Source organism: Coloeus monedula (genome assembly GCF_965178545.1).
Source record: "Coloeus monedula genome assembly, chromosome: 5".
Lineage (NCBI taxonomy): Eukaryota > Metazoa > Chordata > Aves > Passeriformes > Corvidae > Coloeus > Coloeus monedula.
In genome coordinates, this window is record NC_138785.1 from 10728350 (window position 1) to 11274685 (window position 546336).

Sequence of the window (546336 nt, forward strand, 5' to 3'; positions counted from 1 at the left end):
TAAAGGCATCAGGTAAGGCTGAACATGAGCATGTGTTTCCTAAGCACAGCTGATTTACACAAAGATGAAATTAAACTTTTGTTTGGATGAAAAGCCTACCTCGAGCCGAAGCGGTTCACCAATTAAAATAACTGTTTGTCCAAGGTTAGGAAGGCAAAAACCAGCAAGTATTATGTTATCACAAATCTACTAGGTGTTGTGAAGAGAGACAAGAGGTGTACAGCCAATATGTCTTCAAATCTCTTGCTGAATCTTCATTAATTTCCCGCATTTTAAATATCAGAGCGGTTACGTTGGCCTGGGGGATCTGCTTCCACTTGGTCAATACCAGCAGGAAAATCTTTAAACCTCCTTTTGATCCAGACATAAGTTGTGCAGGATACACAACTGGCAGCCCAGCCTTTGTTTCTCCCAAGACTCTCTGCTGCAAATGGGAGACACTACATGCAGGGCCAGTGGAACTGTGCGAGGCAGGAAGTATTTTGACATCTGGCAGCACCACTCTTTCCCAGCTCCCATCACTTATTGATGAGTTGTTTCTCATTGCTGAAATGCTGCCAATTTGTGATATACAGGCAAGATGATCATGTTGGTCCTCAGCAGCTTTAGCCTGGGAGCTGTGGAGTGTAAGCCACAGTGATTTCTATGGGGTAGAGAGTGGCTTCTAATCTTCAGGCATCATCACAAGCATTGACTAAAGAAATATGACTTTGCCTAACTCCCTCCTCACACGTGACTGCAAGGCCCATCACATACTGTCTCCAGGTTTGTAGGTTTTGCAGCACACATTAAATCCCTCACAAGGAAAGTCAAAGGAAAGAGCAGTTTGTTTACTGCATTTCCTCCTCCTCTGCTGCTAAACAAGAGAGGCAGAGTTTGCAGAGTTCACTTCTTGGTTTAGGCTGTACCTCTTCTCTGTTGATTTACTGCTTGTTCCAGAAACATTCAAATTAGGAGGAGGAGAAGGTCTGAGGCATGGGAAATGAGGAATATTCAGCCTCTACCCAGTTTTCTGCCCCAGCTGCTCCCTGATTACCACATGCACACAGCTTTTGTACAGCAGTGCAGGTTTTCTTGTGTGTGCACCATTTTCCTAAAGGAATTCTTCCAAGCCTTTGCACTTTTGAGTTCCTCAGAGCTAAAAACAGGTGGAGATATTTTTTTAAAGAACCATTTTTGTAGCAGAATAGCAGTGTTTTAACAAAAGACAACCCCACATTGTAATTACATAAGGTACTTCTTGTAATAACCTAAACTCCTCTTTTTGCTGCTACTTTGAAAGCCTGTTGTGATTACAATGGGATATCATGCAAGATTGTCACAGTTTATGTTTTATACACATCTATTAAAATATGTTATTCTCTACTGCAGTCCAGAATTGCATCCCAGATATGTTCTTGCAATGACCAAAGTAAAAAATGTAATGATCCTCAAAGGCCATAAGAAAATCCAAGAGGCCTGTGGGCATGCAAGAATTATTATTATTAAATGCTTAAAGCACATCAATGTTTTGTACACCTGGATGAGAACATTATGAACCAATTCTTTCTTGATTTATATCCAATATTGATGGAGGTGACACAAGGCTGCAGAAGGTGCAGTTCAGGGAAGAATCCAAACCTCTGTTTACTGCTCTATTTAATCCTTCTAAATATGTTCTGCTGCTGCCATCATGCATGAGCTCATGCCACAAGTGTGAGGATGGGGATGGCAAATGAGGATCAGTTGTGGTAACACTGCCACAAAGCGGGGACTCTGAACAGCCAGACCTTAAACTGAACTGGATAAAATGGACTATTCATCCTTCTTCTGAAACCCCACACAAAGTATATATGAAATGACACCAGACATGGGTTACAACTGGTATTTAGGAGGCAGAAAGAGGAACAATTAAAGGAATAAGCATATTTTCTTCCTCTTTCACTTGTCTCATAGTTCCGATAAATTTAAAGCCTGAGTATGACCCTGTGCCACACAGGCCCATGTTCTTTGTAATATATTGTTGAAAAGCAGAGTAAATTAATAAGCAGCAGAGCCCACTACTGTTACTACTGTAGCTAAACTGCTTTTGAGACACCTGTCAGAGACTGAAATATTATAGTCTCTGACTTAAACATTTTCTTAAAGCACTTTTAAAACTGTATTACAAAAGTTGCAGAGAAGACTACTGCATCCTGAATGGGGCCCTGACTGAGGCCTTACACCGCTCGCTGGTGAAAATAAGATAAAGTAACAATTCAGGGCTGGGGACATTCACGGAGAACAAGCTTAACACCTCCGAGGTGGGGACCACAGCCCCAGGGCTATCAGCTGCCAGGCTCGCACAGACCCTCCCACCAACCGGTGGAGGGAGGAGAGGCTTTGGGTGTCTTCAAAAAGCCTCTGGTCAAAGGCCCAGTGACTGCCCATCCTCCACTGTGCAGAGGAGCCCAGCTGAGGGGTCCTCACTGGGGGGAGGGGGGGAAGCTTATCCACAGCAGAAGGGGTGACATGGTCCATCAAAGGGGCCCCCTCAAAGGGGTCCCCAGACCCTGCACCAAAGCAGCAGAGATGATGCAACAGATGCTCAGTGTTGCAAGGGACAGTGTGTCAAGCCAGCCCCTGCAAGGGGAGATGCATGGGCATTCCCACCTAGCCCAAAGCATATATTAATCCATGAGATTCTGTACTTTGGTGTGTGGTGTAGTGTGGCAGTGTGTGGTAGCATGTGGCGGTGTGGCCCCACACGGGGGACCCTCACCACCAGCGGACCAGATGGAGGGGAGCAACGAGACGTCATTGGGACCCTCAGATGGGTGATATGCTTCCATCTAACCCCTGTCACCTCTCCCTGTGCCCCCAACCCCCCCACACACTTTTTTCTTTCTTTCTTTCTTTCTCTCTTTCTCTCTTTCTCTCTTTCTCTCTTTCTCTCTTTCTCTCTTTCTCTCTTTCTCTCTTTCTCTCTTTCTCTCTTTCTCTCTTTCTTTTCTCTCTTTCTTTCTTTCTTTCTCTCTTTCTTTCTCTCTTTCTTTCTTTCTTTCTTTCTTTCTTTCTTTCTTTCTTTCTTTCTTTCTTTCTTTCTTTCTTTCTTTCTTTCTTTCTTTCTTTCTTTCTTTCTTTCTTTCTTTCTTTCTCTCTTTCTCTCTTTCTCTCTTTCTCTCTTTCTCTCTTTCTCTCTTTCTTTTTCTGCCTGCCCCTTCCCTTCCCTTCCCTTCCCTTCCCTTCCCTTCCCTTCCCTTCCCTTCCCTTCCCTTCCCTTCCCTTCCCTTCCCTTCCCTTCCCTTCCCTTCCCTTCCCTTCCCTTCCCTTCCCTTCCCTTCCCTTCCCTTCCCTTCCCTTCCCTTCCCTTCCCTTTGCCTCTCTACTATTAAATAAAATACATCAATTTTTTGGGCATGAACATTTAATCTCGTTTGGTTTTAATCTCATTTCTGGGAATATTTTGAACCTTCTAAGTTCTTTCTGGTTTATGCACAGAGACTTACCTTTCTTTCCTTTTCTGGGTTTAAACTGGATCATAACAATGAGCCAGCCTCATACATTGTAATAGCATTGATTTACCCTATAAACATTTCCAGTGAAATATATGAGAGTTCAGGTATGTTTTCCCTTCCACTCAGGGGAGCCTCTCTGTTCTTCAGAGCCTGTCTTCTAGGAGGTGTTCAAGAATAAAAGATGCTGCGCTGCCATTTGTGACTGGTCTTCAAGAAGTTGCACCCCAGCACAGGCTGAGCGTTGCCCTATGCAAAGCTCTTTTCAGCTCTTCCAGAGTCAAAACCTGAACAGCTCTGGTAATGTAATTCCATTAAAAGTGCTTATTTGATCAGTCTGGTTTCATGCTTAAAATGCTTTTGGTCTCACTAGCCCAGCCATCTGCTCTCTTGTGACAGCAGTTCTGGTCAACAGCAGCTTCTCCTGAGAGAGGAGCCAGCCTCTTTGGGAACATCACTAAGAGGCAATAAAATACCACTCTTTCCAAACAGGAGAGACCTATGTCTAGTAAGACACCACCAGTGTCTCTGAATTACATGACATTTCACTGCTCAGAACCTCTGATCCTGCCTCCTTTTATGTCAATCTTTGCTGGATTTTGCATGTCAATCACCATTTTGAAATTCGCATCTTCTGAAAAAAAGTCAGAAAAACCATATAACTTAAATGACATCTGGCCTTAAAATGTTTAGCCCTTTTGGTTTTAACTTTTCAAGTGACCAGCTCTGTCAGAGTTTTCCTTCACATTCATCTGTCAGCAAGGTGACAATGCTTTGAACACTTCAGAGCCAGCTCCTAAAAACACAGAGACTGTGTGGTCAGAAAGTCAACCCATACTATACCAAGAACTGCAATTAAAGGGCCTAAATCAGCAATTAAAGAGTTACTAAGCACAAATGTCAAACTACTATTATTACAGTATATCTACTCTTCCAATCTTTAGAAAGAACAATATTAACACTCAAGAAAGTAAAATTTGGCAAGGTAAAATAACCTCTTTAAAGTCTTTTTTTATGTTAGCCCTTAAAATTAGCAAGTTTGATGAAAGGTAATGAAATATCCCACTTTAACATCAGCTATAGGAAAAGTGGATCGATAAACCTGGAGTCTAAACAAACATTACATTAGTTTTGTTCCAGTTCTCTTATGGGATTGTAAAGGCTAATGACATTAAGCTTCCTGTTAGTTAGGTGATGAAAAAATGTCCCTTGAGAGACTCCTTCCCAGTTTTAAGACTAGGCATAAGCTACAAGAAATGTGTTCCTGGCAGTATGATGAGGAGAGATATTCCTTTCTCTCTTCGTCAGTTGTTTTACCCTTTGAACTATCCTGAACAGTTCCTTTCTACAGGCTGACTGCCATGTCAGAGCCTATGTTGTGCATGTGAAGCAAAACCTGTAAATCAAGAGCAGGGACAGCACAAAGCTCTGCTCCTCCCTCACATGTCTCATACCTGCTGCTTCTGAGGGGCACTGCTGGTGATGGACATAGACCGTTTACAAAAACAGAAAAAGACTTTGCCCCCAAAGAGGCTGCAACTGAAATCTAAGGATAAAGGAACAGCTGAATCCACAGAGGCAAGAAAGGCTGGTTTTGTTCTTTCTGCGCTTTCACACAGGCAAGAAGAAGACAGGGCTGAATGTTTTCAGGAACAAAACCTGGCCATAATTTTGCACTCTTGTTTTAAAAAGCTAGTCTGTTTTATTTCCGGGGCAGGCCTTTGTTGCAATGCTGAAAAGCACTGTAAGTCTCCCACCTGTTGTTTTTCATTATCGCTCACTGAAGAGCTCTCTCCCATATACACATCCTGTTGGCACACAGAAGCTGCTGGGAACATGGCTGGTGATTTAATTTTGCTTGTGGCTGGCAGCTGTCTCTCTTCTTTCTGCTTTCCAGCAGTGTAAGAAAGAGCTGTGGGCTGCATGGTTGGGGTTTGGGGAGGTTTCCACTGGTTCTGAACCACTGGGAATTATTTTATGATAAATTGGTTGCTCTGCAACTTTAATTTCTGAGAAGTCCTAAAATTTTTCTCACCAGAGCATTGTTTACCCTCTCTGCAGCCAGAGGGAGTTGGCTCAGTGGGACAGATTACTTTTCCCTGTGGGAGAAACTAATTTGATCTCAATTCTCTTTTGTTTGTTGACTTCTTGAAATCATAACATTATCAGAGCTTCTAACTAGCTGTAAAGTTACCCCAAAGCTATGTTGTGTCTTGATTTGAATCTTATAAGGCACCTACACAAGTGAAAACCTCAAAAATGAAAGTAAATTTGTGAAATCAAATACACCAATACTGGACTGAAAGTGCTGTAAAAAGATGTTTCCAGTACCAGAGATACATACTCAGTATCTGAAATGAAATGAGAAAGCAAATCTTTACATCAGACAACAAAGTTATGAGATATTACATCTTATGTTCTCATCATTAAATTTCTTTAAGAGGCTTCAGAGAATCAAGAAATAGGCTGCCCAGTGAAGTGGTGGGATCACCATCCCTGGAAGTGTTCAAAAAGCATGTGGATGTGGCTCTTGGGGGCATGGCTTAGTGGTGACCATGACAGTGCTGGGTTAAGGGTTGGACTCAAGGATATTGGAGGTCTTTTCCTACTTTAATGATTCTATTCTATGATTTGAAGGGGGCAAGGCTGAGAAGCTCTTTTTGCTGTGCATCAGTCTAAAACTGCAGTATAATTTTTACTGCTTGTCATTATTTTCTTTGAAATATGTTGATTCATATAGTTGTGTTTACACCAGGGAACAAGACGCATTTTGAAGGCATTTGTGCTATACTAGGATGAGCTTTAGAGCAGGTTAAAAATAATTACTCTGCCTTTTTTTCCAAATATGTATCGAACTGCCAACTTATCTAGTAACTCATTGATGTGGCTTGATTATTTGTTTATTTGTTCTCAGAGCCTCAGCTACTGAAACATTTATACCCAGCAGAAAGAAAAAGCTTGAGAATGTGACCCTTCCAGTTAAAAAAACCCCAACACAACAGAAGGCAAATAAAAAGGACTGAAAATTTACATCCTCTTTTTCTGTCATCAGATCAGCTCCAATATACCTTGTGATTTCAATGTTTCTATCTAGTGGCAGTGCTTATCATCAACTTCTGAGAAAGTTCAGCTTGCCTGCCTTGATTTTTAACCTAGAAGTGTGAAGTATTAAAAACAACCGATCAAAACCCCAGACATTATTCGGAAAAGTATCTTGAAAACTCAAGGAATTCTACAGATCCTGAGACTTTGAAGGGAGGTGAAAAATACCTATGTTCCTCCTTATGATAACCTATATTAGTTAATCTTAGTTAAAATCACAGAAAAGATTATATAAGGTGGAGTTTCATTTATATTGGCAATCTGACATCAAGCCCAAAGAGAAACTCGTGCAAGAATCTGACCAGCTGACCTGATTTAACTATTGCAGCTTTCTAGCATGGGCAACCCAACACAGACTAATTCATGGGAGTTCAGATGAATGTTGTGAAACCAGAACTGCAAGCATGTGTTATAACCAGTTTATGTAAAAGGAGAAGCCCAGCCTGTTACCTTTTCCTGTGAACTAAATACAACACGCAGAGCACTCAGTGCTCTGTTTGCTCTTCTGTTTATTCTGCTGAGCCTCCAGTCCTGACTTAGTGTAGTGGTTTGGTCCAAGATACTCATTACTGTTTATCTGCTGTGAGATAAGAATTAGGAGAAATGCAAAGCAGGCACCAAACTTGAAAGAATATAGAGAAGTTTATTAACAGACCTAAAAGAAGGGAAAAAAATTATAACACCTTCAGAACTCTCCTCCTCCCCCCCACCTTCCTCCCTTCTCCCACTGACAATGTAAAAAGACAACCCTTAAGATGTTCAGTCTGTTTACCACTTCCATAATAACCTTGTTCAGTCCATTTAGAAAGAGAAGTCTCTTCTTGCTCGTGCTATGAAAACAGTATCACAACGAGCCAGCCGCCCACTTCCAAATATTGTTCAGTCCATTCAGGAAGAGGAGTCTCTCTGCTCACGATGTGAGTCCCTTCCCCCGACTTGCAGCTTTTCCCGCAAATGCTTTCGAGGGTCCACTCTTGAAGTTTTTTGGGTACAATTTTAAGGTTGAGCCGTTCAGAAACAAAAACAGAGGCCCTTCTCCTTCCCTGGGAGCAAAGGGTCTTCATCATCTTCATCGTTAGGACTATCTCTGGGAGCATCTCTAGGGACTGAGGTTTTCTCCTTTCCCATTTGGAGCAAAAGTCCTCATTGCTTCCATCTCTCCCTGTCCAGACTTCTCATGAAATTACAGCTGCGTCAGCATCTGCCTATCTCAGCGCAGGTGCTTTTGCTTACGAGCTGAACACTCCACCCCCCATATCTTCATGGAATTACAATGGGATACTCTGATATATCATAGCTTCACAATAGAATTTCAGCTTTAAGCATCTCCTCTCTCTTCCCTCAGGTTTTGAGCTCTTCACAGCAATAAAAGGGTTAATCTCACCTCAGCCTTGCAGCTGGAATTTTTCTTATCACAGTGGAGAGGTGGGGAGAGACAAGCCGATCTGGCTGCCCACGGCAAGGCAGTGGGGGGGGTTCCACAGATGGTACAGGTCCATGGCTTCAGGATGGCTGTGGCCTGGCCCGGCCTGGCCTGAGCAGGGCCTGGGCCAGGCCCACTGGGCCCTGCTGCTCCAGCCCCGCAGCCACCTGTCCCAGCACCGGAAAGGAGAGAGAGAGAGCTGGGGGGGGTTTGTCAATTCTTAAGTGTGTATCACAGAGGCGGTCACAACTTTAAGTGGCTTAGAGAATTGTCCATATTCAAACTGGCCAGCTGATAGGTTCCATCAGGTCACAGAGGAAGCTGTAAGCACCCCTTAGCAAGGACATCCCTTCCGGGACTATGCTTGCTAACCTATGACACTTAGAAAGGTGATAATGGGCAATACAACCTCCCTGGAGCAATGATGGAAGTCCCGCTTCACTTAGCAGCCATCAGAGGTACAAGATTTAGTGTCTCAGAACCAGGAGTTTTTCAAAGAATCAGGTCAGTTGAAGATTAAGTTGTGCAAGAAATGCTCGAGGGTAGAAAGAAGGAGCAGAAACAATGCAGGAACTGGTTTCCAGTTATGAATCTAGTTTTAAGCATTTGAGATTTGATGAGAGATTAGTGTTTTATAGACTGATGGGAAAACAAGAGAATTCAAAAAAAGAGCAGAGTCAATCCCACTCATTGATGCAGAAAAGAGCAGGGCAGGGACACAGGAGTCCCGCTACTCCTCTAATTTGAAGGATGTCTCTGAACTAGACACTTTAAAATTAATTTTTACTAATTCCAGGACCTAGGAAGACATTATTAAAAAGTAATTGGTTTGGTTGGATTGATTGGTTTTTTACAGGTTGTTAGGCCAGGCCATGCAAATTAATATGCACTATTGGAAGGAATGAGGGACTTGTCTTTACAAACTGTGGGCCTGCTGGAAGATGAAACTAGTACTGAGAGATAAAAGAAACAATGGGAAAGATTCCACTGACTGATGAATGGAAAGAAAGAGATTTGTCTTTACAAATAAACTATAGGTCTGCTGATAAATGAAATTGGATATTGAGAGATGAAAGAAACAATGAGAAGAACCATAAATTCCATAAGAATTAAAATAAAGAGGGGGTTATACATTAGAAGGGAGTCTTAGGTATTAGGGGTTTCAGGGAGTCTGTACCTCTCAAGTACCTCAGCCAATGGGGAAAAAGAGAGGGAAATGCGGTTGGGAAATTAGGATAGAAAAGAAGGCTGCGTCCTCCAAAAATTTGAGGGACCCCAGGGGAAATGCCCCATGGCCTCTCCCTTTCTTCAAATAAAGTTACAGGACTCCTTTGTCTCCTTTTTGGACATAAACCTCTGACATTCTGGATTAATTTTCCTGACACTATCATACACTGTGATACAGGTAGCAGCTTCTCTACAGGCTTTTTAAACATATAAAATATTTGAGAGTAATATTCCTTGAAAGCCTGCTTTGTCCCCTGTTTTCAGAGTAAAGGCATTGGCTCAGTAACCATAAATGCCACCTGAAGATGAAAGCAAAAAAAAAGGCATGCAAAGACTAGTCAAGCATACTTTGTAACTACCTCAGTCATTTTTAATTTAGCCTGTTAGAATTTAACAACTTGATACGGGGATAAGAAAAGCTATGAAAATCTTTACTTACTCCTGCTTCACTGCTTTATTTACTCTAGCTCTTGTTAAACCATCAGCACAAAATGTAAATTTGGAGTTACACTGCTACTTCCCATTCACCAGGGGGAAACTAAAAGGCAACTCCTATGCAGTTAACAAAACCCACAGTGATTATTCCTCTCCTGAGTGGTTTTCACATCCCTGGTTGGCATCTGTCTTGTTCTGCACACCAGGCTCACCTGTGGATGACAATGTGGATAATCAGAGTCTTCTGTGTCCCTCAAACCAGAGCCTTGCTGCCTAACCAGTAGCGAGGGCAAATGGCGCTACAGCTGATAAACCATAGCCTTGATGATTTGCTTTGGTTAATTGTACTGAACAAACAAAGATGATTTGGTCCTACAGTGCCTTAATCTTCTCATCTCCCTCAGTAAGTTTATTTTGTCCAGCATCCATTGAAGGTTTTTTTTTTAAAAAACTGCTTTGGATGCAGTGAGCTGCCTTGGCTTGCCTTAGTTCCTCAGTAGAAAAACCTGCTCCCAGACTGATTGTATGCCTTGAATGGCTCTGTGCAGTCAGAAAATGAGGAACACATTGCTGGCTAAAAATGCCATTGCACAGAACTCTACAGATCACCTACCACTTTGACCAATCAGGTCAGACCTGTGGGAGTGGAGGGGGTCTTGCTGGATACAAATACAAAGAAAGGTCCTGTTAACCGGCCTTATAGAGAGATAGCTGAGCTGCCCTGACTGCTCTCTGGAGAGAAAGGTTAAGAGGTCACTTGAACATGGCTTGTGATTACTTATGTGGGGAGAAGACAGCTTGGAAAATGTTTTTTTGGGGTAAAGGCAAACAAGGTCCAAGCCACAAGGCTAAGACATCAGAGATGCACAGGGCATCATCACTAATATCTCTAGCTGTATTTTACTGCCACTGATCCCACAAGGCAATACGGAAGGTATGTCCTAGGCTCCCCCCTTAGACAAGTGTTTTTAGTGGGCTCAGGTGGGTGCCTGGTTTCTGGATCCAGGTAGATTAGGTACAAGGTAGGCAGTGAGCTTCTCATACAGGGTGGCTACGACATGGCCAGGAAAATATCTTGGCGATAATAATAATACTAACTCCAGGTACCCAGGGAATTGAAAAGATGAACAGGATGTTTCCCAATAGCTCTGCTGCATATAGCAAATTGCTGTGTATTTCCTTTTGTCCCTGTGACAGCCTCTGTTCAGCTTTCAGGGGGAGACTTCTGCAATGAGGGCATCAGTAAAATGAGGTGTGCATATATATGTGAGATGTAATCTTAAAATGTTGGTCAGAATTGTAGGGGGAGTGTGTGATTGGTTTGGCGGTTTTTGGTAAATGACTGGAATTTAGTCACTGTACAGTGAATAATCTCTTCTTTTCATGGCACTACCTCTGTTCTAAAAAGTGCTTTTCACAAGACAGGAAAGTACTATCAACTCCAGTCAGTAGAGGGAAAACAGCATAGGTTTTCCAACAGATAACTCTCAGAGCTCTCCAGCAGATCAGTTGGAGAGCAAGGAACAGGCTACAGCCTCCCCGGTTGCAACTCTCTTTGCTCTTTTCAACAGACTGAATTTTGAGAGTCCAAGACAGATGAAAAATCATGCACTATAAGTTATGGCTAAAAAACTTTAAAAAGGCAGCTACCAGATTTTTGTTTCCAAAGACTGTAATGCTGCCCCATACTTCAAAACCTCATAGCTTTTAGTGTCACTAAACAAAAATGACCATATGTCATTCAAGCCAGTGGGGCAGTGACCTCCACCAGTGCAGTTTGGTTACTGAGGCACCACTGGGGCCACTATAGTATGATTAAGCAGCACCCCAGGGTGGTATGGTTCTAGGATCCAGATGAGGCACAAGGATATTTAAGCCATAGCTAGTGCAGCAAATGCAAAAAAAAAAAAAAAAAAAAGAATATATTTCTAAAGTAACAATTTTCCCCCTTCCCCATGCATCACAGAAAGTGCTGAGTTGGAAGGGATCCAGAAGGATCAATCATCAAGTCCAACTCGAATGTCACTCTTGAAGATAAAGTCTAAACTTCAGTAAGGAAAAACTAGTTTGTGTAATACTGGTCTTTCTCTGGAAAAAGTTGAAGAACAATGACCTCCAAAAAAAAAAAAAAAAAAAGTGTCAGAGATGCAACCGAACCAAAGAACTCTGTGCAGGGCTCATGTGTGAGCCCTAATTTTGGCTTGCAGGTCATTTTGCTTGGCTGGTGGGGAAATTAAGAATGAAGCACAAGGTCATACCCCTGGCTGTCACTGGAGCTCCAGAATTTCACAGAACAATTAATGCACACTAAATCTGGAGATCATTAAGGTGGTGGCAGTGAATAACAATTCAGTCCTGAAAAGAAGCAAAAGCTTTCTCTTAAAAAGTCACCTTTTCTTTGCATCTTTTGCTTAAAAAAAAAAAAAAAAAAAAAAAAAAAAGAACTGATAGAACAGATGTTCAAATGGTTCAGCTATTATTTTAATAATAATAGGGTAAGTCCAGCTCATTTCAAAGTCACTGCTCAAATTCTGATCAAACTAGGCAATCAGATTACCCACACTTAACTGGGGTCTCAGATCCAACTGATTGTAACCTAGGGAATTCAGATGTTCTGGATCTAGCAAGCTGTGCTGTCAGTTCTTGGGCTGTGGCTAACACCACAGATGAAGATGAGCAAAGAAAACCTACGTCTGCAGTGGATAATGGTAGAATATCCTATCTAAGAAGATTGTTTTCCTAAAGGGCTTCAGTTGGTGATTAACTAATGACCCTGTCCAAAATTATTTATATTTATTTCAAACAATCTCATCTGCTGTAACTGTAGTTGTAGTGGATAACAAATAATGAGACATAATATGCATTAGACAACTTGTTAGATAACATGATTCATTAGACACAGAATTTTGCCTAATTCCTTAAAAAGAAATTAATTCAGAGCAACTGAGAAAAGATACCCCAACAATATATTGGTGGGAAAACTGATGTCCACAAATAAAGGTGTTGTGGTCTTTGCCATAAGAAAATCTATGATGTGCTGTCTGTACCTTCATAAAGGCAGCTGACCTCAGCAGAGTAATCCAAATTCCTCTGGCAGTCCCAGTAATGCTGACCCACAAAACTTGCATACCAAGTGTGAAGATAAGTGATTAACATCACATCAATGAACTGGAATTTCAGCCTATCTCTGCTGCACAGGGACTTGGTTGAGGATTATTTGTCCTATTTATTTCCATGTAGCTGGGATCCAAATCTTTGCCTAAGTTTAAATGCCAGGAAAATATTTTAAACAGTTTATATCAGAGATTTCAAAAATGAGAAATTTTAAGAGTACCTAATGCTGGCTTGACTGTACTCCCACTGGATATGACAGCATTAACTTCAGTGGCAACAAAACAAGGCCAAAGCTGACTCTTCTTGAAAATCCCACCCATATAGTTCTTTTCCTTTCGGGACCAATGTTCTTTCAAATTTATTCTGCAGACAAAACTGTGTGGAGTTTTACCCATTATTCCTGACTGACCTCTGGACTGCAGGATGTTTTTCAGTCAAGGTAAACACTTTCTGCTTTTATCTTGGACTGAGAAGTTTTACATAACTTTTTAAAATGTTAGCATTATCAGGAACTAATTGACTGTAGACATCTTTTTCCCTTCTTTTAATTGCATTACCTTAACACAGCCTTCCTAGAAGAACGCTCAGTGACACCGAAGTCCCCATGGCATTTCATAGAGCCCCAACAGCTTTCCCTTCTCTCTGCAAACCAAGGAGTTCTCATAGAGCTAGAACTTGTGACAGCCTAACCTTTGCATTCTCCTTTATTAACCATTTCCCAGGTAATGTTTTAGAAGCATGAAGTGTGTGTGCTGGGGAAAGGATAACTAGCTCATGTCCATCACTCCTTCCTAAACAACTTCTTCATTTTCTCTTTGCTCCAAATCAGTAATTTTTTTTTTGGGGCTCTCTTACAGTCCCATCTCCACTATAAATCCACTGTAAATCCAAAGAAGCACCACTTAAATCAGCAAATTTGATAGGAAATAATACATGTGCTCGTAGACAGACACTTGAATCAGGGAAGATCACAGCTGCTAGCCAGCAACACAGGTGCTGTCACATGAAAGAAATGAAAGATTATTATAACCTCCCCTTGAAGTAATGTTTCAGCTATGTCCCACAGGTATGTTTACAGGAGTTAATCCAGCACACAGTGAAAGCTGTCCTCTATAATATACGCACAGGGTGTAAAACCACAAAATTAACAAGTGCTGCTTAGTCCTGGGTAATACAACTGATCTCCATACACTACTCCATCTATCAAGTGGAGCTGACTTTTTACTCTTCCCTCAGGGAGGTCAAAAAGCTAACTTCACTACAGCTTCCTTCCATGTCCTTGGATAAAAGCTGCTATAGAAATGCAAAGCAGGTTATTAACAACATAAATAGGATTCTCTTCCCAAAACAAACACTCCCCCTTAGCACAAACTGCCATAACAATACAAAATGACAGAGCTGGGTCAAGCCACAGTGCTCCAACCCACTATCCTGTTTGTGGGATAATCACCAGACTGGGGGGGATTAGGATTCCTGTCAGTTCCTGAGATGTCCTTTTGAAGGAATGCTTTTGGATATTTTTGGACAGTCCTATATCCACCCCTATCTGTAAACCCATATGAAGAGCCTCCCTCAGTGACTGTGTAAGAATACATACATCACTTTTGAATGATTCTTTTCCAAGATAACTTCCCAAGTTATGGGTAGCTGTAAAAATTCCCAAAGCAATATAACTAGAAAACATAACTAGAGTGGTTAACTATGTGCAATCCTCATTTTTTAGTTTTCTAACTGTTTTTCCCTCCATATTAATATTTTCTTTCTTAGAATTAGCTTCCTTTCTGGGTGTGTTGTATGTTTTTGCCTGCTTCAAGTACTTCCGTGGTTACATCAGTCTGTGAAAGGAAGGTAAGAAGTTACCGACTGGATACAGGTTAACTGCTCCAGGCTGCGCTCTGAAGCTGGGCTGAGAGCCAAGGACTGGCAGTGAAAAGTGATTATAATTGAATGCAACATGTGTAAAGTGTCAGCAATGGGTCTGGAAACCCTCAGAGAAGAGGGCTGGGTGTTACAGCATAAGCCTAAATTAGGATGTGCATGTGCTGCAGGCCAGGAGAAAGAAGAGTTTTGATGCTCACGTTATGGGCACCTGCTTTGTACTGGGTGTAATTTACAGCTACACTCAGAGAGATCTGGAAACAGAAGCAGTTTTGCATCTCAGGACTGCTGTAACATGGGAGGCTGTCAGCGATTGAATCACTGACTCAGACCAGCAGGGAATCTGAATTGTTTATTCAAAGGAAGGAGCTGGTTTTATACACTTTTCTAAGGCACAGTATTTCCTTATATGGCGTGACCTTTCCTGTGTTGCCACATCAGCAACACATTTTCTCAATGTCCTTCTATGGGGTGATCACTCGCTGTTCATCCGTCTGTCAGCTCCCGGCGGGCTCCTCTCTGTAGGGCTCTGCCGTGTGACACCTCCTCCCCCCAGGGTCCAGCAGAGACAAGCCTCTGTGTGCTGCCATGTGCTCCTTTGTGCTGCCATGTGCCTCTGCAGGCAGGTTTTACAGCTCACAACCAATTCTACCTTATAATTCCTCATAGGAGGCTGCTCATGCAAGGCTTGCACCATGTCTGCCTGTCTGCTATCTGCATTTTCCCTCTGTCACATTAAGACCTTTTCTCTAACCACACAAGTTTCACTAAAGGAAGCAAGCAAATCTGGCTTTGTAGGCTGATGAACCTTTACCAAGCAGGTAAGAGAACGGGTCTCCAGATAAGTATACATTAATGAATGTTGAGTTCACAGCATCTCCTGTTATGAATTCTGCTTCGACAAACATTGGTGGTTGTCCTGGGTTGCAGTGTATTTTATTACCATCCCCATGAGTTGTTGAAATCAGGTGGGGCAGTGTTTCCTTGCCTCCTACCCCCAGACTACCTTCCTGTTAATTGCCCATCATTGTCCTGCCACATGACTCAGAGATAACTCCCTCTGGACTATCATCTGTTAATGAGCCTAATCAACACTTGGCCTCATGACTCATTACCCCATTGTGAGATGCTCCACCCAGAGGGAGGAACCGAGCATCCCATCGTGGATATAATCTGAGACTGAACACTAGAGATAACCCTTTCCACTGGATTTCCAGAGGACAGGAGCTACACAGCCACCACTGGACCTTCTGAGGAAGAGCAGACCCTTTTTCTACAGGATCACCGCTTCAGAGGACTGCAGCCACCATTCTACCAGACTGCTACCACCACCCTGCCTAATAGGGACTCAGGTTGTATCCTGACTCTGTCAGTTTGAACCAGTGTTTTCTTTTAGATTTTTTCCCCTTTCTTTAATTTCCCCATTAAATTGTTATTCTGACTTGGTGCCTCCCACTGGTTTGTTTTCAAACTAGTACAGCAGTATACACTGTTGGAGAGGATGAAAGTTTGGTAAGAAAGTTTCACAGCTATGTGGGCTTGGCAGAAAGATCTCTGAATGTAGAAACTTAGCATGAGGTAGAAATGAAAGCAAGTTTTGATATAGAGTAAAAGATGTTTTGCTGAAACAGTGATCGCTGAGTAACTGAGAAGGCAAAGGTTGGAGATGAGTTGGAAGGAGATTCTTAGGAATAGGACAAAGGTATGTGACTACAAACAAGCACCTGTTTTTCACCAAGTAAATAAGTCTCAAGAAGAGCATATGTAAATAGAAAACGTTTTTACCAGAAAGAGCTATCGCAGGCAAACAAGAAATGTTGATGTAGCAAGAAGAAGAAGAGAGGTCTGAGGCATCTCCATGGTAAGCTTAAATTGTAACTTACTTACTCTCATGATTAGATAAGAATGACTATAAGATGGTAATGGTAGTAGTTATGATAGGCTATAGGCAAATGTAAAGGTATTGTGTATGGTGCTTATTGGTTGTTATGTATTAAGATACTCAGCAAAGAAAACGATAGAATGCTTTGTAACTTGAACAGAAAGCGGCTCCCGGTATGCCTCCGAGCTGTAGCTGACAGCTGTAGGGCTGGCTCTGCATACCCACTCCCTGAAATGCTGTAACTTCGCCGATGCAAGAAACAGCTTTCAAGAGAGCCGCCTGAAGTGCAGACATCCTTCGTGAAACTTTCTCCTATAACCCTCCACTATAAACACTGAAATACATGGTTTGTTTCGTTTCACTGAAGGCACTGCACTGTCTTCTGTGTCCAGATCTAAGGCTCTCTTCCACCACCCATTATCAGTCCTAAGAAGAAAATAGCACAATATATGCTTGTCATAAAATTAAAAACTTGCAATGTCTTCTAGAGGAAGATACGAAACAATCAGACTATTTTGTAGTGAACAATCCTGCAGCGGCAGGAAGACTGTCCTACAGGGCTATTTTCCATGGCTTGTGTACTAATGTTCCTGTTCTCCTTCACTACAGCTCCACCAATCCTTTACCCTCTTTGGAAGAGCTGCTGCTGGAGAGAAGGGAGAGGCTGTTTTCCAGAGCAAATATATGGAGCTACTTTTATATCTCCCAGTAAGAGATGCAGTAATTCAAATAGTGCTATGAACACCAGCTAGAAGACTTGCAACTGCTAAGGAAGTTTAGGGAGCAGAAACATAAATAAACAAACAAGCAGAGCATAATGGACTTTTCTTTAATCAACAAATGAAAAAGTCCTTTGTTCAAGAAATATTTCCCATGCTTTACTTAAACCAATAGATTCAGCCTCTCAAGGAAATTGTAGAAGAGTGGCTGGCTTCATTATTAGACAGAGCATCACACTTCGATGAGACTGATTTTAAACCAAACAGAAGGTGTTGAGAGCCAGCCTGGCAGCCCTGGGAAATGGTTTTCCTCCAAGGCCTGCTAGTTATAAAGACAAACCCGATCTGCATCCTCAAAGAAGGGCTAAGCGAAAGACTCTTTTCATGCTCTCTTGAAACTGAGAAAATACTTCACTATTTTCATCTAGACATGGCATGCCCTGAAAGGCTATTTATATCAAGTCTTTAGGCACCAGTGAGATTCTCAGGCTCTTCCTTTCTGGTCCAGAAATCCATCTCCAAGTCAAAGTGATGACTGGTAGCAGATCTCCCAGCTCAGCAGAGGGTACCTGCCCAATAGATATGGATGTAAGAGACATGCACACCTCTCCGTCAGTTCCTTAAGGCTTCTTTCCCACACTCCTACACCTGGAGTTGCAATCAGGTGCTCAAGATTTTCTGTGGCTTTACCTACTGGTCTTCATGTCACAGGATGAGGTAGCCTCATCCTGGAGCAAGTTCTTAACTTCCACATGAAAATTTAGAAACACTGGGGGAAAGTTTTCCCTTAGAGAGGGTACTTGGAATCTCTTGTCTCTAGCAAAAGTCATGCATGTGAATGGTTTATTACTAAAACACTCCAAGGCAGTGTTCCAGCCATGTCCTTTCTGATTCCATAGACTTCAACTGTTTTGGACCAGCAGTTTCACTGTAACATACTGTTGGGGCCTTCCCCCCTGCCATGTAGTCCTGGGACAGGGGCCCTGGGGGGGGAGACATGGGGTTTCCCTGGCCCCTGGTCAGCCTCGTTCCCCATTGGTTGTTTTGTGTTCCGCTGTGCGGGGAAGGACCTTCGGGTCCCGTGATTGCCACAGCTCCTCAGCAGAGCTCTGGCCATGTGGCTGGAGAAATAAACATCTCTCTGAAACATCTATCAAGAATCAGTCCATATATATTTATTTTCCACGGGCCTTGTTTGATATGTGTGTTACAGTATCTGCACTGTAACAGCATACCATGGACAGCTCATAACAGCTCATAACTTCCTGCATTCCACTTCAAGGTTAACAGGGTTTTATTTGAGTGTGATAATTCTGATTTGCTTGATAACCCTGGGTGAAGCTGGGACTGTCAGCAGCTTTCTGGATGAATACTTGGACTTCAGCATAATGGAGAAAGTCCATAAATTGCTCTGAAGACTGTTTTTTTTTTAAATAAATAAATGACATGGATGCTTTGCCTGAACCCCAAAAAGATGATAAGCTATATGTTGGGGAAGATGAAACAGGAAAGCCATATAAATATGATTGCCTGACAAAAGATTTTGGGAATATGAAAACTACAGGCGACATTGAAATGAAAGCCATTTTTGAAATACCAAGTCTTAGTTACTGAACAACTGGAAAACAATGGTATGGCTGACTGAAGGTAATCCCCTCTTGATTGAACAATACCCTCTGCTTGCAGGCAGGTCCAAGGGTCAGAGCAGACCCTACTAGCTCAGCAGAAGGGGTCCAAAGAGTAGTTTTTAGAAGTTAAGATGTAACACTCTATGGTAATATAAGAACTCTTATAGGCTGTATGTAAATGCTATAGGATTTGTATCTTGTATTAGATTGGTTAGTGACAATTAGAATATTCAGTACAGAAGATGATTTATTGTATTGTAACCAGGACTTCAGACACTCTCACTACTACTTCTTCTTCACTCTCATTCCTCTCGCTCTCTCTCTCTCTTTACTTACCCGCTTACTCTCTTGCTCTCTTGGGCCTGCTCCGAGCTGCAGCTGGCAGCTCTAAGCAGTGCCCCTGTACCCACGCCCTTTGCAATAAACCGCATGTTCCAAGATCTGACTTCAGAGATCTCTCGTCTCTGTCCGAACCCGCACCGAGCACCCCCCAAAGTTCCCACACTATATGTGAATAAAACATCAGGGCTCTTTCCTAACAGCTCATTGCAATGTAAAATGCATGTTTTTCCTGAACTGTTTACACTTGCTCCTTTCCCTACACTCTAGGAAAAGTCAGTGAGACAGAATGTCATGTCACATCTACATTTGCTCTCTCAAATGTTCTCTTTCCCTCTATGGTATTGCAACCCCACAAATAAATCACATAAAAACAAACCCATTAATTCACTAAGTAATTTAGTTGCAACTGGCACTGCAAGCATCAGCCCATCTTACCCCTTTGTCCTTCAGTGTTGCCAATGCTTCTGTATCTTCCTGCACTGCTCTTCGTTTCCCCCAGCTGTGCCTTCTGTTTTGTGCAAATGTAAAAACACTTCCATGCAATATGCTGCTGCAAGATCCCCATATTACAGGTATATCCAATGCCACTGCTGTATAAGCATATATGGAAACACTGCTTACTTCAGAAAAATGTTTAAAGCTTCACTTGGCCCCAAGTTTCTGCAAAGGACTTTTGGATTTTATATTTTGGAATGTGCTTATAGTTCAACACATATAGTTCAAACACTCTTCCTTGTAGAAGTGAGGCCGTCCTGTGGGCATATCCCAGTCCTCACGGGAAGCCTCCTGAAGACAGGCTGTGCCCAAAACACACCACTTGTGGAGACCAGCCCAGAAAAAAAGAAGGCACAGGTGCTCGTGTAGCAATTGGACCCACTGCACTACCTCCCACCAAGGCACAAGACGGCTGGGGAGTGAGAAAGACTACACAAACATTCCCAGATTCCCAGAGTGTGACCACAGCTCTGGCAATCATAAAGTCATGGTGAAAAGTAAACGGACTTTAAAAACAGTTTTCTGCCAGAAGAAGGGAAAAGTCATGGCTTACCACTGTGAGCTCAAAGTATGCCAATGACCAATTTAAACTATGTAGAATAACAGAGATGCAAGGCCATGCCTGTTCTGGCAGCTCCTGATAATTCAAATTATTTAGGCAATGCTGAATATACTCATGCGAGAGCCAGCAAGAAGAAACTTTCCTTGTCATGCCTCTGAAGACATGATTTGGCCCAAACCACTGCACATTCATAGTGGCGTTCAGTCAAATTTATATAGTGAACATGCTTATTGTTGTTCCGTAGTGCACTGAGGTTGATAACCAGACCACAAGATAACTGAGAGGTGGATCAGGTTCATAATAACCTTTCATATTAAAAAGGTGGACATGTATGGACACATGGTAGTGGGGCTGGACAAGATAATCTTTAAGGTTCCTTCCAACCCAAGCCATCCTGTGATTTTATTAAGTTAGCTCATGATAAAAAGACATAACTTAGTGCCTGCAGGTAGGAAAGGTTGAAATGGCATTGGAAACCATAAGATGAAACAAGTAGAAAGATGCAAGATCTGAGTCCAACAGTGTTTGCTGAGGGGAAAAGGATAGATCATGATGGTGAACAGGCTGGAGTTGACACAGCTGCAGAAAGGGCAGCTCTCCATCACTTACCTTCACGGAGAAAGTATATCAGGGCCAGATTTAACAACCACAGAAATCCTTAGGAATTCTTCCACTAATTTTCCTTCCATGGGCTAAAATATGAAAAATCCACATACGAACCTGCCAGTGATGCCTTCAGTCAGCCAGTGTTGGAGGTTAGGATTTTTCCTATTTTTTCCTTTGTCTCAGGGAATTTTCTCCCATTTGTTGCCTAAGAGATCATAATGACAATAATAAAGAGACAAAAGATGTGTCTGGAAGGAGGAGGAGGGGGAAGGGTGAAGTTTGCTACCATCTCCTAGCTGGGGCACTTTCCCTTGGGAAGTGCAGAGATACCTTGAGATTTTGGCTGGGGGTGAGGGGCTGGGCTCGGCTGTTGTGTCGCTTGGTTTGGTTTAGCAAGCCAAGCAGACTTCCAAGAGAGCGCAGCAGGGCTGCTTTGGGGAGGGCAGCTGTTCCGCTCTCCTGTAGCCCTTTCAGGAGGCTCCGCACTCCTGCTCTGGTTAGCTGTCAGCTCTGCAACACGGTGATGGTAAAGGAGGCAGAAGGGTCCCTGCATAGCAACCTCAGAGGAACTTTTATTTTACATGATGACAAGCCAGTTCCCAGAGGCAGAAAGACCATGTGGTCAGAGAGCTTGGGGTCTTATCTGGGGAGGAGGGGGCTGGAGAGAGCACATGAATGAATGATCTCAGGGCGTAGGGGTGGTACATGGGCGGAGTTGGGGTACTGGAACCAATAGGGAGAATCCAAGGATGTGGCCAGGACTAGGGGCAGGGGAAGGGGGAACGATGTGGAAGGCAGACAATTTAATAAGAAAAGCAGTGGGGAAATACAACACTGCACTTGGCCCTCGCTTGGTCTCTTGCTCTCCGGACTGGAGGGAGGACAGTCGTGGTCTTGGTGCTGGGCTGCTGCTGCAGGGAATTCGCTGCCACGGCAGAGTTCTGTCCTTCACTGCTTCTCCTACCTTGGGTGAGCCTTTGCTTGTAAGAGCGGCCATTGTACTGGGACCTTTTCAACACCTGACCTCACTGGGAAGGACCCTCACCATCTGCTTGGGTGCCTCAGGGGAAAATCCAGGACCCCGACCCCCTGCAGAGGGAATGTCTCCTGGTCACTTGCAGGAGCCTGGCTGCAGCTGCCCAGCCCTGCTGTTTCTGCTGCTGCTTCGGGCTTTTTGCTACACTTTAACCTGACATCCCATGTCCCCCTGACCCCCGTGGCTCCTGACATGGCTTTGGTGTTTTCCCTACACTGTGTTTGCCATTCCAGCCTGCTGCTCTGAAGTTCCTGCTACAGTCCATTTCATGACCCAGAGGGGCACTGAGACTGGCTGCTTCCTGTGAGTTTGCAAAGGAAAGCCCCTTCTCTCTCTCTCTGTCTCTCCCCTCCCACCGGCGGAGCCGCCATTGCCATGTGGAGAGAGACGGCCGAAACTCGCGCCACAGCGCCCCCTGCAGGCGCGGGGGAATCATCGCAGCCGCCCTGCCCGGCCGGGAGCCACCAGCGCCCCTGCCGGCTGTGAGCGGAACTGCACCCGAGGGGAAAGGGCCCGCGGCCGAGAGAGGCTGGCACTGGCTTCTGGTTCTGCTTGCTGCTGCTGCTGCTGTTGTTGTTGTTGTTTGCCTTGTTTTATATATGTATATGTATATGTATGTGTCTATGTATATTCCAGTAAAGAAGTGTTATTCCTTTTCCCATATCTTTGCCTGAAAGCCCCGTAATTTCAAAGTTATAATAATCTGGAGGGTAGGGGGTTAAATTTTCCATTCCAAGGGAGGTTCCTGCGTTCCTTGGCAGGCACCTGTCTTTCAAACCAAGACACACAGGCAGCAGGAAGTACTGCTGCCAGAACCAAAATCAAGACAAAGCTCCAAACTATGTAACAGACTTGAAATACAGATTAGAGGAGGTCCAAAGGTCACCTACTGGTTCAAATCAGTCTTTCTTTGCCCCTGAAATGATTCCATTCCAAGCTTACCTGTTGTAGTGCTTTGGTGTGTTTCCTCCCCTGCCCTGCCCTGCCCTGCCCTCCCCTCCCCTCCCCTCCCCTCCCCTTCCCTCCAAGAAATTAACAATTTCACATGCCAGAAAAGGCAGGTGTGAGAATGCAAAGCATCATCCAGCAACACAAAGCAAGGGGATAAACATAAACAGAACATTTTAGAAGCTCCACCAGCTAATGAGAGGGCAAAAGTCGGCCTGGAGTTAAGGATGCCACCTGTTTACTGCATCACTGCTTTGTCCCCAGTAAGCCAGAGCAGAATGTCTGGGATGGAAAAGTGTTAAAGACTGACTCAACCATAATTAAAAACAAAATACACCTATAACAGATGGATGCTGGCAGTGTCAGTATTTAATATGGCTATGGTGAGAAGCACGTCACTTCCTGGCACATCACTTCCTGCCTGCTGATGGAGGAGTCAGTACCAGGCTACCAGGCTGCACATTCAACATGCAAATGTTCATCTGTTGCAAACGTTCATCTGTCAGTCACGACCAGAAATGATGATGGTCCAGAAATGAGGATGCGGCCTCAAAGCCAGTTGATATCCAGGGGTCTCTTGCTGAAAGCATCTTTTCCCAGTAAAGCTGCTCTGATGTGGGCCAGTCTTCTTCTTTGTGCCTCCTTACCCACATCTAGAACCTTAAGGAACTGGCTGTTACGATCCAATTTAAACACAGAAGAGCAGAGGAAACTAAGTCTCTGCGAATAAAGCAGATAAATCTAGAAAGGTTCAAAATATACCCAAAACCATTATTAAAACCAAATGATGTTAGAAGTTGTTGCCAAAAAATTGATATATTTTATTTAATAGCAAAAGAGGCAAAGAGAAAGAAAGAGAAAAGAAAGAAAGAAATAGAAAAATAAGTGTGTATGGGGGGTGGGGGGACAGGGAGAGAATGACAGGGGTTAGGTGGAAGCATATCACCCATCCGAGGGTCCCAATGACATCTCGTTGCGCCCCTCCATCTGGTCTGCTGGTGGTGAGGGTCCCCCGCTGCTGCGCCATGCCACCCCATGCCATGCCACACCAAAAAGTATAGAATCCAGTGGATTAATATATGTTTTGGGCAGGTGGGAATGCCCACATTGCCTCCCTTGCAGGCGGCCAGTTTGGCACTGTCCCTTGCAACATTGTGGATCTGTTGCTTCATGTTGTAGTGCTCTGGTGCAGGGTCTGGGGACTCCTTGGGCCCCCATGGTCTTTGATGGGCGATGACACTCCCTTCTGCTGTGGATGCACCTTCTCCCAGGGTGAAGGACCCCACAGCTGAGCTGGTCTGCACATTGGAGGACGGGCACTCACTGCCTGTCACCAGAGGCTTCTTCACCACACGCCCAAAGCCTCTTTCCCCCACCCTTTGGTGCGAGGGCCTGTTCGAACATGGCTGGCTGAAGGTGTTAAGCTTGTGCTATTCTTCTCCCCCAGCCTTGAGTTGTTAATTTATCTTATCTTCATCAGCGAGCAGTGTAGGGCCTCAGTCAAGACCCCATTCAGGGTGTGGTGGTCTTCTCTGCAGCCTTTGTAATACAGTTTTTGCTACAATAGGCAAAAGTCCTTCATGAATATGTTTAAGTCATAAACTATAGTATTTCAGTCTGGCATTGAGAAGGGGAATCTCACCTTAGAGGCTGTGTGTGGAGCCAAACCACACCTGACATCCCGAACAGCCAGCTGAGTGAACAGAGATCCAGTGTCTGATCCTCCATGACTCCCTGGTAGGCTGGGAACAGACAGGAAGTAGTGTCAAGCCTTGAAGGCTGCATGGCATTTTTACCTTGGACCATACATGTCCAATATGTCCATGTGCACATTCCAAAAGGCTTCTGACAACACAATTCTCACCCTGTTGTAGCAGTAGGTGATAGGGAATAACTCTAAGCATGTGTCTTTATCCTTTCCCAGTTTTCCCATTTTCTCCAACTTCTATGTCCAGCTATGCATTTCCCTTCTTCCACCCCACCTCATCTCCATCTTGTCTCCTCCCCTGAAAGCACCTCCCTACTCCCTACTTTTGCTCCCAGCACAGAATAAACACAAAAGGTTGGAGCTGCCACCTCTAACAGGCCAAATTAAGGACCAACTTCCCTGTAGCATCTGCCTGAGCACAGGCCTCTCCTCAGACCACAGGAAGCTTTGGTGGCCCACCTTGCTGGAGAAAGCAGCAACATGGCAGAAGGTGGTGAAGCATGTCCCATCCAGCAGCTCATTACAGCAGTCTGGGCTCTGCTGCACCAGGACAGCTGCTGGGGCTGCCTGGGATGCAGCGATTCACTTGTTGGGGTGACCCAGCCCACTGCAGGGCTGGGGCAGCGTGCCAATCAATCCCAGCCCATCCCCTGGATCGAGTTCCCCGAAGAGTCAGACTCAGAGGGCGGCTCAGAAGCCTAAGCTGCACCCCCTAGGCGGACCCCGGGTCCAAGCCACCTCCCCCGGTTCGGGAAAATTCTCGGTTACTCAGCCATTCATTGGTTCTGTTATAACTCCCGCCTCTGGGTTTACCCCCAGTGGCTCTTGTTACATTGTATCCTCTCCCTGGCTTGTAACTCATTGGTTGTTTTCCCCTTTCACCGGGGTTTTCAAATTCTCTATAAAACTGAGGACAAGGCTCCAAGGAGCCATCCCATCCCATCTCAGCAATCCCACTTCATCATGATCCCATCGCATTAAACCTGTCGGAAGCCAGACCAGAACAGCCTCTCTCTTCCTTTGTCTCTGAGCTAACGTGAGCCGATCCCATCGGCTCCTGCCATGTTTCCTTTGCCAAGAAGCCAGCTAGCTAGCCCAGCAAGCAGCTCTTTTCCTGATCCCGAAGTCGCTTCTGTCTCTGACCTGGAGCACGCCAGAGCTCGTGCCTCGAGCACCAAACCCTGCGTTATTCACTGGCTGCTGAACCTGCTGGAGCAAGAGGGGCATCCTGGGATGTGCCATACCCAGCCTGTAACTGCTGAGGTGTAACACCTGTAACTCCACCAGGTGCTGTGATGCAGCCACACAGAAACCCCAGGGCTGATTCAGACCTGCCTGCATACAGCTTCCCTCTCCTCCATGGAAGATTGCTCACTGAGGTGCAGGAGTGGGGCAAGACATGATCCATATACACCAGGTATATGACTCAGATAACCATCTTTTATTTAGGTTTCTTTTTTTTGTTTGTTCTTGTTTTGGTTTTTTTTCTTTAAAAGAGGTGTGTTAACATCAGTTATTTTTCTACATTTTTAGACTCTGTACAGGTCTTAGGAAATACAGGAAATAAGCAATACTTAATGTACAAAGTAAAACCAGAAAACTAGAAAAATCTGAATAAAATGGAGCAAGTTGCTGTCAGGGATACAGTACAAATTAGACGTCATCTGAAGTGCAATACCACTGCAGTAAGGATGAGTCAAGGAATGAAATAAAAATACTCTATTTTAAACAAACAGTATATATATATATATATATATATATATTTTCATATGTATATATTTTACAGATAGTAGACCCAGTGATATCTGTAGAATTGTAAAAACATATTTACAAATGACTTTTTTTTTACCATTACATATACATCAGCACCATAGTAAGAAAGAAAAAAAAAACCCAAACAACCCCAAATCTAGTAAAATCTATTCTCTAGTACTTGATCCCAGTATGGAGTATTTGGAGGAAGCTTTACAAAGACAACAGAGACTCGTCTTCACCATTTATTACCAAGGCCTGTATCTCCCTGATGCACACCGACTTGCATTGGCTGCTGTGTGGTGGATGTGTGTTTCTAAGTCCTCCTTTCCCAGCTCTGTGTTGAGAGGTGAGCCCTGATTGCTCTCACCCGAGGCACAGGTGCTGTGTTGTCCCCAGCGCTGTCCTCTGCCCAGGAGGGTGGCTGCCTCTTCACCCTGTCACAGCTCTGTCACACAGGTTTGTGCCCCATGCTCACGCTGACACACACAGAGCCACAGCACCCTGGTCCCTTCAGGGTGCTGCTTCTCCCAACGTTTGCCTATCTGTTCCATTCTGACCAAGAGATGCTGACCCACAGGATGAACCAAAAACTTTGGCTGGTGCTCCCTTTCACTGAATTAGGGCCCAACCTGGCTGCTGCTGAAGCAGCAGGCAGGCAAACCATGCTCATCCTCAGGAGGAGCTGCAATTGGCCCTTGTGCTGTATTTTAAAAAGGGGTCAGCTAAAAGAGATGTAATTAAAGCCATTTTTTAAAATGTAGCAGTCAGAGCAGGCTGGATTGATGGCTCACCTTGAGCCCATTAAAAATGCAGCTTGTACTGCTGCATCGCAGCATTTAGAACAGGTAATTCCCCCCACTAGGCAAGCGCAGCAAGGGAAACTGTTCAAAAGAGAGTCTCAGTGGGGCAGTGAGATGGTTCCAGGCTCATTTGCTCCTGGTCTTTAATGTGATGCATATCTGTGCTCCACAGGAAAAGGCAGGACATGAAAGTGTCAAGTGCCAAGGCCCTCAGCCTCCATGGAATTCAGGGCTCAGCACTTGGCATAGCTGGGCCCAGGGAGAGCAGCACAAAAAGAGGTGATCAGGAGCTGGGGAACGGGGACTGGCACTTGTGCACTTCTGCTGCAGAGCAAGACTCATGGCTCACAGAGGCCAGCACTAGGCCAGGGGGTGCTAAAGCTCTGGACTGTGGGTCATGTTAACATTTTTTATGCACAACTATGTAACCTGATAAGCAGCTCTCAGCTGAAAACACTAAAGAGGTGATAGGTTACAGAAAACAGCCTCCAACTGCAGCTTGGGTACACACTCAGAATGGATGGTGACTCAACATTGTGTGAGATCTATCACAACTTCATCACAGGGCTGCTCAGCACTGGTCCAAATAGTGGAGATAGTGATACATCCCTATTAATTACAACCTTATTTGGGCGGACCCCATGTTTGTAATATCAATTATTTTACCCACTCATGAATGTTCTTTACAGTCATCCTTCACTGACTCCTGTTCTTCAAATATTGCAGTGAATTTTATTCCAGCAAACCAGAGGGATTAGACCAAAACCATCTGTTTAAAACTGAACATATCACATAGAGAGCCCAGACACCTTGGGGTAATACTACCTGCCAAACCTGCACTTTTCAAGAGGGGAGGAGAAAGTCTTCCTGTCTGCCAAACCCTCACTGTACTCATGCCTATTTTCTCCTCCCCTGCCTGCCCCTTTGTGGCTTGCCTGAAAAAAAAGTGCAGCCAGCTCAGCTTGCTTTACACTGAAAGAACAGGAGGGGAAGGGAGTGAACTGAGAACAACCTGGGGAGGAAGGAGAGGGAGGGTCCCACTGAGGACCTCTGCTAATGTCTCTTGGTACCTCTCAGCCCTTCAACACCCCAGGCAGCAGGGCCATGCCAAGTGCTCTGACTTGGGAAGCACTACTGCAAGTCCCAAGGGGACTGAGCAGTTCATTAAGTTTACCCACCACTAGGCTGTCTCCAGCAGCAGTCACAGAGTCAATCTGCCCTCACAACACTGCCAAATTTATGTTCTCCTGCACTTGTAGTGGGGTTTATCACTCTACAGTGAAAATGGTCACCTCCCTGTGATTGTTTAGGTTTGTCATGTGAGTGTTGCATGTTCCCTTAGGACAGCTCAGAGCCAGCCCCATGGGCCTGGCCATGGCTCTCCGAGACCTGCTTGCCCCCGGGGTTAAGCCCCTTTCTGACCAGGGCCTGTGCAATTGCCCCTGGATATCTCTAGGCTTTGCTCCCAGCTCTTCCATCTGCTTCCCTGGAAGCTGCAATGTGCACAGTCATATAAGGTGGGAGATATGGGACCACCCCACACTACTGTGCAATGAAGCTTTGTTTTAAGTGGGGAGAGAACAAATTTTCCCAGCCAGAGGCATCAGCTGGCTTTTCCAGTTTCCCCATTCTGCTTCACACACACACAGAGTGGGTGCCCCCACACAACAAAGATTGCTAGGTGGAAGTTTTGGGATGCTGATGTTTTCATCGTCCCCTCAATCTTCCAAAGCTGGCTACAAGATCAGCTCAGTTTACATAATTAAAAACAAAAGAAAACAAAATAACCCCTAACCAAACCAATACAAACAAAACCCAACAATCCAGGGATGGGGAGAACATCCGATTCCCTCTTTGCTTGTTCAAACATAACAACCAAAGCTCCAGACTATACAAGCACATTCACTGGGGGTTTCCAAACAACTCATCAAGTTCTTGAATCCACTCATCCCCTGGTCCGCTCTTAATAATGGAGTCCACAAGGTCTGTGCCCTCTGCTAAACTGGAGAATGATGCCCCTGCTCCTTCGTTACTGTAGTTGTAAGATATGTCCTGAGTGGGATTCCTCTCGTAGGCCTGGCCTTGGACACTCTGAGCAAAGGTACCGCCTGGCATTTGCTGCGTTGGGGGCTGACTGAAGCCTGACATGGCAGGGACCCCTTGGGTTATTGTTGGCATCACCATCGTCCTGGCCTGGCTGGCTGCCTGTTGCCCAGGTAGTGGTTGCAGCAACTGTCTCCCCAGCGTTGGGTTCAGGGCTCTCACTGTCCCACTTGTGTCCACAACTGTCTGATTGAGCCCCTGTGGGAAATGCTGCTTGGATAGCCGTGGCTGCCCGGATGGCATCGCATATGTGGTGATGCCATTGTTGAAGGGCCCCATTTCACCACTAGTCCTTCCAGGTATGCCTTGCAAGCCTCGCTGCTGCCAGTTTTGTGTTCCTTGAGGGACAGACCCCATCAGGTTTTGAAGTTGTGGTGCTTGTGGCCTTGGCAAGACCTGGCCCACAAGTCCTTTCATCTGCTGCTGATGCTGGGGAAGAGCAGAGTTTACCAGCATGGTCTGACCAAAACTGCCAACCATTCCCACTGCTTGTCCAGAGGCAGGCTGCCTTGTTCCCTGGCCTGCGCTGTGTGCCACGTTCATGCCACTTTGGTTTGGGTGCTGCAACATTTGGCTCATCCCTGTGCTCATACTGTACATTCCTGGCTGGCTGGAAGAGCTATAAGGAGCCATGCCCATATCCGACTGGCCTGCAGTGGTGGGCAGTGTGCTTGGGGTCTGGGAGGGACCCATGGCCATCATGTTCACGTTCTGGGCAATCATTCGGGATGTTCTCATGCTCTGGAGCGCTACTTGGTTTCTCACAGCCACTATATCCTGGGGTGAACCTGCACCAAAAAGGGAGGAAGGTAAGAAAGAGCCCACAACCCTGTAAAGCTTAATTAACACATCTTTGCATAAGAGAGAATCTGTAGGAGCCTCCTCAGAAGCACTTATCTACTTCAGCTACACCTAATTCAGCTTCTAGCAAGCAAATGGGAAAACTTCCACTGGTTTTCTTCTGTCTGCAAGACAGCTGAACTTCAGTTTACCATTTGAAGTTCTCTTTTAAATATCTCCATTGTCTTTGGAAAGTAAGCCTTTAAAATGGAAATGTCAGGCCCAGAAGGCCAATCAATGTTTTTAATAGCTCAGGAGGCATAAATGAATGGATTTTCTATAGCATTGCTACTGATTAATTCTAGGAAAGAAGAAAAAATGGGCTTTTGTGGACATTTAAAGCAGGGAGAGTGTATTAGTGAATCAATACTATAAGCACATTTTATTTCACCTTAGGCCAGTGATGGGAAACCAGAAAAACCTAGCCTTGTTAAATTCCACACTGTGGCAGATAACTTAACCATGCTTGCATCTTACTTTCAGGGGTAGGGGGGAGCTATTGATTTCTGGGAAGCCAATATGCTTCTGTATATACTATCTTTATTTAAAGACAATTACCTGGAGCCCAGATTATGCCATAGGTTCATTGTGGATTTGAGTCACTACCAAATACAACAGTCATATTTGAGTCACTAACTAAATAGTCACATTCTTCAGATTTGAGTGACTAACTAAATACAACACAAGGCAGGTGAAGCTCAGAGTGTATGAGGTGCACAATTGCTCCAGGCTCAAATGTTATTAAATGCCAGGTGTAAATATAAAATCATTGCTTAAGAATTCAGAACTGTACAACAGAATCTGAATGTTTTTAAATCAGCCCCTATTTGTTGTCCCTCAGTGGCAGATAACATCCCTGAACACTGGTCCCTGTTATTGATGTTGGCTTGGTTTCCATGAGAAATGGGTCTGGATAAAGGAAGCATCATGTCTATACATGTCATTCTATTACATAATGCAGAGGATGGCTACAACTCCATTTTCTGCAGCACCACAAGCTTCTGGTGGGTGCTTTTAGCTCCAGCACACAGCTAAATGAAACATTTTGTAGCATGAAGAGAGACCATCTGGATCTCACTGGAACAGGCCACATGTTGTGGCAGCTTTTATTTTATTCATGCTATCAAACTGCTTTCTTAATGACTGGATACTGGGGTTCCCTTGATTTCTCTTAATTTGGATCAGCTCCTTCCATGATTAGAAACAGTCTTTTTATGATGACTCCAGCAAGTGCGTAAGATACAGAGATCTGTTAAAATCTTAATGCATCTTCAGCTATTTTTTAATTGGAAATGGCAGCTGAAAAGCTACAAAGGAGTCAATAACAGCAAGTGGTTCACATACTGCTTTTGTTAACTACTGTCCTTGGCATAAGTGACAGGAGATTAGACAAGGAATAGTTAAATGAGAGATGCAACAGATTTTAAGATTTTAGGCCACCTTCTGGTCTCATTTACACATAACCTACTGCACTGGATTACATTCACGTGACTAAAAAGGAAAAAATGGTGAACTATTTAAATTAGTTAATTTATGAAAATTAATTCCTTGCTCTGTCAGATTAGCCTGAACTCTCTTCTCTGTTTCTTTTAAATAACACATACAAAGGCAATGTTTCAAAGAAGCATGAATGCAGAGAGATTGTATGTGTGCATCTCAGTGGATGACCGTGCACACACTTCTTAATTTTGGAAAATCAGTTATTGGGGAAAAAAAGTAATTTCATACAGAACTTAAGGAGCCAAAGATAAAAATGAAGAGGTGATTAGAAGAAGTCACCCTGATATATGCCAGTAGAAGATGTGGCTGCCTGTTCATATCCTGGGAACCAGAATGGCAATGTGAACTGTCCAGAATTGTCTCCCTTGTTTTCTGTTGCAGCTACAGGACATTACCATGAAAATACAGCACAGGTGTGTGTTCATTTCATGTCTATATAGAAATCATGGTTAGTGAAGACATTCAGCTGATGCTTTGCACCTAAAATCTCAGAATTAACTTATTTTCCTAAGTTAAAATGAGTACACTTACATTCTTCAGTTACCTGGGAGCACATCAAAATAATACTTGTGCTTTTTTTGAGATCATTAAAAAAATCTCTATTTACATCTCAGATATTTCACTGTGTTTCCCACACCTGAGATTTATCAGTCCTTCTCCAGGTAAGCATGACCTCTCTGAAATTCTCTGCTCATCAAATTAGATACAGTGGGGAATGAAGGAGGGGAAAAACCAAGATACAGTCAGAAATGCTATCAGGAAAAAAAACTCGTAAGAGTAGAGGCAAACAAGATAAACCCGTGAATGAATCCATAATGTCTGGATGTCAAAGAGGCAAAACAAATGTCAAAAAAAAAAAAAAAAAAAAAAAAAAAAGCAGCTTTCACTGGAAGCAGAAAGGAAAACATAAACTTAATATGCAAATATGCAAACTTGGGAATTCCCCTTTGGTAAAATATGTGGTGTGTGCAACAGCCTGTGTTCCTCTTCTTGTACACTGCTCAAACCCTGGTATTCAGAAACTGCACAAGCTTTCACTTGCTACCTTGAGGGGCACTGACTTCAAAACAGGAAAAATAATTTGACTTTTACCTTGGAATTGATTGACCTGTTGCACTGGATATGGGCTTCGCTGTTGATGCACATGCTGCCGAGGCAAATGTGACTGTTGCTGCAACTGCTGCAAATGAAGGAGGGAAAAAAAAAAGCAGAAGAGACAGAAGACAGAGGTGATTAATTAATTAATGGACTGATTGCAAAACTGCAGAAGTGCACTGGTTCTTATCTGGCGAGGTGTTCTGGACAGACAGGTCGAGTCATCTGGAGAGTCCTCCTCAGAGCACTTGGGCTACTCAGCACTCAGACTCTTTTTGGCTCAAAAAGGAACAAGCACTGAGGCCAACATCATCACATCTTACCTACAGCCATTTCATCCTGACCTCTACAGCATGAGCTTAACTGTCTTCATGCAGAAAGGAGAAGGACGGATGTGAACTAACTTTGCTCACCTAGGTTTAAGGGCAACTGTATCCACACACACTTTCCTTCCCTTAGTCCTACCAAGGTCCAGAGGTTTGTGTTCCTGGTGCAAGACTTTGCTCCATGTCTGCACTCTTAACACTCAGCTGCAAGGATTTCTGCATCCTGACCCAAGCACTGCAGCCTAGGAACATTCCTCAGCCAAAACAGAAATGGATACTAAGGCACATTTCCTCTTGTGCTTCAGTGAATGATATTTGGGAAGTGGTGATTGCAAAATGCATTGCTCCCTTGATCCAGACCACATTGCTCCTCTCTGGTTGTTTTCTACAAATACTTGTGAATATTTTAAAACAGAATCAAGGGCTGATTATAAAAACAGAGCTTTCAGATGCTAAGGTGTACTCAACTAAGCACTTACTGAAAGGACATGTCTTGTAGCATCATCTGCAGCCGTACAAATACTGTGTCCAAAACCAAGGATGTGTAACAAAGGTACAAGAATGGCAGAGATGGGAAAGAAGGAAGCATTGATCCCTGCATTCATAAGTATCTGTTACAAATTATCAAAAAGAAAGAGGGACTCTTGTTGGGCACAAACTACCCCAAAGCTAGGAACCTGAGGACTGTGACTTTGCCACTTTTCATCTCTGCCAGCACAATTGACAGCCTCAGCTTGGTGGCTTTTTAATACTTTTAGGCTTGCCCCCAGCAGCCAAGTCACTGACTGGCCCTTGGCTTTATGCATGTGAATTGGCCCAATCCATGGGATGCATTACCGCATCCTCACTCTCATGCACTTGTTCACATTTGAATCAGTTCAGGCATCTTTATCCTAAATATTTCTAGGAGCATCCTTCCTGTTCACTGAGAGTAAATTTTTCTGTTTCTCAGAAGCAACAAGAGAAAGGGGGGGAGGCAATCTGTATTTCTGTGGTTACACAGCATGCATGTTTTCTAACACAAATTTAAGCAGACGGTCTTAAGCTGTTTTTCCTTAGCAAGAGAGGAGAAGCCAAGCTTAAAGCAACTGCTGACCTACCAGAGCATTATCTAAGTAACATTACGGGGCTGGAACTTTAAACTTGGATCAAGTTTAGTCAATCAACAGTGTGACTTTCCAGTGGTTTTCTCTTGGGCTGCTTTGAAACTACAGCTGAATTAAGCACACACCGCCATTCAGACTGTGTAGTTTAACATCCATATTGCAAAGCCCGGGCTGCCTTAAAAGTGGGCAGGTGAGGCTGCAGGGGCAGGAGGGTTCCCGGGAAGCTGAACCAGGGCCAGCCTGTGTTTGAACTCACTCTGTGGCACAGCTGAGGAAGCCAGGTGATAGCTCCAATGCAGCTCTTCCACATTGCCACTGCCAGAGGTAGTTTCACTGTTGTCCCACTTCAGTCTCTGGTTCTCCCCTTGCTGCTGTCTCTCCCTTGTATAACCTATTTGCTCCTACTGGCACTCAATAAACCAGATTAAGGAATTGGTCTGGGTAAATAGTAACATTTTTCTTTGCTAAGGCTTCTTTTAACCCATATCCATTCTTTGTCCCAGATTCCTGTGCAGCTGTGCACAGATTTTGCCAGTGCAAGACCATAATCAGAGCTAGGGGAGAGGACCTATGACTGTAACTGCAGCTGAGTCTGCTTCTGCTGGAGTAAATGCACCATTAGATGCCAGGTTAAGAGCTAACTTTTCCAGTGCCTAAAATCCAAGGTGACTGTCAAGCCAACTACTGGAAACATGGGTAATATTTGCCAAGATAATGGTAGGACTGATACAGTTGCCTCTTCTTTGACAACTATTGCTGAAACACCCAGACAGGAGCCACAGAGAGGGAATTCCCAAATCTAGGAGGAAGAGCTGGTGCTGCATTGTCTGTAGTGCTCATGCTCATCCCAGCATGCGTTGGAGACAGATGGATACTGTACCTGCTCCGCTAAGATCTGCTGCTGCTGCTGCTGCTGCTGCTGCTGCTGCCTCTGCTCTTGGAGAAACTGCTGTTTCTGCTGCTCCATCACATGCAGCTGTGCTCTCTGCTCGATCAGCATCTGCTTCATGATGGCCACCTGGGGCTGGCTCCCAAGGAAGGGCCCCCCAGAGCTGGTGCCTGTGACTACACTGCTGGAGCCTGCTGGGACAGAAGGCTGCATGGGCCCTGTGGGTCGCGACAATCCCACCTGGTGCTCCTGTGCAAAGAGAGAGGGAAGACCTTGTTACCGGGGTGCTCCACAGGCAAGGGAAATCACAGATCACCAAGCTGAGGAGGCACAGAGTCTGTGGGTGAAGCCTAGAGCTTGGAGAAAGTGAGTCCTTGGAAAGATGCTCATGGCAGAGAATAGGTTCCTCTTTTCTCCTGGAATCCAAAGCCCCTCAGGTAAAGCAGGAGTACTTTATAATTCATTAATAATGAAACAGTGAAGTTGTGTGCTAAGTTTTTTCATGCTTCAGAGTCATGTTTTTCTAAACTTTTTCTTCCTTCTCAAGGAGACAAGTACATTTTCTCTTCTATTCTGTTTCCCTCTCTTCATAACAGCAATTTAACAAAGCCCTCTGGATTGAGAAGCCAAGCTGTTAGGTGCCCACAACGAATAGTGGGAGCTGGCAGCACTAATTCTTCTCCAGATCCTCAGGATTTAACTCCAGTTAGTGTTTATTCAAGATTGCCATCCTGCAGCACAGAACCAGTGTGTGTGGCTGGAAGGACTCAGTGCAAGCACCTTCCCTGCACACACCTCACTCTCTCTTCATGTTCTAAATCCAATTCGTTGCCTTTTAGTGCTAGGAAAAGCACCAACGAAAGCCCGGGGTAAATCCCAGCCCGCGTCCCGGCGGAGGGTCGGGATCAGGGTCGGGATTAGCGGAGCTCTCCCGGCGCTGCCGCCGCCGGCAGGTGGCGCTGCCCGCCCGCGGCCCTGCCCGTGCGGGGCCGGCGTCTTGCCGGCGCCTCCAGGGAGCATTCCCAGGAGTCGGCTGCGGTCTCCCAAGCCGCGCCCGCCCAGCCCGAGGCTGTCCCGCGGCCAGGGCAAACGGGGCTCACGACACCTCCAGAGCTCCCGAGGGGCCCGGCCCGGCACCACGCCGCCCCTGATGCCGTATTTGAAAACCAGCGACTGCGTGCCCGGTCCCTGTCTCGGGTGTTAAGAGCCCGTAGAACCTCTTTAATTGCTGAACAGAGACGACAGGGACTTACTCAAAACCACCAACTTGATGGAAAGGACCTGTGTCACTTTAGCATCCTTTGTGCAAAACCTGCCAGGGTGAGGTTCAGGTTCACCTGCTTCACTGCGGGTTTGAGTTACGTCAGTCACTGTGTGATGTGGACGTACAGAAAGGTGATCTTGCAGCACCCACCCCAACCCAGTCAAGGAAAGGGTTAAGTTCAATGCTGAAGTGTAGCTTGGGAAATGAAGATCAGCCTTTCTGCATGAAGGTCAGGTTTTCATGACCCTTCTGAGGAAATAACAAAATACAATTTGTCCACATTTCTACTTGCACTGATACTCCCTTAAGGGCTCTCTGCTGAAAGGCAGCTCTCTGGTATTTAGGTTCTTTCCCCTTTTAACATCTGTCTTGGTTTGAAAGTTCTCTCCCTGTTCCTCTTTCCACTTTCTCCCCCAGTACCATCCCCCACTGCACTTTGCACTTTACAGCCCGGTCAAGCACGGTCCCTGAAGCATCCTAAGGACCAGGGCTGCAGCAGTGGCTGCGTCTCCCCTAAGCTAGAGTCCAGGAATTGCTAAGGATCCCTCAGCTGCTCCTGCACCAAACCCTTCATCCACACCTGTCGCTAAGCTCCTGCTTTCTTTACTTTGGGGGGACACACACATTCATTGGCTGTCTCCAGCAGAGCTGATGGCAAAGGCTTTTTCCTACCACCCCCTGGCCCTCCCCCAGCTTCAGATGAAGTCATCAAGCTACCAATTGCATAACTGACGCACAGGACTATCCTGTGTTATACTGGGAGACAGGCCAACTGCTTCCATTTATAGACAAAAGCAGTGCCATGCTGCCAAATAATGGAGCCTTTGCTGCAGCCACTACAAGGCAGAGAAAAAGGAGGGGAAAAAACCCAGGAGCCGAAGGGCATGCTGTGAAGTGACATCCCTTGGAACTTCCTCTGCGAGCTTCAGTGCACAGTTGCCTTTGGGGCTCCAGCCCAAGTTGTCACTGAATTGCCTTCAAAAAAATCTTCCTACAGAACTCCTGTACTGGCTCCTAATGCACACATGGGTTTAGCTGAGGGACACACTCACCCCAAGCAAAAAGCACTCCATTCTCTTTTGGATTATATTATAAATTAATTCTGGAGTTTAAAAGGGAGAAAGTTTTGAAAGGACCCCCACCAGCTGACGTGAGCCTGGTGCACTGTGCAGCAGCTGAAGAAAATACAAAGATTAGCACAAAGGTATCATTTCCAGTATTGTGTGCTTAGTCATTTTGAGGTACATCATGAAAACTTCCTGTTTCTGGTTTTAACAGGTTTAAAGCCAGACCTTCTTCATCTAGACCACCCTCCTGCCCAGAATATTTCTTCTCCTTTCCTTTTTTTTCTTGGCAAGAGCTCTTCCCAACTGATGATGAAAGGCCCTTATGAGATCACTGGGAGCAGCCTTGGGTTGAGTGTCCTGAAAATAACAATACAGCCCAGGCAAAAGTTCTCTGCAGGTGGGAAAATGCTCCCTAGCACCTGGGAGCAGAGCTCTTTCCCCAGTGCTCTGCAGCCCAGCACTGCTGCTGTTATCCTCTGAGGGGAGTGAGTGGAGATGACACCTGGCAATGGGCTGTGTGGCAGGGAACTGGGGATGAAGGAAGCAACGCTGGACTCTATAGGGCTGCCTCTTACAAGCCATGGCAGCTCCAGACCCAGATGCAGTCTCACCACAGGAGCCGAACACCAAGTCAAGCAGCACTTCCACACTTAGCATAAAAACAAAACTAATCCAAGCTTCACTGACAACCTTCTTTGCTCCTGCTTTGCCTGACAGCTCCCTCTTTGTCCTACTGCACCCTGAGCCTTCCTGCCCCTAGACTTCCTGCTCCTCCTCCTCATTCCCTGCTACCCCTTTCTCCTTCCTACACCCTCTGCCCAGCCTTTGCATTTTCCCTTCTCCACCAGCTGGCACTGCTGCCTCTTGCTTCACTCTCCAAACATCCCCATCAGCACACAGCCTGTGGCTGCATATCACCCTTGCAGCTGCCCATGCTGGTCTCCCCAGTGGCCCATGCTCACAGCTTGGCTCACCCTGTAACTCCCAGAGACCTGCAGCAGCAAGGGGATTGCCCAACTCCTTCCCCCAGGGCCCTGTGCTTGTGTGCATGTGGGCATGTGTGTACGGGGATGCCCTGTGGGCAGGTAGTCCCTGAAGAGAGTGACAAGATGCCCTAGAAGGGGAAACACAAGTTGTATTCTCAGGCTGTGATATCTGGGAAAATGGTACAATGTGATTTCTCATTTTTCACTCTGGCTCTTTTTAACACCACCCAAAGCCACTGTGTGCTGCTCTCAGGCTGCAAACAGCTCTCTCTTGCTAACAGTGGCTCAAGCAGAGTCACAGGCATTCCAGTCAGGAACAGTGGTGCTGCAGCTCCGCTGCAGGGTCCTTGCCAAGGGACAGGTGAAGCCAAGAGCTGGTTACATAAAGGAAGGATGGTGCCAAGGCCCCTCAGCTGTGCCACAGAGTGAGTTTAGACACAGGCTGGCCCTGGCTCAGCCTCCCAGGAGCCCTCCTGCCCCTGCAGCCTCTGCTGCCCACTTTTAAGGCAGCCTGGGGACAGAATCGAGAGCTTGGCCCCTGGGAGCAAAACCAGGTATTGAAGGAGCCAAAGAGCGGCCTGTTCACAGAGCCAAAAAGCAGCCACTGTTTACAAATGGTCAGCATAACACACCTGGGCAGGTTTGTAGAGCTGCAGGGCACCTGGTAAGATGAACTTGTGCAAGGATCTGGCTGCTTACTTAATGCCTCCACGGGAGTTGCCCCTGTGGATAAACTGATCATTAGTGAAGCAACAGAAAGATAAATCCTGTGTCTTCCCAGTGTATTTCTGGGGCTGTACTGGAGTGATGGGATACTCTGCAGGATCTCGGAGTAACATGTGTGATATGTACAGTTATGCACAGTAAAAAGATAACAAAGGGGAGTGGAAATGAGATTTTCCTCTTTGTCTCAAATCTTATGTGCCTCTTCCTTATCATGCAGCAATTTATTCCTTCCACATGTCATTCAATCCCTCAACTGCAGCTAAAAGCAGTCACACAATTTCCTTTCAGAACAAGCAGAACAACCACCAGCTGAAGCCCCAAGAACCAGGCAGGGACAGCCAAGCCTGCCCATTATCCCTCTGTGCACAGCCTGATATCAGAGCCTTGGATGTGGAGGAGCCAGCTATGCTTCCGCTGAAGGTCAGGGGGCAAAGTGGCATCTCAGGGAAAAGGGGGCTGTTCCAGGCAACCACTGGCAGAAATCAACAGAGGATGGGTATTCCACGTCTGGGAACAACTTGTTGCCCAAAAAGCTGAGAGAAACATAGCCTGGAAAGCAGGGTGTGAATGTGCAAAACAGATGAACAGACATAATATTCTGTGGCATGTGAGTGAATGGATATTGAATATACAAAGCAAATAGAACCCAGGAGATAGCTTATCCTGCACACTGCATACGAAGAATGACACTAGAAAAATGCATACAATCAGACATCTACATTTTAGAGTCAGAGCAGAAAAAGAAGACAAAAAAATGATTTGTGGCAGAAAGTGCCTGCCAGTGAGTGACTTAAAGAGCTCAATCCATTTAGCTTACCACAAAAAGAACGGAGAGATGCTTTGACCATGGTGGATAAAAATACCTTCATGAGGGAAGAAATTCCTTAAAGAGCTCTTTTATCCAGCGAAGAAGGCAAAACCAGATACAAGGACTGGAAGCTGAAGACAGATTCAAATCAGAAAGAAGAATCACATTTTTACCCTCTGATTCCATTACGCATCAGAAACGGCAGATCTCCACAATTTGATGTCTTCAAGGATGAATGCCTTTCTGGATAAACAAAACCGTACTGCAATGGAATGGCTGTGATGTACAAGGTAGAACAGCCCTCACCTCTACACAGCCCTGAGCTGCTGCTGGGCACACAGGCACTGCGTGTGTGTGTGTGTGTGTGTGTGTGTGTTAAGAAGGGGGATCTTCAAGCTATTACTGGGATCAAAAATATTACTCCATTTCCATACACTAGGTCACAGTAAAACATCATCCCTACCCAGTGTTTTCAGGGCAACCTGAAAGCACATTCCTATACTCCCCCAGAAATATTTCTATTGAATTCCTTATAATGTTGTGACTTGTTGTGTCTTGCAGGGATCTTCATCCTCTCTCTAAATCAGTCTGCCCACAAGAAAACCACCTTTCTCAGAATGGTACCATCTGACAGACTAAGGGAATTACAAATCCATTCATTTCAGACTTCTGGGGATGTTTTTTGCCTCAGAAAAAACAGTATATAGGATGAAGGGATGGAATATGCTGGTTCACAACTCCAGCTCCAGCAGCAGGCTCAGCAGAGCAGATTGCTTCACCTATTTCCTCTGTCATCTAGCCTCAGGGAGGGGCTGCAAACCTCTCCTCTCCCCCCAGGCCCCCAGTTGCCATGGTCTTTCATACAGTTGGATTTGTGCACTGAGAAGTATTAATTTATCTCAAATAACTATTTTTCAAATAACTTGTAATTGCAATTTTTATTGGTCTTATTATTTTTAGGAGAGAAAAAAAAAAGTGGATCAGCCCAAATTCAAACCAAAATAGCCTCTTTACATCCATACCTTAAAAAAAAAAAGGGAGAAATAAGCACTGGCCCCCAGGCAAGGCTGGTGGCAGGGTGGGAAGGAGGGCAAGGATTTGAAGAAACACTGAAATGCCCAACCTTATAATTTAGGCGTATTATGAAGGCTGTAATTACTCCCTTCAAAGACTGCTGCGTGAAGCTGTGCCATCATGGCATTCCACAGTGTGCCCTACCACTCAGAAAGCAAGAGGGAACCTTCAGGGAGCAAAAGGCAGGAGGAGGGAGTTGAAAACCTGGCCCATGCCAGAACTTTTCCATGCCATATCCCTGCTGCCTTCTCCCACAGCTGAGGGCTTCCAAGGGTACAAATCAGTCCCTCAAGAGGAGCTGTGACCTGCCCTTTCAGTGCCAGCTCGGCTCTGTCTTGGTCGATTTCCTGGGACTTTGGAAACTGGTTCTGGAGAAAAACTAAGTGAGAGCTGAGCTCACGGAGGCCACTGGACCCTGAAGCTGGTGCCTGATAGAAATTCTCCTGCTGCAGGTTTTAGCTTTAATCAATGCCCCCTTCAAGCCCATCCTGGAACAGGAGGGAGGAAAGCTAATGTGAAGCATAAGGATAATCACGGCTAGAGAGCCCCTGGAAAGAGGGAAGAGAAGAAAAATGGAAGATGAAAGCAGGCAAATGGTTTAAACAAACACTCACACAGGGCCAATGAAAAGGGGGAACAGAGGAAAATGACACAATAAAAATAAATGCTGTAAGAGAAAGAAAAGCTTCTAAGCACACACAGGGAAAAATGTGGGGCTTGGAAAAAGCAAAAGTGTAAGAAAAAGATGCTCTAATGGAGCTCTCTAGCAGTTAACACTCCCCATTACCAGGCAGCCCCTTTCCTTCTAATGGCCTGAGCCTGTACCATATTATCACTTGGACCCCATGGAGCTCACTGGTTGTTGAGGTATTTTGCAGAGCCTGGCTCTAGCTCACGCTTAGCAGAAGCTGCCTGAAATCTCCTGTGGATGACTGCAGAGATTTTTTTTACTCTAGGTGGAATTTTGTTAAATTTCCCCTTGGTTGTTTTGTTTGAACATAAACAAAAGGTATTTTTTCACACTTAAGGGCGTTTTTCAGATCCTCTTCTCAGTGCTGTGATAAATGAAATATTTCATTTTTAGAAATTCCAACTTGGCACTTGTGTTGCTCCTCAGCAAGCAGTGTATAATTTGCCAAGCCTGAAAGAATCCTGGCTGAGAAATAAACACAGTGGGCCATATGCTCTCCTTCTCATATGCAGAAGGCACCTTTGCTCAAAAATTGGGAAGAAGCTGCGATCACCCCCATGGTGTTGCTTCTGCCAAGACAAAAAAATATCCACAGAAAGATGTATGGCAAAGGCTCTCACAAAGTAGCCCTTTTCCTGCATGGCTCCAGGGACCTCTCCTGCACTGTCCCTGACCCTGTGGCTGGTCTCTGGCCTGGTAGGAATGCAGGGAGGGGTCAGGGAGTGTGTTTGCCATGTCCCTGGTGCTCGAAGTAAAGCGGCACTGTCTTCCTGGGTATTTCCTGGCACAGCTTGGGAGCGATCTGCAGCTCACAACCGCTCCTTTCACACTGCTCTCTTCTCCCTCATTCACATTGTGCCCTCAGGAGAGCGAGATCACACACCAGCAGGATCAGGTGCAGTGAGGCCTTCCTTCTGCTCTGTGCCCATACAGGACACAGAGGGAGAGTGTACCTTGGATACCCAGTAACTCAGATCCCTGGTGGGCTTCAGCAGATTACGAGTGGGACTGATAAAAGCATTGGTGCTTACGAGGAATGGTCATCTGTATCTATTCATGCATAAATTCCATGATCTTCCTCTGCCTGACAGTGACTTCAAAGAGCTGGAATAACTCCCTTGCCTTGTTTGTATGTGCTTGTCTGTGCAGGACCTCTGGAGGTGGGACTTCCATCTCGAATCAAGAGCCAAATACTTCCATAAGGTAGCCGGCAGGCCCAAGGGAAGTGGTTGAGCTGCCTGGCAAAGCCACAGGATCTTTGTTGTGGTTTCACATAATTAGCTGCTGATAAACCAAGCTGGTTGGGACGGCACAACAGGTGTAGGATTTCATTAGCCAGTTCTTTTAACATCCTTGAATTCAAGCAACCCAGATCACCTAGTTGCAGCACTTGAAACTCATTTGACTTTTTCTTCCCTGTTGGATGTGGTCTTTGTATTTCCATCAGCCACCTGGCCTGTACTTTGACACTCAGTCATCTTAGTCCTACTGAAAACTGAGATAAGGTATTCTGATTTGGGCTATGCCTAGCTTGTCTTTAAGGTCTTTCACCTTGACATGTCCCATATGTATGGTTTCCTCTATTTGTATGAAAACCTCACAATTGAATTAATTTCCTTTGCAAGGCCTAACTCAGCTCAGGTTTTAGAAGAACTGACTTTATCCCTAGACTTCCAGGTCTCTAAGGTATAGCTTGCTTTGCTGATCAAGCCCTTATTTATGCTGTCTGAGGCTTTCGAGATAGCCTTGATACCGCTTAAGCTTTAAATTTCCTTCTTTTTTTTTTTTTTTTTTTTTACTTCCTCCACAATATGAATGCTTTTTTTGCCTCCTTCTATGCTGCCATCTTCCTAATGCCTACTTATCTTTGCCAGCTTAACTAGCCCTCCCAGCGCAATCCCAGCTGCCTTTTTGCAGCCTTTGACTCACCTCTGAAACCCTGCTTTCACTGGAGACAGGTCTTTGCACAGAACTGTGTTGATCTCTCCCATGAGAGACTTAAAGCAAGACATGATCTCCTTCTACCCCCACTTCCCATCCTGCCCAGCTCTCTGCTCCTGGCCACAGAGGAGGCGGCTTCATCCGTGGTTCCCAGCCCTTCTGCTTGTCCTGGCAGTCTCACTGGGTCCTCTCTTCTCATCTCTCTTGCCCCCATCTTCCTTCTCCTTTTTTATATCTCACTCTTCTCTCGCTCTTTCCCATTGCAGCACATGCATGCTTTATCTCTATGCTTAAAAAAAAAAGTCACTATGAGTCAACCCTTGACTCCTAGTGACTCTCCAGCTCTCACTCTATCTCTTCTCACTGTCAGCTTTAAGCTTATTGAGTGTGTTGCTGATGATTTATATGATTTAGACTGAATTTAGGCTCCATCTCCAACAGATTCTTTTCCAAACAGGCTTTCACATCTTTCCTGTCACAGAACCGGAATCACAGAGTTTCTAATTTCCTTTGTCTGGCTGCAGGTCTGCACTACACCAGGCTCTCTGTCATAGCCTGTCAACTCCTTCTGGAAATCTGGTCCTCCCTTTCCAGTGCTCCTACTTGACCCCAACACCTTCATGTGCTTGCTCAGGGTTACTCAGAGTAGTTCGTCACTGCTCACCCTTCTACCTGCTGCCATTCTGTGGCTCTGTGTCCTCATCCCTTGTCTCCTTTCCCTTTCCCTTGTGTCTCCAAGTGAGCTCTCCCTCTGTACACATTCAGGAACCTTCTCTGCACCAGTGACTCACCGACCTGCCTCTCTGTCCCTGGCCACTTCCCATTTGTTCTGACTAAATTCATGCTCTGCCTCTGGGATTGTCTTGTGGATATCTGTCAGATCAAGCTGGAAGAAGGCTCTCATCTTACTCCCTAGGCCTGCTCTCCTTCCTGTTCCTTCAGTCCCTGTGGGCAGCACCATGGCCTGGCTGTCACTCAGTCCATGGCCTGGTTATTATCTATGCCCCCATGCTCTGTGCAGTCCCACAGCCAGGTTCCCACTGCCTCACACCCTGACACTTGCAATCTTACCCTGCTTGTAGACAGCCCAAGTTCTGCTGTCCTGCTCATTTTCTTTGCCTGTCATCCCGCCTGTGCCATCTCTCTCCTTGCAGACCTCTCTTGGATTCCTTTTACTCTGGATTTCCACACCCTCCCTTGCTCTCAAATTCAGCTGCAGCATATGCCACCTCACACATCATCTCTCTCTCACTGCTGAGACTTTCTGTCACCCCATCACAACCCACTCTTTTCCACATGCTACATTTTAGCTAGAAGCGCCTTCATGCTTTCCTCCCTTCTGGATCTCATTCTTGGGAGGACAGCCTCCAAATCACAGAAATCTGACCCTGAATTCTGCCCCCAGTATAGTTACATTTGTAGAAGTTTCTGTCTCCATGATGTCCAGCTGTCTTCTGTTTCCTTGTACTCTCTGGTGTGTTTGTTTCCCTGCATTATCTCTTATCTTACTCTTAGGTTAGAAGTATTTGTAGGGAAAGAAACATATTTACATCCTGCATCTGCAGAGAGCCCAGAACAATGAGACTCCTAAACTGGGACCATGGCTCAGAGGTGCAATAAATAGTGTAACAAATAAAACTTCAATCTGCATACAGCTAAATACACTATTTTATATTCTGTAGGTATGAAAACACCGACATTTCACTGTGCCCTTGCTTCACTTCTCCTTCTTTTAAATAAGGATGAGCTATTGTGTGCTGAAAAAGCCAGGAAATAAGTTACAGTTCCCACGGCAATTGTAACTCAGCCCCCTCCAGTGCAGCACAAAGGTTATCATCATGTACAATAACAGGGGATGCTGAACACATGCAAAGTGACCAAATTACTGTCATGGCAGATAACCAGGTCTTTGAACTTCTGTGCAGGTAAAATCTTAGGCATTTACTGGGCTTTTAGCATTTAAGTCTGGAAATGTGAAGTCCAATACCCTATAAATGAAAGTCAGAATTATGTTGAATAGCAAGTAGCTGGTGCCGGCTTGGCGCCCTCCTTGAAGAGACACAGCTAATGGCAATAAGAAATATTTTCATTACTTTATGAGCTCTGGTAGCTGTCAACTGAGAGAGGGATCTACCGATCAGAGAAATCTGGGGAGACAGCAGTGTGTCAGAACAAATGAAAAGACTTGACACAGAGGGCACATTTTTGTTGAGCAATTTGCATTAGCACTTCTGGACAAATTCAACATTTCACATGCAATTCACAAACCAACAGCAGCATTGCTAATTGGTCCAGTTGCCACTCAACTGCGGTGCCTTGTTTGAGCTATCACTAACAGGAATGAAGACTACAGTCTTTCTTTAGAAAAAAATACAGCAATTATTTTCCAGACTTTAAGCTGGGTTCCCCCTGCCCCCACTTTCATCCTTGTAATTTCATTATCTCACTAACTTAAAAAGGACATGGAATAGAAAAAATGCAAATCTCAGAAAAGTCCTGCTGGAGTTATTAATTAAAAACACCACTGTTCGCAAAGAATGATGCCCTTCATTAATACACCCTGCCATCACTGTGAATTTGGCCATGTCTCAGGGTCCCAATGCACAGCTATATGTGTATCTGAAAAAAACAACAGTAAGTGGCAGAGCGCTGGTGACTCAAAATCCCAGCCACCAAACCAAGGCTGTGCTCTGCACAAATCTAAAATACTGATGGGATGACAGAATCTCTCTGCTTCCTCTTAGGTGATATTAGAAGTTATTTAACTGAAAAGAGGGCAGATCTCCCATCCATCATTCTTTATCTTTTGTAAAGTTGAGTCTCCTGAGAAAAGGAAAAAGCATCCGTACTGCAGCTTTCTATTACCACTGCTCAGAATGCTCAGACAGCTGCAGCTCCACTGAAGGAAAGTTTGGCTGACTCATTTTTGTAAGTTAGAGGGCTATTTTTAGGAAACATTTCCTTTAGGCCCCATACAGTGCAAAATCCAAAGAAGCTAATGGCATTAGCAGTTGCATAGATTATCGATGACCTCCTCTAGCCGAGCATTCACATTTCCTTACTACATTTTTTCATAATGTATAATGAAAAAGGGAACAACCTACAATTAAAGAACTTCCAAAACAGCTTTGATACCTTTTCTGTCATATGCTCAATGAGAAACCAATGTGCAATAGCAAAAAATGGAACAGCAGGAGAGAAACTATACAGATGCACCTAGAGCTAAATCTAATTCTGAAGAACTTGGTGCTAATGGCATATTTTGGTTGCATCTCTGTGGATGAATAAGTGTCTGTAATGCAGTTGCATTCTGACCCTGATCTTTTTGCAGCTGCAAGAATCCCATCCCCTTTCTTGCTTCCCTTGTAATCTCATTGGCCCCATTGTAAGGGTCCAGCTTCACTGTTGTAGAAGTCACTAGCAAAAGCCACATCTTATCCACATCTCCCAGCTGTGCTCTCCTTGGAAGGAATAAGAAAAGCTACAGTAAAGCCAGGAACTCCCAATCCTGATCACAAGGGACAGTCCTGGACACTGATGTTGCTTTATTTTCTGCGGTGAAGCACAAAGCAGGTTGTTGGGCAAACTCCTGCAGTACAACTTTCTGGTGTAAGTACCTCTGCTTAGGCTTCCTTCTGCTACACCCTGGCTTACTGGCACAGCAGTCACTTCCCAGTGACTAAATCCTGATTTGGAAGCCCAATAATTTTGAGTCTGACTGCACAGTCTTCTTGGCAATCAGTGCTATGCACACCCCCTGCTCCCCAGGCTGAAATCAGTTGGTATTTGTGGAAACAGGGGCTGGCTGGGTGCTCTGTGTGTGTCCTGTCCCAAACACAGGTCCCTCTCTGAGCATCCCACCAGTATTCACCTGGTGCACCATGGAAAAAGGGAGCCTCTGAAATCCCCAGTGATATGGGTTGCTTCCTTCCTTCCTTATCCTTTGTCTGTGTCCAAAAGACTTTGCCCAGAGAGCTGATATCTCAAACCCTTCACAAAGCAAAGCCAACAGTGGCTCTGTGAAACCATGGGCTGTACTTCCCAGTGATAGAGCCAGGTTCCAATTTACCAACACGTGGTGTGGCTGTCAGCTGTAAGTCTACAAAAACTGCAGAAGATAGCTTTGGATCTCTTAATACCTTATTTCTGATAGGTGGAGGGACTGGGGAGTATGCAGCTTCCCACTTGCTTAAATATAATTCACTACAAAATATCAAACAGATGCATTCAGCCCTTTGTAGACATATCATTACCTTATGTGTTCATGTTACACATATCTGTAGCATATTGGCAGTACACCTAGTTAATGTGTGGGAGACTCCTAGGTTCAAAGTCTCCAATGTTTCTTTTGTTCTCTAATGAATCCTTCTTTTGTTTAGTTCCACGTCCCCTTAGGTTGTAGCTGTAACTCTGTCATTAGCATCCTAAAAATTTTTTCCTCCAAAATTACCTACAACACTGCAATAGACTGGGAACCTAGTAGGAAACACCTAAATGAATCACAATTCTTACTTCAGACAGGTTTAACGGGTCTGGGTCATTTTTCAGCAGCACTGTTGCTTCATAAGCAAACTCGCTAATCAAATATTCCCTCTAACACCATGTGAGGCAATATTCCTGTGCCATATTCCAGCTGGTAAGCTGGGTTCATAATGTTTCAAATAAAAGATGCAGTCATCACTACTAGGAGTGTCACAATTTTTGTGAGTCTCTGCAGATTCTCATCTGCTTCTTAGTGTCCAAAAATCAAAGCACTCAGGCATCTCCACGGTAGCCCACTGAAAATGTTAGCTGTATCCTTTGGGTGCAAACATTTTGTTGAATTTTCACTGGATTTCAACCTAATTACCCCACACCTGATTTTCTAGATACTATGTATGAAAACACATATGTAAGACTGAGATATCTCTGACACACGGACTGGCAGCTGGCGTGTCCATCAGAATCACCATCCATCCTGGTGCTGGCATCTTTCTGGGCTTCACCAAAAGCAACCAACAAGTTCTGGGAAACAAGGAGCTGAAGATGCTGCTAAGGATCTGCTACCACAGATAGGCACAAAGACAGAAAGTCTTTACCCATTCGGCTGTGAATGAAATGCAGTGGGGGTTTTGCTTTTAGAAAAATGCCAAGTTTATATCGACTGAGTTACTGTGCTTTCAGTGTGCTGATTCCAGGTCTTTCCAAAGTTACCAGGCCTCTTCTCCAAGACATCCTAGGGACTGCCAGAGATAGCCAGTGGTCAGAGTGTGATCTGGGGCATTTCCTCTGTGAGAAACCCAGCGGTCAGGCAGGAAGGCCACACCACTGGCAGAAGTGTCAGGACTCTCCAGTGCTGTGCTGCTTTTACACCTCATGGACATCTCCAGCAACTCAACTGCAGTGCTCACGCTTCCTTGTCCTGCAGCCAGAATACCTGTGCACCCCAGTAAGGCAGTTCAGCTGTATAAAAAGGATTTGGATTCCCAGCATGGTGACACATGTCTAACTTTGTCAGACATCTCCAAATTGTAACAGAGTCAGACTTCAGTGTTCAGTTTGTCACTGTGAAAACACCAGCTCCTTAACAAGCATAGCATATTAGCAATGTACATTGTTGCCCTATACTCATCAACCAGCATTATTATTTTTGTTTAAATGTAAGTGGCATGTTTTCTTTGCTGGCTTCCTTCCAAATTAATCTGTTATTCCGAGCTGAGGTAGTAGTATGCGTTTTCACTGCTTACAATGAGACATTTCTCTCTTAAAAGATATGAACACACCATTGCCTGAAAAAGGCATGGTGACAATGCTCAGGAAAAAAACCCCAAGCATAAATAAACCACAGTCTTCCTCTCCCTGACATTTCAGAAACAATTCTGCAGCAAACTCCAGCTCCTTTGGCTCGCCACTAAAACCAGCAAAGATGCAAGCCAAGGCAGAGCCGCAAGCCTTCAAAAGCTGCTGGGGGAAGTGGTACAGGAAGCTTGTGGAATGGCCCTATCTTCCTGCTGCTCCTCCTCACAGCACACTGTGAACCTCTATCCTGTAGCTCTCTACAGTGACTGTAAGTGCAGTGAGAGCCATAGATGTCACCTGGAAGCACCCTTGCTTTGGAAAACCAAACAGCTCCACATTCACACCGGTCAACAACCAAATGCAGCTGCAGAGGAGGAAAGCTGCTGCATCTTCAGCAGGTGCTGGGCATGGACACAGCTGTTTGCAGGAGAAAATGACTGAAGATTTATAATGACAAAATCAAGGTGCACAGCCTGAAGGACTAATTAGCTTTATTTCATTCCCTCAAAATATTTCCTTATGGTCTAAAATGTGTGGCACCAGTTTGGCAGTTTGGTGATTTTATGCGAAACAAGCCAGTGTTGTGTGTCTAATTTCCAGGCTTTTACTGTTATTATCCCTCACTAAACTTGGACTGCTTCAAAATTTACTTTCTCATCTTTCTTAAGCGCTGTGGCCTTGCACAAGTGAAAACCTACAACACTTTTCTGCAGCCAAAGTCTGCCTGGAGGGTGAAAACCTTCCTCTGCAATGGCCCTGGTTGCCAAAGCTGAATGCAGTGCTGCAATGCAGGTCACATGGCATTTTCTAGGGATTTACAAACAAGATTAGCACAGAGAGGTCCAAAGATTGGTTAAATACCAAAACAAACTTACTACCTAATTAATTGAACTAGGCCTCACCTCCTCCAGAATCTCGACCTGTTCAGCACTGGAAAGGCTAGTGTTGCCCCTGTTTGCCTGGCTGCATGTCAGCCCAGAAAGAATATTTAGCTCCAGTGCACTTGCGGGATTGCATCTCGCAGCTCCACAGGAAATCTCTGGAGTCAGAGCTAAAGATATCACTGAACACTCGGAAATTCACAGCCAGCTGTAAAAGTGGGGTGGTCATAGTGCTCAACAGCCTCCTTTCAAATGAGCGAGGAGGCTGAATTAAACACTTCACTGTGCTGGGTTCATGGCAGGCAGGGTGCACCCACGGAACCCAAAATAGCAACAGAGGAGGCTCTTCTCTTGCTGGGGATAAGGCTGAATTGATACATCCCGTTCCCAATCCCACGCTTATGAGTAGACGGGAGGGGGAGAAGTCTGAGGAGGGAGAACTGGGCGCTACTGTGCTGAACGAGCACACAGAGATCTCCTCCTCCTCTGAAGCTTTCAGAAATTTTAAGAGTTGTCAGATCCATTTCAAGAGAGAGAAATCAAAAAAGAACACACATCTAACATAGGCTTTCTTTTCCATTAAAGAATATCTACACATGGGTTGTGGTACCAATTGCAGGGCAAGTGAACAGACAGAGAATCCTGTCAAATCTTTGTTCTTGATGTTTTTAAATGGCATTTTGCCTGATGCTCTCATGGCTCCTGAGCAATCTCTCCAGCACTGGGCAAGCATAGGGTACCTTGGCCACAACCTCACCTACTGCCTCTTGGAGGAGGATCAGGCCCCTTCACTTCACCACAGTTAAGGCATGAACATGACACAGAACCTTTCCCTACTGAGATAATGAAAAGGCAGGATGCAAAACCAGGTCCTGTTTTCTGTTAGTAGGTGCTTTCTTACTCTGTCTTATCATTTTCTCTCAAGTGATGGCTAGCTGACTGTTTGCATTTCATCTCAGCTTTGGGAATGCTCTGTACCATCCAAGCAATTCCAGTCAGCCAGAGTACACCTCTCTTTGCCCAGTGACAGGACAGCTCTGTGTGTTTATGAAGCAAGATCAAAAATGTGTAAATGTAAACAAGTTGTCCCTCTTTGAAGAGCTCCTTGGGATTCAGAGTGTTCTGTCAATAGCATTGTAAGGAAGTACTGTGGTCTTAGGGTCCTGCATGCTGTTCATAGAGGAAAAAAAGGAACTGATTTCAGAATCTTATTTAGATCAACCTGTTTTCTTTCAGGCAAAAAGCCTGTGGTGGTGCCACCTGGCTACAGCTGACTGGTCTCCCAAGAACAAATAAATTTCTTTGCTTCCAGACAGGTCATTAACTGGTGGAAAGGGGGCAGGTGGGTGTATGCAGCCTAGGAAGTGTGCAGGATATATTTTTATTAACCCTACACAGGAGAAGATGTTGTAAGACTGGTGTTTGGCAGCCTGATATATTCACAATCCACATTTTGGACAAATCACTGCTGTGCCTGATGCCTCAGCATCCCTACCCCTACAGACAGAACAGTGACAGTTCCTCTGATTCCAACAAACTGCCCCAACCCCAGAAAGGCAACAGGATCCAGGGAACTACAGTGCCAGCACGCTTTAGTTACATCCTCAGATAAAACATTTTCTCCAAATAAAAGCCCAGAATTTTATTTCTTGTCTGCATGCGCCTAAACAAATCAACTGACAAAAAACCCTTCCTCAAGACTGAAGAAAGAAAATAAATTTCTCTATCCTATGTGATTCCCACTTCCTTTGAGCAATGTCACTAAGAACATAGATTAAGGAGCAGGCAGGAAAAGGACAGCAGGATTCTTGGCTAAAACTGAGGGCTTTGCTGTGGCCCAGGCAGTGCCAGCTTCTGCGGATGCTGAGACAAGCATCTCCTCATTTCTGCCAGGGTGAGATGGAGCGGCAGAGCCCCATGAATCCATCATGGTTGTTGGGAGCTGACAGCCGTGTGTTCCCACTTCAGCAAACTGCTTCCCCTTTGTCATGTGTCACTTGAGTGTTGCAAACTACCAGGCACACACCTGGCCTCTCCTTACAGGCACCTCTGCCACACCAGAGCAATGCTCGGTTGCCATCAGAAGATTTAAGGGAGGATGTGGAGATGAGGGCCAAGGCTGGCCATGGTTGCTGCTCTGGGCTGCTTTTGGCAGCGCTGATGGCAATGCTGATGGCTGGTGATGGTGTCTCTCAGGCTGTGCTACACCACCAGCACTCACTCACTGCTGTGTCCACAGGAAGCAAAGTTCAGTGAACAGGAGACTCCCCAAGCAGGGAGCAACCCCACAGATTTCCCATGAGTGGAAGAACTGAGGAAGTTGTGGACCTCTTCTGCACCAAGGCTCTGGTCCAGCTGCAAGAGCATGTGCCAGGGTACGAGGCTGCTCAGCAGCCTGCTCTCCTGGGGGTGGCTCTTCAGCATGGTGACAGCTCTTCAGAGCAATGTGCCATACTCCCAAAAAGTTGCCGTGCCAAGTCATTACCTGATTGGCAGATAATGGGAGTCAAGCCACAGTCCCCTGAGTATGCACCAGATGCTTAGCCTGCAAAACCACTGCTTTGGTTAAGCTGTCTATACTTTCTATTATGTGATGTGCTTTGAGCTAAAAAGAGTCTCCTTGGATAATCCCAGCATTTTAGACCTGTATTGCCAGCAGTGCTCTCTAAGGGCACTGTTTAGAGAAGTGTCATGTACGAACAATGGAATCACAGAAGGCAGTGATGGAGAAGATCAGCTAGCCTGTCTCTCAGCTCCCATGAGGACTTTTCAGTCCAACGCACTGGAATTACTGTAATGAGAGAATCTTGCAGCACATCAATGCTCCTTAACAAACAATGAAAAGGGAAGAGGAGGTGATCAAGAACTTTGTGATACATATGCCCGTTAGCAGAGAGGTCCTTCTAGAGATGGCCTGGAGAGTGCTCTTGTTAAAAGCCAGTGGGATGAGTGACATTTAAAAAAAAAAAGGGATACATGTGTCACTTTTCCACAGCTCTTTCCTGGCTCAGTTCAGTCAATTATGACTTAACTACCAGGGTTAAGTTGAAGCTTTCCACTGTGTCAGAGAACAAGATAGAGAGGAACACCGTCAAGTTCTTTGGGTATTGAAATCTCATTTGCAGGAAGGGAAGGCATTCTCTGCCAGCTCTTTCTTTCACATCTAAAAGAAAAAAGTCAAACTAGGTACAAAGGAAGAATGTGGTGGATATTTTTCCCCAGTAGCCTTTACCTGTGGTCTTTTATTTGCATGGCTTCTGGGAGAGGAGCATCCTCAGAGGCTCTCTGGAGTAAAACTGCCTTTGCATTTCACAAAAGGGGAATGGTGCCTTCCCTACAAGCCTCCTCCTGATGAGCTCCATCAGAAGCTTTCCAAGTTAGTTTCTGTCAGAGCCACCAACATGCCACAAGCCTGCTAGGTCCCTGCCCCAGGAGGGGTGACATGCCAGTGGGTAAAGGCTACACTGGCAGTGAAACCACATCCCTGCATGTGCAGCAAGGTGCTACTTGACCACCCTCCTTGGATGCACTCCCTGAAGCTGCCACTTGGCACTGAGAGAGGAGATCTGGGAGCTTAACTTTAACCTGAGGTGCCTACTCAGACAGAAGATGCCTCTGAGTTTCACTCAGCTCCAAAGTGCTGCTGAGGCTTGGCAAACACCTCCCAATGGGAAGGAGAGAGATAGGCAAGAAAGTGATCTGCAAGCTTCCACAGCCTGGGAGTGAAATACCCTACTCACACTACTGAAGAGGATAAGAAAGTGGTCAGGCTTATAATGACTTGTGCCCTACAATCAACATCAAGCTGTAAATACCACTGGAAGATGCGTCTCCCTGACGATCACTGCTTCTGCAAGAAACTCGCAGAATGACAAGATGCTCCTGGTTTCTGGAGTGCTGCAAATCTCAGTGCTGCAGCTCTCTCATGTTTCAAAATCAGGAGCTCGTCTTGCCTTTGTTCACCAGAGTTAAGCACAGAAGATACACCTGCAGTTGGTTCTGTTCTGTTCCAGATGTAAAACTTTACATCCATGGAGTACAGAAACTTGCTTAAAAAATACAAGAGCTGTAGTGAGACATTCAGTCATCTCACTCCAGGAACCCAAGTCTTGGGACAAAAACCAACAGATAAAATCCCACGGTGTAACAACATTACCACATGGTCAGATTCCAAAAGGGATAAACAGAAGAGACACCGTTCTCCCTGAAGAGGTCTGGGAAGGCAGAAACTTAAGGCAAAATCATGTAGAAGTTGATTAAATTTAGTTATAGAGTTGCCAATGTAACAAAATGTTATGATGGCATTTAGTTATGTTTAGAATTGGAAGATAGGTTTTGCTTCTTGCTTAATACCCATTTCTTAAGACTTTTCCCCCAAAGTTTAAATGGAGCACTACAAGCCAAGAAATACAAGATGCAGCAGCCCTTTGCTTGCCCAGAATCCACTATGAGATCCTGAATGTATTATATAGTGAGGATAATATTTCCAGTGTGTTGTGACACACGTGCAGAATGTTATTGCTTCTTCCACACACGTCTCATTGCTTACAGAGCAAAATTTGTTCTTGGACGCTTGCACAAAGACCATGCCAAAAACAATGGAAGTGCTTGTACACCTTCAAACACCAACACCAGGTTTTGGCATCGTGGAGGGAAAGTTTTTGTTGTTGTTTGGTTTTCAGAAAAGGCCTCTTTCCAAAGGTACAGGGAACCACCCTTCTGCAAAACAACAAATTACAAGTGTTTTCCTCAACCACACATGCCCTCTGTGGAAACTTAAGAGGATTCATTTGGGAAAGCAGGAAGGGACTGCACCAAGGTCTGTAAGGAAGCGTTTATTTCTTTTTCTTATTTTTCTCATTGTTAAATGATCTGCCTCTCCTCTAGGCCATGGTACACATTGCATAGCTTTAGTTTTAATTGCTGACACATATATCTCTGCTTGTGAGGTTCACGATTGCCTCATTTCATGAAGCAAATCCCAGACTTCACATCATAGGAGATGTGGCAGGAAGCAGTTACCCTTCATGAAGAAACAACGCTCATGAGGAATTTTACTGCTGTGTCCACTTTTGATGCAAAGAAAGAGAAGGGACATCTGGCTGAGGGAAGGGGGAAGAACAAATTTTTACCTTCTGGGGCAGCAAAACTACGGTAACTTCTGTTCAAATCTTCTACATGATGCTTCTTTATGCTGACGTCTTTCCACCCATTCTCAACAGTTCTCTGTTTTAGTGCATGGCCCATCCTTGCTCTCTTCTACTTTTCCATATTAGTCTGCAGCAGCATGTAAAGTGCTCCAGGATTCTCAGCCTCAACATGTTTCTTTATCCAACAGAAGCATCTGTTTTCAGGGACTTAACAGGCAGGCACACATATGGCCCTCTCCTTCACACCAGCATCTTTTCTACTGACCTAAATGAAACTCGTATTGTACAAACCAGTCCCAACAAAAGTCAACAATTTTAGATTGCAGCGATCATAACCAACGTGAAGATGGTAAATGAGCCAGTTACACCCAACTATTGCTGTCACCAGAAAATCTTCACTTTCACCAAAAATGCCTCTCAGAGAATCTCTACCCACATAATTTCAACACTCTGTGTAAACTGCTTAGGTAGGTTTCTGATGCTTAGCATTTTTACATCTTCTATATCAACACCTAAAACCTTTTTCTGTAGAAAATGGGGTTTCCCAGATGAGGCCATTTCAGAATTTGGGGTGCCAGGAGGGGCAGGACAGCTCAAAGCCCTGTTGCAGTACTGGGCTCATCTGTGACCTGCCTGTTTTGAAATAATAAACTCACTCATAACTCATGTTTGTGAACATCCTTAATCACTGGGTACAGTGTTAAGCCTCTCAATAAGTACCTGTGTCAGAAGACAGAGATGCACTTGTGGTCAGGTCCAGGCTACTGAAAGTTTCAGCAGCCAGATGATTAGGGAAAAAAACCCACCAGCATCTATTTACAGACCCACATATCCACCAGTTGGATTTTATTTTCATCCACAGTGGGATCTTCCATCTATATAGCCTTTGAAATATGAATCTGAAACTTTATGCTGGAGGACAGAATTAAAAATCATTTGTTACACAGTGTCATGCTCTTGAGTTTATTTCAACTCTTTTTCCTTAACTGTGCTAAAATAATGAATATTAAGTACTGGTGGCAGCAGCAGCAAGAGCAGCAGCTGCAGAGAGACATCCAAACCCAATCCATGCTACAAAAGGAAAGGAGTAATAAAATTTCTCTCCTTCTCCTTTACTTTCTTTTCACATTTTTTTCCCAAGGATTCTACTGTCATTATTGTCTACTTAATCTTTTTCTTTCCCTGCTCTTTTCTACCAAGGGGTGTGGGGGACTGTAAGAGGTTGGAGGATTTCACATCAGTCCTCCACTTATTTTAGGTACTGACTGCTTCTGGAATATGTAATTAAATCCTAACAACTGGGTAAGAAGAAGGGGTCCCTACCAAACTTTGCTCTGAAATACTAAATACTAAATCTGTGAAATACTAAATCTATGACTTTCATACAAGGTGCAGGAAGTGTCCTGTGGCATCTCTGTGGCAGGCTGGTTAATGGATCTTTGTTCCCTAAAACAGCCACAGCAACAATTTATGAGTTGTATAAGTTGACCTGGTTAGTGTAATGTTTACTGCATAAATGTAATGATTTTTTTTCATTAAAGGCTACCAAGAATGAAATAAGTAGTCCTGGAAAGCCATCCATGAGTGATCATGGGTCTGCTGGGAAACAAAATGTGCCCTGTCAGCACTGCAGGTCTGACTACCTGCCTCTAGCCAGCTAACAAATGGTTTGGGAAGGACTCCACACAAATCAGGGGGGAGCAAGAACAAAAACTGAGGAAGTTCAGAGAGGGACTCTACAAAAAAGAAAAGCATTTGCTGAGGAAAGACAACTGAGAAGGACATCTACTGGGATGTCCTGAAAAATCTACTGGAGGTATCATCTGCTGGGCAGGCAGGTGTGCATGGGCACCACTGATTTAAAATATATTTAATCACGGGGACTGTCCCTACTGTTAATAAAGAAAACTTGGTTTGCCACTGGCCATATGCTCCTATGAGGAAGCCAAACAGAAGTCCAAACTCAGCCCAGTTGACCACAAGTTAGTACATACAGTGTAGAAGTAGGAAGACGTCAGATATGAGACTGGGGATAGGTAACAGCTTGATGCGCAAGCCTTGCAAGGCAGACTTGAGGGAGTCCAGGAAGGAAACAGAGAAGTTCCTAGTTCTGTCACTGTTGCAAGTCTCACTTGAGTTTTGGAAGCTTCAGAAAGTTAATTTTCATTACAGTCTTCCACTTAATAAATGTACAGAATTAGTTTGAAGGATCTGGAGGGAGACACCAGTTGACATCTGGGACACACCAGGGGGCCAGAGCCCTATCTTAGCCATCGTGTGTGGCTTTCTTTGCACATTAGGAAGGCTGATAGAGGAGCTTTACTGATGAGCTGTATTTTTTTACCATGACAGTAGTTTGGAATCAAGTTATGCTATTGATAATTTACCCTTTGAAGCTGACAAATACAGACAATGAAAATATATGTTCTGCTGCCCCTTGCTCTCTCACAAGTGCTTTTCTCTATAGACATACAGGCACATGTAAAAATTAAGTAAGAAAAATTGTCCTATATTTGAATTTTTTTTAATCATCAAGCTAGGGGACTTGTGCAAGGGCATTGTGTTTATCAGAACTAGACTCCTGTCAGGAAAATGCTGTAGCTGACTGGTTTCTTAAAAAAAAAAAAAGAAAACAAAACAAAAGAAAAAAGTAACATGCCTGTGCAGCCAAAATTATAGAAACAGTCTTTCAGAGCAGGCAGCAAGAGACTTGGCAGTTTTCTCTGGCTGTGTAGCTCAGTGTGACTAACATGACCAAATGTCAACACATGCTCCCTAAACCCTCAACCAGCCTAATCTAGCGGGACTGTCCTCAAAGATGAGTTCCTTAAATCAAGGATCCAAGCATCAGTGTGATAGATGCGCTGCTCCAAGCAGTGTGGAGCATGGCCACGCTGGGTGAGCTGATAAACAGCCACCCAGAGCTGATGAGATCTGCCTGCTCCTCTCCTGCACGGCCTCAGTGTTGTATCCAGGACACAGAAACGTGCTGCGGCGCCCAAGCCTGCACCATCCTGCCTGGAGGGAAGGGCTTAAGAACCACTTTGCCTCATTTGCAGTCAGGCTCTGCTTTCCCCTGCTGAACACCTATGTCCCTGCCTCTCAGCTCTCCATGATGGGACAGCCAAAACTGAGAGGTTGCTTTGCAAACAGCACAAAGGGGAGCAGCTCTCAGCTGCCACTCGCTGCAACAGCCAGGGGGTGTTTGTTGGGGTGGCTGGTGGCAGACCTCTATATAACTGGGAGTGAATGGGGCTTCTGTGTGTCTTTCATGCCTTTGTGTGCAACTGAAGTGTGGGACAATGAGAATGGAAACATTTTGCCTGTTGTTGACATCCAACTGCCTCCTGGAGGATACAGTCTCCACCAGACAGATGGCTAATTTCTTTACCCTAACCTCCGTCTCCAGCACTCCAATGTTAGTATGATGTTCTGCCCCTGGAGTGAAGCCCTAATTGCTGTCAAATGTTCAGAGACAAAAGTGGTTGTCTATATATCACTCATGCAAGTGTTGTTACGAGGGTGTGAATTAAACAGCAGAAGTCACTTGTCAATTGATTCCAACCTGAGCCATTTTGCTCAAACCCTGGCTTGCACTTTAAAGGATGAAGCTTGACGATTTCTATTTCAGTGCAGGCAGGGACTGCGTGCACAAGAAGATGCAGCATCATTCACTGAAGGACCCTCAGCCGCTCTGCCTTCATTAGGCTTACAAAGGACATGGGGTGCTCTTTCCCCTGATCATTCAGAAATCCTCCCATTTTCCTCCCATGAAGAAAAATGTTCATTTTCCTTTGTCCTCACCAGCTAAACACAAGTGGCTGTTCAGCCTGAAATGCGCACTGAGCACAAAGCCAAGACACAGAGTTCCTCATTTGTCTTTCTCGCGCATAAGACGTATTTTGGGACCAACGAAGTTCTTGTTTCCCAAAGATGCAGCTACCATTGAACAGGCAGGTAATACTAATGGCCAGACGGTGACAGTCAGCTATTGGGAGTCTGATTAGATGCACATTTATTGTCAAATTATGTTGTGTGACAGCACAGGCTGCTGAACACCATTTTAACATGCAGAGTAACACCTCAGGAGGCTCTTCATTATGCATTCAGTGGGCTATTTTCAGACTAAACAGCATGTCAGTGGCTGTGTTTATCCTTTTCCACCTGGGCAGAGGAAACAGTTCAATGTTCCTCCAGGGAATTAATGCATATTACAACCCATACGTCGATTCTCCTCAACAGACAGAAATGGCCAGACATATTACATGTCTCCAGAAAATATTGAGGTCCTGACAAAGAGGGATTGCTAGGGGAAAAAATGAGTTTGAGCAGAGATCCTGAGTTTAAAGGAAGCCAAATTCCCCAGGATCAGCATGAAACCCTGCCTGCTCTCCCCCCATGCTGAGGTGCACAGGCACAAGCGGCACATGGACATGCAGGGCCTCTTGTGCAACAGCTTCTGACAGCACTGTAAGAGGGGAATGCTTTTCCTGGGTCTGAAAGTGGTGGTGGGAGTCAGGCGAGCCAAACTGCATCAGCGTCTGCCCTGTGACGCTGCTGGGCTGAGAAGGCAGCATCTGCAATGGGGCTCATGGGGGCTTTCCCCCTCTCCCTGTCTCTTTCCCAGCATGATTTACTTCCACTTGCTGAGAATACTTCATCTCATAGCCTTTAACAAATTCTGCTGGTGGCTTCCTGGGAATGGATTCATTCCCGTGCCTGTGACTCCACAGCAGTGACTGAAAAATGTAAAAATCAGTATTCTTCCTCTTCTTTTTCTTCCCTTAACCCACACAGCTTTGATAAAAAATGGCACCCACAAGAAGCTATTCTCCCCAAATCTTGGATAACACCTGGGAGTTTTCCCAGACATAGCAAGGCCAACAAAGAGCAATAAAAATGTTACAGGATGCCCATGTGTTTTTGGCTCATAGAGGGGAGGGAACGGGATGGACATGGCCTATGTAGAGATGGTGAGGGTGGGGGACATCACTGCCAGTGATGGCAAGGGAGAAGGGGTGAGGGAAGGGAGGTGGGCAGTTGAAGCCTTATGGCAAGAGAGTGGTACCAAGGGCAGGTCTTCTGCTTTGAGAGCTCATGGCCTGGCACGGATCAGGAGGTGCAAAGAGGAACCTGAGCCCTGAAGGCAAGATCCAGGTCTCAGCCCATCATGTCAGGCTCCTAGAAGGGATTCAAGTCAAGATGCTGACTCTGCCATTTATTTATTCCCAGATTTTTAAGTGGCTGCTCTACAGTACTTACTAAGTTTGGCACAGTCTGGACTCAGAGCAGCTTGAGATCCAAACGGAGTCACTTTTAATTAAACACCTCTAATTAAACACAGAGACATAGTGGGTGGTTCTTGAAGTCCCTAAGATGAAGACCACTGAGAGCTCAGAGAGTCTCTTGGGGAAAGTTTCATAGTCCTCTCATGCCCTCACATTCCTCCTGAGGCATTGGCTCCGACCCACTGTCCAGGATGGGCTGCTAGGTTGGGATGCCAGGTCCATGGGCTCAGGCTGGTCACTGTCAGGTGCTTAATGTCCCCCCCGCCCCCAGCATTTTCAGGACAGGGAGGGCAGCAAGGGAGAAAGCAACATATATTCTGTGAGCAGCTCTGACATGGGAGATCGCAAGTTCAGCAGTCCCCCCTCTCCACCAGTAAAACCTAAACCCAACTTGAAATGAAAGAGTGTTTATTAATATTGACATTTCTATGGTGCCTGCCCAGCTGATTAGAGGTAACAGCTGTGAAGCCAGCAGTGAAGAGGCCTGATGTCCCAGAAGCTGCAAAAACACTTTATATTCTGTTTTATTACTGATTTAACAGCCACATGAAAAGATTTAGAGCCAAGTTTCTGCAGACTGAGAGGACCACACAGCTCCACATAAGCACCCGCAGTGCCTCTCTGGGGTTGGGGCACACACCAGGAATGGTCGTGTGAGCACCCATGGGACCTGGGAGGGTCTGCTGGTACCTGCAGAAGGTGGAGGTGATTCCCAGCTGTTCCAGGCTGGGCAGTGGAGGATGCAGGTGCTGCTGGCAGCTCCTCAGAGGCAGGTATGCTTCTCCTCAAAGTGATGGCAAAGCACATTTGGGAAGGTTTTCTGTGGCAGAGGAATATTGAATTCATTATGCTGCAGGTAAAAACTTGGAGGTTAAAATGAAATGGCAGCAGGTGCATCTAATAAGATTACTAGGTTCCCCTGGGATGCACTGGGAGAGCAGTTTCACTGTGTATTTCAAACCAGGCTATACTGTTGAAATCAACAGGATTTTAGTTGCAAAAGGCAAGCTAATTGGGAATTCAATTTGTGATTATTCAGGTATAAGGCATAACACAGCCAGAGATGTGCTCAAACCAAATCGGCTTGATCCAACTTAGGAAGAACGAAGTGGATATACCTCCGGAGTACAAATGTATGAGACCTGAGTATGGAGATACAGGTGGAAAGTACACCTTGCAGAGATTTCTGTACTGTCCTTAAAGAGACATTACAGTGAAAACAGAATGAAATATATAATGCTAAAATACCATTTAGATTCTGAGGCTCTCTGCTTTAATACTTTGCACAGCCTCAGAGGAGGGGCTAGATATACCACAGCCTGAACTAAGCAAACAGTTCCCAGATCTGTAGCTTACAGATAACCTTATGCAATGAACTGAAACAAACCTTTGACTTTATTTTTCTATATCTGTAAAAAAATTAGAACAAACTGTAATTCTGCCATGTTGCATCTAAACAGAACCTGTACAGCCACCTTTCAGATGTGCTTATAAGGCAGAACTGACAGCCTGAATGGAGGAGATGCTCTGAAGATCCTATACAACCCTTCAAATAAATCTCTGAATTTCTATTTGAGCCAATCAATCAGGCTTTCCAAGTGTCAGCTGGTAACACACACATCTGTCAGCATCCAAGTGCTGCAGTAATAGGGTAAGCTGTATTCACAGCTGGAAACTTAGTTTAGCCATTGCTTACACTTAAGTAAAAGATAACCCTGGATTATGCATTTCACACAGTAGAGGTTAAAAACAGGACTGGGGTTTGGGTTAATGCCAGTACAGTGCTTCTCTCTGATCCCAAGCACATATGAGGTTGCCTGTAGTAAAGTTTTCCCTCAGTTCCACCTTCTGTGCTGTCTAGGAAAAATAAGGGAGAGCTCCCACTGCAACTGGGACTCATCTGCACAGCTTGTAGATCCAAAAGGAGATAGCTTTAACTGTAAAAAAAATCCTATCCTATTCTCTGTGGGAAGCTTCCAGCTTTGTCCTGGGAGCATACACTTGCTTACCTTTATATCACTACATTGGCATGTTGACAACTGATATTAATATCAACACAAGGTGTCCAAGTACCCCTGGGATCCAACCAGCCCTTGTGAGACTGTATGGCTCTGGTTTAGAGAGCATCTCTGAATGTTCCACCTGAAGAGCTGGCAGTGAGATAGACATTTCAGTAGAAATAAATGTGTTCAAGTCACCTCCAGCAGAACCATGTGCAAACTAGAGCCCTAGTAAACTCTGAGGAAGATACAAAGAAGACTATTTTAAAATCAAGCAAGTAATGAAACAACTTTACCATGACTCAGAAGTGCTTCAAGAGGTCACAATCAATTAGTCAACAGAGATGAGCACACACCTAACTCTAAAAGAGACGCAGACTCTTCTACACTTTCAGTGAAGGTTTCCCAGAGCTTTGTTCACAAAGGAGCTCTCTGGGAGGTACCTGGAACACACCAACTTCAGCAGCCTGGGTCTCATGGGGGAATCTATCCCAATTTTCTGGACAGCCATCCTATGAAGCAGCATCCATGGATTCAGCAATGTAACAAATGAAACACCTGGCAGCTGGCCCTGCAATTGCTGTTTGGAACTGCTAGGAGAGAGAGACAGGCCCTTTCTTTGGACCATCCTCCTTTTCCCTCTGACTGGGAACTCCCATAGTCCCTCACACTGTCTCTCCCCCAGTGAAACTGGAACCACTCCCATGCCATCAGTGAGAGCTGGTGAGAGATGCCAGTGACTAACTGTGGCTCTCAGTGAGGCTATCCAGAGGCTGTAGCAAGGAGCAGGGACAGTTCACCTCTCTCTCCCATGCCAGCCTGCAGGATCAATGAACCCATCTGCAACGGTGGGAGAGTGGCTCTTGAGGTGACAGTCCTTGCTGAGTGACACAAGGGCTTCATCACCACTGTCACAAGAATTTCAGTGCAGGAAATCAGCCCTCCCATATCCACATGGGAACTGCGAGTTTTTCCACTCAGTCAGCAGCCTCCTTAGAACTGAGACTCACTGTGAGATAGAATGCAGATACAGATATTTTAACACCATTTTATGATTCCTAACAGCTTCACCTCAAAGGCAAGGTGCTTTTTAATTCTGGTTCATTTTTAAACAGCAGGAAATGTAGTTTAATATGTTTTACAAAAGTGGTAAGAACAGAAAGGGAAAAATGTAGGCAATTGAGAGAATAAATGAAACAGGAAACCGAAAGTTGTACCTCCAAGACAGTACACACGTTTCATGCAGAACTGATTAGAATGAACCAGAGGATTTAAGAAAGCAAGAAGTGTGGACTAGAGAAATAGTAGGATGCCACTGCTGACACAGAGGTCTTTATCCCAAACTACTTCTTCACCCTTGGCTCTTTACCTCTTTGTGTCCCAGTTTTCATAAAAGGGAAATCAACTGCTTCCTTTCTGATAATTAGGAGGTTAACCCCAGCACTAACTGTGCTGTTGGCACACCTACTGGTGATGACAGAGGGGTACTGGGCCAGGAGGGCTCCCCAAGCTTGGCCCACCATGTGTGGGAAGCAGGCTAAAATCCCTGCACTCCCCTGCAAGCATGCAAGCTCACTCACCTTCCATCTGTCAGCTCTGACAGATGAGACTGGAGCTGTGTCCATCCCACTGCTCTTCCACAGTGGGCTACCTGTGTGGTAGGGAGAGCTTCACTGCTGGAAAAGCCTCTCTTGCACAGCTGCAGTCCATTAAGGCAAACTGCAGTCTGTGTCAGTTCACCTTAATGTGCTGGGCTGTGAGCTATGGCTGTTCACGAGCTGATTCAAAAATGATTAAGCGTCTCTTGCTCCAAGGGCAGCTACTTTGGGATCAGGGATGGATGACAGCTGGGCACAGCAACTTCCTCCACTGCTGCATGTTAACTCACACATTCTTCAAGGCCAGGGCCCTCAGAAGGAGGGAGGGTGACTGAGGGACTTACCACAGTCTGGTTTAATATAGACCCTTGTCAGGTGTGCTACATACATGTGTAAGGCCATGTGCCATCCCTTTGCAGTTGTTCTCCCACACACCTTAACTCATTCCCACCCACAGACAAGCCCATAAACTATCTTTTCCTCTCTATTGCAAGTGCCCGTGTGCTTTTATGGAGAGAGGACTGCCTGAAGAGCATGGAAATGGCAACCCAAAAAGGGGAGGATGCTACTGGCTCTGCGAGCCATGCCCAGGGCCCGGCACTTGTGGAACCTGGGAGTGAGCAGCAGGAGAATGCACAGTGAGCACACATTTGTCCCCTCTTCTCAGCCCAGAGACTGTGCTGGAGACAGTAAAAGCAACTTGTCTGGGAGACTGACTCCAGCTGCCTGTCAGCCATGCTGGCTGCACTCCTTTGTTCCTTAGTCTTTCTCTTAGGGCCCTGCTCAGAGGGAGACTGCAGCTGGGCTCCATGCCCACAAAGAAGGAAGGGAATGAGATGTCTGACGCACTGGCAGAGCAGCTTGTTTGCAGCAAGGAAAAGAGGCCATGTCAGCTCTGGCGCTGCACTAGGAATGGCAGTGGGCTTCCCCTGGGGAGATCAGAAGAATAAGTGGGTACTACAGAACCAATTGGTGCAGGTTGTATCTCAAAGATAAATTGCTGAACAGCAATACTCACCTGCAAGGCAGCAGGCAGGGCTCACACAGAGAACCAGCAGCACACCTACGAAATGCTGAGAGCCAGCATGTTGGTCTTCCCACAGCAGTGGCTCTTGTGCCATCATGCAACTCTGCTGCCCAGCTTACATATCCCTCCCATAAGCCAGAGGCTGCTCCAGGTAGGTTCCAAGGGGTGGTGGGCTCAGGGGAGAGGAGTCTGGTCCAGTGTGGCCCAGTGGCAGAACGGGAACACAAGCCAGACCTCCAGGCTCCTACTCTGGTCCTCATGCCCGTCACCTTTAGCTTCCTTGCTTATATGCACTGACTCTATTTTATATAAATTTACATTTTTTTTCTTAGTCGCAGCTATGCCACCAAAACTACTCAGGCCATTTTGAAGCAGCAGTTGCAGATTTATACTAAATACAATAACAACTACACCCTGCTGCTTCTACTCAGAAAGCGAAGGATTGAATTGAGCAATGCCCTCTTCTTGGAGTTTGCAGCTGGTGGCCACTCCTGTAAGCACTGCTTCAGATCCCTGTTATTTTAGTATCCCCATCTTTATGAGTGCCCAGGGAAAGTGAAGTCACAGCTTTGCAGCTTCCTGGAGCAGCTGTCCCCCTGCACCGCTGCAGCCGGCAAAAGCTGACACCAGAGCCTGGCACTCTGCTTTTTATTGCCATTCCTCTCCTAATTGGAGTGACAAGGAGCATGCGGAGTCATGCACCAACCCAAGGAGATACTAGCTAATTGAAACTGTGCCTCACTGCACTAAATGCTAGTCACTTAAATCAATCTCTTCCTTCTTCCTCTCACCTCCATCTCATTCTCTCCACCATCCCTGTGCCTTCATTCTTCCCTCCCCCTCTCTTCCTTCTCAGCCCCTCCTTCCCTAAATCCCCCCCACTGTCTGACTTCTAATCCCTCTAGGGCAATTAAAAGCAGGACCAACAACAAAGGGAAGGCGACAGGAAACCCTATTATTCATCCTCTGCAGCACATTGTCCCCTCAGGTTTGCAGCACCCACCCCTGCTGCAGGTAGCTGGCCCCCGGGGCAGGGGTCTCCACAAGCTGGGGTACCTGGGGTGCTGTGCAGTGGCTGTGGGTGCCTTCCCCCCTCCCTGCACTTAAGAGGCACTCATCTTTCTCAGTGCAATTACCACAAATGATTTATGTGGCCAGTCAAGAGGGCCTGCCAGGGTTCTTATTTCATCTCTGAAAAAAGGAACTCTGCTGGAATTTTATCAGGGAGCTTGGATTAAATTGACAGCTGCCTTTTGTTTTGTTTTTAAAGACCTTCCCTTCAGAGCACAGCACTCTGCCTGGATTTTGGCAGGGGGTGGGAATCCAACACCATATGAGGGTACAAGCCCCTCCTGTAAGAGAAAAATCCATTTACTTCTCTCTATATATATTTTAAGTGAGGCCATTTTTAAGGAGCTGACATATGCAAGTGATCCCCACTCCCACCGACTTGAAGCGGCATTTTATTTCACTTCACTGAAGCCATGAAAGCAACAGCTTTTCCTCCCCAGTGCAAGTGTCTGTTAGGCTGACAGAGGGAAACGATGGAGTCTCCATCTCAACACGAGCACAGTCATCTTAAAATGCTGTCAGCCCTGCCGCACACAAAGCCTCCTGCATCCTGTTCCACAAATACGCCAAGGCACAGGGAGAGATGTGCACTGGAAGCCAGGGACATCCACATACACATATTCCACTCAGGAGCACAGGGAGGCAGATACTGGCATGTTTCAGAGAGACCCCATGCAGGCAGACATGCTGGGACACACCGGAGCAGACTGTGTAGAGCAGGCAGGCACACGCGCCGCAGCGCAGCGCACACGCGGGAGACATGCCAGCAGGCATGCAGCTACACACAAATCACCCAAAAATGTGCCCAAAAGGCACATGCATAGGCAGAAGGCATAGACAGACACACAGACAAAGCTGATTACAACTTCAGGCACTGCCAACAGCAAGAGGTATTAACAAGTATTTAACAAAGTCAGCTGTCTCTTGCCTTCCTTTGCTTTAGTGGCTGGTTCTTGCACACACTTTGAACAGATTTGAAAGCATTTGTTCTCTAGATAACATGATTTGGGCTTTGTATATATATTTGGGACGCGAAGTCTAACACAAGGACATAAAATTATTGAGGATGCCAGCAGAGATTACAGCATCAATGCTGAGAGGTCTAGATATATATTTATTGCCTTAAAAACAATTCTGGGTTTTATACAAAGCAGCAGTCTTTCTCTGTACTGCAGGGTGGTAGGGGGGAGGAGAAGAGCATGTTAATTCTGTATTTAAAAAAGTCAATAGGATTACAAAATAGAGATGAGCAGTCCAATAACAATGTTAAAAAGGTACAGAAAGAGGATGCAGGGTGGCATAGTTCACACAAGCAAGAGGCCTGTCTCATGGCAAAGGACTCTGTCAACCTGAAATCCAGGCATTTCCCAGACATAAGCTACAGTATTTTCAATAAATTCACCTACCCAGATGGCTGCTCTCACTTCTGTTTTTCTTCTATCGATGTTTTCATACTTTCAGATGATTCTCTGCCTGACATCACTTTGCAGAAGAGCTAAACATGCATTTGGGGTGATGAAAAAAGCTCGGACACCAATGACAGGTGTGCTGCTCAGTGCACCAAAACATTTGATAGGGGAAAAAATTAAAACACTGGTTTGCCTCATACTTTTTCCCCTTGGCACTTTAGGGTTTGCCATCATCAATAATAACCTTAACTGATTTCAGAAGCAGAAACAATTTAAAGCCAGCTAGCGTCCTTTTAAATGCAAAACCTTTAAGCTACATGTGTTTTTTGCTACTCTGTCCACAGAAACTGCACTCAAAAGATGTTACTTCATTTATTACAAAATGGCCACATTTTCTTATTCCTTCCTGCCTCCCATCACTACTTTTCCCCTAAGTGGGCATATTTACAGAGACTTAAGAACTTCCAGTTCCCATACCCCAGGAGAATGATCTCCTTGCTATAGGCTATAGCTGGTAGGAACGCTCTGCTCTCCTCCTCAAGCCAGGGGTGAGTGCTTTGGTGTTTAAAGACCAAGCTGGCAGCATCTTCACCCACAATCTCTTATAAAGATTGCACCAAGATCAGTCACTCCTCCCTGCCTCTAGTCATATCACTTGGATAAAGGAGGAGAGCTGAGTATTCTGTTAAACAAAGAGGGTTATGCTAATTTTATGCTAATTAGGTGTATCCATGCAGCCCTGCTATAGAATTACTTCCCCCTGCCCAGGCCTTCTTCAGCTGCAGAAAGGATGACAGGGGGAGGTGACAAGGCACAGTAAGGATGAATGCAATGCAGGGAGTCCAGCAGTACTCAGGAAAAGAAAAAAACCCTGTTACTTTAGGTGGGTTTACTCTCTTTTGGTGGCTCCATTCCCTTCCAGTGCAACCCTTGGCAAGGCTGCCAAGCTCTCAGCCCCAGAAATAGCATGTCAAGCAGCAGAAAAAACAGAGGGGAGGGGGAGATGCAGATAAAAATAGAGAGAAATGTTGATTGCATTGTTACTGCTTCAATTAAGCTCAGACACTTCAGCCTGATGAGTCAACAGCAATGACAAGAGGGCACAGAAAACAAGAGCAACTGCAATGCAAACCAGTTTACCAGTCCCACTAATATGGAAAGCACTGAACTCCCAAACCAGTCACTGTGATAGGGAAAGGAGGAAATGCTCTAACATTGTTCCTTCTGCACCAGTCTGACAACAGCAGCAGAAGCCACAAAAAAACAGTGAGTTAATAATGACTGGGCAGGAGAGCTGATGGCTTGGACCAGAACAGCCCTCCCCAGCCCAGCATGCAGCACTGGGCCAGTAAAAGTGGGGCACTGGAGGTCAGCTCGGCTTGTTCAAATGTAGCCATTGTATTCTCCAGGGTCTTAAATCATGCTTGTGATTCTTTGTGTGTTTCAGCGGTGGCGGCAGAGACAGGGAAGTAACAGATGGGTATAATTACAGGGACCAAGGCACAGTCTCTTCTCCACCACCCCATGTGATGCACATTTTCTCTACAAGAACAGACTGCCTTGCATCCCCCCATGAGTGGGGGTGATCCAACTTCCTCCCCACACCACCTCTGCTGCTGGGAGCTGACAGAGCAGGGATTTTGGTCAGGGCAGCAGTGCAAATATAACATATGCTGAGTGAGAGGGAGGACCAGTAGCACTACAGAATGAGAGGCTGGGTGGGAGCATCCACCAGCTGCCCCTGTCGGTCCCTCTCTGAGTGTCAGAGGACAGGCAAGGGGCTGAGGCAGGAGCCAGCAGGGTGGAAGGTGGGCAAAAACTCTCAAATAAGCTCTAGTTGGGGTTGTCTGTGGTTGTCTGTGTCACCCACTATGTAAAGTCACCTCTGAAAAGAAAGGAAGAGATGCAGTTGGTCATAACTTCAAATGGTCTGTCTCTCGGCCTCGCCACACCAATCCCTGGGAAATGTTCACCTCTCCCTGTGAAGTGGTTTACAACACATATAACATCAACATTTATTGCACCATCTGCCAGCACTCCTCCTTTTACCAACCCCATCAAAGGAATGCTGAGGAAGTCATGTATGGAACCACTTAAAATCAGCAGCAGTGCCATAAAGCTCTGCTCTGCAGCCTGGGCTGCCCAGGTTATCCCACCATGTCCCAATTCAGGCATTCATTCTATTCTTGTCCTGTCAGGGTAACATAATGTTCTTACACTTAGAGACTTTGTTAGCCCAGTGTCCCATCTCTGATAGTAGCCAGCCACAAATTCTTAAGGAAAGCGTAGAAGGAACAAGGACAGATGCACAGTGAGCCGGCCCCTGGGATCCCTCCCAGTGTCCATCAATTAGGATTAAGAGCATCCTGTGCTGTTGACTGTATAGATCTAACAGCCTTGTTCTCAACTGCAAAGCTCTCCTTGGTGCATTTAAATGATTCCTTTTACATACAATCTCTGCAGCAGCATGCAGGAGGGAATTCTGCATATTGAGTTGATGTTGTGCAGAAAAACAAACAAAACAAAATGAAAATGAAAACATGCTTCAGCTTTAAACCTACTACCCACTCCTGTGCTGCTGAAATGCTGCAGAGACACTACATTATCATGGGAAATCTCACATTTGGGGCAGTTCCCTGGGTACCCAGCTGCTTCCTGAAGTTCCACGTCTCCTTTACTGAACAGCTTTTCAAGTGATTCCCACCTGTCTGTCACTGACTAGGCAGCCATTGATTGTGGCAGGGATATACAACTTTAGGATGATGCTATGCCTAGGTTAAAAAAGTCCCATCAATCTGCATGGTTTGGGCTTGCTGTGCCTGCTGGTATTTGAGAAAGTAGAAGTGCCAAGCCTCTGCCTCCTTTGTCTAGGGGAGGAGGAGCCCAGTTAACGTGGGGTTCACTGGGGTGGCATTTGGCAGAGGTCTGGAAACAGGCTCCCAGGCATAGCCCAGCACAGCCTGTCACTCCACTACCAGTCCCTCCCACCCCTAAACTCACAGAGAATACAGTGTAACACCAGAGTTTGCTGAGCTGTGTTTAACGTCCCTGCAGGAGAAAGGAACTGCCATGGTGAGTCAGGATGCTCCATAATCGCGCCTGGGAATTGCTCTTTACCTTCCCAACTGCGGCGGCATCCAGTTGCTGAAAGGAAAATAAATACACCTGGAAACAATAGCACCTGAGGTGAAAACCTGCATACCCTGCTGCACAGGGGAAATACAGTTATCCACTCTCAAGACATGGATCTGTCAGAGAGGAAAGGGGCTGGCACAGGATTAGAGAGAGCAACATTTGAAAGTCCTCAGATCCCGTGTTTGCACACAGGCGGGGCCAGATCCAAGTTTCACAGTCTTGCTGGTAGCTATTCATCAAAATATTTCCTCTGCCAATTTGGACAACATTTGTTAAAAATCTATGTTCAGTTCACAAGGCTAGCACCAGACTGTCCAAATAAATGACCAGTTAATCTCTTTTCTTAATGTTATCTCCCAATATTTAGGATTACTTCATGCCAGATACCCTGCTGAAAGGAGGAGGGTTGGGATGCGGGAGGAGTGGAGAGGGGGCTGCTCAGGGGAAGAGCCCAGCCAATATTCATTCTGTTTTGTTCCCCTGTGAGATCCTTTCCATCACACTACTGAGCACAACACAATTAGTGAAAAGGGCCCATTTTTCCTCCAGGAGCCAAGGTCCCAAAAAGGTACAGCTTCAACATCATTAGCAGTTCATCTTCTTAAACCTCCGGGCAGCCCCTAGGCAGATCCCCTCATGCACACCCCTCCCCCCTTTTGGTCTCTGCTTATCAAACTAATGAAGCACATCTACACTGAAAGGTCTTGAGGTAGAAGACAGCAGCTTAACCATGATTCAGTACATGTCTTTTCCCCTCCTCCTCTTCATCAAATAAAGCAAGCAGAATTTCCTACATTTAAATGGAAGGGAGGAGGAAGGAAGGAGGGTAAGGGGAGGGAGACATTTGTCTAGTAATTCCCAGCAGAAGGAGATGTCTGTTTACTTTCTTTGACTGAGCACTTGCATATTAAAAAGGCTCAGCTCCTTAGTGGACTGGATTTATCAGTGCCACATTTTCTACTTAATAGGCCAGAGCTGGCAATGCCTGCTTCAGGTAGCTGGAGACTGAAACAACTTTACGTGACCTTCCCCTTGCCCTTCTCTGAGTCCCCTCTGTACAGGGGAGCCACCAGAGGACTCAGAGGGAGCTGAGAGCCAAGGGCCATGTGGTGAGGAAGGGATGCTTCGTGTGCTTTAGTACTAAAACAAGAAGACCACTGCAAAAACAATGAAAGCACAACAAGGCTCCATTAGCTTTTTTCCATTCAGTGATATCCGGAAAGGCAATTTCCAGCTTTAGATAAAAACACATAAACATCTTTCATCATGTCACTGACCTAAATATAGATGATTTCTTCAAGGCAAGAGAAAAAAAAAAAAAAGAGAAAAAAAACCCTATTCTTATACCTTCAAAAGCTATGAAGCCCTACAAGCAGACTGCAGTAAAGAGGAGCAATAGATAACCAGACGGATGTAAAAAGAGAGAGAAAGGAATACATATTCTTGAATGATTGTGCTGATGGATGATTATCCTGGGCCCAGCTTTCACCTGCCCTGTGACACAGGCTTTTTCCATGTCTTCCTGGACACTTGCCTGTCTCCTGGGCTATCTGCTCCTGGCACCCAGAGCTTTTTCCTGAAGCACAGCACAGCAAGCAGGACCTTTGCTTCACCATAAAGTCTCTGGAATTCAGATTCACATTAATCCCACCTTAGCCAGGCCACTACGCTGCCCTAAGGGGTCAGGCCATGTTTTTCAAAGGTACATGAAGTTGCCCTTGGACCTAGGGACACACTTTGAAACATGTCAAAGCTACACAGGAGCCCAAGTGGTGCCAGACTCCAGTAGCACTTGAGCACAAAACCAAGAGCGCTTGATTGTGTTTCCTTCAGGGTCACCCTCACATCACAGTAAAGTTGCACTGCTCTTGTGAAGGGTAAATGGTTTTGCTCTCAGTACCTGTGCTGGTTTGCAGCAGCAATCCCCAAAACCGTAGTGCCAGGGACCCACCACTAACTAACAAGCTAGAGGGTTCCTGTATGTGTAACACATACGCTGGAAGCACAGGGATGTGCAGGCAAGGTCTTTCCACTAATACAACCTAGCATTAAATATCAGTGACAAGTCATGATTCTCCACATTTAATGCATGTCCTACCATTCAGAACCACAGAATCACACTTTATTACCCTCACTGATATGTGCTGGGGACAGAATTGGGTACTTAATTGCTTCCTGCCTCAGTTTACCCCATCCATAAATGGTACATTGGCAGAGTATACAGAAAAATCTTGGGATGGCGTGAGAACTGTCATAGGTGTTTGCAAAGACAGATGCGCATATTGGTGATCACCTGCTGTTTTTTAAAATCAAGTAACATGCACTTAAATACTATATGCAGCCTTCCAGTACCTTATAGCACTTTTCAGTACCTAAGGGAGAGCCTACAAGAGAGCTGGAGTGGGACATTTTACAAGGGCATGTAGTGACAGGACAAGGGGGAATGGCTTCACACTGACAGAGGGTAAGTTTAGATTGGGTATTAGGAACAAATTCTTTTCTGTGAGGGTGGTGAGGCACTGGCACAGGTTGTCCAGAGAAGCTGTGGATGCCCCATCCCTGGGAGTGTTCAAGGCCAGGTTGGATGGGGCCCTGAGCAATTTGGTCTGGTGGAAGGTGTCCCTGCCCATGGCAGGGGTATTGGAATGAGATGATCTTTTAAGGTTCCTTCCAAGGCAAACTATTCTGTGGTTCTGTGAGAGCTGTTGTCACAGTTTCAACTCAGTCTTCCTTCTGCTGGGTCAGGGGGAGCTTTGCCTGAGAAAGGCCTTTGGGAGCATGAAAGTTATTGTTTACTCAGTAAAACAAAATCATTCTTGTCAAATAAACTGTATACTATTTTAAAAAGAGTTCAGTAGGGATAGTTCATTGTCATAAGCACTTCCTGCTGTACAGTCACTTCCTAAGTGTTGTGTAATTGTCACTGATGAGGGACTGACAAACCACTTTGAGTTTAATCTGCCAGAGACTGCCTTCCTTTAGACCCAAACAGAAACTCCCTCTTTCTCCCTAACGTGAGACCATCCTGCATTTGCAACAATAGGCTTGGTTCTTCTGAGACAAGGCAAAAGAAAAGCTCAACCACTGTACCTGCTTTGCAATTTTACTGTATTGCAAAGACAAAACAAACCTCAAGTTTTGTCTCTTGAAAGGCAGGGACCAGATGAAACTAGCCACAAATACCATGCAAGTATCAGCTTCATCACAGACCGACCTATACAGAGTACAATGTTGACTGAAACCCAAGGAAACCAGAGGACCATTTTTTTAAAAACAAGTTTGAAAAATCACAACAAATGACCATTTTTTTCTCTCCCATTAATGTGGGTTAAGAGTACTTTCCATCAATGCAGGTGAGATGAGTGTCAAAAGGAAAAAAACCAAACACAAAGGAAGGAGCTGGAAGCAGATAGCTCAGGGAAGTCCTCCTTGGGGGACATGAGGTTTGCAGAGAACCAGCATCGACAGCACTCCATGGAAGTGTGACTGCAGATGTGAATGGCTCTGCCAGAGCGAAACACCTGCACACTCAACCCCATAGGCAGATCTTTGGGTCGGTGGGTTTACTGAGGTTGTGGGCCTGGGCTGCACCCTTGTGCCTTGCTCTCGTCACTAGTTGCTAGGCAGAAATAAGACCTGGCCAGGAATAGCAGCATAACAAAACCATGTCAAAATTCCATATTCCTTGTCTCACAAAATACCTACTGCTTAAACTGTCAGAGGAAACTAAAAGCTCTCAACTACTCTCACCTCCATAGCATAATTTGCTTTATTTTTTTTCTTGTGGAAATGCACACTCTTGCACTAAAGGCTACTTCTCATGTCTCATAATATGGTCTTTGACTCAAAGGAATCTGCACAACAGTGTTTGTAAAAATTGCTGCTGATCTTATAAGACTCTGAAGACTTCTCCAGCACTGTCAATCCTGTGCACATACCCAGCTGACCTGAAAGACTACTGGAAAAGCTCTGGTGCCCTCCATGATGGGTACTTGCATGGCTGGTAGGTTCTGTGTTTCCTGATTTTCAGGCCAGCATGGGGATTGCTCAGTGCACGTGTCCACACAAGTGAAAAGACCTTTGTGGTAGGTTAGAGAAACCCACTGCATGATGATTTCCTTTCAAGGGCAGGCACCAGCTGGGTTACTATTTCTCTCGTGTTTCACTATGGCTATTCTGAGATGCACCCATGAAGCTGCAGCCCTATCCCAAATTCTTGTGTCCTTTAAAATATTTAATCAACCACTCCATGGGCTGAAGATGGCAGCAGGCCAATGCCTTATCCACAAAACAGCAGAGGATTATCCTGGGTTATGATACTGTTCTCTAGGTTCCACACATCCAGTGTATTTACACACATCACTGTGCTACCTTGCCTCTTTATCATTTTAGCTCGAGGTAAAAACTTAGTCCTATCTACACAAAGGACCTGCTTTTTGCCATCCTTAATGAATGTATCACACCACTGTTAACACTCAGAATATGTGCAATCTGAAGTTAAGCTTGTTGGGTGAAAGTCGGGGGAACTAACGGGGAACTTCTCATCACAACTGCCCTGGGGAAACTGTGTCTCTTCAGGAAATTTGTGTGAAAATAAACCATAACTACATGCAAGCACACACACAGAGAGACAGAAGGACTGCCTACATGATTTGACTATGAGCGTTCTGACAAACAATGACAATACCCAGAAGCATCAAGAACACAATCATGGGTTTTCTCCAAATCTCCTTCCTGTTTGTGTCACCATTAGGTTTCTGCCAATAGTAATTGATGCCTGGTAGTGGTGTTCAGCTCCTCTGTTTCCTGGCTGAGCTGTAAGTGGAGACAAATTCAGCGTTGGAGGCCAAGAGCTGGCCTGGCCCTGTGGGTCTCTTTGCCCCCTGCCCTGGTGTGGAGCACTGCTAGGAAACTCTCAGCAGGAGCAGCTAAAGCAGCACAGCTGGAGAGCTGCCAGTGTTAAGATGCACAAGGTTCAGGAGCTAAAGGAATGCAAAACCTGCATAGATATAGCCTGAAAGTACATATCAATAATATTAAGGGAGAAAATTCTTTGAACTGTAGAATCATAGAACGGTTTTGGGTTGGAGGAGACCTTAAATACCATCTCGTTCCAACCCTCCACATACAGGGACACCTTCCACTAGATTGAATTAAAGTTATCCATTTTCTGTACCTGACAGAGAAAAACATGCTCTACAAAATGAGCAGGTTCTGGTTTTGCCCCTTTTAAGTTTGTACTGGTGATTGGATAGCAGTTCCTATCTGAGTCAGATGGGCACCTTACTGAGAGTGCCTGTGTTTGTTGTCAGCTTGTGTGCATTATCACATTGTAATCAATCCAACAGCCCATCTCTTACCTAAAATATAAATACTAATTTGAGGGCTCAGGAAGAACAGCTATTTTATTTTCAGTTAAAGAAAGAAGAGAAAAAGAGACGACGAGGCTGGGCATCATAACAATAATTTATGATTTTACTGGTGTATTATCATTGGGTAATAAGAGCAACTTGAAACTGCCAATTATCTCATAAGAGGGGTATCACCTTTTCTATTTTGAATGACTCCATCGATAAATGCAGATTCTGCTTGCTAACAATCCATCACATTGTCAGTGGCCTTACAACAGGAGAGACTGCATGAGAAAGGGAGACAAACAAACCTGCAAACACACAAACACTTGATGTGAGCTGAGCCCTTGGCTGGGCAACAGAGCGAGGGGAGGGGGAGAGGGGGCCAGGAGGAATCGCCTGGAGCAGTCGGCAGGTCACACACACAGAGTGTGCAACAGCAAACTCAGTTTACAAAGAGACATCTGTTCCATTACTTCGATGCATTGTGGCTAATTACATCCTGGCCCATCTGTGAAATGACAGCCACTTATTCTCCAATGAACCATGAAATCTGTACATGTTCAATGTGGGCAGTGGGGAGTAAGAGGAGTGCAGGGGAGTAGGGGAGGGGGGAGGATGGAGAGGGGAGAACAGGAGAATGGCACCAAGGCGAAGCACCAAGAAAACACCGTAACTCTCATTCCTGTCTGGTGTCAGCCGGGAAAGAAGGAATTCTGGAAGAAAAGCCCTAACAAAGCACGGCCATTTTGATGCAGGGCTGCAAAACCTACTCTAACCCAAAGCTCCTCACTCCCCATTTTTGTGTGTGTAGGGGAGCGAGATGTGCCAGCAGCAGAAATTATACCAGACCTGCATCCTGTGCTTTACATGCAGATTTCTATGATGTTTCTGCCATTGCTGCTTATATCATCCCTACCTACTGGTCCCACAGCTTTGTCAGAGGTTATTCTCCTATACATAAACCTAAGTTTAGGCTCAGATGAATTAAAACCAAGGACTTAGCCCCCACCATCTCCAACAGATTTTTAGAAAAATGGAAGAAACTGCAAGAAAATGAATCTCACCTCAACTTTTCTACATGTAACAAAAAGAGCCTTGCATTCAGGCATGACTGCAAGCCCCTGAGTTACATAAGACAATGCATCTTATTTCTATACCTGGAGGAAATAAGCCAAAGTATGGCATTCAGCACCATACCAGCTAAGAAGGGTTAAATCCTGATCCTGGTAAGTCTGTCAGGAAACCTGCAAACTTTTCAGCAAACTTGCGTGAAATATCAGCCAAAGGCTGCAAAAATTTGACAGCAAGTTTTGTTAGGGGAATGGTGGCTTAGCTTGATGCTAGCGCAGAGCTCTTATAGCAGCAGCTTCACCAGCAGCTATCAACAATTAGTGACTTCTGATCCCACATCCAGCCACAATCCTGCTGCACAAATTTCTGCAAAATTCCCTTTTTTTGGTGGCTCTGGTGAATGGGGCTCGGTGGTGGTGGAAGTAACGAAACTATTATGAGGCAATTAAAAAATGGCTGTGGGGTTGAGAGCGAGGCACAGACTAGAAACAGGGCCTGGTTGCTCAATGCCAGCTGGTAACTGGAGGCACTGCTTTTGTTTCAGGATTTCTGGTGTAAAAACATCACTTTCCCATTAATGCAATCATTTTGTGTGGATTTGGGCAGAATTTGCTCAGTGTGATGAATTGCTCACTCCCAAAATATCAGCAAAACTAAGCGTACAAGGAAGGAGGGTAAGGAGGATTGCTCATATCATCTACAAGCCAAAGCTGTGGAAATCTGATGAAGTCTAAAATCAGTATTGCAACAGACAAACTAAAGCAAGCTAGGATGCTTTGGGATGGGATTTCTTGCATTTGGCCATGGGCTAAAGGAAGATGTTAATCCATTTGAATCCCTGACTGAACCATATCCTGCACGTGTTACAGACATTCAAGACAGTCAGGTCTAGAGGGGAAGAAAAATACAATTAATCTAGGTTCTCTTACGTGATACACCAACAGATGCAAAAAAAGGTAAGCATTATAGGGGGCTGGCTAGTGTTCATAGCCTAAAGCAAATACACCTGAGGCTGAAACATAAGGATAAATAGTGCAAGCTTGGTGGTTTTGCTCCAGCTTTAAAACTGGCCTCAGTAGCTGTTGACGAACCAATATAACAGGGATAAAAAGGAATTACGACCTAGTGTTGGGAGCAAAAGTAAATGGAAAATTTAATATTTTTTTTCATTAAAACGTTCACTACTTCCTCCAGCTTTTGGTCTGCGTTCTGTTGAGTCTCCTTTAATCATTCTTTTCTGATGAAGGCTTCAACACTTCTTAAGGCCAGAATGCACATTGAAAGTCACCTTGCTTATGACACACAGGTCACAGACCCAGGCAGTGAAGAAGCTTGAATCTTGTTGTGGTCAAGCAGGGATCCTACAACTCAGCCTTTTAGGGAGCCCTGTGGTCCAGCTGGGACATGAGGATGCTGGAAGAGTGGTGTCTCTAGGACAACCTACCCATCCCGCGTGAAAGCAGCAGCAGCAACTGAGCTCTGTGTGGTGTTTTTGTAGTGGGCAGGGTGGCGGCCAGGGTTTTACAGGGTTTCTCCATAGGTAGATGCAGAAACTCCTACACCCTTGAGCTCTGCTAGTGGTTAGCATATAGTTTGTGAATCTCAAAGGTAAAGCACATCTCTTCCGAAGCACCTGCTTTGTCTGACAGGTTTGAAGCAAGTGGCTCAGTCTCACTGTACTTGACAAAACCTGAAAACCTATTGAAAGGCAACTGAGTGGTGTCAGTCTAATTTAGAATGGATGATACATCCATTTTACCAATTTCACTGCACAACAGGCAATCGGAGAAGGCAAACCAAGGGGAAGGAGAGGGCTGACTGAGCTGAATTCACTCTTGCAGTGGGTTCTTCTGCTGGAACAGCTGGTGCTTAGTCTATGGATAAATAAAGGACTTCATTTTCCATGGACATCAGGCTGCCTTTCCTCACCAGCACTAAACTCAGCCTCACAAAAGAGGAGATTAACAGAAAAAGAAGTTCACAGTGTGACTCTGTACAAAGAGCTTACAGGAAGGATTTGTAGTAAATTAATATCACTAGCAAGCATACAGTTCCCAGAAGCTCACAAGCTTTTGGTGTAAACTGTGGTTTAGTTGGCTCACCCATTAGGTGTAGGATCCAGCAACCTCAGTTGCACAGAGGGACCTCCTTCCATCCTGCCTTAACGATGAGCTTGGTCTCAGCCATGGTTTTGTTGGATGTATTGACCCGTCACTTCTGATCATTCATCTGGGAGTGATGGCCAGCACAGCATCTTAGCCTGCTTTTGGCTCTGGAGCCTTAATGTTTTACACTAGGTTACCACAAGCTCAACTTAATGAGCATCAAGAAAGCGTATCAAGTGTGGGCCCAGGATTGATCCTGAGTTCATTCTGATCTGGAAAGATTAAAAGAGATTAAGAGAGATACTCGTCTATTTTCTTTTTCCCTTACCTTTCACATTGAATATGGACACCCAAGGTGAGTTTCTTCTCTCTTCTCTAGCAAAAGCGATGACAACTGGAGGAGAGCAAACGGGTGACATCACAGGAGTCACAAGTAAAAAATGAAGCAATGGCAGAAGGCAAGGTTTTTAATCATTCCATTTAAAATGCTGCTTCCCTCTGAGTTTGTGTGGTATGAATTTTTCCTCATATCTATTTCAATAAGGAATGAAGAATTTGTAACAAAGGACATCTGTTCTGTAAATGCAAAGCTTCCAGCTTTTCAATAAAGATGAAAAAAATGTCTTTGAGACTTTCAGGAGTTTCTCTGTCAGAAAGTAGAGATATCCTTGAGGCCTATACAGCAAAGTGAAAGCTACCTGCTCTCTTTCAGAATCCATCCCTTCTCCCCTGTTGCCTGATGTGAAACTCTTTTTAAGTCATTTTCTTCACCTGTAAAATAAAGGTGACCAGCACAGTATTTCAAAGATATGGCTCTGTGCTTGCTCTTAGGTAAATTCTTCTAAGGCAAGGGAGGTATGACTTTGCAAAAGCTGAAAGCATTCCCAACCAGCAGCTGGAAAGAACAAAGTGCTAAACTCCTCCCCTGAGAACTCTGCCTGTTCACAGAGAGATGCCACCTTTCCAAGCCCTCCTGGTTATACCACTACCCCCCCAGACTTCCTGAGCTGCTGATGCTTATCTCTAAGGTAGGGCAGATGCATGCACTGATTTTTCTTAGGGAAGAAGACAGCAAGCCAACTGCTACTTATTCCCCCATTACCTGGTTACAGTCCTGCTACCAAGGTGATTAGACAGCAATGCATAAAGAAACCAGCTGAAAATAACTAAAATATTATTTTGCCTTAAAAGAAAAGACTGGAGGGGGATATTTGTCTCTAAATTTGAAGGTTGACACAAGCAGCATTTTAACTGGCTTTAAAATATTAGTCGCTCACCTCTTAACCTGGCAGAAAGCTGGCTAGCTTGGGCCTTTGGAAGTTCAGTATAAAAGGGATAGAGGAGGAAAGAAAACTTTGGGAATATATATTAATTAACAAGTCAGCAGGGGAAGGGTTTTCAGTAAATGAATGCCATGCTAAGGAAAACAAAACCTGGAAGAGGCATTAAGAATATGTGCACATACACAAAAGATACAACAGGGCTGCTACGTGCATCAGTGCTTGGAACCCTGCAGTCAGCTGCTGGGTCCTCTGTTCACAAAGGCTACCCATAAGTAAATCTGGATAGGAACTGCTTCTGAAAACGTAGAGCAAGGCAAATTACACATACTTTACAGCTGCACACAAAAATGACAAGTTCCAGATGCTTCAGAAAAGCCATCCCAGGAAACAAATGAAATGCAGGCACACAAGCCCTAGTGGAAAAAACACTTCACATGTGAGCTTGCATGAGAGGGGAAGAGGGAAGGAGAGGGGCTATATTTTGGCAGAGGACAAGCTCAGTGTTCCTTTTTGTAAGTACACATAAACCCAAACTTCAAATAAAACACCTGTCATGCAGAGCTGACTTGTGCTCGCAACCACATAGCATGAAGTGATGCCACATACTCAGATTTATTTATCCAGCAGCAGGGGTGCAAAGTGGTCTAACAGGAAGAGCTTACCCATTGGGAAAGCCAATCCATAGAAAGCATAATTTCAAGGAATTCAGAGTGCTTGTTATTCAAATAAACCTACTGTGACTGTGGTAGCTTGGAGGGAAAGAGTGTGTTTAATTCTGATGTGCATACTGGGAAGTGATGGCACAGCTGGGCTACCCAAGATGGCTGAAAAAGAGCTCTGCCTCCCAGTCCTTGGCTACTGACCTTGGAGCTTCAGCTTCCAGAGTGTAACACTCAGTTACTGGAATGGTCATTGGCATAATGAAAATCACAAGTTTAAGTCCCTCTGTGAGCCTGCTTTACAGCAGCTGCAAGTTCTGATTCCTGGAGATGGAGAATATGCAGCTGGACCTTGAGTGCAAGGGGCTGCTGAGGACATGGGTCCCAGGACAGTGGCCCTCCCGGCCAGTCACAATTAGCAGTGCTTGCTAGTGAGAGACCCAAGTCATTAGCTGGCATGGAAAGCTAATCACCTGTCTGCTCTTACAAAAGGGATGGTCCCTAGAGGAGAAAGGTTGGTGGCTGGGACCACTCAGGGGACAATGTCTGTTCTCTAAATGGTGTCCTATGAATAAATCAATGTCCAAATCCCAGGGCTTCTAAACCTCTACAGACACAAACACTCAGAAAGTATATACATTAAAAAATTATTCTGAATAAAAATGCCTCCCCTTGAGCCCCAGCTTTCTAATGCCATCTCCCTGGTTGACCCTTCCCTGCCAAGACTGTCCTGTCTGTCTCTGTTTTGTTGTTCCCATAGTACATTATTTGTTGAAATAAATATGGAGATAAGGCTGAGCAAGACAGCCAAGACAGCCAGATTGAAATAAATTCATCACTCATGGGCCCTCAAGGGAAGAAAACCGTGCATTTTTTCTAAATGATTATTTCTGAAACACTGAAGGAATGGCTATATCACTAATGAGGCCAGTGCTCCATGACTGCTGATTATAAATGACCTAAAAAGAGACAAGGGGACGGTGTATGTGTGTACAGAGGGATGGGAAAAGAGATGAATTGTTCTTCCTTAGGATCTGGAATTGACTCCCTGGGCTTCTCAAAAGTCTGAGAGCATTTGTAGTTCACCACAAAGGCAGGCCTGGCATATTTACAGCTGCACAAGGAAGTTTGGACTGCAGTGCTGGGCTATTCTAAGAAGTAGACACACAATTCCTCTCCTCCCATGATAGGTCACCATCTACTCACTGCAATAATAATTAAAAAGGAAAATGAGCTCTCAGTCCCCCATGGGTCTAAATTATAGGGCCTGCAGGTTGATGCAGCCAGACTTGAGGCTAAAGCAAAGAATAAGATTCACTTATGTCTTCTCTCACTCACTAATTCCCATGGAAACAAGAAGCTCCTGACAAATTACTCAAATATGCTTGCAAAAATCTTACTCATATGTTTGGCTGGCTACCTTCCCCCATGCTTTCAGGTTGAATGATTACAGGTGCATTACACATGCAGCAATCCCAGGGCAGCTGATGGTGGAACAGAGCAGGATGGCCGCATGTAAAGGAGGGCCGGATGCCAGCTACAAGCAGGAAAATTAGTAATGTGAATTCAGAGAATAATATCACAATTTGGCCATAAAAAGCCGCAGTCTTCAGATTGCTAGCAGTATTATTTATATCACATGGTATGTTGAAGTGAGAGCATTTAGAAGTAAAAGACATCTAAGCAACAGCCCCGATACAAAATGTGATTTGAGGGTACTGAGAAGACGGGGTTTACTTATTTATTTAAGGCTTGGTTTGTGTACAGAAATTACTCAGGACACCTTGGAGAGCAGAGATCTGAAAATAAACTTCTGCAGAAACTCAGACAAAGGAGCCTTGACAGATGTTAAGTGGATTCTAGTCACACACCACTGCCAGAGGTTTCCTAGCACTTTGTAAAGACTGTCCCTTTTTTGCAGGTAGCAACATCCTCTTGCCTGACCTGACAGAATTTGAGAGATGCAGCTTTGCTTCCGTCAAAACTGTTCCAACTTGTGTGTGGATTTAGGGTAGTAAATGGGAGCATTCTCAGTGCAGAGGCTCAGATCAGGGCCCCTACAATTACCTATAGTCTCTATTTCAGCTGACTCAGGCAGCTCATCACTAATACTTACTGCAGTCTCAATGAGGAACTCCAGAAGGTTTTCTCCCCGTCTCAGGAGATACCCCTTCCTTGGAGCCTGGGATCACTCACTGATCTCCTCACAGGTACCCATCTTTACAATAATGGAAAGCCTGTGTAGACTTAGCATAGCTGCTAAATCTAGGGGTGGAGGCAGGGCAGAAAAGTTTAACTAAGTTTTCCTCCTTTGCAGAGGTCATTTGTCACAACCCTTTATAGCTAATAACCACTCTGTAAAATTTATAAGGCAATTATAGAACAGGGAAATAATTCACTAATAGCCTATATAAGGTGGTTTAGAAATCTTGTAGGAAAAAACTCCAATCTATTAAATGCCACAGGTTTCAGAAACAAATGCTGTAGGCGACACTCTTTAAGCCTTTTGAGTTCAGGAGGCCTAGATCTCTGCAAGATCTGTTTGAGCCTAGCCACTGCGACAGCTCTTCCCTCGGAAACATCACTGCTGGGAGCTGGGGCTACCAGCCAGCTGCACACAACCTATGCTGGAGCCCATTTCCTTTCCATCTCTCAATGGTTACAGACAGAGTTCCTTTCTCTATCCCTCATGTAAGTCAACCTACAGATAAATGAAGTACCTCATTTGCTTTTCCAAAAGCCACTACTTCACCACAGAAAGTAAATCTGACAAGCAAGTGAAGACCATCCACCGGGCTACACTGACTCTCTCCCTCTTGCTTGGAGCAGGGAGCATAAAGAAATCAGCCCAGATGCTGTACCACTATCATTTCAGAAGTTCTCTAATGAATCTGAACCCAGGTGGGAGCTTTAAAAGACTGCAGTGGTGTGTCAGCATAAATAGCCAAAACTAGTGTCGTGTCAAGTGGTAACAAGGCCACTGCTGTTTTTACAAGCATCATGCACTTAGCAGATAAAAATTAGCATCCTATCCAAGACACCACAAGTCGCCCTTATCACTGGCAAGGAGAAACAATGCCCGTGCATGATTGCTGGTACTCGGGGCCACTGATAGCAAGTTCAATTTCTTACAAGCTGTCCATTAGTATGATGAAGGGACTAATAACCACCACACATGGGGCTTTATCTTTTCTTTTTCCTCTTGTTGGTCCAATGGCAACTGCTAATAGCTTTCTGGGGCTCCTTTAAATAAACATAATTAATTACCCTGCACAATGATACTGTGGCTTACAGACAACTAATTATGTCATGGAGGGCTTTCTTAACATGTACGTTTATTTGCCGAGGGCCACGTCTAACATGAAGCAAATTTATTCAGTCTTTATGCTATCAGCTGGTACAAAAATGACACTGAATACGCAGCAGATCCAGATTGCACAGCTTTAGCAGGCAAGCTCTCCCAGGAGGCTGAAAAACAACACATGGAGTACCCATATTCCAGAACATGTGTAGCTGCGTGTCTGCGAGCCTCCTGCACACTGACTGTGGTGCCACAGCACAGACTGTGACTGTTGTGTAAATAAAGCTCTGCTTTTCTTCACTCATGTTTGCTATATGTTGAACAGACAATCACCACTTGCTACGCCTTATGCCCTGACTATATGCCTTGCTGGAGGAATAATGGAAATCCTGGGCCAAAAAAAAAACCAACCCAACAGGACAGAACTCAACAGATGGGCAACATGAAAAAAAAGATACATTGGGAAACTGTTGTAAGAGAAGAAGAAAAAGAGAAGTTAAGTGACTGACTCACTGTATGTTATGTGGCCAGCTGTGTTAGAGGCTGGAAACAAACTTAGGGTTCCCTGACACCTGCTCCCTTGCTTAGACAGAGATAGCACCAAACCAAAACGAATTTTTTAAAAATAGACTTTGCAGAGAGATATCTAACTGACAGGTTCACATCAAATTATTCAAAGTGGATGTGACTGAATGCCTTTTTGCACTCCTGCAAACCTAAAAAGACTTTATTCTTTAAAGTCAGATGCTGAGTAAGAGGATTTTTTAAGGTGTGCAGCCCCCTTCTCCCCACTCCCAGCATAAACAGCAAATGAAAGCATTTGATTTGTAAGCATTTCTGGACAGCCATGTTGTACAAAACAGTAACTCCTTCTCCTCAGGGACAATATCCTGAAAGGATGAAGCAAGGACACCTCTCAAACCACGTTCATAATGATCCTTAGCATTAACAAGAGTTATATGTGTAAGAAGCAGCATATATCTTGCTAAGCAAGTGAGAGTGGCACCTGAACTGATAGAAGAGAGCAGACTATCTTATTCACAGCTATTAGCTGACTGGTCAAAGTACCTGAGTAGAAATGTATGTTCAATTATACATGTATTCAACTCTTGGACATGTATCATGACCACCTACACCTCTACGAAGAACATGGTCCTTAACTTGCTGTTTGAGGCATTTGAGTCAATGGGCTTCATAAGAAAATTATAGCCTTTACAAAGGAGCTTCAAAAATCTCATTTAAGATGTTTTCTGCCACTTTCTAAGGCTCTACCTTTCCCTTCACACAAGAGGATGATTTTTACAGGGAGCAAACTGAACGATGAATTGCAGGCTCACTGTAGAACTGTAGCAGAAACAGGAGACAGAGAGATTTCTCAGGGACCAGACTGACCTCAATGAGCAACTTCCAGATAAAAACTACCGTGCTTGGTCTCCCAAGCACTATGATTTTCAGAGGTGGGTCACTTCAGTTATATCTCTCCTGGTAGCAACAGACAGCCCTAGCAGAGACGACACACTCTCAGAGGGCTCCCCTTTACAAAAGAAACCATTAGACGATGACAGGACAGGCACAGAGAATTCTGACATGGAAGTCAGATTAAAAAAAAAGGCATGAATGAGACAAAGAACAAGGGTGCACCATGTCCTGGGTTCCTCAGCATGCCCCTGCTGCATGATGCCATGGAGATGTGATCTCCTGCTGTAGGCCAGTGGAACAGCAGAAGACTTTAGGCAGAAAGTGGCCAAACCAACCTGTTGAGAACCGTGCAATGTTAGGCACAAAGAGGTCATGTGAAGTCCTTGTTACGGTTAGCATTACCCACCTCGGTTTTGTACTGCCCAACTCTGATAACTCAAGTGACAACAAAAGAAGAAAGGACTCTGGACAAGTTGATTAAAGGATGGAGAAACATGCCAATCCTAAAATAGAGCTTCTTCACAGAACCATCCTCTCTTCCTTTAAGCCTCTGATTTTCAGTACAATTTTAAGGAAACTATATGTACTTACACGGCAGCAATACCCACGATCTAGTTAGTGACTCCCAAAGGAAACCCTGAAGTTTCTTACAGCATTTTTGTTACTCTTATGCAAGGGAGATTAAAAGACCATCACACGGCAGCCAACCTTGAATTCTTAAAAATCAGGAAGTGAATCCCTAAAATCATAGAATAGAATATCTTGAGTTGGAACGGACCCACAAGGATCACAGAGTCCAACTCCTGGCCCTGCATAGGACATCCCAGGAATCACACTCTGTGCCTGAAAGCACTCTGCAAACACTCCTTGAACTCTGTCAGGTTTGATGCTGTGACTACTGCGCCGGGGAGTCTGTTCCAGGCTCAACCACCCTCAGGGTGAAAAGTTTCTTCTGATGTCCAACCTCCCTGACTCAGCTTCAGGCCATTCCCTCAGGTCCTGTCACTGGTCACCAGAGATAAGAGATCAGACCTCAATATTTCTTCTTAGTATAATGTTTTGTCTTTTTCTCCTTTGTCCATTTTTGCAGGCGCCAGGTTCAAGCTTTCCTTTCCTAGAAGATACCTTTTCCAAAACACAAAAATGAAGACTGTCAGAGTGTGAAACCTTTCAAAGAAGACACCAAATAACAACTCCAGGCTAAAATGTAAGCTGGAAAACACGGATTGTCTTCTGAAAGCATGGTTCTCACTCATCAACACTTCTGAGACACAGGAATAGGGAGAAGTCACATGTGTGTTTTGGTCTCTTCAAATGAAATCCCATTGCCTGAGTTCCCAAGACCAATGGCCACACATGGAAAAAAGGGGGGAATAAGCAATTTCATGCAGTCTGATACTATACTCCTGTGCTACTCGTCCTGTGTTAACCTACCCGTTGAGGTTGTTGAGGTAGCAAATCATGTAACATATTGATTTTTTAGCTATTTTAAGTGAATATAGGATCTATATGTGCATTTTTCCTTCAAAGAATGAAGCTGTAGAGGGCACAGCAAGACACATTTTGTTCTGTCAAAGCAGTCTGAGTGGAAAAGAAAACCTTTGCTTTCTGGTGTTACAGACAGAGGTATGAAAAGAGAACAGGCTCCTGGTGCCTCCACACATACAGGTGCCACTGAGTGAGTGCAGAGAACCATGCTCCGATCACAAGACAGCACTGAAGGATGTCAAAATTGCTGAAGAACCCCATGCCTGCAGGCAAGCAGTGATTTCCCTCTGCCTTTAAGACTCATATTTATAGCCCAAACAGGAGTCCAAAAATGGACAACACACTAAAACTTCCTTCCAGAAAGGGGAAAGCATCTGTTCCAGTTAGGTTGACTGTATCTGAACCCCAGGTCACCTTCTGTGTGCAGCTGCGCAGGGAAAACAAATTCCTCATAGGATGCAGTTCCACATGGGTGATTGACATAGATGGTCAGGCACCCTGACAGGCACTACTGACAGGCACCCTGAAACTTTGGCATTTGTTCCACATTTTAATTCCTCAAGCTTTAGTACTGTAGGATTCATACCTCAGAAGCTACGATTCTTGGGGACAGCATACAATTTACAGAGGGGCTCTGCACCTTTCCTTTCTTCTTCCCTTTCTCTTCTCGAGTTTTATACAGGACTTTAATTCATTTCCTTTCCCTGCCCCGTGCGCCCCCCCCCCCCCCCCCCCCACCTGCCTCCAGCTGCTTTCAATTGATACAGGAGAAAGTAGAGGTCACAGGAAGAGTGAAGACACATAATCTAATTTTCATTTTGTCCATTCATCATGCATTATTTCAGCCAGCCATTTAACAAGGTGGAACTCTAGAGTGATCACTCTCTAGGGTGATGGGGTAAAATTCACTCTAATTCCCATTGCTGCTCCACACTCCAGTTCATGCTGCACAGAGCAGCCTCTCCTTCTTACAGAGAAAAATTGATCTACATGTCCCAAAAAGCATATGCTGTCCTGGAAGTCTTCTCGAGAGCTTTTTACTAAATTTAAAAGTGTCAAGCTGAAGCTGTTGGTGCTTCATTTGTGGGTGGCTGGATTCTGGGGAGGTGTGACTCAAAGCAAGCCAAATAAGAAGCTCTGTATTTTAGAACATTTTGATATGAAGCTGTCACTATTGCTACACATTATTCTAGCTCACAAATCAGAAAGCCTAGAAGTACTTCTCTGTGTCTGCACCCTTTATATACTCTCTGCTATTTGCCAGACTCCGAGCTAGTCAGGATCAAATCTCCTAAAATGAGACAGTTCTGGAAATTACAGAGATGTGCACTAATCATAGGTAAGGTCAAGGAGACTGGATGTATTGGGCCTTGCACATCCACAGATGAGACAGAAAAAGGCACCTTCTTTCTCTGCTGGGGTTTGATGAGTACTGCAACATTTGCCATCTTGGAAGATGATGTCTCAGCCCCTCTCTCTATCTCACTTTTGTTTAATTGTTTGGCAAAGTGACCTTAGTGTGTGGAGGGGAAGAAATCTCCCTCTGATTTAAGAACAGTCCTTAGCAGCTGTGTTGGGAGTGAGGGCTGAGGAACCCAAGGAGAACTGCAGCAAGGGACACTTCTCAGTGATCACCTGTCTGCTCAATAGGAGTGACCAGGCCTCCTCTCTATGTCCATGGACGAACTCTGGACATCCCAGTTACTCTATATTGAAGGAAGCTCCTGTATTTCACAAGGTTTCTATGCCAGCTGTGAATGCCCCACTCTCCTTCCACTCACTGTGCTTTTGTCAGAGAAAGAGAGCAAAGGCTTATCCTGGACTTCAAGGCAAGAGACCCAAGGACACATACCTCCCCTGGAGGGGAAAAAACAGGTTTTCCAAACGAAAAAGGTGATAAACCTGAGAAGTGTTATCTCTCTCAGAGGCCACTCAAGAGCATAATTCATCGGAAAGTAAGAATTAGCAGTACATTCCTTTGCCCTTTCAAGGAACAGTGGGATTTTTAAAGGAACAGGAGTGCAGATGCAGGGAAGTAGGATAAGATTTGAGTAGGTCAAAGTCTGAGTTGCTGACAATCGCTGTTTTGGAGGGACCCTGAGCAGTTCAGCTTTGCGATGGAAAAGGCATTTGCCAAGACAGCATTGCCAGTCTGGAGCCTTTTGCTCTACTCTGATGACAGAGGTGCTCATTGGTTCTAGGGAAAAAACTGTGTCCTGCAGCTGGCTGTCCAACTTTCTCCAAAAATTTACAACTTTGTTTCCAGGACACTTCTCTAGTAAGATCACTGACTCAAGTAAAGGGGCCATGAGCCCAATCTTTAAGTCCCCAAAACTACAGGGATTTCCCCAAATGCCAGTACTGTATCATCCCTGACACAGGCTATGGAGAGGTGTCATGGGGAACAAAAGCCCCTTTAGTGCAACTCTGATAGGAACAGGGTGACAAACAGGTGAAATGAAAGATTTATTACATTTTATTTTCCAGTTCTTGAGGGCTAACAGCCAATGCCTGTGAAACCAGGAATATGGGAAGGGTAACAGGGATTATATTTATCTGTCAGTGTTACTAATAAAATTTACCAACTGTGGAAGATGTTTGGGCATTCTTGTCTAGTCAGATCAAAATAATAAAGATACAGAGAGAAATTTTTAAAAGAAGAAATGAGAATTAGAGACTCAACCTGCACTCACTTTCTGTGGGATTCAGGAGCATCACTGCCTTTTTGAAAACTTCCCTTTGCATGTGAAGAACAGAGTCATGTGAACTGAAATGCTAGACCTGCTGTCAAGAGTATGGAACAAGAACAGGCAGACTGTGTCTGCACCCCTCAGTTCTTATGATTCTATTAAATTAATTTTTAGTGCTCCAAAACGGAATTACCATAAAGTTCAGGATTGATTATGTGTAATAATTAAAAGAATTTTCGCAACACCATTACTGAGCAACCCCTCTGCATTACAAGCAACTTTATCAATTGCTGAGCCAAACCACATTTCACAAGGCAAAAACCTGATTAGGCCACATTTGCCAGGTGAGTATTATGTAGTGTCTCCTTTTCAGGTGCTTGATCTGAGAGTAGCAGCACAGACTTGAAATCTTAGCTGCTTGGTTTGATTTTTGCTACATGTGTGTTTTCAGTAAATTACATATTCCAAGCAACCCCTGGATGCACAATCCCACCTCTGCTAATAGACTTCTCTATTCTGACAGGGACAATCAGCATGAAATAATCCCCTTCAACTTACAAAAGAAGTTCCCAGTCTCTGAGTTTTAAACTATTAGTGATCCATCACTTGCAACAAAACCCAATACAGATCCTGTGTTAACAGCCTGGATTTTAAATATTCACTATTCATGGTGGCTGTTTGTCTGTGTGTGCAGGAATGACTAAATGTGCTCTGGCTTCCAGGGACACCACCAAAACCAAGAGGGGATTGCGTAAGTGGACTGTTTCCTGGTTTAAGGATTTAAATTAGTTTCCTCTTTTCCCCCATCATGCATTATTCTAAGCAAGAGGATGTAACTCTGCTTGCAGGACGGAAACAAGAAGCAGATGATGCAACAGGAAAGCATGGACAGATACGCACAGAGGCCAATTAAAAAAAATTATTTTAATAGCACCACCATTTGAATGCAAAATGCAAAGAGAAATGACAATAAACACCCAAGCTTGCTTCTAAAAGGAATGAATAAGCCCAAAAATCCTTCAAAAAGATTTTATTAAAAAAATCTGACATGTGCCTTTTAAATAGATAAAGCAGTTCAACTTTAGAGTGACTTAAATACAACACTTTGTCATAACCGTAGTTTTGTACTTGGATCCAGATACTGTGACAGAAACATTTGATAGCAAATAGAAAAAAAATATGACAGGTCCCCATTCCTGACCAATAATGGTACAAAACGTGCATAGGATTTGAAGAACAACATCAACAAATTCTTTAAACCCTTGTCTGCCTTCTGCAACTGAGCCAGGATATTTCCTTCCAAAATAAGCCTGAAAACACCTTTTTCTTTTTAATCATATGTTGCCTTTAGGCATTTTAGATTTGTGTTTTTCTCCTGTATCCAGATACTTCCTTTGTGGGAAAGCAAAAGTAAACATAAAAAAGAAATGCAATGAGTATGGTCAAAATATCTCAGTGATGATCATCTTTTTTGGTGATACTGGGATGATTTTGCCATCTTAAAAATCAAGCCTAACTGAATGCTGCTAAGGCATCCAAAACTGCACCAAAAAATTATGGTCCTACCCTATTAATTTCTGTTTTCCAAGGATTGCTACTGATATAACGACTGGAAGACATGACCTACTTTCTGTATTTTCAGAAAATACAAATAAGGAAGATCTCATTGCTAAATATATTTAAAAACCAGAAGAAAGAGAGGGGAGTCACAAGCAGTAGGGCAGAGAGGCGGGCTTGCGTGAGGTAGAGGTAGTTTGCCAGACAACACAAAACATTCCTGGTTTTCACTACTGACCACAACTTTTTTTTTTTAAGAAGGGCATTTATGCAAAAAGGAATTCACTCACTCAATACCAAGCCACTGCCAAATAAAATAATTGCATCGGATGTACTCCTCTGTCTTCTCTGGAAGAAGAATGTGCCTTTGTACAGTGCTTGACCACCTGAAGCTGCCCCAAAACTCTGCTGGCCGGGGGCTGCCTGTGCTGGGACTCAAGGGAACCACAGCTGCACTCCAAACCTTGGGACGTGGTTCTGTCATTAAAGGATAGCAAACTTCCATGCGCAGAGGTGGCTCTTGGACAAACCTGAGGCTTAGTTTGCTGTAGGTTACTTCCTGCGGTCCCCATGTGAAAAAGGCTCCAAAATATCCCTTGGGTACCAACTGCTGCTTATTCCCCAGCACTTATTTCCCAACTTAAAAGCCCCACAGCTTTGAAGCAGTGTACGACCTGTTTCTGCAGTAATAGATGTGAATTTCTCAGAACTAATTATCAGAAGGAGTATACACCTTCTCTACAAATCCATCTAAACACTGAAGCTTTACTAAATACACTCTGTTCCCTTCTCAAACTACATGGGTCTGATTTTCCTGCACAGGATGAGGTAGGATCTTGCTGCTACCAAAGCTGAAAGCCCAAATGCAACATGACTAAGAACTGAATTGCCCTGTTTCCAGAACTAAGGCAGGCTCCACATGCTAATTCTCTGCTAAGCCAAAGCATGGGGCTTTGATTTCCTAACCTCAGAATGTTATCTGGCTCTGGTGTAGGATTACCATTAGCTCTGTACATCTGTCTTTACAGTAGGGTCACTGTCACACCATATGTCACTTGGACAACCTTTATTTTTTCTAGATTTTTGTCTTTTTTAAAATCAGTGTTCATCTGGAAGAGCCTGGATTCCCCTGACTTTCGGAATCTGCTTTGCATTGCTAATGCATGAGGCTGTAGGCAAAGTTGAATTAGTAAGACAGAGAAAGACACAGAGAGAGACACTAAAAACCTGCTAAGACAAAATGTTTTCAGGTTGCTCTTCTCTTCAATACTAACAAAAAAACCCTCAACTGCCCAACATCAGAGAAGGTTTATTCAATTTCAATTTACCAAACAAATGACCTTTTTTTTTTCTAAAATGGCTTCTGCATAAGTTCATTATCTTCAACGAATATTCCTGACTTGCAGCAGTGTAACAAGAGAGAGTCTGACCTAGAAAGAGTAGGTCAGGCTCCACATGGAAGCCATGACAGGGTGGCAAGTCACAGCCTCAGTACACACAAGGTATCCCAATCTTTTGATACAGGACGAAAAAACTCCTGCAAAATTCATGGACAATTAATTCTCCCTCTCCCCCCTCTAGTACTGTAGTAAGAGAAAGGGTCATCAGTCTCCAGATTGTCACTCTCTCAGAGGAACAACAAAAGACAGAAATCAGGGGATCTGGAGGGAGAATTGAAATGGGTCTTTCAAGATCAGTGGCCAGCCTTCTGGGACATTATGAGGATTTTATACTTCTGTAGTACCTTTCATCCTGTCATAGGTTAGCAAGCATAGTCCCGGAAGGGATGTCCTTGCTAAGGGGTGCTTACAGCTTCCTCTGTGACCTGATAGAACCTATCAGCTGGCCAGTTTGAATATGGAAAATTCTTTAAGCCACTTAAAATTGTGACCGCCTCTGTGATGCACACTTAAGAATAGACAATCCCCCTCCCCCACATCTCTCTCTTGTTCCCGGCGCTGGGACAGGTGGCTGCAGGCCCCGTGTGGGGGCCAGTGGGCCCAGCCCAGGCCCTGCTCAGGCCAGGCCGGGCCAGGCCACGGCCATCCTGGAGCCGATGGACCTGTTCCACCCGCGGAACCCCCCCCATACAGCCTTGCTGTGGACAGCCGGAGCGGCTCAGCTCCCCCCACCTCTCCACTGTGATAAGCCACATTCCAGGTGCAAGGCCGAGGTGAGATTAACCCTTTTATTGCTGTGAAGAGCTGAAAACCTGAGGGAAGAGAAAGAGGAGATGCTTAAAGCTGAAATTCTGTTGTGAAGCTGTGATATATCAGAGTACCCATTGTAATCTCATGAAGATATGGGGGGTGGAGTGTTCAGCTCGTAAGCAAAAGCACCTGCACTGAGATAGGCAGATGCTGATGCAGCTGTAATTTCATGAGAAGTCTGGACAGGGAGAGATGGAAGCGATGAAGACTTTTGCTCCAAATGGAAAAGGAGAAAACCTCAGTTCCTAGAGATGCTCCCAGAGATAGTCCTAAAGATGAAGATGAGGAAGACCCTTTGCTCCCAGGGAAGGAGAAGGGCCTCTGTTCTTAAGAGATGAAATGCTCCCAGAGATGGGTGAAGAGAACTTTTGTTTCTGAATGGCTCAACCTTAAAATTGTACCCCAAAATCTTCAAGAGTGGACTCTCGAAAGCAGTTGCGGGAAAAGCTGCAAGTCGGGGGAAGGGACTCACATGTGAGCAGAGAGACTCCTCTTCCTAAAAGGACTGAACAAGGTTATTATGGAAGTGATAAACAGACTGAACATCTTAAGGGTTGTCTTTTTTCATTGTCAGTGGGAGAAGGGAGGAAGGTGGGGGGAGGAGAAGAGTTCTGAAGGTGTGGTACGATTTTTTTTTTTCTTCTTTTAGGTCTGTTAATAAACTTCTTTATATTCTTTCAAGGTTGGTGCCTGCTTTGCGTTTCTCCTTATCTCACGGAAGGTAAACAGTAGTGAGTATTTTGGACCAAACCACTACACTAAATTGGTGTTTCCACCCGGTTACAAACCCAACCTGCTACACATCCTGAAGGAACTCAAACACCTCCCTAAATGTGATCTCACATGAAGGCTGCATCCAGTGAAAGGGAGCAGAACAAACCATGTCCATGCAGGTGGTCATGTGACAGCTCCTGTGCCAGGGTGAGCACAGGAACACCTACAGGAGATGCAGGTCTCTGCCCCAGGGATTTAATAAGCCTGGGCCTGACTATGTAACACAGACTTGTGCAAGGGGACATAGGGGGAAAGAAGATGACCAAAACATAGGGAAGCCAGAAGAAAAGAGGAAAAAAACAGCCACAGCTTGCTTTAAAGGGCAAGGACAACAAGTCAAACCACATATATAAGAAGCAAATGGAAACACTCCACAGCCACTCAGAAACAAAAGCAAGACCTGGAGAATTGTATTGAAGCTGCAAGGGAGATCCAGGGCACGTTCCTGTTGTAGAAGAAGACAACGTGGCTGTTGCAGTGGTTGAGTCCACTGCAGGAATGACCAAGGAGCCGCAGAGCCCCAAAACAGTGGAGGTCTGCTGGTGGACAGGCTCAAAGGTCTAAGACCACCCCCCTTTACCCTTTTTAAGTCTATGTTCTAGTTAGTTCTCCTTTCCTTGATACCCCACTGGTTCCCAGGTCCCTTGTTCCACCCCTTGCCTTCCCCAGTGGTCACTGTTCTGTCACCCCATGTCTGCTCCACCCCCTGGCTGCCAAATGCCAGGTTCTGATGTTCTGCCCTCCCCTGGTGCTGATCTGGATAAAACCCCGGACCCCTCAGTGTTCTGTGTTCTTTGTCTCTGGATCCCTTCGAGCGGGGACCCCAATAAACCCCTTGGAACTCCATACAAAGGACCCTTCCCACCTCTTTATCCCCGGCGACGCTGCAGGAGCTATCCAGCTGTGTGTGTGAGTGGCTGCGAGTATTTACCAACTCTGGTGTGTCAGAGTGTGTCCGAGTGCGTTTGCGCGGCACCCCCAGAGCTGCTCCGACAGGGACGCAATCAGGATGGACTCTTTCCACCCCCCCCCACTCGCGCATCGCATCACAGGGCTTTTTCTACCAGTTTAAGAATGAGCAAGTCGCAGCAGAGTTCAGACTCAAGATGAGGACGCTGAAGAAAAGAGCCTGTCTCTCATTGAAAACCGCAAAGGTTCCTTGCCTCACTTCTATGCCTCATCTTCCACTGCTTTTCCCATGAAAAAGTCCACCATGGAATGCAGACAAAAGAGCAGCATAAGCTACATCCCTGCCAGGGTATCCAGCGGATTAAAGGTGCTCCTGTACCCCCGACTCAAACTGGTCAGCCCAAAAGTGTCATTAGAGAGCTCATGCAAACAGTTTTCAAACAAATTCAGCTACACTCAGACACAAAGATACATCAAATTTATAATCTGTTGTTGTTCCACTGAGAGTAAATCCTCACCTAAGCCTCAATTTTTAAAAATCAGTCTTAACAGCTCATCTTCCTGTGCCTTTTGTATTTCCCTATCCCCTTGAAGTCTGGGGCATCCGGGTATGACTGTGATCTTGCCCATGATGAGATGGTAAGATACAAATGACAGAGGAAGAGACTACAGGTTGACCTCATTGTCAGATAAAATCCATTATGTGTGATTAAAACTTAACAAAATGCAGTCACATTAAAAATTACTATCATGAAGTGCACCATGATTTACTGACTAAATGAATGAGAAATTTATCTGAATAAAATAGTCATAGCCCTCCTGCATTGGCAATGCATGATAAATTGCTGATTGTGCAAAGATCATTGTTTGCTGTTGGATGACTTACACACATTGATTTTTCCTAACAACACTAATTATCATAATAGCACCTCCACATATATTACATAAAGTTTCCTCGTAGCAAGCAAAAATTATTTCAGGCCTTCAGGTCCCAAACTGCAAAGAATGAAGATGAAAAGGAAGAATTTACAAGCTACCTCCTTGCCTTTTATTGTGCAGATCAAAGGTCCAACCCACTGGATCTTACTTAATCTTGAAGAGATGGGAACAACATTCAAGAAAATTCAGGCATTGTGCAATCACAGCTGTGATCACAGTGGGTTGTTTTTTGCACAGTAGTGATCTAATTTTGCGAGGCCAAAAAAAGTCTTTGAGAAAGAAGAATGTAATCCCAAAGAACAAGAAAAAAAACCCCATAATTTCTCCAATTTCATTAAGATGCACAGGGGCAGACTGTGCAGTCCTTACATAAGTGCTCCCACTGAGGTTGTGTAGGTGAGAAATCTCTCACTAAGTTGAAAAGGCAAAGCAGGGTCTATTAATAGGAAAATAAAAGTGGTGGAATAGATAAGAAAAATGGAGGAGAGAGAGAGACACCACGTATTCTCAATTAACTGAAAATCAATCACAATGACCCATGTTCTTTTCTTTGAGAAATCTGAGAGGTGATAAAAGACCACCTTAAAGAAAAAACAAACAACAATGCCCTGCCATTCAGTGTCCTCTCCAGTACCTGCATTTCAGACTTACCCATTAGGATTTTCCAAAAGTCCTTGCTTTTTACAGAGGAATGTGATGCTCAGGAGCATGAATAAACTACCCTATATACTGACATTAATGTTTTGGGGTTTTTGACCCAGTACATTGTATTATAGCAGAGAGCCTAGACAGAAGCAGAGCAAAGCAGACACATCAGCTGCCTTTGGGTGAAAGAGCCAAAGGTGCCGGAGTGCACCCAGGAGAGCTCCCAGTCTGTGCTGGCCACTCCACAGCTGCTGTCTGCTATAGGAAGCACAATGCTGGAAGTTCTGCTTAAGTTACAGCCCTGACATTTCCACTCTACTCTGACCTGTGCTGCCCAGAAGCCAAAGAGCGCGCACCCTCTCTGGCACAAGGCTTGCCAAGTAGTTGGGAAGCAGAGAAGGCAAGAAGGATGCTCCAGACAGGTGAGTGGATAATAAGGCATAAGGGTTCTGTTGGCCTTTATTCAGCTTTCCCTGGCCATCTGCAGTGGGAAACATCTTGCTGACAGCAATGCAGGATTGACATGCGTGGTGTGAGCAGTGCAGCTTTTACTGAAAGGCAGAAGTGCTTAGGGGCCCTGTTCTTTTCACAGTCTGCTTTCTCCTGAAGGGCTGCACTGGGACCCATGGTTTTCCCCCTCCCTGACCCCCAGTCATTGCCAAGCTGGGGCCTTTTCCACTGCTCCATTAGCACAAAAATCCCAGGTTTGCAGTGCATCTGACACGCTGTCCATCCCCAGCCAAAGCAGGCTTTGAGCAAGGGTGCCTGCAGGTGACACCCATGTCCCTTTCAGCAGGGCCCTTGGAAAACAGCCCACCCCTTATGTAACCTGGATTTTTTATTTTGATAGCAGTTTTCACTCCTGTCTGCACCTTGGGAAGGACTGGGGATGTAATCCCTGTGCTGTTTGCAAACCAGGTACAGGAATGGGTAAGCGGAAAGGGAAATTTCCAGAGCGGCACAGCTGGTGACTTCTCTTGTGTCATGGTGAGAGATCTCTGACATCTCCCACTGACATCCAGAGCTTTACCTGCTTCAGACACACAAAATTTTTGGTACATACAGTTTCCCCATTGTATTGTCTTTTACCTAGGGGATATGAGCAGGTGCTTGGACAAACACAGAAATGATTCTCCTTGATCCTGGACTAGCAACCCCCATGTAGTCAGATGAATAAGGTGAATCCATCTTCAGAGTGACCACATACACTAAATTCTACTGTACACCCATGCGCATTGTGTAGTTTGTGATACACATAGTAACTACTCCAGAAATGTCTTAAAAGGTTTTAAATATTTCTGTTCTATGCATGTGTCTGTGGGAACAATGAAGCTGTCTTCAAGTGATGGGACCAGTTTCACATGATATGAAGGGCTTAAAAGTCACTCTCCCAAAAAAATCACTTAAAATTGCTTTTCCATCTGTAAGTCTGCAAGGGTTTCTAACCCTAATTTACTGCATTTTCCTGCCATAGACAAATCCTCTAAGTGTGTATGTCCCTGGCCACTTAACAATAGAAAATTCCTACATTTTTAGTTTTGTTTTAGCCATTTGTGATAAGGGAAAACTACAAATAATCTTGATCCAGTGAAGCATTTCCATAGTTTGGAACACTAAAATTCTAGTTGAGATGGATTAGTGGTAAGACTGCAGGTGGGGAGGCCAAATTTATCTCATGGATGGTGCTACTACATGAGTAAGACTATAGCTGAGATTCCCCAGTCCTTCATCTGTCCCATGACTGGTTAAAAAACCATTTAATATGGCAACAAGTATTTAATACTATTTCCATCTTCCAGAGGTATACAGACCACAGAAAGCCGTGGTGTCAGCAGTAATTTCCTGTGAACTGTGGCAATACCAAAACAAGGTCCTGTGCTATTAAATGGGTAAGGAAGGGAAGCAGAGAGCTAAAAACTGGATGAGAGGAAACAGGAGGTACACTTGAGCAGGGAACTTAGAGGGAGAGAAAGAAAAATGGATCATGGAGTAGAGGGAGAGAGAAAAGGAGCAGACAAATAATATAGGACAGATTAAAACCGAAAAACAAGAGCGAAAAAAACCCCCAAACCTCCCCAACCTGCTGAATTCAGAGGGAAAGAAGTACACACTGGAAAAATAATTCCCTGGAAAGTGCATGTTGGGCAGTCTCAGGAATCTTCCTTTCTCTAGGCAATACCATGTACAAAAATGAATTTAAAATTCAGATTCCTTTGAGAATGTTTACTCTTGAAGGAATGTCATGTCACAAAAGGAGGAGTCATCTCAGGATGGACCTTACACACCCTCTAGGTAGACACTTTCAAATTATTTTTCTTTCTGTTTTTTAAAGACACTGACTTTTCTCTAGTTTCTCCAAACAACATAAGCAAACAAAAGGCATCTTATAGGTTTACCTGTTTTTCAAACCAGCAGATTTTAACCAGAAGTGAGGGACCTGGCAGAACAGATTCTACAGAAGGGTGCTAGCATGAGCAGCCAAAGACAAAGCTTCTGGAGTGAGTAATCGGCTTTAATACTGCCCAAATGTGAAACAGAAGTGAAAAGGAGACAGAGGAAACATGTTTTGCCAAACTCGGGTTTGCTTTCTTATGAGATACTTGACCCTCTCTAGGCAGCTCTTCTATTAACAGTAGAGGAAGAGCTGCTAACAAGCTCCCACCGGGTGTAAATCAGGAAGCACCTGTTTGGAAGAAGATGTGTTGCCACAGAATGGGTGGTTTTGTCCCAATGTGTAAGATATGCTTGCAGGCTAATGCATACAAAATGTTTCTCTCACACATGAAAAAGGGGCTGAGTACAGGATGGGAGGACTCCAGAAAGCAACAAGAGAACAAAGTACATAGAGACCAACAGACCAGTTCCTCTTCTTATTAACAAATTTGGCTGTCTCAGACAACACTAAGCTGGTGAACATTAACATCAAGAGGGCAAGTTCCCCACTGCCCATGAGGAATGAAATCTTTGCTGAGAGAGCAGAAGCCACGTTCTTTAGCAAATTAGACGCATCAGCTGGGATTTGGCAGAACCTCCTGAGCACAAGACTCCAAACCTGCACTTAACCACTTACTGGGACAGTCTTTCAAGAAGTATTAAGTGTTCCTATTAAGGACACATACATGTTGCAGCATTAGGAAATCTTTCTGGAGGGAACACACATGCTGATAACATACTGCTTCTAGGTAGCATTAGGCTTGAATATTTAGAAATTATTTGGAAAGCACCAGAAATAGGATCCACATAGATAAAATGAAAGACAAAATAGGAATTCAAAAGTGAAAGGTACACATTGCTGCTGAGCTGGAACATTCTAGCCATCCAAGGAGCACAGAGTGATTATCAGAGAGCACTCTTTCACACAGACACAGGTTAGGTAGAAGCTGAGCTCAAAGCTTTGAATGGATGCTGACACTGCTCCTGGTATTGCTGCTCTGGGATCAGGTGGTCAAGCCCTCTGCTGAGGCACAACCAGGCTGTAAGTCACATTGCTTTAGAGAAGGGACAGAAAAGCTCCTGGTATTATATGTCCAAAAAGCCAAAAAGCTATACTAGCCACAAAGGAGTATCTAAACACAAGTTTATAAAGGGCTGTTGGGCTCCACATGTAACTCCACAAAACACAATGACATTTGCTCACAAGTTCGGAACACTCCTGAGCTACACTCATGAACTGCAGTAAACAAAGGTAAACAAAAATGAGCCCCTAAAAATGGGACTATTACTTTTCCTTTGAAAATACGAGACTTACTTGGTCCTAAGTTCCTAGCTAAAACATTAGTCAGTACTTACTGATGTCCTCCTCAAGCAAAAGAGCTGAGATGTATTCATGCTTCTGGGACAAACAGCCTCTTTCAGTGCCATCAAAATGTTCCTGGGGCAGGGGAGTGGAGGGAGGATGTTTAAGGAACACAGGGATTACAACAGAGAGGGGATTTTCTCTTTTTGGCAGTGCTTAGTCTCCCAGACTTCTCTCTGTGTCTTTCTTTCTCTTCTGCCATTTCTTGCACCTTACAGAGCAGCACAGGTAATTGTGGACATTCCAGTTGTGGCATTTCTGATTTTCAGTGCTCTTCACAATGCTACCCAAAATGAAGCTGACACTGTGTGTAATCTTTAATTAGCTGCAACATCTCTGAGGTGGGCACTACCTCTTCTGACATGTGGCTCTGATACCCTCCACAAAGCTCCATCACAGCAGAAATACCTAGATTTTCTTCCCTTACAATGTTGGTTTTTTTAACAGCTTGATCAGGTCTATAGGACTGCCTGAAGGAGAAGTTGGGAAAGGATTGCCATGTATTCCCCCATTTGCAAAGGAACCCGTTTCCCGATTACACTGGTAACTGGTGATTGGTACATGGGAAGAGGAACTCTGCAGTTTCCCCTGTTCCCTAGGCTAGCTCTCTGTGTGCACCAGCCCTTCTGGCCTGCCCCCCACAAAAACCAATGCCATTCCTAGCTAGCCTACAAACAGGAAAGAGGAGGTGTTGCAGGAGACAGAAAAGGAGGATGTGTACAGCATGGGGAGTCAGCAAACAGTCCTGTGGGGGGAGGAGGACCCCATGCTGACTTTCATAATTTCCCCCCCCTTCCTCCCCCGAGGATGTCTCTTCTTCCACTTACCTAAGTATACAGCCATGGGCAGGGAAGGAGTCACCCACGTGTTTAAAAAAAAAAAAAAAAAGGGAGAAGATTGAGGAAAAATAAAGATAACAACAGGATGGAGGTTGCTTTTAAGATAATCACAATCTAGTTCAAAAATTAGAGGATCCCCTATATTCTTTACCCATATCAATTGATTATTTGATAGTGTTCTTTGCTGCAAGCTCCTTGACACAGAGAAAACAGAGCAGAGGGAGAATGCAGGGGAAGAAAAGGAGATCCATGGCAGAGCAGGCTGGGTGATCACGGTGGAACTGAAACTGCATGAAACCTACTTAACTGAGTTAAGTAGCAAAGACAGTCCATCCTTCACACAGTAAAGAGAGCACAGGGGAGAATATTGCTTGTTCAAGAATAATTATTGCTGCAAGAATATTTCTATATGTACAATTTAACTCTTCTTGAAATACTACTGAAAAAATTAAATATCAAGTTTGCTTTTAATTAAATCTCAGCTTGTATATGCCCCTACTTTGGAGGGAGATGCAAAAAGAGATGGAAGAAGTTAATTTTTAATCCAGTCTCTTGTTCTCTTTACAAAGGGTGGGAAAGACAATGAGACTATGCTTAAACTGAAAAATAAACTCCCAGACTACCCAGAAGAGGCTTTCTTAGCAAAGGGATTTGCTAACAGTTTGTTTCCTGCGGAACAGGATAGTCAAAAGGCAATTTTAAATCTAATGTTGGCAGAGATACATGAAATGACACTGAGGCTTAGAAATGCCGCTGAGGGTGGAAATGGAGCCTGAAAGGAGGCAGTTTGTTTCATCTCTTATAATCAGTACAGAGAGCAGTAAGGGCCCAGATCTCAGTAATCGAAAGTTCATTGTTATATGATTGATGAAGGCTAAACATTTATTTATTTAATTATTTGTATTCAGATCTTTAGAAATTATAAGGACCCTCACCCACTCCCCTTTAAGTGGTTATTCTGTGGAAATAAGATAGGTCTGAATGTGTTCAGATCCAAAACAGTGCCAGAGAAAATGGGTGGACAACTGCAAAGCCTTTCCTTGGCCTTTCCAGCAAGGCCTGTTCTTTTCCAAAATGAGTTGCAAGACTTGCTTGACTTCCACTACCAGCAAGGGAAAGCTGACCACCAATCTCACTGGTTAGCCTGAGACCTGGAAGATTGGGCAGAGAAGGAAGAAGAGATCTTCCCTGCCCCTCTGAAAAAGAGATGAAGTAGAGAGACCTTCCTGGCCCTGGATCTGTACTGTTAAATCTGGCCAGGAGCTGCTGCTGATTTTATCACTGCTGCAAACTACAAGGTCCAGTAAATCCACTGCACTCACAGCCTTCTTGTTGGTGGCAGATGAAGGAATTTTGGTACACGTTGAGCAATTACTTCACCTGTGTATTCAGTATGGACTGTAACTTGGAAACAATGTAACTTCCTTTTTTGACGTGTATTTTCAAAAAGGACTATGTGACACCTTAGAAATACAAGTACAACCAAAGGGAAGCTTCCAAGAAAGAGGTCTGGAGTTGCACCAGAACCTTGATGGTACAGTTGGGTAAAAGAACAGGTTGGATTGGAATAGGGGTAAGGGAAATCCCCAGTATTACATTATCTTATAATGCCACTGCAAGATTCATAATTTCACATGTTTTCCCTTCACTTTCATATTCTAAAGCCAAAAGGGGAAGGGAGAATCACAGCTTTACTCTAAAAAACAAACTCCTGTCCCAGATGGATACAGAACAGCTGGAAGTCAAGAATCCTAGGAGTTCAGAAAACAGGAAGATAACTACTACCTTATCCCCAATATGTATTAATTTTATGAGCTCATGATCTTAAAGCAATTTTAGAATTTCTGAATATTTCCAACCAGCAGTGTTATGAGGCATGAGTTGACTGTTTTTTAGACATTCAGACTTCTGTATTTATGAATTTAAACACAGGAATATACATTCCTGTAACATTAAGGTCTGATTAATATTTTTGAGATGTTGAGAAGCAAATTGGCAAGCTCAGAAATTGTGGAAGGGAAATGAATAAATATAGGGGCAAGAAGTATTCTAAATGTCTACAATCCAAGAAAAGTAAAGCTAAGGATATATGGACTTACAAAATTTACACAGGGACAAATCTAAAACTCAAATATTATCTAAGTGCAATCTAGGATTCAATCTGCATCATGGTGTGGTCATGCAAGATCCCAGACTGGAGAAAAAGGTATCTGAACAAGTCAAACCAAAATGCTCAGACAAGTGCTCTGCAAGCTCTGGCAACCAGTACTGAGGCACTAAAGGCTAAATAGACAAAGTACTCTCAAGGATGGGAAACTTACTCTTTGTCTTTGGAATGAGTCTTCTCTCAAAATAAAAATGGAAAATAACAAAATCTAACTCATGAGCTGAACTCACTATCTATGTGAAAACAGGACAGGTGCTGGTTTGCAATAAACACAATGAGCACGAACAGTTACAAAGGCCCAGGGACAATAAGAAGTTGGTTATGGCTGCTATTGCTGAAAGCAGGTGGAACAGGTCATGGGACTGGAAAGCTAAAACGAGTGATGCTAACTTGCGCTTTCAGGAAAAAATGGCACAAAAAACCCCCGAGGAAAGGGTAGCCCTCTATGTAAAAATATGCTGCTACTGGCTATAGACATTTCAAAACCACAGTGCTTCACAACTGCAATTGTAGTGCATAAAACTGAAGGAGAGTTGATTGGCACACATCGAATCATTAAACTATTGGACCTTGCTAACTAACAGGACAAACTGCATTTTACATAGCAATCTAGGTCATGTAGAAAGGAAAAGTCTAAAAAAAAAGTATAGGGGACATTTAATATACACTTTGTGCAGTCAGTAATACAAATTATCTGCATCTAAAAATAACGTAGGACATTTTCTTTACAGATGTGAATAATACACACTGTAAGTCTTCAAGAAACTAGATAAGAAGAAAATAACTCAACAATGTATTTTTATAAATCTTAAACAAATGGAGAAGTTTCTAGGAATCAAAGATTTACCACTACAACTGTGTTTTTTAAAGTGGAAAAGACCAGACACACTCTCTAGCAAGACAATGGAACAACTGGTTTCAGCTCTCTACCAGCAATGACTTGGAGGATTTAACAGTGAATACTGGTCAGCATGGTTTCAGGACAGTAGGTTTCACCAAAGAATTTAATAGAATCATAGGGTTATTTAGGCTGGAAAAGACCTCTAACATCACCGAGTTCAGCCTTTAACCCAACACTGCCAAGTTCACCCCTAAATCACAGCCCTAAGGGCCACGTGCATGTCTCTTAAATACCCCCAGGGATGGTGAATCAATCACTTTCCTGAGCAGTCTGTTCCCATTTCCTTACAATAGGATGAGTGGTTTAGTTGGGGCATGGGAGCAATGTTCTTATACTTTGATTTGCAAGGTTTAGGCTGGGGAAAAAATTTGAAAAACACTGCCATATGAAATGAACGAAGTTTGTATTACATTAATAAGTACACACCCACAGGTCACAAAATGAGGAAACACCAACAAAATTGGGTTTTAGGATTATGCCATGGAGATCTTAGCCAAATGCTATCCAATATTTGTTTCTAGTGATTTATGCTAACATGGCCTCCTTCCCAACACAATGGACAGATGACAGCAGGCATGGTAAGAAGGCTAGGCTATGTTCACAGATTGCCTGGTAAAATGGTCAGAATCCATCCGAGCAAATTTTGTTAACCCACCTGTCCTTAAAAGTCTACCAGAGACTGATTTCTAGGGAGCCCATTTGGACTTTTGTAAAAGGCAGGCGCTGCATCTAAACTCTAAGTCAAAGCTTTTGCGGAAAGCAGTGTCTACAAGTCAAATATAACGTAGACATATTCATTCATGTAGGCATTCACTACAGCTCTATAGGCAGCTCAGCAAATGATCCTCACTGTCTCCTTATTTCCATTCCAGCCTGTCTCTCCTAAAATCTGGTGAGACAGTTGTGTCTCTGTCACACTTTCATGGAGTGAATACAAATCTGTCTTTCTTCTTTACTTTCAGGTGGGCTTTTAAAAAAGGCCAAATTCCAGAACAGGAACAATCTCTTTTTCCCACTGTCCCAAAGATAACCTTCAAAAAAGTGCAAAATCCTTTTACAATTCTGGAGAGAAACACACCTTTTCACTTCTAAAGGACAACAATGATTATGTTTTGGAAATGTTCTCAGACACAGGTCTCTCCCTTTATCTTTGGCATGCAAAACCAGACTGAGCCGATGATACCTCTTGAATGTGTAAGATTAAAATAAAGGACAGATAATTAAATGTGAAGATATGCTTGCAGGATGGTGTCATTTTTCTCCTTCATTCACATCCCTACAATTTTAAACAATATAAGCAGTGGTTTCAATAGGCAATAATTGTGGCATCCTCACAGTCCCATGCAGGCAAAGAGCTGCAGTCTAGTTTTATTTTTCTTACACCCATGGAGAATTCTGTTTTGTTTTGACCTCTCATTACTTGCCCTCACACATTTGGCTCCAAACATCAAATTCTGCCTCAGCCCTCCAACTTTTTTTCCATTGGGCTGCTTTTTTCTCTTACCATTATGCATTTGTATTGAACACCTGGAACCAAGAAAGGGCATAATTAATTATTCTTAAATTTCCCAAAGAAAACGTTTTTATTTTTCTCAGTTTGAAATTACTTTTTGGTTTGAGGAAAAAGAGAAAAAAGTGCCTCCCATAAAACCTTGCATACATCTCAAAAACTTAATGGAACATTTTAGGTAAAACAACAGTGTAATTTTTGAAAAGTAGGTGGGTTCAGGCTTTCTTCCTTTTATTTCTAAAATCGTATTAAAAGTCTAAACAAAGTCACTTCTGCATCTTGGTGTGGAACTGATTTCTTTTATTATCACTTGAGAGCCAGAAGAGAAGAGGACCTCTACCCCTCAAATACCTATTAAGTTACCATCCCTGTGAAAATCTACTTGCTGGATTAGCCTATAAACTCCAGCTAAGCAAAAATGGAAGAACCACCCAGAAGAAGCAAGAGCAAAAAAGGGCAACACCTGTGACAACTGGGTATAGGGCAGATCAGGGTACATGGAGCAAGGTAAAGAGCAGGGAATTCTAAGTATGAGTTGGACCAAGTAGAGAACAGTCAGGCATGAGGGAATATTAGTAGGACAGAGTCTTGATAAGGTAGACGAGTCAGGAACGACCATGAGTTTTGCTGGATATAGATGGGTCAGGGTCTGCCTATGGTTTTAACACTCAGTTCCAGAAAAAAATCCCATTAAAATTACCTTCAGGCCACCCCTGGAAAAATCCCTGCCTCAAAAATCCAAACCAGTATCTGCTTCATGCAAAAACACCCCATCCAATGCTCCTTTGAAGAGAAACAAGGAATAGAACAAGATACAGGACTTAATGGTTCAGGGCACATGGGTTGTTCAGCAACAGTGTGTAGAGGGCTACAACTGTAGTGCCAGTACCAGTCCTGGATCTCCACAGAAAAGCAAAGGACTAACACATCTGACAGGAAGAGTCTCGATACCCACAGTGCAGAGAGCCTTTAGAGAAATCCTACTTCTGCTGGATACTAGTTCTGCTAGCTAGGCTGCTAATTTAGCACTCCGCCTGTCCAACCACTCACACATATTGAACAGAAAGGCTTCCTCTCTTTACAAGAGTAGGCAGTGATGCTCAGCATGCCCAGGACACAAGCCCAAAGCCTACTCTTGTAAAGAGAGGAAGCCTTTCTGATGATGTCTAATCAGCTTTTGGTTCTCAAATATGCCCTTGTAAGAGTAACTTGACAGAAGTATATGGTCACTGCTAACTAGATGCAATAGGTAGATTCTTTTTCCTCTTAAATACAATTTGTTAAATCACTGTGATTATTTAACACAAACATACACTTTTACAAATCTCCATCAAACCCCAAAACTATAGTTTATAGTAGAAACTATAAACTGACAGAAAGATACATTCACTTTACATTCAGAAATGTATTTCAAACTGAAGAGTGCAATATTCTTGTTTTTCATCTGTGACCACATCGTAAGCAGATAATCTGCATCAGTCTGGGTTTAACTTAACAATATCAACATTTTACCACTTTTGCAAAAACAGTAAGTTCCATCAAGCGCATCTCACAATAATAAGCTTTCTAATTTTCCACAGGAAAATGCTTTTCAGGGAAGCAGGAGAGAAAGAAGGAAGAAATTACAGTTAGAAACTTATTGTTTCAACCCTTCTCACAAAAAAATCCCTTCAGTGTAGGCAAGTGGGTTCCACAAGTAGTAAAGGGGCCTTTTGACATCTACACCAAAGCAAGAAGTCCCTCATCCTGGATGGATCAATAAATGTGAATTGCACATAAAATATAACAAAGTATGGCTCTGCCTTAAGTTTCTTCTTTGTATGTCACAGAAATGACTTATATCTGGACTTGTTTATGGAAGAATGTCTAGTTGTATCCAAATATCTAGTTTTTCCTCTATTAAAAAAAAGAGGAACTGAGTGAGATTAGATATATGAAACCTTGACTACCCATTCATATTGGGGAATTGCAGAGAGATACTAACATGAATTTCTTGACTCATGAAATAGAGAAGGTGGCATTAACTCTTTCACACAGGCAGTTCATCCTCTCAGCTGTTTGATGGGTCTTTGAGTTCAACAGATTTGACAAGAGCAAAAGAAAGAAACAATAAAGCATTAGACAGCATGACCAAGCATCCTCTGCCTCTCAGTTACAAACCAACAAATCTGTAGCTCCAATTACAGTCTGAGTTCCATGTCATTATTGCAGTAGTTCTCTAGATAAGCCTTCCCAAAGAGAAGAGGCTTTAGATCACCTGTGTCTAATGCAATAGGCAAGCAGAATTAATGTAAAAATACAAAGCTTTGAGCTGTCACCATACATCCTGAACCAAAACCAGGAGGCAGATGAACATTTCTTTTTGTTTTGCAATTAATTTTAAATAACATGTGATGTCCTCTGACCTGGTAAAGCTCCTACTCCTCCTTATTGGTTGATCCCCAAACTCCACATGTTGAAGGAATGACAAATTTTGCTGTATTTCTACATGCATTACAGTGTGAGTCACAGTTAAACCATGCTCAGAATTAAGTATTCCTTGTAGGTGGTGTGGAAACAGCTAATTTGGTGAAAAGCTGTTATGCTAAAATGATCAACTAACAATTCTATTCGTGTATTATACACTATTAGTGTATATCAGACTTCTTGACATGTTTTGGTGGCATGTAACTTCTGTGAAGGCATCGCGTACTTTGGGAATTGATTATTAACTTTAATCCATTTTTAAATTCTACCTACTTTGGTAATTGATTACTAACTTTAATAATTTTTAAACTCTCAAAACAACATTTAGAAAATTTGTTCTTGAACCTTTCCATTACACCAGTCACCAGATCTTTACAGGGGCTGCACAATTAAGAATACCCTGCTGACCCAGAAGGCGACAGGGCATTGATGTAACCACTATTCAAACTGGTTATTAACTCATTACAAAGCATTCCCCAAGTCTGGCAACTGCTGCACCGTAGCTTAGTGTGGAATACACGTGAGACAGTGATGCCAAAGCATTGAAGCCAAATGGCTTTAGCCTCTTGCTGAAAGACAAAACATTTTGGGTTGCTAAAGACTTCTTGAAAGTCCCAGAATAAACCATCTCATCTCATCATCATGGTCCAAGCACCACTAAAAGCATTCCGTTGTTCTTACTTTTTCCAGTCAAAACCAAAGGCATTCGGCACCCAAAATGTTCATCCTTTGTTCCCAGAGCCAAAATGCCAAAAATGCTGTTTAAAGCTGGCTTGATCTCTACCCCAAGAAGAAAGGACCAACCATTCCATCTTTTTGTTACAATGCTAACTGCACTGTGGGAAACTAAGCCATGCAGTGGTTTGGGATCCACAACCATCAAGTCTTGCATTATGAAAAAAAAAGTAAACAAACCCTCCAAGGAGCAGTGATTTCTGACCCAAAATTTCCCAGAGTGGCCCTACACACTCATCAGAGGAAGCACAGGAAAGAGCAGTGAATTAACAACAGGTCTAAAGTATAATGCAACATAATTTCAATTGTTTCTTAAAATGATCATGCTCCAATACCATGTGAAAAATCCAAGAAGCATCTGCAATGATATTCCATGCTTTCCAGGAGAAAGAGGAGGTGAGTGAAGGAGACTGGACAAAGAGGTACTAAGCCTTTGTATTGGCCTCTCGTTGTTGTGCACTCACACTTACCTGACCAAGGGCAGGGAGTGTTGTATATGCCATGGGCTGATTTATCATTCCTTTCTGCTTCATGATGAGCATGCGTTTTTGCTCCTCGCTCAGGTGTGCCATCTGAGCTGGCATCTGCGGCTGCTGGGATTGCTGCTGCTGGATGTATGGCATCATGGGGTTCTTCCCAGGATTTGCCATTGGTGGGGTCATCCTCTGACTCAGTTCAGTATTGAAATGGGTCAGAGGTTTGGTGTTGCCATAAGAAAGCATATTGGGCTGTTTGCTCAAGGAGTTTGTGACCAAGTTATTTGGCTGCTGACTGATCATGTTCATGTGATTTTGAGGGAGGTAGTTATTAATTGTGGTCTTCTGGGGATTGTTTGCCATAGGAGGCACTACTGGGTTTTGGTTGTTAAAGGCTTGAGAGTACATCATTGGACTATTTGGTTTGTCTGCACTGAAGGGTCCTCCGTAGGGGCTAGATGGAGGCCCCACTGGTGACCAGCTTGAGGGCTGATTTGGATGCTGTTGCTGCTTCTGCTGCATGAGCTTGGCTCTTTGCTGCTGCTGGGCTGCCATCTGCTTGAGCTGCTCAGCTGGGGACAGGTCAGCGCTCGGCAGGGACACTGGCCCAGGCCCCGATCCTGCAACAGCCGATGCTGGGTTCATCAGGAAGCTATTTCCAGAGCGTGCCTGCATCTGTCCGGGAGTGTGGCCCTGGCTGGGAGTCTGAGGGGACTGGGCAATACAGTTTGCTGGTGATCCAGCACGGACTGGGGCCGGTGGTGCACTGGATGCAGAAGCAATGCTGGAGACTGTGGAGATGTTGGAAAATGGAGGACCAGAAGAAGATGGTCTGACCTGGGGAGACCCTAATGGGACATGAGCAAATGGAGAATGGGATGGATCGCTTTTTACGCTTGCACTCTCCTGGGTCTCTGTGGCAGGCCTGGGAAATTCGGGCTCCTTCTTCTCTTCAAAGTCTTCGTTGAACAAATCCTGTATATCATCTTCTGGGACAGTGTTCGCCAGCTCATCTATGAGCTCCTGCCACTCCTGATCATTTAGGTTAATGTCTGAGAAGAGCTTGTTCTGATTTGAAAGAGATGTTTCAGAAGTGTCTATGCAGCTGGAGTCATCCAAAGGCTCTTGCTTTAGTTCCTTGTTCTGCAGGATGTTAAAACTATCATCCAGCTCACTGCAGCCATTAACAGGGATCTTTATCTCGGAAAGCCCACCATTTTCACCCAAGCCTTCTAGACCACTCCTGTGACTTCCACTGTTCTGCAGGGGCAGAGAAGCTTTCATGTCAAGCTGGTGAAGAGGAGAAACAGCAGGCAAAGGCAAATTAATGGGCAAGCTGTTGATTGCCTCAATGCTTGACACATCCTTTCGTGTCCGCTTGCTGGTTGGAGAAAAGTTCCCATCACAAACTCCGTTCTGCTGTTCTCCATTGAGAGGTGAACGTGTGCCTTCCAACTTCCTTTTGACTGTCTCTTGAAGCTTAAAGAAAATAAGAGGAAAGAAAAAATTAACCATTTGCAGATGCAAAAAAAGTGCTCATGGGCACTGCGACAAGATACTCCTCATCAAGCCTGTGACAGTAAGTTTTAAAACTGATTAGGAAGTTCCTCTGATTTCATTCTTATGCTTGATCAATTTGAAAACACAGTATAAAAAAACCCAAACAACCAAACACCTCCCCCTGCCCCAAACCAAACCTTCCCTTGACTAGGAAAGCAGAACCGTAAAATAAGTCTGTGCTTTCCAAGCCAAGTCTGTGCTAACTTCCAAGAAATTTAGGGAGCAAGTTGACTAATTCAGCTTGTTAGTGCCTAATACAGGGATGAGATTTAAGCAGTGTGCCTAACACAGTGAGGACTCTTAAATTGGAACAAAAAAAGAAAAAAGGAATCACTAAAATTTACTTTTCTCTCTGAAATTCTTTTTGTTGGAAGTTTCTAGAAGCTTCTTTAAATATAACTGCAATACAATTGATTGACTACTTATATTGAAATGTGTTGTTGACAAAAAACATTTTTAATATAGTTTCATTTGATTAGCCCTCTGTTCTTGGCTAACATATTGAGAATCACTTTTAAGGGAGGAAAAAATATATCCACCCTAGAAAATAGAAGGCACTTTGCATAACGTTAACTCAATCAAATAATGAAAAAAAGAGGAAATCAGCTGTGTGCTGGGAGCTAACATAAAATGTAAATAGCTAACAGAAATAATAGCAAGATAAGTCTCCAGAAAAGCAAATAAATTGGAATATAAGAATTTTATAAAATATAATGTGTTAACATCAGCTTTAAGTCAGGTTAAAGAAGCATAGCAAAGAACTGTAACAAGGTACAGTCCTCCCCACTCACACCCAAGTTGAGTCCTTCCCTTATGTACCAGGCTAAAAAAAGCATCTCTCTTCAGCTAAGGCAAAAAACAATAGTGGGGAGGAGAGGAAGCAAAGAGGTCACAGCTCTAGCAAATGCCTTCAGGACACACTTGCATCCTTGATACTAGAACAATAGAAGACAAAATACTGAAAGATTTTATCAATTTTTAAAGTATTCTTACTGGTAGGAAAGTCCCAGATACGAAGCTCCCACCCCTTCCCTAACCTAGAGGTCCTCAACCTTCTTTCTTTTCACAATCCAGATCCCATTTATTTCTCCCATCCCAGAGGGCTGGTTCCCCTTTCATCCCATGTATAAGACAGGCAAGCAAATCCGTATCTTGCTCAGGATTTGGAGGGAGTGGTTCTGGGAAGGCTGTGCCCTTCTCCTGCCCCTCAGGCCAGCGTGGCCTGTTTCAGCACACAGTGCAGAGGGATGTGGCTGGCACAGGCATTGCTGCAGCCACAGCTGAGCATACATGGGACACCAAGCTACTGGTGAGGCTGCTCTTCTGCAGAGAACCAAGCAGAAAGGCAAGGCTGTGGGTCTAAGCAGACCATCAATTCTTTGATTTGCACTGGAGCAGAACAGTTTTTTAATGTAGGAAATCAATTAACATATGAATAAGAGTCACCAGTGAGTTACTGTTGGCATAAGTGACTGAGACTTTGCTGCCTGTTCTGCCTTGCACAAAGCCAGCATGTGCCAAGCTCCCACAGGCAGAAATTCCTCCACTTGTTGGCTTATGTGGTGCCACATAGACCAGCCGAGTGGTGACCACAGCCTCTGCCACATGGCTGGTCTCTTCCTCTGGTGTCTGCTCTTAAAACTCTGAATTTGGAGAGTTGTGGATGTTGATCTTGGAGATGAGAAAGTCCTGGGCAGATCCTTATAGCACCTTCCAATTCCCAAAGGGCACACAAGAAAGCTGGAGAAGGACTATCTCCAAGTGATAGGATAAGGGGGAATGGCTTCAAACTGATAGAGTGTGGGTTTAGATATTAGGAAGAAATTCTTCCCTGGGAGGATGGTGAGGCACTGGCACAGGTTGCTTAGAGAAGCTGTGGATGTCCTGTCCCTGGAAGTGTTCAAGGCCAGCCTGGATGAGGCTCTGAGCAACCTGGTCTAGTGGAAGGTGTCCCTGCCTATGGCAAGGAGGTTGGAATTAGATGATTTCTAAGGTCCCTTCCAACTTAGACCATTCTGTGAATTTATGCCTGTGCAGCACTGCCTCTGTGCACCCTGAGACTCTCCCCTCCCCAGTTTCTGGAGATGAGGGAACAGCACAGCCAGTGGTTTGCACACGAAGTTCCTCTCTCTGCGTTGCAGGCTGTGATGAGGAACCAGCCTGCAGCAATGTGGAGGTCAGGAAGGCTGTGAGCATATTTTGGGCCTCCCTATCAAGTCCCTGTCACTGTGTTACCACTCCTCTCCCACCTGCAGCAGCTCTTGTCCCCATGAGCTCTGCAGATGCAGGTGGGAATGCACACTGTGCCACTCTCTCTGGATTAATGCCTGGCATAGACAGGTTTATCAGCCATAGTCTGCAGGAACCCACTAGGCTGCAGAGCACAGAGCCCTGCAGGAAAGGACCACCTTCTCAGCTCTGTGCCACAGCAGCAGAGCTCTGGGTGCTTGCCCAGAGGTGGTAATTGCCTCAATCTGTGTCAGTTAGCAGCCATGTGGAAAGGAAGTCAACACCCAAGACTAGTGTGAAGGATCAAAATCAGATCCCACAAGGGGACTTACGGTATAGGTCTCACCTCTGCTCCCTCCCTACCCTAAAAACCCATGTTAAGCTGAACACCAGTGTGTGTGACATTACAGCTCCCTGCTGCTTTTTGAGTTGTGTATCTGCCGTGCTGCAGAATCCTACAGTTGAGTTTGTTCCACTGATCTTTATATAACTCTGGATCAGACCTGGAGACAGGAAAGGATGGTACAGATGCGGTAATGGCACAGCAGCACAGCTCCAGGGCAAGAAAAGAAAAAGCATGAGCTGGCCTCAAGTGCAGGTGGTCAGTTGATATAATGGGTTAAAAAATCATATTTAAATATTGCGCTAATGGGCCACTCACACAATTTACAGCTGAAATCACCCATTTCAACTCCTAAGCCATCTCACTACAGAGTCACTATTGCCACATCAGAAAAACATTCACCAAACAGCAAGTGACTCAAGACCAAACTCAATGGGCATACACAGGCAAAAACAGGATTTGAAGAAATGTTCAAAATGTGTTGTGGCCCTTTACCCCAAGTTCATATTGACCAAATGCTGGGCTAAAGTAAGAACAGGACCTGGTGGCAGGCTTCTCATCATGAAGTAAAGTTCCTATAAGGAAAAGATGGGGAAAAAGTTGTCTTAAGGCAGGGAGCAGTCAGAGTAATTATCTCCTGAGGAATACAAGCAAACTGACTCCATACATTTTGCAAGTTTGAATGAATCCTTGACAAAATACTGGTAAGAGTGATACGCTTTCACATGGTTTCACGCTTTCAGGTTTATTTTATCCTGAATCTATCACCTTATTTGTATATGAATGTTCACCAAAACAATCTATCTAGTCTGGCAAATAACCAGCCCTAAAAATATCAGTTCCTAAAGTTTCATCATGTGCTGGAACTTGGATGTCCCCCTCTACAAATATACAGTGACTTTAGTGAAAGTAAAAGCAGGCCCAGTATATAAATATTAATAAACATGTTTATTATGCATTACAACAAAAAGCAGCTTGACATGGAAACTATTTTCTATCAAATATGAAGCTTACAGAAGTTGTGCCTTGTTGCAAAAAGAAATTAAACCTCTTCTAAGTTTGTACCTCCACATTGTTCTCCTTCAGAGACTTTAGGACTTGGTAGGTTAACAGGCACTAATCTTTTTATTTTCTTTTTTTGCTCATTGAAGAACTGTAGGTAGACAAAAACTTAACATGAAAGGTTTGTTTGAAGGCAACATGCTGGGTACAACCTTTGCAGGTGGGGAAGCACCTTGATTCCAGCATTTTGGAGGAGTTGGGAGCCATAACAATAGATGTATCTCCTTTTTCTGAGGTACAACACAGAAATACCCTTATCAAATGATTTCAATGAAACCTTTCCTTTTCATATCTTGATTTCATTCCAAATCACCATGTTAACTCTTGGATGGTTTGGATATCCTACACTGAGCATATACTGGCAAACAGTTTACCACCACCAGGATTTCACAGTGTCTTAGACTAAAACCTCAGCACTTCCCCTTCCCTCTATAAACACAATCCCTGAAGTAAAATAGTATCTCTTAAAGTACCCTCCTTCTCTTTCCTAGTACAAATACACAGTTTGTGCATGTTTTACAGCATGCATCATGAAGATATTAGCAGGAGCTGAGAGATTTATGTCTAGGAGCAGAAGGCTGTTGCCACATAAAAAAAAAAGGAAAATGTTAAAATCAAAGGAAAATATTAAAATAAAACAACCCCCTTGCCAGCTTCATAAGCCTTTAGCTTTAATCACACAAAATATTTGGCTGATGAATCTTCATTTCACAGCGGTTTTCTACCCCAAAGCAAAAGAGGGTGAAGCAGGACTCTCGATTCTTTATATGCCTTTGGAGAAACTCCAGTTGCAGAGTGAGAGAACGTCAAATTTGGCACGTTGACTTTTTAAATGACTTTCAGTTGGAGGAGAGGCAGGGGGACAGAAGCCGTGCATGCAAATGCACACTGACCTGAACAGTCTAATCCAACCCATCCTGAAATTCTCGGCAGAGCTTCTTGGACATGCCGTGACAGACCCAATAGATAAACAAGAGTGTGTGGAGGCTGTTGGCAGGGCTTTCATCTGTGAGGAGAAGCTGCTCCGCTTCATCTCACCAGCAGCAATTCATTTTTCAAAAGAAATGAGACAGAGGTACTGTTGTTATAGCAACAGCCGAGCCACTCACTAGCCCATCCTCCACTGTGGAGCTGCCTTTGGTGGGTGGCTGTTCCAGTCGTCCATGGGGAGTGACTGGGGCTGTGGCAGCAGAATAGTCGTTTCATTGCTTCTTAAAAAAACCCCAACAGAAAAACCAGGGGAAGGTGGGGAAGCCAAAAGGCTAAATTCTCTCTATGCCAATAGAAGTTGGACATGATTCACAGGGTCTAACACAGGTCCACCTCTCCTCTATGAGCCCCCAGATGAGACTGATATCACTTTTACAGATGTTTTTGTGTACCAGCTACATGTAGCCACTGACTTTCCCTAGGGCAGCTCCAACCGCTTCAATACAAGGGCAACAACTCTGAGAGGTCTGGTCCACTTGGCTCCCCAGCTCTGCTGGAACATGCCCTGCTCTGGAGCTATCTTTGCTCCCTGTGGAAAAGCAGAGAAACTAGCCAATGCTGAAATTCTTCCACAGAGAATATGCATGTGTAGAAAAAACAAGGGTTATCATCTTCTCCACATGCTTTTCTGTGACTCTTTCTGTTAAAAATTGATCTTTTCAGTTCTTCATGTTGCATGAGTCTGGCCCACCAGTCATCATGACCTTCAGTTCCTTTCCATGAAATGAATTCAAGTCTTGGCCCTTCCTCCAGGGTTTCTACTCTCCCTTCCATCAGTGTGTCTGTTCATGGGTTTGCCCCACCTTTCTTCTCCCTTTTTCTCCTAGAGCTTCTCCAGAAAGATCTTGATACTTTTTACCTCCAACAGGGAGTACTTACCATGAGCTCTGCCAAACACCACCCCAATTCAGCAGTCTCCAGCCTGCAACCTGATGACTGAGTCGAGTTTGCTACTTAACTTGTGCTGCACTCAAATCCTATCAACAATTTAGGAAGTGTCCCAGGGGTGGCCGTGAAGTGACACTAAGCAAGTGGATTTGACAAGACAGCATCTGAGATCAGTAAGGAATAATCAGCATTGCCATTTGCATGCCAGCAATTCAGCTTCAGCGTTTGAAAAGATTTTTTGCACTCACCTCCTTGCTGTATCACCTCTGACACTGCCATTCTAAAGTCAGTGTTGCCAGAGTGCCACTGCCTGAGGTACAGCCACATCTTGTCACCAGTGTTTTAAGTCCACCAGCTCCATAGTGGCCTCCCAATGACACCTGCTCCAGTGTCCTGCAGAGGTGGTGGGGATCACAGGACCTGTTTCAAAAACCCGTTGGAACTGACCTCAGACAAGCAGCCAAGCAAAGTGGAGGCGAGTTACATATCACCACTTCCCACAAATGAAATTATTTCATGCATCCAACCGCTCCCCTACTATTTGAATTTCCTCATGCTGCTGAAAGCATGGCACTGATGCCTGCTAACTCGCAGGATGAAGCCTGATGTAGCAAATTGATTTTGGAGCACAATTGCTCATTTAAAGCACATGCTGTGCTCTTCCATGCTAGGCCTGGCTGCCCAGCTCTTGTTGGCCAGGGCAATGTTTCAGATATGCAGGAAATTCACATGAAATCTGTCTGAAGTTGGTAAAATCTCATCCTGCCAACCTAGCCAGTAACCTGTACAACTCTGCAGGCTCACAGAGTAACCTCTGCCCCAGGGAAGGGGTCAACCTTTTGCCCCTTACGCTGCAAAGGGCTGCTGGGGACTCTTGTCATCACCGTTGTTTTTGCCATCAGTCACTAGAAGAACGAAACACCTCGCAGTAATAGTAAAATGATGATCAAGGCACTGGTTAAACCTGCAAGAGCTAACAGTGAGAAAACCAATCTACTTCCCCACATTTTATCCAGTCAGACAGAAAGGGTTTCTCACTGAAGAGTGAGAGTAAAAAGTCATGGTGCCTGGATGCAAAGTTGAACCTGAGTTGATGGACAGTCTTTTAGACTAATGACGCTTTTCGCAATTTACGTATTTAAACCGCGTGGAAAGGCGGGAATTGCCTTTTGTCCCAGCTTGCCTGCCGGAAGGTGGGGGGGCCTGGAGCCTCTGGGCCCTGCTGGGCCAGGCCAGGCCCCCTGCTACCTTCCCCTTTTCCCAACGCCGCAGCATGGACCCTGGATCTCTGGGGGAGGAACTATCCCAGAGCCGCAGGCAGCTAAAACCAGCCATAGTCTGCCACACAGCTAAACCCATCCAGCACGACTTCTTGGGACTGGTGGGTCCCTCTCCTCTCCACGCAGAGCTGGTGGAGCCAGCAGGAGCCAGTGGAGCCTCCTTTCTGCAGCCAGCACACTTGGCACTAAACTGAGGAAGACACCATGCAGCCAGCAGCACAGAGGGAGTGAGGCTTTCTTCCACTGTAAAGCCAGAACAAGAACACTCTTCAGCATGGTGGTTTCAGAGCCAGAGAGAAAGAGAAAGTGAGTCATGTGAGACAAAGCTGAAAATGGCAACCGGAGAAAAGAGGGTGGTGCCGCATTTTTCGTGCGTAGCTTAAAAAAACTTTCTTGCCTGCCGTGGTAAGAAACTGTAATATCACAATCTGTTTGTCTCTTTAATCCATTTGAAGTACATGGGGGGATGGAGAATTCATGTGTGAAGACTGTGAAGAGTGCCTATGCCAGGCTACATAAAAGCAGTGAGAGGCTTTTAGAGACTTGTGGGGAAGAAGGCCTTTGTGTTCGGGTCAAAATAACTCATCCTTAAAAAGATTAATAACCCCATGTGATGGCCCATGTTTGGCAGTGTGAAGGAACTGAGATTTTTCATGGAAGAGATGTTTTTACACCAGAGCAGATTGTTTCTTTCTGGGTGGGTCTGCTGTTGGTAGCAGTTTAGGAACCACATGAAGCAGAAGAAACCCTTTTTTCCTTAAGCATAAAAGAGAGACTTTCCAAGAATTGCAACACTGACTAAAACCCCAGGTTCTGTTATCCTTTGTGCAAGTTGAGTATAAGTGAGAGAAGTGCTGGAAAAAAGGGGAGGTTTGGTTTAATTTTTTGTTATTTCTTTTTACTTTTAATTCTGTTAGTAATAAACTTTTTTTCTTTGTACAGCAACTGTTTCAGTTTGAACCTGTTTTACCTCGCAGCTCTCAAGTTTTCCTCAATATTTTCTTATTTTCCCCTTATGAAAATAACAGATTTCGTGTGCTTGACGCTTAGCTGCGTCAAACCACGACAAGAGCACAAATTATTTAATGGATGGAATGCTGTTATCATTGTCAAAGAGCCTTCCTGCCCAAGTATATGATCTACATGTATATATGATCTACTCCTCTTCATATCCATCTAATTTAATCTTGCTTCGGGCCTGTACTAGTTTGAAAACAAACCAGTGGGAGGCACCAAGTCAGAATAACAATTTAATAGGGAAATTAAAGAAAAGGAAAAAAATAAAAGAAAAGCCTGGTTCAAACTGACAGAGTCAGGATACAACCTGACACCCTGTTAGTCAGGGTGGTGGTAGCAGTCTGGTAGAATGGTGGCTGCAGTCCTCCTGAAGTGGTGGATGTGGTTCTGTTGAAGCAGTGATCCTGTAGAAGGGTCTGCTCTTCCTCGGAAGGTCCAGTGGTGGCTATGTAGCTCCTGTCCTCTGGAAATCCAGTGGAAAGGGTGTCTGAGGTGTTCAGAATCTCAGATTATATCCAGGATGGAATGCTTGCTTGGTTCCTCCCTCTGGGTGGAGCATCTCACAATGGGATGATGAGTCATGAGGCCAGGCGTTGATGTGCTCATTAACAGAAGATAGTCCGGAGGGAGTTATCTCTGAGTCATGTGGCAGGACAATGATGGGCAATTAACAGAAAGATAGTCTGGGGGCAGGAGGCAATGAAACACTGCCCCACCTGGTTTCAACATCTCATGCGGATGGTAATAGAATACACTGCAACCCAGGACTTTATCCACCCCTTATTCTATTACCATCTACATCATCCCAAATTAATACTTACCTTAAACTCTACACACACACACACACACACACACACACACATATATATATAATGAAACCCTACACACAGTTCGCACCTGGTATACAACAGGTTTCCCCATCTTTCTGCATTACCTGCCAAGTGTAACCGGGTCCTTGAGCAAAGACAATCCCACGGATGGGTTTGCCTTTGCCTGAGGTGGGATTAATCCAAACAGTCTTTCCTAAAATACCTCTCAGGTGTACCACAGGGACTCTATCTCCATCCACTGTGTGCAAGGGTTCAGACTCAGTGGGACCAGCTCAGCTGATGGACCCTTGGGTATTGACCATCCAGGTGGCCTTTGCTAAGTTCACTTCCCAATTTTTGAAGGTCCCCTCACCAAGTGCCTTCAGGGTGGTTTTAAGCAGTCCATTGCAGCATTCAACTTTCCCAGCAGCTGGTGCATGATAAGGGATATGATATATCCATTTGATACTGTGTTCTGTGGCCCAGGTGATTATGAGGCTATTCTTAAAATAAGTCCCATTGTCTGACTCAGTCCTCTCAGGGGTGCCATGTCTCCACAAGACTTGCTTTTCCAGGCCCAAGATGGTGTTCCAGGCTGTAGCATGAGGCACAGGTTAAGTCTCCAGCCATCCAGTGGTTGCTTCAACCATGGTCAACACGTAGCGCTTGCCTTGGCGGGTTTGGGGAAGGGTGATGTAATCAACCTGCCAGGCTTCCCCATACCTGTACTTTGACCATCGTCTACCGTACCACAGAGGCTTCACCCGCTTGGCCTGTTTGATTGCAGCACAGGTCTCGCAACTGTGGATGACCTGTGAGATGCTGTCCATGGAAAGGTCCACCCCTCAGTCACGGGCCCATCAGTATGTTGCATCTCTCCCAGATGATCAGAGGCATCAAGGGCCCAACGAGCTAGGAATAATTTTCCCTTGTGCTGCCAGTCCAGATCCACCTGAGATACTTTCACCTTGGCAGCTCGGTCCACCTGCTCATTGTTGCGATGCTCTTCATTAGCCCGACTCTTGGGTACGTGCGCATCCACGTGTCGAACCTTCACGGTCAGCTTCTCTACTTGGGCGACGATGTCCTGCCAAATCTCAGCGGCCCAGATTGGTTTTCCTCTATGCTGCCAGTTGGCCCTCTTCCACCTTTCCAGCCAACCCCACAGAGCATTGGCTACCATCCATGAATCAGTGTAGAGGTAGAGCTTTGGCCACTTCTCTCTTTCAGCTATGTCCAGAGCTAATTGGACAGCTTTGAGTTCAGCAAATTGGCTCGATCCACCTTCTCCTTCAGTAGCTTGTGCAACTTGTTGTGTGGGGCTCCATACAGCGGCTTTCCATTTCCAGATAGTGCCTACAATTCGGCAGGAACCATCAGTGAAGAGGGCATATTGTCTTTCAGACTCCGGTAGCTCATCACATGGTGGGGCTTCCTCGGCACAGGTCACTTGCTCTTCCTCTCCTTCAGAAGATAATCCAAAAGTCTCACCTTCAGGCCAGTTTGTTATGATTTCCAGAATCCCAGGGCGATTCAGGTTTCCAATACAGGCACGCTGCATGATGAGGGTGATCCATTTGCTCCAAGTAGCATCGGTGGCGTGATGCGTGGAAGGAACCTTTCCCTTGAACATCCGACCCAGCACTGGTAGTCAGGGTGCCAAGAGGAGTTGTGCTTCCATGCCGATTACTTCTGAGGCAGCTTGAACTCCATCACAGGCAGCCAAGATTTCCTTCTCTGTTGGAGTGTAGTTGGCTTCAGACCCTCTGTAGCTTCGACTCCAGAATCCCAGTGGTCAGCCCTGAGTCTCACCAGGAACCTTCTGCCAAAGGCTCCAGGACAGGCCATGGCTCCCAGCTGCAGAGTAGAGCATGTTCTTCACTTCTGGTCCTGTCCTGACTAGGCCAAGGGCTACGGCGTGAGTGATTTCCTGCTTGATCTGGGCCAAGGCTTGTTGCTGTTCAGGGCCCCAGTGGAAATCATTCTTCTTGTGGGTAACCAGGTAGAGAGGACTCACGATCTGGCTGTACTCGGGAATGTGCATTCTCCAGAAACCTATGGCACCTAGGAAGGCTTGTGTTTCCTTCTTGTTGGTCGGTGGAGACATTGCTGTGACCTTATTGATTACTTCAGTGGGAATCTGATGCCGTCCATCTTGCTACTTTACTCCCAGGAATTGGATCTGTCGGGCAGTTTTCTCCTTTTGATGGCAAAGCCAGCTTCCAGGAGAATCTGGATGATTTTCTCTCCTTTCTCAAATATTTCCTTTGCTGTGTTCCCCCACACAATGATGATGTCGATGTATTGCAGATGTTCTGGAGCCTCACCCTTTTCCAGTGCCATCTGGATCAGTCCATGGCAAATGGTGGGACTGTGCTTCCACCCCTGGGGCAGTCAGTTCCAGGTGTATTGCACACCCTTCCAGGTGAAGGCAAACTGGGGCCTGCACTCTGCTGCCAAAGGAATGGAGAAAAATGCATTAGCAATGTCAGTAGTGGCATACCACTTCGCTGCCTTGGACTCCAGCTTGTACTGAAGTTCCAACATGTCTGGCACTGCAGTACTCAGTGGTGGCATGAGCTCATTCAGGACATGGTAATCCACCGTCAGTCTCCATTCTCCGCTGGACTTATGCACTGGCCATATAGGGCTGTTGAAAGGTGAACGGGCCTTGCTGACCACCCCTTGGCGATCCAGTTTATGAATCATCTCATGGACGGGAACCACAGAGTCTCTGTCAGTGCGGTATTGCCGATGGGGCACTGTTGCTGTGGCAATTGGTACTTGTTGTTCCCAAAAGCCCAACAACGTCCTTTTGGGTCTTAGAAATATCCATTTCTGAGATAGTCTATGCCGAGGATGCATGGGGCCTCTGGGCCAGTCACGATGGGGTGTTTCTGCCACTCGTTCCCAGTTAAACTCACTTCAGCTTCCAGTACAGTCAGCTGCTGGGATCCTCCTGTCACCCCAGAAATAGAAATGGGTTCTGCTCCCACATACCTTGATGGCATCAGATTACATTGAGCACCGGTGTCAACCAAAGCCGTGTATTTTTGTGGGTCAGACGTGCCAGGCCATCGGATCCACACAGTCCAAAAGACCCAATTGTCCCTTTCCTCTACCTGGCTAGAGGAAGGGCCTCTCTATTCCTGGTCATGGTACACGTTGCTTTCTTCTGGTGAATATGCTCCCAAGGTCCCTTCAAGAGGATCGGTCACATTATCATTCCTATACCGTCTGGAGTTCTGTGCATGAGAGACCGGAGCAGCGTTGACTCTAGATGTGCTTCTTGTGGTAGTTGTCCCTCTTTTTAGTTCATGTACCCTGACCGCTAAGGAGGAGGTGGGTTTTCCATGCCACTTACTCATGTCTTCTCCATGTTCCTGAAGGAAAAACCAGAGATTATCTCATGGAGTGTATCCTCTCTCCCTGGTTGGTGGACGCCTGCTCCTAATGGCAGAGACTCTTGTTGGTTCTGGTAAGATGTGGTAAATTTCTTCCTTAAGTTCCTTTTTCAGTTTCCGATGGCCTTCTTCAATCAAGCTCCGGACTTGCTCAGCCAGCCTTGTTTCCACGGACAAGACGTGGGTGCGAAATGGGGCTGTGACGGTGTCCTCATAAATCCTCAGTTTGTTGACCAAGATGCCCAGCCTGTCCTCACCTTCCCTCCATTGCAGCGTTGCCAGGTAATGGGAGTACATCTCTGGTCCAAGACGTGTGAATCTCAACCACACCTGTGATGTGCACTGGACACCATCTGGGCTCTTAGGAAATCTCTTGTCTTCTGAGAAAATTATTTCCAGCACAGCCAATTCCCTCAGGCACTGGATACCTTGTTCCATTGTGCTCCATTTCCCTTGGTGCACCTGGAGGTCTTCTTTACAAAGGTACCTGTCCCTTACACTTGTAAGCAGTCACTGCCAGAAGATGAGAGTTTCTTGGGTTCTCCCGATCCCCTGGTCAATCACCACATCCTGGGACAGAGTTCCCAGTTGCCTGGCCTCACTTCCGTCCAGAATGGTGTCATTGGCTGCAGCGTCCCAGATGCGGAGCGGCCAGGTCAGGATGGACTCGTTTGTCTGGCGGGTGAATTCCCTCCGCAGGTCACACAGCTCACCCAGGGATAGCGACCAAGTGATGATCTCTGGCTCTGCCTCTTCTGCTGGATGCGAAGGTCCTGCTGCATCCTCGTCGGTCAGTATGCGGACTGATTTGCTTTTTGATTTCTTCTTCTGGATGGGGGCAACTGCAATCGGTTTAGGCTGTTCTGATCCACTGACAGTTTGCGTGGAGACGCTGATGGTGCTTTTGGTTCCTTTCTCCTCTGTGTCAGTTTGCGTAGACATGGATGCTGTTGTTTTGCATTTGGTTTCTTTCTCCTCTGTGACAGTCTGCATAGAGATGGACACTGTTGCTTTGCTTTTGGTTCCTTTCTCTGTGACAGTCTGCGTAGACATGGACGCTGTTGCTTTGCTTTTGGTTCCTTTCTTCTTTGTGACAGTCTGTATAGACATGGTGTTTGTTGCTTTGCTCCTTTTTCCCTCCTCCTCAAGCAGACGTTGCACCACACCAAGTAGTGTTTTGTTTCTAAGCATGGTGTACACAATGCAGGCCATAGAGAAAAAAAAGAATAGAACTGACAAGAAGATCATACCATCCTTAACATCCAGAGGGAACTCAATATTTTCAAAAACTGCTGTGCCTGGCCTGAAAGGCTGGAAGAAACCACTCTCTACTCTTCCCACCAGGGGCTGGGTGTGATTGCTGAGGAGATCCCAGACACAGCAGCCCAGACTAGGACAGCCAAACAAAATTGAGTATATATTCCAAATGGTATTCATCGCCTCGCAGGTTATTATGCTATAGACATAAGAAACCAATAAAGAAATTCTTATACCATTCCCTGGTTTTAACAGGAGCAATACAACAGGCAGGTAGTTCCCCATGTGAGGAAAAATATAGAGACCAAGATACAGTATCCATATAGACAAGCTGAGCACCACGGTGAATAGGTTTCTGTTAATACAAAATTGTAATTCTCACTTTCTCTCAGAGCAAGCCCCACACTGGGCGCCAAATTATGTACTAGTTTGAAAACAAACCAGTGGGAGGCACCAAGTCAGAATAACAATTTAATAGGGAAATTAAAGAAAAGGAAAAAAATAAAAGAAAAGCCTGGTTCAAACTGACAGAGTCAGGATACAACCTGACACCCTGTTAGTCAGGGTGGTGGTAGCAGTCTGGTAGAATGGTGGCTGCAGTCCTCCTGAAGTGGTGGATGTGGTTCTGTTGAAGCAGTGATCCTGTAGAAGGGTCTGCTCTTCCTCGGAAGGTCCAGTGGTGGCTATGTAGCTCCTGTCCTCTGAAAATCCAGTGGAAAGGGTGTCTGAGGTGTTCAGAATCTCAGATTATATCCAGGATGGAATGCTTGCTTGGTTCCTCCCTCTGGGTGGAGCATCTCACAATGGGATGATGAGTCATGAGGCCAGGCGTTGATGTGCTCATTAACAGAAGATAGTCCGGAGGGAGTTATCTCTGAGTCATGCAGCAGGACAATGATGGGCCATTAACAGAAAGATAGTCTGGGGGCAGAAGGCAAGGAAACACTGCCCCACCTGGTTTCAACATCTCATGCGGATGGTAATAGAATACACTGCAACCCAGGACAGGCCCAATAGGGTAAACACTGACAAAGCAGTAACCTCGTTGCTTTGGGAGTGCCAGCACTGCTCCCTTTGTGCAAAAGTCTTAGCGAAGGTGCTAAGAGCCTGCAAGCTGAATTACTGAGCAGGCCGTGCCTACTCGTGCCTCTCACACCCAGCAGCCAAGCTCTGGGTCCTTGCAGATGGCATGAGCTGCATTTTCAGGGTGTGTTATGAGGATTTAGTCAAGCAACCTCTAACTGACTTGTCTGGCAGTTGTTCTGGTAAGTCTTCACCCTTGGAAAACATTTCCAGTCTGCTTTGTATCTGGACAGAAGACAGGCTATGATAAAAAGAAGACATTGGAGATTATTAAAGCTGTGCCTCCAAACGAACTTCTACAAATCAGGGTAGAAACGATATGCAGGAACCTCTTGTATTTTAATTTAAGAAGCAGCAAAACAACATACCCAGAGTTGTTGCACATGCACCATAGCTACTCAGTAGCTCTTTAAACTGTGTATGTGACATGAGGAATGGTTTCCTGGGGAAAATATTGTCCTAGTTCATCCTTGCATGAGCACAAGTCATAGCAGGGTAGTGAAATATGCTGTTGGCATCTTGCCTGACTAGCAAAGGGGTATGTGGGACACGAAAGCATTCCCGTCCTCTGCAAAGGAGGAGCAGCTGTGTGACAGCCTCTGCTTTCCTTGTCATTAAGGCACCAGTAGGATGTGAGCTCTCTTCCTGACTTCAGAACTGACAGACTAAAACCTTGTCCAACTGATGTAAGGGAAAAGCCCTTCCTATGCTTAGGACAAGCAAATTACCTTCCAGCTGCTTGCAAAATACTGCCATGGCACAAGCTACATACATAATATATTACTCCAGAATATTCTCAGAGAAACTCTGAAGAATGAGCCAGAAGAGATGGTGAAGGCATGACAGTACTCCCCTGATGACACCATAGATTTCCACGGACTATGAGTTTCTGTTGGATCTCTTTTATTACCAAAGCCTATCTAGTGCATGATCTCTAGAAGCCAGCTAGCAAGCTGACAGAAGGCTGAACTCAGAAATGGCACAGTTGTCTTCCATTCATATCATTGGTGTTAACTCCCAACACACATCACTTCATGGCAACATACTTACTCCATATGTGCATGAAGCAGCACCTTCCAGTTCCTCAAATCGATGTGGGCTAAGTAATTTCGGGGATTCTTCCACATGACTAAGTTCAAGTTCATGCTTTTTGAAGCAAAATGTTTCATACAATGGGAAAGGAAGGAAATGAGAGCCACATCGTCTATACACTGTACCTGTTCAAGCCCACACATTTTAGTCACCCTCTTGGGGTAACATCATAAATGAAACTTCCACTTGAAAATAATTTAAATATCAAATTAACAGATTTCCACAACTAACACATTAAAAGAAAAAATTTTGGGAATCAGTTATACTGTGCTGCAAACAAAATGGTGAATTTAGCCTCCTCTTCCCCATCTGTTCCCTGTGCCTGAATGAGCAGCTTCACTGAGGACATAGGTCAGCTGAAGATTTTTCTGCAATGACAAATACCTTTAAAGGGGTGCAGGTTATTTAAGTACAGGTTGAACAATTAACAATACAGTAAGCATTGCAAAGGAGACCCAAGCATGGGGGAAGGGGAGGGAAATGAATCCTTTGCATGGTAATTAATTCTCATATTTTTTCTACATTTTAATTGTTTGCATAATAATGAGACATCTTTTGGGGAAAGGAAAAAAAAATCCAACATGGGACAGATGAGTTTGGAAATAAATTTGTGCTCAGCTACTGACCATTTAAAAATAAATAATAAAATCACATAACTGAAAATGCCAAAATAGAAAATATGTCAGACACAGCTTTTTCCTTCAGTCAGACAATTCCCTGATCAGCACAATCAGCTTGATCCATCTCTAGGAAAGAGGAGAAATGCAGGAACTGGTTGGTTGTCTTGACTTTACATATCTCTTTAAAAGAAGACAGGCAGCAGCAGTTTTGAAAGACTTGTGGACAAAACTCATGGATCAATCCTGAAAGATGCTGAAGCCCTCAGGTCACAGAACCATAGAAAGGTCTGGGTTGGAAGGGACCTTAAAGAGCATCCTGTTCCAATATGCCTGCCATGGGCAGGGATAACACCCCAGATCAGGTTGTTTAGGGCCCCATCCAACCTGCCTTGAACACTCCATGGTGAATCCCCTTAAGCTCACTAGGAATCAGGGGCACATTGATAAGGTAATTTCTTCTGCACCAAAATTTCTTCAGAGATAGACACTATGTCTGATGGAACAACTCCTCTCTGCATTTATTTTTTGGCTTCAATGCAAGTTATAGACAGTACTGGAAAAAAAAAAATGCAGGATCACTGAAGCTCTGTGAAGACTCAAGGACTCAAAGGACTGTATAGGATGCCCCAGACATGTTCTGAATTGTTCTGAGCACAGTTTGAGAGCTATTTGCCAAGGGCTAAAGGCCAGAGAGCACTGAACAGCAGATTTGCCCTAAATATGGCCAAGTAAACCATACAAACTTTAGCTCTTTGTGGCCTCAGTACCTTCACCTCAAGCTGATCTCAGGTCCCACAAAGGCACACAGCACAACTAATGGAAAAGCACATGTCTGGTCTCCCAGCTCCCAGCAATTACCAGAGTCACAGACTCACAAGGCTGGACCTGCTGTGTGGCATCAACTGCAAATGTACTATTTAAGTCTACTGATGAAGTATAAAGAAAAAGATTTTAAGCAAATGAAGGCCCTGATTCAGCACAGTATTTAGCACATGCTTCACCTTGAGTACACTAAGCAACCTAAAAGACAAAGAATGGTTTATGCAATAAATGACATCAGACCAAGACCTTTGCTCAGATCTTACCTTCTTTATTTCATCTACAGTAGCTGTCTCCAACACAGGATAAACCTCTTCCTCTCTCCCATCTTACTCTGGATATACATACACAGTGTTGAACTCATGGCAGCAATGGCAGGAAGATTCCCAAATCCCAGAGGTGTGTAAGGCTTAGAGATCTCTCCACACAAACAAAAAAGATTACCAGGAGAAAGGTGGGCAGTGTTCTGCCAAACAGGTCACGTTCCCAGTTAGTTATGGCCATGGACCACATTACAACCAGGCACTTTTATCTATTTGTGTATTTTGAAAACAGCCCTCCAAGGGAAGGAACTGCAACTCATAATGCTATAGATGTCTGTACATTCCCAGTGTACACAACACAGTTTTTTGGTTTTTTCACTTTTTTCCTTTTGCTATCAAAAAAACTTCCCTGGTTTTTCCACACAAGTGCACACATGCACATGTAGTCACTGCCCATGATACCCACATGGGTTTTAATCTCAGAAATCTATGCATACTAAGCATATATTAGCAGCTAATTAAAATTAAATTTAGACTTCAAGTCCCATTCACCACTGAAGGTTTGGACCTTTAACAGTGCTAAATAAATGCAAGACTAAAAAACACTTCTTGTTGTTGTAGTAGGTAAAGACCAAGTCACATAGAACACTACAATTCTTTCCTAAACCCCTCGAAGGTCTGAAGCACTAGACATCATAGTTTGCTATTAAATAAGCCATAGAAATGCATTATAAGCCAGTGTGAATTCATATAATGGGCTTCCACTAATCTTATTTTCCTTTTCAAAAGACTTCTCCTTCCCTCCTTTTTTCTCACATTGTAGGAATGATAAGCCACCTAGTACTAAGTGATTTTAATTTGTTAGTCTGAAGACACAGTACTCTTGGGCTACTACCAGAATTATGTGGATTTAGTCTCAGAAAAACATAGGTGAGATGAATCTAAAAAGAAAAATAAACCTAATTGTGTGTCTACCCCCCCAACCATCATTTATCACTTAAATGCTGTCATTCAGATGCAAACATACATTAAACCTCTAAATTTCACTTCAGAAAACAGAGTAGGCAGCTGCCTAAAGCTGTGTATTAAATAAGTGGCAGGGTTAGAATTGGACTCAAATCTCCCAAATCCTGTCCCCAGCCAATGGGAATACAAAATATCTTCTATCTTGTCAGATCAATGTGCTTTTATATCTCCTTTTTTTCTTATTCAGGAAAAAAAAGGAGTGTGTATGGGGAGCTATGAACAGGACACGGAGTCTGGGAACTGTTGTAGGCACCATAAGAAAGATGCAGGCAAAAACAGGTCAAGTCATTCCAGTCTTAAGAATGCAATTCATATCCCCTATACCAGGCTGAGATGGGAATGAGATAAATCATGCTCCAGAAATGTCTTTTTCTGTTCACTGTTCTTAAAGGGAGCCTTGGTAATTAGCTGAAAAAGACACATCCACAGTCAGATACCTTCATGTGGACCCTCCCCAAGCCACTGTTATTTGCCCAGTCACAATTAGGGCACTAATTACATGCTACTGCTGTTGACATCTGTGTTTAATAAAGATTTCTGCCTGGGTTGGGTCTTTCCCCCAGTTTCATTTCCAGAGGCTTCAGTTTTGTTCCTCTAAACTCTAAGAAAACAAGTTTAAAATCTTCCTAGTTGGGCCTATAATAATGATACTACATTTGCTCTTGGAAAGAGCATTACTTTCTTGCCTTGCCAAGGGAAAGAAGGTTGTGCAGCTCCAAGTTCTTGCTTAATAACTAACTTTCATGTTCAATCACTTCTGGGTTATTTAAAAGAGGCAAGGAAAAGAGGAGAACTAGCAGGAGGAGCTGTCAGTTTAAATCCCAGATAAACAGTAAGCAGTGTAACAACCATGATGGTCTAAGCAAAGTCTACAGAAAGGGGAAAAAAAAAAAAGTATTTTTAATTAGACACACAGGGAACCGCGGACAAGCTTTGGGGTAAGCAAGCCCTTCCTTCTTTAATTACAGTTATAGTAACCTTAGTAACAACTGTAACTATGAGAAAACGTGCTAAAGAAATTATATAAAACCATGTAGATATCGGGCATATAGGATTGTGTGCAAATCTGCTGTGTGATTATTTCCGATAGTACAAAATTTGTTTTTAAAGGAAATTACATGGACAGCAGGTTGAGGCTTTTCCTAGGGCTATTTACAATACTCCTTTATTTTTTCTCGTTTCTTCTAAGCTTTTCAAAACAATCAAATGAAAATAAAAGCCTGGCAATTGGCATATTTCAGAATTACATTAAGGGCCCAGCTTTAAAATGCACAGCTGCCTGACTTTTTTTCAATGCCAGGTGGATGACACAAGGCCAAGAACAACCTTGAATAGTGTGGCTCCTTATGGCTGTAGGATTTGCAGGGACTGTGATTTCATTATATATGGGGACATAAGTCATTACTATTTTCTTTACTTTTTTTCCAAAACTCAAAAGCTTTCTGATATTGCCAAACTCCAAATTCAGACCTGCAATAATCATATTAGAAACATTCAATGCTGTAAACAGAGGATTTTCCTGACCCAGCAGTAAAGTAGTGGCAGCCTTCTCCTCTCCCTGCTAATGAGAAAGGACTGCAATGCCTGGAACTAAAGCAGATATTTTTCCCATTGAGTGTTCCCAATGTCTGTACAGCAGCATGATCTACCCAACAAAGTTCTCTCCATACAGGGCGTGGAAATGTTACCAAACAGAGAACTACTAAGTGGACCCCAGGTAAAAGGCTCCCTAAGGAGCCGCAGGGGAACACAAGGGCACAGCACCCTTCTTGGGAATGCCATCTCCCCAGGTAGCCATTTTGGAGCAGAGGTTCAAACCACAAAAGATTCAGACTAAACCACAGAACTGCAGAGATTCTCTTCTTGGTCCCAGCACAGCAGGGGCACAAGGCCTGTGTGCTCTGGCATTCCTGGCTCCAACCTTTCCTAGTAAAGGCACACAGCACAGGAGTTCCCACTGGGGATAAGCTGCTCTCCTGCTAAGAGCTACAAGTGGTCCCTGCCTCCTCTGCTTTCCCAGTGCTCTGCTGGAGCCCTGGAGCTCTCACCCGGGTGGCAGCAGTGATTGGAGGAGGCTGTAACAAGTGGCAAGATGCCATTGCAGATCTGTGCAGTGATGTGAGGCTGCAGGGAGCTGGGTGTGAAATGTGCAGGTGGGAAACATTTGCTCCCCCCTCGCACAGTCCCATCTTTTTCCCTCTCCTGTCCCAGTTCAGATCTCACAGCCTCACAGTGTGAGTGTTCTGCAGCCTCAAGTTTTGTGGCTGCAGAAAGCAAGGTAGCCTTAGAGCATGAGCTTTCCTTGTGACAGCTACAGGGCCTCTGCTTGCCCGGTGCATGTTCATATGCTGCAAACAGCCTCTCCCCGTCTTTCTGACTTCTTTCTTCCCAGCTCTGCTGGTGTTTACAGGTCTTGAATAGAGCCATGAGAAAAACAGCCCTCATTACCAGTTTCCTCAAAAAGCCAATTGGAGCAGGGCATTCATCTCCTCCAGCAATTTTCAAACTCACATGAAAAACATGAAAGGAGACAAAGCCTAGGGTTGCTCCAGGAATTCCATCTACCACCAGTGAGAGGAATTTGCATAACATGCCCCCCATACTCAGTGCAAACAAGAAACTTCTGCTACAACTGTTTTCTTGGCTTTCCTCATTTCACCTCACTCTTCAGGAACAAGAAGAAACCTTCTTCACATATGCAGGGGGCTGCAAAAGCAAACTGTGTACAGATGGGCTCAGCACAGGTTCTTAGACCTGGGATATCTGGAAGATGTGCCAGGGAAGGCTGACTGTGTGGTTGCTCTGTTTCTTACACTCTACTTGCTCACTGGTGAGTGGACGCCGGGCTAAATGCCCCTTTGAGATGACCCAGTACAACAGTTCCTATACCCACAGCATCTGCAGAAGAAATGTTACTTAGAAGATCTTTACTAAAATAAAACAAACAGAACCCTTCCTCTACCAGATTTTCATGTTATGAAGCATTTTGATGATAATGTATGATTTTACAAAGCAGGAGCTATACAAGGCAATGTGGTACAAACTCATTTCTAGTAGCCCCTAAATAAAGAGGCATTGGTGCAAAATAACAGCCTTAATCCCCTGCTTTATTGCTTTTTGAACATGGACTGAATGCCAGATTGTGGCCATCCTGTCAGAAGATAACCAACTGACCATGCTTTCTGTTCTTCCCCTGTTCATCCCCCACCTCCTCTCAAAACTTGCAGCTCCAACACAACCAAAACCTACCTATCTGATTTTGGGTTCTGAAAGACTATTATTATAATTCGGAAGAAGGAAGAACTGTGATAACTACCACACCAAACATGAGGAGGCATGTGTAAGCAATTTTATTTGTTAGGATCTCAACATCCTTTGTAAAGAGAACTTCTCTCACTAATATACAGTGCATACAATACAAGTAAAATATATTTTTTCATATACAGAGAGTTTCTGTTTCACATGGAAAGACACCAGTAGGAGCTGCAGACGAGAGAACCTTGAGGCCAAAATCTTCAGTGTGCCGAGGTCCCTGATACAAAGGACGATGTTATGTTGAAAAATTAGGTTTTGCTACAGAACAGACCAGTCACATCATAGATAAAAAGTCACAGAACTGATAAAAGTCACTTAAGGAAATGTGAATTGTTATGATACTCAGAATGCATTTTCTCTGTCTTGTATGTGTAATGGGATCCTCTCCGAAAATGTAATCTAATAGAATTTAATTAAACAATAAACTAATTAATTTTTTTGAAATATAGAAGAATAAATATATGGAGATCCTAGAAAGGCAAAGAGACTATTTTTTCTTTTTCCTAGTTTTCCTTATTTTTCACATATGATGCTGTGACTCAAATTAACTCCACATAAATTCTGAATATAAAAAAATCACCAAATTAATTTTTTAATAGGGAAGGAGGAAAAAAAATCAACTTCGTTGGCAGAACTTGAACTCCATTCCTCAGAATGATTAGTTTGGCCACTGGAGGGCTCCAATATTGTTTCATAAAAGCAAAAGAAAGTTTACTAGGAAGGATAAACATATAAATAGCCTGGGCAATAAAGTTCAAACATAATACTCAACCTGAACCAAGATCTATGGGCTTGCAAGCATTTCGTAAGAGTCAGGACTAATTTAACTGTTATTTTGCTCTTGTAGCACAAAAGGAGTTGAAGAAGAATGATTTTCCTACAGTTTGGCTAAAAATGTCTCCTCCAATACACCTATAATAATACCTATTAAAATGGGTTTTGTATGCAATTGCAGAATAAGGAGGTGTCTGCAGGAAAGCAAAATCCATAGGTTTTCTTGCTACATGTTAGTAAAACACTTCTTCATGAAAGCCCAGTGCTGCAGAGTACAAAAGAAGCACATTCTCTGTCCCTCTCGTGACTCCAGTCTTCCCAATGAAAGTTTACAGAGATAAATCAGACAACTCAGCAGCTGGGAGCACAGGGAGGTGCTCCTGCTACATGAAGTCCTTCATGGTTCTTTGGATAAGCCATTGTTGGGAGTTGCCTTTTATTTTTTAAGAGAATTTATATGTTCAGGTACCGAAAGTCAAGGAATAACTGGCCCTAAAACAAATGGGTCTTTTCGCAGTAACATGGCAGCCAAGATCTTATCAGAAAAATGTTACATGGTCCTGCAGAAGCAAGTACAGGCATTGATGTCAGTTGATAAGCTAATGACTGCACCTTATCAGCTGATAAGCTAATGACTGCACTGCTCCAGTTAATGATAAAACAAAAGCTATTTCAGTATAGGAGCATGAGAAAAAGTATTTTGGACATCATTCTACCTACAAACATATGGGAGGGAAAAAAAAATGTCTAAATACCCCCTGGACTCCCCAATCCTTCCAGCTGGGGGTGGGGAGAATTAAGCCTGGGCTGAGATGCTAAATGTTGGAAGTTTCACACTGAGCCAAATTCTGCAAGTGACTTAAGCAGTGCTGAAAATAAAGGAGGTTTATTGGAAATACTGAAAGATGCTAGTGGGTACTATGATAAGCCCAACTGACCACTGTTCTTGTTTGATGAAGTACACTGTATTGGGCTGATGCACAAAACATCATGGTTTGCTGGCACACACTATTTTTTTCTGCTTCTTCAATGTAAAGGAAAAAAGGAAAAAAAAAAAAAAAAAGCTTGCTTAAAATATCCCTGCTGCTCTCCTGTAGCCCCTTCCTCCAGCACATCACACATTAATGCCAGTCTGCTGGGAGACTGCAATTCGAACATAATGAGATATTAATGAGCTTTGCACATATCCCCAGTTGCAAGAGTTCCCCCCCTCTGTAGCTCATTTCTCACAAAGCTACAGAGATGTTTTGCTTGTTTTCCTGACACTGCATTTGTGACTCCCCCATCCTGCCCCCCCTCCCCCCCTCCTGGCAAACCCTGCTGCACCCTTCCTCTTAAGCTGCCAGCTCTAAAGAGCACCAAATGGGCTGGCACTGTCTTGTTTCCCAGACTAATGGATGCTTGTTTAAACACTGGAACTGTTTGCATTGCTGCGGCTCACTGCATGTTAAACACAGTCCTCTGAAACCCTATGCCAATCCAATAAAGGTATCAGCAGTTCAGCATGGGGAGGCAATTACTATAAAGTCCCAAGTGTGCCTTCTAAGCTCAAGGAAGGAAAATTTGATCGAACAACTAAAAGCAAAATCTGATTCAGTTCAGCATCACTAGGAAGACACGAGGTTTCACTGCAGCCAGGCCTGTGGAGGGCAGGAGGAAGTCAATGGGTGAGCTGGGGAGAGCAACTGCACATTGTTAAGAGGGCTTTAAAGCTGGCCTGGTAGTGATGCTCTCCTGCCTCCACAGAGCTCCTTCCCCCTTCATCCATATGCCAAGGTGTGCTCTCTTTCCTCCCCCCCTCCACCCTGCTTCTTTTTTTTTTTTTTTTGTGATTTTAAATTATATGCTGCCAATTTTGTTTCATCCTTCATCAATTCTTGTCACAATTATTCCCCTGATAAAGGTCTTTTCCTCTGTACAAAGTCATTGTCATATCAAAGGGAAAGTGAGCAGCTATGATAGCAGGCTGATGGTAACCAAAAAAAGATCTGTGCTTCATTGAGAGATGAAAAAAAATCCAAATCTCAGACTAACGACAGTCAATATTTCAATGGACCTGCTCTTTACCTGGCTCAGGGCAGAAAGTCAAGGGAGAAAGAAGATGCATTTCCATTCATTTAATCCATAGAAACAAAGCTGCTTTAAAATGTTCTACTTCCTTTACTTTTAAGTGAAAGATTTTCAACAGTCTCTGTAAGATGGCCTCACTCTGAGAGCAGCTTTGCAAATGCTATGGAAAGTTTTCCAAGCACTTTTTGTGGCTGCAGCTACCCTCAGAAACCTAGGAAAAGGGGATTTGCTGTACCAGATGAGGCCAGCAAGCCAGCAAGCTTGGCATCCTGCCCCTAGTTGTGTTCCACAGCTCCGAGACTGTGGGGGGCTAAAACTTTCCCTTCCATGCTGCAGGGAAGGGATTGCGTGTACAGCTGGGAATCAGGGGGTAAATCTTTGAGGGTGAACCTGTCCGCCTCAGAGCTGAGTCTCCAATACTGTGGGCCAAGTTTGCTCTGTAGAAGGACACAGCTGGCAGAACACAACTGGCAGCAGCCCATGCCCAGAGTTCCCGACCACTGCCCCAGCCAGGGCTGACATCTGGCTAATGTGCTTAAGGATCAAGCTGTCCCTTCAAAGCAAAGTTCTCACAGGTCAGAAATGCAGTGAGATGCTAAGAAGTGCAGGCTGAAAGGTAGAGGGTTGTGCCAATTAGCTGATTACTGAAGGATGAATATCATCTGACTGCCATCACTCCCACTGGGAGAAACTGCCATTCTCCACACTGCAGCAAGGAGGGCAGGGAGAAGAAGCATTGCCTAGTTTTGAAAAGGGCTATCTACAGGGGAGACTGCTTCTTTATTTATTTTCTTACAATTTAAGAAAACAACTTGTGGGGAGAGGATGGAATTAATCCCAAAATCTCACCTTTCCTGCTCTAGAATTACTCTTGGAGCTGCAAACACCCTACGGACTCCAAACTCAGGGCAGGCAACAGGATGCCACAGGCAGCCTGAGTACAGCTAGTAAGAGAGTGACTGCCTGATGGGTGTTTTGACAGAAATTAGGAGCTTTAAACCAAGAGGGTAAAAGTGCTGGGAAACATTTGTTTTGTTTATATCTATATATAAAAAAAAGCACAGTAACTTTCCTATTTTCAGTTTTACAGCAAAACACAAACAAACAAACATGTTTTTGCTGGCATTCCTTGCCAGAGCTGAGGCAGGGGGGAGGATGAGCTGGAGACATAATGTCTAGGTAAAGGGGGAATCCTTCCACACACTGCTCTTCAGTTAGTGCTTGTAATCCAGAGATTTAATTTCCACACCTTAGAACAAAGATTGTTACTAAGAGGACAGGGCAAAGAGCACCATTGTCCTGAGTGGAGCAGTGCAGTAGCCAGAGCCTAACCAATACCAAAACAAAAACCAGGCTGTCTTGAAAGCATCACACCTAGAGATCCCCGAGAGGCTCTTGTCACATTATAACTCCTTCACTTTCTTGAAGCTGAGAATACAGTTTATGTGAGGGCTTGAGAAACCCACTCACCTACTCACCAGTGGCAAGTGGAATGATTTCCTGATGAGACTGGGGAACGACGTGGCTCTTAAAATCATCAACTGCTGCAGAATCTAGCCTTTAATTTGAACAAGACAGCACAAGAACAAAAACCCCAGCCCTTGTGATTGCACAGATAACTTCCCAAATATGACCCATTGATGTGCTTATGTTTCTGAGTCTGCAGACAGGCTTCTGCTGTTCCCAAGAAGCTGCACCGTGAAATCAGTAAGACTCATTAAGGATAATCAGTACCCTATGGGCAGCAGCAAAACTGCCAAGAATCCTGCCAGTTTTGTCCTTCTGCTGTTACTGGGGAAGCTCTGACTGACAGGAAAGGTAGATGTCACACTTCCTTACATTCAGCAGTCAGAGGAAGTTGCAGATGAAGTCCTGTGGGAAGGTCTAGCCACAGCATCCCACAAAGAATATCAGCATTTGCTCCAGTCAGAGAAGGGCTTTGCAATCTCACAATCACCTACACATGTGTTCCATCCCACTGCAACACGGGATGAGGCTCTTTTCTGTCTCCTTTTGGATCCTGGTACACTGCTTATCCTTGAGCTCCTCGACAAGCTTTCCTGACTCCTGACACCCCACTGTGCTGGCGAGTTGATAATCTTCAATTCCTCAGCTTTGAGATGCACAGGGAGCTACACCATGAAAGACAGAATAGGCTGTTAAATAACACAAGGTGTGCTGGATGTTATTTTCATGCTCTTAACTCTAGCACTGCAACTAGAGGATCTGCCACCCACTGTCTTCCTATATGTTACTAGTGAACCACTAAGGAGATATCTTGGGATTCAAGGAAGGCACCCAGTGGTCCCTTCAGCTTGTTCAAAGCCTGCCTCACCCAGCTCCCATCTCATTTCAGTCACTTCCAGTTTTCGCTTGTTGCCTTCAGCCTAGAACCTCCTTGGGCACTGAGCTGGCCCTGGACCACACCATACATGCTCTCTGACACAGACTAGCGTAAGTGACAAAATAGATGTGTAGACAGGGCCACTGAAGATGAATCACCATGGAGATTTTAATTTTAGAATGAAATTACTATCAATTTTTAAAGATTCAGTTACTTGAAGGCATACATTACATACTTGTTAATTGTTTGAAACATATTTCACAATTTGATTTGAAATGGTACCTCTGAAGGGACTGACTGGTTTCCATTTTTGAGATATGACTCAAGGAAATGCACAGAGAACACAGTAAGGTTTAAAGCAACAAGAATTTCCTCCTTCCCATCCACTTTGAATAAAATGCACTATGACAGCATAGTTATACATTGACAGTTTAAGTTGATCATTCCTCAGAATAAAATAGCTTTTTCCAGGAACCTAGAACCTAGATTTACACAATGGAGATAGTTTCCTAATAATCAATGTTGTGGAAGAAAAGTGTAATAAATTGCTGTACATCCACTGTCTGTAATCTGTTTAGATAAAAAACCTGAACATTTTTATAATTCACACTTCCAAGGAAATAAATGGAAGGATTGACAGAGACTGCATTTGTCTGGAGAAAAACCTAGGGGAAAGAAAAAAATCCCCTGAGTGTTCCTCAACCATAGTATCATCTCATCAGAAAATGCACAGTGTGATGCTGAGGTAAAGGAAATGGAGAAGATAGCATTTCCTGCTTCATTTCCCCCAGAATCTGGAGCTAGGTTTCATCATTACAAATCTAAACTACCACATGTAGACTAAATGGTTTGTTTGCAGTCCCAGGACTCCAAGGGAAGCACTCAGTTACAAGCAGCAGTGGCTGAGCTCTGCCTCTGTGAAGTGGAAGGGCAGTGAGAGAAAGTGGAGGCGTGAAGAGTAAGGAAAGGGGGTTGTCACTTCCAATCTTGGTTTCTAGGTCCTGAGTAGGGTAAGTACAAGCTCCACTATAGAAGATACACTTACTGGCCTGGGAAGTGGAATTCAGGTTGTCAGTTACAGAAACAAGAGAGGAAAAAAACCCACCAAAACACCAAAAGCAACCACCTACATTTCCATTTCCAGAACAGTTCAAATATTAAGTGTGTCTCATCTACATGTATAAAGGAGCCAGGTTTTGAAAAATGCCAAGTGTCAGATTTCTGAACATGAGACCTTTGCACATAAGGAACTCTGAACAGGTATCCCAAAACTGAAAGACAATTCTGGAAATGTTTCTTGTTCCTGCCAGTTCACATCAATAATCCCTGCCTTGAAATCAGCAACATTAGACTGGCATTCACTGTCACTAACCACACAAAAATCAGCCACATAACAGTGCACAAAAATGGCAAGTCATCAGTTGTACTTCACTGAAGGTACCTAATGAGAACGTTATGATATGTCCAAGCATCAATAAACTTACATCAGAAGCTGCTGACTACATGTGGTTTTGGACGAGCTCTTTAAGAAGCTTGAAGAATGGAGGCAAATTAGATGCTATTTGAAAGCACTTTGCAGAACACCCTGAGAGTGGCCAGGGGGCAGAATTTGGAAAGCACTCTAGGGATTGATGGGCTTTGTGTTACTGACAGACAAGGGAGGCTGGTTTGGTTTCAAACAGCTGAAAATATCCCCACTTTTGGTCATCTGCCATGTCTCACGCTGGAACCTTTGGTGTTGTATTTCAACCATCTCCCCAGATTCTTGCAACTCATAGTACAGCATTTAAAACAAACTGAAAACAGTGCCAGGTTCACCTTAAAATGCCTCACTGAAATAATTTCCAAAGTGGATTCTGGTACTTCCCCAAATAAAGTGTGTGACAGAGCCAAAGTGTTTCACTTGCAGTGATGCTAAGGACTGAGCATGGCCAGCCTGTGCCATAAGGACTGGATCTGGCCTGCAAGGTAGTTTTTGTTGGTGCCCATGTCAGCAAGGCAAACCAACTACCATTTTCAGCATGCTTCTGGTGTCTTGAGCACTGACAGCTGGTTGAAAGGACTGGCACTTATAAAAAGGATTGTGGCTGATCAGGGCTTTTTTCTACCAATTAACAACTGCCTTCTTTGGCCTAAGACACCAGGTCATCCAGTAGCATATACTTTCTCTTTTTTCTATGGCATATTTAGATAATCAGAGGAATGGTTATTAATGGTAACAATAAAGAAAACAAATCAATAAATCAGAGTAATGTAATTCCAGTAACTGGCAAGGGTAACTGTTGGGATCCCTCCCCTGCCATTCAGCCCTGGGAGAGGGGCCCTGGGCGACAGACACGGGGTTTCCCTGCCCCTGCTCAGCCTCGTTCCCATGGGTTGGTTTGTGTTCCCTGCGCGGGCAGAAGGACCCTCGGTCCCGTGACTGGAACAGTTCCTGGGCAGAGCCCCGGCCATGCGGCTGGAGAAATAAACATCTCTGAAACAGCTATCAAGAATCTGCCTGTCCATATATATTTCCTTTCCACGGGACTCCTGGTTTGATATATGCGTGTTACAGTATCCCCGCTGTAGCAGGTAACTTAGAGATCAAAACTCAGATGTCAACCTAAAACTCAGATTACAAAGTAATTTTTCAGAGGCCATGCTATTCATAGACAATGAACACTGACGCCTACAGGAAACCTCACCCAGCTATGGGACAGGTATCCATTCCTCTCTAAGTCACTTCAGCTCTACAGTGGCCCAGAGAACTCCAGCTTATACTTCTTTAGACATGTTGTGAGAGTGTTCTTATATAGGAAACACCATCACATACTTCCTTTCCTATAACAGCTTCCTTCCTCTCTCTGGGCTCACAGGGATGTGTGCTGATGTGGATGCATGTCAATGTGTGAAGAAGTTCACTACACATTTCAGTCTCTGCTAATTATCCAGTTTGCATCTGTTCAGCTATACTTCTGCCTTGCATCTTGTTTCACCCAAGGAAATCTTGTAGAAAGCTTGAAGAAAAGAAAAAAAAATCCAGGAAAATATAATGTTTCCCTTGGCATTTCCGTATTAGTGGCCAGGCTGATAGCTCTGCCTATGGAAGTGACAAGTTTTGCATTGTTTGGCTGGCATTTCTCCTTCAGAAGCAAGCACAGAAACTGTCAGCAACAGTGTTGTACAGAGTGAAAGAAACAATCTGTTCAAAGCCTTTCCTGGATGCTCTTCCAATAAAAGTTGAGAGATTATTTTCTTGCAATTTGAACAAGTGATCACTCCCAACCTGAGCTTCCAGAATTTAAACAGTCCTGTGATTATTTTAATTCTGGATTATGATCCACGCTTCACATAAATCCCCTACCTGAGTGACAGCTGCAAATCAAAACCACAACAGACATCATGGGTAGGCCAAGTGAGCAGCCTTTTGGGCTGCCTGATTTTGGCAGCTAATACCTGCAGCAGCTTCTGTTTTCCTGCTCGATGCTGGCCAGAATGACCTTGGGACAGCAAGCTGGCAGGTTTTGCAAGTACCACACAATGTTGAAGACTCGGATCCATTAGGAACCAGGTCCCTTGTGTCAGCTGCAAACACAACTCAGCTGTGAATGCCACAAAGTTAGGGAATACTTGAGTTGCACTTTTCAGGTAGCCCCCTCCACCCTGCCTCATTTTGATTACTTTGTCTTCCAGGGCTTTATCTTCATTCCAGCTTACAAAGCGTCTCCTGCTGGTGGACTGACAAAGAGAGCCAGTAACAAAGCAGCCTAATATTGTCTTAGTCAAAAAAGTCTCCTCAGAAGAATAAGTGACAGGAGGGAAGTGGAAACCCCGTGGATCAAAAGTACACAAAGGCTGTGCTGATTTTATCTCTGCAACCCCAGCTCCTATTGATGTTTATTCCTGAAACATGTCAGTAATAACAGGAACATCAGCCAGCACTGATTTTAAGATGGGAGAGAAAGGAGAATGTCTTTTTTCTTCTCTCCCTCATTTAGCTCCCATGGGCAGTCCCTACCTGGACCAGCTCTCTTGTGTCTAGGGCTCTGCCAAGAGGCTGTGCCCTGGCTCAGGGCAGGGAATACCCTGCATGGCTGTCGTGGCATTTTCTGGGCCTTTGCCCAGCTATTGGTGGCTTACCCCTTCATATATTATACATTACAGACTTCATGATGTTTACAGGCTGGACAGCTAAATATTTACCTGATCTAATTTACCCAATCAAACTTCGGGCCTGGTAAACTTATTATAGTAACAGGTGACTCTTGACCCTTCGGTCAAGAGCCTCTTCCTCTCTGCTTCCCGAGGTCCATGATGGGTGTGTTGTGAAACCAGAGCCTGGCTGTCACTGCATTAGGGTCCAGGAAGAGAAGATGATAGAAAGCTACTTTTAAGCCAGACCTGCCATAATTTTGGTCTCAGATGGAAAGATTTACACCCCAGACTGAAGTTTCCAGCACTACCGTTTATAGGACCAAGGAGGGAGACAGAGCAACATTCTCTCCAGCGCTTCCCTCCTTCTCCTTTCCACCCATCTACACTTCTCAGCGGAGCTGAAGAACAGAAGGTCTCAAGGTGTCTATTATCCTCTTGGCCATTCCTGCTAGACCAAGCCCTGAAGTGCCAGCAGTAACCTTGCAATGAAGTAGCAATACATTAAAGAGAGGATGAACGGCATTAATACAGCTCTCCTTAAAGGAGCATACTGATATTAGGACTAGGAGTAAGGGAATAAAAAAAATAAATCACAGCATCCTCACTTAAAACTACCTCTAATGCAGAGTTGTTACAGGACCTTTAAAGAGAAGATATGGGATTGAGAGAGACCAACAGGAGGTAAAAATGTTCTGTGTATGAAGCCCTTTGCCCAGTCTGCTTCAATAAGTCAGTATTTCTCAGCAACAAGCACTCAAATTCATGGAAGTGCCTTCATGGCAATGGAACAGACTATAGCAAAGAAACTCTGCTTTACCATTTATTTAATGACCTGGGGATGGTATTAGTCAAAACATTTATCCTATGAAGCTACATTAAATCAACCATTTCAATCTGTTCTCTTCCAAAAGCTTTGGTCTCTGTGGAAGAGCTTTTCTCTACACATTCCACAGAAAGACAAGACAACCTTTTAATCTCCTTTTTTCTAGACAAATGTTCTGTTAATCCTTACTAGTTTATTATTTTTACCCATAACAATCAGATTGTTATGTAATTCTTAACTGCAGCGAGAATTGTGTAAAGACTAATGCCTAGATCTCACTGACAGAAAGGACTTTAACATCTCAGATTATGTTTAAAAAACATAAACACACCAGAGTTGTTCTAGGCAAGATATTCATTCTACTTTCCCAGGTGATGCCACTTTGTTCTGGCACACTGTCAATGAAGAAAACCAGATTATAAAGGTCTTGGCTTTGTTTTTACATTGTCATAGAGTAGACAGGCAAAGAACTGGAATGTCAAAATCCAGCCCATAATTAATAAATGCAACTCAAAAAATTCTTTCCTTCACTGTGCAAAGTATTGCTTGAGCTGAGAGGCCAAAATCACAGGGAAGAGGTTTATTTGTTCGACTTTCAGATAGCAGCTCTACTCAGGCAAGTTTCAGAAAACTGAGGGACCTTCAGTATTTCAGAAAATGAGGAAGCTTTTCATCCTTTCTATAGGAAATGAGCACGCTTCTCATGGAATGGCAGCCATGATACTCTTAAGGCCAAGAAACAGAGCACACAGGCAAAATACCACCTCCTGATCCTGAATTATTTAACCCATGCCCAGCCACTGGGGTTATTACTGTACCACTAATATTCTAGTAAATTGCTGGACTGTCTTTGAGAATGGCTATGGCTAAATTAAAAATGTGTTCAATTATTATTATTTCCAACTAGAGTTTCTCTCTTTTGGGATTTTGCAAATGGCACCTGTGTACATTTTCTGCTCATAGGGTGAGCAGTCTCAGTAGAATCCTTACACCGTGTGAGGGTCCCATTGGAATGGAAAACAGTTTACCCTAGGTAGATGAATTTATATTGTTACATTATAAAAGCTTTTGCAGAAAGAAGACTTTGTAGCAGGTGTCAAGCTTCTGTACTGTGTCATCTATCATCAAATTTCAAAGACATCTGGCCAATTATTTTATTTTCCTTTTAAAAACCAAGAAGGGGAAATAGAAGCAAATTTAACATTTACATTACTATTTGAGAAAGTGAAAATAATGTTTTTTCTAGCAGGTTATTTCATATTTACTTTTTAGTGTAACATGTTGACAAATTAATATTTTCTAGAAAACTTCTCTGCTACCATTAAAAAATGTTTTTTTTTTCCACTTTATGACAGTGTTAATCAATGTTAAAATAATTTTTTAAAAAGGTGGGCAGATGCTGCTCACTTTGAATTACTTCGTTTCTTTAGGGAATCTTTTCCTAGGTGCAGACTGAATTTGGACTTTCAAATTCCTTTGTTTGATCAGACAGCTCAGCATACCTTGGCTCTGCTTTACTTCCCCCAGCATCTGACTTTTGCAAAACACTGAAACCTTCTCCTGCAGCAGAATGCTAACAGCAGCAATGCAGATTTCTTGGAGTAACTCCAATGGGAACTCAGTCCTGCATTGCATTTGAGAACTTTCTTAAAGGTACCACTATAATTTAGGCTGTAATCCTTACCCTCAGAAACATGCAGGATTATGCAAATTGTGCCGCCCAAGTAAGAAACATGTATCCCTTGACATAGCACTGTTTGGGGAGAGGTCAAGGTTTTTATGCTGCTTAAACTATAACTCTTTCCCACCACAAGTTACCTTGTATGCACACACAGCTCAAGAAGACAGATAACAACTCCTCTGAATGAGGGAAAGAGTCCTTAAGAAAAAACAAACACAGACCACCCAGTCCCCATTTCCCCCAAATCTTCCTTGTTTTCTGTTTTCTAAGCATTTTTGTCTGCAGCCTTAAGATCCTTTGCTGTTTATGTCCAACACCTGCCCCAAAAGCTCTCAACCACCACCACACCACACAACACTACTCCCTGCAGCAAAGCATGCTGGCCTCTGCACAATGCATCCCAATTTCATGACAAGGACAAAAGTCTCCTTAGAGCTTGGCAATTCTTGTAAGCAAATAGCAGCTATCTCTTAAGGCAGGGAGGCTGAATCATGTGCACCTTTTCATTGTTTTTGGATGTAAAACTTGCTAAACTTATTAGTTTTATTTTTCTATTGCAATCCTCTAGTAGCTACCCACTCATAAGCAGCAAATATGAATCCATGTTAAAAATCTGAGCACATAATTAAGGGTGCAATAAAAAAGTGAATTGCAAGTTGCAGGAAGGGGGAAAAAAGTAAAAAGTAAGAAAAAAAAGCAACAGCAACCTGCTACAACTTCCTCCTGACATTGTTTCATTTCAGCTGGTGAGAAGTTCCACACTGGGAACCACAGATACTATGGCTGGTTTTGTCAGAGAATCCTTCTCAAGTTTCACCTAACCCATTTAAACTCCTGCTACTGTTGCAAAAGCATCATAAAAATAGCAGCAAAACTGTGCTTTTTGAAGCAAGCAGTGCAGAAAAATATCCTTCACAAAAGCAAAGTTTGTAGCACGCTGTAATTAAGCTCCCATCCTGACAGTGGGAGCATGGAGTTTCATGCTAAATATAGCAGAAGGCTCTCCAATGTACAAACCCCTTTCTAATTCAAGGTTTACAAAATTAGTGAGTATATGCCAGCCTCCACCTAGTAATTCTTTAAGACATATTTGGGGTTCCAGTGCAGGGAACTTTACAGCAGGGATTTAATATAGTCTCTGGTGTCAATAATTTTGGTTGGTTTATTCCTTGCCTACACAGTGCTCAGAGCAGAGCATCCCCTACTCACAGGCAGGAAGAGCAGCCTCTGCCAGGCCTGTTGGCTCAAGCAGGCAGCAGCACACACACAACACAAAGACAAATCCCCCTAACCCTTGACTTTTCCCCTGATATTGATCTCTTTACCCAGCTTCTAGCAACTGCTTCTCATGACATTTTACCTTGAGCTGGGAAGGCAGTAAGGACTCCATCAGCTTTGGATTGTCTTTCTTTAATTCAGTCTAAAGCAGAGATTTAAGCCAGTTTGGACTAGCTCATACTAAAATGCAGCATGGCTGACAGGCATGAATGAGACCACACCAAATTTAAACTGAGTTTGGAAACCATCTTCTTAATTAGATATTCTTAATGTCAGGAAAATTAATCCACAATATCAGAGGTTTTATGTCAAAAAAGGAGACAGAGGAGTCCTGTAACTTTATTCAAATAAAGGGAGAAGCCATGGGGCATTCCCCTGAGGTCTCTCAAATTGTTAGAGGATGCAGCCTGCTTTCTATCCTAATTTCCCAGCCACATTTCCTTCTCTCTTTCCCCACTGGCTGAGGTACTTGAGAGGTGTGGGCTTCCCGAATCACCTAATACAGACCCCCTTCTAAAGTGCATCCCACCCCCCTTATTTTTCTTTGTGTCTCTGTTCTTTTTCTCGAAGTCCAGGAATTTAGCATGGCCTTGGGTAAGCAACAGTCTGTGTCAATTAGTGGAATTCCTATGGAATTTATGGTTCCTCGCATTGCTTCTTTCACCTATCAGTATCTGTGTTTATCTACCAGCAGGCCCACAGTTCGTTTTTAAAGACACCTCCTCCTCATTCCTTTCATTAATATAGATCAGCTCCAAATCCTAACTGCATCATCTGATGGCAGAATAATTAATAATTTCCCCAAACAAACTTTCTTTTAATTTCGGAGAAATTGAACTCTAGCCTGTGTTTTATCTATATATTTCTGGTCCAGGTTGCAGGTCTTCTCATCTGCATCCTGTACCATCTCTGGTGCAAAGCAAAGAGGAAGGAAGCTCTGGGGTCACCCTCCATGGCAGTGCCCATGTTGCTGGAACTTCTCATGGGTGGGTAAGTGGCTATTGATGATAGCCTCTGAAGAGGTGGACATAACTCTGAGTTGGACAACACTACTGGGGCCCTCCCCCCTGCCGTGGGGTCCTGGGAGAGGGGCCCCGGGGGGGAGACATGGGGTTTCCCTGCCCCTGGTCAGCCTTGTTCCCCATTGGTTGTTTCGTGTTCCCCTGTGTGGGCAAGGACCCTCGGGTCCCGTGATTGCCACAGTTCCTCAGCAGAGCTCTGGCCATGTGGCTGGAGAAATAAACATCTCTCTGAAACATCTATCAAGAATCAGTCCATATATATTTCTTTCCATGGGCCTCGTTGTTTGATACATCGTGTTGCAGTATCCGCACTGTTAGAAATGGTAGATAACGCGGGCAAGACACCGATCCCTAAGGACAAAAAATTCTTGAGTAAAAACCACTCTAGATCTCTCTCTTCTCACCTTGGTTTGGATATTCTCTCTGGATTATGGAGGAATCATGGAAAGACTCTTGGCTCTCAGAGCTGCATATGGACATTTATCTTAAACTTGAAAGGATTCTTGAACAACGATTTGTAAATTTTAGCTTCATTCAAGCTCAGAAAGAACTGAAACACTTCCTGGCATGGTTGTTTAAGAACTTTTTCTATGTTTCTTGGGATTTAATTCTTACCAAACACTTTTGGAACACCGTTTGGACACAGTTAATTTTTGAGTCAACATATATACCGATGGAAGAATATTTTCGTGAATATTATTTAATTACCAAGACTGTTGAACAATATCAGCTGTGTCCTGGTGAAGGGAAGCCTACCTCAGAGTCCATGCGACCACGGCCATGTGGACCGAGAGCACTGCGAGCAGCAGTGAGGCAGTTCCCGCGCGCAGGCGGAGCGGCGCGAGCCGCAGTGTCGGCAGCGGAGAAAGGCGCGGTGGGAGTGGTGCGACCCGGCGGTGCCCGCCCGGCCCCGTGCAGCGCGTGGTGGAGCGAGCCCCGGGAACGCCCGACTAAGAGGTGCGGTGCGCGGGCGGCTTCTGGTGGCGGCAGAGCGGAGCCATGCCTAGCCGAAATGCACGCTGGAGCAGGGCGCTGGGGGGCTGTTGCTTGGGGACCCAGCCGAGACATGGGCGCAGCCCCAGGCAGCAGCAGCGCAGCTGAGAGCAGAGGCGGCGGAGCACAGAGAGCTGAGTGGCGCGGCCCGGCCCGGCCCGCGCGGCCCCAAGTGTGACCCCGGGAAGAGCGTGCAGGCACGAGCAACCCCGACGGCTCCAACATGGGAGCGAGCGAAAGTGAAAGAGAAAGCAGGAACTCAGCGAGACAGAAAACAGCAGCCACTTGGAAAAAGGAAAAAATCACCATAGCTAAGGTTTTAGGAATAGTAAAATGGTATAATGTTAAACAAAATTATGGTTTTATAACGAGATGTGACAACCAGCAAGACATATTCATTCATAGAACTGCTATTAAAAAGAATAACCCTGAAAAATGCATCCCAAGCTTGGGAGATGGAGAGGTGGTGGAATTCAAAATTGTGCAAGGTATAAAAGGGTTACAAGCAGCAGATGTCACTGGGCCTGATGGTGTTTCTGTAAAAGGCAGTATATATGCTAAAAATCGTAGTCATATTAGACAATATCTCCATTATAAGGCCCCCCTACAGTCTCCCTTTCCTAATTCCACCTTTCCCTTTTACCCTATATCCTATCACCCTCAGTGTACTCCAAATCTGTTTTTCACCCCATGGCTTCCCTATACAATTGCCTTTCCTTACAACTCCTCTCCGATGCCGAGGGGGGGATGAAAATGGGGAGGGAAGAAATTAAATTCTCTCCTGCCTCAGTTTCCCCACAAAGCATGCTCAGAGAGTCCTGTCTCCCTTCTGTCAGCCTTAAGATGTTCCAGAGAATGTGTTTGGACATTTAAAGACTCAGGAGGGTGGCTTGTTTTGTTTTGAAACTGTCTTTGTTATCTCATGTTTATCCAGTTGTTTTCAATGTTAAGTTTTAAATCTCTTTTTGTTTAATGTTGGGGCCCTCCCCCCCTGCCGTGGGGTCCTGGGAGAGGGGCCCTGGGGGGGAGACACGGGGTTTCCCTGCCCCTGGTCAGCCTCGTTCCCCATTGGTTGGTTTGTGTTCCCCTGTGCGGGCAAGGACCTTCAGGTCCCGTGATTGCCACAGTTCCTCGGCAGAGCTCCGGCCATGTGGCTGGAGAAATAAACATCTCTCTGAAACATCTATCAAGAATTGGTCCATATATATTTCTTTCCATGGGCCTCGTCTGATACATCGTGTTGCAGTATCCACACTGTAACACAACACCAGGCAGGATTGAGTGTTTCCAAGGAGGTGTGCACTACGACTGCTTCAGACAGCTGTAATGTCTCCAAAGCAGCTGGGTAAACTATAAAAATAGCAACGTGCTCCCAGCAAAAATCCATTTTTGATTGAGTCCAGCCTGCTCCTCCCTGCACTCTGTAAGCTGAGCCCTGCTGCTGACAACATGCAGCTCAAAGCTGGGCTCTGGGCTTTGTGGCCAGTTCCATGGACCTGTGCAGCACCTAGGCAAGCTTGGCAGAAGCAGAATCCAGCTCTTCAGCTCCATCCCTGATGGCTAACCAGGCCAAGCTGAACCTACAGGAGAGCTACAGGAACATGGGAATACCCTGGCAATACTACCAAATATTGGGATGTGCTCAGGTACTTACAAGAGAAGCATGTTTCCCCAGTCTACATGACCGTGGATGAGCCCAAGGATGTAACTTTTTCCGCCCTCCCTTTCCTAGCATTTAATCTGTGCAAAATTCAGGCCTGCTGCTGTGCACAGCATTTAATGCTGATCTGCACACTACATAATTCACCTTCCTGAAGGTGGGCATGACAGTGACGGCACAGAGCATCAGACCTGTGTGTCCCTCTTTGATCCCCAGGCTGTCTTATGGATGGACATGCAAACTTCCTGACATAAAGCACCCCGCATGCCTACGGCTGCTGTTCCTCTTGGAAGTCTTAATACTTCTGTTCTGTACAGCACCATGCAGGATAAACCTCCCTCCTACTGCATATACCAAAAGTCACATGGAAAATTGAGCAGTGTCACAGCCTGTATCAATGTCCTTTAAAAAGAAAATTCCAAGCCCTGTATTTAGTAGGAGGCTCCTGGCTGTGTGTGGAAGCTGTGAACATTTAACAGTGAGCAAATCCACTATTTACCCATGGCTGTTTTCCTTGTGGTTGTTTCTTTTTTTCAGTAGCATGCATGCATGGCTTTGGTGTTTACTGTTAGCAAGTTTCAATGTGCTGGCATGGCTAAAAGTGACCACAAAGCCAATGCAAGCAGGCAAAGAGGAGAAGCAGTAGTAGAAATGTCAGGAGGCACAGACTCCAACTTTGCAATCCTGCAGCAGTAAGGACCAAGGTAACCCAGCTATCATGGAGAAGAACGGGATCCCTGGGTCACAATGGTCATAACCTGTGTGAGGGAGGAAAGAGCACAGCAGTACAGATCACACCACCTCCCTGTCCTCTGAGACTGTGTGTTGAGAATCAATAGCTTCCCCAGGCAGGGTCCAACATCCCAGCCCACAGGATCAATTCAGACCCATGATTTCACAGTTATTCTGTTGTGAACTCCTTGCAAATCCCAGCGGTGATTTAAGAGCTGTGCCAATAGCAGAGCCATGAACTCTGCTTATTGGAGGCAACATCTGAGTTTCCTCAAAGCGACATTCAGCCTGTCTTTTTCCTGGGCTGTGGCACAATCACCACCTTCTGCTTACAGACACAGCTTCAGGTGAAACAATACAAGCTAATTCCACCATGGAATAAAGGGGACAAAGGGAGGCCTTTAAAAAGTACCTGGGACGTGATAAAATAGCTGCCCCCAGCAAATCCTCAGCCCATACCACACCCTGATACAAGTGCTGGAAGGTTAGAAACAAGCTTGCATTCATTCATTTTTCAAAAATATCTATTTTCCAAGGCCAGTAATTGTATGAAATTTTTCAGGATTGGATTTTTCCACCTTCACAGCTGTTTTCAGTCCAAAATACCAAAAAGACAGACATAACAATGACTAACATTGTCCATTTTCCTTTGTCCCAGTCCCAGGACTTGCAGATTTGGAGCAATTCAGTGCAACTATGTATCACAGGAGAAAAAAATTATTTTTATGAATGTCCTTCATAATTATGGAGAGTAGAATTATTTATGTAGTGAAACATACTCAAAAACTCTAATAAAATACACTGTGCATCTTTTACTTTTTGAGGAACATCTGCATCAATGGCAAAGAGAAAGAAAAATGAGAAATGATGTGTTCATGAAGAGCTCCAAACATTACTTCAGGCATTAAGGTATAGTGGTTTTGCCAGAGAATACCTCCAGTAAGGTATAGTGAATATAGCCCTCGTTATAGTGGACAGGGCTAGCTGAGCTCTCCAGAGAGCTACCTGGATTCCTCTAACTTAGTTCCTGCTCCAGAAATACCCCTGGCACCCTTGAAAACAACCAGGATCTACCTGGTTTTGATTGATCAGTACAGCAGTTGTGTTCTTTACTGCCTTGTTGCTCAGTCTCTTTTTTATCCCTTCCTAAACTGCAGTAAAAACATTCCCCCAAACTGAAGCCAGCAGGGCAACACAATTATGATAAGACTCGCAAAATATAACCATTTGCATATCCGTGACTGACACAGAAGATCATTAATTAGGCATTCTGAGTATATGTATATATGTATAAATTAGCATCTATTCATCATTTAGACTGTAATAGGTTTTTTTATATCTGAATATTAACTATGTAGGAAAATTACTAAGTTTTCCATGGAAGGGCATCCAACAAGAAATTTCATCAGCAAAAAATAAAATGAGAATTACAAAAATAATCAAAATAGTGGAATGAGCACTGAAGAATCTGACCTTGGTAGTGCCTATCCCTGCTCTGTTCCACCTCACTTGTTGCAAACTCTCTGCTACCTCTCTCAACACCCAAGCACATGCATCCCCAACAATTCTTTATGGTAGGAGCATTTCAGCAGTACTATTTTTGACTGAATTTAAAAGGCAATGTAAAAACCTTCAGGATTTCACACATCTGCTACCCACAATCCCTACACATCATTAATATTAAAGAGGATGCAGACTGAGAGCAGAGCTTCTAACTACACCACTACCCAGCAGAGCTCCTGAAGACACACATCTTGCACCAGCGCAGACTAATTCTTACTGGGGAGAATAATTAGAAGGAAACGGAACTTTTAAGTTTTTTAAAAAGCTGGATGTAACCTCTTTGCCGGAAGTAAAAGACACTTCAAAGACTGCACTTTCGCAAATGAAAGAAATCTGGTGATTTTGGAAGTGTGAGATGACAACTTGAAAAATTACCAAAGCTTTACAGCTCTTGAACAGAAATAAACAAGGCAGGAATGCTGGAAACATTTATAGGGAAGACAGAAACTAATGAAGATATAACTGCCAATAACAATATTAACAAAGTTTGCTCAGAGCTACAAAATGCACAAAGGGTAGACAAAAAAAAAAGATAACAAGAGGGTCTCAGGTGGCAAAAGCAGAAGCAGCTGCTTTGCTGTGCTGCTTTACCCTTTCCAAACATCTGGCCTGTTCTTTTAATAACACTGACGCTTACAGTCAACCAGTGAAATGGAAAACCAATAGAGAAATGGAAAACCAACAGAAGCAGCATCCTCCAAAGGGTAGATATTTATCTAGCAGAAAATGAAGATGAACTTCGTAACATGGAAGTTCTTACTGGGCTACCTATATGGCACCCTATTAGTAAACACAGAAAATGGAAAGCACACTAGCAAAAGAACAAAGCGTGAAACCTCTGTTTTCTTTTGTTATTTTTCCGCTTCCAAAATAGGGATCACAGACTGTTTCTTGTCCATCACAGTGGTGGCTCTTACTTGCAATGGTTAGGCAGCTGCTATCCCAGCATCTTCTGCATTGGTAGAGATGGAAAGTCCGTAATCACATTATTAATCACATTAGTTCTGTGTGATATCATTGAGAACAGTGCAGCTGTGTGACTGATACATAAGTTATTTAAGCTGAGCAATGAAATTGAGTATCTGGGAAAGAAAAAAAAGAGAAAAAAAGGAAGAAATTTAAAGAATATCTGATTTTTTTTTAATGTGGGTTTTTTTGTGATTCAAGTTTCCTGAATTCAGCTAAATTTAGATTCAGGGGTAGCAAGCACAAAAGATGTACTCTCACAAGCCCTCCTCATTCCTCCTACTCTTTGACTTCATCAATGTGCAAGCCCACTGACCTTGCACAGCATCTCTGCCCTACCCTATTATTACTACTACGATACCACCTTTAAAATATCCATATACAGAACCCATTACAATATTGTAAACTTATTGAAGCATGTCCACACACACATCTAAAAGAAACAAAACTGGTAGCAGCATTTAGTGGTCTAGGTTTCTTCTGTTCAGCTTAAAAAAAAAAAAAAATAGGAAGGAAACCCTGGCTTAATATTCTGCCTTTCTGCAAATGTAAATGTCATACATCATCTCTGCATTTTGGTTGTTTTTAGCTCTCGAGCTCCAGGTCTGATCTAGACAGTTGTGGAGCGCTGACAGCTCCCACTAAACACACGCAAGAATGACCCCAGCTTTGCCAGAACTAAGCAGGGGGTGGGTACAACTTTCTAAAGGTCCTTCAGAACAAACAGAAGGAACTTGTGATTTTCTGCATGCCAGCTTTTGACTGCATGCCTACTGAGCAGGATCCCTAAAATTACATGGCTTATGAAGGCAGGGAGAAGACAGGTCATAGCTGTGTCTTGGAGACAAAGCTGCGCCAAGTAGTATGTGGATGAAGGTAAAAGAGCATCACAGATAAGATAACAACATATAGACAAGCAAATGTCATTTCTCTTGGTGTCAAGGCATCAATTTTAACCACAAAAGCTAAGAAGATCATTTAAGTGAGAATCCTCCGTGCCAAGAAAATCCACCCACCAATCCAGACTAATACCCGCCAGGCAACAAGCCATAGGAACCACACAAATAAACCAGAAAATTCAACTATGTAGCAAAATGAAAACTGATGAGGTAAACAGACATAACTTGGTCCAGCTGGGTCTTTTCAAATGTCGTGATTAAATATGAACAGGACAGGTAAGGGTAGTCTACAGGATCCAGTGCTCAAAGCAGACTCAAAAAGTGCAAGGTTCCTGTTTCAGCCTATAATGAAAGAGCAAAGGCAAGTCCGGCTCAGGGCCTTGCAGATTTTATCAAAAGGGCCTGTTCTTCTGTACTTAAGAAGCTGCTAATGATCTGGTTGAATGGGCGTGAATCCCTGAAGGAAGGATCCTTCAAAGATGGAACAAAAATCTTTGATTGAGGCTTTGACAAAAATAAAGTGCCTTCTGACAGTTTGGGACAAAATCATCTCTGAAAGCTGAACATAATTCAAGCATTTATTCCAAACTCTTGTATCATCCACTGGCTATAGGAAAGGGATTGATTTCTTGAAAAAGACTGTTCTGGCAAGAGGATGAGTGACAAAAGGGGAAAAAAGATCTATCAGCATTTACATGGAAGAAATAGACCGCCTTTGGTGTGCCAGGCCACAGCTTTTCCTTTTTTTTTTCTTTCCTTTTTGGACAATGCTCTCAGGCACATGGTTCTTTTGGTTGTCCTGTCCAGAGCTAGGAGTTAAGACTTGATCCTTGTGGGTCCCTTCCAATTCAGGACATTGTACGATTCTATGATTTTCTCCAGGGACTATTAAACTACCACTCAGACTGCTACAGCAAGCCTCCTTCAAGAGTTTGGGACAGACTCTCCTCTCGGCCAAAGTAGTTGTCTCAATGGCCCACCACAACCAGACTTCATTCACAGTAGAAAGTTTATAGTGCAAGAACTCTTCTGGGAGACATCATCCTGAGAAAGAAAACAAACTGAAAGAAAATAAAAGGGAAACACCTACAAGGGTCCAGTAGCATCAGAGGGGAAGGTTACTCAAAGTCTGAAAAAATGAAGAAGAAACAACCCATCTGTCAGTTTGCTTGCTGGCTCTTGCCAAGTACCATTTTGTGAGCCTCAAAAACCTGAATTTACCAGAATCCTGCTCTAAGTAAAGCAACACTAGTTATACAACTTGATCTTAATTGAAATATTTGGTGCCTGCTGATATGTTCAAACAAATTCACCAGATCTTGATTATGCACTGGCAATTAAAGCCATTAAGTCAGTAGACAGACAGCAGGTTATTTCATTGCTATTTGACAAAGCCAGCCGACGTTCTTTCCCCCTGTCTATGTGACAGCACTGTAATTAGCAGTAATCAAATACTATTTGTGTGAGGTGTTGTGAGTCTGCTTCCTTAGCTAGCAAGATACTTCTGCCAACTGCAGAACACAGAAACCTACCTCTGGTCAGACCATGCACAAGATAGAAAAAGGGGAAGAAAACAATGAAACAGGAGGAACAAAGGATGATTGCTTATTTCAGGCTGAAGGAGTTCTTGAAAGCAAGATTAAAAATTAAGAACATTTTTTTATTTCTGCAAGCTATACATTAAAAAAGTTAAGCTAAAATACAAAAGCATGATCAAGGAATATTGCGAAATACAATAATAATTAAAATTATATTTAGCATTTATGTATTCCCTGCTTGAGGAATGCATGCAACTTCTATTAGATTAATGGATGTTCTACTCATGCATCAAACAGAGACTAAAGCCTAATAGTGCATTACATTTTCGAAGTGCTGTACAAACATTAACTAATTAATCCTCATAACTACCCTGCATGGTAGGTAAGTGATACATGAAGTACATATCTGAGCAAGCCCAAGAGCAAGACAGCACCACTCTGTGCTCTTTAACACAGACCGGAAATTAATCACATTTATGCTGCACCGAAATCAGATGTATTCTACAAGAGCAAGAGAGGGACCCATGGTGAGCCAAGTTCACTAAAGTCAGCAAGAAAAGAAGTAAATTATAGCTCTCTCTCTCTCTTCCCTCCTTCCCTGGGCTCTGGTGGGCCACTCTTGATGAATGCAAAGTATTAATGCCCACTGCTTCCCGTTTAAATTTCTCCTGGGTGGAGAGAGCTCTTGAACCCTGGAAAGAGAAAGGAAAAGATCCATAGGAGCCTCATCACTGCAGACTTCTCCTCTGTCAGTACCATTCCCTTTGATATCTTGATCTTCCCTGCTTTCTGCTACTATTCTTCCTGGCAGGCTTCAAAACCTTTAGCAAAGTCTGTAATTCAAAGTTGCAACAGGATCCCAGGAGGAGGAACTCAGCCCATGATTTGGGTATTCCAATTACAACACCTGAGTCACTTCTTTTTAAATAGTAATCTAGCAGTGAACATGCTTCATCTTTCCCTGGTGAAGACTGCATTCTGAACACCCACTCTCAACAGGCCATAGGCAGGTATAACTTTACAAGCAGAAAACTACTTTAATGCCATGTAAAAAAGTCCCAGGAGATATATGCTTAAAGAACATTTTATACATGTAACAAGACTACACAGTAGTACATTGCAGGGGGGTGGGGGGGTGTGCCCTTTGAGAAGAAAAGTCAGGAACGAGGGTTGTTGCGAGGTGGGAGGTCAGTCTCTTTTCCTAGGTAACAAGTGACAGCAAAAGAGGAAATGGCCTCAAGTTGTGCCAGGGAAGGTTAGGATTGGATATTAGGAAAAAAGTCTTCACTGAGAGGGTGGTCAGGCATTGGAACAGGCTGCCCAGGGAAGTGGTGGAGTCACTATCCCTGCAGGTGTTTAAAAGATGTGTAGATGTGGCACTTGGGGACACAGTTTAGCAATGAACACAGCAGTGCTATGTTAACAATTAGACTCAATGATCTCAGAGGTCTTTTGAAACCTTAGTGATTCTATGACAAATATTAAATCAGAAGGGAAAATGAAAAGAGACCAGGTGTTATAAATGTATGGTGATGTGGCTTTTCGCATGTTACATAATTGTTATGAATGTATTGTGATGTTGGCTTTTTGCATGTTACTTAATGTTGGAGAAACTTTGCCTAGGTTCTAGGATGTAATGCACGGTATAGAATGTCTATTGTTTATGTAGTTGGTTTGGAGAAGGTGGGCAGAGAGTCTTCACATTCCTGGAATATCTTATCAGAGAAGAAGAAGACCCGAAACCAGAGAGAATTGATGGAGGGAGCAGAGACAGAATGGAGCCAAGGAGGAAGATAAGGCTTATGGGACGATACTTAGAAACTCTAAAGAATTCATGAATTATGTATGATGATGATGAATATGCAATAAGTGATGTACTTTCAAAGATGATCTTTTGGATGTAAAACTGTGCCTTTGGCTCTGCCAAAACACCCGGCCGCAATACCCTTTTTGCTGTTGTCTCCTAATTGTCCCTTTTATTAAATTTTTCTTAAAATTTTACAAAGAGTGAACCTCGTTGTTGGGGTTTTAGAAGCTCTCCTGGTGGTTTTTTTTCTGTTAAAGGAATTTTGCCCATACATGTTGCTAGGGGGACAAATGGCTGGGTACTTAAGAAAACAAAAGAGGTGCCTATGGGGGTGGGGTGCATCTGGCTACTCTTTTGTTTCACCTGGGTGTGCGGGCAGTCGGTCTCCCGGCGTTTGGACAGAGAGAGAGGCTGCCTTCTTTGGCTGCTTATCCTTCTGCCGGAGAAAAACCCCGGGATCCCAAGCCCGCCTTTCCTGCCCTGCTGGGAGCTGGGCCGTGGCTGCCCTGCCCCTGCCGTTGCTTTGAGCCTTCGCTATGTTGTAGCCCTGCTCACCCTGCCTGCCCAGACCTCTGCGGGGTTCCCCATTTGGATACATCTCGTCTGCCACCTGGGATTTGTGCTTGTCCCTGCCATTCCAGCCTGCTGGTCCAGCCTGCCGTTCCTGAGGGTCCGGCTGGACACCGGGATTGGCTGCCCAGGGGTTTGTGAAGCCTTTGTTCCATCCCTCCCCGGGATCCCAGGCCGCCAGTGCCGCGTGCTCCCCGAGCTTGCTCCGGAGCGCCCCCTGCAGCCGCGGGGGAGCCATCGCATCTGCCCTGCTCACCGGGAGCCGCCAGCGCCCCTGCCGGCTGCGAGCGGAACTGCACCCGAGGGGAAAGGGCCCGACAGCCGAGAAGGCTGGGACTGGGTTTGTGATTGTTTGCTGTTACTGCCATAGTTATTGTTGTTTGTTTGGCTTGTTATACAGATATAGATATATAATAGTAAAGAACTGTTATTCCTATTTCCCACATCTTTGCCTAAAAGCCCCTTGATTTCAAAATTATAATAACTTGGAGGGAAGGGGGGTCACATCTGCCATTCCAAGGGAGGCTCCTGCCTTCCTTAGCAGACACCTGTCTTTTCAAACCGAGACAGATCTTGGTGCCCAATGTGGGGCCTGAGGGCACTAAGAGAAAGGGGTGGAAAAGGAATACAGTTCCTGGGTAACTTAGTTTTTGTGTGCTGAATATAGGAACCTTGTTAGGCAGCACTATGTGGTCTACTTTACCCTGGTTTGGGTGGCAGGTGGTCGTGGCTATATTCTTCCCCTTTGCAGCTCCTTACCTAAACATGAGTCCTCTGACTAAGACTACCATTGCTGTTATCCAGTTTGCACTATGGGTCAAGAAGGTGAGGAATTCATGGGCTTTTAACTTCCTCCAGAATGTGGGCACGTGGATAAAGGCTATCACACACTGAATACATGTTTTTGGGGTTATGTTAAAAATGCTACCTTCTGTGAGGAAATGACACCAGGGGAAGTTTTCTCCCAGCCCCTCAACCAGTTCTTTGGGCCCACCCCACCAATTTTCGAACAGTTTAGATTTCCTCTGAGTACTAACCAACTGGTGCTGATAGGCCTACTCTATTTAGCAGTCAGGGATAAGTTGAGATTGGCTTAGATAACTACCCAGACACCAGCCCCAGAGACTAGAGATCCTGCCCCACGGCCTGACCCTGCCCCACAGGCTGATACTGCCCAACAGCCCACCTCAGAAATGGACTACCTGAACTGGGTGGGGATACTGATGAAGGGGATGCAGGAGATGCGCCAGGAGATATGCCAAGTGCTAAGAGAATACACCTCCTCAGCTAGTGAAAAACCCTCTCCCTGCCCCAAAGAGGGTTAGTCCAATGGTGCAGCAGTGGAACCCATGGATGTTACAACCGTCCAGGTTTCAGCTGAACCACAAGGACAATCACAGCCAGCAGCAGTCGTCCCTGTGCAAAGGAGGAAGTATAAGACCAACAAATCAGTACGACCAGTTAATGATGATGGGGAACCAGGGCCCTCACAAACCAGCAGGAGAGTCAGAGCCGGAAATCATCACTGAGTCCCTGTCGTATGACAGTCTCCGTAATATGCAAAAAGACATTGTGCGGCGGGGGCGTGAGCCTTATACAACCTGGCTGCTTTGGGTTTGGGACGTTATGGGCACAGGTGTGCAACTGGATAGTGGTGAGGCAAGGTATCTGGGATCATTGACCCAGGACCCAGGTGTGGACCAGATATTTGTGAGGGAGCCAGGGAGCGGCTCTTAATGAGTGTGAGAGAAAGGTTCATTCACAAAGAAAGAATGCAAGAGTACCATCATAGAATGCAGTGGAAGACACTCGAGGAAGGGATCCAGCAGCTAAGAGAGGTGGCAATATTAGAGGTACTCTTTGGGAGGGATGGACAGCATGACAATGACCCTGACAAGGTCAGGTGCACAGGACAGATGATGTGGAACCTGGCAAAGCTAGGGCCACAGCAATACACCACCTTCATTGCGATGATTGATACTGACAATAACCGAGAAACAGCGGGCTCTGTTGCCAACAAGCTCAGGAATTATGACAGTATGGTCAATGGTCTGCTGAAAGCTCATGTCTCTGCTGTGGTCCAGGACCTCAAAGAGGAGATGAAGGAGATGAGGAAGGAAATGAGGGAGGAGATGAGGGAGGAGATGAGGAAGATCAGTGTGGCACCAGTGCGAGTCACAGGCCCCCAAGTCAGAACCCGTTGTCCCCCAGCTAGAGAGAGAGGGTACACCCCACGAGCTGAGCTGTGGTTTTTTCTGTGTGAGTATGGGGAAGACATGAGAAGGTGGGATGGGAAACCCACCTCTGTCCTGGCAGCGCGGATGCGTGAACTCAAGGAGGGAGGCACTAACCGAGGGGGTTCCGCTAAGGTGAAGGTAGCCTCAGCCTCCCGTGACCGAGCTGCCAGGTATTATAGAAGGGAGGATGGTATGTCAGATCCCCTTGAAGGTACCTCGAGCATGTACGCCCAGGGAAAGAATGATAACCAGGGCTAGAGGGGCCCTGCCTCTAGCCAGGAAGAGGCACGGGAGAACCGGGTTTTCTGGATGGTGTGGATCCAATGGCCTGGCACATCAGAGCCACAAAAATATGATGCGTTGGTTGATACTGGGGCACAGTGTACTTTAATGCCATCGGGACATGTGGGGGCAGAACCTGTCTCCATCGCTGGGGTGACCGGGGGATCACAGCAGTTGACCCTTTTGGAAGCTGAGGTGAGCCTGACTGGGAAGGAGTGGCAAAAGCATCCAATTGTGACTAGCCCAGAGACCCGGTGTATTCTGGGCATAGACTTCCTCTGGAATGGCTATTACAAAGACCCGAAAGGATTCAGGTGGGCATTTGGGATTGCTGCTGTGGAGACAGAGGGCATTAAGCAATTGAACACCCTGCCTGGACTATAAGAGAACCCGTCTACAGTAGGCCTTCTGAAGGTGGAAGAGCAAAGAGTACCAATTGCTACCTCAACAGTGCACCGCCGGCAGTATCAGACAAATTGAGATGCTGTGATCCCCATCCACAAGATGATCCGCGAGCTGGAGAGTCAAGGGGTGGTCAGCAAGACCCATTCACCCTTCAACAGCCCCATCTGGCCTGTGCGCAAATCTGAAGGAGAATGGAGATCGACTGTGGACTATCGTGCCCTGAATGAAGTGACTCCACCGTTGAGCGCTCCTGCGCCGGACATGTTGGAGCTCCAGTACGAGCTGGAGTCCAAAGCAGCGAAGTGGTATGCCACTGTTGACATTGCTAATGCATTTTTCTCCATTCCTTTGGCAGCAGAGTGCAGGCCTCAGTTTGCCTTCACCTGGAGGGGCGCACAGTACACCTGGAACCGATTGCCCCAGGTGTGGAAGCACAGTCCCACCACCTGCCATGGACTGATCCAGACTGCACTGGAAGAGGGTGAGGCCCAAGAACATCTGCAGTACATTGATGACATCATTGTGTGGGGGAACACAGCATCGGAGGTATTTGAGAAAGGAGAGAAAATCATCCAAATTCTCCTGGAAGCTGGTTTTGCCGTCAAGAAGAGCAAAGTCAAGGGACCTGCCTGAGAGATCCAGTTCCTGGGAGTAAAGTGGCAAGATGGATGATGTCAGATTCCCACTGAGGTCATCAGTAAGATCACAGCAATGTCTCCACCGACCAACAAGAAGGAAACACAAGCTTTCCTAGGTGCCATAGGTTTCTGGAGGATGCACATTCCCGAGTACAGCCAGATTGTGAGCCCTCTCTACCTGGTTACCCACAGGAAGAACGATTTCTACTGGGGCCCTGAACAGCAACAAGCCTTGGCCCAGATCAAGCAGGAAATCACTCACGCCGTAGCCCTTGGCCCAGTCAGGAAAGGACCAGAGGTGAAGAATGTGCTCTACTCTGCAGCCGGGAGCCATGGTCTGTCCTGGAGCCTTTGGCAGAAGGTGCCTGGTGAGACTCGGGGCTGACCACTGGGATTCTGGAGTCGAAGCTACAGAGGGTCTGAAGCCAACTACATTCCAACAGAGAAGGAAATCTTGGCAGTTTATGAAGGAGTTCAAGCTGCCTCAGAAATAATTGGCACAGAGGCACAACTCCTCTTGGCACCCCGACTACCGGTGCTGGGGTGGATGTTCAAAGGAAAGGTTCCTTCCACGCATCACGCCACCGACGCTACTTGGAGCAAATGGATTGCCCTCATCATGCAGCACACCTGAATTGGAAACCCAAGTCGCCCTGGGATCTTGGAAACAATTACAAACTGGCTGGAAGATGAGACTTTTGGGTTATCTGAAGAAGAAGAAGAGGAGCAGGTGACACGTGCCGAGGAAGCCCCACAATATAATGAGCTACCAGAGAGTGAAAGACAATACGCCCTCTTCACTGATGGTTCCTGTCGAATTGTAGGCGCTAGCCAGAGATGGAAAGCCGCTGTATGGAGCCCCACACAACAAGTTGCACAGGCTACTGAAGGAGAAGGTGGATCAAGCCAACTCACTGAACTCAAAGCTGTTCAACTAGCTCTGGATATAGCTGAAAGAGAGAAGTGGCCAAAGCTCTAACTCTACACTGATTCATGGATGGTAGCCAATGCTCTGTGGGGTTGGCTGGAAAGGTGGAAGAAGGCAAACTGGCAGCGCAGAGGAAAACCAATCTGGGCTGCTGATGAGTGGAAAAACATTGCTGCCCGAGTAAGAAAGCTGGTTGTGAAAGTCCGCCATGTAGATGCCCACATCCCCAAGAGCCGGGCTAATGAAGAGCATCGTAACAACAAACAGGTAGATCAGGCTGCGAAAATAGAGGTGTCCCAGATAGACTTGGATTGGCATCATAAAGGGGAGCTGTTCCTAGCTCAATGGGCCCATGATGCCTCAGGCCATCAGGGCAGAGATGCCACCTATAAGTGGGCACAAGACCGAGGGGTGGATCTAACCATGGACAGTATCTCCCAAGTGATCCATGATTGTGAGACGTGCGCTGCAATCAAGCAGGCCAAGCGGGTGAAGCCCCTGTGGTATGGTGGGCAGTGGTCCAAATACAAGTATGGGGAGGCCTGGCAGATTGATTACATCACACTGCCTCAAACTCGCCAAGGCAAGCGCTATGTGCTCACAATGGTAGAAGCCACCACTGGATGGCTGGAGACCTACCCTGTGCCTCACTCTACAGCCCGAAACACCATCCTGGGCCTTGAAAAGCAAGTCCTTTGGAGGCATGGTACCCCTGAGAGAATCAAGTCTGACAATGGGACTCATTTCAAGAACGGCCTTATAAACACCTGGGCTAGAGAACATGGCATTGAGTGGGTGTACCACATCCCCTACCATGCACCAGCAGCTGGGAAGGTTGAGTGGAGTAATGGATTGCTTAAAACCACTTTGAAGGCACTGGGTGGGGGGACTTTCAAAAACTGGGAGATGCATTTAGCAAGAGCCACCTGGTTAGTTAACACCTGAGGCTCCACCAGCTAAGCAGGCCCTGCCCAATCCGAACCCCTACAAACAACAGATGGAGATAAGGTTCCAGGGGTGCACGAGATGTATGTTTGGAAAAACTGTTCGGGTTAATTCTGCCTCGAGCAGAAACAGACCCATCTGTGGGGTTGTCTTCGCTCAGGGACCAGATTGGACCTGGTGGGTGATGCAAAAGGATGGAGAGACCTGATGCATACCTCAAAGGGACTTTGTTTTAGGGTGAACTACCCATGGCTCTGTACTTGTATCAGTATCAGCATGTATATTTGTATATAATTTGGGTGATGCATGTATTTATATGGTTAAAAGGGTTAAGTTTCATGTAACATGGTAACATGTTAGTATGGGAAAAATTCGGGGTGGATAATGCTGGGGTTTTAGGAGCTCTCCTGGTGGTTTTTTTTCTGTTAAAGGAATTTTGCCCATATGTGTTGCTAGGGGGACAAATGGCTGGGTACTTAAGAAAACAAAAGAGGTGCCTATGGGGGTGGGGTGCATCTGGCTACTCTTTTGTTTCACCTGGGTGTGCGGGCAGTCGGTCTCCGGCGTTTGGACAGAGAGAGAGGCTGCTTTCTTTGGCTGCTTATCCTTCTGCCGGAGAAAAACCCCGGGATCCCAAGCCCGCCTTTCCCTGTCCCGCTGGGAGCTGGGCCATGGCTGCCCTGCCCCTGCCGTTGCTTTGAGCCTTCGCTATGTTATAGCCCTGCTCACCCTGCCTCGGGTGAGCCTGCCCTGCTCACCCTGCCTCCAGGGGGTTCCCCATTTGGATACATCTCATCTGCCACCTGGGATTTGTGCTCATCCCTGCTGTTCCAGCCTGCCGGTCCAGCCTGCCGTTCCTGAGGGTCCGACCGGATACCAGGATCGACTGCCCAGGGGTTTGTGAAGCCTTTGTTCCATCCCTCCCTGGGATCCCAGGCCACCAGTGCCGCGTGCTCCCCGAGCTTGCTCCAGAGCTCCCCCTGCAGCCGCGGGGGAACCATCGCACCTGCCCTGCTCACTGGGAGCTGCCAGTGCCCCTGCCGGCTGCGAGCGGAACTGCACCCGAGGGGAAAGGGCCCGACAGCCGAGAAGGCTGGGACTGGGTTTGTGATTGTTTGCTGTTACTGCCATAGTTATTGTTGTTTGTTTGGCTTGTTATACAGATATAGATATATAATAGTAAAGAACTGTTATTCCTATTTCCCACATCTTTGCCTAAAAGCCCCTTGATTTCAAAATTATAATAACTTGGAGGGAAAGGGGGTCGCATCTGCCATTCCAAGGGGGGCTCCTGCCTTCCTTAGCAGACACCTGTCTTTTAAAACTGAGACATTTGTTTTTCACACCAGGTAAGAACTGAAAGCATTGCATTGCACTATTTTGATCACTACTCTGCTTTCCAAAATTCACTCAGCCCAGTACATACCATAGTGAAACAGTGCAGTAGCAGGTTCTCTGGCAAACCAACACAAAGACATTAACCATGTTTAAGTTTCCCCCAACGCCTTGAAAGCTCAGTGCCAGAGTTGAGGCCACAGATGAAATCCATGGGTCTCTGACAGGATGGTGTTCTCCATGGAGAGAGGCCAAGATCAACCTTCCTTTCTGCACACATGATCCTGATCTCAGCATCAGCCATGGGCACTTTTCCATGGCTGTACTTCCCTGTGAAGTGATGTGTGCCATTTACAAGCCCAGAGCAGATGGGTGCTCAGGGAGAAGCATGTGTAGGAACAAAAACTCACGTTCAAGAAAGATGCTTTTAAAATGGTGCTTTACCACCTTTTGGTGTCATATCAAACACATGAACAGCCAGTATGAAATAAGAGAAATTTTCTTTAAAGAATGATCAGAGTTTTGTTTAAAAGTCATTCACACAAATTCATATGCCACATCTTCAGCTAGAGGTGGTGCTCTGTTGGGGTCCCTCCCCTGCCATGGAGCCCTGGGAGATGGGCCCTGGGGGGAGACACGGGGTTTCCCTGCCCCTGCTCAGCTTTGTTCCCCATTGGTTGGTTTGGGTTCCCTGATAACGCCAAGGACCCTCGGGTCCCGTGACTGCGAGTTCCTGAGCTGAGCCCCGGCCATGCGGCTGGAGAAATAAACATCTCTGAAACATCTACCACGAATCTGTCCATATATACTTTGGTTTCCACGGGACTCCTGGTTTGAAATATGCTTGTTGCAGTAATCCCCGCTGCGACAAACTGGTGGAGGAATGCGAGCAAGATACCGATCCCTGAGGACAATTCGTGAGTAAAATAACCACTCTAGACCTCTCTCTTCTCATCTTGGTTTGGATATTCTCTCTGGACTATGGAAGAATCGTGGGAAATGGGGCTCTCTGAGCCACAGAAAGAAATGTACCTAGAAGTTAAAGGAATCCTTGAACAAAAAACCAAAAAAGTTACGGAACCGGGAGATCTAGAACTTTTTTTTAACTGGCTTTTCAAAAATTTCTCCTATATTTCTCGAGAGCTACTTTTTGATATTGAACCTCCTGGATCTTGTCTGGGGTGTTTTTGGGACGAGATCTTGTGGGAAATGAAAGATCAAACAGAACATGTATTAGTGATCGAACCCTTGCGTGGATCCATGGTAGTCAGTGAAGCTATTCAGGAGCATTTATATGGTCCTATTAAAGCAAAGGATGGCCATAGTCCTGCGGCCGAGGCCACGTGGCCGCCATCCATGTGGCACACGCCGGCAGAGGTGCCTGCGCTGGATGCGCCCGGCCTCCTTGGGAGTGCGCTCCTTATAGCAGACCCCATCCCTGTCTCGGGGTCCCCGGCCACGCGACCGTGAGTGAGGGAGCGATGCCGCAGGCGCCACGGGTGCCGTGGGCCACGAGCAGCCAGGAACCGGCATCGGTGTGGCAGCTCGCTCTGAGCACACGGCTCGGAGAGCCCTGCGGAGGGAGAAGCGGCGGTTTCCACAGCGACACGAGAAGCCGCACAGCGCAGCGCCGAGCCAAAACGGGGCCACACTCAAAGCAGTGTGGAGTTGGCCGAGCAGAACCGCTCACAGGGCATGGAGCCAGCGGCGATGGCAACGCGGGGCTGCGCAGAGCCCAGACACGCCGGAGCAGCGCCGGTCGGAGGGCGAGGAGCAGCCGCAACGCGGCGGCCCGGCCGAGACGTCAGAGTCAGCGAGGCGGCGGCCACACGGGACCAGCAGCCACGATGAACACGCAAGCACATGATAGGAGGAGTTGTAGCCACGAGAGTCACAGGAACTGTGAAATGGTACAATGTCAAAAATAACTATGGATTTATAACACGAGATGATACAGGGGAAGATCTATTCATCCATAGAACTGCCATTAAAAGGAATAACCCTAAAAATTACCTGCAAAGTGTAGGAGATGGGGAGGTTGTACAGTTTGATATAGTGCAAGGAAAGAAGGGTTTACAAGCAGCAAATGTTACTGGGCCTGGGGGTATTCCAGTCAAAGGCAGCTGTTATGCACAAAATTATAAACAATATCCATCCCAGCAATTTCCCCACCCACAGCCTACTTCCCCCTTTTACCCTATACCCAATATGAACCCTTTCCTAAGTTTACCCTATCCCCAGTTTATTCCTAATCCGTTTTTCACCCCATGGCTTCCCTATACAATTCCATTTCCCTACAATTCCTCTCCGATGCCGAGGGGGGGGTGAAAATGGGGAGGGAAGAAATTAAACCCTCTCCTGCCTCAGTTTCCCCACAAAACATGTCCGGAGAGTTCTGTCTCCCTTGTGTCAGCCCTAAGATGTTCCACAGAATCTGTTTGGACATTTAAAGGCTCAGGAGGGTGGCTTGTTTTGTCTTGAAACTGTTCTTGTTATGTTTATCCAGTTGTTTTCATTCTCCTTTTATTAAAATAAAACGGGTGAGATATTGGGGTCCCTCCCCTGCCATGGAGCCCTGGGAGATGGGCCCTGGGGGGAGACACGGGGTTTCCCTGCCCCTGCTCAGCTTTGTTCCCCATTGGTTGGTTTGGGTTCCCTGATAACGCCAAGGACCCTCGGGTCCCGTGACTGCGGAGTTCCTGAGCTGAGCCCCGGCCATGCGGCTGGAGAAATAAACATCTCTGAAACATCTACCACGAATCTGTCCATATATACTTCGTTTCCACGGGACTCCTGGTTTGAAATATACTTGTTGCAGTAATCCCCGCTGCGACAGTGCTCAAAACTGGTTCACCCCGACTGCTTTAGTATGCAGGGTTTGGGGCTTGCATGGCAATGGGAACTGTGGATGCCCCAGCTGGTGTGTTTGGTCTTCAAAGATAGAAACACATTTGAAACATTCTGTTTGCTTTTGCCACAGGCTGCCTAGAAAGTTTACAGACACATATCCTAAATACATATGTACTTGCATCACTCCACAATATCAATGAAGTTTCAACAAGACCATGTGTAAATCTGCTTAGAAAATGAACTTTCATGTGCCCTAGAGCTTCCTGGACAATAAATGTACCACGGCATAGGGAAGAAACAGAAGTGACTACAGTGAAGCTCCTGATGTTTGGGATGGAAAACAGATCTAAGTCTTGGCTTGAACAATTGAAAATTGAATTGAACTTTCTGGGTAGTGCTTTTCTGTTTATAAAAATCAGGTTAAGACTTTCCAAATTGTGTGTCCTCAACTACAGGCAGCTGAACTCAATGTGGGTTACAGTCATCTTTCTCTTTATTTAATGTGATTCAGAGTCCTTGGTGGTAGCAAACACAGCCTTTGCCCCAGATGGGTGCCCCAGCACTGGTCAGTTTTACCTCAAGTGATAGAGCAGTGTCCCTCCTAACAGAAGGCAAGCACAAATCTGCAGGAGGTAACAATAACTCTGTTTTGCATTGGAACTTGTGTATTATTTTTAGCTGGTTTTCTTTCAAGGAGAAAGAGATTTTCGCAAAATCTTGTCTTGGTGAGGAATCCACCCATAAGCATAGGGAACAGAAGGGCAGCCTCCTAACCCTGGAAGCTGTATTACATGCTGGAAAGCCTGCTGTGAGCTCCGCCCTTACAGCTCTCAGTTTTAGGGGCAAGCGTTTGCCATCAGCCTCCTCCACCCTCCCCACCCCATCCAGGCCAGGGGATCCACCTTCCCTTTCCTGAGTAAATGGAAGCCCTGAAACAATCCCTGCACACAACTCCTGCAACTTCACACTGCCCTGTCTTCACAAAATGAAGACAACTAAAGGAAATTTCTTGCATACCTTCCCTAAACCTGTTGGTTGATATGAGAGAGAGAGAGAACAGCACAGAGATATGAGATTGTGAGAAACTGGTCTCATTTCAAAGGAGCCCTCCCTCGCTGCTAGCAAATATTCAGCAAATGTTGTGACCATTTAATTTCTATCCTCTCTCTTCCCCCAGTCAATAACTATATAATTTCCGTAGATGTTGAGGAAATATTCCCTGATCAGCTGAAATTCCATGTAGATAAATGCAAGGTAATGCACATAAAGAACTGTGGTTTCCTCATGCCTGCTGATGGATGTTACCTTAACTCCAACTGCCTAGAAAATTCTTCAGCATTGCTGTAGGCAGCTGAGTGAAAACACCTGCTCTATACAGAAGGACAAAAAAGTGGCAAAGAAGAGGCAAAGAAACAAAACAACAGGATGGGAGAATGTGTTAATACCATGAAATTAAAAAAAAAAGTAAAGGAGTAAGTAAAGCCTTCATGAACACTCCTGCTCAAATACTTGCTACTTCATTTCAAAAAGGATACATGTTATTACAGGGATGGAGAATCCATCTGAGGAAGGATTTTAGAGATCCTAACTATTCAGTTCAGAGAGAACTCAAGTCAGTACCGACATGATAAAAATTATGTCCAATAATATATGCTTTAAGGAAGGTCTAACTCCCTTTTTCTTATTCTTTTCTTAAACAGAAATAAATGAAGACCCTGGCATTTAGTGAAAATACATCTAAAGGGCAGTATGATTAAAAATAATGTTCAATGTCTTCTTGAGTCATAGTCTCAAAGATTTCAAAAATAATACATGTTCACAGCTAAGGAGATTTATAAGGGTTATCAACCCTTCTGCATCAGCCAAAGGATAACTGGGATAACCAAGGAGAGGAAGAAATTCCTCCTTGAAGGCCTCACTATAGCATCTCCTGGGATTTCCAAAGTGCCTATGCAAGCTGAGCACCCAGTTCCTTCTGAAATCCATGGCAATTATGTGCTGAGATCCCACAATGCTGTTGACCACCACCTCATTCCCCCCAAAACACAAACCTACATCTTTAAACATCTAAAGCTATGCCTACATAAGGCCAGAGACAAGCAGCAATAGAGTCTGGGGAACCAGACTGCTCTAAAAGTAGCAGAGGCCAGCTCAGCGTGGGCTCTGTGGGTGGTGAACGGAGGACAGGAGGGACAGGTCTCTGCCCCAAGCCACTGTACAGAACAAACTTGGCTGGATCACCTCAGCAAATCCTGTGCTGGGGCTCTGCCCACTACTGGAAAGCCAGGGGCCCCAGTCCAATTCTGAGGACAACCCTCTCCTTTGGTATGTCACACAGCTTCCGTTTGGGATAAATGTGACACATCCACGTCTCCAGGTTCACAAGCAACGTGACAGGCTTCCTGTTCAAAGCCAAGATGGAGTTGCATCAGATACAACTCTGGCTTGGTTTTCAAAAAGGCCTAATTCTGCTCTCACTTTGACTTTTCACTAATGCAAATGAATTAACTCCAGCTACATGCTAATACCGCTAAGAATACAATTCTGAAATCACAGAAGGCTATTTTCAGGATTTTCTTTTACTTCATGAAAGAGCCTTAACTCTCCTAGTCTTTCAAAGTAAGCCAAAACATTCAGATGTTGCTGGTACAAACTGCGTCATACAAGACACAGACATAAAGAGTAAAACAAGTGCTATAATTTAACATTCAGGCAGTCACTGCACAGCCCCTATGTATTGTTGCAGATAAACAAAAGTTTAGAACTGACTCCTCTTTCCAGAGAAGTAAAGAACAGCCCTGCCTGCCCCCACCCCCCCGGCTTTCTGTTTTGTTTTGTTTTTCGAATTGCACAAACCAGCCTTATGGTTTGTGCAATTACAACAAGAATGTATAAATGGTGCTGCTTGGCCTAAGGAATTGCTCCTAACTCAAAGAAATCCAAAACACTGACGCTTGTTTGTTTCCTTTTAACGCTACTGATGGCTTCCTGTCACAAATCCCTTCTATCTTTTGCCCAATTACTCGTCGACAGAGTTCCCCAGCTCCCCTCTGAGCTTCAGTTCAGCACTTTCAGGCCTGAACTGACCAAAGTAACACATGCAGGAGAGTTTCATTCTGCAAAGTCAGTGACCCTGCCCCATTAGTCAAGGCTGCTCCTGCCAAGCACTGCACTTTGCAGGCCCGCCCTTTTAGCTTGGGTTTTACAGTCAGCCAAAACCTTCCCTTCATTTCATAAAGGATTCCAGAAAGATGGAAGACTAAGTTCAAATCTCTGAGGAAAGAAGCCAATTTACCATCCCAGTGGGCAGAAAGCAGATTAGCAGACTTAGGCTCCCTGGTCTCAGTGCCGAGCACGTACAAGAGAGGGAAACTCATCTCCTGTCCCTTTGCATGACATTTGCCTCATCAGGAGTGCCCAAGCTACCCGCAACACAGCCCTCCTCATTCATACTGAGGGCATTTCAGGAGCATGCAGGAACAATGTACGCAGCCCACAGGGGAGTCTGAAAGGATTTGTACATGTTGTCCAAGCAGAAGGAGAGATGATGCTGCCAACCAGCATATACCAAATACTCCCTGAAGCCCAAGACTGTGTTGTGGGGACAGAGGCTTCTATTACTCTGGGCACTGGTGGTGGCAAGAAGCACAAAAGCCACTCTTCTACAGTGACAATATTCTGCCCTATGTGACTGCAGCCACTGTATTTTTCTTCCCCTTGTACTGGGAGTAAGAGCAGCCCATATTGCTCAGTGTTCTCCAGGATTTACGTGCCAGAAAATTATGTGTGCCCTCTTTTTCTCTCTCTCCCTCCCTCCCTCCCTCCCTCCCTCTGTCTCTCCCTTGCATTTACACACACAGAGCAGCCATCCCCTCCTCCTTTCCATTTATCCTGGGTGCCTGCACGAAGCTGGGAAGCACATCTGCACTGCAAGCCACACCTGCTCAGCACACCAGGCTCTGCTCTGACTCACAGCAAAGAAAGTCTCAGTTCAAGGGGTGGGAGGTGAAGACATGAAAAATATCTGGCAAAGTAATGGGATTAACATCAGCAGTACTGTGTAAATCATCATCTTGTGGGTGTCTTTTTCTAGTCACACCAGCTAAAAGCAATAAACCAAAGCATAAACAAGACACCTCCCTCAGCACAAGTTACATTAAAGTAATGCAATTCCCAAGGCAGCCCCAGCATCAGTCTGTTTCTGTTCTAATGCAGAGTTGCAAAATTTTACTCATACACTCAAGGCAAGTCATATTTTGACGGACAAGTGAAATAAGTAGATTTTTCATTATAAGTGTCCCACTAAAAGGCTGACAAATAAATCTTCCTGCAGTTGTGTTATCTTCTATAGCAGTTTTGCTGCTCAGTGTTAGGAATATTTAACAGATATTTAAATACATTTGTTTGTGCTCATATAGAATTGCCTTTGTGCAGTGTAGAAAGTCCAAGTTTTTGTCTCAGCCATACTTCATCTACTGATGTTTCTATTTAGGAAGAGCAAGCTTATTCCAAAGGTGTGTAATAGGACAGTATCAGTCAAACCACTAACATTTCTTAGAACACCCTGAATTCATCTGCTCTTCTGCTGGAAATAAAAAAAAAAAAAAGAGAAGGGAACCACTATCAAAGAAAAACAAGAGGCTGTGTTCTCACTTCTCCATCTCTAGTGTGCGTTTGGAATTCACAGAGATCACTGTACAACACTGTTCACAAGAAACTTTAAAAGGTGAGACCACAATTTACATAAATGGATTTGTCGGTTCCAGCAAAATATGTCCTAATGACTGAAATTCTTTCTTGGTCATGCTGTAGAACAAAAATATTTCTGAAAGGTTCTTCAGCTTTCTGTGCCTTCCTGTTTATAGACAGATAAAACTCTTTCAGAGCTGGAGCACAGTAAATTACTGCTTCAGAGACTGTGACTTTCCTCTGCTCCCAGTTATGCACATTAGTATCAGCTGTAACCCAGGTGTAGTCAGATTCCAAAGGCCTACGTCCTTTCAGAATCTGAAATGAAGTTTTTTTCACTTAAAAATAAAAATCCATCTGTTCAATTTAGCGGTTCTCTAGTCCTGTCATCCAAGTACATATTTTGCTACCTAAACATAATTAGTCAAAATAAAAATCTGCTCCAGTGGTTAACTGCCATCCAAAGATTTTTTTTTTATCCGGCTCCTTCAGAGAATAAAGAGTATAAAGAGGATTTAAGCACAAAACAAACATAGTCTCTCTGTTGCTAGTGGCAAGGAAAAGAAAATGCAGACAGCAAAGGTATTGCCTAAATACAGTGTGGAATAGACTCCCTCTAACCAGATATGTGCACTCACACAAAGGCATCTGCCAGCAGAGCTAGTGCAAGCACCAGCCAAGGGCTATTTTAAAAGTGCAGCTTGCAGAGCATTTCCTCAAACCAAGCTGAAAACCATGGAAAAGGACTCTCTGGCTGGCACATATACAAGTATACTCCAGCTCTAGCAGCAGGCCCAGTGTGACATCCCAGCCTAAAGTGATGTGCCAGTGGGAATGTGGCCTGCGTCATTCCATGGCCACCCTTTTGGTTGGACACAACCCTCCCAGTGTCCCCGCTGGGTGCTCTGCTGCTGCCTTCCACCTCAGTGCTGCCTGGCCACCAGGAAGCCCCTCCACACACTTTATCCTCAGCCAGTTCCCTTGGCCAGCCTGCATGGCCAAATTTAACCCACTTTCACTGCATGCCTGGAAAAGGAGAAATTTTAAAAAAAGACAGGATTGTGCTGCCTCCATTTTGAGAGCATAGTATCAGACACCGAACTTTAGAAAACTCCCCTGGGACTGTTCAGACTAGGGAAAACATGCTGTTTCCAGTGAACTGCCTTAATTTGATTGATTATCACACTTTACTACCAGTGTAGAAGCATTTAGCCCTACTCACACAGTACTAGCAGGCCAAGTAAATGTTACAGACTGAAACACCCTTGCAAACACGGCTTTACTAGGAAGGCCTTAAATGAGCCTGAGATAAAATAAGCTCTATTTTGTTACTAGATTAGAGCTGAGAGCTATTTGTAGGGACATATCCCGTCTTTATTATCACCATTTACTGCTCATTTACATGTATTGTATAAACATCCAGCCTCTTACTTGGGTGCAAAGATACAAATTTCAGTGCTTAACTGTAGGCATGTGAAAAGCATGTTAAAAATGCCCTTCTCTTTCTTGTTCCATTGACTCTTAGTTTAAAAGAAGGTGGTGACTGCAAGGATTCACTAATTATATTAATTTGAGTTACATGCCAAGATGCTCTGTGCAAAACTCTGCATTGCTTTAATTCCCTACAGTTTTAAGTGTAACTACTTTAGACAGTCAATATCTTTTCTGCCTGTATTAAGCTGTTTTGTTCTTGGAAGACCCCTGGTTTGTATCACAGACTCATGGCTGAGTGTGAGCCTGATGGGGCTGCGACCACTAATGACTTAATTTTTTTATGTTCTTAGTCCCTAAATTGCAAGGCAATTTTCACACAAATACTTTAAATTGAAAGAGCATGGGTTTAGATCAGAAATTAGGAAGAAATTCTTTGCTGTGAGGGTGGTGAGGCACTGGAACAGTTTGCCTGAGAAGTCGTGGATGCCCCATCCCTGGAAGTGTTCAAGGCCAGGCTGGATGGGGCTTTGAGTAACCTAGTCTAGTGGGAAGTGTTACTGCCCTTGACAGGATTGTTGGAAAGAGATGGTCTTTAAGGTCCCTGCTAATCCAAACCATTCTACAGGGCCCTAGGACTTTGCCGTACTAGCTGCCTGCCCTGGCAGAGGAAGAGGCTGGCTAAGCAGATAAATGACTAATGTCCTGCATCTCCATCTCTGCTCCCTTTCCCTCCTGCATACAGTGTAATGATGGCTGCACTGCTCCCTTTTAGGCAATGTTCACACATTCAAAACTCAAATGTAAGAAATGAAAACCCTGTGTGTTTATAAAGGTGCTTCCTGCATGAGTTTGCTCTGTCCCTCACACCTCTGTTCTTGTGAAGATCACAGCTGCAATACAAAATATATGATTTTTAACTGTTCAGCAGGATTATTCTGCCAGGGCTGGCCGCAAATGAATTAGAGGAGGGGTTGAAAGAATGAAGAAAAGCCTTCTCTTCCTCAGAGCCTGCAGCCAAAGGAAAAGAAGAAAGACTGCTCCTTCTTCCCCCCATTCCCAACACACATTCCTGTCTCTACAGTTCCTAGGATGTGATGTTCATGTTCCAATAATGAAGATAACATACTGTCAGGGACTGATATGGTTCATGCCTTAAACATTGTTATGAAGGAGTTTTGTCCATTATAGCAAAAACTGTATTGTTGGGGAAGATGAAACAGGAAAGCCTTATAAATATGATTGCCTGACAAAAGATTTTGAGAATATGAAAACTATAAGTGACATCGAAATGAAGGCCACCTTTGAGATACCAAGTCTTAGTTACTGAACAACTGGAAAACAATGGTATGGCTGACTGAAGGTAATCCCCTCTTGATTGAACAATACCCTCTGCTTGCAGGCAGGTCCAAGGGTCAGAGCAGACCCTACTAGCTCAGCAGAAGGGGTCCAAAGAGTAGTTTTTAGAAGTTAAGATGTAACACTCTATGGTAATATAAGAACTCTTATAGGCTGTATGTAAATGCTATAGGATTTGTATCTTGTATTAGATTGGTTAGTGACAATTAGAATATTCAGTACAGAAGATGATTTATTGTATTGTAACCAGGACTTCACACATTCTCTTACTCCACTCTTATTCCTCTCTCTTTCTCTCTTTACTTACCTGCTTACTCTCTTGCTCTCTTGGGCCTGCTCCGAGCTGCAGCTGGCAGCTCTAAGCAGTGCCCCTGTACCCACGCCCTTTGCAATAAACCGCATGTTCCAAGATCTGACTTCAGAGATCTCTCATCTCTGTCCGTCCCGACCGTCTAACCCACCCCAAGCTCCCACATGTATGAAGAAGCTAAAACCACAGAAGCCCACTCCTCCTTGAAGATGCCTGACTGGAACTTTGGACTGTGAGTTAAGCCACCTAGATAAGATACCAGGCAACACTATTGTTCAATCATCTCAGGTCTAGGGAGAAACAAACAAAGCTGAGGGAAAGAAATGCATCTACAAGAAAGCCAAACACAGCAGAGAATCATCCCTGGCTGGGTTTGGGGTGGGGGAGAGCACGACCCACAGAGGCCAGGTTTACACAGACACCCCTTTCCTCAAATGAGGGTGGGGGGAGGAGGTTTAGGGTGTGTGGCATAACCTGTGGTCAGAGGCAGTGAACACCCATCCTCCCTTACACAAATCGGCCCAGCTATGAAACCCTGAGCCCCACAGGCCACATCCATGGGACATCCATGTAGGAGGCAGCTGAGGGGTGTCATAATCCACCAAAGACCCCCCAAAGGGCTCCCCAGACTCATTCCTGAGGCATTGCACCACAGCACTGCACATGACGCAAAGTGATGCAACAGATCCAGAGTCTGCTGCAAGAGACTGTGTTAAACTGCTTCCACTCTGCTCCCCCGGGGAGGTACCTAGGCATTCCCACCCAGCCTGAGCGTGTGTTAATCCATTCTGCGCTTCTTGGGGGACCCTCACCACCAAGAAGACCAGATGGAGAGGATCATTGGGATGCTGGTGGGATCCACAGAGTGGGGATATTTTCTTTATTTTGCCTCTGTCACTCTCTTTCCATCCCCCCACCTTTTTGCTACTTCTTTTTCTTCCTTTTTCTCTCTCTGTCTCATATTTACTATTTAATAAAACCCATACTATTGACTTTGGCATATGGGCTCGTCTGCACCTTAATTTGGGCAGAGGCATTTCTAACAACTTAAAAAAAAATCAACCATAATAGGCACATCTCCATAGCAAGCACTGGCCCAGGAAGTGATGTGGACTTTGGTGATGTATACCCACAAAAGCCTTTTGACCGATGAGCCTTTTTCTCATGAAAAACTTCAGCTAGTGAGGAACCCAGTGCTGATGAAGCTGTCTTCACATAGTCATGCTGCTGCTGCTGCAAATCCTAAAGCTGAGGTTATGGAAGAGTTAGGAACATGCAGTCACACCCAAAAGGAAGCTATACTGCAAATGGCACCCATGCAATGGGCTGATGCTAGGGCCTCTGAACCCTAGTGGAGTGTAATAATGCAGAAGATTGACAGAACCATAAAAAAGTTACCCAAGAAGTCTAATAAGACTGATACAACTTTCATCAGGTGCCATGAACCCTCCTGCAGGAATCAATGGCCACATCATGTCATCAACACCGGGCAAAAATGGAGATGTTGCCGTGACCATTGTCATCCAAAGGAGATGCAACTATTAAGTACAGGGAACCATAAAAAGCTACGGGCTTTTGCAGAACTTCTCATGACTTGAGAATATTCTACATCTCTATTATATATTGACTGATGTTATATGTATACTTGTGCATGTGAAATGCTTAAGAGACACAGAAAGTTGCTTAGTGTTGTTTGATCAGCAAAGGGCTCAACTTTCTGCAGAAAACAGAATTATTCTATACAATGCTTCTGAAGCAGAAAACTTCATTGCTGATAGAAAATTTTCTAAGCTGACTCTCTGTCTCTCTTGACCATTGTTGGGGCTTAGGACTTTTCCTTCTGTTTCTTTCAGGGAATTTTCTCCCATATGTTGGTAAGAGACAGTAATGACCGGCACTTAAGAGAGACAAAAGAAGTTGCTGTGGCTCAGGGGAAGGGTACAGCTGGCTACTCTCTTTACCTGGGGGGTTTTCTCTTGGAGGCACAAGACATACTTCGAGATTTGGGTTGGGGGAAGGGGCTGGGCACAGCTCCTTGATCTCTTTCTCTCGCTTCTCAGCACTGGAGGGGAGACAGGCTGCGGTCACTGTGGGGAGAATTCACCACCACTGCAAGGCTCTGTCTCCTGCTGTATTCTACTCCACTTCCATGAGTGGAGCTCTGCTCATAAGAGCGGACGTGGCACTGGGACCTTAACATCCTAACTCACAAAACAAAAGACCCACACCATCCACTCAGGTGCCTCAGGGGAAACCCCAGGACCCCGAGTCCCTTCCTCTTCTCAGGGAGCTTCTCCTGGCTGCATTTGGGAGCCCGGCTGCCGCTGCCCAGCCCTGCTGCTTCTCTGCCACTGCTCCGGGGGGTTTTTCTGCCTGTAGCCACACACGCCCTGCCTGCCGGGACACCCTGCAGCTCCTGTCACAGTTGCTGAGTTTCTGCTACCTTGTGCTTGCTACCCCGGGTGACCTGCCCTGCTGTTCCAGCAGCTGGTCCAAGGTTCCTGCTGCAGCCCGTTTTCACCATCCAGCCCGCCCACCATTACCATGTGAGGGAGATGCAGCTGAACTCGCGCCACAGCGCCCCCTGCAGGCGCGGGGGAATCATCGCAGCCGCCCTGCCCGGCCGGGAGCCACCAGCGCCCCTGCCGGCTGTGAGCGGAACTGCACCCAAGGGGAAAGGGCCCGCGGCCGAGAGAGGCTGGCACTGGCTTCTGGTTCTGCTTGCTGCTGCTGCTGCTGTTGTTGTTTGCCTTGTTATACATGTACAAACTAGTAAAGAACTGTTATTCCTTTTGTCATATCTGTGCCTGAAAACCCCGTAATTTCAAAGTTACAATAATTCAGAGGGAAGGGGGGGTCATACGTTCCATTCCAAGGGAGGTTCCTGGCTTCCTTGGCAGACACCTGTCTCTCAAACGGAGACAAGCATAAACACCCATACACCCATGTATCAACATACTAGGCCTGTTTCTCAGGCAAGTGTTCCCTGGCTCTCCACTTCCTTGTCCCATGCCAGCAGTAATGTTCATGAAGCTGCACAATGGACTGCTCCCTGATTTGAACTCACTGTCCCCCAAAACAGGAAACTTTTCAGCTGAACTGCTCCTGAGTCAGATCTTGTGAATGATAAACAGTGCAAACAGAAAGCAAAGGGCAGGAGACATGTGGAGGTGCCTGTCTCACTTCCCCAAAGACTCCTGCTGGACATAAGAAACTGGAATAACCTTGACCTTAGTGTACTCTTTGCCCCAGTACTTGAAGCATTAAACACAACCAATTTCTACCATTTGCTTTATTTAGAAACCAGACTGCTCACTGTCAAAAGAAGAACCTCATTTTCATGGTCACACTGAGTTAGGTTCTGTGGTATTATTTAAAGATAAATGACACAAACCTGCAGCTCAGCTCTATGTCAAATGACAAAACTGAGTTACTGAAATTGTATTTGGTCACTGCTTCTTGTTTTTTTCTTAAAGGCAGCAGGCATCTGCAGAGCCTCCCTGAGCGCACTAAAATGTGTACAAGTGCCTCACCAGCCAAGGACAGTTTCTTCTCTCATCCTCCTTCCACAGTCTCACTGGTGTAAGTGGAATTATTTGTTCAACTGCAAAGAATGCTCTTTGACAACAAACGTGTTCTTCAGTGTCAAAAAATCCCCAAACTAAAATGTACAACCTGAAGGGCTGGTAGGAAATTCTCTCCTTACAAGGATATGGTGCATGGCAGAAACAGGAAAATTTGACATGAAGATGTCTGCCTATGATTTTAAAGGCATTTTCCAAGACTAATACTATCCCAATTCCTGTGTGGATCAGGATCATTCCTGACTGAAGTTCCAGTTCAGGAGCATCTGATACATTTCAAGTTCTTTTTTATTCAGGACAGCAAATTCACTACATGGTTAAACAAACACGTGCACAGAGGCAGAGGACTGACCAGGTTATAGCAGGAGACTTACCACATCATCTCATCATTAAGAAATGACCTTGATCAAGGTCAAAAATCTTGGAAACACAGAGAAAAAACACTGTCAATGCCCCTGTGGTGCCAGTTCTGTGAATAAAGGACTCCAGCGTTCAGTGCTGTCATTTCTGTAGCAGTTATGAATGCAGAAAAACTCAACTTGTAAATAAAAAGCCCAAAGATGCCATAAGAATACTCAAGTCTCTGAACAGTTCAAACAATTAAATACTACCCTAACTTTAAAGGCTGTAACTGACTACTGGTTATTTAAAATTTATCTTCAAGCTCTGCTTTTAAAAAAAGGCTTTTCCTGTGAAAAATAAAGAATTCCATCCGAATCAAACACATGTTAAGAGACCTTGCTGTCTTCCACTGCAGTGCATTAGCAGAGATCCAGGTTGACTTCCTCCCCCTCTTCTGCTCATTACCATCAGTTTTGAGAACTGATTAGCTGTGGTTGTTATTCATTAGTCACATCTCCAAAATCTGAATTATAAACACCCCTGTGAGGTCTTATTCTAATCAACCTATTTTGAGTCTTGCAATTAATACTAACACCAGAAAAATAATTGAGCAGTGTACATTTAAAGACCACCCCCTCTTCCCACAAAAATCCAGGCTTAGATATGCACGAAAAGGAAGACTAAAATAAGACCTACAAACTACCATTGCTGCTGTAAATCCTTCTCCCATGTTCACTGCAGCCAGTTCAGCTGGTTAATACAGGTGACATAATGGGTACACAGTAAATACGAAGCAGCCGTCAGTGATTTTGCTGATGGGGTCAGAGGCTACACAGCTGATAGATCTCAGGAGGACAAGAACATGCAGGCATGACAGATTAAGTGGCTGCCATTGGCTGTGTGCTTGCTCTGAACACTCAGCTACGGATGACAATCAATTACTTGGGGCTGCTAATGATACTGATCAAATGCACTTAGCACTCGGCAGCTCGAGGGCTATTACCCTGATACTAACAGGCTACCCATAGATAAGAGGGAAGAAGGAGGTGGTACCAACAAAATCCTCAAAGTCAACAAGCAAATTGGCTTGTTCCTTCTTTGCCACCCTGCTTAAAATTATAAAATAAGTATTTGCTTAGGAGTAAGCATGTTCTTTCCCATAAAACAATACAACTTGGAAATGCTATGGCCATCTGTGGGGCCAACAGTTCACATGGAGGGACTCCGCAGTGCTTCAAGAATGATCTGTCACAGGAAACAAAGTGTATTACCATTGTACATATTGACTTCCAGAAGTCTGTGTAACAGGTTACCTGTTTCCTGACATTACTTCCCAGGCTTGACCTGTGATCCAGTGTGATTTGGCCTCCTCATCATTATCATTAGCTCAAGATGTTGATCTCTTCCCAACTTTTACAACTAGGGAAAGTAAAACTTTTGCCACATGTTTCAGAGAGTGTAAGGTTGGGGCAAACATTTCTTAAGTTTGTCTCAGGCATCCTAAACCACCACTCCTCCTTTCAATGACTGGGAGAGGGGTGAAGGTTTGGAGTTTTCATTGCAATTTATAAATAACTAAGACCTTGTTCTACTGCTTTAACTGTAGAGGTTATTTATTCCCTATTCCTATACAGAAAAAAGATTAATTGCATAGTGATATAATGCCATGTTAGGAATTTCTAAAATTATACCCTTAATTTTAGGGGACTACACTCCCCCTTTAAGGGGCTAAACCAAAAGTAATGCTCTGACAGAGGAAATCAGTTCTCTAATTGGCAATAAAAGTAAGTTAGACCAGACCTCATGTCCTGGATGGTCCTTTGCTCTCAGAACTGGAATTCTGGGCATTTGAAACCAACTTTTCATCCCTGGGGAATCAGCCTTCCTTCTGTTACAGGGCAGACAGTCCCACAGCAACACTGACTGACCATACGGATCAGTTAGCAAGATGGAACATACTCAAAAATGTCTTTACAAGTACACTTGCATTTAATCATCACAAGAAAAATAAATTTTGAAGAAATTACCAAACAGAACTGTCTGAGGAGAATTTGTAGCAGCTAGTTCTGCAGATAACTGTGTATTCACTGGCAACCCTTCCCCTGAATGCAGAAAATTAACTGCAGAAAATGTCTTACTTTTCAAATAATAATAAACCAGCAAATTAACATAGTGCAGATCTGTACCACCGAGCTGTTTTGCAAACCAGGTGCCAAGGTTCCTCCTCATCTATTCTGGGGCTACCTCATCACTGAGCAGCAGCCTGGGACATAAGGCAGTGTATTCCATACCTGCTTGAACAGCAGGGGGGAGTTTCAACAGGCAGAATGCAGGAACTATTGGGATTTTTAGCTAAAATTTACTCATTGTGCATAGAATGAAAAGAAGAATCCACACCACAATGCACAGCGAGGATTCATTAAACTCTTAAGAAAGAAGCTTGTACTAAGAGTCCTGCTTAGTTAGTAATTATTCATTACTGAAAAAGCTAAGTACGGCAGCAATGACAGTTAATCCCTTCTTTCCCTCCCTTCTTCCTGCAGAAAATGGCACAGGAATCCATCACAATTTCCAGTTTTCAAAACCTCAGTTCTAGGGCTCAAGATACCCCAGAAGGGGTATCGTTTTCCCAGAAGGAAAAAGCTTCTCCTATCTCCAAATGTTCCAGCCTTCCAGTAAGTGCTGCCTGAGGCTGACAAATTCAAGACATAAAGCCAGGCTGCTGCGGAAAATCAAACTTGATCTGCACAAAATGACCTTGTGCAGCAGCAGGTTCAGCACAGGTACCTACAACTCAAACAATCACATCCCTCTGTCCCCTACAATATTGACAGCAAACTGGGGCTTGCCCTAGAAATTGTAGGCAAAAGGGAGGTTTCCTTGCTGCCTGCAAGGAATGAGATGGTGTAGTCAGTCACTTAGTGGACCACATAGTGGTAGATAGAGGGGCAAGGCATTAATTCCAACACAGGAAACGGCAATTACATACCAGCAAAAAGGTGTTCAGTGTGAGTGGAGCCAAACACTGGTGCAGGTGGGCCAGAGAAACAGTGGAGTCTCCATCCTTGGGGATACTCAAAGCCAAACTGAATACAACCCCCAACAACCTGAAGCAGCTGGCCCAGCTTTAAACAGCGGCTGGGCTGGATGACCTTCAAGAGCTGCAACTACTTGATCCTTCTTCCACAATGCAGGTTTTAAGGGAAGAACCTACATAGCTCTGGGGATTTCTTATTGCTTTTAGCCATGGAATACAGCAAGATAGCACAGCACTGGAAGGTGGGAATGGAGAAACAAGCACTCTCATTACTTCAGTTAATTATTTCAGCTGTGAATAATGAAGGCATAAGGGTATCTTTTTTTCTGCTATATCTGGGCTGCACAGGTGTTGATACCTTCAGTTGTTACAATGGATCCTGATACGTGGTTAGGGCTTACAGGCACTTCCAAAACAAGCATGAGCTTGTTGCCAGCTTGGAGGATGTTAGTCAGGTGCTTTTTACTAACATAGAATGCACTCACTCCAACATATGCTGTCACACACATTCAAGGAAAACAAAAACCAAAAAACAAAACACCAAACAACCAACCACTCTGTGTTCAATTAAAGTATGTTAAAAGGCAAAAATCTGGGAAGCAAATCCTATCCTCACGAGAAGACATTAAACCAATGAAGAATGATTTCCCAGTGAGCCTCTTGGCCACAAAATTCTGAGAACACACCAGAGAGGTAGCTACTTTAATGCAACTTGCTAATGCTATGCATCAAATAATTCTTGTTCTTACTGCCTGCTCCATCTCAGGGCTCCTTTGAGGCAATTACTAGTAACCTGCTATTGCATTCCATTAAACAATTCAACTCTCAAAATAAATGCAACAAACTAATCCTTTCCTGCAACAGATTCAGTCTACTCATTCTCCTGGCTATTCCACATACCCAGCTAATACACAATATCAGAAACATCAGCATTTTCTCCACTGTATTACGTGTATAGTATAGAGATGCATACATCAGGGCCTGATAGGCCATATGCCACAAATACTATCTTTGATAAGTTGGTATTTTGAGCAAACATTTCAGAAATAATTCCTATCATTCAAGTTCTCCAGAATATTCAGTTCACCATGTCATTGCAATTCTCCCTTCCTTCATTCATCTGGATGCTCAAATGCAGCTCTCAAAAATGTGCCTCTCTTACCTCTCCCTGGGACCAGAAAACTAGTTTTCCATATTGAATCATTATTTGTTTCCATGGATGTCTCTGGGTTCCTCTGACAACTTTATCTTACTGATGAGGATAAATGTTTTTTCAAAAGCTACTGCCAGACTGCCCTCACTCCCAGACGTCACAGAATGTAGTTGGCAGAATCTGTCAAAAATAACTCACATGGTCTGAGGAATCTGAAAATCACAACTGATCGTTTTGAAAACACAGTTGATACACAGCAACTTTGCATAGGTCCACTTCACCACCAGTACACAATCCCTTCCTGCCTTTTTCTTTCTCCTGGTCCCCATGGGAATTATTAATTTGAAAAACAAATTAGAAAGTGGCAGTGATATGACTTCAGTATTTCTGAAAATTAGATTGCTTTTTCTCTTCAGATTCTGCCAGTACTCGTGTCTAGGAACTTTTTGAAGCATAAAGGAAATAAACTAAAGGAAGTTAATTTAAACTTTAACTGGAATCCTGTAATGGTTTGGGGCTTCTATAGAGACTGCTTCTGAGGACATCAAAATCTGATTATGGAATGTTCATGACCAGCCACTAAACCCTGCAGGTAGGCTCATGCACACACAATGCAGCATAGCTAAGCCTTGCTACCACACTTTGTCTTCATGAGTGAGAAGGTCAAGTGGCTGTGGCACTTGAAAATTGTCCAGGGTATCCTTTCTAGCAAACACAAATATAATGCTCCTATCAAACCTGAGCTGTTGTGAATTGCACACTGACTGACACCAGTACATTAAGCTTGTGTGTTCTCACAAGACACTGCCTAAACAACTCTTTTTAAAAAGAATTAAGCAAAATGATTCAAAACGCTTTCTCTTAGTCTTGTACAATCAGTAGAAGTGTTCGTGTGCACCCTTGTGAGCTGGTGCTTGCAGTGTGCCTGCAGTTTTGGCATTACTGGGTAGCACTTTTGAACTGAAGACGAAAACTTCCTACATTTAAAATTTACAGCCTTTGCTGAGGTTCATCTCAAATGGAGCAGCATGTCACCTGCAGTGATGTACACCCAGCCAGAATACATAGACTTCTCTCATTCCCAACAAACATAAACACCAAAACAATCAAAACTAGAAACCGAGAAACTATTTCTCTTCTTGCATTGCTTTTTGAAGCATGTTTTAGATCAGGCCAGCATTCCTGAAACAGACAGGACCTGCTCAGGCTGGTCTATAGCTGCTCCAAGACTCAGGGGCACCACAGCAGCTGCTGCAGACACTGGGGTATTCCTGTGCTTCGTGGATCTTTGTATGTGGTCAAAACTGACAGCTCATGAAGCATCATCTGCATGTGTCATTTCCAGGTGGAACCAGCCCGGATCCAAGCTAGTTCTAGGCTCAGCTCCTCTGAAGTGTTGCCCAAGTCACAGGTCTGACTGGGTGCTTCATCTACCTCACTGCAGTCGGTGTAGCTGAGAGAGCAGGGCACACATATCCCTGCATTTCCCAATTTCACATATCTGCATTTCCCAAAGGATCTGTCAGTGAGAGATACTAAGGTGTCCTTGCAAACAAGCAATTACTGATACCTTGAGACTTCTGTCTGCAGAAGGTTACTTGACACAGCTGCAACTTTAGAGGTATTTCTCAACAGGCCATTTTGGGATGCAGCCAGATCTTTAGAAGGTCCTGTAATTTCAATAATGAAATTAAAACCAGAATTTAGCACTTGTGGGACTGAAGGAAAAGAAACATGGGGCTAAGTAATGCCTGCTCACATTTTTTCTTTATGACATCTCTCAATCTGCTAAATAAAACTTACACAATTCTCATGATCAAGACTGCAAATCACAAACCCAGCTTCTTGATAAGGCAGCAAGCATAAAACTGGGAGTCTTAAAGGGATATATATATGGCTAAATAGAAAATACTACTTGTTCAAGAAAAATTACGTGAATGGACTGATTTCATCCATTAATCTAGTGTTTGCTATGCTTAGTGGATTTGGACTGGTGTATTTAAACCAGTTAGAATCCATCGAAATCTTTTAAACAAAAATAGTAAAAATTAAAAAGCTATTTAAATATTAGACAGAACATTTTGGTCCCAGACAGGACTAGGATTCTTTTGAGAAATCTGGGAATATACACTGGTTAGGACCTCATTTCCACTGAAAAGAAAAAAGGGAAAGAGGGAAGAAGGCCCTTCCTGCCTTATGTGATTTTGAAAAACCTTCCCTTGAATCACATATAAATTCAGTGGAGGCCAAATCTTAAGGTCATCTTTTCATGCATGGGGTTTATATGGAGTGCAGATACTATATATGCCAAAGGCCTGAAAAGCCAAGACTCACTGGAAATCAGAACACATCTGGCCCCAACTCAGCTTTGCCATCAACCATAATTCAAATGTGAATGCAAAAAGTCAAAGTTCTTCATTAAGAAGTCAAACTTCTTAATTCCTAAATTCCAACTAATATGAATTTTAGCTACTAATTTATAATCCCATGTGTCCCTTCAATGAACAGGAGTGAGGAATGAAAACCTAATCTGCAGCAAAGCCTTGCAATAGAAAAAAAAATCTGGAAATGGCTGCTGCACAGTCACAAATTATATTACTAACATGATCTGGCAGTTTTACTTGAGTCCCACAGCTGAGGCTTAATCACATCTTTGACACAGCTAAATTGCTACGATACAATGGGACCTGTAGCTAATAGCATTGCTTCAAAAATAAACAAACTCCTGTATTCCTAAAGTGATTAAAAGGAACTCCCATATATTTTACATGACCTGCATCTGCTTAACCATCCTGTTCTGAGGTGACATCACAAGAAACCAGCCTGTTTTGTGTCTTTATGGTGGGAAGGGATCAGACAGTGCTTTGCATTAGGCACTTTTTTCTGCTCTCAAATGCTCTCTTGGTTTACACTGGTATTTAACACAGCAGTAACAGAGCAGGAAGATTTTGTTCTTATTTTTAACAAGAGAAAACAAGATAGTGTAGATAGCACAATCACAGCTAATAGTGAGGACATGGGGCAGATAAAAAGAAGTAGATTTAAACACTGTGCCTAGCTCCCAAACCAGTGTCACAGAAATGCTCAACCCCAAACTTCATCACTCAGTGCTGAAAAACTGCATTCCAGCATGGCCGGGCTCAGGGAGGTACTAGCTGGCATCTCTGCTGGCACCATCATATCCACAATCCACCCCTTGTTTGTGAGCTCCCTAATGTTTTTCTGTTAAAACTACTCATCCTTAGGAAATACAGAACACTTAGTTAACTGAAGCCATTTTTGACTGAAGTGAGGGTTCCTGAGCTCAGGGACACACAGTCAGTGGCCCGGAGTTCCATCAGGACCTGGCAGCCCTTGGGAGCCAACCAGGTGAGGGGCATTGCCAGGGGCATCCGAAGGAGATTTAAGTGTCTCCAGGGAGTGTGGCAAACAGGAACAGGCACACAAGGCACAACAGGTCAGAAAGGCAGGGCTAAGAATTTAGAGAGTCAGTCATCACCTAGCAGTCTGGAAGAGGACTAACCATGGTTTCAATACGGTCAAAGCTACTATCAGAAGGAACGGGATGACCCAGATACCTCACACATCAACATGCAGCTGTCCAGGTCTCCGGCTGCAGTGAATGCCTGAGCTTGTCACTGATGCCGGAGGGCAGCCGAGACAACGTCTGTTTGAGGTATGAACAGGGGAATGATCTGCTCAGCCTGGTAGCACAGCTGAAGGAAGCAGTGAAGAGGCCAAGGAGTATCAGGGAGTACAAGAGAGGTAGCTCACTGAACTGTAGCTGGTGTGCCCTGGTGAAGGACCTCCAGAAACAGGGTGTCAAGCTGCAGGAGACAGTCAAAAGACTGAGACATCGTGGAGGCTTAGAGGGAATTGGACAGCTGGTTCCAAGCCCCTCTGGTGAGAACCACAGCCTGCTGAGGACAAGCCAAAAATTCACATCCTGGCACACATAGAAGGGAGGGAGGGCATTAACACAGGCGCTTGGGAAGTAGTGGGGGAAAAAAACCTACAACATAAAAGGAGGAAAGGAACTAACAAAAGGAAGGGACTTCCTTCACAGCCAGACATTCCTATCCAGCTGGACATGCCCACTCAGTACCACTTCCTAGCTTTGTAGGCTAACGAGGCAACATCCACACACTGAAAGAACAGCCAGAGCTAAGCGGAACAGCCCAACCTACTCCACAAATACAGAAATTAACAACTAGTTCAACCAAGAAAAGGCAGCGGGTGATAGTAGTGGATGACTAAGAGGTACAGAGGCTCTAGTCTATCAGCCTGAGCTGTGCTCAAGGGAAGTGTGCTGCCTTCCAGGAGCCTGGATCAGGGATGTTATTGGTCCATCAGACTGACAAGGAAAAAACCGTCTTGGGTCAGGAACTTGCCAGACTGGTGAAGGGCTTTAAACTAGATTCATCAGGGCATCTATCCATCCCAGTCCTGCCAGTCAGATGCCAAAACCTGTAATGGATGCCTGGAACAGTGCAAAGGGATTCCAGATGCTCCAGGGTCCTGGGTTGCAGAAGAGCGTTAATGTGGGGTGTAACCAAACTGTGTATTCTACTCCCTTCTACTGCCATTTCTGACAAACTGTTAACGATGGGTAGCTCGAAGTAGCTGCCCAGTGCACACCCGACACCTCAGGCTACAAGCTGGGTGTTAAAGGAAATAAAGAAGAGGCAAACCCTGTGAGGCAGGGTAGTGTTTCTTCATTTTGTCTTCACAAATTACTCGACCATAACTCATTCTGGGGAAGCACCAGCACAGTTACACCTATCCTGAGGGTGTCATGTCTGCTAATGGGCCATAATGGCTACAGGGCTCCAGCATAAGGGGCAGCTGTAAAGACTGAGACCACCAACAACTCCAAAAAATATCCTATGACTCACAGAATGAAATCACGCCACTGTGAAACTCCTCACCCTAGGGAAGGTACTGAGCATTCCCACCTGACCTTTTGTAACTTGGGACTTGGGACACCATCACCACCACCAGCTGATGGATCGAGAGGGGGACCAGAACTTCCACAGGACAAGACTGCAACCATCACTACAACAGGACTGCAACCACTGCTTAATCCGATTGTGAACACCACCCTGAACAACAGGGTGCCAAGTTGTATTCTAACTTTGTGGATTTAAGCCAGTTTTCTGTGTGTTATTGCATTTATTGTAATCTTTTTATTAAATTGTAACTCTGACCTGAAATCTCTTGCAAGGTAATTGTGTGGAGTTCATTCATCCTGCTGGTTTACTTTCAAACCAGTACATCCACCCATCAAGTTGGCTTTACCCAGGCCCTGGCTCAGATGTCTGTACACAAACCCATGTGGTATGGGGAACAAACAAGAGGAACTAGAGATGTGCACACACCTGCATGGGTATGATATCATTGGCATCACAGAGATATGGTGGGATGGCTCCTATGACTGGAGCACTGGAATTGAAGGTCTTAGGCTTTCTATGGAAGACAGGCTAGGGAAATGAGAAGTGGGAGGAGAGGATGTAGCCCCCAAGTCAGTGATCAGCTGGAGGGTATGGAGGGAGTATGGAACTCTGCCTGGGGAAGGATGAGGAGCAAACCAAGTCCTCGTGGGTCATGACTCCTTTACTCTTATGACAGCCTTGCCTCTGCCACTAAGCCTGTGCAATGCACCTGAAGATGCAAGCACTATTTGAACCGTTTTCTAGATGGGTACAGGGAAGTCTCACTTCACCTTTTCCACTTCTGGGCGGCACTCAGATTAGGTGGCACACACCCCTTTTTTTACCACCCACCCTGCAGAATCATGCTCGACACTGAGGATGAGCTCCTGGCACTAAGGACATCAAATGAGCCCCACAACTAACTTAGGTGGGAGCAGGGTTTTCCCACAAGTTGGATCAGTTTCTTTCTTTCTTAAATTAAGGTTTGTACTAAAAGACCTATGTCTAACTAGTATTTTGGTTGCATTCATTAGAGTGACAGTTCTAAATTTCAGATTATACCTCTTTTCTATTTCTGAATTTTTAATTAGAAATACTTTTTCTTTACTAAAGGGAGTGTATCTGATCCAATCAATGTCAGTGTACGCCTGGAACCTTCTCTCCATTTTTAATCAGACAGACATCAGACTTCACATGAATGTCAAAAAGAGTTCATTTCAATGCATTTCAGACAACACAGGCACTTCACAATGGGTTTATGGTTGTGTTCTTTTCTTTATTAACCATAGCACTTAAAGTAAATGCACAAAGGCAGCTCTCAAAAAGAAAATTCATGGAATGCTTTTGGGGGAAAAAATATCTTAACTGCTGTTCTCTAATGTGTTACTAAAGACACCATCATCCCTCACCCCTCCAGAAGTGCCCTTAATTAAATAAGAATCTATTAAAAACAGTGTTCCTCGGTGTAAACTCCCACCCACACTCTTCTCTTTCATTTTAAAAGTGATCTCTTTTGCCTTCTCCCTGCCTAGAAGCTCATTAGAAACAGCCCCTTCTGCACACATGCATCACCTAACAGAGATTTGGAGGGAGACCGAAAGAAGAAAGGGGGAGAAAGAAATTAGAAAGTGAATTAAAATAGTAACCTGCAAAACAAGAAAGCCACTGCAGACAAAGAACACCTGGTACTCACAAGGGAATAGTGAAGACTGAGACATGAATGCTGGCACCATGGGATTGAAATAGAAGCTGTTGCTTAACTTCGCAACACAGATGCAGTGCTGCCCTAACTATTCAATTATCAACAACAAGGCAAATCAGACAGGTCTGTCACTTCTCTTTCTCTGGGTGGCAGGAGGTCCCCATTAAACATGCCTTGAACTTCAGATGGAGGCACCAAGCATGGGCAGCGCTGTCACACACACAGTCACTACCTGCCCAGTGCTAGGTAAAGCCCATGGGATCATTTCCTGCCACTCTTCTTCCTCAGTCCCCACTTCCAAACACTGCCCACCTCATCCGTTGTCTGAAAAGTCCAAGCTGGTCAAACCACAAGGAACAATAACCTCTTCCCTCTCTGAAAGCTGAAGAGGTAATAAAATCAGCAATGCAGCCAATTTTTCTGTCCATTTTCTATTACAGAGCTTTACTTGAGGAATTAACTCCAAACACTTCACCTCAAAATGACTTTTCCATCTTCCAAGAACTTTTCCCACGTTATGTCAGATATCCCCAGGAGCAACATGGTATGTTGATGGCAAGCTACTCCAATACAAAGTTCCCTTTGAGCTTCAGTCCATGGCAACGTAAGTTATAAAGTACTGAGTAGAAGAAAGCTGGAGAGGGACTTTTTACAAGGGCATGGAGTGACAGGACAAGTGGGAATGGCTTCACACTAACAGAAGTTAGTTAGACCTGAAATCAGGTTTACATTAGATATTAGGAAGAAATTCTTTGCTGTGAGGGTGGTGAGGCACTGGAACAGGTTTCCCAGAGCAGCTGGGGATGCCACATCCACCCCTGGAAGTATTCAAGCCCAGGTTGGATGGGGCTTTGAGCAACCTGTTGTAATGGAAGGTGTCCCTCCCTGCCCTTGACAGGGGGGTTAGAACAAGGTGATCTTCATGATCCCTTCCAACCCAAACCACTCTGATTCTGTAATATTTCCTCAACATCTCTGATACCAGAAGGAATGAGAAGGAGGGAAAAGGCATCCTATGAGCCCTGGGATGGAGACAAATTGAAAGTCCAGTAAAACTTTACCTTCTCGGATGGAGACAAATTCAAAATGCAGTAAATCGGTCTGCCTTAATGAGAGGAGGGGCTGAGAATTCACATCTAACCTTCATCCTCTGCTTAAACTATCTGCAAAGAACAATTTGAATTCCAGGCTTAACCAGGGCCTTTTATACAACTCTGCAGGTACACCTGCCTAAAAGGTGGCTTTACTCTCCAGATAGATTCCACTTGTCCTGCACTGATCTCTGAACATAAACCGGCACCTCCTGATACCTGAGCTGTAAAATTGTACGAGCCATATGCTTTTTTTGCCTTTTTTTTTTTTAAATATACAGTTGTTTCTGCAATGGATTTTTAAGTAACTTCATACAGCTGCCTGACCCAGCTGCCTAGCAGTCCCTTCAGTACTGTGGTGGGAACATCCTCTCATCTGCCTCTTGGAAGGCTGTGCTAGAAGGTGTAGGAGAACAAGAATGGGCTGCAGGCAGCCTCGACCTTGAAGAGTTACAGCTGTGATGAACCAGGTGTTTCTACTAAAGACCAGAGACCAGCTAACCATCTGGCAGGTAACTCATAAGAGAGAGGAGAGGACCCCAGATGAAGACTACTAAGAAAGCAAGCAGGACTGAAGCAGCTTTAGGTGATAGCAGCTTCCTTTGTAGCTCTGGACTCAGAGTTGGTTTTTTTGTTTACCATCAAGAAGGGACTAAGAGAGGGAATCCAAAATGAAGCCCATACCTAAGAGTAACTGCAGTGTTATTTATTTTGGAATGTTTTACTAGATTTACTCCTTCAAACATGAGGGATCTATCCTTTACCTAAATGAAGATGAAATTTGCTCCAACACAAATTTGCACTATCAGACACCCCTGTCCAAGACCAGTGCCTTCAGATGATGCAATGTTTCATTTAGGGAGACTCCTAGGAATCTCTTTGCCTATGTTCATAGAAAGCTTGACAAAATGTCTTACTGACCTGAAAAAAGAGTATCCAGAAAAAATTTTTTCTTCTTCCCCAAAACTGAATTAAGAACGGTTCACTTTGTCCTGTTTTCAGTAGTTGAAGAGTCACTTCCTTGCTGAATTTTGCCTTTCTTGTGAGAGTTTTGTTCTTTATGATTGCGAGACTCACATTTGTGAGAGAGGACAGACAGCAAAAGTTCAAAACCAGATGGAGGAACTTGCAGTCACACCAAGGAGCAACCTTGTTTAGATTTTTAATAATGCCATCATATTAAGCAGAACTGTGATAAGAACAGACTTGAAGCAGCCAAGGAGGTAGCTAGAGTTTTAATAAATCCTTTGCCTATCTGGGAAGTGGGAGTGTGAGAGACCGCTGATTCCATCATGTAAAACTGAGGCAGGGGCTTTACGTTACTGGACTACTGCTGGGAAACCACATGGAAAGACATAGCTTCATATTTTAAAATTCAACTAGTCAACTCTTGGTTTCTAAGGTTTTTTCCTGGAAAGCATTTAAAAAATTACAGTAAATAAAAAAATTACAATCTCAGGTAATTGTAGGGAGCAACCCCAAGCTCTGCATTTAGAGTTATGGGATCTAAGGCTTCAGAATACTTTTGCCACACACAGTTGTTTCAAATGGAAGGTTATACACCAGAAGCTCACTTTCAGCCTTTTAGCCTCAGACACGCTGGGCTTAAACCACAGCACTGCTGGCAGGTTTGTGTTCACAAAGCACCTTGGCAGGTTCTGTGCCCAAGTGCCTGGCTCAGCTGGGTGTCTGAGGGAAGGGACTGCCCTGTTCCTGCTGCAGTAGCACTCCGGATGCTCTCCCTATCACCTGTCTCTGACCCCATCTCTTCCCCATGGGAACTCCCTGGCACTTGGCTGTACCATCAAATAATATCTCGCCTTGGCCTCTGACAATGCTTTCATCTGGATCTGGGAAATGGCACTATTTCTGATTTCTCCACTTCTTGATCGTGACCCATACTGACTGCTTTCTGTTCTGGGCTCAAATGGAACTATGGGAAGCAAACTTATTTGTGATTGACTAATGCTGCCCTATGCCTAACAGCTACAAAGCAAGTCTCCTTGCAAAAGAAATACTGCAGGATCAGAAAGCTCTGCCAGTAAAGCAAAATATTTTGTTTAGTCCTTAGTAATGAGGAAGAACAAAGAAAAGGAAAGAAAAATTGTCCAAAAGTATAAAGTCATTAAAAGCAACTAATATGTACAATTTTATCAATGCCCACTTTCAGGTCACAAGAAAAATACTATTTTATTTCATCAGTAGCTTAAAATAAAGGAGACACTGTTTCCAATGAAGATTTTTACCACTACCTTCAACAGGAAAGAAATAAAAAGAAAAGAAGAAAGGAAAACAAAAAAGCCTTTAAAGACAAATTTTGCCCTTTGACATGCATACCTGTTACTGCACTGATGGAATTTCTATCACAGAATCATGGAATATGCTGAGTTGGAAGGGATCCATCAGGGTCATTGAGTACAAGTCCTGGCCCTGCACAGGACACCCCAAGAATCCCACCCTGTGCCTGAGAGCACTGTACAAACACTTCTTGAACTCTGTCGGGCTTGGTGCTGTGACACCTCCCTGGGGAGCCTGTTCAACCTGCTCAACCACGCTTTGGGTGAAGAACCTTGGCCTGATATGTAAACCTCCCCTGACAGAATTTCATGCAATTCCCTTGGGTCCTGTCACTGGTCAGGAGAGTGAAGAGATCAGTGCCTGCCCCTCCACTTTCCCTCCTGATGAAGTTAAAACTGCAATGAGGTCTCCCCTCAGTCTCCTCCAGGCTGAACAGACCAAGTGACCTCAGCCACTCCTCACAGACCTTTCCCTCAAGCCCCTTCACCATCCTCATGGCCCTCCTTTGGAGCCTCTCTAATGGCTTCATGTCTTTTTTATATTGTGGCACCCAAAACTGTTCCCAGCACTGGAGGTGAGGCCGCCCCAGTGCAGAGCAGAGCGGGACAATCCCCTCTCTTGCCCAGCTGGCGATGCTGTGCCTGATGCCTCCAGCACACAGCTGGCCCTCTTGGCTGCCAGGGCACCGCTGACTCACATTCAACTTTCCATCAGCCAGGACCCCCAGGAAATCAAACCTGTTATGTTACTGGACTACTGCTGGGAAACCACATGGAAAGACATAGCTTCATATTGCACAGCGCTGCTCTCCAGCCTCTCATTCCCCAGTCTGTTCATACATCCAGGGCAGAGTAATTACAATCCAGTTACTGCCCCAGGACAGACCTGCTCCTTTGCAAGAATACACCTGTAAGTTTGCATATATTCAGACTGAAGATAGCAGAAATCATCTTGTCCAGATACAGAACAATCCTGCTTCTAACCTAACTGGTTTGTTAATGAACATAATTAGTGACATCATCCCAAGATATCCAAGGGTACATGTAGATACTGCTTGGAGGTGCAGGACAGGGAAAATACAGTGACAGCACAGGGGCTACATGTACCCAGCCTTCCACTCAAGGCCAAGGAAGAACACTTAAGCATTGTCTGGGTGTGCACTAAGTTGAATATTAATGTGCAAAATAATCACTGGAACCTTTACTATTTAAATTACTTGTTTCTATGTTATAGTGAAGGCCAAGCGACAGAAATAAAACATTATTTCTCTTGGTACTCTCTACTTAAATAGCAGCAATAAATATTTTTAAGAGTAGTGTTGTCAAATCTCAAGTACAGGTTCATCCCTCCAGATTGTACATCATGCTAACTTGTTATCTTCCATTTCATTATGAGCTTTCCTAAATAAACTGGGAGCTACCTCTCTCCTGGGCTGGCTCTTTCCAGAATTTGTTTCCATAAGAATTCCTGCTCCTCTAGTCTTCCCACACAAGAAACTGCCTTATTTCTGCTGAAAGCAAACTAGCTCCATGTACCTGCCCTAGGATCTGTTACATAGCTATAAGGATTCAACTTCCTTGCATTTCACAACTTTAAACAAAATGTAAAGAATGTTTCTCACATACTCAGAGAACATGAATCTCTTGCAACCCACCTTTCAAATAAACTCCCTTCCTTTTTCTGTGTTCTGGTTTGGCCAAATTTAGAAATATATCCTGAGAGAAGGCACAACCACCTTCCCCCCCTACCCCCCCGCCCAGGTTCGGGAAAAAATAAATTTCCCTTGAAGGAAAGTGAAGGAGATAAAACTATTTATTTACCAAACACACGGAAAAAGGAAAATAATGCTAAATAATAAAATTTTTTGCTGTGGAGGAAAAACCTGGGGAAGTGTTAGAGTCCTCCCTTTGGTCTCCTTGGACTGGGGCTTGGGCCAGGGCCAGGCCCTCTGTGCCCAATGGAAAGTCATCCCGATGTGCTCTGAGGTTGAAAGCAGCCCAGTAGAAAAGAGAGAAAATCCAGAATTCCAGGGAAGGAAAAACAAAGTCCAACTCTCAGTCTCTCTCTGGAGAACAAGAAACTGAAACAACTGGCCAAAAGCCGACTGGAAAGCAGCAAGCTGGGTGCTTCCTCGCTCCCCTGCTGCAGCTGGGAAAAAAAACCCCTCCTATCTCTGTGTGACCTTGAACAAGCTGCAAACTGCTTTGAAAAAGTTTTGCTCAGTTTTTTCCTTCCCCCTTCAGGCTCAGTTTAGAGGCATAGAAAAGCACAAAAATTAATTTCTGGGCATAGGCAGCAATATTGGATACACATCATAAGGTCACCCCAAGACATTCCACCCCTTATGCCATATTGTTGGCTCAATGCCCAAACTAAGATATTCTAATTCTACACACACATTAATACATATATATATATATATACACAGCTATATACAAACAGTGACAGTGACAATCAGCAAGCAAGGGTATACAAGCATTTCACACTGCAGGTGGTTCTCATACAACAATCAGATCTCCCTGTGGTACACAACGCGCTGTTCCATCTTTCTGCATTACCAACCATGTGCAACCAGGTCCCTGAGCAAAGACAACCCCACGGATGGGTTTGTCTGTACTCGAGGCAGAATTTATCCACACAGTCTTTCCTAACAGACCTCTGACATGCACTACTGGGACCTTATCTCCATCTGTTGTATGCAGGGATTCAGATTCTATTGGTGGAACCTCGGGTGTTAACTAACCAGGTGGCCTTTGCTAGATGCTGTTCCCAATTTTTGAAAGTTCCCCCACCCAGTGCCTTCAAAGTGGTTTTCAACAATCCATTGCACCATTCCACTTTGCCTGCAGCTGGTGCATGGTAAGGGATATGGTACACCCAATTAATGCCATGTTCTCTAGCCCAGGTATTAATAAGGCTATTCTTAAAATGAGTCCCATTGTCAGACTTGATTCTCTCAGGGGTACCATGCCTCCAAAGGACTTGCTTTTCCAGGCCCAGGATGGTGTTCCGGGCAGTAGCGTGAGGCACAGGGTAGGTCTCCAGCCATCCTGTAGTGGCTTCTACCATTGTGAGCACATAGTGCTTGCCTTGGCGGGTTTGAGGCAGTGTGATGTAATCAATCTGCCAGGCCTCCCCATACTCGTATTTGGACCATCGCCCACCATACTACAGAGGCTTCACCCGCTTGGCCTGCTTGATTGCAGCGCACGTCTCACAATCATGGATCACCTGGGAGATACTGTCCATGGTTAGATCCACCCCTCGGTCTCGTGCCCACTTATAGTTGGCTTCTCTGCCTTGATGACTTGAGGCATCATGGGCCCATCGAGCTAGGAACAACTCTCCCTTGTGTTTCCAGTCCAAGTCTACCTGTGACACTTCTATCTTTGCAGCCTGATCTACCTGCTTGTTGTTTTGGTGTTCTTCATTAGCCCTACTCTTGGGGACATGGGCATCTACATGGCGGACTTTCACAACCAGCTTTCTTACTCGGGCAGCGATGTTTTTCCACTCATCAGCAGCCCAGATGGGTTTTCCCCTATGCTGCCAATTAGCTTTTTCCCACTTTTCTAGCCATCCCCAACAGAGCATTGGCTACTATCCATGAATCAGTGTAGAGGTAGAGCTTTGGCCACTTCTCTCTTTCAGCTATATCCAGGGCTAGTTGAACAGCTTTGAGTTCAGTGAGTTGGCTTGATCCACCTTCTCCTTCAGTAGCTTCTGCAACCCGTCGTGTGGGACTCCATATGGCTGCTTTCCACTTCCGTTTCATACCTACGATGCGACAAGAACCATCGGTGAAAAGAGCATAGCGTGTGTCTTCTGATGGCAGTTGGTTGTACGGTGGAGCTTCTTCAGCGCGTGCCACTTGTTCTTCTTCATCAGCGAGACCAAAGTTTTCACCTTCAGGCCAGTTTGTGATTATTTCCAAAATCCCAGGGTGATTCAGTTTTCCGATACAGGCGCGCTGTGTGATGAGAGCAATCCATTTGCTCCATGTGGCATTGGTGGCGTGGTGGGTAGAGGGAACCTCTGCTTTGAACATCCACCCCAGCACCGTTAGTCCAGGTGCCAAGAGGAGTTGTGCTTCTGTGCCAATTACCTCTGAGGCAGCTTGGATTCCTTCATAGGCTGCCAAGATTTCCTTCTCTGTTGGTGTGTAGTTGGCTTCAGACCCTCTGTACCTTTGGCTCCAAAATCCCAGTGGTCGACCTCAAGTCTCACCAGACACCAGGCTCCAGGACAGACCATGGCTCCCGGCTGCAGAGTAGAGCACATTCTTCACTTCTGGTCCTTTCCTGACTGGGCCAAGGGCTACGGCGTGAGTGATTTCCTGCTTGATTTGGGCAAAAGCTTGTTGCTGTTCAGGGCCCCAGTGGAAATTGTTCTTCCTGCGGGTAACCAGGTAAAGAGGGCTCACAATCTGGCTGTACTCGGGAATGTGCATCCTCCAAAAGCCTATGGCACCTAGGAAAGCTTGTGTTTCCTTCTTGTTGGTTGGTGGAGACATTGCTGTGATCTTATTGATGACCTCAGTGGGAATCTGATGCTGTTCATCTTGCCATCCCACTCCCAGGAACTGGATCTCTTGAGCAGGTCCCTTGACTTTGCTCTTCTTGATGGCAAAACCAGCTTCCAGGAGAATCCAGATAACTTTCTCTCCTCTCTCAAACACTTCTGTTGCAGTGTTCCCCCACACAATGATGTCATCAATGTACTGCAGATGTTCTGGAGGCTCACCCTTTTCCAATGCAGTTTGGATCAGTCCATGACAGATGGTGGGACTGTGCTTCCACGCCTGGGGCAATCGGTTCCAGGTGTACTGCACACCCCTCCAGGTGAAGGCAAACTGAGGCCTGCACTCTGCTGCCAAAGGAATGGAGAAAAATGCATTAGCAATGTCAGTAGTGGCATACCACTTCGCTGCTTTGGACTCCAGCTCATACTGGAGCTCCAACATGTCCGGCGCAGGAGCGCTCAATGGTGGAGTCACTTCATTCAAGGCACGATAGTCCACAGTCAATCTCCATTCTCCTTCAGATTTGCGCACAGGCCAGATGGGGCTGTTGAAGGGTGAGTGGGTCTTGCTGACCACCCCTTGACTCTCCAGCTCACGGATCATCTTGTGGATGGGAATCACAGCATCTCGAGTTGTCCGGTACTGTCGGCGGTGCACTGTTGAGGTAGCAATTGGTACTCTTTGCTCTTCCACCTTCAGAAGGCCTACTGTAGACGGGTTCTCTTATAGTCCAGGCAGGGTGTTCAATTGCTTAATGCCCTCTGTCTCCACAGCAGTTATTTCAAAAGCCCTCTTGAGTCCCTTTGGGTCTCTAAAATACCCGTTCCGGAGGAAATCAATGCCCAAAATGCACGGGGCCTCTGGGCCAGTCACAATGAGATGTTTCTTCCACTTATTTCCAGTCAGGCTCACCTCAGCTTCCACCAAAGTCAAATTTTGTGATCCACCTGTTACACCAGAAATAGAAACAGATTCTACCCCCACAAGCTGCGATGGAATTATTGTACACTGTGCACCAGTGTCAACCAAGGCATAATATTTTTGTGGTTCTGATGTACCAGGCCAACGAATCCACACAGTACAAAAAACACGGTTTTCCCTGACCTCTACCTGGCTAGAGGCAGGGCCCCTCTATGCCTGGTTATCCTTCTTTCCCTGGTCCTGCATCTTAGAGGTTCCTTCATGGGAATCGGACATGCCATCGTCTTTTCCATCATTTCCAGCAGTTTGGCTACAGGCAACTGGAGCTACTTCCTTTTTGGTAGAGCTTCCTTTCTGAAACTTGCGCTCCTTCAATTCACGCACTCGTGCTGCCAGAGCAGAAGTGGGTTGTCCACCCCACCTCTTCATGTCTTCCCCACTGTCACACAGAAATTTCCACAGCTCACTTCGTGGGATGTTCCTTCTCTCTGGGGAACATTCGCGGAGGAGGCACTCTTTAATCTCCTGGTGATTCTTCTCCATCTTATATTCCATTTTCTGCATACGTGTTTCCACAGCTGCGATTCTTGCATGTGTTGGGCCATGCACAGAGTCTGCATATGCTCGGAGCTTCACTGCCATATCCCGCATGGTCTCATTTGCACCGTAGTCCGGTTTCATTATTGCTAAAGCAGAAGCGTATTCTTGTGGCCCAAGTTGTATCAGTTTTCGCCAGATATATGGAATAACTCTGGCCGGGTCTGGACTCCTCAATCCTGGGACATTTGAAGACAACTTCTACCACCCCTAGTTCTCTCAGGCGTTGGATCCCTTGTTCTATGGTCTTCCACAGGGTTTGCTGCATGTAGAGATCATCTCTGCACATATATCTTTCAATTACGCCTGTCAAGAACCGTCTCCAGAGACTGGCAGAGTCAGCCCCCCTTATCATCGCTTGGTCGATAACTGGATCACATGACAGGGATCCCAAATGCCTCACTTCAGCACTGTCCAGCATCACATCATCACCTGCTGCATCCTAAATACGGACCATCCTACCATCCTATCATGGATTCATCAGACCGTCGGGTGTAATCCTTTCTTAGGCTGTGAAGGTCCTTTATGGACATGGACTCAGTAATGGTTTCTGTGCCTGAGTCAGTTGGTGGTTTCGAGGTTCCTTCCCCTGCATCTTTTGAGGTTCCTTCCCCTGCATTATCCTCATCTTTCACTGAGCGATCAGTTTTGGTTGTGTGTTTTTTCCTCGTGACAGGAGCCACTGTCAGTGGCTTAGACTCTCCATCTGTTTTGGGCTGGCTGTCTGGATTATCTGCAGCCTGAGTGACTGGGGTATCTGCAGGCTTTGCTGATTGATCTTCTTGTCTCTCTACCTTTACCTGCTGCAGTGTGCAATAGGCATATGCCAAAGCCCAACATATTGCAAGGAGCTTGTTCTCACTGGAATTGTCATTGTATTTCTCTTTCAGATATTTTGCCACCTCAGCTGGTTTCTGAACTTGTTCAGGGGGAACATTCCAAACCATTGGGTCAGAGAATTTCTTCAAGATTTGGCCCATATCCTCCCATTCCCCACACTACTCAGGATGTTCCACCTCTGGGTCAGATGTCTCGGCAGTCGCCCGGGAAATCTGAGCTCTCATTCTAGACAAGCTGCGAACCACATAGAGGAAGCTTACCAGATAAAATACCAGAAATACCAGGAAGGTGGTCTCTTTAACATCCAGGGCAAACTGAACACTCTCAAAAGATAACCTATCAAATTTAAAGAGAAGGGAAACCCCGTCTCCTCCTCCTCTAACAATCTGGGTGCAATTACTAATAAATTCCCAAAACAGACTACCGAAGCTAGGACTGGGGTTAGGATGGAGAAACCACTTATCATACACACCTCGAACAGCTGCCTGTACCTCTGTCAGGTTCTTATAAATCATTATTACCGAGCACAGCAAAATAGAAAACCGAATTCATCTCCCTGCTCTGTAAAATCTACATATCAGGGACAAGACTGGAACAAGTTGTGGATAGGCAAACAACCCCAGGGACCAAAAAAACCACTAGTACCTCAGTGAAGCCTAAGGACCAGAAAGACATGAGTACATCGAGCCAGAGAGACATTATGAACTCAACCAGCATGGTGACTACTTTACCCCAACACAGAATAAGTAAATTCAAACCAAAATGTAATTAGCACAGGTTTTTTTCACTTTCCTTTGAGCCACGCAGTTGGGTGCCACTAAATTTGTTCTGGTTTGGCCAAATTTAGAAATATATCCTCTGAGAGAAGGCACAACGACCCCCCCCCCCCCCCCCCCAGGTTTGGGAAAAAATAAATTTTCCTTGAAAGAAAGTGAAGGAGATAAAACTATTTATTTACCAAACACACAGAAAAAGGAAAATAATGCTAAATAATAAAATTTTTTGCTGTGGAGGAAAAACCTGGGGAAGTGTTCAAGTCCTCCCTTTGGTCTCCTTGGACTGGGGCTTGGGCCAGGGCCAGGCCCTCTGTGCCCAATGGAAAGTCATCCCGATGTGCTCTGAGGTTGAAAGCAGCCCAGTAGAAAAGAGAGAAAATCCAGAATTCCAGGGAAGGAAAAACAAAGTCCAACTCTCAGTCTCTCTCTGGAGAACAAGAAACTGAAACAACTGGCCAAAAGCTGACTGGAAAGCAGCAAGCTGGGTGCTTCCTCGCTCCCCTGCTGCAGCTGGGAAAAAAACCCCCTCCTATCTCTGTGTGACCTTGAACAAGCTGCAAACTGCTTTGAAAAAGTTTTGCTCAGTTTTTTCCTTCCCCCTTCAGGCTCAGTTTAGAGGCATAGAAAAGCACAAAAATTAATTTCTGGGCATAGGCAGCAATATTGGATACACATCATAAGATCACCCCAAGACATTCTGAAAGCAAAGTAATGATAGATTGAAAATACAAATTACTAATTTCCTAATCAAAAGAGAATGAAACCAAACTGATTTTCAACCAAGTCTGAGAAAGGACTCAAGCAATAACTGAAAAACATGCTTTCACTGATGTGCAAAGGCTGTGATTACCTAACATGATTTCCTTTTCAAAACTCTCCATTGCTGTGAGTATAAAATGTCTTTGATAGTAGTTTGCTGACAATCTCCCATATGCTGGTTGTCTCAAAAACATACACAGCTTGTCCAGTAAAGTGTTAAACCTCAGCATTTTGCAATCCTGCAGTTTATCTAGCAATTATACTTGCTAAAAAAAAAAAAAAAAAAGCTGCTGTTTGCTCAAAAATATTTATAATCATTTCAGCTGTTTCTGAGAGTGAATACAAGAACAGAATGCCCTGGCAGAGACAGTAGCTAAAAGTGAGGGGCAGCTCTGTTTCACGCTTGTTACATGTATTGCTGACAAACGAGATGCCGTTTGGTAACTAAATATATAAAAGATTGATATGGGCCTTTATTTCTGTTTCCTGATTTAACTTTTCTTTCAGAACATCACTGCTTTGGCTTGCACACTTTGTCTTCCAGTAAATCACAGCACACACTTGCAAACACAGAGGGAGTCACCAGCTTTTCCCAGGCACTCAAATGGTGATTAGAAAATCATCCTGTATCATAAACTGCAGGTCTGAACCTGAGGAGGCTTGAGAAAGAAGGCAGTTAAGGGTGAGAAAGGGAACTGTTTCATGTAGCACAGAGAGATTTATTGTCTATTTAATTACTTTTTTGTGGTTTGTGCTGGCAGAAGAAACTTTAACTGAAACTATTACAGGTTTGGAGCATGCAGGAGTCCATAAACATGCACTTGTCCAGGCAGTGACACAAACTCAAATCACATCTCAGGGACCAACTGCTTTGTGAAGTTTTCCATGAGATGCTGCCTGCTCATGGCGCAAGGGTACAAAGCAGCACAGATGTGAAGCTGGCAGCGCTGCAGAACAGCTCAGCTCTGGATACTCCTGCTTCAGCAACAGAAGACAAAAATAGATGCAAGTTTTACAACTTACAAACCCAGCTCCTCATTCTTTTCCTCCAAACCTCTTCCTACACCTTTAGATCTTTCTAAGATGTTTACTCATCTCCCCCACCCCCAAGACCTTGCCTGCAGCATAGCAGTATATGAATTTGCCTGGCAACCTGACATAAATATCCAACCAACCAGCAAACAAAGCCTGGCATGCTCTTAGCTGCAATGTTTCTGTGCGCAGCCTTACAACAAATCAGAGCTGTCCATCAGGCAAGGAATCAACTAATTTTCTTTAGCTCAGTTTATAATCTAAAGTTTGTGAGGAGAGGTGAGCATTTACCTTCCTTTATTTTACTTCTATGCAATGTTCAGAACTCAGCTCTAGACATCTCTCTCCATCTTTTCCCAGAAAATACAAAGCACTGTATCTTCCCTACCCCTAAACTGGTTAGATAAGTAACTCTACTGGGTGAGGTGAAATAAAGCACAAGGAAAGGAGAGGTTGAGTGAGGGGAGATGCGCTGGAAAACACACAGAAATGGCTATTTGACTTAGCCTGGGATCCTGTGGGTGACGAGCACCCAGCTCTCTTCACTGAAACCCACTGCAAGACCTGAGCTGTGCCTGACGCTGAGGGCATCCCCCGAAGGACTAGCACTGGATGGGATCATTTCAGAATCAGCACATCACAAAAGGGATTGGGTGTGGGGTGGGAATCTGTGCAAAACATCACAGGCAACCTTCCTAAAGATTTTGGCTAATGACAGTCTTCATGGAGCGGTGAGTTGGCCCGGGGGGAAGAGAGGACTACCTGCCCTGAGTGGCTCCGTGTGTCCCAGCTAGGAGCTGGTGGCTTTTCACAGCATTTCCAGCAGATAATGGGATCTACACCCCGTGCAGAGAGCAGTGCTGCACCCAAGCACTGCATCTTTGCCCTCCCTTCTCTGGGGACATGCAATACACAATGACTGTTTCAGAGATCAGTGGGTCCTCTGGACCTCAAACCAGCAAATTTCAATGTAAGTACATAACAAGAAATCCCCATCTCATTTCTTTAAACAATGTAGAACAAATAAATGAGACCCATACCCTCTATCACCTACAGCAGAGTTGACAAGAAGTTAAGATGGTGTGGTATTAACAGTTCCATCATAGCCGAACTGTTACATTCCATCCTGCCCCACAAAACAGATTAGTTGAGACTGGAACACAAAACACAGCACCAAGTCAAGCAAGAAACAAAGTTTCACTCCAACCATATTTGCCCCGCAAATGCACCAGCCTGCACAAAGGTTTGAGTCACTGCTAAGCACATGGAAGTCCTTCCCACTGCTTCTGTCCTTTATATGTATTATAAAGAGCCCAAATAAGAGATCCCCTGTAAAAGAAGCAGATGAGGAAGATGACATCTGTGTCATGCTTTGACACATCATTAATGTATTTTTTACCCTTTGTTTAAGAGAAAGTGTTGCAGTGCAGAAATACCAGAACCCGGTTTGTGGGATGGAGGTAAACTTAAATGGCAACAGGCCTTGTAAAAAAGGCCAGTAGGCTGTTCCACATGTACTGTTCTGCAGAGTAGCATGGCTGGACTGAGGATGAATGGAAAGCCTTAACCTCCATTGTGCTGTTGTTTCCCCAGTCCCCTTGCTAACTAAATGGTTAGCAAGAGTGCACATCAAGAGAGGAAGGTCAAGAGAGAGCCAGACAAGTTAAAGGTAAAAATATTACTTGCAACTGCTACTGCAGACTTGGAAATTCAGAGCGCAAAGACAGCTTTGCCCTTCCCGCACTACTCAGCTCTGACTTGCAGGGTCGGGTCCTTCCTTTTGTGGCTGGTACCACCTAACACTGGTCTGGCTGGCTGCTCCTGATCATTGCTACAGCACATACTGCAGGAGGTTTAACACACACAAACCTGATTACTTCTTAAACTACCTGACAATGCACCTCTTGGGCAAGGCTCTCAGATAGTTAGCTTTGTTTACCTGAAAAAAGGAGAGTAAGCTTGTTGGCTACATCAAATGCCTTCATGTTTTGTCTTTCCCCACAGGAAACAGTGGGAGCAGTGTCAGGCTTCAAAAGAGTTGGCAAAGCTTCAGCAAAGCCGAGGTAGGCAAAAGCAGAGGCTCACCCAGCACCACCATTTCTAGAGACAGATGAATGCAAACGGACAACAACTTTCGCAGTAAATCATCTTCCTCTGCCCTCAAGAGCTTCATTTTACACACGTTGGTGTTTTATACAATAAGACTTCTGCTACTTGGGAAGGCTCACACTGAATATTTGCAAGAATCAGTCAGTGTACCAACTGATAGTTGGATTCTTATTTTCATAACCCAAGGAATATAAACATCCTTTCCTGTTTTTATTTTACTTTCTAAAACAAAAGCTTGCGTTGAGAGAGATCCTGGAACACTTGGGAGAGAGGCTGGTAACACAGAATCGCCCTGAGGTACAAAAAGGGGGTAGATTTATTTATTCTTTTAAGAAAAAGAGAGGAAAAGCTAATCCAAACAAACCATATGCATTCTGTCTTGTTGGTCAGGTATGGAGAAATCACATCAAACACCCAAATTATACACCATGTCTTTGGAAACATGAAACACAAGCTAGTCTGTCTGATTATGCTCATTTTACAGCTTCACTGCATAAGCTAAAGAAATTAATGCTTCAGGCAGTTACCCAACAATAATTATTGGCAAGACCCCCATCATTAAAATCATGTTGTGAAACTGGATAAAAGTAAGGCCTGTTTTGATCAGACCCCACATCAATGTACTGCGCACATTCAGCCTGTACAGTCATGCACTGTGCCCAAAATCAGGCTTTCTTTTATCACTGCCCTGAACTGACGTGATTGCACTGTCCTGAGCATGGGCACTGTGATGTAAACAAGACATAACATCTCATCTGAGAGTCTAAATGGCAACACACAACAGACAAAAAATGACTGAAACCAACAAGTTTGACCTCCATACAGCTATTTAAAAATGTGCTTTAAAATATTCAAGTAAAACTAAAATTCATTAACACAATGCCAAAGAGAAACACATGTATTTCATTCTGCTAATTGCAGTAACCCTCTCACTACAGTCAAAGTTTCTTACTCCAGATACGTCAGAAACAGATTGCTGTTCAGTTCATATTATGGCAGGTACTACTTAGTACTATCTCAGTTACTACTGCAAAGATATATATCTATATTTTTAGTGCATATGCTTGATCTTTTCCCCCAGAGAAAAACAGAAGTGGCACATTTAAAGCAGATGCATGAAACATAACATTTTTGAAGTGGCATCAGTGACAGTAGCAGTAAGTGCTGGCAGCATGTTAGCATTTGGCTAATTGAGCCATTCAGGTTAATGAGCTTCACAGTCATGAGGATCAACTGGAAAAAAATAATTTCTTTAAGACCATAAGCACTGAGAGCTTGCTCATCCAAGTTTCCAGAAGAATCCTATTTGTATCAAGGAGGAATGAAGACACAAATCAGTGGGTGAAAAGAGCCCCTTCCACAGCCCCACATACCCCCCAAGAGAACAGGACTCTCCCAGACACCCCCTATTTGAGATGCCAAACTGAAATGCCAAAACAAGCCCCTTAGTGACAGCAAATTGTGCAGACTCTCCAACTCCTTCCTTCCAGCAGAATAATTAACAATGCTGGCAAGTACATTATCATAGACTTTAGCGTTAACACCCCCACTGCAAAGAACAAAGGCGGTTCACATCCCTCCCAAGCTCCTGCTGCAGACTGGGTGCTGATTCTGACAAGTTGCTCTGTGCCAATTTAGATTCCTTTCACATTTGGAAGATTATGTGCATAGCCACAAGCTAGAGAACACTTTTTCAGTTATGCTGGAAAGCACGGAAAACAGTGTTCTGAAAACCTGCAAGCCAGCCTGGATCACCTCCTGGTCTCTCTGTTGATTTAGCTGCCTTTGGGCAGAACTCAAACAAATCGTTTGTAACAATCACATATAGTATCCTTTATCTCAAAGGGTCCTAAAGTTCTGCTAGACTGAGACTGGATCTTGCATGCTTATTACCAGTCACCCTTTCCCCTGGATAGGCCTAAAGGTTGGAAGAAGCCAGATATCTGTAAAAGTAGGTGCTAAACACTTCCAGCAAGAGGCTTTTTTCCACTTCAGATACACAGTAAGCAGCTGACAACAGGCAGCAACATTTCAGCAATGGGCAAAACTTCAGCCCTGGCCAATGTACAGGTGCTCATAGCCACTCTGCACTGGAGGGAGGCCACTGGGAGAACTATGTGGTGACACCTGTGTTAGCTGCCCAGGTGGAGCATGCTTATCTGGTTATCATCACTTGTTAGTAAAGTCCACAACTCGAAAATCTAGGGAGGTGCCAAGTTGTTTTGGAGGCTTATTTTGATACAAAGGCAACTAGTGGTTTGCTACTTATGTCTGGTGGCTGCACAGACGTCATTTGGATACAACTTCATGGATACAATCCACCCCCAGGGCATTTTGAGATTAATACAATACACTCAGCAAGATGTTTTCTGCGCTACTGCAGGTGCTGTGAGGTGTTACAGCTCAAAAAGGATATGCAAGTAGATTCTCTGGTATTTCTGATCCATGGTGCCAAGAGCAGACCTCAGGTTACTGCATTTTGGTTTTAGTTATCAACCCCAACTGGTCTGAGTGCCACCCTAACCCAAGCATTGTCCTTCTGCATACATCAAACTTTTATTCCATGAAGATGGACGTTTACAACAGAGGAATAATTTCTATAAAACAGCCTTGGGGATGGGACCCTGTTAAACATTTTTCTCTTTCTTGTCTGCCCCATAGCCAGGACAATGCCTCTACTTGTGACACTGGCATGCGGTTTCTTTTAGAGGTTTCTTTTAGAGTTAGGCAAGGAAGGGGGAACAGCTACTTTGTATTTTTAACAGATTGTACAGGGCAAGACTGGATTTCTAACAGAAAACCAGCAGCACTAGAGAGGTATGTCTTTCAATGTGCTCAAACAAGTAATTAAAAAAACCCTCAATCCCAGGTGCTTCACTACAGATACTTAATGTGGCTGTGAATTTATTCAGCAAAATTCTTTTTGAAACAGCTGTCACAAGCTCTCCAAGTGTGACAACAAAAGCTGACATTTCTAGGAGGCAAGTGATGGCAAAGTGCAGCAACCTTATCCATGAGGTAACAAAACAAAGATTATCATGCACTGGGAAAATGAATGACCCATAAAGAAACAACAGCACTCTAACAATAAACCAAACAATATTCCAGTCAAACCAAGCCAGGCCATCCCTTACCTCTTCTGCCCCTTCCAAATACCTCTGGTTGCTAGCATCCGGGATGCACTGTGGCACAGGGGGTTCCCACTTTGTCCAATATTTATATATAGCCTCTCTGCAGCACAACCCTCAAGAGCTGGGAAACATAGTTTCTGCACCTTTTACAGAAAAAAAAGTCCCTCTCACAGAGAGCAAACCTGTTTTTCACCTGACCTTCGTCAGCTGAGGATGCTGCACTACCTTTGGATGTAAGTAGTAACAATGGATATGAGCTGCCTTGTTTACTCAATGTTAAGTATTAATAAGGCCTGTGCTATCTCAGCCATGGCGCCACCGCACTAGGCAAGATTTCCCAGCATAAGCAGCTTTATACAAACACCAGCCCAACCTCTGTGAAGGACAGTGCATCCCAGGAATAAAAGGAGTTAAAGGTATTTCCACGTCACTCAGAAGAACCATGTGGTAAAATAAAGGGTGGGGAAAACTATAAATCCACATTTGCAGAAAACTCAGCTGTTTATCAGTCACAGAATGCTTATTTTCATCTTCAAGAAATACAGATTTCACCTTTGGAGATGACTTCTGTGTTTCCTCACAAATAAATAGCTACTGCTCAGCAGACAAAGAAACAATTGTCCCCAGTCTGGGGGGATTCATCTTTTCAGTTTCTAGACACAGTGGAAATTTTGTTATCTGCTGCCATGGAGAGGGAAAGCTAGCAAAAGTTTTATTGCAGCACATTCTCAGGATTCTAAACATACCATATCACATACACACTGTAATGAGTTTTATTTTAACTGCTTTTGGAGACTGCTTTAGTAGACACTGAAATTAAATAACCAGCTCTGCTCACTGAATGAAAGGAAAACTGTAACAGGATACATAAAAGGTCTCTCATTATTCTACAGAGGGCCTTGCACATAACCCAGACAGGAGGGATGTGGTAGCCATCCCATAGAAGTATTCTTCTTCTTGTGTGTTTAAAAACAACAAAAAAAGGCAAAAAATTCCAAAAAACCCTAAATCCCACATTATCATGGACCCATCATTTGCAGGTATCCATCCTTCATCAGGGTGACACACAGGTGTCATGGCTACAAGCTGGCTAGTCACGCACCAGCACTAAGGGAACTTCCCACCCTGCAACATTACCATGTCCTTATGGGCAGGCATCTGCCTCTCAAGCTTACATTTTCAGTTTCCTCCTATTTTAAATGCTCTATTCTACCCTCCTTTCCCACCTATAGCCTCTCTTTGACAACTTCAATCTGGGGAATTGATGCATAGGGAAAACTATTCAGCTTGCTCTGAAGCGAGGAGAAGGGGATGTTCTTCACATCTTGAGGAAACAAAGTCCTACTTTCCACATTCACCGTACTAAGATAAGTGCAGCTGTACTTGGATCTCAAATGCTGACCTGTGTCCCAACTTTATTTGTTCTACCCCACATAAATGAGCTATCTACCCATTAAAAAAACAACCTCTCTTCCCCAACCTCCTTTTTGCCCCTGCCTTCTAAAGGCAATTCGGCTTCAATCAAACTTTCAATGGAAATTTTCATTTCCATTTTCTTCTGTGAGAGCAAAAAGAGGTTGCAGCAGATGCCCGATCCTGGTGTGTCCACACACAGAGTTACTAAGCAATAAGCCTGTCGGTGAAAACCAATCCAACAAAAGGCACCACAGAAAACAACTCGAATCCTATTGACTCTAAGTTTTCCTTTGCAATTTTGCAATTAAGAAGAAAATATATTTTAGAACAACTTTTTTCATATATCATAGGATCTACTACACATGAAACACTGCTTTTACTGACTACCCTGAGCCTGCCTCATTCTCTGTGTTGGGTCATGTTCAATATTTCACTAAGAGACCTCTAAGCTAATGCTTGATTTTGGCTCCAAGAGGTTACTAGTTTTGCAGTTCAAAGCAAAGAATTTAAGACACTGCCAATATTTGGAAACATTCCCCACCAATGACAAAGAAGAGCAAAAATCACACTGACAAATGATTTCAACATCAAAAAATGGAAATGCATTGGTGTTATGCTGCATGTACTTTGTCCCTACTTCTGAAGATAATCTTTCATCCTCCTTGCAGACATAATGCAGGAAGCCATTGCCACACGAAGATTGCACCTCAAACCACTTCACTACAAACAAAGACAAATGTTCCTTTCCAGCCATTATGAGCTTGTTCAGCTTCATTCTGTACTTCAGTTTAATGTTTGGATGCTGTTTACATTTGTTCAGATAAAATAAAAAGCACATAACAACAATTCACACCTACCCTGCCTATGCACAAGAACACAAATGAAAGATGCAAGTGGGGAGAAGATTTTGTAAGATAAAAGACCACTAAGTGGCAACACTCCATCAGAATTCACTGAGAGCAAAGAAACTTGTTTTTGGGCAGAAGTCCCCAGAATTTTTTTAAGAACATTTTGCAGTATCAATACTAGAGGTTATGGATACCTGGCTAGTAGTCATTGCCTCACAGATGTTAGAAGAGCTTCCTTGGTAGATCATAAAGCATGTGAGAAGAGACATCAGTTACCCTTAAACCCTAGGAAAACACTAACAAAATCTTCAGATATTAGAGGTCCAGACAGTCCTTTAGGTAATGCTGGGGACAGCCCCCAAAGCAGTCTTTTCTAGCAGTTCCCCAACCTGTATCATGCCTTCTTCCTTCAGCTGGTCTCACATTCCTTCAGTATTCATTTATCCTTACTTTACAAGTGCAAAGAACTTGGAGTTTCCTAAAATTTGGGGAGAGCTGAGTGGCAGAATTTGCACATGGGAAGTCATCTGTCTGAAGAGGATCTTTTGCCTGGGAGTACCCATATGTACTGTACCCATATGTACTGCACCCATAGTTTCTCATTCCTCGCTCATCCTCCTTCCCTGGACTTCATTAGCACTTAAAGAGTACACGACGTGATTACCCCTTTATTTCTCATCTCTTGTGCTATTTATCACCACTGTTTCTATCTCTCACTATTGAGATTTGCTACACTAATTTTCCTAATCCATGACACACTGCATTGCCTCTCCCAGCCCTTTCTCTCTCTCTCCCCAGTCTTCATTCCCTCCTGCTGGTTCACCACCAGTGAGGAGCCCCTCAACCAGCTGCATTTCCACCCACCCGCCTTCCCCAGCCTGTTACAACTCAGTGTTGTTTGTGTACACCTGCCCAGGACTCACAGCAACAGGGACAGGGACAGGGACAGGGACAGGGACAGGGACAGGGACAGGGCTCCCAGGGCACGAGACCATAAAAGTGTGTCAAAGCATGCCCCTGTGAATGCTCTTGGTCAGCAGCAGGGAAGGGAAATGAGCCATTTAAAAAAAAAAAGTTTCAGAAGCAAAAACATGTAGGAAAGGAAAAAAACTAGAGAGAATGAGAGAACTGCTCATTATTACATTAGGAAACCTAAACTATTTATAAGCACTACATCTATCACTTCAATTACACATTTCTAAATGAGGCTGAAGCAAGATATCCATAATTATTACTGAAATGCCATTTTTACATTAGCCTGACAGTTGTGCACGTTCCTCACAAAATGCAATAAGCAAACTGCCAATTTATTTTTTTCTGTAAATTATAGATAAATTAATCTAAGTATCTCTTTTGCAATAGACTTGATTTTTAACCCAGAATTTCTATTTCCTTTGAACAGCATAAAGTTGCACAAAGCATCCTTTTCCCCTCTATCTCCTCTTTTAGGGAGCTTTTTCCTGCCCTATTCTGTTTAGTCTATGGATGCTCAGAGGAAGAAGTGACATTAAAAAGGCTTGTTTAGCTTGCTTGATAAGATTGTGTTATTCCTTACTCCTCTTCCCCGCTTCTCTTCCATTTGTCCTTTTGTGAAACTCTTTCTTACAGCTTCTAACGCTATCTGCTACACTCTCCTCTTTTCTGTCACTTTGCCTCTTGCTTCCTTAGCTGTGAGGAACACTGGAGGTGATGTCTGCAGCCCAGGGATAGGTGTCCTTCATTTGGAGAGAGCAGGAGCAGCCCAGCCCCTGCCCTCACAGCCCCAAAGCTGGTCATGCTGCACATTTGGGGGGCTCACCCCAAGTGACCGTATGGTCTGGAGACCACTATACTGTGCTCTTTTACCCCTTCATTCTCCCATCTGTGCATCCCTTGTGCTCAGGGATTTGTTATCCTGGTCATTCTTTCTCTCCCTTGCTAGTACAATCAACTTTATTTCCAGTCTTCCTTTTCTCGCTCATCACTGCTGGAAACACTAACCATTCCTATAAAAGGAAGGAGCTTTACAAACCACAAACTTAGTCTTTAGACAAAGGAAATGGAGGCATAAGGTTGGTGAAGGAAAGGCTGTGGATGTTGCTTACACGGACTTCAGTAAAGCCTTTGACACTGTTTCCCACAGCATCCTCCTGGAGAAATGGGCTGTTCATGGCTAGGACAGTGTACTTTTCGCTGGGTTAAAAACAGCTGGGTGCCAAACCCAAAGAGTGGTGGTAAATGGAGTTAAATCCAGCTGGAGGCCAGTTACTACTGGGGGTTCCCCAGGGCTCAGTATTTGGGCCAGTTGAATGTCTTTATAAATGATCTAGACAAAGGGATCAAGTCCACCCTTAGTCATTTTGCAGACAACACCAACCTAGGTGAGAACGTTGATCTGATGAAGGGTAGGAGGACACTGCAGAGGGATCTGGACAGGCTGGATCAATGGGCCAAGGCCAATCGTGTGAGGTTCAACAAGGCCAAGTGCCAGGTCCTGCTCTTGGGCTGCAACAACCCCAGGCAGAAACACAGGCTGGGGCAGAGTGGCTGGAAAACTGCCCAGTGGAAAAGGACCTGGGGGTGCTGGTCAACAGCAGCTGAGCATGAGCCAGCTGTGCCCAGGTGGCCAAGAAGGCCGATGGCATCCTGACCTGGATCAGCTGGACCAGCCAGCAGGACCATGATTGTCCCCCTGTACTCAGCACCAGTGAAGCTGCACCCCAAATCCTGTGTTCGGTTCCGGCCCCTCCATTCAGGAAGGACACTGAGGTGCTAGAGCTTGTCCAGATAAGGACAATGGAGCTGGGGAAGAGTCTGGAGCACAAGTCTAGTGAGGAGCAGCTGAGGATGTTTAGTCCGGAGAAAAGGAGGATCAGGGGAGACCTTATCACTCTCTACAGCTCCCTTAAAGGAGGTTGTGGCCACGTGGAGGTTGGTCTCTTCTCCCAATTAGAAAGCAAACAGGACAAGAGGAAACAGCCTCAAGTCATGCCAGGGGAGGTTTAGACTGGATATTAGGGAACATCTCTTACTGAAAGGGGGGTCAGGCACTGGAATGGGCTGCTCAGGGAACTGGTGGAGTCACCATTCCTGGATGTATGTAAAAGATGTGTAGATGCAGCACTTGGAACATGGTTTAGTGGTGGGCTTGGCAGTGGCTGGGTTAATGTTGGACTCAATGACCTTAGAGGTCTTTTCCTACCTTAACAATTCTGTGATTCTTGAAGAGGTGAGATACATTATCCAAGATCAAGCAGCCCTTACTGAGCAGGCCTGAGCAGAGATCCTTTGGAGGTGCTGATTTACTACTGTATATTTTAGTTTGCAGTAGAGGTAATGGTAGTCTAAATATTCTCTCTCACCATATATAACTTCCTTGCCTGTGCAGAGAAAGACTTAAGCCACATGCAAAGTAAAATCTTTTCTAGGACAGACTTTTACTTTTTTTCAAATTAAATTGTTACAGCAACAGGAGTTGTTTGGAGTGGTTGGGCAGAAGCCCCAATAGATACTCCCTACTGTCACTTATTTTTTATCACTCTCCATACAGGGAACAGTAATAAATCCTTTCATCAGATGACCGATGACTTTTTACCAAAAAAAGTGTATTAAAACTAATTATAAAACTTGATGGTTGCAGCATAAGCCCTGTCTTCCTTTCTGCCTTCATCCCTTGGCATTCTACTTTGAAGATCTACCTATGCTTTTTGTCCTATTGCCAAGATCATGCTCAAATCTTGACTCTGACCTGGCTTTCAGGTCCTTGTCTGGTTTCTAAGGTTTGATCCACTGTAACCACAAACACTTTTAATACCCCCTTTGTATCCACTTCGAGCTGTAAATGCTGCTTTGACTCTGTTGAGCTACTAGGTTGTATTGTTAGAGGAGTGCCTGTCTTACAACTCTGTCCTCATTTTCTATTTACCTACTGCCATTTCTGCCTGGTCAGTTGTTGGAGGTTAGGATTTTTTTTTTTTTTCTTTTCTCTCAGGGAATTTTCTCCCATTTGTTGCCTAAGAGACGATAATGACAATAATTAAGAGACAAAAGGTGTGGCTGGGAGGAGGAGGAGGGGGAAGGGTGCAGTTTACTACCATCTCTTAGCTGGGGCACTTTCTCTTGGGAAGTGTAGAGATACCTTGAGATTTTGGCTGGGGGTGAGAGGCTGGGCTCGGCCCTCGATCCCTCTCTCGCTCTCGTGACCGGAGGGGGGACAGTCGTGGTCTTGGTGCTGGGCTGCTGCTGCAGGGAATTCGCTGCCACGGCAGAGTTCTGTCCTTCACTGCTTCTCCTACCTTGGGTGAGCCTTTGCTTGTAAGAGCGGCCACTGTACTGGGACCTTTTCAACACCTGACCTCACTGGGAAGGACCCTCACCATCTGCTTGGGTGCCTCAGGGGAAAATCCAGGACCCTGACCCCCTGCAGAGGGAATGTCTCCTGGTCGCTTGCGGGAGCCCGGCTGCAGCTGCCCAGCCCTGCTGTTTCTGCTGCTGCTTTGGGCTTTTTGCTACACTTTAACCTGACATCCCATGTCCCCCTGACCCCCGTGGCTCCTGACATGGCTTTGGTGTTTTCCCTACACTGTGTTTGCCATTCCAGCCTGCTGCTCTGAAGTTCCTGCTACAGTCCATTTCATGACCCAGAGGGGCACTGAGACTGGCTGCTTCCTGTGGGTTTGCAAAGGAAAGCCCCTTCTCTCTCTCTCTGTCTCTCCCCTCCCACCGGCGGAGCCGCCATTGCCATGTGGAGAGAGACGGCCGAAACTCGCGCCACAGCGCCCCCTGCAGGCGCGGGGGAATCATCGCAGCCGCCCTGCCCGGCCGGGAGCCACCAGCGCCCCTGCCGGCTGTGAGCGGAACTGCACCCGAGGGGAAAGGGCCCGCGGCCGAGAGAGGCTGGCACTGGATTCTGGTTCTGCTTGCTGCTGCTGCTGCTGCTGCTGTTGTTGTTTGCCTTGTTTTATATATGTATATGTATATGTATGTGTCTATGTATATTCCAGTAAAGAAGTGTTATTCCTTTTCCCATATCTTTGCCTGAAAGCCCCGTAATTTCAAAGTTAAAATAATCTGGAGGGTAGGGGGTCATATTTTCCATTCCAAGGGAGGTTCCTGTGTTCCTTGGCAGGCTCCTGTCTTTCAAACCAAGACATCAATAAAACATCCTTCTTTCAACTTATAACAGCACATTTCACGTGGTGTCTTATGACTGGAAAAATCTTTGCAAGTTAAATTACTGTCCTGGGTTGCAGTGTATTCTATTACCATCCTCATGAGCTCTTGAAATCAGGTGGGGCAGTGTTTCCTTGCCTCCTGCCCCCAGACTATTTTTCTGTTAATGGCCCATCATTGTCCTGCCGCATGACTCAGAGATAACTCCCTCCGGACTATCTTCTGTTGATGCTCCACCCAGAGGGAGGAACCAAGCATCCCATCGTGGATATAATCTGAGATGCTGAACCAGAGACAACCCTTCCACTGGATTTCCAGAGGACAGGAGCTACACAGCCACTACTGGACCTTCTGAGGAAGAGCAGACCCTTTTCTACAGAATCACCGCTTCAGAGGACTGCAGCCACCATTCTAACAGACTCCTACCACCACCCTGACTAACAGGGAGTCAGGTTGTATCTTGACTCTGTCAGTTTAACCCAGTGTTTTCTGCCTTTACTTTGTTTTCCTATTAAATTGTTATTCTGACTTGGTGTCTCCCACTTGTTTGTTTTCAAACTAGTACATTACATAGTTACCCTGTCCCTGCATTTGAAGCCTTGCTAATACTCTGCTTTTTTGATTATAGTCTTCTGCAGCTATGCATTCTCTTGCCTGCAAGGAAACACATAGAATCACAGAACGGTTTGGGTCAGAAGGGATCATCTCATTTCAATCCCCCTGCCAGGGGCAGGGATACCTTCCACTAGAGCAGGTTGCTGAAAGCCCCATCCAATCTGGCCTTGCCTATAACTCAAAACATGATACTGAAATGAAGAAAGCAAAATAAGAATGCCCTGTGTTTACACAGGTTTTATTTACATATTTTCATGGCCTTTGACTATATCCCATCACCCACACTTTTTGTAATTCAGATGGCCAGCTTTCTGAGGAAGGCAACTTGTCATCAGGGGGTTATTTTGGGAATGTGATGCCAATCCTTAATTAAGTTTCCCAAAACAGAGCCGAGGACCCAGATATAGCTTTCTTTTCACAGTATTCAGGTGCCAGCATACAACCATTTTAACACATCATAACACCATGTAGGTACAAGTAGGGCAGGGGTCTGAATTTATTTTCTGCTAGATAAGCCCTACAAGGCTGTTCATTTTGTGACTGTATGATATTTGCTGCTGACATGAGAAAAGTGTCCAAAAGTGGGACCTCCACTACTGACAGTTGTGCAGATTCATCTTAGATGAAATTGAAAGAGCAACTGAAACCAAAAGCCTAAGCAACTTGTCTTGTAGTAAAGAACACAGTTGTGAATTTGTGCTGGAGAAGAGGACAGCAAAAATCTGACTGCAAATGTGAAGGGTGGGTAATCTAATTATTTCATAAATATTCTGAAAGAGGTAATTATTAGAAGTAATTTTCAGTGTTAGTATGTTCTAGCTCTCTGCATGCCCACTTCTGTTGTGTCTTTTTTCACCTGACTTGACTAAATAATCAAGTAGTATATTTTCTCATTCTAATATTACTGAATGTGAGCTGTGCAACCCAGGGATGGGCATTTTCACATTGTTCCAGAAACATTCAGTATATGGCACAGGCGCCAAGAGCATGGAACCACATTGTATGGCACTGGCAGGTCCTACAGACATTCAGTTTACGTGACTATATAAAAAATCAATTCATCAACGTGCTTACTTTAAAATGAAAACTACATCCAGTGCAATCTAGACATGGTGAAATAAATGGCAGAGTTCATAGGACTGAATCAGAGACCAAATGTCTCAAAGAAGACATCATTACCTGTTCCACTAATTACAATTTTTTAATTAACACTGAAAGAAAATACACATAGCTAACAATTACAAGACACACACAAAGTGAAAAATATTATATTCACATTAGGGCAAGCAGAGATTGTGCAGTGAAAAGTAACTCAGCCTCAGCTGCTTTATCTGAAGGGAGCAACATCATCCTGACATTTGGGCAGTTGTCACTTTGAGATCTCCCAGAAGACTTAAGTCAAGAAATCTTGAATAATTCTTCACATGCAGCATAATTCTATCTATCTATGATCAATATGCTAGAATCCAGGTAGGGTGGACAGAGACAACCAAATTTTTGAAATACAATTCTATTTTTTAAGGAAAAAAGTTGGGATGGCTCACCCAGAACAATGAGAAGCAGATGTTCATGCCAAATAAAACCCCACTTCAGCTGGTTATGGCCATTATGTGGAAAATCACACATTATTAGCAGGTGAAAGAAGCAAATGTATGCTTCTTTGCTGACTGTAATTTTAGCCTTGGCCCAAACTGTCCTTTTCTTTACCCAGGAGTGCACTTATTGCATCTTGGGTTGCATCTCTCAATAAAATATAGTTTTTAAGAGATAGCTCATTTCTTTATCTTTAGGGAATGCCTGAGAAGTCTTTTCATTAAAATGCTAATATAACCATAAAGTTTAACTCCGAATTTCACCCACTTGAGCTTGACAGCAAATGCTTTGGTCTAATTCTGATCAGAATAGCGTCTATTTTATCATTAAAGTTTTATTCTGATGTATTTATTATTGAGGAGCCTATAAGGAGCTGCATTATATTCAAGAATGAACTGAAATGAACTTTGAACCATGAAACAAAGCCTGTCTATGCAAGGGAGTGAACTGCTCAAGGAATTAAGAGATGAGGCTTGCTGTGTTTTTAAGTGGTTTGCCACCACAATATACCTGTACTTTGTTGTTCTTGCAGCTACTAACTGCACTTACCCTTTGGTCCACATTATTTGGAGCATTCATGAAACAACAAAGCATCAACACTTAGCATGCATATTCATGATGTTTGCTAGACTGGCTCTCGATTAATCTACATGCTAATGCAAGAGGACACATTCAGTAATACAAACAAGCCCTAGTGTCATGTTGAGTTACATGTTCCCTGGCTTTTCCCAGTGTGTAGGAGGGTGCAGACTCTCTACAAAGCTACTGTTACCCAAAAAACAGGGCAAGAATGCTTCCAGCTTCCATCATCCTTGTCAGTCAATAAGAAGCAAGGATGAAAGAAATGCTTAACTTAAAACTTGTCTTTTTCAAAACAGCTGTAGATCAGCAGTGCCCAGTGCTTCTCTTATTTCACTACTGCAGCCGTCCAAAGATATAATCTGTGGGCCCGCCATGCAGAGCTAAAGTACATGATGAGATTTAAAGACAATTCAAAGCTCCAATGCATTTTCCCTCAGCTCTACTCAGCCCTCTTGGAGTGCTCTTTCAGAGCATTGGCTTCTACCCTCTCAAAACCAAAACACTTGGAGAGGCTGCAATCCATGCACTTGCATGCACACAGTCACGTGAGTTTCTCATGGAAAGCCTCTCCTTTTCCTCTGCCCTTTCCCCCACTGCCCTTCTCCCTTCATCCATTTGAACTACAGCCTCCCAGGAACATTGTCCAAACTCTCAATCTGACTACCTGTGCAGTCCCCTCTAGTAAGGAGGCAGAATATACAGTAAAGAACAAAAAAGAAACACAAGCACACACACACTTTTCATTTTGTATGTGAAAAGGAATCTACATTCTCCCGTGTCACCTGCCCTTACTTGAGAAATTTCTTTTCTTCTGGTTCTCATTATGGTTTTAATGAAGCAAGGAAAGCTTATTTAAAATGATTCTGCTACAAATGATCTGACTTAAAAGAAAAAAAAAAAAAAAGAATGCATTACTAAAACTGAGATTCCTAGCCAACTCTGTTAAGAGCATGTTTTTCCAGAATCCATGGTGAGGACAGTATCAGGGAGGCAATCTCTGCTTCCAGGAGACACCTGAACACTAAAGAGGGGCTGAGAGGGGCACCTTGCTTCTGCTGTGCTGGAGGAAGACGAAGGCAGCTCTGCATGGGGACACTCCAAGGACTGAGGAGCTGGGGGAATAGTGCTGGGGCTAGAGAGGACGGGATAAGGAGAATACAGTAACTAATCCCACATGGCTTCTACTCCCAGCCCCACAAAAGGGCACTGGCCTTCCTGCCATCTTCTGTCCTCGTCATTGATTCTTATCAGTTCTCATGTTCTCCTCAGCCTTCTTCATCGAAATTTGATTGCATGGCATATCTCTCCTTTCCTTTACCAGTCCAGCCACTAACAGAAGGATTCACAAAGAGCAGCAGCACCACAGGCTCTGGGTGGCCACAGGGCAGACAGGCTATGCTCCAGAGGCCATGCTAGTTTCCCAGGCTGAGAGAGAAGGAAATTTAGCTTTGCCACCGATGCTGGGAAAACACAGACTGTTCCCAAAGCACTGAAAGCTAGGCCTGCAAGAGAATTGTACAAGATGTTCTCCCTTACTCCAGAAAATTATCTTTTGCATTTCAAGCTAAGATCTCAAATATTAAAGCATTAACTACAAATAAAAAAATGAAACAACTTTCCATCTCAATTACTGCACAAATATTCTTTCAAATATGTTAGAGCTACATGAAAGGAAAATAATCACAAAAAGAATTTGAATAATGCCTATGTCTAAGGGTTACTATGTAAATAGCACATACTCCACACCTCTGAATCACAAGGCTCATTCAGGTATAAACTCTGTAGAATACTGTCTGTTAACTCCTCAGGATGCCTCCACTTGTTTTTAGTCCTCCACACCCACCTAAGGTCACTTAATGTCAAAGCACTAACACCACAACCCAAAATCAGCACAGGGGCTGCCTGGTTTACAGAAGCTTCAAGGTATTCTGAATTGCGCTTTTACCAAAGAACCCAAACCCAAACCCGTTTAATAGTTTAACAAAATCTCAGCTGGCACTGACTAGACATAATCTTACAAGGGTCTTTTTTCTCTGCCTGAAATTTTCGGGTATACAGCACTCTTTGCTGTGATAATTGGTTTGGCTGTCCATTCCACCCATCAGGTGATAGAAAATATCCATCAGACTAAATGCAGTGTGAGAGAATTCTCTTTAGCCAATTAGTTGGTAATGAGAACATTAGCCACAGTATCTTCTGCAGAGGGCACCTTAGCAATTCCAGCGAAGCCCACGAAGATGACAGTTCTATCTGTATGATTAATAGCGAGTGTATGACACTATATGAATTCTACACAGTTGTGTAAAATCAGGGAGGAATGATCCACTTTATGCTGTTAAATATTTTAAGAGCCACAGATGATTTTATATTACATTCTAATACATACACTTATTTTGTGTCTTGAAATTAACTCTCCGACACCAAGGATAGTTTTTAAAGCATTTGGAGCTCTCCAGACAAGATGAATTTTATAAATTCAAGCAATCAGGAGCAGCAGGTACAGAATGGTAAGATTCTCCCTTGTACAGTGTGGTTTTGAACATAAGGAAGACAAAACTAAGTCAGCCTGTTTCTCCACTTTCACCTCAAGTATATTCTTCTGACTCTATAGGAAGTGGCTTAACTTCCAACCTGGCAGCTCAGAAACAACCATCTGTGTAATGTGCAAAGCAAGGGAAAGTCAATATTTGGTTTTCCCCATATGATTTTTGGTACAGAGCGTGCTTTCTGTGTGAACAGATGTGCACACGTGCAAAGGTATACCCAGACCTCAACGGGATCAAACCCCAAAGTCCTTCATATTGCAACATAAAGCAAGGGGGTAACTGTGTACCCACAGCTGGGCTGTGCACCAGCAAGGGGCAGATTTGAGGATCACCACGCCCAGAACTGTGCTGCCAGCCACAGGCACTCGTGAGCTGTCCCTAAAACACTGTGAGGGCACTCCCACCTGCCAGCAACCTGAGCTGACCAACTAAACCATTTGATGGAGAGGTTCAAAACCCACATCTCTACTACTGGACTGTGCAGCACAAGGAGAAAAAACTATACTGGCACATGCATAGATTCAGTTACACCAGTGAAAAATCTTTAAATGGGCACACTGCAAGGCTGTAGTCCAGATTAGCCTAATTGGATTTAATTGCCAAACAAAATAAACAATTTGAGTTTCCCGTTGTGCCAGAAGGGTGCTTGTAAGAGAAGCCTACAATCGTGCAGCTACTAATACATCAATTTATTTACACTGCAAGCTTGCCTAACACAGACAAAGCCCGAGTGAGCTGTGTGGGGGCAGAAAAAGAGGGGAAAGGCAGAGAAAATTAGTGAATGGTGCAGTTATGGGAAGTGACAGAGCAATCAATAAACTCCAGGTTCAGAGGATAAATTAAACTGATGAAAATCAGCCTCAGTTTGCATACCAAAATTTCATTTGTATAAATCTTCTGAGGAGAAGAAAGGAATAACATAACAACTAGGATAATTTGAACCTATTTTTCTTCTTTAACTGCTCTTCCAAAGTGTCATTTCTTCCTCAGTCCAGGCCTTCCTCTCACTGGAGCTTTGTTAAGCTTGAAACACATGGCAAATTTCAGATGGAACATATTAAAAAGTGCTTAGATACCATGGCAGTAAGCACACCGGGAACACAACTCAACACGACAGTCGAGACAGACAAATGGATTTGTATGTAGTGAATTTTGTACAAGAGAACTTAAAAAATCTGCAGAAGGTGACAGGTACCAGTGCCCGCCCTGCACCAGCTCATGCAGCACCATCCAGGCAGGGGCAGCAAGGAACAGGCAGGAGCAGCCAGAGGAAGAACAGGGCTGCAAACAGACTAGGAGAGCTCAGCTGCCAAGCTGCATGAAGGAAAGTGACCCCTTAAGGAACAGGACTCCCCCAACCTTGACTACAGGCCCAGATACCTGTTACACCCTTCACAATCTGCTGAGAGTTTGCATGAAGGGAGAAAGATAATTCTGAGAGCAGAGACACAAATGAGACTTCACCCTGAGTTGTTTTGTTTTCTTGAAACCTATGGATCAGAACAATTTTTTCATCAAGCACAATTCCATGCTTTTATGCCTTTTTTTTTTAATGTAAGGACAGTTAATCTGGTAATAATGCAAAGGGAGTTCAAAACTGAAAATTAAATTCAATTGATTGCAGATTGACGTGTCATCTGTTAATTAAAGGTGACAACTCTAACATTATATTTCATTGTACAATGCAAAATTATCAACTGTGGCAAGCTCTTCCAAGTTTTATCACTCTTTTACAGTCATCAGCTGGGCTAAGGAGGCAAGCACAGTATTAGCTCTACAAAGCACTAAACAAGATTGCCACATACAGCTGGGCTCTGTTGGCTTGAAAGGACTGGTATTGTCTGTGCTCAGTGGCACAGTGGCAGCTGTGACATGTCAAGGCAAATGACATGAGTGACTTACATGGTACCTGACTGTAAAAGCAGAGCAACCTTTTGTTTCAAGGAACGTCCAGTGAAGCACTGCTGACCCCATGTTAAACTATTCCATCACTCAGATTCATTCCAATTTCAGGCTGCTCTTCCCTAGCAGACAGAACAGTCTTTGCCCCCAGATCCTTGCCTGGACATTGACATCCTCCCCAAACACCACCCTGCCCTCAGTTCTCCACTGCAGGAGGAGATGCTAGCACCACAGGGAAAGCTCAGCTCTCCTTTGGTCCAACCTATGTGATTTATTACATCCCCTACAACCTGTGGGTTACATTGTACAACCTAATATACTGTGGATTTCACTGCTCATCATCTTCTGGTAGCAACTGGAGAAGACAGAGGTCTGTCCTGATGCTTTTAGATTATCACAGGAAATCCTTCACTGCTACTGCTCAGGGCCATCAATAAGCTGTTAACAATCATGATGTGGCTTAAGTGATCAATTGTCGTTTATGAGTAAAATCTTTGTAAAAAATCTAATTTCTTTAATGGAGTATTTGAGTTTCACTAATTTACTCTGCTCATCAGGTCCAACCACCAGTTCTGAGGGGCATTTCATCCCACCAACCACTGTCCCTCTGTAGATACCTTTTATCTACCCACCATTTGCCTTGAGATTTGCAGCTGGGAAATCTTGGTGGTTGTGACATGCAAACAATAATACTGCACATGCTGATCTCATTTACACTTAGCAAGAAGGTTATGTTATATCTGGTTCCTTCCAGATCCAGAACTAACTGCCAATCATCCACACTGTTGCTTAGAGGCAAGGTGAGTGCTATATTCCTCACATAACACCAGCAGACTCAATCCAGCCATAGAGCAAACACAAGTACTTTCTGTCACTGGCACTGATGATTTACAGATAAAATTCACTCATTTCTTTGCCTAAAAAACTTTGCTGAAGATGCAAACATCTTTAATCAGGAAAAACTTCATATACAAAACAACCTACACTAGGTTCCCACAGAATATTAAGCTACCAAACACATGCTTTATCTTACTACTTGAATCACAAAAATCCTGTGCTGCATTTGTGAGAAGAGAGTCATAACAAATTATTTTTAACAAAATATGATATAAAATGGCCAATTCCAATAGCTACTGACCATGTGGCTGTGTGCTTACCGGGACTACAGCCATCACACAAGTGTCTGCAGCATGCTGAGCAACTCCCTCTTCCCAAATACTCCTAAAGGAGAGCAGGGAAACAATAGCTGTAAGGAGATAAATGTGTCATGACTAGTGTCAGGAAGGCTGAACCAGTGCTCAGTATTTGGTCGAGGGAAAGATGAGCCTCACAGTATATTTCAGTGACAGTGATTAGTGGAAGATTAACAGCTGCAAAGAGCACAGCAAAATAACTTCATAGTGTTAACTCATTTCCTAATCACAGCTTGGAGCTCACAGCACAAGGAAATACATGTTTGCCTCTGTATGTGTATAAATACAAAGGAGCATAATATTCTATTTCTTTCCCCAGATATTACTTCATGTATCACCAGAACAGGAGTGGCTGTTACGAATTATCTCCACCATCCTGTATACCCCCTCTGCCCTCCTCACATCCCTGTGAAAGGGGGGTGAAAGGAGAGCAAAGAAAAGATGGCACGGTTAGATTCCCTTTCTTCAGCTTTTAGCAGCCTTTGGAGGTCAGGATGCTATTGGCTCTGCTCTGTGTGTGAGCTGGAGCTGTTCACTTAGCAACAGAAAGCAGAAGCAGCAGACAGCAAAACTGTGGCAATGTGTGTGTGCACACCCGTGAGAGAGAGGAGGAGAGAGTGATAGGAAGGATGGCTTAGAGGATGATCTCTGCCCCTGCTTGCAGAGGGTCCACTCTGCACTACTGCTGGCTCCTCCAGGGATGGCAGCAACAGGTGCTGAAACGCAGCTTGAGAGTTCAGCATATCGCATTTTTAATACAGGAACTTCATTAGAGCCTACAGACAGCAACAACAACGGAAATCTCAATAAAGCCTGTATTTAACGCAAATCATAAAGCACAGGTTCTGTGCATGAAACAATATGGATGCAAAATGCGATGTGTTAGAAGGAAAAAGATGGGAAAGGAAGGAAGCCAGAGATAAGGTTATGCAGAAAGGACAAATGAGTTTACCTTCATCTACTTTTTCTCCTGTATTTATTAGTAAAAAACCCAATACTTAACCAACTGCAGTAAGACATTGTACCATTATTCAACCTCCAGAAGTATGAGCTTGTATCTCAGCTGCTTCTGAATAACAGTTTCTTACAGAGCAGGGAAAGAAATAGCAGAGGAAGGTGTTAAGACAGGAGAATACATATTTTGCAGATCTTAGTTCCTTTATGAAACACAGGAGGCTTGTGCTGAGAGATTACTGATTACTTCAAGCTCAGAGCAACATAAGAGATTTCATGCAGATCATTCGACAGGGAACATACAGCCTGCAACCCTCCCATGCAACTGGCATCAGATATTTTCCTTCCTGTCACTGTTACAGAAGACCTCTGAGCAACCACCAGGGAAAGCATCATTTCCTCATATGTAAAGCATGTCTCCCTCCCTCATATACATCCCCAAATAAAGTAATTGTAGAGCCAATACCACTGACCCTATTCCTTCTCCCAATTGCTTTACATTTCTGTAGATTTAAAATTTTAATTCTAAAACTAAATCTAAGTCCCTCTACATGTGGAGTGTATCACTGCTGGCCTTTCCAACTTTGAACTCCTAATCTTGCAAATCAAGCCCACTGAAATGCAGCAGCTGAACAGCTCTAAACAGATCAGCTCAAAAAAACCCAACTCAACCAGGACCCTATTTCTATTCAGAATGAGGAGCTTAAAAGCAACCAAGGGTGTTGTTTTATCCTTTTCACCTCTTTTGTGTGACAATTCTATTACATTTTCCTTATATTCAACAACACAATGGATATGTAATAAAGGAAAGGAAATGGTACTTCCCTAGATTCAATATACCCAAAACGTGTATGTAATTCTTAAAGAGGAACCTATATTTTTCAAGGAACAGAACTACAGCATGGATTGCAGGCCTAGTTCTCCTATTATCTCCTCCATAGAAGGACTCCACCTTGCCAACAAAAATCTACAGATTCCAGGAACTGAGCAGAGGTGGAAAAATTTGACTATTGAGAGTAGGCCACTGGTACTATAAGAAACAGCCTGGTGTAAAGAAAAAAAAATTAAAAAAAAAAAAAAAAAGAAGAAGGGGGAAAAACAAACATAAGAGGTTTATCTGGCTGAGCAGGGCCAAAGAGACTGAAAGTGGCCTAAGAGAAGTGAGGCCCTGGCGTGGTCACCTTTCCTGTGCTTCAGGAAAACTCTTACCAAAGCCAGTGGGAATGTGAATGCTCTCTTACTGAAAATTCTTCAGATTTTATAATTTAAAGAAGTACTGATCACTTTCACCAGTAGTATGAAAGGCATGACATAGAAGCCAGTCTATGACAGGTCTATGATGGTCTATGACAGCGTATGCATCTAAAATTTGTGTTCTGTTGGTGAATGTGGTGACCTGCATTCAAGGGACACCACAAGAGGCTTATTCCATTTCCTCAGACTCTGCCAGGGCCTCAGTTTTACATTACCTAAAACCTGGGTTGCAGTCTGCCATTGTCTCCCCAGCCACCATGGCACCTGGTGACTTCCCCAGTGGCTTCCCCTCTGCAGAACTGCTCTGGCAATGCCTGAATGTGTGGCACTAAGGACACAGCTACCCAGCTCCAGGGAAAGAAGCAGCGATTTGAGGACTGCAGAAAGCCTACCTGAGAGTTAGTGGACTTTTTAGAAGGTGCCTTTCGACACTTTTGGCAGGGAGGTTATTTGAGACATTTGAATTTGCAGTTGTCTTCTGCAAGTGCTTAAACTTACTGAAAACGCAAACTTGGGTATTGGATAGCTTTGAGGATTCCCACTGGGATATATTCATAATTTTAAATGAAGTTCATGATCATTGTTATTATCTCATGAATGTGAAATCTGATTGCAATATCAGTACAGTACACTGAAATGAAAGGTCAGACCCAATAATATATTTAGGCTTCTGACATCCCATTTTTATGTGTCTGCACATCGCATTGTAAGTGGAGAATAAAATAAAAACACCTGTGATAGCAGGGCTCTGAAGTCAGTAGCACTGGCACGCTCCACCTGTGAGTAAACTCTGAGGCCTTTTTTCCTCTTCTCTCTTTGCAGCATGAAGGAGATGAAAGTAACATTTTTGTCACAGACCCAGTGCCCAACTCATGCGGAGCACTGAAGTCCTGGGCACTGTCAGCCAACAGTAACAGCCCTGCAGAGAGGAGGGAATTAGTTCTGCTCTGAAGGCGTCATCTGTTTATTGCTGAACTCCGAGTTTAGGAAGAGTTGGAAGCCAAGAGAGACCAACATCTCTCAAGGCAGCCTGTTCTGTGCTTGCAGGAAGTATGATACTGAATATAATGAATCATGGAATAGTTGGGTTGGAAGGAACCTTAAAGATCATCTTGTTCCTGTTGCCTAGGATTGAAAGAAACTTTCCAAACAATATTACAGGTGATAACAAAGAGCAGTTCTTTAATGAAAGCTTTCAGGTGCACAAAATATAGATATGCACACCAACGGTATCAGATTATCAAAATTTTTATAAGTTTAATTAATTAGTATATCTAGCAAGTACATCCAATAGGAGAATGGTTGTCCTGGTGACTCACCCTTGGGCCTGCCTCTTGGAGTCTGTTCAGGAGGTTCTTTGCCCTATTTCTTGTTATGTCTCCCAAGTGCTGGTGCAAAACAAGATGTCCCTGTTAGAAACTCTTTTCTTGAAAATAAGACTAAATAGAATTTCAAGAGTGTGACATAATGTGTGAGAAAGGGTTAGCCACTGTTCTAAAGTGTGAGAAAGGGTAAGAAAGTGCTAGAAACTGTACAATTATATATTATAAATCTACAAAGCTACAAATATATGAAAAAGCTAAAAATCTTTAGGCGTCACTCCAACTACCCGCCATGAGCAGGGACACCTTCCACTTTTCACAGGTTGCTCAAAGTCCCACAATCTCCACATTACATATACACGGTTTAAAAGCTCTCACTTGAGGGACTGAGTTGCATACCCACCTCTGAATCGGCATGATCTGAAGAAGAACAATGTCTGTTAACAGCCCATCTTTTAATTTGTACCTTAAGTTACCAGAATAAGCAGGGAGAAAGGGAATAATTAAGCAATTTTTTTTCAACACCACAAGCATCACATTTCCTATATGCTTCAGCAATTTCAGTGTAGGAGACAAATCAATACTCTGCTCTGTGGAGTTAAAGATTCTCACTTGGTAAGGGAAAATAGGGAATTTACCTTAAGGAAAACAATACATAATTCTTTAGAAGGAAAAAAAAAAAAAAAGCCAAACCTTCTTTTTTGTCTAGTTTCTGTTTTGTTAATAAAAACTAAGCATACTTAGAGGGAAGAGTTTTTCTGTATAGACAAGATAAACAAACTTGCTCCTTCAAACACATTGAAGGAAAAGCAGAAAAAAATACCGAGAACAAGAAAAACCTAAAGGAGAAAAACATTTTGGAAATGGTCTGGATCTCTCTCTCAATACCCAGCTATCTTCTGTCCTTCCTGAGTAGCCATGGAGGAATAGCTCAGGACAAGAGAATAAAGCAATAACCAAAGCACACGTCCTCACTCTATGCACGTGATTCAGTACCTGTTGTGTTTTGGGAGGGCTTGTTTTGGGGGTGGTGGTGGGGGTATCACTCTTCACCCAATCCCTCATCCCATTCATGCCTCTACCATGTTGCAAATACAATTGTTGTGACAAACACAAACAAACTCTAAGCCCCCACATTACCATGCCACTCATTTTAGCAAAACTGGTTTTGTAGCCTAAATGGAAAAGTTGACATATATCAGTTTTCTTAATGTACACAAAGGAGTTCCCCACTGCTTCTAAAATGGTGGTTTAGTTATATTTTCTATAGATCCTCTTTAAGCAACAGCTTGTTATTAAAATGTCCTTGCTGGTTGGGAGAACAGAAATTAAGGCAGTAACAGAACAAAGGTGTTTTGCTGACAGATGAACAGCTGGAAAGCAAAACACCATGATGTGATCTTGCTAACTGGCACACCCTGTACACTGTCTCTGAGGACTCCTCACTAAACATGACCTGGCACTAAACCATTGCCTCTTTGCTTTTATAATGGATTCTCTTCTTCATGTGGGAGGCCCTTCCTCTGCCTCATTTCATCAGAGCAACTCGAGACGTTTCAGTGGGGTCACACCTTTCTTTCCCAGAGGACTCATCAGACCCTACTCAGCCCAAAACATTTTACTGTTTGACCAATTCTCATAGCACATTTACAGCATGTCTAGGGCAGAGGATGTAGGATATATACTCCCTTTCCTCCTACAGATGAGCACTGAGGCAGCTGACATAACTGCTCAATCACACAAAAATATAAAAATAGCAGCATGACAATGAAAAGCTCAAGTAGTCAACTCCTGGCCTTAATTTTTTTCTGACTGCATCATTAATTGTCTCTTTAAAAACATCTTACAAAACTACAATAAAAACACATTTCTAAACAATCATGACCCATTTGGTAAAGTTGCTGCTATATGTTGCTTGCATCACTGGCAACAGAATGCCAGCTGAGAATCTTGCTGTTGGTGTCAAGTAGTTCCACCAAAGACCAGGCTTCTTTTACAAAGCTTCAGTGCAATGATAGTTCTTATCATGGAAAGAGAATTTCAGAAGGCAGAAGAATAATGGTGAAATGCTCTGTGAATGGCAGAATGAAATCCAGTCCCCAGTCAGGAAGGCAGCACCAGTGGGTGGTTATCAAGACAGTTTCATCAGACAGTCGAAGGCCATGCAAAGCTTTATAAATCATCATGAAGAGTTTACAACTGACACACCACTGAACACAGAACACTAAAGACTTCTGTTCTGAAAAGCTGATTTTTGGCAGCAGCCTTCCTGCAGCTTTTAGATTTTGCTTAAAAGAGTTAAAGGGTGGAGGCAGATACAATCAAATAACCCAGTCTCAAACTCAAGAAAGCATGAATTGAAATCTGTCTCCATGACTGAGAGAAATTATCTGTCACTGATAATATTCCTCAGATAATAAAAGTCAGGATGTGAAACAGCCCAAGTACTTCAGGGGAACCAAAACAATAAATCAGGGTGCTAGACAAGTGTGACATCCTCCGCTACCTGACAGACAATTCTGCCCACCTGAGGTTGGACTACCCTGACAGGGTCCTACACCCTAGTGAGAAACCGAGGAGGGAGATCTGGCCACAGATGCAGGTACCCCAGGCGGCCCTGGGGTTCTGACACCCACAGCAGTAGCACGGAAGATGAAAGGAGTGCCCCTCAAATCAACTTCACATGAAGCAAAATGACACCCGCAAATGACAGTCAGAAGATTTAAGTCTTACAAGGAGATGTGCATGGTGTCTTCCTGCAAGCCCAAAATGTGACTCTAGTGACAACTGCAACAATTCAATTGTCAGCCTTTTAAGTTTGGAAAGGAAAGAATTGACTAGGGCACCCAAACAGCATTTACAATTACATATTTCACTAGTCTAAAATCACTGAGTAGTATTTGAAACTGGAAAAATCTAAAGCAACTGATCCATGGGAAAGCATGCAGGAACAGCCATATTCTACACTACAAAAAATGAACTGAATGTTAATCACCCCACCACCAAACAATATCATAGTTACTGAAGAGGAACACTTCCTCTCTGCCATATACTATCAAGTGATAGAGAGGTAACACAAAGGCACAAACAAGAAATCCACACAGACCAGGGATACAGGAACTAGAGATGGAACTAAACATTACCTTGTGTATACATCACTAGCTAAAAACTATCCCAAGTATCAAGGGGGCTGGACTCCACTTTCCAACAGAAATACAATGAAGGAAGAGGAATGACTATCCACATAACACCCATATATCCATTTTAGTGATACAGGCAAAATCTTCCACTAATAAATCCCCAAGGAAAAATTCACAAACTATTTTTTCACCTAAAATTCAAAAACTATTCCTCTTCAAACAATAAAGCAGGTTTTGCACATCCTCTGAAATATTTTCTGGGGGGGGGGAAAGAAGAGAGAGAGATATTGAAGAGAGAGATGAGAGAGACAGTTAGTTCTCATTGTAATAAACTGATTGTTGGAAAGTCTGACCCACCAGAGAAGATAATTAGCAGCCAGGCCAGTAATTCTCTTGAGCCATGCAAGTACAGGTGTTAACCTTTTCTGTAAAACAGGGATAAAACACTGAGATAAAGGATAACTGCAGTGTGGATCTTGTAAATGAAGTTTCAACAGCTCAACATTTTCTTCTCAAGTTTGACACGTCCTTCCGCAATAATGTAAAATTTAAGACGTCATCTACATGCAAGGAAATCCAAATGAAGAACACAATAATTATGGGGGAAAGTCCCAAGGTAGAAGATGTGCAAAATGTTTGAAAGCACGAATATAAAAAGTTCCCCTGTATAGCAAATCCTTAGTACAGTTTGGAAGTGAAACATGACAGACATTCACCTTAATGTGCTAATCACATGACATCAAGGAACAGAGACATCACAGCAGCAAATCTAGGATAAAACCATGAGAAATCCAAAAGAAAATCTGAAATGGGACTGAGAGGGTAATATATGGCCAAAATTAAGAGAATTATTGTAAACTGAGCACCAAATGGAGCACTTTAAAGAACAGAGAACAGGAGCATCATACCTAAGCAGCAGAGATTGATGAGCAGACATCAGTAGGGGTATGTTTTGGGTCTTATAAACCACATCTTCACCATTTAAAAAGCATTGTGGATTTCACAATGACCTCAAACATTCTCAGGGCCAGAGTGAGCTATGCTGATTTACATCTCTGAGGATAACAGTGTACAATGCTGATGAAGCCAGAGCAGTTTCTGCCAGCAAAGGCCATGCTCCAGTGACTTTGGAGGAGCTCTGTTAAGTCTAGGCCACTGTAGGGGCTTCCTCCCCTCTCCATTCTCCCCACTTTTGGACCCTGGGACTTCCCTGGACACTACACAGCTCATTGTCCAACAAGAGGCCATACAGACACAACCACTGGAAGAAGGAAGTCAGCAGACCCCTCCTTTGACACTCAAACTCATCTCCACCCACCCTGCCTGGGCGGGTCCACATCAGGGTCCAAATTTTGTCCAGTAAAATTAACACAGTCTTTTGGCAAGAAAAATAATTACCATTAGACTTGAAAGAAACAACTTGTAAAACACACCAACAAAAGCAGTAGTAACACAATGACATTAATGACTGGATGATGGAACCATTTATTTAGTGGCTACCTTAGACCTTGGCACATAATTAAACTTCAGTGACAATAATCTAAATATATTCCACACAGTGTTTTGTGGTTCATTAGCAAACCTTTTTATTTGAATTCCTTTCTAGTGCTGTTTTGCTAGCTAAGAGCATCTTGTCTGAATTGCTGGATCAAATCTAGAAAAAATGCCTAACAACCCAAAGCAATCACCATCTGGTGACTGTTCAACATCCTGTATGGATGCTAGCCTGTGTCCAGCACTGGGTGAACAGGTGTCCACATAATAGCAGCCATCACAGTTGTCACTGGTTTGTAATCCCATTTCCAGGCTTGACACTCAGGCAGAATACTGAAAGCCTGTCACCCTTCAGCTGATCCCTCCCGGCATGCTTGGGAGGAACCCTCTCTCCCCTGCTCCTCTGCCTCACACTGTTGAGTGGCTGGTGGTGAATTCTGTGCTGGGTTTCATTTGCTAATACCGCCATTCTTGATCATTTGAAAAGAACAAGCAAACAGCATTAACAAAAAGAAACGCCCTTGCAAATCCAGTGTTGTGCAAATACACAGGGACCATCTCTCTTTGCCATTCAGGCTCCAGAAACACCAGTACTCCCCACAAAATGTGACTCCTTCACTTAACCAGTAGTGAAACCAGCTATTATTCATGCCCAGTAGAAAAAGTGTTTGCTACCTCCAACTTTAGGGAAAACAAAAATAAGATTCCTCCCGTGGGCTCAGTGAGTATCCAAGAAAAATAATAATTTTCATTGAAAATGGCTGACCCAGCCATAAAATCTTACTAACCTAAAACCCATATACATTTGATTAGCAACAGATGTCAAATCAGTCAAAATAAAAATAAAAATAATTTAAAAAAAAAAGAAGAAGAAGATACACGGAATAAGGCAGGCTTTGGATTTCACTAGCGTCTGTGAGTTCACAAAGTAGCCAAGTTTACAAGCACAACAAATTAGCAGGACTCGGATGAGCCACAGTAAGTAATTGTGTTTTGCTAGATCATAGCAAGTATGAGGTAAAGGCTCATTAATTTACAACTTTCCCATGGACCTACAAACACTTCATACCTGGTATTTCCTAAGGGCTCACACACAGTCATTTAACTCTTTGGCTGAGGCCAGGAAGCTTTCAAAGCCATGGATTTCCCTCAGGCACAGGAGCCTAAGCTGAGGGCTAATAACTAACCTTATGTTCACAGGCAAAAGCATCCTCCATGTGGAAAATCCATTCTCAGTAGTCACCACTCTGCAGTGTGGCAGGGGAGCAAAGGCTGCCTGCACAACTCCATGCCAGCCAACTTCATTACAGTCATTTGAATCTCTCTGTTCGACCTGACAGAGCCCTCTGAACCTTTGACAGCCAGGCTGGTTGAAGCAGTTTTGAACAAAGACTGGGTGGGGGGATATGTCCTCCAACAATTTCGCAGGGGTGACTGCCCAATTTCTAGCTGGTTTAGTTTGCTTCTTTAATAGCCTGCAGAGAACAAGAGCAATGAAGAAACTACACTCCAAAACCTCTGTGCTGAGATCTTGGTAGCCAACAAAATGAACTACAGGTACTATGGTCTTACACCATTAACCTGCTTCTCAATTAGGAAATTAGGCACATCCCTGGCAGGTTGCCAAAAGGCTTTCTCTAAACAAAGGATGAGCATCCCAAACTCATGCTCTTTTTGGCAAGTGATCCTTACTATCTAAGCATTTCCCAGCTACCATGCCAATAACTTTCCCTGTTCTATATAAACTTCACCAGCATTTCCATGCCCCCAAAAGCACAGCCATTCTAAGCAATGATCAAAACAAAGCCTTCTACTTAATAAAAAAAGCACTATGAAGCTTGCTGGGAGGATTAAAATATGGTTACTTTCCAGACACCAAGAGGAAACCAGAATCAGAAATCCTTTGGCAAAGTCTAGAAAATGAGTGTCTTAAACTGAACCTGAAATGACCAAACTTAGCAATTACACATTTTGCCACATAACACACTTATTTAAATTCTAGTCTGTGTGTGCAAACAGACAGGGTTTTGCCTATTTGGCCTGTTGCCTTATAACAGAATTACTCCCTTTGCATAATGAAAGCTAATTACACCAACTACAGAAATAAAGTAGAGAATCTGGACTGGTTTTTTGTCCTATGCATGTCTACAGATGTTAATATTTGTCTGTATGCACACATACCTATGAACACGCATGCTACACTGAGAATGTGAACAGAACAATGAGGCTTTTGTCATCTTTAATACAGTTCTGTTATATATAACCTTTCAGCTTAAATATAAGCTTAAACCCGAATCTCTCACATACATACAGTTATATACTTATTTATAGCTACAGCAATAGGGAGGTTGCTTAGAAAAGTAGAACATCTTTGGAAAAAGTGGGTGGTGATAATGCAAAACAGAATCTGCTTTTCAACTTTACTGGCATCTCTGGTCTATGAAAACTGAACTTGAATCCCCTTTTTCTGCCCAGTGGAATTCTTTTAATCTTGGGTCATAATCCTGTCTGTAGGAATTTTTATCTGCCTTATCACCTCAATCATCCTTCAGGAGTTTGGCTGCATTCTGGCCATTAGAAAATTGCAGAAGAAGGAATGGAAATGGGATCCTTCACACTTTGCATTCTCATATTAGCAAAAGACCAACAAAAAGCAGGCAGTCCTGGGCATGAAGATAAGTTCTGAGTCACTGTCTTGGTTTGAAAGACAGGTGTCACACCTGTCTTGGTTTGAGAGACAGGTGTCTGCTAAGGAAGGCAGAAGCTCCCCTTGAAATGGCAGATGCGACCCCCCTTCCCTCCAAGTTATTATAATTTTGAAATCAAGGGGCTTTCAGGCAAAGATGTGGGAAATAGGAATAACAGTTCTTTACTATTATATATCTATATCTGTATAACAAGCCAAACAAACAACAATAACTATGGCAGTAACAGCAAACAATCACAAACCCAGTCCCAGCCTTCTCGGCTGTCAGGCCCTTTCCCCTCGGGTGCAGTTCCGCTCGCAGCCGGCAGGGGCGCTGGCGGCTCCCGGTGAGCAGGGCAGGTGCGATGGTTCCCCCGCGGCTGCAGGGGGCGCTCCGGAGCGAGCTCGGGGAGCACGCGGCACTGGCGGCCTGGGATCCCGGGAAGGGATGGGACAAAGGCTTCACAAACCCCTGGGCAGCCGATCCCGGTGTCTGGCCGGAACCTCGGGAACAGCAGGCTGGAATGGCAGGGATGAGCACAAATCCCAGGTGGCAGACAAGGTGTATCCAAACGGGGAACCCCCCGGGGGTCTGGGCAGGCAGGTTGAGCACGGCTACAGCGTAGCGAAGGCTCAAAGCAACGGCAGGGGAGGGCGGCCACAGTCCAGCTCCCACTGGGGCGGGGAAGGTGGGCTTTGGGATCCTGGGGCTTCTCCAGCAGAAGGAAAAGCAGCCAAAGAAAGCAGCCTCCCTCTCTGTCCAAATGCCCGGAGACCGACACCCCACACACCCAGGTGAAACAAAAGAGTAGCCAGCTCTTTTGGTTTCTTAAGTACCCAGTGATTTGTCCCCCTATCAACATGTATGGGCAAAATTCCTGTAACAGAAAAAAAAAAAAAAAACCAAACCAGGAGAGCTCCTAAAACCCCAACAGTCACCTTGCCGCACACTGAGTGAAGATCTCTGAACTCTATGACTGCTGGAAATAGTGGGACATAATCTCAGAGCAGAGGGTGCCTTACTAAACACAGAACCACCCAGCCTCCCATACCTTTCAATATTTGTAGATTAAATTTTTCTTCTATTTCATAATCCAGGGGAAGGGAACAAGTTCACTATTGGGAAAGTCCATCACTTGAGAAATTAGTCACTCAAATTCATTAATCAATAAAGGGAAAGCAAATGCTTGAGAACAGGTCATATGATGCTGGGCTGATCCCAGGAATACTGTGTCGTGTGGACAAGCACAGCCATGTCAGACAAAGAATAGGACATAGTCTGTTTGCAGTACAGGTACAGTTGACTAGAAGTGTGTAAAGCTTGATGGCAAACACACTGTAGCTTGGGGCTTATTCAGCTACATCTTCATGACTGTTTTCCTCTAGCCTTCCATCTGTAAGGGTCTTTGGACAGAATTTGTGTGTTCTGTATTATAAGCTTTAGCAAAGAGTAATTTGAGGTGTTTATTGTACACATTTATACAGTTTCTAATAGCTAGTAACACATCACAAGTTGTGATTTTAATGTGCAAATCATGCCATGGGTATTTTGTGTATTATATTCCTATATGTAACTGCACAGACTATTTAGTGGCTATTTTCATGTACCCTCAGCCCTCTCTTGTTCCTCTCAGCTCACAGTAATTTCAAGAAAAATAAAGCTGCATCTGTCTCTTCACAAGGAAGGTGACAGGAAATGGGAAACAATAACAAGCTTAGGCCTGACTCTCACCTTGCTATCCACTGCAAACTGTGAAACTGCCTTTCACTGCAGTCAGCACAAGGCCTGCCACTTTCTTCAGCAGCACCAGAACTTCACCTTTGCACAGGATTTTCTTATCGAGCCATTTACAGCATACCAGCCATGGTAGTTTTTTACCAACTTTAAAATACTGCAGGCTAATTTCAATATTTAACACTACATAAGAAAAGTTCAGCAAACATTATGAACATGGAACATGCCTCCTGTGCCTGCCTTGTTTAGGCAGAGACTTCATAAAGGCAGCTTATACTTGGACAGGCTGTGCAAACTGTTTGGCTGCTAAAAAATTTTGCTGACCTCCTCTTTAAGTTAGCTGCAGACTTACAGGGAGATTTATACAACATCTCTGCCTCTAATACGCTCGGTTTATAATCAAGTAACTCATTCATGGCACAGCCAGGTCAGTCAGGCATGAAATGCTTTCTGTAGATAAGGCAGACAAAACTGCTGTATTCACTCCCGTTCCTTGACCTTAGTGGGGCTGTTGGGATTTTTGCATGTTAAGACAGACAGAGAGAGCACTTGAAGAATGGGGTTAAAACGAAGTCAGCCTTTCTGTTCTCTCTCAATGATTTTGGATCGATTCCAACCTCTGCTATTGTCAGCTCAGCACTGAACAGATCCACTGTGAAGTTTGCTTTTCTCTGCCTCTTGCATTACAGCCACTACCAAGGACTTAGCAGTGCTAGAACCACCTGACTGTTGCATTCAGGCAAAAGAGACCCAGCAGTGCTACTCCACTAACATAGCAATGCTAATAGGAGTAAAGCCTTGGTTATGTCATTGAAATGAATAATTACAACTTGCTGGATGTGCAATGAAAAGATCTCCTGAAACAGAGGAACTCAACTGTGGTTTCACCTTGGGAGCAGCTGCGGTGCAGTCTGGGAACCTTGCATGTTGTACTAATGCTCATCTGTGAGGTGCTGATGTGCTCATCTGTGAGGCCTCACACACACACAGAAAGAAGAGATCCTTCAACATCGAGATGGCAAAACAAAAGCTGGGTTTCAACAGAGCTGTGAGGGTCTTGAGGCACTGGAAGAGGTTGCCCACAGAAACTGCAGATGACCCATCCCTGGAAGTGTTCAAGGCCAGGTTGGATGGGGCTTTCAGCAACCTGGTCTAGTGAGAGGTATTCCTGCCCATGGCAGGGAAATTGGAACTCAATGAACTTCAAAGGTTCCTGTCAACCCAAACCATTCCATGATCCTCTAGAAAAAGTGGGAGGCTACACAGAAGCACGCTCTGGCACAACACCAACTGAAATGTTTCATCTACAGTGGCAGAGTGGCAGCACGACATATGTTATCATGACTGTGGTGATAAAAATGTACCTGGGGGATATGCAAGTTATGTCATGCTGTCTGAAATCTCTGCAGGCCCAGTAACTAAACAACCTCTAAACCTTTGCATTCCTCATTACGGTAGTGCAAACCCATTAACTTTGCTTGGACCAGTAAGGGTCAAAATTTAAACCATTATTTCTGAGCTGGCTTTTTTTCCCCCAGTACTGAAATGGAAGCCACACATGATTATCCCCCACAGGGTATCAACAGCCAAGTAAACACCTAGAGGAACCCAGTATTAATGACCCAGCTCTTAATTCCTCCCAACCATATGGGAACTAAAATAATTAGATCTTTGTTTTGTATGTCAAAAAAAAAGAAGTTGATTTTCATTCATACCTCTGCCACTCCCCTGTAGAACAACCCTGGGTATATCACCTACATCACTCTTTTGCTTCCTCTCCCTGCCCTATGCCACTGGGGCTATGTCTGCATTCTTCCTTCCAATTCACTAAACAAAAATGGAATCAAAACAAAGCAAAACTGAAATGGAAGCAGCAAAATGCTTTCCCCAGGTATTTCACTAATATAATACACACCTTGCCTTCAGTTTTTCTATGTCAGCCCCATTCAACTAAGCATCCTTATTAGGATACAATCCAAAGAAGTGCTTAAATGCATGTTTAAATACAGATGGTTTAAATACTTTTCTGAATGAAACCCTTTAACTGTCAGCTCTTCAGAACAGAAAGAATGCTTTAATTTTGGCTTACGTAGAATTGAAAAATCAGATAGAAGAATGTTCTTCGTGGCTGCATTGGTGTCTTACTGACAGCACACACAAAACCAGAAATATCTTCTCACTTCCTCTTAACTTTGTGCTTTGGATCTTAAAGAAGAAGCAGACAACAGAAAACACTTAGAAATCTCATCAGACAGACCATTAAGCATATGCTTGGAGAAAATCCATGGAGCTGCCATTTCTGGGAGAGAATTGCAATCATTTAACGTCAGAGTTTTCACTTGTACAACAGGAAAAGTGCTGCTCAATCCATCCTAAGAGACATTAATATGATTTGTTGCTTAGCCAGTGCTTTGAGATAAAGGGTCTTCTTTACTCCAATATTAAAATTACCAGGACCTCTTTTTTTTTTTCCCAAGTCTCCAAGTGTCATTCCTGGTCTCTTACTGTGAGTGGACCACCTCATCCTGACAACAGCTGAATGCAGCTTCCACCAGTGTCTGTGAGCAGCACTCCTACAGAAGGAAAAGGGGCCACCACAAAACAACTACACGTGATCCAGAAGGGCTTCATGGACCCTGCAGTGCTCCCAAGCCTCCCTGCTCCTAAGAGGCAGTGTGCCCAGCTCAGCATTTTTTGAGCTACGAGTTGCATTTTCCCTCCCTTTCCTTTCAATCATTTAATTAAATCTTTGGTGAAACAATAACAAACAACAACACCCCTCCCACGCTCCCATGTTCCACTTCCATGGCAGAAAGCACGGCACGTTTTGCTCAGGCAGCCTCCTCTCTCCCAGTTGTGCACCAAGTGAACTGAAATCCATGGATGTGGCAAGGCCACAAGGAATATGTGCATATTGTACAGTCTTGAACACACACAGGACTCTGATTGTGGCAGCATATTTTGTGTCATTTTAATGATGCACAGCCCTGCTAGCTTCCCCCTCCCCGCCAAAGCTTTATGTAGGAGGCACAGTTATATAATAAAATTCCTGTTTCTACAGCATTTGCCCCACACCAACACAGAAATGCAGGCTTTATTATTCTTTCCAACTGGCAGACACTGAATTAAAAGTGTTTTAACCCTCTTTGCACTAAACCCTCAGACTGATTTCTGACTCACAGCAGGAGAAACAGCCACCAATCATTTCTGCTTTCTCCACTTGTGAGGCTGATTCTTGGCCTTTGAGATCATTTTTATCAGCTCATAAAACACCTGCTTATTAAGGATCCAATTTATTTCCTGGGGAAACTTTTACTCACTGTGCTTGAGTTGCATCCAGGACGAATGTGCCTCAGCCTCAGGACAGAACTACTTGACCTGGCTTTACATTGTGGCTGCATTGAGAAGGATGGAGCTCATGCTGCAAAAGGGCAAAGGTACAACTGAGGGGTGCATTGGGCTGCTCTGCCAGCCACAGGGTCTCTGTAAAGTCAAGACTGCAGGTATGTGATGGATACTGAAAGGGTAACCAAGGGTAACCACCTTTGACATCTTGACCACATGCTGGCAGGACACATCTCCCCTTGCAGCAAGGAGCTGGATTTCTAGTCACTGTTTCTGAATACCAGGGCACCAATTTGCTTTTCAGCACCCTGCTTTCTGTTACTCAGGGGTGCAAGCATTTTGGAAAAGCTGTTAAGCCAAATGTGGTCTGAAATCTGACCAAGAGACAAGTGAATGGCCAACACAACTTATTGGTGTCTCTTCCACCAAACCAAGGAGGGACCTGTCTGTTGTGGAAGGGTCGTCCACACCCAGACAGCATAATGATGATCACCCAGAAAGAGAAGGCCTCTTACATGCCTAGATTTACTCTCTTCCAGCCAAAGCATTAAAGACACTAAGAGGAAGGTTTCTGAAGCAGATGCTGTTAAGCTTATGTGGGAGTGTTCTGAACAGGAAAGCATTTACAGTTAATTAACAAATAACCCCTCTTGGGGTACCAGAGCTCCCACAGATGATTTGGAAACGGATCAGGTACTTGGGAACATGCACACTACTGGCACAGTCCCAAGCAAGATCATGTCTTGAAATGTCCCTCTAGAGCCTGGCACCAGTGACCAAAGCACAGCCCAGGACAGCTGGGCAAGGAAGCACATGGATGCTCAACACAGCTTCCCTCCCCAAGGCTACTTGACACACCTTCCCTCCCCATGCCACAGAGCAGAGACTTTTGCAGCCTCCATAGCAATGTCCTAGAGCCCCAATTCTTCCACGCCTACGAGAGTAAACAGCCAGCTGAGCTACATCACATCTGACCTTCATACTTCCAACTCTGCTCCTACAAGGTGGAGACTCCCAGAGTCTCCCTTCCCTCCACCTTTCCTCATAGCTGCAATTCTGCCAGGTCAGTGACCAAGGGGAACAGGGTTTGGTCCCTCAGTGAGGTACTTCTGCAGAGAAAGTGAGCCACCAGCAGGAGCATGCCCAGGAGCAGAACCTGAATTCTGCAGGCTTCAGAGCAGCATTAAGCCCTGGCACTGAGCATCTGTGTATCATTTCCACAATTACAATTCTCAGCAGCTTTCTTACCAGAGAACACAGCTGTCACCACTTTAACTGTATTCGTTCATCAACACTGACTGACCTTCATACACAATCTCCCTGAGCAAGTATTTCCAGCTACCTGTCTATGGTTGCCTTGAAACACCCATCTGGGATACAGATACCTCTCAAGCCATTTATTCACATGGAGCTGTGAACATGATACATAATCTTTCCAATAATCTGCACTGAGTAAGGCCTGCTGAGTCACTATTTTTCTGTAGGCATAAATTTTCACAGCCCACCATGAGTGCAGTGTAAGCAGTTCCACAGAAGTGCAGACCAAAAGAATAATCTTAACATGAAGGAACAAGGGGTGCTTTATCATCATGACCTGACTGCCTGAAAACAAGGAGGAATTGAGGATAAAACCATCTTCCCCCAGCCCCGACTGATCTGGTCAGCATTGCTGCCTCTAACAGCTGTCCTCCAGGAGGGCTACTAGGGAGCATGATCCCTTGTTGGTTAGTCATGTCCCTGGCCATTTGTGCTGCTAGTTAATGAAGCTGTCATCTGCTTATCCTGGATTGTGTGCTATAAATACAGTTTTGCTTTTGTCAGCAACCTAAGCTAACAAAGTTCACAGCACAGAACTCAAAAGAAATTCTGAATTCTTAAATAAAGTTATAGATGGAGTCATAAAATCTTCTGCTCACCTCTTATTCTGATGATTTGGTTTGGTTATCTAAAAATGTTTAATTAGGGAAAGGAAACATTTTTAAAAATTAGGAAGATTAATTCTGCTCTTTCTCATTCCACAGCGTCCCTTATAAACACACATTTAAACAAAAGGTGTTGGGTTCCCCCCGCCCCCGAGTCATGCCACAAGAGACAGTGTGAAACTGGGGAACAAGTAGAAGAAGAAATTATGATCTGACCTTTGCCTACAAAACAGCTTGGGAGGCATGGGGGGAGCTCAAGAAGGTTTTTCCTTCTGTGAAACTTCAGGCAGCCGCAGGAATGTATCTCTAGGAATAGGCTGGCTACATAAACTGGATAGAACAAGTTCAGAGCAGTGCTGCAGCTTGCTCTGACACCACATCAAGGTGGGAGAGGGAGAGGAAGGGAGTGTTTCAGGTACAGAGGCAAGCAGGCGCTGTGGGGCTGCTGCATTGCACCCTCCACATCAGCAAGACAGTGGTGGGACTTGCAGAGGAAGGGACACAGCTGCAGAAAGCAGAGTGTCACAATTTGTTTTGGTAACTGCTGCATCTCAAATCTGTGTGCTGGAGTGGTGGTTTTTTTTGCTGCCAAGGCTTGGCTGTGGTCATGAAGGAGCTTGGGTAGGGCTGGGATCAGGCTGAGACATGAAGCTGTGTCCCTCAACAAGCAGGGCTGGGATAGCAACGTTTCCACTTTCTAATGATAAGTCTTATGAACTCTGGGTAACAGCAAGATCACTGTGTGGGTGGATTTATGTTGAAATTAACGTTTAATCACATACAGCACATAGTTGGTTTTCTGTCTGCTTTAACAGGGTCTGTTTCCTCCAAGGAAAGTACTTGCCTGGACTTGAACACTAATTCAGATTAAGGTAGGATGTGAAACTAAAGCACAACTGTGGATCCTGAAGAACTGCAGCTGTGGATAAACCCCCTGTGGAACAAGAACATCTTGATCGTGTTTGGTTTAGCTTAGCTAAAAGGATGACAGCGTAAGTCACACTTCTGAGTGGGCCCTGAAACCATCAATTGGCTAAATTCTTATTAACAGATGTAATTTCTGTCATGTACTGTTAATGAAGTCAGATCTTTTTTCCCTTTTGAAGCAGTATTTTAAAAAGATTTTGGTACTCTAACATTTTACTATAGCAGTTCAGATTTACTTTGCTGGGTTTGGGTTTTTTATGTGTGTGTGGGGTTTTTTTGGCTGAAGAACTTGTGAGTGCAGTTTAACCTGCTAAGAGGATGCAGTTGCTGCTCAGTTTGGCCAGGGCTGGGACCATCATGCAAGGACAGCAGCTGACATCCACAACTCTCTCCTGGGATGTCAAACCTCAGCACTCATTGGCCAGGCCAAACTGAACATGTGCACTGCCAATAAGCAGTGTTTCATGGCATAGAGCTCATTCTAGAACACTAGTTTTGTACTGTCATAACTTCCACAGAGGTAACACAGTTAGAAAATAGAGCAAGGTGAATCAAATCCAGCAGTTCTTAGATGGAGCCCAGTGGAATGGTTTTTCCTCTCAGTCAGGCTAGAGAGACTCTAGAGCACCCCTATACAACAAGGATGCTCCAGATATGGACTTACACTGGTACTAGTGATTTTCAACTTGATTCAGATGTTTAAAACACCCTCCAGGAAGATACATTTATATTCATTCTACAGATACCACTGATGATACAACCTGATGCACCAAGAATCGAAATAACATGTCCAAACCTATAAAAGCCAGTAGGGAGAAGGTAAGGAATACTGAGTTTCTTACAGAAGACAGGAGACATTATCTGAACTTTCTATACTGTTGGTTTTTTTAATATGGGATATACATAGAAGAGACAAACACAGTATATTTTTATTATCTTAGTTCTTCCTAAGCTGAAAGCAAATCTAGTAGTTCAAATATTTTTTCTTTCTATTTACAAACGTTTAAGATCTGATAAAATAGTAGTTGTAAGCAATACATAGATTTTTCTTTTAAAAGGATGACAAAGTTTTCTATTGTAAATATATTTGTGTGCAAATACATTTCTCCTTCCATGGTTAAGCTACAGGAAAGAAGAAGAGAACATATGTAATTAGCACAACTTTAACAGCATAAAATAATGGGAAGACAAATAAAAGTGCTTTAGAAATGCTGTTGGTAACAGTGTGCTCTTTCAGATTTTTTCCATGCTTTCCTTGCAGGTTAGATTATTAATTGCTCTCTCAGCATATTCAGAAAGCCTGGGCCAAACTCTTCCTCAATTCCACTTGGATTGATCAGGATGAATTTACCCTAGTGCTTCAAAATCACAGTTTGTTTCTTTCTCAGATAAAGCAGAATATATGTTATGAAACTGAAGAATAAGACAGAGCAGAACTAAGCACCTCGAAAAACAAAGCATCTCATTTTTCTGACTTAAATCAGGCAAAACTCCAACATAGTTGTACCTCAAGGTAGTGAGATTTTTTCATGGGTTTTAAGACCCATGTTGTGTGCTTCTTTTTTTTCTGTTTCACACTTGCTATTCTTACAATTAACATCTATAAGCTCCTTAAGGGAAACATGTTAGAGAAGAAAAATTTCTGGCTTTTTGACCCAGTGAAGTTGTTGATTCACAACTTCTGTAATTGCAGACACTGCACAGAGACATCCAGCTACCATGTAGGGACACTCGCTACAAAACACTAACTGACAGGCAGCTTTGGGCTGGTGCTGTCTCCAAAACAACTTTTATCACTTATGACTATTTCTTTTTCAAAATAAGAAATAAGAAAATTTCTTTTTCAAAATAAGGACAGAGTTGACTATTTCATGTCAACTGTGTTCTCTTTAAAGACCACGGTTGACAGCTTGTTTATCTTCTCCTTTTGTCTTATTTATTTAACATGCTCTGGCTTCACTTTTTCTATTATCAAAGAATCACTTAGGTTAAAAAAGATCTTTAAGATCATCTTACATAGTTGGAGTTCACTAATTTACCAGAACTGAACACATTTAAAAAGACTGTAAGTATTAGAACTATCTTCCCAGCTGTGTGAAGACAACCTACGGACAGGAATGTGTTTAAAAGAAAAAAAGAAAAAAATTCAAAATAATCAAAAGCAAAACAACAAAATCCTCAAACCACTCATTAAATATTTTACAGACTTCAAAAGAACTGTTCAATTAAGAATAGAGAGGCGCCCCACACCGTTTATTTTTTTAAATTCTGCCTGATGTAAAACCAGATAATGAACAAACTTTAATTATGAAAGATAGCTATCAAGTTTTTAAGAAGTGATGGTGAAATAAACATCACTTCTGAAAACTTCTTTTCCCCAAGTAATTTCTTTTCAGTGCAATGTAACATTTTCCCCTTCTACTATGAAAAGAAAATACATACGTTCGAACTCACACATAAAAAATTCTCACTGTAGGAATCATGATGATAACCAGGAGGTGAGCAGAGACACAGAGGGAACAACAAAGAAAAGGATTTGGGGTAATGAATGCTCTCTGCTACAATGTAAACAGGTGACTCCTTGCTCTGAGGCCACATTTGCTTTTTTGGGCCAAAGTGGCTATCTACACAAAATTCTGCTAGTGCTATGACAGTGGGGCAGTGCACGTCCCCACCCCAGCAGGGCAAAGCAGGAAGGGGATTAACACCATAATGCTTCTGGCTTGGTAGAAGTACACACTAAATTCTGGCAGGTCATATTTCATCACTGCTCTAGTAAACAGGGCATGTATTTGCCATTTCACCTACACAGAAGCCTAAAACAGAGCAACTAAATTCTGCAGTCCCAGAGGTGGGCAGCATGTACCCTTCCCACCTTAATAAACAGGGCATATCATGAGCATCAAAGGCCCTTCTGGAATGGGGCTGCAGTTTGTTTAAACTATCACTCCTTCGATCAGATTTACATTTCCCACACTAACCTTTCCCTAGTTTACAGCCATGTGCCTTTCTGGAAAAAGGGAAGTTTGGCTTTGAAGGGCTGTTCTAAGAAATCTAAGAGAGTAGTAAAGTTACAGCAGAAGCCATGGCAACGAAGGGCTAAACTGAAGTGACTGCTCCCATAGGAAAAAAGAATAGCCTGAGAGTAGCTGTCCAATGAGGTTTGCTGCGTGAGCATAAGGCCAGGAAGCTGCAGAACATAAAGAATTCCTGCTGTGTTTCCCCCACTGTGTCTCCTTTATATTCAAGAGTGTGCACGAAAACAGTCTCTGAATGTATTAGCTTTTCACATCTGGAGACATGGGTTCAGTTTTGCATTAGCCCACACATCTCCATTTCTTCACTAAAGAAAAAAGTGTATCCAGAGGCGTGCAGGTATCCAGGGGAACCCCACAATAAAAGGGAAAATAATGCATGTTCACTTCCAAACAGATAAAATCTGACTACAGGTTTTCAGTATCTTGCATGTTTTCTTAAGAACTACTCACAAGCTGTAAAAATCCTCTAGTTTTTGGAACAACTCTTTTGAACGTGAGAATGTACAAACAAAGAGAAGTATGGATGAGTATTTAGGAGATGTAAAGTCATGCTTAGGGCACAAAACCCCTTAACTCACAGGTACCAAAAAAGAGGAGCTCCCATACTCTCTTTCTGCCTCCTGTCTCTCACTACTCCCAACCACAAAGATTACTCTGTGTTGCACTGATCCTTGTCGTATCTGCCAATGAGCCATCTTAGTATGTTAAAAGGGTACAAAGCATAGGGGGTGGGCAGCAGGAGAGCTACATGGATTTCCAGTGGTTTAGGGAGTTTTAACAAACAAAATAAACAAAAATCTCCTGAGACAGCCTAACAATTGACAAAACAGTGAGGAAGTAGATACCAGAAGCTGGAAATTGTGTGTGTAGTGAAAGTCACACACAGAAAACTATTTCTCCTCTTTCCAGGTTTTACAGCAAGCCATCTCCGAGCCTTTTGGGAAAGGTTTGAAACCAACAGGAAAAAGCTGCTGCTATGCAACTGCAGAAAACTGGGCAATTGTGGGTGCAGACCAAAACTAGGAATGGGCTCAACCAGGGATTAAAACAAGTTAACAGACTGTAGATTCCCTTTGTTGTCCTTAGAATTGTTTCTAAACATGAAGGTCTTTGGTTGAGAAATTTCCTTGGCCACTAATTATCACAAACTGGAAGGCTTAAAGGCAAGATATAAGAAGGATGGCTCTCTGCCCTCTTGGGATCTGCTAATGATCACTACCAAATATCAGAAGAATAAATACAACTTGGCACAAAACCATCCCAGAAGACACTGGTTTTAACTGGTTCTGTCCCAACCAATAAGGCCAAGCCTGTTCTGTTTCCAGAACAAGGCTATTTTCCAAGCATGGATCAGAGCTGGACATAACCCCTGCTGACCTCTTCATGCAAAGTTGACTATTTCACCATTAAGCCTCTTGAAGAGGCTTTCACATGACTTTGCCACAAACACTTGAAAGTATTGTCAAATATTTATTATATGCCTGGGTTTGTCTTATCTTTGGGCACCACCAAAGTCCTTAATGCTCCAGGGGAGGTTTCCTCACACTGAGGGTTCAGCTGGACCAAGCACTTTGAAAACTCCTCTTGGAAGGCTTCCCAGTTCATCTTTGTATGCTTGATTGACAACACCAATGTTGTATCTCTTTTAAGGGTTGGTAATCAAGCTGCTTCGCCTCTCTCCCAGACCATTAGTACTGTCATCATTCCATACCCCGAGGTGCTCTGCTATTAACATTTTCCCACTATGACAAACCAGCCATTTCCCCTAGTACAAATTTGCAATTTCTTTGCTTCCTATTTAAGATAGTTATTAAACCTCCAGTATGACTATAAGACTCACCCCTTGATTACCAGCTTTCCCTAACAGCCTCCTCTGAGAAATGTCAACAAAAGCTTTTTAGGAGTGTAAATAAGTTACAATGTATCTAACATCTCTCCTATTGTGCACTACCTTAACTTTGTGAAAGAATTCTAATAGAATAAACTAGAGCAAGTTTACACTCAGAGAAAGTTATGCTGGCTTCACCTCAGGTACTTTATAATGACATCTATAATGACTTTCTCAACAATTTTCTTAGGCACTTAAATGAGGGTCATGAGTTTATAATTCCCTGGATCACCCTTATCATCTCTCCTACCTCAATAAAAAGAGCACTGGCAATCTTCCAGATTCTTATTATAGCTGTAACGATAAATTAAGTAACATTTATTTTGAAGTTGTTTTTTCCTAGGAGGTAATTGAGCTAATACTAAAGAAACTAACTACTGATTTAATAGATTAATGTAGTCCAAATATTAATAATATTAATACTCTCTACATTTACATATACATGTCGGTCAATCTCAAACTGCTTTAACAACAAAGCCACTATCTTTATATCCATTTTGAAGACCAGGAAAACGAAGCACAGACAAGGGCATTATGGGGCAAAGTTACAAGCAGAGTCCAAGTCTCATACTTCTATCATTGCCTGGTAAATCATGAGATTCAGTAAGGGCTTATTAACTATGAAAGTATCTCTACTCCTGCCAGCTCTTTACCAAAAGGTAAGATTAAGCTCAGCAGGTATTCCTCTGTATAGAAGACCAGTGTAAAAAGTATTTTATATTCTAAATGTCTCTTCTTAATTGTCCCTTGAGCCTCCGGAGCTATTCAGGCGCATCAGCTCTCTAGTGGATTTCTAATAGAATTCTGGAAGAAAATTACTCTTTTTCTTTTTTAAATATATTTGTCCTTTTAAATTCCTTTCATTCATCTTGGCTCTAGCTTTCCTACAGAAGCATACACTTCACTACTTGCATGACTCATATCGAGCTTATTTTCCCCTCACCAACTATTGCTCTGCCCTGCATTAGTATTTGTCTCTTCTCATTTAAATATTTTTTTTCTCTTCTTATACTCCTTTATCTCCCATTACACTATAAAATTGTGTCATCATTGTGTGTGACTCTTTTATTCATATAAACATCTAATCAGATGCAGTAGCACCAAGCTGATGGATTCAGAGACACCCTGCGGTCATCAGTTTAATGCAGTAAACAATTAGGTTCTAAATTTTTTTTTTCAGGGCCAGATCCTCAAAATGTTCTAAAATAGAGTTGTTCGGTGCAGCCAAAGACTAGGAGAGAAATCGATCTTCCTCATATTAAGTCAAAGGAGTACTCCACCTTGTTTCAGGCTCTTTTTAATTAGTTTCCACAGTCTTCTTTTCTGGTAATTACAACCTGATGATTCTTTCATTCTTCTTTCCTGAAAAAAACGCTTCCTTGATGCTAGGCATCACATTAACACTAATAACTTCAGTGTACATAGTGTCTGTTATCTAAAAGAATCCCAAGGAGCTTTGGAAACCCTACACAGTCTCATTGACTGAAGCAACTCATCCATGAACAGGAGGAGGATATGCAGCAGCTGTTTATCAACACATGGAAACATGGAACACAATAGGATGAGTGTTGCAGATTGACAACATAGCAAGAAGTTCGGTGAGCAAAAGAACCTGGAATTGGGTTAAACATTTCTGTTAACACCCTTTTCCTAGGAAAAGTGTCATGGGATAACTACTAATAACATTTTTCAAATTCTCGAGTAAACACTTCATCCAAAATACACAAGGTGAAATTTCAGCTCTTGCTTCAGTACTTGTGTACTGAAAGAGAAACAGGGATGGGAAGATCAACATGAAAGCTCCCATGGTGTGGCAAAAATGAGAGCTAGCTCTACAGCTAACTTCATGGTCTTCCCTGGAAAAGTTTCCAAGCAGCAATATAGAATCATGGAATCATGAAGGTTGGCAAAAACGTTTTAGATAATCAAATTCAACCATCAAACCAGCACCCTCACCATGTTCACCATTAAACCATGCATGAAACAAGAATCCCCAGAACTACATTTCAGTGGGCCCCTATCAGACAGGACTGCAGACCTGCCATGGTCCTGTGGCCAATGCACAGGATCCCAGGACACACAGTCACTCATGAGCATATTTTGGCTTACTTGGGACAACTGATCACAATATTTGCCCCATGGACAGCTGTGTGCCTTACAGCCAATCCTGTCTTGTAACAACCACCCCATTTTTAGGTTGGCAGACATCAGATTCAGTATCCCTAAGACATCAGGCTGCAAACCATAGATTCAAAAGCTACCATGAGCAGCTCTGGCACCTGTATAGCAGAAGCCAGCAGATAGCTCAGGGTGATATCTCGTCCAGTTATCCTAATGTAAGTCACCTCTACTTGTGTGTCAGACCACTAAGGTGCATAAATAATGTTGAAGTTGCTTCAAGCTGCAGATCAGCCGTAGATCAGGAGTGTGCAAGAGCAGTTCTATTCTGCTCCATCCGGTACCTTTCTTAAAAGCACACATTTCATGTAAGCTATGTTTTCCCTTTATTCTTCATCATGCAGCTAACAATACCTGAGCACGGAATCAAGGCATTTAAGCTGTAGGTACCTGAGTGTTAGGCTGTGCAGGAGTGTAATGTTTTTCAGTAAAATTATCACCTTTCCCTCTCCGTCTACAATTAGTCATATTAGTGTTTCCCACCAAACAGTGACCTGCCAGTCTGGTAACTTAAAAGATGAGATGAAACAGCATTTCACAGTACAGTGCAACCACATTCTTTTATGAGGATAATTGCTGGAAGACATAAAACTAGCTGCTGAAATGGGCCAGACATTTCCTAGAAAGAAAACAGTCTTTCTCTTGAATATTTTAGAAAACTAAAACCAACCCCATTTCAAAACATTGTTTGTGGTCCTTACACACTCCTACAAGCTATGTCCTCTATCATTTACAACCTGTTCACATTAGTGGGCAGGTGGAGCCATTACTGCCCTTCTGGCTGATTTTCCCAGGTCTTTAAACCCTTCTTGAGCTGCTGCACTTGTTATCACTGCTTTGATCCAGAGACTGACAGCACACTACTTACTGCTGCAACTTTACTATCTATCCTAGAATTTTTATCCCTGCCATTTCTCTACTTTATAGGCTTTCAAGCTGAAACACTCCTGCAAGGGAGCTCCTGGAATCTTTTATGTAATGCATTACCTTTCCATGGGTGAAAGCAACCTGTGTTTTCTCTGGAGTTTGTTGTGTGTCAAGCATTACAATATTCATTGCCCACACTGTGCCTCAGACATGCCAGGCCAACCTGTTCTGTCATAGCATGAGCCTCTGTCTCTTGGACTCTCTTCTCCTCAGTCTTTAAAATCTAAAAGAAGGAAGTTTTGGTTGTCACTTAAAAACGTTATTGAATTAACTGCTTTCACCTGTTAATACTGCAAGTCAGGATGGAAACACACTGAGGAAGCCCAGTCAAAGTCTTCCAAACTATGGCTAGTGTTGAATTGCAAGCTGTAAAAAATAATCTTCAAATTAAGGATAAATTATGTATAGACTGAAAAATAACTATTCAGTAAAATAAATGTATATATTATCTATCCATTTAAGTTATTGCTACCAGTGTTTTTCTTCAGATGTGAAGGAAGTATGTTATCCCCTAAGCTGGTCAGTGTGAAATGTACATTTTTAATTTGTAATTAGCAGGAATACTAAACCCTATTTCCAACTTGCAGCTAATATTACATCTAGCTTGTATTATTTCTCTCCTTGCAGCTTCTAATCTTAAAAAAAAAAGCAGCTAGTCAATCTTAGGAGACGACATGACAGACATGACAAACGACACACATTTCAATAGGATTTAACAATAAACAGCCACCTCAACAAAGAGAAGCCTTCCTCCACCTCCCCACTAAAGCAGCATCAGACAAGAAACTGAGACATGTTAACAGAGAAGCACTCCAATTAACGTGTTACAGCTCCTCTAAAGCAGAGACCAAAGGCGACTGCTGCTGGGGATGCTGGGGGATGCAGAGCAGTAATTGTCACTTAAGCGCTTCACTCCCCGCTCCCTCCCAGCTGGGTTTATCTCTAGCCAATTACTGCTGTCATTTGCATTTCAACGTGTGCCATCAGGAGCCAGGGCACAGGCACCAGGCATGGTGACACACAGCAAAGTCAAGCCATTCTTGAAGCCATTCTACACCATGTCCTTGGGGTCCAGGATCCTCCCTCCCCCGCGCCCCGACATCACGCTGTGCTCCAAGGGGCACTCAGGGAACCGCCATGGCCAGGGATGGGAAAAACATGCCAAGCCCAACTGAGAGCTTGCAAGAGGCCACAGAGCAGTTTTTCAGGAGGAAGTCACACATGAAAGACATGCCGGATACCAATGGTACACGTTTTGTTTCTGTTGTGTCTCCCTATATTGCATCATCCCGAGCTGCCTTTTCTACTCCAAATCCATTTGCACTGCAAAGCTGCACAACAGGCAGGGTTGGTGTACTTCAGTATGACTATTCTTTAGTACTTCACACAGAACGGTAAGGTTGGAGAGGACCACTGGAGATCTAGTCCAACCTCCCTGCTCAAGCAGGGTCCCCTAAAATTCATGAACTCGGGATTGTGTCCAAGTGGATTTTGAGTATCTCCTGAGAAGGAGACTCCATAACCTCTCTGGCAACCTGTTCCAGTGCTTGGTCACATGCACAGTAAAGAAGTTCTTCCTCATGTCCACGTGGAACTTCTGGTTCCAGTTTCAGCCTGTCACCTCTCATCCTACTGCCCAGCACCACCAATAAGAGCCTGGTCCATCCTCTTGACACACCCTTTTCAGATATTTATAGACATTGATAAGGTTCCCTCTCAGTCTTCTCCAGGTTGAACTGGCCCACTTCCCTCAGCCTTTCCTCCAGAAGAGGAATGCTCCAGCCCCATAATCACCTTCACAGCCCTTCAGGAGCTCCATTTCTCTGGTACTAAGGACCCAAAAACTGGACACTACTCCATGTGAGGTCTCACCAGGGTGTGAGTACAGGGCACCAGTAGTTGTACTCTTGTAGTACCCACATGTGGAAGATGCACATTGGGGCCCACAGTGCTGGGTGCTTATACTTGTGTACTTGAGCAGGTTGAAGATACTGGATTGGTCAAGGAAGAACATGGATAAAACAAGGATTCTCAGCTTCTCAGTTAGGGATTGGTCACAATACATATTGGTGGTGTGCTATTACATGACTGCACAGAGCTAGGAATGGATGCAAGAGGGTCTAGGATGAGTGTGAGGAGGCTGGAATTCCAGAGGACAACTGCTGGACTGCATACTCTGTGGAGGTAAGATGAAAACACAGCACCTACAGCTGCTCACACCTACTGCTTTGCTTCCTAAACAGTGCAGCTAAGATAATAACATGTAAAAATTCATCAACACTTAATGGATTGCCTTCATTGAAGGTTGAAGCCTGTCTATTTGCTAAGTATCACAACAAAAATTTACCACCAGTTTTAGAGGTATATCAGCTCTTTAAACAATCAATTTACTTAATAGTATTTGGAGCTCAGGGATCACTCTTCCTCACTGACAGAAACGTCTGTGGCGCCTGCATTTGTCAGCCTGCTCTGTGACATCTCATCACCACATGAGGTGCAGCAGAGACCTCCGAGAGCGAAGAACCACTTCAGCTAGATCTAATTCAACATGGCCCCTGTCACTGAAAATAGTATTTCTTCTGATCTCTGCAGCCAAAAAGAATCGGGGTACAGAACCATCAGTTTTATTTACTGACAAGATGCATTTCCATGGGTTTTCCCATGAAAGAATTTTTAAAAAAATTCTGTGGGCAACTCAGACTGTCCACCCACTGCCCAAATGGAGTGGGATACAAATAGCCAGCAAGTTCAGAACAAATGCTACCTCCTACTTAGGAGTGTGCTATAGAAAGGTTGTTTGTCACTGATGTTGTCACTGCAATCAGAGGCTATTAGCTCAGAGGCTATGCTAACTATCCTTAGCATATCTGAGAAGCATTTTGCTCCATGCTAACCAAGGAAAATCAGAGATCAAGTAAAACCAAAACAAAACACACTGCTTGCATTTTCTTCTCAACTAGCCACCAGAAAAGTGATGGAAGATTTGGATTTGCTGTGACACCTAGATTGCCACTTCAAGTTTAAAAGGTCACCTGCAGGTAAAGCTCACACAGAGCTTATTTTCCCCTGCCATCATGACCTCTCTTGTTGGAAAAAAAATAAAGGATGTTTAAATAAATAAGCTAAAGCAGCTTCTAAAAAGTAGCCAGAGATTGGACTATGGTTAATTGAAGGACACCAGAAAAGTAATTTGCCCTTTCTTTTGTTTCTTTTTAATTGTTTTTAAATGGGTTTGTTTTGGCTGTGTATTTGAAATCCTTTGTATTAATAAGCTGATCAGTTACTGGCTCTCTACCTGCTAACCTGAGCCAAAAAACCTGCTCTTTTCTCTTTTTGTCTCCAAGCCAAAAGAAATTTGTATGGGAAATAAGTCTTCTCCCTCTCCCTGCACTGAGTCACAACACAATGGTAATTTGAAAACCTTCTATTTACCACCAGGAACAAAAATGCTAAGCCAGATAGCAAAGAAAGGTTTGAAACAGGGTCTTCAGAACAAAAACTCCCACCACTACAGTCCACACAACTCCTGACTCAGGCATTCTGCCTCTGAACACCACCACGGCATATACAGGGCTATCTTTCTGTTTCAGTTCATACTGGCTTGGCCTCATGTTGTCTTGTAATTCTGTATTATTTATGGTTTTTTCCTGCTACAAAATTTAACAGCCTTTTGTTATTTGGTTTACCAATCTGGTTCTCCAAACTCAAAATCTGCATTTATGAAGTAAATTTTTTCCACACTTTTAAAAGTGGAACAGTGATCCAGGCACTGTTAGGTGGAAAAGAAGTTCCACAGAGGGAATTTCTTAAGAGAAGTAGAATGACAGCTGGGGAAGAACGGTCTGCTGGAATCATCTGGGATGAATTCACTGACTGTTATTGCTTCTCAAAGTGACACAGCAAAGACAGTAGGTAAAGACTGAGGGGGGCTCCTTAGTTCTGGGACTAACGAGAGATGACTTCCCAAATGCCCCACCTCAAGTTTATCCTGTTAATCCTGCCTTTAGCGACTGGTCCAGCCAGCTCTCATCCAAAGGATCTTGGCCATGGAGGGCTCAGCTTCCCATGAGAGTGGCTGAATTAGTGCACATTTGTGGAAGCCTTTATCACTTTTTATGGAACTTTGACTAAAACCTGCTGCTGCTCCTCATTTTGCTGTCCCTGTCATACCAACTGAAGGATGTACATGCTCCCTCCTACACAGAGATGCTGCTTCCTTAACAACACACAGTATCTACACTCCATGTACTACTAGCAGGTCTGAAGCACTCTCCACATGTAATTTTCTTGAAAAATCTTAGATCTTCTCTAAAACTCATTGTTTTAGGGATCATCACCACCATCTTCACATGTCCAATACCTTTTCATACTGAATACTTAAGAGGATTATGCTATCTGAACACCAGAGAGAACCAACAAGAGACAACAATAGCTTGACTGGTTAGGTTGAGACTGTACACTGGGTCCTCCTAACTGTGATAGACTGGGACCTTTGGCTGAGTGGCAGTAATTATTTGAAACATTGAACTACAAAAAGCAAGACAAATTGCACTGAAATCCTGGACCACTTTCAAATAGGACGCACACTACACCGGATTCTTTTCTGCCTGCCCCACATCCCCAAGCAAATACAATGAGTCAAGCAATATGAACAAACAGCTCTAAGATTAATAATGCATGCAGTCTTCCAGAGGTTCTCAATAAGGAAAGCACAGGCAGAACTGCAACAAATAGCTACATTTTTTTTTTTAACCCACAGAGGACAAATACTTTTTTGGGACTGAGATTTAGTGTTGCATCAGAGGCAAAGCTCTCTTGTGCATGCATACGCATAAATCATCCAAACAGCTGAGAGGGTATGCATTTCAGGTTCTCTCCTAATGGTCAGTCAGTTTAATTAACAGCAATCTTTAATTGCTACAGCAGGCAGAAGTAACCTGGCTATAATTTACATCTTGACAACAAGCCATCAGCCAGATTTCCAAAGGCAGACAGCACTCACTGATCTTGGAACCTAACTGAAGTTTGGGTGCTTGGCTTTGGAATCAGGACTGGTGATCTCTTTTGCCCTCTTTCTTCCTTTCTTTTTTTCTCTTCCTTTTCATCTTACCCCTTCATCCAAAACCCACTGTTGTGTGATTATATAGTAGGACAGGGACTAACGCACCAATTTCTATGCCAAGAGTGTAATTTACTAATAAAGCTTCGTGAGTTTTTGTGGACCCTCTGGCTTTTGTTCTTCCTTTCGACCATGAGCGTTTATGAATCTTGTGTGCTCCCTTCTCCTTAAGGGTGTGACATCACATTTTTGGTGTCATGGGCAGGATGCTGTGGTTGAAAGAGTCCATTTGGGATACCATCACTACCCCGGAGTTCTGGACAGGGCATGCTGGGAAGTGATCTATCACTTGTTAACAGCCAGAAGGGATCCAAGCACCTGCAAGCCAAGACTGTCCAAGAAATGACAGTGCTGGACTGCTCCCTGATTTTGGAAAAGTTGAGAGAATATAATGCCTTCCCAATTCCCATGGGCACAGAATAAGCAAATGAAAATTGGTATAATCCTGAGGTGGTGGTTAAATGCATAAATGTGGTGTTAAGAGAACAAAAGGTACAAAACAGGAAAGGTAAAGTGATTTTATGTGCGATTTTGGGAGCGGCTTTTACTGCTACCCAAAAGGAAAGGTATACCAACAAACAAGTAGAGGGGAAAAAAATGACTGTATGTCTGCAGGATTTGGTGAAAAGACTGCAGGACTAGTTAAATGAGAAGAGAGAAAGTAGGCTTTGGGACAAAACATTGTTCGTTGCTGAGCATGAGCATACTAGGAGGCTTCAGGTGGAGTTTTGGGTTGTGGATGAAATATTATAGGAGCAATTGCAGGATTTAGAATTTCGACCGCTTGCAGGAACACCACTCGTAACACTGACTTTTTGTATCCAATGAAGAAGTTGGAAGACAGTAGACAGGTCTATTTTTCTGACAGAGTGAGATGTAATGTTTGCATTGTCATCTGATGATGAGGAAGTAACATTAGGACCCCTAATTAAAACTGAAACCACAGACAATGGTCAGGGTCAGCAGACTGCTACCAAAACAGTGTTGTATACAGCAGATATCAGAGTTCCAGAAAGAGTATAGCAGACTTGCATAGAATGGAAATGTAAGGGTTGATCCCGACAACACTGAAAAGGGGAAAGATGCTTCTTTATCTTCAAGTCTCCCTGAATCTACTAGACCCCAGGCTAGAGCAGAAAAATCACACAAAAACTTACCCACCTGCCCCGCCCTCCTCCCCCCCCCCCCCCCCCCCCCCCCCAATATTCTATTTTCTTCTGGTGGTTCATTTGCCAAGAGCATTATGGTCACAAGCCAGATGAGATGGGAATCCAGCAAGTGGAATCCTATTGCATACATAGTGATGGCCCATCTATTCGAATTCCAGTAGGTTATCTATTCGAATTCCAGTAGGTTCTTGTCAACAAATAATAACATTTCTAATAGTAACTCAAATTCAGAGAGCATCCCATTTGTGGGGGCAACTTGAACCACAGGAGGGCCTCCCAAAAGGGTGGGGGAAGCAGAAACAGCAGTACAGGAAGCACTTCATGAAGTAGAAGTTGAGATTCCACCTGAGGAACTTCAAGGCCAAACTGGCCCTGACAGACCAAAGAGATCTTTATTATTCAACTCAACTACATTTAAAGAGACAGATATTCTGAATGGAGAAAAAGCATTTTTGTCATCAGCCTGAGCCATTAAACAACTTGAGCCACTAAGGGGTAACCTGTCCAGACAAACCCCACCAGGACTCGTATTATTTTCTCATCCCAGGAATGATACTGGGAATGATGTCAGTATACCCCCACTGAAGATCAAGTTAACCATGGAAGGACTGCTTATCCTTCTTGCAGGAGCAATGATTGCCAGCATGAACCAAATTTGGTTCACACATCAACAAGATGAACCCACAGTTTGGAGACTCTCTGTTCTTTATTTATGGTAACAATAGTACATTCTGCACCACAGGTTTCTCAGCTGTGGGGGCAATTTACTATGACAGCATTTATAAAGGAAGGAGATGAAAGTAATTTACCCACTGAAATTCAAAAGGTTGCCTGAGATAATGCAACCAAATTTGAAAGGAAATTCCACTCTTGCTGGTAACTAATTAATTTCACTTATGACTCCACCAAGAGTAAAGCCAAAATTTTTGTTTTAACAATATGCAATGCTTTGGTATATACTACATACCCAATCATTGTGTCAGGATTCAATCCCAACAGAGCTGTACTCTATTCCCTGGAGCACAGAGTAAGGGCCCAATGGAACGAATGTGTCTGCATAAGAACCCCTTGAGATTTTATTCTTGTAGATAACCTTGTTGTAGATAAAAGCAATCACCCTTATCTTTGTGTCTGTAACTGTGTTGAAATCATGGGATCTGATTTTAGTTACTGAACTTCTGTTACATCTTATCAACTGTTATGATTTAATACTGATTTAAGACCTAAACTCTACCCCTGTTAGAATGAATCTCAGCTTGATAAAGCTGCTATTGAAGCAAGTACAAGAAAACGGACAAAAGGCTGATTACTGCTCCTCAGGATGTGAAAGAAATCCAGGTGATGGAATGGGTGAAAAAAGATGAAGAACAACATTGTTGGGACATGTTATTTGGATGGTTGCGGACAGCAATAGGAGTTTTTAACAAGGTGTTGCATCCTGTGATTGTTCTTTTAATATCAACCTTTCTGCTTTTCATTTTGATAATCACATTGTACATCAAGTTGTGAAGGACTATAGAGAGATTACCTCTGTCCTAGGTTACAATGTAAGATTTAACCAAAAGCATGTATTCTATTATCATCTTCACAAGCTGTTAAAGCAGGTGGGGCAATGTTCGTTATCTCCTACCATGACTCATCCTTGATAACTCCCTCTGGGGTCTATCTCTGTTTAATGGGCAATCAAGGACCCACTGCATGACTCACAGAATTACATCAGCCCATTGTGAGATGCTCCGCCTAGGGGGAGGAGCCAAGCATTCCCACCTGGATATAATCTGAGGTTTGGAACAGCACAGGCAGCCCTTACTTACGGGATTCCCAGAGAACAAGAGCTACCACTGGACCTTCAGGTAAAGACCAGCCCCTTTTCTACTGGATCACTACTTCAACAGGCCTGCTTTATCTGGACTGCTGCCACCACTGTGACAGTCAGGTTGTATCCTGACTCTGTCAGTGTTCTTGTACTACTCCATTTATTTTAATTTTCCTATTAAATTATATTTTTGACTTGCGATCTCCCACTAGTTTGTTTTCAAGCCTAAATAGTAGAGATAGAGGGAGAAAGGGGCAGATGATTCTATAACCTTTCTCATCTTTTCCCTTTTCAAAGAATGGGACTTTTCACCAAGTCCATATCGATGTTTGTGCCACAGGGTGGTGTATAATCCCAGAAGATAAGGGGCTAATGTGAATGTCTCAAATACCAACAGCCAGATGGCTGCAGAGCTGACCAAGAATTGTTGGTTATGACACACCATGAAAAAGAACAAGATGCTGCTGGAGAAGGGGCCATGCAGAAGTAGGGCAGTACCAGGGTAAACATCCTTGTTCTAGCTCCTGGACATAAGCATGACACAGTACTGCACAAGTGCAGGAATGAGGTTGAGAAATGGACATTGAGTGTATGCCAGGGACTGAAATGGTTCATGCCTTAAACATTGTTATGAAGTTTTGCCTGTTATAGCAAAAACTGTATAAAGAAGCTACAACCACAGAAGCCTCCCTGAAGAACTTTGGACTGTGAGTCAAGCCCCCTAGATAAGATAAAGAGCACACTATTGTTTAATCATCTCAGGTCTAGGGAGAAACAAACAAGGCCAAAGGAGAAGAATGCATCCACAAGAGAGCCACACACGGCAGAGATTCTTCCCTTGCTAAGTTTGGTGTGGGGGAGACCACAGCCCACAGAAGCCAGGTTTACTCCCCCCGAAATGAGGTGGGGAGAAGGTTTTGGGTGTAACCTCTGGTCAGAGGCAGTGAACACCCATCCTCCCTTACACAAACCGGCCCAGCTGTGAAACCCCCAGCCCCACAGGCCACATCCACAGGATACTCATATGAGAGGCAGCTAAGGTGGTGTCATAATCTATCAAAGACTCCTATGGGCCTTGCACCACAGGACTGCATGTGATGCAACAGATCCAGAGTCTGTTGTAAGAGACAATGGCAAACTTCCCCCCGCCCCACCCCGGAATGGTGCCTCCGTTTTCCTACCTAGCCTGAGTGTATATAAACCCATCAGATTCTATGCTTTTTTTTGGGGGGGCGGCTTCACCACCAAGAAGACCAGCTGGAGAGGATCAACAGAACATCATTGGGATCCACGGATGGTGATACTTACCTTATTCTGTCACTCTCCTTCTTTTCCCCCACTTCTTTCTCCTATTTCTTTCTCTTCCTTTTACTCTCCTTTCTCTCTCTCTCACATTTACTATTAAGTAAAATCCATACTATTGTCACTGGTATATGGTCTTGTCTGCACCTTAAGTTGGGCAGAGGCATTTCTAAGAACTTTAATAACTGGATCATGACAGTGTATGGGGAGGGGGCATCAAGACTACCCAAGACCCCAAAGCCCTCCAACCCATTTCCAGTAAGGGCTAGAGGAATGGACTGCACATGGTAACTCATTTAAATCGAAAGGTATCTCCACCAAGCCCAGGCAGGGTCTGGTTCTCCCACTGCCAACGTGTTCAGTTCAAGCAGTGCTTACTAAATGAAACATTCCTTCTATCTCAATAGTTAATGAATACTAATAAATGAATGAGAGATGCCTTAATAACTCCAAATCCCATAAGCAAAGAAGTACTTCACTGTACACTGTAAACTCTAATAAAAGAAAATTAAGGATGTAAAGTCAAACCATGGGAAAGGATGAAAAAGGCAATATTTTGCCAGCTCATACAATACTTGGCTACCAAATCTGTGAAATAGTAATAGCATCAAACACACCTTTTTAAAGCTTCTGTTTCTCCCAAATGTACAGTTCATCAGAGAATGCTCCTGCTTCTCATCATCTATTTCCCTTTCCAAAAGGTACTCAGGAAAATTATTTTTTCCTAGCAAACAGAGGTCCATAAGAACTTACAAATCAACCATATACGCTATACCAATTTGCTTTTATTACAGACGAACAATTCCAGCACTGATATACTACTATACTGCACTCAGTAATTTTCAAACCTGCCTGCCTGAAGTTTTGCTTCCAGAAGTTCCCAGAAGTGTACTTCAGCACTTAAAAGAAGCTATTTGGATAGAAAAAGTATCCTCCACTTTAGAAGTGGGGAGAGGCAACCAAGTCCAGTATTCTTTTCTCTTGCCTCAACAAACAGGCATCACTACACCCGTCCCAAATGCACTGCAAAGAGATTGTGTTAGGTTCTGGACTGATTATTTTACTGTCTCACAGATTACATTCACTTCTCCAGGAAGCTACTTCTCTTCCCATTCAAGGCTCTTCATAGCCTCTCTTTGTCTCTTCCAAATCACATTTAGACTTCCACCTCTGATCAGCCCATGGCAGACACTGACCCCTCTCTACTTTTTAAACTGTCAAACAAATCTCTTCACGCTCTCCATAAACCCTCATAATTGCTCAAATTCCTCCAGTGTTGGGATAGAGAATGTACTGAGAGACCATTGCTATCACGTTGATTAATATCCAGCCACAGCCACTTTGTTTTCTGCCTGCTGTCCATCTGGGATGTGTTCTTATACCTGGAACACAACCGTCTTTTAGTATAGCTCCTGACACAAGAGAGCCATGGCTTTGGCTAAGCTCTTGATACTCTGGTATACAAGAAAGTTAAGAGCATCAGCAACAGGGAAACTGCAGGAAGGTTTAATAGATTTGACCACTTACAACACTAACCCATAGGGGCACATACCAGTCCCTTTACATGTGCTGACCTCTATCAAAAATAGTTGCACGGAAGCTTTGTAAATCACCACTATCATCATCACCTCCTCTGCTACTTGGGCAGTGGCTTTTTTACCTTTCTTTTCTTTAGTGACAGGATGAGAGGACGCAGCTTTAACCTGCACCAGGGGAGGTTTAGGTTGGATGTTAGGAAGAATTTATTCACAGAAAGGGTGAACATTGGAATGGACTGCCCAGGGAGGTGTTTAAGGAAGGACTGGATATGGCACTTAGCGCCATGGTCTGGTTGACAAGGTGGTGTTAGGTCATAGGTTGGACTTGATGATCTCAGAGGTCTTTTCCGATCTAATTGATTCTGTGATTCTTCCATTACTGCTAGAAAGAATCAAAAAACCCTCTGTTGCTGAAGTTCTTTACCCTGGCCCCTGAGGGCAGTCACGTTTTCTTCTTCAGCATATTTATTATTTCCTCTACTATGCAAGGGGATTTCCAGGCAGACAGAAAGGAAGAGTTGCTCTCACTGGCACATAGTAATCTAAAGGCATGTGGAGTACCCATCAAACTGGCATGACAGTCATGGCCTGATACAGCCCAGGCTTTGGGATGTGCTCTCAAAGAGAGTTGAAACTCTGAGACACAGAATGTCTGTCAGTCCTGAGAATGGACTATGTAACTACTCCACCTTCACTGCAATTTTTACCCATCTTAAAGCCAGGATAAATCACCACAGCTACAGCTTCTTGGTAACAAGTGAAAAGTTTTGGCTTTCCTCTGCCTGGTCCAGGGCACATGTTGATCAGCCAAATGATGCTCATGTAAAAGCACAAGCTCTGGTCCCTTTTGTTTTGTGCCACAGCTGCACTCAAACTGACAGCGTGTCAGTGTTAGCATCACTGGCAGAACAAAGGAGACAAAGGCTGACACAGGAGAGGGCAACTTTGTTAGGCTCCTTAAGAGCAGCAATATTTAAAAAAAAAAAAAAAAAAAGGCGCAAACTCTAGGAAAAGGGCACACCTGGACCAGGAGCAATTTTTAAAGGAGGAAGCTCTGCCCATCTGCCATGTGTGGAGGGCTCACCATTCATAAACCCTGCCTTTTCTTACTGTTTTGTGCAAGAGAGCATGGATTTGGTGAACAGAGACAGATCCAGAGGGCTACTTCCTATGCCGCTACAGCCCTAGCAATGCCTGCACTGCCTTATCTCTTTGTAAACAAGCTAAACTATGCCGGGTAAGTGTGCAGGAAAGCACACTAACCACGAGTGGATTTAAGGCTCTTGGCAGTAGACACAGCCACTTGGTTTAAGTGGCACGTGTCTCAGTATTAAGGCTCATGCTAAGCAGTTGCAAATGGATGTGGCAGGCACGCTCCAATCCGCACTGAGTTTAATGCAGGAAATTGTGTGTGCTCCAATACTGTAACATAGGAAATCTGAGAGCTAAAAATGCACCCTGGGGAATTAAATCTCTGCTCTTCTCCCCCATCTCCAACTCAGGAGTGCCCAGAGCGGCCTTTGTATAGCCTCACCTCTAAACATATCCCGATCTGCCCTTATTTCCAGTACTACCTAACATGCAAGGGACATTTGCAGGGAGACAAAAGGCTGTATCTTCATCCCAAGCAGTTCACAAACTAAGGATATGCAGAGGGGACTGATGTGCCACTTCAGCCTCTCCCTTTGCACAACTTCAGAGCCCAAACTTCCTTCTACTCACCCGATTAAAAGAAGCACATTGCTGCATTTATTTGTTAGTGCAGCAAGAGACATCCCTGTCAGCAGCACTGAAGCTGTGCAAGAGACTCTTGCAGATGCCATTGTTCTTAGACATAGGATTTCATTACATAAAGCCAGCCCACTGAGAGATATGTTGGGAAGGGGGGGGACAGGAAGGAGGGGGAGGGAGGAAAGGGGAGGGAGCCTTTAACAGAGAGGGGAAAAGAAACCCTCAGAGGTCCAAAATAAATGATTCTTGATTCACAGGGAGGCAGGAAACACAGCTCACACCCAAACAGAGACACTCCTCTATGGCAGACAAGCATCCTGATGATTGTTGGCTTTGTTGTTACAACAGGAAACTCCCCCGCCCCGCTCTGCAGCGCTGGATTCTCGGAGGCACCTACCAGTACTTGCGTTTTGCTGCTCCCTTTTCTGCAGGAGCGGGAGGAGCTGCTGGAACGCGCGGCACAGCAGCTGAAATGGGAAACATCTCGGGGAAGCAGCATCTTTCAATTCACCCAACAAATAATCTGCTCTAATTCAAATGGCTGACAGTGAACAAGATATTACAAAAATATATTTCCTGTGGGTTAGCACAGCAAACAGCATAGTACAAAACTCATGATACGCCACCATATGGCTTCTGCCATATTATTTTTGCTAATAATGTAGAACAACATCCACTGTGGTAGCTGCAATGACCACAATGCCAGTACAGCCTGTTTGTGACAGGACTAAAGTGGTTTCTTATTAATTATTTAGATATAGCATTGTATTTAAAAAACTTTGAGGATGGAATAATAGTATTCTTGCTTATTTTTCACCCAGAGTATGATTAAACTGTTCAAAAGTCAGAAGTCCCAATTTTTCAGCAAAACTGGGATGAGAAAACATCGCTTATCGTCAAAACAGAAAGCATGATGTCAGCAACCTAGTGAAAATACCTATTAAATGGCATGGGTTTACAGCAAGCACTAGCTGCAGCCACTATTCTGAGCTGTAAAGATGAGACAGAACCAGAGAGCTCTGTCCTGCTGTGATGAACTGCAAACTTAATCAGGATCCATACTGGCTTGAAATATGTAATCTGTATTGTCCATTTCCCTCCTCCTCTGTGTGTGCGTACAGATGGTCAAAACCTTACAGCTAACCCTGAGCAATGGATAATGAGGTAATAACACTTCCCAGCCTCTAGCCTCTGTGGTTACTTCCAAATTAACATCCAAACTGCCTTATGCAATTCACAACACCAGAAACAAGAGTCTAGTTCACCAGTCAGAGCAACTTGTTAGTCAGAAAATGGTTAGAGCAGCTACATTTCTGCACCTATTTTTGCTCTTTAAAATTGTGTATGGCTACTGTAAACATACACATCAAACCATCTGTATGTTCCAGCTTCAAGAGAAAAAGAACAACAACAACAAAAAAAAACCAAAGCCAAAACAAAACAAAACAAAAAAAAACACTGAAAAAAAATAACCCCCTCCTACCCAGACTTGTCCTGAATACTAATGCTAAAACTATTACAAAATGCTAATTTGGTACCAACAACCTATGATTAAAAAAACAATGAAGCACCTCAAGCACATGAATTAAGGCATCGTCTTAAACATGGTCTTTTCATCTTAAACTAGAAAACCCTTATATATACACACATCTGGGCCTTTTCTTGCTCTCAATGATCTCAAAGCTATATTAAAGATGTAAATCTTTATGTACGCTAGTCTAATGCATCTGGGGTCTGAATGAAAGCTAAAGACACCATAGTACTTTTAAAGACAACCACAAATGAAGCCAAAATCTCAGCTAAGATTATTTTCTGTCAGTAAACACCCCCTGAAGGCAATTCTCATGGATTACAGGGATGCCTATTGAGTTACTTGAGTACCATTACCTAACATCCAGTATTTGGTATAGAACATCACTACACGGTTTCATACTTAACATACTTAAGCAGTTAGTGGCAAAGATGTACTTTCCAACACTTCTGAGGCAAGAGTCTCAAAAGTTTTAGTAACACTAATAATTCATCTTTACAGTTTTTGTTTTCTCTCCAGTTTAAGGCATAGGAAAGGCCGATTTCCTTCTCCATGCTGCACTGTTCACCAACAGCAAATCTTGAAATGGAAACCTCAGTGCTCAATTTATTTTCATGTGTTCTAACCATCTGACACTACTCCCTCATTACTATACCAATCTTTCTTGCTCGGTTCTTGCATTTGTGCATAGTATCTAACTTACCTAATGCCTTCCATCAATAAAGTGAAAAAGCAGGCAAACCCCCCCGAATTTTTGCAAACATACTGGCCATTTAAGAGAAGGAAGAACAGATTGCTTGGCCAGGACCAACTGTTAAACTGCAGGACCTTGCCCACCCCACCCTTCACTTTTTGTCTAAAACACTGAAATGTTTAGAACAAGGATAAAGACCTAACCTTGGTCAAAACTTGGTCCAAAAATGGCAAAAAAACCAGAGAGATGAAAAATAGAACGAATCCAGAAGCTCTTCCACTCTCACCTAGATCAAAACTTCCCTTTATACAATATATCTTTACCAGACAGATTGTATAAAGGTTTTAATTTTGCCAATGCATTATAAATATTAAATAACTCCTACATCAATAGTATCCTTGACAGATCCATAAGTAAGTATTTGACTCCAGTTAAATGCTCTGTAGGGAACTTTGATGAAAATAAAAGTTCCTCCTACTAGCAATAAAAACATTTGTATCATCTACAAACCCAGAAATACATCAAACCAAAACATGTAATGCTGGGTTCTGGAGTGCAGAGAAGCTGAATACCAGGTTAGAAAGAACTAAGCCAGGAAGTTAAAAAAGAAAAAAAAATATATATTTTTCTATTTAAAATTGTAGCCACATCAGATTGATCATAACCTTCAACTGATAAAACATTTACATTGTTTGGCTGATGTTCTTCAATTCACAATTCCATGCAATTAACAATTACAAGGGTGCAATTAAAACTTGCAAGAGGTAAGCAAGTCTCCCATAGGCTCTCCCAGTAGACAAAGTAGCATTTCCACTTCAGATCAAAGTAAATTACAAAACCCAACTAAATTCGCATAGACAAAGCACTGCAGGAAACAAACACCTCACATTTGACAAAAATAAAAGTTCATTTTTTCACCATCACTTTCACTATTCTCTTTGCAAAGGGTTTGTCTCCATTAGAGAGGGAAGATGGTTCAACGGCTAGTACAAGGCAAGAGAGACTTGCCAAAATGACACAGACTAATTTTAGTGTCAGGAGCTACTGTAAATCTCAGCAGTTTGAAAGGTACCGTCAGCTCAAAAGGGGAGGAGATGAGAGTCAGAATCTATTTGAAACTTCACAGAATATAGACCACAAAACCATGAGAAAGAACAGCTCTGGAAAAAAAATTATAGCAAATCTAACAAATATTTCTATAAGATGCCTCAACTTTGAGGTGCTATTTCACAATTTAAGATTTTTTCACATCTCTAAATCTGGACAACTTTCTATTAGCAACTCTGAGGTACAGTAGTGAATCATCATCTTTTTCCTCAGTTACTATTGGGTTCTAGAGCCTGCTTCAGCTGTCAGCTAGAAGTATTTGCCATTCTTCCCATTTCTTTTCCAACTCAGCCTAACACCACCATAATTTTGACTTTAAGAAAGCAGCAAAGACATAATAATGATGTATATTTGTATATATTTTTCCCCTTTAAAACTGATTTTTCTCATACGAAGGCATAAACTATCTAAAGAAGCATCTCTAAAGAGCCATCCACAGCTTTCACAAAAAGCTGCTTTTAAAGCTGTCTAGCTCTCTTCCACCTGATCCTATAAACACTGCTGGCAATTTTCCCCCCATGCCTCTAACATATTTTCACTTAGCACCAGTTTGATGTATAAGATCTGACAAGCCAGGCAGTTATAGGCCACCTGCATCACTGTCACCATGACAACAGTGAAAGACAATCCATGATCCCATGCCCTGGTCACACGTTTCAATACAGCTTATCTGTCCAAAGCCACTGAGTCTAATGGAAAAGAGTAATTACAATCTTCCACTCATTGTCAAAATTCTCACCATATAATGCTCTTCAAAATTATTTTATTCCTCTCACATGGCTGCTTTGCAAAAAGAAAAAAAAAAGAAAAAAAAAAGAAAAAAGAAAAAAGAAAACAAACCTCAAAAGAAACCTTAAGTGGGTTTGGAAGGGAGTGAAAGAGTGAAAAGCAAGTCTGTGCCTGATAGAAAAATGCAGCAGTGTGAGCAAACTGGCTCTTTGCAGTGCTGAAGGACTAATCAGAAGCAGGGGAATGTACCAACCACTAAGAGGGATAAATGAAAATTTCTCTTATATTCATAGAGCATCACTCAAGATCCTTTTAGTTTTGCACTGAAGGTGAAGAGAGGATATTAGCTTCCCTCTTTGCCCCTCCCCTTCCTGGAAAACTTCTTCCAAGCACTATGCTGCACTGCGCAGCAGCAGCAGCTTCAGCAAGCAGCATGGCTCTTCAGATGACCATGTCACTAAAGAGAGATGGAACCCTGTGTCTGAGACAGCAGAGCAGCAGCTCCTCCTCTCCATCCTCTATAACAGACTACCCCTTCATTTTTTATTTTTAAAGCAGAACTGCAGGGCAAAGCTTCAGAATTTTACCCTTTCTGATCCCTGACCCTAAAGGATCACTGCATTCCCTACATCCCTGGCAGAAAATGCCAAAATGTTATTCCTTTGTCTATGGCCACAGCCATAATTAGGAGGGAGATCAGGGTAAAATGATATACAGTTTGCACCTGTAAAACAGGGACATGACTTCCCTGCCTTGTAGGGAACTGAGAGGACAGAGGGAACCCAGCCATGACACAGACCAGCAGCACCTATTTTGAACTATGGCAAATGTTGGACAGCGAGCACCTGGACTCTCATCCTGAAGTAGATAGAAATACAACACCTTCTGGCACATAATTTTGTGCTGGAGGATCAGGACATATCCATAATAAATGAGAAGCTTTGCTTTCTGCTTGATACACATTGTCCCAATCCTTCTCCTCCAAGCACCTTCATGCAAATCAGTCAGCACGTCAAAGCTCCAATTTATTAGGCATGCAATAAATACCCCTTGAATTAGTAAAAGGTGATAAATCAGGAACAGACAGACAAAAAGATACAGTAATTTATTAAAATGTTTCATCCACCCATGTCCAAACCACACTAGTAAATAAAATGTCAAATGATTGCCCATTTTAGAGACATATTTTTAGTTGGATGCTTTAGGCCACAGCATTGGCACCAGGAAATGAAAGCTTCATTCACAGCACATTACTTGCATTTGCCATACAGGGTTATCCTGGCTCAGCTGACACAGTAACCCCACTGTAGCTTGGGCCCAAGAGTCCTGACTCTCAACTCCCAAACCACAAGGTAAATAAAAAGTCAGTCTTTTTTGGTCTGTACTTACAAGAACACAAACAGGGCTGAGGACCCTCAGTCCTGATGCAGTTCAAACACGCATTTGAAATAACCTTCAGCAGTCATGGCAGAATTACTTTAAAGAGAAGCAATGCTGTGATTTAATGACCATCTTTTTACATGTTAGCCAAATAAAATGTTACAAACAACAAAGGTAATAGCATCTTTAAGTTTCTGTAAAGCTGTGACTCCCTCCCAAAACCTGGTACAAACCTAGTGCCTGCACCACAGAAACACAGCCAGTGCTATGGCTGTGCACCACAGACGGCCAAGGCTGCCCAAGGGGGCACAGGGATGCGTTTGGAGCGGCAGTAGCCATGGCTTGGCACGGGCTCTGCCTACACAGCAGATCCCATAGAGCATCAGTCGGAAAATCTCTACTGATGACAAGTAGGTGAAGCCCTGCTTTCACCTGGTGTTTTTGAGGGAGAGGACAGATTTTTCAGCTGGGGTAAAGCAGGCACCCCGGCAGATCTGTGTGGCTTTATACCAGTCGAGCAACTAGTCCAGGGCTCCCCGGCACAGAGTGCCCCCAACTCCTTCCTGCCTTCTGGCACTGGTTCAGCACCATCGCAAAGGGAAGGGTGCCACCTACAGCACTGCGCACAGCGCTTCCTCCAGCACCATGGCTTGCCTTGGACGTCTCCCAGTGAAGAATTAATCAGGGTCAGCCCCCTTAAATGGAGGCTTGGTGACTCTTCCATGACAGAGATAGGCAACGTCCTCAAACTGGTTTCTTACTTTAGGAATACAGAGGTAGAGTGTCTCAAATAGATTCCTTGTCTTCACTTCTTTGATGTCTTACTGTTGCAGTGTGAGTATTTCTTCTTCTGCTATACCTGCATGTCAGTACTATCAAAACTTCTCCACTAACTTCTATCTTATTCTTTTAAGATATCTTAGAGTGTCAAACATCATTTACTTCAGAATTTCTTCAAAGAAGATTTGGTTCCTGTCCCCTCACATTTATGTGCTTAATTCCTTTCTCTCTTCTTTCCATGGGAAAGATCAATTCAAATAACATATTTTCAGTCTTGTACAAGCTACGTCTTTTGGAGTTCCTCTGTGTGCAACACCCAACCTCTAGAAAGGTATTAGAGTTGAGGTGCTTCTTTCTCTTTTTAATCTTACTAAACCATTATTAATTCATACAGGGGATGCATAACCAACAAGTAGAGTCTGCAAACCAATTCTTGCTTTTATGGAAGAGTGCTGGCTCTATTCGTCAATGCTAATCTGAGATAAATGTCCCTGTGCAGAATACATGACACACACACTGTCCAGAAGGAAGACAAGCTGAATTAGTCTGACAGAGCCCAGCTGCCACTGTAGATGGAACAGTCAGAAAATGAACAGGTATCCAAAGCCACTGCAAGAACTAAAAGCATAATCTTGTAAATCAGAATAACAGTTTAGATAAATATGAGGATTAGGTTCTCCTCTTTTCTTCATGCTCTGGTTTTTATTATGCAAAAATCTTTCTAATTATTACAAATTTGCAATGAAAAGCAAGCTCTGGTCAGAGTGTTGAGACTCTACCAAGGCAGGAAAGAGCAAAAATTAGAATTAATAACTCCTTAATAGACTGTTTCATTCATAACTGCCCAAGTGTTCTCCCTGCTTGGGGTGACTTCAAGAATGACCCTGGGAAGCCAAAGGCCACAACAGCATGCTTTACTGAACTTGATGTGGTCAGAAGGCATCTTGTCTAGCAAATTCTGGATAGCATGAGGTGAAATGTGCCAGTAAGTGCCTCTCCATGTCCAGGTGCCTTTGCCTAGGGACAGGCACAAAGCAGCCACAGGGAACAGCCACAGACCACCACCACACAGGATCTTCGTTGACACTGCGTACAACTAGTCTGGAGTGAAAAATTGTACTGGAAACAGGCTAGAGAAATGTCACAGGTCTACCTTTGCACTAATCCAGCCAGTTTCGGTGTTCTGTGTCTCTGGTGCAGTTCAGCTACCAGAGGAATAGCAGCTGGGAAGCTCCTTCACCAGCATCCCTGTCTTCCACATACCCACCATCCAAACACTGGCCTTCTACATGGTGATGGCATCTTTTTCTCCCCAAGCCTCCCTCACATCTACAGTTGCTGCAAGGATGTCACTCCTTATCATGTGTGGCACAGGGTCATGGGGAACAGGACAGAAGAATACACTGCTTTTGCCAGAATCTTGTGCATGCACACAGAAGACTTTACACTGTGGCTTCCTGGCAACAAGCCAGCTGGAAAGAGTCAGATGGAGAAGCGAGTCTGGTGGCCTGATAGCAGAAACCCAGTGCAAAAATATAAAGGTAAAAATCCAAGTGCTCAATATCAGAACTCTGCTGATCTGAGGCATTTGGTCTGTTAATACTCTTACTCCTCTGGCTAAGAGCCATCAAAGACCTTGAACCTACATGGAAACCACAACGACCCAAAGAGTCTTCAGCATTCAGAAGGGCAAAATCCTACCACTGATATGGGTCAGAAAATCTGAGATATAGTCTCCTCTATCTGAATTTATATATATATATTTATATATAATATTTATAGCTATTTATAGATAAATAAAGACTACTGGAAGCCAAAATGTAACGAGCACAACAGGCAGCAGAAAAAACCCCCAAACAACTAAACAGAACCACAAACAGAAATGTGAATCACACTTAAAAGTGAGAGGAAGCATCAAACACCAAAAACAGTGACCACAGAGATGTGTACCCATACCTCACATGCTTCCACATCTATCACACATCTCCTCCAAAAGTAGAGGTGCCTTCTGTAGGCCAGTGCTGCAGCTGGCAGCATGCTGAAGTGGTGAGGTGTAATACTCAATACCTGCTCTGTCAGCTGAGGTGCTTTTAGACGGACACATCAGATACAGATGTCCCTGCACATATAGTATTTCCATTCAGTGACTGCTTCTATATTTATGAGCCATCACATTCACAAACAAGTCATATGTTCAACTGGACATGTCAGACACCTCCAGCTTCATTGTCACTGCACGTGTTAATATCTAACTGTATTTTTGTTCTGGTATGTATTTATTTATCCTTGCAGGCTTAATTTATTCACATTTAATTTTCATACAGATGCAGTAGACGCAGGATCCTGCACTCATAACAACAGCTGTCTGTTAAGCTTTGCAACAACCCAAAGACATGCCTAACTTGTATTGTCTAAGACCTATTGCTTAGCACTTTTTTTCCCCCCTATGTTTAAAATCTTGCCTTGCAGGTTCTTTGAGTTTCAAAATCCCACCTGAAGTCTAAGGATGGTGCAGACTTGCCGGCTGGATGCAATATGAAGAATGTAACTAATCTCACCAATACCTTCCTAGTTTACTTCACAACAAGCAAACACTTTTCACAGTACTGACCTCCTGCTGGAGCCAAGAAACTCAGCTACTTCAATGAGAACTGTTGTAATACAGCTTCACTTGTAGCTGACTGATAGATACAGACTCACAGGAGTGAAATCCCCTTTCACTACTTCTTTCTCAAATGTGTGAGGATGGTTTTGCTAATGGAAAAATTGTATTCATTTAACTACTGTATTGTAGAACTAGTACAGAATCTGGTAAGCATCCAACCCATGTAACTTTGAATTAGTGTTCAATCTTTCTTCAGGAATAAACACAAGAAATCCCCTACCAGATCTTCCCCTTCCTGAAAGACAAAATCTACCACAAAAAAATCACAGCATTTCTCCCTTAGTATTATTCCCCTACCTCCCTACAGCAGATACAGACTAATCCTAAAGAATATGTGCAGCAGAGAAAGATTAATAAAAACATTTCCTTTTCTACGATGTAACAATTAAGAGGTTTTCCAGATGAAATCAGAAAATATGTCATGAATGAAAATTCCCATATGTCAACAGGTAAACTAATATTCGTTGCAAAGAAAGCCACAAATTACAACTACCTCTCTTAAGTGAAGCCTGACTAAAGGGAAACACCTACAACGTGAACCCGGATGCCTTTGCTAATGAGTAATGAGAGGTGTTAAATTACAGGCTGCCACAGGCACTTCCCCTGAAAAAACCCAGCATTTAGGGAAGGTGAGGACTTGCACAACAAGCAACTATGGAGAAACTGAGAGAAACTTTTCAGTAACTCCAAACTCATCTTGAAATGTGCACTGTAGTTTTAGTGAGCCACAACCGGTAAAACTATGACCGTACTTAATGAACAGTTGGACACTATTGATATCACTGCCATTTCCAGCACCTTCTCTCCTCATCATGCCCTTTTAATGAGTTTTCATATTTCTCATTAACATTTATTATATTAAACCCTACATCCACCTACAGGTGTGCATACTGAATCTAATCTGTCTGGAACGCATGGTACTTATCCATACACTCTGTTCCAGGCTCTTGCAGTCCTCAGGATTATCTGAGAGTTACTCTGCCTGCCAGCATCTACAAAAAAATGTTACATTTAACCGAAGTTTCAAGCTGCAGGAAAAGTGTTTTCTAGAAAATAGTGCAGTAATTTCTCACCAAAAGGAAAGGTGGGGGGAAGGGTAGTGACTTCAGTATTGTTTCTCAGTTATAGCAATTAAGGAAGAATAATCAGTATTAGAGTATAGATTATTTACTCCAGCATAACTGAGAGCCTGGTCTGAATTTCACAGAATGGTTCAAAGATTTTACCTATTGTGAACACCAATCAGATTTGGGCCAAGCATTCCAGATATCGTTAAATAGAGAAATAAATTCTGCAGTTATTTATTAACAACTGTGATGCATGGTAGATAATTTCTACTCTTGTGCCACTTCTTTAGGTATCCATTTTTGTTCCTACAACATAACCAGATGACTAATTTTTCAAGACTTCATTATATACAGAACTTTAGTGCCAAGTGTGTCTGTAAAGAAGTGATACAGGTGTACTTGTCTACATTCTAACACAAATGTAACTGGGAAAGCAGATCAAGCCACATAAATGTTTCTACATTAATTTTTTCCATGTAATTGTTTTCCCATTTTTCCCACAGTCCAATTTTTGAAAATCTATTTTTAGTCTATCAGAATTTGATCTTTTTCCATCGTCAGAAAGGAAAGGCTGGTCAAAGTTGAGATTTGCTAATGTTTTCCTAATCACAGAATCTGTAAGGGAAGAAAAGTATGCAAATATATTTTATCACCCTGCACTCAATATCTAACTTCAAAGAACAAAAGAGAAGAGAGTTCTCCCTTACATGCATACCTACAAATAAAGAAAAGATCACGAGATTTGAGCAGCCTCCAGCTAAGCACTTTCCAATATGGTCAACCAGGTTACAGTTGGTAAACTACACTTAAATTGTTCCTGAGATTCGCAGGATGTAATTTGCTACATTTACTGGATTTACTAGATCTCTATGGACTGCTGAATTGGCAACAATATCAATTATATTTTCAATAGGTAAACATAGACTTACATTAGCATTTTTGACAAAACTACATGTCATTATATATATATATACACACACACACACAGTGTCTTTAAACTAACAGCTCATTTCAGTCACTTGTAAAAACGACCTCAAAATTTTTTTCTTGACTTTACCCGTCTCCATGATGAAGGAAACTTACTGACTGAAACCACAGTGAACCATGCTGCCTATTCCCTCTGATCAGTGGTGCATCCCAGATGTGCCAGATACTTCCCAAATATAGTCACAGCCTTCTTGTTCCAAGGAATTACCAGGACAGGTTAAAACCTCCAACCCTCCTCTTCACTTTCTACTGTGGGAAGATCTGTACAATCAGAAAAGTAAAACATCTGCCAAACAAGTTCTCTCTTTTAATCCCCACATAAATCTATTTCCTCAAGAAATTTTACTATCCAACACGCTCATATTTCCCACCCATATTCTTCTAAGGATCAGGTCTCCAGCAAATCCAACACAGACTTAAAACTCACTGGTGATGGAAACGTCCCAGTCTGTACTGATTTCATTGCAATCTATACACTAAATAATGCTGAGGAGGAGAGTATATAAAAAGACTCATTCCAGCCAGCCAGGCTAACAGAACAATACAGATTGGACACTTGAACTCACCTCTACTACTACTTCAAACTTTCTGGATTACATTTGATTCCTTCCCCTTGAAGAACAGGGAAACAAGCCATTTAACAATCAACACTGAAACTGAGACTCTGGAGATGATATCAGCATTCCACAACCCTCAAGCCTATCTCCTAATTAAATGTCGTGGTGTGAAATGTGGTGTCCTACTCTTCAATTTAAACACAAATATATCTTTTGTCACAATGTTTGCTCACTAGTTTTTCAACAGGGAGAGGGGTTGGTGGTGTGCTCTTCAAAACCCTCCACCAAAGCAACTTTGCACTTCTAACTAAATCACTTCTACTAAATCAACGGACCCCTAGTTCACTACTAAATTTCTCTGAAACTTCTGTGTTTTACTTGAACACTTTGTCCTTCTTATATGTCTTTGACACTCAAAATGACAAATTATTCCAAAATGCCAGTTGGCGAGTCAAAAAAACCTTCCCATTATGATATATCATAAACCATAACTAACTTAAGTAAATAAAAGTAATCAATTTACCCTAGTGAGTAGAATAGTGCATTTATGAGATCTGCTTGGTCTGAAGACCACAAGACACCTTCACCACCTGGCAGCTGAGCACAGATAAAGCCCATCTGATCTAGAGACTGGGGTAGAAAAAGTGCCATTTTCCCCTGTGGTTTTAAGTTAAAGGAAAAGAGACAGGGAGGGCCAGGGTCTGATGTGCCTAGTTAAGAAAGAGAAAAAAAAAACTCATCAAGATCTCACTGAATTTTAGCCCAGTAAAAAACAAATAGAACTGAAAATAGATAAAAGAAATTAACTGTATATAAACAAGTTTCATTGTGATACAAAATATTTACTGATCATGAACATCTGTAGAACTTATACATTTGTGCTGCATTATCATCTAAATTACACTGTTAAACTACTCAACCCCTTCCTTATTCTGATATAAGCATTAAAAAAACACACACAAAGGAAGATGTTTGAACTGATGAGCACAGCAAAGGAAGTGCAGATAGGTATCAGTCAAACAGTGTAAGCAACTTAAAACTGGAGGATAGAATAAGTGTAGTGCTAAATGGCAAAGGAGCTCAGTCCCAGCACATTCCCACTTCATTTGAAGGCAGAATGGTTGATATAAATCAAAGTGATTTAAATTGCTGAATTTAAACAGGATTTAAAGTATCAAGCAGGAAATCCTGATATGAATAAATCAGTTTGGGAGCATGGTTGGATTTGTACTAGTTTTTCTAAGGAAGGGTCAATTCTTACTGATTGGTAACTATTAAAGTGTGTTACTTGGCAACTCCATATGTCCTTTGCATGAACACACAAACCACTCTGCATTAATATACCAAAATACTGTTTTCTAATTAATTTTTTAAAATACCTTCAGTGCACCTGTTACGTAAAAATAAAAGTTCATCAAACTGTGTTTTTTTTCTGTATTTAACAAATATTTAAAGATTAGTAGATAGATACCTTGGCTTTCACCTTCTGGGAAGCAGAAATCTCCTCCAGCTGTCCTCACACTCAGCTTTCAGCCTTAAATAAACTAATTGAATCTAGTAAACTGATGAAGACACCATGTCAGTATTAGCATAGAAGGCTTCTATTGCCTTGTTTAGAATTTCAAGACCCCCTTGTTCCAGAATATTTCTTAAATATCAACCTTTGCAGGTTCAATTTCCTTCAAAATTTCAATATAAATATGGTGCTCAGTTGCCTTTTTTTAATGGTTGGATTATTTTAACAGGTGACAGTAAGTTTAAGCATAAGCTATCCTATTTTCACATCTGATTTGTATTTTGAAAATTAATTCTAACTTTACTAATAAAACTCATAAATCTGAATTAAGAACGAGGTGAAATTCAGTGTTTCAGGTGGGGAGTGTGTGTGTGTGTGTGTGTGTGTATGTTAAAAAAGGGGGAAAAAATCAAATTACACTCCAAACAAGGGCCTGAGCAGAGAAACTGAAATAAACACCTATGACAAACGAGTCATGAAAGAATAACTGCAGCTGACATGTGAAAAAAAAAAAAAAATCACCCTCATCCATCAGTTTAACCTGGTCAATTTTGAATAATCTTTTTGGAACATAGACTGCAAGTAACCAGAGGACAATAGCACAACGTTGGATGGGGGCTTTGAGCAACTTGGTCTAGTGGAAAGTTTCCTTGTCAATGGCAAGGGGGCTGGAAGTAAATGATCTTTAAGATCTCTTCCAACCCATTCTATGGCTCTATAACCACCTCAAAACCTGTGAGAAGAAGAGTTCTTTATGGACCTGAGGAAAAGGAGCATTAGGATACGATATTCTAAATATCTAGATCTTGTTTCAAAGTTTCTTGTCTTTTTATTCTAATGCCATCAAAGTAAGTGAGTTACATGAAAATCCAGCTGAAGTGCATGAGAGGGGTAGGACACTGCTATCAGTGTTTTTTCATCGTGACAGGAACTATGCTATGGGAAATTTGAAAGAAACCCCTCAGACTGCTCTGAAGTGATCAACAGATATGGCTTAATTTTAGGCTCCCTGTATACTCCTTCAGCTCGCAAAGAGCAGCATCACTCCTATTTGCAGAAAAAAAAGGCAGTAGATTTTTCCTTTCCCCAGACTAATCTGTTTTACTAAGTATGGCAGCAGTTCTTGAGAAAGACACCAAGAACTGCTAGTTTTACCAGGATAATCCACCTTGGGGTTCTTTCTTCTGTCTTAGTGAATTCTTCCCTTGCTGCCTCTGTCAGCTTTCTGGGGCAGAAGCTGAACTACCAGGGCAGTCAGGAATACGCCCATATAAAAGTGCTCAAAGCTACAGTGAACCTGTGAGCCTTTCTCACACATCAGTCCATGCCAAAAATAGGAAAAACTAAGGCAGAAATACTATGTTTGTTTTAAAGCTCTTGTCAAATCTTTCTTCTACTACACAGAGTGAGAGAGACTGAACAAAGTGCATTGGAAGAAACCACTGCAGAAAAATACCAAATGAAAAAAATGAAATAAAAATCAGAATATGAGAGGTGGAATATGAAAGGGACACACATTTTGTACAGTATCTTTTTTAGAGTATTTTCTCCTCTACCTCAAAACCATTCACCCAACATGGATGGGTCCTCATTTCCTGGACTAATACAGACAGGTGTAACTACTCCAAAAATACAGAGCTAGCATCACCTTGAGAATAGGCACTGAAATAAAAATCAATTTTATTTTTGCTCATCAGGGTCTCCTGGCTGTGTGGAATTAGCCCTTCCAAGCCACTGGCTATTTGCTACTAAAATTCAAGATGCATTTATTTTTCTGGCTGTGCTGAGGAAAACCTGCAGCCTTTGTTACTATATGGGTCAGAATATATTTCTCCTAACATCACACTAAATTAAAATAGTTTCACATACCACTGCTGGGAAAGATACTGCCGCTTCTCCATTCCCACACATTCAGCTCAATGAGATGCCCAGATTACAATCCAGTTTTCTTAAAAGCAGTGGTCTACACCTGACAGAAGCTTCAGCCAGAAAGAATAAAGCCAACACTAAACAATTTTTAAATATGACCTGGTTCTGAAACTTCATCTCCTTTATGTGACTGAGCCATTCTAGAGATAAATCCATATGCAGTAATAGGGGGTACTGAATTGAAACAGCCAGTAAACCCTATTGCAGAAACAGAGAGAGTTTTGTTGTGAGATTTTACTGACACACACTTCCCTTGGAGGAATTAAACTAACTTAGCTGTGCCAGGATGAAAGGCCTTTGCAGAAAAATGATTTTGGAGGAAATTAAGCCTTTTCCCAATCACATAATTTTCTTGAAGTGTCAGAGCCCTCCAATTCTTCAAACTTCCACCTTACAAACGGAAATTAAAAGTATAGTCCCAGTTGTCAAAACACACATTTACCATAAATAAATCCATTGCTCACTGCAAAATTCTCTCTATATTAATTATACTGTCTTATGAGCAATTTCAGCATGAGGCCACTGAACTGCAAAGGCTTAGTTGTGTGGCTCTGCCCCAACACTTAAAAAACTAATGCAACATCCTCTGCTACAACGAGCGATAAAGTAACAGAACGTATTTATTATTACAGAGAACACGTGAAAGTATCTTTTCTTAATAAAAACTGAACCATCAGTGGGCATCACCTGTGCTGAACAAAACCAATCATACAGTGACTTATACACACATATATGAAATATAGTACAGGGTTACTGTGAGTAATTAGAAATACAGAATTTATGTGCTTTTACATCAGTTATACCAAATAACAGTCATAAACACTAAAAATTCAGAAGATTTGTGTCTCTTCCCCTTGAAGGACTGACACAAGTCCTTACCACAGAAACAAAAAGGAAAAGGGAAAAAAGGGAGAGGAAAAGGGAAAAGGAAAGGGAAGAAAGGGGGAAGGGGGAAGAAAGGGGAGGAAAGGAGGAAGAAAGGGGGAGGAAAGGGGGGGAAGGGTGGGAAAAGGCAGGAAATTAATTTGGAAAATTAATTTTCACTTTACTAATAAAACTCATAAATCTGAATTAAGAACTAGATAAAATTCAGTGTTTCAGGTGGGGAGAGTGTGTGTGTGTGTGTGTGTGTGTGTGCATGAAAAAAAGAAAAAAAAATCAAATCACACTCTAAACAAGGGCCTGAAAAAAGGAGGAAAGGAGGAGAAAAAAGGGGAAAAAAAGGGGGAAAAAAGAGGAAAAAGGGGGAAAAGGAAAAAAGCAAAAAGCAAAAAAAGAAAAAACAGAAAAAAAAATCGGTTTCACACTCATAAACCCTTTATCTTCTTCATTTCAGTCATGAGCCCAGCCAACACACCTCAACAGTCATTTGAATCTAATATCTCCTAAATCTGCACTTGACATGTGGTTCTTAAGGTCTTTATTAGTTTTTAATAGCTTACGGTTTGTGGATCCTTAGCTTTCAGGGAGGGAGGGCTTTCTTCTGGCAGAGATGCAGAGGACTTCCAGAAATTTCCTGTACACAAATTGTTTTTCTTAACTGTGAGAAATGGCAGCTCTGGTTTTCTAAATTCTAGAGGTTTTGAAATAAAACATATATAGGGATTATTGGAAAACAGGGCCAGGAAGTGCTGACATATGACAGGAAAAAAATTATTAATAAAATCATCCATATAAATGGCTCAAATGTAAGCAATGATTTGCGGATTTCTGGAGCATCTTCTTTTCCACACAGTTTGCCAAAACTCTGTTTCTTACAGGAATTAGGATAGTTCTTTAGCAAGTATTGGGTTCTGCCTGTCAGCAGTAACTTTCTAAGATATACCCCCAAATTTGTTCTAAATATTACCAGTAAGATTTCACTTCTGTCACCACAGACATATTTCACTTTGTCTCTTTTCTTATGTGTTCTGTGTCTCAAAGATGAACTAAATTGAAGTTATAGAACACTATTAATATCTCATTACAAAAACAATCTCTTCACAACAAAACAAAGAATAAGAGATTGACTCATATGGATACTTACAGAACAACAAAAGTAACAGAAGCACCACAAAAACACGACTGTCAATAATAAGAGAGGAAAATACGCACACTATTACTTAATATTACCAAAATACATGAGACCTTCTATCCAGTTCTACAGTCCCAGGGGAAAGGAAAGGGTCTCTCTCATGGTGCAGCCTACATACTAGGTATGAAAATGGTTGGATTTTCCCATGCTCTCCCAAGAATAAGTGTCCATATTGTTCTTTGTCTTTTTACCTTAGGGCCAAAGTCAAATTATCCAAACTGAGCTCAGATACTTCTTGGACAGGTAAAACATTGTGCTGAAAACACAGAGTCAGTTACATATGTCCTTCTGCCACCCTCCAAACCAAAGAAGGCAACTCTGCGACACAAATACCCTTACTGAAATGTCAGTATTATGAATGATTACTAATTGAAGAATGCTGACATCTCAGTATTATGACTGGAACGTGAAATATGGCATATAAAACTTAGTTCTGTCAACTCCCCAAACAATCTAATTTTTGATTATACAAATCCTATTACAAAACACTGTGAAGAGTTCTTAAGACATTCTTGTGGGAAAACTCAACTGTTTTGCCTGAGACAGTAATGGCCCATATAGGTCTGATGAAAAACAGCACTAATTTTCAAGCTTACCTGTTTAAGGATATGCAAAGCACCAACTTCATGCACTAAGGCATGGATAGGATTGCTTGGCCAACAAGAGGACATAACTATAACTGTGGCTTATTGAACTGTAAATCTTCCAAAAATCCTGGCTGTTTGGTGTGGCATTTTGACCTCAGGGACAGAAGCTTATTCCTTCCCTTCCCAAAATATGAGACAGTACCACCCAAGGGAAAGGAAAACTCTAATTTCTCATTGCTGTTGAGTGTGCCTGCAGTATACTGCTCAGCATTTCTCTCTGTATCCATCAGAAAACAGGATCACAGCCAGCCACCAAAACGCTGTGCCTAAACCACCTAAAATACTTTCCACTTGTTCCACTGGTTTGAGAAATACACATTGCCTTCTACCTGCCATAGCAATCACTTTTTTAAACTGATTTATATTAGCAGTGGACATATTGGGGGGGGAGGGGGGCGAAGCATTGAAATGCAGCTTGTTATAGCAAAACAAAGCTAATCCATCAGGAGGAAAAAACCCTACACCACTTACTTGACCAACTTTAGAAATGTGTAAATAGGATTTGGACACAAAGGATTTAAAATACACATTAGTAATGGACACGTGTGTAAGAAGTTACCTAGGCAATGGTTTTCACATGAACCGCTGGTGACTTCCAAGGAATATGCAACAGGTAACTAAGAAAAGCAAGTCTGCTGTCCAGAGGCTTACATTTGCTGAATGATTCCCATATATATTTATTAGCTGTGTCACTGGAAAGTGTTCAGCATTTCTGAAATCTGAACGAAACAAAGATCACCAGCCAGTTAACAGCAGTGCAGAAAATCAGCTAGCGTAACACACTGTAATGGTCTGATGGATGTAAGACCTGGAAGAGCAAGAAAACCAAACTCATTTGCCTGGTATTTGCAGCTAACCATGAGTATGTCCCTGTTAAGTGCCCCAACACCAAACTCTGGCTACTCTACATGGCAAAAGCTGAGTTCGTTACAATTACCTGTGCTCTCACTGACTTTGTGAAGCCCAAGTACACGGGCAGTGGCAAAGTTCTACTCTTCAGCCTGGTTCAACAAGTCCAATACCCTTCTATATATTTCTATCCTTTCATTACAACTGATTTCTGCTTAGTTCCACCCTGTCTACCCCAGTTTGGGTTCCATTCATCTTCTGTCCCACACTCTCTTCCTGTCCTACCATCTGCTTCCTCAGGTCTCTGCATTTCTGATGCACCACCTTGTTTCTCCTTCCAAACCACAAAACCAGCCAACCAAAAACCATCCAAGAATAGAAAAAAAAACCCCACCTCACAAAACCCCCAACGAATCAAACCAAGGGCAAAAGGCAAGAAAAATACCCTATAAAATGAATTATTGCAAAAAATGTGTATTATAAAATTTAAAAAATATGGATCTTGTCTAATTTTAAAAAATATGCCTGATATCACATTAATAGAAGTTTTATACAACTGTAGGCATTTAGTTTCTTCCCTTTACAATAGGAAAGATATTTCATCTTCAGCTTAAATACTGAATCTTGAAACATGTAAGAATTGTGTATTTATAAACAAAAAGCATCTCTGAAGATTATGAAATATTTTATGAGTCTGTTTGTGCTACATTCCTTACAGAGCCCTATGTATATGACTCACTGTTTTTCACTTACTGGCCTCAATTATCTTTCTACATTTACAAATGTCTAAGTTTATAGATGAAGAGCTTAGAAAACCTTCTCTTAAAAAAAAAGTCATATTGTAAAAGTAGAGAAAAAAACATGAGGTGAAGTACTTTGGTCAAAATTTGTTACAATTCTACTGTAGTTTGAGACAAGCAGTACAATTTGCTCCTGCCATCAAATTTAGGGACAAGCTAGCCAGTCCAAACCTGCTCCCATAAACCCTTTATTTGACTTCATGACATATTTTCACCATGTGTTCACTACTCACAAGAGATAAGTCACAGATTTGGGAAGTAAATAATTTTCAAACCAGAAACAATGTCTTCTCCACTAGTAACCACTAGTGAAACTTAACATATGGAACCCACTGCACTAGAAATACCAATATTGCTAATACTCTTATCTACCTGTTGTGCTAACAGGTTGGATTCTAGCAAGTGAGCTAATTCTGAAATAAAACATCTGAGAAAGAAGGAAAAACAAATAAATAAAAAATCCCCCCCCAAAAAACCCATTGAACTTCTTCATCACTAACTTATACTATAATTATCATATTGCCCAGACTTGGATTCAGATAGAAGGAAAATAAAAGTACTTGTGACTGTCTGTCTTGGACACAGCTCCTTGCTTCAATGTTACCTCAAGTCCCATATGCAAGTCAAGACATCACAATGGTGGTAACTTTTTATGTGGACCTTTCATAATTATTTAACCTAGTTATTGTTCTACATGGAATTAAAATGAGCATAACACATTGAGGAGCCAAAAAAAAAAAAAGCAACCATTGTACTGTAAAGATCAAGCAAAATGATGTTTTTCCTTCTTTTATCAAAAGACCAAGTTTATCAATTTTCAGAAGGAATTAGCAAACAAAAAAAAAATTAACACAAGCCCCCCTTTTTTTTTTCCTCACACGAAGGACAGTTATCACCTACATGATACAAGTCCATGCTGTAGCCAGCCAATGTCTTCTTCGGACTAGATTGGATTGAAAAGATAGTCTCCTCATCATCCTTTACACTTTGGATCATCACCTTGCTGTTAAGAGTACCTATAGAGTACCTTAAGAGTACCCATAACACTAGAAGACACTTCCAATAATGTTCTGCCTGATAGTCCATAAACTGTGTAAGTATTTCACTCCCAAATTAACTCCAGCAATGCACCACAACTACCAGTCTTTCAACTGGCAGGTTGGAAAAGAGCCTTAAGGTCATCGAGTCCAACCATTAAGCCAGCACTGCCCAAGCCCATCACTAAACCACGTCCTTAAGCGCCACCTCTACATTTCTTAAATATCTCAAGGAGTGTCAACCCCAACACTTCCCTGGGCATCGTGATCCAATGTCTGACCACCCTTTCAGCAAAGAAGCTTTTCCTAATATCTAGAACTGGCTTGTCCATGGAAATGCATAGCTGCATTTCTATGCATTAATCCTGGGAGTAAAACTGCTGTCTTTGCAGAACTGTAAAGGACAGCAGATGCAAAATTACAGGAGATACTTTGAATTGTTGATCAATGTTATAAACATATATTGTAATATTGGCTTCTCGCAAGTATTAAGGTAGATATTATATAATGTTAGAAATGCTTTTTGCTGTGTGGATGTAGTTTTCTTTCTTTTCAGCAAGGATATTAGCAAGTGTGAGCACGTAAGATAACCTCCAAGCGAACAGAGGATGAGGCCCAAGGAGCTGCTAATCAACACTTTGTCCAGAGAACGAAAGGGCCCAAAGGCTACTCTGCCCGGAGAACTGGGGGGCCAGGAGGGTCCGAGAGCCACTATCACCGCTCTGCCCGGGGGACAAAGAGGCCCAAAGCTGCAATCAGCCCTGACTGTCTGGAGAATTAAGAGATCCATCCTACTATCAACTCTCACCTAGCGAGCCCAACCCCAAGAACCAAAAGAAATAAAACCGCAAGGCAGAAGAATACGCATGCTCTAAAAAAGCAGAACCAAGGAGTGGCCATGCAGAACAGCTCCGGGAAAAGTTTGAATATGCATAAAGAACAGACAGTAAAAATGGCATAAAAAGGACTAACCTCAAGCATCAGGTGTGCTCTTGGCAGAGCGCCAAGGCACCTGACTGTTACCTCTTTGCTTTATTTTATGTGTCTCTTATTGTCTTTATATTAAACCCTTTAAATTCTCACAGGAGAGTGAACCTCGTTTTTCACATCAACTTGATTACAAGAGCTACTGAAGTTTAAAGCAAACTACATGGGACCTTCTGCCTCCCCTTTCCTCCAGTCCCTCCTCTCCAGTACAGCACCGTGTACCTTCACCTCACACCTAAAAAACCCCACTGTTTTCCTCCTAGACAGCTAATTTTCCTCCTACATTAATACCACAGGCAGACTGTAGATGTAGGACTACAGCCCTGAGACCACCCTGTTTCATGGCAGCAAATTGTTTCTGCTGCTTCATCTAATTAACCCCAAGGCAGTATCATGTGAAGACACCATTAAGTGGAAAAGAATATAGTCCATGCCCAACTTCCCAGAACCCCTGTCTGGGTGTAAGTAAATGGACACTTTATCACAGTGATAGGTGAAATTTTCAATGCTACTAGTCCAAACTAATTTTGGTTTTTCTATTCTACATTCACAATTCTCCATCCCCCCTACTAACTGCAGAAATTTTGCACAGCAAAAGTGTTACTGAGAAGGGCAGTAAACCTTACTGTGACCATAAAGTGGTTTTGTCTTGTAAATTAAATGGAGGAGAGAAAATAAATGTTTTTTGTTGTTGTTGTTTTACATGATGTAGAATACATATTAACATGGGTTAGAAAAAACAAGCTCCAGCAAAATCCTATGGGATGAAAAAAATGTAAAGCCAAATTCTCTCAGGTAAATTTTCAAAACTGTAGCAGTCCAGCCTTTAAAGCTTTCTGTGTACAAACTACTTGACACAAATCAGGAAAAAAAAAAAAAAAGAGATACAGCACTACAACCTCAGCATGATATCTCCACTTTTACTGGAAGGCAAAGACTGCAAGCTCAGCCCAGAAACATGCAGTAATAGAAGGACCTACAGATTATTTTGAACCACTGCTTCATATCCAGCCATGGATTATGTACCAGAACACTTCAGCCAATTTGGAGCTCAAATAATGTAACCCCCGTTCAGTTACAGAAATCTATAGTCTTCTGCACAAGTCCACTAAAGCCTTCAAAGCTACATTACCTGTTTTGATGACAACTAAAAATATGTATAATGAATAGCAACGCTTACCAAAAACATCATTAAAAATAGGTTATTTAATGTCAATAGCAGTTTTCCCTCTGCTGCCTCAGTTATGCATGGAATGCAATCCAGAGAAATCAGAACAGCCACCAGCTCTGAAGACAAAAAGGAACAGCAGCACAGTTCACAGCTGAAATGGAATAATCCCTTTAGCAGTCCAAAGGCAACTAGTGCCAGCTAAGGCAGTCAGATTTAAAGTCACTAGAGAGTCTGAAATACAATATTCTGCATAAACAGAAGGGGTAGGGAATGTAACAGTTTCTTTTTTGGCAAAGCGCTGGTCTATCCTCCTTAATGTAAGGAATTACCTTAAATGATTAAAAAACTCCCATAGTTTCCAGAACTCTTCTACAATCTCATTTGCCATAGCCACCTCCCTTCCTCCTTTAGATGAAACACAAGGCAGAAGTGCCAAAACATCTCAGGAGACTGGATATGAGCTAAAGGAGAGAGAAAGAGGATGAATATGTAGAAAATGGGTACATATCAATGATTCTTAAACTTGTTGGACTATTACATCCCCTTTCACCATCAAAACTGATCACAAATCTTTTCACTTTGCCATGGAGTACAGTTAAAAAACCAGTGTTTAAGTACAGGTACTGGTTTATACAAACACACATACATAGACATATGGGCTTCTTGTTGTGATGCTGCCCAGGGACTGAGTAAGGTTAAAAACCAATTCTCTGCTTTTTTCTAAGGTATACAATATCCAAGGACTTTCTGAATTGGCCTGAGATTTTCAAAAGCATCATAAAGATGGTGCAGAAAAGCTACACCTTCACTGCAGCACTGAATAATTATTCCTCTGAATCTGAAGAGCAGAGGAAAATGAAGTTGAATTGTTTTATTAAACCTGAACTGCTCCTGTATGGCATACAGTAAAAGTAATGTAGGGAGGAGACAGAAGAGGGAAGAAGGGAGGAGGGGAAGAGGCACAGCCCCACCTTCCATCAGTGAAAGCACAACTCCACCAAGCTTCAGCTGATGAGAGCTGAGAAATTAAAGGACACTACAGAGCCCTATATGAAAACCCTACAGAAAGTGATTTAAAAAAAAAGAAAAAGAAAAAGAAAATCCTTGACCTGTTGATCTTTCTATTTATTCCCTTATTTATTCTGAAAGTCATAAATTCAAACCTCTTTCCTACTCTGTGTGTGCTGTGGTTGTGAAGAACTGATAGCAAGCAAACAGCAAGAGGTGATCTATGCTACCAACAGCACTGCAGCATTAGCTTTAGCACTTTCACAAACTTCTAGAAAATGCAAAGTTCCTATGGGTGGACATACTTCTCTCAGGTCAACAGAAGATTGAACTATTCTTATCTCCTCACTAACTTTAATGGTGTGTGGTGGCAAACAAAATCAATCTGAAAGAGGGAAGTCTTTAAAGAAGGCAGCTCAAGCCCCCCTTCCTGTAAGCACAGAATTTCAGCAGCTGCAATCTTATTAACTACTGCAAGTTTAAAAAGACATTTTCTCTTAACCCTATGAAACTGAGTTTCAAGCATTCAGAAAACAAACAGGAGAAGTTTGTAGTGACTTTTGAGCTACAAACGTCGGGAAACTAAAATAAGTAAGAGGGAAGCAGAAGAGCTTCCCTCAAATCAAAGTTACATGATTTTGTGATTCACCAGCTTAGACAAACTAGGAAAATCTGTATTTCAAATTGTTAAGGCTCCCAAACTCCCTCTGAATGTACAAGCATGCTGCTTATCTGAACAGCCCGTGAGATCCCAGACTGGAAAACTGATTACAGGTTCGTAACTTCAGTCAGACATTGTACCTCACATTTCAATCCACAAAACAACATTCTTGAAGGATTCCAGTCAGCAGTTACTGGCTGTCAGGCCTGTTCTTAAACCTCTACCAATCGCAGCACATCTCACATGAATTATACACATTGGAGTAATATGCAACTAAATGTCATATACATGCAAGTGTTTAAATAAAAATGAGCCCTGACTCCTTTGCTACATACAGCCTCCCCTGTTTCAGTGTCTGTGCTCAGGAACAGAATTGTGCACTGACACTAGGTGTAACTTAACTGAGGCTCAATGTATGCAAGCATGCTTGAACTAAGAGGTCCCAGATGTTTATCCCGGGATAAGGGTGAAGTTTCACAAGAGGATTAAGATGTTGTAAGGCTGTGCTACCCATGGGAGGGAGTGTCGAACAAATGATGGATCTGATCCAGCTAAAAACTAACCCAGAAGAAAAGGAAAAAGTGTGTCTGCCCTTCCTACCTGCTCAGTGAACCTGCTGGCCATGGGGCTACACAAGCAAGAGCTGCCCATAGCAAAGGCAGAAAACACAGTCCCTGACAAGAGCAGGAAAAAGGAGACTTCCTCAGGGGTGGCAGCTCAGGTTACACCAGCTGAAGCCATTTGTGAAGCCTTAAGCTTTAGGTCTAGTTACTGTAAATTGACATTAATTTAAATGCAAGCAATTGTCCTAACACAATTATATTTTAGTATTTTTGGCTCTGCATTAGCAGAACGAGTTTTTGATGTGTTCTAGACAAAGCTGTTCTTCCCGAACTTAACAATGCCTAGAACTTCACTGCAGGACTTTCAACACATTCTGTTTGGTCAATCTGAAGCTGAGATTTCACTATGACTGGATATCCTGTGTCAAAATACAACTTGCCCTGCTCCATCTACGGCTTGTAATAACCCAACCCACTATCTTTGAAAGGAACACACCTTCCATCAGAGCAATAAAGGTCATCAGAGGCTAGCAGTGCTTGAAGAGTCTCTTCATTCCTTTCAGTTTGCTAAACTGAAACCTTTTGTGCTGACTAGCTGCAAAAGGAGATCAGCACAAAAACTCCTTGTCCTAAAGGACGGTAATCACACAGAAGCATCAAGCGCGAGTTGGTATGAAAAGGAGAAAACAAGTGGGAGAGGCCTGTGGAGTAAGAAAGACACAGAGATCCACCCTCATAGGAAAAGGAAAATAAAAAGGGTTACACAATGACTCCTTCTATGATGCTTACGAAAGAGAAGGAGCATTGCTGGCCTGGGATTTAATTCTGGTATCATCCCTGTTGTGTATTTACTACTGACTTTACCCCTGTATGAACAAGATCAGACATAGCTTATTAACTGAAGAGATGCTTAATCCTACTTAGTCATCAGCCATGAGTAAGGGCTACAAGTATTTGACCTCTTGTGGAAAATAAAGCAAAACATCTAAAAATTTATCTTCTTTTTTCATCTTTACAATGCTAGAGAAATAGACTTTTCCTATAGTGTGTGATGAACTCCTAAGCACTGTAAAGTAAGCTGAATAGCAATATTACACAAGAAAGAACACAAGAAATGTGCTCAGGTTTGTGAACATACATACAAGTACATATTAAATACAGCAGGTGTAAGCTTTAACAAACTTCTCACAAGCCTGACAACGTTCTTTGGCACTCAATTTCATTACTGGCATTATCCATGAATCACTAAGACAAATGAAGATGTTCCACTTTTGACTCTGGATACCTTTTTCAACAAAAAGAAGAGACTGAGGTAGAGGAGGAACTACTTTTCTGTGGTGGAATATCTATCAATAAGGAAGACATATAACCAAATTTCTGTAATTCTGGACATGCCATTCTATCCCAACACAGAGAAAGCTGAAAGGAGTGGCCTGCCCATCTTCCTTCCCTCAGGTAGAAGTTCAGTGTGATCTCTAACTGCTGGAAGGCAGTGCATTAGCCCAGAATGGGTGAAGAGCAGGACTGGAAAATACTGTATATTTCCAGCCATGTTTTCTCGGTCTTTAAACTAATTCTGAATTGGCATAGTATGCTCTGGCAGGGGAACAGAAAAGATGATCTAATAGGTCATTTGACTTCTGTCACTAATTTTTCTGATCTAAATAACATTTTAGGTTTATGGTGTTTAAAACGCAATTTCCTAAGAACTGGGTTTAGGGTTAAAAATGATCAGTAAGACAGTGGGTATCAAACCCACAATAATGTCAGATTAAAAAAAAAGTCTTGAAGAACCTTAAAATAGGAAAAAGTAACTCCAGTCTCTTTATACTTCACAAGAGAGCTCCAATGCAAATAAATGTGCACTAGAAGGCCATGTCATAATTAGACATGTCACTGGACAAAAAATGCACAACAATGTAAGAACAACAGTCACAGGGATAAGAAACAGAGGTGATATAATTTGCAGTATTTATTATGTATTTGGCTACTATATACTAAATATACATTATTTATTATTTATTCTGTATATAATGTGTGTATACACACACATACAACCTCTGAACCCCACACAATAACATGGATGCAGAGCCAAGAAGACTCTTGCACTGAAAGAAGGAAACAAGAAAGCAGATTAGCTCACGAAGAACCCCAGAACTGATATACTGTGTTGATATTTCCTGGAACCAATCCAAAGAAGAGCAGCAGAGTTTTGGATGAATAGCAAATTTTCCCAATACTTCCTCTGAAAACCAGGCTGGTACAGCATTTTAATAATCCAACTCAAAACCACAGAAAACAACTTTGGTTTTTGCCAGGTTGAACTGGGTTGAGGGGGAAAGGTCTCCACACACATTTACAAACTATTTTAATTTCTGTGCACATCCCAATCTATGCCTGCGTGGGAGCAAACTAGTTCTGTAACCCACTGTTCTCCTCAATAGAAGAAGTTGAATTAACAAATCCAGGTATTTCAAAATTCAGCAAGTGAAAACTTTCTCTGTAACAAGACACAAATTCAGGATAGATCAGCAACTCATGAAATACAGCCAAGCCTATGCTCCTACACCCCATTTTGACAAAAGGCTTCCATTGATAACTTCTTGTCAGTTGACATAGAGTCCTAAACAGTGGAAACTGCACAGTGCCTTCCATGAACTCCGGGAAGGTGTAGATTGTGGGGGTGGCAAAAAGAATCATTGTACAAACTGCATTGCTTGTACTCCATCCAGTAAAGAAAATCAGAGTGTGTTTAAATAATCATCTTCTAAAGATGTTTTTGGTGTTTTTACCCAGCTTGCTGGAGAGCACTCAGCATGTGTCAGCACCACCTTCTGGGAGGGTTTGTTGGGTGACTGGGGATCAAGCACATCTCCCCTCCCTGCTCAGCATCTCTCAGTTTGGAGGACACACACACACACACACACACACAGAGATACTACTTTCCTTTAAATTGCTTTGATTAAAAAAAAAGAATTAGAAAATGCATTTCTTGCTGTTCTCATTGTGTTTGTTGTCATTTAATCCCAACAGCTTCTTTTCCAAATCATGTGTTAATAATCTGAGGAAAAAATTTAATAATGATTTTTGTGTGAAGAGTAAAGCAGTAGCAGATCTATGACTATTCCACTGTAAAACTCTCCACTGAAGTTTACCAGAGAATAAAGAAATTGAGAAAATCCCTAAATGTAGTTAACTTTTTTCTCACGTGATTAAAAAAGTTAAATTAAGTTCAATTGTTTCACTAAATAAAAAGTATGATGCACATAAACAGTTATACTTACCACTCTGTTATGATTGCTAGAAATTAGGAAATTTGGGGGGTTGCATTTGGTTTTACTGCAAAAAGCATTTAAGTGTCTTAGAGAAAATGCTTATCAACTGCTTTAGAGTAATTTCTTGGATTTTAAGTATTGCTTTCATGTTCCCCAATGTTCTTAGACATGAGTCAAAATTCGTAATTAACACTTTACAAGTGAAACAAATCAGATGATGTTTCTAAATTTTTTTGCAACATCTGTGTATTTCCTTTAAAAAAAAGGAAATGGGTCTTTTTTTGTAATAAGGCAGTAGAATTTATCTTTTTAAGATTAAAAGCATAGGGCTCATTGAGTATATTTAAATAACATGAAGATCATGGCACAGGAATTGAGTTACAATGAATTTCATAGCAAACTACCTCTTAATTAGGCTACTCTTAGCTCTTCAAATGTCCCAACCTAAAAGAATCTTATAACAGTGAGAGCTGAAACTGCACTTCCTCCTTGTTATTTTGTTTCTACAACTTTCATATTATAGCTTTGGCTTTCTGTCTCACATTTTCAAGGGAAGACCAATGACCTGCCTATCTAAAAATCCTGGCTTTAATGCTTGCTTCAGCACCGGGGTTTGAGAATAAGGGGAAAGGACAACCCACCACTAGCCTGGGCCCAAAAGCACTGGAACTGCTCTGGAGCTGGACGGGGACACAGAGCACCACAACGCTGCCCTGAAGAGAGGTCATTCTGAGAACGTCTCCTCAGCCTCCAGTCCCTTTCCTGTATCTTGTGGAAACGAGATGAGATGTGAAAAGGGATCTAAAGACAGTCGGGCTGACGAAAAGCTAGTCCCCTGCTCGTGGGGTTTAGGGAGTGACTCTGTTGCTGTCCCGGGAATAGTGTAAGCCGAGGCCAAGTACTGTGCTGCAGCATGTATTTAAAAGCCTCGGTCCTAAGGAAAGGCGCCAGAAGGACATGGTTATGCCTCGCTGGTAACATCAGGAAAGCAACAAGATGTCAGTGAGGTCGTTCTACTTCCTGTTTGCGAAGTGCACACGCACACACTCCGCCACCCCTGCCGCTTTGTGCGGCTCCTGCCCGTGCTCCACCCGGCCCCGCTCCCTCCGCATCCCGCTGCCCGCCTCCCGGCTGGCCTCGACTGGAGATGCGCCGGGCTGCCGGGGGTTGCGCTCCCGGGGAGGCCAGGAGGCGGAGGCAGTGCTAGGCGCTGAGCTTTTGTTTGCCGCTGGCGGAGCGATCCCCACCTCTAGCCAGCCCACCGTGAGGAAGCGGGGTTGGGGGCAGGCAAAGCGCCCAGCAGGGCAGCGGGAAGGGTGCTGCCCGGCGGGCTGCGCGGCGTCCCGCAGGGGAGGAGCTGCCCGGCACCGAACCGTCACTGCGGCCGGGGCTGGGCACGCTCGGCGCGGCCCCGGAGAAACACAAGGCTCCCTCCTTTCACGTACGGGGGGGCGAGAGGAAGAACCGCCACCGGGATTGCCGCCACCCCACCGCTTTGTCAGAGAGACCTCCCCCGGCGGGGGCCGGCAGCAGCTGCCGCCCTGCTGGACCCTCCCGCACGGCCGCGCCTCCCCGCGCAGCAGGGGAAGGCGAGAGGGAGGGACGTGCGAGGCTTGTAAACCAGACCCTGTGATCGCACCTCCCCTCCTCCCCGCCCGTCTCCACCGCCCATTGTGCGCCCGGCAGACGGCGGGGACCGAGCTGCCCCGTGCCCGCCCCCGAGCGCTGGGCACTCCTGCCCCCACCGCGGGGACACGTCAGGACACACACGCGTGTCTCCCGCGGCAGAGCCGCCCGCCTGGCCCCGCCGGCCAGGACGAACACCACCAGCCCCCCCCCCCCCCCCCCCACCAGAACGACTGACGGCCGCGACCTGCTATAAATAAGGCTCTGGCGGAGCGCGGGGCCCGGCGCTCCCCGCACCTCCTCTTATTATTCATCATCGGTGCACCCTGGGAGTGGGAAACTCCGCTTCCTACTTGCCGCTACGCTCCTACCGGCTCAGCCCCCGCCCCCTTCCCCCCCCTCCGCTCCTCGCTAAGCTCCTTAAATCCCAAGGAAACTTTGGGAAGAGATTCAGCTCGCGTGGGGAGCCGAGCTGCTGCACGCCGGGGCAGCCCAGGCGAGAAACCTGCCCAACTTTTCCTCCTGCCGCCAGCCCAGCCTGCGGAGTCACCTTCCACCTTCCTCCGCGGCGGGATTTAAAGGCGGCCAGCCCCCTGCACGGAGAAGCCGTGGCGAAACACGCACGCACACACACACACACACAAAATCCTCCCCCGGCTCTCGGCAGCCCGCGGCGCACGCCCGGCACTGCTCCTTCCCCCTTACCCCAGAGCAGGTCTACCCTTTCTAAAGGGACGGGGAAAAAAAAAAGTTTGTCCGCTCCCTCCACCCCAGTGCGTGAGAAGTTGCTCCTGCCTGCCCGTCTCGCCAGAGACCCTGCCACCGCCTAAGTTGAGTCGAGCCCCGTTCCCCTTGACAATCTACGGGGCCGACCTCCAGCTCATCCCGGCGAGCGACGCGGAGTGGACAGCGACCCCTCCGCCTCGCGGCCCGCATCCCCTTACCATGATCAGCGTGTGGTTTCTCTGCTCCGCCGTGGCGGGCTCAGCATCTTGCTGCTGTTTGCTCTGGTGCTGCTGCTTGCTGCCGCCGCCGGTGCCCGTTTTCTTGGCCCTCTGCTCCAGGGTCCGCTGGTAGAGGCTCACCGTGTCCCTGCGCTCCAGCTCCAGCTGCTCCGCCTGGGCTTGCTGGTACCTGCTCTCGCAGTTGACATGGTGCCGCCGGCAGCCCTCGATGCGCTGCCTCAGCCGCTCCACCACCGTGCTGTGCTTGGGAATGCCGCCGCTATTAGCGTTATTGTTACCGGGAGCGGCGGCAGGAGGGCCATGGGGAGTGCTGTTAACCCCGATACCGGCCCCGCCGGCCCCGCTGAGGCTGCTGTTCAGGTTATTGTTGATGCAAATACTGCTGCCATTCGCGGCGGCAGCGGGGGCTGCAAAATCCCCCATCCTCGTCCCCGTGCACACTATTTTGGTAGAACTTTTTATCCTACACTTCACACACACGCAGTCTCCTCTGGGGTCCTGATGGGATACTTTTTAGAGAACGGGGGAGGGGGGGGAAGGGGGCACCATCATGTATCAGGGAAACAGCGATCCCAAGCAAATGTTTCTCTTTTCCCCCAGCCAATCCCTCTCGAGAAGCTCCAAAACATTAAAAAGAGAGAAGGAAGGGGGGAGGGAAATAAAGAGAGAAGGTGCTAAAATGTTATCGCCAGCAACACAACCGACCAACACACACACACGAAAAGCACAACAAACTAAGCAGCAGCAATTCGGGTTAGCAAACTCCAGGAGATATCAGACCAGCTCCTTTCCTCCTCTTTCTTTTTTATAATCCATTATTTCAAAACAGATTCCATGAGATTTCCGGAGATTTTGCCAAAAGCCTTCTCTCCCCATGGATAAGGAGAAACACGCGCCCCTCCACATGCACACATACATACACCCGTTCACGCGCACGTTCGCACACACACATCCAAGCAGAGGCACACGCTGGGCACACGCGGCACACTCACTCGCACTCCCCGGCATCAAAAGACAGGCAAAACCGCTTGCTTATTGTATTTTCCTTCTGGAAAAAAGTTTTGGTGTTTATGCCGCACCGTGTTCGCAAAGTACTTTGGCTGCTCAGTTGCATTTCAACAGGAACCTAAATAGCAAATCCTCGGGTTGGGGGAAGTAAACACATGAACAATCCGGACCGAGCTGGAGAGAAAAAAAAAAAAAAAAGAAAAAAAAAAGTAGCGCTCTGAAGTCTCTGCCAAACGCCGAGCTGATACAGCTTAGCGCTTTGCTCTGTCGTGCTGGCTGCTGCTCCTCCTGCCACCATCACAATGATCAAATGCTTTCCTCCTCCACCTCCTCCTCCTCCATGCCAGCGGAGTGATATCAGGACAGGAGCGCTCAGTAAACACCGCAGCGGCAGCAGCAGCGGCGGCGGCAGCAGCGGCGGCAGCAGCTCCTCTGGGCCGTGAGGCAGACCCGGGGACAAGGTGCAAAACCCGGCACGGACGTCGCCCAGCAGGAGCGGACATGGCGCTTCCCCCCTAGCGCTCACGCATGCCGGCGGCGGCGGCGTGGGGCGGACGGCAGCGAGCGGGGCCCGACACCTGCCGGCCCCACGGCCTCCCCGCACCGCGGGGGCGGGCGGTGCCTCCCGGCCGGCACACGGGGCCCGGCGCCGGCTGCGGCACGCCGTGCCCGCGCTCGGGGCCGGGGCCGAGCTGCCGGGGCCGAGCTGCCAGGGCTGCGGGCGGGCGCCGGGGGGCGCAGGCGGGGGCCCGGCGGGCAGGCGGCCGCAGCCCGCGCCCGAGCGGCGTGTGTCGCCTTTCCCTTCTGTGTCAACTGTTGCATAATGAATGGCAGCGGAGCGCGGAGCCCTGCGCCTCCCCGGCACGGGGCTGAACTTTCTATTTTAAACAACAGAAGAAACATGACACGTTGGACAGGAACATTTTTCCAAGCGAACGGTGGCTGCCTCCATATAGAGCGCGGGTGATTAATGGATCAAGAATAACATCCCGGAAATGTAGTTTTAAACTATTTTGCAGACAAAGCCATTGCACCCACAATTGTCATTAATGGTTATTTTCTACCTAGCCCTATGAGAAATGCACTTCCAATTTTTTTTTTTAATACATCTATATAGAACAGAATTATCTCAGAGAGACACCTTTGTTCTTTAACGTGCAGCTGATATAAAGAAAATTGGGAACTCATGCATTAGTCATGAGATCTGATTTAAACCATCTTCATTTTTGCCACTGCAGATTAGCATAGGATACTATTTCTAAGATACAGTGGCAAAGAGCAGTCTTTGTCTTCTTTAAGTGCTCAGCAGTATGAAATTTGGGGTTGCTTTCATGCCTATGGCCACAATTCATGACTATGTTGAGATGAAACATAATAGTGGACAAATAAAAATAGCAATTAGTACCTTCCCTACGTTGGGATTAACAAACACGTCTTCCCCCCAGAGAAAAACCCAACTTTTCTGTAGTATCAGTTTGAGAACCACAGTGCAGATACTCAAAGTTCTTCATGATCATCGATTACTACTTTATCACAGAACAAGCAGGGGGGAAACAGAGCTCTGCTCAGAAGCAGCATAAGAACGCGGGGAAACTGCAATCCTGAGTCAGTTATAGAGATTCGTGCCTCTCAATTTGGAGACGGGGGATGTGTTGTAATCTCTCCAGTAACTACTGAATTGAATAGTTAAGATTCAATGTAAGAACAGAAAAAGGAGGAAAAAAGAAGGGGGGGAGGGACTTGAAGTTTGGTGGGTTTTTGTTGGGCTTTTTGTTTTGTTTTGTTTTGGGGGGTTTTTTGGTGTTTTTTTTTTTTTGTTTGTTTGTTTGTTTTTTTGGTTTTTTTTTAATTGAAATGGAAAATGTAATCACGCCAGGAAGGAAGAAGGCTGTGAAGTACGTTTAACTTGGAGCGAGTACTTTTTGGATTCCTCCGCAGTGCCCCCTGCAGCCCGCAGCTCATGTGCGGCAGCCTGGCTCCACAGGCTGGGCAGCACTCGAGTCCAAAAAAAGCAGCATTTCTTAAACCCACAGGGTCAGAAATACATGTAAAAGCAGTGGTTTTCTTACAGACTGCATTTTTGGTGCATTTTACAGAAGCTGTCTTCTTTTCCTACAACTACAATTAATAGCGTTTTTCAATCTCTATGAAGTCCCACAAACACACCTTAACTTCCAGTATATCATTTTGGCAGCTGTCAACGTGGTAATTTTTAAATGTATGCTGTATTGCTATAGAATTTAATTCCAGCCTATTAAAATTTTTTCATCTCTCAGTTATGCGCCTTGGTTCTGCCAGGCTTCACAGCCCAAGGGTGATGATTTGAGTAAAAAAAGTTTTGGAGCAACCAGTGCTTACTGTTAGAAGTTTTGCAAACAAATACATCACCAGTTTTGTGGAAATAAAATCCCAACCAACCAAAGAAAGGAAGAAAGAAAACAAAACACAACCCCTCCCACAAGAAAACCTCTCCATCTGAATACATTCAAAAACCATTTGATTCTTATTAGATTTTTTTTCATTGGCTGAGGTTAAAGCTGAGCAAATATATACCTATTTCCCCACTCATTTTAACATCACAGTGCTGATTCTTGCATTATTCTACAGTACAACCTTTTATAAGAGAAGACACTCCTTCCTATATCTCAAAACAATCAACAGAATCAGCATTTCATAAAAAATGGCAGTTGTCCTCTGTTATTTTACAGGTGTCATCCAGCACCTAAGAGCTAACTAAAAATTTTCTTCTGACAGGAGGCTGACAGGAGAAGTCAAGTATTGAGTGGCAATTGTAAAATAGCATAATAGAGATAAGATTTCACAGTTCATTTTTGCATCATTTGTTTTAAGGACACTTACATAAACAATTACCAGCTTCTAAAAAGCTAAAGTAAAATGAGCTATTTAGTGAACTATTTAAATTCAATTTTTGTGAAGGGCAACACTTCTGCTAAGCCTCTGAGTCTGAATAAATCAAAACAGGAAATAAATCCCTTGTATTATAGCCTGCGCAATGCAAGAAATAGATCTCAGTTTTGTTCTAACTACTGATTATTGTCATTAAAGCAGATGTTATTCACAACCTTGACTAAACAATTCTGTTCTGTAGTCAGACACCAGCACAGACTCACTCATGATCGTGTGTGCTCTTACTTTTATGACCATGGACTTAAAAACATCTCTTCCGTAGGAATTCACTTTGCATGCACAAATGTGTTTATTTGCTCTATAACCTTTTTTTTCCTGTCTGCACATCAGCTTTGGAATATTATCTTCACAACTGGAATTTTAAAAGAATGAAATCTATCAGAATTCTAAATGATGTAAGATGAACTTGCTGATGGCAGCAGATGAACACTAATGCCTACCGATATCAGCTGACAGGACACTAATTACCAGTTACAGGAGATGATTGCTTGGTGAGGGATCTATTCAGTGAGTTTTGAAAAATTATAAAGCACAAGCCTGATCTGTGAAAAGATACGCAGTATGAAAATATAGCATACGTTCTCAAGATGATTATCATGACAGAGATCTGTCTAATTAGGAAGAAACTATTTTAATGCTAAGATATGAAAGAGCCCAGCTGGGAGAGGAATTTAGAGGAAGACACAGAAACATGACTGTTAAGCTGACAGCAAGTGCAGTCTAAGCATGTTCCAATGACAGCTTCTAAAAAAAATTTCATCTCAGCATTTAATCAATAGTGGTTTCAGAACAAGCACAGCCTTACAGATAATCTAGCTAGTCATATTAGTGGGAGGGGCTCCATAAAAAATACAGAAAAGATGCCTTCGCAGAGCAACATACCACTCTCCTTTGGTCAACTGAGCTAGAGGGTTATTCAGTCAATGGGCAACATGAAGAATACCACAGTGAGGACAAATGGGAATCCCACTCTATTAGAAACCACACTTTAGTTCCTGGCACTGCCAGTCAGCTTGGAAACTCCAATCATTGTGACAGCAAGTTTCAAACCATCCTGGGCAAGAGACTAACATTCAGAGGGGCCACCTGGGCAGAAATCTTTCTGAAAGCTCCTACTATAATTAAATGGTTTATGTCTAAATCAGTGGATGACATGGTGAAACAGGCGCCTGCTGGAAGGCAAACCTAGAGGCAACCACACAATGTGTTCACTGAATAACTTTGAACTTCTTGGGTCTGCAAGGAGCAGCTTTATTACATATTGGAAAGTGTTTCAGAGGATTTCTGCTGTAGATTCTCTTGGACACAGTGCTACCTAACAGCATATCAGATGTGCTTTGATTACTACCACAAGCTACTGAAGTGCATGTTGTCTAATACATCCGTAGTCAAAAAAAGAATAACAATAATGTCATTTGGAGAATAGTTAAAGCAAAACCGTATATTGAGGGTTGACTGAAAACTAAAAACCCCACAACCTCCATGAATAAATGTATATGTGAAATCCAACTACAGCATGGCACAAATTCTCATGACAGGGTGACCCCAAGCTGTGGCTGTCAGAACATCCAGAACTGTAGGAATTCTTCAAGGGATAAACTGGGTCTGGAGCAAAAAGAGTTGCTCTAAATAGTTAAGGAAAAAGTCATCAAAGCTTCAGAGGAACATAAGAACAAAATAATAAAGGGAGGAAGGGGAAGCAACAAAGAAAATCAGAAAGCAAGTTCAAATTGCAAAAGGCAGAGATTTAAGGCATTGCAGGAAGTGGAGACATCAGTCTGTGTAAATACAAACAAAACCAAAACACCCTCCAAACACATTTTCCAGCTTGTACATGTCAAGTTGTAGAACATGGGGAATCCAAATCAGAATCTTTATAAAATCTTTCCAGTTGTGACCAATACTGAAAGCCCTAATTCAGCAGTTATTATAACAGGACAGGCATATGGACTGAGATACACACATACCTAAGTACTCTGCTTGAACCAGGGCTGGAAAAATATGGAAAGGCATGCAAAATGTGGACTTGTTCTCTCCTGTTCTGATTACAGATATGCCACAATAAGAACATAAAAAAGAAAAGTAAATGCCATGAATGGGCATTGTTATCCACACACTATCCTGTCAGATTACTGTTATTGCCATTCATCTTAGTTTAGGAAGAATTCAGAGAATTAATCCTGATATGCCACAGTATGTCCTTCTGTTAATTTGAAGCTCTAGTTTTGATGCTAACAGCTGTAGGAGATATCCATGGAGACAGCTAGCAGAGAGCTTGAAGGGGGAAAGGAAAGTCATCACTCAGGCACAGGCCCCATCTCAGCCTTTGATCTGTCACACTGATCTCAAGAGAATAACTGGGGGAGGCAGGGGAGTGGAAGGGATACAATGAGAAGAAAGGACACTAAGAAAAATCCCAGAGAGACGATTCTGGAGATTCCTTGAAGCTTTCACTAAAAAGATACAAGAAGGAACTTATATTTCTTTAGTCACTCTTAAACTGAGTAGCCCACTGCTTCTCAGTAATGACTGCCCCATTTCAACTTAGCCTGAATTCGCAGGGCAATAAACAAAAAATCCCCTGTCACTGAAATCAAATGCCCAACTTTGGTAATGAGGAAGCAGTCACGGGAATTTTTTTTTTCCTCCAAGGCAATTCTGTATAGATGTCAGCCATTTATAAGAATTCCAGTGTGAACATGATCACTTTGAATTTTTTGAGCCAGAAGAAAGACTGAAGCTACTGAAAACTATCATTTATCCTCCTTCATATGGGAAACTGAAAACTGTTCGGCAATCCTTGGCATAATCAATCAAGTTCAATATTTGAATAGGAACATTTTTATAAATTCTTAAATTACAAGGAATTAGAAATAAAGGGTACTTTTCCAAAGTGGTAATTTTTTGTAAGTTCAGTCTTCAAGAAAGAGAAACACAATGTTTTCCTCCCTGGGCCAATGTGCTGACTGATAACAGCCATTGTTTCATTGCAACTGCTAGAGTTTACAACCTACAAATAAACCTTTGTATCACATACATTTAAAAACCTGTATTAAAAGTACATCACTGAGGTTGCAGTCTTGCAATGAGTTTAAAACCACCAAAATCAAAGCACTTGTGCAATCTTTTGTTGGCTTCCTTGCACAATCCACAGCATGATGAAGTCTTCAAATACATCGTTACACACTGTTTTTCCACAGGATGTTTCATTCTGTACACAGAATCCCAGTACTCACCAGTGAGGAGCTATTTAACACATTTTTTTACCTTTTATCTCCTCATATCACCTCATGGGTATTTACTAATTTAAACCCTGTTCATATACATTCATTTCCTAAGAATGGCTGCCGCTCCTTCTCCTGAGTGTTTCACTTGTACCAATAAACTGATTTTCACAATCCACAGCAAGTGAGAAGACAGTGCTCTTACACTGGAGAGTGGAGACTGAGAAGAAGGAAATTAAGCTTAAGAGGTTTTGCTAAAATGCCCCAATTGAGCTTATTTTTTATAAAGGCTTACACAACTCAGAGCACACTATATTTTTAAGAGCAGCCCACATCAACTTCAGTTGAATCTGTAGGTTCTTAGCATTTCTGCCAGGCAGAACCCTCTTCTCAAGTGAGGTACCTGAAGAATGAGGAATGCAATTAATGATCATCTGCAAAAAGCAGAGTTTGTCTGAACTGAGTAGCATCATGTAAGAAAGCTCAAACATTTAATCTCAAACACGTACAGTTCAGTGAATTACAGGCAAAACCAGAAATTAGACCTTACAGGAAACAAAATACTATATGCTGGTTTTCAATAATATTTTAAAAGAAATTTTTTTGTTCTACTTTTCTGTAGACACACCTTTCAAATAGGTTTTGCTGCAGCTAAGTCAAAACATGCTGTATTCAGAAAGTACTGCTCAGGGAAAGTTTATGTGAAGCCAGAAAATGTTAAAGAGATAAGACATTAGAATAATAAGAAAAACCCTAAAAGGATACAGAAAAAATCCCCGATCATGCTTGGTCATATTAACCAAAATACAAAACAAGTAACTGTTAGCTACATTAAAAACCAAGCCTGTGTGCAGGCTATTTCCAGAGTCACAGAAGTTACTGGACAACATTCTTCAGAAGTCTAGGACGCCTCCAATCTTAGCTCAGGCTTGCAGCTAATGGTTTGCAGCAAACAACAGCTGATTAGATTCCAGTTAGGGAAAAAATCCTTCTCCTAGTATGAATAGTGACACTTAAATAGATTACTGTATTGGTTTTGCACGGCCTGGTTTTTGGTAGCAGGGGGGCCACAGAGATGGCTCCTGTGAGAAGCCCCTGGAAACTTCCACGATGTCCAGCAGAGCCAATCTCCGATGGCTCTGAAAGATGGACACTCTGCTGGCCAGAACTGAGCCAATGAGAGAGGTTGGTAACGCCTCTGTGATAACATATTTAAGAAGAAAATCAAAACGAAGTCACAGGTTTTTGCTTCTGGTCAGAGAAGAGAAGGAGGTGAGAACATGTGAGGGAAACAACATGGAGACACCAAGGTCAGTGAAGAAGGAGGGGGAGGAGGTGCTCCAGACACTGGAGCTGAGATTTCCCTGCAGGCTGTGGTGCAGCCCATGGTGCAGCAGCTGTGCCCCTGCAGCCCATGGGGATCCACGGGGGATGCAGAGATCCACCCACAGCCCGTGGGGGAGGTGCCTGTGCCGGAGCGGGTGGATGCCTGGAGGAGCCTGTGATCCAGTGGAACACCCGGTGGAGAGAGGGGGCCCCTGCTTCCAGGCTGGAACAACCTGTCCTTGGAGCACTTGTCCTTGCACCCCATGGAAAGAGAGAGCCGCGGTGCAACAGTTTTGGGAGGACCGTGTGCTCCTGGGATGGACCCACGGCACAGCAGGTGCGGTGTGGCTGCTGCTCCTGAGAGTGGAGCCACGTTAGGGAAGTTCATGGAGAACTCTCTCCTGTGGGAGGGACCCCATGGCTTCACAGGGTAAGACTCCTCTCCCAGAGCAGCAGAAGGAAATCTCGGTGACGAACTGACCAGAAACCCACATACCCCATCTCCCTGCGCTGTCGGTGGGAAGGAGGGAGGGGCTAGGTGGAAAAGGTATTTTTTTACGGGCTTATTTTACTTCTCATTATCCTCCTCTGATTCTGTTAGCAATAAATTCAATTTTTAAGTTTAAATTAAGCTTGTTTTGCCCTTGAAGTGTTTCATTCTGGTCCTTATCTCAAGTCATGAAGCCTTAACTTTTTTTTTTCTTTCTCTCCTCTGCCCAGCTGTGGTAGGGGAGGGTGAGCGAGCAACTCTCATGGCTGCCTGGTGCTGGGCCAGTGTTAAACCATGACAATTACATATGAGGCCATTGAGTCTCCGTCATCGAAAGCTTTAAGGAACTGGTTAGAAAAATTTGCCACTAAGGACACAAATGTAATTGGTTTTGCCATGAAACAAAGTGGTGGATTAGGTTCTTAAAGTTCCTTCTGGTCCTAAATTCTCGTAACATTCAATTTACTTAGGGAGCTTGAAAGCCATAAATATATTAAACCTGTTAATAACTTCATTTATTTAATTCTGACTTTGGAGTACAATGACCACAGGTCCATCTAGCACAGTGTTCCATCTCCCACAGTAGCCACGGGAGTGGACACTCAGGAAAAAAAAGAACAGGGTAAGCACATACCGACTCCCAGCCTTCAAACATTTTCAAGTCAGGTTATGTGATTTATCTAGTTAGTGGACTCTACAGCATCTCTTCAAAAGTTTTTTCCAGTCTCTCCTTGCCTCTTTACAAATTCCTTGATCCAGAAAGTCATTTGAGGAGTACCACCGTAGGTCCATATAGGCTGTCTGAAGAACTAGTTCCTCTGGTTTGTTATGAATGAAGATCTTACTAACTTCCAATCTCCTTCATGCTTCTATTAGAAGAGCCAGGGAAAAGTCAATCCCACTCTACTTTTCTCCAGACCTGTTCTTCCCTTCCCATTATGTCATGTGTTTTTTCAAATAAGATTCTTGGATATTCAGTGGATGGGGTTCCTTGTATGTTGTAATGGCAGTCACAGTATACCTCTGACCATCCTTGGTCATCTCTGAATAATTTCAGTTCTGGAGTATCCTGTCCAGATAAATGGACCAGAACCCTGGATTTTTACAGCAGCATATGGACTTGAACAGACTTGAACAAAACAAACCTTTCTGGTCTGTTCTCTCTATACTTCTTAGTCATTCCTAACCTTTTTTTTTTCTTGAATTACTACTACTAAGTGATATTTTCATGGAACTGTCTATCATAACGCAAAGGTCTTGTTCCTGAAGACCTTTGGGTCAGCTGAGAAATTATCCAAGATGTGAAGATAGAATTATTCTTACCCAAATGTACCACTGTACAATTATCTACACTGAATTGCACTGTGTTTTTTCTACAGTCAATCTTTCTGCAGGCTATGCAGTCTCCTTCATCCTTACTGCCTTGCATAACCTCCTATAGTCAGCAAAGCTCTGTCACCTTGCTGATAACCTTCCTTTTTCAGGACATTTAAGAATATATGGAATAGTATGAAATTCTGCCTGTGTTCTCCCTCCTGCACAAGAACTGACCATTTTCCTCCATCCAGTGATGGTCTATCTTACGTTCCCATCTTTTAAATAATATTCTCATCCATTTCAACATCTTCCTTCTTATGCCAGTGACAGTTTTGTGTTGTGTGGTTTTCCCAAAACATCTTAATTTGGAAGTTCCGTCAGATGTCTTTTAAAAGTCTGAGTTGACTCTATCAGTCAGATGATCCTCATTTATGTATCACTGATCCCTTTTGAAGAACTCTGAGAGCTTTATTAACTCTCACTGATAAGATAATGTTTGTTCAGGTAGATACTAATTCTCTCTCTTACAATATCTAGTCATTCACCTGGAACAGACATCAATTTTAAGTTGCTGGATACCCTTGAACCTTTCTTAATGATGGACACCACATTTGACACCTGATTTTCATGTACTGAAAAATAGTGAAGAGACGTTACCTCCAGCTTTTAGTAGGTATTGCATCCCTCAGTTCTCTTAGAATTCATGGCTAAATCCTTCAGATCCTGGAGATTCATCTGCATTCATCTGCCTTTTGTACCATTACCCCTTCCAGGTATTTCAGTTTCAGAGACAGTCTCTGCCAAGTTCCCAGAATACCCCAAAAGGGCTCTGGAAAGATAATTTCCCTGATTTCTTCTGTGTTGGGTTTGTGTGGCCAGGTTTTGGTAGAAGGGGAGGACTACAGGGGTGGCTTCTGTGACAAGTTGTCAGAAGCTTTCCCTGTGTCTGATGGAGCCAATTCCCAGCCAGCTCCAAGATGGACCCACCACTGGCCAAGGCTGAGCACGTCAGTGATGGTGGTAGTGCCTATGGGGACATGTATTTAAGAAGGGGAAACAACAAACCCTGCACAACTGCAGCCACAGAGAGAAGTGAAAATATGTGAGAGAAACAACTCTGCAGACACCAAGGTCAGTGCAGAAGGATGGGGAGGAGGTTTTGCCCATGATGGTAATGGGTGAGTGATCTCTCCCTGTCCTTAACTCATGAGCCTTTCATTGTATTTTCTCTTCCCTGTCCAGATGAGGAAGGCTGTGATAGAGCAGCTTTGGTGGGCACCAAAGCACTGTCAGAGTCATCAAACCCCATCTTCCACAGCAAACAAAGAATATAAATTGTTCAGCTTCTCTCCAGTGACTTTCCTCTCCCTGAGAGTTCAGTTTACACCCTTGTCATATTCAGACTCACTGACAAATTTTTCCTTCCTGATGGATTGAAAAAGAATATTGACCAATTTTTGATTCTCAGTAGTTAGGGCTCAGACTCGTAATAGTTATTAGAGTGTATCTGTCAGTGTTTATGATACTTTGGTTTGTTGGGTTTTTTTTTTCACTTGCATATGTCTTTAGCTTTTGGAAGAACACCTTCTTTATTTCTGTTTCCTGTTTGGCCATGACTGCTTCTTCGTACTTCAGGCATGTTCAGTAAATGGTGTGTATTGGCCCTCCGCTGCCTGTTGGGTGTCCTTCTGTAGTCTTCATCTTGCCTTTATGGATTTAATTGTCTCGTGTGCAATTCTTTTTCTGTTCTTGGTACACTTTCTCATTTTCACATAGTTCCCCCATGTTGAAATGAACACAACAGTAGTGGGCATTTTGACCTCTATTGCTCCCCAAAGATATGGAATCCAAGGGTGTTATGTCATTCTTGAAGAGCAATCTTAATGTTCAGCAAGATATATATGTATATATGTGTATATATGCTTATGTATGTGTGTATGTATTCATTATACATAATTGTGCAAATTATATCTATAGGGCAGATGTGGCTGGTAAACAGACAGACAACTGCAAAAGGCCTTCTGGTTTTCCTGGATGTAACCAGACATAATTGAGGGTTCATTTGTATCTGTTCTGATTCCTGAGTTTGCCTGAAATATACACTGATAATAATTAGCATTTGTTGCATGTGGTTCTCAGACCTTTCTGAGTGTCATTATTCCTCTTTGCAGAGCATTTATGAGCCACAGAACAGAGAAGTGGTAAAAGACAGTACCTGTTATTCTTCATTTCACTCTGCTACCTATATTGGCATCGCCTTTATTTATTAGGATCCCAAACTTTGTAAACTACTGCAGGCACTGCTTTCAAATTGCTATTATAATTATAGTTCATTTTATGTGGAAAACATGCCCAGATGAGGTGTTTACATCCTTATTTCCAGTCCCTCTTTCACCTGTATATAACAAATATTTGTGTTGTATCAATGTAACATAGAGTGATTTTCATGCAACAGATATTTTAAGGCGACTTGTTAACTTTTTAAGCATGTTTAGTATTTGATAGCTCATCAAGGCATTCTGATCGAATAAGGTGATACAGACACAACATTCATGTTGTCGGGCCTTTGAGCTCATCAGTGTTCCCATGACTCAGGTGGGACATATTCTAGAGAAATCCAGCATTACCTACCAAAACCACTAAAGCATTATCTTTGCGGAAGCACATAGTCCATAAACAATACCTGATAAAATAAGACATAAATAACAGCACTTTTAAATTTTCCAGGGTATAGCATCGATACCTATATGTATAGATTTGTTCTTTGCTTAATTCTTGTCCTGGGAGATACACAGTAATTCATTTTCCACTTCACCTGTCTGCCTCCCATTTCTCCTATTAATCTATGTTATTCATCTAGTTTTTTAAGCAATATTTTGATACCAAGGCAAGTTCTGTGTCACATACCATCTCAAGCTGGAATATTCAGCAGCTACTCCCTTTAACCCTATTTTACCAGTTTTGTCCCAAGTGCAGCTATGCACACTGCCAGCTGAAAAAAAAAAAAATCTTTCTTTGTGGGGTTTCCTTGGTGTTTAATGGCATACTACTTCAGTTTCTATGTCAGTGTCACACCATTGGGTGGATGTACAGATTAGGGAGCTTTATGTGCATAAAGGTACCTCATGAGCCACCAAAACCAACCAAGTTGCATATTGTATTTATGAAAGCATCTAACTTTGTGTGCAGATTGGAAAAAAAAAAAAGCCACAAGAAGAGACCTCAAGATTATGAAGTATCATTCCATAAAGTGCAAAGAGACTGAACTGGCAGAGTTAATTATTACTCAGCTGTCCATGTCATGTTGTTAATACATGAAGAGTCCAGTAGAATGCATACTAGCTCTATAGGCCTATATTTTGCACATCATAATTTTATAGCAGTGACGCTGACAAGCCAAAAACTGGATACAAGGTTTCTCCATTTTTTCTCTCTTATGGCTTAGAGAGCTGTCACCTCTCCCACATTGCCTGGTACAGTAATAACACTGGAATTTCACCTCCAAGACATAGTAACAGTAACAGTTTGGTACTCTACCAGTATTTAAAATTCCCTCACAGTCCTTGCTAATGTACTGATTCTTTGCTGTGCTGAATCAGCAGAGCACTGAAAACCACTCTCTCCTCTTAACCACTGACAGAAAGCAGTGCCTTCACAAGGGCAGAGTCAACAAAAAACAGCATTAGGGTAGACTGACAGTAGCTGTATCAAATCCTATCGGATAGTTTTAAAATTATCCAAAATCACTAACCTTTCACTTCTGCAGCACAAGGTTCAATTCTGCATTTAGCCATGCATGAAAATTAGTTCAGCAATCTTGGGTAAGCCTCCACAGAATCATTCATGTAATTTCCCATGACTGCAGGTTTTACTGTAGAGAAAGAGTGAAAATGAATTAAAAAATAAAAGTGAGGTTTTGTCAGGTTGAAAAATCAAACATCAATAAATGTGAATGTCAGAATCACAAAAAAAGCAAATTCAGATCTGAAAGCCTGGACCTTCAAGCAACCCTTGAATGGAGTGAATGAGAAGTGGAGTAGAAGGCAAGATCTACTGTAAGCACAATGTAGCAGCCACCACAACATCAATGGAGCAGTCATGGAAATGGCTGAGTGGGAAGTTTGCACACCCATGGACTGCTGCTGAACTCTACTTCTTCTGCACCAGAAGAGCTCTCAGGACTGCCCACTGAGTACAGCAGGCAGTTCTGGATATCAGACATGCCCTGCAGTTTGCTAAGGCCAGCAGCCCTGCCCCGCCTGTTGCCATGAACTCCAGGGCGCTGCTTGGAATCAAAAAGTTATCAGTCTGTTCCCATGACAGTGAGGAAGACTGCAAGTCCTTCTTTTTCATGAGGGAGCACAACCTGAACAATAAAAAGTACAAATGAAAACCTAAAAATACACATGAAAGAGAAAAAATTAGAAAAGGATGAAAAGAAGAGTGAGAGTAAAGTGAAGAATTGGTAACACTCATCTGTCATAATCTTGTTCTCGGTTGCTTTGGGTGACTAATGGGAACCTCTCATATGAAATGAACCCAGGTGACACTCACTGAACTACCTCAGTAAGGACAGTGGACAGTCTTGACTCTGTACATACAAATTCTTTGTGATTATCCTTCTCTCCTTATGTATAATTATTCTTTTCTTTGACAATGAAGAGAAGAAATCTGACAATGACAGATAAATACTAAACTTTGTATAGCTAGAATTATTTTAAAGTAACCACACGATGCACTGTCATTTCAAGGTTTAAATGGGACTGGCAAAAGGTGGGATCTTTCATTTGGTGACACAAATCAAGACACATGCCTGATGTAGATGGTTCTCATACATGGTTTCAAGAAGGAACTACATCCTTACATTTGTTTAAACATCTGCCTTAAAAGGATATGGATTCTAACTTGGAGCCCTTGTGCATTGCTGTGGTGTAAATAGTGTAAAATTCACCTATATCTTTCAGTCATTGCTTTGTCTGAAAATTAAGAGCCAAAGTGAAAAAAAGATAGAGAAACATAAGAGATTGATTGGCTTAACATAAACACAAGCTGCAACTCTCCCTGTAAGATTTAACTGGTTTACTTTAATAAAAAGAGTAAAAGACACTAAGAAAGGGATATTCAAAGCACCCATCACCTCTGCAGCTCTTCAGATTGTATTTAACACTCCTCAGTCATCCTGTTATATGAGGAATCCACCAAATAAAACTCTAGAAAATCTAGAGCAAGGAAGCTGCTGCTATTTTCATCCAAATGCTTGGATAGAACTGAGAAAAAATCCAAACATGAAAACCTGTCCATTTCACAGCATAATTCTACCTGTTGTTTACCAAATTTACAGCACAACAAACTCCCCCCTTGCACAATCCCTAATAATTTTTCAGTTGTAGAAAATTTTTACTTATTGTTTTCCTTCCTCTTGGGTGTGTCTAAGACTTGGAGTTTAGGCTGACGTTAGTGTATTTCTTCCCCTCTGGATTCTTGGGAAGAGACAGTGTCACTACCACCAGGAAGGAAATGCCCTGTCACACTCCTATGTTGTAAAATAAAGACAGTCTTTCAGTTCACCTCTCATTTTCTCAATACCACTTCAGGAAATATAATTTTACAAAAAAAAGAAAAAATAAACAAAAAAAGGAGCAAAACCTAATTTATCAATCCTTTGACTAAATACACAAGGCACATTAGAACCTAACCCACCACAGCCTTATTTAAAATTGAGTGGCTGAAAGGTGCCGTAGGATTTATAAAAAGAAAACAGATTGTCTTGAAGGCTGATGCCAAATAACTCATTGCCTGGGTTATCACTCTTCAATCAAAAAGTACCCAAAGAAACTACATTAAGTCGTTTAGACAGCAATCACCATGGAATTAGGCTGGCCTCTCATGTGATGAAAAAGGCAAATTCTCTGACAGTGGTGACTTATTCCTTTTACCACTGGCAGAACTGCCTAAAGAATCATCAAGGCTACAGGTGTGGAAAACATGAGGCCTCTCCAAATTTAAGTGATAAAAATACAAAGTATTTTATTACTTTAATCTTAATGTTTGGAAAAAAAGATCAACCCCACAATATCACTTACAGTTAGGCAACCATGGGATTAATTTAAACTCAGTATTTAATTCCTGTAAGGAAGCTTTCTTCCAGACCATGATCTTTGCAATTCCATTCCCACCTTTGTCTGCCCCCAGTCTTTCTCATAACTAAAGACTTATCTTTTAGCCCTGACAAAGCCAGTATAAAGTATTGGGTGTTTTATTACAAGTTGTAATTCAGTCACTTTGGAGGTGATTTTCTTTCTCTAGTAATGACTTAGTGGAGGAAGCTGGTAATTTTTTTGTTGCACTTTAACATTGCTAGAGAGGTCACATACTGTAAGAGAGAGAATAGCTGTTTAGAAATATTTCTCTGCCTGGCCTGATTAAAAAGAAAATCCTAAAGAAAGTGGAAGTATATTCATTCTCTTGTGTAATTTTAAATATTTGTGTTAAAAACCTAGCATGACGTTGGGGTTTTAAGAGGTGTAGTTTTCTTTCCTGTTAAAGGAATTTTCCCCCATTCTGTTACTAAGACGATAAATCGCTGGGTGCTTGAGAACAAACAAAAGACCTGGCTACCCTTTTGTTTCACCTGGGTGTGGGGTCAGTTCGCTCTCGGCGTTCAGAGAGTGAAGCTGCAGAGAAAGGAGCTGCTGGTTCTTTTTCTTCGGCCGTTTTTCTTTTCTGCTGGAAACAACGCCAGGATCCCAAAGCCGTTTCCCCTGCCCTGCTGGAGGCTGGGCTGTGGTCACCCTGCCCCGCTGCTGCTGCTTCGAGCCTTCGCTACGCTGTGGCCGTGCTTGCCCTGCCTGCCTGACCTCCGGGGGGTTCCCCACTTGGATACATCTCATCTGTCCTCTGGGATCTGTGCTCATCCCTGCTGCTCCAGCCTGCCGCTCCAGCTTGCTGTTCCCGAGAGTCCGGCTGGACACCGGGATTGGCTGCCCAGGGGTTTGCGAAGCCTTTGTTCCATCCCGCCCCGGGATCCCAGGCCGCCATTGCCGCGTGCTCCCCGAGCTCGCTCCGGAGCGCCCCCTGCAGCCGCGGGGGAACCATCGCACCTGCCCTGCTCACCGGGAGCCGCCAGCGCCCCTGCCGGCTGCGAGCGGAACTGCACCCGAGGGGAAAGGGCCCGACAGCCGAGAAGGCTGGCACTGGGTTTGTGATTGTTTGCTGTTACTGCCAGAGTTATTGTTGTTTGTCTGACTGGTTATATACATATACATATATATATATATATATATATATATATATATATATATATATATATATAGTAAAGAACTGTTATTCCTATTTCCCACGTCTTTGCCTAAAGGCCCTTGATTTCAAAATTACAATAACTCGGCGGGAAAGGGGTTGTATCTGCCACTTCAAGGGAGGCTTCTGCCTTCCTTAGCAGACATCTGTCTTTCAAAACCAAGAGACATGATCTGAAGAAAAGCAAGTTTTGTGGGCCTGATTTCAATTTGAGCAGAGTTTCAGTTAATAATGTAGCACACATAAACCTTCTTTTAACAGTTCATAATATTACACTGAAGACAGAATTGCTAAAGAACTTTGTTAATTTTTCTCCCTCTTAAATCAGTGTTACAGACTTCCAGCAGATGTCTTTAATAGAGATTGTTATTAAAAGAAGTATTGCATAAAGTAAATTCAGACCGTTTCATCAGTATTACTTACTCCCACCAGTAAGAGCAGAATTTCTCCTGTATCTTCAAATTATTTCATTAATGCCTAATGCAAAGAAACAGTAACTCATCTCCAAACTCTGTAAACCTCTGTCAGCATCCATACTGTTCGTATATTTTAAAAAAGTGCCACTGCTTCTATTTACAGTAACTCCCTATTTGTACAGATTTAAAAGCTCCTCTTAACAATGTGTTCTACTAGAAATTTCAGTCTATGAGCATTTTAATTTTAAGCTGGGAAGAAATCCATCTGCTTTTTAAGCTTTTGGGTTTTGTAGTGTCAGGTATTTTTCTGAGCAATGTATCAGCTAATAAATGTACCTTTGAATGTTTAACTGTCTGGGAAATGTTATTAAATATAGTAATTTTTTGCAAGGCAAAAGCCCCACCAAAGGTGGTGTCTCTGGGTCAAACTGTCTATAATACTACATGCCTGAGATAAGTACCTAAGCTACAATTATGCTCCTGCCATAAAATAAGCTGTGATGCTCTGATATGAAGGTGCATTTCTCTGTCTCCAACAACAGAGCTATTTATTCACCTAAGTAAACACAGATTTATGGGCTACAGATCTCTATTTCCCTCCCACCTGTGCAGGTAACCCGATGATATATAAAGTACAAGAGTCTTCCTAGGTCTTGACCAAATCTTGTCTTCTTGTTGATATCAGCATTTTCCCTCTACAGCCTGATTCCCACAGAAACCTAATGCATGGTAAGATGGGAATAGCAACAAGTTCTTGGTTTGGGTAAGTAGGAGCCAGGATCTAGGAAAACCGTAAGAGACATCTGGAGACACAACAGGCTTTGGAGTTGGGATTCTCTGGAGTAATTCTACTGAAAGCTGTGAAGTTACTTTTTTAACATATGTAAAAATATGTATATTTAAACTGGGTAAATTAAAGTAGACTTTGGTCCATTAGAGGTACATAATACTCTGTCTTAGATACTTGTTGTATGGGTGAGAGAAAGAAAGAAGCAATGGCGTAATAGTTAGGCACTAGTTTGGTTAAACCCACCTCCCTGTCACAGACCTCTTAAATGACTACGTCTTTAACTCATGACCACACATGTCTCAACAAGACACCTTTAAAAGGCTTTCAAACAGGAAAGCTCATCTGAGAAGCTTGTCTAAAGCATCCCAGTTTTAATATCCTCTACTATACTCTGGTAGTAAAGCAGCCATAACAACCTTGAGTTATCTCCCAGACTCAAGCTTAGCTGTACTTGCCTAGCAACACGTAGGATCCACATACAGCACAGACATTGCTTGAAAGAACTGCTGATGTTGATTAGGTAGCCCGTAATTAATCAACACTTTGTGATGTAAGATAACTCACCTGGATGGCCTCAAGAAGTTGTCCACATCTGAGAAACAGTGTAAAAGAAAAAACCCCAAATATATGCAAGTCACAGTTCTGCTGTACCCCTAAATATAATCTTGCACAGTGGGTAGCCTTGCCCACCTTTTCTCTATGCACTTTGGCTGCTTCTTCTGTTAAAAACATAAATCACAGTTGCCTGGAGGGGCCAAAATTTAGAAGGATGCCACCACAAACCAGGGAGTTGATGACTGACTCTAACATTTGAGAATAGCTCTGAGTAAGCTGCTGCTTTTCTGTCACAAGTGGGATTATTTTTTCCCCCTCTAGGTACACACATTTCATAGCAATATACTCTGTTGCTATTTAGGATTCACTGGCCACTTTCATTACAAATGTTATTTTCCTGAGACTTATAACCAGAGCCTTTGTTACAATGTCCACTGCCAGACAAAATTTGCCTCATTCTGGCTTTCATCACAAAACCAGCACTATAAGCCACCTTCATTGAAATTGTTGCAATTCTTTTGGAAATCTTGAGGTGATGTTAAAACAATAGATAGCTTAAGGTCAAGTGTCAGCAAAAACCCTCAACTACAAATTGATCTGGCTGTTTAAAAATTTAAAAAGGAGGAATCCTCTGTATTCAAAGAAGAATTGCATTGAGTGGAGGGTTGAATCCAATGGTAGAAAGCAAAGCAAATGTTTGTGTGAACCCCAGTGAGAATCAAAATAGCAGCATTTTGCACTGCTCTATTTATAACTCTATAATTTTAAATGGTAATACCAAAAATAGTTATTGCAATATGTTAGCTCAATGTAATTTTTTCTTTCCAAAAGAGATAAATTAGCCTAATTTTTCCTTTTTTTGGTAGAGAGTAGTAAAATAAATAATAAACGTTTTAGAGGGTTTTTTTTGTTTGTTGCTTAAGTTTTAATCCTTTGTGGCAAGAGTTCCTGGCATCTGAACACGGTCTTTCCTTTATCTGACTTCATTTAGGATCTACATCTATCATGGGACTTTCAGAAATACGTAATGATTTAACAAGGCAGCTAGTTCAAGTGGGGGATAATTAGGCTTTCACCCTCCCCTTCACTCTGTGCCATCATTTTTTACTCTCTCCATCTCCATTGTACCCTTAAAAGCAGCAGATCTGCAGCCAAGCATTGAGCACTCCCCACAGCCAACTTCCTCTGAAGCTCCAGTGTGTAATTACAACCAGCTGCTGAGGGCTGCTGAGAGCAGGGCACTCAGCACCTTCCTGCCCAGAACTAGGCCCAGGCTTTGGGAGCCCCCAGGATTGGGGAACCCCCAGGCTTTGCTACATGGACACCCACAAGGAGGTTCCCACACTATGGTAGTAGAAGTTAAGAGAGAGCCACATTCCAACTTAGCCTTCAGAGATACTAAAAGGACTGGGTATTTCAGACTCCCTCCCCCTTTTCTCCTTCCCCTAAATCCATCTGTTTAAAGGGAAGAAAGCCGGCTGCTGCTCCGAATGACCCACTCCTGTGCTGCTCCCTCCCTGGCTGACAGCCGGCACTGCACATCCCACAGCGCTGTGCCGGGGAGCTGTGCATCCCCACAGGGTCAGAAACCGGAGATTAAGACCCTTTTTGAATGCTGTGTGCTAGTTCCTGTGAACTTCACCGGGACTGCAGGATTTTTATTTTCTAAAAAGCAAAAGCCTCGCTGCCAGTCATCAAAGTTCAAGATAAACCTAAATGGTGTCCTGGTGACCTGAGGCGTGTGAGACTCAGGGACAAAAGCAAAGTGGTGAAGCAGCAGAGGAGGCTGTGTAGGCACTGATACACACCTGGACTGGCTACTTCTTTGTTCTGCCTTTTCAATTTCTGATAACCTCTGAAACTTAATTCCTTATTAGTATTCCTGAAGAAAAATGCAAATTTCCATTTGTCCACCTTCAAGGATGGACCTCAAAATTCTAATCTTGACCTGTTGGAAGGAGCAAGCTCATCTGACTCTTGCATTTTAAGCAATTTGTGATTCCCAGTGACTTAGCTCTAGGATTTGCTAAAGGAAATTTCTTAGGCTTCTACCTATGAACAGACTTAACAAATGAACAAAAATGTTTAGGGTCTCATACACCTCACGTTACATAGCACTAACAATTGAGTGTGCGAAATCAAAGGAAACTGTCATGTAATTACCACTGTTAGTGCCAGATCTGTCCTTTTCTGACTGAATCACAGAATAGCTGAGGTTAAGAGATACTTCTAGAGATTGTCTGCTCCAAGTGCTCTGCTCCAAGCCACAGGTTCAGAGGTGTGTTGAGTTTTGACTGTCACCAAGGATGGAGACTCCACAACCTTTCTGGGCAACCCGTGCCACTGCTTGGTAATTAGAGACAATCCTTTACTTCTCTCTGTACATCTTTGAGAAATAATAACCATAATAACAGCATTTTTACAATTTTCCTTCAGAAAAAAACTGCAATTTCAGGCATGTTAACCATGAAAAAAGTCACTCTTATAAAAGTTACTCTCAAGAAAATGAACTTAAGGTGGAAGTGCAATAAATAGTGAAAAAATCCTTATTAGCCCACAGACCAAAGCAGAAGTGGTATAAGACTGTAATGACACAGGCTAGGCATGGATAGCTGTTCTGATTAAAGGACAAAGCATTAGGAAAGAACAAGCATGTTAGAGATGTCAATACCAAAAGGTGACTGGAATTACTTAGAATGCTTCAAGGCAATAAATCTTCAGCAAATGGAATGTACTTAAGGAGAAATTTAGGTCAAATTGCAGGAAAAGATTTCTAATGGTAAAGTACAGAAAGTTATGGAGTATTTGCCTGAAGAAAAAGGCATGGTATATCCCTGAAGACTTTAAAAAATACACTGGAAAAAGCACTGAAGTATTTGGTACACAATAATTCTACACCAGGAAGCAGAAAGGCTAGATGATATAACTGGGCTTTTCTATCTCCGCTTTCTGTGATTCAGTGGTAATTCCACTGGCCAGTTCCAGTTTCAAATACAAAAATCCAACATCAGCTGTAAGCACCCGCTGTTAGAAGCAAATGTTGTAGAACTTATCCCTTCACCCCAGCACAGAATACAAATGCTCTTCAGAAATCAAAACAGATCCCATGTTTTATCTTACTTTTATTTGAATATGCCTATATTATGATGAAAACATTAAAACTCTGAACACTCGTTGTGTTTGTACTTAGAGCAGGGTTCAGATGTGTTCAGCCTGGGTACTCACACTGAAATTTCCAAAGTTTGAATGGAAATTATACAGATACTGTTTAATTGAGGTGGATTCTGTAGGTACTGTTATAATGTCGCTCAGCACGAGGAAGAGGGATAGATCTGAGATTCTGTGAACTTTCAGAGGCAGGCTTGCACTTTCTTACTTTCTGGTTTGGTTTTTTTTTTTTTGGTTTTTTTTTTTTTTAGCTGTTTCTGGAGGAATAAAGAAAAAAATGTGGTATATTTTACATAGAGTCCTCTAAAAATCTTACTCTTTTCACTTAAAATAACCACTATGTGGTCTTGTTCTCAGGCTTGGAAAGAGATGCAGCTATCTTGATTCCAAAATCCACACAGGCCCATGCTTTTCTTGGAAAGCCCTTGTTCTACCCCAGTTGATCACAGGTGATTCGCAAGGATTGGGCCAGCATTCCTGCTAAACTTTATGGAATAGATTAATTACATCCATGGTACTTAAAGCGAGTTAAGCATTGTAAGACTGGATGACAAAAAATACGCACAGAGTGCCTTGTCACTACCATTTCAGGAGTGTGCTTTTGAAGAGATTTGTCCTGACAGTTTCATTCAGGCTGTTTCAATCCATGGAGCAGTTTGAAGTCGGATTAGTTTCAAATGAAGCTAAACTGAAAGATGTATTCCAGCCATTACTGGACATTCAGTCCACTGCTCCAGACCAGAGCTAGCACAAAGTGAAGTATCCTGAAAAGCACATAGCATGGTCATCCAGCACCACTTAGATTCACTGTACAGATCCACTCCCACTGCATCCCACTACTTCCTAACGCAGATATAGCCCTACCGTCTCTGACAGCCCTCTTCCCAAAAACGATGGTCTGACTAACAAGACCGTTAGGAAATTAATGGAGAACATGATGCAACACCATGGACACTACAGGTTTGGCTCATCAGTGACTCGTTATTTCTGATCTTCCTGATCTTCTGATATTCCTGAATCTAGCCTTTTTGATTATTTCAGCACTTCCACTAAGTGAAGTGTAAATTCTGCGAGACGGATGTGCCCCCGCACACCATTCAAAGCACGGAGCAGGATCACTGAGTCTCCAGCCTTTCCACGCTCCGATCACCAGCAGGCCCTTTCCAGACCCGCTCCCGCTCCACCGCGCACCGTCACTCGCTCCCCGCTGCCGCTGCAAAGGCGCTGGCTGCGCCCGGAGGGAGCGCACGGCAGGGCGGGACGAGCCCCCCGTTTCAAGCTGCGGCGCTCCCCCGAAAAGGCTGTGCCAGGCCGGTCGAGCACCTCTCCCGCCGGGTGCTGGCAGCGGGCAAGCCCGTCCCGTGCCCAGCGCTGCCCAACCCGGGATGCCCTTTAACCAGCGCACAGCGCCGAACCCCGGGCTGCAGGGAAACCAGACCTGGAGAACACCCGCCGCAAGCCGCAGCTAAGCTGCGGAGTGGATCTTCCCGGAGCGGGGCGCGCTCCTCCGGCACCACACACCGTGTGCCGGGCCGGGGCTGTCCCCGAGGAGCTGCCGGCGGAGAGCCGCCGCCTCCCCAAGCCGCTCCCGCCGCTCCCCGGGCGCTGTGACCGGCGGGCCCCGCTGCAGGAGCGCCACCTGGGGGCCAGCGGCGACACCGCGCCCGACCCGGCCCGGGGGGAGTGGCTGAGGAGCAGCTTCCCAGAGGGAAATGACTGGCACAAACGGGCAGGGAGAGGGCAGGTCCAGCATGAGCGGCTGTACCATGGTCCCTGAAACTGATGCAGCAAGGTGGGACATAATACGCCACACATTAGTGAGAGGATTAGCTTTCATTTGAATAAAATTTCATATAAAATGTTTTGATGAGAACAAGTGAAAACAACGAAGAGAAACGGAAAATAAAGTAAAATACAACACCTGTTTATCACCTACCAGATGCTGCAGATTATCCTTTTCTCTTTTTTTGTGGTCACCCCAGCCCAGGAAGACAACAGTCAAACATGCAATGCTGCCAAAGGTGATCCTGTCACTGAGAGCACTCAACACACAAAAGGAGATCAAAATGCCTTGGCTTGTAGGGCCTTGTGATAGTGAAAAGGGACACGGCTGCTCTTTGCACAGGTATCAACACTGTTGATACAGTGCAAATGTTGAGAATGTTCTGTTATGAAAACAAGTTAATAGAGTTCAACTGGATCAAATATTTCACCACCCTTGGATGGTAACAAACATCCTGGAATGATCAACATGGTGTAGGCAAGAAAAAACACTTTTATTCGAAGAATTTATAGAAGTAGTTTTTTCATGGTGATGGTTGCTGTAATGATGGCTTGGGTGGGCTCTATGCTTTATGTTCCTGTTACCCCTATCTATCCAGTCGAAAAAGGATGAAGACAGCCTGATTCTAAAACTGCAAACCAATGTCTTGTGACAACTGCAAGGTGGGTACATAGAGGCCAGGCTGGAACTGGAATAGTAGGAAAGCCTTTCCACAGAAAAACAGGTCTTCAACTGTCAGGACAAGCAATGTGAATCAGCAGAGTCACTTGTGGGGGGGGAAAGGCAAACATATTTGGTGTACAACAGGAAATTACTCTGTGAGACAAGTGAAGTAATCCTTCTGCTGTATTCATCACTAGTAAGGCATCAGGCTTGAGTGCAGCACCTTGGTCTCGGCACGTTTCAAGAATGTTGTTAACTGGAAAAATCAGCAGGGAGCAAAGAGAGTGATCAGAGGGTTAGAAAACACAGCCTACAATGAAGGATCAAAAGAACTGCAACTGTTTTATCTCCAGATGGGAAGACTGAGGAGGAGTAAGGCCACCGTTTTCAAAGGAAAGGAGTAATTTGTTCTGCCTGCCCATTGTGAACAAGTAATAGATTTAAATTGCAGCAAACTTTACTAGTGATAAGCACAGGGAGACATTGAAACATATTGCCTGGAGAGGTTGTGGTGTATTTGTCACTAGAAAACAAATTAAACAAACATATTTTGAGACGGATATAAAAAAAAAAGAACTCATATTGGGGATTACCAAAAAAGGTTTATAGCTGCCAGATATCCCTTCCATTTCTTTTACTATTATTTTATGAGAGGAAAAAACCTTTTTTACTTGAAACACAAAAAAAAAGGGGAACAACATTTCCATTTTTTAAGCTAGCTCATGGAATGAATTGAGAAACCACAAGTATTTCTGTATCTCAGCCCCCTGTCAATGAAATGGAGGTAGCAATACACAGTTTATGATACTGAGAGTCTGTAATGCATTATTGTAACCTTGTGGATGCTGGGAAAGGAGGTGATATACAAATGTAAAATATCTCCAGACACCCTCAGTTTTTTCATACTCTCACTGCTTTAAATGCTGCAATTTGTTTTCTTTTCTTCTCTAAGAGTTCACAGTACACTGTGATCTCTCCTAGTAACGTAAGTACACCGCTTCTCAAAGAGGAACAAACCAGAGCTCATGTGGTTTAATAGAACACAGCAGTTGAGAAATACCTCTAGATTAAAAACCCACAAACCTTAACCATTAAATTTCATACTACTACAAGTTTCTTTTAATTGTGTAAATTGCATCAGAAGAAATTTTTAATTCAGGAACAGTGAGAGGATCCTTTCCTCTCACTTAGGCATGTTAAAATGCCTACGGAACAAAATCTACTTCCCCAAAACAATTAGTGAACATGTACAGCTAACACTAACAGTGACTGTTTAGAAGACCTATCAAACCAAAACAGAGCTGAAGTACCTCATTACTACTTCCCTTCCAAAATGCAACAATGGGACTAGATTCACTAGAACTTTAAAATATTCTTTGTTGTTAATAAAGTTTATATTTAAAGAAGAACAGTTCAGGTGAATATGGCATACTGTATAATCCAGAGAGTGCAGATCAATTAAAAACATTGATCCCACGCTAAAACCATTTTTAGCAGCCTTGTTCAGAATTTTTTTTCTAATAATCTTATTAGAAGAACTCGCTTTTTGCAGATTTCTGCCATGATATCCCAATAAACCCTGCCTCTTCTTGCTCTCCTGTCAGCTTGGCAGCCATTTCTCTAAGACACCGCTACAGACTTCCAGAACCCGATTTCCCTGTGGTAGCAGCACTGTGGCTATGACAGTGTAGTGGCAGCGTTCAGGATGGAAACTTTGCATGAGGAAAGCAAGAGTGACAGTGCTGGAGATGGAAGTATGGTTGTGGCACACATCAATGCAAGGCCTGTCAAAAAACATTGGGAAGTTCTCCTTGATCCTCAGCAGAAACTTAATCCTCACTCCTGTTGTTTGCTCCATAAAACAGCATTTTCATGTCCAGATCTGATATCCATTTTTCCTGAGCACATGTATAAATGTATCACTTACTAAAGCAACCGGGATTATTTACATACACCGTGTTCCTCATGTGTGCACCTATATTTAAATATTTAAGAACACAGTCCTGGAAAAGTAATTTGAGAAGTCATTTCCTTTTGGCAAAGTGCAAAATACCTATTTCCCTTGTAGCTTCAGTTAAAAGTTCCAATCAACTCATCTTAAAAAAAAAATTATTCTTACAAAGACAACATAACAAAACTGCTGCTACATTCCACTGCTCCTTTTTTTTTCCTGCACTGCTTTTAAACTGATTACTTGTCATTTATTAAAACTCTAGATGTGGCACTTAGGGACATGGCTTAGTGGTGAACTTGGCAGTGCTGGGTTAGTGGTTGGACTCGATGATCTTAGAGGTCTTTTCTAACCGATATGATTCTATGGAGACAAGTATAATAAAGTACATTTAAAAGCATATTTATAATATTTTAATAACTACAGATCAACATAGGAGTTTTTTTACTTTGCTTTATATCAATATATTTAAAGATGCAGGGAAAATTTTGGCAAAGATGTGACCAGCAATCAAATGCATATAGCACACAGGATGTCAAGGAAAGTCAGACAAGTTACCCTCACTTGTCAAAAGCCTTCTCTGCAAGATGTATCATGGCTTTTGCTATTAAAAAAACCCCATAATAATAAGCAGAAATTGAGAGCGATGATCAAATATATTACTAGTGGGGCTGTTCAACAGTTAGTACTATACATTATTTTCAATCTTTGCTTTCTGCAACTCTCTAAGATTTCAAGTGGAAGCACTGCCATCTCTCTTCTGTACTTGGGGAAATGTTTCAACCTTCTTCAAAACCTTTCAGTGGGAAAATTTGTGAGAGTCAAGAGTCAGTTCTCAGTTAGGTAATACAGTTGATTGAATCAGCTATGGAGAGGTCAATGGTAAGGCACGAACCACTGCAGTTCTGAAAAAAGACCTCATTTAGGGATAGAGTCAATCTAAAAACTGGAATAGGGAAGGAAACAGACACGAACTCTCCTGACAAGTAGTGTAGGAGTATGAATCGAGGAGGGAAGCTAGAGATGATGAACGAACTGATTCATTGAGGTACCACAGTAAATGAAGTCGACCTGCAAACCAGAGGGCAGTTGAGTTTAGGTGTGATGAGATGCTTGAATACCTAGGAGAGCTAGTCTGATGTACAAAGACCAAGAAGTGATGAAAGGAAAGGGAAGAACCAAAATTTTACAAAATGTCTAAATAAGAGAGATGGCGTTATGAAGTGGGCAAAGCCTGAGTAACTGTCACTGTAACCCTTACACCACTGTCACTGTAACCTGTACCTTCCAGGTTAGAGACTTCTCTTTTGTGGCACAGTCTTGTTTCCATTTAACACCACCCTTGCTAGACACTGGGACAGATCAATAAGGGAAAAAAAACCCAAACTAACAGAATACAATGATATTCAAATTGTACATCACAAAGTAAAATACAAAAAAGATAAAATAAAATAGGTTAAATATAAGGTGTTAATTATGACAGTCCACAATTTTAAATACTTGACTTTGCAGTCACAGTAGTGTTATTACAAATTAGTTGTGTGTGGACAGAGTATAGACAGATACATAAATTATTCTCATAAATGAATGTCTATAGAAACACTACATGCAATATATGATTTTAAAAAATACTTAATAAATTAATTAGTCTTAGATCTCTATATTTTTTTTTAAAAAAATACTTTTATTTTGAACAATGGAATGTTGGATTTATTAATGCTAACTATTTACTAAATATTCACCATTCTCAAAGCTGAAAATTATTCCAAAGCAATGGATTGTTTTATTTGTCAGCTACACATATTAGAGCAAGAAGAGCCTCGTTGAAACAGGTTCTTAATCTGCATTAAATTGAAGAGCTATCAGTAAATATCACGCAAAAGACAGGGCTATTGATATCACAGTATGAAACAAAGGTTCAAATCCTATTGTCCCAAACTTGGTCACAAGAGAAGATATTTGGTCAGATTAGTGAAAGATGAAGATGTCTAGAAGCACAGGGATGTAACGACACAAGTACATATAAAAGCATTTTAAGTGAGACTGTGGGTTTTCAGCCAAGATACACATGTATCAACCCTGATTCAACTGAACTCCTCTTCTAAAAATGCTCTCTATGCTTATGATGTTACAAACATTCAGATCCAATGAAGTTAAACAGAACCGATGGAAACTGCAGGTCACCTAATGAACTGACAGAAGCCATTGTTCCAATAGACCAGTATGTCGTAATTCAAGATCAACACCATCTGCTTGCTATAACTTCAATGGTGGTGTAAGAGGTACTATTTATAGACAGTACAAATAGTTTCTATTCAAATTTGGGTACAGTTTTTTTGATGGAATGTGATTGAACATCTACAGAGGAGCTATCAAACAGTCCATTCAGCCTGAACTGTTTGTAGGTCATGAACTTCCTTGAGCCAAAGGTAGAGATTAAATAGGTCTCAGTCTTTTGTGCTCTGAAAATGTGTCCACTAACCTTGCTGTCAGACTTTCTGAAGAATACAGCATGATAATGCAAAATAAATTGTGCATAGTTTCATGCCAAGTTTCAGGATTAGCTGTGATGCAGAACAGATGAATTTTTGAAGCAGGATTAGATTAATTACTTAATTAAGCTAGTTCAGATTCCTTAGGAAAGATACTGGGGTTAAGACAGAGTGAAGAATTCTGCAATAGAAATAGACATGCACAGTGTCAAGTCAGTGCTAGAATTAGCAGAAAAGGTGAAAAAGCAGGGGGTTTTCCCTCTCAGAAAAATCCATCCAGATTTAGAAAATTATGATTAATTTTAGAAAATGACAGAAATGTCAATAACTTTGGATAGAAAGCAGATATTAAAAATTGCAAAATCTGCTCTTTCGTTTCTGAGAAGCTAAAGGCATCCAATGTAAATAAAACTGCTATAATCCCTGCCACCCACCCCATGGCCTATTAGACATTTTAGATGAGACAAGGGAGTTTTTAGGATGCACAATTCTATACTGTCTGTGCAAAACCAGATGAGAACTATAGTTCCTTTTCAATACATCAAGGCATTAAGATCTGGCACTAAGAATGGGATGGCTACCTTGTATTTCAGAGCACTTTTATTTTGGAGTTGCTCTGTTGGGAGCCTTGCAAGTGGGGTTTATCACTGCATTCAGAATCTGCCCAACACAAATGTAAATGCACTCCTAATTTAAGCTTAGCCAGCAGACTATCTGTGTTTCATGCACAAGTACCATGGACTAAGTTCAGAGGAAGAAATTGAAAATAGGATAGGGAATAGATGAATAAAAGGGAAAAGGGCCTAATTTTGGAAGTTCAAGATTAGGTTAGGTAGTTCATAAGAGAACACTGAAAGGAAGTAAAGTGTGATAAATAAGAACTAGAAGGTAATTTTCTTGGAGACCACCAGTGGTTTTGTATAAGAAATATATTACAAAAACTGCAAGACAAATTTTGTTTTAACTTACAGCAACATATAATCATGCATATGTGCAGCTTCCCTGGAAGCCTATCTGCAGGTAATTTTCTCCAGAGAAGTTAGCTCACAAAATTTCTGCTGCTTTTAGCTGCTGAAAATTTGAAGCATAGAGTATTATTCTCCTAGTGATGAAATAATTCTATAGGAATCCCATTGTTACTGAATCTATATTTCAGTTTGTATTTTAGCTCAAGTTAAAGACGCTGCATTATTCTAAGTCAAAGAACAGCACTGCTCCAGACATTTCAAGCCCTACTACTGCATGGTTTGGCTCCCTGAGACAGATGCCACTGGATCCAAAGAATGGATGCTTTTGAACTGGGAGACATGTACTAGTTTTATTATTCAATTAACTGAGCTCCATGAATATACTTGGCTGTCTATAAACACCAATGTGCTGTCACCACTCACAGCTCCAAACTGTTGACATTAAAAAGAAGAGATATAATTTATTTCATTCTCATAACCTGGAATGTAAGTAATTTAGAGAATGGACCATATAAAGAAGTTCAGCACCTGCCTATAGTTTCATATTTTCCAAACAGGAATCACTTTTAAGTATAGAGCCATTTCTAGTAAATCTCCAAAGTTATATTCCTGGTGTGCCCAGAAGGACTTCCTCCTCAAAAAGGAAGTGTGGCCACAGGTAGCTCTGGGGGCAGGAAGGACAGGGAAGATGATACAAACAGTGGAATCTTTCAGACCAAAGAAAAGTACCTTTTTATGGAAAGAGCCATGTTAAGCAGCCGTAACCCATCATGTAAGAGAAGGAAATCGAAGGAATAAAAGACTGATTCCTCCAACAAGATGAAGCTTAGTTCAGGTAAATGAATTTATGAGCATGTAGTGAGGCAGAACAGTAACAAAAGCAACAGGCTGCACTAGGTTGTTAAGGTATTTTTGCAAAAAGATTTATGTGATTTAATTTGATAAAAAAGAGGGAAGGGAACAAATTGCACATGAAGGAAATTTAAAATGCCTGAAATATGGGAACAGGTTTTGAGCTTGTTAATAAAATAGAAAAAAAAAACCTGTCAGTAAAACAATTTTCATCACTCATTCATAACCTGAATGTTTTCTTCCTTAATCTAAATATTCATAGTCTTGAAGAAATGGAAAAAAGCTCCAAATAGGAGAAAAGTTAAATAATCAATAATTAGAGTTGTTTTCATATTCACAGCATTGCTTTACTCGCTGAAGAGTAATAAAATTGTAAAATAGAATATTTTTTTTAGCTCAAAAAACTCTGTAAAGATGATGTAAGCAGAACTTATGAATATGTTTTTGAAGAAAGATGTCCCATCTGGTTTTGAATTTCTGTGTTGACCAAGGAGTTAAATGGCTGGAAAACAGACAAGAAATTCTTGTCTCTCCCACACAATAAAATTCTTCACTATAAAATACATTCTTTACATGGGTTTCACTTATTTGTGAAGAGTGAAATGTCTGGGGAGACCTGTTTTTTACCCAAGAATTTTACAGACCATTTTTACAATAAACTGATGTGTAGACAAGAAAGAATTTAGAAGAAACAGTCAAACTTTATTGACTGAAGTCCTGGGATAAATCCTGACAATACTCATTCTCCAAACTTACACCAGGTTGCAGTTGTGAAATGATGGCATTAGTAAAACAAATGCAAGATTACTGCAAATTCAGAAAAATAAACCAAAGGAAGCTGGTTAATTAAACACACTGTTGCCCCTTCACCCTGGACCAAACCACAGTATGTTGACCCCTTCAAAGAGCCGCTGCAAAAACAATGTGGTATTCTTTGAATACTTCTTTGGCAAGATAAGATTTCTCTGCTAAAATATATATTAAATTGTGGTTCTTTGAATATACAAGGGACAAAGAGCTGTCATTCCAAAATCCCAGCCTGCCTTTTAATCAATCCTGTGCTTTAACAAGCTGTTTCTCTTGCCTCTCAAATAACCTTCACTGGTGTTCTCACTTAGAAATGCCTTAGACTCTACATTAGGCAACAGCAGCAGGGAAATCTCTTTTCTCCTGAGCCGGCTTTTCCACAGCTCTTCTCCATGAACACCAGGCTACCACAGGCAATAGCTTCTAGTGTTTCACTTTTCTTACTGAGAAAAGGACCTAATTCCATAAAGCCCAAAGAAAACCTGGTTATGCATGCCAAATAATTTCATCATTAACTAACCCACTTCCTACCTGGGTGCCAAATGTCAGCTCTGAGAGTAACACAGTCCAGCAAGAATTAAGCAACTCAACAACTGACTTAAGGAATAATTGTTTTATCCTTTTTATCTCAGCATTTTCATGACAAAAACCCAAATTGATTTCCGTCTTGTCCACGTCACTCTAGAGCTTTTTTCCCCTTCTCTCCCAAATTTCCTTTAGCAAATGAGGAAAGGGTATTTCTAGTTCATCCCTGACATGGAATGGCAGGAGTAGAATATGAACATTTTGTTCTATTTCATTACTAGAAACTAAAATTGCAAGTCATACATTATTCTAGTATCATGGAAGTTTTTAACTGCAATAGAGGCTAATTGTGGTCTCCGTGTTCCTTCTTCCAGGGGACTAAGATATTTCCATTTCTGTGAGGAGAGATAAGATAGAATTGAACTGCGGGCTGTAGGACATGCCTGCAGAGGCACATGGCAGCACAAAGGAGCACATGGCAGCACACAGAGGCTTGTCTCCGCCGGACCCTGGGGGGAGGAGGTGTCACACGGCAGAGCCCTACAGAGAGGAGCCAGCCGGGAGCTGACAGACGGATGAACAGCGAGTGATCACCCCATAGAAGGACATTTGGACAGTGTGTTGCTTATGTGGCAACATGGGATAGGTCACGTAGTGAGAATTACCATGTAAGGAAATACTGTGCCTTGAAAAAGTGTATAAAACCAGCTCGTTTCTTTGAATAAATGATTCAGATTTCCTGCCGGTCTGGGTCTGTGTCTCAGTCACTCACACACTTCTGACAAGCAAGGAGGAAAAATGACAACTGTGCTTTCTTTGTCAGCAGTCACATTTTTCACTGAAGAGTTACTTCCCTGCTCTCCGGCATGGAAAGACAACAAACCACCCGCAACACTGTCGACAGACACCAGCAGCATAATTTTGTTTATGCCGGGACTTAAAAGCAGCAGCATCATCAAAATACTAGTTTTTCTATTAACATGAAGAACTTCTGTATCCAAAGTCCCCATCAGAGTGATGCATGTCATCTCCTGCCTATAACCTTTCTTTCTTACAGATACCAGAGGAAAAGTTGTGTATGTTTAATCACTGCTGTAAATTTCAGATGGTGCAAGTCATTTCTCCATGGAGAGTTTAGATCTCTCCTGTAGCAAGCCAGCAATATCATTTGTGTTCTATGTCAGACAGTAAGTTCTAATAGTGAAGTTTAGCATCAGAGGGACTCTGAGACATAGCTGAGTTGAAAAGTGCACAAACTCCCTTTTCAGTGCTGAAAAATATTAAATCATGTGGTTGACTCCTGGAATGGTTTCCCTTTTTCATCCAGCCTATGCAGGGACTGTGAAATATGGGCACACATACAGATAAACCTTCTGTAATGGGAATGGAGCCCTTCAAAAATCTGCAGACCAGTGAGTTTTGGGAGGAGTTAGATAGTTCTGCAGAATTTCCATCCTCCCTACTCCCTCTTCATCCAAGCAAATTCTCATCTCACTGGTTATGCCAGAAGTGGTTTCTCTCTGTCCAGAACAACTTCCATTTCTTTTGCTTGAATTAAGATTGGTAGCCTTCAAGTAATTCTAAACAATTTGTGAGAGTATTGATTCCTCTTCAGAGGTGTAGTAGGCACCAAGACATCTTCTAGGTATGACAAGACCCCTTACAAGTCTCTGTGAAGCTCTGAAGCATGTCCCAAGCAAAAAACCCCAAGCCCATTCATATCACCACAGGACATATCGTGCTGTGAAATAATCTATTTCCTCATGTTGGGGTTTTAGGAGCTCTCCTGGGGTTTTTTTCTGTTAAAGGAATTTTCCCCATACGTGTTGCTAGGGGGACAAATTATTGGGTGCTTAAGAAAAACAGAAGAGCTGGCTATGGGGGTGGGGTGCATCTGGCTACTCTTTTGTTTCACCTGGGTGTGTGGACAGTCGGTCCCCGGCGTTTGGACAGAGAGGAAGGCTGTTTCTTTGGCTGCTTTTCCTTCTGCTGGAGAAGCCCCAGGATCCCAAGCCCACCTCCCCTGCCCTGCTGGGAGCCGGGCCATGGCCACCCTGCCCCCACCGTTGCTTCGAGCCTTCGCTACGTTGTAGCCGTGCTCAACCTGCCTGCCCAGACCTCCGGGGGGTTCCCACCGCAGGTCCGCAGTTTGGATACATCTCGTCTGCCACCTGGGATTTGTGCTCATCCCTGCCGCTCCAGCCTGCCGCTCCAGCCTGCTGTTCCCAAGGGTCCGGCCAGACACCGGGATCGGCTGCCCAGGGGTTTGTGAAGCCTTTGTCCCATCCCTCCCCGGGATCCCAGGCCGCCAGTGCCGCGTGCTCCCCGAGCTCGCTCCGGAGCGCCCCCTGCAGCCGCGGGGGAACCATCGCACCTGCCCTGCTCACCGGGAGCCGCCAGCGCCCCTGCCGGCTGCGAGCGGAACTGCACCCGAGGGGAAAGGGCCCGACAGCCGAGAAGGCTGGGACTGGGTTTGTGATTGTTTGCTGTTACTGCCAGAGTTATTGTTGTTTGTTTGACTGGATATATATAAAATAGTAAAGAACTGTTATTCCTATTTCCCACATCTTTGCCTGAAAGCCCCTTGATTTCAAAATTATAATAACTCAGAGGGAAGGGGGGTTGCATCTGCCATTCCAAGGGAGGCTCCTGCCTTCCTTAGCAGACACCTGTCTTTCAAATCAAGACACCTCATTATTTTAAAATTACTTGATTTTCAAATCAAGTAATTCACAGAGAATCTAGTGCTGGTAATTTTTCCCAACTATGTGCAAGATGCAAGGAATGGCCAATGGTGCAGTTAGATTAGTCTGACAGATTTCCCCAGGGATCTGGGAAGCTTCTGCCCTCTTTGAAACTGTTTAAGCCAGCCCCTACTCCACACATGCATTTTGTGCAGGACCAGTACAATAGAATTTGTGTCTTGGTTATGTTGGGGAAAAACATTCAAAATCCTAAGCAGAAAGTTTCAGATCACCCTGCTCCACTCAATTTGAACATAAAGCACAGTGCTGAAATACTCTAAACAGAATCCGGACTATCCCCTGGTGAACATTTTTCTGTCAGCTGGTTCTGGCTCTGCTGGCTCACACTTGGCGAAGTCAATCATCACGGTTATTTCATGCAGAGCAGGAATATTCAGCAACTGAACATGGTCACATTGTTCTTCAGACCCACACAAACCTCAGCAGGTACAATCTCTTCAGGAATTTTCTTTTAAAATAACTCTTTCTCTGGCTATGATATTAGTGTGACTTCTGAGCTTTAAGCTCAAGTTTTATCTGTCTGATCAGGTGGAAGCACGACACCCTAACAATCAAATAATCTACCCTGTGTATTTAAGAATCCTCCTGTGGAGGCCGGTGGGCCTGCAGAACAAGGAACGAAGAGAGTCCAATAGTGGGACAGTTCCTAGGTTCTTCCCCAGGTTAGGGAGACAGAAAAGGCTTCCCCCAGGATGCTCTGTTCTGTTATGTTAATGTACTCCAGTTCCGCTTCCCCAGTTGGCCCATTGGCCTCCCTGCCCCTTTCTACCTAATATGTCCCTGCCCTAGAAAGTTCTCCACTCCCTGTTCCCCCATTGGCCCTTGCCCCATCGCCTCTCCCTCGGAGCTCCCCATTGGCCCCCATTCCCTAGTCTTGGCTGTGTACTGCCCCTGTGCCCTCAGATCATTGGTCCCTGATGCTCCTTCCACTCCCGTATGTAAACCTGGACCCTCCTATGTTATTTGTCTTCATCCCTGGACCCCTTCATGTGAGTAGCCGCAATAAACCCCTCCCGTGGAACCCCATATGAAGACCCTTTCTGTCTCTTTGTTGTTGACCCATTTACTGGAGCTATCCGTGTGTGTGTGCGTGTACGTGTGAGTGGTGGTCCTGCTGAGTGGCTTCACCTTGGAGACGTTTTCGGAAAGTCGCAGCACCTCACCATTCAGCACCGCAAGTCACCACGACATTCTCCTTCTCCGCATCTATTCTCCATCCTCTAATTATCAACACTTTTTTCTGCTTTACTTTATTCCAAGCATTTTCATACAGAAACACATGCTGTACTCCTCAACCCTTTCAGAGATTGCTCTCAATTGTGTTTTATTTCTTGTATTTTTAAATACAATTTTCCTTAATTTCAGTATAAAGATTTTGAGAGTCCTTCTGATTTTACATACTTTTTTCAAGTTTTAAGAACTACACTGTTCAATAAATTTAGCTCTTCATATTCCAAAATGACAAGGATAAGTGAAGTTACATCATGTGAATTATGAAGTGATAATGTCTTTAGTTCTGCCCCAATCAGAAGTGTAACTGTATAAAGCTTGTAATAATCATGTTCAAACATATTCAGATTATAATTACTTTTCTTCTGATAATGATACCCCGTCTGATTGGATGATTACCTATTTGACTTTGATAAGTCTCAAGGTCAAAGAAGATAATTACAGACATCTGTGTTCTAAGAAAAATAAACTCTTGAAAAATAGTATTTAAAGTGGCATCTGCAAATAAGCATTTTAGAAGCATACTTTTAATGTGAAAGTCACAGGCAAGCAAATAAAACAACAAAAGCAAACTTTAAAGCTACCAAGGGATCACACTTCATTTGTAAATGTGCAAATTTCTTTTGTTACTTACATAAGCATGAATAACTTCAGTCTGATCCGAACATTTTGGAGTAAATGTTAAGAATAAAAATAAGTGAAACTCAAGTAATGCACATTCCGTACATTTTAAACCATTCCTGTAGGCAACATCTGTTTGAAAAAGAAAACTGTTTGTTTAACCACTAAGTGGGTAGCAGATTATGTACCCTACCTATCATATTTCTAAGGAAAGAGAGGGAATTTTATTCTGAGAAAATCAGCCAAAGTATTTCAGTTCCTAGCATACAGGGATCGGAATGGACTCACTTCTTTCCTTTTAGCTGTCATGCTCTCCAGTGTCCTGATCCACAGTTAGAACCAAGGCTGTGGAATACTGAAGCATTAATTACTGGCAAACAAACAAATCTGGATAAAAGGTATATGCATTTGTTTCTGGAGGAAGAGGCAGGAGAAGAGCTACAGGACTTAAATTTTCTGTAAAACAAATGTAGTTCACTTGGATGCTTTGCCTTTGCCTTGTACCCTCTACAGCAGTTTTCTCTTCAGGCAAGTGAGCACAAAAATGCTGTCAAACAAAGATACTCTGCTCAAACTAATCATAGCTTCTCTAGCCCCAGTCTTAACCCACTTCTCCTATTTCTTCTGCATCAACAAAATCCTGTAGTTCCAACAGTTCTTCTCCTCAACAGACACTCAGAGACTTTAGAAGAAACCTCTGCACTCCTAGCTCATCTACAAGAATGTAGATTTAAATTTCTATTTTTTTTAAAGGTCAACAATTATACTTCAGAACTTTCTGGATGCTCCCCAGTGATGCAGTAGCATCTAATTTATGTAGTTCAACAAAAACCAGAAGTCACCATAACTTACTAAAGCAACCTTCTGACAAAAGAAACGTTCTCCTCCTGTTCTTTGTAATACCAAGACATAGTAAGATCAGGTTCAATATAATTACTTCAAATATTCTGTTAGATCAGTACATAAAACCACCCACTTATGTTGACCTGTAACCTTTCCAGTTTTGTGCAACTTCACCTTGTGGTAAATTCCTAAATTCTTATGCTTAGAATATGACTAGTGAAAAGAAATCAAGATACCATAACTTATCTTAGGAAAGTCATTGACAACATTAGATTCAGGATGCAGTCAGCTGGCCCATGTATTTGGAAAAGCAGCTAGATGGGTTTATATTTTGTGCACTGAAATATTAAATCAAAAGATCAGGGGCCTGAAAACTTAGAATCTTTTCCCCAAAAGAATAACCACACAGCTCAATTTAATTGTTAAGTACCAAAAAAAGGTGATAATCTAAAGTTATGCAAATGGAAAATATGGAGAGGTAGGTGGTTTTTCTCTACATTCCTTGAAAATCTAAAAATCCTGACAGTCACATTGCAGTGGCTAGATCCTTTTCAGGTAAAGTCTGATTTACAGGATTGTGCTATAGCCCTTAATATTATAGTAGACACCTCTCTTTTGAAACAAAGTCTGCTTTCTGTTGCCAAGGAAACGAGATGCTGAAGACAATTGCATTCGAACTTTGCTAATCAAAAATTTAAATCTTCACTAGAAAACCCAAAGTTTTCTTAAACAAGTGCAAGTGAGTATTTGACAAGTACTGGAACAGGAAGAGCAACTGAATGTCAATAGGAACAGAGATTACTAATGGAATAAATTAACCCCCACTAAAATTGGTACTGTTCAAATATAAAATAACAAACAGTTCTCCAGAGTAGGGCAAAGAGTATAAACAGATGAGCCAGAGAGATCATAGAAGAGATATTCCCAAATCAGAAAAAGGGAGAAGAACAACCAGAACTTGCCCAAACTTATCCTAGACATTTTTACTAGTGATACAGTTTGAATTTCTGTTATTGCTTCCTAGGAGGCCGGGGGTGGTCAACCCAGAGTGCCGCAACCTTCCTAGAGAGAGTGCCCTGCAAGGAACAACTCTTCCAGAGGTGGTGGCAAGCCTCCCTGGGCAGCAAGTGATTTCAGCATTTCTCAGCTTCAAGTGATTCCAGCTCGTGTGATTCAGCTCTTTGTGAAACCACCCAAGGCGAACTCGGGGACAGAGAGATAGCAGCCTTGTATGGCAATTCCACAGAGGTGGCTTTTATTGTCCTGCAGCCTCTGTGAAGGGAAGGCCAGGGACAAAGACTCCCTCCCATCACGGCTTGGGGATGGAGGTTATATGGGGAAGGCAGGGGGTGGGGTAGAAACCAACTAGCCAACTGGGTACAGGCTATTACCATATAGAAACAAGGCATGCTGGGGGTGGTTCACTTTCTCACCATGACCCAGAGGAAGTTTGCTTATCTCTGGGGAAAGTCTTTTTGCCCTCAGCCCTCTCTCCTCTAAGGGAGTGCAGAGGGCTCTTGTGCCAAGGGCTCCCAGCCCTCCACATTCTGTCTTCTGATTTCCTAGTGTGTCAGTCTCTAAGAAGCATTCTTCTTTCTCTGCTTCCACAGTACCACAGACTAAAAGAAAATGTCTCCCTGAATGCAGGACCACTCACAAACTTAGGGACCTGTCTTGGGGCGACTTTATTTTTCCTCCAAATTTGTCCAAACCGGCACAGGACCATTTCAACAAACAAGCACACTGATGTTTTTGTTTCTTATATGTACTAGCTCTTAAGGACTTGAAAATGCATGACACCCAAAGAAGAGTGGTACAGCAAATGCAGAGATCCAGGTTGTGTGTATAATAATAATTGGGCTGTAACAATATATACCAAATATTTTAACTGGTAATAAACTAACACATATTTACAAAATACAGGTGGGAAAGTTTTGAACTTTAAGTAAAAAAATAACAAATCTCTGGCAATGAACAACAAATGATAAATTCTTGTTCCTGATGTAGATGACTGTTGCAGTAATTTCACAAAAGGGAAGCCATAATTCAAGTACATTTAGTTGTAAGTGCTATTCCTATTGATATTTTTATTGAAATAGGAGACCCAAGTATAAAATGACCCCAAGATAACATAAGAGTTAAGTGTTATTCAAGTCACTCAAGTGGCATTGAAACTATGGGGGAAGTTAACGTGCCACTCAAGAAGCAAGGATTATATTAGCCAAACAAACATTATTTCACCTGATGAATGTTTGATTTTTTTTCTTCCATAAGCACCCTAAGCAAAGAATAGGTTCCTGAGATCCCCAAAGCTAATTCAGGACAATACATTCTTCTACTGCAACACAATTGACAGGAAAAGAATTTTCATTTCTCTAATTATTGCAGAAGACTTTGTCTGCCTCCTTGGATTGTGAAATCTTAACAACACAGTGTTAGCAGAAAAGAGGTATCATGTCATCTAAAACCTTGCATGACAGGTTACATGATTTTTGAGCTCTTTGTATTCCTTCCTCTTCGTACACCACCTACTGCTCTTCAGCAACAGAAGGAGCCACATATTTATTCAGAAACGTAGATCTTGCTTCCCATTGTAATAAATGCATTGCACTTTGTGGGGTTTTTTTTCCTTAAGAAGCAATGTCAATCTACCGAAAAGGTTCCCAGGTCTCAGCACTGTTCTCTTTTATTTCTGAAATCTCACAGCATGCAACTGCAGCTTTTGTGAATTCCGGACTTATTTTCATCACCCAACCAAGTAAAAGGAGTAGCTATCAAAACATTTGCTTGTTTGGAGCAATCCTTCCCTCACATTCACAACAAGATTTCACAGGGAAATATTCCAAGGAAGTGCTCTGAGCTACAAGCTATCTTTCACATGAACTCATATTCATTACATAGAAAAGATTGTTTGGGGACCATAGGAGAAAGATCCCTGGTAACAGAATATAGTAATGACTCAACTAGGACTCAGTGCTTTTTATCTGTGAAGTGTAATACTGAGACAGAATTATGTATCTTTTTAACCATATAAATCAATTTACATTAAAGCTTTATTCCATGGATTGAATGTCAGAAGAATGAAAGGCCCAATTACCACCCTTAGATATTCCAGAGAGCAGCAAATTCTGCGACCACTTGTTTGCCAGATTCTGTCTGTAGTCTTAACTCTAACAAATAAACTGGTTTACTTGTACATGATCTGGGAGAAAACAATGTATTTATTACTCCAGCCAATGGCATTTTCAGTAAATAACATTTAAAAGAACCCAAACGTTGTTAAGAAGTAAGGAAGGAGAATCAAGTCAAACTTCATTAGGAAAGTGGTTACTGTCAGCACAACACAGGGCTGGTGAAAACCTGTAAGTCAGGGCTTGGTTAATAATTTAAGCCCAGTAAGTTGCTCTGCTGGAGTTTGAGGCAGAGGTGTATCTGTTGAATCCTGCAGGCCCTGATGGTTCAGTTTAGCTCATGAGAATCATCACCTCTAGGGGTGGATGCACAACACTCCTTCAGTGTTATAGCACCACGGCTTCTGATTTGAGAAGCACTGAAATTATGAAGAAAAAGACCAACTTTCACCTTATGATCAGATATATGCCATCAGCCTCTGGCTGTGGTATGGTGACATATGAAACCAGTGCTTTGAAAAACCTTCTTACAGTTTATTCTTTACCTCTTTCACCTGCCTTTTCACCCTTCCTCCCACTTCCTCTGAAATGAACAGTTTGACAACTATTTTAATAAACACCTGCTTGAGGCAGATGACTTGTACTTTCCATTAGAAGTTAATCTGTTCAGCACAAGCAGACAACCTGTGTGTCTTGTATGTTCTTACTGGATAACAAATCTAAGCCATGACTTTCCTTACCCATCCACACAGCTGGAACTCTGATTCTCATCTTGATTACCACAACATCCTTCTCCTTGGCCTTGGCAGATGCAATCTTGTCTGTCTTATTTCATTCAAAATACCACTGCAAAGATAATTTCTCTTGGCTCTTCCTTTTTTTTTTTTTTTTGACCAGGCCATCTCTCTCTCCTTGTAGTTTTCAAATAGCAGCTGCTTCTCTACTACAAACTCAACCCATTTTGATTGCTCAGACTTCTCAGTTCTCTTCCTCCCTCCCCTTCTTGTGCCTTGCTGAGATGCTCCATTCTAATCACACTGCCATGCAAGCTGGGATGCCTAATTGTTATATTCCCAAAGTGGTGATTCCCTAAAGACAGTTGCAACACATCGACAATACTGTCTGATTACCTTTCTCCGCAGTTTTCCCTTGATGCTCTAAAGAAAACTTTGACAACAGTCAGATTGTGAGTGTGCTGAAAATACTATCTGGCATATGGCCATTATCCCACTGGCTCCTCATGTTTCCACCTCTTTTTAGTTTCTCTTAATTGCAGCCTCGTCGGAGCAGTGATCTTCTTGTTCTGTTTGTACAGCATCAAACACAGTGAACTGTCCATCTGCAGCTAAGTATCAGGTACACCATAAATATAAACAATAATGAAATCAAAGAGGTTCACAGTTTCTTTGAGAAAATACTGCAGGGCAGAGCCTGAGAAGCTGCCAGTAAAGCTCAAGTCATATTTGTTACGGAGGACTACACTTACGTAAATTTTCCTGGCACACTTTTTAATTTCTATAGGAAATTGTAGTATTTCTAGGTGGCATTTCTGGAAAAATGTTATTTAAAAATACATTTTGTCAGAAATCAAAAATATTTCAGAGCTAAAAAAATCAAGAAAAAGCATTTTTGCAGGGCTGTTGGCACAGTTTTAAGCAAGAACTTCACAAATTACTTTGCTCTACACTAAATCCTGAGGTAAGTTTTACTGTGAAGGCAATTATGGTACAGGGAAACTCAGCATTACAAATGTTGCTATGCTTATTGAGCCACCAAAAGACCTTGAATTCCTAATATTTATTTATATATCCGTAGGCCAAACTTTTAAAAATCTGTGTGTCCAGATGACAACTGCATCACTTACTTGAGTCTCATCACACAAAATCGACTTAAATTAGGGATATGTACTGTGGATATTAGATTCACAGCATAAAAGTGCTAAAATTAGGGGTCAACAACAACAAAAAGCAGAACTAGAAATGCTGAGGTTTGATTTCCTTGTTCTGTGTGCATAAGAATTAGTTGCTGAGTTTTGTTACTCTGGCACTCCACCAAACATTCCCAGCAAAACAGGAGCGTTTATAGATTTGTTTAGTCCTACTTTCTAATCTGCTCAGAAATACATTCTGTAAAAAAACCCAAACAAACTAAAAAAAACCCAAAAACTTACAAGAACTGTACATAAATGTTAGCCATATTTAGCAGAATGAAATGCAAATGAACTACCCTTGGACTTCCCAAGTTAGTCTTGTAGTAACTGATGATAGATGCATTCCTAGTATGCCACAAGCACTGTGTGTTAGTCTAGCTCACCTTGGTGACCTGCTTTGTGAGCATATGAGAATGCTCGTTGCCTCATCCATAATTTAAAATCAATGACACTATATCAAGGCAGTGATTTAGTAAAATATATTTCCCCATTAGCTACTGGTAATTGGAAGCTGACCATGCACTCTGCTGACCCAAGAAACAACTATCACAGCAACTTCAATTAAAAAAAATGTAGAAAAGTCTCTCAGTCAGACTTCTTTTTCAAACAAACTGAAAGAAATGCTTCCTTTCAAAAAAAAAAAAAAAAAAAAAAAGAAAACACTGCCCTCCTTTGGATCAGATATCAACACTCTCCAGTTCATCCCTTCCAAAGGAGTCAAGCCTAGTATTGCACCCTTTAGCTGATTCCCATGGGTCCATCTTTGGAATTTAGCCAGAAGCATAATGATTTAAAATCTTATCTGAGAGATACCATCCCAAAACCCCAGATGTCTCATGCTATGCTTGCCATGGACTTGGAGAGGGGAATATTTATTAAATTTAACACTTTATGTAGCAGTCCTTCAAACCAGCTTCAATCTAAATGACAAGGGGCCCACTTCCAGACACTTATTTAGGGACATTACAAAATGGCTTGGAAATGTCTTCCCTACTTTCATTACAGAGGATAATTTGCATACAAAGCAATGGATTTTAGAAAACTCTCAGATAATCAAATCAAATAGCTGTAGAGTTCTGGGATCCATACACATGCAAACATACAACACACAGAGCATGAAAAATTAGCATTAATGAATGTCAAACTCATTACTGAAGTCTGGCTGTTGATTCACAACACTGCTGGAGTGTGGCACTACTGCTTCACTGGGAACTAATACAAGGAAAAGGACGGAGGTCTACTGGGAAAGTCAAAGATGAAGGGGACCTTCTGTGGAAAAGATTATCAAGAAAAAAGATGTCTCCTTTTCCCTTTGTAAGGCAAATACATCCTCTCACAGTTTGGTCTGACTAATGAAAAAAGTACTGTAAAGAGTCACATCCTGAGAGGATGCTTAGATGGGTTTATTTGTTTGCTTCCTAACCAAAATTTTCCTCAGAGTTTGTCAAAGGAAAAACCATGCATGTATCTTAGGATCTGTCTCTTCATACACTAGATGAGGAGAACTAATAAGCCCTTTTTTTTTCTTTTACAGAGAATCCATGGAGCTGAGGAAAGCTCTTCACCCATTAATTTCTTACATGTGCAGACACCTTCACTTTCTGTCTGAAACTGTTCCAATGAAACACTTCTAAAGTTGCTGCATTTCATTCCCAAAGGACAAAACCCATGATAATTATAAAGCAATCTTAACTTTGCACTATGAAGGTATCATTTCACATTAAGTTGTTGTACTAGTTTGAAAACAAACTAGTGGGAGACACCAAGTCAGAATAACAATTTAATAGGGAAATAAAAAGAGGGGGAAAGAAAAAAACAATAAAAGCAGATAACACTGGGTTAAACTGACAGAGTTAGGATACAACTGGCACCCTGTTAGTCAGGGTGGTGGTAGCAGTCTGGTAGAATGGTGGCTGCAGTCCTCCCGAAGTGGCGATCCTGTAGAAAAAGAAGGGTCTGCTCCTCCTCAGAAGGTCCAGTGGTGGCTGTGTAGCTCCTGTCCTCTGGAAATCCAGTGGAAAGGCGTCTCTGGTGTTCAGAATCTCAGCTTATATCCACGATGGGATGCTTGGTTCCTCCCTCTGGGTGGAGCATCTCACAATGGGGTAATGAGTCATGAGGCCAAGTGTTGATTAGGCTCATTAACAGAAGATAGTCCAGAGGGAGTTATCTCTGAGTCAGATGGCAGGACAATAATGGGCAATTAACAGGAAGATAGTCTGGGTGGAGGAGGCAAGGAAACACTGCCCCACCTGATTTCAACAGCTCATGAGGATGGTAATAGAATACACTGCAACCCAAGACAGTTGTTCATTGCAGTTCTCCTAAAAGTAAGGCCAGATTTCCCACCCATCCCTCTCCCCAGAACAGGTACTAGGCTCTTGCCTTATATTTATGATCAAAGCCTAGGAAGATGTGAACCACAGCACAGAGGTGAGTGAAGGGCTTTGAGGTCCCCTCCCATGTTTACAGAAATTTCAGCTGAGGCACAGACACATGAAGGCTTCTTGCTGCTCCTTCATCTGCCCCATTTTTTGGACCATGCCAGGTAATTCCATCATTAGACTTGCAACTTCTGAGAACAACTTTTCTGTTTGTTGGCTTTTGGTGAGTTTTTTTAGCAGACATTCAAATAGAATATGTAGTGTTACTGTTGCACGAGCCTTGCAACTGGTTCTCACTACATGAGGTTTTACAACTCTTGCAGTTTTATCCTGGACTGTGTCCAAATAATGGTGTATTTCCTCCTGTATCTTGAAATTATACACTTTCATAACATCTTAGATTTGATGCCCGATAAAAAAAGAGATTTGTTTGGGGCCAAAGAGGTGTTAGAAGCATTACTGCCCATGGCTAAAAAGTACAACATTTAAAAACAATCCAAATATTATTTTTTCAGGTCAAACCATTTACAGAGTAGCATTTTTGAATCTTGGAGTTTGGCATTTCTGTCACACCTTCATTCCTTCCTTCTTGAATAGTTTACTTGGTTTGGAAATTGAGTTTCATTTAGTTCTTACTGTTTTCTCTTTTCCCCACCTACTTTCAGCTTTCCAAAACCAAAACAGAAAACCTTTTCTTCAAGATGATGCAACTCCCACCCAGGAAATTTGGTAAGCAAAGCCACTCAAACACAAATATAAAAGATAACAAACACCTTGGAACCACTTCCACAGTCTCAAAAAAAGAAAGAAATTAAACTTCTTAAAAAACCCCCTTGCCTTGATAAAACATTTTTAAAGTGAAACATGAGAACAAAGTGACTGCTCCACCATTTAAAGTCTGTGACTTGTAGATTTAAAGTACCAGAATTTTTCCTTAATACATTCAGATACTTCACATTTGTGTTCAGCTTCTGCCAGAGTTCACAGGTATCCTTCTTTTAGCTTTCATTCCTTATCACAAGTCATGCATTTTAGAAATGAAACCCATGAAGATTCTCACATAATTTCAGGGGGAAATTTTTTTTAAGGAAACACTAACTATTTTAAGACTCAAAATTAAGATTTATGCACAATTCTACTAAAGTCACTGGGAAATAGCCCATTTTATAGGGGAAAAAATATGTCCAAAGACCCACTCCTCCTCCAGAAATTGTTTTTATCATACGTGAAAACATCTCTCGCTCTCAACTGAGATTTTCCCTGCTATGGTATTGTTATAAGCACTATTGATCATCAAGTCCATTAAACACATTAGTTACCTTAAATAATTCATCTCCCCAGACCAGATTTGGCCACAGATGCTGTCAGCAATAACCCTTCAGGAGACTTGTACTAAAGAAAAGCCAGAGTAGCTGCAGCTCAAATAGGTAACATCCAAAAATAAGCAAGAAACAAATGACTGAGCAAATGTGTCACATGATTGCATTCCACTGCAGATTCCTCTAGAAACCAGATATGTGACAACAGGAAACATGAGATCTTCAAATGGGCATCTGCATGCAAGTGACAATTATATTTATTAAAGTATGGGGCTTTGAAAAAATAGATATACATGCATAGACTTTGTCATTCTTTGACTGACACACACCTTATTCTGCAGAGTGCTCCAAGCGCGGAGCAGCAGCCTGCTTATGCGCTTTGGTCACTGCTTCAGCAGAGAAAATGACAAATGCCATATTTGTTTCAGCTAATAAGTCATCAAGGGCTTGGAATTCTGCCTGGTACCCTGGACTCAGTCCTCTTCACCGGTTGCATATTACAGGGCTGTGAACAAGCCAAAGCCCTCCCTTGGTACACACACAAAGTACCCAAGACCAGCATATGCAGTTCCACATGACTCTCTTTCAAAGCCTGCAGCAACAGCAGGCAGACCAGTAAGAGTATCCAATGAAGTTTATCAAACCCAGAGTAGGCAGGATACAGGCCATGAAGAGATCGCATCTGATTTTGCAAAAAAGGCTTGAAATGGCAAAATACTTTGTGTATCTCCCCTATTTTTGCCCCTGGTAAGTGGTAAGGTTTAGAGAGAAGATGCAGAAGAGCTGGTAGGCTGATATCCTGTTGGACTATGTACCAATGTCTGCCTTGCTGCTGCAGAATAAGGCAACTTACTCTACTCCTGAAACCAGCTCTAATTCTGAGGCCAGCACTGAAATCTGTACTAAAATTACTGTCTTGGTTTGAAAGACAGGTGTCTGCCAAGGAAGGCAGGAGTCTGCCTTGAAATGAAAAAAAGAAAATGCAACCCCCTTCCCTCCAAATTATTATAATTTTGAAATCAAGGGGCTTTCAGGCAAAGGTATGAGGAATAGGAGTAACAGTTCTTTACTATTATATATCTATATGTGTATAACCAGTCAAACAAACAACAATAACTATGGCAGTAACAGCAAACAATCACAAACCCAGTCCCAGCCTTCTCGGCTGTCGGGCCCTTTCCCCTCGGGTGCAGTTCCGCTCGCAGCCGGCAGGGGCGCTGGCGGCTCCCGGTGAGCAGGGCAGGTGCGATGGTTCCCCCGCGGCTGCAGGGGGCGCTCCGGAGCGAGCGTGGGGGGCACGCAGCAATGGCGGCCTGGGATCCTGGGAAGAGATGGAACAAAGGCTTCACAAACCGCTGGGACAGCTGATCCCAGTGTCCGGCCGGACCCTCGGGAACAGCAGGGATGAGCACAAATCCTGGATGGCAGATGAGATGTATCAAACTCTGGAGCTGTAGTGGAACCCCTGGAGGTCTGGGCAGGCAGGGTGTGCGAGGGCTACAGAGTAGTGAAGGCTCGAATGCAGCGGCGGGGGCAGGGAAAGGCGGGTTTGGGAATCCCGGGGTTTCTCTGGTAGAAAGAAGGCAGCCTAGAGCAGAAAGCCTGTAGTGCTGACGAGATGGCAGCAGTCTCTCTCTCCGTCTGAACGCCGAGCACCCACCACCCACACACCCAGGTGAAAGCGAGTAGCCTCTTGGACCACACTCTCAGTGGCTAGGTCCTTTGTCCTCCCGAAGTACCCAGGAATTTGTTGCCCCGGCAACATATATGGGGAAAATTCCTCAAGAGGGAAAAAAACCAGAAGGGGAACTCCTAAAACCCCAACATTTACATAGCTTAAGTACTTCAGCTAGGTATCTCAGTACTTAAACTGTGGTGCAGAAAGTTTCTGTGGCTATACTGGGATCCACCCGTTTCTGGAATCCTCTTACAAAGTAAAATCTATTAGTATTACATGCATTTAATTGTTGGTTAATCAACAAGATTTCTTTGGATTAAGCCTCCCCCATCCATTTGACAATGATAATTTTAATGTCTACATGTTTAAAATCTGAAATGCTTTGCATTTATCTGCACTATGGAACGGAAGAAGCAAATGGGTCAGCTGGTTACAGACTTGGAGGGGCCTAGGGATGGCCAAGAAGAAGGGAAGAGTTCCTGTGTTTTGGGTCACGCTCACTTCAGAAGGATGCTAGTGGTCAGATACATTGTCAAAAGCAGAAGGAACACACACCCTGGGACAGGGTATGCACTGCCAAATGCTCTACATCTCTCTATTCTAAAGACGTGGAGGAAGTATTTAGTATGACTATAGAGTGATGAAAGAAAAAAAGTGTCTCATTTTCTACACTGGTACCCTCTGGTGAGCTAACCGACAATTTCCTAGTGTCTTCAATGAACACTGTGAAATATCAGAGATGCAGAAATTACTTGAGGCCTGTTCCTGAATTAGTGCTATCTCTAGAATCACAGATCAATGGACTGAAGCAGAAAGGGCTTTCATGCAAAGAGAGGAGCAGATTGATCATTCCAAAGTGCAGGGAAGAGTCCTGTTCTGCTGCACAGCGTACATATGCTGAGTCACCTAGGTAAGAATGATGATGTATCAGATGAAAGAAAAAGGAACAGGAAAGGAAAAGTCCACAGTAGTGAAATATAGATAGGCTCACTCAATGCTCAGTCACTGTCCGGTTTACCCAGGAATCATAGCAGAATCAAACTTTAAGGTGTTGCTGCCTGCTCTGAGCTTTCCCTCCCCCTCCCAAAGACACTTGCCTCTGCCATGTGCTCCGAGCTCCTTTGTTCTAAGTGCGGGCAAAACCAAATGTAACTCAAACTCTTTAGTCACTCCGGGTCCGCCCCCAGTCCTCCCCTTTCCCCTTCTCCGAATAAAAGAGACAATCAAGGGAGGCCCCGCCCTCTCTTGGCTCTGCTACCTTTCTGCGAACATCTCTTGTTGTCTGTTTCATTTGAAAGCTTCTAACTGCGGGAAATTGAGTGAGCAGGGAGCTATATTTCTCCTTCTTTGCTTCTGCTGGTGGTATTTGCTTTGCAGCTGATACAGGTACCGATTTTAGAGCTACTAAATGCTAGATTGCCCATGCTATCTCTCTCGGTTGCTCGAGGCTTTCTAAGGCATTGAAATACAAGCGCTAGCCAGTAAAAAGCTGAAAAGATACCTCCTTATTTGGCGCACAATGTGCTATCTCTGAACCCCAGTTCTGAGAGACTTTTAGAGTGTCCCACCAGCTGCGTGTCTGCTGGAGTTAGCTCTGCACCTCCTGCTGTGCCAGCTCCGTGTAGCGAGGTGTTACTTTTTGTGTAACATCAAGCCCAGAGCCTCAACTTTTACCCTCCTCCACACCACGTGGCGAGGGAATGGCTGGTAAGCAGAAGACCCTTCTTGCATGTTTTCTCTGGACCTGCTTTCCTGTGATAAGTCCAGAATTCTGGTGAGTATTTCCCTGCTGGTTTAGGGGCTCCTGTCTTAAGCTGGTGCCGGTGCAAACTGCCTCTTTTTTTTTCCTCCTTTTTGCGATTAGGGGTTGAGGTTTGTGGTTTTGCTTTCATGATGGGATCTGATGTTTCTGCACACCATAGAGAAATATACCACCAAGTTCAAAGCTACCTTTCTTGTACTGGGCATAAATACCCTAAAAATCTAGTTTAATCTTTTGTACTATGGCTTTTTCAGTACTTTCCTAATCTGACCTCTGAGGACATAAGATCTCCTGAATTTTGGGATAAGGTGGGGAGAAAACTCTCATCTCTTAGGCGTGCAGGAAATGAAAGAGTTTCAAAATTTTTCCTCTTCTGTTACTAAGTTATACTTTGCCAGAGAAAAAAGTAGTACATGAAAAGCCTCTGCAAGAACCCCCTGTTAATTCCCTTATATTCTCTTCCAACCCCTGTGTTCCGGACCCCTCTTCCCCTACGCTGGAAAACACAGCTAGAGCAGACTTTTTAGCACAGAAGAGCTATCGTCCTCCTGGCTCACCCGTGTTTCCTCAGCACCCTGCCTTGGACAGGAATCCGGAGCCCATCCTAGGACCTTTCCAAAACCTCTTCTCCACTCCCTTTTCCCCAGTTTCTAGCCCTCATGTTTTAAGCGCGCGCAAAAACCCCTTCTCCCCTGATCTCTTTGTTCCCAGGGGCAGCCATTGCCATGTGCTCGCACCCTGGGAAAAAACCCCTCCCCCCAACCCCTTTTCTCTGAGTTTGTTTGTCCCCAATAATGGCGGATGCAATGTTTCTTCATCCCCAAACTACACCTCCCACAATCCCTTTCTCCCCATCCCACAAACCCCTTCTTGTCCCCATCCCCTCCCACTCCCGTGTCAGATCCTGACCCCGCCCCCAACCCCGCCCCCACAGAGTCGTGTTTCACCCCTCCCTCTGTGCCCGCCCATGGCTCAAGTACCGTCCCTGCCTCCACTCCCCGTCCCTGCCCCTCCACTCCCCGCCCCTGCTTCCCATTGTCCCGCCCCAGGTTCCCGCAATCCTGTGACTACCTCTCTAAATCCGGGAGCCCAGGGCTACCAGGAAGTAACTCCAACTGCTTCTACTACACTCTCTCGTACTAGCAATAGACCAAACCCTGGCTGGACACCCTTTCCTTATTCTAATATTGAGGATTTGTGCAAGGCAATTAAGGAGTTTGGAATGCATAGTAATTATTTTAAGAGCCTTTTAAGTGCTACTTTTGCAACTCACTTGTACCTCATGATTTACTTACATTGATGCAAACTCTTCTCACACCTGGTGACTTTATGTTGTGGAAAAAGCAATGGAAAATAATTTTATCTGATTTATTAAAAATTTTGTGGCAAACTCCAGATAATTACCTGGACTTTGACAACAATTACATCACATTAGACCTTTTATCTAGTGACAATAATATGGCAAATCCTCAAAAACAAGCAATGCTTATCCCTCGTCCAGTTCTTACCAAAATCACATGTGCTGCTGAAAAGGCCTTGACATTACTACCATCTCAAATTCCTACCTCTCATTATACCACCATCAAGCAATTGCCAAATGAAAATATTATTCACTTTTATAATCGTTTGTGCGAAGCTGTCTCTTCCCAGGTCCCTAATCCTGACCTCCAACAAGCACTCCTACTCAAACTTCTCCAAGTTAATACGAATGATGCTTGCAAACAAGTCATCCTCACTCTCCCTTTGCATCCTCCTCCTACTGTTGAATCCATCCTTGAAGTCTGTACAAAGAAGGTGCAGCTGAACACAGCTGCTCCCCTATTGAAAAAAGTGGGGATGGTTGGGGAGGTTGTGGAGAATGCTACGGGTACAGGGGAAACTTAATCGTGAGGTAACTTTATATGCTATCGTTGTCAGAAAAAGGGACATGTAGCTCACAATTGCAGAGCGATTATAACTGCTGATAAAAACTCTCCAAAGACTGTTTCCTCAGGTCAACAGCAGGGAAAATAGTGATCCAACGCATCCTAACAGCTCTTCGTTCAGACATAAATAGGGCTGCAGACAAACCAACTTGGACTTCTGGACTCAGGTTTAAGGTAACCTGTGATAAAGCACACCATTTCAACAACAACAAACAGACTGTAATACCCATCTCATTCCAGAGTGTGGATCACATGCCAGACTTCACATACCTTTTTGTTATTGGGGACACTTGGGAAACACCTGCTGGGATAGAGGTTACACCTACACTCATGAAAGTGGATCAGAACGGGTGTTCTAACCTAATTGTACAATGTATATATCCACCGTACTTTATGCCAAAGGGTCAAGTCATGGCACAGGCCATTCCACTGCCCAAATACCTGCCCACAGATGGTCATATCCCAGCCATCTGTTGGACTGAGGTTTTGGGAAACAACAAACCTGTAATAGAATGTAAGCTCCATCACAAATCACAAAAAATCAGTATAATGGGAATGATAGACACAGGTGCTGATGTGTCTGTCATTCCATTTGATAAGTGGCCTGCGCAATGGGAATTGCAATCTCAGGGCATCATACAAGGGACTGGAGGTACCCAAATTGCAAAGCAATCCAAATACACCATTCAAATTGAAGGTCCTGAAGGACAAATAGCGACACTTCGTCCGTATGTCCTAGACACCAAATTCATCCTGTGGGGAAGGGATGCCATGTCTCAGTGGGAAACAAAAATTGATATCACCCCTAGACATCAAAACTTTCCCTTGCGGCCGCTGGAGCAGAGTGCCAGCCATAAAAATCAACTTGGAAAACAGATGAACCAGTGTGGGTGAACCAGTGGTCACTAAAAAAAGAAAACTTAGAGGCACTCAAAACATTAGTAGCTGAACAATTGGCTAAAGGAAATATAGTTCCAGCTAACAGCCCATGGAACACACTCGTGTTTGTAATACAAAAACCGGGAAAGAACAAATATAGGCTACTCCAAGATCTTAGAGAAATTAATAAGGTTATTGAAGACATGGGACCCCTTCAACCAGGTATGCCATCACCTTTAATGCTCCCACAACATTGGCATTTAGCTGTTCTTGACATTAAAGATTGCTTCTTTCATATTCCACTCCACCCTGCAGATGCCCCTCGATTTGCATTTTCTGTACCCTCTATTAATCGTGAAACTCCCATGGAACATTACCATTGGCTTGTGCTTCCCCAAGGTATGAAAAATTCCCCAACTCTCTGCCAAGAGTATATTGCTAAAATTCTATCTCCCATCCGTGCCAAAGCAGAGAAAGCCATCATCCTACATTACATGGATGATGTGCTAGTGTGTGCTCCCAATAATCAGTATCTCAAGCAGACACTTAACATGGTGATTGAGGCCCTAGAGGCCAAGGGCTTTGAATTACAACCTGAAAAAATGCAGAGAACAAGCCCTTGGAAATACCTTGGACTCAAAATCACAGAAACCTCTATCACCCCAACACCCGTCACCATTAATAATAACCCAAAAACATTAGAGGAAGCGCAACAGATCTGTGGGACACTAAATTACCTAAAGTCCTTGTTAGGACTCACCACAGAGGATGTAGCTCCTATTGCAAACCTGTTAAAAGGGGAAGACGGTCCAGCATCCCCTAGATCCCTGACAGAAGAGGCAAGGCAGTCTCTTAAAAAGATACAAGAGCTCATTTCCACCAGACAAGCACACAGGTATCAGCCCTCCCTACCCTTTAAGCTTGTCATTCTAGGGAAGGTACCACGCTTTCATGGCCTCATATTTCAGTGGGACAAAGAGCAGAAGGAACCCCTCATCATAATTGAATGGGTATTCCTTCCACTCCAACCTCCTAAAACCATCACACAGCCACAAGAACTAATGGCAAAAATTATCATGAAGGGTAGAGCAAGGCTCCGCACCCTGGCAGGATGTGACTTTGCATGCATCTACTTACCTGTAACAACTGATGCATTAGATCACCTACTCCAAAATAATATAAATTTACAATTTGTATTAGATAGTTACTCAGGCCAAATCTCCAATCATTACCCAAAACATGACATGTTTAATCTGCCATTCTCTTTCATCCCTTGAGAGATTCAAAGTAGAAAACCCCTCAATGCGATTACCATTTTTACCGATGCTTCAGGAAAAAGTAAAAAGTCCATGATTACATGGAAAAACCCAAAAACACAAAAGTGGGAATCTGACATTAAGGTAATCCAGGGATCACCACAAGTAGCTGAACTAGCAGCTGCCGTTAGAGCATTTGAGAGGTTCAAGGAACCCTTTAATTTGGTCACAGACTCAGCATATGTAGCTGGAGTAACTGTTAGAGCTGAGCATGCTCTCCTAAAAGAAATCTCAAACAAAAAAAATTTATGATTTGCTCTCAAAGCTAATTTATCTGGTTTCCCACCGAGAGCATCCCTATTTTGTCATGCATGTGAGGTCACATACAAACCTGCCAGGATTTATTGTGGAAGGTAATCGCACAGCTGATGCTCTGGCTATGCCAGTAGATATAGTTCTATCAGCTGACTTACCAAAGCTCCCCCAAGTTTTTGAACAAGCAAAATTGAGCCATGCCATGTACCATCAAAATATTCCTGCTCTTATCCGCATGTTCCATCTGTCGGGGACACAGGCAAAAGCAATAGTGGCAACATGTCCCAACTGCCAGAAGCTACAGCTTCCATCACTGGGCATGGAGGTCAATCCCAGAGGCATTAATAACGGTGAAGTGTGGCAGATGGACGTCACACATTTCCCTGAATTTGGGAGATTAAAATACGTTCATGTTTCTATTGATACCTTCTCTGGTGCTATGTATGCCTCTGCACATGCAGGTGAAAAAGCCAAGGACGTTGAAAAACATCTTGTCCAAGCTTTTGCTGTGCTCGGTATACCTAAAGAGATAAAAACTGACAATGGACCTGCCTACTCCTCTCAGGAGTTTAAAAACTTTCGTCAGCAGTGGGGATTTCAACATGTTACAGGTATTCCTCACTCCCCAACTGGACAAGGCATTCTTGAACATGCCCATCAAACCCTCAAGCGAATGCTGCTACAACAGTCAGGGACCACCAAAATCAACTCACCTGTACTCAGATTCAGCAAAGCACTGTTTACCATAAACTTCCTGAATGGCACCTTTGAGGATCCAAACCCTCCCATCTATTGTCATTTCCAGAACACCAGGAGACAGAAACTGAAGGAGAATCCAGAAGTCCTGATCTGGGACCCAGAGACTCAAAAAATCCAAGGACCACTTGTTACAAACTTGTAACCTGGGGACGTGGGTATGCCAGTGTATCTACCCCTCAAGGACTGAGATGGATCCCAGGGAAATGGGTAAAACCTTATGTCACTTCCTCAAAAGTTAAGGAGGTTAAAACTGCCTCCTGGAGGAGACGCCATAAAAAGGATCCTGATTTTGCACCCTCATGTAAACCCCTACTGCAGATTTTGATGTTAATCCCTTAAGTTAAGTTGCATTGTTTTGCACTCACATTTTGCACGGTATTTTGTAAATCTTTGTCCTGATACCCCATACCATAAATGTCCTGACTAAACCCCTGAGTTTTGACTGGGGAACTAGTTTAAAGACATCCTAGGTACTGTTGAGTTGTAGGGACAATAGATTCCAATTACATTTGTTACTGTTGTTTTGTTACTGTTCTAGGCACTTTTAAGTTACTAAGAGTTACAACCCAGCTTTAAAGAAAAAAAAAATAGGAAATTGTTGCTGCCTGCTCTGAGCTTTCCCTCCCCCTCCCAAAGACACTTGCCTCTGCCATGTGCTCCGAGCTCCTTTGTTCTAAGTGCGGGCAAAACCAAACTTAACTCAAACTCTTTAGCAGTGTCTGATTGGCCGCTCACCCCGGGTCCGCCCCCAGTCCTCCCCTTTCCCCTTCTCCGAATAAAAGAGACAATCAAGGGAGGCCCCGCCCTCTCTTGGCTCTGCTACCTTTCTGCGAACATCTCTTGTTGTCTGTCTCATTTGAAAGCTTCTAACTGCGGGAAATTGAGTGAGCAGGGAGCTATATTTCTCCTTCTTTGCTTCTGCTGGTGGTATTTGCTTTGCAGCTGATACAGGTACCGATTTTAGAGCTACTAAATGCTAGATTGCCCGTACTACCTCTCTCGGTTGCTCGAGGCTTTCTAAGGCATTGAAATACAAGCGCTAGCCAGTAAAAAGCTGAAAAGATACCTCCTCATTAAGGAGTATGTGAAGCAGTCTGAAATAGTAGATTTTTAAATTTTCCTTTTTTTTAAATTTAGAAGACGTTTAATTTAGAAGATGCTCTCCAAGTCTAGAAAGACACATGACAGGAAATCTGAGGGTAGAATGTACAAGTGTGAAGGAAAGTGGGTCTGTTTAAGACATACCTACTAGATGTTATGAACAAGTCACTCATTTTGAGAGAGTGGGTCCAAATAAGAAAAAAAAATATCCATGCAGAAAAGAACAGTATGTATGCATTCATGAAAATCAAATGTAGTGAATCAGGGGATATGAGTACAAGTGGGCAGTTGTGGCTGGTTCCTAGGTGGTGATTTTGGATGCAACTTCAGAAGCAGCATTTGCAAATAACGATGGGCATCTGCATAACATGAGCATCTCAAAATCTGGAAGACAGTCTCAACATGGCTTGAAAGTACCTTAAACTAGTAAGGGGTGAGTGAGAAAGGAAGCAGAGGAAGAAAATAAACACCTAGGACACTTACTGACAAGCATAAACATAGCTTACAGATTAAATTTGTGAGCAACACATTTCATATACTTCTGTCACCACCTTAGGAAACTTGTTCTGCAAGTAGGTTACTGTCCCACAGTGTCAGTCAGCCTAGCACTGAACATCCTGTGAATTCACTGATATGATTAATGCTTTATTAGCATGCACTAAACATGCCACAGTTCCTTCTGTCAAAGTTCATTAAAAGAGAAATGGACTGGCACCTGCCATTTCCTAACAAGGAATGTAGTTTTAAAATGCTGTGGTTTATATACAGTGAGAAACTGCTATGTTGGATGCATTTTAGAATGTTTTGTGTAAGAAAAAGAATTCCTAATACTTTGCACAGAACTTATTGTCTTATTTGAAAAAAAAAAAAAAATCAAAAGGAGTATTTTTGGGTTTGTTTTTAAATGTGTGGCCTAAAAGCAGAAGAATACATTTCCTAAGAATGCACAACGTAGTTTTCTTAGTTCAGAATCTTTTAGTGGCTTACTTACTACACTGCATTGGTTATATCATATACATCCACATTTGCAAAACGTGCATTCAAGTTAGACTCTTGATCAAACCACTGTATAACAAAAGCAGAAGAACACATTAGGACTGCACCTGATGGAAGATCAGCCATTACACCTGCATTGCAACAAGGATCTTACTTACCAACAGTGCTCTGACTCTGTCCCAGATGTTTCTCTGAAAGCAACAGTAACCTTTTTTAACTTGAGTGTTTTTCTGACTTAAAAAAATCCCAAAACTTTTCTATTATTGATATGCAGAAAGTACCAGAGCAAGAGAAGGCACATCTAGAGGATTACACCTTTGGGACAAGGAGTCAGAGAGGTTTTGCCAAGGGGTGCAGACAGCAAAAATGTGTCTCAACTGACTGAACTCTTTCCTCTTTGAAATAGAGCCACTGAAAATTGCAGCTGTGCACTCACAGAGATAAGAAATTAGCACTGTAATAGGAAACAAATTAAGCAGGTGAAGAGCGCTGTTGAATGTTTTGATGTTCTAGCTCAGTTTGCAAGAGCAAGGCTGAACCCTAAATAAAGGAATGGTATTGAAGTCCGCCTCAACCATGCTGCTATAAGCACTGTTACGCTGTTAGTATAAATAGGAGTCATAGCACATGCTGTGGTTTAGCTAAAATACTCCATAAATCCATACTTAACTCAGAGCCATCTTCCTTTTCAGGTCACTATTAAATCACTTTAATTAGAAAACAGTTACACAGTACTTACAGTAATAAAAATTAAACCTACTACCAGGCAGGTTTAGCTACAGTGTTTTAAATCTAAGGATCTACACCCTTCTGCAATTGTGCCCTTGACACAGACCAACTACAAAATCCTGAGCTTCATTTCAGTACCAAGCCTGAAGACATTCTTGGGCATTTATCTACTGCTTTCCTGGCCATCACAACCAGACAGTGATCTACTGATGTGCTTGTTATCAACAGTCATCAAAATGGGGCCAGCACATGGCTACGTGAACTGATATTATTGCTATAAAGTCAAACAAAAGGCCCAGCTATAGAAGATGATGTCCCCATACTTCCCCTACCGTCAACCTCCTCTGACAGTTCCTGACATCTATTTTAAAAGGCAGCCAGACAGCTGCTCAGCATTCCACAACCTCTGCTCAACTTGGTAATGAAGTCCTCAGAAAGATGAACTATTTTATAACCAAATTAACTTTTACATTAATGTCCATTACTCCAGTGAAAATAATTCACTCATGGAAATTACTAAACTCCTTGTGGTGTGATGGTTAATTCCATTACATAGCTTTCTTTTAAGCTTTTTTCTTCCTCTGTCTGCTGCTGTTCCTTTATGTTCCTCCTTTTAAAAGAAACATGGTGACAGCAAGAAATGGGTACTTCAACATGGCATCTCCTGTCCAAAGATGTTTATTCACTAGTAAAATATCAGGACACCACCAAAGAAAATGTTTCTCATCATAGCACTCATAGAAACAAGCAAGCCACAGATAATTCTACAGTGCCTTTAAAGTTATAGAACACAGGTGCATGTTTAAATATGAAGACTCTTAGGGGAAGAAAAAAAACAAGATCACACTGTAGACTTCTTTTAAATCCCATCACTGTGTTGGTAAATGAGTCTCCCATGAGCAATCTATGTAAGTCTCCCACAAGCCTGATTCCCAGGTCCTCATGGGAAGCAAAGGGTTTCTGTAAACAATGTAGGTCTTGAGTCCCACATTGTTTATATACACGTGCATAAAGGCAGATACCTGCACCCAAAGACATGTATCTATACCTTCCCTCTCTCCTTCAGAGGCAGAGGCACTGATTAAGGAAATGAATCAAACAAGCCATCTGTCCAAAGGCCCTCCTTTCACAGGGAGCTTCAATGAGCTCTGAAACACTTGCAGAGTGCCTTACTTTTGAGCCTTGGAGTCTTGACTCTGTAGGGTGAGACAAAAAACTCCTCAGGTAACTTGCTCCTTGGCGCCATATGGAGTGGAATGCACTCAGCACCAATACAAGAGCTTGACTCCATAAATTGCAGGGATTGTTGTATCTCAGGAGACAGCCCAACTCCTCCCTGAATCATATGCTCCTTCACCTGGAGGAGTCTTTCTTACTGACTCATTAAAATACAGCTTTTGCTCTGCAACACTTCTGCTAATGGCTTTGATCTAGAGATGAATAACAACTCCACAACATCCATACTCACTTGGCTGCTGTGACAGGCTGTCTAAAACCAGCTAATAATTTACATGGAAAGTGTATCTACCAGAGGGTACCTGTACGGCCAATATAATAGAACAATATTGATACAGGCTCGAGAAGTTAATTACACCAGTCGGATGGGGGCTTCACAGTTCAGACAACATACAGCCCTTAGGTTCCACAAGCATACAATTTTTAAAAATTCAGAGGTAACAGATTAACAGATTACATAATTGCATATGTTTTTAGAAACTGACCTTCCAAACTATTTTGCTGAAATGCTTCTACCATATATAACATGTCTGAGAACAATAAAAGACATAATAAAGACAAAAGATCAAAATGTTTCCTAGCTTTGTCTTCATCATGAGAGCTTCAAAGCATGCTGTCACATCCCTGAAAGAAGAAAAAAAAAAACCAACTGATCCAGAACCCCCTTGTGATACTCAAGGATCTGGAATGAAACCAGTAAGTCTCTTTACAGAGTATCAAGAACCATAGAATATGCTGAGTTGAAAGGGACCTATCAAGATCATCTAATCCAACCCCTATCCTTGGGCAGGAGAACCCCAAGACCAATAAGGTAAGTTTTGACCTGGTTCTGATCAGTATGAAGCAAGATATGAGCAGCTCAACACAGTTCTGAAAATGCAAGATGTTTGGTTTTCAATAACGTCTGAAAGCAGCTCTCAATAACTTCACTAACACCAACAGAAAAGCTTAAATAAAACAAAGCAATTAAAAGATCAGAAGAAAAAAAACAAAAAGGAGCATTACATTTATGATTTCTGTAAGCTGCAACAATTCCAGTGCTTGGTGTCATTAGAGTGGTGAATGGTACCGCATCCCCTTGGTGGCCATTCACTAGTGGTGTCCCCCAGGACTCACTATTGGGCCGAGTCCAGTCTGGTATCATTATTGCTCTGGATGAGGGGTTCGAGTGCACCCTCGGTAAGCTCGTGGATGATGGTAAGCTCCAGGTTGGGTGGAAATGTTGATCTGCTGGAGGGCAGGAAGGCTCTGCAAAGGGATCTGGACAGGCTGGATCAATGGGCTGAGGCCAGTTGTGTGAGGTTCAACAAGGCCAAGTGCCAGGTCCTGCTCTTGGGCTGCAACAACCCCAGGCAGAAACACAGGCTGGGGCAGAGTGGCTGGAAAACTGCCCAGTGGAAAAGGACCTGGGGGTGCTGGTCAACAGCAGCTGAGCATGAGCCAGCTGTGCCCAGGTGGCCAAGAAGGCCAATGGCATCCTGGCCTGGATCAGCAATAGTGTGGCCAGCAGGATCAGGGCCGTGATTGTCCCTCTGTACTCAGCACTGATGAGGCCCCACCTCGAGTGCCGTGTCCAGTTCTGCGCCCCTCATGACAAGAAAGACATTGAGGTGCTGGAGCGTGTCCAGGGAAGGGCCATGGAGCTGGGAAGGGTCTGAGGGAGTACAAGTCCTGTGAGTGGCAGCTGAGGGAGCTGGGGATGTTCAGTCTGGAGAAAAGGAGGCTCAGGGAGGACCTTATCACTCCCTAAAACTCCCTGACAGGAGGTTGTGGCCAGATGGGGGTCAGTTTCTTCTCCCAGGCAACAAGCAACAGGACAGGAGGAAATAGCCTCAAGCTGCACCAGGAAAAGTTCAGGTTGGACATCAGGAGGAATTTCTTCACGGAAAGGGTTTTTAACATTGAAATGAACTGCCCAGGGAAGTGATGGAGTCACCACCCCTGGAGGTGTTAAAGAAACAACTGGATGTGCCATAGTCTGGTTGACACAGTAGTGATCAGTCAAAGGTTGGACTCAATGATCTCAGAGGTCTTTTCCAGCCTAATTAATTCTGTGATTCTGTGTTTTACGCCCTTTGTCCTGCAAAGTTATATGCATTTTCTCTGCACATAGAAGCTGTCTCACGAGCCAAAAAGTGTGAAATGCAAACTGTAAATTCAGAGAATTCTCATTCAGTGCTTCACAAAACTAGGATTTGATTTGTAGTAAGACTTTAGAGGGGTTCTGAATTACAATTAAGAAAAAAAAGTATTTGTCAACACCCTTAATTTACAGTCTTTTTCTGAATACAAAATTAAAAATCTAAAGGACAGGTTGATTCTGAACACGCAACACCCTGAAAATAGTGATTCCACTATTCACTTTCACTATTCTGTCTTCAATCAAGGCCAGGGCCGTTTTACATTTTCAAATTAACTGAAAGTAAACATTGTGTTCTAGGAGTACAAACAAAAGATACTCTTAAAGATATTCTTTAAGTAAGTAATTATAGATGGATTTTCAATTAGTATGTTAAAACTATGTCCAGCACTCTTTAAGAAGCAAAATAAGATGACTGGGGGGGGGGGGGTTTCTTTGGACTTGATTTCTCTTCCTTCTTCCTGTCTTCTACCACAGAATGTCAGACACTCACTTATATAACTTCACTTTTTCACATTACCTGATTTGTTTTGATGCAGCTGTTTCATGTAAATAAAACCACTCACATTCCTAAATATTTGAAGACTGTATTTTAAAATTGCTGCTCCCAGGTCTGTCCATTGCATTTTCTTGGATTGCAAGCAACATTTCTTGAACACTAAGTTACTTTTGCTCTTTTCTCTATCAAAAAACCTCTCCAAGAAAGCCCCATGTGCAGCCCTAGAGAAAATAAAGAATAATGATAACAAAAAGCCAGCCAGGATGGATACAATTCTGTTATAGAAAGAAGCTGTAATAGCAGTGTTTGTTCAGCACTTGTCTGATGAAGCAGTGAGAAGTCAGAAGCCTTGCAGCTGAACGATTTCCGCAAAAGAGCTCAAGGTTCAGAAGGGACGGCACACAGAGCAAGACGTGTGCACCTGCCAATAACACCTGTGCTGGACTCATTAAAGATTTAACCAGAGAAATCACGTGTGTGCTTAAAAATGGCTGACAACTGCCATGCTTAACACACATCTCAAAAACTTTGGGAAAGGGCAGCAAAATGGAGTTACCTTCAGACGAGGAGGATGGCACATTCACCAATATTTCTTTGGCAGATGATTCAGGTAAGAGACTGCAGTACTCTACTGATACAATGCAAATTCCACAGGCTGAATAACAGCACTGTGGGAGCAGGCAAGTTTGTCCTGATTACCAGGTACAACATATTTTTAGCAAATACCCTCCAGCAAACTTTTTTTAGTTGCATAGTTTGAATGAGGCTTGTGATGAGCTAAGAATTGAGGGTTTGGGGGTATGGTGGCTACCACAGTTTTCATATATTAGCGTATGGTAATATACACTCGTCTTCTGAGCACATAGAGCCTTTTACTGGTTAGAGAGACACTGTTACAGAAATATTAACTCAGTAGATACTACTATCGAATAAAATATAGAAAATACTGTATACAGAATAACAAACCTCTGACATACTCTGCTGAGAACTCATGAGAAGTGATGCAAGTTAATTGGTAATGGAAATAAGGTGGTATTCTAAAGCCCCTCTGTTAAGCCTTTAATTGTTTTAAAAGAAACTGCAAAAGCAAAGACTGCCTATCCCTCCAGCCCCCTCCTCCCCACTTACGGAATAAAAATTACTTGTAAGGGGAAGTAGGAGAGTCCTACATAGTGGAAAAATGGAGTGAGTTAATATGAATTGATAATAAATTATTTAGAAGGGTGTGGCCAGAGTATCAACTTGATCATGTCAGCATGGCTGCCAAAGAGCTGTGCTAATTCACACTACTAGGGATCTGAAGGGCTTATTTTTGAACAATATGAGCCACATTTCCTTCCCCTCCCTTTTTTTTTTCGGATAAAGAATGTTATTGTGCATGCTGTATTTACCTCCTATATTAAAAAAAAACCAAACAAAAAAACAACCAAAATCCACTAAGTTCATCTTATTTTTAGAACAGAATTTTCTATTAGCAATTCCATATTAGTGTGATGGGGCTGAGCTGGATGTTTGAATGCACTTCGTTTGTACCTCACATAGGGCTACTGATACCAAGATGTGGTTGGCCTGAACTATTCACAAGAAGACAATTTGGCAGAGCTTGGTCCAAGCTGTACAATAATGAATGGTTCTCCTCACAATGAATCTCACTTTTTTCCTGTAGCAGGGTGTAGAAGAGTAGAGAAAAGGTATCCTATAGGACACTGTTTTGTGACCTGCTGCACAGCTAGTAACATATCAAGAATAGATGGGGGGCAGCATTCAGTGGCATAATCGTCTTATCTTTGCAAAGCATCCAGAAGTAGCTGAGGTAGGTATGACTCCATAATACTGGATGGATTTCAGTCTGCCCTGTCTCACACAAGGGTGTTTTTGCCATGTAGCTTTCTTAGTCTTTCAGGAGATGTCAAGTCTCTTTCTTCAGAAGGTAAACACCCACCAGCCTCCTCTCCTGCTCTAACCTCAGTACCCTGCAGCTTGGAAAATGCTGATATCCTTGAGAAAACAGAGGCACAAGGTTAAAAACTCTCTTATCCAAGAACCAACTGCCAGTGGGTTTCCAAGTCAATCTTGGCATTTGGGGCTTGATACTCAAAGCCAAGCCCTGACAGATGTCACTGCTATAAAAGAGATTTCCTTAGCAACACAGCGAATAGGACTGTACTGCACTGTTGGGGTCCCTTCCCCCCTTCCATGGAGCCCTGGGAGAGGGGCCCAGGGGGGGAGACACAGGGTTTCCCTGCCCCTGCTCAGCTTCATTGACTACCATGGATCCACGCAAGGGTTCGATCACTAATACATGTTCTGTTTGATCTTTCATCTCCCACAAGATCTCGTCCCAAAAACACCCCTGACAAGATCCAGGAGGTTCAATATCAAAAAGTAACTCTCGAGAAATATAGGAGAAATTTTTGAAAAGCCAGTTAAAAAAAAGTTCTAGGTCTCCCAGTTCCATTACTTTTTTGTTTTGTTGTTCAAGGATTCCTTTAACTTCAAGGTAGATTTCTTTCTGTGGCTCAGAGAGTCCCATTTCCCACGATTCTTCCATAGTCCAGAGAGAATATCCAAACCAAGATGAGAAGAGAGAGGTCTAGAGTGGTTATTTTACTCACGAATTGTCCTCAGGGATCGGTATCTTGCCCGCATTCCTCCACCAGTTTGTCGCAGCGGGGATTACTGCAACAAGCATATTTCAAACCAGGAGTCCCATGGAAACGAAGTATATATGGACAGATTCGTGGTAGATGTTTCAGAGATGTTTATTTCTCCAGCCGCATGGCCGGGGCTCAGCTCAGGAACTCGCAGTCACGGGACCCGAGGGTCCTTGGCGTTATCAGGGAACCCAAACCAACCAATGGGGAACAAAGCTGAGCAGGGGCAGGGAAACCCCGTGTCTCCCCCCAGGGCCCATCTCCCAGGGCTCCATGGCAGGGGGGAAGGGACCCCAACACTGCACCTCAGAAACAGAACACTTCAGATTTGTGTGACTCTTGACTGAAACAGAACACCCTTGGTCAGAGAAAGCTCATGTTCACAATACAGAGGCTTCCTTATTAAAGATCTGCTACCAGTATTACAGCTGTTCCCCTGGTAGTGAAGAGGTGGGGACCACCACTCAGAAAGTAGAAGTAAAATCAGAATAACTGAAAACAAGTGACATTTTCAGGCAAGCTTATAGCTTGAAGGCACAGAGGGTAAATATAGTAAGATTCATGGTGAACATGATAACCTTGATCCATTTCATCTGGCAGGGGGCAACACCTGGAGGTTAGAAAATGTAAGAAAATTCCTAACCTATAACAGGAAGAGACTATGATAAACTTTGTAGGAAACAGTCTTCCTTAACTCTCCCAGCTGAAGTTAAGACTAATTACAGTAACTCTGGGGCATTGAAGCTAACAAAGAGAGTGGGCCTTATTAGGATCTAACAGTAAGACTGGAGAATAGCATCAATTCCAGATGAGCAGGGAAGCTAAAAGTCTACACAGTGAGAGAGAGAAAAAGATTCCTTAGGATGGACAAGAGCAAGTTCGAGCAAGGACTAAGGAAACTAGGCTTCCAATACGAAGATCCTAAGTGGACTTTGTCTGTGAATGACAATGTTTTACATGCAAGTGTTCCTGAATTAAATATTAAAAAGGTTCACAAAGGTGCACTGGTTTTAATGAACTTCAGCACATTTGTTACTGCATAAAATTTTCTCCCCATTTCTTAAAACATACTGGGAAGATACTAAACAAGCAAGTAGAACAACATGCTATATACATACAATTGGAAGGATAATCAGAATACAGCCTTCATATCAAACTTTCTATGGTACAGTGAAAAGCCATTGTTTCAAAGCAACAGGGGTTACTGAGCCTCATTAACCAAGCACAAGCCATGAATATTTAATAGCTATTGCTCTTTCAAAACAGCAGTGTCTTTCTATTTGTTAAGTATGCGGGTATTAAAAATAAAACACTTCCATGTAAATCAAGACAAACACAAAATGGTAGCAACATAGAAACTTTCTGGTAAGTATTTTAATGGCAATAGTAACAGCACATGAAATCAAGGAAAACATTTGTGAAAATATTTTCACCTTTAATGAAAGAAGTACCTTTCAATTTAAAAACTCACAGCACTAGATAAAGTTCCCTCAAAAAATGACCTACCCAAACAAAGCACAGAGGAAATTAAACCAAAAGTAAAACAAAACAGTGAAATGCTGTCCAACATCTGCAAAAATGTCTTTATTGTACTTCCAATCAATGTTAAATAAGCAGATCAAGGCCCTCTTTCCTCATTGTAGAGTACCTAGAAATTATCTTACTCTTTTTTCAAATATGCTTTACAGAAAGCCAACATTAGTGACTACATTTCTCATGTAAACCCATCCTTTTAAAAGCAGCTACAAACCCTTAATTTATAGAAAGACAAAGCAGTTTTTCATCTCATTAAGTTACTAGTAAAGCTTTATGGAACCTTGCTAGATATCCTTCCACAAAATCTGGTGGCAAACCTATAGCTGATGATTACGAGGAGGATCAAACAGTTAAGAGGATAATGTTATGTAACATATGTTGGTATTCACAGCCCAAAGCTGCAAAGAGCTCAGTTCCTCAGTCTATTTAAAAATGCATTTTTGCGGAGTCAGTAGAAACGAGAACTTTTGCACTCATGCTCAATCTCACAAAGGATAGGATGCTATATGTTGACTATATAGCCGTATGTAGCTATATGAAGGCAGGCCTCTTCAGGGATAAAGAGAAATTATGACTTTCTGAGGCTTGCTTTTTGTACACTTTCTAAAGAGACTGCCTTTTTTCATTCCAACTGTATGTTCACAGGTCACATCATCTGATGAGGTCCCATTCTCAGTACCTAAGGCAAAACCAAGACATGCACAATAAGTACGGACACAGAGGAGTTAGAACAATGTAAGCCAAAGTATTTGCTCATTTTGTATAAACTGACTTAGTTGGAAAAAGCACAATCTAAGAAACACTCAAATTCTGCATTTAACAGAAGACCCTAATCGTAAATTTGCACAAGGATATGCACTAAGCTACAGAAGCTTTTTGAGGTTGCTCTGAAAGAATAATAAGAATTGCAGAGAATTTGGTGTAGAGCAACATTAAGTGAAAAAAAAAAACCATCCTCAGAGTCTGTTATTTCTGCAGAGAAACAAAAGGATGAAGATTTGATGTAAATGGTCTCATGAGTTAACATTGCAAGGAAAAAGACTTAAGCCACTTGTGTTCATTTTTATCTTTTGCTTTGTGGCAATAATTAGTCAAAGGAGCAAACAGTACAGTTCGAATAGCAAAGTCATCTCAGAAATACGCTCAATGCCTTCCTCTGTTAGTGAAAAAGAGAATACATTTCTATTGTAGTGGTGAACAGTGAAGCCTCTGTCATCAGTCAGCTTACGCAAACGCCTCTGCTGCCTGGAATGTCGCCAAAAGGGAAGTCAGAGGCTTTTTGGTTTGCACTGTGTGCCATGGAAAAAACAGGATGTAAAAGAGAGTTTTAGAAATAAAACATCTGAAAATGTTTGTAGTTAGCAGCAATGACTGAGAGTCTGAGTGCAGAGCAATAAAATCCTCTCCTCTCAGTTTGTAACTGTACCTGTACATGAATTCAGGCAAACTATTAATGATACTTTATATCCTAGGGAGATTGTTGTATTTTAAACAAAAATTGCTCTTTCAGTGAAACTGAATAAATTAATTCATTTTGCCAGTGACATCAGCTACTTTTAGAAAATCTGACTAGAACTTAGGATACAAATAAGTACAGATAGTTGCATTTGTAAACTGAAACTTGTTCCTATAGATTTAATATAATGACAATATTATGAATGCCTCCTCTGATTTAACTAAACGCCTTAGAAAATAGCCTGTAGCACTGTCTGGGGTTGTTGTGACCCAAGTGCAGGACCTGTCAGATCAACACTCTCACCCAATTTGGTGTTATAATATGCATAGGTGCCTTCCCTGTGGCACATTCTGTGTTTTAAAAGGAATCTGATTGTTGGGGATATATCCTAAGTCCCTAAAGCTTTACATTTAAAGTGTACAAAAATTTAAATTGATAATGTATTATGCAAATACAAGACAGGTGAGGTAAGGAATTTGAAAAGCCAGTAGGTAAACCATGTGATACGTTAAGCTTCTGGTTTCTTGGTTGATTTCTCATACAAGAATACTTTGGGCTGTGGATACTTTATCCTGTGATATATTGGGTTTGGGCATTTTTGCATTTGTGTTTTGGGGTTCTTGAGTGTGTGCATGTTTTTTGGTGTTTGTTTGTTTAAAAGTAGTGGTGCATTGGATATTTAGAATTCTGGAGTTTCCTTCTTTGCAGCGGAAAATAGAGGAAGGGTTAGGAATGCAAGCCTTTTTAAGGGAACACAGGATGATCTAGGCATTCTCTCTGCGGAACTTACACCCAGCAGTATCAATCAAAATGTTTTGGTCCCTGGCCCGTTCTATGCTAACCTCATAACACACAGCACTCTGTGGACTAAGAATGCTGTCTGCTCTCTCTGCTGATAACCTCTCTGCAATGCCAACAGTAAAAGCTCAGAACAACAGCTTTCTTGAAAGGAAAACCAAAAAAACCTCTCACAGAGGCTGACTTCTGAAAAGGAGTTGATCCTGGTCCTCATGCTCAAACATCAGAGTTCAGAATCAGAAGAAAGTACTACAGTGAGAAACCATAACCAGGCAAAGCAGAATGAACCCCCAACAGCACACATACCAAAAAGGAAACAGGAGGTAAACCAGCAGCTCTTGAAATTACTACTGTTTTGGCTACAACAGCACAGGAACCAATATGTCTGGTTTTCATTCTGTCCCATAATTTAACATCAAGGATTTCCCCCGTATGCTCATTTTGGGACAGTTTCAACAATAATCTCCACCTATAATGCAGCAAGAAAAGTGGAATTTCTACAGCAGAGAGGAGCATTTCCTCAAGATCAGCCTACAATAATTTTTCGCCCTCTTACAGCATGAAAACATAGCACATTCTTCACCAGGTAAGCAAGGTCTCCATCCATCTGCATACACCTGGAGAATCTGGCTGTAATTTTTTCCCTGTTAATCAAAGTGCTGGAGATTGTCTCATTAGAAAGAATTAGGAGAACCTGTTGATTGCCAGGTTTGCCACATGGCCAGTGCAGCAAGCAAGATCAAAACAGTGCAAGCACCTGGCATTTTAAAAACAGCAATGAAGGAAACTTTCTAACAAGCTCCTGAAGCCCAGCTACCACCTGAGAGGACTGCTTGCAAGAAAAAAGGAGGATTGCTGTGTTAAAAATGCCTTTTGTAGGGACAGTGATATGCTTTTAAGTGAACTAGCTAGTGGAACTGGAAACAGACTCATTTTCCAGTACAGACGGACAGCAAGACTCTAATTGCAGCACGTTTTTAGACCTTGGATAGCATTCAGTCTAATCTGAACTTAACTGATTGTAAGGTTAAAAAATGTCACTGACACAATAATAATACTGTGGAGGCAGCCAGAAGATGAAGATGTTAGAAATATACACTTTTTGAAGTGTATTTAAAAATACAGTAGAGGGCTCACTTCCCAAATGCCTTTATCTTCCTGAGTGTCTGCACAGCACTGAATTATTTATTTATAACCAGATATATTACTGCAATTTACAGACGCAATATGAATATATTTCACTGCAACATATGGTTCAAACTACATAGTACTACAGGTTATGCAATGCAATCACTTCAATGAAGCCACTAAAATTATCTCGGGTCATGAATGTTTTTCACTCCTTTGCTGTGGCTCATAGACTGTGCTATGAGGTCAAAGTGAGGACCATGTGTAGCATGTTCTGCAAGGGTTATTCCCTCCAGGGAACCAGGGAAAGAACAAAGACACAGGAGTGTTGGTTTGGAGCTACTGAGCCATTAGATGAGAGCAACTCCGTGAAGTTACTTAGGTTCTTATGTGATGTGATCTCAGTGCTGTGAGACCCAGAGGCACGGAGCTAAATTACAAGTTTCTTACTGTGGACACTGCTGTGAAAAAGGCTACTGATGTGCCAGACTGGAAACAGCTGGGCACTGAACTGGGGCCTGCTAGACTCCGGCTAAGGAGCTCCTCTCTCCCAAAGCTCCACATACGAGCACCTGGGAGTCAACAGCAGCCATACACATGCTGCTTTCTCGGACCTTTCTCAGGCTTTCCCAACATACCTACATCTGAAGGGGTTACGCACCAGGGAACAAATGCCTTTTCTTAATTTCTTCTAAACACTACTCAGAGCGACCAACCACTGAGAACCGCTGCTTTGAACACTGGCGTATGAGCACAGAACGCATTAATCAGAAACATCATCTTACTTGCTACTCAGCGGGATATGACGGGAGGGGGCCGGGTACGACTGCAGCAGCCTGTGAGGGGACATAGCTGTGACGCACGGTCCCGCATTCGCCCGCACCGCCCTGTGACGAGAGGCCATGCTGCTCGCGCCTCTCCGCGCGCCCGGCCCCGCCCCGCCCCGCGCGCGGCGCAGGCGCGTTGGGAGCGTAGAGCGGGCCGGGCCGGGCCGGGGCGCAGCCCGCGGGAGGCGGCGGCAGCGGGGCAGGTGCGGGGCAGGTGCGGGGTGGGTGGGAGTGGGCGCGAGGCCGACCCAGGTTGGAGCTGCATGGTGGGGTGTACGGGCAGGGCCGGGGGACTGCCGGCCGGGTCCTGCGGGGACACCCCTCTGCAGTGCTGCCACCCCCCCGGCCTGTTACCGCACCTGCCGCGTTCCGCAGCGCGAGATGGAAACGGGCGGGGTGGGGGGATGCGAGGGGCGTGACCCCCGTCCCGCAGGCCCGTGCACTGGCCAGGAGTGGGAGTTGGGAGGAGGGGGGGGCCGACGACAATGCGGGGCCCTTCCTCTTCGGCATTCAGGAATAGCCACTTCAGGAATAACCCATTCCAGAATGATCGGAGCTGAGAAGGCGGCGATTACATAATTAAAACAGCGATATTTCATGCTTTGCAGTAATCTAGATCAGTTATTTTTGTAAACAGAGGCACAGTTACTCAACGAATCATAGATGTGTATGGCATGAGGCCTAGGAAAAATAATTAAAGAATGGTGAAGAAGGTTGCTCTGCCTTAGACTAAAGCACTGGTCTTTCAGAATTAAAAAAATGCATCTAAAATCCAAATGTAACAGAAGTTCCAATAATTGCTACCTCTCTTGTTTTTTGTTTGTTTTTTTTTTTCTTTAAACAGAGTATCGCTCAAGAAAACTCTCTTCAAAAGTGGAAAGAGCCCCTACTACAATGATGAACGCTGACATGGATGGTATAAATTCTTAATGTTCTTCATTGTTATTCTATTTTGTATAATTTCTAACTGTTAACAGAGGTTGCACTAAAACTCTCCTGATTTATTGCAGCTGTTGAGGCTGAGAATCAGGTGGAATTAGAAGAGAAAACACGGCTTATTAATCAAGTTTTGGAACTGCAGCACACACTTGAAGGTTAGCAGCTTGACACATCAGATTTTTTTACAAGTACACAGTAATAAGTAAAAGAAGAGAACCTGAGTGCTCTGCCCTTAGTCACAGTGTCCAGAAGTATGTTACTTAAAGCAGTTGAAGGTACAAAACCAAGGTCTTAGAAATAGTTTTTTTCTTCTTCTTTATGCAACATTACGTTTGCTCAACCTTGATAATACACAGCAAGTAGAACGGGTGATACATCTAATATGTCCAGGCTTATTAGAAGACACACATCTGAGGCTGCTCATCACTGAACTCTTGTTTCTCAGTAAACTAGTTTGCAATAGCTTAATTCAAAAATTCAAGTAATAAACTTACAGACTAGCAGTAAGTTTAACAAGTGGGTCAAAATACTGTGCTACAAAATAATATAGGAAAAATGACCTTTAGGTAAAACTTGAGTAGGAGAATGTTTTATAACATAATACCCTATGGTAATGTTTTCTGCATTAAAGGTGTGACTAGTCTGATGTAGGCCCGTATAACATATTCATTATTGTATGCAATAGTGTCTAATATTTTTCTTATAATATCACCTTCGCAGATCTCTCAGCACGCGTAGATGCTGTTAAGGAAGAAAACTTGAAACTGAAATCAGAAAACCAAGTTCTTGGACAGTATATAGAAAATCTGATGTCAGCATCTAGTGTTTTCCAAACAACTGACACAAAAAGCAAAAGGAAGTAAGGGTTGACTCACAGATTATGTCATTGTATTGCTGCTGTCTTTTTTTTTGTTTTAACTGGCATAGGCTACATAAGCTAAAATACTTCAGTTTGTGGCTTACTGGATTCTCAAAGATTATAAAGTTTGGTAATAAACAGAATTAAGAGCATTATCATGAACAGAAGACAGAAGTTTGTGTATTAAGATTAAACAATGTGCAAATGTAGTGTAGATAATTACAAAATTTTCATATTTGTTTTAAAAATGAGCATACCTTGTTAAAAAGCAGATTCAGTTTGTCAGGTTAAACAAAGGTCTGTTGGCACTCTGATGTCTTAGGGTAGAATTCTCGACTAGCCAAGAAATAGTTACAATATTGTGTTGAAACCCCATTTGATAAAAATATTCAGAGTTTAATTGCATCACTTTTTTCACCTGAGATGTGCTTACTGTGTAGTACCGTTCATAGCTCTACAAAACAAAAACCTATAAACCAGTTCAGCATTTCTGTGAAGTAGAAACAGTATGACATTGTTTGCAGGGCTTGCATACAGAAGAACACCTCAGATTTTTTGGGAAGGGGGAGAGTAAGAGAGGAGGAACAAGGGCAAGCAACTTAATCAGGGAAATACCAAACTGATGCAGTATCATCAGTGTGTTGTACTATGTGCACTTGAAACTATTGCCACTTTCCCATTTCCCTGAAGAATGATCAGGCACATCATCACAATGTATGATCTTCTGAAGTTCTTCTGTTGTGTGATGAAAAGTTAAGTAAAAACCTGAGTGATAAACTCTCCATAAAGAGGTCAGCAATGCTCTGCATGTTTGTGAACAATCTGCAGTGAGGAACTGAGAACAAGTCTTTCCTTCCCGCCTTTTACTTTCTTCCTGAAGTGCCAAACCTCTCATTGCTTCAGGCCTCAGAGCAGCTGTTTTCCTGCCTCAGAGCCTAAGCTTGTGAAGTGCTTTTTGAGGCTCTGCATAAAAGCATCTAGGGGAGAAGCATGCAGTGGAACAAAGGTGGATTTTGCCTCTCAAAACTGTGCTGCTCTGAGCAATGCCTGGTGTCAAGGTGCTGTTTTTTACTGGCTTGGCTGTTAGCAGGTTTTGTAGGGGAGCTCAGCCCAGATTAGGGGTCTGAGCACTTCCCACAGAGGCAGCATGTCCAGCATAATCAGTATTAAAGGAAAACAGAAGCTGAAATACAAACAAGTATGTAAATTTTAGCAGTACTTAGTTGCATCTGTTTCATCTTGCCCTACAGCAGCACTGCAGATTTATTTATGGACGTTAGCTAGGACTGAGTTCTTGCTTCAGTAATGAAGCCATTTTACTTGACCTTTTGAAAGGAAACCACTAGTTCAAGGATCTCTCTCAAGCATGGTGTGAATGAGTAAGTGTAATAGAAGAGTAAATCCCTCTCAAAATCCAAGTTTCTTAGCAGCTAGGCACTGCTGTGTCTCAAGTGTAAAGTTGACATTGTGAGGTTCCCCCTCCCAAAGGTGAGGCTTCCCATTTCTCCCCATTTAAAATGGTTGTACAATGCTCATGGGAGTCAAAAGACTCTAAACAAAGTCAAAAGACTGCAAACAAAGCACTAATAGCACAGTCTTGAGGGCTGTTTACAAGTCTGGGTCAAGAAACCCAATGATGAAAAATGGATGATGATACCATTTGTGTCATGGAGTCCTTGTCAACATCTAAACTTAATTTTAATCTTCTATGGACTACTTTCACACATTACTGGAACTCTAAATTAATCCAAGAACTGCTAGCAGGTAGAGTAGATCACACAGCTAGTCCAGAGTTTGAGCATTAAAGGAAGAACAATCACAGCAAGCACTTGACTTCTAAAGATTGCATTGCATTACAGCCATCATAGCTTTAAAGCCATGTCACTGCCATCTCCATCTGCACTGTAGGAGATCATCTGGTAACACAGCATGCGCTTGTTAGACTTCAGCAATTCCCAGGATAAAGTAATCTTAAAATCATGGTTTGGTATTGTAGATTGGATAGTGGTATTTTATCCATCAGTGTGTATATAGCAGTTATTTCATCTCCATGCCATTTTACATCCCACTACTGTGGCCTTCATTTAACTTATGAACATTTTAAAGATGATGTATTTCTGACTTTACACCAAATAAAAACTTTTCATTTGTCTCGATTAGTTTGGTTTAACATTTGTAAACCCTAATTCTCATAACTATCTGTAGTCAAAAGGTGAAAAAGCAGTAGGGTTAGTGATCATCTTAATGGTTTCTACATAGATGAGCTCTCTGAAAAACTAGATGTAATTGAGATTAAACCTGGGTTAATGAATCTAGTTTTAGCAAAGCTTCAGTTCCTGATTCACTTGCTATTTTCAGCCATGAATCGTACATTTCTATCTACTTTTCTGTTCTTGCTAAAGTAAAAAGGAAAAGGTTTGGTAGACTGCATCCAGTCTTGTCAAAAATCTACAACTTGCACTTCTCTGTGTGGGAGACTGTCAAGCCAAGTTAGAAATGTTACTTTTTCCTACACTGTTAGTGGGCTTTACATTAGAGAGAAACCAGAATTACTTCATCATGCCTTCATGAATGTGGGTGCCAACGGAAGAGTAGCTTCAGTTGTAACTAAATAAAAGGGCCTCAGTACTACTTGGCCTTCCCTGCATGTAAAAAGTGTTCAGTCTGGGACCTGGCATCCTCATAAGAGCTCTTTTACCAAGCTACAACGTAGACAGTGGGAGTGCCGGCTGTGGAGGTCTTGCTACGCATGCAGTTCCAAAGATGACTGTTTTAATAGCAAGACATGCTGGAACTGAAAATCATTATTTTGTTAATTTTAAAGCTCTTTCAAACAGCCATATATCAAGATTAAGTATTTTTCTGAAATACCTGTTCAGATGAAAATGGACAATGCACAGGAAGTGTGGGTGAAATCTCAGTTACATTGTATCAATCAAGGGATTGCCCTTTTGCCTGGCTTTCTACATCTAGAGTCTCAAATCCCCAACATCTCTGGTATTTCTCCTCTAATTGCCAGCATAAATCTCGATCTGAGTAAGCTGATATGCTTACTCAGGATGTATACTATCTCTAGGTTCTAGGTGATCAAAGTTGATGGGGTGTCAGTCAATACTTTAGGGGAACTTTTAAGTTCAAAATACTAAGGGAAGATGAGCATCCCCCATGGGGTGACCAATCCCATGGGGTAACTAAATCACATAAAAGAAACTACAGTAACTAGAGTAACTATATCGTATCAGAGAAAAAAAAAAACCTCCAAAACTCCTAAGCAAACAAACAAACCAGACCCCCAGAACAACATCCAAAAGCTGTAACAATTCCAAACGACTTTTATCAGGCTCAGACATCATTTCAGATGAGCTGAAATGCTCTGTGACAGCTCACAGTAACTGTTACTAGCAGGATACCACACTGGTAACAGCTTCCATCTATTGCTGAAGAGTAATCTGGAGCCTTCATTTCTTACCATTGCATGGAGACCTTAAATAAAGAGGTGGGAACTTGCAGTTAACTTAAAAAAAGACACAAAAAGCCCCAAATTAAACAAAACATATGAGACATTTCCATGTAATTCACGCCGAGTAAAAGTAAAATATAATTTTTTCAAACACTTGAAGCACTTGAGGACATTGGCTTCTTCATTAGGTTTAAGCATTCATTTCTTAAGACACTTTCATGGAATCTGCTGTGAAAATACTTCTTTTTAAAGCAGACAAATTTTTTGACAGGCACAAGAAAATCTGTTCGATTCCTTATGAATTAATGTATTTCTACTTGTTTGTAATGTATGACTACTTTTGCTAGCATTTACACATTCTATTACTACCACTACAGGCAGCTGCCAAGCAGCAAGAGGTTTCTGGTGACTGAAATTTTATTGTTTAATATACAGTTGAACTTTAACAAAACAAAGTTTCTTTACAATATGCAGTTTATTTAAACTACATTATGAGAATGCTCAAGTTACTCACATCGTAAAAAACTTAAACCATCAAAAATTCTTATCTATATTAATGAATTTCATATTAAGCAAGAATTAATAAATATTTTTAGGTGACAATATACACTTAGCAAGTATTCTATAAACAGGTTATACCACTGGTTTGGAACATGAGAACTGTAAAAGTTTGAAAAAGTCATCTGTGTATCACTTCTGCAGATTTGATATCTGCATTCAAAAGTAAAACAAGTCACATCAATTACCACTTGTATTCTATTTTGAAATATATCTTGAAAATAAATTATTGTAACCAATGCCTAAAGTGAACAGGTGACCACCCATGTAACAAGATCAACTAAAATAAATAATTTACAATAAAAATTGTTGCTAGCACAAAATCATCATACAAAAACAATTATTGCATATAGCTCTGCACAGAAAAAAATAGCTTTTCTCATAGCAATGTGAACTGCTATAGATGCTACATCTATACTATCATCCTCTTTTAGCTGAAAACTGTAAACAGCTGATTTTGTGCTAGAGCTACAAAAGTATTATAATGTATTCATTTAAAAAAATACTTAGAATAAGTTTATCTCAAACTAATACTAATTTCTAAGAAACTTCAAATCTTAAGAATCTTCACCTAAAAATCAGTTTGTCAACTTGTAATTTCCCATTTATTTTGAATTTGAAATACGAGCTAATTCTTCACAGATAGTGTTTATCCTTAAAAAAAGGGAATTAAGGAAGTTTGGGATGGTTAAAGAGGGCAGAGAATTAAAATAGGAGGCTAAAAAGCAGTGAGCCCCCCCCTTTTCCCTTCAAAGCTCAGGAATTTGCCAGGTCCACTGAAATGGCACACCAAAAGTTACTGTCACTGTCTCTAGATCTGAAAACACCAGCTGGAAGTAACTCAGTCTTTTCGTACTCTTCTTTTGCGCACTGATTTCAGTGGATTATCTCCCATTCCTTCATCAGCTTCTTTCTTCTGGAAAAAAAATAAATTCAGCATTAGCATTGTAAACCTATTTTAATTATTGAAACTGGCATGCTACATTATTCCTCCTCCTGAACCCCCCAGTCATTTTATCACTAAATGCAGTACTTAATTTTCCACACTACTGATCTAATGATTAATCAAATGGGTAGAAGACTTTTCATTTCTATATTCAGAAGGAAGAGAATACTATGTCTAAACTGATGTCAGAAATTTGGTTTTGCCCATGTCTTTGCCAGTTTAAAAGTGGTGACTTTTAAATTAATTTAGAAACTTCCTTAAAGTGCACCTTTTGTTAATTTTAATTTCCACTTCTGAAGTAAGACACATTTAAAACATTTTAACTGTTCCCTTTGGAGAGCTACAAATAGAGCAAACTGTCCTTAAATCAGATGGGTTGTTCCCAGTTTAAAAGCAATGGGCTTACAGAGGCACAGGAAAAGCCTTTCCAACGAGAAATCCATTCTCAGACCGTGCATTGCTTCCTCACTTTCCTGCATCACCTAATAGCAGGCACCTCTTTTAGAAGGAACAACTCACAGAATGTGGCCCAGCCTGAGTGAGGACATGGGGTACATGATGTGTTCCAGCCAACTCACAACAGAAACACCTATATGCTGAAAATACTCAGAGAAAAGCAAGCCATGGCCTCACTGTGACACTGTGTAATGCCACAGACACATTCAGAGCTTGCTATTATTTTCAAAAGGAATCATGTGACTCTTAGCAGGGCTCAGCAGACACTGTATTCCTGGGTGAATGTACAAAGAAAAGAAAACTTCTTAAAGGAACAAGAGGAAGTATAGAATAAGGGGTAATTAATGAAAAATTTTAGTGCTGAAACAATGCAATCTCATGCAAGGTACAGTTTCCTAGAAAATTTTAAGTGAAAAGGAGTTAACATTACATTAAACAACACCCTTAACCTGGAAAGTGACTCCTTTAGGGAGTGACAAGCACAAGATGACCAATGGGTGGATCTAAAGTGCTTCAGACACACCAGTTTCTAAATGAAAGAATAATGAGCAGTTGACAAACAAGAAAAGCACAAATTCCATTCTACAATGATACTTTATGAGAAACATTTTGTAGAATATCTGGATGACTGGATTAATCTGCACAAGAAAAATGAAACTGCAGATGCTGTGTTCAAAAACAGTATTGTCATTTTGCTTAAAACCTTATTTTGGAATAAAAAACCCCAAAATGCAACTGGAAAACTTACGGTTTTTCTAGGTCTCAGGAAAAGGCTATTCAGTTGGAAGCACATGTTCTATCAATTAAGAAGCACAGTGAAAACTGACCAATCTGCTGCAGCATCCAAATTTTCAAGACTTACAATTAATTTAATAAACTGTTAAAAACTATACTTCTGTAAAAACACTTCATGTTTAGGGAGCTGCCTGAACACTTCTATACTAATACCTGTATTTATGCAGAGTATTTGAGGTGTCAAACTCAAAGGAAAACATATTTCTACCTCAGGATTTGTTTTATGGCTCAACAGAAGAAAAACACTTGTTTTAGGTAACTGGGCTTAATTAGAAGTATGATGTTAGACAATGGTGAGGAGAAAGTAGGGAAAAATGCAAACTTACCTCATCTTCAGAATCAGATTTATTTGACCTATCACCTTCCTGACTTCCATCTGCAATTTCATTTTCTTCCTCATCTGGAACTTCATTTTCTTCTTCATCATCATAAATATCTTCACCACCTTCACCTTCATCTTCTGCAGAAGAAGTTGATTTTACTTCGTAAACAGAACTATATTACAAATACACTATATCCAGACATATTAGTAAGGGAAATAAGCCAATTTCAGTCCTAGAATGAACTGCTTGTTTAGAATAACCCATAAAAACATCTCTGTGATACAGAGAATAGAATTCTCATTAATTAGTAGCAAGTGGTAACTGTCAGATTTAATAACCAATTTCAACAGCTCCAACTTTGCCTCTTCTCATAATAGCCCATACTGTCTTCAGACTTGTTACTGACTTAAAGGACTTGATTTACTTTAAAACTAGTTATAGTATTGGACAGTTTTGAGAGCACAGTCCAAAACAAGAAAACTCAGGCATCCCAACTCTGACTAAATTCTGACTTAGATGGGGAAGTACAATATTGCAGTTATCAGTTATCCAGCATGGGAGACACCTACATCCTAAGGGTACTCCCCTTTTCAACAGAGAATTTTTCTGGCATACTGTTTTGACTGAGGGATAAGCAGCTATTTTCTTCCCCCCCTTCTTGTGCATTTTTGCAATGCAGAAAGTAGTCAGAAAAGAATGTACTCCCCTTAACGCACTCCAAGAATGTCCAGCTTGCACTACTACTGCACTACCAGTACCCTTTGCAATACTTTCTATCAAGAGTAAACAAGGAATCTTAAATCTGACAGAAGGATATACATTAGCATTTTAAAACTTAACAGTCTGCCAGTGGCTTATTTAAAAACAGCAGTGAATTAGTGCTCAATTCTGTCCTTGTCAGGTCACACCTACATCTCATAAGCACCACTTAGGTATGAAAAAAACAGGAAAAAACCAAAAACAAATACCACAAAACTGTACCCACACCCAAATTCTTACTGTTATATCTCAGCTAAACTGAAACAAAAGTATCCATACAAATTTAGAATGTAGTCATATATAACACGATTCTTGGTGATGAAAATCTAGAAATACCTCATTTATTAAAATATTTGAGACTTCTGTAGAACTACCAAGAATTTTGGCTGCAGTATAGCTATAAATTGAGCCAGAGCTTCACTAATTGGTATGAACTAAGAAGTTAGTTTTGCCATCTGTCAATATACCTGGTACATGTCTACAGTATGTCTATATTTCCATTATCAAAAGGAGATATATGACCAAATAATGAAGATCATGGTTTAAGAAAGATGTAGACAAAGATCTCTGTCCTAAAAATATGCTCTTAATAGAAGAGCTTGGCAGAAATTCACAAAGCCTTTGCTCCTATTCTAATGAAGAGACTGGAAATGATAAATGATGTAAATCCAGCTCCTCCCGTAAGTACCTTTTTCCATAGAGGGGAAAAAGCCCCAAACAAAAATACTTCAGACATCAGAAGCTGTAAAACTCAGAAGTAGACAACTATACTACTTAAAATTATTATTTTAAATTTAATCAAATAGTAATTTAAGCATTATTTCATATAAATAAATGTAGAACTTGATAAATAAGGTTCAGACTGTGCCCCTGAAATTCCATTTTGTGGTAACATTCTTTTACTTCTTGCAATATCTTTCTAGAGGTCAAGGAAAGCAAGGAGACAACGCAGACAATTAGACAATGCCACAAAAATTAACACAGAACTAAATAAAACCATAAATCCCAGGGACAATGCCCTTCAAGAAGTACTCTGCCAGCAACTCATTGTCACTGGTGTCAAAGAAATCTCAAAGTGTTTCTAAAATTTGCTATTGTGCCACACTTCCTTTTTCTTTCTTTTTTAAATGGTCCCATGATACAATGCAGATCTCAAGTCATTCAGTATTCCACAGCTCAAACTCCCATTGCCTTCAACTCCAAAAAAACAAAGGAGGAGATAATGACTATGAAAGAACCATAAAAATCATAAGGAGAAAAAGGTACTAGTGGAAAATATTTATGACTACAGATACCATAGGGAGAAATCTCAGAGGAAACTTGCATCTGCACCTGATGGAAGCTGGCATCCACCAGCTTGAAGTTCTACAATCAACAAGGAAGCAGAGGGAAGAAAACAGGAGAGACCCGCTTGTGAGTCCTGGCCCAAATTGCTTCCCTTTCCCAGTACCTGAAACAGGAGCCTCCCTTCCCATCTTCTTTGTATCCTTTATAAGCTCTCTTTTTGTCTCCTCCATTTCTCTTCTCTCTGTAGCAAAAAGAATCAGGAAAAGGAGGCAGAAGACAAATTCTCTGATGCTTTCAGATATGAAGAGGCAAAAGAGCAATAGAAGAAAAGGGAAGGTTTCAACCTGCAAGTGTAAAAGGCGGCAGGAAGCTAAGGGAAGCTAGGCAATTCTTCTTAAAGCTAGAAAGCATGAAGTCATATGACAGCAAAATGTAATCCTTCCCTCTGAAGCCTAGAATTAACTGGAAAACCCTGGAATAGTCATACAAAAGCTAGCTAGGTTAGTTTTACTCTGTGCTCTGTTTAGTAACTAAAAGTAAAGGTCTAAAATAGAACTTACCTTTACAACATCACAAACAGCCATTCCAAGTACAATTTAAGAAAGTTCTAAGAGCTGAACAGTGTTCCTCTGCAGTTTCCTGGACCTTATTTCTAACATTGAAACACACACTTTAGTGTATTATTTATTAAGTGATGTGTTGTACTTAATTAACTGACTGACTTAACAGAAGAATATCGGAATTGAGGAATGGCAGCCTTGCAACAGCAGCATATTAGGTACAAACTATCTGTGATCTGCATCAAGACTGGGTAGAATAAAATAGAGTCTGCAATTCAGGAGCAAAGAAGAGGTAGAGTAGAGTAAGATCAAAAGGAAAACATAGGAAGATACAATGCTGAAATCACATACCTACAATTTAAGCTGAAGTAAAGAATATATGTAGCATAACCAGAGTAATTAAGTGCCTTGGTTAAGGCTCTCCAATAGCAAGGCAGACAGACGAAGTTTGGTGTGGCAAGCACTGTGCCAAAAATGTACTCAATACTGTCAGTACTGGCATGGGAACTGCTGATGCTGAGTAAACTTTTAAGTCATACAGACAGAAGTCATCACCACTCATGGAACATGGTGCGAAGACAGACAAAACCCACCAAGTTTCAGTCAGTAATACAAAGTGATGTCAGAACCAAGACAAAAAACCCAGCAAAACATGAATGTCTGCCATGTCTCTAATTATCCATGGCAGTCCCTTGTCACTATCTTTGTTCTCACCATGGAAGAGCGAAATAAGAGGCAGAATCTTGCAGAGTTCTGAAGCTAAAAACTTTCTCATGAAAGTCAAGATAGTGCACTGTAAGTTAGGTGCTTTGGTTTTTATTCATTATACAGACACAGGAAAATGCTAACAGCACCTCAAAGCTATAAGCTGAGTAGTACTCAGTACTTTTTGATACAGTAACATGGGATGATTTTATCCTTGGATGCTGAAGTACAGCTCAACCTACTGGGTCATTAATTTCTCCCCTGGGCGGTAGGACACACGTCTGCAGGCATGCAACAGGTTGCTAAAAAGCAACATAAAGGAAGCTGCAGATTTCAGTATTTCAAGCCTACTGTATTGTCAGGCTTTAAGAAGAATAACGGAAATCAGTGACCAACAGAATAATATAACCCTCCCAGAGAGGCATAAGCAGACTTATGTTAGAGACTTAAAGCTATTCCAGACACATTTTAAAGACAATAAAGTGACTTTGACTGCTTCAGGTACTAATATCTGAATAATTAAAATGTGCTCAATATAGGAAATATTTAGAAGGTATAAAATATGTATCACTGTCTACAAACATAAAAAATAGTGTTGGAAGCATGCTCATTTCTTGAAAGTGAAGAAATACTGAGTAGAGCCTTACTTTCTGCTTGTATTCATCAGAGCTATTAGCCATGGATGCCACTCACTGGAAGTTATCAAAGAGGAAAAAAGGCTCAGAGCAAAGCACATTTCACATAGTCTAAGATAACAGGTTGCAATTATTGGCAATGCAATCCATGAACTAGTTCTATTCGTGTCTTTAACCAAACTGCAAGCTGACACACTCATCTTACCATCTTCACCAGTATCTTCATTTTCTTTTTCCTCTTCTAGTTCATCATCTTCAAACTCCTCTGTCTCTTCTTTTAGTTCTTCCTTTGTAATTTGCTTAGATACATCAGTTTTTTTGAAGTCAATATATTCATCTGATTTCTACAACAAATTAAAAATCTATTTATATTTCAATTCCAATTAAGAATTAAACAGGCACTGTAAGCTAAGTAATACCAATGTCACATTAAAAGTACAAATTGTTGCACAGATGCTCAAGAATTTCCAAATAAAGTATTAAGAATAAAACCAAATAAAAATACAGTAAATTTCACTAACCTTTCCTGGCCAGCAGAACAACACACTTAGACCAACAGGGAGAGCTAGAGTCAAGATGTAAAGAACCCAGAGCCATGGATGTTCTTCTGCAGCAGTCACCAATTGACTAAACATACCAGGCTGTATTTAAAAAAAAATATTTAAAAGAATTGCTTTTACTTCCCTCTCAACACTTAAGTAAGTTCATGAAGTGTACTGTATACATTTATGTTGTACAAAACCCTTCTTTATCTTTGCATTTTAATGACTACAACAATATTGCATTTCGATATTAGTAAAGCAGCAACTCTACAAATTGCAAATAAATGGCAGGTGTTGAGTAAGAAGGAACAGATGTAGAACTCCAAACATACCAGACTGACCACAACTCAACTTTGTAAAGTCACATTTGGAGTCTTGGCAACCTCATACTTTACACCTTTCCCAGCTACTCTATTTTTCCTGTGCACTATGCCAACTCAGCTGAAAGTTCCCAAAGCATCAAGAACATGAGGGCAGCAGTTCCTGAGGAGCAATGCTGGCTCTACCTGTAGTACCACCTTCTCTCCTTTGACAGCCAATTATTCAGGGAGTAAATTGTCCTCCCAGTCCAGCTCTGACTTATACAGTAGACACTTAGGCAAGTGCCTGGTGCATCTCTGGAAGAGGTACATCAGTGTAGGAACCCAGAGTGCCGAGAATATTTCTCTGCCTGTTTTGAAGGGTTCTTACCCCCCTGAACAACACTGTTTTAACCTCCAACCTTGGAAAAAATTACCAACAGTCAGACAAGAACTAGAAAATACAGTGGTGTGAATTAGGTGATAGACTACTATGTAAGATTGTCACTGGGTGAAAAATTTAGAGGTTTTGGGCTTCTCTTTGTAGTAAATAAGAGTAAAAAACATCAAAATGGAGGATTGTTGTTGTTCTCTAAACCTTCTTCTCCTTCTTCTACTACTCCATGTTCTGCAGTAAAAGTAGTTTGGAATGACTGGATAGAGAATTCTGCAGTTCCTGTGTTACTGAATAATTAGTAGGAAAGTGAAAATAATATATATTTTTAGTAACTATTGGTTAAATTATCTTTAAAAGGCCATGTAAATCTTGATAATTAGACTTCTCTCCTGCTTTCTGTACTCTGTGTTATGCCTGGGTCACCTAGTGGCTCTGTTCCTCTCATAAGACTTAATAAACAACTATCCAGCAGCATTGAAACTCCAGGAAAAGTCTCAGTTTATCTTTGAAACTCCTTGCAAGGACTTTTAGAACATTCTCTCCCATCAGGAGGGATTTGATTTATGGCACGGTTCAGTGTCAATCAGCAACTAAAGAAGTTTGAGAGGCACAGTGGAACGAAGGGACTCAAAGGAATTTTTTTGCCATTGTGTGTACAGGTACGGATACAGGTTCAGACATAAACCCAAACATTTTGGAAAAGGGCAAGGTTGTGGGAAGAGATAGCTTTCCTGCTTGCATGGGCAGATATGCTGTTGCTACTCGCGACTCTGTGCCAAACAGCAGCTGTAAGGAATTGGCCACATTTGCCACCAACCCATCATTTCTCCCCCACAACTGCAGCCTGCTGTTGGCATTTAATCAAAGAGAATAGAGGACTGTTAGACAGAAACAGGAGTGCAGGCAGCCACTAGAGTGGCTCATGATCCTGTGTGGCAGGGCAGATCCATCCCACAGCATAGGGAGGAGAGAGGAAGGCCGCCAAAGTGCAGTACACAAACAAAATGTGGATGCACATATACAAATAGAAGAACAGATGCAGCTCTATAAACATACATGCAATATTTTCGGAGCTGCATAACACGCATCTAAGCAGCCAAAGGCCTAAAATTATTAAACAGAAACAAACACTAGACTATCCATTCCTCATGGGAGGAAAGCATCTAAAGAATATATATCATGGATATTGCCACAAGGGAAAATAGAGGGCAGGGGGCAGGAGGGGAAGTCTTTGAGTGTAAGTAACTCAGCCTTCATTCTTTCACTTGCTGTGAGGTACTGAATTTCTAATATCAATGTGAACAGCAGAAGGCTTCACAGGAAGTCAATTTCTCACTAGGTGTTTAAGTAAAATGCAGTACCCTTTTAACCTCAACAAAATATTGATCTGGGAAAGGTAAAAAGTCAAACTACAAGACAGAAAACCTATCAGAGTTATTCAGCAAAATTATTAATTGCAGACAAATTAATATTCTGTCAGCACTGACAGAAAATTATTCCAACACCACAGCTTCCTCACTACTTTCTACTATCAAGAACATAGTAAAGTTTATACCTCATTAGCACTTGCTACTAATTTTTTCAAGCCCCAGCTATCTGCTGCCCAGCGATCTGCTACTTCTTTTTCTGAACATATGATGAAGTTATCAAAGTAGATATCAGACGTCATAGACCAGAGTTCTAAACCAATAGCACTGACAGTGGTCATCTTGAATGGGTGAAGATCTTCAAAATAGTGTGGGTTTGGTATTTTCCGAGGGCTCCAGATTCCCTGTTAATGGAAACAAATGTAATCACATTACCTATAGATCACCAAAAGAACAACTTGTGAAAGAGATTTTAAAATAATAAGAACTTTTATTTAAAAAGACAAGCAGTAGTTTAACCTACCTAAAACAGAACTGGAATAGCCTACAGGATTTTGGCAGATGGGTCTCAGTTACATGGCTTAGTGATTTTTCTTAAGTGATTTTTCTTTTTTCCTGTAGAGGTTACAGTAATAACTGACTCTTACCAGAAGTGCTAGAGAAAATTTTAGGGAAGGAAAATTCAGCCTTATGATACCTGTGCAAATTAGAGCCAAATTGTGTTTGCAAACCTGCTTAGGATCTTACCCTCAGAGACATCAGATTCAAGTACTCCCCAGCCATAACTAATACAAAGTAACTCTCTTTAATACCCAGCCAATTACTTCTTGTATTTGGAGGGGATGAAGAGAATTTAATTATCCAAAATTGATGCTTCCTCTAAAACTGAACTAGTAAGACGATCTGCTTACTGAAAGGCTTCATTTTTTAATATAAAAAAAAATATTAATTCAAAATACTCACATTTAAAACACCAATGTAATTCAGAATACAATTCTGAAGACCATATTAAATAAATGATACTAATGCAAATTGTACAAAAGGCAACTTTAAACAGATAAATTGTTTTAATATAGGAAGCATTATGGTTTCCCAATATACTTAAAGGAAAAAAAAAGGAAAAGCAAAAAAAAATCTCAAATTAGTGAGGGTATTCAGACTTACTTATAAATATACTGTAAAAAAACCTAAATAAATATACAACTGTGACTTGCTTGCTCTGCTGAACTCTGTATCTTTTAGCAATAACCTACAATTTGGCTATTACCTGATAGTTAGGATTATCTATCATAGGTGCTCTCCATTTTCCTTTATATTTTGGGTTATTTTTCATGGGATGCACCCACTCTCCACAACCAGGTGCAGTCTCACACTTTGGATTAGGGATCTGAGGGGCTTCCCACTCTCCATCCATTTCTTCATCCCTAGAGAGAAAAAAAAATTACAAACAACTGATTTAAGGTCAGTCAGGCGTCAAACACTGGCAGTCTGAAGTGAGGGTCCATGTATATTGTTGTAACAACCTCAGAACTCCGGGCAGCTCACAGAACTTTACCCATCAGTATAAACACTTTTTTTAAGGAGTGCTACACCTTTTTATTTAAAGGTCACATGTGCATAACTACCACAGCATGACTGACTTCAATTACATTCCTGCCTCTGCAGACAGCTGAAACACTTCTAGCCAGGATGCTTAGAGATCCCTTTAAGACTTACATTATGATTTCAAATTATCAACTTAAACTATAGCAAATTCTTTCAAAGGGGTCCTTCATATTCTGGTGTTGCTTATATATCTTCAGACAACAGAAGGCAAGGACAAATTCATGTTTTTATAGAAGCAGTCCCCCACACCAACAAATATTTGGCCATACCTTACACATTCCAACTTCCAGTCTCAAAAGACAATGAGATTTGGACTGACTTCCACAACTAATAATCTGCCACAGAACAGTCTTATCTACAAGACACATTAACAACCTGCACTTACCAGTCCTTTGGTTTTCTTGCATTAGGGTCTGGAACATACTGTGGTTCATCATCAAGCCACCCCTCAGGCTTAACAGCATCAGGATCTTCTATTTTGGCAGGTTCATCTTCATCCCTTCAATTACAGACTTAGGTTAGAAAATACAGCAGCCTGACTTTGGACCAATGTTCTGTTCAGAGGACTACAACTGGCACGAAAGGGATGATTTTCAAAATCACAGCAACAGAATTAGACTCGCTGATCATGAGCATTAGACATATAATTATCTGCTTATAAATATCTATTATATTTACATTGTTTTACAGTGCTATTTAGACCAGATATTGCTGATATCAAGTGGCAGGTGTCAGTCAGGTCTTCCCATTGAGTTTTTCCCTATTCTTCCCAAGTTGCCATAAAAACAGTAGTTCACACAAAAGTAGAAATTCATTGTAAATTAAGACTTTATGGTAGAAAAAACTTCTTATTCAGGTGTAGCAATCTTAGTTATGAATTGCAACCATGCAGAGTACAAAATCAGCAAATAACAATTTTTATTTGTCTCCTTAGAACATGACCAGATCCTTATACCCACCTCAATTATGTTTTCAAATTTCAATGCTTTTAGTGAAATGCATTCCAATTGTCATTAGCAAACCCCAAAATAAAACCAGTCAAATCTTTCAAATAAATAACATGTATGTAAAAGAAATTTTAAATTAAAAATAAATAAAATTTAAATAAAAATGTTCTCCTTACCAGTCATCTGGTTTGACAGCATTTGGATCAGGTATTTTTGGTCTCTCATCCCAATCATCAGGCTTCTTATCAGTAGGATCCTCTATTTCTTTGGAAGGATTTACTGGAGGAATCATATTCTCAAGAAGATTTCCTTTACTGACAACTGTTTGGTCGATTAATATTTCAAATGTGTCATCTGGTTTTAGCACTAAATTGAAGAAATTTATATTAAAGAAATAAGGGAGCCATTTTATTTTACCAATATATTTAACCCAAACTATAGAATAAGCACAGACTTAGTCAAATAACAGCAAACAGGATCCTCACTAGCAGAGGAGACAGACTCCTCACTCAAGCACTGGATCTGGACACAAAACATTGCCCTTGAGGGGATCTGTGATCTGAATCAGGCCCCCAAAAATGAAACTCAAAGAAAATTCAATTGCTGAAACACATCCAAACACATTCTAAGAGATTTTTCAAAAACCTAGCAACTTGGAAAATTCTGTGGTTTTACTTCAAAAGCACAGACAATGAAAAAAGAATCTCTACCCCAAAAGGCATCTCTGCTACTAAATTACAATCTCACACTTGAAAGCAGGAAAACACAAGAACTGCGCCAATAACATAGTGGAAGGATCGACGCAGCATTTTCTCTCAGAATCAAACCTCTAACAGCCATTTCCCTCAAATGCCACACTGTAAATGCTTAAACATTTGAAGAGAATTTGCTGGATGTTAGCAAGTGTGAGTAACTGAGAAGCCAAGGTCACAGAACTGAGCAGTGTCAGACTCAGTATCCAGATGTATCCAGATCCATTTCTAACAAGCACTTATAAATGTGCTCACTGGTTAAATAGCAGATTCAACTGTCCATTCAACATGATGAAAATTAGTAAGTGAAAGTAATTACTATTCCACTTTTATGACAGTTTTCTAAAGACAGGTTAAGAAAACCAGAGTAACAGTCTTGTAACAGTTCGATAATATCTAACAATGGCCTTCCAGCCTGAAAGTTTTCAACAGTATAAATATCCATAAATGCAAAAATGAAATCCCCATATCACCTTTAGATAAACTACAAAGAACTAATTTTTAAACTCCTGTTATGAGTCACATAATGCATTGGAATCACATAGCTCTATGGAGTCTATTTGAACAATTATAACAGAATAAATGCAATCGAAGTTTAAGTACCTCGATTCATAATTTCTAACAAACAACCCAAACACAGGAACACATGCATTCCTTTATTATAAGATTCCCATTATTTAAAAGTGAAAGTTTGCTGTGGCATACTACAGCAATCTGTTTTAGAAACCACTAAGTTTTCCCATGGCACAGCACTTGAACATGCCTTCTATTATTATTCAGTGGAAGTTCGTAAGTACAGTCATTTTGGCTGGATTTGCAGCATGCCACAGATCAGCCCATTCTTCTCTGTTTGCTATTCTTCCTCAGAAGCTAGAAAAAGGGTGTAAAAATTAACTTAACTTTCATTTCTCTGTACAGTTTACTGGTACATGAAGAGTCGTCACATGAATTAAAACCAGCCCATATTCAATCACTTCAGAGTCTGTGCTGACCTATCTGTTCATGCACACTGCTTCACATGCAGGTGTTGGTGAGAACTCTTAACACGTGGAAAAGAGTGGTGTGTGGCATGCTACAGATTTAACTGAATTCCTCTGAACTCTGACACCTTCCAAGAATATTGGGCAGTTGTACATTTTAATATCATCCCCACTAAAAATATTTTATTATAATAATTACTGAAGACATTTATTAGTAAAGGCTAGTCAGGGCTGATATGTTTTTTCCTGTAATTGAATACTAAGCAGTAGCATCTGAAAGCTACTTTTATGTCCTGCAGTTAAGCCCAGTCATTAAACCATTTAACCCAAATCATTAAGCAACCACCACTCAGAATTAACAGGCTATTACAAACAAGCAGACTCAATTACAAAACTTCAGCAGACAAAACCACATTTTTAATCTCTCCTCTCCAATTTAAACTTGTAAGAATTAAACAATACCAAGAGTATATAGATGTGTCTTCTTGTCCAAATAGAATTTTTTTAGGTCTACATCAGGACGTTCAGCATGTTTTTCATCATATTCTCCAGTTTTAGGATTCTTATGTCTGAAGATGAAGTGTAGTTTGTAATCTTCTCCACATTTATCTGGTCCAAACATAATAGTGTAAGGTGTTTTGTCAAAAAAGTATTCCTGTAGAAGCAAGAAAACTGAGCATGTGTTATACTGGACATTTTATTAAGTCATTTTTGGTACTTCTTTTCCTTGGCATAGAGCATAGTTACCCATTTCTAAAAGGTAAATGAAAAGTGGTAGGGTAAATCATGAAAGGAACTCAACAGCCCTCTGGAGTTGCTGGGTGCTCTCTGTTCTCAGGGAATGGACTATCGCTCAGTCTCTTCAAGGAAGATGAAAAAATATATATATGGATACATATATATATATTTAGATGTTATCCTTATGTTAAGTAGGAATGCCTGTCACAAATCAAAACACCCAAGTATCTCTATCCCTCTACAAACATTACAGCAAAAGATGGAAGGGAGCTAGTTACTGTTCTTCATAACAATTTTATTTTCCAATAAAGATAAACCCCAGGATATTAATATCCAGTATTTTATCAGTACCTTTTTCTCTCCGCATTAAGTAACAGCAACAAACAACCCTGAAAATATCAGATATAGCTATTCTCCTTCAGAGTATGTTGCATTACAGTTATGTCAGTATCTTTTTAATTATTCATGTTTCCTGTATTTGGAATACACAATAATACACATGTGCTGTTCAGTAAAAAAATTGTTTCACAAGTTATGAGTTAAGATCCTATGGCTTCTATTAATACAGAAAGTCCTACAAAACATACACAAAAGTCATCCATCCTGGATATCAGGCATCTCCCATGGAGAACCAAGCTGTTCCTCAAATGAACAACTGATAGCAAATATTAAGCAAGAGGACATACCAGATTCAAGTCATTGCTACTGGAGAGAAGTTTAATATATGCACCACCACAGTCAATGCCTTTTTGAAAATTCACTTCGTATCTGGGCAAGGAGAAAGTTAAAAAAAACATTCCAAGTATCAGAAAAATACAAATTAACTGCTAGTCCGCAGTTCTAATTATGAATATATTAAGACTGCGTATTAGTAACTACTGTCAAAACATTTATACGAAAGCAAAACGTTTTACCTTAACTAATAAACATCAAGTAAAAAAAAGGAAGGATTACTTACTGAACAATCAAAGGTTTATCATCAAAAAAAAATGCTTTTGTTAGCATTGCTGATATTGCATGATACTTTGCCACTGATTTTAATACTAATCCTTTGTCTCCAGGCACAGCGTTTTCTTTCAGCTCTTCTACTTCCCATCTTCCTAAAACACACACACACAAAGTCTTTGAAAAAATGCAGTCTGAAGTAAAGAAATCACAGCCTTTTTGAAAGCAAAGAGTTAGCAACAAATAAAGACTAGTTGCCACAGTAGGGAAGAAATGATGGCATCTGACGTCAATGATGTTATTCCATGTTGTTCTCAAATTTACAAACATCCGTAAGTAAACTTTAATACTGTAGATCTGTATCTTTAGGTTGTGATATCCTACAATGGCTAGAGGAACATAAAATACTTCTCCAGATTTTACATTTACTCCTACCATCATTACATAAAAAACGTTGGTCACAAAGCACTGCGTAAAGCTAAAGACCTGCATCTTTACTTTTTTTTCTCCTTACATAGAATTAGAATCTCTTGAGTCAAATCAATCACAAGGTAGATGAAGTTCCCTCCTCCTCCCCAAAGTCTTTCCAAGAATTATCAGATTTAGTCCAAAACAAGCCTACAGCTTTAAAAATAGAAGATTTTATATTTATACATTCTCTAAGTTTGGGAGAAATACAGTTGAATACACATGTGCCCAGTATCCAAAAACCAGGATTTTTTCTAAAAGGGCAGTTACACTGTCTCACAGATTAACAGGACAAGATTCACTGGCTTTTTTTCCAGGAAAGAATACAGCACAAAACACCCTACTTCTACAATCCACTGTAATCTTGAAGAATGCCTGTGTCAATGTCAAAAGGAAGAAAACATCAGGTGTGGGAACCAACAGCTAGTCTGAAAGTCTTACAGATTTCGACTTGGACACAATCATTGTGTACTCTTGAGAATTCAGTTTGTATCCATGAGAAATGTAACATCAACAGAAGCACGAAGCATAAACAAAGAGGGAGGATGGACACCTGCAGAAGGGAGGGAAACTGGCTGATATGTAGCAAGAATGTGCGCTAGTTATAGGCAACCAATAATATTGTATTCTAGTTAGTAAGCCAATGGTAAATGAACATGTAACACGAATGCTAAGAAATTGTATAAAAGAGGCTATGGAGTATTAAAGAAGGCTTTTTCCCAGAGCAGTTGGTGTGTGCGTGTATGTGTCGTGACCATCTCAACAGCGACAATCAGGAGTTCCTCAGCATGTATTTTCGAGAAGATTCATAAACTGTAAAATGCAAATGCAACAGTGATTTACTTTTATTCAACTGAAGTGTGATTAGTCAAAGTTGTTAAGGAAAGGCAGATATGTAAGTCAATAACAAATTCCTAGTTTCTTCTAGCCTAATAAACAGGAAGGAGAAAAATCCCATCCTCTTCAATAGCGTTCCTTCTTGGAAACTAAGACCAAACAAAAATGCAAGGCAAAACAACAAGACTGAAAAAAAGAATTGGAAAGTAGTTCAAAAATGTGTATTTATCACAGACTTTATTAAATGTTGAATTTTCTGATTTCAGGCAAATACAACTTTTCTGACATTAAAGACAATTTTTTATCTAATATGAAGCCAAGTAATCAGAGAGACTTCATTTCTCATAAGCATCTCATCTGCGTGGATATCTCCTCTGCAACTTCCTAGTTTTACCAATTCTTTCTGGTAACCACTAAATTTAGAATCATCAGTTCTACTCTGTTCTGCACACCAAAGTTCTGCAAGTTACGCTTGCTTACCACTTTCTGTTAACATTAATTGATTTCATTTGACATAAGAACAGTAGCAAATACTTCTCTGTTGCAGTAGAAACTTCTTCTGTTCTCCCCACTCCCTCTTGAATGAAATAAACTCAGGTCCAAATTATTGCCACAGATCACGCATAGCCAAATGGTTTAAAATTACATTTAAGCAGCCAGTTCTAGACTAGGAAATCACAAGCACAAATGATTAAACCATCATGTTTACATGACCATCAAGTACAACTTTTTCATTATTGCTTTCCAAATTTGTTTTAGGCTACTCTAAGACTAAACTGTACAAGAACCACAACATTCAAGCACAGGCAATCTGAAAAAGTATTTAAAATAAAACATCATGCAGTTTTAACTTTTTTGTTTCAGAGGCTGTACCAAGAGACCAATCCATGAATCAGTAGGACAGGTGGAGCAAGATGGAACATGATGCTTTAGAAACCTGTTTAACAACTGAAATTGAAGTGATAAATATCTCTGTCATGATTTCAGAGAAGACAGTTCTAAAGAAACAATATTTGTAAATAAAGAGTATTAAATATTCAGATGCCAGAGGGTATTCTGGTATCATCCATGGCAACACATTGTTGGAATGACATAAAAAAGTGTATTGGGTTGACCCTGAGTTGATGGACAGTCTTTAAGACCAATTACGCTTCTCACAATTTACATATTTAAACTGCACAGACAGGCGGGACTTCCCCTTTGGTCGGAGCTCGCTTGCTGGGAGGTGGGGGCTCCGGAGCCTCCCGGCCCCGCCGGGCCAGGCCGGGGCCACTGCCCCTTTCCCCCTTTCCCAACGCTGCGGCACGGACCCTGGGTGGCTGGGGGGGACTGCCTCAGAGCCACAGGCAGCTGAAACCAGCCATGGACTGCTCACAGCTAAACCCAGCCATGGACTGCTCACAGCTAAACCCATCCAGCGCGGCTTCTGGGGACCGGCGGGTCCCTCTCCTCTCCATGCGGAGCCGGCGGAGTCAACGGGAGCCGGCAGAGCCTCCTGTCTGCAGCCAGCACACTTCGTGCTGAACTGAAGAAGACACCACGCAGCCAGCAGCACAAAGGGAGCGAGGCTTTCTCCTCCATAAAGCCTGAACAAGAACACCCTTCAGCATGGCGGCTTCAGAGCCAGAGAGAAAGAGAAGTGAGTCACGTGGGACGGAGCTGGAAATGGCGACGGGAGAAAAGAGGGCGGTGCCACGATTCTGGCGCGCAGCTTAAAAGAAACCTTCTTGCATGCCGTGGTAAGAAACTGTAATACCACAAACTGTTTGTCTCTTTAATCCATTTGAAGAACATGGGGGGATGGAGTATCTTCGTGTGCCTGTGAAGATTGTGAAGAATGCCGATGCCAGGCTTTATAGTAGTAAGAGGCTGTTAGAGACTTGTGGCGAAGAAGAGCCTTTGTGTGCAGGCCAAAAGAACTTATCCTTAAAAAGATGAATAACCCCATGTGATGGCCCATGTTTTGTAGTGTGAAGGAACTGTGAGATTTTTCATGGGAGAGATGTTCTACACACAGCAGATTGTTTGTTTCCGGGCGGATCTGCTGTTGGTGGCAGTTTGGGAACCACGTGCAACTGAAGGAAAAACCTTTTTTTCCCTTAAGCATAAGAGAGAGACTTTTCAAGAACTGGAACACTGACTAACATCCCATGTTCTGTTATCCCTTGTGTGAGCTAGGTAAAAGGAGAGAAGTGCTGGGGGGGGGGGAGGGGGATTTGCTTTAATTTTGTTTTGTTATTGTCTCTTTACTTTTAATTCTATTAGTAATAAAACTCTTTCATTGTACTGCAACTGTTTAAGGTTTGTGCCTGCTTTGCTTTTCTCCTAATTCTTATCTCACAGAAAGAAAATGAGTAAGTAATGAATACTTTGAACCAAAACCACTACGTTTAATTGGTGTTTCTGCCTGGTTTCGAACTCAACCCGCTACAAAAAGTTATCTTCACACTAAGTAACCCAGTGAGTAACATTTCAGATATCAGTTTCAGGCTAACAGTCATTATACAAACTAACATTTTTGACCTATGCCATCTAGATATTCAAAGATAAGTTCTGTGTTATTTCTCAAAGAAAGAGTAGTTATTTCTCAAAAAGCAACAGAACATTACAAACTACGTAGTGGAGGTAAACTTTAAAACTGCTTACCATCATATTTAGCAACATTATCATCCATGTCTTCTTTCAGTGTTACAGACAACACCCACCTAAAACAAAAATTGTACTAGTCATTGAACTATCTATGCAAAGCTGTATTATTTAACAAAGGAAAAACAGCTTTTGCTTCTAGACTGTGAACCTGTAATACTGATTGTGAGTTAGCATCATGGAACTGTGTGTAGTTCAGAGAACTTGCAAAGAAAAATTAAAGGAAAGTCGTCTAATACAGCATTTCAAAATATTTCCTAAAAATGTACATGAATATACAATTATAAGTCTAAAGTAATTAAATTCCTGAGTTATTTAATTCTGAATAAAATTCAGTTTTATGTAAAAGTTGAGTTTGGCAGAATGTAATATGCATATAATGTAAAAAATGCACAGAAAATAGCAAGTTTCAAGTATAATACCTTCAATATGATAAGAAAAAGAATTCAGCCAAAGGAATCTTAATTTTATCTGATAGTAACAGTACACATGCATAGCAGAGGACAAAAGGGAATGGTAAGTGTCCAAATGACAAACACAAGATTCCAAGTGTACTGCACACAGGAGATCCAGCAGATCTCCTTGACTCTGTGAGCAAGGCAAACTCAGCCTCTTATTAAGGTTACCAAAAGATATGCACAGTCTCTACACAAAGCGCTCATATGGAGAGGAAGAAAATGAAAAGGGCAGTCCACCCTCATCTGGACATACACTGGTTCTATCTGGAGCCATGCACAGGAATACCTTAAGCCAACAGCACTGCTGAACTCTTCATTGTATGAATTACAAGAATACATTCTAATCATTTATTCAGGAAAGAACCGTTTTCATTCATTCTGAACTATCCTCTACATGGAGCGTTTCAGGGATGAATACTTTATCTTTTCTGCTTGAATTGTAGTCACATTTGTTCACTGTTAACAGAGATGCTGGGAAAGCTTCACAGCATAAATAACAAACAAGATCCTTGGCCTACCATGAGAGAGACCAGTGAGGAAATAAAACATCTCTACAAGTCATGTGAAAGATTTTCAAGGTCCATTCTCAAAAAAGCTACTCTATTCTTACGTAGTCAATTTATTTGTACTCTTTTCCACACTTTAGGGAAGAAAGGCAACATGCTGCTTACTTTCCCATAAACCTGTCTCCCATACTCCTTAGTCTTATGTAAATTATGTATAGCTAGACTAAAAAAATCCCAAGCATAGTAGCTAAAACTTTGAACATTAGATTTAGTAGGAAGAAAAACTAATCTTATAACAGATCTCAAAAAGCTAGAAATTTGGATGAATGGTATCATTCAAGTACTGCCATTAAATATTTGCATCTGTTAATCAAGGTTTTCAGTGGTTTGTTTGGTTGGTTCTTTTAACAACCATTATCACCTCTTCTATTTAATAATTTTTACTGTCATCACAGGTGCTGCTTTTGCACTTAACATTTAGAATTGACACATACCTAAGATCATGTGAAAAGAAAGAGCTTGCTACTGAAATGTAATGGCACTTCACCTCTCAGCTAGTTAAACCCAACTGGCTAAATCTTTGTATTATTTTTCTTAATGTCCACAAACTCAAAGTTTATTAAAAGCTTCCTTAAAACAGACACAAAAAAGTAACATATCTGGAATGTTAAGTGTCCAGCTTAACATTATGATCTATTTGGAGCAAGCATTAATAGCCTTCCCAATTCTAACCCTCGCAAAAATTAATTTTTATAAAGATACTAGCAGAAAAATGAAAACAAAGTAAGTCCTGCCACTGTAAGTTAAACTCCTGAAAGTAAAAGTTTATCATTTTAAGGCATAAGCTTACCCAGACAATCCTTCATCAAAGGTTTCTGTAAAATACACTTCCCCCGTTGGCTTTGGAGTCTGGTACACAACCTAAGAGATATGTACAGATACATGTCCCAATATAAATTACAATTTTTCATTTGAAATACACTCTCATACCTCCAGAAGTAATCCACCCAGGCAGATCAACAGATTTTGTTCATTCCAAATACCTAGCAGCATAAAACCCCTTCTACTCCACCCACATTTCAATAGTTTGAGTGCATTCCTCCAACAGTGAGCAACTTCACTTCTCTGAATTTTAGAAGTTGCTTCCTCTGTTTAAAGCTTCTAACTAAAGCTTTCTTACATCTTATGTGAAACAAAACCCCAAAAAAATTTCTGAACTTTCACCAAATCGGCTTCCTCCCTGTTTCTTTCTATATATGTTTTCCATTCTTCTGTTTTCCCATCTATTGCCCACATCTGTTTTGAAGAACAGCATACAGATTTTCTGGTAATAGAGACAGTGCCAAAAGGCAGTTGTGACTGATGAAGTCAAACTGGTCTAAAGTCAAAGTCTCAGTGAGATCAAGATGCTTTCCATTTACTTCTCTAGAAGTGGCATGTTAGGACTTGCAACAAAAGGTTCTGTATTCAGATTGAAGTAAAACCTTTTTCATGACTATCGACCACAGGCAGGAGATTTTACACTTGGGCATAAGAGATTAGTTCATTAAGTTTGCCCTGTATGTCACATGTAGCTACTGAAAACCTTAGACTGCTGTATTTCACATGCACTCAGTTGTCAAACACAGATTAACTTGCTCTAGTTTTGACTATGCATCTCATATTTAACCAGCTTGAACTAAAGACTTCTATAATCTTACCTCTATAGAAGATTTCTCTCTGTCAACATCAGCTTCTTGGGACTGCTTGTCAAAATTCTCCACTTCGACATCTGCATCCAGATTTTCTTCATTTTCTATTCCTGCAGTCACTGAGCTAATTATTAGGACACCCAAGCACAGCCTGTCCCACTGGAAGTGCATCCTGGTTATCTGAAGAACTGAAAGTTTTAGATTTTAAGTATCATTTCAAGGATATTATCAATACTCTTTCAATTTTACCCCAGACTCTACCTAAAAGAGGAAAAAAAACCCCACTAAAATAATGAGAAATAACTATCAGAAAGTGTTGCCACTATAACATTATCTTCATTTGCCTTTTTTTTTTTATTATTATTAAGCCCTGACTCAGAGTCTCTTTTCCCTCCTGTTTTCCCTATGGAAGTGCCTGTAGCCTGTTCCTTTACCTTGCCAAATCTAGCAAGGGTATAGACTGCAGTATATATGCTTTTTTAAGAACTAAGCAAGACTGCTTTTATTTTTCTCATTTGTAAACAATCTGAACAAGTAATTGAATTGAATCAGTCTCTACAATGCAGCAATAAGTAACATCCCTTTCATTAGGAAAAATAAAATTATAAATTTAGAATCCACCACCAGAATTGCATTTGTATTTGCCCTTACTTCCAATACTACAGTTAGATGAGTGCAGAGTGTATATTGACTTTAGCTGTAAGTGCCAAAAGAAAGTATAAGATGGTTTTAGAAAATATTTTCTGTTTCAAAATTATTATCCAATAATTTTCAAGTTTAAGTTAGGTAGAGCAAGAGTTTAAGCTTAAATGCAAATACCTTCCTAATTTCAGGGAAACCTGAAAATCTTTAATCTGTGTAAGTATGAATGTCAATAGCAGACAACTGCCCCAGCCTCTCAGTCTAATCTGCTGTGAAAAAGACTGTTGCCCAGTATTTTTTGCTTCATATCAGTAAGACATACAAATACAATTTTATGTTAGAGTATCCAGTGGTTTGAAGAAGTGCTGTGTCAAAAAAATGCCTATGCAAGTTTCCTCAAAGATCTTGCAAAAAAATGCTTCTTTCTGAAATTATTTCTGTCTGAATTTGGAAATAGAATGAAGACAGATTCTAGGCATCTCTGCACAGGTATTTATGATTTGGTTCTTACTAACCTCTATTCACAGTAAGCTTAAATAAAGACAAATGCCAGTATTTAATTTGCTATTTTAAGACATTTTCAAACCTTGCATTACTTGTAGCCACTACTAGTTATACTAAATGCTCTGCTGCTGCTGTGCCTTCTGCACCTGAGAAAGCAGCCGCCCTCTCAGTTACATCATCACTCCTTAGAGATTAAATTGTTTAACACTACAACTCTAAATATCCCAGCAATTATAGATACTATTTTATACTGGAAGTGTGAGTCTCTTTTTTCCTGGCTCTATCAAATTTGCTAAGCAATTCAAACATTATAATTACAGCAGTAATTATTTCATCATTCATTTTTTAACACCTGCAAGTTTTATCAAGCAACACATATAGAGATCTAACAGTATCAGGCTTTATTTCTTTTAAGACTTATCAATTTATATTAACTGCACTGATTCTATTTAGAGCCAAAACACAGGATTATCATAAAGAAGTATCACACACTAGTACTATGTCAATACTAGGAAATAATCAAAAGCCTCCTTTTTTGGGACTAACACCTATTTTCCACAAAACTACATTAATCATATTACCATTCTTTTTTTCTCCCCCACTACTGTCCACAATCTCTGCCATTCTATGTGGGACTTTACAACCTCTCTTGAAGATGGCAAGTCTGTGGTTCCCTCTTTTTGCAGGTGATCTATTTCAACAGCTATCTGCAAATTTTACCAGGGTTTTGTATTTGATTTTTTTTTTTAGTTAAAAACTAGAGATAATGTTAATTCATAGACCTCCTTAGCAGTTCTAGAACTTAAAATAATCTTGCCCTGAAGATTTAAAGCAATTGAGTTTATCACAGGTGAACATTTAATCTTATGGTGTATTTTTGAACACCTTTGCCTGAAGAGTATCAGTTTTACCAACCCCGTTTTCTTGTTCCTTAATCATTGTATTAGGACAAACAGTCAAAGAATTCCGTATCAATACCTTCTGGACTCCTTAGCTCCTAGGTATAGTGTCATATATATAGGTCATATAACCAGGTATCAGATTTGCATTTTTAGCATACAGCCTGCCTGCCTCACTTTAGCTAGTTTGTCAAGCAGATGGTCTCTGCTTCTCCTAAAGCAGATGAAGAGATACAGCTTTCTCTTCCAGTGCATTTCAGGTGTATTTGTGTATGATCCAAAATGCTTTTCACTTACGTAACTGAAATTTTACTGTAATTAGTCCCATTCACTTTTGTTCCACACACAGACTAACAAGGGCATCCAAGAAGTCACACTAGTACTCACCTTTCCAAACAGCTCCCTTCCAAAATTTCTGATGCTTTCACTTTGTTCCCACTGTTCTCACTTCTCCCTGATCCTACCTACAACTTCCCTAATTTCGTTCAGCTTTCAATTATATCTCTTACCTCTTCCTTCAAGAAGAGAAGGCACATTTTAACATTTGACCTTTTGATACACTTTTAAAATAATCCCAGAAATGCTGAAATATGCTATCAAGATGAATTACAGTTATCACTCAACTGCCAGGCAAAGATGGTTTTAGCCAACCCAAGACATTTTTTACTTTTGTGAACTCTGCCACACTACAGTCTTAGAATATAAAATAAATCTTTCAACTAAGCCAACAAGTTTCTGGTCTCAAAACAAATACTCACACTACACATTTAATTATCTTTAAAACCTACTGAACTTTCCTAATTAATACATGAAGATCTATGAGAAACTTTTCTTGTTCTATTTTCAAGGTGGCAATAAAAACAAGCCCAAAGGATTCCCACTGTTAAAACTTCATCAGCAGAACAAAGCAAATTAAAAGAGTCTGTGGCTCTTACACAAACCTCAAACATATTTACTAGCAGTCTTGTCAATGTATCCAAGTTCAGACCTGTAATTTTAAACATACATTTTGCATAGCTCGGTCACTTTCTACCATGGGTGACCACAGCACAGCTACACATCAGAAGGACATTTAAGACATGCAAAGCATGCTCTAGGGACCAGCTACAGTGCTGCAACATCAGCAGAATATTGCACCTAAAGTAACAAGCTGCTTTTTCTGAGACACAGACTAGTATTTATGAAAGAAAACGGCATAAGCTGAAAGCATATTCTGACTGGATATTAGAATTTTTTTCCCCAAGAGGACAGGTAAGCATCAGTACAGGCTGCCTAGTCTCAGTCCTTGGGGTCTTCCAAGAGAGTCCAGATAAAATCTCTGAGCAAGCTGGACCAGCCTCAGGGCTGCCCCTGCTGTGAGCAGCAGGTCAGGAGAGACCTCCTGGTGTCCCTTCCCACCTGCATGACTTGATTTGTCATTGCACAGTGCAAATGTGTCAACCTCTGGACCTCCGCACCATGGCCTTTCGCGTATTGTATGCCTGCCATTAAGTTAGTGGCATCCTTATTCCATTTGCTGCAGAACTAAATAAGAGGTCAGGATCCTTTAGATTACTAACTTTTCTTTGGACTTTGAAAATGGTCATGCGTTTTCCATGTAACTCTCAGAGTTTTGGATTCTCAAGCAGAAAGGGCATAAGACGGCCATTAACAGCCTTTCTCACTCCGAAGTCCAAAGCTCCTGCATCCAGTACCAACACATGGGCTTTTCATAGGGCCAAATATCAATTCCATCCAGGGCCATAAAAAGTGGAGGATTTTTCACACATCCCTTTTTCCATCTGTAACCACGAGCTGCTTTATTCCTCCCCCATTCTGCTGCATTGGCATCAACCTGACATAAGACAACATCCAGCTGAAACTGCTCCATGAAAAGCATGCAAGAATTATTATGCAACTTTTAATTTTTCCTTTTTTGGGTGTGAAAACTGTACTTCCCTCCCTTTACCTGAGATGTTAAGCACCCTGTGCTGGAATGGATGCCGAATGTGAAATTCAGCAGTTACTCCAGCCGCAATGCTGCGCTCCTGCAGGTGCCTCGAGATATTTTGCTGCTACAGTGAGCTCGATTAAAACCTCCAATAACACGTTAATTTCCAATTAACGAAACAGACGTTTGGATCAAACGGCCACCCGGCGTTCTGTCAGTATCCAACACGAACCCCCTTTTTGGATACCTCGAAGGGAGAACGAGGGCGGCAGGCGTTGCCCCACCAGTCACCTGCGAGGCCGCGCTCTTCCTACCCGGCCTCGGGTAAGGGGCCGAGCCCCCAAATCCTCCCGTGCGGCGCCTTCACCCAATTCCCCGCCATCCCACCCTCGGGACCCTTCGCCGTCCGTGAGGCGCGGCCGAGCCGGGGCCGTCACTGCCCACCGGGGGCTGAATAGAGGGGGCGGAGCAGGGCAGCCACCGCCCCCTCCCCTCGCCACACGGGGCCCACACGCATCTCCCGCCGGTATCGCGAGGCTAGGCGGCCGCCGCTTCCCCAGGTCTGGTTACCAAGCACCGCGACGCCGCTCCCCCCACGGCGGGCGGTTACCGGCGGTCCCGGCGCTGCCCAGCCCGCGGCGGGCGGTTACCGCTGGTTACCGGCGGCGGTCCCGGCGCTGCCCGGCCCGCGACGGGCGGTTACCGGCGGCGAGAGCGGGAGCCGGAGCCGGGCCCGGCCGGTCGTCCCGGCACATCCCCGGGCGCGCACGCGCGCGCAGCACCCCCACCGCTCCCGGGGATGCGGGAGCAGGTGCCGCCGCTCGTGCCGCGCCGCGCCGGCCAATCACGGCGCAGCACGCGCAGCCCGACCCAGCCCGCGCGCACGGCATAGCCGAGCGTAGCCGCCGCGGAGCGTGTGTTGGCGCGGGAGATGGGCAGCGAGCTGCGCCAATCGGAGGTGTCCGGCGTGAGGCGAGAGCCAATGCGTGGCTCGACCTGCGGCTGCCGGCCCGCCCAGCGCGGGGTGCCTCAGCCAATCGCCTGCCGCCTCTGGCCTGCCCCGCCCCTCGGCATTCGGCGCGTTGATGGGGGCTTTGCTAGTATGGCCGCGGTCCGCGGTATGCGATGTCGCCCATCGCCCATCGCCCTGCCCCACACGGCTGCAGCCAGGGATCGGACCGGAAAAAGAATTTTCCAACACCTGTAGCCTCAAATTAACGAAACACTTTGTTACAGCTGGACACTCACCCTGACGCTCCAATATACGTACCGAGAAGCAGAGCGAAATAAAAACATTTTAAATAAATTACTAAAGCCAAGTTCATATCTGCCATTTGTACTGAAGACGAATGTTGGCTTGCCTCTTTCAAAAGTCCCTCAAAAGATTTAAGACGAGAATAGAGACATCATTCAAAGAAATGAATAACCGTGCTCCAGTGAAAATCAAAATGGGTTGAATAAAACATTATTAATATTAAACTGTTGAAAGTCGTATGTTCTTAACTAATTTTAATTAGTTATTTTAATTAATTGTAAGCAATGCCTGCTTTTAGCCAGCACTGGTTTTCTTCACAGACTCTACTGTGATCCTTAAATCAGTGAAATCTTAAGTTTGTTAAAACTAACCTGACAAGCTTCAATAAAGAGCCAAAGGGAACTAAAGATTGGAGAACTGGGATCTTAAATTTGTGGCCTTTCAAGGATATTGAAGTAACCAGAAGATAGAGAGGGGATTAACACCTGAAAAGTTGGGGACTCCCCATCTGAGAAAAAGATGATAAAAGAACTAAAGAATGTGGACCAAATTAGCATGAAGAGCAAGAAATCAATAGAGGGTAGAATACTAATTAATTAAGAGAATTATGTAACGTGGAACCAATGAGCATTAATCTGTACCCTAGTAAATACCAGTTGTTGTACGTATGTAGATCAATCAGGGCAAATAGCAACAGATATACACACAATCTGGCAACATGCCAGGGTACTCCATGAAGTAACAAAAGATGACACTTCGTGGACAACCCACTTGTGGGAATCACTTACGTCTTGGCTCCCAAATTTCAATTTGCTAAAACACTTATTCATGCTTTTAGGAATAATCATTCTTTGTACCTGTGTATTCAGTCAATGTTTCCTGTGGTATTGCAAACAGACTGATTTCTTATGATGACTGGAAAAGTTACCAGTTAAGGCACAAAATAGAAAAAAGAACATATTTTCAAGGAATGCACGCAGAAACCACAATATAACTTGTGAAAGAATTTACAAAGGAGTAAAGAAAAGGAGGGATTTGATGTCTATATAACTTAGGTCAAAGTAACAAAGTGCCTATATAGCTCGGGTTATAAGATTATCTATGTAACCTTAACATCAACATAACCTAAATCATGACTTTTTATCAGTATAACCTGAAGCATAGCCTTCTCTACTTATATAGCCTGAATCATAGCTTTTACTTATGTAGCCTGAATCATAACTTCTATACCTATAATCTGATGCTTATATAGCCTGAATCATAACTTTTGATGCCCATATAATCTAGTTTAATAACTTTTTATACAATGCAATGGCTAGTATATAGTTAACTAGTTGCTTATATGCAGAATGGAGGAAAAGAAAAAAAAAACAACAAACTTACCACGTGTACAGTTTTAAAGATAGATAAGTGTAGTACTAATGAGAAATTGGCAAGCCAAAGCCAATTAGCCACAAAACAAAGAATTTAGGCCGGTTAAGACCGGACGGACCGAAGAGCATCGTAACTGCACATACCCCGAAAACAAAGTTGAAAAGTTCAAGTGCAAAGAAGACTTTAGAAGCCTTTCATCAAAGACTCCCAAGACCCCCGAACTGGGGAAGTGCACATGCAGCACAAAGAATTATCTAATAACCATGAGATCATGCTATGTAAATTAGTTCCAGCACGTATGTGATGATGCTGTAATGACATAGCAACATTAAGCAAAATATACTGTATAAAAATACCACAGCACTTGACAAGGGGGAGTGAGTTAGGAGGAAAAATCCCCCTCACCACCAGCACTGCAATAAACAAATACCTGCTCTATAGAGATATAGACATAGACTATTTCCAGTCGATCTTTTGGGCATCAAATTCCTTTCTTTACTAAAAATGTATAAATAAGTGAAAAAGTTTTGTATCTGTGCCAGCACAGAGGCTGAAACTGTCAGCTGCACACACCTCTTGGCCAAGAATAAAGTAATGCCTTACTCCCTAACAATAAAAAGACAATAAAAGTGTTGAGGGAGTCTTATTTTTCCCAATGTTTTCAGAGGATTTTGGTAGCAGAACTAGATTGGAACTTGTGCTTTCTTACCACACAGACATTTAAACTGATTAAGCACATGTACAATGAGCATGAGGTAGATCTTATTTTTGAGACTTATGTTTTAAACCACATGAAAGTACTGAAGTAAAATTTCCCATTCAGTGAGCCTGGTGATCTGGTTGAGAATCTGAAACTCTTTTTGGAGTTACTTTTTTCACTTAGAGTTTACCATGTTTGGTTTTGTAAGTTACAATCACAATGCCTAGACTTCAAAACCTGTAAAGTTAGAGGAAGTTCCTTATTCCCTGGACCTGAACGGAAGCCTTCCTATGGGAAGGCCTCTATTCTGCCTTTGATCTGGTCTTGGAACTGTAGTGTGTGAAGGTTCAGTGCATAGGATTATTACATGGAAAACCACAGGTAAGATCTTGCTTGCAGGGTGGAAAGGAAGCTGCAGGTGTTCATAACCACTCCTTGTGAACAAACCCAGGTAATTCACTCGCCAGCGGTGGTTGTTGCCAATAACACAGAAGTGCTGTTGCTGAGGTATTCTTCCACTGCACTCCCTTGATGTGAACTTCCTGGGGCTGGAATACTCACTTTTCAGCTATTGTTTCATCAGTGAAAATCCAGATACAAAATTCCTCTTAGGAGGTTCCTCTGGCTTTATAGTGGAGTTGTGGTTCTGCAGACTGTGCAAGAAACCTCTGCGCTTGCAAAAGCACAGGGAAGAATTAATGGTTCTTGTGAAGCATTGATTATTTACAACATCAACTAAAACCTCATTTACATCAGAGTCATGGGAAGGGTATTCTGTGATTTCAATGGTTATGTAAAATATATAAAAACTGAAACAATTAATGAAGCACCAAGCTGGCAGCACAGAATGAAAAATTACATTTAAAAATATATCTTTTTAAGTCCAGTCATTTCCTAATACAATTTCAGGTATTCTGATGAGCTTCTTGAAAGTACACTTCAACTAGAGTGAAATCTCATTTCACTGTGAAAATAAGATGTTTTGGTAGCAAAATCTATTACTTTAGTATGTTCTATGTTTTCACTGTATTAAATAATTGGTCTGGAATTTCCTCCTTAGTGACACTGCCCTGTAACAAGTGAATGCAAGGCACCCTGAATGCAGACACTACTCCCAACAGTGAATCAGCTGCAGTGAAAGCAATGGCAAAATAAGGTTTTATGTTTTCACTGTAAATGCTGAGGGATAAAGGTGTCCCACAGCGTACCTCTAAGCATGCTGTATTACTGCACTAATTCTTAACTGGCATTAAACTCCTAACCTAATGAAGGCTGCAATATTTGGTCCAATATATGTATGTACATGCACATATATATAGCACCACAGTACATAAACAATCCTGTACATAAAAGTCTAAATAAATACAGTAAAATAAATAAACTATAATCCTCTAAGCAATATTATCAAAATATTACTAGAGGTTGTTTTTTAAAAAAACACTCTTCTGAACTGTTTTAATGTAAAAAAATTAATTCCATCTCATTCTAAATGTGGCATTAAGAATACAACTCTACGTTAATGTAACCCATTCAATACAAATCCACACATTGCAGCTTATTTCCTGCTGTCAGGATGCAATGCCTGTGCAGGGGAATGAAGGCGCAGTCATGCTTCAAGTGCTAAGGAAGTGATACCGGAATTCTGCACATTAACAGGTAGATGTCCAGGGTGGATTGTCATTTCCCGAAACCTTTTCAAATGACACTACTGTGGTTTACTTTTTATTTTCAAATTTATGTTGAATTTTGACTTATGACAAGGATTGAAATATCAGTACACACTGATTATCTAATTATAGGATCCAAAATTTTATTTAAATAAATTTTCTTTCTACAAAAATATAGTTACACATAATACCCTTATTTCCTGTTATTAATTCAATGCACAATTCACTGAGAAGTTTTACAATCTTCCAAACAATACCTGTTTAAGTTTCAAGTTATTCAAATGGTAATTTGTAGGCACTTCTCATTTAAAAAAATATTTAACATAACTTATGCTACATTAAGGCTGAAACACACTTATATTAAGTTTGAGATCAATTTTCATTACATTAAGTTGTTCCTATGAAGTACTTTAAATACTTGTAATGAATATTGACAACTTTTCCTTCAGTTCTGATTTCCCTACAAAATCGACCAGAGTTTTTAATGGAGTTGAATATCATATCCTTAATATTTTTCAAAAATGTCAGTATTTTTATTTCTGGTGAAGCTTTTTATACCTTTATGCTTTAGTCCCTGAGGCAGGCTGTAATGCCTTTTCAATTGTTTATAATAATATCTATTTAATGTTGCCAAGCTAAGGTGAGATTTTTATATGACATATTACTCACGAACATTTTCTAGAAACTACTAACATTCTTTTCATATACCTTTTCATATAAAGACCTAAGAGTTATCTCTACTCTTTCCTAATACAGAGTATTAATAATTAAATGGGTTTGGAATTGATCCTTTGACCCAGTCCTATTTTTTTCTGTTGCAGTCAGCCTTGTTTTCAAACAATACATAACAAGTAACACATCAAAAATGTATTTTTTTCAGTTTTCAGATGTCTTGATAAGTACCTGGAAAAAACCAAAATCTGTTATTTTCTAAAATCTTGCAGGAGCTTTGCCTAAGACATTAGTTTTTTCCATCTTCCAGCTATGGCTAGGGTTTAAGAATGTAGTAATTCTCTTTAGTGACTTCTGCTAAGTATTTTCTATTTACGGACTTATAGACATTCAAACACTTGGGAAAAACTTGGAAGAATTAAAAAATCACAGGTTCATCTGAAAATGTTGACATAATGTAATTAATATCCAAGATGGTGACTGAAAAAAAGCTTTGTTTGTCAAAATTCAAGTCCTAGCAACTACAGTTACAGCACTGCAAAACTGGAGAATCATCCCATTTGAGCATTTCCAGCACTTTCAATGAAGTAAATTTATCTCCTGAAAAGAATTAATATAATTCTTCACTTGTGTGAGTTTTTCCACACAAAATTCCATTCAAAATTAAATAAAATTAATGATTAACAACACTATATGATTGGAAAAACCAAAACTCATTTCATAATGAATAATAAAAATGCTTTTATTGACATGCTTACCTCACTCAGTATTGCCCGGACTGGAGAATCAGAACTGACTGATAAACGAATAGCCTGTATTCTTCCTACTGACCGATTAATGCTGCCTTCTGCAATGCCATTTTCAAAAGCCCCTAAATAAAAAAAAACCCACAAGACCCATACGAACATTTATTAGAATGAAATATACTTCCAAGCAAACTTGTGAAAAGCTTTATATTACGAACTATAAATTAGATCCAGGAATATATTAAGGAAAAAAAAGTCTTTTGAAAAAGACTCGTGGGTTGAAGTAAGGACAAGGAGAGATCAATCAGTCACAAATTACTGTCATGGGCAAGCCAGACTTGACTTGGGAAAAAAAAAAATATTTATTTGTAAGAGTAGGGTAATGAGAAATAAAACCAAATCTAAGAACACCTTTCCCCAACCCTTCCTTTTTCTTGGGCTAAACTTTACTCTTGATTTTCTCTACCTCCTTACCCCCAGGGGTGCAGGGGGGCAGGGAATGGGGATCGTGGTCAGTTCATCATATATTGTCTCTGTTGCTCCTTCCTCCTCAGGGGAGTCAGCATGGCATCTTCCCCCTCCTTCTTCACTGACCTTGTTGTCTGCAGAGTTTTTTCTCTCATGTATTCTCCCTCCTCTCTCCAGCTTCAATTGCTGTTACACAGAGGTTTTACGCCCCCTTTTTAAAATATTTTATCCCGCAAGGCACTACTCCCGTCGCTGATGGATTCAGCCTTGGGCAGATGTAGGTCCATCCTGGAGCTGGCTGCCACTGGCTCGACTCGACATAAGGGGAAGCTTCTGGCAGCTTCTCACAGAAGCCACACCTGTAGTTCCCCCACCACCCCCACCCCTCCACCCCAGCTACCAAAATCTTGCCAGGAAAACCCTTTACAGGGACTGTAATTAGTTTTCCTTCTAATTAGATGTCTTGGCTTTTGCCACTGGTCATACTTAAACCAAAATAGGAGAGTCATTGGCAAACACCATACACTACGCAGTAATGCAAAGGGTTTCTTTTCCTTACTAGTTCACCTTGGAATGTTGAATTTATCACAGAGTTAATGAAATCCTTAAGGGCAGAAACACTTTATATGTAGGAACAAAATTTCTGGTTTTGAAGTCACAATAAACGATTTACCTATTTTTAGATATCCGTCTTTGGTTGCTGGGTAGTTAAATTTACTTCCATTATCAACCAATTCTTTTATTAGCATTTCCTGTGAAAAATAAAGCAATAACATTTCAAGAAGTATTTTCTAGGGTATGACATTTTATGCTGAATATCATTCTGAAAATGAAATACGGTTGGAAATGAAAGACTTACATCAGCTGGCAACACTTCCACAGTAGTGTTAAACAGTTTATCACCAGGGTGCTCCACGTTTCCACTTCTGAACAAGTACCTGATGATAAAGGTGTATTATTGCAGGTATTTTATACTTTAGAAGAGTTCTAGGGAAGTAATTCTTTCCAGTTTTGAAGGAAAGTTTCAGATACATTTACTTTATATATTTTTGGACTATAGAGAACAGAAATAGGCCTTGAAACTGTAAACCAAACCATAATAGAGTCTTTTTATTTTAAACAGAACAAATATTTAAATCATCTTTCTCTGGAACCACAAATGCAAGTGTTCCCCTCTTTTAGTGCTCAAGTTCCAAATAAATTACCTTCCCATGTTTAAATAGCTAAGGAAGATCTGCCCTCTCATCTGTTCCTATAATTGTCAGACTGAAGTGGAATGGGCTTCTGGAAGGTGAATGGCAGCAAAAATTTCTGTTTCTACTAAGCCATATACTACATGCCAGAAGAATTCCCCTTTTTTATCAATACTGGTCAACTCAGGTGCTTCCAAACAATTTCCTTTATAGCCAATAAGCAAGAGCATTGGCAAAACAAAAATCCAGTCAAAACCATTTAAGAATAAAAATCCCTGTTTGGTTTTAAATTTCTGGCATTAATAGTTCTTAGGGGTTTAGATCCAAAAAGAACTAAGAGAATTTCAAGCATCAAACTCTCTTCTCCAATATCAAATATTCAAAGCCTAAAACCACCAAATATAGGATTAACCACACATTTTCACAGACTAGCAATGTGACAGGGCTGGGACCAGCCATTAGACAATACCATTTGTAAGTTAGCTTCATCCATAGCAGCTTCCCAGTAACAGGAACATGCAAAACTACAGGCTACCCAAGTTTCATAAAGCATAAACTAGTTGATTAATACAGAACACCAGTGTTTATTGTAACAACTGTCATTCACTGCAGCTCACTAGGTGGAGATACAGACTTGACATCATGCAAACAGCCTTCCTGTTGGGAACTACACAAATAAAGCTTTCACTGACTCCATTGATGAAATTAATCAGTTAAAAACAAATTCCTTTGAGAATTATCATCAGAGAGTGTAAAATATTTACCAGAAGAAATGAAAGGAAAAAAATTAAGAAGCTCTCTGATTACCAAGGAAGAAATGTATTTCAGGAGGGGAGTTCAAAAGGAAGATAAGATAAATAGCAAATAATGGATTTTTTGTCAGTAGAAGGGTTTATGAAAAGAGTTGAGCACTGATAATTTCGAACAGACTCAAGCATTTCCAAAGTGGATATATGTAGGCTTCCATGTTCCATACCATGTAATACTTACTTTTCAACTTCTAGTGGATTTAAAAATGTGAACCTGATGTAGTCACCTGCCACTGGAGCTGAAGCCCAAAACCAGTCTTGTCCTTTATAAACTTTTTCCAAGGTATATTGGTGGTATATTCTTAGGCTTGTATCCAGTTTTGCAGGTGGATTATTATGTGCTTTAAGTAGCAGATTTTTTCTAAAATCTTTATCCTGTTGATATAAAGAAATGTAATTTCACTCTTACAATGGAAAAAAAGTGCATTGATATCTATAATTACTATAGGAAGCTATTCCAGAAAATAACCACCTCAGTGTCAAAAAATATACAATCTATTTTTAATAGATATAGAATATTAATTCCAGTGTAATCACTGGGACTCAATGTTACAATTTGTAGACAGAGCTGTACTGATTGTTTCTTAACTGCCAAGATGTAAAAATAAAAATCTTCACAGGAGGCTATTTCATAGTTGTCTAGGATGCCTTCTGCCAGAACATGTGATTCCTGGGCTCTGCTAAAGGCTACGTCAATCTCTAGCCTGATCCAATTGAGAAATCTTGTCACTAGTCTAGATGGCACCATCAGGAGATTCCTGAAGTCTGGTTCATCATTTCTCTTGTCCTTATCAGATATGTGGTTTGCCCCCCAAACTCTCCCTAAAAATCTGTGGCCATCACATCAGGCACACCTTTGTCCTACCAATTTACGTTCTTTCCTAATTGTCCCTCATATTGGGAATGCGACCTGCTCAGCCAAAACAAACCATCATGGAGCAGAGCATCTGAAACCTTGTGTTGTGAGGAGGGTTCCTATATGCCATGAAATGCTCCTGTTCAGATGAGAGATTCAAAGGTGTTTGTGCAGGAGCAGTGTGCCCCACCTGCATCTTACATGCCAGATCAATATTCTCTACCAAATCTGTAAAACAACATATTTGGATATGGAAATGCCATCTAATGCCAAAGATGTGGTCCTTGAAACTCCTTTGAGAAAAGTCAGAACACAAGCATATAATTTAATACAGCATTAATTTCTTATTCTTACTTTCAAATTCTGTATCTTCCCAGCCAATGATGAATAAACTCCCATATGCTGAAAGAGAGATGGTTTAGCACGGATACGTAACTTTGACTTCTCCTTTTCACAGTGTGTCTGGAAAGAAAGTAAAAGGGAGTGAAGGATTATTTAAATCAAGGAGAGACAAACTATGTTCCATAAGGCAATTTCATTATGTAGTTGAGGGTATGGGTCCAGATTTTTTATCCATATTTAAATGAGTAATCCCTAAATTAACAGTCACCTTATGTCACATACACTGTTGCTAGACCAAAACTCGTAATTCCACTCATGCTGTTACATAGATTTGAAGGCTCAACCACCAGTAATTCAGGGATTTCTGCACAGTATGCGATGAATCTCATCTCAGAGTGACAAAAATGGACTCAAATCTGAAACTGATTGATTTCTTAGCTGTTTCTGGCAAACTTTATTTCAACTCTTAGCCTTTCCATATCATTCTAATTAAACTATTTTGACCAAAACTGACCTTCTTAAGATAGATTCTGGTTACATTTCAATCGTCATAATTCTGCCTCTTTCTGTTGTGTTTGCAAGGCTTTTAATGTATTATAAGTTATGGATCTTTTATCACATAATTAGATAAAGCCCTTAAATACTGTATTTCAACCACAATTTTCCAGTTTACTACACCTGGGACATAACATATACCAAGGAATTAAATAACTGTAATATAATTTTGGAGTTTCTTGATCTTTGAATGATAGCAAACTTCTTCTTTAAATGTAATTATTTTCTTTGTCTCTATAGTGCATCGTAGTTTGATACAATGACACAAACATGCCACAGTAATTAATGCAGCAATGAAGCATAATGGCAAGGAACAAAGCAAAGAACTAAAATGAGACTCTCTGGGTTGTACTCTTGGTGCTGCCACAGAATTATTATATGAGTTTGGAAGAACATTTAACTTTTCTGTATCCCAGATCTCATCCCTTAAAATTTGAGAGGATGATGTGCTTACCTCTTCCATCAAGTGCTTTCAGTTCTATAAAAGAAAAATGTTACATTAACTATATTAATGCCTTCTAAAGCTAGAAGTGATTAAGTCTTCACTCAGCTGGCTTAAAACCACCAAAACTCATGAGGGATTTATGGTTTCCACAGGAGTACTAATTAAAAGTTCAAAATGCCCTGGAAAGCTATAAAAAAACCTATGTATTTTTATTTTTGTCCACAGCAGATGTTCAGCAAAACAATGTAAAACCACAATATATTGTGTGCAAATGGATTTACTGGCAGCTGTTTCTCTGAAAGGCACACTATACTTCAGTAAAGAAGAAATCATTTTGAGAAAATAAGTTTGTGATCTTTCTACTGACAGGGTTTGCAATTCATCCCTGTAATGATACAGGCTCTAGAATCTCTTGTTTTATGCTATGGCAGCACTACCAAAAGTAGTGCTGGCAGCAGCTGAGAATAATCGGTGGCATGGGGCTGGCGTGGTCATTTCTGCAGAAGCTGAGATAAGGCTGCTTGTTGAGTCCAAGGCTTCCACCCTTGCAGCCTGTAGTTCCCACTGCACGGTGATAGACACAGGCCACTGCATATGATCACAGAAACACGGAATGGTTGGGTTCAAAGACGCCTGTAAAGATCATCTCGTTCTGACCCCCCCTGCCGTGGACAGGGACTCCTTCCACTAGACCAGGTTGCTCAGAGCCCCATCCAGCCTGGTCAGGAACACTGGATGCAGCATCTACACCTTTCCTGGGCAACCTGTGCCAGTGACTCACCACCCTAGCCATAAAGAATGTTTTCCTTATACCCCATCTAAACATACCCTCTTTCAGTTTAGGACTGTAGCCCCTTGTATTGTCACAACACATAAAAAGACTTTCTCCCTCTTTCCTATAAGCCGCTTTAGGTACTGGAAGGTGCTATACAGTCTCCCCTGAAGCCTTCTCTTCTTCAATCTGAAGAGCTCTGACTCTTTCAGCCTGTCTCCAGCCCTCTGATCATTTTTGTGGCCTCTGCACCTGCTCTAACAAGTCCTTGACTTTTTTTTGTACTGGGGACCCCAGAAATGGATGATGGTTCACAGGAGGTAAACATCACAAAGTTTCTGAACCATGCAGAGATCTGATGGCTCTGATCATCACAAACTGTCTTCTGCAACATCTTAGTGAGCAGATGTAGCTGAACCTTGGTATGTTAATAGTCAGTCCAGGCTGAAAACTTGGACAAGGTTGAGAAATGGGCCCATGGGAATCTCTTGAGGTTTAACAAGTCCAAGTGCAAGGTGCTGCACCTGGGTCAGAGCAACCTCCAGTATCAATCCAGGCTGGAAGATGAGCACATGGAGAGCAGTCCTACCCAAAAGGACTTGGGGGTGCTGGCAGAGGAGAGGCTGGACATGACCCAGCCGTGAGCACTCAGGCCAGAAAGCCAAACATGTCCTCATCCAAAAGCCCTGTGGGAAGCAGGGGAGGGAGGGCATTCTGCCCCTCTGCTTTTCTCTGGTGAGACCCCACCTGCAGTGCTGCATCCAGCTCTGGGGGTCCAGCACAGGAAGGTCATGGACCTGTCTCGCTGAATCCAGAGGAGGCCACCAAGGTGATCAGAGGGCTGGAGTACCTCTCCTATGAGGAAAGGCTGAGAGAATTGAGATTGTTCAGCCTGGAAAAGAGAAGGCTTCCAGTACCTGAAGGGATCTTGCAAGGAAGACAGAGAGAGGCTTTTTACAAGAGCCTGGATTAAGAGGACAGGGAGCAATGGATTCCAGCTAAAAGAAAGTAGGCTTAGATTAGCTATTAGGAGGAAGTTCTTTCCTGTGAGGATGGTGAGGCACAAAACCAGGTTGCCCAGAGAAGCTGTGGATGCCCCACCCCTGGAGATGTTCAAGGCCAGGTTGGATGGGGCTCTGAATAACCTGGTCTAGTGGAAAGTGTCCCTGCCCATGGCAGGGGATTAGGAACGAGATGATCTTTAAGATCTTTTCCAACCCAAACAATTCTATGATTCTACATAAACGCATGCCAAACATCCATAACCACAGCATGGCACAGAGAGACCACAAACAAGTGCCCTGATGACCCTCCCATGAAGCACAATGTGTGATCACTTTGTGACACTCTTAGTTGGTTGGAAAGGAGAAAGGGTGAGGAGTTGTCAGCTTGCCTTCTCTGGTCACTATCGGAAAGTTCACTGGTTTAACCTGTCAAACAGAGAAGGTACAGCAGCTGGGATCCCCAGCCTTCTCCCATTCTCCATTTTCTGCATTCTCATGAATAGTCCCAGCAGGTCATGACACTGGTCATTCCCACCCAAGGGCCATGTGAGACTGACTTGTCCAAGTAGGTTTTCACTACCCACAGCAATTGAAATTGCAAATGCAGAAGTGAAACTCAGTCGAAACTTGTGGATACCACTCTGCTTTGGCTTGGTCAGAGCAGACTTCCATGAGCTGCCTGCTTGACTTTCAGGAACACAGCTTCATTTTAGGTAGGAATCAGGTCTTAGAAGCTGGAACAGCCATTTAAAAAATAAAAGTAAAATATTAATCTATCAGATGTAAGTTGGCACATGTTAGATCTGGAATGGGTGATGTCAGCATAATAGCATCTCGTTTTTAATCTGTTTTCACGGGCAGGCAAGAATGTACATTAGTTCCTTGAGGCTCACTCTAACTCCTATGAGCTGGCTTAACCCACACAGCAGGATTTAAAAGCTTGCTCCTATCTGTATGAAGTGGGTATAGAGACTCTGCAGTGCATTACTAAGTCTAAAACCAGGGACCTTCTGCTATCCCCAGAAGTCACTTATGCTACAGGGTAAAACTTGAAGCTTGCTTGTTCCGCTCCCCTTAATCTCCTGCTCTGCACAACTCCTGTCTCTTCTTGCTCCTTTATCAACACAAAAGTAACACATGCAAATCCTGGAGCAGGAACTGGCTACACTAGTTAAAACTCCTGAACCCTAAAACCCAAGAAGGAGCAGAAACTCTGGTCAGTCCAAAGTAAGTCCAGTTTCAGAGATTTATATTCCACTTTTTGAAAATAAATTTTGTCACTGAGAGTGTTTGAATATTACTTATGTTCATAAACTCACAGTTATACTTACTGAATCCTTTTCTGGATTGCACACTTTAACCCAGAGCAGGTGGTCTATAAGCCAGTCTATGGGCTTATCCTTATAGAACATGAGAAAAAATTCCACTATGAGTGGCAAGTCTTCTGATTTAAACAATTTTCCTGAAAGCAAGACAAGAAGTTATATTTTTATTGCAATGCAAAAATCACCAATTTTATGTTTAAATGTAATTTATTTAAATAAACGTTTAAGTATCATACCAGCCTTGCACACATAAAAGTAATTATGATATTTAATGAAAAATTTCACATAGAATCTGGCTTTGAAGAGTTGCTGATCATCCAGCCCTATGATATGGGATGCACAGTTTCCTCCACAATGAAAAGGAAGCAATTTTTTTTTAATATAGATTGCTCAAATTCCATTCTTGAAAAGACAACTACACATTACAGGGGCACATAGTTCCCTGAGGTGGAACAATTTCCTCATTATGGGAACCCAACTCTAGATTCTATGCTGAAGAGAATCTGTATTAAAAAGACAGTTTTAAAGAGAACAAAAAGTAAACTACTTTCAGTGGGATGTTTCCTGAAGAACCGAGGAAGTTTTGATATGCAAGTCCTTTCATGCTTTGAGATGTAATTCTGAATGAGACCTTGTTGGGGTTTTAGGAGCTCTCCTGGTTTTTTGTTTTTTTCTGTTAAAGGAATTTTCCCTCATACATGTTGCTAGGGGAACAAATGGCTGGCTACTCTTTTGTTTCACCTGGCTGTGGGGTCAGTCGGTCTCAGTGTTCAGACAGAGAGGGGAGCTGCTTTCTTCGGCCGCTTTTCCTTCTGCTGGAGAAACCCCAGGATCCCAAGCCCACCCTCCCTGCCCCGCTGGGAGCCGGGCTGTGGCCGCCCTGCCCCTGCCGTTGCTTCGAGCCTTCGCTGCGTTGTAGCCGTGCTCAACCTGCCTGCCCAGACCTCCAGGGGTTCCCCGTTTGGATACACCTTGTCTGCCACCCGGGATTTGTGCTCGTCCCTGCCGTTCCAGCCTGCCGTCCCTGAGAGTCCGGCCGGACACCAGGGCCAGCTGCCCAGGGGTTTGTGAAGCCTTTGTTCCATCCCTCCCCGGGATCCCAGGCCGCCAGTGCCGCGTGCTCCCCGAGCTCGCTCCGGAGCGCCCCCTGCAGCCGCGGGGGAACCATCGCACCTGCCCTGCTCACCGGGAGCCGCCAGCGCCCCTGCCGGCTGCGAGCGGAACTGCACCCGAGGGGAAAGGGCCCGACAGCCGAGAAGGCTGGCACTGGGTTTGTGATTGTTTGCTGTTACTGCCATAGTTATGGTTGTTTGTTTGACTGGTTATACACATATAGATATATAATAGTAAAGAACTGTTATTCCTATTTCCCACATCTTTGCCTAAAAGCCCCCTTGATTTCAAAATTATAATAACTCAGAGGGAAGGGGGGTTGCATCTGCCATTCCAAGGGAGGCTTCTGCCTTCCTTAGCAGACACCTGTCTTTCAAACCAAGACAGACCTTTTTGATCTACACAGCTCCAAATCCAGTTGATCCTGCTGAGGTCTTAATACTTACCAATAAATCCAAGCTGGGAGAACTCGAGAACCATCCAATCTTGGGACTGTTGAGCAGCAAAGCTTTTTATACTTTCAATATAATCAGGTGCGGCTATAATATCATCTTCCAGCTGGGGGGGAAAAATGCAACAGAGAAAAAGAGAAGGCAAGCAGTGATTTTATTGCTTGCAGAGGGGGTGGTAACATTGCCACATGCGAGTGAAAACTGTGTTGTGTTTGACTGCTGTACTGCATGTACTGAAGCTGTGCCAAGCTACAGTGGATTGCTCTCTAGCTTCTACATATATCTCTGGCTTAGTATCACTCATTAAATAATTATCTACAGGAGTGACCATAATGCCATGGGTGCTTCTCCCTTTCTTGATGAAGGAGGACTCACTGCCTTAAAGAGATCTCACTTAGAAGAAAACATTAAACAAGAAGACAAGAGGTTAAGCAGGACAACAATGAACAGATTGTACTTAGGTTGTATAAGCATTGATAAGCAACAGAGGCAAACTGTCTGAAAGGAAAGGTGTCTAAAGCAGATGGTTAAAAGCTCTGGTAGCCTGGGCAGACTTTGTCATTCATACAAAGTGACTGAGATGGACTGTGGATGATTACTGAGATGTCAGTAGACAGCAAGTTGTCCCAGGGAGTACTGGTAATGAAGGGGTGTGCTGTGTGAATCACACTGACGGACAGGAATACACAGAGCTTTCAAGGTGTTGTAAAGGCTGGCACAGAGTACAATAGTAGAGCCAGCTAAAGGGTACCTGGAAAAGGAGACTGACATCCATCAAGGAAATGGGAAAGGCCTTGGCTTCATTTTTGCCTGGCTTTCAGAGAACTGGGCATCTGAAAAGCCAGAAGCTGTTCCTGCTACTAAAGCTGAGGATTATGAATCCAGACAAGGAGGTTCGAGGCAATGACACAAGAGAAATAATTAAGGAGCAAATAATTCATGGTTTGAATTCAGTATGGGTGTGAAAACACAGGAAGAGGAGGCTAAGACTTCAGGAGAATACTGCTGGGGTGTAATGTAATCATACAGTAATTTATTCTAACTTCACTGGCCCTGCTGCATGTCTGGTGGTGCTGGAACCAGCTTCAGAAAGCTAAATAGCTAGAAAGTTAATCCTTTGAGGAAAAAAACCAAACAAACAAAACATGATTTCCTGCTAGTTTTGTGTCTTCAACTGACTCAGCACAGAGTCATCATCAAGAGCTTGAGCGATCAGGCCCACAGGTTTTAGCTGAATTCGGGCATCACTGCAAGTATAGGGCTCGCTGACAAGAAATATGTTGGCAACAGTGAACCCAGGAGTAAATAGAATGAAGTTAGAAAGATGAGATTAAGAGATCTGTTTTGACTCTGTCAGCTTTTGCTGATGGTAAGATAAAAAATAGACAGACGTAGACAAACTGATCAAGATGAATGCTTCTTAACAGATTCTGAGATCTGGGGGTTGAGCTGAATTGACAATTATGCAGAAGAGAACAACAAACTACCCTCCTCCCCTCCCTTAATTTTATCTTGCATAAAATTAAATGATCTTAGAGGATTAGCCAGGAGCAAGATGTAAAGGGAGGAGAGCAAAGAATCAGAAGGTTTTAGAGAACGCTTAAAGAGAAATTGAGGGGCACCAAAAAAGGATGAAAAGCAGCCTGGAGTATCTCAAAAACCTAGGGAGGCCACCATATCAAGAAACACCATAGAAAAGTATCCAAGACCAGTGAAGATTAAAAGCACAGAGGCTGTGATGCAAAGTGATTGTGAATGTGGTTATGAACAGAAAGTAATTTTGAATAGTGAAAAGTCTGAAATGGTCTTTCCTGAAGTTGACAGTGATTATGAGAGGATGTAGTTTGATATCTCATGTAGCACAAGTCATTAAAAGTTATTTATTTAACCCTGTAATTTGTGTTCAACTAAAGCACATCTTCTTGGAGAACATATCCCATTGCTTAGAGATTCCAGTATCAGGTTTTTTCGGTATGTTATACAACATTTTATTGTCCTGAATGTTTAATACTTTGCACCCAAATTCTAATTTGATTTTTTTTTCTGCCTTCAGCTTATAGCCACTTGTTTTCTCATATGTTCTTATCTAGCAAAGGAGGTTATGCAGTGGCTGCACACAGCTGGATCAGGAAGTTTAAGATATGAACTGTCTAGTCATCTTGCCCCATTGCCATGGGAAGACCAGCAAAACACACGATCACAGCTAACTTCCCTTCACTCATCAGTGCTTTTGAATGAAAAAAGAGACATCGGCAAGAGACTACGGCAAGACTATGAAAATTTCCTACATGATAGGTAACAAATGGGTTTCCATTCATTTTTCTTATGCAGGTTATCTGACTAAGAGAAGTAAAAATGAAGCAGTAACAAAAAAGTGGAAGAATACTATGAAAGTTCAGGCATTAGACAGGAAAGTTCTTCCTTTCTGAATTTTATTAGAATATTTTTACATTTTGACTCACTGACAATGAATATGTAGAGACTGTGAAGCTCCTTTTAGGAGCTCTACCAAAAAGCAGGCCTAACCTAGAGTCTAGTGAGGGGAAGAAAAAAAATCCATTTAAAGAGTCCTAGTGATCTCACTGAGATATTGCTCATGCTTTAAATCCATTAGAGAAATGCTGCTGGCAATGTGTATTACTAGTGTGTATATATATATATATATATATAATATATATAAATACACAAAGCTTCCCAGCGTCCATATGAGGTGATAAAAAAAGCATAGCAGTAGTTCAGTTAACTACTACACATTAAGTTAGAACTTGATAACAGATTTTAACTGAAGAAACTGAGATTTATTTAATGGTTTACTTTTGCTTCATCTCAGTGCTAATAGAAAACACTTAAAAACTGTGTTTCTTTCAGATTTGAAATGTTTGATTCCTTCAGTGAACAAAGTCTACATGGACAGAAATAACAAATGCACGTCTGTGGAAGGTATCTTTTCAGCTTTATACCGGCTAGCGCTTGTATTTCAATGCCTTAGAAAGCCTTGAGCAGCCTTGAGAGGTAGCAAGGGCGATCTAGCACTTTGGTAGCTCTAAAATCGGTACCTGAATCAGCTGCAGAGCAAATACCATCAGCAGAAGCAAAGAGGGAGAAATATAGCTCCCTGCCCGCTCAATTCCCTGCAGTTAGAAGCTTTCAAACGAGACAGACAACAAGAGATGTTCGCAGGAAAGTCGCTGAGCTGAGTGAGAGGGCGTAGCCTCTCCTCGACCATCTTTATTAGGAGAAGGGGAAAGGGGAGGACTGGGGGTGGACCCGGGGTGAGCGGCCAATCAGACACTGCTGAAGAGTCTGAGTTACATTTGGCTTTGCCCGCGCTTGGAACAAAGGACCTCGGAGCACATGTCTTTGGGAGGGGGGAGGGGAAGCTCGGAACAGGCAGCAACACACGTCCTCACTATTAGGCTGGGATTGGATTGCCTGCTTTTATGGCTATGTTATGATCCCATAACTGTAAGTGCTTCAAGGGTCTCTGGTGGATGCTAGGCAGTTTAGTGGAAACAAGGACCTCAAAATTCTCTCAGCTTTTTATTGATGAAGAAAACTTCACACACACAAAAAAAAAAAAAAAAAAAAAAAAAGAGAAGAGAAGAGATGCTTTAAGTAGAAAAGTTGATCAGTCAGTAAGGTTCATCCCCAGTGTAAGCCTGTTAGCTTCAATGGACTTCACAAAACTACTTGCTTAAATCCTGGTTCAGCAGTATCCTAGAACAAGTGTTTATTCAGCAAAGATATTGTATGACTCATAACATCAGCTATTCTGTAGACATCAAGACTAATTATGTATGCTTATCTTCTTTCAAGGTTTGAGAGTTAGTATCAGCCACCCAATCAATACTATTCCTGACTAAACTTAATAAAATCTAAGATAGCTCAAGTTTTGCTTAAGATTACTGTAGTAAATCTTTGTACCAGGCCAAGGAAAAGTAGTTTTAAGTTATTTTCTTTCCTTTAATACAAGAATTCTAAATAGAGGAAGGACATAACTAAGTTTATGGCAGCAAGTGTTCGTTCTTTTCACCTGCACTCTACAGAGTAGTTTTTGGGCAGACCAGAATCTGTGCTACAGGAGCAGATGCAGGCTGGACATACAAACGAAGAATAGGATATAGTAGGAACAGTATGAGGAATGGTATGAGGAAAGTATAGTTTCTTTTTGAGAAAAGTCTGAAAACAGACATAACTCCCACCAGGCCACCACAATCCAGGCTTTGCTCTTAATAACACAGTTCAGTCCTTATATAATGTCTCATTATATATCAAGATAAGAAAACACATGTTCTCAAATTCCTTTAGAAATACAAATATGTAAGTAAGTCATTGTGGTGCAAATATGAATGCTTGGAGAACTTTGTAACAGGAAGGGACATCAAGTGTCTGGCAGCATCTTAACGTTTCACTTCACTGGGTTTCCTATGCCTTAATGCTCTAGTGCACTCAGTAAACTTGGATAATGTTCTTAAAAATATACAAAAGCCACAGGAAAATACTTCATTTTCCATTAAACCATAACTGTTCAAAAGACAGCAGTTTTGTTTGTCCACCTGCCTCCAGAGCACCTATGCCACATTTGAGAACAGAGGATGGGGACTCTTAAGTAGCCCAGCTCAAATGTGTTTGTGTTGAATCCTGAGACAAACTGTAGGAGATGCCAGGTCCTGCAGTCTTCTGCTTCCAGGAATCCTGTGATGTCCTTATGGAATACAGACTCTGAGGCAAAAATGCTCTTCTGAGCTTTTTAAAAAACTGTTCACGTTAATGAGCTATGTGAAATTTTATAGACCGGTTTAATGATTGAACAGGTCTTAAAATTTTGGAATCTCTGGTGGTGATTATGACCTTTATGGAGTGAAAATTAGCACAAATCTAGAATGATAGTTAAAGCTAAGCTTAAACACATGGGGATCTTCTTCTCAAAATCTTCTGGAGAATTAAGGATCTGTACCAACTTGTAGTTAACATTATCTCAAGTATCACTCTACTTGTGTTTCCCTGTCTGAAAGATTTCAGTTCATTATCATCTGGGCTATAACATGGACCTATCACCACTGTTTTTCCTGGCTGAGGTAAGTAAAAAGATATTAAACCCTGACTTTCTTAACCTAATCAAATAAGGGCTTCATGCTTCAATTGCCTTGCTATTCAACCTCACAAATAGGAAGGTAGAGATGGTTTTAATCAAATAGTACCTGGCTGCAAGATATATATAAATACAGAAATATGTGGATGCTTGTAAAGAGCACGGGCAAAATACACAGAAGATGACAAAGACTGCTGGTTTTATCAAGGCCTTTGAAACAAATTAAAATTGCCAAAGCTAATCATCAGTACAGAGGTATTGCTGCTACTTAATGATAATATGGACGTACCTGTAAATAAAATGTTCCCTTAGGTTGAGCATATAGCATTAAAAAGCTATAGTCCAAATTCTGTTTAGTTCTCCACCTAAACATAAGCAGCAAATTCTGATAAGCTTTTTGAGGGGGTTGCAAGGGTTATTTCTATAATAAGAGAACTTCAAATGCTCTGCATTTTTTGTCTCTACAATAAAATTGTAAGGTTGAGTATTCTAACCCATTGTTAAGTGCAAAAGCATTCCTCTACAATCAGTGTAAACATTTGTAAATAATTTGATTTTCCTATAAAAGTTAACATTAAATAAACAAAAAATTTTCATCTGTCAGTGGAGCTTGAAACAAAATGTCTAACAAGTTGTTCATGTCAAATGACTTAAAAGATTCTACTCATTTTATGAAGAGTAGAGGTAAACACACATGGATTATTTAAAGATGAAAAAGTAAGTGGTTTTACATATGTACAGCACAAAACCAGGTTGATAAACTTAATTTTCGGGTTTAAATATAAACACATATTTTGGACAGTCTCTCATTTTACCAGACGATGAAGCTGATGTTTGATAATCAACACTGAAAGACTAGAGAGTAATTTATCAGTATTTAATTAACATAAAAGTGTAACTGATCCAAATTATAAGTATGTAAACTTGTTTATGGTCTATGGTATAAACACATAAGGTTTATCTATAAAGCCAATATACATACACACGTATTTATAAATATACTAGCTGATTTCCTCCAGCCTAAACTCTCAGTACGGCAGCTCTCTTGCTGCATTGTTGCAGTGGCTTCTGATAAATTAGTTATTGTTGGTTGAAAGAAAATTACTTTCCTCCAATAAATAATTGGTTTTTAGCTTATAATCCCTGTCTTAGTGAATTTGGGGCACATGAGTGAATGAAATCACCATTTAGGATATATTAACAGTAGATAAAAAGTCGATGATCACCAAAAGTTAGGTCATTAATTAAACCCACAGTAGCTGTCAGTAGTTAGCTAGAGGGCCACATGGGGTTTCCTCTGTGTGTTCACAAAGCCACTCCCTTATGAGTCACATTAAAGATTTTTCTATTTTTTCCTTTATGACCAGATGAAATAGCTTATTGCCTGTTGGCATTATCCATGTGGTTTAAAACCTGTTGGATGCCTAAAGTCAAGACCCAAAGGAGATGCCTTGGCTCTTATCCTGAAGCTGATGTGCAGCATAGCTTTTCTCAAGATCCCCTTGTAAATTTTTTTTACAAATACAATGGAGGTCCTTTAGCTCTGAAATGCAAAAACATTATCAGCTCAAATAATGCTGACTTTTTCTGAATTTTCTATTTTACACTCTTAGTAAAAGTTCTTAGGTTTTATATAGCCATCTTACCTTACTCTGTCCTCAGAATCTCCAAGTGTTTTCTTCAGGTTGGAAAGATCTGGGTAATAAGAAGCAGGAGGAGAAATAACCTCTAGGGCTCCAGACTGGACTTCTCTGGGGAAGCTAGGAAGAGAATCTTAGTGAGACCCTATCCCTCAAAAAGACTTTTGAGGTCAACCACAGACAGCAGCTCCCCGAAGTTAAGTCTGCTCCTCCAGAAGTGGAATTCACAACTCTAGCAAAGAAACTGACAGCAAATTTGGAACCAAGAAGGAGTCTTTAACAACCATTAGAACAGACAGGTCAAGAACTCATCCAAGTCTCAGAAAACACTGGAGAGAAGTGTGTCTCAGAAATCCTGCCCCTCCTGCATCTGTAGATGCTTACTAACAATCCTGAGATAGTTGCCAAAATGCAGCAGTAATTCACAACCAAATCTACTCCTAGAACAACACACAACTGTTCCCCCTTGCATGAAAGCTCCCAGTTTCCCTACCCTTGCTCCAACTCTAATTCTACTTTCTAAGCAAAATTGTACTGTCACAGAGCAGGAGTTTAAAATGGGGAGTCTGGATCTGCTCCAAGGATTAGATTTTCCATTTAAAGAGACATTGAAAAAATGTGTAACCTACTTTGGGATATAAACCTTGAAGTCAAATCTCCCCCTTCCTCCAAAAAAACCCACAAAACAACCAGCTAAAAAAACCAAACAAAAAACCACCAAACAAACAAACAAAAACCTCAACAAAGACAAACAGACAAACAAAAATTTTAAAACCCCAACAAAAAACAGGTAGAGCTTTCAAAACTGAGTTTCCCATTTCCTATGATTAGTAAAAATAGGTAACACTAAAAGTTAAACACATCAGAGTACCAGCATATGGAAAAAAAAAAAAAATCAATCTTACTGTGTAACCCTGACAAAGCAAATACTCTGCAGAACTTTTTCAAAAGCCAAAAAGAAATTTAAAAAATTATCTGAGTGCTTAAATTGCTGTAGGGATTGTAGCTTGGCAGTGCCAAGGACTGCCTCTTCCCCTTGTCCTTGCCACAGTACTCCCAGCTGAGCTAAACCTTCTGGAGGCAGGAAATGATGAATATTACTTAGCTAACAGCCTCAGTGTGAGGAGTCTTCTGGGGGAAACCCACACACAAAATACAGGGGGAAACCCTTGAGTGAAGGAGGATGTGCAGAAACCCTCAAATGAGGAGGAAAAGATCAACTCCCCCAGGGATCTTATTCAAGAAAAATAAGAGCAAGCAGAACTGCAGGGCTGTGTAGTCAGTGGGGACCTAATACATGTAGTCTCAGGTGCATGAATTACATCATTAATTTTGTGGGGAAAAAGCTTAGGCACAAGTAAATATTTATCAGAGATTTAAGCTGAGACCTTGACTGGTTAGTTAAAGCACATTTATCAAATAAGAAACGAAAAATAAATTGATATACATCCTTCTGTTCTGAATTTCACAGTGTGTTATGGCACACATACTGAGAGTGCACCTTTGCCTCATTACTGAGCAGTTCCATTTCAGTGTTGAAATGTTCTGATTCTTTCCATAAAAGCTCAAAATGTGTTCACACTGGTGGTTGAGTGTTACACTCTGAGGGACTTACCTGGTTTTAACACTTTCTGAAACCCTCTTAACATACTCTACATCCACCTAAAGAAAAGAAGGGAGGGTTTCATTAAAAGTCACCCATTCTTGTATTAAACAACACTTTGTAGGGAAAATTTATACACAAATACTTAATTGTTATTCTCTAATTTTTTTCCTTCCAAACAAACGTGGTATGTTACAGCAGCATTTCTACTAAAGAACAGTACGGACTTTTCAAGCCAATGAAACTGTCAATGCAGTTCACTTTTGCTTCCAACTATCTCCAGCTGCCAATTCTGCACTTCGTTATTCACTGCTTTTGCAGAAGGCCAGGCTATTTTCTGGCTAAAAATCTGTTCAGCTATGCCAGTAAAGCACAGCCACGTAACTGTCAGTAAAAAGAGCTGTTTCGGGTTAATCATCCAAAAATCACAAAAGAGGCCTAGGGCTGATGAGAAAAAAATCACCTAAGCAAAATATTATAAAGCCAGTAATACTTAAAATTTTTATTTCATTTCTTCCTAATATAACAAAATTACAACTCTTTGTTTGGAAATTTTGAGTACATTCATTACTGCTGTTTCAAAAAAAGTAACAGTTTTAGTGTGCAAAACATCTGTTAACTACATTAAGAGTACAAAGTTTTATGGATGTGATTTCTAAAGCAACACAGTAACTGTCTTAGGAGTTCAGATTTTTTCTTTAACTAAACAAATAATTGTTACCGATTATATATTTAATTTGCAGTAAGTAAAAAAAAAAAAAAAAAAGTGAAGAACTGTGCTAAGAAAAATAATACCCAGAACTTAAAACTCACTCTCAGTCAATAAGTTACTCAAGCTTAACCCATGATGTAAACATTTACCTTGTTCTTTTAAAACTTTGTGGGAAAAAGGAAAGTGTGGATTCATGACCAGTGAACACACCTGTCCTCCTCTCATAAGAAAATGTTCTTATCACCTCTCATAGCAGCATGGTTATCTGCTCCAATTTACTGCATGGCTGAAAAAATGGAAGCTGTGAGAACATGACTTTTGGGTTGGGTAAAAAGGGAGAGTAATTCTTACAATGGCAGTTTAATCCTTAATTGGCTGATACGGACTATTACTACAACCACAGCTCCTGTTTGTTCAAAGTGTCACACTAGGATTCTCCACAGTGGGAAACTATTCACAAGCTAACCCTTAAAAACTCACAGAATTCTCTGAAGCCCTGTAATAAGAAGTTTACCTGAATGGCAGCCAGGCAAAGCTCATCACTGCCAGGGCTCTTCATTGGGAAATACCAACTGCAAAGTAAGTTCAGCTCCTAAAAACTATGCTGAAGAGGAACTACAGCCAATACAACTGGTCCTCTGTACTCATCATTGTGATCCAAACAGAAAAGTGGAAGCCATAGCCAAACTTATTAAAGTGAACTATACTCTGTTTGACACTTTTACACCTGCAAAAGTGATGACTAAACCATAAAAAAAGCAAACTGTAACTGTTAATGAATACATGTATAAATTTAACATTGTCTATGAAAGGAAAAAGAAACATGAAGAATAAATATGAAGTCTGAATAATTGCACAGGCTTTTTACCTTCTAGAAGCTTTACTAGCTAATTCCCTTCTGTAGCTTTTTTTCTGATGTAATCAAGGTATTTTTGAGTGAGAAAAAAAAAAAGTATTTATCCCTAATATCTTACCTTGAGCATTGTTTACTTTCCCAAACATGTTCAAGGCTCTGAACAGTTTTCTTTTGCATGGGAAATGCCAAAACACATGCAGAAGGCTCCAATATGTCAAGATGCTTTGCAAGATATATGTTATCAAACCAGCAGATAAATAAATTGAAAATTTGTTAGACTAAGTTTATGTTCTTCAGGTTCTATAGCACTTTTCTGTGGAGAACTTACATTTCATTCTGGAAGCAGAAGACCTTACATTCAGAGATAAATAATGAGTTCATATGGTTTTGTTGGAAAATCTGACCCAATGACTGTGTTGGTAAATGTAATATGACTTTTTACCCTCAATCTTCTGCATTACAGGTTTTTTTTTCCACAAACGAACATTGAGGCACCAACTGCTCACCATCTCCTCTAGCCCTGAAGAAATCTCTCCCAAAGGCCAAGTTAACAGTATTTTGCAGCCTCTCCTGCAATATTACGCTTAGATATAAATCTCCATTTTGTCTATCAGCATTCTGCACCTTTCCACGCAAACTTACCTCTGCTATAAAGATGATTATTATGCAGTCCTTCTTTTGCTCTTCAGAAAGTTTGTACAGTAGGGAATGCAATGTATCAATCAGGTAATTTTGTTTTTCCCTTTTCACTGTAGGAATACCCATCACCAGGGAGACTGCAAAGAGAGAATGCCGCAAGCCACATAATTTTAAGGGAAATTGAAATTACATTTTAATTTTGATTTGATGTGACCATGAAACTTGGCAACAGTTAATATTTCTTTAGCACTGTGATAGCATTTGCTCTACTACCTGGAAGGAGAGATACCTCCAGCTATGTTTAGTTTAGAGACACCTGTGTCTGTGTTATAAACACCAGGTCTAGATTTGAGAACTTAGAGATGCCACTACCTCTGGCAAACACGGAGGTGTTTGCTGCTGAGATTCAGAAGTGAGTATTGCAAAATAAGTGCTTGCTCTTGCTTTGGAGATCTATGTATGAAGGGTTAAACCAACACTGCTCTAGTGAGCAGGTTCTCACAGGAAGTGAATGCTGTGTATCTCAGAAAGAAATCCAATTCAAAAATCCTTCTGAGCAGTTTAATTGATATGCATCAATGATTTTCATAGCATCAATAAGAAGAAAAGAACTAAGATGTTGTTGTTATTAAAAATAAAGGAACTGAAATTGTCCCTGGCAAAGACTTCACTAGTAGCAAATGACTCCACTGTGCTGCATTATATCATTAGACCATAAGCAGCATGTCTCTTTTTTCATTAGTATGGGCATTACTTAAATCAGTGGCCAAACATAGCTCAGTAAACCTGTGGAATCTTAGTCCTTGCAGATGATTTCCATTCTCCAAAATCTCAGAAGGCTGGTGAGGAAGCAACAGTTTGAAATAAAACAGTAGATGCAGTTAGTGACTTGCTTCTCACTTTTAACTTCCATGCCGGTGTCAGCTCAAAAACACCAAAGTGCCAATGTTCCCTCCCAGCACATATCCTGCTAAACCACTGGGGTTTGTTTCATTTTATACACTGAAGGCCATCCTGTACTTATTAAACTGCAGTCTTGCTATTGTGATTTTCCTGTACAAATAAAAGAAGATTAAACATAGAGTATTTTTTCATTAGTGACACTGATCTATGGGGCACTGCAGTGAGAACTACAACACTAGATCACATTGCTACAACTACACCTGTTAATGAGAAGTCTGTAGAAAGTTATCCATTGTCATAAGCATGGTCCAGGGCTTGGGGTTTTTTTTAGTTAAATCAAAAATCACTGCCAAAGTTTCTTCATATAAAATCATCCTAAAGAAAAGTAAAAATTTCAACAAAATACAAAACTCAGCAGAATGGTTGACTAGTTTCTTCTTTGCTTACTATTTTTGCATGTTTCTTTTACCTGTCACATGACAGTTAGAACAATGCATTTAAAATTTTTATTATAGTTCACTGGAATTCATTATGATTTCTACAGGTGTCAGCTGATTTCTCATGTGGATGAAAAAGCTATATTGAAGATATATTAATATCCTTTAAATTATCACATCACCTTTCCCTTTGCTTCTCACATTGGCAAACTGAATGCATTGTAAATTCGCCTTGGCTTCCTCATCCATAACAATTTTGTGTGGAAAAAAATGTCAGCTACTGCATCTTAGCCATATGAATATATGATTAAAACAAAAAATAGTCTTGTTTTTCAATTAAGATTATTTTTTGTTGATATTTCAAAAGGTTTTCAGAATACTTTGAGATAAAGACTTGAAATAGGGGTGGGCATTTTTAAAGTACTTTTGCTATTGCTATTAAAATTCATTCAGCTTGACAACATTAGGAAGTTAAGGGAGAAAATACATTCCAAACTTTTGAGTATGTTTCATTGCTAGAAATTAATATAAAATAAAAACATATAGAAAATCGAAGCCAAACTTTATTTCCTACCTCCAGTTCTCTGTTGCCCAAAAATAACATTTGGGAAAATTGCATCTTCATATTCTCGAAGGTGAGGGAGATAGTAGTACACATTTGTAAGATGCATGGGGAGTTTGCTGGGGAAGTTTAATTCTTTCCACTTCATATCACCTTAAAGACACAACAAACGCAGAGGTACACATGAAGTAAAAAGCCAGCAGAGCAGCCTATTGCTTCACCTGTTTTGCTCAACTGAACACTGGCAGGTTACCACACACAATTCAATCAGAACTATTCCTCAGAAATGATTATACATTATATATATATTACATTATAAGCTTGAACATCCTGAGAGCACCATCTGTATTTCCCTGTGTCTACACACTTGCAGGATTGAGTCATCTTAAAACACAGTAAGAAGTTATTTTAAAGGCAGCAGTAAAAAACTGTTCAGTTTGGGGGGTTTTTTACATAGTTGGCAAACAATTTTTAAATGAAAAGAAGCACAGATTCTGATTAATAACCTTCTTAACTACTTAATAAACTTAAATGCTTTCCCCAAAAAGTAACACATGGTGGTTTTAACAGCTTGAGCAAAAGTTCTCAGTTTATAAAAAGTCCTATGGTAAAAAGAACGACCATATACAGGCCTTTAAAAACTGTTCAAGAAACAAAAGGCTATAGCAGTTAAGAGAAAAGTAGGGATTTTGTTTTCTTTACTACTTTAAAATAAAGATGAAAACAACAGAATGTTTACTGACTGGGATGGAAAGTTACTTTTTCCAAGAAATGCATCTAAGGTAACTCCCAAAATTTACCACCCTTCAAAGTTACATACAAGTATCACAAAAACCATCATCAGCTTTATTCACTCAGCTTAGATCAAGGAAGGCAGAGGCTTACTGAATGGGCAGTATTTTAAGTTTTTAATCTTTCAAAAGATACTCCCACTGAAAATTAGGACCAAAAAGAGATTCCCTACCTTACAGAAAACAGTTTTAAAAACCCCCAAACAAGCATACATGGATTTTATAAACGCATATTGTAATATTGGCTTCTCGCAAGTATTAAGGTGAATATTATATAATGTTAGAAATGCTGTGTGGATGTAGTTTTCTTTCTATTTAGCAAGAATTTAGCAAGTGTGAGCGGGTAAGATAACCTCCAAGCGAACAGAGGATGAGGCCAAAGTGGCTATCAACACTCTGCCCGGGGGCAAAGAGGCCCAAAGCTGCTATCAACCCTTACTGTCTGGGGAAATTAAGAAGCCCACTCTACTATCAACTCTCACCTAGCGAGCCCAGGCCTAAGAATCAAAAGAAATAAAACCGCAAGGCAGAAAAATGCACATGCTCTAAAAAGGCGGAACCAAGGACTGGCCATGCAGAACAGCTCTGGAAAAGTTTGAATATGCATAAAGAACAGACAGTAAAAATGGTATAAAAAAAGGACTATCCCTGGGCATCAGGTGTGCTCTTGGCAGAGCGCCAAGGCACCCGGCCATTACCTCTTTGCTTTATGTGTCTCTTATTGACTTTTTATTAAACTTTTAAATTCTCAGAGGAGAATGAACCTCGTTTTTCACATGTATATATATGCCCAGACATTTGTGTATGAAAGAGACCCACAAGTCTTTCCATACTGTTAAGCCATTACATATACTGGAATTTTGCTGCATAGAAACGTTTTTTTTTAACCACCTTCACAACTTTGCAAGGACTTTCCTTCTTTATTTGGAAGTAGTACCTATCAAGTATTGGCAAGGGAGTTTAGTTCCATTGACTACAATAAACTTTTTAATTTTGGTTGCATAATGAAACATGGCTGGAATGGGAAGCAGAAGGGTAAGGAAAAATAAAAGGAAAATTATCCAATGATTTAAAAAAATTTCTGCCTTAAATCCTGTGAACTGACAGGTTTAATACTCTCTGAAATTTAGCTGGCTCCAGTAAGAATCAAAAGGAGGGGCAAGGGAAACTTGCAGTCTCCTTTACTGCTGTTTTGTGTATTAAGCAGTAACTCTTTGCCCACGGCACGTGGGGCTACTGGGGGCTGACAACATGACTCTATTCTAAAGCTCCTAAGGCCACCACCCTGCCAATGCTCAGCCCTTTGATTATACACGTCTGAACAGTCCCAGTGAATTAATATTGGATAAACAGACAAAAACTGACAGGAAAGAACAGGAGAAGAAACAATTCTGACTATACAAAGAAGAAATGCACCTTGTTCCTTCTCCCCCTGTAATAGTCCTGGTTAATTCCCTATTTTAATCTGATTATCAGCCTGCTGTGCTAAATGAAAATAAGTATTGTTAAATGGTAGTTTTCAGTCGCACCCAGACTCTTTCTGAAGTTGGGGTATACTGTGAAATGCCTCCAGCACAGAGATGCCACTTCTAGTTTTCCTTCTCTCCCCAGGGAAGTAGCTCTGCTAATCTCAACAGGAAGGAAGGCAGATCCAGCACAACCACATCATTTATCTTAGGTGACAAAATCAAACTGTCAATCTATGGCATGTAACTACAGTGTGCAGATAGACAGAGATGTACAACAGCCTGTAAGGCAAGGTAACTAGTAAGTTCAGTTAAACAATGGGAAGAAGCCAGGTCACTAAACTTCGCATATTGGTGTCCTTAAAAAAAAAAAAGCAAAAAAAAAAGCAGAGATTACCCCTACAAACCTGTGTGGTTTTTTGTCATGTTCATTCTTCTTGCAACTACATGTTTAATTTCATCTAGGGCACTGTTCAGTTCGTGTGATCTTTTTTTATTTTCCTCTTCAGCATACAATAGTCTCTGCTGAAGTTCCAGCAACTGGTGTTGGTACATATCTAAGTCATTTCCTGCAATAAGAACATAATTTCTTTTCTAAAAGGTGATTTGTATGATGGAATGAAGTTAAAGAATAGGAGATTGTCCAGAAAATGACATCACCAAAGCACATAATAAATAATAAAGTTTATTTAGGAGAAGAAAAAGTCTGGAAGAGTATTAAAAAGGTTGAGTTTAGAGAGCCCAGCTGGATAAAGGTAAATTGAGGACAAAACCAAGAATACGAAATTCATAATAAGGAAAAAGTCAGTGAAAGACTGTGAGTTGCAGGGGAAGGTGCTACATTTTTCACCAAATAACAAATATTGATGACCCTTTTCACACTGAAAAGTATAATTATGTAATGGCTTGTCTTGTGTATCAAACACTATTAAGAATAAAACAGAGATGTTAAAAGCATCCAGTCTTCATCTATGAGTTACAAAGTGTCTGGAGTATGTTAAGAACTATTACTAAAGATGGTTAATGTAAAGCAATAGTTCAGTAACATCAACACTTCGCAACAGAGAGTAAAGAAAGTAGAAGGGGACTTCTGCTTCATTTTGGTCTTGCTGTGGTTTAGTTAGTTGGGTTTGGGTTGGGTTTTTTTTTAGTTAAATGCTGTTACTTAGAGACTTCTTCCATTCTATTTGTGGACTGTGCTGAGTCTTATCTGTGGCAGCTCTCGTTTTCTAGGACCCACCATTGTCCCTCTGGAAAACTGAATTCCCAGGGATTCTAACCTGTAAAAGACTACAAGCAAAATTCAGAGGTAACATAAATTTGTGAGGATTTGCAGAGGTGCTTCAAACTGGAATTAATTTGCATTTTGGATAAGCAGGGGGTTTTATTTGCATTAAACACAAGTCCTTAATTCAATTGCGAACTGTGTGATTGGAAGACTGAAGTTTAAAACATCTAGGAAGAGGGTGGCTAGAAAAAAGAAGGAAACATGTGGTCTGTATTATCATTATTTACCTCATTAAATTTTTAAAGTATATTTAGTAAAATGCCCATAAAATGAATGCTTCCTAAATTTTTTTGACACTCCTAAAAATGTTTTGACTTGCAAGAAAGGTGTTAGTATCTATGAGCATTTTATACTATGTAGCTATGAACATAAATTTAGCATTGCTGAAGGAAGGGGAAATCTGTGTTATTTCAGCTGCATGCAACAAGACATTTCTACTTGATTGATATAGGCTTCCCTAAAAAAACTGGAGAATAAAATTAAAAGAAAACAAAAACAAATGGAAGGTCAAAACAGATGAAGAGTCTATCTTTAAACAATATAAAATAGATTAAATAGATTAAAATAGATTTCAAATTTTAAAAATCTGTCACAAGGCATCAGGCTACAGAGCTAGAACACCAAACAAGCTAAATTTTTGGTATACCTAAGGAAGATCCTTTTCATCAGCTACCATGTAGGAATACACTTTTTTGTTTATGCTTTTCTTTTGTAGCTGTGTTTCCAATGCCATAATCCAATCTTTAGGATTTTTTCCTTCAGAATGGATACGAATAAAATGAAAACAGAAGGTTTAAGCTGATTTAGGTGACTGACAGATAATCATCACACCATTTTCATAGCAAGAAAGTGATTCCAGATAGAACATCAATACATGTAAACATAGTGGAGATTTATCTTGCAATTCCAAGACAAATTCAGAAGTATAAGCTAAAGATACAGTCCTGGGTGTAAGGGTTTTTTTTAAATTCCAATTTATAGAAGGAATTAGTAAAGAAATTGCAGACAAATTACAACATCATAGTCCCTCTCTTCACAATCCTCTCAGCTATGTAGTGTCAGTGTGACTCAAAATTACCAATGCCACCACTGGGCTGACATTTTGGCAAGCACCAAGTAATGGCAGTTGTATTTGCTTACTTACAGGTGAGCCTACCAAAATATCACAGGCGCCTCTTGGAAATAAAATGTCAACACTCAACTATCACTGAGTGCACCCAAAGAAGCTGACATTTGTAATCTGCCTTATCTATTTCTTCAGGCCAGAAAAGGGAAACTACATTTTTAAGTCTTTCAGAATTGAACCCTCTGTTCAGTCAGCAGAACAAGATTCTTAGTAATCACTTGATTTTGACAGCTCAGGAAGCAAGGGTTTGACACAAGGAACATAATATTCACTCACCCTTAGTGAAGAATGAATTTGTTATAAAAATATATAGTTTGAAATAGAACATTAAATGTTCTAAATTTTACTAGAGCACATGCAAATAAGCAACATTAACTATTACTAAACCTTTGGCAAAAAATGTGTGTTTAGAAAGCAATATGAAGCTAAACACACTAAATATTTCAACAGTCATTAAGTTTAAATGGATTTGTTTGTGTGTATGTGTAAAATGTTCTTTCAGCTTCTAATGATCCACAGAGAACTAAAACAGCTGCTTGCAACAGATTGCTTAGAAAGATACAGGGCATTTTTACAAATACCGTGCTTTCTGATAGGGAGGGCCAGGGCGATGGAGCTTTGGGTGCAGCATGAAACATTCTCTGTGCCCAGCAACAGCCTGACTTGGCAATGCCTTGTTTAACAATGGTTCCATCAGCAGTGAGGAGTGTCAGAATAAAACCAGAAAAGAGCGAGATGAGGACATACAGCAAAACTACAAAAAGAAAATGAAGGTAAAGGAGGCCCTGCAGAGAGACCCCAACAAATCAGAGCTGAGCAATCACCATAGGAAGTTCAGCAAGGGCAAGTGCCAGATTCTGCACCTGGGATGGGGCAACCTGGGATGTACAGACATACTGGGGAATGAGAGGCTGGAGAGCAGCGCTGTGCAAAGGGACCTGGGGGTCCTGGCTGATGGAAAGTTGAATGTGAGTCAGCGGTGCCCTGGCAGCCAAGAGGGCCAGCTGTGTCCTGGGGGCATCAGGCACGGCATCGCCAGCTGGGCAAGAGAGGGGATTGTCCCGCTCTGCTCTGCACTGGGGCGGCCTCACCTCCAGTGCTGGGAGCAGTTTTGGGTGCCACAATATAAAGACAACATTAAAGCCATTAGAGAGGGTCCAAAGGAGGGGTCTGGAGAGAAAGCCATATGAGGAATGGCTGAGGTCACTTGGTCTGTTCAGCCTGAGAAGAGGAGACTGAGGAGAGACCTCATTGTGGTCTACAGCTTCCTCGTGAGGGGAAGTGGAGGAGCAGTGGAGGGGCAGGCACTAATCTCTTCTCTGTGGTGACCAGTGACGGGACCCAAGGGAATTGCATGAAGTTGTGTCAGGGGAGATTTAGGTTGGATATCAGGAAAAGGTTCTTCACTCAGAGGGTGGTTGAGCAGGTTGAACAGGCTCCCCAAGGCAGTGGTCACATCACTAAGCCTGGCAGAGTTCAAGAAGCTTTTGAACAACACTCTTGGGCACATGGTGTGACTCTGTGCAAGGCCAGGATTTGGACTCAATGATTCTTGTGGGTCCCTTCCAACTAAGCATATTCTGGGATTCTATGTAAAGGCTGCTTCTCCCCTTGGTGAGCTGCAGATGAATCACTCTTCTGGGCTAAGAGTGGTTCGCTGAATTTCCCTTCTAGGAAAAGTCAGTGGGGCTACACTGGCTACAAGCCATGAGAGCAAAAAAAGACCCAGCCACTTCCCAGACACAGTGATAGCACTCAAAGCTTTTTCAGTGAATTTTCGGCTCTACTGTAGCTTTCCTCTGACTGTTAACTACACATTGGCATATATACCTATGGATACTATAATTCTAAGATAACAACATTTTAAATGGTTTTAAATGCACTCTTGTGTTATCTCCTAATAGATACATTATATATATAACTTTCTGCACTGCATATTGAAACAGTTTAGAAACAATAGTAATCTCTAAAGCAAATACTCATTCTAAAAGCCAACTGATTATTTCTCTTAGCTCCACACACATATACTTCCTCTATGATCATAAATGCTTCCAGTCTCATTAATGATTTCTGGCAATATCTAAGAGATATGGAATAATTCATCACTATCTTGTCCGAACACTCAAACAGAAAAGAAAGTAAGAGGAGAATTTGGAGTGGCAGAAAGGAGGGAAGAAAACACTTCAAAGTCTAGCAGTGAATCTTGTTCCCATTTCTTGATTACAAGCTACACTGTTTATCATACCTAAAGACTGTTTCTTTTAGAAACTGAAATTTTGTTAATGGCCTCCTTAAAAGAAAACTATATAAGCACACTAACTGCAAAAGATCTTGTCATACTCTGTGCTTGGAACCACTGCTCAGCTTAATGAGGCATATTAAACCACTGAGGCATGCATTGCACTAATAACTGGCAGTTTATTATCTCCCTGTAACTCATCTGAGAGACCTTTTTGAATCTTGTTACATGCTTTGCATGGTCAGGTTTTGTGCTCTCCAAGTAAGGAAGGAAAAAAAATTCCCCAAACAATGCCTCTGTCTCAGGTCAGAACAGCGAGTTCTTAGGCAAACACTTAAATTCAACAATGTGCATTACCTTTAACTACTTTGTTTAGAGTCTTACAGCACAGTATTATTTGTGTCTTCCAAAATGTTTGAGACATCTATTTGCCTTTGACAGTGCCTACATCAGGAGCTACAAGGCAGTGGAGGGACTTTGCATTAACCCAGTGACATCAAAGAAAACACTGTGCCAGCAATTTGGGGCAGGGGAGATAGGGTTCCTCTATTACCATACAGGGCATACTGGGAAGAGAATCAGAATACTTCCAGTATTAAAACAAACACACACCTTACAGAATTAAAGGCAGATCAAAATTAGTAACTGAATTTTAAAAACTCACACCATTATCTAATGAACATGGACTTGGGTTTGGCATAGAATACTTTTTACTGAACAATTTACATACTGTATCTAACTGAAAATAGATAAGCAAACTTGTTTCAAAGAAAATACAATTTAACTCTAATAATATTTTCTTCAGGCAAACGGTCCTCATTTTAGACTCAAGTCTTTCCCTATATTAGAATGTAGTTAAAAGTGATCTTAAAACAGTCAGAGCATCACCATATAGGAAAGCAATATTATTAAAATAAATGAAAAAATATAGAAATTGAATGGATATTGCATGGTGTTTGCCCATAATTGATATACTTCGGTTTTAAGGTAGTACTCATTCACTTCAAGCAATGGCTATTGCTTTGTTCTGGTTGGTATTTTAAATATTTTACTTCTCTTCCTGAGGTAGCAACAACTACTAAATTGCACATACATTTAATTAAATGCCTAGCCACTAACTAGGGTATTTCTAGGCAAAACTGTTCCTCAAGACTCAATGTACAACACTAGGAAAGCATGAAGGTCGTATGTTTACACTTAAGTACAGGTTATAACAAGACACTGTACAGCAAACAAAGAGAGGTCTGACATGCTCCCTTATCCCTTTCTCTACAAAACCCAACAATAACTGGCCTCCTTTTTGTACCACAAGATATATGACTAAGTTCCTCTACTCTTTAGGCACTCTCCTGCCTGAAATAACAGTAAGAACCAGCAGACTCTTCAGTTAGTAAATTACACACTTAGAAGCCAGTAAAACTACACAGCTTTTCTAAGTCTTGGATACAAATTTTGATATAAAATTTTGCATCAAGAAATACTAAGCTTTAAGTGGACCATTCGAGGCTGTTGTATGTTGGCTTTGTTTTGTTTTGTTTTTTTAATGCCAAAATGCAGAACTACACAAAGAAACTGAGTAAGCTATTGATGGACTGGGAAAAACTCTTTCCTTATCACTCTGTGAATTTCAGCCACATCCCAACTGCATGTTGGGGCAAAACCTGAATGTGCAATAACCTCTGTTTGCTCTCAGTGTCACTGGAAGGAAATGTACACATGAAGGGAAGACATAGCCTACCAGTCAGCTGGGACAGCTGGGAAAAGTGGTGATTAAACACAGTCTAGCAGTCCTAGAGAAGACAGGAAGATTGGCTTCTGCATGTTCAGAAATCGGGATAAGCTGTATTGGCTGAAGTGAGAGCAGTGCAATTCAAGACTTCCTTATCAAATCTGTCAATTTGCCACTATTGAATTGAAGCTTTGAGCCAGAGTATGCCAGTTGGGACTGGACAGGAAAGCTGCAAAGAACTCCATCACAAACAGCAGAATCTCCTGGAGACCTGCACTTGGCTGCACAGCTGAAACAAAGAATCACATCATAGGCAGAAGATGACTGGAAATACAAGAAATGTGTAATCATGCTGTCTGGGCTAGCATGTACATTACTGTACTTCAACGGGGAAAAAAAAATATTTCATCAGAGATACCTCTTTAACCCTTTGCAATGATGAAACTCCGCCCCCCCCCCCCCCCCCCCCGATTTGTGGAACAAATTAAAAATGTAGATACCAAAAAAATTGGTGATCCTTACATATACTTCTGTGAATGTAATCATATGAACAGTTTCTCTCTTGTTCATTGCACCTCAAAGGAATAACTAAAGAAATTCAGGTTTCACAATGTTTGACTCAACATGTATATTTTAACATGCCTAGATCCTTGTGACAGCATATTTTCAGCATCAATTTCTCCTAACTTCCAAGCAAAGCTTACTTTTAATTTACTTGGACAAAGTATCCTATAAATTTAGGTGAAGAGGGCAGCAACATGTTACAAATCAATTCAAAGAGATTTAATCTTGTAACTCTTGAGAGCATCATGAAGAAGCACATAAGAGATGGTCTGATTTACCTCGTTGCTGTGACTTACAAAAAATTCACTGTTATTCAGCAAACACACCAAAATTTCTTTTTATTCAGGAATACTGTTTCCTCTGAAGAAACTTTATGTAAATTCATAACAAGTTTATAATGTGTTTTTGCCTTCTGTTTTTCAAGTGGGGGAAAAAATTGCTACCTCCTTAGACTTACTTTATTATTTTTATATCCTGTGATTTTTTAAATGGATTAGTATTTACATGGAAAACAATAGCTAAAACTGTGTGAGAAAATCACTACATATATTGTAAATGGTATACTATTCCTCAGAACTACAAATCTATATGAGGAGTGTCTTTATGAGAGCAGACAATTTTGGTCAGATGAATTAACATGTGAATTGTAACTCAGTTTCACAAGTAGAAACATCTGCATCATCCTAACAACAGCCTTTCCTATGCTCAAATACAAACTGTTTGCTTCAGATGGGTTTGGCTTGGGGCCTGGGGAGGTACCAAAAATTTCACAGCAAAACCATGCAGGACGTGGAACAGGAATTGCTGCAGCAGCCCAGCTGATTGCTCACTAACAGCAGCCTGTGTTCACAAGCACTCCAGAAGATGCTGAAGGAATCACCATGCAACTTTAGACACAGCATTAGCTTTTGCTGAAGATCTGATCATTACCAGTTGTCTTCACAATTACTTTTATCTTTTTTTTTTTCCTGGCGGCAAAAATATCAGTATATTTAGTATGAAACCTTTGCTTATATTTATAAAGCAATGGGAAAAGTGACTATAAAAACATCTTCCTAACCATAGTTAAAATATATACAGTCTTATCCACAATAACTGAAATCTAGTGACTGTGGTAGATTCTGATCTTTTATTTTTAAGTGAATGAGTGAGGAGCATCTTCCCTGCTATGCCAGTTTAAGTTACGTGTACTCGATTTTAGTCTCACAACTCCAAGTCAATACTCAGGCTACACATAATAGTCAGAAGCAGCACCAAAGAGCCAATTACTTACTGCTGTCATTGACAGCAAATACATTTCAACTCAAATATCTCAAGCTACCTTTATTGTAAGGCATTGAAAGGTCACTGGCTTAAGCTATTGATTTTTATTTGCACAGAAATCAGGAGAGAGCCAATATCCGATTTAAACTTCAAATATTCAAAGGCTGAAAGGCTCTGAGACTGTGGACAAACTGAACAGGGCTATTATGTACCTTTTATGTTATCGAAGTACTTAAGACCACTAGTCCTGAGCTCGGGTGCCCTGTCCTAATTGTACAAAGATTATTTACTATCCCAAAATCACTGCTATCCAAGAAACAATTAACTAAACAGAAACCTGAGGTAATACTTCAGACTACTGCTGCTTAGTGTGATAGACTGTAGTCAAAAATCAAGAGCAGTCTAAACATTTCAATGGGCAGAGCAGAGAAGTTAACAAAAGTAAGAGGAGATTTAACAAATGGGCAGAGCAGAGAAGTTAACAAAAGTAAGAGGAGATTTAACAAATGTGTGGAAGAAAATGAGCCAGAAAACATTTGACAAATGAGGGAAAGAGATGGGAGCTGACAAGCTGCAACAGTACTTGACCTTACAGTAACTGGTGGGCTAAGTGAAAAGGGCATTAGAAAAGAAAACACACATGGTAGTTTGAGATACACCAAAAGTGGAAATTCCTGTAGTGCTCTAAGTATGGCAGTGGAGAGTAAATTCAGCAGTGCAGAAAGAAAAAACAGAGGTTTAACAACATCTAAGCAGAGATACCTGCCTGTTTTCAGAACAGAAGATTAAGTTCAAACCACTTTCTTAAACAAATATCCTGTAACAACAACAGAGCATTAGTGGGTTTGTTCCCAATGAGTCTGTCTCTGTGAAAAAAGGTAACAACCTTTGTTGTTGTCACCTATGGCTGGCTATTCTTAAGGTTTTCTGGATGGGTAGAAGGCTTGTCTTCTAACACACCTTGAGAGCAAAGACTATATTTTCAGTAAAATAAACATAATACAAAGTCATTCCATTCACCATGTACTGCTACTTTCTCCTTTAGTTAATAATATTAACTATCTTATTTACACATTTTTGAGATTTACCAAGCTTCAGAGGGTCTCTGAAGAGTACATATTCACATATGCAATAATTAAAAGTTTGCTAAAAAAAACCAGGTGCTAATAATAATAGTAATTAGGAAAATTATACCATCTGAGAGGAATTAGTTACTCAGTTTGCTGTGGAGGAGGAGGAAACTGTGGAAAGAGAAGTTAAGACAACACATATACACCACAACACACATTATCCCTCTTCCCCCAAACAAACAAACAAAACACAAACAAATAAAATCCCAAAGCAAAACAGCCCATCATGGAATGTCATCAAAGAAACGTCAAAAAGAAAGGGAAATGAAAATGGAATATCAGTAATGAGGAGTCCCAAAACATGAGCCACAAGACAACACGATGGTTACTGCAGATTGGATAAATGCTTTCATTCTGACATCTCTCAGACCTTAGTCTCCTAAGACACTCCCTTCATTTTTCCTTCCCCACTCCTAACAGGAGTGCCACTGAAGAAAACATGAAGTGTTGTAAGGTAAACAACCATATAGCTGACCAAAAATGCTAAAAGGCAGGAGGATCAGCACATTATTCAATATGCCATTGTGGGGCCATGATCTCTACCACCACTTCTATTTGTTACAGGAACAATTAATATAAACAAATTATCTGCTAGCACAAATTATCTGTGTTCATCCCAGAAATTACTAATTGGTTTATTCTTATTCTTCTGCACTTATAAAACCAAACCTATTGTAAAGGTGTATGTAGGAAGCACTCAAAGATCCACTCTCTCTCCCTTACCCCAAACCAACTACCCCCTCACCCGTAACAAGCCAAGTCTCAGAGATACTGTTTGGAGACACCTTCTCATTTCTTTTTGGAAAATACCATCAGTTTTATCTTTCCCATATTGGCTCAGAGAATCTTAGACATGGCTTTATGTAGATCTATCTGGCATGTACCACCTATATAACCTATTAAAAAGACATTGTGCCATTTTAAAGTTTAGAAATAAAATATAAAAATTCAGGTAGTTTTCGCTGCATTCTGGTCCTGGAAATATGCACAGGAAAAAGTGACTGTACGTTAAGGAACAAATACAGTTGCAGGATGGATAACGCTACTTTATCTTCCCTGACATTAAAATCAAAACCACTTTAAAAGTGACAGCCACAGCAAACACATTTAGATTTTTCTTTCCATCTTAATGCAAGATGGTTGTTAGAAAAAGAGTAAGAAGAAAAGGAGAAAAAAAAGAGTTAGGAAAAAAAGTTTAAAAGAAACTTTTATTATTTCTTAAATTTAGGGTTGTATTTTTAATAGGACAAGTACGGTCCAAGGATCCAATCCTGTAAGCTGTTTCGCAAGATTGTGCTTGGGTGCAGTTAAACCATGACCCCGGGGGAACAAGGGAGACCCGCAATCTCAGCCTTACACGCGGCCGAGCTTCGGGGCCACACAGGTTCGTCATTTACCCAGCAAGCCCGGAGAGCCGAGAGGGTCCGGAGCTCCGGGAGGGGATGGGGCGACCCGACGCGCTCCCCGCCGCAACCCCGGCTGTGCCCTGCCCGGACTCGCCGCCGCAGGGCGGGACGGAGCCGCACGACGGCCGGGACGGCCCCACTGCCCCCGCTGCCGTCCGGTGCGGCGGCAGGGGGGCAGACCCAGGCGGGCGCAGCGGGGCGGGAGCCAGCGCCTCGCTGCCCCGACGGCACGGCGAGAGGGGCACAGCAGGTGCCACCGCGCCACTCGCCCTTCGCGCCCCGGACGGACGGGACGGGGCGCCCCCGCCGCTCACTCTCACCTCGGCTCCCCTGCCACACCGCGTACCACAGCAGGGGGAAGGCGGCGCAGAGGCACAGCGCCGGCAGGACCTGCCCGAGCCGCAGCCGCATCTCCCGCGAGCGCTGCCCGCACGACCCCCACGCCACCGCTTTCGCCCGGGCAACGCGGGCCGAGCGTGTTCATGCCGCGCCGCCCTGCCCTGTCCACCCCCTGCGCCGAGGGCCGGGGCACGTCCTACCGCGCTGCTCTCCGGGCGGGGCCGCCGAGCCCTCCCGCTGCACATCGGCGTTCCCCGAGGAGCGGGGACCCGTCGGTAGGGACACGCAAAGAGCAGCGGGAGCACCCGCTCCTCCCGCCGCCCGTCTTTCTCCTCGAAGACACCGGCCTCGTGAACGAGCGCCCACGCCAATTCCCGCTGTAAAGCCCCTGGCAGAGCCCTCCCCTGCCGTCAGTCTTCCCGACGCTCGGACCCACACTGAAAAACCCCTCGACTGCGCAAGTATAGGCTGTGTTTTCACGGCAAAAACGTCTCACGACCGACAGTTCGGCAAGTGCTGTTTAGCCCAAGTCATAACACTGAAAGTAGTAAAATGAATGTGTCTTTACAAACAGGTGCTGTGAATCTGCGTATAAATAGGGCCAGAGACTAGTAGATAAGGAAGTAACAGGAGAAACGATCAGTTTTAGAAAATGTTTGCTACGGACTACTGCTCAGCCAAGGTCGTGCTAAATTCCCAAAACTTTAGAAAGAAAAAGAATAAAGACTTAATAGAACTATCTTATGCAAGGCGGGGGGGGGGGGGGGGGGGGGGCAGAGGGGGTGTGCATGTTGAGGAGGACATGTAGACAGAGAGTCTGGAAGTCTGTACCTTCCAAGTACCTCAGCCAATGGGGATAGAGAGAGGGTGATGTAGCTGGGAAAGTTAGGATAATAAGGGGGCCATGTCCTCCCAACACTTTGAGAGATCGCATGGGAAATAGCCTCTCCCTTTGTTTATTAATAAAGTTACAAGGACTCCTCTATCTCCTTTTTGGACATAAACCTCTGGTGATGTGAATTTTTTCTGTGCAACATTGTAATGGTTAACATTATTTTGCTCATTTAAAACCAGTGGGGCACTTGTTTGCATATTGCTCATAAGATTGTATCAGGAATCCAAGCTGTAGTGTACAATTAATACATGCGTTTAGCACAGTCATAGAACCAGGTAAATAAACCAAGCTTTTCAGTTTACCTTTAAAGAGGAAGGAGGGCAAGCAGCTGCAAAATCTAACCTGATGGAAGTCTAATGGTACACTGGTACCTCTACACTGGTAAAGGTACTATACTTCAGCCACTGTACCTTGCTTCACACATGTGCCTTTCCATTTAGGCATCCTGTTTGCCTTTTTAGGTCTTCAGCAATCCATAAGAAAACAAAAAATTAGTTGCAGTTTAGAATACATCTTCTACAACATAGTTTATAAAGGGAACGGATACCTTATTTACCAGGGTTCCTGGAACCACTTACAGCAACACAGTTCTAATAGAACCACCTATGTTTTATACAGAAAAATGTTCCTCCTTCTCATACCTGATTAGCATGTATTTAGTGGCTTTTGCTTTGACATGTCCTCTACCTGCTCACAAATCTATCTTTCATTCTACACCTATGATAAAGAAAATATGGTTTCCTGTTCTGTGTTGCAAACATGCAAAAGACAGCTTCAGAAATCAGACTGGACTTGGGCAGCTCATAAAAGCAGTAAGTTGTTTGCTACCTAAACTGTTATCTACTTCCTTAATGTATTAGTAGCATATATAATTTATTACCTTGTTTACCCAGAGGACCTAGTATTTTAGATAATTTGTTTTCTAAAAATATGCTTTTATCATTAATACAGTACCTCTTCCTTCCTTTTCTCTATTTGCTTGCTTATCTCATTTTGTACCAAACCCCCAAATCATTTGTGATGGTGTGGTGCAAAGCGATCCCAAACCCTACAACAGTGGTGTCCAGAAACAGGTGTGCTGGAGTCCTAATGTCAGTGCTGCCTTTATGTGTCACTCTTTATACTACCAATAGTATAACTATGTCCTTTTTTGGAAATCTTAGACCTCACAAATTGTATATTGCTTCTCTGGCAAGGTTAGTGTGACCTTTTTGTGTTTGAATTATGATGTGGATGGTTTTACATCTCTGTTTACTAACTGCTTTGAATTAAAAATGTTCTTATTCATTAAAAATGCAGGAGATTGCCAGTAGCCTGCGTCAGTATACACATGAACTAAAAATCTCAGTGTGGCTCCATAAATCACCGTGAAGCCTTGAATTAGACCTCACAATTCCTGTCCTGTACTCATCTGTTATAAACTTCCCTCTACCTTCTGTTTCTCTGCCTTTGAAGTTTTTTACTGAGAAATGTTTAAGCTACACTTTGAATATGCATTTATAATTGGCTAATAAGATGCAATGCAATCACGACTCAATCCTCTTCTCCTACTGCCTCCCCATCACCATTTCCCTCTCCCGGTTAATAAACTAAAAGCTTAGGGCACTAATTTTGATGGAGGGTCAATGTAGACTTTGGCATATTTGCAGTAAAATAGAGATTTAGAACTAAAAGGAACAAATGGGCATTAAATATGTCCCAAGTCAAGAATAAAATGACTTTGTTGGTTCGTGTTCTATCTGTTACAAAGCCAAAGCGAACATGTAAATGATGTAGTCAAACAGGAGGGCTGCTGAAGATAAGATTAACAGAAATCTAACACACGTTTAATTTTAGCTTTTGTTCCGAGCGAGTAAGAAGGAAAAGAAAGACAAGACCATCACATATTTCCAGAAACTAGTAACAAACTGACACAGTGTGCGGGGAACGTCTGTGCATTTGATGTTATTTATAAAGGCAGCAGATAGAGTTACTCAGCCAGGCTGAGTTGTGGTGACCATTTACTTAATGCTTACTTCATAGCTCATTAGCTTAGAATGAGGTAGTGCATTAAGTGTTCCTCAAAAAAAAAATTGAAAATCTCATTACACTGTCATGAGCTTCCACTGCACTTGGACCTACTTGCAAATAGACTACTTTATCTGCTTCATGCTTTCACGGTATCTCCCTCCCAGGGCTCTCTTCATATGTTATTTCACATGCTCAAGGACTGCGTACAACTGGAATAAGTGGTGCTGGTTTTTTGGGGAGTGTAAATTGTTTCAGAGCAGTTTTACCTCCCATCAGCAGACTTTCAGCATTTTTGGCAAACTGATCATCTTTAAAAAGACTATAGAAGAACACATTGCTGAGTAACCTGTAATACTTAACACTAAGCAAGTGATTCAGTGGGCTGGTTCTCCTTACCTGCAAGAGAGAGTTCCTAGGCTTGTCCTTGTGCTTTGTAACTGAATGTCTCTTTTTGCTCAGATGTTTGCTCCACATATTTTTACTGTTTTCACACATCTGTGTGTAAGCAAGGGTAGAGATAAGAAATATTAAAATAAATATTTGACAAAATACAGGCTCCTGGGTGAGCCAAGCAGTGGATTATTTTGTATGTCCTTCATCTGCAAGGGTATATAAACAAAGAATAACTACCAATAATAACACATAATAGTTGCTGCCACGTAAAGTTTTCTGACTACAGAGAGATCCAACTGCTACTGCTGGTTATTTACCCTGCTGTCATGCAAGAAATGGGATTTTAAAAGGTAAACAGGTCACCATCTTTACTTCAACCAAAGTCTCTGTGAAGGTAAGATTTGAAGGCAACTACTGAACACAAAAAGAGGAAGGTAGAATTTTTTTTTAAGCTACTGCATGGTATTTTTGGCTGTCTTAATATAATTTATAAATAACCTGAACCTGAATGATGATACAGAAGTATTTTGCATGATTCAAGTGATAACATTTGTATAAAATCAAACATGCTTGCTGTTTTGCAGTTTATAAAAAGCTGTGAAAAAACCTGTCAAAAAACCATGCTATAATATTTTGAAATAATTTAATTGGTTACAGATTTTACTTTAAAATACAGATTTAAAGTGAAGAAAACATCATACGAGCAAAAAAAAGTGTAAGACTAAAACTTGCATCTTTTAAAGTCACATTTCAGAAGTGCTTAATTTAAAGCAAGACCTTAAAATCTGTCAAGCTTACCTCAACAAATCTAATTATATTACAGAGAAGTGTTGTGCAATGTATTGTCAACACCAGATACTCTGCACTTCAGTCCTGGAGACTGGAAGCAAAGAGAACTGAGAAAACAATAATCCTGTACTGTGTGTATGTATTGTTACAGTAAACCACAATAGGAAGTGGAGCAAATTCCAAAACATGTAGCAGAAGCTACTTTGGTTCTTGACATTCCACACAAAAAAGTAATTTCTGTTTCAGTGCTGCAGTATGTGAGATTAATGTATGCTGTTCCTGTGTTTTAGATTGGCCCGTTGGCCTCCGCCCCTTTGCACCTTATCTGGCCCCCATCTAAAAAGTTCCCTTCTCCTGGTTCCCCTATTAGTTTCTGTTCTCCTGCCTGCCCCTCTCTCTTCCCCGTTGGTTGTTGCACCCTTGTCCCACCCTTACCCCGCCTCCTGGCCCTCAGCCCATTGGTTCTGGTTTCTTCCTGCCCCTAGGAACCCCGATAAAAAGTTGTACCCCCTGCTCTCCATTTGGTCTTTTGTTGTTTGCGCGGGGATCCTCCACGCATGGAATAAACCCTCGTAGCTGGAACCTACACAAAAGACCCTTCTCGTTTCTTTTCCACTGATGGTCGCATAGTGTCTGTGCCTTCGTTTGGCCCCAGCGCCGAAGCAGCTTCCCCAGCCCCCCCGGCTGGGGATGCTTTTGGAAGGTCACAGCATTTCACCATCTCGCTCCGCCCGCAGCATTTAAGTATAAACATAATGAAAAAATATTCATGTTGGTATGAAGGTATTTAATCCATTAAAAGATGCCATGGAGCAGCAGAACAGTTTAATTTTGGTATAAAAAAAATCAACAAAAGTCTCAATAGCTAGAAATTTCCCTGTGTTATTTGTGCATACCCATGCTTTAAGGATGCACCTGCTGGACTTCCTAAAATTCCAGTAGCTCATGCTTTTAATGAACTGTCTCAGCACAATCCATGCGTGGGCATAAAGACTGACAAGAAGGACCTGACCACCCTTACGTTTCTTCACATTGTTGCAATTCATCTGCCTTCCCAATATAAAACTAACACCCTTCTGCTGCTAGTGTAGCCAGGACTCCTCTGACAAGAAGCTTTCAGCCCAGCTGTGTTTAAGCACCACAGAAGCAGTGTGCTGCCAAGTTGTCAGATGGAAGGTATAGCACCATCTTTTTTTCCAGGAGTATTTGCTCAGAGCTGTTTCATATACAAGGTGGGAGCTGTAGCTTACACCCAGGTCCTGCAATACAGACAAATTCTTTCCTCCAGTTTCTGTTACCAGTTCATAGGCACAGTATCTTTGATTTTTTTCAATATATTTTCTGGGGTTTGGCTATCTGTCTTGGTTATGGGAGAAAATTCCTTTAACAGGAAAAAACTAAAACTAAACTAAAACCCCAACACTATCTTAGAACAACTTATATGCAGGTAATGTGATAAAACCATCATATCATCTTGTCACTAAGTAAGAATACTTTTAAATAGAGATAAATACTTTCAAGCTTATTTTCACACAATGCTCCACTGCTTTGAAAGTCAGATTGCTCCCATAAGCAGTTACATTGCCTCTTAACATGCAACATGCACACCTCTCCTCACTTTAAGAGTAGAAATAAGATATGCAAATAATTGAAGTTCACACAGCAATGGTTTCCCCACATGAAACTCTTCACCCCTATGAGTGTAGAAATCCAGAGAGAGGATGCCAAACATGTTGGTCCATGCTGTGAAATCCTCTGTGGGACACAGGCCACTGGGCCTGCTGTGTGACTTTTGATTTTGTGTAAAAGGTACTTCAACTTCCACACATCAAAAAATATATCAGAATGTGGTCAAGCAAGTCTGCCAGCTCCCTTTCAACACTCCAAGTTTTGCATACAATTCTGTGTTCAAGCCATGTTTACTGAAACAATAATTAATTTTACAATGGAAGTAGTGACTGGAACTAAATGGAACACAGGCTGAACCTCCATTCAGCAAAGGCAAGGCAGGATCTATGGCAACACACTCCTTAAAATCATCTAGCCCAACTGCTGCAAGATGTGGAATACGTAAAAATTTTCTTAAGAAAGAATGTCCTTTGGTGTTTCGATCTTTATCTAATTTCAAGTCTAACTAACAAAAAGGGAGATTTAACCCATGAAACAGAGCACCCAACAAGCTCTAGGTGATGTCCAGGCGCTGGGAAAACAAATTACTTTTTTGTAGAATTGCCTTGTTAAGGCAATTCTTGTTTAGGGCTGGACATGCTTCAATGATCTCAGATCTTCACGGATCTCAGGGATGTTAACAAAGCTTGGGAAGAAGGATGTACCTGTGGACACAGTGGATGTCCCATAGTGCACACCAAAAATGCAGAATTTAGGGGCCACAAGGACATCTGGCAGAACTCCCCAGGTAAGGAAGAAACAAATGAAGACAACTCAGTAATTGTGCTGAAATCGGCTCCAGCTGGGTAACAGGTAATTCCAGCAGGGGCAGATCCCGACCAGCTCACGGAGCAAGGACCCGAAAAAGGACACCGGCCCAAAGGGAGAGAGACTGAGCATGGGGTTAGTTACCATGGGAAATGAGAGAATAATTCACCAGCAGAAGACAGAATACTAATTAGTAAGAGAACTATGTAACTTGTAGCAAACACACTAATCCCTTTGTTTGCTAAAATGTATAAATAGGAGAAAACTGTGATAGTTGGGGCGCTTGATCTGTGGATTATCAGGGAGCACCCAGGGTTGTGCAACTCTGAAATAGATACTCGATGTCTCTCTCGACTATTGGATTGCACACCGGGCGATCAATCCGGTTTTTGCGGGCAGCAGTCACAGCGCTGCCCGGCCCGGAGGGGCAAGAAGCGGGCGGGCGGCGGGCGAGGGAGCAGCAGCGCCCGAGGCCGATAACGGCCGCCGGCAAAGGGAAGCCTCTCACCAGCCGGCACTTCCGCCTCGTCCCGTACCCGCGATCACTTCCAGGTCGGGAGTTGGCTTCCGGCGGGATGCGGGGGGCGGCCGGGCCCCGCTCGGTCCCCGCTGTGCTCTGAGGGGCCGCGGCGGCCCGGCCGCGAGAGGGCGCCGGCGGCAGCGCGCGGGGGGTGCGGGTGGGGCGGGCCGAACGCAGCGCCCAGGGCCGGGCCGGGTTCGGGCCCCGCCGGCGCGGGGCCGCCGCCCGCGGAAGATGTGGGCGCACATCTGGGGGTTCCTGTACAGCAACTACTTTCGGTTCTGGCTGAAGTGGATCCTGCGGCTGCTGACGGGGAAGTGCGAGCTGCAGCGCGTCCTGGGCGGCGCGGAGGCGGGCGCGCGGCGGACGCTGAGCATAGGTAATGGAGGGGCCGGGGCAGGCAGGGGCCGCGAGATTGCCTCGGAAGCGTCGTGTGGAGCAGCAGAGTCACAGGATCATTTAGCGTGGAAAAGACCTCCAAGATCATCGATTCCAGCCAGTAACCCAGCACTGCCAAGCCCACCGCTAAACCATGTCTCCTAGTGCCACATCTTTTAAATCTCTCCGGGAATGGTGGTTACTCAACTACTGCCCTGGGCAGCCTGTTCAGTGCTTGATAACCCTTTCGGTGATGACACTTTCCCTAATATCCAACCTAAATTTCCCCTGGCACAACCTGAGGACGTTTCCTCTCCTGTCACTGGTTACCTGGGAGAAGGGACTGAACCCCGCCTATCCACAGCCTCCTTTCCAGCGGTTGTCGGGAGCCATCGTGTCCCCCCTGAGCCTCCTGCTTTCCAGTAGCTGGAAACCAGTACCTGGTGTGCATCCCCAGAATTGTCACTCTTCCTTTCATCCCAGCTATCCTATGAGAATTCTAAATCAACGCCAGAGCTAGCTTCCTTGTCTGCTTGCTAAGGAAATTCCAGTGTCATCAAAAAGTGAATCAGAAATCGTACCTTTTCCCCCAGAGTCTTCTCATTACTTTGTGTACATGTTTTTACCTTCCTTTACTAAAAAAAATTCACACTGGATAGACATAAATGCATTTTTTGGAGGTGAGGGAGGAAGAGTGATTTAACTTACAATTCTGCTTGATGCAGAATTTTGATCTAAAATAGCAATTGAAGAAACTACTGAACATTATTGTGGTTTTACAATAACTTGCGGAAGTGACTGTACTTCCTTATTCTTCAGTAATAAATACGAAATAATTTCTGAGAACAGGAAAACATCAATTGACATACTTCTCTCCTGACACCTTTTCAAATTTGTCTTGGTTCTGTACCTGTAATTGATGCTTTAAAAAATCCTAATCTACTTTCAGCATTGTACTGAAGAGTTGTAAAAAAATCTGTGTAAATTAAGACATTCTGTTACCTGACAACATGTTCATTTTAAGATTGAGTAATTTTTTATTATATGTATAAAAGGGATGTAAAGTTTTATAATACTTATATACTGCAGGAAGACTTATTGTCAGTTATTTAAAATAGTTCAATTTAACTATGGCATCTACTTTTTTTCCATATTGCAGAACATTCACTGGAGTCATCAAAAAATAAGGTAAGAGATACTAGAGATGAAACTGTAATAAAACCTTTTTTCAGAGACAGATCCCAGAAAAATAACACATGCATTTACTTCTTGAGAGTGGAGAACTGAAGAAGAATAAAGGGCAGAGAGGAGAAAACTTGGAATTTTGTGTTCTGTATGCTAGGTTTATTTAAGGTTTCTCAAAAGCAGTCCCATGTCCCTTCAAATGTTTCTTTCATTGAAATCTCAGCTTTGTTAGCTACCTGTCTCCTAATTCTGAAGCCTTTTTACCTTGGCTGCACTTGTTTCAGTCGGACTAGGAAGAACATATTTCAATTCAGCAGTTGAAAGCAAACAAGAATCTAGACCAAGCAACTCTCCAGCTCTGTATTTATTCTTTATGCAACTCCTATGTAAACATTGTTGTTTACAGCCTAACAAAGTTACAAATTATGCTTTTATGCAATTATTGCAGATCTCTTATATGCAATTTGAGCCAGTGTATTGTAAGCAATTACCTTAAATTGACCCTTCTTATAGTAAATAATACACACAACAGATATACAGAAGCTGAGCAATAATAATAAAGTAGATGATGTCTTCATTCCTGATTAAGTCATATACTGTATTAACTTCCTAGGTTTTAAGAAATGCTGTACATGTTGAAGAAGCTGAAGTGGAGAAGTGTGTCAGAGATATAATGAAAGAAAAGAAGATTGAACAGAAGGATACAGGGTGTGTTTGGAAACCTCTCTCTGTTCTCACTTATTAGCATGTTCTTCCAGTTGCTTAACCTGATGCAATATTTAGGCCATTCAACACAGGTATTCAGAATGAAATCTGAAAATAAGATGTGGTTATGTCCTCATCAGTTCTAGAAAATGAGTTGCAAAGTTGTAATTGATGTGGATTTGGGATTACTGTATCTCTGTTTTGCGAGTCCCTTCTGTTACTCCATATTTCTAGCTAGTATGATTATTGCGTAGGTTGATTACAAGAACTATGTAATTCCTTAGATATTTTTGAGAGAGAATAGTGATGCCCGATTAATATTTGCATTCATCTGCATAAGTAATTAGTGAGTGACGGAATAACCAAAATTTTAAAGTCTAATGAAATTCTTCTTTGAACCTGTAAGTATTTCTCACAAAGTTTGAATGTAAGACTTACAAAAAGTTTGGGGGTAGGTGGAGGAACAGGGGTCAGGATGATATATAGAGTTTTCTTATGTCATAACAGATTTTAGCTTATTTTTTTTCTTCTGTAATATAGGGTAATAGAGTCTGACTGCAGCACAGGAATCAGCTAAAGATACTTAAAGTATGTAAGATCCATGTAAAATAGTGTACCTAACCAGTATGCTGTAGTTTGAAAGATACGCACTTCCTAGTTCTGGTGTTTACATTGCATTAACATAAGAAAGGTCTTATCTGGTAATTCAGCAAGAATTTTTGGCTAAGTAGGCCTGTTTAAAAACTTCTCTATGGTGTTTTGTTATTATTTCAGGTTTAAGACAAATTTGCATATATCCTTACTGCAGATATCAGGTTATAAAAAACTGTATTTGAATGTGGAAAACCTGAGGAAGGTCCCATATGATTCAGAAAATGAAGAACACGAGGAACAGTTAATTGAGGTGAAATAATTTTTTAAATACAAATGCTGTTTGTTTTTTTTTTCCCCCTCCAAGTCCAATACATTGCATGAACTTATTGGTAGCATTCTTACCAGCTGATCTATTTAAAGCTCTTTTCTACTTACAAACTACAAAGCCATTATAGAACCGACACACTAAAATAAAACCTCAAGCCAAAAAAAAAAAAAAGGTAAACTAGAGTTACTTGCAATGGAATTATTTTGTGTGAAATTAGACATAACACATCTAAGTAGCAAAACAGGTTTGTTATGGGTCACTGAAGAATCACTGCTAAAAAGGTACTTAACCTTATGGATACATCTAACTTTGTAAACCACTAGTTACTAAATTAAAAGAAGACACTAATTTTTTCTTATTATTGCATCCCAGTCAATGTCAAGGAAGATAGTTTGATGCTGGAAGATAAAAACTACTTAACTATTTTCTTAGCACTTCATAATTATCTCAACTTGCTATGGAAACCCCAACACTGACAGGTTTAATAAGTATTCATTGAGAATTTGTATTTCAGTTTATAGCTGTCCTATTACAAAATGATGCAGAAATTAATTTCTGAGGTGAAACAAGTCTTTGTTTCTTTGGTATTCATACAGCATCTTTGTCTGTGAAGGGAAATTACCACAATTAATGTTAAATGTAATAACTTTCATAACTGCTGAAGTGAGACATTGTAGCAGACTCCAGATTGCTACTAAGAGAAGAGCAGCATGCACATTGTATCCTGTTCCTTGGTGAATGGTTTCTAGTGTGCAGCAGCAAGTGTTCTGAGTTATGTGACTTGGAATACTTGAGCAGCATAACATGGAAGTATATTTGTGCAGCTCTGGAATTTGCTGATGCCTTACGAGAATCTGAAGGCCAGAATCAGCAAACAGTGGTGTGACATCGGCTTCCAAGGTGATGATCCCAAAACAGACTTCAGAGGAATGGGGCTGCTGGGCTTAGTGAATCTGGTGTAAGTGAAAAGAAGTATTTCATTCCTTTGTAACTAATTTTCATTATCTGTATTTTCTCTAGTTAATGATATTTCTAATAAAAACTGAATAGAAGCAAATAGAAAGCAGTATGTTCAGCATCTCTAGTGGCTGCACATTGTAAACATGGTATGGTTGGGTAAGGACAAGAAGTGAGGGAAGGGACAGAAATTTGCCCAGGACAGGTTATTTTTTTGTTGCCATATGATAGCGTTAGTAGGTTGTACCTAACTTGTCAAAAGCTTTAAAAATTCCTGAATGTAAAAATGCCTACTGTAATGAAAACCAGACAAGTTTACGTATCTTTGCTAAGATAATTTTTGGACTAGGTTGAACTTCATATTTGATGTTCAGATCACAATGATTTTTTTTTTTACAGTATTAGTTCATGCTGAATATAATTTAATTTTCTACCTTTTCCTTGGTTTTCATTTTGTGCTATTTTTCAGTTACAGGCTAGTTTTCACCTTTAGTTTAAAGCTACAGATTTTAATGTTGAACACAGTATTTTTTTTTTCATGAATTTAAAATAATATTTTACACTGCCAGGTATTTTAGTAAGCATTACACCAATGAAGCTCGTCAGATCCTTTCTCGATCAAATCACCCAAAGCTGGGGTAAGTCACTCTAGGATTTTTTCTGGTCTTCTATGTAAGAACTCATGTGAAGACTGCTAAATATGTGTCCAGAAAGTAAAGAGGAAAATATATGTGAGTTTTTTCCATTAAAGAATGAAAAAAGGGTCAAAATAGGTGGGAGAAACCAACCACAGAAAGCAATTTCTAGCTAGGAACTAAGTGCAGCTTTTTTTTTTTTTTCCAGAATGGATTTATTGGGACAAAAATGTTGCAAAATATCATCTTTATTTAACACAGTGAACACCTTTAACATTATAGTTAGTTTTATTTGTAATAGACTTAGATTAGATTTAGAAATTCATACTTATTTTTCACCTTCTTACTGATCCTGTGTTGGGATAGTATAGGTTACCTCATAAGGTCCTTTTTTTTTTTGCTAGGTTCCTGCTCTGTACTAGGTATTTACAAACAAGTGTTTTGTTGTTGTTCAGCTTTAAATTTGTTTTCGAAAACTTTGCATATTTGAACATTTAGCTAATTTTACAGGAAATACACTCTCAAATCAGTCAGATAAAATAATCTGATTCATCTAGTCCCTAGTTAACTTGATGACCTACCAAATAGCAGGAGCCCTTCATGACTTTGATTGTAAATAACATTACCCTGTGCAACTCTGTCATGAACGGGATATGTGAAACTTTCTGCTCAATTACGTAACTATATAGTTGGCACAAATTAATTAAATTTTACTTTTCCTTCCTCCACAAACACTTTAACTGTTGTTTAGGAATTTCTATTATACTTTTTATACCATGTAACAGAAAACCAGATTCTTTCAGCTCGAACAAGAGGTTGAAATAGCCATTCCATTTATACTGCAACAATGTTTTTCACTTCCAGTTTTTAATATTCCAGCAGATCTAAGGATTTCAAATGAACAAGTTGAAGTCAGTGTTGATTAGCCTTACCATCTCAGTATTACAATAACTTTTACATCGTTGGATGCACTAGGGAATGGTCTGTAGACTGGAATCACCCCATCAACAAGTATTACAGGAAAAATTTTGACTCTCACAGCTATCCTAAAGCAGAGTGTGCCAGGGAAGCTTTTATGTCTTTCAGTCCATAAGGTAAAACCATGATTTGTGTTGCAGATACTCCTATGCCATAGTTGGGATCAATCTGACAGAGATGGCATACAGCTTGCTCAAGAATGGTGCTTTAAAGGCTCATCTCTACAACATGGTCTCTGGGTTGCCACAGATGGAGCACTTCCATCAGTTTTACTGTAAGTATCTGTAGCTTCTCTAGAACAGACTACTCAGGGTAGGCTGCAACATAGAGTTTGGGCTCTTTGGAGTGCATTTCCACTCTTTTCTCATTAGCCAGAGGAAGCTGTTTGTCTTCTGCATCAGGTATTGGAAACGCACCTGCTGCTTAAACATTGTGCTGCAGAAAGGTATGTTTAAGGATAATTTCTGTGGCATTCTATATTTTAGAGACTCCAGGCTGAAAACTCAGTATTTATTCAGCAAGCATCCAAAAGCTTGCTGTAGATCAGGGTGGGACAGTCCTTGTTTTAAGGGTTGAAGAGAATCTCAAGGACCACTCTAGGACTGGCTAGATCAAGGCATGAAATTTTGGAGGTCATTTTTGCAGATCTGTATTTTATTTTCTTCACAGGTTATCTAGTTTATGAGTTTGACAAGTTCTGGTTTGAAGAGGAACCAGAAAGCATTATGCACTTCAACCAGTACAGAGAGAAATTCCATGAAAAAATTAAGGGACTTCTACTGAATTGCAATGTGGTACTGACCTTACAAGATACAAAGAAACCTTAATTCCTCTGCAGTATATGAGGTTCTGTATCAAAAATCGAGTGATGCATTTGGATGGAAGTCTTGTGTTTCACCAAAAACTGTCTAACAATAGAACTTTTTTTTTTAGATTAAAAAAAGGAAAATTAGCAAAATTCAGTTAAGAAAGCTTGGACAATCAACCTCTGTTTACAGGTATTTTTATGCTATTCTCCAAAGGGCAGCTTTTTGAAAAGAAAGTGAAACATAACCCAACCAACAAACTAACAAACAAAACAACCCACAAATCTGAAGAATCTCTGCATTGCTTACTTTTAAATTTTATTTTATACTTCTTGGTGCAGGGAAATTAAGCAGGTATTTATGCTGCATCATATTTTCTATGAATGGGTTTGACTATTAATGGTCTTTTAAAAGACAGTTTAAGTTCAACTTTTCAACTTTAAATTTAAATTCCAACCTTTTAATGTAATAGTTGAAGTTCAGTTTTTAGTTGAAATTATTGTGGTTTTAGATTTTTTGTGTTCTTGTTCCTATATATGTCATTGATTGTTCACTCAACAATGTTGAATTTCTTTGTAATTAAGAGGTCCTCAAAGGGGACATATTATTTGTTTATAATTTTGGAGAAGAGGCTTAATCCATCAGCGTACTGATGTACTTACTAGAAATGACTTCTGGATAAGGAAGTTTATCTATGGATTTGTACCAGCCAATTCCTATGCTTGGAAGAAGTTTAGTTTGCAAACAAACAAAAAGAACCACGTATCATCAGCATGGGGATAAAATCCTCAGGCTAAAGCTACTCTTTCTAAAAGTATTCCTACTGTAAAAACTTGATTCTTTCTAATCTGACTTCAAGTGCTGAGCATGATTGACTCAGTATCTGTTGTCAGCCCTTTCTTTTAGCAGCTAAGGGGGTATTCTTAGTGGGAGGTACAACAGATCTAGTTTAGCCCTTTTATAAAGTTTAAAGAAAAACCTTTATTGCAGCCACAATCCTTATTTTGTAAAAATGAATTCACATCTGAGTACAAGTCTAAAAAAGATGTATTTTCCATGGAAGGGATGCAAATTTGATGTGATGATGATAAATGATGATAAATTCCTTAGTTGTGCGATCCTCAGACAATCTAGTAAATAGAAATTCATGCCTGTATTGTGACTAATTATTGCTTAGAGCAACTTTAAATGGATTTGGTATGACCATCACTTTGTTTTCTAAGACCTTCTATTAAATAAGTGCCTTCTGCAGTTTTCAATCAGCTTTTTATTTTGATTCTTCTAGCTAGATCACAGCCTTAGAAACTTGAGTAATTTCAGAAAGATTTTTTTCACCATATACCTAAATAGCTTACAGTGGCACAAAATTTGTAAGCTAATACAAGCTTTCATATTTTTTTTTTAATCATCTCAGGTAAACTAGTTAATTTCTAGTCAACGAGTTCTCCAGAAGAGATTCCTGAAGAATATAAGCATTGAACACAGTAAATGCAAGCATGAGAAGGAAAAAAAAAAAAAGACAACCCCCTTTTTGTAATGAGTGTTATTACACTACATAAGTATGACAAATAGTATGTAATATTATTATAATACGAATTTCTTAGAGATCATCAAAACCCACTTGGACATGGCCCTAAGCAGCCTCCTTTTAGGGACCCTGCTTTAGGCAGGGGATGGGACTTGGTGATCCCCAGAGGTGCCTTCCCACCCCAGTAATTCTGTGAGTCTGTATTATGTAAATAGTGACTTGTTGCACTGCGTCCACCCTTGTGCTCTTGATCCATTAAATGCTGGGTATCTCTTGCTTGTGGGGAAGCCCCTGATCAGGGTACACAGTACACGTATATGGGGTAACACAGTTCTCTTTTCATTTTATGATTCCTTAGGTACAGACAAGAGTCAAACAAATTGGATGCGTGCAGGGTGGGGAAGGGGTCAGTCTCACCTGTGTTGGGTTGATGCTGTTCTACCAACATAAAAAAAACCCCAAAACCCAAAAAAACCCACTGTGAAGATGGTCATAGGGAGAATATTTATGGTTTGCCCTGACTTGTAAACTGAGCAGCTGAACTGGCCACATTAGATACAATCTGACAATGGGAAGCCCAGTTCTTTTGCTACTCCGCTGTACTTGGATCCTGGAATTCTCACCAGTGAAGTGCTGAGGTCCATGGAGAGCATTCTGGGATTCAGGTCCTGTGGTGGAGCTCTGTTTCTCTGAGCCTTGCAGATACTAGACATGCCACAAATCCAAGGAAGGAAGGAAGTGGAAAGTGGACTCTTCCCAGTGGCCCAAGTCGTTATTTTCTAGCCCCAGCTTCTCTTGGGTTTGTCTCCATTAATAACTTTCTCTACTGTTTGTAGATCTCCTTTGCAAGCAACATGAGACTGACATTCTGAATTTCAGAAGTGACCCCAATTATGTTTGGCAGCAGCCAGCAAAGGAGATCCTATTTGTTTCCATCTACTGCCTGCCAGCTAGTTACAAGATTGTTTGAGCCATCTCTAAAGGCTCATCTGAGCTGTCTGCAAGCTTTTTTTTTTTTTTTTTTTTTTTTTTTTTTTTTGCAACAGTTGCAAAAAAAATCACCCATGTATTTTCAGCATTGAAACTTTCACTGGACTCCTTGTTCACAGGGAGACTGACATTTAACTATTGCTGAGGCTTCTAAAGCCCAACCATAGAGTTTCAGTATTCCTATCACACACCTGAGATGTTTTAGTGTCAAATGTAGTTCATGCTTTTAATAAGATGCATCTTTGCTAGTTTTTTTCTTCTTAAATCAATAGGTGATCTGGAAGTAAACTGTGGCAGTACATGAGGAGAAAAAGTAAATGCAACCATCATCAGATGAGTGAGACATATGGGAATACATTAGTTTGCATGTAGTAATTAAGGTGAATGTTTATGTTAGGCTCCAGTGCACCTTCCCAGGAAATCGTTAGAATTTGCATGTGGTTTTGTATGATCAACTAGCCCAGTAATTCTGTCTAGGAGTCACTCACTATATGTAGACTAATACTGGGTGTCCCTGTTTGCACCAGTGGTAGGTTAATTGTATTATGGTAGTAGTTAGAAAATGTATTGAAAAAGGTAAAATTGTGTTTAGAGAAGGCAAGAACAAGGCTTTACTAGTCAGTGGTATTTTATGCTAACCGTTGTAGGGTGACAATCCTAAGGTTATGAAAGACTGGAAATGGAGGTAGGACGCTTTTCTGCAAGTTGATATAATCTTTAAACATCAGAACTTGTTGCTCACAGGTTATTCTAAGGGTCTTAAAAGCTCAGTAAATTGTTATTTATAACCATCATGTTTTAAGTACATATCTTACTAGAACTTGCAAGTGCTGTTAGTTTTCTAACTTGCTGCCTCTTTAGAACATTCACTATGTGAAAGCTTGTATGCAATAGTATTTTAAGAAAAAAAAATTAAAACTGGAGACAAGGTGGTTCTCTAAATTTGTTGTTGTTCCTGTAGCAACTGTTTAAACAACAAAAGATAGTTTGTTAGTGTATGCTTGAAACATGGTGCCACTCTGTGAACAAAGATGTTCATAGGGATGAAGATAAGCAGAAGATAAGCGGAAGTTTACCACAAGCAATTGTAAAATCTAGTCTTTCACTAAGTAAACACATTGTTTCAGAAGTAACTAATTTGATTGGAAAGCCATCTGAAGACAATGCTACTGAGGAAGAAAGAAACAATGTTTTTAAACTGGTTGTGCTTCTGTCATCTGATAAAGCCATGTAAAGAATAGGGCATTTTGTCCTAACGGGCAATAGTAAAAGGGGTCAATTTAAACACCTCAGATAAAGAGTTTTGGACTTTCAGTCTTTGAAAAACAAAACAAAAATGCAAACAAAAATTAAATGCACACACACAGCCCCATTGGTTTTCCAAATTTTCCATCCTCGTTTAAATAAAATTTCACCAAAAAGTTACTTAGCCTTGTTTTAGGAATGATGATGAAAAAGTTTGTATTTAGGTAGGTGGGAGTTGAGCAGTCAGTATTCTTGACAATACTGCTAGTGATGTGTGGTGATGTAACCCGTGGCTTCCTTCTGTCATTCTTGTTTGTGTTGCTGTAATACCATGGTGACCCATCTTTGGACTGGTTGTTTCTTGTGCCAGTCTAGATACTGTCTTTCTCTAGGGAATTAAGAACAGCCCAGCCTAAGACAACTTGTGGGCAGTTTCTTATGACACTGTGCTTAGATAGCTGCATACTAATAGGAATTCCTATTTACCACAGTATAAAAGCAATAATGTAAACCGTGATGTCTGTGTAATAGAGACGTTTACAATGGTAGCAAATAAAGAATGGGTTATTCCAAAATATTGACAACAGTCGTGTCTTTGGCCTGCTAGAAAATGTAACAATTTTCAGTTTCATGCACCTGCACTGGGATATGAGTGAAAGCTTTATCCTACCTTTTTCTTCCTCCCGTCCTCCCCACTTGCCTCCAGCTTGCTTAGAGGTCTACAGTTCTTGAACCTGTTATGCAGATGGGCTACCATACTCTGCTGCAAGTGGTAGAAGTTTATTACTGCTTCATTTCAGTTGCTTTTAAAATTCTCACTTGAAAAGAAGCTCTGGCTTAAGCTTAAAAAAAAAAAAAACAAACTAGCACCAAAAAAAAAAAACAAAAAAAAACCAACAACCCAACTCCACAACAGAAAAACCCCACAACCAAACTGAACCAAAACCCCCAAAAACCCCACACCAGTAATTTTGTTTGAAGGACCTGGAAGTTAACTCTCTGAGGCAACTCAAAATGTGAGCGTTTTTGTTCAGGAAGAACAAAATTTGAAAGCTGGAGAACACCTCTGGAAAAAGAAAGAGAAACCCTCATGTGTTGATGGTTTGTTGTTTTTTTTCAGACTGTATCTTCTGGCATGCCTTCATACAAGCTATGTTAAATAATTTGCTTGGGGTTTTTTAGCTTATTTGTCTCTCTCAGGCAGCCTTTGTTTCTCCTCTTGAATTCCGGAGAACAAATGCTCCTATTAATGTACCGAAGTGCCATTCCATGAGAATTACAAGATCTTACCTGGAGCAATTTTTTATTTCTACAGAAACACAGAACAGGCCCTGCCACTACAGGAACATCCCAGTCCTCCAAACTCCAAATGTTGGGTTGATCAGTTACGCAAATGTGTTATTTTAGAAAATGGGATGAGCAAGCAGCTACTCAGGAAATCTAAACTGAGATACTGAGTACTACAGGAAAGAGAAGAACCAGAACTTAATTGTCTTCTAAAGTAACATTCTTAGAGATATCTGCCACCATTTATCAGGAACACCTTGCACTGCAGTTAAGACTGACTAAGCTGTATTTCACAGCTTGTATTCCAAGCTCTAAGCCACTCTTGCACAGCAATGCTGCTGCTATCAGCACATGTCCCAGTTTTCTATTAATTAGCCATTTTCCAGTGTGATGTTCACTGCCACATTTTTGTTTTTTTACTATTTGCTGTCGGGCCAATTTCTGGTTTTGCTATTGAATAAATCAACATTTTTAACCGTGGCACTTTTGGCTGGGGCAGAGTTAATTTCCTTCCTGGGGCTGCTATGGGGCTGTGTTTTGGATTTGTGCTGAACACAGGGTTGATGATACAGAGATGTTTTTGTTATTGCTGAGCAGGGCTTACACAGAGCCAAGGCCTTTTCTGCTTTTCATGCTGTGACACTGGTGATGAAGTTGGGGTTGCCTGGGAGGGTGGGAGGAGACACAGCCAGGACAGGTGACCCCAAGTGACCAAAGGGATATTCCAGAACATGTGACATCACACTCAGTATTTAAAGTAAAGGGAAAGAAGGATGAAAGGGGGCACATTTGGAGTGATGCTGTTTGTCTTCCCAAGTTACGTGTGATGGGACCCTGCTCTCCTGGAGATGCCTGAACACCTGCCTGCCCATGGGAAGCAGGGAATTCATTCCCGTTTTGCTTTGCTTGAGTGTGTGGCTTTTGCTTTCCCTATGAATCTGTCTTTATCTCAACTCATGAGTTTTTAGGCTTTTACCCTTCTGATTCTCTCCCTGATCCCACTAGTGGGGGAGGGAGAGACTGGATGCCTGGGGTTCTGTGGCTGCCTGGAGTTAAATCACAATGTTAAAAGTCATAATTGCAGCTTGAACTATATAACACTTGACTCAAGACTATCTTCCAGTTGAAAGAAACAGAAATAGCATAGAAGGAATGTTCTTTCCAACCAGAGGATAAGGCTCAATAATAGACACAACTACTTCACTTTCATTCTCACCATAACACTTCTGCTCACCTAAACTGGTGAGCTCTAGTCACAGACCAGCCTTTTCCCTCAGCACCAGGAATTGACACCAGAATTTGAAGGAACACTGGAACCTCATACTCTAACCAAGCAAAAGGCCAGGATACCATGGCACACTCTGCCATAGTCTAAGCTGACCTACCAACTCATACACAATTCCTCGCTATGTCTCATTTGTTCAAAATGTTTTACTCTAAGCCCAACTAGTCCATGTTTCTTACAAAAATGGGTACAACATATCAACTACTTTTTATGTTAATACCTAATTTCTGATAAAAGGTGTCTTCTAGCTACAGCATCCCTTGTTAGTACTGGATAACCAAGAACTGGGGCAGACTGGGCACCACAGGGATGCCAGAAGTTTGCAGAGCAGCAGCACCAGGATTCACCATGGTGTTGCAGCGGGGATTACTGCAACAAGTATATTTCAAACCAGGAGTCCCGTGGAAACCGAAGTATATATGGACAGATTCGTGGTAGATGTTTCAGAGATGTTTATTTCTCCAGCCGCATGGCCGGGGCTCGGCTCAGGAACTCTCCGGTCACGGGACCCGAGGGTCCTTGGCCACACCGGGAAACACAAACCAACCAATGGGGAATGAGGCTGACCAGGGGCAGGGAAACCCCGTGTCTCCCCCCCAGGGCCCCTCTCCCAGGGCTCCATGGCAGGGGAGGGACCCCAACACCATGGCACATACAAGCCAAACTTGTTGAGCTGTTCTCCCTGCCTATAATACACTGGGAGAGCCCTCTCTGACCTACTGCTTCTGCAGTCAGGCAAGCTGTAGATTTAGTGTTTATGCAGCAGCTTCGTTGTGTTGCTCTAAGTATTCTGATGGAATTAAAACTTCCTGACTTTTTTTGTCGGTTACTGTATCACACCTACTGCTGAGAAACCCAATTACCACAGTTCCATTATGATGCTGCAAAATTAAAGATTAGTAATGAAGGCCCTCTGACAGGAGGGATCCAGAAGCTTGTGGAGTACTCAGGAGGTACCAGACCTGGCTGCACAGCCTTCCAAGCAAAAGCACAGTCTCTTTGCCTGACCAGCCACTTTCAGGCTGCTCCCGTTCTCTCCCACAGTTCCTCACATGCCACATGATATATCCCACACCAGCCTCCACCACCTGAATTTATGACACAACACCTGACTTCTACTGTAACAGAAGCTCCAACATCACTGTGTAAGAACTCATGAAGTGCTTTACGCTTTACAACAGTTTTGATGTCATTTTTTCAGTAGGTTTAATACGTCACATAATGAGCTTCTTATCTGTCTAACACAAACATTTGCAAGTCTCAACCCTCAGCTCTAACACCTAGAACTCAGGAGCTGCAAGATGCTACAATGAAGGAGGTAAGCACCACAGAACTTCCAGGTGTTAACAGTGTCTGACTAAGGTGGAAGAAAAACCATAAAGAAATATTCCCAAGTTTTTTCTTTTTTTTTTTAGTAGTGAAAGTTCTATATAAAATAACATATAAAAAAGCTCTATAAAATAGGAGCCCCAACTGAACGGTACGATTCACAGAATAAGGAGACCGTATCTCCAAGCACATAAAGCACAAGACAGAGGTACTTCTAAAGCCATACTCACTTTCTGTGTAGCACACCTGCACATACAATAAGCCTTTAAAAATATTCACATTTTTCCAGAAGTTTCACACCATTGTATGCTGGTCAGTTGCATTCTTGTGTAGCTTTCTGTTCACCAGCTCCCAAACAGCTACTAAAGGAGAGGGCACAGCAGATCTTGTCATCAAATAGGCAACTGCACGGTGGTCCTGATCAAGTGAGCAGCCTCATCCAAACAAACCTGGAGCAGATCAGCTCACCTGGCTGCTATCTATAGCAATGCCATTCTTAAAGAGGACCAGGCTCACACTTGGGAGCTTTGCTGATGGTAAGGAAAGCTACTAGTGCAAAACAGAAAGAAGTTGCCTTGACAACTGGCTCATGTTACACCAGAGATCCACTTGTGTAAATTCTTGTTACAGTAGCCGGAACAGCACAATAATTCTTGTGAACCGTTGCATCCCCTGCCCTGTAGGTGGGATGGGAACAAAGCTGACAAGCCCTTCAAAGATAAATGTTTTGGAGCTGTGTCCTGTGTGTCTCTAGGGGTGTGTGTAAGCTTGCTGATAGGCTTAAATTCACCTTACCACCTAAAAGAGCTGCAAACTTAAAAAGGTCAGTAGTCCACTTAAGGATGTTAATTCTTACTGCTGAAGACTTCCATGACAGCTTATTCGGCTGCCAGGCATTACAATAAGGCACCCCACTCTGGCCTTGGCATCTTAAATTAAAACAAAGTAATAGTATCCAAAATGGTGATCATGGCTTCAAATTAATATCAGTATTTAATAGATATGTTCTGTCACAGCAGAAAGACTATACTGCTTTTTCATACTGTTACCGGTAGATGTATTTACATTTGTCTGTGTAATAAAGCACAACCACCTCATTTTCCCTCTAGCATGACTTTAATAGTTAAAAATCAAATCTGTGCAGTGTACTTTATTTGTTCACATTACCTATTTGTGGTTAAAAACCACGTCATCTGACAGTTTAAAAGCATTCTTTTAAAATAAAATAATTAAACATAGCTTGTGCTAAAAAAATCTGCAAGTTACATGGATGCAGTATTATACAGGAGTATAAAAAAATCAACAGTATTCTACAGAAAATATTCTCAAAACAGCAAATAAAGATTAGGCATGTAGGCATGATCCTGAAACAAACAGATATGAATTTAAAAACAGCTAACAAAATTTAAAAAAAAAATCCCAGATATCTGTATAAAAAAAGCAAGGATTCAAAGTGCAGGTGCTCCAGTTTTCATTTTAACATATTATTCAGTAAGTCAATACAGGATACTATTCATTTCATATAAAGTGACAGTGTTCTCAGTAAGATTTAAACATTCAGTTACATTATCTTGGAGATTTTTTTTTCATTACTGCTGCTTTACACTATAGTAAATAAAGATGTATGCAATACAGGCTTTTATTTTCTTAATCTAACAAGGATATAATAAGTTGGTGGTAAAGGTTACTTTTAAGAACTAAGCTATATTTACTGTAGATCCAGCCTTAGAAGTAGATATATATAATTTTTTTTTAAGCTTTTAATAACAGACTTCAAATTTTGAAAAGAGACTCTACCAATCTGTTCTGGGACCTGCATACACTGTCTTTGGATAACACCAGTAAAGCTTCCAAGTCCATTGGTTAGGAATACAGCCCTGGGCTGTATCTCATGTTGGAGATTTTGGTGGCCGCAGCTGGGAAAGGGCTTTCTCTCTGCTAAACCCAGGGAAAGGCAAGTGGGCAGAAACCATCACGTTAATCCACATTTGCCTGATGTGGCAGCTAGGTTGGGATGGACTTCTCACTTTTACTTGAGCATACCGGTCCTCAGGCAGAGGAAGTTAGGAGCCAGGCAGGTGTCACTGAAGTGGTCTTTCATATATTCAAAAAAGTAAAATCAAAGCATACGTTCAAAGCCTCTTTGGAAAAAAATTGTATGAAATAAAACTAGGCATCAAGGATGTTGCCTGGAACTTATTTTCACCTGAGGTCCTTTTCAGGTTGACAGCGTCCCCTTAAATTTTAGGCTCTTCCCATTTTGTTAATTTTTTTTTCCCAAGCATCAGATCTCTATATATGTCTATTTTAAAAATGCACATAAATATTGGCATTAAGTTTACATTTAGAAATTAAGAACTAATCTTTACCATTATACACTGACAGCAATATTAATAATACACACACTTCACTGACAAGCGTTATTTTTTTTCTGTATTTTGAATAAAATTTGCATTTGTGTCACATTTCCCACAGAAAGAGTGATTATACTTGAAGATAGTTAAGTTTGCACCCCAACATTTTCACATTAGTGAAAACAACTATGTTTTGAAAATACCAGGGCCTCTGCCAGGTACTAATAAATAGAGAATAAAAAGAAAAAATAAAATAAAAAAACCGACTGCCTTTTATCCCGACATAGTAGAGATTTCATAGTCACTGGCCGAGGTTATTGGTTTACCCCTCATCCTTATGTTTTTAGCATTAGTAATCCTAGCCATCATGGACACAGGCTTGTCAAAGTACCTGACCAGCGCTGGCTCAGTCAGAAGGGAGGCTAAAAACTGTTCAAAGGTGATGGCCCAGTCCCTGTCAATGCTTGTGCTCCTGCGGAGGGCAGGGGTGTGGTTGCTCCGCACTAGAACTGTGTCCTCCCCGATGTCCTCACAGTGCAGCTTCTCCTCATCATGTGAGCCTGCGCTCAGCACCGAGTAGGAGGACATGGAACTGTCATCTTTCGTGTCGTCATCGGAAATGAGCATGGAAGAACAGGCTCCGTTGTCCCTGGGAGAAGAGTCTTCCAGCTTAATGTCTTCCATCTGCATGCCCAGGGCGCTGTCAGTACAAGCGGCCTCCTCCTCGCTGGCCATGAGGCTGCCCCGGAACGCCTTGTGCTGTTCCAGGGGGTACTGCTGGTGCTCCTTCTTCTGGAACAGCTCGCTCTGAATAGCTTTGCTGCAGTTGTTGCTGCTGTCTGTGTCGTTAGGGGGCTGCACACTGAAGAGCTTCCCAACCTCCCCGATCTCCAGGAGCAAGCTCGTTACGGCAGCCGTAGCATGGTACAGGTCCTGCTCATTGGGGTCTTCACTGAACATGTTGTACATCGTCTTGCACAGCTCAATGAACTGCCCCTAAACACAGGGGGAAGAAACATTAACAAGAGCAGGAAAAAATCATGCCGACATCTTCCAAATCAGTTTTAAAAGTCTAGGATTGAGGCATGACACAAGAGTTTATGTGACTAAAGAGAAATTCGAAATAACCCAGGTGCAGTCTAGGAAGCATTTTCTATGACTCAGTAGTCAGATATGTTTTGTTTCTCAAGGGTATTTAGAATAAATTATTGGATGCTTTGTCCAACAAATACAATTCTCTGCAGCCACAGGAGGGCAACAGAGAGTGAGCAGTGAGACACCTCGCACTCATTTTGGTGAATTTTCTTGCAGCAATGATGCTAAGTATAACTAAGGGTTTGCTAAAACTGATGAGAAGTAATGAAAAATGAAGACCTGCAGCATTCTTTAGCTGACTGAAGTAACTTAGCTGGATACAAGTCTTTTGAAATTCAAAACTGATGAACTAAATAGGAAGATTTGCTCAGGGCTACCTTAAGTAAGAATCGTTGTTCTACAGGGAATAAACCTTCCCTACGTGCTCTGGAGGAAACAGCTATCTGAGTGGGTCCCCTCCTCCTTAGCAGCTGTGAATCTAAGGGAAATGAGGCTGGCATTACAAATTACAAAACATAAAATACTTCTTTCAGGTTATGTTTATTAGACATTAAGAGCTGGCTGGTGATATTCAGTGTCACATCCTTTTCTAGAGATCAAAATAATATGTTATCATACCTATATGTGAGTATCTCATTTTTGGGATGTTTTGGGAGCTGAATGCCAGTTACAGCATTTTGTAAACAGTAAACTTCTGCAATCAGCTAACTGCTGGTCCGGTAAAAAAGTCTCTGCTCAAAATAACACCTTTGCTCAGTGTTAATGCATTGAATATTTATATATATGTAAAGAAAGTTGAAAGTTAATGACAAGTAAGTGTCAGCAGAAGTACCTGATTCAGCTTTGGCAAGTCCTTTGTGGTTTTTGCTTTGGATTTATTCTCTTGGCTCCACATTCTCAGGTAATTTCGATTCTCTTGTGAGCTCTTCTTGCCTATTGCCAACAAATTACCCAGAGATGGAGGAAAAAGTCCATGAAGAAACCTTAAATTATTACTTTTATTCCTCACTTTCAAAAGCAGCATCTTTACATGAAATGAAAGATGTAACTCACACAGAGACACCAAGCATACCTTTGTCTGTTTTCAGACTCACTGTAACAAACCCATCATCTACTCCATGTTTGTTCCTGCTGTCTAGGCCAACAACTAGGAAGAGGAGGGGCAGGGGGAGAGAGAGATCAGTGTGGGTTTAGATACACATATTGTTTTCATGTGTACAGTGCAAAATAACGAAATGCTTACAAATATTTACAAACTGCAAAAAAAGCAGAGTAAAAATTATAGGAATAAATGATGATTTTTGCTTATTCTTATACCTGCTCACAAATTCAATTTAATTTGTAATATCACTACTGAGGCTGGCACAATCTTAGGTTTAGTTCGTGTAGTACAATGATTAACCTGTGCTAACACAACACAACTCCTAGCATGATATGTTTGGTGATTATACTATTGCATCTTCTTTTGCCTCTCAGGACTTAAAATTGCCATTTCTAGTCTATTAAGTCTTATCTGTACCTTCAAACAACTTTCCTCCCACTTATAACATGAAGGATGGTTTATATTTTTCTTGAATCAGAAAGAAACTTCACATCAAGTATCTCAAGAAGGAGAAAACTATTTAAAGCAGCAGCAAATAGATGCTGGCTCTCATTAGGGCACATAAGATTTCAAACTGCTGAGCTACATTTTGATGTATCTTTTGCTCTCAGTTTTTTAGAATGTTTTAAGTTCTGATCCAAACACATCTTGAAAGCCAATCTATTTATTCTTATTCTCTACAAAATTATTTCTCCAACACACTGATGGCATTATTCTGAAAGCACTTCAGCAATGCACAATTCAGGGGGATTCTTAGTATACACATGCCCACACCTCTAAAGATATCAACACATCTACAGATGCTTCTTAATTCTTTTTACAGAGAATACTTTGATAACAAAGTTTAATCCAGCTAAAAAGTAGCTCCCTAAAAAGACATGTTGATTGAAATGCATCACCTCATCTTCTCATACCCGAGACAAAAGAGGCCTACCATGTGTACAGTCTGGTGTGATGTCCTCAAAAAAGTACTGAGTAGCTTCAAAAGCAGAGTCTGGCTCTTCTTGCTCAGGGGATGGATCTAAGCAACACAGTAAAATTCTTTCATTAAAATTTCCACCCTTCAATTAAAAACTGGAAGGTATTTCCATTAATACATTTAGAATGTTGATTTCTAGAAGTAAAGGTATGAGGATGTGATAGGCTAGGATTTATCTCTTCTTAACTCACAGGAGATAAACAACTGGACCTGAATTGTCTCCTTCCCAACATCCAATACTGTCTCATATGGAGTTGTTTGCTTTCAGAGGCTTGCTTACCCATCTTCCCATGTCTACTTCCAATACTTTCTTCTGTGCAGCTCAGTGTGTCCTAAGCAGGGTGTGAACTCTTTCCTAGCTGGAAACAGTCTGTCATCATTTGGTATGAGCTTACCAGTCCCCAAATATGAGAAGCTGCATTCTTAAGAACAGATCTTTTCTGTAATAGTTCAATTTTTAAAAAAATTTAAGTATTTTTAAAAAGTATTGTAAGTATTTTTTCCCAGTTAAATTACTTAATCACCCAGGCTTACCTCCAAGCAAAGCCAGCTGGGAGCAATCAGGGATGCATGTTCAAAGCATAGAAAGGTCAATGTCCTCTCAAAAGTTTTTAGATATGTTTACCAGAGCATGTAAATGTGCACAAGAATTAAACTACCCAAGCAGTTGCAACGTTCTTAAAGTGCAAGATCAGAGAGGACCGCGGTAGGTTCTTTTATGGCATGTGTGCGACAAGCCAGAGAGGACACAGTTCCAGTATAGCATTTTCAAAACTGCTTTGAGGCGTTTTCATCCCCTCTCCACCCTTAACTGCCTCTGTCACTTAGCTGAGTCCAGGTTTGTACAGCTCTCTGGAAAATACATCTATGAAACGATCTGGAGCTTCCCTCTGCAAACAGTTCTGCCAGCCCAGAGGGGAAACCAAGAAGCAAGCCTGGGGACAGAAATGAGGAGCCAGGACATGCAGGAACATTTCAAACTAGTTTAATTTTCAAACTCTTAAATAGAGTGCATTATGGCAAGAACGAAGAACACTGGATTTATGCCTGGGGGATATCACTATCCCAGCTTAACAGGCAAGAGACATACAAATGTTTGTGGAGGAAGCAATTGAGGGCTGTGAGGGTGCTTTCAGACTTTCCAAATCTCTGTCTGGTTAGAGTAGAAGCTCTCTTATTTTACTGCTGCATAAACAGCTACAGTAATTCCCACAAATTAATTTTTAATTGGGAAAGCCAGTCATAACAACTCTGCTCCAAATTCCTGTTCTCAGCAAAACAAGAGCTATTTTAACATCATTTACTTACCAGGCAAAACATGCATTTTATACAGTAGCTTCAGCTTCTCTGTGAGATCTCCATGGCATGCTGCACCTAAACAACATTACATGCAGAACATTACTACTCAGCATTCCATGCCATTTTATTTATTATTGCTGCAATATTTTGGTTTAGAGGCTGCTATATGCACTCTGGGAAGTACTGCACCCCTCTACAGTACTTCCCCAGCTCGAGATCATATGGCTTGACTTCTAAGATCATACAGTAGAAATAGTAAAAGAGCACAGACAAATCTACCCTGAATTTTGTACTTCAATCTTGGGTCCTTTATTAAATGCCTATTTCGTAACACTCCATCTATGGTTATGGCATTATCACTCGGAAAGACCTCCAGCTGGAACATAACATGACCTTTTTTGTGAGAACTTCTGACTTTCTGATCTGAGGATCCAATAACAACATCACATGTCTCAGAGCATTAAGATATTTACAAAAAAAAAAAAAAAAAGAAAAAGAGAGAAATTCATGTAAACAGCATTTATCATAGCTTAGCCATGGACTAAACTGACGTTCAGGCAATATTTTCTGGTGATTTTTTCCACATCAACCCCTATTCTTTTGTGGACTACACTACAATTAGCTGTATGAAATCCAAGAGATCTGTTGAAGCCCCTCCTTCCAATTAATTAAATAGATAGTACATAATTTTAAAGTGATGAAATAACCAATAATCAGACTTTTTCATAAATCTCACTTCTTGTGACATGCCATTCATAAATAAATGAATTAACCTTCAATAATTAGATTGTGCAGAGATTTATTTTACGTTATAGGTGACTGTGTCAACTTGCCTATGCAAACTACAAAGTGTAGTGTGGCAAGTACTAACAATCACAGTCTCTTGTAAAGCTTAACACTCCAATAAATACAGATGTTAGGCCAAACATTAGCCGTTCTGCTTTCAACATGGTCCTTTTTAAGCACAAAACCTCCTTATGTTCCTATCTGGTGCATCATACCATGCAGATAATGCTTTCCTGTGGGGTATGCCCAGCCCCCACCCTGGAGGGACATCTGCCGAGATAAGGAGAGTGCCTAAACCTCCCAGCAGAACTCCCCTGGAAAGGGAGCTACTCTTCAGTTACGATGAGAAGAAGACAGACCCAGAATCCTCTGGGAGACCCTATGCAGATCCTTTGTAACCCATTGGCCCTTACCCTCTGATACCCACCCCCTGTATCCCTATAAAGCCAGCCCCCTGCCCCTGCGACGGCAGAGAGATGCTCGTCCCTGGCTCCCCTTCGCCGAACTAATAAAGCTGCCTCGTGCGGAACAGCTACACGGGACTCTCGTCTCTCTCCCTGGTCTGGCCTGGAGGCTGCCCTGCAGAGCTGAGCTGACAATCACTAAAGAGCTGACAGCTTCCTAGCCAGCAGCTGAGGGAAGACACCAGGCCTTGGGAAGACGATCTCTTTTGGGACCATCTCTCCGGACCAGTCACAGCTTCCTCGGTCAGAGCTACTGACCCCACACCAGCTGCCATACTTTCCCTTCTGGTAAAGGCAACATGAAGTAACCAAAGGACAGAATGGGCTGCACTTCTGCATCCCCCACCAACAGGGAACTGCAGGGAAACAGTCACCAAAACAGGATTCAGGGCACAGGGTGACATGTGTAGGCTTGCTCGTCTCTCTGTCCCCAGATATGAAGAGAACTGAAAAAGCTCCACAGCTACTGTTTGAGATCAATCTGTGTGTGCTTTCTGATGCATACTTTTCCTTCCTCCTAATGCACCCCTTTTCCTTTTTGCTCAAAATTAGGAAGAGCATTACCAGCAGGTCAAGGGAGGTGATCCTGCCCCTGAAAGGCTTGGAGAAGTGGTGAGGTTAGCACTCTGCTTTTTGAATATCCTCCTGCATTCTGTGGTTGAAAAAAACCTGTTTGCAAAAAAAAAATACACTCAGGTACTCCTTGCAAGACACAGCTTTCATGATGCTGACTTCGGCAGGAGGCTCTGACAAGTGCAGTCAGCAGCAGCCACTGGAGAAGTGGGAGAGCTGCGTGCTCTGAGAGTATTGCAAAAACCTGACGGGAGGCAGGAGGCCACTTTGAATCTATGTAGAGATCTCTGTAGTTTACTTGGATGTGCAGTCAACAACCGTCATACTATAATCCAGTGTGCTACAGGGGTGCAGGGGAGCTTTGTCATGAGTGAATAACCCAAAGAGCTCCTAACCAAGGCTGAAAACCTCTCCTGAACAGCACAACTCACTGGGCAAACCACTCCTATATTTGGACTATATTATTGCAACAGAGCACAGAGTAAACATAAAGAATATGCCAGTAGGAAGTTCTTAAGCTATTTGTTGTAGGGACAATGAAAAAGAAATGGAATTATTAAAAGTCCTGGGGCATGGTGAAATATGCTCAAACAGATCCATTGTTCTTTTGTTGACTGCGTTGTCCTTGCTACTACTCACATCCTTCTCAATGAATAAAGGGGTCAGCAGGCTTGACTTATATTTTTTGGGGAAAAAAAGGTTTTCAAATTATACTACACTGGGCTTAGTTTCTGAAAAATGTGAGTTTGCAGAATGAGCATTTTTGATTGTTTTGCCCACTGAAGATTTTAATTCAGTCATGTTGGCTTATAGCCACATTTGTGCATTTTACATTAATTTCTGTTCACAGTGCTCAAGACTAGCCCTTGTTCTTATTACTCATTACTGATTCCAAAACATGCTGTCTCAGTCAATAACTGGTTGACTGTTACTAACAGCATCCTGTAAACAGGAAGATTAGTTAATTCCTGGGTCCTCAAAAAGCCATTGAGTGTTACCTGGCAAACAGTACCTCAAATACCAATCACTGCATCATGGGAAGCACTGGGATTTTTTGGGTGGTGTGAAGGGGAGGTGTGCAGACAGTTTTACTGTCACAGCTATTTTGCACTTAAAAGAGAACAGGTGCTATACAGAGGTTTTAATGCAAGGCTGCATTTGGAGCCCTAATGCTTAAACATACTGTTACAAAGAGTTGCTGAAAGCCAGACTGGGAAACCTTTTCACTTTCAAAAAGGATCAAAATGTAGAGCTGGAGGAAATTCCAGGCTGCTGTGTATCAACATGGTAGATGGTGAGATGTTGGTCACTTACAGCGGACAACTCCTGCTATATTCAAAAAAGGAGTGGCTGGCTCCTACCTCATCTGTGCTTCTTCATGTTAATCCTGGGGCTCACCATGTTGACTTTCATGCCCTGAAATCTTGCTTCTTCAAGACTAAAAACGCTCAGCCTCCCTCTCTGACCTGCACCTCCACTTTCTCCTTTTCAGGGGACTTCCAAACTGCTTTCTGCAGTCTTGGTTACTGATCTCAGAAGCAACAGAGGTAGCAGCTCAGACTCTAACTGTGACTAGGAGTAATACACTGTTAAGCACACGTGTTGCAGTTAATTTTGTGTTGAGAGTTAGCAGTCAGTGAAATCCTCAAGTCCTAACAGATCTGTTCACATGTTGTCCTTTTCCAGCGATACACCACTGGCTAATGTAGATTCACCTACTAAGACCAGCCTAAACCCCAGAGGGAACCACTGTCACAGGCATGACAGAATGAGCTGAACAGAAACAAACTGGTTTGTCACGTTGTTCTGAAAGTGCTGTGGATCCTCCTTACTTAGCCCAGAGACGAATTCACGGAAGTTGATGAGCAGGTCTCCGTTTTCATCCAGAAGCCTGAACAAGCGGGCAGCCAATATATCTGAGTGAGTTCCACATGCCCAGGGGAAGAGGAGGGCAAACATGCCCTTGAACTGCTCAAAGTCAATGCGGTACTGCTCCAGGTAAGGCAGGCTGGGGTCGTGCCGCTCCGTGGCATTGCTGTTTCCTCCCCAGTAGCAGCTGGTCAGGTGTTCGGCCTGAACAGAAGGTAAACACCATGAGATTGTCAGCACCTCTATAAACAATTCATTGCTCTCCATGATATAAAAAATTCCAAACAACTCTTCCACCTGCATTCTTAAAACAATGCAAGATAACACATGCATTTCGATTCACCCAGCCCTTCCACTTCTGGAAGAGGTTTCTCCTCTAACCAGCATAAAAAAGCATCCCTCTATAAAAAAACAAAAAAGAAGGTAAAGCAAAACTTTTTCTGCTTCCCAGTCAGATGAAACATGAAATACCTGTTTTGGTCAGAGCTGTGACTTCACAGGCTTGTTGTGCTTAGTCACCCTCTGCACCCTCATCAAGCTGTCAAGTCAGAAGTCTCATGAAATCTTTATTTAATCTTTAATCATATGGAAATAGCTGTTTATTTGAAATATTTTTTGTTGCACTGTAGATTCTCAAAAATACTGAATACTGTACTATTCTTTCAGTCTTACTGAAGTCAGTGGAGGTTCTGGAGCTGATTTTGGCAGAATCTAATTCAAAATAATTCAGAAGCTTAGAGAAAAAGATCCCAGCCCTGCACAGCAATCAACTAGGGAGGACTGTCTGACTTGGTCTCACTTATTTCTGGAAGACTGAAAGAAGGCACTGCAGGATTTGGACAACTTGGACTTGTCGTTACAGATGGGAAATTAAAAGGAAATAAATTCTTCATCATATTAAAAAAAAAAATTCTGTTCTTAAAAAAACAGAGGAAGAAAGTAATTTGTTTTAAGATGTTGTGGATGAAGGTGAAGTTAACGCATTTAAATGCTCACCTTTAAATTTGTGGATCTAATGGCAATGCTGTACAACCAACTTACAAAGACACATCACTTTGTGACATTATATTCCCATGTAATGCATTAAAGCATTAACAATGGCAGAAATCAGCTACTGCAATAAGAAAGTATTAACTGTCTGAGACAATAGAACAATTGTGATAAATTTCAAAACTTGGGTTAGGTAGAGAGAGACATATGTTTAGTTTCTAATGACTGATCAAAAGCCACTATCCACTTTTTCATTTAATAGTTTCATCAGTACATACTTTTTTTCTGTGGACAAATCATCTAGTGAATGAATCCTTTCCAGATGTTTAAAAACTGCTTGAGGTTTTTTTTTTTGTATATCAATAATACAGCAGCTAATTCAAGTTTGTATCAAGACACCCAATAATAACTGACAGACTTGACCTAGTGCTTAGACAAGATAGAGTCCCACATCAAAAATGAACATTTACACTTCCTGGAGGCACATGATCTTATCTTCACTTAGCTTTACCTTGAAAAGCGCATATAGTTCCTCCAGTTCATCAATAGTAAAAGAAGTCTCTGTCACAATAGTTCGTACCTTTTGAAACACAACATTAACAGTTAGAGATTTGAAATCCATGTCTCACTGAAAAGTTAATTTAAACTTCAGAAACTGATTGAACTTACTATTTGCAAAGAACATTATTTCAGTACTTACCACATTGCGCTTTGTAGTATCTTCAAGGGTTTGGATGACTTTCAGTCTTTGTTTGAATCTCATTTGTTCAATTAAATCTGCCCGGATACTTCCGAATTTCTTGAAAGAGAAAAAGTAGTACATGATTGTCTGTGTATTAATATTCAGAATATTTAGATTGCCTTTAATGTATTTGAGAAATTAATTTAATTACATGATGTACCACAAATGAAGCTGCTGTTAATGCATTTTTCTAACACATTACAAAGTTACAAAGACTAGATTTTATTTTTCCAAGAACTTATTTTAATTTGAAAGGTCTTAATTTCAAACTCTCTCATTTCAAACTGTAATCTCAGTAGTTAAGAAACTTCTTGCTGAGCAAATCTCTGTGAATAGATTGTTTCGTAAGTCCTCCTGCAGAGTTTTATTTCAGCTTGTCCTGGAATGTCTCATAATCACAACAGAAAGAGGATATTGAACTAACTGGATCCCTAATGGCTGAGACAGTACAGCAGTCCTTACATTCTGAGAATCTGAAACCAACTAGCAAGATTGCAATTTCCACTAGGAAGATATTCTCTTTAATACCCAAGTCTTACTTTCGAAAGTTTTATCACAATGCACGTAACAGTGTAAGTGTCCTGCACACACTACAAAAGCATCCTAGGGGGAAAACCTATTAGGAATAATATTCTGTATTTTCAGAATTTCAGAATCAGGCAGAGGAATGCCTGATCCCTAAGATTTATTTTTGTAGAAGTATTATAAGCAGAAGTTTCTTGCCATCCAAAATCCACTTGTAACACTGAGGAATGCACAGATGATCAGCAGGAACAATAATGCCAGACATCAACTACACCACGTGTAAAGCTATAAAGGGGTGGCAGGACACACTTTCACACAAGATGGGTTTATATTTCCAGTGCAAGTGTATCTACATAAGCAGGTCATAATTTCCTGGCACATTCTTGTAAATGAAATTAATGCTAAAGCTGCATTTATAGATAAAGGTGTTCACCTTGGCAGTAGAAAGAGGCTTCATGTACTTGTGAGCATTTTGCAAATAAAGAAGTCTTCTGACAAAAATGGCATGTAGATAAACCTTCATGAATATCAAGCACCACAGAGGTCACAAAACCTTGAAAAGACAGATCTTTTGTGGCTTTTAGGCCACACCTATTCCAGTAATCAGAGTTTATTCACTGGTCTGGGGGCCAAATAAGAAGGTCTGTTCACATCCATAAAACTAAAACTCATGTAGTCTACCAAAAAGGAAGGTTGCAGGTGATTACCTTCTGGGAATGGTCCTTTGCCCAGGCAAAGTTTCAAACTGTACAAGGAGTTGTTGGAAGGGTGTCACCTGTTCTAGGTCAAAACAGTATCAAACCCTTCCACAGCACAGACCTTTGAGTGTCAGCCCTTTAGTTAAAATGGCCAAGATCCAGATACCACTGTACACATAGCTGAAGTGTTGAAGGTCTATTGTTTTTCCAAATTACCTAACATACAAATTAAATGAGTTAAACACATAACAGCTCTGATTATGAGTCTACACTCCTCAGCTAGTGAGTTATGCACAGGCTCTTAAAACTGCAGCGATTATGCATTATTTCAGCCACTTCTACTATAACTATTATGACACCAGGACCTATGGCTTCTGAATTAAATACAAAACTGAATGAAAGGATAAGAGAGTTCTTACTAAAAACTGTTTTCAGTATATTAAGAAAGCACTGGCAGTGTAAAATGCACTTGTTATGTATATGCTCTTATTTAAAGACTGTTTCTCCTTTAAAAGTAGAAAGCCTGCTCAGTATCATCACAGAGAGGGGTGCTAATCACTTATTTACCAAAAAATTCTTCTGCATCACTTCAACTTTTACTGGAGACTTCTCATATATGCATCTGACATGACTACATAAGAGCTGGACTGTGTCAGAGCATGATGGAAAGCAGATCTTTATAAAACAATTCAAATATTCTGCCTTTGCCAGTGCCATCAAGTTCTCAGACTCATCACATTCCCATGACAAATATCCTAAGACAGTCTGGAAGGGACAAAGTTTTCCCCTCTCCTTGGGGATGGTGTGTGTATACTTGAGGGAAAGCAAAGGTCTCCAGAAAAATCCCATCTTTTCTTCAGCTGTAGGTCTTCCTATTATTTTCAAATGATAAATGTCTACAAGACTAAGAATAGATGGTTACCTAACAAGTACTCTTAACAGTTTAAATTCCAAAAAATAACAAAAATATGCTCACTTAGTTGATATTTCATTCTTTGTAGCTGTAACAAAGCTAGCAGTGAGTTCTCAGCCCTGACTGCACATACCTCATGCAGAAACATAACAGGTGTAACGGATGCCTTAAAAGTTTTTGAATCTTAATAGTTTACTAAAGAATTGTTGGGGTTTTTTAAAATAAATTAATTAACAGCAACTCTCTTGAAACTAATTCTCTCTTTGCAAACAGCTCCTGCTTTCCTCACAGTTCCTCATTCCCCATGCTACTTGTTTTGCCTAATTATACTAAAGTGCAGTTGGTTATTTACCTAGAAGGAGCTACAAGGTTCTGTGCTGCAGAGGGCCCAAAAAGACAGACTGGCTCTGCATGGAGTCAGGTTATTCATCTTAGAGCAGTTACGCCAACGCAAGCAGTCTTCATGGTGAAGAAAACGGGAAAATGTAAGGGAAACACAATTTCACATAAACTCCCTCCTGGCCATTCTGACATCTACCAAACATCCATCTACCCTGATACACTTTTCCTTTTAGCACAGAATACACAAAGGACTGCCTACTTCCTTATTAAACATGGTATGTTAAAGCAAGGGGGGGTTAGGGATATAGGAAGTGCCTTTGACAAAGCTGTGCCATTGCTAAGTATAAACCAACTTCCTGAACTAAAATTACCCTGCATGTCAATAGAACAGAATAATGTAAATTAAGGAGAAAAAATCTTTACATTTTTTCCTTAATTTTTATAAAAAATGGGTATGTCAGTGTAACCATCAGAGGTATTTTAACTGATGACATTTTTTTTAAATTTAAGGACAATGAAACCAGTCTGCAGATTTCAGTTGGTTTTGCAGGCTTTGTCCTGTCCTTTATAGATATTAGTTATTACTAGCTCCTTTCACTTGAATTTTTTTTTAGCTTTGGTGATAGTAGAGAATATAGTCACAATCAGCCCATGGTCACAATCAGCACTTGTTAAGAAAAAAAAGGCAAAAGAAACAAAGTTTCACTGATAATAGAAAGGTCTTCTGAAATCATACAGATTTCACTACTATTTCAGTTTGGAAAAGCACAAAAAAGCTTAAATGAGAATTAGCATTTTTCAAGTTAAAAGTTCAGCCGTTTGTTTGTAAATCACTTTTTGGCCGTGGGCTGCTCTCCTTTGAGGCCTCAGACTTCTCTATGAGACAGCTCCAATTACAAATTTTGGTTAAAGGAAGATGAAAGTCTAACTCCTCTTCCTTGCTCCATTTCAGCCTTCTCAGATGAGTCTGCCTTTCTTCTGTGTCCTTTCTGTTTCAAGCAAAGCCAAACCATAGAGCATCAAATCCTCTGTGAAGCAGAAGTTGTGTGCATTGGCAAGTTCTTGTTAAGAAGTCTTATCCTACCTCATAGGAAGACCTGATTAGCCTGAAGATATCCACCTCAGGATAAGGCTCTACATCATCACTGAGCAGGGAGTGAAGATGAGGAATGGGAGGAAGAGTGCTGTCCTTATTAGTTATGCTGTCCAAATATCTGGTGGGGAAAAAAATAAGGAAATGAGAAACCCAAGGTAAATTTGTACACCCTCCCTTCTGAGGGTTAACAGCATACAGGTCGCATATTGATTATCAAATGTAAAAATGATCAAGTCATTCTCTAGGAAGAGTAAGGTTATAGTACTGAAATTTATTAAGAAAAAAATTCCAAAGTTCCAGCAGCAGCTTGAAAACTGAACATGCTACCAAGCACAAGGAAATCAGAGGTTACACTCAGCAGTATTAGTTCCGATTAAATGACTCAAGCCACTCTATCCATCATCATCCTGCTTCACTGAGATCTGTTTGTTCAAGATCCTACCTAATTCTTCTGAGTTCTACTTAGTCTACTCCCAAAACAATATCCCTCAACATCAAGGCTTTTTCTTAGTAACATTTAAAAGGCAGCAGGCTGAAGTAACAAAACTCATGTAATCCACTAAAATAATGAATCAAGTTAAATTTCTATAACCAGATTTGGGAAGTTTATTTGAATGTCTTGAAAGAAGGATTTATATCTTGTTGGTCACTTAGCATTATTTTAAAATAATGGAAGGACTACCTTATGTGGATGAAAGGGGACTATGTAAAAGATTTACATATATGGTACCGGTTTAAATTTAGTATTTCGACATAGAATATAAATCAGAAGAGCAAGCAAAAAAAACCCCAAAAACATGAAGATACTTAATTTTCTGTAATAAATACCTTCCCAAGACTGTCATGGCTTCTCCATCATCTTTACAGTTAAGCAGCTTGTCTACATTAGCTTCGAGGACAGCAAGTGCTAACTGAAATATCACCTTTATTCCTTCACAGAAGAAACAATCCACAACCACCACTGCACTTTCAAATGGCATTACACTGAGGAAAAGAGTGAGGAACCAGGACAGGGAGATGGTGGAGATTACACCCAAGTCCTGCATGCAGTCATAAAGCTGTGGAATGTAGTCACGAGCCAACTCTTCAAAGACACCTTGATCAACCAATGCTCCTGTTAAAGACAAATAAGGCTAAATTAATCTAGGAGCAACTGACACGTTGCCATTTAGGGGAGGAAAAAACCTTCTATATATCCTATGTATATAAATAAAAAGCCTAAGAATATTTTGCATGGTGCTTATGCACATTTTCTCACTTTCAAATAAGTAGCGGATTCTGTTATACTACTGAGCTATATATACAAATTGACCCTTAATAAGGTTTTTTCTGTTTTAATTATATACTCCATAATAAATAAAAAAGGATTAATTTTGTCTAGCACCAGCTGAAGCTAAACAGTGGCTTGATATTATCATTACTAATTGGAGTAAGACCTCAGCATCACCTGTTGAATGAGGCCAAGGGTGACTGTGAAGATTTAGATTTACTTCAAGAGAACCCCATGTTATACATGCCATTTTAACCAGGACAGGAAGAATAATTTCTAAGGCTGAGTATCTCAAGTATTTGTGAGACATAGTAAAAACAGATTCCATGATACACTGAAGTCACTCACTTCCACATACGCAAGGAAGCTCATCTGACAACAACAGCTTTCTGAAACTTGTGCCCTTTCAAATCAGAGGCACAGGCACAAAGACTTCTACTGCAAACTGCTAAAGCGCCTGTTTCCACCTCAGCAGTCAGCTAACTGGATCATCTAAAACTCAAATTTTAGCCTCCCATCTCTTCTTTAAAAATCTACTTTGCTTAAGCACACTTTAGAATGCCATCTGATCCTAAGTAAGTGACAAACTATTAACTATAACAGTACCTCTTCAGGAAATTGTCTTTATTCTCCTGAGCAAGCTGTCTTGTCACTAGCATGCACAGATACATCTACTCACATATTTGTTTCAGTACAAATACCACCAATTAATTTGGTTATTTTTTGTAGTGTCGTTTCAAAAATGTCCCCATAGCATACCAACAACTCTTGTGTTGTAGTAGTCAGGCAGCATACGCTCACACAGAGCCACCAGCAGCCAGAAAGCTTCCTCCTCTTTTGCATAAAGGAGGAGCACTGAAGTGACAATATTCATAGCCTAAAAGAAAGGGAAATACAATTATTCAATATCTAGTGCTGTACCTGGGCAGGTAAGTGGTTAGGAAATTAGCTACATCTCTCCCTGCAGATCCCAAACTGTTCGAGTACTTCCCTGTAAAAACAGCAGTGTTTCCCAGTGCTCAAAGAAAGGCTTAAGAAAGCCTCAAATCACAAAAAAATTTTAAGGTTTTTCCTTAGTTTTGTTGTTTTACTGGGGTTTTTTGGTGGGTTTTTGGGTTGGTTGGTTTTGTGTTGCGGATTTTTTTTTTAAGAAATCAAGATTTTTTTCCTAATCAAGGGCTGACTCAGGTCTGCAAGCATCACTGTTATAATGATATTGATATTCTGCCATAGGTGCTCTTGGGGAATCTGGGTCTGGTGCAGCCAAAACACCTCCCACAGCACTAGTCATGTGCCTGAATTCTCACTGTAGCTGGATCAAATCTCAAGGCTATTAATTACTGTGACAGCTTTAGGGACCAGTACTGAAGTGTCTTTCCACTGCTCCTCTGTTAAATAATCTTCGCAAACATTGTAGCTATTACTTAGTACCACACTTTGTTATTAAATAATTTACGATGGTATCTGTTAGAACTGCTTGCAGTATGTTGCATGTAGAAGTCTTAACAGTCAGACATTAATCAGGCTTCTTAATACTAATGCATTTAAGTCTCCTCTTTGCAAAACTATGTAGGAAGGAAAAAAAAAGGCCCAGGTAATAAACCAAAATTACATAGTAAGAAAGAATGATTTAGGACCAGAAACTAAAGTGACTTGAATTATGGACATAAGAACCTCGAAACCATGCATAGGGGTCAGCATTAACTCTACAGATACATGGTTGGGACTCACAGTCATATCTCCTAGGACGCTTTATTTTTTGCCAAGTGTTTGGGTTTTTTTTGCTTCCATTTTTGTTTGTTTTCTTTTTTTGTTTCTTTTTATTGTTTTGAATGATTGCATGGCATCATTGAAAGAGGAAAGGAGGTTCTGGAGTGTTATAACTTATACACTGAATAATAATTCATGATAGGATGAATAGATAAAAATAGACAATAATTTAAGGCTCAACATAAAGTGTTTTGGTTTTCAGGAGATTTTTTGTTAATAAGAAAAGAACCTCTTCATGGTCCATTGTCATTTTCTGTAGACAGCTCTGTTATCATCTGTCCAGTTTCTAGATTTATGAGCAGAAAATACGCTTACAGAAAACATCTCTCAACATGTGTGGCTAATACTACTGTTAGAGCAGGTCCTTGTGTGACATCCCTCTGGCCTCAGCATTCCTGCCTCTCTGCAGCACTGAGGCTTGAGCTCACAGCACCATCCACACCTCAGTGTACTTCACAAAGCCAAACACTCATGCGCATGACTGAAGAAACACGACTGCAAGAAAAGAACTGGAATTCCAGAAACTGAAGGAGTGCAGGGTATTTCAATTACCTGACAATATCCTATGTTTGGATTTCTGAAAGCATAAGCTGTCAAGACTCTCCTTAAAGCAGCAATACCCATCTCATTCTGGAATGCAGGGTGTTCTGGAAGGGAGCGGTGCAGATCCCTCTCTATCTCTTCTGTAGCAAGATTGTATTTTCCCATCGATTTCTCCACTAGGTCCTCATAATAGCCAGGATGAGTGGCCATTTCATTAATGGCTCCTAGGAGAGAGAGGACAGTATTAAAACCAGGAGAAAAAGGAAGATTTAGCAGGTACAGCATTCCAACATTATGATCTACTCCCCTTCCATTCTGAATGTTACCAAGAACTTTGAAAGCAAATGTGAAAATATTATTTCTTTAAAGGTGATTAAAAAAAAAAAGATGTGCCTTGATGATTATCACTCCTTCCTGTCTTCTCTACAGGCATTTTTATAATGAGGTTAAAATCTCTCTCAGCCAGAACAGGAGGCATGAAGAACAAACCAACTGTGCAGTCACATGGTATCATGAGCTCCCTCTGCAGCTGGCTGTGGGTTTTGTTATCCTAAATAACTCAAAACTCGTCTCTGAGAAAGCTACTTGCCCTGAGGACAGAGTAGATTAATGTTTGGTTGCAGAGAGTATGATATGTCAGCAAAAAGCAAGAGACAGAAACTCATGAGCTCTATTCCTACTTCTGAAAATGACTCTGTCATCTTGGGCAGGGCACTCAGCCTGAGAGATACCACTGCATGCTCCCAGAGTTGCTATGAGATATCACTACTGACTTTACAACTTCTCTGGAAAAGAAAAGCAAGTGTCAATAGCACAAAGTAATGTACATAGAAAACACAAATTATAGATACACTGTGAATATTGGTCCAAACTAGCTGTTAATAGGACACAAAAAAGAGCTGTGCATTCCTGTGTATATTTTCTGAAAACATTTCTTTAGTGCCCAGCAGCAAAGCGAAGATGTACCTGACTATGTATTACTAGAGAAGAAACAGAAAACAAACCTGAAAGCATCATGTGCTCATACCCTAAGTGGTGTAGGTAGCTGTGGTAACTATCTTGGGGAGGGTAGAGCTAAAGAAGGCATATGGTGATAGGTAATGAAGAAAGCCCTAGGTAGGACTGATTTCCATATAACTAATAATAAAATTCTTCAAAAAAAAAAAACCTTTAAGTGGACACAGATCTAGAGGATCCTTTTTAGCACAGAATCCCAGACAAATATTTTCCCACCATTTTTCACATAATGGAAGCATCTAATAAAATGTTACAGTAGCTTTATTATCAATAAAAAAAGGTAGTGGTTACATGCAACATGCCTAAACTCTGGAATTCCTTGCAACAATTGCTGTGAAGGCCAACAGCTTAACTGGATGCAGAAATTAATAAATAAATGGGCATTAGGCTTGCTGGTGGTTGCTGAACATCTAGAAGGTCCCTACACTGCTGGCTTCCAGTTACAGAGTGTGCATTCTGCTTTTTATATATTCTTCCTTAATTATGTGAGCCTGTTTGAGAAACGGTATTTTCTGGTCTGAATGGAAATCTTGTCTAAACCTGTCTGATGCCTGTTAACAATCACAGCCTTACTCCAAATATTTTCAGACACTTATTATGTGCACCTTTAATTATCTTTGAAAACCTTTCTTCCCTCATGCTTTTGCTTCTATCCCACAGACACATTCAACTGAAAACCTACCTGAAAAGAGCAGCCAAAGATCCCCTCTCATGCTTTCTGGAATGCCCTTTAGCACAAGGTCTCTTGTTTTCTCTGTACGATACATACAAACCCCTTGGCCATATTCAGCAAAGTGAATCTTCCAGGCCTGTTCCTTCAGGAACTCCTTAGCCTAAAAGCAAAGAAAGGCAGGCACAAAGATGCAGCTTCTCTTTCTAACATTCTGACCCACTAAAATCTTGAGTGCTAAAAAGCCTGCAATATCCTAGCTTTCCAAGTGAGCAAGAAATAACTTGGCTACAGTCCAGTTACATTCTTAATGGGCTGCCTCCTCCCATTTCCTAGTTTCTGTGCCAGTAGACCTTGCTGTTAAGAGAAGCAGTTATACTTAAGAGCAGGAATAGAACCTCTCCTTGTATTACATCCAACTTGCTTTTATGTAGTGAAGTTATTTGTTTGGGTAAAACAACAACATGTTCGAGCCTTTACTTCTATGAAAAATACTGCCTTTTCTTAACTGTCTGGCAGAACAAAACTCTTCTGGGTCAGAAACATGGGTTTTAAAGCAAACATAATTTAACAGCTTTTTCAGTCAGGTGGAGCACTCAGAGGTGTATTTTACCAGCTTAGGGTTGAACTCCTCAGGTGACCTGCGCCGATACATTGTCATTAAAGCCTGAGTTGCTGTTGGAATGCCATTATCATTGAGGTTGAACTGTCGCTCTCCCTCCGACTCAGAGCTCAGGCTTTTGTGAGGGCTGGCAGAAATTAAACTACTTGACCTTGTAAACACCTGTAGAAAGCAGTCACAAGCAATACAGGCATAAAGATGAGCCAGTGTCTGGACTTCTTACTTCACTTTACTTAAAAAATTATACATGCTAACAGTTAACAAAAACATACGGCAGCAGAAATTAAACCAGTACAGAATAATGAAATAGCTTCCAGTTTTTCAATAGCTCTCCTGAAACACAACCACATTCTAGAACTAGAATTGCTAAGGTAATGTTAACCTTAACTAGCCCTGGGCAACTGAACTAGCTCCCTTGGTCTGTCAACATCATAGGACTGTTAGATTGTGATTTGGAATAAAAAGGATTTTCTGACTTCTCAAACAGCTTTAAAACTGCATCACAGTTAAATCTCACAGAGCAGTTCACACCAAATGCCTGAAATTGCAAGTAGGCAATCAGGCATATCTAGATATGTAGTCATATTACAAATTGTAGTAAATGTTTACAATTAATTTGTGTTTATAATTCAGTAGGTAGAATACTTAGATCCATTTACGGCAAAAGTTCCAGCACTATACATGCCTTTGTGCTCTGGTACACAACAACACAGTAATTACACCTCACCATCAACAAAGCAAGTAAAAACAATTATTTTAAGACACCCGTGACAAAGAGGGTAGGGCTATTCAGGACAATACTATGGTATGGCTTAGTATAGACTTGGAATGTGAGATCTACCTACATAAAACCAAAATGATACACCACAAAAGCGTTTTCTCCTTTGAGATCTGACTACTATACTTTGCTGGGTTTAACAGAACTGATGAGGTCGTTATATGAAGCATCTGAATTTCATACATAAAAGCTGGAATTCAGCAGAAGGCTTGACATTCAAAGAGCCTAAGAAAAATGTATCTAATCATATCATTTAAGAAACATTTACTTTGCACACATATATAAGGAGGCAGTTCAGAATAGGGTCATTCGATGTTCAGGACAGGGCTGTTGTTTTCTTGTTAGGTCAAATGTTCCGAAGTGCACTAGCAGTGCAAACCTGCTCAGCTTAGACATTATTTTCAGAAAAATCAAAAGATGGGATTTAGCAGCTAAAGTCTTGAATAAAAGGAGTTTCATGCCAACTGATAATTTCTTCAAATTATTAAAATTCCAGAATTCCATTTGAGTTGGACAAATTAATAGATATTAAAAGCACTATGCAATTAACCAGTTAATTAACTATGACACTTTCTAACAAGATACACTGTAATTTCAGAATGCAGCAGCAAGAATTAGAGTAGCTCTTTCTCAGCAGTGATGATTTTTCTTAGGTTTAACATGAAAAAGACAGATATCCTAATTGACAAATTTGAACACTTCAGCTCAAAGGCATTAACACAAAAGAGGTCACATTTCTGTGCCTAAAGGTTTAGCTTTGCAAAAACTTCAAGGTGTTTCCTGGTTCCTCTCTCCCCACACCAGTTAAAATCCCCTTCTAGTAAAATATTCATGTTCCTTCACATACCTCATCATCTGAGCTGATATAGCTTCCAGAAATATTTTTATCCAAGTATATTTTTGAAGTGGTTTGTTGCAGAAAGTCTGAGATCCTCTGTACAAGAAAGTCTCTGTCTTTCAAGTTGGCAAAGAGGAATGTCATTCTGTTTTTCGTGCTGATTGACAGTGGGCTGGGCAGCACACTGGAGCTGTCTGCCTTTTCCACTATTGTCACCTAGGAAGAAACAGTTGCTACAGCTTAAGATCTTTAGTTAATCAAGATGCTTGGTCTAAGAAATCATCTTAATACAATAAATCCATGCTCCTTCCACCCTTATATCTAATTCCTATGGACACCTCTTTGCCAGAAAACATGGTTTGCATACAAGGTCTTACAAGCCTGAAAGACAAAAGCTTTCATCCTTCAAACAACTGGCTTCAGTACATTCTCCACCAAAACTCCCCTGCACTACTCAGTTGATTTTCCTCAGGCTGTATTTTAAAAGAATCAGTAAAACAAAATTTCATCTGTGGGATACAAATCTTTTTTGTAGGACTTCCAAATCCCTCTCCTGCTTCCTAACATCATCAGCACAGGCTGAATCCACAAAAACCTTTGCCTACCTTTTACTGCCAATACATACGAATAAACCATTTTTGACATGACGCTCCTGTACAACTGTATTATAGTTGTATTCTGTGAAAACAGTTGCACAGTGCTATTTTAACTGTATTTTCACAGTACACAGAAACTTGCAACAAAGGGAAACTAACCCCATGTCTTCCCTTACAAAGGAAAATAATCTAACCCTATGAGGTGGAGGCTTCTGTTCGGCCTTCAATTGTTAGGGAAGTGGTCACTAATCTAACTGAACTCCAAACTGTAAACAGTACTCATACCACAATCTACTGAGTACAGGGAACGAGTTCCCTGAGATTTTGGTAAAGCACATTAACACAAAGAAATCTCAGGGATAAGTTATACACTGTTGATGAATTATATTAAGAGTTGTGTGTCCTAAACGTTACCACTATTAGCCTTAAAAACATATCAATCCATCAAGTTTGTGCAGTTCATACATTGAACAAAACACTTTTATGACATTAGATGATTTCTTAGGTAATGAAAACTGACTTACTGCCTTCAGAATAAAAAGTGGCACATTTAATTTTGCTAGGACTTTTACTTTTGCTCCTTTAACCCTTTTTAAAACAGGAATCAATGGTAAGATGTGAGTGCTATAATATTAACAGCTCTCTAGCTAAATGGATAGGGTAACCATTTTTCATGCATTCTCTTTGAAGACTTAAAGACTGCAGTGCACCACTCAGGTGCTCAACCATTTCTCTGTTCTCCCCACCTCCCTTTATTCTTCTGTTAACAACAAATCTACTAGTTACTCATTAACTTAAAGGACTTCACTAATAGCGTATTGAAGTTAGCTTAAAAGTGTTCCCTGTGTTTTCTGTTCCACTTAAAAACTGTTTGAGCGCAATCAGCACAAAAGACAGACAAGTTCTAAAGGCACAGGACAGACACTATTAAAGCAAGCTTAATTATAGCTCTGCTATAATGAGAGCTGATATCCACTTATTTCCTATTCAATAGAGACACACATATCTGAAGTGCTTTGTCTTGGAGAGGGCACCTGCTGTAGGTACAGTAAGCAGCGCACTGAAAAACAGTGAAAAACACTGAAAGCCACTGAAAAACATCTTTCCCCATCATAATTTCTGAATCAATGCTTTGCTATTGTCTCATCTGTCAAAACACCTCCAGGATATTACAGAACACTGGAATTAACTTAGGGTCTAACCCAAAGCTTTAATTAAATAGAAAGCTTTGCTTTGATTACTAATGGTACTGATCAGTTGTTCTGAGGACTGGCACTACCCCCTGGTTTACTATTCTCCTTGCTGGTGCTGAGACTTAAAGCTGTTCATAAAGAAGCACTTATTCCTTCAGCTACTTCTGTCTCTTCAAGCTTTAAAGCTGCTCCGAATCCTGTGCTGCTGTGACTGTGGTTATCAAAAGCAGTTGCTGAATCTGCATCCAGGAAAAGAGGTCCTGTTAAATGAAGACTTTGCTCTCCTCCTCCACCACTTTACCTGCAGGACTGCCATTCCCTTTGCTTTCCAGACAAACAGTGCAACCATAGTCGAATGTCTCATCCCAAATAACCAAAGTCGTTGCAACAAGTTGCTGAGAAGCTGTACTTCAAAGTTTTTTAACAAGTACCCGTTTTACTCTTAATGATTTGTGGAGGAAAACAGTGCCTTGAAATATTCTGTGGTTCTTCAGTCAAGCCAAACTGTCCTTGGTTACATCAGCTTTGCTACTACTTCCAAAACTTTCTTAACAAAGTTTTCCATTAACCTACAAATCAAGTCAGCCACAAAAAAACTCCCCAACATAATTATTTTTTTATTGCATCCAACATACTCTCCTTACAGAACATGTGGTTTAAGTAACCAGCTTTAAAAAGGGAAACACACCAATTTGAAAAATGCTGACAAAATATTTTCCACATACAAGAATAAACAATGGCAAGCCTGTGTGAAGAGGCAATTCAAAACTTTAGGATTATGAATCTTTTTACATCTGACAAAAGCAAATCTTAACTGATAAGATTCTTTAACAGAATTTCCACTCATCAGTCTGGGAAATTTCACCCTCCACTCCTCCCTATGAGGCACAAAACATGGAAAATTTGGCTGTAAATCAGAATACAAGTTATGAGAGAGGAAGAACTCAGAGAGTTATGAAACTGATGGAAAAAACTCCATGTGAATTTTAGTAGTAGGAACTGAGAACTAAGATACACAGTCATTAAATATTACTTAGAACACATCAGAATGGCATGCTCACAAGAGATTAAAAGCATGAAAATAGGTTTTTCTCCAAAAACAATCAACAAAAATAAACAAATAAAAAATAAATAATAGTAAAAAGACTCCACCAAAATAAAAAAATTCAAAGCTAGGCTGAAATATCTAATAAGATATTGCTTTACGACTTGCCCTATAAATTTAAAAATACAAATATTTACCTCTCGAAGAGGGATAATAAGGCTGCATAAGTTCTCTTCTTTACTAGTAAAGCAAATGTAGTTTGTAGAAACAAACATCTGACCCAAAATATGCATTTTGTTGAATGGAGTCCAAAGAGTACAGTCAGTGTGTCCATCTAATTTCTCATCCTTGGGAAGTCGGAACAATGCACGATACCTCTCGCTCTTTGCCCTGGCATCAAGATCCCTAAAAAACCCACAGAAAGATTTTCTTGTTTTAAGGAATATATAATACACTTTAAGATATATTTTATGCAAATCATTGCAAGCTACCTGCAACATATAACTCAGCTAAGCAAGGAGTGTACAGCAAAAAGGTGGAAATAATTTGCATATAGGGGAGGTATAGGCTTCACTTTTGGAAGGTTCTAAAACTACATGGAAAAAAAAGTCTGCCATGAATGACTTAGACATTCATCCTGACTTCTCAGAGAGGAAAGACTGAGTGAGTTTTTCATATTCAGCCCTACTGTCTCAGAATATATACAGTGAATCCATTTTTTGCTAATAGTTATAGAAAATGCTTCTTTGAGGCTTATTTATTAACATGATGGAATCCTTAAGGTTAGAGTTTGTTAACAATTTCAAGACAGTCTTGATAATGCATTCAGTGCAAAACACTCAATAGTAAGGACAAACAAAAGTGATATAATGCATTTTGGATGTCACTAAGTAATGAGAAATATAAACAAGCACTGGCTATAATTCTGTACGGTACACTAACATGAACAACATATAAAGAAAAAATGTAAAAGAAACTAACAAGCTGAAGTATGATGTAAAAAAAGCAGAAAAATTTTCCAGGTAACTTTTCACCCCTTCAAATTTTATGTCAATTTTTGTATCACTGTTACCTAATTCCAGATAGAATTAATAACCTAGAGTAATTTCTCAATTCCAGCAATAAGACCAAGTATGAATGCTAGGCACATTTCTTAACAACACATAAATCACTTTATTACCTACCCCTACTGACATAAAATGGCCTTACAACAGATACCTAAATGCAGCCAGTGTCAGAAGATACACTAAAGAGCTTCTGAACAAACGAGCATTTGGCTCAAGTAACTTTATTTTTGCAACATGTTAGCATTCAAGTATTTTCCCTTTCCTATTTCAACCAGATACCAAGTAATTATATTTAAATAATTACTCACATTTTGCCACTGCTGGAATCAACTATTCCTTTTGGAGTTACAGTAAATGGCAGCAACACTAGAAAACTTTTGGACAAAATCCTGCAAGTAAAAGGACTGAGGAGGAACAAAAAAGTAAGAGCCAGTGCTACCTACCGTTTTAGAGCAGATACTTTTTTGGGGGATTTCTTTTTCAGTTTGGGTAATGACCTGTCTTGTTCAAATCCTTCATTGTCCAAAAGCTGTCGCATAGCTATATTGGCAAGCTGTTCCATTAGTTTAAATGTCTCACTGATATTAAGGAATACTGAGAAGAAATGTTCACTTGACCTTGTGCTCACTTTGATCATATCAGGGAAGAGCAGTGTAGCATTCTTCTCAAGCTGAGTGATATCAACCCAACGGATAACTAACTTTGCTGAACAGGAGCAAACAGAAAAACAAGATTCAGTACAAAAGAGCATATTCAGGAGCTTTTAGCTTCTTCTTCCTGTAACATGCATTCAGCTGACTTTTTCTTGCATCTTGAAAAGTTGGGAGCACAGCATAAAGAGACCAAGTTTGTACAAACAAACCATTATCACCTGACAAGCAGCAGATAAAAGAGTTCAAATATCATTTACTTTATTTACAGAACACCACACAAGCATTACAAAGCTAGACGAGCTAACATGACTTATCATTGTCACTGTACTTGCTCAGACTCTGATGTCCCCTTTTCCTATGGAAGCAAAGAAACACAGTCTAAACACATCAGACAGGCTTTTATGTGTTATTTTTACACAGTAAAAAGTTTCAAATATTACAGCCATGACAGAACCTTAGCTTTTCTTCCAACACCAATACAGGTGGTGTCCTTATAGCAGGGGCTAAATCCCAGGACTGATCCATTGCCCGTAACCAAATACTGCTGAATTGTTCACCTCTACTGTGCTTTGAATTAACTCCCTGTAGAGCAGACTGGTTGCAGCCACACTATGCAGTTCTTTATTCTGGGTCTCCTCTGAAACCTTTCTGATGCTCTGGTGTTGTACAAATGTAGCTGTGTCATTTAAGGTTGCAAAGTCTGCCAGAATAGTACTTGAGGATTGTGTAAGAGCAGAAGGAGCCAGAACTGGTGTGATCTTGTCCCTCTTCCCTTTCAGGCATAGCCCCTGAGGTGAACTATGTTTCTAGACAATGCCAGGTACTGTTTTACAAAGAACTACTTTGAGAAAGACAAAACAAACAAGAGAACAAGCACACAGGTAAGCACTGTGACAAATCAGGGAATTCTCCCTGCTTCTCTTTTCCTCAGCAGTGTCTTTGTACCTTCAATGATCAGTACATGAACAGTAACAAACTACAGGAGATTTCCTAACAATTTTTAGATGCACAAATTACCATTCCACTGAAAACATACCTTCCCTGCCCATGAGGAAAGAGTAAAAGCAAAGGTGATTAATGCTGAGATACACCCAGCCCTGACGGGGAACCTTCCCCTTCCAGTAACTGCAGGAGTAGTAGTTCACTAATTTCTCTTCTTCTGGCATTCCAAACAGCTTGTGAAATTTCACTATGGCTTCCTTGAATTTTTCTGTGTCGTCGTCCTCTTTGATGCCGTTGATTTTGTTGTACTCAGCAATGATGCCCTGGTAGGGAATGGAAGAAGGACACATACTGTTAGTGGCCATGGGCTATCAGATATCCTAATTCCCATGGCTGGCTGGGCCACAGGCCACAACGGTTATTGCAATGCCAAGGAAGTCTTTCAGTCATTCTTTGGCTTATGTAGTTATTTACTTTATTCAAGGCTTTCTTTCTGATGACCTTACTCCCTACTGTGCATATGTCAAAAGCAACCAAACACCAACCCCTTGCCAGTACCTTGTTTTAAATTCACCAGCCTAACTCAAATACTCTTAACAGCTCAGTAAAGCACCTATGATCTGTAGTATTAAATGACTTCTGTGACCCCTCTTATTGGACCTTGAGCAAAGAAGAAGAGCAGAAGGGGGGAAAAAAAAGAAAAAAAAAAACAAGAAATCTTCTATTAGATTAACTAATAGGATGGAAAAAAATTCCCATTTTCAGGTGCAGATGAAATTCATGAAATTTGAAGTGGCAACAGGTAAAAAGATGTTTTTTGATATCTCAAAGACTATGGTCCCTTCTGTTCTATACTGAAGCTCTACTTGATTAGCTTATTTTCCCAATCTTCTTTACAATCATCTCTATTGTCTTTTCTATTAAAGTTATTAAATGGAAAGTGACATTTTGCCTTTAACTTGCTCCATACTTACGTGAAGGGCAGAGTATAAGACAGAGAAGCATCGTTCACATTTAGTATTCGTCCAACTCTAAGAAGTAACAATTTCCTCAAAGGATTATATTTCAAAACACAGATGTCTTCATGTATAAGGTATTTCCATGACCATCTATAGCCCTCATACCTGATTCACTGGTAAAACACAAGCAACTGTGGGATTCTTAAGAGAGCTGACTTACTATATGAAACATTAAAAGAGGAACGAGGCAAAGCCAGGGCTTTGAACACACACTCAGTAAATAGAGTAATTTTGCTTACAATCTTTTACCAAAGTGTTTATTTTTAGATAATTATTAGTACCGAAAAAGTACATGTTGCCAGTATGGCTATTATCTGTCCTATAAAGAGAAAAAGAAATTCTGAGAAAACCAACGCCCCCACTTTCCACCAAGCAAACAAATCAATGAAACAGCAACCCTTAACACCTATATGAAGTGTAAATGCCAATAATACAGGATTTAGCTACACAGAAGTGGGGGAGGAGACATTATGAGTGCATTTAAAAAAATTGAAATTAAGCCTTGCAATGGAAAAACAGTTGCACAGACTACTGTTAAAGTTTAAGACAGTCAACACTGCAATTAATTTTAGAACTTAAAAAGCTTTAAGCCCTGCCTATATATTTATATGAGTTTTTAAAAAATCCCACTGCTGTAGCTACGTGCACTAATCCCAGTTTCCCTGATTTTTTCACACATGTTGCTACTTAGCATCTGGAATTCCATCAAAAAGGCAGAGCAGCCTAGGGACTACCAGCTCCAGTTTGTTTCAAATTCACATGAGTTTTTCTTCCACAGTCATATTTATCATTAACAATATTTGTAGTAATAAATGCACTACCTGTATTTTTCCTCTAACAAATGTGTTTATGTCGTTCTCATTTTCAAAGATTGAAAGAGTTTGCAACAAATTCTGTTCCAGCCATTCCCAGTGTTCAGTGATTTCCTTCCTCGAGCAACCTATATAAAAAAAAAAAAGAACCAAACCAAACCAAAAATGAAAAAAGAAAAAATTCATTAATGTCAATGTCCTTTTAAACATAAACAAAAAACTCCAAGAAAACTTGCCAGTAACTGGAGATGCAATATTTTACTAGATGCTGTTCTTCTGGAAATTCCAAAATTTTCTCACATTGTATTTAATTTAACAACTCCAATGAAGGCAACAGAATGCAACATTCTGGGCAACTTCTAGGGGAATGTCACAATTCTGGTGGAGCACAGATACATAAATCACATTGCAGAGCAGCCTGCATATGTAATCAATATTTCAGAATCAAAAATGATTGCCACTGCTGCTTCTCCTTAGAACCACTGGATGCAACCAGACCTTTCTGGAACTCAGGAGGTGATCTGAACACTATTTTATTTCTTGTTGGCTTTTACACTGCTGTAAAAAGCAATGATGAAATGCATGAGCTATGTATATAAAACTAAACTGTCATCAGAAAAATTGCTTAGCTCATAAGAGCAGTGACAAGCAGTGCAGACACGCTATCACGATGAACTGTTTCTTAAAGCTGTCTCCTTCTGGTTTGTGGTTCATGAATTATTTTTCATCACTTCTTCTGAAAGTGCTTTGTTTGATTATTCTCAACCCGTAACAATACATTTCTTTTTTCCCACTGCTTTTTGTCTCCATTATCTTACTATTTACTCTCCCAGTCTCCTCTACAGCAGATCATGCAATCAGTCCAAAACCTACACCCCAGTTCTCAACAATTCATCATCACAGGATAGGTCTTTCTCTTTGCTTTGTTTACTCAGGATTAAAATACACATTTGCTGCAATGTTTTAAACTACAGGTTATTTTATCTCTGTTACTGGAAAGTTTTTGCCTATCTTAGCATATCAAAAGTATTCATCATTTTGCCATCATTGGCCTCCTAGGAAAATTAAGCTCTTCCCTGGCTCTTAGGGAAGGGGAAAACACCCAATTTAACAGTTAAAACACTGCACTTCGAAATGTCTGACTGGAAATAAAAATGAAAATCGCTACAACATAGCAACTTGCATGAAAATGCATATAATTACCATTACCACATAAACCCTACAGCAGTTCTATACCTGAAAAACACACAAGCCACTGTAAGAATGACAGATTTTATAGGCGGAGAAGGATCTAAAAAAAGTTGTTAATTTCCAAACAGAATTTACATATACCACAGTTTTTGCCTTAAACTGAGCACTAGCAGACTGGGAGGGACACTGGCATGGGAGACAGCAGGGCTACTACAATATGAAAGGCTGATTGTGTACAACATTTTGCATTCCTAGCTTATCAGTATGCTTAAAATTGTTCTTCCAGAGTAACTAATAACAATTCTCCTGTATAATTCAACAGACAGAACTCTAAGCTGTGACACCTTTAACCCAACACTGCACTGGAGAAAGGGCTGTTAACAAGACTTCTTTCCAGAGCTATAGGCTTCAGATCTACCAGCCAGAATTCTCATATGTCCTAGATCAGTAGAGTTAATATCCATGAAAATTCACATCGACATCTAATTATAAACAAATCTGTCTAAACAGTCATTTTAGAGCAGACAAACCCCCTTGGATTACTTTCACCCTCAGAATAGTCTTGTACTGAGCAAGATCAAATGTCATAAACAAATCATGAAACAATCACATTTCTTCAAGTCACTCTGTACAGCTACCTACTGAAGATTATTTCTTTATTGAAGGCAGAGAAAAAGACAAATTTCTGTAAAAATAAGAGATTACAAGTACCAAATAACTAGCAGTCTACCCTTAGGGAACAGGGAGGGATAATGCAGGACAAAATCAGAGTTGCATAGCTAAATGCAGCCAAAGCCCTTAGTAACTGGTATAATTTTAACAACCCTTGATCAGTTCAGAAAGAATTGCTTTAGTTGCAAATTCATAAAATAACCACAGCGCAGAACCTTAGGGAGCACTGGGCTGCTCAGCTTCAAAGTTGTATAAAAAAATTATTTGCTCTCCGTAAAATTTTACCTCCCTGTAAGATTCACACTACTCCCCTCAAGTGACAAGACTATGCTAATGCAGTCTTTTAATTTAATGAAAACAACTAAGCCATCAACCAGGTATTAGGAGACTAAAAGTTCAAGGAACACTCCACAAAATGGAATCACAGATATATACATTAACTACATTAGCAACTTCAATGAAGGCTAAGATTCATAATTGAAGAGCATGTTTATTAATACTAGCTTAAATTTAGACAGAGCACTGTACTTCTACATAAAACCCACAATATGTTTCTCAGAAGAGAAACAAAATTCTTACAGTTCAGCAGCATCATAAATTTCTACATGTATGGTACATTTATTTATTCTGGGGCCATAACTCATAACTCTGCTTTCCATTTTATGTCCCTGCTTGAGGACACACTGTAGGTATAAAACTACAGTCATTATCTATAGGTGTCATGCAAAAAAAATTAAAGAGAAGTCACATGGCCTATTTCCAAAGTCTTAAAAATAAATTCTGAATATATGCACTGTATAAGGGTCTTTGAAGAAACACTATTTTGTTGAGAGCTTTGTGATGCGCTATTTTCTTTGGAAGGGAGTCTGCAAACAACAAGAAAACTTGTGTCCTCAGCTGCCCCCTTTCAAGTTTATGGGATGGAGGTGGTTACTAATTGCTGTGCACTGACATCTGGATGAAAATAAATAAACATACAAGCAAGTACTTTTACCCTTCTTTCTCTTCTGAGATCCATGCAAAGCTGACATGCATTACATATGGTCACAGCAGAGTAGATGACAGTACAAAGCATGCCATTAAATGCAGATTTGGGAACAACCTTCTTAATACTGACAACTTCATTAATATCTGGTTTTAGTATTAGTTGTCACTAAGGGTAAATTATGTTATATGAATTTTTAAATCTTCAGGGAGTTGGTATTAACGGGTGTAGAAGGGAAAAAGATTGTTTGAAGTGATGCCTTCTTTCAGGTCTGATACTACCAAAAATAGTATAAAATACTTGTGCTAATAAGAGCTATTAGAAAAACTTCTGATTGGATTCAGAACGCGATACTTTGATATCACCTTGTCAGACACAGAAATCATATGCTCCTAAGAACAGAGCCTGCTTTGAACAAAAATTATTAGATCTATAGCAAACCTTCAACTATTCCTCCTTCTCTTCCCTTTCCAAGAGGGTATTTGTCTGGAGGAAAAGTCATCCAAATAATCTAAATGTCAAATTTTATTGGGAGAACGGGCACTAATGAAGTGGCACAGTTAGGCCAGAAGAAGCAATAGCTTCATTAACCAGCATTTTTGAATGTCAGGCAGCACTGAGGGTGCTGGAAGTTACCAGGCCATTAAAGAGATGATAGGTACGCATGCACTTCTCATTTGTTCTCTCTTCTCAATTTTCTTCAAATGAACAGAATTTTGGCTGTTGCCAAAAATGTTGTTGCCAGTAGAACTTTTGAGCTGGAGGAGCTGCACTGAAAAGTTTCCATTTGCTAAGACTGAAAAGCAATACTATCAAACCAATGATCTGACCTGACAAGCTTGGCTAGTAAAAGCTAAATGACCTGGATCTTCTGCATTTAACTCCAAACACTATTTTCAGAGACAGCAGACAAAACCAAAGACTAACTCCATTCTGTTTTATGCTACCTGCAATAGGTACCTGACCACAGAAATAAGCATTTAGTACAGGATCTGATACATGCGAAAATCCTATTTGATGTACAAAAGTATCAACTCAATTGTTTTCACTACTACAATGACAAAATGAGCTCTCTTACTGCTAGATCTGTCCAAGCTGGAGCATTAAAGACCAAAACTCTCGAGTTATTCCATCTCTGTAAGAACATACACTTCTGTAGTTAACTTTAACTTAGCTACCACCTTGCTGAATTCTAAGTACGTTATATTTAGAAAGACCATACACTGCCTGAAATAAACATCCAGGAGGTAGGGCATCCCAGGGATCTAGATGGTATTAACCTGCAGGAGAGAGAGGAAATGTCACACTGCTTGCTATTTAGTATTCACGTGAGTGCTGGGGCTGCACTTTCTTCCTGGTTACCACTGCAAGGGAAGCCAGGTGCCCTGTCTGGGTAACTAGGTTGCTATAATCCAAGTACTCCTCCCAGCATCCTCTTTAGAGACACCCCCTCACCCAGGAATGCTGCCATCACTTCAGAAGTGCTGCAGGAGTGAGACCCGGATATGGAGAAGAGCGTGCAAGAAGGAGGAATGGGTACTGCTGGTTTGGGAACATCTTTGGGAGAAGAAGAGTGGGAAATAACAGATGTTTCTGTCCTGGCCCCATGGCCATTTCTAGTTTCATTCAGTCATTGTGCATAACACACCCCCCCATGCTGGCATTCAAGGTCTATCAGAAACTCTGGAGCATCTGAATTTTATCACTACAACAGGTTTTCATCCTGACCCATTTATTTGTCCTGAGATGACTGTGCTCAGCAGGAAGGATGCTCTCTTAGCTGTGACACAGTATCCAGGAAGAATAAAAATCCACATGTCAGTGTATTTGTCCTTACCACAGGCAATAGTCCAGTAGACCAGGGAGTCTGGTGCTTGGTAGAGGATTCGATATGGTGCCACTCTGGCACTGGAGTCCAACACGACATCAAGAGTACCCACAAGGAGACCTATGGAAGAGGAAATTCTGATGAATGTACAGTGATGGAAAATCCAAGATCCCACAGGAGGGGGCTTTGCAGCCCCTCCCCATTCCATTTCACCTTCCACAGCAAAATGCAGATCTATATATTCATTCTCACGCTTGCAGTCTCATGTTGTAAAGAGGAAGAGTGATTTAACAGGGAAACATCTTCAGTTTAAACAGGACTTCAACTCTTTGATGTACATCAATGCTAGCACAAAGATGGGCAAATGAAGCAAAGCAAAAGTTAGTTGTGTTATAAAATCATGTTTAAAAGTTATTTAGTTCTTTCCTGTGTTTCATATACTGCTGGAGCCCTGAGCAGTAAAAAACCTACCAACTACAAACCCTCCTCCAACACCAACAAGAAACCCCAGACAATACACCCTATAAGGGTTCGAAACTCAAATGTCAGATAAGTAAAACTAAAGACTTCCAGCAAAAATAATTGTGTAACAGTCTGATTATCTAGGGTAGGAAGGATCAAAATGCCTCAGAGTCAAGCTATTTTTCAGATGAAAGGATACTGAAGAAAGACAAAGCCATACTGTTTTCCAGAAGTAGCTTTGAGAATTCTTTGCTCCTGAGGGAGCCACCAACAGCTGCATACCAAAAGCTACCAATAATTCTTAACTATATTTCCACATAGTCTAGATCCTATTTTTATAATAAACTACACATAAAACAAAACTCTAACCCCCCCAAACTCTCTCCAAGAAGGACCTATTTATTTTCAAACTATGTAAAAGTTTTCCCCCTTTTCATCTCCACAAAGAATTTTCATCTCCCCTGCAGATGTCAGATTTAAACTCTCACGTTGAAAGTCTCAGCAGATTGTTTCAATTTTTTGAAAAAAAATTGAAATATATAAACAACAAATAAATGAACTTTCAGGGATTTTTTTTTGGTGGAAATATTTATTGGGGTAGAAATAAGGGGTTTTTTTTAAACAGCTGAAATAAACTGCATGCACCAAAAAAATTTTAAAACACTCCTGTTAAAAGCTCTCTTCTCCTTTCAAGTCCCATGTTTTCATCTTTTACTGTCATATTAGTTCCTCATTTTGCTCTGTCGTAACCGGTATACAGAATACTGCTTCCCTTGCTGTTTTTCTTTCAGATTTGTGCTGTGCATCATAAAGATATAAAAGCACTACCCTTTTTCCATCTCAGTAGGTCCCTCAAATCTGAACTGAAACTGATACTAAGAAATACCCCACCTATCAGTGATTTTGTATTTCCCCCATTCTAGGTCTTTTATTCGTATTTTGTTTTATACAGATCTTCTCAGGTTGGATCAACTGTAATCTCTTTCTGCTCAATAAATTAACATGCACCACTTCTTAATCCAAGAATTCTGAAACACATGAGAAACAACTTGGGCACAACATCAGGCCATTAGTAAGGTATGCTACAAAGCTGTCTGACAATTATAAGATCCAAACATAAAATATGTAAAACATCCCAATGTCCATAAGTCTCACTAGCTTTAGTTGCCCCTCATTTCTCACACATTCTGATTACTGGTTGTACACTGACAAGTTGCCTCTGAACAATTCTCCACCAGCCCTTCTAGATACACCCTGGCTCCTTCCAAACTCAGGAAAATAAAGTAGGTTAAAATGTACCTTTATTTTTTTCTCTCCGAGCTTCACAAATGCAGTATGGGCCTGGCCCAGAAGACACATGTCACTTCAACCAAGGGCAAAATCCTCAAACACTTAAAGCTGCCAGTATGGCTCAACTGGAGTGGGGACTAAGCCAGACACTACACTTTGTTCATCATCTGGGTTTGCTGCAAATACAGCAGGAATCTTTTCTTTGTGCTTTTCAACTTCACATGACTACTGACAGTAATAAATATGCAATAGGCATGATGTAATATCTAAATAAAGTTGTATGCTGGCCAAATGCAATCTTCTCTGAGATACAGAAACTGTTCATTCCCTGTATTCTTTAAAAATACGCTTGTTTCTTTCCTCCTGCTGTATTTCCAAATTCATTGCCATGTGGGCAATCCTGCCAAACAATTCTGCCCCTAGCTCTTGCAGCGCTGTAAAAACTGGGATATGCAGGTAAGATCAGGAAGTCAGAACAAACCTACTGACTTGTACAGCAACATCATGCTCAAAGGACCTTCCCATCCTACTTTCTTCTCCCCTGGATGTGGTAGACAGAGGAGGAACATCCTCCTGTGCCACCAAACACTGTAAGACAGAGCAATGCATTTAAGAAATGTGAAGAGCACTATGAAAAAAAATCACCAACAAAAGAGAGAAGCCAGTATTAACTGAAACAACAGATGGGAGGTAGGAAAGGAAAAGAAAACAAAGACTACTTTCCAATGGTGCAGTAAGTAGGAGTTGGTCAAGGGCTTTTCAGAAATTTAAACACGTTGAAAAAATAATCACATAGTGAGGTTAAAGGAAGAAAATTGACAGAATTCCAGAAGATTGCATGGAAATTCAAATCCGAGCTTACCAAGATAATTGCAACTGACAGTTTATCAGTAAATTTGACTTGTATCATGCAATTGCTGTTTTGACAGACGATATGCGTGATGTTAAAAAAGTATGTGTTTTCATGACATGAAAACTTTGTGCAACCATGCAGCTATGCCTGCTTGCTCTCCTTCATGAACTGTTCTTTCTTGTGTTGTTAGGTCAGTATTGGTTGTTTTGGGTTTGGGTATTTGTTGTTTGGTTGGGTTTTTTTGCAATGCAGACATGTGATGCAACCAGAATGAAATCACAGCAGTTCATACTGATAATCTGTTTGAGGATTTTCTATATGAAATAAAAATGAAAATTAAAAAAAAAAAAAATTTAGAGCATTTAATACTGCTCATTAGTTCATTAATTCTTCATGTAGCAAGTACCTTTTCAGAAGACACGATTACATAACTGAATTTCTATAGAAACAGAACAGGCAACAAAGAATCATATTCCTCAGATTAGACTGGCCCTTGGGCAAAAGCCAGTGAATTACCCAGGCATCAAATCACACGACTACACTGATTGCAAATTTTTTCCCATTATTTCATCAGCATTCATATGCATTCTGACTGCATAATGAAATAAGGGGAGAAATTTCCAGTGTAAGAATACTAAATCTGCGAGCCATGTTGAAACGAGGTTTTCATGAGAAAAGGTTTAAAGCACATGGCATAATTTGTAGGATTAGCATCTGGCTAATTGATGGGAGCCCCAATCCTGAAGGCACTCAAGCACGAGTGACCATATATGTAGGAACAGTCCCATCACATACACATGCCAGATTTGTAGAGCAACCATACCTATCCATGGGGGCAGGAGTGGAAAAGGGAGGGCTAATGCCTTCACTTTGCTTGATACAACTTTTTAATAAAGTCAGTGTTTTGCAAACTTGAATTCTAAAGTGAAGGTCCAGAAGATTTATCACTACTCTCTTTCTTTTCAGTAAAACATAGGCATTAGCAGAGGAAAAATAATGATATATAATATCTGGAGCCAGGGAATATAAAGCCACAACTGGCTGGGGGCCTGGGCAATTGCTCTTGCATCACATTACTGGAAGGACATACAATGCACTAGAGGGAATTACTGGAAAAGGGGTTCAGTTACCTGATGCACCTTGTGCTGAAGGAAGAAATCACACTACACTTTACTTATCTGACCACATTCAGTGGCGGCTCACATTTAGTCATAAATTGGAGGGGGAGCCTATTAACACTTGCAGAAAGTACAGATTAGTAGTCTTTATTCATTAATTAATGATGTGCTCTACTTGTATCCTTACAACAGTAACCAATTTTCAACCTGTGTTTTTTGCTAGAAGGGATTATGACCACATGAAACCTGACCTCCTCCATAACACAGACCCCCTTAACAAATTACTCCTATCTCACCAAAGGGTATTTTTCAGAAAGGTAGGTCATCTTGGATTGAAAACTAAGCCAATAGCTTCAGCCAGTTGAGATTCTCCAAGCACCACTGCAGTCCTTGCACCTTGGAGACCAGTATTCCAGATGGCTTACAGTCCAGACTGATTACAAACTGTCCACAAACAGTAATGAAATCAAGCGATGACCTGTAGAATCAAGCTGGTACATTTTAAGTTACCACTGAAAGCACACACACCTAAGAGTACATGGACTCAAAACCTGGCGTAAGTCACAGTATCTGTGACTATTTGGACATCCATGGCACAGATCTTTGCTGCGGGAATATTTCTCTCTCTTTTCTTTCTTTTAAAATATAACTAGTGATTATTCTTTATCTTTCATAATAATTTGCAAGTGTCTTTGTAAAACATCAATTACTGGTGTTTTTAAAGGAAAAGCAAGTTTATGCACTGTACACATGAACAAACTCTTTATTACCAAAGGATTTTCTTATGACAAACACTAACCCTCTTCCACAGAAAGCTATGTTTTCATTTAAAACCACAAAGATTAAGTAGTCTTTATCATCCTTCTACAGTCCCCCTCACAGCAAGATTATATTTGAGAGCCTTTGTGTTTTACCTGTTCAAAGTAAATTGGATTACATATTCAAGAGTGAGGATCTGGATTATATATTACCTTTAGTGCACCCTAATAAAACACTGAAGCCAATGAATTAGAATAAATAATGACACTTCAAAGCTTAAGAATTACCAGCAGCCGTGGCTTTGTTGCACAGCAAGGACCATCAAAAAGCTTGGGATGGCATTAGACAGTGATGCTTCCTAGTCAGCTCTAACCTCAGAGCACAGGTGCTTTCAGCACACACCAGCGAGCTGTGACACATCCATTCTTCAGTGACACAGGCAACCTGTGTCACACCTTGCCTCGAGCTGAAGGACGTCACCCTGCAGTTGCTGCCACTGACTGCTGTGCCCTCCCTTCCTCCAGTTTGCCAGAGTACAAACATATGTTATTCACATGGCTCCTGGGAGAAGAGCCCTGCCCTGTCATGTCCTCCTCCCAGATCGACATGAATCCATACCGCAAAACACCTTTTGTTAGAAGATTTTTATCTAAAAATGTCTAAACAAAGAGCATACACGTTTTTAGCACACAGAGCAAATACAAAATCATACCCCGCAAAAGAGGTGTGATATAATACAGGTCAGACTGTGACTCTTGGAGTCATGCTCATGAGCTATCACTCAGTCTCATGGATGTCAGCAGCCTATTTGTGTAGGAGCTCAACACTGCAACCAGGAAAACTTGGAATGTCACGTGTCACTTACAAGAACTTTTCAAAACAAGCACTGTAACATTCCAACACTGAATCAGAAACATACTGCTTAAAAGGTCCCCAGTATTTAAAGCGCGCTGATGACTTCTCTTTCCACTAAAGTAAGATGGATACATAATGAGCTCTGGTCATAAACCTGAAACACCCACGGCACCTATTTAGATTGTGTATGTCAGCTGATTTTCAAGAAAGCTTCAATCGATATGGTTGATTTAAGCCATATTTGCACTCTGAGCATTCAGTTTTATATTGATTTAATGGACAATTAATAAACTCTTCCTAAAGTTTACGTGTTACTTCCTGAGCTATAAAAACAATAACTCATAACAACACATGACTAAAACATACAGCACAAGGGATCGTTTTTCACCGTAGCCATAATGAATCGTTACTCTTCCATTCTTTCTCAAGGCAGTTCATGTGATTAGCTCTCTCATTTGTTATTACAGGATGAGGTCATCCCATTACTTGTCTGTCAAAATTCAACCTAGAGGAACAATCTGAACTCCACAGGTACTATGGACAAATCCTTTTAAAAGGGAGGGTCAATTCTGCTTGATTTAATTTCATGGGAAAGCCTATATAAATGGGAAATATACACCACCCAAAAATAATTAGAGCGTTCACTTTCAATACTGGCAATAATACCCACAAAAGTAAGAATATAACCTTTTCATTGTGAACACTACCCTTAAAACTTTATGAAGGGCAATACTTTTTTAATAGGTGTTCATTCATATAAATGAAGGTAAAATGACCTCTAAAGACTTATTTCCTAACTGTCTTCCTATGTGGCTTATATGGGCATCTAATGTGGTATCAAGAAAACCAAATTCTTCCTCTGAACTTAAGGCAATTAATATTTTTAAATTAACTAAGAAATTAATAATCATATAGATTTCTTAAATATACGTATTTCTTAAATAATTAAGAAATTAGGATTTGTTAAGTTTTCCTCAATGTCTGCCTTTGCTGCTCTCTCTTCCTACCAACACAGTTCTATAGAGCACTGATTTGTCCAGCCACCCTTTTCTTTGCACAGAAGTTTTCAAACACGTTCAGTGAAACTGATTTTGAGGAAGAATTGTCACTCTACTGACATTCAGCAAGAAAAGCAGCAAAGCCAGTACTTAACTTTCTCTGTCTTCAGGCTGATGAGCACAAATGAGAGGAGACTGAAAACCTAACCACTAATATTTAAAGAAATTTATATTTAATATAATATAATATTTAAAGAAAAAGCTTGGGAAGGGCCAATGTGATATCTGGTTCAATTACCAAGGGATAAAGCAGCAACAAACAATAAAGCTTTCATCTGCCCTTCAAGTTTAACAATCGTGATTGAATCAGATTATCTTCCAAATATGTTAATTTAAAAGGGATCAGCTATACTTGTTAAGGTGTACAAACAACTCATGATCATCCCTGTAAAAAATCTGTACCTTAATTTGAACCTAAATCTGGTTGGGTTTAGACTTTCAGCTTTTACAACTTTTTGCAACTTCTTCTGCTAAGGTGAAGCTCACTGAAAGAGATGATCACCAATGGGACATGCCACAGCTACAAGTATGTGAAAGCTTACAACACAAAGAAAACTGATCTTTAGACAAAACCCCAAACAAATTATCTCACACTACTGAAAAAAAATTTATACTACAGATCAATCACACCAGAATATATGAAATTATGGAGAAACAGTGAGAAAAATATAGATGGAGTTAACAAATGCCTTCTAGGTGTGATATAAACAATTACTCATAAGTTTGTAAAAAACACTTAAGAAAAGTATAATCAAGCATCACAGATCAAAACAGCAGAGAAGTCACTGAACTTCACTCACAACTAATTATTTTTAAGTATTCCATTCTGTCAGAGTAGCATAATCAAATTTAATAGATTTCATCCAACAGGAAAATTGAAATCTGTATCTGCACCAACATAAGATTCAGACAAGCTGTGTAAGATGAAAGAACAAATCAAGTAAGTACGAGCAAATTAAGAAAAAAAAAAACACCAACAAATCCCAACATCACCACTGCTAACCTAAGAAAAATTACTGTAAACTGAATCTAGTCAATGAAATCGATTGAGGACTAAAGTGGGCACAGTAAACTCAGCTTGAACTCGGAAGGAACAGTCCTGAAGCATGTTGAAATAGTTTCAGAAAAAGAAATTTTTAAATTCTCATAGTTCTGTCTGAATACCTGCAGACAGATCAGATTTCAATAAGCTATCAGAGGACGCACTTTACCAGGGAAATGAACAATGCTGAACAGAAGATCCCAGTAACTGTGGCTGATAAAATACTGGAAAAAGCACAGGGGAAGAACAAGACAGACTGTGAGGAAAGAACAGTAAAATCCAAAACATTAAAAATGTACTAGCTGAAACTGAGATTTATCTATCTGGAAACTTCAGGAAAAAATAATCACAAATCCAGCACAGAAAACACAGTCTTTCCTTTGGAAAGAAAACAAATGGAAATATTTGGAAGAAGTCCTCTAGAACCTAAGGTCACCTAAGCACCAGATTTAAAGTCCAAATGCAAATATAATTTCTGAATATCAACATTAATCAGACAACAGAAGTATGCTTAGTAGTCAACAAGATAAAGAAAAGCAAGATTTCAGTCAAATGCTCAGGGCTCTTCATACCCATTGTATCACCATGCTTTAGCAAAGTCAATGGCAGAGACAACTCCTTTCTATTACAGGAAAAGCCATATGAAGTGTGATACTGTGAAGGATAAAACCAAGTAGATTCAACCTGTACCAAATATTTACAAGAAGAAATACTACATGAGAATACACGTTTAAATTAAGTTCCAAATACATTTGAGTATATGCTAGCACACTTTGTGAAACCTTTTTTTAGTTCTGCAGGAATCTAATTGAAACCATCAAGGGCCCAAACCTCTGTGAAATATGACATACTCTTACAGGAATTCGTAATGGAAATGATGGAAATATGGAAACTGATGTGAAGAAGTGCTACTTCTACACCTTTCAGTGTGGGACCGAAGAACAGTAACAAAAACCCTGTAAGCAACACAAACTCCGGTATAATGCAGAAAATTAGTAAGTGGCCTAAATATTGATTGCTTACTGTCTTGTGATCCTGTGCAACATTACCAACAGGGTTTCCTACAAACAGAGATCTCAGGAGAAATAGCAGGCCACCCTGGAATTCCACATGTCAAACAGTAACATTATTTGAAAGGCAAAAATGGCAAAAGGCAGCTCAGCTCAGCAGCCTTGATGGGCCACACTACTCACAGCATAGGAGATGAAGTATCATTCAAGGAAAAGTCTTTGACCAAGAAGCATTAGAGGAGAGAAGGCAAAGCTACACCAAGCAACATCTCAGGCACTGTGTCTCTAGAGCCAACAGTGCCCTGCTGCAAAAGCTGGAGATGAAGACAAGCATTAGACAGGAAGCAAGACACCTTCCACCTGGGGAACTGGGAAAAATCTGGGAATTCAGAAAGACTGTGAGTCAGTCTGGGGAATCAAACAGCAGTTCAGCCCTGGACATCTGCATGCTCCTTGAAGTGGAAATGCACTGGTGCGGAGAAGCAAACACACCCACAGCAGATCCTAAGGAGCATCAGAGCAGATTTGGTGTACTGACAAATGACAGCAGAGCATAAGAGACTAACTTCCACTCTGTGGGCCAAAACAATCATGGAAAGCTGACAGACAGGCTGCCCACCCCTATCCATTATGCTAATTGCATCCATTTTGATAAACATTGTATTTCAAGTATCAGAAAGCACATGCTTTCTACTCAAGTCTGACACGCAAAATTCCAACTACTTGAGTCAACAAGGGCAGAAAGTGTCAAGTTTGTTAAAACACGGACCATTCTTTGTTCAGGCCAAAAAGCTTTTCTAAATCTTAAGCATAAAAAGGTTTTCAATCAACGTCTTCCTCAACTCTCTGAACTGATAGGCTGCAAGCAAGACAGAATCTTAGCTCCAAATGTGAGCTATTAATTGTGTTGTCCCACAAGGCTGCAGAGAAGTCTTTCAAGTTAGAACACTGTCACAGTATTAAAAATTATATTAGATCTGACATTGATATGTCGCATCAGCCAGCAAAGCTCAGAACCTCTCCTTTTTGCCTTTCCAGTGTGGAAATTAAATGACAACTTCTTCTGCAAAAATATCTGGAGAGAAGTAGTATTTCATCAGATCTTTTTAACACCACAAGTCAGCAAATTTCCATCTGCTCTCTTCTGCTTAAACATTTGAATCATCCTTGGCAACACTGCACGGACTTACAACTCCTACTGCATCTCAAACATAGGCACTGTCCCAGCTGTAAGCATATATACCCTATTTGCAAAACAATTCACTCCTAAAAACAGTTCTTGCTATCTAAGAACAACTTATTTCCCTTGGAATTCAAAGATCTCACAAAAACATTTTAAACAAAGTTACTCAGAATTTCATCTCCACTTCACACACACAAATGTACACAGGCAAAAAGGAGCACAGTAGCCACCAGCTAATTGTACCACGCCCTCAAGTCTCCCTTCCTGTAAGCTCTAAGTGAATACATTGCTCTACCATCAATCACCAGACACAATAGATCCTTACTATAATGTCTCCAAGTAGAAGAGTTTGGCAAACATTATCACAGCACAGCAGCAAGCAGTTAAGAGACATTTTTAAACCTATTTGTTGCTTCTGAATGCAAGATACACTTAATAACACGAGCCTTTTAGCTGTTTATAAAGTTTATGACATTCAAGATCTTTACATCCATAAAAGAAACACTGTCATACAGGGCACAGTGCCCAAATGATGGTAGAGATCTGGGTTCATGTTCTGTCCAAATGTCTCTGCTTCAGCTGACGCAGGCTGCTGTGTAAATAAATACACCACATTCCTCTGGAGAAGGAATTATTTCATACAGGCCAAACTACCAGGCTGCCCAGGGAAGCAAGAAGAATATGAGGAAAGAAAATACTTTCTTCCTTGTTGGTGAACAAAAGGAAGATGAAACACCTGATCAAGGGTCACACAGAAGCAAAATGGCATTATGTTCAAAATGGCATTATGTTCAAAATGGCATTATGTTCAAAATGGCATTATGTTCAAAGCATGAAACAATTTAATTACAGAGCAAGTTCATCAACCATCAAATACTTTTAAAGCAGAAAAGTACTTTTTTTGGCCTTGTCCTGGAAGATTAATGCAGTGATGCAAGATAATGTGAGTCTGCAGAACAGCTATGAAAATCCAATTTAAAATCCAATTTACAATCTTTCCTATTTTCCTTTTGTTAAAAAGAAAAATAAAACCCAAACAACCCTTCAGTTAAGGCATGCTTACAAAGTCCTACTGATGTGACTAGTACTGACATAGACACAATAATTTAAATGAGTCCAGACCCTAATTCAGTATAAAAATGTATCCACACTGCTTATTAGAAAACCTGTATCTCTGAAGTAAACTACTGATCAAATACACCTTGTTAACAGAGATGACTTCTGTGGACTCACTGATCAGCACTGCCCTAACATATTAAAAGATCATCATCATTCTCCTAACTTGTTACAACACAATATAGTGGAGTATTTAAATAAGAGAGCTTCTCTGTTCAACTGCTACATAAACCAAGGCCAAGAGGAGAGAACCAGTGTAGAAAGGGTGGATTTTCCACCCCTTCCCCCAAATTGACTGATACTCCTTTTCCTGCAAAGCATTGGGGCACTCAGAGTGGATCCAGGAGAACAGGTAACTCGAGTACTGCTCCTCTGCTCCAACAAAAACCCAACAAGAAGTACTTTCACCCATCCCCAAGGCTACATAAAATACCCGGTTTTGGACTGAGACATGCCAAAAGAAGTCTGCCATGATCACAGATGGAGAGAAGGGCATTACACTTAACTCTGACGAGTTTGCTGATGACAGTTTCATGGCAAACCTAGATTTGAGGGAAATGCCAGAGAATTGATGCTTCTTATTGTCTAGCCACTGCTTAAGTTACATGGTGAAGCCATCTAATGTCATCAAACCCACAGTCTCATCAATCTGAAAGTAAATTCTCATTCTACAATTCAAGACAAATGACTTCAAGAGTCAATAATGAGGGAGTAGAAGTCAGCAAAAGTTAGATCACAAAAAAAAAAGGACAGCTGTATTTACATCCTCTCTTGCAAATATGAATTGAGATCATCCCTAGCACAGTTAAAAATCTTGTATACAATATCTCTAGTCAACTTCAAGGACATAGAAGTTGGTTTCCCACAGAGCAACCAGGCCAAATTTTACACCATATTCATGGGTGGCTAACTTCTTAGATTATATCTGAGCAAATTTCAGCATTATGTCACTACAGAAAGTGCAATTAAGGAGAAAAAAACCCAACCCACCACACCAATGGTTCTTTTTTTCCTCTCTTTACTTTTGACTAGGTAACCTCCACCTTCTTCACAAGATCAGTATCATCTAGAGAGCTTCCAAAAGGTCATCCTAAATGCTGTAATTACTACAAATTACATCTCCTGTGTACCATGTCAGCAGATTTATTTATTCTTTAGCTCAGGATCAGCTAGGTCTTTTAATACCTAGTCTTTCCTACCAAGAACAATCCACTAGCTTTCTCCACCTTCCTTGTCCCTCAACTGGCAGACAACAGCTGTTAAAAGTACAAGTAGAAAATTCCAGTATTTCCATGAAAAACAAATAAACCTAAGTTCTACTTATTACTGTGCCTGTCAAGTTGGGAGTGGCTTGGAGACTCCATCCATCCATCCATCCATCCATCCATCCATCCATCCATCCATCCATCCATATCACACTTTTTGTTGAGCACTGTGTCATAAACCCTTGACATTTTAGCACATGGCCTGGTAAGTTCCCACACATTCCTTTAAATACTGCCAACTCTAATAAATCAGTTAGTCACATAGGATTGATTAGTTACGGTTTTGGCAACATACTGAAAAAATCTACAACTTTTTACCAGCCCTTTTCTGTGCAAACAAACAAAACCCCTGGAAATGGACTTGTTGCTCCTACATCAATGCCACAGCAGCTGCAGTTCCAGGTAAAGCACAGGCACTAGTAAGAGCTACATGGAAAACAGATTTCAAAATATGTGGAGAATTTCACCTTCTAAATAATACTCACTATACAGACCTCACTCACATACTAAAATAATGGATACAATGCACAAATATTTAAATTCCAGAAGGGAAGGGGTAATGCAGAAACAAATAACTATTTCTCTATTCTGAACTTCTACCAAATGCTGAAAGCTTATCTGGCCTCCACAAAAAAAGGAGTGCACATTTATGAATCCTACTTCCATTCAAGGACAAAATCTTCCAAAAGTGTTTTCTCCATCTGTAAAGTGGTTTCACCAATCAGACTATTACACATACAACTGCAAGAAGATTTAGGTATGCATGCACTGTGCAAACAGGTTGAAGAACAGAACCCTAAACTCTCAAAATGTTTCCCCAGTAACTGAGAAATGACTGGAAAATGGATGGCTATCTCAAACCATCTCTAATTCAAAGATAAAAAAGTCAGAAAGGTAGAAGAGCGCTTTGTCAGACCTTGAGAGGCCAGGAGGTAATCCATTAAAGGAGAGCCTGAGAAGAATTTTTCAGTAAGCAAAGCAGGGGTGAACTTTTGAGGCAAGACATGTTTTTTATGGATTTGCCAATCCTGTCCACACTTCAAAGATTATAATTTTTTTTTTTAAATCTACAACCAATGTGGAGAGGCTGTTGGTCACTTCCCACACAAGAATTAGGTAGTTTATCAACACACAACACTGACACAAGATCTCAGCAGACTACATGAAAACACACTTCACAGCGGTGCCTTAGTTTAGAACTGTTTACAAGTCCATAGAGCACTGAAGGGCTGAAGAAACACTTAATCTCACAGCAAACATGTACAGGACCTTGAACCAAACACAGATGCAGCACATATGTTTAGTTCGCTTAGCCTGGAGTACTAGTTGTCATGGAGTGTGTGAAGATGAAAGCACAGGTTTCAGGAGAATGAGCTTGCTTATTCTGTACCAATTCAAGTACCAGTGGAAACACCATTGGGTTCTGCATCTCCAATCTCATATAAATACCTACATGTTGCCTAAGAAAGGGTGGAAGACCTCGATGAATGTATATGCACAATATTATTAAAACCTACATGAGTATGATCCAAACCTCTACAAAAGCGTCTCCAGCTGCCAGCAGTCGGAAACAAAGCATTCAGGGAACACACTTCACAAGGACATCTGGAGAATACGGAGAAGCCGAAGCAAATCTGTTCTCTTCGTAAATTTCTGAATTACTACATCGTCTTATTTTAGGGAAACCGTGCTAAAGGTTCGGCAACAAAATTTTCTCAGAACCTGGGGCAAGTCACACCCTGACGTACGGAGCCATCGGTCACCGGTGGTCTCCCACACAAGGCTCCAGCGCGTAAATCCTCTTGGGAATCTTGGCGCATTCCACGCGCCTGAGCTCGGGCGGCCGGCAGGATCGGGGAGCGCCGCTGCAGCCGCCCCCCGGCCCCTGAGGGACCCCGCACCCCGGGAACCGCCAAGGGCCCCGCCCCGGCCCCGCTGCCGCCGCCCTTACCCGCCAGTCCCCCGCCGCCGCCATCGCCGCCGTGCCCCTTCCTCCTCTGCAGGATGAAGTAGGGGTTGGCCCGCTCCGTCACCCACAGCGCGTTCGCCAGCAGCACCTCCTCGGGGTTCACCCACATGCTCCCGGCGCGGAAAAAGGCGGGCCCGGCGGGCTGAGGGGTGGCTCACGCACGCACCGTCCGCATCAGGCGCCACCATGCCCGGCCGCCGCGGCAGACAGCGCAGCCCCGCGGGCACCGGCGGGCACCGGGCGGAGGCAGCAGCCGCATGCCCCCCGCAGCCCCCGCCGCCTATCCGCGCTCCGCCGGGCGCGGAGGGGCGGCTGCTGCGGCCCGGGGCGGCGGCAGCTCCCGCCGCAGCGGTGACATCAGCGCCGGCCCGGCCCCGCACGCTCCGCGCTCCCTCTCGCACAAAGCTCGCCGGACGGCCGCGCACCCGCGCCGTGCGCGCCGCCGATCGCTCCGCCCGCGCCGCGGGGAGCACGCTCCGCGCCCCCGCACCTGAGCGCGGGCACGGGCACACCCGCGGCGAGGCCGCGCCCGGCATCGCTCCGCAGGGACACTGCGGGCAAGAGCCGCGGACCCAGAGCCGCCCTGCCTAGGAGGACTCGGGCTGCCGGGAGACCACAAGCGGGACCCGAGCCGGCAATGCGCGCTCGCACCCCAGAAAGCCAAACGTGTCCTGGGCTGCATTCAAAGCACCGTGGGCAGCAGGTGAGGGAGGCGATACTGTCCCTCTGCTCTGGTGAGACCCCGCCTGAAGTGCTGCATTCAGCTCTGGGGTCCCCAGCTTCCTCCGCACACAGTCTGAGAGAGTTCTGGTTGCTCATCCTGCAGAAGAGAAGGCTCGGGAAGACCTGACAGCACCTTCCAGTACCTGAACGAGCTACAGGAGAGCTGGAGAGGGACGTTTTGATAGGACAAGGAGTGATGGCTTCAAACTGCAAGTGGGCAGGTGTAGATTAGATACCAGGAATAAATTCTTCAGTAGGAGGGTGGAGAGGCACTGGGCACAGGTTGCCCAGAGAAGCTGTGGATGCCTCATCCCTTAAAGCATTCAAGATCACGCGGGATGGTGCTGGTCTAGTGGAAGGTGTCCCTGCCCATGACAGGGGGTTGGAATGAGATGATCTTTAAGGTCCCGTCCAACCCAAACCATTCTAAGATTCCCCTTTTAACAGCCTGCCTTGAAAGATTTGGCTTTCTCATCCTGTGGCTCAGACAATTTTGTAAAATTGGGTGTTAAAAGGAAGAGCAGGCTCCGGTCTCAACCTGGAAGGAAGCCGTCCACAAGGGGAGGTGACACTGCCCTCTTACCACACCCCTTTTCTGTGCCTGTTCTCTGCCATGCCCACATCATGCTTGAAGTTCACCTCTGCTGCTGAAGACCACATTGTGCCTACTGCTAAAGGTCTGGGTAATTTTTGAGGACCTGAAGAGCCCTAGAATAAAGCACACTCAAAGGGAACACGAGTGTGTATAGATAACAGATTTTCTACCCTTGCAGCTCTGAATGCTATTTGATTTCCAAGTTGTCAGGAAAGGACCAGGCACACTGACCTCCCTTTAGGTGTAAAACTGTTACTTTCCAATCAGATAGGCATCTTTGTTTTATTAAAGATGTTGATAAGGCTAAATTAAGCCCAAAGACAACATAAAGCCATGTTCTGGGCACAAACTGCTGATGCAGGCTATACTTTATAGTAGAGTCTAGCCTTTTATCAACTAGTGCTGGCATGGAGCTGGTATCCACGGTCCATCATGTGGAGACAGAGACACGGTCCTGGGAGAAATGACTTTTCATCTGAGGTAGCAGTCGTGGTTTTTACTGTGTAGTAAAAAGTTCAGGAGAGGGAGGCGACTGTCCCTGATATGCACTTAAAAATTGCCAGTTCTTCTGCTCTCAGTTCCACTGCACCGTGGAGAATGTTCATCATCATTGCTGGGGAGGGCAGCTGCACCTTGAATGGAAATGCAGAAGAGCCTCTTCACCCTTTCTGAATTTATCACAGAGTGAGATTATTTTGAATTTTAGTACTGTTGAAATGACCTCACTCTCAAGGGGATTTTTAGGTGTAGTATTTTTAAGGAAAATTTTTGAACAAGAAAGTTTCTTATAGCTTTGAGAAGAAATGTCAATTTGTTTTGTTTTGTTGTTTTTTAAACCAGGTGTAGCTAAAAACTATATGCTAAGTACCTTGAGAGTTAAATTCTAGCCTGGCCTAGTAGTGGCAAAAATTCCAAGTAACTTTCTTTAGTAAAGGCAGGACACACAAGGTTCCTGTGCTCTTGTAGGGGTAGTGATGGCAGTACTGGAGATATTATCCCTCCAAAAATCTGCAGTAGAACTACTAAAACCACACTAGCATTTTGGGAAAGAATAAGCACATGATACTCTGCTGTAGTTGAAAGCAGTGATGAAGTTAATTTTCTTTGTGAACCGTGCACTTGTCCTCAAGCAGGAAAAAAACTTTATCAGAAGCTGGGCACTCCTGCTTCCCACTTCTAACATGCTTTTCAGCAGTGGATACAGACTGCTATGAATGGAAAACTGTAAGTACTGAAAACTATTAGTGCCAATTAGTCAGTTTTATATGCAAGGAGGGTGGCATATTACTGGCATAAAGAAAAGCATAATTTGTAATATCTCATATTTATCTTCCATTAAGCATTGTAGAACATTTGAATAAAACTTGAAAGAAATGAAATGTCATCACGCAAGTAAATGGCATCGAAAATGAAGGTGTGTTGTGTCTTTTTGCTACTGCATTGTAGATAGTATCAAGGCACTTCTAAATGGAAACCTGATCTGCTTTCACTGCAATGTAAAATAGGTGTTGTGCTGTCATGGCTGACTTTTTGTTGAAGCCAATGTAAATATTTTTTTTCCTGCATGCTCATCACATATCTTTATCCCTCATGCAAAACACTTGTCTGTGTGTTTTGAGTTTGGTTTGGTTTGGTTTTTTGTTTGGGTTGTTTTTTTTTGTTTGTTTGGTTTTTTTTTTTTTTTTTTGGTTTTTTTTTTTTTTTGAGTCTTCATGCTCAATCATAAAGTTTCAAATGTTTATTTTTCATCTTGTAGTTTGGGAACTGAGTTGGTTTTGCCAACTCAAAAGGACCTGGTTTTTGGTAGGGAGGGGCACAGAGGTGGCTTCTGTCAGAAGCTCCTGGAAGCTTCCACCATGTCCAACAGAGCCAATCTCTGATGGCTCTGAAAGATGGACATGCTGCTGGCCAGAACTGGGCCAATGAGAGAGGTTGGTAATGCCTCTGTGATGACATATTTAAGAAGAAAATCAAAATGAAGTGGGGCACAGTTTTTTTCTAGTCAGAGAAGAGGAGGAGGTGAGAACATGTGAGGGAAAACAATGTGGAGACACCAAGGTCAGTGAAGAAGGAGGGGGAGGAGGTGCTCCAGACACTGGAGCTGAGATTTCCCTGCAGGCCGTGGTGCAGCCCATGATGCAGCAGCTGTGCCCCTGCAGCCCATGGGGATCCATGGGGGATGCAGAGATCCACCTGCAGCCCGTGGGGGAGGTGCCCACGCCGGAACGGGTGGATGCCGGGAGGAGCCTGTGATCCAGTGGGAGAGCCGGTGGAGAGAGAGGGCCCTGCTTCCAGGCTGGAGCAGCCTGTCCTTGGAGCACTGCACCCTGTGGAAAGAGAGACCCATGGCGCAACAGTTTTGGGAGGACTGTTTGCCCATGGGGGGGAATTCACATTGCAGCAGTTTTGGGAGGACTGCTGCTCGTGAGAGTGGACCCACGCTGGAAAAGTTCACAGAGAACTGTGTCCCGTGGGAGGCACCTCACGGTCTCACAGGGGAAGGACTCCTCTCCCTCAGCAGCAGCAGAAGAACTCAGGTGACAAACTGACCAAAACTGCCACCCTCCTGTCCCCCTCTCGGTGGGAAGGAGGGAGGGGTTTGGGGAAAAAAGGTGTTTTCTTAAGGGCTTATTTTACTTCTCATTATCCTCCTCTGACCCTGTTAGTAATAAATTCATTTTGTGCCTCTAAGATGAGCCTGTTTTGTCCTTGGAGTGTTTTCTCCCGGTCCTTATCTCAACTCATGAACCCATCATTAAATTTTTTTCTCTCCTCTGTCCAGCTGTGGCAGGGGAACATAAGCGGCTTTCGTGGCTGCCTGGTGTTTGGCCAGTGTCAAACCATGACAGGAACAAAGTAATGAACTTCTGGTCAGTCCCTTGAATTATTTTAAAATCTGAAATGGAAATAAAAGAATATTTGCCCCTGCAAGTTTTATAATATTTTGTTGAAAAAAATGTACAAGGTTGGAACCTCAGTGTGGTTTTAACACTGAATGGGGCTGTTTAAAGTTCTCTATGCCATTAGGTTTAGAACTACAACATATGTCATTCAATTTTGAAAAAAAAAGAAATCAGGAGCAGATATCAACACAAACTGAGGAGTTATTTCACATAACATATCATAAACCTCCCAGGGAAGAAAATAAACATGATTCTAGAATGACAACCATTCTCTGTAATATCATCATACTAATGGACATTAACATTACTTTAGAAGGAAAAAGATGCAATAAAGAAGCCATTTTATCATTTATTCCCCAGAAGACCTTCTTACAATGGATGTCTTCATTAGACACAGCCAACTGGCATTTCCTAGTGGTTCAAGACAGCCATTCAGTTGACTAGGAGCAAATATAAAACATCAAAAGTTTGAAAGATTATCTTTGAGAAATGCACACCTTACTTAGGTTGAAAGAACAGGTGTATATATTCAGGAGAAACAAACTGACTCCAAGCTTGCAGTCTGGATGAGGAATCTACCTTTCCAAGGAAGGTTAAATAAAAAAGCTTTGTATTCTGAGATGCATTTTTTTAAAATTCTCTAAAATTATGACAGCTGTTCTTCTGTATGCCACTTACTACTTTTTTTCTCATTGTGAATGACAGCTTTCTTGGGCTTTTTTTTTGGTGTGAAATTCTGCTGTTCTTTCATGACAAATGGACAACTTGTTACCGACTGGTAAAAAGTGTTTCCCTACATTTAACTCCCCTTAGGTGTCATATTGACCCCTTTACTCTTTATAAAGCCCTATTGGTGTTCCAGGCTCCCCATGGGTCAGGCAGGTGCCTGTCCACAGCCCACACACCTTTTTGTGGACTGCCCTGCTTCCTGAGGTGTGTTGGATGACTCACAGTTTCCAGCTCTCCTTCATGTCTATACCATCCTTTGAACTCTGATAATTTCTGGAGTGTAGGTGTCAGAGGTGGACTCTGTATGTTAACAGAGATTTACCAGTTTTGGTTTTGTTTTGACAGAAGCGAAGTATTTGCTAGTTTGGAGACATTATGTCTGAATCCTCTTTTTTTTTTTTTTTTTGACACAGCACTGCACTGGGAACACATTGAGCCTTTTATCCAAAATCCTCACTCCGAAAAACTTTCCAAACCAGTGACCCCTGTTTTGGTTTTAACTGACACCCTTTGCCTTATGTCTGGTTTATGGACATAAGCACTAGGCTATAGTATAGTGATCCGAGTCTTTACATCACTATTTACTATCTTGTCAATCCCTATGTAATTTAGAAAAATTGTCATCAAGTTTCTTTAGCACAGAATTGATCATGTAGAGTATTAAAATTATACAGGGACTCTTACCAACTTTCCCATGCACTATTATCCCCTTATTCTCCAATATCTCTGTGGGTTTGTTTTACACCCACATGTTATGACCAAGTTAATTTTATATACAATCTGTCATTACAATTAAAATTTCTTCAGCAAAATCCAGACATATGACGCCAACCCTACTATTTCTATTGACCAAAGCTTTCACCCTGCCAAAATAGAAGCAAGCTTTGTTTGACAGGACCTACTTCCCACAAGACCATACCTTGATTGTGCAAGAACAATTATATTCTCATCCTGGAACTATTTGTTAACACTGTGGCAGATTAATTATTCTGTTATTGTAACAAAGTTCAGTGATAGACTAACCAGTCCATAGTTTGTTAAGTCTAACTAGCTAATTAATAGAGCTGCTTGTTTTCAAATGTGGAAACTGCATCACTACACAGATAAATGTATAAGAATTTCAATGTCTGCTATATTACAGTGGAATGAAAATAGAAAAGGTTTAAGAATGAAAACTCCAAAGAAGTTATTAAATTTCCTACAATAACAAAGCTGACAATGATAAAGCTGAGAAGAAAAACAGCTCTTTGAATATGACTTAGGAGACTACACTCAGCTGAGCCAATGTTAGTAACATAAATGGAAAGCCAACAAACATTTGATGGCATCTGATATTTTAATGTAACAGTGCCCTAAAAAAGGCACAGTTACCATGTTTCAGTGAGATGCTAGGGGGAAAAAAAAAGGGAGGTATACATCTTGGCAAGAGCAGAATTGCCCCTTTTTCTGAAATTCAGTGATCCAAATCCATCTTGCACCTTCCTTTTGGCACCTTCAAGAGCCACCAGCAGCCAGGCAGATGAGAAGTCACCAAACCAGTTCAGCCAACAAATTCCTTGGCACTGCTTCTTTAGCATGACATGAATGAGAAAGCTTGAAGACAAATACTGGCAAGGAATGAAGTTCCTTTCAAAGGTTTTGATGGTTTCATTACATGCTCATGTAATTAACAATTTTAACCAGTTGGACATGACAGATTTCTTGAAGAACAACATAAGTTATGTTGGACAACAGAGAAACACTGGTCTTAGTTTGGCTTTAAGAGTGTTAATACTCAGTAATTACGTACTCCAGATCCCGTCATTAATTACTTATGCTAAGTACCTGAATTTAAATACTTTGATATGTCATAAGACTTAGTTAGCATTGCCCATTCATTAAGTGGTTAGGTTTGTTTATCCTTAAATTCAGAATTTTTTTTTTTACCCTCTGATGATGTTCCTTGCTTTTCTGTACATTGGTTTTGTTATCTGTGTTGTCCTAAAATAGAGTGCACATCTGATGTGAAATAATTTAGAGAAGCAACACTCCATGAAAAATGAGGAATAAACCTAGCTGCAGAAACAAGTAAAAGCCAAGATACTGGTCGGTCCATTTACACATTTGTGTATTAAAGGATTTACAGAGTTAAGTCAATTTGCAGTTATTTAATGGGACAAATGGTGTATAGTTGAATAATCATTACCTTAAGTATTTCACAAGTTACTGTGATGTTTGTTTTTCTTTCTTTTTACTCAGTTTATTTTATCTTTTTAAGTGTCTGAGATGTTCTCTACTTGCTTACAAAATATAAGAGTGTGTGGCATACACCAAAGAAACTCATACTGCAACTCCAGTGCAATCAGTGAAGCTAGATTCATCCTTGATGTTTTTTTCTGTGACTAAATACTTAAAAAATTATTATGTGGCAGCTGGTATCTGAATTGACACTTAAAAACTTCTGTTACATGTTCTTGAAGGAACTAGATGGTTGCTGTAATGCTGATAAAATTTGCTTGGCTTGACTCTAAATGATCGGTAACTGTTTACCACTTACTTGCCTGCTTATTGAAAATAACATGACAGCACCAAGATTAGTTAAGATACTGAAATCTGAAGAGCTGAATTCTTTTGAAAGTATTGCATCATTTGAAGTGGAATACATTAACCCCCCCCATAAATAATGTCATTGTACTTGGTATAATTTAAGAGAGGATTGCCATTGCAGTAGTTCCACACAGCCTTGCAAAAACCCAAGTAGATGAATTGGTTTCTGCTAATTTTCTGAACAAACCATGTAAAGGAACACTGACCTGGTTCCTCTTCCTCCCTCTCCTTCTTCACTGACCTTGGCGCTCAGTGTTGTTTCACTCACACATTCTCACTCTTCTCTCTAGCTGCAATTGTGTAGTTGAGGGTTTTTTCCTGTCTTAAACCTCTTATCCCAGAGGTGCTGCTACCATTGCTGATGGGCTTTACTTTGGCCAGCAGCAGTTCCATGTTAGAGCTGGCTGGCATTGGCTCCATCAGACACAGGGGAAGCTTCTGGCAGCTTCTCACTGAAGACACCTTGCTACACAAACCTAATACATGAGTTCTCTGAAACCTAAAAGAAGAAAGAATGCAAATTTTTATTGTTATTATTATTGGCTTTGTAGATAAAAAAAAACCTGATATATTTCAGCATTCACCAAAAAGCTGTGGACAAAGGAGGGTTTGAAATGTGTGTCTGTAACTTTGGGATGAGATGGTACCCAGTGTGATGTCTACTGGACCCGTAGTAAATCTGGAATTTCTTAGGAAGTTTGGAAGAGAATATTTAGGTGGATGGAGATAAAAAATCTTTGATTATCAGAGGAAGGGAAAAGGTATGAATCAATTTTGCAAAGCAGCATGGAAACATTTTGAGCTTAGTCTCGAAACAAAATACCTCAACTGCCCCCCCCTTCTCTTGCTTGAAGTTCAGACCTGTCCCATCTCCATTCAGTCTCTGGGATTAACTTTCCTCCTTCCAAGGAGGTAGCTGAGGGAAAATCAGCCAGAAAATGCCTGGTCACAGGTGTGTTGCTTCAAGCGAGCACTGGCTGGCTCCTGAGCTACCAGGAGTTGCAAAAGTCACTACAGGGGGACTTTGCCATGACCTGGTGGATATTAAGGAGAGGGTTTAGTCACAACTCACCCCTCAGCCTTTTTGATCGTTCTCACCTCTTGAGTCCAAGCTGCAAAATTTGGTATTTCTTCATTAGAATCATTTTTACTTTCTTCCACCACCCCCCCTCCCTGTAAGCAGAAGATAGTAGTAGTTTATTTTGGTATTACGGTAGTGTATTGTCTTGGTTTGAAAGACAGGTGTCTGCCAAGGAACGCAGGAGTCTGCCTTGAAATGAAAAAGAAAATGCAACCCCCTTCCCTCTGAATTATTATAATTTTGAAATTAAGGGGCTTTCAGGCAAAGATATGAGGAACAGGAATAACAGTTCTTTATTATTTTATATATATGTGTGTATAACAAGGCAAACAAACAACAATATCTATGGCAGTAACAGCAAACAGAACCACAAACCCAGTGCCAGCCTTCTCAGCTGTCAGGCCCTTTCCCCTCGGGTGCAGTTCCGCTCGCAGCCGCCAGGGACGCTGGCGGCTCCCGGTGAGCAGGGCAGGTGCGATGGTTCCCCCACGGCTGCAGGGGCCGCTCCGGAGCGAGCTCGGGGAGCACGCGGCACTGGCGGCCTGGGATCCCGGGAAGGGATGGGACAAAGGCTTCACAAACCCCCTGAGCAGCCGATCCCAGTGTCCGGCCGGACCCTCGGAAACAGCAGGCTGGAACAGCAGGGACAAGCACAAATCCCAGGAGGCAGATGAGATGTATCAAACTCCAGAGCTGCAGCGGAACCCCCGGAGGTCTGGGCAGGCAGGATGTGCGGGGCTACAGAGTAGCGAAGGCTTGAAGCAACAGTGGGGGCAGGGTGGCTGCAGCCCGGCTCCCAGCAAGGCAGGGAAAGGCGGGCTTGGGAATCCTGAGGTTTCTCCAGTAGAAGGAAGGCAGCTGGAAAAAAGCAGAAGCCTGACGAATTCCTTCCAGCATCTCTCTCCGTCCAAACACCGGGAACTAACAGCCCACAAGCCCAGGTGAAAGAGAGTAGCCAGATGGACCCCTCCTTCTGTGGCCAGGTCTTTTGTTTTTCTTAAGCACCCAGTAATTTGTCCCCTTGGCAACATGTATGGGGAAAATTCTTTAAGAGAAAAAGAAAACAGGAGAACTCCTAAAACCCCAACATGTGTCTACCCAAAAGAATGTAGAAACCAATACCGTGGATGCAATTTCTGCACAGCTCCTGCTTGAGTACCAGCACATATCATTGTGCAAGTTTCAGAAAAACACAGAAATTGGCTGTTTGAATATAAAACCACAAAATTAGTGGTAAACTTCAAAGTACAACTCACAGCTTCCTCTCCCTTTGGAGGAAATTTCTGCTGTGGGCTTTGGGCAATTATTTCATATTTGCTTGTGATTGTGTTGTGGCTGCTATGGAAGGAGTTGCTCTGTGCTACCTCTCCTGAGGGAACTCTATGGGAACAATTTGGAGTGAGGGAATAAGGGACCAGAAGGCACTGGTAAAAATAAGGAATATTTCCCTCAGGAATATTCACAAATGATTCATCACTCATTTGTAACCATTTCCCTTCCATCCCACTACCTAGGAAAATCTATCTACAATAAATCAAATGTTGCAGCTGACTACATGTATAGGCAGTAGTTTTCTACAGAAAATTATATTTTGGATCTTTTCAGGTCGATATTCCAAATGGTGTAGAGCTCAAAAACCAAGTGGAATTTTGTGAAATTCTCCTCTTTGCTTAAAAACAGCCACTGAGAGCAGTCATGGAAAATATCAGAAATCTGTTGAGAAAGTCACACAGCCAGCAAGTCATGAACATGCAGAGCTGTGGCAATTGGATTACAACTTCAGTGGCAATTGAACTACAACAAGAGCTTCCAATACAATTTATATTTTATTTTGCTCTTCATTTGATTTGCAATTCACATGGACTGTTACACCCAAGATGGTCTTGATAACAGCATTTCTAGGGATTCATGGCATTTTGTTAAATGTCCTATAGGAATTCTGACATCTTTTTACTCTTCCCTGCTCACTTACCTTGATGTAGCAGAAAAGATATGTAAAAGTTGATCTGTTCAAGAACAGAAATTTCTGTTAAATGTGTGCTGATTTCAGATGGGGTGGAGTTAATTTTCTTCACATCAGATAGTATGGGTCTATGTTTTGGACATGTCAGACGTTTTAAAATGTTTTTTGTTCTGAAAATCTGCTACATTTTTTTCTTAGTTTAGAGAGCAATGTATCAGAAGTATGCTAGAAATCAAGTCAGGAAGAAGTATGTTTGCATGAAGAGCTCTATTTCTAATTTTAGGGGTAGAAATTTGTGTTAGAGAAGGCCTTTAGAACACCATACAAATGAAATCTGCTGTATCAGAGAGGATCATACCTGTGCTTTATACTGCACGTGCTCAAATTTGTTCCTAAACCTTCCAGAAATCTAGTATACTTGATAGACATACTCCGAGCTGCACTCCCATCCTGTTTGCCACTGCACATGAAGCTATGTGTAGAACCTTATTGTCTTGGTTTTGAAGACAAATTTAGGAGAAAACGCCCTGGAATGAATGTTTCGTCTAAAAAGAAGGGCTCCAGTAATTCCTTTTTGCCAATGAGAGGACTTGAATACCTGTGGGTGAAAGTGAAAAAATAGTAAAACTGTTTATTAACAAACCAAGATACCTGCAAAGCACAGGAAAAACAATTGAACCTTACACCCCACTCCCCTCCCCTTGCCACGTGGCCAAGAGGCAAAGATGGCAGCTGGCCTTCTTTGTCTCAGGGGATGGGAGGAACAGGAGTTCAGATGGCCGCTCGGGCAGAATAGATGGGAACCTTTCTAGCATTAGTCTCTTCCTCACAAATGGTGGGTTTTAGTGTCCTGTCTTGTGTAGGTTCAGCTTCTCCGAGGTCTCGGGTTCAGGCAGCTGGCTCCCTGGATGGGCTGGAAAGAAAAAACAAGCCAAGCCTAAACAGTTCAAGGGAAAAAAACCCAAAAAGCTGCTGAGATGATTCGCAGTACAGCCTCCAGGCTAGGGGAAGGGAAAAAAAAAACTTCTTGCTTCAACCTAGTGAAAAACGAATCCAACAAAAGGAACAATATAGTGTCCTGGTCCATGCCACCGGAGCACCCAGAGAGGAGTTTGAACCAAACCGCACCAGAGCGCAAGGCTCCCTGCCCCACCCCCTGGGTCCATCTTAAAGCTACAGAAGCCATTTCCGAGCATAAAGCAGACTGTTAGGGAATAAAGTATTATCACAAAACCACCCCAAGACACTTATGTATTGACTTAAACTCTAATTTTACACATTACACTTGAGGGGGTGTAGACACCCACAAACAACCTTTTTGGTAAGGATTTTGAGCTTATGAAAATTTTAATAACTTACGTTAGTGTTACTTTTTCATTTGCAAAACATGAACTTTTGTAAATTACAGATAATACATTTTATCTACATGCATTTATTTATAGACAATGTATAAGAAGTATTTGCCAATACTAAAGTGTGACAGTATGCAGTGAATCATTTGCCAATTTTATTTTCAAATGAAAATATCAGTAAACACACTGTGATCACATTACCACAGCAGAATTTCTGACAGTCCTGAATTGCAACATTTTGGAGAAACTTGTAGTTTTAGAGGTTTCTGAAAACTGAGACAAACAGGAAGGTTATGGTTCAGATGTAAGAAAAAAAGAGTTGAGAGGTTTCCGAGCTATGTACGCTACTGTTGTAAGTGAAGTACATCTAAAGTAAATTAAAGCTCTTATTTTAAGGTAAAATCCAATTAAAAGTTTAATATCTGTATCTTAGTTTGAAGGACAGGTGCCTGCCAAGGAAGGCAGGAACCTCCCTTGGAATGGAAAATATAATCCCCCTCCCTCCAAATTATTATAACTTTGAAATGACAGGGCTTTCGGCCAAAGATATGGGAAAAAGAATAACAGTTCTTTACTAGTTTGTACATGTGTAACAAGGCAAACAAAAACAACAGCAGCAGCAGCAGCAAGCAGAACCAGAAGCCAGTGCCAGCCTCTCTCGGCCGCGGGCCCTTTCCCCTTGGGTGCAGTTCCGCTCACAGCCGGCAGGGGCGCTGGTGGCTCCCGGCCGGGCAGGGCGGCTGCGATGATTCCCCCGCGCCTGCAGGGGGCGCTGTGGCGCGAGTTTTGGCCGTCTCTCTCCACCTGGCAATGGCAGCTCTGCCTGCAGAAGAGATGGAGAAGGGGTTTCCTTTATGAATCCCCAGGGGCAGCTGATCCCCCTCTGGATAGTAAAAGGAGCTGTAGAGGAAAACCACGGAAACAGCAAGCTGGAACAGCCAGGATGAGAAAAATCGTAGAGTGGTAGATGAGATGTATCACAAACTCAGCAGCCGTAGCTGGAGCTGCAGGTTGTCCTGGCCGGGGGTGAAAAGCTACAGTGTAGCAAAACCCCTGAGCAGCGGCAAAGAAAGGACAGGAGCCGGGCAGTGGCAGCCCGGCTCCCCAAACAAGGCAGGGAGAGGCTTCCCAGGATTTCTCACCATTGCTGGCTGGTCCCTGGGTCCAGGCTATGCGGAGTGGGGTAACCTCCAGCAGGGAACAAGGGTGTTCCCAGGTGCTGGCGTGGCACGCACTGCCTCTGGGCTTCTCAACAGCAGATCAGTGGAGAAATAAGCCAGCAAGCCCAGTCACAGAGCCGAAGCAAAAGAAACAAAAAGAAACAGGCAAAACCCACAGAAGCAGCCGTATCCCTGGTCAGAGACACCGGCTGTATGTGTCCGGTCAAACAGCCTGCCTAGAACGAAGGGCCTGCCCCTTGCCCTGCCCCCAACTCCCTCTGGAAACCCCGCTTAGCTCCCAAACATCGTGATACCCCTGAAGGCAGGGAGGATGGGGAGAGGGGCAGCTGCAGCCACCACCCCAGACACAAGCAAAACAAAACAATACAAAACCCCAAAAAACAGTATGGGATAATAAGCCATCCCCAAGATATATCTGTCATTTTGTTCTGCTTATAATCAGCACAGTTTTAGTCTTTGCTACCTTGTTCTGCCACCCCAGGAAAAACCAGATCCCACTACTCTTTCAGATGATGGAGAAGTCATGCTGATGAAACCCAGTGGTTGCACAGCCATAGCTACAGGGAGCTTGTCTTCATTTGGGTTTCTTTGTTAATTAAGCCACAGTAAATCACTCAATTTTAACAAGCAAACAAAAGCACATCTTTGGCAGGCTGTGAGCTGCTGCTCTCTCTCCATCCCACTCCTCCTGGCTGCCCACAAAGCAGCTGCTGAGAATCTGGGATCAGTGTTTCTGTCTCCACACAAAATACCTACTTTTACTGGCAACAGTGCCAGGTTGGATGCTCAGGCGGCTTCTCCACCAGTCTACTTACTATCACACAGCTAGCCTCTGATACAAGGGCTTTTTGGAGCTGGAGCTAGACCTAGCATAGTGGCTGTAAGCTATGGAAACAGCTCCAGGTTAATTCGGTTCAGTACTTGCCTGCTTTCCAGACATCCAAAAAGGTCCTAATGTCTTCCCCTCTAAGGCAAATCTAAGCTTTCCCTTATTTATGGCACTGGATCAAAACATATTAGTATAAAGCTCCAGGGTACCTACTCTGATACACATATGCAGAAACAGCAAAAGCAACAAAAATGTTTCCGATGGAGGCTCATACCCCATCTAGATTACTGGTGGTAAGTCATCACTTGTTAGCATCGGAAGTCAGGGAAAAACAGTGCCTTGGAGCCATTCAGTAATTTGTGCCAGGACTAAGAGAGGAAGATGAATAATTTCTTCAACCCATTCTTGGCTACTGTGAAATGAAAGTGAAAGAAAGGGATGAGAGAAATGAAAGGAGAACACAGAAAGAAATGGCTTAAAGTTGAACAGAAGAGAAGAGAAAAGTATATGTAAATATAGAAATAGAGGCAGAGAAAGAGACAACAAATAGAAATGTATGGAAGAAGGGATGAAGAACAACAAAAGGGAAGAAATTACAAGGACTGAGACAGCACATCAAATTACCACAGTGTTTTAATGTCTTGCTACCTGCTTTCTTGCATCACAGGAGAATTCAGCCAACAAAAACATGCTGGCAATTCATACCAAGATGTATGCAGTCAACTCTGCCAGGTCCTGGCAAGTGCAGGTGATGAGCAGAAAGCAATGCACTAGCACAAGGACACATCCATCTCTTTTTCTAGCTCCTCTGGGCAACTCAGTTTTGCCAGGGGTGGTTTCTTTCTGGCTGTCTTTTTCAACTTCAGTTGGAGGCAAATCTCGGTACTTTGGCTAGGATTACATAGGCCCACAGCATCAAAGGAGAGCCACTGTCCTCTCTATCACTGCATTATTTTTCTTCTTCTCCATCATGATGGGATGTGAGCAGGGTCAGGCTTGCTCCACCACAGCAGAATGAAGTTGCCTAGTTTCACTGCACAATTTCAAGGTAAGAAAAAACTCCAAAATACAAACCACTAAAAAAACATGAATAGCTTCAGAAGAGAAATCACATCACACACAGAAAGCCTTATCCCCATTAATCCTGCTGCTTAGCATCAGCCCAATTTGAGTGGCATAAGCATCTGCCCATTACAGAGAAAAGGGAAAGAGATGCTATTCACTGAGGGAAAAACAAACCAACCTACCAAGAGCAGCAAAACCAATGTGACCTGGAGATCATAAATAATGTAGGAATTGAAGGAGTCATTCGATAACAGCGGGAAAGTGTTGGTTTAGAGACAAGTTTAGGAGAAAAACACTCTGGAATGGGTGTTTCTTCTAAAAAAAAAAAGGATTCCAACAATGTCTTTTTGCCTATGAGAAATGAATACTAGGGAATGAAAGTGGAAGAACCCCCCCCAACCATTTATTGAGCAACAGAGTGCCCACATGGCACAGTAAAAGGTAAATAAATGTTACATATTGAACTGTCAGACCTTACCCCCCCCCTCCCCGCACACAGACACACTGGAACAAAAACCCCAAATGCCAGGGAAACAAAAGAAAGCAACAGCAATTTACCATGTGGTGGAGAGAAAATGGCGCAGTGTCTCTGAAAGACAGGTGTCTGCCAAAGGAAGGTAGGAACCTCCCTTGGAATGGAAAATATGATCCCCCCCTCCAAATTATTATTACTTTGAAATTACAGGGCTTTCAGGCACAGATATGGGAAAAAGAATAACAGTTTTTTACTAGTTTGTACATGTATAACAAGGCAAACAACAACAGCAGCAGCAGCAGCAGCAAGCAGAACCAGAAGCCAGTGCCAGCCTCTCTCGGCCGCGGGCCCTTTCCCCTCGGGTGCAGTTCCGCTCACAGCCGGCAGGGGCGCTGGTGGCTCCCGGCCGGGCAGGGCGGCTGCGATGATTCCCCCGCGCCTGCAGGGGGCGCTGTGGCGCGAGTTTTGGCCGTCTCTCTCCACATGGCAATGGCGGCTCCGCCGGTGGGAGGGGAGAGACAGAGAGAGAGAGAAGGGGCTTTCCTTTGCAAACTCATGGGGGGGAAGCTGGTCCTGGTACCCCTCCTGATGGTGAAACAGGCTGTAGCAGGAACCTTGGAGCAGCGGCTGGAAGGGCAGGGGTGGGCACACCCAGGTTAGCCGGCAAAATGTATCAGAAACTCAGCAGCTGTCGTGGGATCCATGGGGGGTGTCCCGGCAGGCACCCGGTGCTGGGTTACAGTGTAGCGAAAAACCCGGAGCAGTGGCAGAAAAATGGCCAGGCTGGGCAGCGGCAGCTGGGCTCCCAAACGCAGCTGGGAGAGGTTCCCTCGGAGTGGAGAGGGGCATTGGGGTCCTGGGTATTCCCCTGAGGCACTTGAGTAGATGGTGAGGGTCCTTTTCCAGTCAGGTCAGGTGTTAATAAGGTCCCAGTTCAACAGCTGCTCTTACGAGCAAAGGCTCACTTGTGGTAGGAGCAGTAAGAGACAGAGGTCTGCTGGAATTCTTCCCCAGCAACCACAGACCGGCCGTCCCTCCTCTGACCCCGAGAGTGAGTGAGACAGAGAGAGGAGCTGAGCCCAGCCCCTCACCCCCCAGCCAAATTCTCATGGTATCTCTGCTCTTCCCTCGACAAGGCCCCTCAGCTGCGAGAGCGAAGCCAGCTGCACTTCTCCCCCTCCTCCTTGGCTACATCTTTTGTCTCTCTTAAATATTGGTCGTGATTGTCTCTTAGCAAAAAATGAGACAAAATTCTGTGAGAGTAAGAAAAAAAAAGAAAAAAATCCTAACCTCCAACACGCAGGTTTTCAGAAAAACAAACAAACAAACAAAACCCCCAGTAGATTCAAGCAGCAGTTCCAGCAAACAGATGTGAACCTGGTGAATCTCTGGCATCAGTCCCCTCTTCACAGCCGAAGAAGCATTTGTGCTTTCTCTCGCCAGCTCAGCTTTTTCTGAAACATGGGGCCAAAATGGAGTGGCCTCTTGCCTTTCCTGCCAGTCTCTGATCTCGGACCAAAACCAAACCATCGAGTTCACTTCGAAAAGATGCTGAAGGATTGCTACTGCAGCCTCTTCAAGGCCAGGGAAGGGAAAAAAAACCTTCTTGCCTAAGCTAACAAAGACCCAAACTAGCCAAGCAAAAAAACCCCCAGACCTCACAGCATGCTGGACACCTGGAGAGTGAGACTTTGGAAAAGCCTGCTGAAGAGCCCCAAAGCTCCCCCGTCCCCCCAGACCCACCGTAAAGCTACAGCAACCAATTTTGGGCATAAGGCAGATGATCAGGGAATAGACTAATAATCATAAAATCACCCCAAGACAGAAAGGAAAGTAGATTGTGTGAGGGTTTAAGTATGACTGAACATGGCGATGAGACGCCAGAACTACAAAGAATTAAAGGAACCATTTCAGAAAGGATTTCCTATCAGAAGGCTCAAAAATACCTTTGGAAAGAAAAAACGGTTAACAAACCAAAGACGACAGAATAAATAAAAGATGACAGCAATGATAAATCGGAAAGGGAATATAATATGCCTGTACCTAAGATTGATAGTGGAAGAATTTACTTAATAGATTCATGGAGAAAAATCATTATCTCACAGCTAGTAAGTATATCAATGTGCACACCATGGCTGTCTTAGTGGAATTAATTATTTTTGAAATCTCTATTTTGTCCTAAAAAGAAAAAAGTAGGACGTATTGAGTTACTCTTTCAAAATAATTTGTCAAGAAATACACGTTTCAAGTAGTATTATATGCTCCACTAAAATACAAAAAAGCTGCTTTGTGTTTTTTTTTCCTATGCAGCATCCAGAAGCAGAGTTGTTAGTGGCACGTAACCAACAACAGGAAACCACTTTCAGCACTTGCATTAGTTTTTCTAGGCATGACTAACTAGGAAATCGTTTCACAACAGCTAGGGCACCAGAGGCATTACTTAGTCCTTAGCTATGCTGGGTAGTTAAGCGTACTTTTGAAAATGCAACACTATCCCATAAAATATCAGCTACAAATTATGTAGGGCAGTCCATAAGTATAGCAACATACAAAAAGAAAAAACTCCTTTCTAAGTAACTCTTCGGGTGTCTTAAACTGATTCCAAGGTTGAAATAATTTTAGGTACAAAACACTGAAAATTTCTATTAACAACAGCCAGTCTTTTAACAAGTGAACATTTTTACCAGTTGGAAGCTCTAAAATGATTCTCAATACTGTTCTAAAGGTTCCCCATGGATAAACGTCATTAGTTTCTGTAGTGGTTTGGTCCAAAATACTCATTACTGTTTATCTGCTGAGAGATAAGAATTAGGAGAAATGCAAAGCAGGCACCAAACTTGAAAGAATATAAAGAAGTTTATTAACAGACCTAAAAGAAGGAAAAAAATTATACCACACCTTCAGAACTCTCCTCCTCCCCCCACCTTCCTCCCTTCTCCCACTGACAATGTGAAAAGACAACTCTTAAGATGTTCAGTCAGTTTACCACTGCCATAATAACCTTGTTCAGTCCATTTAGAAAGAGAAGTCTCTTCTTGCTCATGCTATGAAAACAGTATCACAACGAGCCAGCCGCCCACTTCCAAATATTGTTCAGTCCATTTAGGAAGAGGAGTCTCTCTGCCTGCGTGTGAGTCCTTTCCCCCGACTTGCAGCTTGTTCAAGGTCACACACAGATAGCAATTGGTTTTCCCGCGTTCGAGGGTCCACTCTTGAAGTTTTTTGGGGTACAATTTTAAGGTTGAGCCGTTCAGAAACAAAAACAGAGGCCCTTCTCCTTCCCTGGGAGCAAAGGGTCTTCATCATCTTCATCGTTAGGACTATCTCTGGGAGCATCTCTAGGGACTGAGGTTTTCTCCTTTCCCGTGTGGAGCAAAAGTCCTCATCTGGTCCATCTCTCTCCCTGTCCAAACTTCTCATGAAATTACAGCTACGTCAGCATCTGCCTATCTCGGCGCAGGTGCTTTTGCTTACGAGCTGAACACTCCACCCCCCATATCTTCATGGAATTACAACAGGATACTCTGATATATCATAGCTTCACAACAGAATTTCAGCTTTAAGCATCTCCTCTCTCTCTTCCCTCAGGTTATCAGCTCTTCACAGCAACAAAAGGGTTAATCTCACCTCAGCCTTGCAGCTTTGCAGCTGGAATGTTGAATTTTTCTTATCGCAGTGGAGAGGGGGGAGAGCCGAGCCGCTCCGGCTGCCCACGACAAGGCAGTGGGGGGGGGTTCCATGGCTGGAACAGGCCCATGGCTTCAGGATGGCCGTGGCCCAGCCCGGCCTGGCCCAAGCAGGGCCTGGCCGGGCCCGCTGGCCCCCACACGGGACCTGCAGCCACCTGTCCCAGTGCCGGAAACGAGAGAGAGCTTGGGGGGGAGTTTGCCTATTCTTAAATGTGGATCACAGAGGTGTTCACAACTTTAAGTGGCTTAGAGAATTGTCCATATTCAAACTGGCCAGCTGATAGGTTCTATCAGTTCCCAGAGGAAACTGTAAGCACCCCTTAGCAAGGACATCCCTTCCGGGACTATGCTTGCTAACCTATGACAGTTTCTCTGTAGATTTATGATGTATTATTATATTGTATGCACATGCATTATCAATGGCTTTGTAAACTCATATTAATGACTTTGGTTTGTCCCCTTCTAGAAGCTGTCAAATGTCAAAGAAAAACTTGATGACCTGTGGGTTTTTTCTTCCCCATTCAGAAGCATTCATGGGCAGCAACTATATCAAAAGTCCACAGCTCATAGCTCATTACAAATCACCAACTACAGACAAGAGAAAATTAGGATTGAAAATAATGACCATAAAATATTTTACTTTGGGTTTTTTTTCCCTGTAGAAGCACAGATGGCTTTCACATAAAGACCAAAGTCTGTGTCATTGCATATTTTGTAGTGTGGAATGAAGGCTTAAGCATTCAATCTCTAAAATTTTACAATTTAGGAGAAATAGCTATTTTATATCTCAGAACTCAGCTTTTCTGGCAGCCTATCTTTGCACAGAAGTGATATTTCTGTAGACATGAAAACAAGTTGTGGAAATTCAAGGAAGTTAACCAGAACATTTTAGATTGAAAAGTATTGAAGGTAATCTGGTACAACAACTTCAGAAAAGATTGGATCGATTTTACATAAAATAATCACTAGCCCTAACATATTTCAAAATGCATGTGTGTATAATAGAAAAATCTCAGAAATCAATTTGTTGATATCTGAGAGAAAAGCAGCCAGAAATGCTTTTCATTCTCTGCACAACTTCCTGACTTATTTCATTCGTGGCTTGCTCTGAAAAGATGAAGTGTAATTGCTCTCAAGGCAAGAGGAGAAATGGAGCTTTTCAGAGATTGGAAAGTCATGTGTGTCTGGATCACACTGATTTTTTTTTCTTTCCTAAAAAAAGCAAGGAGGGGGAAGGAAGCAAGCTCTTGATACAGAAAGAAATTGCTATAGAAATGAAGACAATCTCACACAAACACATAGCCAGATATTAGAACTACGTAATCCTTAAGGTCCCTTTCAACACAAACCATTCCACACTTCTATGATTTTGGGTAACAGAAGGCCCAGCTGTTGCTTGCACGTTTCAGGAAAGCAGTCACAGGCCTTCATGCCTATCTACATTTTTATAGTGTTTTCTTCTCATTCTGACTGATTTCTGGTGTATGTAAATATCTCAAAGGCAGGTGCCAAGTGGATGGTGCCAAGCTCTCTTCAGTGGTGCCCAGTGACAGGACCAGAAGCGATGGCCATAAACTGAAACACAAGAAGTTCCACCTCAACATGAAGGTAGCAGAGCACTGAAACAGACTGCCCAGGGAGGTTGTGGAATCTCCCTCTCTGGAGACATTCCAAGCCGACCTGGACACATTCCTGTGTAACCTGCTGTGGGTGACCCTGCCTTGGCAGAGGGGTTGGACTACATGACCTCCAGAGGTCCCTTCTAACCCTCATGTATTAGGTTACAATGTAAGATGTAACAAAAAGAATATTCTATTACCATCTATGTTAAGATATAGGGGGCAGTGTTCTTTATCTTCTCCGTGACTCATCCCTGATAACTCCCTCTGGAGAGCCATCTCCGCTAATGGGCCATCAAGGTCTCACAGAGTGACTCATGGAATTACATCATCCCATTGTGAGATGCTCCGTCCAGGGGGAGGAACCAAACATTCCTACCTGGATATAATTGGAGGCTTGGAACACCATAGGCAGCATTACCACTGGATTCCCAGAGGAAGGGAGCTTGATACCCACCACTGCACCTCCAGAGAAAGACCAGACCCTTCTACAGGATCACTGCTTCAACAGCACCACATCCATCACACCAACATGACTGTAGCCACCATTTTATCAGACTGGTGCCACCACCCTGACTAACAGGGTGTCAGGTTATGTTCTGACTCCTTGTCAGTTTAAGCCAGTGTTTATGTACTATTGCCTTTATTTTAATTTTCCCGTTAAATTGTAGTTCTGACTCGCAATCTCCCACTGGTTTGCTTTCAAACTAGTACACCTAAGAGTTCTGTGATTGTTTTTGTTAAAAAACATCATGTAGTTGAAAACGCCTCTTGGAGCCAAACCTTCAAGTTCCAACAGTTGGCTCTAAGCTTTAGACCCCAACCTCTGATTATGCCTGCAAAAATATCTAGTACCCTTCGTTCAAATCTGTGAGAGTCCTCAGTGTCCCAAATATAAAGGAAAGTTCTGACATCTTCAGATATCAAACACAGCCTGGGGTAAGAACAACACTGAAGGGATCTGTGAATCAGAAACACCCTCGGTAATCATCTGTAATAGATGACAATCAACAAAGTAAATTCTGTTTAAGCTTCGAGTTGTGTCTCGCTTGGATCAAAATTAAGAAATATGCATTTCTAATGCAGAAGGACCTTGAGAGAGCACTTCCCTGCAGACCATCATCAGGATATTGAGAGGGTGACGTAGTCAGTCCATGACATTTAACATATACAAGAAACAGGAGTCCCAGTCACAGGTGGATAATGTGCAAAAGAGTTAGGCATCTGTTTCCGCCACATTTCCTGTTAAAAACCAAGTAAAACCCAAACCTAGACAATTTGTAGAGGGGCATTTACCTTCTGATCATCTTGATAATAAAGTGCCAGTAGTAGTTCCAGAAAGCAGGAAAAAACAGTGCTAAGGAAACATTGTTCTGACCTAGTGAGGTTTTCAAGGGCTGGCTGCCAGCTCTAGCTGTCTGCTTTTTAGTAGCTGAGTATCAAAGTAATTGGAGAAGGAGGAGGAGAAAAAAAGGTAGGGGGGAAAAATAATAAGTGGAATCTGGTAATCTGTTCAAAGAATGAAACTCCAGTGTAACAGATAACCTGTGTGATAATTCCAAACTAACTCCTCAGACACATCTAAGACAAATTCAACTTCTTCAAGCTTAAGTCTGAAAGTGAACTATATTGATCTGGATTAAGTGCCTACTTTTTTCCTCCCAGAATAAGATTATGCTCCAATGAATCCTCCAGATGCAAATATTGCAGTATAAATCCACACCTCCCATGACCCACCTTAATTTTCATGTGTAGACCTGTGTTTTGAAGAAGGACAAAATTAAAAATTATTGCTATTAAAAGTATTTCCAAATGATACTTTAGCAGCTGCATCTTAGTTCATGAGCATGGGTGCAGGAATAATTTCAAGGTTTGGGATTTTTCCTTTGATTACCAATCAGTAGACCCCAGACCAGGGTGAAAACAGAGTGACACCATGGGGAAGAAAACAGTAGCTTCCACCTGGTGCAAATCAACACATCAACAGATTTATGCTGGTCTATTTCAGATGTGTCTCTGGACTACGATGATCTATATTTGAAACTTGGTATTTTGTGTTCACATGTGCCAACATGGACAGTCTCCCTTTCTGCTAATGGCCTTTGTAACCAGGGGTGCCCACATTTTTTTCCAGATGTTTACCCACATGTTCACATGGAAGGTGGTCTGGTAATGGCCAGAATAGTATAAAATATCTGTAGGATATTTTCATGGAGGAGATTTTCATTCATGCCTCACTCTGCTTTATTGTCTATGGTCCTGAAATACTTATTCGATAAAGCTGCACTGCCTGCTTAACAAATTGCATCTCTCAAACTTATTTATGAGGGATGACAGATGGGGCTACAGTGCAGGGGAACACTGATGGATGGTGGGAGCATATTACGACACCAGCATGGGCATGAAAAATTATTCTTTGATTATTGAGAATGAAGAGGCCTCTCCTAGCATAGATAAACTGCTGCACTCCCCATTATCTGCTGCATCTCCATTGTCCTCAGTGCAAGAGGAAGGACTGACAAATCAGGGAAACATTATTGCTAATTTGCATTTATCCAGCTTATAAAAATGCATCTCCTAAAGCTCAGAGGTCATGGAAGAGTACTTATTTACAAGTCACTTGGCAGAAATATTTTCTTTTTTATAGCATATATTTCAGTGGTAAGCAGCATCAGAGACAGATTGAAACACTTCATCCCTTTGAATGTTTAAACATCTTTTTAACAATTACATTAGTTCAAACAACAGCCAGGTCACGTCCATGGGCTTTGCTGTGCTGCTCGATCCACAGCCTTGCCCTTGCTCTGGATCTAGATTTCAGAGTGCATTAAGCAATCTATCTGCCCCCACCTCTGCATCCTCTTTGTGAAGCACATCACTGTTCTCTCACCTCTCTTCTATCTCCAATAGCACCTGAGCCTGGGTAGGAGCTGGAAAAGGGGGGCCACTCCACTTAGCATGAAAATTTATCTTTCTATGGCACTGTGAACCAGAGACATCCAAAGACAGGGTCAATCCTGTCTTCCCTCTTCCCTCACTGAGGCACATAAAGCTTTCTGCACTGCACAGTGAGGGAGGTGCATTTGGAGAGGAGTTATCCTTCCTCTGCAAGAAATGAAAACCTCTACCTGGTAAAGGAGGGATCCAGGAGAGCACATTGCACATCCTGACTGTTCCGCATGCCCAGCAGCTGAGTATCAGCCTTGGAGGCAGTGCTCACTCATCTGTGAAGCTCAGCAAGCTGACAAGAAGGTAGTTCCTCCATGGGTCAGTGACCTTAAATTTCAAAGGAGTGAGGCAGTGAGCTCAGGAGGAACAAGAACCTGTATGGGGGCAAAGAACCTGTTCCTACAGAGATATCAGCCATCAGTCAAGACACCTCTGCAGCACCACTGGGTGTCAATGTGACCCCTTTTCTGATGGGTGCCCCTCAGCCCTCCCAGCCACTGACTCAGGCAATACCACGGGTCAGTCTTTATAGGGTGAGCACAGGGAATGATGCCAGGGATGTCACAGCATCCCCATGAGCATCTACTCGGCTGGATGCAAAGGCACATCCATGCCATGGAGGCAGCAGGACCTCTCACAGGGGGGCCCCACTCCAGCACTGTTTCTTTTATGTGATTTCACCTTCATTTGCCCACCAGAGCTGTGCAGGGAGAAGGCAATGACTTCTGAGGTGGAAAAGCTATTTGCAGGACATACCTGCAGAGAGCATCCTTCTGTGCTGCATCAAGCATGCCGAGGTCTGTCAAAGAGTGTCATTTCCTTCCTCTTTTAAAGGAAAGCACCTCAGAAATATCAGGCTAAAAGCTTTCCCCCTCTCTTCCTTGTCATTAATGGCAGTTTTGTTTAGCTACTAGCCCTAGCAAGACATCTTTTCATGTAACTTAACATACACACTGCCTGAAAACATGTATAGAAAAGCTTATTTACTTGAATGAATGACTCAGGGACTGTGTGCAGGGGCAGTGTGCTCATTCACACTTTTGTTGTTTCGGTCCTGACTCCCAGTATCCCGAGCACTGGTGAGGAGCTCACAAGGGGATGTGAAGGGACTGCCAAAGCTGCAGCAAAGCAGTGCTCCCTGCCTGGCACACAAAGCAGACCAATTTACTGGACAGGGTTTTGGCATCCCCACCCTTGTCCTTGCTGTTTCCAGCAGGTTGGCCACATCTGAGCATGCCTCCTCTTCTCCTTTTGCTCATGTGGGTAGCAGCCTTTGGCTGAGTCCCATGTAAGAAATCAGCAACAAGGAGCAAAGACTTTTCCAGAATTAATTAATGGGAACAGGTAACTCTGCCAGCAAAGCATTATCTGGCAGTAGCTGTCAGGCACCAGTGCCCAATCTGCTCACTGTCAATTCATTCCCTTGTTTCTTCATATGAGGTGCTTCAGGTTTGCCTGTACCACACTTGGACAACAAAGCATTTGCTGTGCCTGGCCCAAGGGAACGCGTGGCCACAACACGGTGCTGCTGCAGTGGTACAGCACCTGCTCTGGCACCACATCAGCTTTTAGAGATATTAGTTTCATTTTATTTATTTTCCAAGGCTCTTGATGGAGCTGCTGCCAGATGGTCTTTCAGGTACACCCTCAGCACTTGCAGCAGAAAGATGTTTCTGGCACTGGGGTGTTCCTCCCTGCTTCCATCAGCACCTCTGGCCCAGCTCCCCTGCCTAACCACAGCTCAGAGACCAGCTGCTCATCCACAGGCATTAAATGACACTGCACACTGGTGCTGGAGGGAGATTTTAACTGCATCAGTCCTGGTAAAGCAGATCTGCCCCTTTGGGCAAGTGCAACTCCTCCTGTCAAGGGGCTTTCCACACTCCTCTGCCTGACAAGCTCCCACAGCTGGGCACAGGTACCATGGCTGATCCTCCACCATGTCCCAGAGCCTGGCTTATAGTTCTCCCCAGACCATTCCTACTTCCACAAAGACCACAGTCACAGTACCACATTGCTCACAAGGGCAAAAGATTTGCTTCATCTTTAGCCCTGTCCAGTTTTTAATTTCTCATTTTTCTTGCTAGAAAGGACACACTGCATTTCCAGCCAGACAGTCCCTCTAGCCCTTTGCTAATCACATCCTTTCCTGGGGAGGATAAAGAAAGCTGTTTCTGCATTACCTCCAACAGTCTGGGTTTTTTTTTAACTCACTACCCATAATTTAGTATAAATTTATTTATTTTTTAAAAGCCCAGCTCCATAGTTAAGATCAGGAGCATATCTGGAGATAGGTAGAATCATGAAAATTCCTTGTTAATCCACCAATGACTTTGGCTGGGCTGACATTTTCCTGGCTATTTTTAGAGTATGACTCAGACACTGCGCTATGGAGCCGGCAGAAATCCCTGTGGGCTGATACCAGAGCCCTGTTCAAAGCTGTGCTGAAGCATCACACAAGAGGGAAAGGGAGTCAAAACAGGCAAAGGATTTTGTTTACCTGCCTTTGGGGCTCTCTTTAGAAAAGCAAGTAAACATGGAAAACAAGGTATTATGGCAACATAAGGGAATATTAGGAATGGAAAGGGAAATTGTCTTACCTGGCTCTGACAGGAATATTTCCATCACACCTCTTTGGGCTGGTGGATAAAAACACAGAGCCTTATGAATGCCTGCTCCTAGATGTGCAGCTGAAAACCCAGAAGACAAATTTTAAGGCTTTTTTCCACAGCCAGTCCTATGGGTATTTAACTGAAGCCTGTTTCCCTGCCTGTGTGAATGTCCATGGCACAAGTCTCAGCTCCCACCTGGTCTCCTGACCAGTTGTTACTGTGAAGAGAAGACTCACAGTTCTACTTAATGACTATTTGGTAAGATCCAAGGGTACAGATGGATATTGGGGTTGGGGGAAGAAAATGGGGATGCAGGAGGAAAAGCATCAGTCTTTTGTGGACTGCCTTGTTCTCATTAATAACTGTTATGCATCACTTCACAGAGGGCTGATGTGGTAACTTTGGGGGCTTGTTTTTAAATCCCTGTGTCATCTCCAAGACCTGCCTGCTGAAGCAGCACATCACTGGAGGAGAAGAAGCTATTCCTGTGAGCCAGGTTTCCCTTATGAAAGATGATGCAACCTGAGTCCTCGTCAATCAGCTTTAATGCCAGTTAAAGTAGTCAAACCTTCCCTTGAAAAAATGCCCTGGTTCCTCCAGTCACTGGATTTTATTTTTATTTTTTTCTTTCTAATAGCAGAAAATATATTTGGCCTGAAGTGTAATGGAAACTTTGCTGCATCCTGAAAAGAAATCATCTAAATTGTTACCTATTACTTCAAACAGACAGCAAGGCATTTCAGTACCCAGCCTGGACATGGGTACCCTGGAAGCTCTGTAAGGGTGGTGAGCACACCCCCCAACTTCTGAAGAACCTGACCCTCTCTTCACCCTGAAAAAGGAAGAAATAAAAGCTATTTTAGCAGAATCCACCACAGTAAGCTGTTCTAGTGCACACAGCAATGGTGCTTAGGGAAAGGTCAAGCTATCTCCTTACTATCACCTGTCCCCTAGCTCTCACACTGGTTCTGTGTGTCACCTGGGTTTGCTGGGCTAGTGATTACAGCCATGTATTAACTAGGGCTTGGAATTAAGAAAAATGCTCTCCACTACAGATCGGTGACACACCATAATTAACATTAATCATTTACTTACTGTCATGGTGCTACTGATCACTCCACACCTTCCCTGCTACCTTGTGCTATCCAAGTCTCAGCACCTTGTTCCCTGACTTGCTTTGGGATGCCAGGCTGTTTATTCCCCTAGCAGAAGCAGGGTTTTCCTTAATTTCTTTCCCTCTTACCTGGACATATTCTGATTTTATTTCATGAGTGAGCTCCCTACTGGTGCTGGGGTGGGAGGGAGCTGACTGAGCCTGTGGCAGGGGGAGGCTGTTTCCAGAGTCAGCAGCACTACATCGACTTCTGTCAGGCAAGGACCTGGCACTCAGCCTGCCCAGGGAAATGTTACCAGTGGCTCCAGAGTGAGACACAGAACACTCATAACACATGTAACTGGGCACTGCAGTAATACACAGGAATGGCAGAAACCTCTGGACCCCACCAGCCAACAAGTGACAAGCAGAAAGCTTTAAGCCCTAAGGAGTTTTTGTCATGGTTTGTTTCCATCCTATAATTATTTTAGTTCTAGTTAGTTCAACTACAGACATTACTTGTGGCGTCGTCATCTTAAGCAGTAGCAAATCCCACAGATCAATAGGATATTGCATTATGTTATTTCCTTTCATTGCTTTTAGGTCTCACATCTTCCATGGCTTTATCTCAGGCAGAAGTAAATAACTAAATGACTGTTTTCTGCAATGGCATTTTACACATCCCTTAAGCTTTCTCTACAAAACAAACACCCATTTTCATATCCATCTTTAATGGGGGTAGAAAGTGCTTAGTATCCTACAGTATTTATGAATCTCTAGGTGCTTCTCATAGGAGATATTGGTTTTCTGAGGACTGACTAGAAGTGCTCAAAGCAGACACAGAACACCAGCTAACATGAACCCCAGTGTCATTTCCAGCTCCACCCCAGGAGCCAGCTCTCATGGCAGCCGTGGCTCTTCTGCCCATGGCAGCTCCCCAAGATGAGTTGCAAAAAAATTCCCAATCAAAAAACTCCACTGTAGTTCAAATTCACTAATACATATCCTAGAGAACCATCTTTTTCTGCACCTTTTTTGTGATAATCAAACACCTGGCCAGAGTTGCCTGAGCACAGCCAGCACAGAAAGTTGTTGCTGCAGAAAATAGCTCCTCTTGTGTGATCAGAATATGAACAGCTGAGAACTCGAACTAAAAGGAAAGAAGAAAAAATGCATGGCAAAATACAGCAAAGCAGCCAGGCTGCCTTTGACCAGCAATGTGCTGCCAGCTCATGGCCAGAGTACCTCGGAGGGTCACTCTAGAGAGGACTCCCACCCTTATCCTTCGTGGACTAATTAAAATGCTTTCAAGAGACTGCTCCCTGAAAAAAAAAAAAAAAAAAAAAAAAAGGACTGGAAAAGACACTGGAAGGCCTGTACAGTCCCTGAACCTCCCTGTTGGCTTGGTTTGGATGATGCTCATATTTATCTGGCTTCCCAGATGTGTGCATCAGCAGCAGGAGGCCTGACTGGTGGGGGCAATTTTCTCTTGTGCTGGGACAGCAGGAGGAAGATGAACCTTTCCACATGGTGGTCTCAGGACCTGCATGGAGGAGTTGGCACTTCCCTTCCAGGTTCAGTGGTTGCATCAGCAGCACCAACTCTGGGCCCAGTGGCACCACTCCTCTGCAGCACAAGGAACAAGCTGGGCAATTTCCTGGGATTGCTAGCACTGGCAACATAAAGCTACAGCCATTCAGGTACATTTTCCAAGCTCCTTTCCCAGTTTTCTTTTCACACCTGTTCCATGAACACGTGCACTCCAGAATCACTCTGGAGTTCCTTGTGTAAACAAAGCCAAACACTTGTTGAGATGAGCAGGCTGAGCCATTATTACCTGGGCTTCCTCTTCCTGTACTTTCCCCTATCCAAGCCATTGCTCCTGACATATAACTGAGCAGCAGCCTCTGTTCCCTCCCCAGTCTCCCTCCCAGTTCTCCTGTAACAATATCATCTCACTGCCACATGCATGTCCTGCCCCTTCTTTCCTCCTCCTTGCTTCTGTTTTGCAAGCTGAACTACATCATATCAGGTACCATACTGTGCTGATTTGGCATGGCCTGGTTTTTAGCAGTGGGGAAGGGCCACAAAAGTGGCTTCTGTGAGAAGCTGCTGCAAATTTCCACCATGTCCAGCAGAGCCAATCTCTGATGGTTCTGAAGATGGACATGCTGCTGGCCCAATGAGAGAGTTTGGTAACACCTCTGTGAAGACATATTTAAGAAGCAAATCCAAACAGTGCATGTGTGGATACTAAAAATCTAGGAGCAGAAGAATTTTCCAGCTGCTGCAGCATCCTGTGAAGTTTTTCTTTCTCATGCAAGCTAGCTGAGAAACAGTTTGAGATTTTTGTAAACCAAGACTTTATCTCACAGGTGCAAACTTGTTTTCCAACTATTGTTTTTGGTACACTAGAGAAAATATTTTGAGTGGGCATTGTGGAGCTTCCACCTATCATTCTAGAGGGTGGTTGATCAAGGGACCAATTGTATCATGCTCTCTTGTGGACCAAGTTATATAACCCAGCTTGTAATTAAAATAAAATAATTCCATTTCTCCTTGGACCTCTGTCGTGATTCTTGCTGTTTCTTGGTACAACAGTGACATGTGTGGGCAGTTTTTTTCCCAGGGGTGGCAAGCTGCCGCTGCTGGGGGCATCCCAGCACTGCGGGCAAACATGCGGCCACCGTGGCCATTGCAGCGTGGCCCACAGTGAGCTTTGCCTGCCTGGCCGCCCCTAGCCAGCCGTGGTGCGGGCAGAAGGACAAGGGCAATGGCTTCTCCTTCCTGGCACCCTGCATGAAGGGAGGTGTTGAATGGTGCCAGCGCCACGGCGGCCACCACCACCCACGCAGTGATGGCGGGTCCACATAGCCGGCAGCAGAAACATGGCGAGCGATTCTCTGACGTGGGACCTTGACGAGATCAACCTCTTGGCACTGTGAGATGCTGCAAGAATCTTTGAATTAGTGAAACTTGTTGATAATGATACCTACAAACAGCAATTTTTCTTCTAGTTGGAGAAAAGAGGAGGAAGTGAGAACACGTGGAGAAAGACATGGTGGCACCAAGGTCAGCGGAAAGAAAGAGGGGGCAGAGGTGCTCTAATCATCGGAGTTGAAATTCTTCTGCAAGTCATGATGAAGACTATGAAGTCACAGTCTGTGAAGACTATGGTGAAATAGTCTGTCTCCCTGTAATCTATGAAGTCCACGGGGGATGCAGAAATCCACTTGCAGCCCATGGGAAAGGTGCCCACACTGGAGCAAGTGGAGGCAAGAAAAGATGCAATCCATTGGGGGACCTGAATAGAGAGAGAGGGCCCTGGCTTCCAGAGATAGAGAGAGAAAGCCCTTGCTTCCAAACTAGAGTAGCCTATCCTTAAAAGACTGCACCTCGTGGACCGGTGACCCACGTCGCAGCAGTTCTGGGAAAACTGTTTTGCCTGTGGGGGGGACTCACAGCATAGTAGAAAGAAAAGACTCCTCTCCCTGAGCGACCTGAAAAAGATCTTGGGTAATGAACTGACCAATACTCACTCCCCCTCCCCGTCCATGCCCTGTCTCCCTGCGTTGTTGGTGGGAAAGAGGGAGGGGCTGGGAAGGCTTATTTTACTTCTCATTATCCTCCTCTTACTCTGTTAATAATAAATTTACTTTATACCTTTAAATTTGAGCCTGTTTTGCCCTTAGAATGTTTTCTCCCAATCCTTATCTCAACTCATGAGCCCTTCGTTTTTTTTCCCCTCCTCTGCTTGGCTATAGCAGAGGAGAGTGAGTTGTTGGGGAAGATGGAACAGGAAAGCCTTATAAATATGATTGCCTGACAAAAGATTTTGGGAATATGAAAACTATAAGCGACATCGAAATGAAAGCCACCTTTGAGATACCAAGTCTTAGTTACTGAACAACTGGAAAACAATGGTATGGCTGATTGAAGGTAATCCCCTCTTGATTGAACAATACCCTCTGCTTGCAGGCAGGTCCAAGGGTCAGAGCAGACCCTACTAGCTCAGCAGAAGGGGTCCAAAGAGTAGTTTTTAGGAGTTAAGATGTAACACTCTATGGTAATATAAGAACTCTTATAGGCTGTATGTAAATGCTATAGGATTTGTATCTTGTATTAGATTGGTTAATGACAATTAGAATATTCAGTACAGAAGATGATTTATTGTATTGTAACCAGGACTTCACAGACTCTTACTACGCTCTTACTCTTACTATAGACTCTTACTATTCTCTCTCTTTGCTTACCCGCTTACTCTCTTGCTCTCTTGGGCCTGCTCAGAGCTGCCAGCTGCAGCTCTAAGCAGTGCCCCTGTACCCACGCCCTTTGCAATAAACCGCATGTTCCAAGATCTGACTACAGAGATCTCTCGTCTCCGTCCCGACCGTCCGAACCCGCACTGAGCACCCCCCAGACAGAGTTCCCGCAGTGAGTGAGTGAACGGTTTTCATGGGTGCCTGGTGTTTTAACCAGTGTCAAACCATGACACACACACATATATATATATATCAGGTTTTTCCAAATATCCTGCTCCATTGTAGCTATTTTAAAGGCACAATTCTTTAAAGCACATCTTGTTTGCAGCTGTTTTCATGTGATGATTTGCCACATGACAAGCCAAAGTCAGGTAAACAGAAGGAATTACATCAGTGACGGAGAAAAGGCAGGGAAGGAGGGGAAATACTCCCGAGCATCAAAGGTTCTGCAGAAGTGAGCAATAAAGGAAATATAAACATTATCCAAGGAACAGATGACCTGATTACAACCTCTCTGAGTGGGAGTCAGGAATAATGCCTGTGGGGTTGGAACAGCGAACTGGGACTGACCAAGAGACTGGAGGCTGAAAACGCATAGAAAGTATTAGAAATTTAGAGGACACCATCTACTGTTATGTTGTCCCGGGGTGATGTGATGAGGCTGCTTGTCCCTTAGCCGTCCTCTCAGTGCCCAAGGCCGCTGTATCTTTAAGACGGACCCGGGGAGCGGGGCCGGAGCCGCAGGACCGGGTTCGGGTCGGTTCAGCGGCTCGGTCCAGCGGCTCTGGCTGCAGCGGCGCTCCGCCGTGCTCTGCAGGGAGGGCACCGGGGCCAGGGCACTGCTTCTTGGTGGTTTTTCGTTCCCGCTAGCTTGGGAAAAGGTGGTTTTTTTTTCTTTCCTCCCCCTGGCCTCCCTACCTTCCTTCCCTTCTCTCTGGTCCGGGGGGCTGCGGGGTGGCCCCGGCTGGTCCGAACCCCGAGGAAGGCCAGGCCATTGAGCGAGGGAACACACAGGTCTGCCAGCTTCGCCTGCTGCGAGGAGGAGGACCGGCGCTGCAGAATCGACAGGGTTTTTTTCACATCTGCCCTTCTCCAGGCTGCTGTGTGAACTCTCATTCTCCTTCCCGGAGACTGGGGGCACCAGTTGCCAGCCCGCGTATTTTTCTTCTCCAGGCATTTGTTGTATTTTTGAGTTTTTCTGTTCTGCTGTGGGTGGGTGTCTAGGTGTGTGGGTAGAGGATAAGTTTCTGGGGTTAACATCTAATTGTTTTACTCAATCCTTTCCGGTTCCTTGCAGGGACTGCTCCCCACCCCCTCCTTTTCCCTTTTTCCCCCCGTTTTGTTCTGTGTCAATAAACAGTTCCTTTTTTTCACTTTCACCTGCTGTTATCAATTTGTCTCATTGGCAGAGGAAAGGGGGAGGCCCCTTCCCTTTGGAGGAGGTGCTCATTCCAGAGCGTTTCCTCGTAAAATTTTGTCTCCAAAACTGAGACATATGCCTTACAAATGTGGGAAACAAAGGCACCCAGCAGATCTGCAGGCAGCTCACAAATCTGGCTCCTGCTCCTCATCCTTCACCGATCTTGAAATAACCTGTCCTGGGGGCCTCTCTCCTGCTGAAATGCTGCCCCAGCCTGAGCTGCTGGTCTTCTCCTTTGGCCACCAGTATTCCTCCAGCAAGAAAGTCCCAAACAGTACCTCCCCCACAGCCCTGCTCAGCTTGTGCTCTCACATCTCATACCTGTGGCCCAGGACAATCAATTCCCAGTTCCAATGGTTTTCATAAAAAGAGCCAAAAAACTCCTTCAAACACCTCTTCCTTAACACACCCACCCACTGAGCTCACCACTGAATCCTCCCTTCAGCCAGTTTACTCCCTGAAATCTTAATAAAAGAGGAAATATTTCAACACGTTGATTTCAAAAGGTTTTTCTTCCTTCCTTCTTTCTTTCTTTTTTTTTTTTTTTTTAAGAGGTCAGCAGTATCACCTCCTTCTGAACAGTAAAAATGGAAGCATGGACTCTGTTTGAGCTTTAAACACTAATAGAAGCTTTCAGTCATGTCCTGCAGCTCAATACTAGCAGCTTCTGTACCCCCGTTCAGTGTCAGAGCAATAGCCCTTTAAAAGGGATTAACAAATTTAGTGAGAAAGGAGCAACAGGGGTGACAACATTTACAGTAAAGTATTAAAAGTAAAAATTTTAAAAAAATAAAGGAAAAGCATTTGACTCTCTGGCTATCAGCAAGCACTACAAACAAAAAGGCAGAAGCAATCCCTGTTTCCATCCAATTTAGAGGATAAACAAGACAGATAATATTTCCTAACACCAGCAAGAATAGCCATATTTGGGAGAGTTTCTGGCATTACAACCAAGGGCAAACCAAAACGAGCTGACAATTCTTCTGCTAGAAAGTCAAAATCATATTTATGCTTTGCATGCAGCTTGTATTTAATATGTCACTTGTGTGAAGTCAGACTTCACATCCCTGAGAGGGTCAAATGCATTTCTGAATTTCTCTGATTAATATCTCTAAGGCCTGAGGAGCGAGATTCAGTACCGTTGATTTGCCTTGCTCCTCTGCTGGTGAGGTTTCATCTCAAGGCACATGATCTCACTGCTGCACACGATTATAATCTTTAACAGAGGAGAGAGAAATTCTCATTGTCAGAGTGAAGCTGCTTCGCCACTGATGGAGTTTGGTGGCCAACAAAACGCATGCACAGCACTCAGGGAATAATCATCACCCACCAGCCATCCCTGTTTCCATGCCCTTGGTTGGTACACTGGACACTGTCAGCAATTTGCCCAAACAAAGCCCATACTAAGCAGGACCCCAACTCAGAGTAATTCTCCCCCTCACCCTGACAAGGATAACAAGCCAGACTCCAGAGAATCGCCCACAGAGTTGGACAGAGACTGTAATACCCCATCCCAAGATATTTTGGGTAAAAGAAATATGGCCTTTTGTTAAATAATAGGGAATGCAAAACAAACCCCAGGTGTTGGGGTCTCCTCCCCTGCCATGGAGCCCTGGGAGGGGGGCCCTGGGGGGGAGACACGGGGTTTCCCTGACCCTGGTCAGTCTCATTTCCCATGGGTTGGTTTGTGTTCCCTGGTGTGGCCAAGGACCCTGGGGTCCCGTGGCTGCGGAGTTCCTGAGAGAGCCCCGGCCATGCGGCTGGAGAAATAAACATCTCTGCAACATCTACCACGAATCTGTCCATATATACTTCGCTTTCCACAAGACTCCTGGTTTGAAATATGCTTGTTGCAGTAATCCCCGCTGCAACACCCAGGAAAGTGAAGGATCCTGGGTAGCAATGCACAGGTGTACTCAGGGAGCATTTTAGACCATGAGCTGCTGGCATGGTTTAGCCCCAGCTGTCAATTAAGTATCACACAACTGCTTGCTCACTCCCCCTCATTCCCAGTGGGTGGGGGAGCAGAATCAGGAAAAAAAAAGTAAAAAAAAGTGTAACACCCCCTTCCCCCAAACCTTTGTGGGTTGAGATAAGAACAGTTTAATAACCAAAACTAATTAAAAAAATAATGACAATACATAAAAAAAACTTAAGAAAAACAGCTGATGCATGATACAATTGCTCACGACCCACTGACCAATACTTATCTGATCCCGAAAGAGTGATCGGCCTGTTTCTGCGTAACTCCTCACACTTTATATCCTGGGATGATGTTCTATAGTAGGGGACATGATTTTGACCAGTTTGGCTCTGCTATCCTGGCCATACTCCCTCCAAGCTTTCTGTGCACCTCCTCGCTGGCAGAGCATGGGGCACTGCAAAGTCCTTTATTTAGGGTAAGCACTGCTGTAGAACAGCCAACACATCAGTGCGTAATCAATGTTATTCTCATACTAAACCCACAACACAGCATTGACCAGGTACTTAGAAGAATATTGATTCTATCCCACCTGAAACAAGGACAGCTGGGCAGACTACTCCAGCAAGGGACAACCAGCTTCAGGGAAAAAATACATTTTCCTACAGTCGAAGCACAGGCAAATCCTTAACACCCTGAAGAACAATGCCCCAGCATTGCTCTGAGTCTTTTTCTTCTGTCAAAAAGAAGGTGAACAAAGCCTAGGCATGGCAAGCAAAAGGTAAACAAGCAAGCAGTACTCCCCTTTTGCAGGCTCAGTGGGTCTGTGCCACCAGCCCCCAGAGCTACGGCAGATGGCCTTCCAGCTTGCAGAGCATCTCCCTCCCACACACCTAGCTCAGCAGGAAGGGCCCCAGCTGGACCTTGCCAACAGGCATCTGGGGAATTTGGGCAGTTGCTTGTATTTAAGACTTGGCTAAGCATAAGCAAAGAGAGAAGTGGTTTGGTATTTTTTCCCTTGGCACTAATGATCCTTTTTAAAGCAGTTTCACAGCTGAAAGTCTGTCGGGGTCAATTTGCCGTAGGAAAAATCCCCTGCTCTATTGTCCTTTAGGACGATTAATTTTAAGCCACCACCCTCATCAAAGCAGCACTGTCGCCAACACACCTCTGTGCAATTCTCCTCACCCGCTCTTTGGTATTTTCTGACTCTCACATTCAAGCCGGGCTGAAAACAAAACTCATCTCAGCCTCCCCGGGTGCGAACAACATACCCTGCTCCCAGGTGCTGGGAGGAGGGAGCTGGTGCCAAGCACCTCTCTTCTGGTGAATGAGTGCACCCCCGGGCTGGGGGGATGAAGTAATTCACACCCTGAAGCTGTATCGCCAGCCTGTGTTGTACCTCGGGGACATGAAACAGCCTGGAGAGGTGGGGGTGATGGCTGAGCTGATGAATGGCGCTGAATTAGCTCTGGTGGAATTGTGTCCAGTAAAGGTTCATGTACAGATGGAGGCCTCTCATGGTTGGGCTGAAATAGGACATGAGATCCAGTATGCTACAATGGCCATCATGATCTAATTTGGGATTTTACTGGCCTCAAAATTTCACTCCCATCTGAGTGCAATTCCCAATGCAGGGTAACTCTGGCAATTCATGTCTGGGCCTGCCTGCACAGTCTGATCCATAGCCCAAGCCATGCAGAAATAACCTGCTTTTAAATGGTTTCAGGGCATGCACAAAGAGAAGTTTAACCAATTTATTTAAAAAACATCTTTCAGTCAAAATGTAGCTGAAATGTGCCATTTCCTTCCCCTATGGGATCGAGCTGTGGTGGGGGCTGCAGTGTTGGTCTCCAGTCCCACTTTTGTCCCTGTCCTGCTGCTCACCTCCTGCTGAAGCCACTGTCACCAGGTATCCTGGCTGGGTTTTGCTTCGTTTTACCCGGCTATGACCTGGGGTAGCAGTTCTGCTCTGCTCTACCAAATCTGCTGGCTCCTGGGCGAGACACACAGCTTTCCTGGGCTTCCTTTCAAACACACCCTGGGCGACCCAGGGAATCTCATGAAGCGGCTGACAAGGGCTAATTGCAGCCTTTTAATTAAGTGACCTGCAGCCCTCGATCCCTATCCCGCAGGTGCGGTGCTGCTCGAGAATATGTAGTAACTCACTCCCCAAACCTGGAGGGGATGGTTTGGTGGCTTCCTGTGCTTCCTCACCCCTGCTAAGATGCTCAGAGGAGGCTTTTCCCCACTGATAGGATGGACAAGGAGGGAATTCCCCGGGCTGTGCGCAAGGGGGAACGTTCCAGGGAGAGCAGAGAACCCTCCCACAGCGGGACTTTTCACTTGTTTAACACGGTAAATAGTCACTGAATTGGCTCAATATATAAAGTCAGGCCTAGATGGGGGCCAGATACACCGCGGCGCAGGTAGCCCCGCCCGAGGCTGGGCGATGGATTCGCGAGGCAGGAGAGCCTCCTGCTGGAGAGACACGGCGCGGGATGCAGGATGCGGGATGTAGCATGCAGGCAGCTGCCTCTGCCCGCTGTCCCCAAGGAGCGACAAACACCCTTTACCGCTGATTTTTGGAACCACTTTCTTAAGTCCTTGAGGCTGCGCCCCTGCCTCCCATCTCCTCCAACCGTTATTCCTTTGCCTCCAGGAACTGAGGCTTGGCACCCCATGGCACCTCTGGAGGAGCTCCGGGATGCCCAGGTAGGGGGGCACTGCTGGTGCTTGGGGCTGGGACATGCAAGTAACATCCAAAACCCATGGGAGTGTTACTGTGTTACTGCCACGGGGCTTGTCTCCATCCTCCTTTCCTGACAGTGGGCTCTGCCTGGGGACTCCATGCCATGCAGTTAAGGAAAGGGCAGTGAGGTCTGGAGAAAGGCAGTGAGGACACAGAATCATAGAGCTATGGAATTGTTAAGGCTGGAAAAGACCTCTAAGATCATTAAGTCCAACCATTAACCCAGTGCTGCCAAGCCCACTGCTAAACCAAGTTCCT

The 546336-nt window shown here is 42.3% G+C and overlaps 7 protein-coding genes across 10 annotated transcripts; 3 read left to right on the forward strand and 4 right to left on the reverse strand.

Moving 5' to 3' along the window:
* Positions 1 to 5334: 5334 nt before the first annotated feature.
* Positions 5335 to 14615, forward strand: MGST2 (microsomal glutathione S-transferase 2; the record flags this gene model as incomplete). Its single annotated transcript, XM_082281275.1, is given in 5 exon segments — positions 5335 to 5374; positions 11868 to 11967; positions 13144 to 13196; positions 13199 to 13213; positions 14542 to 14615. Coding segments are annotated over 5 exon segments (282 nt in total), but the record flags the coding sequence as incomplete, so codon positions are not given.
* Positions 14616 to 28794: 14179 nt separating this feature from the next.
* On the reverse strand, positions 28795 to 295046 carry MAML3 (mastermind like transcriptional coactivator 3). Its single transcript, XM_082281422.1, has 5 exons — positions 294244 to 295046; positions 110175 to 111659; positions 34984 to 35241; positions 32669 to 32756; positions 28795 to 30024 (listed from the first exon to the last, which is right to left on the reverse strand). Exons 1-5 carry the CDS (start codon positions 294685 to 294687, stop codon positions 29036 to 29038), a joined length of 3264 nt encoding a protein of 1087 aa, XP_082137548.1. The 5' UTR covers positions 294688 to 295046; the 3' UTR covers positions 28795 to 29035.
* Positions 295047 to 364852: 69806 nt separating this feature from the next.
* SCOC (short coiled-coil protein) lies at positions 364853 to 368674 on the forward strand. The gene is made up of 4 exons (XM_082281854.1): positions 364853 to 364923; positions 365565 to 365636; positions 365731 to 365814; positions 366380 to 368674. Exons 2-4 carry the CDS (start codon positions 365615 to 365617, stop codon positions 366520 to 366522), a joined length of 249 nt encoding a protein of 82 aa, XP_082137980.1. The 5' UTR covers positions 364853 to 364923; positions 365565 to 365614; the 3' UTR covers positions 366523 to 368674.
* Positions 368675 to 369381: 707 nt separating this feature from the next.
* On the reverse strand, positions 369382 to 396845 carry CLGN (calmegin). Of its 2 annotated transcripts, XM_082281851.1 has the most exons (16): positions 396766 to 396845; positions 392190 to 392368; positions 391340 to 391410; positions 389526 to 389584; positions 385588 to 385729; positions 385316 to 385397; positions 384354 to 384546; positions 382336 to 382525; positions 381598 to 381711; positions 380875 to 381031; positions 379796 to 380011; positions 377524 to 377643; positions 377208 to 377346; positions 375266 to 375343; positions 373060 to 373193; positions 369382 to 371452 (listed from the first exon to the last, which is right to left on the reverse strand). In XM_082281851.1, exons 2-16 carry the CDS (start codon positions 392349 to 392351, stop codon positions 371378 to 371380), a joined length of 1932 nt encoding a protein of 643 aa, XP_082137977.1. In that variant the 5' UTR covers positions 392352 to 392368; positions 396766 to 396845; the 3' UTR covers positions 369382 to 371377. The 2 variants fall into 2 exon arrangements, with proteins under 2 accessions (XP_082137977.1, XP_082137978.1); XM_082281852.1 differs by lacking the exon at positions 375266 to 375343.
* Positions 396846 to 402027: 5182 nt separating this feature from the next.
* MGAT4D (MGAT4 family member D) lies at positions 402028 to 437760 on the reverse strand (the record flags this gene model as incomplete). The annotated part of the gene is made up of 15 exons (XM_082282647.1): positions 402028 to 402054; positions 402582 to 402694; positions 403711 to 403789; positions 403897 to 403975; positions 405221 to 405414; positions 406250 to 406357; positions 410345 to 410475; positions 411898 to 412009; positions 417285 to 417360; positions 418642 to 418755; positions 420251 to 420297; positions 422449 to 422582; positions 424360 to 424500; positions 427012 to 427173; positions 437670 to 437760. The coding sequence occupies 15 exons, from the start codon at positions 437758 to 437760 to the stop codon at positions 402028 to 402030; spliced, it is 1608 nt and encodes a 535-aa protein (XP_082138773.1).
* Positions 437761 to 444903: 7143 nt separating this feature from the next.
* On the forward strand, positions 444904 to 456480 carry ELMOD2 (ELMO domain containing 2). Of its 3 annotated transcripts, none has more exons than XM_082281665.1 (8): positions 444904 to 445110; positions 446269 to 446297; positions 446908 to 447002; positions 447774 to 447903; positions 448746 to 448879; positions 449448 to 449516; positions 450632 to 450765; positions 456376 to 456480. In XM_082281665.1, coding segments are annotated over exons 1-8 (738 nt in total). In that variant the 5' UTR covers positions 444904 to 444965; the 3' UTR covers positions 456378 to 456480. The 3 variants fall into 3 exon arrangements, with proteins under 3 accessions (XP_082137791.1, XP_082137789.1, XP_082137790.1); XM_082281663.1 differs by lacking the exon at positions 456376 to 456480 and adding an exon at positions 451161 to 452815; XM_082281664.1 differs by lacking the exon at positions 456376 to 456480 and adding an exon at positions 450863 to 450934.
* A 5108-nt stretch (positions 456481 to 461588) lies between these two features.
* TBC1D9 (TBC1 domain family member 9) lies at positions 461589 to 508388 on the reverse strand (the record flags this gene model as incomplete). Its single annotated transcript, XM_082281478.1, has 21 exons — positions 461589 to 462311; positions 463243 to 463343; positions 463483 to 463557; positions 464447 to 464533; positions 465800 to 465865; positions 469446 to 469686; positions 470984 to 471052; positions 471173 to 471271; positions 474777 to 474906; positions 475617 to 475902; positions 476818 to 476935; positions 478381 to 478595; positions 480071 to 480221; positions 480672 to 480842; positions 482306 to 482512; positions 485328 to 485535; positions 486641 to 486902; positions 487887 to 488115; positions 489633 to 489751; positions 494309 to 494419; positions 508262 to 508388. 21 exons carry the CDS (start codon positions 508386 to 508388, stop codon positions 461589 to 461591), a joined length of 3795 nt encoding a protein of 1264 aa, XP_082137604.1.
* Positions 508389 to 546336: the final 37948 nt, after the last annotated feature.

Bases quoted from the DNA above. Each gene is read 5' to 3' on its own strand.
- MAML3 (XM_082281422.1), bottom strand. From the start codon at position 294,687: ATGGGGGATTTTGCAGCCCCCGCTGCCGCCGCGAATGGCAGCAGTATT. The intron at 111,660-294,243 runs GTAAGGGGATGC...ATTTTCTTTAAG, and splicing joins GAAACCACACGCTGATCATG to CTTCAAGAGACAGTCAAAAG. The intron at 32,757-34,983 runs GTACAGTATCCA...CTTCATTTGCAG, and splicing joins AGCAGATCTTAGCGGAGCAG to CAGTTGCAGCAACAGTCACA.
- SCOC (XM_082281854.1), top strand. From the start codon at position 365,615: ATGATGAACGCTGACATGGATG. The intron at 365,637-365,730 runs GTATAAATTCTT...GATTTATTGCAG, and splicing joins GATGAACGCTGACATGGATG to CTGTTGAGGCTGAGAATCAG. The intron at 365,815-366,379 runs GTTAGCAGCTTG...TCACCTTCGCAG, and splicing joins ACTGCAGCACACACTTGAAG to ATCTCTCAGCACGCGTAGAT.
- CLGN (XM_082281851.1), bottom strand. From the start codon at position 392,351: ATGCACTTCCAGTGGGACAGGCTGTGCTTGGGTGTCCTAATAATTAGC. The intron at 380,012-380,874 runs GTAATAGCCAAA...TTCCATTAACAG, and splicing joins TAGATAATCCTAACTATCAG to GGAATCTGGAGCCCTCGGAA. The intron at 371,453-373,059 runs GTAAGTTTGCAT...TTTTTTTTCCAG, and splicing joins AATCTGATTCTGAAGATGAG to AAGAAAGAAGCTGATGAAGG.
- ELMOD2 (XM_082281663.1), top strand. From the start codon at position 444,966: ATGTGGGCGCACATCTGGGGGTTCCTGTACAGCAACTACTTTCGGTTC. The intron at 446,298-446,907 runs GTAAGAGATACT...TTAACTTCCTAG, and splicing joins TGGAGTCATCAAAAAATAAG to GTTTTAAGAAATGCTGTACA. The intron at 448,880-449,447 runs GTAAGTGAAAAG...TTACACTGCCAG, and splicing joins CTGGGCTTAGTGAATCTGGT to GTATTTTAGTAAGCATTACA.